Source organism: Anomaloglossus baeobatrachus, chromosome 7, assembly GCF_048569485.1.
Source record: "Anomaloglossus baeobatrachus isolate aAnoBae1 chromosome 7, aAnoBae1.hap1, whole genome shotgun sequence".
NCBI classification, from domain to species: Eukaryota; Metazoa; Chordata; class Amphibia; order Anura; family Aromobatidae; genus Anomaloglossus; species Anomaloglossus baeobatrachus.
Genome location: NC_134359.1, coordinates 260300041 through 260876756, shown reverse-complemented (window position 1 = coordinate 260876756; position 576716 = coordinate 260300041). Strand labels below are relative to the sequence as shown.

The following is a 576716-nucleotide window of genomic DNA, read 5'->3' as shown; positions in this document are numbered from 1 at the left end:
GATAAAAATTACAATATGTAATATCACACAATTAAACTTAAATCACCATAACCTAATTAAAACAAATCCAAGGACAGACTAAAGACAGAGAACAAAGACACAGGGGGGGGAGTGAAGGTGATAAAAGATATGGAGAAGTCAGCCATTATATTGAGCCCCAAAATAGTCCCATTTTGGATAGTCATCATGTACACCATTCTCAAATATTCTACTAAGTAATTCCTGATTAGAAGAAGGATTAATTTGCTTCCAATGGAGAGCAAAAAGACACCTGTCTGTCTTCCATCCCTGGTGAGTTGTGTCAGTGTAGTGGTGGGGCTAGTGTCCTTTGCCTGCCCACTCCCTAGCCAGGGACTATTGTAGGGTATTTTCAGGGCTTTAGGTTCCTGCTCGGCGACAGGTGAGGAACCTGTATAGGGACTAGCTAGGAGTGCAGGATACAGAGGCAGGTAAGTGGAGGAGCTGTCCATCTTCCCTCTCACTAGCGCTAAGGTCGACCGCTGTTAAAGTGTCCCCGGTGTACCCCTTGTTTGTCATGATGTGACCCCCCATTGGTGTATTTTGGCTCCTGCTGGACCGTCCCAAAACCTAGCCAGTCCAGGAAAGATCGAGAAGATATGAGTCCGCAAGCCCTAAGAGGATTCTCATCACCAACAAACATCTGGGAACTGGAGGTTAAGTTGACTGAGGCGATAATTCCTTCCCCAAAAAAGACCCCCACTTACCTTAATGAGTGCTTTGCTGGAGACTCCCCCATTGGCACATTTATCACCTTATACATACCGTATCTCAGGCTTCCACCAGGGGGCGCAGAATAGAAATAGAACTCCAAAGAGCAGGTAGACTAAAGCCCAAAAGGGAGCACACGCGCCAGTGAAAGGGTAGTCAGCAAGCCTAAGGCGGGCTTTGCACACTGCGACATCGCAGGTGCGATGTCGGTGGGGTCAAATTGAAAATGACGCACTTCCGGCATCGCATGCGACATCGCAGTGTGTAAAGCCTAGATGATACGATTAACGAGCGCAAAAGCGTCGTTATCGTATCATCGGTGCAGCGTCGGCGTAATCCATGATTACGCTGACGCGACGGTCCGATGTTGTTCCTCGCTCCTGCGGCAGCACACATCGCTGTGTGTGAAGCCGCAGGAGCGAGGAACATCTCCTACCGGCCTCACTGCGGCTTCCGTAGGATATGCGGAAGGAAAGAGATGGGCAGGATGTTTACATCCTGCTCATCTCCGCCCCTCCTCTCCGATTGGCCGCCTGCCGTGTGACGTCACAGTGACGCCGCACGACCCGCCCCCTTAACAAGGAGGCGGGCCGCCGGCCACAGGGACGTCGCACGGCAGGTGAGTGTGTGTGTGAAGCTGGCGTAGCGATAACTTTCGCTACGCCAGCTATCACCACATATCGCTGCTGCGACGGGGGCGGGCACTATCGCACTCGGCATCGCAGCATCGGGCTGCGATGTCGCAGTGTGCAAAGCCCGCCTAAGTCTTAACTAGAATGTCCCATCTGAATAAGGGAATGAGCAAGCCGTAAATAGGTGGAAGCATGAGTGTCAGGAGCCAAGAGGTCACGTAAGAAGCCAAAAAGGAGAAGCAGAGCTGTGGTCAGGAAACGTTACCGAGGACAGAAGCCGGAAGAGCAAGTAAGTAGAAAAGAGGGGATGGGGACCGAGAAAAAGAACAGGACTGGGGTCTGAGAGACAGAGCAGACAAACAGTACAAGGGAAACGGAGGTCAGGATGAGGTAAGCTGGGTAGTGGGACTGATGAGGGCTAACTCACAAGAACCAGTTGCGCACGCTACAGAGCAGGATCTATTAATGGCGGCGTTCCAGAGGTCTCCACACCATAATAAAGTGGTGTGAGTCCCGGAACGAGGCACAATAGAACAGACCCCTCCCACCTGACTTAACCCCATCAGAGTCAAGCTACAGTCATGACTCTGTATCAGAAATCAAACCTTTAGTAGATACACCTCTTCTACACAGCTTTTCAAACTCAGTTGGTTGAGAAACTCTCATGGAACCAAAAAGAGATAAAGCCAGAGATTTATTGTGTAAGAACTGGAAAAATTCACGACTAAATTATCCTTAATATAGTCAAATGTGTGAAATTCCCCCAAAAATTTCCATTAACCAAGTCGGCAAATCTAAACAGACCAGCATAAATCCATGGATGTGTGGCGCCTCTGAGGCTTCAGTCGCCACAGAGTATTGCATCTGTCTTAAGGTGTAATGCTTATCCCGGGTAAAAGGAGGTAACTACTGGTTTTCACTTACAAAACATTCACACAGTGATCTTACACAATACATTTACATAAGCACTTAGTGAGCTGGTGAGACAGGAGACATGGTAGCTGAGGTCAAGCTTAACCGTTCCCACAGTGCCAGCGCAGTCGAGGTGCAGAGCCCTCGGTTGGGGGAACCTTCATGGACTCTAGCAAATCTGCAGGGGATGGGGATTTCATGTCCCATCGTCCACCACCCACTTTCACGGAGCACAGTGACAAATAGGATCCAAGGTCAGGTTTAAAGCCCACCTGCACATTGGACGGGACTCTTAACACAGACAGCGGGGTCCCGAAGTTGCTTCAGGCCACGGGGATTCGCGAATCAGCGCAAGGAGAAAGGTCTTACCCATTTTCACAGACACCGGTGATTGCCTCTGATTCACCTGGGAGCAGCTGGAGTCCATCCATGGCGGCGGAAAGCGGCACCTCCGGAGAGCTTTCAGAACTGTGTGTAAAAGGAATTTGAACCACAGCCTCGGTGTCATCCTTGTCATTGCCGGCGCCCCCACCCCATACTTCAGTGCCATCAGCCATCCCCATTGCCCTTATCCTCCCTGGGGTTCGCTCCACCTGTTGTGACCTGGACTATTTGAGTTGCATTAACATCAGCCCCGCAGGAGAGCAACATCTCACAGCGGCAGCTAATCCGTGACCGCACGCCATTCCCGTCCAACACCGCTCCTAGAAGAGGAAAAGACGCAGGAAGGGTCTGCGACGGAGGGGGCCGAGACCCCAGTCACCGCTGCAACCGGTGACACGCTTCCCAGGGACCCTTCGCCCTCCTTCCATCTCCCTTTACACCTTACACCAGCTTGTTTGTCTTTTACATGTAGCCGACGGGGCCACGGAGCCGGGTCAGGCCAGTCACAGCAACCCCACGAAACCACTGGCCCGATGACAAGTAACCCCCGAGGCCCCGTGGGGCTCTACAGATGCACCATAGAAGTCTCTAGACTATTCGGAATTAATGATATTATTGGTGAATTTGGAGATGCTCTAGGTTTTTTAGGAACTTTTTGTTGTTTGTTCATAAAAATATAAAAAAATTATTGTATTTTAGTAAATTTAGTTTGATAAGTGATGCTAATTTCAGGCTTAGTACAACTTTGAAAAAGTTTGGAAACTTCTTTATCTAATAAGTGAATTGGTTAATTCATGACATTTCCCAAAATTTTACAAAACTATCTTCCTGGTCAGACAATAATTTTCCATTCTGCTACTTTTTTCCCCCGGTGCATTGATAACTTCTTTAGTGGCTTTTATTTTACTGTAGTATGGACTTTATATGTCAAATGTAATTTTTCTGAAAGTACCGGACGTTTCTATAATGCAGAAATCACTTGGAGCTTCCTCACACTGAAGATTTCGGAAGACAAGCAAAATCTACAGAATAAATTGAGAAAAAAAAAAAACCTGCTGAAAATAGAAAATTGAGTTACTGGGTAGATTTTAACAGACAGGAAATTGCAGTATTTAATTGCATTTCTTCTTAGGACAAAAAATATATTGAGGTTTTGTAGAAATGAAATTTTTTGTACAATGTCCATGTATGAGGTGTAATTTAAAATCTTATCCCTGCTGTACAGTCAGTTCCGATTGGAGAAGAGGTTGGGGGTCTCGAATTACTCCTTACATCAGTGTAAATTAAGTGTCTTTATCTAGAATCCAAATTGTTGTATTCAAGGGTATTTCCAACCCTATTTTCTACTGTGCACATTATCTAATTTTGCAATAAAATTAATAAATAGTATGGCAGGTATCCAATCCTTGCAACCACTTACTCAGTCACTGCCTTTAAAAAATGTAGGAGTAAAAAAAATCCCAAATTTATGTAATAATTGCTCCCCAATCCAAAGTGTGTTGCTCTTGTCAGTGGTTAGTAAGGGGTAATGATCTGTAAAATTTCTTCAGCCTTCGGACCACCCCTTTAAACTAAATCCCTATTCATTTATTGCCTTAATCCAAACTAATTTTTAACATGGTCGCATTAAAAATTCCTTACCCTTCACTGACTATATTATTTAACAACTATTGATTATAGGAGCTAGAAGAAAAGGAATTTACGGTAAGTAAACAAAATTCCCTTTTTTTTGTCCTAGTTTCTGTCTGATGACACTTTGTTTGAGAATCTCAGTGCATGCCGAGATACTCAAATGAAGCGTCATCAGAGGGCAGAGGCTCCAGTCACTGACACAGCCTCTGCCCCTTCCCTGAAATAAAGTGTCATCAGTGATGCATGTGTGACGACTCAGCATTTGGCCACTTATGTAGGGATGAACTGTTCTTAATTAGGCCAGACGTATGGGTCCTTTTGTTTGTTAAATCAAGAGAAGTTAACCATTGTCTTTTTCCAGACTCATTGGAGCCTTATTGTTTGTAAATTTGGATTCCCTCTGCCCCAATGACTCCATAGCTCAGAGAAAAATTATGAAGTCGGATTGAACTTGCAACCAATGAGATAGCAGCTATCTTCACCAATTCGTTTAGAGAACTGATTGGCATAAAAGGGCCTTGCTTCTGTCACCAGAGGAGACTCTACATGTCCTCAGCTGAGGAGCTTCAGTCGAAGCTGGGGGAATCACTGAACTGCCTTAATTAGAGAAGGATTCTTCATAATCTCAGCTGAGGAGCTTCGGTTCTGACTGAGGAACACAGAACACAGAACTGCTTCAGTTCGGATATTGTACAGGATTCCAGCATAGGATCCACGGTTTCAGCTGAAGGTTAACAGAACTACTTCCTAAGCTGGCCGCTATCTTTTCTCAGTGGGTTCCCGCCAAAAGCGGGGTGCTGCTTGAATGGGATATTTGGAAGCCCCGAGCTTACGAAGACTCTAATCTCTGGCGTGCCAGTGGAAAGGTGAGACGCTGTTGCTTGTACTATATTGGGTTCTTGCTGGGAATGTACTATATGTTTTTGCCTGTTAGTGAACCATTAAGCTATTACCAATGTGTGGTTCATGCAATCTGTGTTGTCTGAGTCGTGTTTTGCCCACAGGGAAGGAGTGCGGGTGCTCAGTGGGATGAGCCCTGGTCCATGCAGTCTTTATAAAGACAGCCAGGCCAGCGGATGAGAGCACTCACTGACCCTCGTGTTTCCACAGCTTATGTCAGAGGTTGGTATGGACCCTGCGCGCTGCCGTTGTCCAATTTCTACAGTGATAGTGTCAGTTTGGGAATTTTGGGGAAACCACAAATAGGGTCTCTCAGGGTCACAGAGGCGGATTTAAAATCGATCTGCGCAGATATAAATGAATCAGACAACAATGATCACGCCAAGACGTATTCTCTGTTTGAGCAAAAGCAAACTTCTGGCTCAGGTATTAAAAATCTTATGATTATACAGTCCAACATTTGACCTTGAAACGGGAACAAGAAGTAAAAGATAAAGCCCCAGTTTCACATCCCAGCTGGTGAGACCCAACATGTTATGAATACAATCAGTGTGTTATGAATACTTCTTTGTTCATTGTACATTTTGGCTTATTCATCTTGGTTAACACATTCCTGAGAGCACATCTTAAAATCATATTTTGGCGTTTATGTGATTGTTATACAGACATACAGATAATTATGCGACGACATTTATGCTTTAATTATATACACACAGATTATCTTATTACATCTGGACAAACGGCCTACAGCCCAGGCCTTACCCCCACATTAGCGCAGTCTGTGCTGTGGGCTCAGATCAGTAGAATTGGCAACAGAGCAGCAAACACTGTCAGTGCGCGGTGTCCGAGTGCCATAAATGACATAATCTAGGTTTTCCTGTTTGGAAAGAGAAGAAGCAATGGCCTCTTAACAATCTGTGCAAAAATTATCCATATTAATTTGGGATCATCAACAGGTTTGCTATTTGTAAAATGCAAAAAACTATGGCTTTTTACTTAGCTATCAAAATTATTTACTTTTTCTGGTTTGAAGTTTTGAAAGTGAAGAAACAAAACAAATTATTCCTTCTGTGGGTGCAATTACAGGTTGATTTACCCTGATCAGTAGGGTTACTAGCAGTTTTGTAGTAGCGCTATAAAACACAATGGACAAGCAAGAGATGCGTATGGTCGTCTATCAGCAGTGCACTGGCAGTGGATAGAACACTAAATGTTTGAAAATGAAGCAAAAATGGACTAACTTAATATGTATATATATTTTTTTAAGGATCTCTTATTAGAAATCCTTGAGACTAAGGCGGGCTTTGCACGCTGCGACATCGGTAACAATGTCTTACCGATGCTGCAGCGATAGTCCCGCCCCCGTCGCACGTGCAATATCTAGTGAAAGCTGCCGTAGCGATTATTATCACAGCGACGTCACACGGCAGGCGGCCAATTGAAGTGGAGGGGCGGAGATGAGCAGGATGTAAACATCCCGCCCACCTCCGTCCTTCTCATTGCAGCCGGGAGGCAGGTAAGCTGATGTTCCTCGCTCCTGCGGCTTTACACACAGCGATGTGTGCTGCCGCAGGAGCGAGGAACAACATCGCACCTGTCACTGCACCGGCATTATGGAAATGTCGGAGGCTGCAGCGATGATACGATAACGACGCTTTTGCGCTCGTTCATCGTATCAAAAAGGATTTACACGCTGCGATATCGACTGCGACGCCGGATGTGCGTCACTTTCGATTTGACCCCATCGACATCGCACGTGCAATGTCGCAACGTGCAAAGCCGCCCTTAGGGCCTAAAAGCTAAAATCTACATAGAACACACTTTTCCGGGTGTTACATGTGGCTCTAACCACACACTCGCCTTCTTCCTTCTCTGTGCTCCTTACATATCCTCTGGTCATGTCTGGTGGTGATAATACTGGTTAAAACAACGATGCAGTTCAGTTCAACATTTTAGATCTTGCAAAGCACAAGCATTGCAAAACCCCAAAATTTGTGGCAAATTACAAAGTCCACCCCCATCACATCTCCTATGCATGAAAAAGATTAAAGGGATTATCCCACCATAAAAAGTTGATTTTAATCAATAGATCTTGGAATAATAATAATTTCCACATTTGGATGTGATTAAAGAAAATGTTCCTGTGCTGAGATAATCTTATATATGTGTCCCTGCTGTGTACTGTGTAATGGCCGTGTCTGACCATACATGCTGTGAGTCATACAGGAACATGGTCTGATCATAGCACATGTCCTGGGCAGGGGAGGACACAAAAGAGTATAAAGACAAGACAGAACGGGATCACAAATAATTCTTTCTTTGAGGGAAAATATTTTTTAATGTTTTTCTTCACAAGAATCAGCTGTGATCCCACTCTGTCCTGTCTGTATACTCTTTTGCACCCACCCCTGTCCAGTAGCTGTGGTATGATCAGACCATGCCCCTGTACGGTCAGACACAGCAATTACACAGCACATAGCAGAAACACATATATAAGATTATCTCACACAGGGACATGTTTTTAAAATACATCCAATTGTGGAAATTATTATTATTCCAAGTTCTATTAATTAAAATTAACTTTAAAATTAAATTTGTTGGTGGGAAAACTTCTTTAAGGCTGGGACCACATGAGGGTTGATTCTCTTATGCAAAAGAATCAGATTGATTTTTGTAATGAAACATGGCTCAAACTCTGATGCGAGTGACATTCGAATTGTGAGTCCACGGAAATCGGGTGTCATCCGAGTGCAGTGCGATTATTTCCACACACCCATAGGCTTGAATGGGGGCGCCCCATCCAATTTGAATGGCAAATCGTATCATGCTGTGATTTTTTTTTTCTCATGCCGGTTGTCATGAGAAAAAAATTGATGATCTGCACATAGAATGACATTGGTCCGATAAAACATCAGAGAACACTTGTTCGAGTTATACACTGAAATTTCCATCTCCAAAATGCTTGCCGGCAGAGGGAAGCATGAAGTGGTCTATAATTTCCTGGTAGACGGCTGCGCTGACCTTGGTCTTGATAAAACACAGTGGAGCTACACCAGCAGATGACATGGCTCCCCAAACCATCACTGGTTGTGGAGACTTCACACTAGACCTCAGCAGCTTGGATTGTGGCCTCTCCACTCTTCCTCCAGACTCTGGGACCACGATTTCCAAATCAAATACTAAATTTACTTTCATCTGAAAACAACACCTTGGACCACTGAGCAACAGTCCAGTTCTTTTTCACCTTGGCCCAGGTAAGATGCTTCTGGCTTTCCTTAACAATCCTATCAAGGCTGCAGTTATCCCGGTTGCTTGTGCACCTTTTTCTACCACACTTTTTCCTTCCACTCAACTTTTCAATAATAAACTTGGATAAAGCACTCTGTGAACAGACAGCTTCTTTAGCAATGACCTTTTTGTGGCTTACCCTCCTTGTGGAGTGTGTCAATGACTGCCTTCTGGACATCTGTCAAGTCAGCAGTCTTCCCCATGATTTTGTAGCCTATTGTACCAGACTAAGTACCGTTTTAAATGCTTAGGAAGCCTTTGCAGGTGTTTTGTGGTAATTATTCTAATTTTCTGAGATAATGACTTTTGGGTTTTCATTGGCTGTAAGCCATAATCATCAACATTAAATAAACACTTGAACTAGATCACTCTGTGTGTAATGACTCTATATAATATATAGGAATAGATCCCTCTGTGTGTAATAACTCTATATAATATATAGGAATAGATCACTCCGTGCATAATGACTCTATATAATATATAGAAATAGATCCCTCTGTGTGTAATGACTTTATATAATATATAGAAATAGATCACTGTGTAATGACTCTGTATAATATATAGGAATAGATCCCTCGGTGTGTAATGACTCTATATAATATATAGAAATAGGTCACTCTGTGTGTAAGGACTCTATATAATATATAGGAATAGATCCCTCTGTGTGTAATGACTCTACATAATATATAGGAATAGATCCCTCTGTGTGTAATGACTTTATATAATATATAGAAATAGATCACTCTGTGTGTGATGACTCTATATAATATATAGGAATAGATCCCTCTGTGTGTAATGACTCAATATAATATATAGGAATAGATCCCTCGGTGTGTAATGACTCTATATAATACATAGGAATAGATCCCTCTGTGTGTTATGACTCTATATAATATATAGGAATAGATGCCTCTGTGTGTAATGACTCTATATAATATATAGGAATAGATCACTCTGTATGTAATGACTCTATATAATATATAGGAATAGATCACTCTGTATGTAATGACTCTATATAATATATAGGAATAGATCACTCTGTATGTAATGACTCTATATAATATATAGGAATAGATCCCTCTGTGTGTAATGACTCTATATAATATATAGGAATAGATCCCTCTTTGTGTAATGACGCTATATAATATATAGAAATAGATCCCTCTGTGTGTAATGACTCTATATAATATATAGGAATAGATCCATCTGTGTGTAATTACTAATGACTCTATATAATATATAGGAATAGATCCCTCTTTGTGTAATGACGCTATATAATATATAGGAATAGATCCCTCTGTGTGTAATGACTCTATATAATATATAAGAATAGAGCACTCTGTGTATAATGCCTCTATATATAGGAATAGATCCCTCTGTGTGTAATGACTATATAATATATAGGAATAGATCCCTCTGTGTGTAATGACTCTATATAATATATAGGAATAGATCACTCTGTGTGTAATGATTCTATATAACATATAGGAATAGATCCCTCTTTGTGTAATGACTCTATATAATATATAGGAATAGCTCCCTCTGTGTGTAATGACTATATAATATATAGGAATAGATCCCTCTGTGTGTAATGACTATATAATATATAGGAATAGATCCCTCTGTGTGTAATGACTCTATATAATATATAGGAATAGATCCCTCTGTGTGTAATGACTCTATATAATATATAGGAATAGATCCCTCTGTGTGTAATGACTCTATATAATATATGCGTTTCACTTTTTGTTTTGAATTACTGAAATAAATTAACTTTTTGAGGATATTCTAATTTATTGAGATGCAGTTGTATTTCCATCTGTTGTTTTCTATTCATGTACGGTAATTTATGTATATACGTCTCGCAGGTCTGTATTTAGATCAAGCTTCACCCCGACCCGATAATAGTTTAGAAACTTTTCAGATCATTTAAAACTAGAACTCTAATATTTATTCTGCTGATAATTATGGAATCCTTAATTCAGCGAGTGTGGGATTCAGAGCTGGCAGTTACCTTTTCTTCTCTGACTTCGCCTCCATGCACGTGGGAAAGGGTTTTCTCCAATGCTGGAATGAAGTGTAAAAAATATAAACAAGTTGAGTTGTTTTGCATTCATCATTTACGTAGGTATCTTGTCTCTTCTTATAATTCACGCACTTCAACTTCCCTGTATGTGTGACCATTCAGGGCAAATCATAGCAGATGCTGCAAACATTGTTTTTGCAGGTAAAAAAGAATAAAGGTCAACAATCCGTAAAAGAAAAAGAATCAATTACTATAGTTGGCCACCAAACAAACATTTATTTCATCGTTTTATTTTTTTGTAAATCTGTCATCAAAGGCTTTAGGTGTATAAAAGCTGGTAAAAAAATATTTAAAACAAAGCAATTAAAGTAGAAAAGTTATGTTATACTCTATTTAGGTATTCACTTTCTTTTTGCGTCCGCGGTAAAAATGGACCGTTTTTCATCATTAATCTGGATCTGATTTTCATCCATTCTCAGGGGTACTTTGCACGTTGCGACATCGCTACTGCGATATCGTCGGGGTCAAATCGAAAGCGACGCACATCCGGCGCCAGTAACGATGTTGCAACGTGTAAAGCCTAAATGCGCCGATTTACTATCGCAAAAGCTGTGTAGCGTCGGTCATTTCCATAATTTCGGAATGACCGATGTTACGATGTTGTTCCTCGTTCCTGCGGCAGCACACATCACTGTGTATGAAGCCGCAGGAGCGAGGAACATCTCCTACCTGCGTCCCGCTGGCTATGCGGAAGGAAGGAGGTGGGCGGCATGTTTACGTCCCGCTCATCTCCGTCCCTCCGCTTCTATTGGCCGCCTGCCGTGTGACGTCGCTATGACGCCGCACGACCCCCCCCTTAGGAAGGAGGCGGTTCACCGGCCAGAGCGACATCGCAGGGCAGGTGAGTGCATGTGAAGCTGCCGTAGCGATAATGTTCGCTACGGCAGCTATCACAAGATATCGCATGTGCGACGGGGGCGGGGACTATCGCGCTCGGCATCGCTATCATCGGCTAGCGATGTCACAGCGTGCAAAGTACCCCTCAGACATCGCCTCCATTTTTATCGTTAGTGTGGAAATTGTTTTTCTTGCATGCAATGAAAAAAACCCAAAAGCTTATTCTATCAGATTTGGTGCAGAAATATTCTGTAGGAAATCTTCACCTTGTGGCAGAAAAACAGACCAAAAAACGCATGCGTTTTGGTGCCATGCATTTTTTTCATTAAATCATTGGGAGGAATGACTAAAAATTACTAAAAAAACGCAGGAAAAAATGCACCAACAATTGACATGCTGCAGTTTATTTTCTGCACCAAAAAAAAAGTAAGCAACATGCGCACAACACTTCAGAATTCTCATTCGCTTTGCTGGCATAAAGAAAGACATGCAGATTTGGGCCACAAACTGCACCAAAACTGCAACAACAAACGTATCAAAAAATGCACTGTGCGCAAAAGGCCTAAAGCATTAAAAAATTAACAGCATTGAGATAACACCCGGATTCACATAAATGGCAAGTTTGATATGCATATTGCAGAGGTTTCCATTTTTGGGGGAGGCAAATGTTCTGCAAAAAAAATTGACAAGAAAAGACAGTTGCAATCTAAAATGCTAAGGCATGCAAACTATGAATGTAAGAATATAGATATGCATTACTGCTAAAGGAAATCTAAGAAAAAATTTAGATATTTAGCATACAAAAATGGCCATTTCTATCCTGCTCAGTAGCCATGTCAAGGCATTCCCATATTACTAGGAACCTACATTGAACTGAAGCCTTTCTCTGTGTTTAAAAACCTCCATGTGTATGGGCAAGACCCAGAAAGGATAGGCCATCAATATTAAAGTAGTGGCCAACCTCTTTAAGGGAACCTGTCACCAGGTTTTCCTCTTATGAGCTGTGGCCACCACCAGTAAGCCCTTATATACAGTATTCTAGAATACTGTATCTAAGAGGCCAGGCCAATCTGTAGAACATGAAAAACACCTTTATAATACTTATGTAGGGGGCAGTGCGGTCCCATGGGTGTCGCTGCTCTCGGTCCGGTGCCTCTTCCATCTTTTGTGATTGTTGTCCTCCTGCTCAGCCCCATGTGGATGACGTGTCCTACATCATCCACACAGAGAGAAACCAAGGAAAAAATTGTGAAAACATACCCTGCTGTAACTAAATAAAAGCATAGTGCACATAGGGTACTTAGTAAACACTGTTTTTGATCAAAAAAAGCATAAAGCTATCCCACCAAACGTCAAGGTGTACCCAGTTGGGATAGTACCTACACTCTCTAATATTAAAACCTTACCATGGGTCTAAGATAGGCCTCAATGTGGCTAAGGGCTGAGAGCGACCGGGTCCCAACAGAACACACACAGTCAGGGGGATTCACATAATGAAATGTCCAGCTCGCTGAGAAGGGGGCCACTCCCTGTTTGTACTGAATACAAAAAAACTACATAAAAACAAAAAAGTGAGCCGGAGTATGAGATGGTATACATGGAAAAGGTGAGACCATGTTCACACTGAGAGTGACCGGGTCCCAAATGCCCAGCTCACTCCACACAGAGGCGGCCATTGCACTCCTGCACATGCACACTTTGTTTTGCTCAGCTGAGGGCAAATCAGTGTATTGTAGTGCGCATGTGCGGGCGGTCTTTGACCTTTCCTCGCGCCTGAGCATTACAGTACTTTGCACTACCCTCAGCATGGCAGATCAAAGTGTGCTTGCATGTAGGAGTGCAATGGAGGACTCTGTGTGGATGACACGTGGCTGGGCAGGAGGACTGCACCAGGATATAGGCAGCGCCAGACCAAGAGCAGTGACACCCATCAAACCAGACCACCCCCTAGCTGAGTATTGCAAAGGTGTTTTTTTTACTTTCTACAGAGTAGCCTGGGCTCTTATATACAGTATTCTAGAATGCAGTATATAAGTGTTCACTGGTGGCCGCAGCTCCTATGGGAAAAACCTGGTGACAGGTTCCCTTTAAGTTTACAGCAGATGAAGTGTCTATCATCAAACAAATAGATTGCTGCTGATAGCAGAGATGAAGTGCCAAACTTGTTTATAGAGAAGAGAAGACACACTCTGATGCAAGAGCACGTGAACAGACAAAGGTTTCATTATCCAATCTGAGCCAGGAAGTAGATATGAGTTGTAGAAAGTACAGAAGTTTGCAGAGGTGATTGCAGCTGAGAGTGCTGGATGGTGGCAAACTCAAAAGCACACAGTAACTGAACAGAAAGCATACACACTACTCAAACACACATGGCTGTCTAAGGTGACTTTAAAAGGCCTTCGGTGATGATGTCACTGGAGTTTGCTGAGCAACTTGTAAAAACAGTGTCAATCATCAAACAAATGGATCGCTGCTGTAAGCAGAGATGAAGTGGCAAATTTGTTTATAGAGAAGAGAAGACACACTCTAATGAAAAAGCATGTGAACAGACAAAAATAAAAAAATAAAAAATCTTTATTTTTATATAGCGCTAACATATTCCGCAGCGCTTTACATACATCAGGAACACTGTCCCCATCAGGGCTCACAATCTAAATTCCCTATCTGTATGTCTTTGGAGTGTGGGAGGAAACCAGAGTACCCGGAGGAAACCCACGCAAACACGGGGAGAACATACAAACTCCTTGCAGATGGTGTCCTTGGTGGGATTCGAACCCAGGACCCCAGCGCTGCAAGACTGCAGTGCTAACCACTGAGCCACTGTGCCGCCCTCATTAGCAGGTCTGAGTCGGGAAGTAGATGTAAGTTGTAGAAAGTACAGAAGTTTGCAGAGGTGATTGCAGTTGAGAATTCTGGATGGTGGCAAACTCAAAAGCACAGAGTAACTGAACAAAAAGCATACACACTACTCAAACACACATGGCTATCTAAGCTGACCTTAAAAGGCCTTTGGTGATGATGTCATTGGAGTTTGCTGAGCGACTTGTAAAAACAGATGGAAACAGCCACAGTGTAAGTCATAAAACAAATGGATCGTTGCTGTAAGCAGAGATGAAGTGGCAAACTTGTTTACAGAGAAGAGAAGACACACTCTAATGAAATGGCATGTGAACAGACAAAGGTTTCATTAGCAGGTCTGAGCCAGGAAGTATATGTAAGTTGTAGAAAGTATAGAAGTTTGCAGAGGTGATTGCAGCTGAGAGTGCTGGACTGAACAGAAAGCATACACACTACTCAAACACACCTTAAAAGGCCTTGGGTGATGATGTCATTGGAGTTTTCTGAGCAACTTGTAAAACCAAATGTAAACACAGCAAACAGCCACAGGGAAAGGACAAAAGCCCAGCCCTGGAGTCGAGACAGGTGTGAAACACAAAGATCAGGAGTATATAGCTTTTATATGATTTTTTAGTGCCCCGTTTCACCTGCCCACACTTTTTACCTAAAAAGAATGAAAAAAATCATAAAAGACTATCTAGGGCCAAACTCAACTTCCCCCATCCCCGTCCGGATAGGAGTCCTGGAGGACACATTAAGTGCACTGTGTTCTTTGCTTTGCTGATATCATATACAGAACACATCCAATGTAATGATACCTATTGTCAGTCATTTTAAGTCCTAGGGAGGCGGAATATACGATTTGTACACTAGGTTCAGAGCTCCTTTAAAAGGTCTATCTGTTCCATTTAAAGGGCATACAAAAGAATTCTTACAAATTCCAGGTAATGTGGTTCCAGTTGTTCCTTTATCTATGAAATGTGATCTTCGGCGCAAAAACCATCTATACAAAATGTTCTTTCCATTCTTTCCTACTAGTACTACCATAAAGGGTCCTTCCCTGCGAGGAGTGGGTGTATTATCCCCGGGTGCTGCATTAAGTGATTGAAGGCATGACTTGTTTCATCATACTACATTTATATTGTAGATCGGCCGGAGATACACGTGTTGTGGTAATTTCTCAGCGCCATGGAAACAACAAGAAACGGAACAACGTAGAACAATATATATCCGCTCTGATTTCATTAGTTAGCAAGGTCACACGGAGAGATCTCTGACGGCGGCTATCACACATAGTCACAGATGCCAATAATGACGGCCTCGCCTGTTTGATCTCTCGTCTGGAAATCAATATACTTCATTACATAACGCCAAGGAGGGGCGGTAAACGCTATAAAACTGGACATAAATGGAGGAATATTGGATGTGGTGTAGATAATGGATACTGATAACATCTACCGATAATGATGACAATGTTTCCGGGGCTCGTCTGAACTAAAGATGAATGGAAAGTTTGTCTAAATCAGAAAAAAATCCCTTTATATCAATCCTTTTTGAACTTGGAAGACATGTAAGAGGAATTTTGGAATGAGAAGCTATTAGTTCTCTCAATGATAAATCACAAACAAAATGCCTCCTTATATACTTAAAAGATATTTCCCATTCCCCTATTTGAAAAAAATCTGTACACACAAGTCTATATACTGAGGGGACAGATTTTTGGAGTACACAAATGCTGCAGGCTTATGCTGTGGGCGGATTCTATCAAAGGGAACCTGTCATCAGTTTTGGGGCCTATAAGCTGCGGCCACCACCAGTGAGCTCTTATATACAGGACTCTAACATGCTGTATATAAGAACCCAGGCCGCTGTGTAGAAAATAAAAATGACTTTATAATACTCACCTAAATGGTCGGTTCGGCCCAAAGTGGTCACATGGGTGTCTCCGTTTTCTGAGTGCAGCGCCTCCTATTTCGGCCATCTTTGTCCTCTTTCTTGTGAAGCCTGGGTGCATAACGCGTCTTACATCACCCACACTAGCCGGCATTGAGGTCCTGCGCAGGCACACTACAATACTTTGATCTGCCCTGCGCAGGACCTCAATGCCGGCGCATGTGCATGACGTAGGACGCGTTATGCACCCAGGCTGCACAAGAAAGAGGACAAAGATGGCCGAAAAAGGAGGTACCGCACTCGGAGAATGGAGACACCCATCTGACCATTCTGCACCAAACTGACCATTTAGGTGAGTATTATAAAGTCATTTTTATGTTCTACACAGCGGCCTGGGCTCTTATACACAGCATGTTAGAATACTGTATATAAGAACGCACCGGTGGTGGCCGCAGCTTATAGTCACCAAATCTGGTGACAGGTTCCCTTTAAGCAGATAGCAGCTAGAGTGCTCTATTAACTGTTAAAAGCAATCTGTCTGCAGGTTTTTTCTAGGTAATCTGAGAGCAGCATGATTTACAGGCGGAGACCCTGATTCTAGTGATGTGCTACTGATTAGTGTCACAGGTGTCTTTGGTGAACGCAGGGAAGCCTATACTGGCCCTAAGGCTGGGGCTCTGCACTCACCCTAACACCCGGATGTACCCTTAATGGAAGGGAAGTCCGGGCCTCCAACCTAGATCCTATCTCCTGTCCTTGTCCCTGATGTTATATACCCCCTCCACAACCCACCACCTGGTGGGAATGGGCACGAACAGGAGACTACACCCCACCAACAAAAATAGACAAATTGGGGTAGCAACAATAATAACTCGTACACACGGAAACCACACACAAAAGGAGCCTCTACAAGTGCACGAGAGAAAACAACATAAAAGAGGATAATAAACAGTCTAAAGGTAAACTTCCAAACCTAAACAAACACACCTGAGAATGCTGCAGCAAAAAACAATGCTGTAGCCAAAAGCACAACTGAGAGAATCACAACAGCTCCTTCCAACTCCTGGCTCAGCTTCCAAATGATAGGTAATAACTAGCACCCTCTAGTGGAATTTGAGGGTATATATAGGACCTGGGCGTGGTCTGAACCGGAATCTTCTGACCAGGAGGCAAGAGCTGTTGGAAGAAAACCTGGCATTAACCCTCTCCTCCCCAAAGGAAAGGGAATCCATTTAATAAGCTGAGTCCCACAGAACAAAGTGAGACTCAGGTTCAGAATCTATCACCAAAACCTGCAACCGAGGAAACTTTGTGACAATTAGGCTGTGTTTTGCTGTTTCGATAAAATAAATGTTTTATCAGCAGAAGATTATCATCACTACAGGACTACGGTAGGTGTTTTAGCTGATTAGCAGCTTTCTGTCAATGCACCTTGTTCACAATTTGTGGTGTGGGCAGGATTATACATAGCTCAGCATTTATATCAGTGATTCTATCATGGCTGCAGCCAGTAATCTAAGTAATACATAGCTGGAATCAGGGTCTCTGTTCATATATTATGCTGCTTTCAGATTACATAGCAAAAACCTGGTGACAGATTCCCTTTAAAGTTTGCTAGTAATGCACTGTGAACTCTTTGATTTGCATGCAATGGGAAAAATGGTTGCTATATGTCCTGAGAAAACATTAAATTCTCCCACAAATTCTGAGAACTGATGAAACATGATATTTGCAAAACAGATAACATCTAATTTTATAGGGAACTTGTCAGATCCAATATGCACCCAGAGCCATGAGCAGTCCTAGGTGCATATTGCTAATCCCTGCCTAACCGTCCCTGTATCTAGTAGCATAGAAAAAGAGATCATTAGAAAAAGTATTTCTAAAGATCTTTTACCGTATGCTAATGAGCGCGGGGACTAGTCACAATGGTGTTGCTTTCCTTGATAGTTGGCCCCATTAATATGTTAGTATACCCCTGTGGGCGTGCTAACATGCTAATGAATGCACAGCGTCAGAGGATGATCTTACTCACTTCTCCGCTGCCATCGCGTCCCACGCTGGATATCGGCTCAGTGCGCATGATCCTGGAGTCCCGGTCATGCGCACTATGAAGCTGGGTATACACGTCCTGGCTTCAAACTGAAGTAGTGCGCATGACTAAACCTCTGGGATCATGCGCACTGAGCCGAAATCCAGCGTCGGAGTGTTGGAATGGCGGTGGAGAGGTGAGTGAGATCATCCTGTGTACATTCATTAGCATGTTAGCATGCCCACAAGGGCGTGCTTACATGCAAAGGGGGCCGACTAGCCAGGGGAACTAACACCCAGGGGACTAGTCCCTGCGCTTATTAGCATACCGTAAAAGATCTTTAGAAATACTTTTTCTAAAGATCTCTTTATCTATACTAGTGTATATGTGACGCCCTGGGCAAGCCAGGGGTCACAGGTCATGCACCACCACACCCTACACCCCAGTCAGGTACATCAAGGCTAAACTAAAATCCTTGTTGCCTTCCTCCAGGGGCTGATGTTCACACCAGGGGGTGGGCCAGGCGGTTGGCTCCGCCCACCGAGGAGGACACAGCTCTGGAGGCAGGAAGTACCAGGCAGTCTAGTTAGGGGAGTGAAGGTGGAAACAGCAGATTAGCCCAGGCAGGGCTCGAGTGAAGTTCAGTTAGGGGAGGAAGTGAAGTAGAAGTGGTAAAGGAGGAGTAGGAGAAGTTGAAGAAAGGTGAAAGGTGACAGAAAGAAAGCCTGAAGTAGTCCAGCTGTGTGCAGGACAGGGTCAGCAAGGTCAGCAACGGCGGTGACTGTCTGGAGGGGGACCGTCTGGAAGTTCCTGGAAGGACCGCGGACGGGTAGTGGCCCGGCGGTCTGGAGCAGTGCACCAAAGGACAGTCAGCACCAGGGCAGGGGCCTCTCGGACCCCGGCAAGGCTAGGAGTCACCATAATTTGCCAAATCCGTCAGTGAAGGGAACGTAGATCCCCCAACAACCAAGTCCCGATTGAAGGCAACAGCCCAACCATTGTAGCAGAAACACCGCCACCGCCAAGGCACCAGTTGCTCAGGGCCAGCGCCTGCGGGCAAAGAGTAGAGCTCCTCCGGTCCAGCTTGAAGCCGGGGAGCGGGTTACCGGTGGGGACCCATCGCTACCAACACAGAAACAAAGGTGCAAGGAAAAGGGACATCACCGTCACCTACTGGGAGAGCAAGTGCAGCCGTCCGTGGGAACCGTCTTTCCAGCCGTGTGGTTTACCGTAAAACTGTGTCAACGTCTCAGGCTGAGTGAGTACCACAGTGCCGCAAGGCACAGCGCTGCCCCCGCGTCCCTGCGCCCACCAGGCCCTGCATCTCCCATCTCATCACCGGGCCCCGGGATCACCAACCCCTACCCACGGAGGGGCAAACAACACCTGGCTGCTCCGCATCACCATCCCCGGGATCCCCATATTGAGCAGCGGTGGTGAAATCACCACAACCGTGGGTGGCGTCACGGACAATAAACAATCCCCACACCCAACAAACCCCTTTCACTCACGGGCGAGGAGTGCCGCTCGAGAACCCCCGGGATCCGGCCTACAGCTCGAGCCACCACTGAGCAGCGGCCGCCGGACCCGAGCAGAAGGGGGTGAGCGTAGTGTGCTGACACCCTCCTCCCCGCCCGCGACATATACAGGGACGGTTAGGCAGGGATTAGCAATATGCACCCAAAATTGCTCGTGGTTCTGGGTTCATATTGGACCTGACAGGTTCCCTTCAACAGACATCGATGGAGACACAGAAAGACAGTGCTGCTGCAGTCTCTAGTTTGTTTTCTATCTGACCCCAGTGCTGGATTGACAGTTACAGATTTACAAAGGGAGCAGATTCTCCTCTTCTCTCGACTTGCTAATTAAGCACAAAACGCAACCTGAGCTGTTCCCATTGTAGCAAAGCCAGGTAGAAATGGGTTGAGCCTAGCACTGCAGGTCTTGATTGCATGCACCAGGCTAGCTTTAACTAAGCACCAGGGCATGTGTTCACCTGGGTCTCTCAGTCTGCTGGGGAAGTTGAGCAGAGTAACATGTGGGAGCTTCTGGAGCTCTGGCTGAAGATTATATTGAGACTGGTGTGATCATATAGGTTCCTTATGTAAAGTTTGCTCCAGGAGAACAGAGTGTATATATCACCATACTGGATCTAGGAGGAAGAAAAGACCTCTGGTGTTGGCAGCCTCAGACAGAAGCTGAGAGGAAGAGAGCAATAATCTGTAAAAGGTGAGTCCGCACTGACATATAGGTGCCTGCTGAATTAACTGTTTATTTGCTGTTATACCTTTGCGCCCAGAAGAGGCTGCTTTGGGTTTGAGTCGCTGAGAGCTTAAACTGCACGTTTGGAGCAAACCGCATTGCCTGTGTGAACACTATCTAATGCCTACTTGATAGCAAGAATCCCTACACCATGTAGAGAATTATTTTGATGTATGGCAGAATTTTTCGGATAGTACAGTGATACACGTGGCAAAATTTGTGATCTTGGACCAATACTGATTTCCTGAATTAAAGGGATCTATAAAGTCAGATAATCTCCTTTACCACTGACAGATTTCTGTTACTGCAAATCTGTCAGAGCTTCTAATAGATATCTGTGGAGACATGGAGAGACGGTGCTGCTGCAGCTTCTAGTTTATTTTCTATCTGAACCCAGCACTGAATTCACAGTTACTGAGTTACAGCAGATTTACAGCTGCTGCTACAAAGACAGGAGAGCAGGATCTCCTCTTCTCTCTGTGTAGCATATAGAATACATCAGAAAAGCTATTTCTCCAACCACTAGCTCAGAGACAAGTGACATAATGGAACGTCTTACCGTGGCGTCAGATAAATTTATTGTTTTATAACTTTAGGCTGACAGGTAAACAATATATAAATATAGCAACAAAAAGAGGAATAAATATTCTCCAAAAATTAAGCATTATTTACAGCAAAGATGTGCAGTTTTACCATCCAGCAATCACTCCCTTCATTTCTTGGAAGTGTGTGTGATTTGCTCCTCCTGCACCTGTGATGCCTCCACTTAGTGGGGGCTTAGCTGCATCCGGCTAGAGTACTAGTTTTTGGCCTGGGCGATGTACACACTGCAGCCCATCTTTGCTTTAAGTAATGCTTAATTTTTGGAGGCTATTTATTCCTCCTTTTGTTGCTATTTTTATATTTAGTGTAGGGATCTACAAGCATGAGGTTCCCGTGACGAGGGTTGTAGGCTTCCGTATTCTGGCCATAATACCAACTAAAACCTCATACTTTTTGTACAGGATGCAGCCAGTCCCCTTTCTGTTAGGCCTTGCATATTAGAATTCCTGTCCCTGTATGGTGAACAGATGGAGTATGGCTTGGCAGCCCGCCTGATCTAATAGTATGGGTGTCACCTAATAGGCTGTGGGCTTGTGACTGTGCATCTGCAAGTGTGAACAGCGCTCTATACAAGTGTACCACCCCGCAGCCTCGGCTGCGACCGCCGAGCCGATCGGATCCGTGCTCGCGTTCTACGGGTGGTAGCTCGAGCCTCTCACGGACCTGGGGGAATGGTCTCCACTTCGTACAACCGCGCGACTGTAACCAGCTCCCCCACCTCGGCCGTCCGTCGGTCCATCAGGCGGCGCATTTCCGCTTGATTGCGGCGACATAGCAGCATCGTCTGGGCCTCCAGCCACGCCGGCGTCCGGGGCTTCAGGCTTGCCAGACGGGGCGGACATGTTTATTGCTCGGGATCCAGGAACCAGACGGGTGCAGAGTCCTAATGTCCTTGCTTCTTATCCCCGAGATCACATGAGGCCAGCTCCTCGCCCGCCCCCCCCCTTGGTTTTTCCTCAGGACTTCTCTATTTGGGGGCGGGGCTTCACTTTCGCGCCTCCACTGCTCGGGGACGATGACTCGAGCGGGAAACCTTCGCGCCCATGATGGCGGATCTTCGGATTTTTCAGCGGGACGCCGCTGACGGGAACCACAAAGCGCACTTCTACTGGTAAGTAGACTGGTTCTATCCTGTTCGTGACGCCAGAAGAGTCGATGTGTACAGCCCCGCGGCCTCAGCTGCGACCGCCGAGCCGCTCGGATCCGTGCTCGCGTTCTACGGGTGGTGGCTCAAGCCTCTCACGGACCCGGGGGTCACGTCGCTCTGCAAGGGGGTTGGCGTTACACACGGGGGATGCGGGTATTTGGTTTTTGGGATGATTGTTCGTGACGCCACCCACGGGTTGTGGTGATGGTGGACACCACCGCTGCGGTGAAGGTACGGGGACTCCCGGGAGTGGTGTAGTGGCGCAGCTAGGTGTTGACCCCTCCGAGGGTAGGGGATGTTGGTCCCGGTCGGGCTGTGGGCAGGGGTGCAGTGTTGCGGTGTAGCGCAGTGCTGTGCCTGATGGCACTGTTGTACTCACGAATAAACCACACAGAGTCACTGGTAAACCAAACGGAGGAATGAATGGGACCCGCAGCCGGCTGCAGCTTCCTAGTCGGGTTGGCAATGTCCGCCTTTCTCCTGCACCTGTGTTTGTAGTGTGACCACTGTGCCTGGGCACTGGTAGTCCGCTCCCCGGAGTGTATGTGTCGTAGGAGCCCCTGTTGCCCGCAGACGCTGGCCCTTGGATCTCTGGCCTCTGGCGGTGGCTACTATCCGGATGGGTTGGGCTGTTGCCTTCAATCGGGACTTTGGTGGGAATGAACCCCTCAGGTCCAGACCGCAATCAGTTAATCTGACTATGGTGGTGGCATATAGCCTAGTTGGGGTCTGAGTACCCTGCATGGTGCTCCGGTATCCGGTTAGCTCCCCGGTTTGGTTCCGGCGGGCCACTACCCTGTCCCGGTCCCTTACGGTTCTGCTGGTCGTATTCCCGGTCTCCTGCAGGCGGCCACTGCCGTCTGCCTGCCTGACTGTTGCACTCCACTCCTCTCCACTGTACTGCACTGACTGTCTGTACCGTCTGTTTACTGTCTTCCTGCCTCAGGGCAGCAGACTCCTCGGGGGCATGTCTTTCCACCTGACTCCGCCCACCTGGTGTGCCTGTCTAACACTGAGGGAGGCAATCAGGTCTTTGTGGTTGACTGATGGTACCTTTCTAGTGTGGGGGTGTATATGGTGAGTGTTGTGACCTGTGACTCCTGGGGTCCAGGGCGTCACACAAGCCATCAGTGTGTAGTTTTATCATCCAGCAATCCAGCAATCGCCCCCTCTATTTTTTGCAAGTGTGTGAGTGATTTGCTCCTCCTGCACCTGTGATGCCTCCCGGTTCCTAACCTCTGTTCATTGCCTCCGCTCAGAGCTGGTCGTGCCTATCTGCTGTTCCAGCCCTTTTTTGGGGTTCCTGTGTCCAACAGAGTCCACACCTGGTTGGCTTTGACTACCCTGTGTTACGTCACCACCGGAGTCCGCTCCAGCGACTTCTACTCCGATCGCCAGGCAGTGTCCCTGCCGTGGATGGTGCTGGTGATGGGAGAGGAGTTGATGCCAGCGGCGCCGGTGGGCGCAGGCTCCGCTCATCCACTGGGCTGGGTTTCCTTGGGATCTGCAGTACCACTGGCTGACTATAGGTGGTGTGTGTCTTCCAGCTGAAGTTACCATCATTCAGCTACAGCCAATGGGAAGACACCACACCCTTCTTAATTCCACTCCTGTCTGCTGACCACTGCCAGAGATAGTTCTGATATTCTGGCTCCTGTTCTGTTTTGTGATTCTGGTGTTCTGACTTCTGCTTGTTTCCTGACTATCTCTCCTGCCTGCTGTTTATGTATCTCACTGCCCAATTCAATTCGGATTTGACCTGTGCTACGTATTCTGATTACATCCTTGCCTACCGATTCTGTCCCTATTCTGCAATTCCTGGTTTGACCCTGCCTGACGACTACTCTCTTTGACTGCAGCCTTCCAGGTCCCTGTGTAATTTCAAATCCCTGTATAGGGGTTAAAGGGTTTCAGGGTTCTGGGGTCCTGCTTGGTGAAGTGGTTTCCCTCTAGCCTGTCCATTACAGCCCGTGTGAGTCTGTGGATCCAGTCAGGCGTTACACCCTGTTTCAGATTGTCGGACCAGTTCCAGCACTGCCTGTGGAGGTCCGTACCAAGTCTTCTGGCGTCTACGACTTTCATGCAACTGGACCAAGACATGGCCCGGTGATACCATCTACCTCCACTTTGGACCGGTCTCCGCTGATGCTCTGGTCGTACCAGCTGTGCATTTCTACTCAGCCATACCTACAGGTAACTGGACTTCTCTTGTGCTGGTCACATGTCTGCTCTGGACTCTATTCTACGATCCCTGTTATCTGTCGTTGGTCGCGGTCAGATTAATAAAGCTCTTCCCTTTCTTCAAGCTTTGTCTGAGTCCGTTCCTGGGGTCAGCTGCCACAGTCCTCTGTGGTCCAGTGGGTTCACTACAGTGCTCTTTTGCAGGGAGTGCAACAACGGGAAAAGCTCAGGTTACGTGAACAAAGAGATAGAGGAAGGAAAAGTACAAAAAAAGAAAGAAAAGAGGAAGGAGAAGAGGAAAGGTGAAAGTAAAAAAGACGCAGGATGGTCAAAACACTTTGAAAGGTGAATTACAAACTAGGTCACCCCTCTAGACCCCCAAGATGAGAAGGTCAGGAAAGACTTAAAGTGGTTGTCCACTACTTGGACAACCCCTTTTCATTCCCCTTGTTTGCCCCATAAAAATAAGTAAGCCTATACTCCCATTTGATGCGGATGTGTTTTCAGCGATGTCTGAAGTCACATTCCCGGTTCTCACGTGACATTGTTATGACAAGCGACCAACCAGTGCCCGGCGTCTGCCTCCCCACCTTCGGACATTTGAGCAGAATGTGAGTGCAGCGCTGACTTTCTGCTTCATTTAGCGCCTCGACTCTCAGAGGGAATTATGCTTGCGCCACCTTTTAATGAAGTTACAATAAAGATCTTTTTGATGTTTTAATCATATGGGGCTGGATCTGGCTTTTTCTAATAAAATATCACTGATTTGCTTGGAAGCCTGCAAGTGTGATCCGCTCACCGGAGCTGTGAATGCCTGCGGGCGGAGATTGTAACAGACGGTGAAGCACATTGAATTGGGGGGAGCTTCGTTACAAAAAATCTTTTTCTTTCTTTACTTTAACAAGTCATGTAATGACAATAAATACTGTTACTCCTCATGAGGAAGTGACCCGGATGCCACAAAACGCAACCTGAGCTGTTCCCATGTAGAGAATGTTTTTGAAAAGAATACAGTCGAAATTATTATCTGATACATTTGGCAAAATCCGTGACCCCCCTCGACTGATTATCTCCTGAATGAATGGGATCTATTAAGTCAGTTAATCACCTTTAGACTGCTCGGAGATTTCTGTAAGTGCAAAGCTGGCATAATTTTCTAAGCATTGGGCAATTCCTCAAAATGTCACTGAAGCTATGACACGTCTTACATCTTTTTTTTTTGGCATCTATAAGTATAAAGAGGAACTAACTGTTAAATCACGAGATGGGTGGCTGCCATAGAAGTACGTGTCATCTGCCTGTCTGTGCCATCTTTATGTGTCTGATCGGTACTGGTGGGAAATAGTCCTCTGCCTCCCGGGGGTCTACGGATGCTCTTACGTTAATGACATTGTGCCACCCTCTGACATAGTGCAGTTGATACTTTACGGGGAACCTGTTCATGCTGCCCAAACCACTGGCAGCATGAATCAGAGCTTAACTGCATGAGACTAGTCCGGCTCAGCTCTTGGCCGGCTCTTCCCAGTGCTGATGGAGACAATTGACAAATGTCTTTATATGTCCACGCAAGGGGGTGACTTGCAATTGCATTAGGAAGAGCCAAAACATTTCAGAAAAAAATATAGCTGCCAGGAAGTTATGCTGCATGCAGTGGCGTAACTAGAGTTTGATGGGTCCCGGTGCAAAATCTTGACCTGGGCCCCCCCCCCCCATCCCCGCATGTTAGTCAGATGCATGCATATGTACAGTCATATGAAAAAGTTTGGGCACCCCTATTATTAATGTTAACCTTTTTTCTTTATAACAATTTGGGTTTTTGCAACAGCTATTTCAGTTTCATATATCTAATAACTGATGGACTGAGTAATATTTCTGGATTGAAATGAGATTTATTGTACTAACAGAAAATGTGCAATCCGCATTTAAACAAAATTTGACCGGTGCAAAAGTATGGGCACCCTTATCAATTTCTTGATTTGAACACTCCTAACTACTTTTTACTGACTTACTAAAGCACTAAATTGGTTTTGTAACCTCATTGAGCTTTGAACTTCATAGGCAGGTGTATCCAATGATGAGAAAAGGTATTTAAGGTGGCCACTTGCAAGTTGTTCTCCTATTTGAATCTCCTATGAAGAGTGGCATCATGGGCTCCTCAAAACAACTCTCAAATGATCTGAAAACAAAGATTATTCAACATAGTTGTTCAGGGGAAGGATACAAAAAGTTGTCTCAGAGATTTAAACTGTCAGTTTCCACTGTGAGGAACATAGTAAGGAAATGGAAGAACACAGGTACAGTTCTTGTTAAGCCCAGAAGTGGCAGGCCAAGAAAATTATCAGAAAGGCAGAGAAGAAGAATGGTGAATGGTGAGAACAGTCAAGGACAATCCACAGACCACCTCCAAAGACCTGCAGCATCATCTTGCTGCAGATGGTGTCAATGTGCATCGGTCAACAATACAGCACACTTTGCACAAGGAGAAGCTGTATGGGAGAGTGATGCGAAAGAAGCTGTTTCTGCAAGCACGCCACAAACAGAGTCGCCTGAGGTATGCAAAAGCTCATTTGGACAAGCCAGTTACATTTTGGAAGAAGGTCCTGTGGACTGATGAAACAAAGATTGAGTTGTTTGGTCATACAAAAAGGCGTTATGCATGGAGGCAAAAAAACACGGCATTCCAAGAAAAGCACTTGCTACCCACAGTAAAATTTGGTGGAGGTTCCATCATGCTTTGGGGCTGTGTGGCCAATGCCGGCACCGGGAATCTTGTTAAAGTTGAGGGTCGCATGGATTCAACTCAGTACCAGCAGATTCTTGACAATAATGTGCAAGAATCAGTGACGAAGTTGAAGTTACGCAGGGGATGGATATTTCAGCAAGACAATGATCCAAAACACCGCTCCAAATCTACTCAGGCATTCATGCAGAGGAACAATTACAATGTTCTGGAATAGCCATCCCAGTCCCCAGACCTGAATATCATTGAACATCTGTGGGATGATTTGAAGCGGCTGTCCATGCTCGGCGACCATCAAACTTAACTGAACTGGAATTGTTTTGTAAACAGGAATGGTCAAATATACCTTCATCCAGGATCCAGGAACTCATTAAAAGCTACAGGAAGCGACTAGAGGCTGTGATTTTTACAAAAGGAGGATCTACAAAATATTAATGTCACCTTTATGTTGAGGTGCCCATACTTTTGCACCGGTCAAATTTTCTTTAAATGCGGATTGCACATTTTCTGTTAGTACAATAAAACTCATTTCAATCCAGAAATATTACTCAGTCCATCAGTTATTAGATATATGAAACTGAAATAGCTGCTGCAAAAACCCAAATTGTTATAAAGAAAAAAGGTTAACATTAATAGGGGTGCCCAAACATTTTCATGTGACTGTATGTATACATTTAGTGCTCTAAATCCTATAAAGACATACGAGTTGCCCTCCCCTCCATTATGTAGTAATGTCCCTCATCCTGTTCTAACTAACCCATCCTGGGCTCTTTCCTGGTAAATAAATTCCCCATCCTGGTATAAATGCCTCCCCATCCTGATATGTCCCCCATCCTAAAAGATATGTCCTCCATCCTGGTATATACTGTCCCCCATCCTGGTATATACTGTCCCCCTCCTGGTATTTATGTTTCTCTCCTGGGCCCCTCATTGTAGGTACTATCCCCCTCCTGGTATATACTGTACTCACCCTCCCTGGCCCCCACATTGCGTGGCGTCTTCCTCTATAGCTGGCCCGCAGTGGCCGGCAGTTTTCATCAGTGTTTGTGCTATGGCAACACATGACGTCATTGTCATGTGCTGCCTCAGTCACGGCGACGCCGATAAAAACTGCTAGTTTCTGTTTGGCAGGCAGCATGTATCGCAATGCAGGGACCCGACGGGTCTCTGCACCGCAATGCATTTCAACTGGATGTGCTGCTTCGGACGCACATCCAGCTGAAGCAGGAGCTGGGACTAGCAGGCCCCTTGCAACCCTGGGCCTGGTCGCGATCCCTGCGACCGTGATTGGTCCGACCCTGCTGCCATGGTGGCTTTTCATGCCACTCGCAGTTTGGGCAGGATGAATTGCCTGACAGATTTCCTTTAATGAGTAGCAATTTGGGGCAGTGAGGGGGTCTAATGTCATACTGCCTAGGCATTATCTAGAGGGGAGTTTCTCCTATACTGTATAAGTGGCGGAACCGCGCTATCAGCATTCAGGACGGGACACTTTACTGACACCGGGATCCCCAAGTGCTTCCCGCCATGGGAATCCGATACTTAGCGCATAAAAGGAGGAAGGGCCCATAGGCAGTTGTCGCGGGCGGAGGAGGGGACGCTGCGCTCTCCCACTGCTCGGGTCCGGCTGCCGCTGCTGCCGCGGCCTGCTGCTGCTCGGTGGCTCGAGCGATGGGCCGGATCCCGGGGACTCGAGCGGCGCTCCTCGCCCGTGAGTGAAAGGGGTTGGGTTGTTGGGATAGTTTATTGTCCGTGACGCCACCCACGGTTGTGGTGATTGTAGGAACACCACCGCTGCTCTGTATGGGAATCCCGGGAGCGGTGACAAGGAGCAGCAAAGTTGTTAGTTCTCCCCTCCGTGGGTAGGGGTTGGTTGTCCCGGGGCCCAGTGATGGGGTTGGGATGGTGGACAGGCGGGTTATGGGGCCTGTGGAGGTGCAGGGGCGCAGGGGCAGCGCTGTGCCGCACGGCATGATGCTTTTATGAGCGCAGCGATTTAGATCAAAATTTCAGCATGCAAATCACTACGTTCTAAAACGCAACGTGTGGATGGATTATGCACATAATCTTCATAGATTGTGCTTGCTGGGGACGCAGGACGCATGCGTTTACACTGCAATGCAATACGCAGCGTAAACGCATGAAATTACACAACGTACGCACATAGCCTAAAAACGACATTGCTGTGCATGTTAAGTCTTATGTAATTTCTTTTACCTATCAGGGTTCGGAAATGCTAAAGCGGTTCGAAGAAGTAACATGGTCATTCTTAAAGCAACTTCCGCTCAATAGTCATAGTTTAAATCACAGACAAAATACGCTATTGGCTGAGCCCCTACAAAAATGATGGGAAAACCACTGGGAAAGAAGAGGCTTCAGGAAAAGACAGCTGATATATTCCTGTAGGGTTTTTGCCTTTGAAGACTCTTAAGCAGGCTTTACACGCTACGATTTCGCTACAGCGATCTCGTTGGGGTCACGGATTTTGTGACGCATATCCGGCCGCTGTAGCGATGTCGTAACGTGTGACTTCTAGGAGCGATTTTGGATCGTTCCAAAAACGTCCAAAATCGCTCCTCGCTGACATGGGGGTCTGCTGCCAGTTATCGCTGCTGTCGCTGGGGTGAAGTTGATCCTCGTCCCTGCGGCAGCACGCATCGCTACGTGTGACGCCGCAGGAAGGAGGATCATCTCCTTACCTGCCTCCGGCCACAATGCGGAAGGAAGGAGGTGGGCGGGATGTTATGTCCCGCTCATCTCCGCCCCTCCGCTTTCATTGGGCGGCCGATTTGTGACGTCGCTGTGACGCCGAACGGACCGCCCCCTTAGAAAGGAGGCGGTTCGCCGGTCACAGCGATGTCAAAGGGCAGGTAAGTACGTGTGAAAGGGATGCGCGATTTTGTGCGCGATGGGCAGCGATATGCCCGTCGCGCACAAACGATGGGGGCGGGTCTCATGCTAGCGATATCGGGCCGGATATCGCAGCATGTAAAGCCACCCTTAGGGTATGACCGCACTTTGCTTTTCCACCTGCGTTTCAGGTGCTTTTTAGGTCCGTTTTGAGAATCACCTTTTTCATGCCAAAAGGCACTTTGCGTTTCTAAACGCTGCGTTTAATTTGCATATTTTATGGCAAAAACCATGCGTTCAAAGAAGCTACATGTCAGTTGTTTTTGCCATTTTGGGTGCGTTTTGCTAACATTGAAGTCAATGAGAAATGGCAAAAACCAAGATTTCTTCAAATTCCTGCGTACATGCTTTTTATGTGCAGAAAACATGCGTTTTGGACATTAAAATAATGATTTCATATGTCCCTTTACACACACACATAGTCCGACAATTAAATTTAAAAAAATATATAATTTATTGCTATTTTTGCAATAAATAGTATATTTCCGCTATAATTTTTTTCAATATTTCTAATTTCTATATTATTTCGAAAAATCTGTATGGTTTTTTTTTTTCTCTTTTTTCATTGTGTTTGACAGATTAAACTTTATTTAGCTGTGTGTTGATGTGTCGCGGGTGGAGGAGGGGACGCTGCGCTCTCCCACTGCTCGGGTCCGGCCGCTGCTGCTGCGGCTGCTGCTCGGTGGTGGCTCGAGCGGTGGGCCGGATCCCGGGGACTCGAGCGGCGCTCCTCGCCCGTGAGTGAAAAGGGTGGGGATTGATTGTGGGGATTGGATATTGTCCGTGACGCCACCCACGGTTGTGGTGAGATTGGTGACACCACCGCTGCTCTGGACGGGAGATCCCTGGAGCGATGTCATGGAGCAGCCTGGTTGTTAGTTCTCCCCTCCGTGGGTAGGGGGTTGGTTGTCCCGGGGCTCGGTGATGGGGTAGGGATGCATGGCAGGTGGGTTACGGGGCCTGGCGAGGTGCAGGGTCGCGGGGGCAGCGCTGTGCCGCACGGCACGGTGGTACTCACTCAGCCAATGATGAGGACACAGTTCTCGGTAAAACACACGGCTGTATGGATGGGTCCCACAGACGGCTGCGGTGTTGTTTCTCCTGGCAGATTGATAGTGACTGCCTTTCCCTGCACCTGTGTAGTGTAACAGTTCCAATGGGTTCCCACCGGTAACCCGCTCCCCCAGCTTGGATGGGTGCTGAAGGAGCCCCTTTTGCCCGCAGGCTCTGGCCCTGGGAACTTTAGCCTTGGCGGTGACTGTGTTTCCCTCTCTCAGTTGGACGGTTGCCTTCTGTCGGGACTTGGCTGCTGGGAAACCCAGGAGGTTCCCTTCGCTAACGGATTTGGCAAATTCACGGCGACTCCTAGCCTTGCCGGGGTCCGTAAGCCCCTGCCGGATGGTGCTGGCTTCTCTTTGCATGGTGGTGACCGTCTGCCAACCTTGCTGATCTGTCCGGGCCACACACCCGGACCAACTTCAGGCTTCTCTACTGCCACTTCACTCCTCTCACTTCCCTAACTCATCTCTCTCCACTCCTCAACTCATCTCTTCACTTTTCCCGCCTCCAGGACTGTGAACTCCTCGGTGGGCGGGGCCAACCGCCTGGCCCACCCCCTGGTGTGAGCATCAGCCCCTGGAGGAAGGCAACAAGGGTTTTTGTCTGACTTCGGTGTGCCTGACCGGGAGTGTGGGGTGTGTAGGTGTAGTTACCTGTGGCCCCTGGCTTGTCCAGGGCGCCACAGATGTTCAAAACGCATCTGTCAAAACGCAGGTGAAAAAGCATGTAAAATGCGCTGAAAACGAATCTAAAACGCGGTAAATACGCATGCGTTTTCAGCGCTAAAGTTCTGAAAAAGGCAACTTTGGTCAAATCAATTAAGCCCAAAACTTGCGTTTAGAACTGCAAGTAGGAGAACGCAAAGTGCGTTCTTACCCTTAAAGACCCTTGGTGCACAGGTCCCTAAAGAAGGTATTACAGCGAGATATCGGATAGTTATGGACACAGAACATCACCAACATCACTGTAACAAATTGAAAACTCAATTTATGTAAAGTGACATGAATGGAAAAAAAAAGTAGCAAAATAGCACATGTGAAAGCGTCTCTACCAGAAGGAAATAAGGCTAGCTTCACATCAGCGGTTTTTTGCTTTAAGGCAAAAAAACGCAAACTGCATGTCACTGGATCCTGTTTTTATGGATTACAACGCATGCCACCACTAGTGATCTGAACGGTTTTTTTACTGGATCCATTGAACGGATCCTACAAAAAAACGGACCGTTTACTTGCATTTCCATGCGTTTGGGTCCTGTTTTCCTGCTTATTTTTGACGAATCCGTTTGTTCTATGTCATCTGCCATTCAGCTCTGCTACATGGCCGCTGACAGCAGACACAGACAGAGCCATGTAGCAGAGCTGAATAGCCGCTGACAGCAGACACAGACAGAGCCGCATGATCAGAATGAAGTCGGATGAACGTCACCCGACTTCATTGTCATCCCGCGGCTCTGTCTGAGTGGCATGGCCTGATTTTCGGTCACCGGTGAAGGTCTCACGCGTGACCGCAAATCCCCTGAGTGACCGCAGTGAGCCGCGCTATCAGCGGTGCCGTCACTGAGGTTACCCGTGGCCACAGCTGAAGTTCTCCCGCTAAGATCTGTGGCCGCGGGTAACCTCAGTGACAGCTGCGCTGATAGCGCGACTCAGTTCAGTCGCTGCGGGGAGCTCACAGAGAGCGGTCGTGGTCTGTGACTGCTCTCTGTCAGCTTCCGATGTAGCAGAGCTGACAGCGTCGAGGGACCTCTGTGGATTACGTCAGACATGGAAGGGTTTTTGGGGACTTTAATAAAGTGGTGAAAGAGGTTGTTGTTTTTTGTCATTTATTTCAAATAAAGGAATTTTTGGATGTGTGTGTTTTTTATTTTCTTTAACAAACAGGTTAATCATGGAAGGTATCTCGGGGAGACATCTGCCATGATTAACCTAGGACTTAGTGGCAGCTATGGGCTGCTGCCATTAACTCCTTATTACCTCGATTGCCACCACACCAGGGCAATTCGGGATGAGCCGGGTACAGTCCCGGGACAGTCGCATCTCATGGATGCGGCTATTCTGGGCGGCTGCTGGCTGACATTTTTAGGGTGGGGGGGCTCCCCATAACATGGAGCTCCCCATCCTGAGAATACCAGCCTTCAGCCGTGTGGCTTTACCCTGGCTGGTATTAAAATTGGGGGGAACAACACGCTGTTTTTTTTTATTTATTTATTTTACTTCATGATATAGACCCGCCCACCGGCAGCTGTGATTGGTTGCAGTGAGACAGCTGTCAATCATCATGGGGGTGTGTCTGACTGCAACCAATCATAGGCACCGGTGGGCGGGGAAAGCAGGGAATACAAGATTGAATAATGAGCGGCCGGCATTTTCAAAAGTGAAGAAGCCGCCAGAGCAGTGTGAACGCCGTGCAGCGCCGCGCTGGTGATCGGGAATCAGTGAGTATGAGAGAGAGGGGAGACTGACCGACATGAACAGAGAGAGAGACTGAGATAGAGACACACCGACAGACCGACAAAGAGGTACCGACCGACCGACAGAGAGAGAATAGAGCCGTGTAATTTAAAAAAAAAAAAAGTTATAAATTGATTTATAGATTTATTGAAAGATAAAGCTAGATATAGGGATAGATAGATAGAGGGATAGATAGATGCATGGAAATATATATATATATATATATATATATATATATATATATATATATATATATATATATATATATATATATATATATATATATATATATATATATATATATATATATATATAGACATGGATAGGAAGTAAGCCACATTAAGGAACTAAATATAGATAGATAGATAGTTTAATTTTGAATATAAATTATACTCAAATTTATAAAAAAATACTGAGAGATTGCTATAGATAGATTTAAGTTAGATGAATATTGATAGATATAATGAAAAATAAACATATAATGTACATTAAAATTCCATTTTATTACTATATATATTTTAAAATAAAACTATATAAATGTTGTATGTAGATTTATAGGGCTAAATAAAGATTTTGAAGACTTTAAGGGTATGTGCGCACGTTGCTTTTTACCTGCTTTTTACCTGCTTTTTTGCTGCTTTTTCTTCTGCGCTGTTTAATGCCAAAATGGATGTGTTCCTCTATTCAAGCAAAGTCTATGGGAATTTGGGTTTCTTGTTCACACTATGTTGTTCAAAATGCTGCCTTTTTGAGGCAGAACTTTGGTCAAAAACTCAGCTTTTCAAAGAAGCAACATGTCAATTGTTTTTGCCATTTGGGTTTTGCACTGCAAAGCTGAGTTTTTGACCAAAGTTCTGCCACAAAAAGGCAGCATTTTGAACAACATAGTGTGAACAAGAAACCCAAATTCCCATAGACTTTGCTTGAATAGAAGAACACATCCATTTTGGCATTAAACAGCGCAGAAGAAAAAGCAGCAAAAAAGCAGGTAAAAAGCAACGTGCGCACATACCCTAAAACAAAACTATGTTCTTCTGATTTTGTTTGTCAAGGGAAAAAGGATCCTTTTTGCCGCATACAACTGATTTTGTGAAAACACAATCCGGCGCCCATTGAAATACATTGCAGCTACAGGATCCGGTGAGCTGCTGTTTTTGGTCTGAGACGAAAAACGCTGCATGTAGCGTTTTTGAAAGATGGTTAAAAACAGCAACTCACAGGATCCTGAATCTGCCACATGCAAACGGATGCAAACGCATGTTGCCGCGAGTCCATTGACAATGCATTGAGCAGACAACAGATCCGGCAACAGGCAGTTTGCGTCTTTCTGCCGACCGACAGAATACCGCTGATGTGAAGCTAGCCTAATCAGGAGAGATGGTCTATGTGAGGTCTCTCCCGAATGGAGTAATCCTTTATAAGATCAAGAGGTGTAAGGCCGGTTTGACACATCCGGCTTTTCGCCGGTTTGCCGGATCCGGCGCTCTCCCATACAGTGACTACAGTACAGTGACAGCGCAACTAGCGCCGGTCACGTGCTGTCATGTGACCGGCGCATGTGACCCGGAAGTTACAGCGCTGTCACTGTACTGTATTGTCTGTACGGGAGAGCGCCGGATCCGGCAAACCGGCGAAAAGCCGGATGTGTGAAACCGGCCTAAGCCTCAGATAAATCCCCCGTTATATCATCGACCTGCACAGATTGATTTCACCTGCTGCTTAATTCATCAAGGAAATATCTTCCAGTTGTCCTGCATGTTAGGGTCAAGTGGCTCAACAGCTTCAAGCCTCCTTGTCTGCAGGATCTGGCTGCTTTTATAGCCATGAGGCTTATTTTGGAGGATCAATATGAGAGTGAAAGGATGAGAATGAAGTTGTATTTTACAGGTAAGTTTAGTTCAAAGGTTTTACACTACTTTATATAAGGGTGGGGAATTTAGTAAGCCAGGAGGAGCCATGTCAGTGTGTCCATAGAGTATAGGCTTTTCTTTTTTTTATTTGTAACCATCCATCTTGGGGCCCATATACACAGAGAGCAAGTTATTATTGCATTTGTGTGGATTTTTGGTTTTTTTTTCCCCTGCAAATTTTCCATGAGTTTTTGATGCAGAATTGGTGCAATCTTTGTTCATAAGCTTCATGCAGTCCTTCCCCAGCTTTTTTTTTTTTTTTTTTCGCTGGAGAAAAAAATCCGCAGTGTGTGCACATAACCTTTTAAGTTGAGCATTCAGTGAGTTGGGTGTTTTTTTTTTTTTGTTTTTTTTTTAACTCCGTATTTGTAGCCAAAACCAGGAGTGGCACAATCTGAGGAAAAGTATAATAGAAACATGAGCACCACTTGTGTATTTATCACCTACTTTTGGTTTTGGCTACAAATACTGAGGTAAAAAACTCACCAAATACTCAACATGTGCATGGAGTCTTATAGTTGGCACTGCAGCCTTCCTCCCTTAGGCCTCTGCCACACTCACGTGAAAATCACGCACGTGCCGCGAGACACGTATTTCCCCTGCGTGTTGCATGCGTGTCTCTGGTATGTGCGGGCCACGTGTGTTCTAGGTGTGCTATCCGCGATAGCACACGTAGAACCGGTAATTTGCATACTCACGTGGTCCGCGCTGCTGTCCGTGGTGCTGATCTTCGGTCTCCAGCCCTCCCGTCTCCCCACTGCTGCTGCCAGGCAGTGAAGTGAATATTAAATGAGCATAATGAGCGGCGGTCGGCAGAAAGTGACCGCAGCGGCAGAGACAGGAGAGCTGGAGAGGGTTGTGTGTTGTGTGTGTGTGTGTTTGTTTGTTTTTTTTTTTTTTATATTTCTGACACTTGTGTTTTCTCCAGCGCTTGTCACACGGGACCGCATCCACACTACACCCGTGTGGTACGGGTGCGGGCCGTGTGACACCCGTGCTGCTGGAGAAAACACTGACATGTCAGCGTTTAGAAGAACGCACACACGTACAAGCGGACACACATTCCGTGTGGTTTTACGTGTGTGTGCGCGCGCCTGCTACAATAGGGTAGCATTGCCTAACGTGTCTCCGTGCCGTGCCGCGCGGTACGTGCAAAAAATGACAAACACATGCCGGCGGCACGGATGTGTGTCGCAGGCCTTAGGTTGAGTATTCAGTGTGTGTGTGTGTGTGTGTGTGTGTGTGTGGTGGTTTTTTTTTTTTTTTCCCTCAGTATTTGTAGCCAAAACCAGGAGTGGGTAAAAAAAAAAATAATACAGAAGTGTTACCGATGTTTCTACTATACTTTTCCTCTGCTTGTATGCCATAACCAGGAGGGGAACAAATACTGAGGTTAAAAACTCACCAAATACTCAACGTGTGCATGTGGCCTTGGAGGAAGGCTGCAGTACCAACTATAAGGCCACTTGCACACTTTCAGTATTTTGTGAGGGTTTTTTTTTTTACCTCAGTCTTTGTAGGCAAAACCAGGAGTGGGTGATAAATCCAGCAGTGGTGCCTGTGCTTATATTATACTTTTCCTGAGTGTTCCTCTTCTGGTTTTGGCTACAAATACTGAGGTAAAAAAAACCCTCACTGAATGTGTGCACGTGGCCTAAGGCTATGTGCGCACGTTGCGTCGGAGTACCTGCAGTTTATTCTGCACGTTTTCCTTCCCTTGGTTTTTGACCAAATGGCTTTTGACCATTTTTTAGCGCTAAAAACGCATGCGTTTTTACCACGTTTTTAGTGCGTTTTTAGCGCTTTTTACCTGCGTTTTCACCTGCGTTTATGCAGATGCGTTTTTTAGATCAAGACACTGAGAAATAAAGTTGAATTAGTCAAAAAGAATGAAAAAAGAGAAAAAAAGTATAAATTTAACTTTTAATAAAACTATATGGGAAATTATCAATTTTAAAGGAAAAATAGTGGTTATGCACATTTTATCAGAAAAATAGGTGAAGTTTCAAATTTTTTAACATTTAAATTTTCAGTTATTGTGTGTGTGTAAAGGAACATTAGAACCCATTAATTTTTGTCCAAAAAAGCATGCGTTTTTGGAGCCAAAAACGCAGTGGAAAAGCAGGTAAAAAGCATGAAAAACGCAGGAATTGTGATTTTGGTTGCGTTTTGCCATTTCTCATTGACTCCAATGTTAAGGAAACGCTGCAGAAATGGCAAAAACAACTGACATGCTGCTTCTTTTTCAGCATGGTTTTTGACCACAAATATGCAAATTAAACGCTGCAGACAAAAAAGCAAAGTGCAGACAGGATTTCTGCTTTTCCCATAGACTTTGCTGGCAATCAAAAACGCATGCGTTTTAGCGCAAAAACGCTGCTGCTAAAAACGCTGCAGAAACGCGGAAAAAAACGCAACGTGCGAACATAGCCTTAGGCAGGAAGGCTGCAGTGCCAACCATAAGGCCTCGTGCACATGTTGAGTATTTTGTGAGAGTGGGGGGTGTTTCCTCAGTATTTGTTCCACTGGTTTTGGCTACAATCAGAGGAAAAGTATAATAAAAACACGGGCATCATTTCTGCATTTTTTTTTTTTATTTTTTTTTTTCTGGTTTTGGCTACAAATTCTGAGGTAAAAAAAAGCCCACAAGAACACACCTTTCGCATCATGTTCACACTTTCAGTATTCACCAAATACTGAAAGTGTGAACATGATGCGAAAGGTGTTCTTGTGGGCTTTATTTTTTTTTTTTTTTTTTTGTTTGGGCAGAATTAATTGCAACTTTTTAAGAATGTAATGATATGTTTTGGTGCAAATTTTGCAGCATATTTGCAAACTGACAAGTTTTGCACCCAAAAAAACTAAATCGCAAAACAGGTTGAAGACAAAATGGTGGTTTTGATTTTGTGTGAGGTTCGTGAACCACATATGCCATTTTTATGAATTTTGCTAAAAAAAAAAAAAAAAAGTCAAAAAAAAGTTACATAAAGATCTAATTAAAGTGTATTTGATTTATTATAATCTAGGGGAACCGCTTTGACTTTGATGCACATCTGTCAAACTCTAACCCACAGGCTGAATTTTTTTTTTTTTTTTTTTTTTTTTTTTTTTTTTTCTTCCTGTGATGCCAAGCACCCATTATTCTGTATGGAGGGCTATGTCGAGTAATTTTCCTTTTATGGAGGGCCATGCGGGGGCCCGCTGTTTGGCGCAGAGGGCCATGCGGGGGCCCGCTGTTTGGCGCGGAGTTGGAGGGCCATAGGGGACTGTCAATACACTTCAACTGCTTCTTCCTCCTTCAATACTTTATCACTGTGGATGTTTGAAATGTTTTGCAGATACCATTATCACCTGGACCTGCACATAAGCAGCACATTTTCTTCTCAAAAGAATGAGGGACGAAATCGTATCATAAAATGTTATCGTTGGAAGGGACCTTCAGGGTCATCTTGTCCAACCCCATTTTCAATGCAGGATTCCATAAACCATCTCAGACAGAAGTCTGTCCAGCATATGTTTGAAGATATCCATTGAAGGCAAACTCTCCAGAAGTGGCAAGAAGCAGTTCATGTGCATTAAAAAGTCACAAAATTTAGCACACATGTACCCCAGGTAGTTTGGTGCAAATTTTGCACCATTTTACAAAACATCAACTCTTTGCGCTAAAGAGTTAAAAAACCGGTTCAAAACAAAAATAAAGGGGCAGGCCAGCTTAATGAAGTGCTCACTGGAATATAATGCACCAAATTCATTAGGAGGCACACCTTAGTTAATGAAATCAGCACATGTTCTCAGTGGTGTGTGTGGCGCCCTGGAGAAGCCAGGATGTCACAGGTACTGCAACAACACACCCCACACCCCGGTTAGGAACACCAAAGTTGAAGTTGAACACAAATCCTTGTTGCCTCCTTGCAGGGGCTGATGTCCACACCAGGTGGAGTTCACAGCCCTGGAGGCGGGAAAAGCAAGTTAGTTGAAGTTCCGTGAGGGAAAGTGAAGGGTGGAAGTAGTAGTTGAGGAGCTGGAGCAGACTGTCCGGGTACATGGCCCGGGCACCTGAGAGCAAGGTTGGCAGACGGTGGTGACCGTCTGCAGGAGAGGCCGATTGACGCACAACCGTAAGGACCGGGGACGGGCGGTGGCCCGCTGGTACCGGATCGGGGAGCGAAGAGAAGCCAGCACCATCCGGCAGGGCCTACGGACCCCGACCAGGCTTGGAGTCGCCGTTAAACCGGTCAAATCAGTCAGCGACCGGAACCTCCGGTTTCCCAGCAGTAAAGACCCAACTGAAGGCAACCGCTCAACCGTGAAGGGAAATACAGCTACCGCCACAGCTAGGGTTCCCAGGGCCAGCGCCTGCGGGCAAAAGAGGCTCCTCTGGCAAACACACCGCCGGGGAGCGGGCTACCGGTGGGAAGCAATTGGGGCCGAAAACACAACAAAGGTGCCGGGAGAGACAGTCACCGTCAACCTACCGGGAGTGATCACCGCAGCCTCCTGTGGTACCCGTCCATCCAGCTGTCTGTTTTACCAGAGACTCTGTGTACGTTACTGGCTGAGTGAGTACCACCGTGCCGTCTGGCACCGCGCTGCCCCCGCGACCCTGCACCTCGCCAAACCCCACCATCTACCTTCCAGTCAACATCACCGGGCCCCGGGATCACCAAAATTCCCCCTACCCACGGAGGGGAGAGAACCATCCCAGCTGCTCCCTGTCAACGCTCCCGGGATCCCCATACAGAGCAGCGGTGGTGTCCCAACCTCACCACATACCGTGGGTGGCGTCACAAACCGACATCCCAAACCCCACCAAACCATCCCTTTCACTCACAGGCGAGGAGCGCCGCTCGAGTCCCCGGATCCGGCCCACCGCTTGAGCCACCGAGCAGCAGCGCCGGACCCGAGCGTGGTGAGCGCAGCGTCCCCTCCCCGCCCACGACATGTGCACTTTGCCATAAAGGCTACTCCAGTCATAGACTGGAATGGCATTTCTGGAGCAAGAAATGTTGGCAATTCTGCTGAATTTGAAAGCTGTCATTGGAGGGGGTCAGTTCTGAGAATAAAACAGGTTATAGTTCTATATCCTCATTCAAGTGAGACTTGCTACAGTAACCTGTTTAGATGAATGCTCCATGCATCGCTATATTGAGAGAATTTGGAAATGGTGGCTGCTCTAAATTAGTGCAGAAACCCTTTAATACACTGGATCATGGTGGTCAGACTCCAACTGATTAGAAATAAACTTCTAAAAATCTTTCGATGTTGTAGTTTTTTTTTTTTTTTTTTTTTTTTTTTTTTTTAAGCATTATTGGGATCTGGGTCCTGAGACGTCTGCCGATCGTTCACATCACTTATCTGATGCACAATAGTGTCCAAGCTCAATAGAAAGTCCTTCCTTCCCTGAGGAAGCGTCTCTTTTGCAGCGAAACGTGTGGGTGACACCCCATCCCCACACCATTAGTGCCTCCTTGGAGCAATGGTTCTTGAAATATGCGTTTTTCATTGATTGCGTTATTGCATGTGATTTGGTTACTTTTATTTGCGCTTTTCGTGGTTGCATGCATATAAACTCACTAACTGATTTCTCTATTAGCACTTTCTGGTGCTCGCTATATATTCATATGCACATTCCTGATTACAGCTCTGGAAATTTGTTTCCATAAGGTTTGAGTGCTTATTACATATTTGACTTTATCTATTTCACTGTAAGAGGCACTAATGGCTTTATGGTCACACTGATTGTATAGATTTCAATCCAGAGGGGGTGTGTGTGTGTGTGTGTGTGTGTGTGTGTGTGTGTGTGTGTGTGTGTGTGTGTGTGTGTGTGTGTGTGTGTTTTATTTATTTTTTTTTTTTTGCATAGCAAGTGACAATGTATATTTGTGGGGTTATGTGTTTTTTAATCTTGAACCCTATTATCAAAATTTCTTTAAAAGGAAATCCGGCAGATTTTGGCTATGTAATCTGACAACAGCATGATGTGGGGACAGTGACTCCGATTCCAGCAATGTATCACAACTAGTGTTGAGCAAGTAGTTGACTATTTGTACTCGCTATGCTGTTAGCGAGTACTGTCCGCTACTCGCATATACATTTGCGTCCGCTACTCGTAATGAAAGTCAATGGGAAATACTTGTTACTTAGCGAGTATTTCTGATTGACTTACATTGCGCCCGCTACTTGTAACAAATATGCTAGTAGCGGACAGTACTCGCTAACTACTCACTCAACACTAATCACAACAGCTCTAGTGTCGCGCCCAGGAATATGGGGTACTGTCTCGGGCAGTGTATATCTGGGGAATGTCACTTTGATTGCCGTTGCCCGGTTCCGTGCCCTGGGCCCTTTTTGTAAAGGGGAATATTTACAGTGTATTAGAATGGTGTTCACACATGACGCCACTTGCGGAGTTGCGGCTATGTGGATGGAGCCGCCGCTGCACAATGTCCACTTCTGGGGCTGATGTTAATGGCAGCCTGGATGTTAGACCCCCCCCCCCCCCCCACAAGCAGGGCCGGGCCCCAGAGGCTAGGTGTAATGGCGGGTGTCTGAAGAAGAAAGTCCACACAAGAGGTTTAGTGCAACTGGTTCTTTACTCATTTTCTGGTGGTAACTGGTCACCCGAGGCAGGCTGGTTTCACCTTCAGGTCCCCTTTCTCCCAGTGCCAGTGTAGTAATCTGGTACCTTCTTCCGCTGCACCTGTCTCTGGTTGGTGGGTCATCGTGGTGTAGAGCAACTGGGGATCCCCATCCGGTGGTTTTGTGCCGCCCCAGCGCGGACCGGGGTGGTCATGGCTCGAGGGGTCAGGCTTGGCAACCACTCCGATCCTTGAAAGGGGATTATATACAGGGGAGAAGTTAGCGACTCCACCTGCGGGTTGCGGTAATGGGAGTACTGCTGCTAGCAGTACCGGGGAAGATGGTGTGGAGCAGCAAGGTGTCAGTCCCTCCGCAGGTAGAAAAGGCCCCGGCCTCTGGGGTTTTGGTGATTATTTGGGAGTGCAGGGTGCAGGGGACCAGGGGACTCACTGTGTGGTGGGTAGTCTTGGTGCTGTATGAGGATTATAAAGTATACACTCTCACTGAAGATAAACCAAAGTCTCTGTGCCTCACTGTCACTGCGGGGAGCCAGTCCAGGTATCTGCTCCCACCGGTGTCACTGGGTAATACGGAGCCCACCTCCGTGCACAATGTAGTTGTTTGTTGTGGCCCCTTGGCTTGAAGTTGTTAGGGCCTCGCTCACTATATTTAGTGTAGCTGTGCTCTTGATGGCTGGCACTTGGGATTTTAGTGGGCCGCTTTACTGGAAAGCCCTACCCCCCGTGGTGTGCTGTTGCCTTCAATCTCTGAGCTCTTAGGTAAGGGAAGTTCATAAAGACTCTCCCTCCCAAGTTAATTATCAGGACGTTGAATTGGTTCCTGACCTAGGGTCCTGTACCCTGTCGTGCTCAGTACCGGTCAGTTCTTTTGGCTTTCTGATGCCGACAGTCCTCCACCTAGACTATGTCCGTCACACACTTTTCCAATGTCGCTGCCACCGATCCCCCAACTCCTCTGGTCCCGGACCACCGTCTACGACCCAACCTCAGTCGTAGCTCCTGGGGAGCTATACTCCAGCTCCTCACTCCATGAGGGCTCTTACTACTCTGCTGCTTCCCCCCCCACCCCCTAGGTGGGTGGCTCTATTCCAGCTTAACCAACCCACTGGTGTGTCTGACAGGTCATGGTGTGATTGGGATTTGTGGTGCTGATGGTAGTGACACCGGTTTCTTAGGAATCTGAAACCATGTTGGGTAGGCCTTGCACCCTGGGTAAGGATTGCAGTACAGTGTGGCACCCTGATATACTCAGGGGTGCCACAGTTTTCCACTGCAGTCTGTATGACAGTAGTGTGAACCCTGTGGGGTTGGAGTCTCTGGTCCTGTCCCCGACTCAATCTTTGCTACGGAGTCTTGAATTTTTAGGGTCAGCGAGGTCATTGATGGTCCCCATAGCTGAAAGCGTTGTGGGACCTGTGATTGGTCGTGGGGCTGTGACTGGTTGCAGTCAGACATGCCTCCATGCTGAGTGACAGCTGTCTTACTGCAACTAATCATAGGCGCTAGTGGGCGGGAAAAGCAGTGAATACGAGATGGAATAATGAGCTGCCGGAATTTTCAAAAGGGGAAAAGCCGCCAGAGCAGTGTGACAGCAGTGCAGCGCCGCGCCCGTGATCGGTCAGTATGAGAGAGGGGGGGAGAGAGAGAGAGCGTCACATAGGGAGAGACCAGGAGTGATTTTAAATGATTTAGAACATTCTGCTGGACATGCTGAGCATGTTCAGTAGAACTTGACAGAATCCCGCACTGGAATCCGTCGCCAAATGCATGGCGACGGAATCCAGCACCATACATTCATTATGTCTCTTAACGGATCCCGACGGAATCTTCTTCTTCTTTTTCTTGTTTTTTTTTTTTTTTTTTAACAGCAACAAAAAAACGCTACATTCAGTGTTCTCTCCGCCTGACGGTCAGCGACAAAACAAATGATGCGGGGCGGATGCAACACAAGACCATCCGTTGCTATCCGTAGCTAATAGAAGTCTATGAGGAATAAAACTGTTTCCTGCAACGGTTACCGTAATTCCTCAAGGCGGCGGATAGCAACGGATGCTATTCAACACAAGTGTGAAGGCAGCCCAACACATCCATATAGCGCTATGGGATCTGTGTAATACATCATCTTTCCTGTAGAGAAACTGCTCCACCAGCTGGAGGCACTGATCCTCAGAGCATTAGAAATATGTTAACATTTCACAATATATATATTTTTTTTTTTTATTCTGATTTCTTTACTGCAGGTGATATAAAACATGTTTTTGGTGTATTACAGTAGCAATTGATGTAATTGCTCTCTGTATTTTTAGACTTACTCACCTGCGACACAATTTCCTCCATTCTTTGGATGACATCCAAAATAACAAGTTAACAAAACATCTGTGATTACTTTGTGCCTGACTGGCATTGACTCCTGATGGCTCCTATACGCTCACATCTTGTTTTCCACTAGGGTGAACATTGTGGGGTTTTTCTGTCCCCATTAATCTAGTAATAGTACAATGAATGAAAGAGAGCTGTTGAGTTAAAGGGGTTGTCCGACATAAACTCAAAAATGTTTAAGCTAATCTGTGCTGTATTGTCATATAAAACACCCCTACATTGTTATTTTTTTGTTTTCTAACTTTTGTTCCTCTTGAATTCACCTTTTATTCTCTGCAGCACTCTGTTTACATCCAGCTCCAGCAAACATGACCACTTCCTGTGCTGAACCTCAGTCAGAGGTGGCACCGCCCGACCTCAGTGTCCAGCCTCTCCCCCTGCACACACATTCCCTGTCAGTATTCTTCCCCAGCACCTGACCTGGTATCACTACAGCATTGCAAATAACAGCCCCACATCGGGCTCTGCACGGCACACGCGCGCGCACACATGGCTCTGCACGGCACACACGCGCGTGCACACATGGCTCTGCACGGCACACACGCGCGCGCACACATGGCTCTGCACGGCACACGCGCGCGCACACATGGCTCTGCACGGCACACATGGCTCTGCACGGCACACGCGTGCGCACACATGGCTCTGCACGGCACACGCGTGCGCACACATGGCTCTGCACGGCACACGCGTGCGCACACATGGCTCTGCACGGCACACGCGTGCGCACACATGGCTCTGCACGGCACACACACACACACACACATGTAAGGGCCAAGATGTTCCCTACTATCCACCCCCACACAGTATCCACAGCTGATGGACAGTCCACAGACACGGTCTTGGGGATAACAGTTGCTTTAATATAGCAGGAACAAAGCAAATCAATACGGAATATATGTTTCACAGTCTCTCGTGGGTAGGCCATGGCAAATACAGCTTGGAGTTGAATGCTGAAGTGCAATTAGGGTACTGGAGCTTTAAGTACACGATTTGTTTCAGAATTAATACTGGTATGCTTTAAGTTCAGAGTCTCTTGAGTTCAGAGGGTAGATATGATAAGATTGTACAGACCTGGAGTCCTGGGGTTAATTTCACTGCTAGTTCAGACACATGCAGTACTTGTAAGCAAATGAAGACAGTTGCCCAGCGTGCTACGGGGAGCGGACGGCTGGTGCGTGGACAATGGCATGAAAGCCACTAATATTGCAGTGGGGCGGGAGACCCTCAAACTTCCCCAATCTGCGTGCAGTAGGGTCTGGTATATAGTCAGTATGCCCTTCTGTCTGAAGAGATGCACAGTGTCAGGATAGGAAACCTTCAGCATATTGGCTGTAAAAATCAGGAAATGATGAAATTCTAGGCCTCGGGCCTAGGAGGAGTCTTGTGGTGAAGAGATTCTCCACATAAAGTCTTCCCTCAGGAGACTCAGCCAGAACCAGCTCATTCCAGTTCTTTCCAGACAGAGGCTGGAGAATAGCTCCACCTGTTGAGCCATGTGACCAAGAACTAGCCAATAGGATAACACCCAATGAACACTTCAGATTCTTACAGTTTTCTCCAGTAGATGGTGCTAGAACACAACAAATGAAAAATGCAGGGCATGTAAGTGCTCACTCTCTACTTACCTGCCCCAATGTAGCCCAATAGGGGAATAAAGAAAAAAAAAAAAGTCAAAAGAAGCCGGATAACCCCTTTAATTATTTGTTCTGGAATGACAGTGTAATCATTTACTGGGTGTGTGTGGGTTGTTTTTTTTTTTTTTTTTTTTTGTTTTCTTTCATTTCCCCATGTTTTCCCCAAGGTAAAATAATAAAGCCTATACTCCCTTCCGGCACCTATTGTGTGTCGGATGGCTGCTAACTTCCCCCTGTGGGTGCCCCACCTCCCGGGTCCCTGACAAGTGGGCATGAGTTCCCATACCTCGTGATGGCTACCACAGCTCCTAGCCTACCCAGTCCCAGTGACAGAACCCCCTTGTTATGTGTTGGTGAGTGTGGTTGTGGTTGTTACCAGCGACGGCCTCCTCCATATCCAGGATGAATACTGCACTGTAAGTGAGGCGCAGCACCCTGTGGCGCCAGAAGCCGCAGGGGCGCCATACAAACCTTTGCTCTTACCTGACTTCGGCTTTGCTTGCTCCTCTGTACAGATGTGACTTCCAGGCACTGACCTTAGGCTTACCTACCACGCTCGTGAATCCCTGCGTTGGTGCTAGTGACTTCTAGTGGGCTTTACCTATACTGCACTCAGTAGCACTCCATCCTCCCGGGAGTTCTTGCACTCCCTAGTGGTAACATCACACTTAAGGAGGCTTTACACGCAGCGATATCGCTAGCTAGTGAGCGTACCCGCCCCCGTCGTTTGTGCGTCACGGGCAAATCGCTGCCCGTGGTGCACAATATCGTTAGGAGCCGTCACATGGACTTACCTGCCTAGCAACGTTGCTGTGGCCGGCGAACCGCCTCCTTTCTAAGCGGGCGGTTCGTGCAGCGTCACTAAGCGGCCGCCCAACAGGGTGCAGAGATGAGCGGGACGTAACATCTCGTCCACCTCCTTCCTTCCTCATTGCCGGCGGCCACAGGTAAGCTGCAGTTCGTCGTTCCCGAGGTGTCACATGTAGCGATGTGTGCTGCCTCAGGAACAACCTGCGTCCTCAACAATCAACGATTGTGGGTGTTTTTTTTTTTTTTTTTTTTTTAAATGAACGACGTGTCAACGATGGACTATTTGGTGAGTATTTTCCATCGTTAATGGCCGCTCGTTAGTGTCACACGCAATGATGTCGCTAACTATGCTGGATGTGGGTCACGGAATCCGTGCCCCCGGCTTCTTTTTTTCTTTCTTTCTATCTATCATCTCTCGTTAGATACGTTGTTGTGTGTAATGGGTCCTTTAGTTTATACTGTCAATGTGGGCTAACAAGTCTGAATATTGGTGTTCATTCGTGGACATTTACTCCTAAAGTTTTTGTCCTGTGTTTAGAAATTGTAGCTTTTCTTTGTTTTGTGGCCAAATCCAAAACAGCAAATTTAGTCCCGGTTATGCTATAATTTGCATTAAAACCATTGGGGTAAAAAAAAAAAAAAAATATCCACTTGAGGTTTTTCTCAGCTCTGTCACTGGCATAATAGAACAATTATTACTGATGCAACTCATATGACTCTGATTATTTCAGGATTTTTTTTTTTTTTTTTTATAATTGTATCTTATTTCATCAGCTATTTAAAAATAAACCCAGACACAATAATTGAGACTTCTCTATCGGCATCACTGCATAAAAATAGGAAGCCATCTGTACGTTCAATATTCTGATTTTTATTTTTATCTAAGGCTAAGTTCACATTTCCGCTAAAATCTATCAGTCACAATCCGCTGCTCTTGTAAACAGCGGAATCCGTTTAGCGGATTCCGCTGCTCCCATAGACTTGTATGAGCAGCGGATTGTGACTGATGATGCTGCGTTGCACCCTCCGCCCGACTGATCAGTCGTGGAACGACTGACCGCCGGGCGGGAGGAACGCAGCATGTAACGTTTTTTGAGCAGCGAGATCCGTCGGATTTCGCTGCGCATGCTCTCTGGCTCCCTGCACACGTCACCAGCTTTGGTTGGTTACCCGATATTTACCCTGGTTACGGTGCAAGGAGCCAGCGCTAAGCGGTGTAGGCCCGTAACCAAGGTAAATATCGGGTAACCAAGGTAAACATCGGGTGCTTTGCTGTTACCCGATATTTAGGCTGGTTACGTGTGCAGGGAGGCTGACACTTCCCCGCTCGGCCCCGCCCCCTCCCGCACTCCGCACATGTATGTACACACACACACACACACACCTGTCCCCAGCCATGCAGACAAGCACTGACACCCTCGTCTGGCCCCGCCCCCTGCTCGGCTCCGCCCCCTCCCGCACTTTGCATGTGCACACACACATACATACATACATACATACATACATACATGCACATACACACACTCACTCACACATACACTCACCTGTCCCCAGCCATGCAGACCGCAGCACTTCTACTGACATCCTCAGCGCCTGGCCCCGCCCCCCGCTCGGCTCCGCCCCCTCCCGCACTTTGCATGTGCACATACATACATACATACATACATACATACACACACAGATACACTCACCTGTCCCCAGCCATGCAGACCGCAGCACTTCCACTGACATCCTCAGCGCCTGACTCCGCCCCCCCGCACACAACGGAATCCGACAAAGAATTCTGTTCTTTGTCATCCGTTGAACAGCGCATCAGTCACATGCGTCAAGCGACGCATGTGACTGATACAAATCAACGGAAATGTGAACTTAGCCTAAACCGGTTATTTTTCAATGTTTAATTTCCACGGGAGGCAAATCTGAAATAAAGGTCTACAGAGGAGCGTTCTTCTTCTTCTTTCACACATCCAGTCACAGGGAAAAGTGAATTTCTTAGATTTATGAGCTGCTAGAATTGCATTTGTTAGATTTCAAATGTCACAATTCTCCGGCTATAAGAAAACAATTAACATTTAGAACGACATAGAAAATTGTTTTTTGGACTACTGTAATTTGCTTTATCCCTATGGAGCCAGGATCTCAATAGGATGATTACCATTAAGATTGTCCTTTGCATCATCCAGACTCTCGATGAGCAATTTAGAAGAAAATAAAATATTTACTGGAAGGAAATGATGAATTTACCTGTTTTCTTCTTTGTTTATTCCATTTATAATATTTGTTTGTTTTACGGTTATTGATATTTACAGTTTATGGAGTTGGAAAAAGAAGATTAAATAAAATTGATACCCAATAGTACTCTACGTACAAAAGACATGTTCCCACAAGACACTGATTAAGACAATAAAGGGATTGTAAAACATCTCTCTTCTTCCAAGACATGAAGCTCAAGTAAGCTGTTGCCCTTCTAATGTCGAGTGGAGATTGTCTGTAACTTCGCCAAATGTCATGGTGGAATCAGGTCCTGTTCAGATTCTGATACTCCGCCTGATTCTTTGGTGTCTGGGAGCAACGCAGGTAGATGCGGGTGTCAACCTGCTGTGTGCTGATTCATAGGCAGGCTACCAAGAGTTAATCTCTGCATATTTGCTCTCTTTGATCACCTGTTAGCAAGCCAATCACATCTGATCTCTGCCTATATATTGTTACTCTCACCGAGGGGCAGCGAGCATCCGGAAGTGGACCCGCTGGACTGTGCATTGGACTCCCCTGAGGAAGCGACCAGCAGCGAACCCCCCCCCCCCTATACAGGGACTATGCGGTGCTTCCTGTTGCACCGCTTCTAGCTTCCCAGCTGCAGAAGAAAGTTCACAGAGCAGATTACATGGGATAACAAACTCTTTACTCCTGAGAGAACATGAGGTAAGAAGCACAGTCATACAGCATTGCATCAGGAAGAGAAAGCAAAAATAAAAAAAGAAAATAAGAGACTTTTTACAATACAGTGAGTAAGGAAACTTTACACAACATTGCCATCTACTGTTAGATCAGTATAAAGTCCTCCTTCACACAGTTAAAGTCCTCATCAGTTGCATATACCAACACTTCCAACAGAAGGCTTAAATGCACAGCAGCCAGGGAGCAGTCTCTTACAGATGGATACAGTCAATGTCCAATACAGGAGTCCGAGATATAGCAGCCACCAAGGTGGAGACTGAGATGAGACTGCTCCGAGGTGTTGGTCCAGACGAGATGGTATTGTGGTGAAGGCTCAGGTGCGGTGACAATCTGGTGGTAGCTCAGACGTGGCGGCACTCTAGTGATGGTTCAGATATGTCAGCACATGGATGGAGAGTTGACTCTAGGACGAGACAGAGGTAAGAACACGGACTGGCATTAGAACTAAACTAGGCACACAGCATACAGGGAACTGACAACTTTGCTCAGGTGTCGCCTGTTAGGGGAGGTGGACTTAAATACCTTTTTAAAGTAATAGGTGACCTCAGGAGCATCTTTGCATTGAACTTTTGGACCAATTGAAGGCAGCTCTGAAGGCCAAAAGGCGCGGGAAGCTGTCAAAGGAATCTTGTTCCTGCAAGACAATGCCTCCGCTCACACTGCACAAGCAACCTCCACAAAACTGGCAGAGCTGGGCTTCCAGCTGGTGACCACCCACCTAAGGCCCCTTTCACACGTCAGTGATTCTGGTACGTTTGTGTTTTTGTTTTTTTTTTTGTTTTTTTTTTTTACCGTACCAGAATCGCTGACATACGCAGACCCATTATAATGAATGGGTCTGCTCACACGTCAGTAATTTTTCACTGCACGTGTCTCCGTGCAGCGTACCCGCGTGTGCGTGATTGCTGCACGGAGACATGTCCATTTTTTTTCTGGCATCACTGATGTTCCACGGACCACGCAGTGGTGTGGTCCGTGAAACACGTGCCAGAAAAAAAACGTGCATTTAAAAAAAAAAGTGCGTTAAAAAACATTTTAACTCACCCGGCGTCCAGCGATGTCCTCTGCAGCCTGCTGCTTCTAAGCCGGCTGATTACTGTCGCGCATCTTAATGATGCACGACACAGCCGACCCGGAAGCAGCTGCTGCGGGGGTCAGCGCCGGCCGGATGCTGCACCGCGGGAGGATTCAGCACCACGGAGAGCGGGAGCGCGCACAGGTGAGTTGATTTCTAAGTGCAATAACGGGCCACGGAGAACGGAGCCCGGATTGCACTTAGACAACCCACGTGTGCCGTGATTCACGGCACACGCAGGGACATGTGCGTGTTTTACACGCCAGTGAAAAAGTCACTGTTTTTCACTGACCTGTGAAACGGGCCTTATTCACCAGATCTAGCGCCCTCCGACTATCATCTGTTACCAAACCTGAAGAAACTCCTCTAGAGTACCAAATTTTACACTATTTCTGATGCCATGGCTGCTACGGACGCCTGGTTTGAGCCACAATCGGATCCTTCTTTTTGGTAGGCTTACAGAACTTTCGTTTCTTTCTGGGTAAAGCCAAACACTTATCAGCAGCCCCTTGTACATCATACTCCTGGGAGGGGGAAATCAGACCAAGTCTGGTCAGAAGCAGGGCCATTAGGCGTATCTCTGAGATTAGGGATAGCATAGGGGCCCCTATGCCTCATTATCCAACAAGTTGCATCGTGACATCTGCTCCTTGGGAAGTTTCTATTTATCTATGGAATTTTATTATTCATTTTCTTTTAAATTAAACTTGTGGTAGCCAGACACAGCACAGCCGCGCACCTTTCTGTCTGCAGAACTAATGGTGAGCTTTCTCTCCACCTGTTATTTTGCTTTGGATTATATGGTGTTTTTTCTTTCTTTTTTTCTTTCTTAAAATGGACAACCACTTTGACTCCCTTCGCTACAATTTTTAAAAATGTAAAGTTGTAAAAAAAAAAAAAAAAAAGTTTGCTTTCGTAGTTTTTTTTTTTTTTTTTGTTTAAGCTTAAAGAAGTTGTCCAGTTACCAAAACTGATTTTTTTTTTCTGATAAATCTTGCTAATATGTGCCCCTCAACACATCTATTATGTTTTTTCAGCAAAATTAACTTTTATTGTGCTATAGCAGCACATCTTCATTGCTGGCTCCAGCTCTGATGGGGTTAATCTCTCCTCTGACTTCCTGGGTTTAGTTCCTACAAGTCCTAGAATTCTTTGTGGCTCTAGGGCGGTGTCTAGCTTATGTGTCGCCCTGGGCAAGCTAGGGGACACAGGTCACACACCACCACACCCTACATCCCAGTTAGGAACACCAAAGCTAACCAAAAATCCTTGTTGCCTTCCTCCAGAGGCTGATGATTCACACCAGGGAGTGGGCCAGGCGGTTGGCTCCGCCCACCGAGGAGTTCACAGCTCTGGAGGCGGGAGAAACCAGGCAGATTAGCCCAGGCAGGGCTAGAGTGAAGAACAGTTAGGGGAGTGAAGGAGTAAACAGCTAAGATGAGCTAAGGAAGTAAACAAGTAGAAGTGAAGGAAGTAAAGTGGTAAAGGAGGACAGCAAGAGTGGTGACAGGAAAGAAAGCGTGTGTAAAGCCTGAAGTAGTCCAGCTGTGTGCAGGACAGGTCAGAAAGGTCAGCAACGGCGGTGACTGTCTGGAGGGGGACCGTTTGGAAGTTCCTGGAAGGACCGCGGACGGGTAGTGGCCCGGCGGTCTGGAGCAGTGTTCCGAAGGACAGTCAGCATCAGGGCAGGGGCCTCTCGGACCCCGGCAAGGCTTGGAGTCGCCAGAATTTGCCAAATCCGTCAGTGAAGGGGACGTAGATTCCCCCCCCCCCCCCCCCCAACAACCAAGTCCCGATTGAAGGCAACAGCCCAACCAGTGTAAGAGAGACACCGCCACCGCCAGGGCACCAGTTTCTCAGGGCCAGCGCCTGCGGGCAAAGAGTAGAGCTCCTCTGGTCCAGCTTGAAGCCGGGGAGCGGGTTACCGGTGGGAACCCATCGCTACCAACATAGAACAAAGGTGCAAGGAAAAGGGACATCACCGTCACCTACTGGGAGAGCAAGTGCAGCCGTCCGTGGGAACCGTCTTTCCAGCCGTGTGGTTTACCGTAAAACTGTGTCAACGTCTCAGGCTGAGTGAGTACCACAGTGCCGCAAGGCACAGCGCTGTCCCTGCGCCCACCAGGCCCTGCACCTCCCAAACCATCACCGGGCCCCGGGATCACCAACCCCTACCCACGGAGGGGCAACGCAACACCTAGCTGCTCCGCATCACCATCCCCGGGATCCCCATATTGAGCAGCGGTGGTGAAATCACCACAACCGTGGGTGGCGTCACGGACAATAAACAATTCCCACACCCAACAAACCCCTTTCACTCACGGGCGAGGAGTGCCGCTCGAGAACCCCCGGGATCCGGCCTACAGCTCGAGCCACCACTGAGCAGCGGCCGCCGGACCCGAGCAGAAGGGGGTGAGCGTAGTGTGCTGACACCCTCCTCCCCGCCCGCGACACTTATCTAACACACCCACTGTGTGTAACACCCCCACTCTCCTCTCCACCCAAAGCCTCCTCCCTGCCTCTTCCCTGTGGATGCACTGAGAGAAATCACACAGACAGCAGCAGCTCTACACACAACCAGGGGAAGAAAGTGTGTGTGTGAGTGTGTGTACAGAAATTATGATTATTAGCCGGCGCAACATGTGAAAAAAATAATTGGGGAAAAAAAAGTGACGGGGTGATGAGATTGCTTTTTTTTCCCTCTTGCCTAGTCTGTGTGTCGTCCGTATCATCCGCAAACCGCATATGACCGGATCCTGTGGATTAAATGTGCAGCGCATGCAACCGTTATTTTACCGGATCCTTCTGCAGCGGGACACAGAATTTATCGGCCGGTCAGCTGACTCCTGATCTCACGGCCTGCACACGCTGCAATGGCTGCAGGTGGGCTCATTCACATGACCGTTCCGTTTGTCCTGGTCCGTTCCTGTTTTTTTTGCGGCCCCACAGACAGGACCATCTTTTCAATGTCTTTTGTGTAGGATCGGATGGCACACAGTAGCACTTCCATGTGCATCCGATCCTACAAAAAAATAAAACACATCGGATGCCGTATGTCCGCTCCGTTATTATGGAACATGTCCTATTCTGTTCCGTAATAACGAACCGTGACTCAATACAAGTCAATGGGTCCGCAAAATTCCCGGAAGCAACACGGAAGCACTTCCGTGTGACTTCCGTCGGGTGCCCGTGCAGTCAGTGTCACGCTCCAGCCCCAGCCCCGCGGCTGCCCGCTCAGCAGTGTCAGCAGCGGCCCGCACTGCAGTGTCAGCAGCCGCGGGGATGACAAACGCTACCGTCAGGAGGTTAGTAAGTTCATTACCTACGGTGATGAAGTCCTGCCCTCCTGACGTCAGCGGTCGTCACTGCCTTCTATGCCCGCCGCTTGTCACATCACCTCTCGCTGTCGACCCGAGACTGTGACTAGTGGTGACGTCACGGGCCGCTCGCGATACTTGGTTTGTGAAGGCGGCGGTCATTGAACTCGGTGACAGCGCTGCTGTCAGGAGTTGAGCGATCATCGCAGGTAATATACCTCGCTAACCTCCTGATAGCAGCACTCGTCATGCCCTGCAGTGACCTGGGCTGACCGATTGATGTTAGCTCAGGTCACTGCACGGCTCTCCCAGCAAATAGGGAACATTCTGTTCTTCATTGACTGGGACATTGACTATGGTATGGATCGTCGTGGGACCCCCTTGTATTACACCAGACCTGGATTTGTTTTTCTTTCTAATAAATTGGTGAAAGAGGGAATGTGTTGGGGAGTGTTTTTCCAAATAAAAATGAGTTTGTTGTCCCTTTTTTTTTTTTTTTTTTTTTTTTTTTTTTTTTACTGCCTGGGTTGGTGATGTCGGGTATCTGATACACGCCTGACATCACTAACCCCAGGGCTTGATGCCAGGTGACATTACACATCTGGTATTAACCCCATATATTACCCCGTTTGCCACCACACCAGGGCAACGGGATGAGCTGGGAAAAGCACCAGGACTGGCACATCTAATGGATGCGCTACTTCTGGGGCGGCTGCAGCCTGCTATTTTTAGGCTGGGGAGAGTCTAATAACAGTGAACCTCCCTAGTCTGAGAATACCAGACCACAGCTGTCCGCTTTACCTTGTCTGGTGATCCAATTTCGGGGGACCCCGTGTTTTTTGTTTTAAATTATTTATTTAAAATAACAGCATTTAGGATTACCTGTTTTGGATTACCAGCCAAGGTGAAGCTGCCAGCTGTGGTTTGCAGGCTGCAGCCGTTTGCTTTACCCTAGCTGGCTACAAAAGATAGGGGGACCGCATGTCTTTTTTTATTTATTTTTTGGCTAAATACAAGACTAAGCACCTTAGTGCCACATGAAAGTCACAAAAGGGTGCCAGCTTATAATATGCAGGGGGGTGGGACATTATATATGTATTTCTCATCTATCTATCCATCTCTCCATTCATTCATCCATCCCTCTATCTCTCTATCTATCTATCCATCTCCATATCTACTCATCTATTTATCTTTCTTGCTGCTTCCATTTTTTGCGGTCCGCAAAAAAACCGGAAGGCACGCAGCTGTCACACGGATGCCACACGGATGCATCCGTGAAAAAAAGGACCGTTTTTTTGCGGCCCGCAAAAACGGAACGGTCATGTGAATGTAGCCTTAACAGCAGTCACAGCCTGCTGCCGATCACATGTGACCGTGTACCGGCTGTGTGTGCGGGCTGAGTGTACAGGAGTTCAGCTGAGTTCAGATCAGCTGACTCAAGTGTCGGTCGATCAGGCTGGGGCCACACGGGGATTACTGCGATCCCCTCGCATTACACTCGGCTCACGCTCAGTACAGCAGAGCTGAGTGTCATGCGTGTGTCCCTGCGACTGAGGTTCGACTGTGCGAGCAGACCTCAGCTGTGAGGGGCGGTCCAGCACTGAGGGGTGGGAGGGATTTCTCTCCCTCTCTCCTCCGTAGTCCACCGATGTACCGCAAGTGCAGTGCGATTTTTCTCTCACCCCATACACATTGAATGGGTAAAAGAGAGTCTTGCATTACAGTCGCAGCATGCTGCGATTGTTTTCTCGGTCCAATTAGGGCTGAGAAAATAATTGCTTATGTGCTCTGACACACAGGCTAATATTGGCCCGAGTGGAATGCGATGTTTTATCACACTGCACTTGCACTGTTTTTCTCGGCGTGTGGCTTAGACCTTACTTGTTCTATGTCCCCCTGCATCCATCGCAGGGTGTGCAGGCTGGAGTTCAGCTGAGTTCAGATCAGCTGACTCCAGTGCTGGACTGAACTCAGGTGACCTCACAGCCTGTACACGCTGCGATGGATGCAGGGGGACACAGAACAAGTAATCGGCCGACACTGGAGTCATCTGATTACTTGGGATGAATGCGCAGTAAAATGCTCTGGTGCTCGATGGGCGAAGCCCATGTGGATTTTTTTTTTTTTTTTTTTTTAAAATTCATTAAAAATAAAAAAAAAAAATCACATTGTTTGTGGGCTCCCGCTGCATTTTCTATTGCTAAGGGTAACCCAAGCAGCTACTGGCTGCTAACCCACGCTGCTTGGTGTTACTTTCACTGGCAATAGAAATCCAGGGAAGCAATTTTTTTTTTTTTTATAAAGGTTTTTGCCTGAAAACTTTTTTAAAAAAATTACGTGGGCTTCGCCTAGCCAGGTACAGCTGCCCCCAACCCCCAGCTGCCTATTAGTACCCGGCTGGGAACTAAAAATATAGGGAAGCCCTTATTTTTTTTAAAAAAAAAAAAAAAAAAAAAAAAAAAAATAAGGGCTTCCCTATATTTTTAGTTCCCAGCCGGGTACTAATAGGCAGCTGGGGGTTGGGGGCAGCTGTACCTGGCTAGGCGAAGCCCACGTAATTTTTTTAAAAAAGTTTTCAGGCAAAAACCTTTATAAAAAAAAAAAAAAAAAAAAAATTGCTTCCCTGGATTTCTATTGCCAGTGAAAGTAACACCAAGCAGCGTGGGTTAGCAGCCAGTAGCTGCTTGGGTTACCCTTAGCAATAGAAAATGCAGCGGGAGCCCACAAACAATGTGATTTTTTTTTTTTTTTTATTTTTAATGAATTTTAAAAAAAAAAAAAAAAAAAAGACGTGGGCTTCGCCGAATTTGAGTCCAGCCAGGTACAACTAGGCAGCTGGGGATTGGAATCCGCAGTGCAGGGTGCCCAAACTTTTTTTTCTGGGACCCCCGCTGCGAATTGCAGTCCACAGCCGCCCCAGAAAATGGCGCTTTTATAGAAGCGCCATCTTCTGGCGCTGTATCCAACTCTTCCAGTGGCCCTGGTGGCAGGTGGCACGCTGGGTAATAAGGGGTTAATACCAGCTATGTTTTACCAGCTGGTATAAAGCCCGAGATTCTTAATGTCAGGCCAAGTTTGACCTGGCCATTAAGAATCTCTAATAAAGGGTTTAAATAAAAAAAAGACACCACACAGAGAAAAATACTTTATTAGAAATAAATACACAGACACAGTAGGGACTCCATGTTTATTACTTCCTCCACAATGGAGAGATTTCTGTACTGACCATGCCAGGAGAGAGCGAGGGGGGGAGGAAAAGAGAGCGAGGGGGGGGGGGGAGGAAAAGAGAGCGAGGGGGGGGTGGAGGAAAAGAGAGCGAGGGGGGGGGTGGAGGAAAAGAGAGCGAGGGGGTGGAGGAAAAGAGAGCGAGGTGGGGGCAGAAGAGTGGGGGGAGAGAAGAGTGGAGGGGCAGAGGTGCTCTGTCACCAACTGTCTCCACTCTGTGACTTGTGGTGCAGGTTACAGAGTGCAGACAGTTGGTCCCATGCAGCAGGACAGGTGGCAGAGCACAGCGGTGACATGCCTGTCAGTGTTTTGCTGCGTCCTGCAGTGTTGCTGGGAGGAGCAGATGATCACACTGCCCGACACCGGCCGCTCTCCTGACATCGCAGCAGAGCGGGCGGGTGGAGAGTGTGATCAGATACTTACGTGCAGGGGGGGATTTCAGCTGAAGAACCCCCCCCCCTGTACTGCACACTGGCGCCCCGTGCCTCACCATCTGCAGGACGCTTAGCCGGCTCCACACTGACGTCCTCCGGCTCCTCCCCTCGATGCTGGGCTGTGACGTGCGGTAGTCACCGCCCACAGCCCTGTCACTCAATCTGAGTGGCGCCAGCCTCCTCTGACGTACCAGTCTTGTTTGAGAGCCCGGAATTGCCGGGACGTCAGAGGATACTGGCGGCCACAGCTCCAGGGGGTCATGTGACAGGCACTGAGCGTGCAGGATAGCGCCGCTCAGTGCCAGAAATGGAAACAGAAGCCAATGGAGAAAATACCTAGAATGGTAAGTAGAACTCATACAGAAAATAAAAAAAAATGGGTGCACCACCCCTTTAAAGGGAACCTTTTCATATGAAATAAAAAAATGCTATTAACCTTCAGATATAGGGTTAATTTGCAGACTAATATGCTGAAGCCGTGCAGCTGCTACATGGAGAGTCCTGCTGCCAGGAGGAAATTAACGTTATTCCTCTCAGCAGCCTCAGACTTTCAGTTATATAGGCGCGGCTGGTGCAGTTAGTCACTGGTCAGTACATGGTGAGCAGATGATTTAACTGCATCCACGGCGCCGAGTGATAGCCAGCTAAGCAGTGCATCAGTACAGAGTTGGCTGTCAGTCAGTGTGGGGGGCATGATTACAGCCACAGCTCATTGTGCACTGAGCAGTGATTGAAATTGATCTGACTGTGTCCCTATGACTGAAAGCCGGAGGCTGCCGGGAGGAATAAATATAATTTCCTCCCAGCAGCGGAGCTCTGTGCGGTGGCCGTACGGGATCAGAACACCATTAACCTGCAGATTATAAACCTATATCTACAGGTTAATAGCATTGTTTTATATGACAGATTCCCTTTAATGGCATGCAAATTTTTTTTTTTTTCTCTGCAGGTTTTTCAAGCTCTATGGACAAGCCTACGGCAAAAATGCCAGAAGAAAAATACCATACCCACAGTATGCACAAACTTAAAAAATGTCACAAAAATCTTTTGTATGAAGACTTTTAAATTATTTGCAAGAAACTTTAACATATCCTTTTGACTGCAGCATTTTTTCACTAAAAAAGGTAAGCGTGTGTACCGCCCCGCACTCTGCTGCAGCTGAGCCGCTCGGATTCGGGCTTGTTGGTGGGTGGCTCAAGCGCCTCCGGACCCGGGGTCACTTCGCTCTGAAAGGCTGCTGGCGCTACATAGGGGGGTGGTAGGTAGGTGTACGGCCGGAGCCGTGTTTGAGTTTGTGACGCCACCCACGGGATGTGGTGAAGGTGTAGACACCACCGCTGCAGTTACGAGGCACCCGGGGGAGATGGTTATGCAGCAAGATGTTAACCCCTCCGTGGGCAGTGATGGTGGCCCCGGGACCCGTTGGGGAGAAGTAGCCGGGTGGTGCAGGGCGGCACACGGCCGGATGGCACTGTGGTACTTGCTGTTATTGACACACACAAGTCTCTGGTAAACCAAGTTGATGGTGATCGGTGCCCGCAGCCGGCTGCGTCTGGTCCTCCACCCGGTTCGGTGGTCTTTGCCTTTCTCCTGCACCGTGTAGTGCATGTGTAGACTGCCTGCGCTTCAGCCCGTTTGCCCGCAGACGCTGGCCCGTGGGATCTCTCTGCCTGTGCGGTGGCTTTCTATCCCCCTCGGTGGGCTGTTGTCCTCAGTCGGGACTTGGGTGAGAAAGGACCTATAGTCCAGACCTCAATCAGTGAATTAACTCAGTCCAGTGCCTTCTGGACCTTGTTTCAGGGTCTGAGTACCCCCCCCCCCCCCCCCCCCCCCGTGTGCTCCGATTTCCAGTCAGTTCCCTGGGTTGGTACCGGCGGGCCACTACCCTGTCCTGGTCCACCACGGTTCCACCTGGCCATCTTCCCAGCTCCTGCAGGCTAGGCCACCATCTGCCTCCTAGCCATGGTGTTCGGGCTACGACCCTCACACCTGTCAGTTGCAGACCTGTCACACAGGCCTGCTTCCACTCTCCTTCACTCCTCAACTGACTGAACTTGACTGACTTGCACTTCCTGCCTCAAGCCCTCTGAACTCATCGGTGGGCGTGGCCAACCGCCTGGCTCTGCCCCCCCTGGTGTGCCCATTAAGCAATGAGGGAGGTGACTAGGGTTTGTGTTTGGCTGATGTTACCTAGTGTGGGACTGGTGTTGTGCGGGGCCCTATCTGTACTACCTGGCTAGTCCAGGGCATCACACGTGCATTTGCGCTGCATGATGCTATTTGACAAGACTAACGTTTTCACAGGCCGATCCCGCTGATATGTACTGAATGATCAGTGTGTAACTGTATCCATCATTCTTGTACCATCCATCAAGCGGACCTGCTCCTGTAACATCTGCTTCTGTCTCCATTCTTTGGGCAGCACTGGTGATGGAGGCGATGTCGAGACCAGACGCTCTGGGTAGTGTTGGGAGTGTGCTGTCCACCAGAAGCTCTGGTTAGTATGGGTATGTGTGTGCTGTCCAGCAGGAGTAATCGGCTCACTGCTGTGGCCAATGGGACAGCACCTGTCGCAGGCGGAGGGGACGCGTTCACTACGCTCAGGTCCGGGGCTTCTGCTGCTGCTCGGTGGGCCGGACCCGGGGACTCGAGCAGCGCTCCTCGCCCACGAGTGAAAAGGGGTGGTTTGTTTGGGGAGATAGTTTGGGTCGTGGTGACAATGGGTACTACCGCTGCTGATGACTGGGATCCTGGGAGCGATGGCAGGGAGCAGCTAGGATGTTGTCCCCTCCGTGGGTAGGGGTTGGTGATCCCGGGGCACGGTGGCGATACGGGGAGGCAGGATAGCTGGGGTGCAGGGTTGCAGGGGCAGCGCGGCCCGGTGCCGGATGGTACTGGTGTACTCACTATTCAGATTAAAGTCACACAGAGTCACTGGTAAACTATAAACTGCCGGAGTCTGCAGCCTTCGGTACGGAGGGTGTTTAAGTCCCACACACGGTGCAGCAGACCCCTGTTCTTTCCCTGCAGTCAGGTGTCTTTCTCCACTCTTTCTCTTTCTTTCCTCCTCAGCCGGGAACGGGGAGTCCACTCCCCTGCAGTGATCCGGGATCTCTTTCAGTACGGGCGGGCCACTACCCTGCCCCGGTCACCTCAAGTCCCTTCCTCACTAACAGCCTGTCCCGGCCCTTTTGGAGCACGCATCTGTAGCAGCCCTGGAGCTACAACTCCGGGCTCCTCTCCTCTCCCTCTCCCCACACACTCTTCTCTCACCCCTCCCCTCCTGCTCTGTTTTGCTCCTACACTGGGGGGAAGGGGGGGGGCGGTCTGTCCTGCTGCACTGGTGTGGGATCCGGTTACCAAGGAGGAGAATGACCTGCACTTTGTTGGATTTCTGCAGGTCTGTGACACCCTGGTTTTGCCAGGGCGTCACACACCACACTCTACTTTAAACTCCCAGCATACTGCTGAGAATTGCAAGTTATAGTTTATACTTGCTCTGGTTCCCTCCCGGTAGACGGCTCTTGTTCAACATGTCTGATTCCCATTTCTGACCAAAGCCCTTGTTTAGACTATCCTGCTTAATAATTATGCTCCTGTCCCTGACCTCCTATTCCTATCCCATTTAATGTCTTAATGTCACTTTCTTACTATCCACTGCTAGGTAGTTCCAGTGGCTAACAGTCACTCTGTTGACCCAAACTAGGGAATCCTGGCCTTTACAGGGCAATCCTGGGATCTGGTAGATGGATTGTCTAGAGGTAAGCCTGTTGTAATGCTCACGGCGGGCGTAGTGGCAGTGAGCGGATTAGTGGACCCACTGGACCACAGGGGATCTGCACTTACCCTTTAGTGGGAGGGGCTTAACTAAACACCCACCGCAAGGCGGATGCTAGGTACCACTCCCACCCCCCCCACCCCCATTTGGACAGGTGACTGACTCGGGTATAGATGGGTACAGGCGGGATGACTGAGGCAGGATGGACAGGTGGCTATGGACAGAAAGGGTGGGTACGGCATGGATAGACCGGTATGGGAACGTTGACTCACGTGACTGACACAGGGATTACAGGAGCTCAGGACCTGACAATGTAGCGCCCCTGAAGCCATCAGGAGCTACAGGGAACTGCATCCTGTCAAAAATGCAGGGCCTACCCCAAGGGATGCAGAAAAACCAGTGCTGGTAACACCAAAACATTAATATAATCCCTGTTTTTCCCTTTCCCAAGGACTGGTGACAGGCTAGGGTTGGACCCAATGGATGGCTACCTAGGGGTGGAACCGATCCAGTCCACTAGACGACAATCAGGGGGGAGGGGTCAGACAGTCAGTAAGTGGAAGTGAAAGGAGACGGATGTAACCGTACTGATGGGAGAGTGTAACAGTGACCGGTCAGGCTCAGGCGTGTTGTTACCGAAGGAGTTCTATCGGAACCATAGCACCGACTGGGTGCAGAGCCCTAGGTCATGAAAACTCTCCAGGCATACCTGATAACATCTGCATGGTGAGGGGACCATCCAAGACCTCACCGACCTAAGGGTTTGGGGCACAGTAACGACGGGAGAACCTGGGAACGAGACAGAGATCTGGCCCAACAGGGTTCAAGTTACCTGCCATACGGACTAAGACTGAAAGACAACGAGGAGGGGACCCCCAAATGCTCCAATCCACGGGGAGGACCCACCAACCAGAGACGGGTGGAGGGGAAGAAAGCCACCAGGTCACCACACCGGCACTGGAACTAAGGGAACCAGTGATGAGGACCAGCCTTCATCGGGTTGCCAGCCAGAATGTTGTGAGTAAAGAAACCAGTTACGCTGCAATCCCTTGTATGGCCTATCTTTTTTTCCGCGCCCAACACAATCATCTGTCCCCTGGGGCCTGGCCCTACTTGCGGAGAGCCCAACATCCAGGCTGCCATTAACATCAGCCCCAGCAGCGAGAAACTGTGCAGCGGCGGCTCCATCTAAATAGTCGCAACCTGCAAGTGTTGTCACGCCAAAAACTTTATTATTATTCCCTTGTATATAACCCCCTTTTTAAGCGACGCCCCCCAGGGTCACGGAACTGGTCAACGGCCACCCAGTGAACTGTCCCAGTAGATAAATTGCCTGGGACAGAGTACCCCAAGTCCTTGGGGTGCGACAACTAGCTAAGTAGCAGACTGGAGAGTGACTGACTAACTAGAGGCATTGCACAGGCACCTCCCATAATGGGAGAGTGCCTTAAATACATAGTGCCTCAGGCATAGGCTGAGAGGCATTTCCTGGAAATAGCACGCCGGCTCTTTTAAGAGGAGGGCCGATGTGCGTACACATCTTTGGTGCACTCCTGGGAACTCTATGGGGCCTGTACAGGGACTGGGATGGCAAGGAGGCAGCAGCACACGTGGGGGAGGACACGACCCAGCCAGGGGTAGTAAGTCGGTGTCTCTGCAGAGACACTGACGCTACACCTGTCCATAGAAGTTAATTTAAAATTGCCAGGCCACCATGCCCTTTGCCTCAACAACAGTGTTTGTTAGCCTTTCCATGTTACAGACTAACCACATAACTACCCTAGACTCATGGGATATTAGTCCACCATAGAGATACTAGGTATTACTGCTAAGCCACTTTAGATCTTCCAAGATCAGAGGATGAAAGGAGGAGGGGATTTTTTTTCCATCTCCGTTCTCATGAGCAACCTAATTGGAAGCATTTTCCCAGTTCTGCCCACTAACCCAACATCCTATTATACCAGTTTGTAATTGTTAATTAGCCAATTACATCAAGTACCGTTCAGCGCAAAGTTAGGTCTAAGCCTCTGACACAGTCAATACAAGCTCAAGAGGCAAAAACAATATCAGTAGCCACAGGCTTAAAAGGGGAAAAATAAAACTTTTAGTGGATGAGAGATGACAAGCATCGTTATTCCTGGAAACACACAACAGATAAAGAACGTTGCTCTGTTTTTTCTTTGTGTCGATAAACTCAAATATTCCATCTTGTTCAGCACAAGGCTGGGGAATTTGCAAGAGATCGAGAAACTGGCAAGGCTTGAAAGTTTCCTATCTTATGAGGCAGCGCAGGCAGCTGCTAATCTCAAGATATTGTAAATTCTTAAACATTTTTGTAACGAAGCCACATAGTGAAGTGTTTGGTTTTTCTTCAATTAAAAGAACATTCCCCTCAATAATGCCTCTTTCTACAACTGTTTTTGTTTTTTTGTTTTTTTTTTGTTTTTTATCCATGAGTTTAACTATTTCTTCAAGCTTTTTTTGGCGAAGTTTCAAGTTCTGTAGCATGTAGCAGAGTCAAAATTTAAAAGGGCTAAAAAAAAAAATTTATAACCGGAGGATAAACAAATGCCACTGACCCAAAAACCATCTCAACATGATGCGTACCAAAATGTACTTCCAGACAAATAGCATACTATTACTCCATCTTTGATTCAGGCTCAGGAGCTGAGCCTGCATATTTCCTGTCAGATGCTGGCTGTGTAACACACTCAGCACCTGCTTCTAATTGTACCAAATGGAGCTGAGTTCTGGCCACTTTTGTTAACTCCTTAATCCCTTTACGGCATATGACATACACTTATTGTAGCGCCCCACGGGGCAGGTGTTTTGATCTACTCATAGCCAGGCCAGGGGTGCAGATCCTCTGCATCTACTGGGTGGCCTTGCCCGATTTCCGTTGCCCCGAGGCATACAGGAAGGAGGATTGGAGGGTGGCAGGAAGGATGGAGTTGGTAGTTGGAGGTTTAGGAAAATCTTTTAAGGTGATTGTGATGCCACCTGTGGTACGCGGCCAGGGATGTGCCGTCGCTGCAGGGTCTCTCGCCGGGTCAGATGTTGGGGTGCAGCCGAAATGGTGTCGCTCCCTGAAAGCGGAGCGGGATTACCCTGGGGGAGGAGGGCGGGGGTGGTGGTAGTCCCCGTTGGCACCTCAGCACTGGGTGTCGGTTAAAGCAGGGGCTGTGGTTCCAAGTCTTTTTACTCACTGGTAGTTCAGGCGCTGCCCCAGAGTACTGTCCTTTGCCACGATGGGCTCCAGCCGATCCTGGATCGGTCAGTGGTCACCGCTGGTGCCCGTGAAACACTGTTAGTGAAGTGTCCATCGGTTGCTATCCGGAACCGGGGCCGAGCCTCCTACTCCAAGCCACGGGCCCACAAAGAGAGAGGAACACTAACTCCAGTTGTCAGTGCTAGATGTTATCCCAAGCTGTTCCCAGGAAGGTTCTGTCTAAAGTGTGAGGGTTGCGCCTACTTCTACCGCATGTGGTGTCCGCCCCCCAGTGGTTGTCCTAGCAACTGGGGAAGTCCCATGCTTTGTGATGGCTGGCTCCCCTCTCTGCTCTAGTCCAATCCCCCTGTGACTAAGCACCGTACTGTTTTATGTGTGTTTTGTGAAGGCAGTGGCAGGCTACCCCCCCCCCCCCCCCCTCTTGACCCGGGACAGATATTACCACTGAAGAGTGGTGTATTACCCTGTGGCGCCTGAATGAAGCCCAGGGGTGCCACACTTATGTCATGTGCTGTGTCCCAGCCTTTGATGCAGGCTCATAGGCCGAGCCTGCATCTTTCCCGGCAGGTGATGGCTGAAGTATTCAGCCATCACCTGCCTCTAAGAGCAAAGGGAGGAGCATGGGTCTGCCCATGACTGTTAACAACATGTTAAGTGCTTCAATCAGCTTCACCAGCAGGGGGTGTGTGCCTATTTGTGCACTTATGATGACCGTGGGGCGCTGATGGGTTGCCATGACAGCCGATGGTCTTCTGAAGACCCCAGTGCCTGTTATTACGAATCTCCTGTGAGAGCCAGCCTGCAGCCGGCGTTCATAGATCACCATGATTTCCAGAAACTGGTAATGTCACGAAGGGTTAAATTTTGTGGTTTTACAATATATACTTTAAGCTAGTGGAACTAAGTCTACAAATATTTATAGATTTTGTTTTGTTTTTTTTTTTAAATAAAATAATCCCCCCCCCCCCATTTATCAGTTAAAAATAAAAAAAAAAATCAACATTTTGGTATCATCGCTGGTACTCGCACACACAAACTCCCATCGCCAGCCTGTGATGCAAATGCAGGGCACCATTGAGTTGCCATGGTGCTCCTGTGAGGCTCATAGGAGATCAGGATGTTCACTGTATACTGCAATAATGTAAGCAATCAAAGAATCACTGGTTAAAATCCCATATAGGAACTAAAAAATAAAATCAAAGTGAAAAAAAAAAAATAATGATGTGGGGGGAAAAAATCGAATCACTCTTTTTTTTTTTTTTTTTTTTTTTTTTTCCTCCAATTTTAAAAAAAAAAATAATTTAGTATTCTGTTCACAAATGTTCCATCATTAAAAATAAAAAAATCTAAAATTAATTGACTTATATGGTAAACGCTTATAAGTGGTAACCCCGAAGTTCAGTACAGAAGGTCTGCTATTAATCAACTTGCAAATTAATTATTTAGATGACAAGATTAGTAATGTTTAGGAATAAGCAAACTCGAATGGTAACATTCGGGGTTCACACTGGACTGGTGTCTGGGGCTCGAGTACTTTTTTTTTTTTTTTATTTTAAAAGTTTGGGTGCTGTTCATATGCTAATAAAGTTTGTTGAAAAGCTGCACTGCAGCCTTATCAACAAGCTTTTTGGCATGCAGAAGATGCCTGTAGGTTACTGTGAAACCTAAATAAAAAAAAAAATGACACGTAGGTCCCTCCTATTTTTGATAACCAGCCAAGGTAAAGCAGACAGCTGGGGGCTTAAATTATCATGCTGTGAAGGTTCATGGCCATTTGGCCCCTGCCAGCCTAAAAATTGCAGCCTGCAGCTGCCGCAGAAGTGACACATCTATTAGATGCGCCAATTCTGGTGCTTCGCCTGCTTCTTCCCGTTGCCCTGGTATGATGGCAATCTGGGTAATTCTTGTGGGGTCGATGTCAGCTGTGAAATGACACCTGGCAATAAACCCAGGAGTTAGTGATGGGGGTGTCTGATAGTAATGGAGAGGAGTCTAACTCTAAAGGCCGCTTTACATGCGCTACTGATCACACCCACCCCCGTCGTTTGTGCGTCATGGGCAAATCGCTGCCCATGGCGAACAATATCGCCGGTACGCGTCACACCAACTTACCTGCCTAACGACATCACTGTGGCCGGCGAACAACCTCTCCTTTTTTTTTAAGGGGGAGGTTCGTGCAGCGTCACAGCGACGTCACACAGCGGGCCACCAATAGAAGCAGAGGGGCGAAGTAGCCGCATGAACGTCACTCCCACCTCGTTGCCGGAGGACGCAGGTACGTTGTTGTTCGTCGTTCCCGGGGTGTCACATGTAGCGATGTGTGCTGCCTCAGGAACAAGTAACAACCTGCATACCAAACAAGCAACAATTTTTGGGAAACGACCGACGTGTCAACAACCAAAGGTTTTGGACACTTTCCGGATCATTAGCGGTCGTTCGTACGTTTCACACGCAACAACGTCGCTGATGAGGCCGTCACAAATTCCGTGACCCCAACGATCTCGTTAGCGATGTCGCTGCATGTAAAGCGGCCTTTAGTATATAGTTAAAAACATAGACAAAATTTTTTTATATATATATATATATATATATATATATATATATATATATATATATATATATATATATATATATATATATATATATATATATATATATATATATATAATGACTCATCCACATTTCCTCGTTTACCAATTTATTAATTTCAAAAAAATCCTCAAAGTTATGGTTTAGAAGAAAAAAAAATGTTTGAAAGTCTCTTCTTTTTGAACTGATATGTATTGATATGATTAAAAATGTAAACTTGTTTTTATATATAATATATATATATATTTTTTTTCTTTGACTCCTTTTTATAATAGACCTCTCAGTGTTTTACTAGATTCATAGACTGCTGCTTCTCGCCATAAAATGGCAGTAAATCAAAGCTCTTCGATCTCCAAGGAGTATCATAAGATTAACGCTGCGCAGGAATATGATCTGACAGGTAATGAATAGACGGTAGATATTTTTTTTTTTTTTCTCCTATTCAGAGCTTTTAATTTCGTTGATGTTCTAATATCAGCTGCATTTCTGAGCTACTCTCAAAGCACAAGACAATCAGGAAATCAATTCTGAAAACTGAAGGTTCTCGCCGGCTGAGAAGTCACCGATGTTGTAACAAACAGGAAATACTCGTATTGCCCAATTTAATTTTAAATATGTTACACCATGGCTTGCCCTGTGTGGTGTGCGTCTCTTATTTAACCAGTGCCATGCACCTACGCCCACACACAGCAATCCTCCGGAGCTACAATTGCACTTCTCGCTTTCTCTCGTCTTTACAGGAATAAGGACATTTACTTTGAGACGCAGCCTAGCTATAGCGCAGTCTGTTTTCCCCAAATCAGTGCACAGGTTCAAAGGCACTTTTGAAATTTGGGGATTTAATCTGCACTGTTTGCTTCACCCGCCGACATCTCTTTCTTCTAAAAACAAGATACCAAGCTCATGCTCATTACCGCCTGGTACCTAGCTGAAACATCTATACCTGATCCAGGGAACAAATTTCTAATTGCCTGAAATGTATTGCATATCTGAAAAAGAAAAATGAGTCGGCGTAAAGCAAATCTATACAACAATACAGTGGAACCTCGTATTAGAAGGCAAAAGACCACACAATATAAATAGGAGAGGGGCAGCATGATACACCTTCCTACATGGCACACTCTAGACCTATGAGAACAAGGAGAACAACAACGGAGTGTGTTGCAAAATTAAACAATTTATTAACAAGGACTGGCACAAGAAAGGATAAGCGGCGGCATCAAAGACATGTGTGTGACAAAGAATGTATGGGAGATGTTACAACATACAGAATAATTTCAATGGGCCACCTTAATTAGACATGAGTGACTGTTAAAATGGTAACAACAATTATATGTATGTGACAGGAACACATATGCAAGGACAAGCAGATGCAAAAAAACGGAGGAAAAAATTATCATAAGCACAGGTTATGTGCCCCCTATTAAATCATGCATCAGAATTGACCAAGGCCATAAGCATAATGCCCATAATATGTAGCATGTGTAAGAATGGAAACACATGTGCACATGGAAAATTCAAAAATAGGTGATGTAATAATACAATTAAGTATGAGTCAAACCAAAGTCATGGATTATAGATGCAGTGAAACAACACCGCGTCGGCATCACATATATGCATAGCACAAGCAAAATGCTGTATTAGGCATAGAAATTGCATATGCATAGTGAAAACAGGTGGCAATCACATTGAGCCTAAGTCAGGCATGTAATGAAAAAGCAATGGGCGCTGACCCAAATAGGAAGCATACCCATAAGGCACACACAGCCAGTGAGTGGCAGCAAAGAGGTCCCCCTGGAGACCCCGACGTATACGTTTCACGATCCTGTAAGTGTGATCATTTCATCCCCCTGATGAAATGATCACACTTACAGGATCGTGAAACGTATACGTCGGGGTCTCCAGGGGGACCTCTTTGCTGCCACTCACTGGCTGTGTGTGCCTTATGGGTATGCTTCCTATTTGGGTCAGCGCCCATTGCTTTTTCATTACATGCCTGACTTAGGCTCAATGTGATTGCCACCTGTTTTCACTATGCATATGCAATTTCTATGCCTAATACAGCATTTTGCTTGTGCTATGCATATATGTGATGCCGACGCTGTGTTGTTTCACTGCATCTATAATCCATGACTTTGGTTTGACTCATACTTAATTGTATTATTACATCACCTATTTTTGAATTTTCCATGTGCACATGTGTTTCCATTCTTACACATGCTACATATTATGGGCATTATGCTTATGGCCTTGGTCAATTCTGATGCATGATTTAATAGGGGGCACATAACCTGTGCTTATGATAATTTTTTCCTCCGTTTTTTTGCATCTGCTTGTCCTTGCATATGTGTTCCTGTCACATACATATAATTGTTGTTACCATTTTAACAGTTACTCATGTCTAATTAAGGTGGCCCATTGAAATTATTCTGTATGTTGTAACATCTCCCATACATTCTTTGTCACACACATGTCTTTGATGCCGCCGCTTATCCTTTCTTGTGCCAGTCCTTGTTAATAAATTGTTTAATTTTGCAACACACTCCGTTGTTGTTCTCCTTGTTCTCACAGTGGAACCTCGGTTTACGAGTAACTTGGTTTGCGAGTATTTTGCTGTACAAGCAAAGCTTACTGTAAATTTGTAACTCAGTTTACGAGCGTGCTTTGCTGTACGAACAAATACTCACCGCACACACTTCCGATTCAGTACTTTCACCGCGCACTGACCCACTCTTGCAGTACGTACACACATACACACATACACACATATATATACACACACACACACACATACACATACACATACACATACACATACACATACACATACACATACACATACACATACACATACACATACACATATATACACACACACATACATACTGTCGCGGGCGGAGGAGGGGACGCTACGCTCACCCACTGCTCGGGTCCGGCTGCTGCTCGGTGGTGGCTCGAGCGGTGGGCCGGATCCCGGGGACTCGAGCGGCGCTCCTCGCCCGTGAGTGAAAGGGGGGTGGTTTGGTTTAGGGATATTGTCCGTGACGCCACCGCTGCTCTTGACGGGGATCCCGGGAGTGATGACAGGGAGCAGCTTGGATGTTGGTTCTCCCCTCCGTGGGTAGGGGGTTGGTTGTCCCGGGGCCCGGTGAGGGGTAGGGATGAATGGCAGGCGGGTTACGGGGCCTGGTGAGGTGCAGGGTCGCGGGGGCAGCGCTGTGCCGCACGGCACGGTGGTACTCACTCAGCCAATGACGAATGCAAAGTCTCCGGTAAAACGGCTGGATGGATGGGTCCCACAGACTGCTGCGGTGTTTCTCCTCCCGGCAGGTTGATGGTGACTTCCTTTCCCTGCACCTGTGTTGTGTTACGGTTCCAATGGATTCCCACCGGTAACCCGCTCCCCAGCGTGGATGGATGCTGAGGGAGCCCCTTTTGCCCACAGGCTCTGGCCGTGGGAACTGTAGCCTTGGCGGTGACTGTGTTTCCCTTCACGGTTTGAGCGGTTGCCTTCAATCGGGACTTGATTGCTGGGAAACCCCGGAGGTTCCCTTCGCTAACGGATTTGACAAATTTAACGGCGACTCCTAGCCTTGTCGGGGTCCGTAAGCCCTGCCGGATGGTGCTGGCTTCTCTTCACTCTCCGATCCGGGCCACCGCCCGTCCACGGTTTGCTTCAATCGGCCTCTCCTGCAGACGGTCACCACCGTCTGCCAACCTTGCTGTACCGTTCGGGCCACACACCCAGACGCCGTCAGACTGCTCCTCTACCACTTTACTTCCTCTCTCCAACTCTCTCCAAACTATTCTCTCAACTGAACTGCTCTTCCTGCCTCCAGGACTGTGAACTCCTCGGTGGGCGGGACCAACCGCCTGGCCCACCCCCTGGTGTGGACATCAGCCCCTGGAAGGCAACAAGGATTTTGTGTTTGACTTCGGTGTGCCTAACCGGGGTGTGTTGGTGTAGTTCTGTGATGACCTGGCTTGTACAGGGCGAGATATTATATATATATATATATTTTATTTATTACAGTTAGGTCCAGAAATATTTGGACAGTGACACAATTTTCGCGAGTTGGGCTCTGCATGCCACCACATTGGATTTGAAATGAAACCTCTACAACAGAATTCAAGTGCAGATTGTAACGTTTAATTTGAAGGTTTGAACAAAAATATCTGATAGAAATTGTAGGAATTGTACACATTTCTTTACAAACACTCCACATTTTAGGAGGTCAAAAGTAAGTGGACAAATAAACCAAACCCAAACAAAATATTTTTATTTTCAATATTTTGTTGCGAATCCTTTGGAGGCAATCACTGCCTTAAGTCTGGAACCCATGGACATCACCAAATGCTGGGTTTCCTCCTTCTTAATGCTTTGCTAGGCCTTTACAGCCGCAGCCTTCAGGTCTTGCTTGTTTGTGGGTCTTTCCGTCTTAAGTCTGGATTTGAGCAAGTGAAATGCATGCTCAATTGGGTTAAGATCTGGTGATTGACTTGGCCATTGCAGAATGTTCCACTTTTTTGCACTCATGAACTCCTGGGTAGCTTTGGCTGTATGCTTGGGGTCATTGTCCATCTGTACTATGAAGCGCCGTCCGATCAACTTTGCGGCATTTGGCTGAATCTGGGCTGAAAGTATATCCCGGTACACTTCAGAATTCATCCGGCTACTCTTGTCTGCTGTTATGTCCTCAATAAACACAAGTGACCCAGTGCCATTGAAAGCCATGCACGCCCATGCCATCACGTTGCCTCCACCATGTTTTACAGAGGATGTGGTGTGCCTTGGATCATGTGCCGTTCCCTTTCTTCTCCAAACTTTTTTCTTCCCATCATTCTGGTACAGGTTGATCTTTGTCTCATCTGTCCATAGAATACTTTTCCAGAACTGAGCTGGCTTCATGAGGTGTTTTTCAGCAAATGTAACTCTGGCCTGTCTATTTTTGGAATTGCTACAGGATGTGTATCAGGTAACTATCGCGACCGATGCCAGAGCTTCCGCTGTCAGCCGCTACTCAAAGGCAGCACGCTGACCAATCAGAGGCAAGCGGCTCATGCCTTTTGACGTCAGTGTGCTGGTAGCGGAAAGTCTTCATTGGTCGCGATGGTTACCTGATACACATCCTGTACCGGCGAACTACAAGAATCGGGAGGCCAGCGATGGAATGGAAAGTAAGGGGAGTATAATTTGTGTTTGGGATGGGACATTGAACAAGTTGTTGTGGAATGAATTGTCTGCATTCCAATGATTTCTTATGGGAAATCTTGCTTTGTTAGACAAGTAACTTTGTTTACAAGCACACTCCCAGAACGGATTGTTCCACTGTACATTAATCTTTACATAATAAATCAAAGGGTAAGTAAATCTGTCTACAATGATAAAAGGAACCATGGCTACCTCACCGAACTTCCATCCTTCCAGTTGGATGCTACCCAGTCCCCATGACTGCAGTGACCGTTTGGCTGCAGCAGTCACACGACATCCCTGCATCAATCACTGGATGCAGTGGTAACATTTCATATTTATATTCGAAATGGAGAATGGCATGGTGACTTGGGCAGCATCAGGGATAATGTGGAATCAATGAAGTTCATATTGCTCTTTCTTAACCTATTCTGAGCATATTGTTAAAAAAAAAAAAAAAAAAAAGCTACTTGCCAATCTTTATTAACCTTGGCCTTAGTTTGGTGCTCATTACCGTGTTTCCCTGAAAGTAAGACAGTGTCTTACATTCTTTTTACTCCCAAAAGTCACACTATGTCTTACTTTCGGGGTATGTCTTATATTGGAAAAAATCCCACAGCAATCGCAGCAAGTCTCCATGCAATGTACCGTATGGGGACTTGCCGCGATTGCTGCACATGAGGGCACTGAGGCTGCGTGTTTTTGTATGTTGTCCGTGGTCCTGATGGACCACGGACAACATTACTGCAACATTTCTCGGTGGCCGAGCGTTCGGCTGAGCGCCCGACCGCCGGCATGTGACAGCTCTCAGCTGAGCGCTCGGCCGCCGGCATGTCAGGGCGCTCAGCTGGGCGTGTCAGGGTTCTCAGCTGGGCGCTCGGCCGGTACTGTAAAGAAGAACTGGGCGCTCGGCCGCCGGCATGTCAGGGTGCTTAGCTGGGCGCTTGGCCGGTACTGTGAAGAAGAACTGGGCGCTCGGCCGCCGGCATGTCAGGGCGCTCAGCTGGGCGCTCGGCCGCCGGCATGTCAGGGTGCTCGGCTGGGCGCTTGGCCGGTACTGTAAAGAAGAACTGGGCGCTCGGCAGCCGGCATGTCAGGGCGCTCAGCTGGGCGCTCGGCCACCGGCATGTTGGGGCGCTCAGCTGGGCGCTCAGCCGCCGGCATGTCAGGGCGCTCGGCTGGGCGCCCGACCGCCGGCATGTGACGGCTTTCAGCTGGGCGCTTGGCCGCCGGAGTGTCAGGGCGCTCAGCTGGGCGCTCGGCCGGTACTGTAAAGAAGAACTGGGCACTCGGCCGCCGGCATGTCAGGGCGCTCGGCCGCCGGCGTGTCAGGGCACTCAGCTGGGCGCTCGGCCAGTAACCGCTTTCCGTTTACTATGTCTTACTTTGGGGTACGTCTTGCATTAGCCGACACCCCCCCCCCCCCCCCCCCAAAAACCCCCACTACGTCTTACTATCAGGGGTGTCTTACTATTGGGGAAACACGGTAGAATGGTAACTGCCATCTGTTAGGTCAAGTCAATATGTTCTCCCCTTACTAAGAGTTAGTTACTACCTCTGCACATAGCTGAAAACAGTAGCCTAGAACAGTGGCGTAGTGTTTGGGAACAAAAGGGTCGGTTGTCCCAGGCACCAAATTCTATGTAGAGGGGATTAATTTTTTTCCCTTTTTTAGGCTTGGAGTTAAGGCTAGAGTAAAGGCTAGGATTCAAGTTCGGCTTAGGGTAAAAAAAAGGAAAAAAAAAAAGCCCCGGCTCACTTGAATACTGCTTTGGAACAAATGCCCATTTCTCAGTCCTTGATTCTTGATGTCCAATCTTTGATGCTTGACCACATAGATTGTTCTTTTTCTGGTGACAGTGTTCAATATTTGGTCTTTTGGGTTCTTCCGACAAAGTCGTCCGTTCGCTCTTTGGGTTACTTGGACAGTGGTATACAGGATTCAGATTCCTCTGGGCTCAATGCATTTCCAAATGATTCCCTTGCAGACAACACAGGCCTACTCTGCTGGGCTCACGTTTGTTCCCCTGATGACCTGGCACTAAATCTGGACTTAATTGAAGAACGTTGATGCACAATTATGGGTCACATGCTGTCTCACTGAAGACAGACAATGGAGGAGAACCTGTAGTGCATGTCTATTAGTAAGCAGCACCATAAAATCATGTTCTCAACACATTTTGTTAAAAGATAATAAAGTGTGCAATCCCTTTAATAAGGCTGCCCGCCATGAACCATCCCTTTTTGTATTGAGTCACAATGGCTAGTTGGAGATATCAATTACACAAATCTGCCTTCTCAATCCATAAAACATCAGCAAGAAGCAAAAACACAAACAACGGGTCAGGAAGACCCAGAGCACTTATTTTTCTGTTTTTGTTCAAGTTGTCTCTTTTATGTGGCATTTAATGGCTTATTAATATGGCATTGTGTTCTACTTTAGAACAGAATGAAAAATTGGAAAACAGCAGAAGTCCTATGCAGGATACAAACTTTTACACTTGAACACTAGAATACAAGGCTTCTAGGTCATTAATCTCTAAGAGCTGCTTAATAAAGAATGTCCTCATCTGCAAGGTTGCTCAAAGATCTTTTATTTTCAGATAATCTAACAATGCTGTAAAATGTGACGATTAAGTAGCTTATAAAGAAATGGTCCATATGTGTGACCAAGTCTTATTTTTACTGTGAATAAAATGAAAAGTTCTCATAATTTAAAACAATGTTCTGGCACCTAAAATGCCTAATTATTCAAGTGTAGTAAAGAACATCTGTCATTTGCCTCAATGTAAATGCCGCTGTTCTCCTGAATCCGGTGATGTTTTTCTTTTGTTCCTGCGCCTCTCCGTTCCTGAGATATGACCCTCTCTTCCCTGTATATAATTCTCTCTTTTTTTACAACTGGCAGTGGTCCCATGAAAACGCCCACAGAGAAGTGTTGAAGACCACGCCCACCTAAAGTAAATTTACATATAAAGAAGAAGGGGCCATATCTCAGGAACAAAACATAGCAGGAATAAAAGAAAACCAACACCGGATGCAGGAGAACAGTGACATTTAGAGCAGGTACAGAAAGGTACATATTTATGACAAGTGACATGTTCCCTTTAACCTATTTATAGGTGGGTGAGTTTCCATTATTATTATTATTTTTTTTTTTTTTTTTGCACCTTGTTTTTTTTTTTTCCTCCTCTTCTTCCAAGAATCTTAACTTTTTTTTCTTTTTTCATTGACCTACTGATGATGATAAATATTTATTTTATAGCACCAACATATTCCACAGCGATTTTACAAATGAGGAGCAACTTGTACAGACAAGATAAGGCTTTAAACAGTTCCACATTGTTCAACACATACCAAGAAGAATGGGGGCCCTGTTCTCAAACTTACACGTTTGAAACTGTAGATACTGGAAGTTAATTGGATTGTCTGGGGTAGCGCATTCCAGAAAATGGAGAAGCACGAGAGAAGGCCTAGAGATGGAACTGGGAAATTCTGATTATAGAGGAGTTTTGTCTAAGCTCATTAGTGGAATGGAGAGGACCTAGCTGTTTGAGGGCTTGTTTTTTGTGGGATGAATTGTAGTTTTGATTGGGACCAATTATTTTATCATATAATGTACTCCCGACTGCAGAGAAATTGCAAAAAAATTCTGCAATGTATTTTTGAGTTTTCTTTTAAAGGAATTCATTGTGCTATAAAAATGACCACACTTTGTTTTTTTCCGTTTTTTTTTTTGTTTTTTTTTAAATAGTGGAAAAAAATACCTGTAATATTTTAATTTTTATATTAATGGAGAAGTATGAGTGCTGCCATTTTTATTGATACCATTTTGGGTGTAATATATATATATATATATATATATATATATATATATATATATATATATATATATATATATATATATATAATATTATACCCAAAATGGTATCAATAAAAATGGCAGCACTCATACTTCTCCATTAATGCAGCTTGTATAACAGTGTAAATTTGGTGCCCTTTAAATATCAACACAGAGCCATTAATGTCTAAACCGCTGGCAACAACATTGAGTACACCCCTAAGTGAAAATGGCCAAATGTGCCCAATTAGCCAATTTCTCTCCCAATGTCATGTGACTCATTAGTGTTACAAGGTCTTAGGTGTGACTGGGGAGCAGATGTGTAACATTCGGTGTTATTGCCCACACACTCTCTCTCACTCTGGCAAATAATTCTCTGAAGATCTGAAAAAAAAAAATGTTGCTCTACATAAAGATGGCCGAGTCTATAAGAAGATTGCCAACACCCTGACACTGAGCTGAAGCACGGTGCCTAAGGCCATACAGCGGTTTAACAAGACAGGTTTTACTCACAGTAGGCCTCGTCATGGTCAACCAAAGTACTTGCACGTGCTCAGTGTTATATCCAGAGGTTGTCTTTTTAAAATGTATCAGTGCTACAAGTATTGCTGCAGAGGTTACAGGGGTGAGGGGTCCACCTGTCAGTGCTCAGACCATATACCACATACTGCATCACATTGGTCTGCATGGCTGTTGTCCCAGAAGGAAGCCTCTTCCAAAGCTGAACCACAAGAAAGTCAGCAAACTGTTTGTCGAAGAATAGCAGACTAAGGACATGGCTTACTGGAACCGTCCTGTGTGATCTCATGAGACCACAATAAATTTATTTGATGCAGATGGTGTCAAGCGTGTGTGGTGGGAACCAGGTGAAGAGGACAAAGACAAGTGTGTCCTGCCTACAGTCAGGCATGGTGGTGGGAGTGTCACAATTTGGGGCTGAATGAGTACTGATGGCTGTAGGGAGCTACAGTTCAATGAAGGAACCATGAATGCTAACATGTACTGTGACATACTGAAGCAGAGCATGACCCCTTTTCTCCATATGCCAACATAACAACAACAAACCCCTCCAAGACTACCACTGCCTTGATAAACAACAACTTAGGGTAAAGGTGATGTTGTCATGGAGTGTGGAAGAGGATCCAGCGGCTCTCATGAAGCTCTAGTGAACTCCATGCACAAGAGAGTTAAAGCAGTGCTTGAAAATAATGGTGGCCACACAGAATATTGACACTTTGGGCACAATTTGGCCATTTTCACTTAGGGGTGTTCTCACTTTTGTTGCCAGCGGTTTAGACCTAAATGGCTGTGTTGAGTTATTTAGAGGACATTAAATATACACTGTATTTGTGGGAGTATTTATACAGTGTGTCCACCCATATCCTGTCCACCGCCATTAACTTGAGAATGGCGGCAGCTATAGACATAGAAGTGGTGTCTAGGTATAGTAAAGTAGCCATGCGCTACACAATGAAACCACCTATAGCGCCACCTGGTGGTAAACAACGGAGTTAGCATTTTATCTCGAAAACGGAACGAGATAGAGAGAAAAAAAAGTGAATTACAAAGTTGTAGGGCATCATCAATTCAATACGAATCGACACCTTTCGATTCGATAACTATTGAATTGATTCCCTACAACTTTGTAATTTCCTTTTTTCTCTCTCGTTCCGTTTTTGAGGTAAAAATGCTAACTCCGTTACTTTACTATACCTAGACACCACTTCTATGCCTATAGCTGCCGCCGTTCTCAAGTTAATGGCGGTGGACAGGATATGGGTGGACACACTGTATACTTTGTAGCTATAATATGTTTTTGCAATTTCATTTTCAGTAGATTATATGATTGTGTGGCACCTTTTGGGTTTCAGGCGCCACAAGGTATTACACCACTTTTCAGGGGTAATATCTATAACGGGTAAGGAGGGGGTTAACATGCTGGTGCCTTCCCAAAATGCACACAAACAGCAGGTACTTACTCACAGGGGGTGGGACTAGGACAGATAGGGGAGCCAGCCATCACAAAGCATGGGACTTTCCCAGTCTCTAGGACAATCACTGGGGGCGTGCACCACATGGGGTAGAAGTGGGCGCAACCATCACACTTTAGACAGAACTTTCCTGGGCACAGCTTGGGATAACATCTAGCACTGATAACAGGAGTTAGTGTTCCTCTCCTCGTGGGCCCGTGGCTTGGAGCAGGAGGCTTGGCCTGGATTCCAGATAGCAACTGAGGGACACTTGACTAACAGACTTTCACGGCCACTGGCGGTGATCGCTGACTATTCAGCATTGGCTGGAGCCCATCGTGGCAGAGGACGGTACTCTGGGGCAGCGCTTGAACAACCTGTGAGTAAAAAGACTTGGAATCACAGCCCTTGCCTCTGTCTCTCCTTTAACCGGTGCCGAGGCTCAACGCTGAGGCGCCAACGGGGACTACCACTACCCCCGCCATCCTCCCAGGGTAATCCCGCTTCGCCTGTGGGGAGCGACACCATCCCGGCTGCATTTAACATCTTCCCCGGTAAGAGACCCTGCAGCGGCGGTCCCCATCCATGGCCGCAAACCACAGGTGGCGTCACGATCCTAATAGACCTCCAACTACTACCTCCAATCCTCCTTCCTGTACGCTTCGGGGTAACGGAACCGAGCCAGGCCACCTTGTGACGACGCAGAGGATCTGCACCCCCGGCCCGGCAACGAGTAGGTTAAAACACCTGCTACAATTCCATTGATTGGTGTCATTCAAAACATCTAATGTGACCTGCAAAATATCAATTTCTTATTTTACTCTATGAAAAATGATAATAAAAAAAAGTCTGTCCTTTGATCGCAAGAAGGAAAATACAGAAGATTCTAAAGTAAAAATGCCCAAGTCTCAAAGGGGGTTGAGATGTTGTTGTTTTTTTTTAGTATTTTCTTTCCCCTACAGTACACGTTTATAAAATTAGATCATGAAAATCAATAATTATAATGGCGCTATTCTAATGCACATGCTGTGTTTACTGAGCTGTTTCTTTACACTCGTGCAAATAAAATTTGCATGTATGAAATTGTGGAGTGGATTCAGAATCGAGGAGAACATGTTCACACTGCTGAAAATGCTGTGGGGCAATAAACACTACATTGGATGTACAGACCCACTTGCAGTTTTTCACCAAGTGGGGAGTACTTAGTTACCACTTGTGCCCTGTAAAATCCTACTGGGGGGTTATCAAATCACCTACCTATATTTATAAATGCAGATTTCTCCTCCTGATTTCTCTAATATCTTGCAAATATTTTTTTATTTCAATAATATGTACATAAAGGCTCATACATACATACATACATACATACATACATACATACATACATACATACATACATTTTGTTAGTATGTGGCCATAGAACATCGCGTACATAATATCTGTATGGAAATCAATATATGAGTTAATACTGTAGTAATACCGTTTGCCACTAATAATTGGAAAAAAATACAAAATAAAAAAAAATATATATATATAAAAAGCTGGTAGCAGGGAGTGAGTCAGTGTGTGGCTGAAGCCACATGGTCTATAGAGGTTCTCTTCTACACAAGGGAGAAAAAAGCTTTGCCAGAGACACAAGAACTTCCCAAAAGTGTCCTAACAAAGGGGGAAGCTTCAGAGGAGTCTGTAAAGAATGCTACAGTTCAAGGTTGACATGTCTTTGGTGCAACCTGGGCAGCCACATAGAGGTCCAAGAGGTAAGAGGGCCCATTTCTATCTCCAAAACAGCTGGATTTGTGCACTATTATGAGCTACTGGACTGAAAAGGCGACTGTCATGAGTGTGTCACGGCCTGATGTGATAGCGAGTGGATCTGGGATTAAAAGGTCACAGCGTTTAGTTGATTGCAGATTCTTTTTAGTGTCTGCTCATTGTTTTATCCTGAGTTGGAGTTCATTTAATTCCATGGGGGGCTGAAGGGGTTGAGGTTTCTTCCTATCCTGCAGTGATTTAGCAGGTAGCTGTATCCACTTCTTGCTGCTATAAATATCCACTCCTCACTATGCTGCCTATTGCTCATATCTATGCTGTCCTCTTTTAAGTAGCCAGTTTATGGAGAAGCTGAGGTGTTGATTCAGTTGCAGCTGAGAAGTTATTGCTGGAGAAGCTGTGGAGTGTTATTTGTTGTGTCTTTCCCCTCCTATTTCTCTTGCCTTCCTTGTGCTGTCCTATTGCAGTGGCAAGACTAACATCTCGCTGACCTTCACTAAGCAAAGGGAATTCAGTGCCAGTGAGGCACAACTTCGCATGTGGGGAAGGACCTGTCTAGGGAAATTAGGGAGTGCAGGGATTACACTCAGATGAGTGTTCGGCGGTGACCCTGCTCCCCTCTCCCAAAAACCAGGCCCTCTGTTGTAGTTCTTCCCTGGTTTTCCATTTTCCATTTGTGTTGTCACTCACCAGGAGTCCTCTCGCTCCCGGCGTGACCGGGACATATACTGTTCTGGCACAGAAATTGTCTGTTTCAGTTGTAACAGGGCAAGCCCCTTAAACACTGACAAGATGAGCAAGTGTGTCACTTCCCATACTGACACTGTTCCAGTGATATAGAAGAGGCCATTTTTGTATGCTAAACATTCAATTTTTCCTACATTTCCTTAATCAGTAATGCATATCTATTTTCTTGCATTCATTGTTTGCATGTTTTAGCATTTCAGAGTACAACTGTGTTTTTGTTTTTTTTAAATTCTATGTCCCGTTCAGTTTTGCACCTGTTCAGACTGCATTTTGGGAGTGCCATCAGTTTTTTTTTTTTTTTGTCTAGATTATAGAGTCATGCTCTCTGACTATGCATCTTTCCCCATTAGCCACAGGTGACTTTATTCTGTACTAGCAGGTTCCTACTGCCCATACACGTGGAGGTTTTTAACCCACAGAGGCTTCAGTTCAGTGAAGGTTCCCAATATACGAGATATGCCTTGATGTGGCTACTGGGCAGATATAGAAATGGCCATTTTTGTATGCTAAATATCTAAATTTTTCCTAGATTTTCTTACGCAGTAATGCATGTCTCTATTCTTAAATTCATGGTTTGCATGATTTAGCATTTGAGTGCAACTGTCTCTTTTTTGTTATTCTATGTCATGTTCAGTTTTGCACCTATTCAGACTGCATTTTGGGAGTGCCATCAGTTGTTTTGTCTAGATTACGGAGTCCTGCCCTCTGACCATGTACCCCTCCCCATTAGCTACAGGTGATTTTATTTTGTAGTAGTAGCAGGATCCTACTGCCCATACACGTGGAGATTTTTAACCCACAGAGGCTTCAGTTCAGTGAAGGTTCCCAATATACGAGATATGCCTTGACGTGGTTACTGGGCAGGTATAGAAATGGCCATTTTTGTATGCTAAAAATCTAAATTTTTTCCTAGATTTCCTTAAGCAGTAATACATATCTATACTCTTACATTCATTGTTAGCATTTCAGAGTGCAGCTGTCTTTTCTTATGTTTAGTTTTGCACCTGTTCAGACTGCATTTTGGGAGTGCCGTCAGTTTTGGTTTTTTTTTGTTTACTGTTCCAGTGATATTAGTTCCGTGTTTTCCAAGGCTCGCAGGACATTTCTATGCCAATTGAATACTGCAGACAATCGGCAGACACTGATGGGCGCAGTTCTCACTCTTCCTTCAGGCGTCCGAGATCCACCTGAAAGAAGATTTGAGGGAAAGCAGCACCTTGGTGGGCCGCTGATTGGACGCAGTGCCCACATGGCATAACAATGCCATGCAAGCCCTTGAAAATTTGGTGCCAACCTCAGTGCAGCTGTGGGAGGCGAGTGTTATTATTTTACTAAGGCTGCTTTCACACATACTGTTTTTGCCATCAGGCACGATCCAGCAAAAAAACTGATGCGACGGATCCGGTGAAAAAACGGATCCGTCGCATCAGGTTTTTTTTATTCGTTTCTTCCGTTTTTGGACGGATCCGTTATGTTACTGAGCATGCTCAGTTAAAAAATAAAAACGGATCCGTCGTTGGATTCCATCATATGCCGGATGACGACGGATCAGGCGCCCATAGGCTTCCATTATACAACATGCCGAATGGCACCGGATCCGGCACAATCCGGCGCTAATACAAGTCAATGGGGAATAAAACTGATCCGGCGCTGGATCCGTTTTATCTGCATTTCACCGGATTGTGCCTGACTGCAAGAACCGAATGTGTGAAAGCAGCCTTAGGGGGAAAATATGGTTTTTAAGAAGGGGTTGTCCCGAATAGTGGAGAACCCCTTTAATGTTAGCTATTAGATACATTACATTGTTAGTCTCAGGTACTAATTATCATCAGTATCGTGGGGGAGGGAAATGATTTGCAAAAGAAATAGAGAAAAGCATTGAGAATAATAGGGGATGAGACAATTAAAACTGTGAGGACAGGTTGAATGACAAAGTATCATACAAAATGCTGTACGGAATCCATTGTCATCCTGATAACTTATGACGTCTGAATTCAAACAAAAAGTCTTTCATCTGCTTCCGATGAAATGGAATATCGCTCCGACACAATGCATAGAGAGATAACATACAAAGTATAGTCCAAGCAAAAATAAGAGGTATTATATCTCAATTTATGAAATGTTTTTACTGACTTTTATTAGTTTTTCTTATATTTAACAATTTATCTCTGTCTTTTACACATTTAGATCAAATGATGATTAAAACATGAAGGAGCTGATTCATTAAGATGGGCATTGCACGCCAATCTTAAGAAGACTCCATGGAATATAATGCATCCAATGCATTAATATATTAGTTGGGGGCTGGATTAATGGAGTAAATTTCTGGGGCGAGTCACAAATGTGACACAACGTATCATGAAATGGACAGGTAGGCATCTGAGAATACAATATATTTTTCTATGTGCTTTTCTACTGTGAGACTACAATATATTTTTCTATATGCCTTTTCTATAACCAAGCTTTCTTTTCTATATAAGTAACAAGATACTGTAAGCATGTCTACACCAAGGTCAGTAGCTGATGTTGTGAGACAAGGGAACAAAATGAAGAACATTGACTAGTTATCTGTGCAAGTCTAAATTTATGACTGAGTTATGTGACAAAGACTTTGCAAGTTATGGAGTCGGAAAACAGGAGGGGCTATAGGGGTAAGTCCCAAAAAATGGATAAACGTCACAGGCTTTCTGCATATGCTTTTAAGATAGCCAATGGCATACTTAGGAATTTTGCTAAAAGATTAATCCATTACTGTTCTATAAAAAGGCTTATAAATATAAAGCACATCACTCGTGCACCTTCACTAAGAAGGAATTTATACCAGCTAAACTGTGTGATCTGAATTTCTCTGACGACTCTCAGTGAACTTCAATCAGAGATTACAGCAGACATTCACTGTTAAGATGTAGATTTCCCGAAAAATGTGGATTTCTCCTTAACAGGTATAGTCACGTCCCATGCCATGCCCATATTCATGTAGAATGGCATGTAAATCTCACATATCGTTGTCATGCAGCATTCAGCTTTGTGCTCCCTGGGGGTCATGGCGGCGTCGGACTCTATTCACAAATAAACTGCAGTCTTGGTTGCTTAGCCTGACTCGGGCATCGGCTGTTTTAGTTTCACTGCTCTCCAGTCCAGCAGGAGTTAATTCCTGCTGGCTTGTGAGCTACTGTTAGTAGCTCAGACTGTTATGACTTCTCGCAGCTGTCTTTACTTGTTGTAACGTTTCGGATCCAGTTGCTCCTCGCCGAATATAGCTCAGCGTTGCTCCTGCGATGCCGGTCCTTATTGTAGTGATCCAGAGCCTGGTGATCTGTCATGTGCTTTCCTGTGTGGTGTGAAAACATCCCTGTTGGTAGTTTTTCCTCCCTGTATTGTATTTCTTCCTGGGCATGTGTTGTCTCTCCCCTGTGTCTGATTGCACTGTGTATGTTTACAGTATTTGTGGGGTTTGCTTCTCCGTTCCCGGCCCCCTGGGGTGGAGGAGAGGGGATGTAAGATCAGGGTTCTGACAGGAGGTTGGGTCAGGGACAGGAGGTGACGGTCCAGACCTAGCTACCATCAAGCTTACCTCTGAGATAAGGAACAGGGCAGGGTCCCTAGTCTGAGGGCCAGGTTAGAGGTCCCTGCTCCAGTTACCCTGATACTCATGTGACAGTCGTAATATTTTTGCACAACTTCTGGTGTTTTACAATTTCTGGCTTAAAATACTTTAATCAATCGCCCTTGAAAACCTTATGATTATAATTGTTTCAACACTATGCCATGTGTCTTTTAATAAAGCACAAGAATAAAGCATAAGACAACATTCAGGGATAATGCATAAAGTGATGATAAAATACACGGATAATGGACATGGTAACATTACAGTACAAAGCTAATACATATAGTAAGGGATAACACACAGTGATGTCACAGTACAGAGATAATACACAGTGATGTCACAGTAAAGAGATAATACACACAGTGATGTCACAGTACAGGGATATTACACACTGTCATGTCACAGGACAGGGATAATACACACAGTGATGTCACAGTACAGGGATAATACACACAGTGATGTCACAGTACAAGGATAATACACACAGTGATGTCACAGTACAAGGATAATACACACAGTGATGTCCCAGTACAGGGATAATACACACAGTGATGTCCCAGTACAGGGGTAATACACACAGTGATGTCCCAGTACAGGGATAATACACACAGTGATGTCACAGTACAGGGATAATACACACAGTGATGTCACAGTACAGGGATAATACACACAGTGATGTCCCAGTACAGGGATAATACACACAGTGATGTCCCAGTACAAGGATAATACACACAGTGATGTCACAGTACAGGGATAATACACACAGTGATGTCACAGTACAGGGATAATACAAAGATGTCACAGTACAGGGATAATACACACAGTGATGTCACAGTACAGGGATAATACACACAGTGATGTCACAGTACAGGGATAATACAAAGATGTCACAGTACAGGGATAATACACACAGTGATGTCACAGTACAGGGATAATACACACAGTGATGTCACAGCACAGGGATAATACACACAGTGATGTCACAGTACAGGGGTATTACACACTGTGATGTCACAGGACAGGGATAATACACACAGTGATGTCACAGTACAAGGATAATACACACAGTGATGTCACAGTACAGGGATAATACAAAGATGTCACAGTACAGGGATAATACACACAGTGATGTCACAGTACAGGGATAATACACACAGTGATGTCACAGTACAGGGGTAATACACACAGTGATGTCACAGTACAGGGATAATACACACAGTGATGTCACAGTGCAGGGATAATACACACAGTGATGTCACAGCACAGGGATAATACACACAGTGATGTCACAGTCCAGGTAAAAGATGCACACAGCGATGTCACAGTATAAGAAAGTGCACACAGTGATGTCACAGTACAGGGATATTACACACTGTGATGTCACAGGACAGGGATAATACACACAGTGATGTCACAGTACAGGGATAATACACACAGTGATGTCCCAGTACAGGGATAATACACACAGTGATGTCCCAGTACTGGGATAATACACACAGTGATGTCCCAGTACAAGGATAATGCACACAGTGATGTCACAGTACAAGGATAATGCACACAGTGATGTCACAGTACAGGGATAATACACACAGTGATGTCACAGCACAGGGATAATACACACAGTGATGTCACAGTACAGGGGTATTACACACTGTGATGTCACAGGACAGGGATAATACACACAGTGATGTCACAGTACAAGGATAATACACACAGTGATGTCACAGTACAGGGATAATACAAAGATGTCACAGTACAGGGATAATACACACAGTGATGTCACAGTACAGGGATAATACACACAGTGATGTCACAGTACAGGGGTAATACACACAGTGATGTCACAGTACAGGGATAATACACACAGTGATGTCACAGTGCAGGGATAATACACACAGTGATGTCACAGTACAGGGATAATACACACAGTGATGTCACAGTCCAGGTAAAAGATGCACACAGCGATGTCACAGTATAAGAAAGTGCACACAGTGATGTCACAGTACAGGGATATTACACACTGTGATGTCACAGGACAGGGATAATACACACAGTGATGTCACAGGACAGGGATAATACACACAGTGATGTCCCAGTACAGGGATAATACACACAGTGATGTCCCAGTACTGGGATAATACACACAGTGATGTCCCAGTACAAGGATAATGCACACAGTGATGTCACAGTACAGGGATAATACACACAGTGATGTCACAGCACAGGGATAATACACACAGTGATGTCACAGTACAGGGGTATTACACACTGTGATGTCACAGGACAGGGATAATACACACAGTGATGTCACAGTACAAGGATAATACACACAGTGATGTCACAGTACAGGGATAATACAAAGATGTCACAGTACAGGGATAATACACACAGTGATGTCACAGTACAGGGATAATACACACAGTGATGTCACAGTACAGGGGTAATACACACAGTGATGTCACAGTACAGGGATAATACACACAGTGATGTCACAGTGCAGGGATAATACACACAGTGATGTCACAGTGCAGGGATAATACACACAGTGATGTCACAGTACAGGGATAATACACACAGTGATGTCACAGTCCAGGTAAAAGATGCACACAGCGATGTCACAGTATAAGAAAGTGCACACAGTGATGTCACAGTACAGGGATATTACACACTGTGATGTCACAGGACAGGGATAATACACACAGTGATGTCACAGTACAGGGATAATACACACAGTGATGTCCCAGTACAGGGATAATACACACAGTGATGTCCCAGTACTGGGATAATACACACAGTGATGTCCCAGTACAAGGATAATGCACACAGTGATGTCCCAGTACAAGGATAATGCACACAGTGATGTCACAGTACAAGGATAATGCACACAGTGATGTCACAGTACAGGGATAATACACACAGTGATGTCCCAGTACAGGGATAATACACACAGTGATGTCACAGTACAAGGATAATGCACACAGTGATGTCCCAGTACAGGGATAATACACACAGTGATGTCCCAGTACAGGGATAATACACACAGTGATGTCACAGTACAAGGATAATGCACACAGTGATGTCACAGTACAGGGATAATACACACAGTGATGTCACAGTACAGGGATAATACACACAGTGATGTTACAGTGCAGGGATAATACACACAGTGATGTCCCAGTACAGGGATAATACACACAGTGATGTCCCAGTACAGGGATAATGCACACAGTGATGTCACAGTACAAGGATAATTCACACAGTGATGTCCCAGTACAGGGATCATATACACAGTGATGTCACAGTACAAGGATAATGCACACAGTGATGTCACAGTACAAGGATAATACACACAGTGATGTCACAGTACAGGGATAATACAAAGATGTCACAGTACAGGGATAATACACACAGTGATGTCACAGTCCAGGTAAAAGATGCACACAGCGATGTCACAGTAACACACAATGATGTAATAAAACACAATGATGCAAAAATGCTGGGACAAGACTAAAGCCCACTTTACACGTTGCAATTAGTTGTACAATCGCATTTGCGATGTGACACGCCCAGGTTGCATACGGGATTTTATGAGATTGCACGTAGGTCGTTCATTTGCTGTCACACGAGCGTTAGTAGTCTATGTTAAATTGGTCAATTTTGTGTGCGATCCTTTAGATCATGTGTTCCGTGACGTATGCATTGGGCACCTTTTTTTTTTTTTTTTTTTTTTTTTTTTTTATTGACTTGCCAAGCGTGTGTAATGTGTAGGGATGCGTTTTTACTATGTCATCTGCCATTCAGCTCTGCTACATGGCCGCTAACAGCAGACACAGACAGCCATGTAGCAGAGCTGAATGGCAGATCACAGCAGACACAGACAGAGCCGCACGATCAGAATGAACTCGGGTGAACTTCACCCGACTTCATTGTCATGCTGCGGCTCTGTCTGTGTCGCGTCCTGATTAGCGGTCACCTGTGAAGGACTCACCGGTGACCGCTAATCTCCTAAGTTACTGAAGTTAGCAGCCCTCTCTCATACTCACCGATCCCCGATCCCCGGCGCTGCACGGCATTCACACTGCTCCGGCGGCTTTTACTGTTTTGAAAAAGCCGGCCGCCCATTAAACAATCTGGTATTCCCTGCTTTCCCCGCCCACCGGCGCCTATGATTGGTTACAGTGAGACACGCCCCCCACGCTGAGTGACAGGTGTCACACTGCACCCAATCACAGCAGCCGGTGGGCGTGTCTATACTGTGTATTGAAATAAATAATTAAATAATTAAAAAAAACGGCGTGCGGTTCCCCCCAATTTTAAAACCAGCCAGATAAAGCCATACGGCTGAAGGCTGGTATTCTCAGGATGGGGAGCTCCACGTTATGGGGAGCCCCCCAGCCTAACAATATCAGCCAACAGCCGCCCAGAATTGCCGCATACATTATATGCGACAGTTCTGGGACTGTACCCGGCTCTTCCCGATTTGCCCTGGTGCGTTGGCAAATCGGGGTAATAAGGAGTTATTGGCAGCCCATAGCTGCCAATAAGTCCTAGATTAATCATGTCAGGCGTCTATGAGACACCCTCCATGATTAATCTGTAAATTACAGTAAATAAACACACACACATGAAAAAATCCTTTATTAGAAATAAAAAACACAAACACATTCCCTCATTACCAATTTATTAACCCCCGACAAACCCTCCATGTCCGGCGTACTCCACAGTCCTCCAGCGTCGCGTCCAGCTCTGCTGCATGGAGGTGACAGGAGCAGCAGAAGACACCGCCGCTCCGGTCACCTCCACGCAGGTAATGAAGACAGCCGGCGATCAGCTGAGCTGTCACTTAGGTTACCCGCGGCCACCGCTGCATCCACCGCTGGATCCAGTGACAGCGGGTAACCTCAGTGACAGCTCAGCTGATCGCCGGCTGTCTTCATTACCTGCGTGGAGGTGACCGGAGCGGCGGTGTCTTCTGCTGCTCCTGTCACCTCCATGCAGCAGAGCTGGACGCGACGCTGGAGGACTGTGGAGTACGCCGGACATGGAGGGTTTGTCGGGGGTTAATAAATTGGTAATGAGGGAATGTGTTTGTGTTTTTTATTTCTAATAAAGGATTTTTTCATGTGTGTGTGTGTTTATTTACTGTAATTTACAGATTAATCATGGAGGGTGTCTCATAGACGCCTGACATGATTAATCTAGGACTTATTGGCAGCTATGGGCTGCCAATAACTCCTTATTACCCCGATTTGCCAACGCACCAGGGCAAATCGGGAAGAGCCGGGTACAGTCCCAGAACTGTCGCATATAATGTATGCGGCAATTCTGGGCGGCTGTTGGCTGATATTGTTAGGCTGGGGGGCTCCCCATAACGTGAAGCTCCCCATCCTGAGAATACCAGCCTGCAGCCGTATGGCTTTATCTGGCTGGTTTTAAAATTGGGGGGAACCGCACGCCGTTTTTTTTAATTATTTAATTATTTATTTCAATACACAGTATAGACACGCCCACCGGCTGCTGTGATTGGGTGCAGTGTGACACCTGTCACTCAGCGTGGGGGCGTGTCTCACTGTAACCAATCATAGGCGCCGGTGGGCGGGGAAAGCAGGGAATACGAAATTGTTTAATGGGCGGCCGGCTTTTTCAAAACAGTAAAAGCCGCCGGAGCAGTGTGAACGCCGTACAGCGCCAGGGATCGGGGATCGGTGAGTATATGAGAGAGGGGGATAGACTGACATGGACAGAGAGTGAGGGACAGAGATAGTGACCGACTGACAGAGATTAGTGAATGACAGACATTGTGAGGCGCTTCAGAATGCAGCTTTTCAGCTGCGCTCTGAAGCGGACCTTTTTTAAGCTGCGGTGCAGAGCGCACACCTGCGCACATAGCCTCAGACACCAAAATCGTATGAGGGATGTCACACGTTACAATTCACTAGGTTCGTGCAACAAAACGCTCAATTCTAGAGAATGATACGATGTGTTGGCGATCAACGGTTTTGCGTTCAATCCTGATCGCAAGTAGATGTCACACGCAGATACCTCACAAACGATGCCGGATGTGCGTCACTTACAACTTGACCCCAACGACGGATTGTGAGATATATTAAAGCGTGTGTAGCGGGCTTTAGTAATGTTACAGGACTGGAATGATGTGAATAGAGATGGTATAGACAGGGATAATGTACTGAATAAAATCTCAATTCAGGTATAATGCACAAATAAAGGTCATCAAAATTACTTCATAGCAAAATAAAAAAACCCAATTATATTACAGCATAAGAATAATGCAATAAAGTAACATTACAATAGTGATATGAGGCATACAACAGTGTCATAAAAAGTAACTGTGGGGTTATGAGCAAAATGTGGAGATAGATCCAATATTACTTTTTCACAAACCCCTTACATCATCCATGGTCATCATTGCAATTTTCCATTTACTTATTGAGCTGTCCTTGTGTGACGCCCTGGCAAAACCAGGTAGTCACAGTTAGGCCCCCGCATGACACCGTTCCCTCATTAGGAAACACACAGCCGACCAGAAAACCCTAGTCACCCCTCCTTAGGGACAGATAGACACACAAGTGGGCGTGACCAGGTGGTTGGAACACTCCCACCCAGGGGTCTAGGCAGCCCGGGGTGGGAAAATAGTTAGTTTAAGCTATAGTTCAGTTTGGAGAGGAGTGTGGTCTGGAGCTTAGTGTAGCTCCAGCAGTGAAGTTCAAGTTGAACGGTGCCAGGGTTGGAGCCCTGGTGCCACTGGCTAGGAGGCAGACGGTGGTCTCCATCAGCAAGAGATGGGAATACGGCTCGGCGGAACCAAGGTGGACCGGGACAGGGTTGTAGCCTGCTGGTACTGACACGGGGAACCGACCCGGAAACCGTAGCACAAAGGGGGGTACTCTGACCCTGAAGCCAGAAACCGGAACCAAGCGGACTAGTTAATTAACCGATTAAGGCCAGGACTAGAGGTCCTGTCTCACCCAAAGTCCCTCATAGAAGACAACAGCCCACCGATAGGGATAAGAGGTCACCGCCAGGGCCCATAGATCCCATGGGCCAGCGTCTGCGGGCACGGCTCCTTAGGCCACATCCAGCCGGGAGCGGACTCCCGAGTTTCACACTAGGAACGTCCACCTTACACAAAGCAGTGCAGGAAGAGGATAGAGACCACCAGCCAAGTGGGGGAACCCGAATGCAACCGGCCGTGGCATCCGCCTCCATCACCTTGGTTTACCAGAGACTTGTGTGGTTTATTAACAGTGAGTACACAAACACCCCTTGCGGTCGCTATCTCCTGCACCGAATCACCGGGTCCCAGGGCCACCATCCCTACCCACGGAAGGGTTAACAACTTGCTGCGCAACATCTCCCCCGGGTACCCCATAACTGCAGCGGTGGTGTCCCACTTCACCACACACCGTGGGTGGCGTCACAAACTTAATACGGCCTAGCCCGTACATCTACGCCCCCTTTTTATTCGGCGTGTCCGCGAGACCCCCAGGTCCAGGGACCCTCGAGCCACCACCCCAGAAGGCCTGGATCCGAGCAGCGCCGGCTGCTTGCACGGGGGCGGCACATTTGTAGTGGCACTGGTCTGTATCGATGGAACTGAGCAGATTGTAATTGCTCAGTGATTTTTAAGGACCCTACACGGCTTCTTCTGATGAGATATTATGAAGCCCTTTAAGCTAATAAAGAAAGTGGTACCACCATAACCATCCAACTCCACTTTGTATGGGTCAGCTATAGTACAATGCACCAGTATAAGCCACTGTTCTTGCCTAGACAATAAAATCAGGGAGGCAGATGAGACCCCATCCATCAAACATTTGCCATCTACCTTGAGAAAGCGTTGTTTTTGTCTTTTTCCATTAGTAGATTTAAGCAACTGTCCATAGAGGTGAAATTGCGCGGTACGTTCGTTGTGTCTGGAAACCCGACTTTTAACTTGATTTGTTTCCCCTGATCTATCCAAAGTTGCAATTTTCTCTTCCACCACTAAGAGGCGCTCTCTGCATATGAATTTCTTATACGTTTTTAAAGGGGTTGTCCACCCTTCAGTGAGCCCTACAGCATGCTAAAGCCTAACAGTGTGTAATGTACACACTGTTAGGATTGGGCTCCGCTTGCCAGTTTCAGTAGTCATCATGTGGCCGCAAGTATGCGATTTTAATAGTTGCGGTATGTTCCTACTAGAATGTCAGCTGCTTCTCTTAAGTTTTTGTAAAGTAGGGAATACACTAGGGACATATAGGGGGCATTACATTTTTGGGTCACTACTACATTGTAGGAGGAGAAATTATTATTCTGCATGCAAAATAGAAAAGGAGATTATTATTGTAAGGGTTATGGTAATATTATGTGAAGGCATAGATAGGCACTATTACTGTGGGGCATAAAGGAGGCATTATTTGGGGGTGGGGGGCACAATGGAAGAGTTAGTATTAGTGTCCCACATTGTGTCCCACAAAGGTTCTGAGAGGGTTATGGGAATAGGCAGCAAGATGGGGAGTTTGTCTGCAGAGACATGTCTTGGGTGGAAGACGTCATCATAGCGGTCAGGGCCGGATCGGGAAGAAAAGAGAAATTGAGAGGCTACAGTTAGACAAGACATCCTCTGTGACTCACTGGTATTATTTGGTGAGTGACTGATCTTCTTTATGTATGGTGGTATACCTGTAATTAGTGCAGACAGTGGTGTAACTTTGAAGATCATGTGCCCCAACGCAAAAGGTTCAATGGGGGCCCCAATTATTGCGTGTATTTTATAGCATTGGTCTTTTTTGGGCCCCATAAGCTACAGTGCCCGGGTGCGATCGCAACCCTCGCACCTAATGTAGTTACGCCCCCTTTTTTCTAAAAGGTATAGAATTGTTTTGGTTTTGGCAGGGGTGCAAGACATGTGCCTTGCAACTCATGCTAAAGATCATTTAAGACCCCACACCCCTGTAGTGTGGCATACAATCAAAATAGAAAAGTGGCTTTTTATTTTTTTTTATTTTTCAAAAAAAGCTGCTTGTAAATTAAGCCGTAGAGTTGCAAAAAACAAAACTTATGAACCAAGTCTTCGCAATAGACTCAATATACCTGTGGAATGACCCCGGCTTTCTTCCCAGTCAACTTAGTCTTGGCTGAATGAATATCATACATTTATATGGTGGAAGAGAAGCGACTATAAGGATCACTGGTTACGCTTCTTTTAAGAAAACGAAATACCTAAAACTTTAAAGTCTGTGTGATTCTTGGAGAGTTTAGGTTTTACCTACAAATATTATCTGCAGGTCCCATAAAAATGAACATATGCCGTAATGTTAAAGTAATACAAACATTTCCAGCTCTCGCAGCCCACATATCACTTTCAGCAATATCTTACTGCTTTCCATTCACCTGGACATGAATTATATATCATCATCATCACACATTCAACTTATATTTGCAATGCAAGGAGTTAGCCACACATGCAGTAATCATTAGGAGCCCTCACCTATGGAGATACAGGAGCCCCTGGCTAGCTGAAGTCCTTCTGTCGCGGGCGGGGAGGACGCCACTGCGCTGCGCTCGTTAACACTCGGGTCCGGCGCTGCTGCTGCTCGGTGGCTCGAGGGGTGGGCCGGATCCGAGGACTCGAGCGGCGCTCCTCACCCGTGAGTGAAAGGGGTGGTTGGTTTGGGGGATTTAGTCCGTGACGCCACCCACGGGTCGTGGTGAAGATGGGCACCACCGCTGCTGGTGACGGGGATCCCGGGAGCGATGGTAGGGAGCAGCTGGGATGTTGTTTTCCCCCTCCGTGGGTAGGGATTGGTGGTCCCGGGCCCCGATGATGTTGTGACGGGGAGGCAGGGTTGGTGAGGTGCAGGGTCGCAGGGACAGCGCAGCGCGGTGCCGGATGGCACGTGTGTACTCACTCAGCAAGAAAGGTACAAAGTCCTCGGTAAACCAAATGGCTGGATGGACGGGTCCCGCAGCCGGCTGCAGTCTCTCCCCGGACAGGTGATGGCGGCTGTCTTTCCTTGCACCTTGATGTTCTCTTTCTGACTACTATGGATTCCCAACGGTAGTCCGCTCCCCGGTGTATGGGTACCGGAGGAGCCCGTTTGCTCGCAGACGCTGGCCCTTGGGTCTCTAGCCTTAGGCGGTAGCTGTATACCCTCACGGTGTGGGCGGTTGCCTTCAATCGGGACTTTTGCTGTTGTGAAACCCCTGGGGTTCCAGTCACATTCGGATCTGACTGTTGTCGGCGGCTCCAAGCCTGGTCGGGGTCCGATGGCCCTGCCTGTGTGTGCTGGCTTCACTTCGCTCCCCAGTCGGTACCGGCGGGCCGTCGCCCGTCCCCGGTCCTACGGTTCCGCGTTGCTCCACCACTCCTGCAGACGGCCAACACCGTCTGCCAACCTTGCTGTTAGAAACTGGGGCACAAACCCAGACACCCAAGTGTTCACTCCTCTCACTTCAACCTCCTGAACTGAACTGTCACTTTTCCCGCCTCCAGGCCTGTAAACTCCTCGGTGGCTGGAGCCAATTGCTTGACTCCGCCCCACCTGGTGTGAACATCAGACACTGGAGTGAGGCAACAAGGGTTTTGTGTTTGGCTTGTGTCCCTGTCTGATGGGGGTGGGGTGTTTGTATGTTATCTGTGACGACCTGGCTAGGCCAGGGCGCCACACTTCCTATGTAGGTATAGGAGCCCCTGGCTAGCTGAAGCCCTTCCTGTGTAGGTATAGGAGCCCCTGGCTAGCTGAAGCCCTTCCTGTGTAGGTACAGGAGCCCTTGGCTAGCTGAAGCCCTTCCTGTGTAGGTATAGGAGCCCCTGGCTAGCTGAAGCCCTTCCTGTGTAGGTATAGGAGCCCCTGGCTAGCTGAAGCCCTTCCTGTGTAGGTATAGGAGCCTCTGGCTAGCTGAAGCCCTTCCTGTGTAGGTATAGGAGTCCCTGGCTAGCTGAAGCCCTTCCTATGCAGGTATAGGCGCCTCTGGCTAGCTAAAGCCCTTCCTGTGTAGGTATAGGAGCCTCTGGTTAGCTGAAGCCCTTCCTGTGTAGGTATAGGAGCCCCTGGCTAGCTGAAGCCCTTCCTGTGTAGGTATAGGAGCCCCTGGCTAGCTGAAGCCCTTCCTATGCAGGTATAGGCGCCTCTGGCTAGCTAAAGCCCTTCCTGTGTAGGTATAGGAGCCTCTGGTTAGCTGAAGCCCTTTCTGTGTAGGTATAGGAGCCCCTGGCTTGCTGAAGCCCTCCATGTGTAGGTATTAGAGCCCTTGGCTAGCTGAAGCCCTTCCTTTGTAGGTATAGAAGCCCCTGGCTAGCTGAAGCCCTTCCTTTGTAGGTATAGAAGCCCCTGGCTAGCTGAAGCCCTTCCTTTGTAGGTATAGAAGCCCCTGGCTAGCTGAAGCCCTTCCTGTGTAGGTATAGGCACCTCCGGCTAGCTGAAGCCCTTCCTGTGTAGGTATAGGAGCCCCTGGCTAGCTGAAGCCCTTCCTGTGTAGGTATAGGCACCTCTGGCTAGCTGAAGCCCTTCCTGTGTAGGTATAGGAGCCCCTGGCTTGCTGAATCCCTTCCTGTGTAGGTATAGGAGCCCCTGGCTAGCTGAAGCCCTTCCTGTGTAGGTATAGGAGCCCCTGGCTAGCTGAATCCCTTTCTGTGTAGGTATAGGAGCCCCTGGCTTGCTGAAGCCCTCCCTGTGTAGGTATTAGAGCCCCTGGCTAGCTGAAGCCCTTCCTGTGTAGGTATGGGAGCCCTGGCTAGCTGAAGCCCTTCCTGTGGAGGTATAGGAGCCCTTGGCTAGCTGAAGCCCTTCCTGTGTAGGTATAGGAGCCCCTGGCTAGCTGAAGCCCTTCCTGTGTAGGTAAAGGAGCCCCTGGCTAGCTGAAGCCCTTCCTGTGTAGGTATAGGAGCCCCTGGCTAGCTGAAGCCCTTCCTGTGTCGGTATAGGAGCCTCTGGCTACCTGAAGCCCTTCCTGTGTAGGTATAGGCACCTCTGGCTAGCTGAAGCCCTTCCTGTGTAGGTATAGGAGCCCCTGGCTAGCTGAAGCCCTTCCTGTGTAGGTATAGGAGCCCCTGGCTAGCTGAAGCCCTTCCTGTGTAGGTATAGGAGCCCCTGGCTAGCTGAATCCCTTTCTGTGTAGGTATAGGAGCCCCTGGCTTGCTGAAGCCCTCCCTGTGTAGGTATTAGAGCCCCTGGCTAGCTGAAGCCATTCCTATGTAGGGATAACCTGCCCTGGCTAGCTGAAGCCCTTTCTGTGTAGGTATAGGAGCCTCTGGCTAGCTGAAGCCCTTCCTGTGTAGGTACAAGAGCCCCTGGCTAGCTGAAGCCCTTCCTGTGTAGGTATAGGAGCCCTTGGCTAGCTGAAGCCCTTCCTGTGTAGGTATAGGAGCCCCTGGCTAGCTGAAGCCCTTCCTGTGTAGGTATAGGAGCCCCTGGCTAGCTGAAGCCCTTCCTGTGTAGGTATAGGAGCCCCTGGCTAGCTGAAGCCCTTCCTGTGTCGGTATAGGAGATCCTGGCTACCTGAAGCCCTTCCTGTGTAGGTATAGGAGCCTCTGGCTAGCTGAAGCCCTTCCTGTATAGGTATAGGAGCCCCTGGCTAGCTGAAGCCCTTCCTGTGTAGGTATAGGAGCCCCTGGCTAGCTGAAGCCCTTCCTGTGTAGGTATAGGAGCCTCTGGCTACCTGAAGCCCTTCCTGTGTAGGTATAGGAGCCCCTGGCTAGCTGAAGCCCTTCCTGTGTAGGTATAGGCACCTCCTGGCTACCTGAAGCCCTTCCTGTGTAGGTATAAGAGCCCCTGGCTAGCTGAAGCCCTTCCTGTGTAGGTATAGGAGCCCCTGGCTAGCTGAAGCCCTTCCTGTGTAGGTATAGGAGCCCCTGGCTTGCTGAAGCCCTTCCTGTGTAGGTATAGGAGCCTCTGGCTAGCTGAAGCCCTTCCTGTGTAGGTATAGGAGCCCCTGGCTAGCTGAAGCCCTTCCTGTGTAGGTATAGGAGCCCCTGGCTAGCTGAAGCCCTTCCTGTGTAGGTATAGGAGCCCCTGGCTAGCTGAAGCCCTTCCTGTGTAGGTATAGGAGCCCCTGGCTAGCTGAAGCCCTTCCTGTGTAGGTATAGGAGCCTCTGGCTACCTGAAGCCCTTCTTGTGTAGGTATAGGAGCCTCTGGCTACCTGAAGCCCTTCCTGTGTAGGTATAGGAGCCCCTGGCTAGCTGAAGCCCTTCCTGTGTAGGTATAGGAGCCCCTGGCTAGCTGAAGCCCTTCCTGTGTAGGTATAGGAGCCCCTGGCTAGCTGAAGCCCTTCCTGTGTAGGTATAGGAGCCCCTAGCTAGCTGAAGCCCTTCCTGTGTAGGTATAGGAGCCCCTGGCTAGCTGAAGCCCTTCCTGTGTAGGTATAGGAGCCTCTGGCTAGCTGAAGCCCTTCCTGTGTAGGTATAGGAGCCTCTGGCTAGCTGAAGCCCTTCCTGTGTAGGTATAGGAGCCCCTGGCTAGCTGAAGCCCTTCCTGTGTAGGTATAGGAGCCCCTGGCTAGCTGAAGCCCTTCCTGTGTAGGTACAAGAGCCCCTGGCTAGCTGAAGCCCTTCCTGTGTAGGTATGGGAGCCCTGGCTAGCTGAAGCCCTTCCTGTGGAGGTATAGGAGCCCTTGGCTAGCTGAAGCCCTTCCTGTGTAGGTATAGGAGCCCCTGGCTAGCTGAAGCCCTTCCTGTGTAGGTAAAGGAGCCCCTGGCTAGCTGAAGCCCTTCCTGTGTAGGTATAGGAGCCCCTGGCTAGCTGAAGCCCTTCCTGTGTCGGTATAGGAGCCTCTGGCTACCTGAAGCCCTTCCTGTGTAGGTATAGGCACCTCTGGCTAGCTGAAGCCCTTCCTGTGTAGGTATAGGAGCCCCTGGCTAGCTGAAGCCCTTCCTGTGTAGGTATAGGAGCCCCTGGCTAGCTGAAGCCCTTCCTGTGTAGGTATAGGAGCCCCTGGCTAGCTGAATCCCTTTCTGTGTAGGTATAGGAGCCCCTGGCTTGCTGAAGCCCTCCCTGTGTAGGTATTAGAGCCCCTGGCTAGCTGAAGCCATTCCTATGTAGGGATAACCTGCCCTGGCTAGCTGAAGCCCTTTCTGTGTAGGTATAGGAGCCTCTGGCTAGCTGAAGCCCTTCCTGTGTAGGTACAAGAGCCCCTGGCTAGCTGAAGCCCTTCCTGTGTAGGTATAGGAGCCCTTGGCTAGCTGAAGCCCTTCCTGTGTAGGTATAGGAGCCCCTGGCTAGCTGAAGCCCTTCCTGTGTAGGTATAGGAGCCCCTGGCTAGCTGAAGCCCTTCCTGTGTAGGTATAGGAGCCCCTGGCTAGCTGAAGCCCTCCCTGTGTAGGTATTGGAGCCCCTGGCTAGCTGAAGCCCTTCCTGTGTAGGTATAGGAGCCCCTGGCTAGCTGAAGCCCTTCCTGTGTAGGTATAGGAGCCTCTGGCTACCTGAAGCCCTTCCTGTGTAGGTATAGGAGACCCTGGCTACCTGAAGCCCTTCCTGTGTAGGTATAGGAGATCCTGGCTACCTGAAGCCCTTCCTGTGTAGGTATAGGAGCCTCTGGCTAGCTGAAGCCCTTCCTGTATAGGTATAGGAGCCCCTGGCTAGCTGAAGCCCTTCCTGTGTAGGTATAGGAGCCCCTGGCTAGCTGAAGCCCTTCCTGTGTAGGTATAGGAGCCTCTGGCTACCTGAAGCCCTTCCTGTGTAGGTATAGGAGCCCCTGGCTAGCTGAAGCCCTTCCTGTGTAGGTATAGGCACCTCCTGGCTACCTGAAGCCCTTCCTGTGTAGGTATAAGAGCCCCTGGCTAGCTGAAGCCCTTCCTGTGTAGGTATAGGAGCCCCTGGCTAGCTGAAGCCCTTCCTGTGTAGGTATAGGAGCCCCTGGCTAGCTGAAGCCCTTCCTGTGTAGGTATAGGAGCCTCTGGCTAGCTGAAGCCCTTCCTGTGTAGGTATAGGAGCCCCTGGCTAGCTGAAGCCCTTCCTGTGTAGGTATAGGAGCCCCTGGCTAGCTGAAGCCCTTCCTGTGTAGGTATAGGAGCCCCTGGCTAGCTGAAGCCCTTCCTGTGTAGGTATAGGAGCCCCTGGCTAGCTGAAGCCCTTCCTGTGTAGGTATAGGAGCCTCTGGCTACCTGAAGCCCTTCTTGTGTAGGTATAGGAGCCTCTGGCTACCTGAAGCCCTTCCTGTGTAGGTATAGGAGCCCCTGGCTAGCTGAAGCCCTTCCTGTGTAGGTATAGGAGCCCCTGGCTAGCTGAAGCCCTTCCTGTGTAGGTATAGGAGCCCCTGGCTAGCTGAAGCCCTTCCTGTGTAGGTATAGGAGCCCCTAGCTAGCTGAAGCCCTTCCTGTGTAGGTATAGGAGCCCCTGGCTAGCTGAAGCCCTTCCTGTGTAGGTATAGGAGCCTCTGGCTAGCTGAAGCCCTTCCTGTGTAAGTATAGGAGCCTCTGGCTAGCTGAAGCCCTTCCTGTGTAGGTATAGGAGCCTCTGGCTAGCTGAAGCCCTTCCTGTGTAGGTATAGGAGCCCCTGGCTAGCTGAAGCCCTTCCTGTGTAGGTATAGGAGCCCCTGGCTAGCTGAAGCCCTTCCTGTGTAGGTATAAGAGCCCCTGGCTAGCTGAAGCCCTTCCTGTGTAGGTATAGGAGCCTCTGGCTAGCTGAAGCCCTTCCTGTGTAGGTATAAGAGCCCCTGGCTAGCTGAAGCCCTTCCTGTGTAGGTATAGGAGCCCCTGGCTAGCTGAAGCCCTTCCTGTGTAGGTATAGGAGCCCCTGGCTAGCTGAAGCCCTTCCTGTGTAGGTATAGAAGCCTCTGGCTAGCTGAAGCCCTTCCTGTGTAGGTATAGGAGCCTCTGGCTACCTGAAGCCCTTCCTGTGTAGGTATAGGAGCCTCTGGCTACCTGAAGCCCTTCCTGTGTAGGTATAGGAGCCTCTGGCTAGCTGAAGCCCTTCCTGTGTAGGTATAGGAGCCTCTGGCTACCTGAAGCCCTTCCTGTGTAGGTATAGGAGCCTCTGGCTACCTGAAGCCCTTCCTGTGTAGGTATAGGAGCCCCTGGCTAGCTGAAGCCCTTCCTGTGTAGGTATAGGAGCCTCTGGCTAGCTGAAGCCCTTCCTGTGTAGGTATAGGAGCCTCTGGCTACCTGAAGCCCTTCCTGTGTAGGTATAGGAGCCTCTGGCTACCTGAAGCCCTTCCTGTGTAGGTATAGAAGCCTCTGGCTAGCTGAAGCCCTTTCTGTGTAGGTATAGGAGCCCCTGGCTAGCTGAAGCCCTCCCTGTGTAGGTATAGGAGCCCCTGGCTGGCTGAAGCCCTCCCTGTGTAGGTATAGGAGCCCCTGGCTAGCTGAAGCCCTTCCTGTGTAGGTATAGGAGCCTCTGGCTAGCTGAAGCCCTTCCTGTGTAGGTATAGGAGCCCCTGGTTAGCTGAAGCCCTTCCTGTGTAGGTATAGGAGCCCCTGGCTAGCTGAAGCCCTTCCTGTGTAGGTATAGGAGCCCCTGGCTAGCTGAAGCCCTTCCTGTGTAGGTATAGGAGCCTCTGGCTAGCTGAAGCCCTTCCTGTGTAGGTATAGGAGCCCCTGGCTAGCTGAAGCCCTTCCTGTGTAGGTATAGGAGCCTCTGGCTAGCTGAAGCCCTTCCTGTGTAGGTATAGGAGCCCCTGGCTAGCTGAAGCCCTTCCTGTGTAGGTATAGGAGCCTCTGGCTAGCTGAAGCCCTTCCTGTGTAGGTATAGGAGCCTCTGGCTAGCTGAAGCCCTTCCTGTGTAGGTATAGGAGCCCCTGGCTAGCTGAAGCCCTTCCTGTGTAGGTATAGGAGCCTCTGGCTAGCTGAAGCCCTTCCTGTGTAGGTATAGGAGCCCCTGGCTAGCTGAAGCCCTTCCTGTGTAGGTATAGGAGCCCCTGGCTAGCTGAAGCCCTTCCTGTGTAGGTATAGGAGCCCCTGGCTAGCTGAAGCCCTTCCTGTGTAGGTATAGGAGCCCCTGGCTAGCTGAAGCCCTTCCTGTGTAGGTATAGGAGCCTCTGGCTAGCTGAAGCCCTTCCTGTGTAGGTATAGGAGCCCCTGGCTAGCTGAAGCCCTTCCTGTGTAGGTATAGGAGCCTCTGGCTAGCTGAAGCCCTTCCTGTGTAGGTATAGGAGCCCCTGGCTAGCTGAAGCCCTTCCTGTGTAGGTATAGGAGCCTCTGGCTAGCTGAAGCCCTTCCTGTGTAGGTATAGGAGCCTCTGGCTAGCTGAAGCCCTTCCTGTGTAGGTATAGGAGCCCCTGGCTAGCTGAAGCCCTTCCTGTGTAGGTATAGGAGCCTCTGGCTAGCTGAAGCCCTTCCTGTGTAGGTATAGGAGCCCCTGGCTAGCTGAAGCCCTTCCTGTGTAGGTATAGGAGCCCCTGGCTAGCTGAAGCCCTTCCTGTGTAGGTATAGGAGCCCCTGGCTAGCTGAAGCCCTTCCTGTGTAGGTATAGGAGCCCCTGGCTAGCTGAAGCCCTTCCTATGCCCAAATATGGAGCAGAGAGAGGCTTGTATTGTGGAGGTAGAGGATGGGGCTGAGCTCAGATCTCCCTCATTGCAGCATCCATCCATCCAGCGCTCCACACTGCTCCTGCCTCCTCCAGCATCCAGCCTGCAACAGGTAACCAGCTCCCCTGCATGCCCAGCACCCCCAACCCAAGCCCCCTACTCCTGCTAGACCCTAAAAGCTGCTGATCTCTCCATAGACCCTTATTTATTATACACTGATTAACTTTCATCAACATTGATACTTCTTAATGCAACAATGTATCTCACGAGTCAACTACACCTTATAGCTCTGGATTTGCTGCCAACTTCCAGAACGATTTCCTAAAAGTTTACAGGTAATCACTATGCTGCAGCAAACAAGGAGTTAATATGAAGTTAGTGAATGAAACCTAATGCTTTTAACTGGTTTGCAAATAGGAGTCAATGGATCATGTGTTGTGAGCTGTCTGCCTGGTAGATATAAATTCTTAGAAAGTTGCAACAGATATAATAATAATAATAATATTTATTAATTTATATAGTGCTATTAATGCCATAGCGCTTTACATACATTGGCAACACTGTCCCCATCGGGGCTCACAATCTAGAGTCTCTATCTGTATGTCTTTGGAGTAAAGGGTTAAGTGCTGCTGATTTCTCCCTGATGTGGCTTTATTATGATGGAAATATTCCTGACAGCTGAGGTTTCTTTGGTATTTTTAGTGTCTGCTATGAAAGGGGGGTGGGGGTGTAGAGCTATATTGATCAATTAACCATTTCCTCCCTGCATATTAAATTGGGGTAATGCAAAAATGACGTCAAACAATATCAGCGCTGGTAAAATCTGTGTATTTCTTGCTATTCATTGGTGGCTAAAACAAACAGAATCTGTTCAATGGTCTGATACAATGTTTTGGCACGCAGGATAGAGGATTTTCATTGCCAATGGTTCTCAAATTTTTAATTGGGGAGAATTAATCACACTCTTTGGAGTGAAGTCGTCAATGCTCGGAATCCTAGTTGTGCATCCACTCCCCACATTGAGAGAAGCGTGAATGTCTCTGCCAAACTTTTCTGTTTATTGTGATTCATGCCTTTTCATTCTTTTTTTATATAGTTCTGATCAGATGTGGGTATGATTGATAATTTCCTTTCCGCGTATCTATGAATCAGGGATCAGAATGAGAATTGTAGTCTTGGTTTAGTTTGTTCTCAGTTTGTCATTAAGTCTTTGGATTATATTGCTTAGGTATTGTGTTGTTCCATATGACATATTCGGCTCTGCTGCATCTGTATCGTGTGACCCTGGCAGCTCCAGCTGAGAAGAATAGCTGTTATAGTCTTGGTTTAGTTTGTTCTGAGTTTGTCATCAAGTCTTTGGATTATATTGCTTAGCTATTGTGCTGTTCCATATGACATATTCGGCTCTTCTGCATCTGTATTGTGTTGTTCTATATGACTTATTCGGCTCTGCTGCATCTGTATCGTGTGACCCTGGCATCTCCAGCTGAGAAGAATAGCTGTCAGGTTGGCTATTATAAAGCTGGAGCATCTTCTGTAAAAAAAAAATGAATGTATTGAGCCTCAACTCCTATGTGAGAAAATAAACTATCTCCTGCAGACTCAAGATCAAGAGTGTTAAAGGGGATGTCTAGTGCCGACCACTTTCACGTCGGAGGGAAGTTACGGTCACCAGGTGTCCTGTTCATTAGATAAAGGGAGCAACATCTGATCTGACCATACACAGTCATATAATTTAATTATTTTACTCACTTTTATAGCGCCATCATATTTCGCAGAGCTTTACAGACCTCATCATCACTGTCCCCATTGAGGCTCACAATCTAAATTCCCTATCGTTATGTCTTTGGAGTGTGGGAGGAAACTGGAGAACTCAAAGGAAGCCCATGCAAACTCCTTGCAGATGTTGTCCTTAATGAAATTTGCACCCAGGACCACAGAGCTGCAAGGCTACAGTGCTAACCACTGAGCCATCGTGCTGTCCAACTGGATCCTCAAACTGGATCTTGTAACAAATTCAACCACTGAGCCACCATACTGCCCAGCTGGCTCCTCAAAGTGGATCTTGTCCAAATTCAAATTCAGTCACTGAACTACTGTGGTGCCCAACTTGATCGTCAAAGTAGATCTTGTACAAATTGAACCACTGAGCCATTCTGCTCCCCAATTGGATCCTCAAACTGGATCTTGTACACATTCAACCACTGAGCCACTGTGCTGCCCGACTGGATCCTGAAAAATTTAACCACTGAATTTGTACAAGATTCACTTTGACGATCAAATTGGTCAGCACGGTGGCTCAACCACTAAGCCATTGTGCTGCTCAATTGGATCATGTACAATTTCAACCACTGAGCCATTGTGCTGCTCTATTGGATCATGTACAATTTCAACCACTGAGCCATTGTGCTGCTCTATTGGATCTTGTACAAATTCAACCACTGAGCCATTGTGCTGCTCTATTGGATATTGTACAAATTCAACCACTGAGCCATTGTGCTGCTCTATTGGATATTGTAAAAATTCAACCACTGAGCCATCGTGCTCCACAACTGGATCCTCAAACTGGATCTTGTACAAAGCCAACCACTGAGCCACTGTGTTGCCCAACTGGATCTTGTACAAATTCAACCAGCGAGCTACCGTGCTGCCCAACAGGATCCCCAAACTGGATCTTGTACAAATTCAACCAGCGAGCTACCGTGCTGCCCAACAGGATCCTCAAACTGGATCTTGTACAATTTCAACCACTGAGCCACCGTGCTGCCCAACTGGATCTCGTACAAATTCTCAATTAATGGATTTAGCAAGGGCAAATCCGCAACAATATCTGCATGTGTTTCCATGTGGACTTTTAGGGGTGTTACACTAGGTATGGGGGAGTACCAAGCGACCGGTGAAAGGGAAGGGGGAGATGGTGACCCCATACCAAATGTAATGTTTGCCCATGGGGTCCCTCACCACCCTAGATAGGTTCCGCACCTATGCGCCGAGATGGATACCTGACCCTAGGTATCCCTAGTGCTGGGCCCTAAATAGTGAGCGGGTGGGATGAGCTCTTAGTCAACCCCACTAAACACTAATTAAGACACAAGGAGTACACACAGGGGGAACAGCATAAACTATTTATGTACAGATGACTCAGGCAGAAGTTCAGCAAAGTTTCAGTAACGATATCACAGAAGAGTACAAGCCACCTACTTGTAACCAGAGCTAGAATGAACTGATAATATCACCAGCACCAGTCCAGGGAAGATAGGAGTATTTAAGCACAAGGGGAATACTGATGATCAGCAGCTGGGTGGAAGGCGAGCTCCTGCTGGGTCCTAAAGGGGAAGAGATGAAGCTACTTATACCAATGAATACTGACAGCAGGAACAATGGAATGTCAGGGAGCATCCTGTGCAGCCAAACACTGTGACCTTCTATTGCCAGAAACTATATGACAAGGGGACCTTAGAGATTTGGTACTTCTGCGCTGTAGGAATATAATCCAACACCAGAGCAAAAATTACAAAAAAATGTCATATTCGCTAATTTAGTTCCTCTTGGTCGTCTACATTGGGGGGGGGGGGGGGGGATCTCTGGTTTTGTCTGAGATGGATTCAGCTATGTAGATCCTCACACTGACATAATAACCTGCAGTAAGAAGGATATTAATGGCTGATACTTGACAATGCGCGCATCTTACATTACAGACTCGACATTGTGAAAATGTCAAGCAAAAGCTGGTTATTTTTACAAAGAGATTTACACTTTATACAGTTCTCTTGCAGACTTGGTTTTTATTTCGGCATGGTAAGGGATGAATTGTGGAGAGAGAAAGTGGCTATATATGTACTGTGTGTGTGTATGTGTATGTGTAATATATATATATATATATATATATATATATATATATATGTACAGTGCCTTTGCGAAAGTATTCAGCCCCTTTCAACTTTTCAACCTTTTCCCACATTTCAGGCTTCAAACCTAAAGATAAAAAATTTTAATTTTATGGTGAAGAATCAACAAGTGGACACAATTGTGAAGTTGAACGATATTTATTGCTTATTTTAACCCCTTCAGCCCCCAGCCTGTTTTTCACCTTAAAGACCCGGCCATTTTTTGCAATTTTGACCAGTGTCACTTTGACAGGTTATAACTCTGGAACACTTCAACGGATCCTGGCGATTCTGAGATTGTTTTTTCGTGACATATTGTACTTCATGTCAGTGGTAAATTTAGGCAGATATGTTTTGCGTTTATTTGTGAAAATTTCGGAAATTTGGCGAAAATTTTGAAAATTTTGCAATTTTCAAAATTTGAAATTTTCTGCCCATAAATCTGAGAGATATGTCACACAAAAAAGTTACTAAATAACATTTCCCACATGTCTACTTTACACCAGCGCAATTTTTGAAAAAAAAAAAAAATTCCGTTAGGAAGTTAGAAGGGTTCAAAGTTCATCACCAATTTCTCATTTTTCCAACAAAATTTACAAAAAAAAATTTTTTAGGTACCACATCACATTTGGAGTGATTTGAGAAACCTAGGCGACAGAAAATACCCAAAAGTGACCCAATTCTAAAATCTGCACCCCTCACTCTGCTCAAAACCACATCCAAGAAGTTTATTAACCCTTTAGGAGCTTCACAGCAACCAAAGCAATGTAGACGAAAAAATGAAAATTTTACTTTTTTAACACAAAAATGTTACTTTAGCCATAAAAATTAGTATTTTCACAAGGGTATCAGGAAAAATGCATCATAAAATGTATCGTGCATTTTCTCCTGAGTACGCAGATACCCCATATGTGGTGGTAATCAAATGTTTGGGCACACAGCAGGACTCGGAAGGCAAGGAGCGCCATTTGAATTTTTGAGTGCAAAATTAGCTGCACTCATTAGCAGACGCCATGTCGGGTTTGAAGACTCCCCGAGGTGCCTAAACAATGGAGCTCCCCCATAAGTGACCCCATTTTGGAAACTAGAGCCCTCAAATATTTTTTCTAGATGTTTGATGTGCACTTTGAACCCCTGGTGGCTTCACAGAAATTTATAACGTTGAGCCGTGAAAAGAAAATTTTTTTTTTTTACCACAAAACTGTTGCTTCAACCAGGTAGCTTTTTTTATCACAAGGGTATCAGGAAAAAATGCACCATAAAATGTATTGTGCATTTTCTCCTGAGTACGCAGATACCCCATATGTGGTGGAAATCAAATGTTTGGGCACACAGCAGGACTCGGAAGGCAAGGAGCGCCATTTGAATTTTTGAGTGCAAAATTAGCTGCACTCATTAGCAGACGCCATGTCGGGTTTGAAGACTCCCCGAGGTGCCTAAACAATGGAGCTCCCCCATAAGTGACCCCATTTTGGAAACTAGAGCCCTCAAATATTTTTTCTAGATGTTTTATGTGCACTTTGAACCCCTGGGGGCTTCACAGAAGTTTATAACGTTGAGCCGTGAAAAGAAATTTTTTTTTTTTTACCACAAAACTGTTGCTTCAACCAGGTAGCTTTTTTTATCACAAGGCTATCAGGAAAAAATGCACCATAAAATGTATTCTGCATTTTCTCCTGAGTACGCAGATACCCCATATGTGGTGGAAATCAAATGTTTGGGCGCACGGCAGGACTCGGAAGGCAAGGAGCGCCATTTCACAGCAAAATTGGTTGGAATTATTAGCGGACGCTATGTTGCGTTTGGAGACCCCCTGAAGTGCCTAAACAATGGAGCTCCCCCACAATTGACCCCATTTTGGAAACTAGACCCCTCATGGAATTTATCTAGCTGTTTAGGGAGCACTTTGAACCCCTGGAGGCTTCACAAACGTTTGTAATGTTGAGCCGTGAAAATATTTTATTTTTTTTACCACAAAATTGTTTTTTCAAACAGGTAGCTTTTTTTCCACAAGGGTATCAGGAAAAAATGCACCATAAAATGTATTGTGCAATTTCTCCTGAGTACGCAGATACCTCATATGTGGTGGAAATCAATTGTTTGGGCGTACGGCGGGGCTCAGAAGAGAAGGAGCGCCATTTCACAGTAAAATTGATTGGAATTATTAGCAGACGCCATGTTTCATTTGGAGACCCCCTGAGGTGCCTAAACAATGGAGCTCCCCCACATGTGATCCCATTTTGGAAACTAGACCCCCCCCCCATACAAAAAAAATTAGTTTGGCGAAAAAAAAATACAGACATCAGTAGAAAAAAAAAAAAAAAAAAATGAGCGCCTGCCAAGACCAGTGCCAAACGTGAGAGCAATGCACGAGTCTCGCATCGCATCATCCACTGCAGTCTGGAAGCGAGCAACTGCGCTGGATAATGCGATGCGAGAGGGCGGGGCGGCAGATGAGAAAGGGCGCAGCGGATGGAAGATGGGAAAGGGCGCAGCGGATGGAGGAGCGGCAGAGGATGGGAAAGGGCGCAGCGGATGGAGGAGCGGCAGAGGATGGGAAAGGGCGCAGCGGATGGATGATGGGAAATGGCGCAGCGGATGGAGGAGCGGCAGAGGAATGGGGGGGGGGGGGGGTGAGATGGGGATACCTACCTTACAGGATGGATCTAGGCAGCAGGATCACAGCAGACAGAAGAGGCAGCAGATGAAGGAGGCAACAGATCGAGGAGGGTGAGAGGGGGCAGTAGATGGAAAATGGGAGAGAGCAGGCAGCAGATCGGGGAGGGGGGCAGAGTCTGATGGGAGAGAGAGATGGCACATGTAGGGGAAGGGAGGGGGGCTTGCAGCACATGTAGGGGGAGGGAGGGGGGCTTGCAGCACATGTAGGGGGAGGGAGGGAGGCTTGCAGCACATGTAGGGGGAGGGAGGCTTGCAGCACATGTAGGGGGGAGGGAGGGGGGCTTGCAGCACATGTAGAGGGAGGGAGGGGGGCTTGCAGCACATGTAGGGGGAGGGAGGGGGGCTTGCAGCACATGTAGGGGGAGGGAGGGGGGCTTGCAGCACATGTAGGGGGAGGGAGGGGGGCTTGCAGCACATGTAGGGGGAGGGAGGGGGGCTTGCAGCACATGTAGAGGGAGGGAGGGGGGCTTGCAGCACATGTAGGGGGAGGGTGGCTTGCAGCACATGTAGGGGGAGGGTGGCTTGCAGCACATGTGCTGCAAGCCAGCCACCCTCCCCCCACATGTGCTGCAAGCCAGCCACCCTCCCCCCACATGTGCTGCAAGCCAGCCACCCTCCCCCCACATGTGCTGCAAGCCAGCCACCCTCCCCCCACATGTGCTGCAAGCCAGCCACCCTCCCCCCACGTGGGGGGAGGGTGGCTTGCAGCACATGGAGGGATAGGTGGTGTAGCGATGGAGAAGGGGCAGCCGATGAAGGAGGCGGCGGCCGCCGCCGATCGGGGGCAGCAGCGGCTGAAAAAGGTGGGTGCGACGGCGGCGGGGACAGTGGCGAGCATGGCGGTGGGGACGGCGGTGGATCGGGAGCGGCGGCGGGGGACGGCGGTGGATCGGGAGCGGCGGCGGATCGGGAGCATGGCGGCGGGGACGGCGGTGGATCGGGAGCGGCGGCGGAGACAGCGGTGCAGCGGGAGCATGGCGGCGGGGACGGCGGTGGAGCGGGAGCATGGCGGCGGGGACGGCGGTGGATCGGGAGCGGCGGCGGAGACAGCGGTGCAGCGGGAGCATGGCGGCGGGGACGGCGGTGGAGCGGGAGCATGACGGCGGTGGATCGGGAGCGGCGGCGGAGACAGCGGTGCAGCGGGAGCATGGCGGCGGGGACGGCGGTGGATCGGGAGCGGCAGCGGAGACGGCGGTGCAGCGGGAGCATGGCGGCGGGGACGGCGGTGGATCGGGAGCGGCGGCGGAGACAGCGGTGCAGCGGGAGCATGGCGGCGGTGGAGCGAGAGCATGGCGGCGGGGACGGCGGTGGAGCGGGAGCATGGCGGCGGGGATGGCAGTGGATCGGGAGCGGCGGCGGAGACGGCGGTGGATCGGGAGCGGCGGCGGAGACAGCGGTGCAGCGGGAGCATGGCGGCGGGGACGGCGGTGGAGCGAGAGCATGGCGGCGGGGATGGCGGTGGATCGGGAGCGGCGGCGGAGACGGCGGTGCAGCGGGAGCATGGCGGCGGGGACGGCGGTGGATCGGGAGCGGCGGCGGAGACAGCGGTGCAGCGGGAGCATGGCGGCGGGGACGGCGGTGGAGCGGGAGCATGGCGGCGGGGATGGCGGTGGATCGGGAGCGGCGGCGGAGACAGCGGTGCAGCGGGAGCATGGCGGCGGGGACGGCGGTGAAGCGGGAGCATGGCGGCGGGGACGGCGGTGAAGCGGGAGCATGGCGGCGGGGACGGCGGTGAAGCGGGAGCAGCGGCGGGGCGATCGGAGACAGCGGCGGTGAAGCGGGAGCAGCGGCGGGGCGATCGGGGACAGGGGCGGGCGGCGGGGGCGATCGGGGACAGGGGCGGGCGGCGGGGCGATCGGGGACAGGGGCGGGCGGCGGGGGACAACAACTTACCGCTCTCCTCGGCTTCCAGGGACGGTCACAGGCCGCAGATCCACATTGATTGGAGAGAGCGGTCACAAGACCGGTCTCTCCAATCAGAGCTGGGGGCGGGTGAAGCATCGATCACCCAGCTCCAGCCAATGGCCAGTGCTACAGCAGCACTGATCAGGGCTGGATTTCAATGTTCCAGCCATTTTCAATGGCTGGAACATTACAGTGGCTGTAATTGGCTGAGCGGCGTTCGTCAGCCAATCACAGCCTCTGTAGGTTCGGGGAGGAGGCACCACCCCTCCTGACGTCAGGCAGAGGTCCCCTCCTTCCCGAATCCACCGTTTAAGTAAATAAATTTCACTCCCCGGGGCTCCGGGACCGCGATTTCGCCAGGACGTACTGAGTACGTCATGGGTCCTTTAGCACCATGTCACCATGACGTACTCAGTACGTCCAAGGTCGTTAAGGGGTTAAACTTTTATAAAAAATAAATAACTGAATAGTGGGGCATGTAATATTATTCGTCCCCTTTAAGTTAATACTTTGTAGCGCCCCCTTTTTGCTGCGATTTACAGCACAAGTCACTTGCGGTATGTGTCTATCAGTTTTGCACATGGAGAGACTGCAATTCTTGCCCATTCTTCCTTTGTAAACAGCTGGAGCTGAGTGAGGTTGGATGGAGGCGTTTGTGAACAGCAGTTTTCAGCTCTTTCCACAGATTCTCGATTGGGTTCAGATCTGGACTGTTATTTGGCCATTCTAACACCTGGATACGTTTATTTGTGAACCATTCCATTGTAGATTTTGCTTTATGTTTGGGATCATTGTCTTGTTGGAAGATAAATCTCCGTCCCAGTCTCAGGTCTTTTGCAGACTTTAACAGGTTTTCTTCAAGAATGGTCCTGTATTTGGCTCCATCCATCTTCCCATCAATTTTAACCATCCTCCCTGTCCCTGCTGAAGAAAAGCAGGCCCAAACCATGATGCTGCCACCACCATGTTTGACAGTGGGGATGGTGTGTTCGGGGTGATGAACTGTGTTGCTTTTATGCTAAACATATCGTTTGGCATTGTGCCCAAATAGTTTGATTTTGGGTTCATCTGACCAGAGCACCTTCTTCCACATGTTTGGTGTCTCCCAGGTGGCTTGTGGCAAACTTTAAATGAGACTTTTTATAGATATCTTTGAGAAATGTCTTCTTGCCACTCTTCCATAAAGGCCAGATTTGTGCAGTGTACGACTGATTGTTGTCCTATGGACAGACTCTCCCACCTCAGCTGTAGATCTCTGCAGTTCATCCAGAGTGATCATGGGCCTCTTGGCTGCATCTCTGCTCAGTCTTCTCCTTGTTTGAGATGAAAGCTTGGATGGACGGCCGGGTCTTGGTAGATTTGCAGAGGTATGATACTCCTCCATTTCAATATGATCGCTTGCACAGTGCTTCTTGGGATGTTTAAAGTTGTGGAAATCTTTTTGTAACCAAATCCGGCTTTAAATTTCTCCACAACAGTATCACGGACCTGCCTGTTGTGTTCCTTGGTCTTAATGATGGTCTCTGTGCTTTACACAGAACACTGAGACTATCACAGAGCAGGTGCATTTATACGGAGACTTGATTACACACACGGGGCTTATATTTATCATCATCATCAGTCATTTAGGACAACATTGGATCATTCAGAGATCCTCAATGAACTTCTGGAGTGAGTTTGCTGCACTGAAAGTAAAGGGGATGAATAATATTGCACGCCCCAATTTTCAGTTTATGATTTTTTACAAAAATTTAAAATAAGCAATAAATTTCGTTCCACTTCACAATTGTGTCCCACTTGTTGTTGATTCTTCACCATTACATTAAAATTGTTATCTTTATGTTTGAAGCCTGAAATGTGGGAAAAGGTTGAAACATTCAAGGGGGCCGAATACTTTCGCAAGGCACTGTGTGTGTATATGTGTGTGTGTGTGTGTGTGTGTGTATGTATGTGTATGTATATATGTGTGTGTATATATATATATATCATCAGAACCTTGGACAGTTGCCTTTCGTGACCTTACGCTACAAGCAAAAATAAAGAAATCTAGGATATTATTCTTGCCACTCGCACAGGTGGTTGCCGTCACATGGACCACGAAGGTAGAAAACATTTATACTAATGCATTTATTTAAGGCTCATTGTCTCGGGAAAGTGCAGACGTCTATTCAGGTGATTTATGCATCTGGATGTGCCTTGAGGAATGCGAGAGGATTCATTTATTACAATACTGGAGACAGTTGGCTGAAGGAATCTTCCTGAATAAGGAAAAATGATTTAAACAGGTAATAAGGAGAGCGAGGAGAAATGTGAGGGATATCGGCTATTGTATACATTAGAAAGGAATATTGTGGGGTGTGGAGTATGATGATATTTGGCCATATTATGGGGATAGCAGAAAGACCAAACCTGTTTAAAAGGTTTCATTCCAAAAAGGTTGCAGCTATTTTTTTTGTAGAGCGTAATTCGGCAAATTTTTGGAATTGACTCCATACAAAAAAACGGTATCCAGGTTTACGAAAAATGTTTAGTATGGTCACATATAGCCCATGGGTAGCTGGAGCCCTCTTTCAGGGGGTAACCAAAAAGCCCCAAAAGCATATTTGGGACATCCCATTTTAGTTTGGAGAGTGTTTGATTTAAAGGGATTGTCCACTACTTGGACAACCCCCCTACTTATTCTCCCATAAAAAAAAAATAAGCTTATACTCCCCTCTGGTGAGGTCGCGATTCCAGTGATACGGGGGCCCATGTGACATTGTTATGACACACGAGCCCTGCAACCAATCACTGACGGCTTCCTTCACTCTGCCCTTTGGGCATTTGAGCAGGAAGTGAGCGCTGCAGAGCTCGCGTGTCATAACAATTAGTGCCCGGCATCTGTCTCCCTACCTTCAGACATTTGAGTTGGATGTGAGTGCAGCGCTGACTTCCTGCTCAAATTTCCAAAGGCGGGGGTGAAAGAAGCCGGAACTGATTGGTTGCAGGGTTTGTGTGTCATAATGTCGTGTGGGCCCCAGCATCACTGGAACCGCGGCCGCACCGAAGATGAATATAGGCTTATTTATTTTTACGGGAGCGAACAAGGAGAATGAGGGGTTGGTCAAATAGTGGACTTCCCTTTTTAAGGCTGTGTAGCTCAAGCCTCAATCAGGATGAATTTAAATAATCATTGTACTTTGCGGTTGATCCGATTTGATTGTCTAGTTATCACATTTATCAGTCTGCAAGTCACTTTATATAAAACTAGCTGTAGCACCCGGCGTTGCCCGGGATAGTAACTCTCTCTCGGTCTCTCTCCCGGTCTGTCTGTCTCTGTGTGTCTGTCTGTGTCTATCTCTCTGACTGTCTCTGTATCAGTCTCTCTGTCTGTCTCTATCTCTGTGTCTCTCTTTCCCCGGTCTGTCTCTTTCCCCAGTCTGTCTCTTTCCACGTTAGTCTCTTTCCCTGGTCTGTCTCTTTCCCTGGTCTGTATTTGTCTGTCTCTTTCCTTGTCTGTCTCTTTTCCGGTCTGCCTCTCTCTCTCCCTCTCTTTTCCGGTCTGCCTCTTTTCCGGTCTGCCTCTCTCTGTCTCTTTTCCGGTCTGCCTCTCTCTGTCTCTTTTCCGGTCTGCCTCTCTCTGTCTCTTTTCCGGTCTGCCTCTCTCTGTCTCTTTTCCGGTCTGCCTCTCTCTGTGTCTTTTCCGGTCTGCCTCTCTCTGTGTCTTTTCCGGTCTGCCTCTCTCTGTGTCTTTTCCGGTCTGCCTCTCTCTGTGTCTTTTCCGGTCTGCCTCTCTCTGTCTCTTTTCCGGTCTGCCTCTCTCTGTCTCTTTTCCGGTCTGCCTCTCTCTGTCTCTTTTCCGGTCTGCCTCTCTCTGTCTCTTTTCCGGTCTGCCTCTCTCTGTCTCTTTTCCGGTCTGCCTCTCTCTGTGTCTTTTCCGGTCTGCCTCTCTCTGTCTCTTTTCCGGTCTGCCTTTCTCTGTTTCTTTCCCCGTGTGTCTGTCTGATTGTCTTTGTCTCTCTGTCTGTCTCTCTCTATCCGTCTCTCCACCGACATCATATTACCTCACACATAAGCTTCTTATACTATGACTGTCCTTTTGTTCCTATACCAACCAATCATAGCTCCTATTAATAACCTGCAGCTCGCAGCTCCATTGACTTTAATGGTTGGACAGTAACTGTAAAGCGTGGGGTTAAATTTTCTTGTCAAAACATAGTCTATGACGTTCCCTGAGTCACATGAGGCGTCTGTTCAAAATTTTGTGATTGTAAATACGACGGTGCGGATTCCTTTAGCGGACACACACATACACACATACACACATATGACCCGCCCCAGGGCCGTGGGGTACTTGGTTCCGGGTGTTGGTTAATGGGATTATGTCACGGGGGCCTGTGCCCGGTTCCGTGGCCCTGGTGGTCGCTGAAAGTCAATAAATAATAAAAATAAAAAAAAAAAAAAGAAAATAATAAAGAAAAATAAATAAATAAATAAATAAAAGTATTTCGTGACGCCACCTACGGTTCCAGTATGGTTACTGGGGCTGCAGGTCAGACCTCTGGGGTGATGGTTAGGCAGCCAGTTGTTTACGCTTCCCGTAGGTGAAGCGGGGTCCCCAGGGCAGTTTTAGTAGTACACAGATATGGCGGTTTTTCTTCACAGCCTTTTCAACTGTCACTTTAGTGCAGCAGCCTATAGCTCCTCAGATGAAGAAATAAAGTGCGTCACACCAATTCATTAACTCTGACCAGGTTTTACTTGCAGGTGTTAAAAAGGGGTTCAGTTTCTGATGTTACAGTTTTTGGGTGATCTGGGAACAGTTCAGGATCTCTGCACCAGGTCAGTTGTGTGGCCTCCCTGCTGCGCTGTGCTTCTCCTTGGTACTAGGCTGCCTGGAGCTATACCTTGTCCCTCTCACACTGTCTTCACCTGTATGGCAGGTGGCGGGAGCTTCTCTAAGGGGCACTGCTGTACTCACAGCGGTCCCTAAGCTCTGTGTAGCGGCTTTGCCTTCAGGTGCTGCTGCGGCCAGGAGATCTGCAGTCTCCCTGGCCCCCGGTCTTTATTGCTGGGCAGATTAGATCCCTCACAATCTCGGACGCTGGTGTCCGATAATCAGCGCTGTTCCTTGGGGATGAACCGGTCTGGCTCCACCTCCCCGGTCACTCCTTTTTTGCCTCACTATTGATCCCTCAGGCGGTCACACAGTTACTTGTGCGGGCTAAGCACTGCCCTCTCCATTTTGATGTCTCCCCTCACTCTCTGCTCGCACAGTCCCTTTTCTCCAACTGTCAACTGTCTCTCTGACTCCGCCTCCAAACCTGGGGTCGCACACGCAGACAGACAGACAGACAGACAGACAGACAGATATATATATATATATATATATTTTATATATACACACATACACTCAGCTTTGAGTTGGCCACCGGGTGCATCCCTTCTGTGTACCCACCTGCCGTCACATCCTGACATCCTGAGAGCTTTCTTAGGTAGCAGAAATGCAGAGAGATAGCTGTTGCTCTCCTGTTTCTTAATTTGCTCACAGGCAAACCAGATAAGAAGGCTTACAGTTCAAGGTGGCCAAGCCATTGTATAATAGCAAGAAGTGAGGAAATTGAAAATCCAGTACCTATAGTGCTGGCAGAATGCTGTTTTGTGAAATCAATTTTTCAGTATAATAGGAATGGATGGCAAGTTATAGGCAATGAAAATCGGGAAAGTTTATGGAATGCTAAACTGGTGTCACAGATGACTACAGTAAAGAGTACTTTACACACTGCGACATCGCTAGCGATCTCATTAGCGATGTGACACGCTAGATCGCATCTACGATCTAGCATCTCACATCGCTAATGAGATCGCTAGTGATGTCGCAGGGTGTAAAGCACCCTTAAGACCATGTTTTGTGTGAAAGAAAAGATGCATTTAAAGGGACTCTGTCAGCAGGTTTTTGGTAATGTAATCTAAAGACAGCATGCTGTAAGAGTTAAAAAAGAGAATTCAGCTCTGAGTCTCTTATCACAAAGTGTGTTTTTGTTTACCTGCAATGTTAGTTTTAAGCTGAATCCTAGCTTTATCATTAGTTGGACCCAGTAGAGTGTGAGCTCAAGTCTGACTCTGCCCTCTTCTGGGCTTAGCATGGGAGTGTATAATGAAAGCCTGGTGTGGGCGGGGGTCGATGTATGGGCTCTGCTACATGCAAAATCTAAAATATTTGGTTGTGCCAGAATGGCGTCAGCCAGTAATCTAAACGATACCTTGTTGGATTCAGTATCGTTTTACCTACATCATGCCGCTGTTACAAGAGGTAGCAAAAACCTGCTGACAGATTCCCTTTAAAGTAATTTAAAGATATAATGGAGGAGCCTTCAAGTTTGTCAACTAAAGGTGGCTATGAAGATAGCTGTTGACCGAAAAAGCAACTATTCCAACTCCAATTCCTCAAACCCCCCACCCCCCCCACGCCGGGCGTGCATGTGTTTTCTTTGGTTAAGGAGAACATATGATGTGTATAAAGATGTGTTATAGGTCAAAGCAAACATGGGCTGCATAGCGGCCCTAGAGGTTGGGGGGGGCTATTTCTATCTCCAAAGAAGGTGGAATTGTGTATTTTGAAGAACTATTGGACTTATACTGTTCTTGTACAGGCTTCCTCATCAGTGATCACGCATGTTAGTCTGCGACATGTGCAATCCTTTTCTTTCATGGGATGTAGGCTTCTATGTCAGGGGTGTTACGCTGGAGCTTGCCCCTCCTTCATTAGTAAACAGTCCACATGTCTGCTCAGCCGATCGTGCATGTACATGGGGGATCAGAAGGTGAATTGTTGACCTCCATAGAATCTCATCAGCACCAAGTGCCATCTCCTATCTCTGTAATGGGAAATTCTGTCTTCACTGAAGACAGATTTTACTAATTAATTGAGGCTGGAAGATCAGTCCAGTAGGAGAAAGAAGCAGATTTGTCTGAGATATTACAAAGTTCATATTTACTATTAATTTATAAAATAAAACAACGCTTTACTCTTTAAACCTCTGGTATTTTGAGGCATTCTTCCAGGGTACTTCACCCTTCACTTCTTTTTGGGGTGCAGGATTTTATAAAATCTATGGATGCCATAAAATACCATCATTAATCCATCATTTTGCAGACATTTCCCCAGTGTCCCCGGCCGGTGGAGAAATATTTCGATACTGTGCCATCCTCTCATAGCTTTTGTGCCGATAGCACAATTTCGTTGCTGATCGCAGGAGGACTTGTCCTTTTCGTAGTGAATGGTTATTAGAGTAAATTGAGAATGTTCAAATGTCATGGGAAAAGTCGCGCACACACCGGGATTAGGTGGCGTCTTCCGGGATTACCCTTCGTTGTTTGACGTATTCTTGCGCCGCAGTGAATATAACATTGACCATTTCAATCTCTAGAACAACCTTGGAAAAAGCTCTCTATAGTATGACCGATTTTTAGGGTACTCAGGTAGGTCACCAATCATTGTGTCACTGAAAAGGAAATGCTTCACCTTGGATCTCACTAACCAGAGCAGAAAACACATATGACATATAGGGCATCATCACATATTCAGCCCCTATATTGCCCCCTGTAGCATGGTAGTCACTGTCACACAGTCATGGTGGTGTCAGGTTCTGTTCACATTGCAGATTCTGACACTCCGCCCAATGGTTTCTCTGGTGTTTCTGATTTACTCGGGCATCGCCCAGCTGTGTGCTCACTCATAGACAGGCTAGCAAGAGTTAACCTCTGCTATTCTGCTTACTAGGTTTCTGGAACCCAATCCAATCTGCTCCTCTCATACTTAGGTTGGATGAAATCATTTACCCATGCTGACTATAGTTTCCTCTATGTTGGTCTGTGTGCTGTGGTGTCCCAGATTTGCTGGAGAAAGAGTAGCCTGTGCTTGGTGGTGTTGTGGAGTTTACCCATTATCTTGTTGTTTCCTCCCTGCTCTTGTTTTCCTCCTAATCTCTTATTGTCTTATACCTCTGTGAGTGCCTGCTGTGTGACAGAGTTTTGGTTTCCCCTATTTGTCTAGGGAGGGAGGAGGTATAAGATCAGTGCTGGTCAGGAGCAGGGCCAGGAAGGAGACTCGGACATCCCCACCTTCAAGAGTATCTCTGAAACAGAGGATAGTTAGGGCCACCCCAGTCTGAGATTCAGCTTAGGATCCCTGATTTCTTTCTATCCCCATAGTAGCCGTCACTTTCTGAAATTTCTTGTAACAGAAATAAAAAAAAATGAAGTAACAATGTAGCATTCACTACCTTTGAAGGAGTTATTTCTCCTGGCTTGGTTCATGTCTCCCAGGCTGGGGCACATCACTGCATCCGGCGCATGCGCAGTGCACAGATGGAGATGCCTCCAGTACACTGTGTTTCACTGCACATGCGCTGGATTCTGGAGTTGCTGCTTTCTAATGATACACCTTGTAGGAGGATATTGAACTACATGACTCCTTGGAAGTTTGAGACCGCCCACCTGACTCTTCACAGGTTGAGAGGACTAATACCTTTTACTTTTCCATTTATGCTTCAATGGACATACAACAGAGACAGCATCCTGTGTAATACTATAGCAGCAGTGTAGGAGAAGTATATGTAACCAATAGGTTCCCTTTACTGAAGCTGCAATACCAGATACATCCTGTAGACAAGAGTGGCGCTGTTTCTAGAAAAAGTCATATTTTTCTACTCTCAATCTTTTTGCATATGAAAAATAGACACAACTACAAATTAGGAAGATCTATCTCTTTTATTAAATTAGGAGGCGCCCCACAAGATCAATCTGGCCTTGAAGGACAGCCACGTATCTCTCTGAATTCTATGGGTCCAATTCTTCATTTGCTTTTTTTTTTTTTTTAAATACCTTTTCTTTTTTTATTCGTGGATTTTGCTGCCTTATTTTGCATGAAACTAATCAAAATGGTGCACATAATTGATGAATCTTGTGCAAAATCCAAAATCATGCTTTTTTTTTTCCCCCTGCTTTTATCCATTTTTTTTGTATCTTTTTGAGCAAAAGGGCGCACTTTTTGCAAAATATTTTTTTTTTAAATAAATTTGATTTATTACCTACTTATACTATAGTTATAGTTCTTAAAGGGAACCTGCCAACAGTTTTTTGTTTTTTTTTTCTTTTTTTTTTTTCCCCCTATAAGCTGCGGCCATCACCAGTGAGCCCTTATATACAACATTCCAGAATACTGTATATAAGAGCCCAGGCCACTGTGTATAACATAAACAGCTTTATAATACTCACCTAGGGGAGGTCTGGTCCGATCTGTGTCACTGCACTCAGCCCGGCACCTCCTCTTTTCAGGAGGTCCTCTTGAGGAGGGAAGGGGAGGACCCCCTCTGATGAAGCTGTAAAACCTCCTTGTGCGAAACGTACGTTAGGTCCTCTTCTCTCCTGATCTATTCCTGCCTTTAATACCACTGGTTGAAGTAAGTACTTTATATTGTGCTCTTATGCCATTTTCTGTCTGTCTCATTGCTGGTTCCCAATGCCTTTGTTGACAGTTATGATACTTATCTGCTATTTTTTCATTGTGCTCCAAAGCTTGAGTGGACAGGACTTCAGACTATTTTTCCTTTTTCCTGGTGGTTACTCAGTCAGTAATTTCTATGCTGGCAATTTTTGTACTCTCCTCCTACTTTTTGCTGGAAAAGTCTTTCCTTCTATTCCTGCCCCTTCCCCATATTTTTGGATCCTTATTCTATTTGTCAGTTTTTATCATAATTTTTATCATAAATAAATATCATAAAAATGTTATCATAAAAAGACTTGTAATTTTTCAATTAATTTCTAAGTTTTTATGTGCATTCGTACTCCTTTTCTTCAGTTTACATTGCCATTTTGGAGTTTTTTCTGCCCTCTCATGTCCCAATTTAATTTTTGCAATCGTATGGCTTAATTTGTTGGTAGCCATGCGTGTATGGAATTTTGTGTTATTAATATATGTTATTGTTTGTTTTTATTTTTTTGTACATTAGTGGAATAAATCACTTTCTTCCCTCCAGTGTCATAAGATTTGGTGACCGTTGAAGCCAATGTTGTGGGATTTTTTTGTTTTGTTTTTTGGGGGTTTTTTTTACAAGATGATTTTGATTTTAAAGGGCAGTTCCAACTGTTGTAACAGGAATTCTCAGATAAGTCGCGCAACCAGAAAAATCTGCGCAACTCGTCTGCATCTTACTGTTGTGCGAAATTTTTAGAACTGTAATTTTGCTATAAATAAAATGGGCAAATCGCAGAAAAGTCAGATGCAAGTCGCATTGCATTGAAGTCTAGAAGCAACAGAAAATCCAACATATTTTGAACTCACCAAATATATATACGGTATATCTAATACATATAGCTCAGTGTATGTATGTGTGCATGTCCGCTAAAGGAATCCGCACCGTCGCAGTTACAATCATGAAATTCTGCACAGACACTCCATATGACCCAGGGAACGTCATAGACTATGTTTTGACGGGAAAAATTAACCCCGCACATTACAGTTACTCTCAAAAATCCTGCCTCGATTAATCTGAATGGGACTGGGAGATACGGGCTATTAATAGCAACTGTCAGTGGTTGCTATAGTAACAAAATAAACTGTTAGTATAAGAAGCTTATGTGTGAGTGAGAGACAGAAAAAGACACAGACAGAGACAGCCCGGGAGCGAGACAGACAGACACAGACAGACACAGAGAAAGAGAGAGACAGACAGAGAGACTGATACAGAGACAGACAGACACACAGAGACTCGAAGAGAGATGGCTACTATCCTGGGCAACGCCCTGGTACTACAGCTAGTGTATGTATATGTACGTATGTATGTGTGATATATATATATATATATATATATATATATATATTATATTCTCACGTGTAGGAAGGTGTCCTGATTTTCCAATGATGGTGTCACAGATGACACAGACATGTGGTTTTTGGCCATAGAAGGTTAGAAGGTCCTAGCGTTTGGCTGCACAGAACGCTCCCTGACTTTCCATTGTTCCTGCTGTCAGTATGTAATGGGATCAACAATTCAGACTGCATCATTAATGTAGAAATGGATTTGAATACTGTTTCAGCAATTGCCCACAAGGGGGCAGTGTCAGACTGTGCAATCACAAACACAGAGCTGGGAAATCCCCTACTGCAGCTTGTGTGTGAAAACCAGGAAGAAAAAAAAAGTGCGGGAAGGTTGTTCAGCTCCAGAGCTCAGCCAGAGGAGAGCTGCGTGTGGTCTCCCTGAACAGAGGGCTCTTTTGCCACCGGAGTCTTGGAGAAATCACCCTGTGGAAGTGGTTTCTGCCATTCCCGGTCTGCAGGACTTTGTTTTCACCAAGGATCTAACCGGACTGCAGAGCATCGCAACCAGAGTGTAAGTGCAGGGGCTGTGACCTCCCTTCTTCTGCTCGGCGTGCCCCGGGACTAAAAGACTGATTAGAATCCGTTACCAGCGGGGGAAGATCAAAGGAAAAGACCGAGGAGCTGCATCCCTTCAGCGCTGCACCGGGACCCATCATCGTGAGACTCCAGGCCTGCGACGTGGGAGCGGCATCTTCTTCCGGGATAGACTGGTACGTGATTGTAGGGAAAGTTAGGGAAAGTTGCCGCCATTTCTTTGTTGTTGTTTTTCCTTTCTTCTTGCTGCGTACCCGGAAGGAGTGAAAATCCAGGGACTCCACTATACTCATGTGCGCAGATAGTTCGGTTGATTGTATTATAAATATGTTTCCTAGTAAAGAAATGTTACTACCGGTAAAATCTGAGTATGGGGATTTTGTTGGAATAGAGCATACACACACACCCGCGGCCCTACCACCGGTCGCTTCATGTGGTGTAGTCGGCAGGATGTGTGACCAACAAAATCATCCCCCGGTAGTAACTTATAACCGGACGGCTCCCCCGCCGTCTATTGTCAATCAGGTGAGAAAGTTTGACGGACGGAACTATCCTGTAACTGAATGGACTGAACAACTTAAGATAGTGGGGGAAATGTATAACACTGATCCTAAGACCTTAGCAGAGATGGCCATGCTAACATTAGAGGGGGAAGCGTGGACGACAGTCAGGCTGGAGACGGTTAGGGGCCAGCGTACGTTGGATGACTTGGTGCGGGTGCTGGAGAACACCTATGGGCCGACCACTTATGCGGGAACATTGCGCTATATGTTCTTCCGGCGTACTCAGCTCGAGTCGGAGGACATTCCTCAATATGCCAATGCCCTTCAAGTGCTACTAGAACAAGTCGGTAGAAAAGAAGAACAGATAGCTAGTACGGGTACCCGTGACCTGGTGTTGAGAGATCAGTTTGTGACTGGATTGAGAGACCCGTACCTTAACCGCTCATTGCAAGATCTACTCCGGATAAATCCGGCCTTTACGTTCGCTGAGGCCAAACAAGAAGCTATAGAACGTTCAAGGGGACCTGCCGTGGAGACACAGACATATACCGCGGCTTGCAGGTCCATATCTGGTATCGGGACTCCGAACAGCAACACAGAAGAACTGAAACAGATGGTGGCAGAGTTGCAGAAACAGGTGTTACAGCTCACCTTAGACCAACAGGCGGGCCGGCAAGCGAGACAACAACCCAGCCGGCCGATGGGAAGATGCTGGACATGCGGCGATCCCCGCCATAGACCCAACCGTTGCCCCCAGAACTTTCAAGCTCCTCCACAGTCCGATCTACCAGAACCAGCAAGTCATGTCCCACAACAGTGGCCGCCTTTAAACTAGACGCCCCTGCCAAAGAGGCTCACTCGGCAGGGGATGCCAAAGAGAGGGGTGTAGGAAAACAGAGCCAGCCACGGAACAAACTTGCATCAAATAGCCCCACCCTGGAAGTATTACTGGAAGGGATCGCCGTACAAGGGTTAATGGATACTGGGTCTCAGGTATCCACCATCTCCGAGCAGTTCTACGAAGAATGTCTAAAGCCGCGGGTTGCCTATGACCCTGATACCGCCATCAAGATCAAAGCAGCCAATAATCTACCCATTCCGGTGACGGGAGTTGCCTGGGTGAACACCGAAATCTGTGGCCAAGATCTCGGGAAGAGAGGGATAATCGTGGTCAGGGAAGGCTTTGGATCAGAAACGCCCATGATTATTGGGATGAACATCTTGAAAGACCTGAATCTGGTGTTGTTTACCAAGAAGGGGCCCAAGTACTGGCAAGAAGTGACCGCACATAGGGCCACCCGCCGTGCCTTCAGCAAGTGGTCCGGACCTGCAACCTCCAGCGAATGACAGAAGAACAACTGCCGCTGGCCACGGTCACCGTACCCCGCCATACTAGGATCACCTTACCAGCTGGGAAAGAGACAGTTATCTCACTACCCCTTAGCACCATGAGACAGCTTGAAGGCGTGGAGGTGCTGATTGAGCCGCGCTCCCCGAAGGAAGGGAAGCTGAATCCACTAGTCGCTCGAACTCTAGCAGTAGTGAGAAAGGGAAGAATTCCTGTCAGGCTGGGCAACACGGCTAACGTGAGCGTTGACCTAGAAGCCGGGACACAGCTCGCCCGAGTCTACGCTCTAACCGAAGAGGTGAACCCTATGAGCCCCCTCCAGTTTGTACCGTCCACAGAGGGAGATTGGACAGTGACGGTCTCTGCCATGGCCGCTGTCGCGGGTGACACCAACGCGGGGCGAGAACTACGAGAGAAGTGTCAGTTGGATGTATCCCAATACTCCAAACGGGAGGTGTCCCAGGTGGAAGAGCTACTTCAAGAGCATCAGGCGTCCTTTGCCCGGCATGACACCGACTTTGGGTGCACCACCAGTATCAAGCACGAAATCCCCACCGGTGACACTGCTCCTATCCGTGAAAGGTACCGCCAAATTCCTCCCCAGCAATACCAAGAAGTGAAAAATCTCCTGAATTCCATGTTACACGCGGGAGTGGTACGAGAAAGCCAGAGCCCCTGGGCGGCACCAGTAGTGTTAGTCAAGAAGAAGGACGGATCCCTGAGATTCTGTGTGGACTACCGCCGTTTGAATGCTTGCACCATCCGGGACTCGTACCCTTTGCCAAGGATCGAAGAATCCCTGACAGCCCTGAAGAAAGCCAAATACTTCTCTTCGTTGGATCTGGTCAGCGGATATTGGCAGGTACCTATGCATGAGAAAGATAGAGAGAAGACTGCTTTCATCTTACCCATGGGCGTGTATGAGTTCGACCGGATGCCCTTTGGTCTGAACAACGCGCCGGGGACTTTCCAGCGGCTGATGGAGCGCTGCTTGGGAGACTTCAACTTCGACTTCACCCTCATCTACCTGGACGACATTGTAGTCTATTCGGCCACATTTGAAGAACACCTGCAGCAGCTGGGCCGTGTGTTCAGTAGGTTGAGAGAACATGGCCTGAAGTTGAAACCCAGCAAGTGCCGTCTTCTGCAGCCCGAGATCAATTACCTGGGCCACCGGATCTCAGCCGAAGGTGTCCAGCCATCTTCAGAGAAGATAGCCGCCGTACGGGATTGGCCGCAGCCCACAAACGTCAAGGAGGTCAGGGCTTTCCTGGGGTTGGCCGGCTACTACCGCCGGTTCGTCAAAAACTTCGCCCGACTTGCTACACCCTTGCATGACCTGCTTCGAGGGACCACCAACAGCCCCAGAGGACGACCCATCAGCTGGGGACCCAGCCAGGAAGAGTCCTTCCAAGCCCTAAAGGGTGTCTTAACGTCACCCCCCATCCTGGCATATGCGGACTACAACCTGCCCTTTCAACTACACACCGATGCCAGTCTACAGGGTCTAGGGGCAGTACTCTCACAGGTACAAGAAGGCAAGGAACGGGTCATAGCCTATGCCAGTCGGTCCCTACATGAGGGCGAGAAGAACCCCACCAATTATAGCTCGTTCCGGCTGGAGCTGTTGGCCCTAACGTGGGCTATGGCGGAGAAATTTGCAGGGTACCTCACGGGGACCGAAGTACTAGTCCTGACCGATAACAACCCGTTGGCCCACTTAGAAAATGCGAAGCTCGGAGTCATGGAGCAGCGTTGGATGGCTCGGCTCTCCAAGTTCAATTACAAGATCAAATATAGGGCTGGAGCTGAGAATCAAAATGCGGACAGCCTGTCCAGAGTGTCATACCCCTTACTCAACCGAGACCGGGATGAAGAATTAGAAGGGGACGAGACGCCTGACTTTGCAAAGCTCGCCCAACAGATGGTGGATTACCGCCAGTTCGTTGTGGGCGAAGCTGGAACTCCAGTTGGAGTCGCCTTGCCACCCCAGGAGTGGTGCAGGATCCAGGACCAGAACCCTGAATGGGCTCTACTCAAACAATGGGTGAAGCGGCAGCAGAAGCCTCCCGCCGATATACGGGCACGACTGTCTACCGGGACCTTGACCCTGCTCAGTCAGTGGGACTGGCTGATTCTGAGAGAAGGAGTGCTATACCGGAAGGTTCTCTTGTCGCACATGCTGGAGGAATGCACACAAGTTGTGGTGCCTGATCAATTGGCCCGTGAGATGGTGGCCCAAGCCCACAAAAGGAATGGACACTTCGGAATAGACAAGACCTTTCGGTGGATTCAACAGTCCATCTATTGTCCGGGGCTCCGCAAGCTGGTTGAAGACGTCTGCCAGACCTGTCGCACCTGCGAACTACACAAGTCCCCTGAGCAGCGTGCACCTGTTCAAACAATTAAAACATCCAGGCCCCTTGAGCTGTTGATGGTGGACTATCTGCTGATTGGGACGGCGAGCAGTGGCTATCAGTACTGTCTAGTCATGGTGGATCACTTCACAAAATTCGCTGTCGCTGTCGCTACCAAAGACCAGACGGCTGAATCGGCTGCTCGGGCCATCTGTCGACAGTTCATCCACGTCTACGGGTGCCCGGAGAGGTTGCACTCCGACCAGGGGGCTTGTTTCGAAGGCCGAGTCATCGAAGAGCTGCATCGGATGTATGGGATCCAGAAGTCGAGGACCACTCCTTACCACCCACAAGGGAACGGTGCATGTGAACGCTTCAACCGGACCCTACTCCAGCTGATCCGCACCTTGGCCGATGATAAGAAAGACCAATGGCCCCAATTCCTTCCTGATCTAGTATGGGCCTACAACAACCAGGTCCACTCTGTGACTGGCTACACCCCACACACCCTTCTCTTTGGCCGCCCCGGAAAAGGGGTCCATGACCTGAACCTATTCCGCCCTGGAGATGATGTCTGCCATAACTACCCCTCCTGGCTAAATGCTCACCGACAGAAGATGGAGACTGTACACCGGCTGGTGAGCCAACAAATCCGGGGCCAGATACATGCTGACCCACTCCCCGTGCAAGAGCAGCCCTTGAAGTTGGGACAGCTAGTCCTGCTCCGTATCAAGAAGCCCCAAGGGAAACTTCGAGCCAAGTGGGAGACTGAGGTCTACCGGGTAATCGAACGCCCCTACCCCAACGGGCATGTATACCGAGTGCGGGGTGAAGACAGTCGCAGCATCCGCATTGTGCACCGAAATATGTTGCGTCCCTGCCGATCCCAGCCTGACTCCCCTACCACAGTACCCGGAGGGGGTGACGCTACCAACACGACTGACGTCACGGACGTTTCCCAGCATAGTGATCACATTGACTCTGAGATCGGTGACCCACCTACACAACCCAGTTCTTCCCCCGGAGTGCTGACTGAAGTGGGGCGTAAAGACAGTGACAGGGAGGGGAACAACCGACCCTTGAGACGCACTGACCGCACCACTGCTGGGATCCCGCCCGGGCGGTCTTACAGGGACCAGTATGTATGGCCCACTTCTCAACCAACCCCTGTGACATCTGCAGTCATCGCTGCCTGGGAACCGACGGTAGTTGACAGGGACTGCCAACCTTTAAGTGGGGGGGTATGTAATGGGATCAACAATTCAGACTGCATCATTAATGTAGAAATGGATTTGAATACTGTTTCAGCAATTGCCCACAAGGGGGCAGTGTCAGACTGTGCAATCACAAACACAGAGCTGGGAAATCCCCTACTGCAGCTTGTGTGTGAAAACCAGGAAGAAAAAAAAGTGCGGGAAGGTTGTTCAGCTCCAGAGCTCAGCCAGAGGAGAGCTGCGTGTGGTCTCCCTGAACAGAGGGCTCTTTTGCCACCAGAGTCTTGGAGAAATCACCCTGTGGAAGTGGTTTCTGCCATTCCCGGTCTGCAGGACTTTGTTTTCACCAAGGATCTAACCGGACTGCAGAGCATCGCAACCAGAGTGTAAGTGCAGGGGCTGTGACCTCCCTTCTTCTGCTCGGCGTGCCCCAGGACTAAAAGACTGATTAGAATCCGTTACCAGCGGGGGAAGATCAAAGGAAAAGACCGAGGAGCTGCATCCCTTCAGCGCTGCACCGGGACCCATCATCGTGAGACTCCAGGCCTGCGACGTGGGAGCGGCATCTTCTTCCGGGATAGACTGGTACGTGATTGTAGGGAAAGTTAGGGAAAGTTGCCGCCATTTCTTTGTTGTTGTTTTTCCTTTCTTCTTGCTGCGTACCCGGAAGGAGTGAAAATCCAGGGACTCCACTATACTCATGTGCGCAGATAGTTCGGTTGATTGTATTATAAATATGTTTCCTAGTAAAGAAATGTTACTACCGGTAAAATCTGAGTATGGGGATTTTGTTGGAATAGAGCATACACACACACACCCGCGGCCCTACCACCGGTTGCTTCAAGTATTCATTGGTATAGGTAGCTTTTCTACTGGATTCATCTCTCCCTTTTGGACCCAGCAGGAGCTCGCCTTCCACCCAGCTGCTGATCATCAGTATTATCTTGGTGCTTCTATAACCCTTCCTTCGTTGGACTGGTGCTGGTGATATTTTCAGTTCCTTCAAGCCGAGATTGCAAGCAGGTGGCTTGTACTCCTCTGTGATATTGTTGCTGAAAGCTCTGCTGAACTTCTATCTGAATCATCTGTGGATAAGTAGTTCATGCATTTTCCCCCTGTGTGTCCTCCTTGTGTCTTCTATAGTGTTTAGTGGGGTTGATGAAGAGCTCATCCGTTCCCTATTTAGGGTACAGCACTAGGGATACCTAGGGTCAGGTACCCTGCTCGACGCATAGGTGCAGAACCTATCTAGGGGTGGTGAGGGACCCCAGGGACCAGCAGTAGGTTTGGTCAGGGGTCACCATCTTCCCCTTCCCTAGACACAGGGTTTCCCTTCCCTTTCACCGTTTGCTTGGCGCTTCCCCATACCTAGCGTGACAGATGGTAGATATAGGGGACCAAAGAATCAGACCTATTCGATTTCAACATGTCCAATCCTTTATCATTATAAATAAATGCAATTTGTACTAATGTCTTCCTGTCTAAAACTGAACAACAGGGAATGATCAGTACGCTCAATCATTTCGAGATGGGCCGCAGTCTAAAACTACCACCTTGGACATGTTGCGTCTATCATCCTAATACTAAAATATGTACAAACTGTCTCATTTGTTTATATAAATATTGTCATATGAGATCATGTAACTTTTCTACAAGGGCTAATCATGGGTAAAATGTCATTATCCTTATATCCCCCCCCACCCCATTGTCCCAGCTGCTCACAGCTCAGGCTGCGGTCCACTTACGATATCTCCTATGATGGTACTTATTATCATCACCATTATGCTGCACAGATACCCGGTATGACAGGCCGCAGGTCAGATGAGGTTAGAAGCTGCGCAGAGAATCGTACAGGTGTATCAGCCTCAGATGACACCGAGCTTGTCCTGCATGTGTATGATAATGATAACAAGACTTAAAGGGAAAGTCCCTATTTAATAATTCTAAGAAGCTATTTCGCCTAACTCCTTCTTTCGCCCTCATATCATACTCTTACATTCTCAAATTTATTTAGCATTCTTGTGTTTTCACTTGGAAGAGAGGAGCAAGCGGCTCTCCTACATCTCTGGCAGCAGCTTATCTCCCGAGAACAAAAGGAAGGGGCATGTAAAATTCAACATACCTGATCAGTTGGTGAAAGCCTAAAGGACACATTAAAGGGAACCAATCACCAGGTTTTTCGCATATAACCTAAAGCCAGTGCTATACGGGCACTATCAGGCTGCCTATCTACATACCTGTAGTGGTCAGCTCGGATGTTTAGGCTTTCAAATACAAGGAAGTAAACTTTAAAAAATCTGCAGCTTCTTGATTGGCATTTGCAACTGAGCAGATAATATATGGGTGGGTATTCAGATGGATTCCCACCCCCCTGCCTGTTGTTCCTCTCTCTCTGTTCTCTATGGTATTATACAAACAAATCACTTTGTTGAAGGACCTGTGGTGAGGTCATACCCATGTGACCTGGTATCCAGCTTTGTTGGCTGAGGCCCCGCCCCTTCTGGTCACATGGGTATGACTTCATAACAGGTTTTTAAGCAAAGTGATTTGTTTGTATAATACAATAGTGAACAGATCAAAAGGGATTTTTATTCTACGCGTTTCGGAGCAGGAAAGTTCCTTCTTCAGGAATAACTCACAGATGTACCTTAGGTTGAACTTTGATGGCTTTCATTACTGCGACTGAGGATACCTAACATCACTATGATGACTTTGGCTCTAATAGGGATTGTCCAAGGAAAGGAGAATCAAGAATGACCTCTGCTGCAGAGGATAGGTTCATCAGACTTACCAGTCTCAGACCCCTACTGAGGACTGCAAACAACAAGATACTTGATCGGGCCAACCAACACGAGGGCTAAACATTAGATGAATGAAAAACTGTAGTGAGGGCTGAGTTAAGATTTAACTTGGTACTAACTGTCATGGCATTGTGAGATGTAGAAAAGGTGACTGGTTGGCTTCTACATATGTGGCACCCACCGTAAAGCCTGGAGGGGAAGGAGTGATGTGTGGTGATGCATTGCTGTTGATACTGTTCGCAATTCATTTTAATTTCATGACATTTACCCATCCTGCTTAACACCTTATTGTGCCACGGCATGCCATCCCATCTAGTTTGCACTAAATGGGACTTTTAATTGTGTTGCAACAAGACAGAGACTCAAAACACCTCCAGGCTATGTGACCAAGAAATAGTGGGATGGAGGCTGAATCAGATGACATGGCCTCCCTAATCACCCAATGTCAACCTAATTGAGATAGTTTAGGATGAGTTGGACTCAAGGCAGCTAAAAACTGCTCAGTGCCTCTGGGAAAGTCTTCAAGACTGTTGGAAGCAATTCCAGGTGATACTTCATTAAGCTACTTGAGAGAATGACAAGGCGATATAAAGCTGTCATCAGAGTAAAAAAGGGGGGTACTTTGAGGATTGTAAGGTCTAACACATCCTGGTTTATTTCACATTTGTTTCTATACAGATTATTATCATAAGTGCTCTGTGGTTTTGCTGCCTTCAATCTGAATTTACAATGTGCACATTCCAATAAAAACATTAAAACAGTCATGGTGGTCTCTCCATTTTTGTACACTAGTGACATTTTCAGGGTTTGAATCCCTCATTTCCATCTTGTACTCTATATTTCAATGTGGTTTCATTTCTCTTGGTTAATTTCAGTTTTGCTGCTAGCAGCTTCCCTTCTGGGATGTCAGCTGCAGCCGCTTTGTAGCCATGCCCTTTTGCGTTTCAAATAGAAGGGTTTCCCAGCAAACCTTGCTGATGATTCAAAACCATTTGTATTCTGGCTGCCTGGGTGGAAGGAGCTGCTGTGGATTCGTACTTATATCGTATTCTCTCCATTTTGATTGTTCTTTTTATTGTTTTTTTTATTATTGTTCCTTTTATTATTATTTATTATAGCGCCATTTATTCCATGGCGCTTTATATGTGAAAGAGGTATACATAATAGGGACAAGTACAATATTCATAAACAATACAAGGCACAAACTGGTTCAAGGAGGAGCGAGGTCCCTGCCCACAAGGGCTCAGTCTACAAGGGATGGGTGAGAATACAGTAGGTGAGGGTAGGGCTGGTCATGGGGCGCTGTTTCAGACAGAGGGTTACGGCAGGTTGTAGGCTTGTCGGAAGAGGTGGGTCTTCAGGTTCCTTTTGAAGCTTGTTAAGGTAGGCGAGAGTCTGATGTGTTGTGGCAGAGCATTCCAGAGTATGAGGGAGGCACGGGAGAAATCTTGGATGCGATGGTGGGAAGAGTCTTAAGGCCAATTTACACACAACTATATCGCTAATGAGATATCGTCGGGATCACGGAATTCGTGACACACATCTGGCGTCGTTAGCAACGTTGTTGCGTGTAACAGCTTTAAGCGAGTGTTAACGATCAAAAATACTCACCCAATCATTGATCGTTGACACGTCGTTTATTTTCAAAATCTCGTTGGTCATTGTGGACGTAGGTTGTTTGTCGTTCCTGAGGCAGCACACATCGCTACGTGTGACACCCTGGGAACGACGAACAACAGCTTACCTGTGTCCTCCGGCAACGAGGTGGGCGTGTCGTTAATGCGGCTAGTCTCCGCCCCTCCGCTTCAATTGGCGGGCTGCTGTGTGATGTCGCTGTGACGGTGCACGAACCTCCCCCTTAACAAAGAGGTTGTTCGTCTCCCACAGCGACGTCGCTAGGAAGGTAAGTATGTGTGACGGGTGTTAGCGATATTGTGCACCACGTGAAACGATTTGCCCGTGATGCACAAACGACGGGGGCGGGTACGCTCGCTAGTGATATCGCTAGTGATATCGTTGCGTGTAAAGCGGCCTTTGTTAGTGCAGCAGTGGGTCTAGTGAACCTCACCTGCCTCTCACTAGTCAGGACATCTATAGGGTCTCTCAGGGTCTCTGGTTCCTGCTCGGCGTCAGTTGCGGAGACTATGTAGGGACTGGCTACGAGAGTAGGCACAGCTACAGATGAGGATAGGAGGTGTCCAATCTACGCTCTCACTAGTGTGAGGGCTCACCATTGTAATTGTATTCCCGGTGTCCCCCTCCCTTGTTTGTGGTGTGTTTTTTGTTGTGCGTCAAACACCAATTGGTCTGAACGCACTCACCACGCTTTTGGCGTGACAGAAAGCCATTACATGAACAGTTGTGTCCAAACTTTTAAGTGGTACTATATGTATCAAAAAATATAGTGCCAAACACCGTACAAATACTTTAAGAAATAAATGCAGGAATTTGCAAGTATTCATATAGAAGAAATAAACAAATTAGTGTTCAAAGGAAGATGCTCAAAAGGTTTTAGGCCAATTAATTGCCAGAAACAGCACGACACTTGTGCTACAATGTTTTCCTCTTGATGTTGCCATTAATCTAGGTTCAATTGTTTCCTCCTAGCAACTAGAAATCTATGTGGCAAGTCCTCTGCTACCGAGATACGTAGAGCCTCTGCAAACCAGCGCCCATATGGCAGCTGAACTTTTGTCCTTTTTTTTTCTTTATTATTGCGCTGCCGAAGTGTTTACAGGTTGATAAAAATGTTTTCCCCGTGTTTGGCTCCAACCATTCAAGAGAAAAATCTAATCTGATTGCTAATCTGAAATTGTGCATTTTGGAAGGTAGAACTCCCTACGGCTGAGCGGAGACATTTGGATCACGAGGAATCCGGGGATTTGGGATTTGTTTGGTTTTATGCAGCGACATGAAATGTATCATTTTGCTTTTTGTGCGTCTGTAGTAAACAGCTGGCGGTCACCTGCTCGTAATGCATTTGGTTTCAGCATGAATGGACTGCAAACAAGCAAAGGTTGCGAGTGATTCTGTATCCTACTAGCCGGTTGCGAACCAAGACTAAGCCAACTGGATAGTCATAGGCTCGTCTCTTTATCTCAGTCCGTGTATCCTGTTTTGTTAATGGCTTCTAATCCTTTCGAGGGATTTCACAAGTGCTTTATTACAGCATCATACATGCCAGAAAAATGAATAATCTGGTGATTATGTTGTTTCGGGATATTACAAAGTAGGTCACTCCGAGAATTGTATAGAGTTCTTCAGACTTTAGAGTTTCTACTTTGAAGAAGATCACTCATAATTAAAGTTGAACTCCAGGGAAATAAATAATTGCCCACTGATATCAATGGAGCTACTTAGAGAAGACCAAACAGTTGTTGGTGCTCACCATGCTTCTATAGCTACATGAGGTGCCTAGTGTTATATGCTCAGCTACATGTGCCTAGTATTATATGCTCAGCTACATGATGTGCCTAGTATTATATGCTCAGCTACATGATGTGCCTAGTGTTACATGAGGTGCCTAGTGTTATATGCTCAGCTACATGATGTGCCTAGTGTTATAACACTAGGCACCTCATGTAGCTGATTGTATAACACTAGGCACCTCATGTAGCTGGGCATAAAACACTAAGCACCTCATGTAGCTGAGTATATATGCTCCGCTACATGATGTGCCTAGTGTTATATGCTCAGCTACATGAGGTGCCTAGTGTTATATGCTCAGCTACATGAGGTGCCTAGTGTTATATGCTCAGCTACATGAGGTGCCTAGTGTTATATGCTCAGCTACATGAGGTGCCTAGTGTTATATGCTCAGCTACATGAGGTGCCTAGTGTTATAGGCTCAGCTACATGAGGTGCCTAGTGTTATATGCTCAGCTACATGAGGTGCCTAGTGTTATATGCTCGGCTACATGAGGTGCCTAGTGTTATATGCTCGGCTACATGAGGTGTCTAGTGTTATATGCTCAGCTACATCAGGTACCTAGTGTTTTATGCTCAGCTACATGAGGTGCCTAGTGTTATATGCTCAGCTACATGAGGTGCCTAGTGTTATATGCTCAGCTACATGAGGTGCCTAGTGTTATATGCTCAGCTACATGAGGTACCTAGTGTTATATGCTCAGCTACGTGAGATTCCTAGTGTTATATGCTCAGCTACATGAGGTGCCTAGTGTTATATGCTCAGCTACATGAGGTGCCTAGTGTTATATGCTCAGCTACATGAGGTACCTAGTGTTATATGCTCAGCTACATGATGTACTTACTGTTATATGCTCACCTACATGAGGGGCCTAGTGTTATATGCTCAGCTACATAAGGTGCCTAGTGTTATATGCTCAGCTACATGAGGTGCCTAGTGTTATATGCTCAGCTACATGAGGTGCCTAGTGTGATATGCTCAGCTACATGAGGTGCCTAGTGTTATATGCTCAGCTACATGAGGTGCCTAGTGTTATATGCTCAGCTACATAAGGTGCCTAGTGTTATATGCTTAGCTATATGATGTGCCTACTGTTATATACTCAGCTACATGAGGTGCCTAGTGTTACATGCTCAGCTACATGAGGTGCCTAGTGTTATATGCTCAGCTACATGACGTGCCTACTGTTATATGCTCAGCTACATGAGGTGCCTAGTGTTAAATGCTGAGCTACATGAGGTGCCTAGTGTTATATGCTCAGCTACATGATGTGCCTAGTGTTATATGCTCAGCTACATGAGGTTCCTAGTGTTATATGCTCAGCTACATGATGTGCCTAATGTTATAACACTAGGAACTTCATATATGCTCAGCTACATGAGGTGCCTAGTGTTATATGCTCAGCTACATGAGGTGCCTAGTGTTATATGCTCAGCTACATGAGGTGCCTAGTGTTATATGCTCAGCTACATGAGGTGCCTAATGTTATAACACTAGGAACTTCATATATGCTCAGCTACATGAGGTGCCTAGTGTTATATGCTCAGCTACATGAGGTGCCTAGTGTTATATGCTCAGCTACATGAGGTGCCTAATGTTATATGCTCAGCTACATGAGGTGCCTAGTGTTATATGCTCAGCTACATGAGGTGCCTAGTGTTATATGCTCAGCTACATGAGGTGCCTAATGTTATATGCTCAGCTACATGAGGTGCCTAGTGTTATATGCTCAGCTACATGAGGTGCCTAGTGTTATATGCTCAGCTACATGATGTGCCTAATGTTATAACACTAGGAACTTCATATATGCTCAGCTACATGAGGTGCCTAGTGTTATATGCTCAGCTACATGAGGTGCCTAGTGTTATATGCTCAGCTACATGAGGTGCCTAGTGTTATATGCTCAGCTACATAAGGTGCCTAGTGTTATATGCTTAGCTATATGATGTGCCTACTGTTATATACTCAGCTACATGAGGTGCCTAGTGTTACATGCTCAGCTACATGAGGTGCCTAGTGTTATATGCTCAGCTACATGACGTGCCTACTGTTATATGCTCAGCTACATGAGGTGCCTAGTGTTAAATGCTGAGCTACATGAGGTGCCTAGTGTTATATGCTCAGCTACATGATGTGCCTAGTGTTATATGCTCAGCTACATGAGGTGCCTAGTGTTATATGCTCAGCTACATGATGTGCCTAATGTTATAACACTAGGAACTTCATGGTGCCTAGTGTTATATGCTCAGCTACATGAGGTGCCTAGTGTTATATGCTCAGCTACATGATGTGCCTAATGTTATAACACTAGGAACTTCATATATGCTCAGCTACATGAGGTGCCTAGTGTTATATGCTCAGCTACATGAGGTGCCTAGTGTTATATGCTCAGCTACATGAGGTGCCTAATGTTATAACACTAGGAACTTCATATATGCTCAGCTACATGAGGTGCCTAGTGTTATATGCTCAGCTACATGAGGTGCCTAGTGTTATATGCTCAGCTACATGAGGTGCCTAGTGTTATATGCTCAGCTACATGAGGTGCCTAGTGTTATATGCTCAGCTACATGAGGTGCCTAGTGTTATATGCTCAGCTACATGAGGTGCCTAGTGTTATATGCTCAGCTACATGAGGTGCCTAATGTTATATGCTCAGCTACATGAGGTGCCTAGTGTTATATGCTCAGCTACATGAGGTGCCTAGTGTTATATGCTCAGCTACATGAGGTGCCTAATGTTATATGCTCAGCTACATGAGGTGCCTAGTGTTATATGCTCAGCTACATGAGGTGCCTAGTGTTATATGCTCAGCTACATGATGTGCCTAATGTTATAACACTAGGAACTTCATATATGCTCAGCTACATGAGGTGCCTAATGTTATATGCTCAGCTACATGAGGTGCCTAGTGTTATATGCTCAGCTACATGAGGTGCCTAGTGTTATATGCTCAGCTACATGAGGTGCCTAGTGTTATATGCTCAGCTACATGAGGTGCCTAGTGTTATATGCTCAGCTACATGAGGTGCCTAGTGTTATATGCTCAGCTACATGAGGTGCCTAATGTTATAACACTAGGAACTTCATATATGCTCAGCTACATGAGGTGCCTAGTGTTATATGCTCAGCTACATGAGGTGCCTAGTGTTATATGCTCAGCTACATGAGGTGCCTAATGTTGTAACACTAGGAATTTCATATATGCTCAGCTACATGAGGTGCCTAGTGTTATATGCTCAGCTACATGAGGTGCCTAGTGTTATATGCTCAGCTACATGAGGTTCCTAGTATTAGAACATTAGGCACCTCATGTAGCTAAGCATATGAGGTGCCTAGTGTTATATGCTCAGCTACATCTACATAAGGTGCCTAGTATTATATGCTCAGCTACAGGAAGTACCTAGTATTATATGCTCGGCTACATGAAATGTCTAGTGTTATATGCTCAGCTGCAAGAGGTGCCTAGAGGTATATGTACAGTTACATGAGGTGCCTAGTGTTATATGCTCAGCTACATGAGGTGCCTAGTGTTATATGCTCAGCTACATATGGTGCCTAGTGTTATATGCTCAGCTACATATGGTGCCTAGTGATATATGCTCAGCTACATGAAGTTCCTAGTGATATTTGCTCAGCTACATGATGTGCCTGTTATGTGTTCATGGAAAAAATCTTTAGAAACATTTAATGGGTTAGCTGATTCACTATTATTATTTTTTTTCCCCACGAGAATATAGAAAATTAAATGGCTTTTTTTTTTTTTAGCCCTGGAAAGAATTTCCTTACAGAATAGAGGTGGACATTGGAAACGCACACTTTTCAATTGGGAAGCGTGTTTTATTCTCATGCTTGAGACCGTACCCAAAAGGGGTTAAATAACCGGACATATCTAATCCTACATTACTAACCGCAATGGTTATTCTTTTTTAGATTTGGGTTTAATGTGGTGTTATAAATGCACTTTGTAAAAATGTTTGGACATTCAGAGGTTAATGCTGATTTGATCATGTGATAGGGGTTGTTTCCCCTGCCCTAACTAATGCCGTTCTGAGAAGATATACTGTAATTTTATTACAGGCAATCTGTCACCAGGTTCTGACAGCAGCATAATGTAGGGGCAGAGATCCTGATTCCAGCAATGTGTGACTTACTGGGCTGCTTGCTGTAGTTTTGATAATATTCTGCTGAGAAAATAGTAATTTTATCACTAGAGGACTAGGAAACCTGCTGCCATGTAGTCCTCCTGCTCTCTGTAACGCTGCCTCCACCACTGATTAGCAGTGTATATAGAAAGCTACCAATCAGTGGTGTGGGCGGGGTTATACAGAGCTCAGCATTCAGAGGACTGGTAGATCTGTAGCAGATAAAATGATGATTTTATCAAAACTACAGCAAGTAGCCCAATAAGTGATACAGCACTGGAATCAGGAAAGCTGATAGATTCCCTTTAAAGTGAACCTGTCACCAGATTTTGGCCTTCTGAACTGAAACTAGCACCTTAAGCAGTGCTTGTGCTGCATTCTATAAAGGTGCACGTTACCCCCTGGCCGCTCTGTAGACCCCACAAATACCTTTTATAAAATCTCCCGCCCTGTATGTAAATTATCCGCTTCGGTTCAATGGGCGTCCTAAGTTGCAACTCCTGTCCCTCCTTTTGCCTCCTCCTGTGCTGATTGATGGGGATGACGCCTCGGACCCCATCCATGTAGGCAGGCAAAATTTTGCGCCTGCGCAGACATATTCCAAGGTTGCGCAGGCGCATTTCGCTCTCCCCTATACATAGGTGTGCGAACCGACAAGTTCTCTGCACAGGTGAAATATTTTGCTCAGCGATGTGGATGACGTTCACCTACATCACCGGGTAAAATCTTGCACCTGCGCAGAGAACTCGCCGGTTTGCGCAGGTGCACCTATGTTATCAGCTCTGCCCGCAACAGGGAATATGGAGATTTTGCGCACCTACTTGGATGGTGTCCGAGGCGTCATCCACGTCAATCAGCACAGGAGGAGGGAGAAAGGAGGGACAGGAGGCGCAGATTAGGACGCCCATCGTGCCAGACAATTTATATACAGGGCGGGAGATTTTATAAAGGTATTTTGGGGTCTACAGGGGTATCAGGGGGTAACATGCACCTTTTATAGAATGAAGCACAGGCGTGCCTTAAGGTGCTAGTTTTAGTTTAGAAGCCCAAAATCTGGTGACAGGTTCCCTTTAAAGTCTTTTGATGTTGGATTATGCAATCTACGGGTCACATCAGTGGCCAATTCTAGCCCTGTATTGGGTTGAAATGCATAACTGTACTAGTGCCTCAGAATCTCTCAATGATCAGCGGCTTTAACCCTATGGGGCCCTGGAAAACGTTCCAAATATATATTAAAAGCCATACAGTTTATAATGCAGCTTTCCGCACATAAGTGCTTTTGTTCCTTAGATCTCTGTTCTGGAAACCGTGTGTAACTGACCTTGAAACAATCGCTTCCCTGCGCTGCTGAGCGAGAGCCACTTGTACTCTGTCCTGAGTATGATTGATTGTATTTATTTCCGGCCCATTTACATTGGAGGAGGTTACCTGGCTCGCAACACGTGCCGAATCTGTGACTACAATGTGCACGAAGCAAATGATGTCTTCTACGACGACAAAACGAGGCTAGAGGAATCTGGAAACTTGTCTGCCACTTGTAGGGTATACTAGTATCTTATAGAATTGGTTGTACTTTATGGATCAGGGCACGATGGCCATGTACTGGAAACTTGGATCAGAATACTGGTGCCCATTCAGACTATTTAGGGTAATGTTTGGGAGTACAGTGTGGACTGTCAAGAATAGGACAAGGATGCATTCATTTGTCGGACAATTTGGACTACGAAACATTTCACCCTTGAGATCACTTGCTCAACCACATTTAGATGGTGCCGAGCGGTGATTGGGCAGTGTTGTAGTGGTGGAGGAGTAGAAACCCCCAGAGAAAACTTTTGTGAAACACCCTGCTGGACCACAAGGATACTTGGCATGTCTCCTCCGCAGTGGAATGACAAAATAACGGAAAATCGTGGCACGGGAGTAACAAACTGTCACTAGGTAAAATGCTGGAACAGGGGCTCCTAGGCTGACCCTAAGACTGGGACCCCTTTGCTTTCCCTTATCTCGAAGGTAGACTTGATGGTAGCCAGGAACAAGCCTCCAACATGGCCCTGTCTCCTAGCCAAGCTAATTGGATAGTAACAGGAACCAGGAAGCAAAAGCTATATCTGACACTCAGCCCCAGAATCCAGAACCTTATAAAGGCTGGAGATGGTGATCAACAGCCTGAGCTCCCAGCACCTGATCACAGGCCAGCAGAAATTAAATCCTGCTATACTGGAGAGCAGTGAAGCCATAACCAGACAACGCGTATGACAGGCTGTGCATCTAAAGAATGTCTGGCAGTTTGTTGAACACTGCAGTGTGAACAGAGTCCAACGCCGCCATGACACCAGCAAGTGCAATGCAGAATACCACATGACACAAACTCATTTTATTTTGGACACGTGACATGTCGTCTAGAAGTCCATCTATACATATTAGATAGCTGTTGACCAAATTTATTGTTCAGCTAACAGCTATCTCCCCCAATTCCTCCATATGCAAGAGTGCTCCTGTATTCTCTGTGATAGAGCTGTTGATAGACTTTTCTGAATCCTTCTCTCTCCTAAATCACCTGTCGGGGGACAGTTGTAAGGCCCCCATACACATTACACTTTCAGAAGATCCCTCCATTATCAGAAGGTTTGGTCAACTCTTGTCACATGGGTATATGGCCTCTTTAGGTTAGCCTCATCATTGCTATAGGGAGCATGAAGGAAGAGGGCCAAATCAGATAATACCATCCTTCTCCATTGGAAGAGTAAATTGCAAATGTCTCATCACAGGGAAATCCACCTTAGGGAAAAGAAGGGGCTATTAGTCAAAGGGCCACAAGTTGTGTTAATTGGCCTACATGAAGTACAGTGTTTAGCTCTAAACTCGTCAAGTATCATGGCACCATCAGATGCTGTTTAGACTACAGACTCTGACACTCCTCACTATGCCTTCACTACTACTTCTGAGTTGCACAGGCAGGCTCGGGCGTCAACCAGCTGTGTGCTCATTAGTGATCGGACTAGCAGGAGTTAATTTCTGCTAGCCTGCTGGTTACCTTTTGGATCGCATGTTGCAGGAGACCTATCACATTTACTCTCTGCCTTTTTAACATAGAGGAATTTGTCTTCCCATGCCGACTATAGCTTTTTACTAACCAGTCTGTGTGCTGTTGTGTTCCAGTAACTGGTAATTTACTGCATGTTGGTTGTTGTGCTGTGGAATTCGTCATGTTGTTTGGTTATTTTCTCCCTGCTCTCCTTATGATTTGTTGTCTCACTACTGTGTGAGCGTGCTGTGTGATAGTTTTGTTTCCCCTGTTTCTCTACCACTGTTTCACTCACTTCTGTCCTAGCCTCCTCCAACCCCGGGATAGGAATAGAGGAGATACTGTCAAGGTAGAGATTTTTGGTGAAGACTGCTAATGGAGTCTTCGTTTGGGATATCCAGAGACGGTGCCGTATTAGCTGTATATCAGTGCCAATATATCAATGTATATAAGACAATGAACACACAGACATGCTCTCTCTTTCAGCCAGCATCATCAACTGACTCGTGTATTCTGATAGATTCAATTATACAGTAAGCATGAATAACCTTGAAGCTAGACAGGGAGTACTTTTACTCCTTAATTTCTTACAGCACATTGCCTGTCTCCCTTACATTCCTTCTGTGTGAACATTACTGATAACACTTTTGCAGCTTCACATTCTGGCTTCATTATCTTTGGTTAACTCCTTCATGGCTTATACAGCTTAGAATTATATTATGGGTCTATGCGATGGCTACATAGACAGATACTTATGCAACTACATCTACATTTTGATTATATACAGATATTCTTATTACGTTTGAACAAACAAGCTATAGCTCAGGCGACCTCCACAGTACTAGATCTTGGCTAGTCAGGAGCAGGGTCAGGAAGGCAGCTCAGACATCCTCACCATCAGAGGTAACTCTGAGATAAGGGATAGCCAGAGCCCCCCAAGTCTGAAGGCCAGTCTAGGAGCCCCAGTCCTCGCTCTTCCCTTGGTCATCGTGACACCTCTAAGATAGGACCCTATTTTGCTGTTGCGAAGTTCATCCCTGGTAGTACCCATCAGTTATTTATGCCATGTCTATTGACAACTTTGTTATTCAATTAGTTCAATTAGGCAAATCCTAAAAGAATGGGCACATTTAGTGGACTATGAACATTTTAGTTATTTGAAGTATATTATTCAGCTCCGTTACACAGACCCTGTAAAATATATTAATTTTAAATATGCACTTCTCTGTCTTTGATGTGGTGTCCGTGCACAGGGAATCTTACCATTAATGAAATAGTCAAATATTAGCTAAAATCCCTAATAAACTGAACCATAAAAATAAAGGAAAATCTTTTTGTTATTTTTGGGGTGAAACATTGAGTACGGTGATTGGGCTGAAAAATAATTTACGTGTGCTTTCTGGTGTTGTCTTATAATATAAACCCTTCATTGAAATGTTCTAGCCATAATTTAACATGGTTTAAAGGGAACCTGTCAGGTCCAATATGCAGCTAGAACCACGAGCATTTCTGGGTGCATATTTCTAATCTCTGCCTAACAGTCCCTGTATCTAGTAGCATAGATAAAGGGATTTTTAGCAAAATAATCTAAAGATCCTTTATCATATGCTAATGAACGCGGGGACTAGTCCCAAGGTTGTTAGTTCCTGCGCTAATTCCACCCTTTTAGAGTGGCAGCATACCTACAGGGGTGTGCTAACATGCTATTCAATGCAGCATCACCAGTGGTGATGTACGTACCTGTGTTCACTGTCACCGAGAATCCGAAGTCCCCGGCACTTCCGGTCATGCGCCCTAGACCCCTCTGAAGAAAGGACGCATACACCCTACTTCATACTGCGCATTACCGGAAGTGCCAGGCATTCAGATCAGCGGTGACAGAGGACACAGGTACGCGCATCACCACTGGTGATACTGTATTGAATAGCATGTAAGCACACCCCTGTGGGTGTGCTGCCATGCTAAGAGGGAGGAATGAGCGCAGGAACTAACGCCCTTGGGACTAGTCCGTAGGCTCATTAGCATATCATAAAGGATCCTTAGAAATACTTTTTCTAAAGCTCTCTTTATCTATGCTACTAAATACAGGGACAGTTAGGCAGGGATTAGCAATATGCACCCAGAAAATTTTATATATATATATATATATTTATTTTTTTTTGCATTTTTATAGATTACCCCATCTATTAAAACACTGTCCGGTTTGCAAGATATGTCATTACTACACCTCTATCCCAATGGTTCATGCCGTTATGTGCCAGGGTGACTTATGGCATTGGAGCCTGGTTCTGATAGCTACTCCTCTGCTACCTCCGTCCATACATATGTTGGTCTAGCATAGACTGTATGCTAAGCTTTTATATGACCAATAACAGAAAACAGTAGAAGACGGGTTTTCAAAGCTGCGCTATTGACCAAATCGGACTGATGATAGAATTAATGTTTCTTTATTTCATGCACAGGTCAACGCGTTTCAGGAGTACTCAGCTCCCTTCATCAGGACAACAGGCAAAAAACATCAAATCTCCATTGATTTGATGGTTTTTGCCTGTTGTCCTGATGAAGGGAGCTGAGTACTCCTGAAACGCGATGACCTGTGCATGAAATAAAGAAACATTAATTCTATCACCGATTTGGTCAATAGCACGGCTATCTGCCATACCCGGGGCTGCAGCTTTTGACATGACTGTACATGCGTTTATAGGATTTGTGACTGGCACAACTTCTATAGGTGAATTTGATTTTATTTACAACTCTTTTCTTATTGGGGTAAGACCCTATTTGCGCTTTTGTCCAGGTTTTTCATATTGATAAGCTTTATATGACCAACAGACAAACAAATTAACGCGGTGCTCATGTGTATAATATTCTCTGATCTGACCAAATTGAGCTAATTTCTATAATGAAAAAATGCACTTACATCGCTGTTAGTGCTAATGAGGAAAACCTGTTTCTAGTGCGCTGTGCAGAGCTGTGACATGATAATTATTAATATGATTATTGATAATGAATTAGTATTAGAGATAATCAGGCATGTCCTGATTATAATAGGACCCCTCCTTCCCCCATTTATATAACTATTCTGTGGCATTCACGGCTCCAGAACATAAAACTCGTTCCCAATATTCCTATTTTTAAACTATGTTTCCATGAATGGTATGGAAAATGTATCCTACCCAAGAAATTAGCTTATTTCTCCATTTATGAGCCAATTCTCTTTCACCTCGCCTCCTCAACAGATCATACAGGTAAAGTCTGTCCTCTGCCAGACAGAAAGGTAGAGACAAACACAGAACAGTGCTGTTGCTTCCTAGTAAGTGTTTTATCCCCCCCCCCTTCCTCCCCCTGTGCTGGATTCACAACGAAACTGCTCAGTACTGTCTGTGTATAATGTCCTCCATGCTAATGCTGCTTCTGAACATGTGCTACATTGACACGAGAGAGCCACTTCTATTTCACCCCACCTCCTCTACTTATCATACAGCTACAGTCTGTCTTGTGCCAGACATAGAGGTATAGACAAACACAGAACAGTGCTGTTGCTTCCTAGTAAGTGTTTCATCTCTCCCACCCTCAGTGCTGGATTCGCACCTAAACTGCTCAGTACTGTGTATAATGTCATCCATGCTATTTCTGCTTCTGATCATGTGCTACATGGACGCGAGAGCAGAAATGCCCCATATCTGTATATAGCAGCAAGTCTCCACCCACTAGCTTAGAGACAACTGAAAATTGGAGAACAAACCAGGAAATGGGTAAACTGATGAAAATGCTGATTTCAAGTCATATACTTATTCCCGGCTTCATTTCTTCAAGACTGACTGATTATTTCTGGATCGTGCAAAAAAATGTTTCAGGCTAAAAAAAAAAAGGAAGGCCATTTATTTCCAGGGTCAAGGTTCCTTTTTAAAGGGTTTTTCCCAATTTTATGAATGGTTATTGTTGGATAGTGCTTGTAAATACAATCAATTTTGTCCTTTAATGGCTATCAAAATTTGCAGCCATTCTTGAGCTATTAACACTTTTTTTTATTTTGTTTACAACTCGTTGCCTTAGAGACCGACCATCACTGCTAAACTGAGCATGTTCAGTGTTTATGACTCGCCCACCCCAGGGCTATGGGACACCCGGTGCCGGGCCGGACTAGTCCGGGGGTCGTCAGTGGTGGCGGGCCCTGACTCCGTGACCCTGGTGGGTGTCAATTAAATATGGCTGGTGACTTGGGGGTGGATAGAGTTTATGGTTGTCGTGACGTCACCTGTGGTTTGCGGCTATTAAGCCGCCGCTGCTGTATGAGGCCTCCGGGGCTGGTGATATGGCAGCTTGGGTGGTCCTGCTCCCCACAGATGGAGCGGTGCCCTGGGGCAACAGTTGGTGCTCGTAAGAGTCTCTGGTGTGATGAAAGTCTCTGGTGATGTTGTGTGAATAATACGGTGCAGGGCCGACAGGCAGTGGAAGAAACAGGCACAAACTGTAGTCTCTTTACCTTCTCCTCTTTTACTTGGCAGCAGTTTAGTCCAGGGAGACCGTCACAGGTGGTAAAGATGATCCGGCCGGCCTGGAAGTGCCTGGGGGTGATCTCTTTGGCCAGTTGAGTGTGAGGCCTACTCCCTGCTCTTTCTTTTCTTCTACAGGACCCTGCACTCTGAATTTAGCAATGGCCCTCTTGCTGCTGGAACCGGTAGTTCGTCCCTTTTTCTGTATGGTAGGCTGCGCAGGCCCTCTCGGGTGCTTCTCTACTGGAGTCCACACCGGGCCCTTGGGATGCAGCTGTACCTTCAGATTGCTTCTGGGCCAGGGGGCTTGCAGCTCTCCTGCCCTCCGGATTCGGCCACCAGGGAAGGATTTTATACCCTGGTAACCACAGACTCCGATGTCCGAATCTCTTCTGTGCCTCTCTGCAAATCCTGCTTCACTGGGCCAAGCTATTCCAGCTCCAGGCCCCAGTCCACAGGACAGCACCACTCTGCGTCTGCACTCTCTGCTCTCTCTACCCAGACTGAACACTAACTCCTCCCTCAGGTCAGACTTGAGTAATGCTCCCTGGAACTCCAGGTTCAGAGCTCCCTCTGCTGGCCTGAGGGAGAAACTGCGTTGGATGTTGAACTTACTGGCCAATGATTCCCTCAATTACCTCCAGGCTCAGCATTAACCCTTTGGCGGGGCAATGCTGTTGTGGGGACCAGGTCCTGGGGCGCCACATTTATTGTAATGCTGTGTCCCTGCACTCCTTGCTCTCCTGCAGGGACGCGCTCTGACTCCCGCCGCGGCCGGATCCTTCCACACCGCACGGCGTCCCTGCCTCTCTTCTTTGTCCGCTTCTCCTCCTCCCAACTCCCGGAGTCTGTGCGCGCGTCACAGGACCTTCGGGAATGTTCCTAAGGAATACACACGCGCCGCTGCCCCTCTCTTAGACACCCAGTGCGCCACTCTTAGGCTGAGAGGCCCTTCCTATCGCTGAGAGGTACTGCATATTTAAGGCAAACTCCCACAAGAGGAGTTGCCTGATCAACGCCCTAGTTTAGCTAGTTAGTGTCTAGTGCTCTAGCTTGCTAATTATCAGGTCCCCTTGTCTGTTCCATCCGTTCAGTCCTGTTGTTTTTCTTACCTGTCGGTTCTGTCCTGTTGGTGCTAGTGTCCCTGCCTAGTGTCCCTGCCTATCTGTCTTGCCCATGCCTCCAGCCTCAGCTATCACGGTGGCCCTCGCCACACCAGAGACTGTGCCTGTCCGTCCCGGCAATGCCAATAACCTCAGCTATCCTGGTTGCCCTCGCCACACCAGAGATTGCGCTTTTCCAACCCAGCCATGCCTCCAACCTCAGCTTTACCGGTGGCCCGCACCACACCAGAAACTGTATCTGTCTGTCCCAGTCATGCCTCCAGCCTCAGCTACCTCGGTGGCCCTCGCCACACCAGAGACTGTGCCTGTCTGTCCCGCCCGTGCCTCCAGCCTCAGCTTTACTGGCGGTGGCTCATGCAATACCAAAGTCCAGTCCAGCTGTGCCTCCAGCCTACGTTACCCCGGTGGCCCTCACCGTACCAGAGACTCTGTCTGTCCACCTTGGTCATGCCATCTGCCTCTGCTACCCTAGTGGTCCCTATTTACTCTTGAAACTCGGCCCTGTCTGCTCCTGTGTTTTCACCTGCCCTGGGGGTCAGCTGGCACAGTCCTGGCCTTTACCCCACAAAAGGTTAGGTCTGTGGTCTCCCTGTGGCCCAGTGGGTCCACTTCTAGCTTGCCGAAGCACCATCCCCAGTAGCGAGCGTAACACTTGTAGGCTCTTTTGTATTGACCTTGTAAGGTCCGTTTTGAAGCTGACCAGGATCGCTGGAGCGTCCTGTTGCCTCCTAAGCTCAGCGAGCTTCAGCGCAGCGGTGGTCGATCTCCTAGGTAACGGAGTCGTAAGCAAAGAAAATTGTTGATATCTCAAGAACGGCTTCAAAATTTAATAAGCAGTAAATTGCAAAAATGATTGTTTTTCCAAGCACTATCCAACGATCCTCATGTATAGAAATAGTTGTAATAAAATTTAATATTCCATCTTGTCTAAAGGGAATATTAAATTAAGAAATAAAGAATTCTATTTAAATCCTATCCTAAGTAATACTGAATGATGCTGTTGTACGCACCCATGGCCCTATGTGCCCCAGTCTTCCCAGCCTGACTCCGTTCACCTTTGCTGGCGTCATGTTAATGCTCCTTATGTAACCTCTCGGGCAGGTTGTAAAGATGTCAATTTACACAATACCAGCAGGACTAATGAGAACAGCAATGTTGACACAAGCATTGCTATGGAGATGTTTGGTCGCAGAAGAGGGACACATAGATGGTAATTTTTCTGCCGGCTGCATTTTGATTAATTTTACTTGACCCTCAGAACATTCATTTCCTTTTCAAAGCTCCTGGTGAGGAGGGATCACGCAGTCCGTAAATTGAGATGACTATCAGATGCCATTTATTTTAGTGGATGATCAACATAATTTTAATTTTGTTATTTTGTAACAATTCTGCATTTAATACTTGCAAAATAAGATTAGAATGGGAAGCAAGTATCGTGTACCGCCTCCATAGCAGCAGCCGAGCCACGCGGATCCGGAGCCGCAGTGGTTCGAGGGGTCTCCGGACCCGGGGGGTGGTCCACGCGGACACTCGAATCAAAAATGAGTGGGGGAGTATATACACGGGATTAGGAAAGTTCGTGACGCCACCCACAGTGCGTCGTAGGTTAGGGTACCACCGCTGCTGTTGGGGATGCCCGGTGGTGATGGTATGCAAAACAAGACTGGAGACTGCCCTTCCCATGGTTGTTTCTTCCTGGTGAAAGACCTGGCTAGTTTCCTGCCAGCGTTGAGAAACATGTGATGGTGTCTCTGCAGCATTCTTGTTTTGCATATTTTCCTAGGGGGCCTTGTTCTAGTATCACTGCGTTGAGAAACACGTGATGGTGTCTCCGCGGTGTTGGATGTTGATCTCCCCGAGGTCAACCATCCTTACCTATGTAGTCTTCTACTAGGCATTGCTCCTACTAGCCAGTTTCCTACTCCACACTGATGAGGGGCAAATACCCCGAAACAGCTGTCTGTGGATGGATACCATGTTTTGGTGTAGGCAGTTTCCCTTCCCGTGGTTGTTCCTTCCCGGTGAAAGACCTGGCTAGTTTCCTGCCAGCGTTGAGAAACATGTGATGGTGTCTCCACGGCATTCTTGTTTTGCATATTTTCCTAGGGGTCTTGTTCTAGTGTCACTGCGTTGAGAAACACGTGATAGTGTCTCCGCGGTGTTGGATGATGATCTCCCCGAGGTCAACCATCCTTACATATACGGTGGTGATGGTATGGCAGCCAGGTGTTTTTAACCCCTCCGTGGGTAGGGGGTTTTTGCCCCGGGAGCCCGGTGATGGTGATGTAGGGGTGCCGTTGGGGTAGGAAAAAGGGTTTTTCAGGGTACTCACTCAGTCCAGAAATAATCACACCGACAGCTTGTAAACCAGAGTTCTGAGCACCACTGCAGCTGGGAGGGAGCTGGCTTGGGTCCGTGCCCTTGGTGTTGCGGTTAGTCTGTGACTATTTCCTTGGCACCTGTGTTCTTCTTTGGACCCTCAAGCCTGAAACTTTTTGGGTTCCGCTCATCCGTATGGCTAACGGAGTGAGCTTGCTCTCGGGGTTCACGCGTAGGATTTCTTTGGACTGTATTGGGAAAGTCCTATTCCATCGGTGCGCTAGTACCCCGATTTTGGAGCGAGTTGGGGATGACACTTGAAGTCTTCACCCCCGTCGGGTAAATTGCCAGGACGCATGAAGCTACTTCCTGGCCTAGGGTCCACGTACCCCGTCGTGCCCTGGCCCCTGCCCGGTGATGGCTCAAGGCCGCCGGCCGCCCTTCCCGGCAGTCCGTGCACCCTGACACTATCCCCTGCGACCAGGGTTCCAGCTCCTACCAGGCCCAGACCAACGTCTGCCACCTAGTACTAAGGAGCCCTGCTCTGTGACCTCTCCTCCCGAGAGTCACTTCACCTCCTTCCACCACCAGTTCACTTCTCTTCTCCTCACTTTCTCACTCTCCCCCACCAACCCCCCCATGTAGGCGGCCCTATTCCCTTCAGGCCCCCCCAATGGTGTGTCTGGTGCGTACAGTGCAAAGTGTTCCTAGGGTTTTGATTGGCTAAGCTGTTAGCAACACCAAAGGACCAGGACCTGTAACCAAGGAGAGTGGATACTGTGCTGAAGGGCAGATTGCACAATACCCTGTGACGACCTGATAGGCCAGGGCGTCACAATCGTATATAGTGGACCGGCCAAGAAATGGCATTATAGAATACAGTTTCCATGGGCATTAATATGGAGGTGGTCTCTTTGCAGCTTTACAAACCACCAAACAACTTTGAGGTGAAGCCACTTGATATGGATTTATTTACTCAATGGCGCTGTATAAATAAAAAAATCATAAATATTACATGGCCATCAGCCAAAAGAAGCATCGTCTGGCAGCCAGTATGGCCGTCTCTCCCATAGTTACCATCGCTTGTTCAACCAAGTGCACTTGTATTGTCTATGAGAAAGTGTCATCACTTACACTATCTGCCGGTGGCTTATCTCCTGGAGAACAATGTGATCGGCATTCCGAAGTCAGACATTCCCAATCAGTTAGCTAGCGCCTCCCATACTCGTTAATCTGTCGACTGAACCCATTGATATTGGCAATTGTAATCAAGGGTAGTCCAGTGTGTATGGGGGTTCAAACTTTGTCATGACTTTGCTCTACTTGCAGCATTTTAATTTGTAGGGCGGTGATGGAAGGGTTTTATGCCGCACTGCCATGAAGGAAAAGGCAATCCAAGGGTATCTCAGTGGTGGTTTTATTGAACAATGCGTTTCGTTCGGAGATTCCATCTCCTTCATCAGGTCAAAATCACATCATATTGTTTTGACCTGATGGAGATGGAATCTCCAATGGTGATTTATTGAACAACGTGTTTTGGTTATTCCATGTCCTTCATCAGGTCAAAATCACATCATATTGTTTTGACCTGATGGAGATGGAATCTCCAATGGTGATTTATTGAACAACGTGCTTTGGTTAGTCCATCTCCTTCATCAGGTCAAGATCCCATAATGCGGTTTTGAGCTGATGAAGGAGATGGAATCTCCAATGGTTATTGAACAACGCGTTTTGGTTATTCCATCTCCTTCATCAGGTCAAAATCACATCATATTGTTTTGACCTGATGGAGATGGAATCTCCAATGGTGATTTATTGAACAACGTGCTTTGGTTAGTCCATCTCCTTCATCAGGTCAAGATCCCATAATGCGGTTTTGAGCTGATGAAGGAGATGGAATCTCCAATGGTTATTGAACAACGCGTTTTGGTTATTCCATCTCCTTCATCAGGTCAAAATCACATCATATTGTTTTGACCTGATGGAGATGGAATCTCCAATGGTGATTTATTGAACAACGCGTTTTGATTATTCCATCTCCTTCATCAGGTCAAAATTACATCATGTGTCTCCTTCATCAGGTCTAAATTAGATTATGTGATTTTTTTGACCTGATGAAGATGGAATCTCCAATGGGGATTTTATTGAACAATGCGTTTTGGTTATTCCATCTTCTTCAGGTCCAAATGACATCATGTGATTTTGACCTGATGAAGGAGATGGAATCTCCAATGGTGATTTATTGAACAATGCATTTCGCTTATTGCATCCCCCTCATCAGGTCAAAATCCTATCATGTAGTTTTGACCTGATGAAGGAGATGGAATCTCCAGTGGTGATTTATTGAACAATGCGTTTCGGTTATTCCATCTCCTTCATCAGGTCAAAATCACATCGTGTAATGATTTTTGACCTGATGGAGATGACATCTCCGAAACGCGTTCAATAAAATCACCATTGAGGTATCCTTGGATTGTCTTTTTAACACCTTACATCACAGCCTTATTGTCTAGATCCACAAAGGGCTGCAGCAGCCGTGTCTTGTATACGCTTGCAAGTGGTTGTGACTCTGTGAGTGTTTTCAGTGTTTCACCCCTCGTTTCCCACCTGGATAAGACCCTATTTGCACTTTTGTCTTCCAGTTCTTTTCAGCCCGCAGCATTTTAAGATATAGTATTAAATTACAGCCTTTTGTATATGTCTCAAGGTAAGGCTTTACCTTAACCCTCCGGCCCCAAAGTTTGGCGTCCGTGCAGATATGTCAGCAGGCTCGTCTGGCACTTCTGCTCGTCAACAATCCCGATAGGCAGCAGTTGCCAGGGGAATAAATCCTGAGTTGGCAGGCCGTTTAATGTGTGAATTTATATTTTTTTTTATTTTTATCTTGACTGTGATCTTACCCATTCATGGAGGGGTGAAATTAAGCAAAGCGATATTTCATTTGCAGCGCATTGCAGAAATATAAAAGCTCTATTAAATAAGTCTCTTTCATTTCCAGGCACATCAATTATTATAAATGCAGCCGTGTTCAATATTGCTTCTGTGTTAGAGTAACGTGCAATTTCATGTGAATTATGTTAACCGAAACTTTACATTTGGATTTCAGGCAAGCGGTTTCTTTTTAGTATTTAACGATATTTGCAGTAAAAATATTTTAATATTTATATATGTAAATCGTTCCGTGCCATGATATTTCGATTTTTCAGGCACTCAGGCATAGAAAAATACAGTCCTGTAAGGCACATATTAGGCTGACTGACAATTCATAGGGATTTCATGCAACTTTCTTAAAACATTTAAGGAGTTGGCCACTAAAAAAAAATGTATTCTTTTTTTTTTTTTTTTTTATTTTTACCAATTTTTGGGAATAAATACAAGTGCATCTCAATAAATTAGAATATCATCAAAAAGTTAATTTATTTCAGTAATTCAGAGTTATCAGGCAGAGTGTCAGAATCTGTAGTCTGAACAGAACCCAATGCCGCCATGATAGTTGGCGAAGTTTGTGAAAATCTCTTTCACAGAGCCTCCACCATGCTTCACTGTTAATGTAGACCCTCATTATAAGGCTGGGGCCTCATGGGGGACTACTGCGATCCTCGCATGGCACTCGGCTCATGCTGGCAGCACAGCGGGAGCCGAGTGTCATGCATGTGTGCCGCCCCCGTGCCAGCAGCTGGGCTGCTCGGATCCGGATCCGCGGTGGCTTGAGGGGTGTCCGGACCCGGGGGTCATGCGGCCACGCAAATGAAGGGGGTATTTACAGGGGATTGTGTTTAGAGTTTGTGACGCTACCCGTGGTGTGTGGTAATGTGGAGAACCACCGCTGCAGTTGGGAGTACCCGGGGGCGATGGAGTGGGGCAGCCAGGTGTTAGAACCCTCAATGGGTAGGAGGGATGCCCCGGGACTCTGTGATGGTGTTTGGGGAGTGCCGTTGGGTGCGAAGGGGTCACTTTCGTACTCACTCAGTCCATTAAGCTAACACCGACAACTGGATAAACCAAAGTTCTGTATACCGCTGCCTCTGAGGGGAGCTAGTTCGGGTCCTGTCCTCAATGGTGCTGCCTGGTGATCCGTGACCTGCCTCCTGGCACTAAGTTTACTCCTCTGTTGGTTCCAGTAGTATGGAACTAGTTGGGTCCCGCTCCCCACTATGGCAAAGTGTGGGAGCTTGCTCTCAGGGTTCACGCTTGGGATTTTCTGGACCGTTTGAGTGAAAAGTCCTATCCCCCTAGTTGCGCTAGTACCCAGATTTTGGAGCGGGTGGAGAGCGGATCTTGAAGGCTCCGTTCTCGTCGGGTAAATTGTCAGGTTACCTGAAGCTACTCCCTGACCTAGGGTCCACGTACCCCGTTGTTCCCTGGTCCCAGGCCGGTGATGGTGCAAGGCCGCCGGCTGTCCTCCTCGACAGTTCCGCGCCCCTTGCCATGATCCCCTGCGACCGGGGGTCCAGCTCCTTCTAGGCCCAGACCACCGTCGCTACCTAGATGGATTCCTAGGAGCCCAGCTCCTGACCTCCTCTCTTTCACTTCCAAACTTCAACCATTCGACTCCCTCTCCTGACACTCCTGACCTCCCCTAACCAACCCCCCAAGTGGGCGACCCTATTCCACACAGGCCATCCACTGGTGTTTCTGGTGGGTGTGGTGCAGAGTATACCTAGGATTTTAATTAGCTGATGTAGGCAACACCATATAGTTGGGGACCCATAACCAATGAAAGATGTAGATATTGCATAGGAGGGCAGATTGTACAATACCCTGTGACGACCTGATAGTCCAGGGGCATCACACAAGTGTCACTACGACTGAGGTCCGATCATGCGATCGGACCACAGCTCCGGGGGGCGGGCCGGCGCTGAGGAGGGGCGGGTTGGCTCTGAGGAGGGGAGGGCAGGCGCTGAGGAGGGGCGGGAGGAATTATCTCCCTCTCTCCTCCGTTGCCGACTATTGCCATTCTCGCCCTGCATTCGCAGTACACCGGTGTAATGCGAGTGCAGTGCATTTTTTCTCTCGCCATATAGACGTGAATGGGTGCGACGGAAACAAGAATTGCATTGCACCCACAGCATGCTGCGACTGTTTTCTCGGTCCAATGAGGGCTGACAAAATAATCGCTCATGGGTGCTGGCACATAGATCAATATTGGTCCAAGTGGAATGCGATGTTTTATCTCATTGCACTTGCTCTGATTTTCATGCCGTGTGTCTTAGGACTTATATTGCTCCAGCCTCTTTGGCAATCAAACCGTCCTCTGTTACAGCCAAATATTTCCCATTTTTACCAAAGTGCCTACATCTGCATCCTAGTTTTTATGTTGTCATGCTTAGTTGGGTCACTTGGGCTTGTCTCCATGTCAAAGGTATAGCTTTGGACTGAAAATCTGACATGAGGACAATATTTGGCACAGTTTTTTTCTTTTTCACCTCAAATTGTACACGGGGACAGAACTTTTAAAAAATTGGAAAATCCCTTTAATGCCTATGGATTTAAGGCCGCTTTACACGCAGCGACATCGCTAACTCGATGTCGTTGGGGGTCACAGAATTCGTGACGCACATCCGGCCTCGTTAGCGATATCGTAGCGTGTGACACGTACGAGGGACCGCTAACTCACCTTATCGTTGCTCGTTGACACGCTGTCCAGTTCCCAAATTTCGTTGCTGTTGCAGGATGCAGGTTGTTCGTCTTTCCTGCGGCAGGACACATCTCTATGTGTGACACCGCAGGAACGAGGAACCTCACCGTACCTGCAGCCGCCCACAATGAGGAAGGAAGTAGGTGGGCGGGATGTTCGTCCCGCTCTTCTCCGCCCCCTCCGGTTCTATAGGGCGGCCGCTTAGTGACGACGCTGTGACGCCGAACGAACCGCCCCCTTAGAAAGGAGGCGGTTCGCCGGTCACAGTGACGTTGCTAGGCAGGTAAGTAGTGTGACAGGTCCAAGCGATGTTGTGTGCCACAGGCAGCGATTTGCCCGTGACGCACAACCAACGGGGGCGGAAATGCACGCTAACGATATCGCAGCGTGTAAAGCGTCCTTTAGACTCGGATGTCCTAAAAACTCCTGTAGGTGTAATGTGGAGGTGTCCCAATACTTTATCCATATCCTGCATCACTGATAAACTTTTTTCACAAATCACTGTATGCATCTGAAAGACAAGAAAAATCTATCATATTACCAGTAAATGAATCTGCTGGAGTGCTGCGTACATTGGATTTCCCACCTGAATTGTAGAACGTCGTGTGCCGACTCCGGTCCTGTTGCATAGCAACCTTCAATGGCTCCAACAAGAATAAAATGGTATATCTCACTATAATTGAATTTCTATTAAAAATAGTTATTTCACAGTGTATTTCATACTAATCCCAATTCTGAATTTATTATTATAGAGATTAGTGTAAAATATTCCGTGCTATCATACCTGTCCTCAAGATTAGCTCCTCTAATTAAATCCTTAAGGGTTTCTTTGACATATACTCTGTGCTGGTCCCTCACCTCTTATCTCAAGGACCACACTTTGGAGGAATTTCCTTACAGGGTCATTTAAATCGAATTCTTTTGGGGGAGCCGTCTCCAGAGAATGGCCCAGAGAATGGCCGGAAACCTATTACTATTATGGTCCAATATGGAAATGCAAATTAGTCTCGTAGAAGGGGCTGCAAGCATCGCCAGCCTTCGCTATATAACAATTTTTATTTATATAGCACCAACATATTCAATAGACATGTACAGACAATATGAGACATTACAGAGTATCACAATTCAACAGATACCAAAAGGAGTGAGGGCCCTGTTCACAAACTTACAATCTATGTTGGACCTGAGCATTTTTTTCTTAATCTTTTTGGCCTAAGGGTGGTTTTTCGAGCCATTTTTTTTCTACTATTTTGGGACATGTTTGTACAAGTTTTTTTTTTTTTTTTTAGTTTTTTTTAACTTCATTCAACAATGAAGAAGCTGTTGGCAATTTTTGAAGCAAAGACACAGACAAAATACTCAAAAAGACACCTGGGCGTTGTCCAAGAGTATTTCGATCCTTCTCTTTGACTGACTTCTGTTAAAAAATCTAGAGCATAAAATGTATAAAAATGGTCAGGTCACTTCTATTAAAGGGAACCGGTAAGCTGCGGCCACCACCAGTGGGTTCTTATATACAGTATTCTAACATGCTGTATATAAGAGCCCAGGCCGCTGTATAGAACGTAAAAATCACTTTATAATACCTAAAACGGTCGCTGCGGTGGAGTTGGGCCTTATAGCCATCTCTTTTCTTCGGGTCCGGCGCCTCCTCTTTCGGCCATCTTCATCGTCCTTCTGAAGCCTGCATGTATGACGTGTCCTACGTCATACACACTAATAATAATAATAATAATCTTTATTTCTATAGCGCCAACATATTCCGCAGCGCTTTACAATTCAGGAGGAACATATACATATACATATCATATACATAAACATATACAAACAAGTAACAATTATAGAGGATACAATATTTAAAAGGAAAAATGGCAACCCTGCTCGTGAGAGCTTACAATCTACAATGAGATGGGGGGGAGGGGCAAGGTACAAGTGTTTATTTACAATGACAATCCAGCCAGCTCATGGGGGATAGATGATGGCTTCCTGGACCAGTTGGCCAGAGCCTTGAGACGCATTTGGGTGCCATGGAGTTTGACGTGGGGTTATGTTCTGAGAAGTTGTAGAGGGATTAGGTGAAATTAGTTTGGCTAGGGAGTGTGATAGGCCACCCTAAAAAGATGCGTTTTTAGGGAGCGTCTGAAGCTGAGTAAGTTGTGATTTGTCCTAACTTCTTGGGGTAGAGCGTTCCAGAGGTTTGGTGCAGCTCGGAAGAAGTCTTGGATTCGGGAGTGGGAGGTTCGAATTAGTGTGGATGTTAGTCGAAAGTCATTTGCAGAGCATAGAGAACGGGTGGGATGATAGACAGAGAGGAGGGTGGAGATGTAGGAGGGTGCTGCACTGTGGAGAGCTTTGTGGGTGAGAACAAGCAGTTTGAATTGGATCCTGTGATATATGGGCAGCCAGTGCAATGACTGGCACAGAGCAGAGGCATCCGAGTAGCGGTTTGCCAGATAGGTGACCCTGGCTGCTGCATTAAGGATGGACTGTAGAGGGGAGAGTCTAGTTAGGGGGAGACCAATTAATAGAGAGTTACAGTAGTCAAGGCGAGAGTGGATCAGGGCCACGGTGAGGGTTTTTGTCGTTTCCATTGTGAGAAAGGGGCGGATTCTAGCGACGATGTTCTTGAGGTGCAAGCGGCAGGTGCGGGCAAGAGATTGTATGTGGGAGGTGAAGGAGAGATCAGTGTCAAGTATAACACCCAGACAGCGGGCTTGCGGCCTAGGACTTATCGTTGTGCCACACACAGAGAGGGAGATGTCAGGTTTAGGAAGGTTGGGAGATGGAGGGAAAAGCAGAAGTTCAGTTTTGGAAAGGTTAAGTTTCAGATAGAGAGCAGACATGATGTTGCAAACTGCAGTCAGGCAGTCACTTGTGTTCTGTAGTACAGCGGGGGGAGCTCAGGGGATGAGGTGTATAGCTGTGTGTCATCAGCATAAAGATGGTACTGAAAGCCAAATCTGCTGATGGTCTGTCCAATTGGGGCAGTGTAGAGGGAGAACAGAAGAGGGCCAAGGACTGAACCTTGAGGGACCCCAACAGTGAGAGGGAGAGGAGAAGATGTGGAGCCAGCAAATGATACACTGAACGAACGGCCAGAAAGATAGGAAGAGAACCAGGAAAGAACAGTGTCCTTTAGGCCAATAGAATGGAGCAAAGAGAGAAGGAGATGGTGGTCAACAGTGTCGAAGGCTGCAGAAAGGTCAAGAAGAATAAGCAGAGAGTGGTCACCGTTACGTTTTGCTGTCAATAGGTCATTGGTCACTTTGACAAGGGCAGTTTCTGTTGAGTGTAAAGGGCGGAAGCCAGATTGTAAAGGATCTAGAAGAGAGTGAGTGGACAGGTAGCGGGTGAGACGAGAGTAGACCAGGCGCTCCAAGAGTTTAGCCGGTACCGCGCAGGCGCACTACAGTACTTTGATTTGCCCTGCTCAGGGCAGATCAAAGTGTGCCTGCTCAGGATCTCAATGCCGACCAGTGTGGATGACGTAGGACTTCAGAAGAAGGACAATAAAAATGGCAGAAAGAGGAGGCGGAGGCACCGGAGAACGAAGACGCCCATCTGACCCAACTCCACCGCAGAGGCCGTTTAGGTGAGTATTATAAAGGGATTTTTACGTTCTACACAGCGGCTGGGCTCTTATACACAGCATTCTAACATGCAGTATATAAGAGCACACTGGTGGTGGCCGCAGCTTATAGGCCCCAAAACTGGTGACAGGCTCCCTTTTAAAGGGGTGGTTCACCCATATTCATTATTGGCCACAACGATATTATGTTGATAAACAAGGTTTCTCTCAAATACCTTGTGTTGCCAATAGTGCCTGTGAGTGGCGCTATTGCGGACTGCACTTCCCACATCGCCTGACCCCCAGTGCTCCGTGACCTTGGGGATCCGGTGATGTCATGTCAACTTCCTGTTCACCTGACATCACCGCAGCTGGCCCCAGTCTCCTTGACTCACTGGTCTGAGGGCGGCGTTTCCCATTTTTAAAGTGTGGGAGGGCTCCCTCGTTAACCAAATCCACATTCTGAGATGATGATTGTGTGGTCCTGATGGTTGTTAATCCTTAAAATTAAAAACAAAAGTTTGAAAAAAGTTTAAACCCCCCCCCCCTAAAAGTTTACATCACCCCCCATTCGCCAGCTTGAAAATTAAAGGGTTAAAAAAATATACACACATTTGGTATCGCCGCGTTCAGAAACGCCCGGATCTATCAAAATATAAAATCAATAATCAATTAGCCTGGTCCGTAAATGGCATAGCGGCAAAAAAAATCCAAATGCCAAAATTAAGTTTTTTAGTCGCCCCAAATTTTGCGCAAAATGTAATAACAGGAGATCAAAACGTAGCATCTGCACAAAAATGGTACTATTAGCTCAAGACACAAAAAACCAGCAGTCACCGAGATCATGAAAAATGAGAACGCTACGGTTTTTGGAACATGGCGCAAAAAGTGTGGCTTTTTTAGGACAAACTTCTGAATTTTTTTTAACCCTATAGATAAGTACACCTATACATGCTTAGTGTCTACGAACTCGTACGAACCTGATGCATCACATTGACACATCAGATTTACCATATAGTGAACACTGTGAATAAAATACTCCAAAAACGTGCAATCGCACTTTTTTTTGCAATTTTCTGCACTTGGAATTTTTTTGTTGTTTTCCAGTACACTATATGGTAAAACATATGGTTTCATTTAAAAGTGCAACTTATCCCGCAAAAAAATAAGCCTTTATATGGCAAGCTTGATGGAAAAATAAAAAAGTTACAGCTCTCGGAAGAAGGGGAGGAAAAAAAAAACCAAAAAACTGATAAATCGCCCAGTGTGAAGGGGTTAAACATAAGAAAATTTCGTGACGTGTTACAACAATTTTGACTTCAGATATGGAATATGCACACTCAATTTATTATAGGACAAAAGGTAGCAGACGAAAAGTTATTTTTTTTTGTCCAGTGTAATGGCTCGTTTTTGTTTTCCTCCATCATAAGAGCCTTGGGACTTAAGGGGGCTTTACACGCTGCGACATCGCTAACGATTTATCGTCTGGGTCACGGTGTTTGTGACGCACATCCGGCGCCGTTAGCGACATCACAGCGTGTGACACGTACGAGCGACCTTCAACGATCGCAAAAGTGGTAAATAGCGTTGGTTTTGGAGAGGTCGTCCAAACACCAAATATCGTTGTCTGGTCAGTAGCGATGTTGTTCGTCGTTCCTGCGGCACCACACATCGCTATGTGTGACACCGCAGGAGCGACGAACATCTCCTTACCTGCGTCCACCGGCAATGAGGAAGGAAGAAGGTGTGCGGCATGTTCCGGCCGCTCATCTACGCCCCTCCTCTGTTATTGGACGGCTGCCGTGTCACGTCGCTGTGACGCCGCACAAACCGCCCCCCCCCCTTAGAAAGGAGGCGGATCGCCGGCCAGAGCGACGTCGCAGGGAAGGTAAGTCCGTGTGACAGGTGTTAGCGATGTTGTGCGCCACGGGCAGCGATTTGCCCGTGACTCACAACCGATGGGGGCGGGTATGCTCACTAGCGATATCGGTACCGATATCGCAGCGTGTAAAGTACCCTTTACTTTCACTTTTAGACTCTCGTTATGTTCTCCTCCTAATTGTCTGTATAGATGTGAGTTCCTATGTAATTCAGGGTAGCTAACCTTCGGGGGGCTTTAGGCAACTCTTGCCCAGATCCTTGATTAAGTATTCTCATCTGATCTGTAACCACACCAAGTCTTTTCAGTGTATTCAACGACACATAATTGCCCACATCTTTATGTTTTCGCTGTATACTATTTGTCACTGGTTTTCTACGTAGACTATCTTGACAAGAGGAACGAGCTTCTTTTATATGCAAAATACCTCATAAAGCATAATTACCGTACAATATTGCGCTGTCTGTAGGGTTTAATTCCCGCTTTGTGATAACAAGAAGTGTTTTGTTCCCTTGTCTTGCGCTGAAGTTGTATTTCTTTTGTTTTTCCACAATGTTCTCTCCAGGGCTCCAGACAATTCCTAACATTATCTGTCAACTCCAACCAAGCCGCACGACTGATACTTTTATTCACTATGAATTATTTAACTTCTTTTACTAGGATGTTGTTGACTAGTCTAATATTTATGTTGGATTGTTTGCTTAGGGCAATCTTAAATTCGCCTGTGGTCATCTAATGGCAATTTGAATACTTTTGGGGAAAGTAAGGGATTGCAAAGCACTAAATTTTTATTTGCATAGTCTCCTTCTGGCAGACCACTGACACCTAAATGTGCCTTTTGACCTGGTGTCGTTCGGTGTTCAGTGTTGCACTCATTGGGTGTCATGGCAGCGTCGGACTCTGTTCACACTGCAGAGTCTGACAAACAGCCTGTGATCACTTAGTTGCACAGCTTGTATTAGGCATCGGCTGGTTCTGGTTTCACTGCTCTCCAGTACAGCAGGAGTTAATTCCTGCTGGCTTGTGATCATCTGATCACCACAAGCTGCCCTCAACCTTTATAAGCTTCTGGATTCTGAGGCTGAGTGCCGGATATAGCTTTTGCTTCCTCGGTTCCTGTGTTTATCCAGTTCTATGGTGATCTTCAAGTTGCAGTTCTGTGTGGTGTATGAGTCCTCCAGTTGTGTATTTATTTCCTACCCCTTTTGTGTTACTCCCCAGTTCACATACTGTCCCTCCTTTGTGCTTGAGTGCAGTGTGCACGAGTTTGTTTTCCTTTGTCTGTGATTATTTGTGGGGTTTTGGTTACGGAGTTTCCGGCCCGCTTCCTAGTGTGGTTAAGTAGTATCAAGGCTTGGATTGGAGACAGGGCCACGTTGGAGGCTCAAACCTGGCTACTATCAAGTCTACATTTTGAGATAAGGGACAGCACAGGGGCCCCAGTCTTAGGGTCAGCCTAAGAGCCCCTGTTGCATCCGTACATCCCTGTGACACCTGGGCTCAGCGTCACAGCTAAGAAAATGTTAGAGGAGCCCTGCATCTGACTAACTGAGCAAAGCATGTCACTGGTGGGGGCAGGGCTGCCTCTCTGTAAGTGACAGCAGTTTCGGCACACATGCCCAGATAACACTTCACTCTCATCTCAGCCCTCACCAGTGATGTGCCTTGTTCAGTTGATCCAATCCCAGAAGGTTCAAAGCTACAAACAGTAAAGGTATTTATGAGCCTCTTAGACAAAAGCTTACAGGAGCAGAGTATATAGCAGAAGCACATTAGGAAAGTGTTACTTCGGAAGAGTTAGGACAAAAGAAAGGGGATCACATTAGTAGTAGAAAACCTCTTTAAATCTAAGCCTAATATTAGAGAGAGACCAAAATATATAGTAGATAATACAAGGTCCATTAGTCACAATAAGTGATGGTTGTAGCTTACCTCCTCCCCTCCCTTCCTAATGACCTTTGTCCATATCGGAGCATGCCCAAAAGTTTCTCTGTAGATGTCAATGAGTCAGTATATTGCTGCCTATGTCTATGTGGTTGTCTGTACAGAAAAAGAAGGGTAATGCAGGTATTAGACTTACTGGTCAGTGGGAGATTGCAAGGTTTGGGGTTTGTTTGTTTTTCTTTTTAAATTATACATTAAAAAAAACAGCAACTTTAGACATAGAATAAGTTGTCAACCTCAGTCCAGGAGTCAGGGATATCAAGATGATACATTATTATACTTTTCTTTCTACAGCCTTCATTGATGTATCAACAAGATGAGCATTGGTTTCAGTGAATAATTTACCCGTCCTTGTCCTCGGTCAGGAATGCCTTGTACGCTTCCTGGTGTCTCGTCATCTCGTTTGCCTTCCCATGTGTTATTTGTCTTAAAGAAAAAAAAAGGCATAAAATCGAAACTTCTTTAAAAAGAAAAAGATTAAAAAAAAAACAAAAACATTTCTCGCTCCAGCTTCTTTCCAAAGAGAAATCCTGTGGCTAGAAGAGGAAATGAATCACCAACATAACTTGTGAATACTGGTGGGTGACTCCACAGGAGAAAAGACATCCAACGTGGTCACCCACTGACTGCAGCCCGAGCTGCTAATCAACAGCATATTTATGCACTTGAAAATTATTCATTAGCGGGTCTGAGGATAAAAAAAATGAACTTAAGATATGAAGCTAAACACATTTCTGCTGGAATTCAAAATTTGACAAAATTTTGTCTCAATATGTGTTGCTGAAATCTTAGGCTATGTGCGCACGTTACGTACTGGCCCTGCAGAAATTTCTGCAGCGATTTGAACAGCACACGTTTGCTTCAAATCGCTGCAGAAACAAAAGCCGATTTCATGCGCTCTGCATGTAGCCCCTCCCAGCCCCTCCCATAGACAGAGCGGGGACTGCATGCAGAGCGCACGGAAGAAGTGACATGTCACTTCTTAGAACGCGCGCTTCGGGCAGCAGCCGAAGCGCTGAGCTCTAATACGCCACGTGCGCACGTCTCCTGCATAATCTTCATAGATTATGCAGTGGACGCAGGACGCATGCAGTTACGCTGCGGTGCAGATCGCAGCGTAACTGCATGCAATTACGCAACGTGCGCACATAGCCTTAGGCAGATAAATCAATCAGTCAAGTTTGACTTGACTTTGAAATCTTTGTAATCAAATACAAAAACCAACATGTACAGCAATATAATAACAGCGTGTTATTGTCATTTTCATAAATGAGCATTTGTGACAAGGGCATGTCCTATGCAGACCCTAATGCTGGGGGCCCTGAGCTCACCCTCACACCCGGAGGTACCCTTGAAAGTAGGGAGGTCCGGGTCCCCAACATAGCCCTAACTTCTGTTCTGGCCCTGGTGACAAAGGCCCCATCACAGCCACCACCCAGGGGACTGACCAGGACAGAGATCCCAAAAAGCCCACCAACAAAGAATAACAGGGTTAAATTAAAATTCATGCACACCTAAAACCTACACCAGGGTACAACAGAAAGTGAACAAGTAAGGGTAACAAAGGAAAGGAGGTAGATGAATTGACAGCTATAACAAACCACAGCAGACAGCAATTGACAGCAGCATAAAACATGTCCTCTCTGCTCCCAGGCTAGCTCCTAACTGAATAGAATAACCAGCAACAAAACCAGGAAGCAGAGGGCTTTAATCCCGGCTGGAAGTTGATTAACTGCTGCCAGTTGAGCAAGTCTGCTGCTGCACTAGAGAAGGGATTAACCCTTTATGTGCCTAAAGGAAAAAAAATCTATGTTTAAAGTGCATGGATTCAGAGGGAAAGTTAAGAGCTAGCCCTGAACCTGTCCCTATACACATGACAGCATTCTGGGAAAGTCCTTGTAAAAACAAGCGCTTTTGCAATTTAATGCTTATTAAACTTCAGATAGTAAAACTTTGAGCCCAACCACCAATTTTAGACCGCAGAACATGTGCAGTGGTTACAAGCTATTTTCTGTAGAGCTTGTAAGTGCTGTTTTGAAGATGGCCAGGGTTGCTGGAGAGTGCAATTACCTCCTTCTCCCGACCAGCCTCAGCGCAAATCTGGGGTGACCTGTCTCTGGCAAGGGGAAAGGCATCATTACTGGGTTAGGGGCTCTATCCTAGACTTATACTGGCTACTGGAAACCCACACTATGCCTTTGTGCCCATGGCCATGAACATATAACATTGTCATTACAGTGTCCTAATATCACTGCCAAAAAGTTGCATAGGGAATGAAGTTTTGTCCTGTCTAGTGGGCTTTCTAAAGGTGATGGGGGTGAATGCTCCAGCAGGCCAGGCCTTCAGGGGTCCAGTGGAGCCCTATAAAGCAACCAATCACATTGCAGCTTTATTTAAGGAAAAGGCTCAGAATATATCCTGACAGCAGCTCGCACTAAAGTTACTGGATTATTGTGGCTTTTTATGTCAATGCTTTTTTTTTTATAGTCAAAAGAAATATTACTTTGCTTATTGTGTAATCCTCCCAATACCCATAGGGACATTAGAACATGGCAAAAATAGGTAATCCACTCGTGTGTTGTCTACCGCTTAATCCCGTTTCACCACCTGCTGTGCTTCCGTTGTACACTACGGTTGGATTAGAGGCAGACATCACTCCTGTTTTACTCACTTATGAAGATTGCCTGTTACTCATAGCACTGTGGTCTTTTCTCTGCGTGAATTTTGCCATTTAAGTCAGGAAATGCGAAAATACCAAAATGTATCTGCTCCTGGAGCCTAAGGCAAAACAGCATGGGCCAGGAGTGAAATGTGCATCACGTATTGCATGATGTGGTATTGGTAACAATTTGCAGCCCTAGTTCTGTATCTAAATGCTTTAGCCTGTGTAAAGTGGCTAATTTGTTTACTCACAGCATTAAAGGTAAGGTATCATCAGGAAACGACTAGTGATGGGCGAACCCAGACTGTAAAAGTTCAGATCTGCGCTGGTAACCTAGTATTCATGCACCGATCCCAGACCCGGAGTTCTCAGTGAACTCAGGATAACCATCTGGATCTGGCCACCCTGGTAAAGCCAGCACGTTATACTTACCAGTCTTCGCACAGCTGTAACGCTACTTCCTGTGCCGCTCATTAACCTTATGCATTTGCACTGCTTCCCCCACCCACCTCCAGTCCCGGCATCTGTCATTGGTTGCAGTCAGACTGCGCCCCCCACCCTGTAACAGCACATGCTGTCTGTGTATGTATAGTGGTGTAAAAATTTAAATTTCGCTCACGGGTCCCCCCATATTATGATACCCAGCACAGATGAAGCATACAGCTATAGGCTCCAGCCCCGGCCGTGTGCTTATCTTGACTGTGTATCAAAATAAGAGGGATCCCATGCGGCTTTTTTAATTTTTTTATTATTTAAATAAATAATTTAGAAAACAGTGTGTGGTCCCCCCCAATTTTGATGCCAAGCCATGATAAAGCAGACAGCTGGGGGCTGGTTTTCTAAGGCTGTGGAGGTCAATTGTTATTGAGCCCCCTGAGCGCAAAAATAGCAGATAAGATAAGAATAGCAGATAAGAATCGCAATATTATGGAACCATTGAGCGACTTGTGAAAAACATATTCAAAACTGCAAGAGAACGTCAGGCTCCAGCCTCAGATTTCTTACACAATCATGTAAATATGTGAGAGAAAATCATCCAGTACTTATGTATGTGGCATCTTTAAGTAGTTGCCTCAGATTGCCAATCATTACCTTAAAAATACATTATCTGAAATTGGAAAAATGGGGGTTTTCATGTGTCAGTCTTCAACAAAAGTCGGCTAAGGCGTTCGCCTCCTAACAAATTTGGCTGCCTCCGGGCTGTCTGGGTTTCACAAACTGAAATCTACTCCAGCTACATATTGAAATGAAATATGTAGGGTCAAGGATGACCATGAAATATGTAGGGTTAAAGATGACCATGAAATATGTAGGGTCAAGGATGACCATGAAATATGTAGGTTCAAGGTTGACCATGAAATATCTAGGGTCAAGGTTGACCATGAAATATCTAGGGTCAAGGTTGACCATGTCACTGTACCTAAGCCTCCAACCTTTAAAGGCAACCTGTCAGATGAGCCAACTGGAGTTCACACAGCCTCCACTAAACAGTGTATGGAGTTCCAGTACTCACGTTTCGTACACGGTTTACAGCCAGCTGATGCCGGAGCTGATAACAGCTGATCGTTTAGAGTGACGGGCTTCGTTCTCATGCCACTCTTATATTGATGACCAATTCTGAGATTAGGTCGTCAATATACCGATAGTAGACAAGCCATTTACGAAATATGGAGACTCAATAGATTTTAGCTTTTAGAATATAGTGTTAAGGCCGCTTTACATGCTGCGATCTTGCTAGCAAGATTGCTAGCGTGTGTACCCGCCCCCGTCGGTTGTGCGTCACGGGCAAATCGCTGCCTGTGGCGCAAAAAATCGCTCGGACTCGTCACACTTCTTACCTGCCTAGCGACGTCGCTGTGACCGGCGAACCGCCTCCTTTCTAATGGGGTGGTTCGTTCGGCATCACAGCAATGTCACTAAGCGGCCGCCCAATCGAAACGGAGGGACGGAGATGAGCGGGATGAACATCCCGCCCACCTCCTCCCTTCCTCATTGCAGGTGGCCGCAGGTAAGGTGAGGTTCCTCGTTCCTGCGGTGTCACACATAGCGATGTGTGCTGCCGCAGAAACGACGAACAACCTGCGTCCTGCAACAGCAACGATATTTGGAAATGGAGCACCTTGTCAACGAGTAACGGTAAGGTGAGTAATTTTGCTCGTTAGCGGTCGCTCGTACGTTTCACACGCAACGACGTCGCTAAAGAGGCCGAATGTGCGTCACGAATTCCATGACCCCAACGACATCGCTTTAGCTTCAGCGATGTCGCTGCGTGTAAAGCGGCCTTAAGGATTGATATTGGGATTACCATACCCTGACACCTCTCACCTTACATCCTCTTCTATTTGGACTGTGCTATTTCCTGGTCATCTGATATACCTCCAAAAATATGGCTAATATTGTGGAGGTTTGTGGTGAAGTTTAAAAGGATAGGTGTGGTTTTACTTAAAATCTTGATTTAAGATATCCAACTGTTATATGTGTAGCACTCATATACAGACATTTATGCTTCCATTGTTATGTACAGTGACGTAACTAGTGTCCGATAGGCCCCAATCCAAAATTTGGACCTGGGCCTCCAGCTGCATGTTTGTCAGATACATGAGCCCTAGTAGTGTTTCACGTTCCTATGAAGTATGAAGACATAGGAACGTGAAACACTTCTTGTTGGCTCCTCATGTAATAATGTAATCCATTCTGTAATAATGTCCCTGATCCTGGCTCTGTTCAGAAATAATGTCTTCCATCTTGGCCCCTTCCTGGTATAATGTCTCCTTTTGCTAGTGTAATGTCCTCCATCCTGGTATAATATCTATATTTCCTGGTATAATGCTCTCCTTTTTCCAGGGCTTGTTCCTGGTATAATGTCTCCCTCTCCTGGTATAATGTCCTCCATCCTGGCCCCTTCCTAATATAATGTCTAAATTTACTGGTATAATGTTCCCAATCCTGGCCCCTTCCTGGTATAATGTCCGCCAACCTGAAGCCATTCCAGTAATAATGTCTCTGTTCTATGGCTCTTCTCCACCAAATGTAAAAAAAAACAAAAACAAAACCCCACGATTCTCTCTCCCCTGTCCCCACTCCTACGATGTACAGCGTCCTCTTCTATAGCCATCACAAAAGCTGGCAAATTACTTCAGTGTGCTAGTGATGGGCAGCTTCACTGCCATGCGCCGCCGGTAACTAGCAGGCCATCATCAGCTGCCGGCCTCTGATTGGTGAGCTGCATGTATTGCAGTGCAGAGACACAGTGAGTCTCTGTGCACAATACATTTCAGGTTGAGTGTTTGTGCTTAGGTGCACATCCAGTCTAAATTGAAATAGCCACTGGTGTTTGCGGGCCCCACTCCACTATGGTCTGGTTGTTACACACCTGGTTATGGATTACAACAAACCCTGCTCCTGCAGTTCCACTCTCGTCCATCTGTCACCCTACTACTTAATAACAATCGTTCATTAAGTTAGCAAGACGTAGAAGACAAATGGAGGGAAATGTGACTTCAGGATCAGACTACACAGAGATTGTTTGTAGTCTGTTACCATGGAGACACATACATTTCCTAAGAAGTTGTGTCTACTTCAAACCTTAACCAAAAAACAGCTGATTATCTTAATCCTTTTAGCAATACGTTATCATATCTACAAATATGGTAATTTTTTTTCCTCCTAAAAGAGAATGCTGTCTGTGAAGCTAATATTAAATCCTGGGGAATTATTCTATATTTTTATATACATGGATGGTAATTTGGAAGCAATCTGTCATCTGTCAGGGATACATCTGCAATATGTTTTTTTCATACTGTGTTGCTGGATGTAAAACAAACAGTTTACTGTGGAATCTTTCGCATTATGTTGTTTATGTTCACAAAGAATTTTAAATCCCCGAACACAAAAATTAATTGCTGAGAATTAATATATTTGTACTTTTTGTTTGCAATTTTTTTTTGTATTTTCTAGCTGAGAAAATTGTATTATTTAACTAACAAGTTCCTCGAGGTCCATAACTGCTTTTTTTTTTTTTTTAATTATTACTTTAGATTGAGTTTGATGAAATTATGCAAAAAAACAAAAACACCTTTTTGGTTTCCATTCCACAATGTGGAAACTAATTAAATTAAGGGTTTAATTTTTTATTTTTTTTAACTTTCTTAAAAGGGTCAGCAGTGCTGACTGCTGATGTCACTATGGATGGTACATCACCATTGCTTCGCTTCACTAACGTGGTTCTATAATGTGACGCCCCTGGACTATCAGGTCGTCACAGGGTATTGCACAACCTATCCTCCCGTGCAGTATCCACCTCCCTCTTGGTTCTGGGTCCCTATCTGAATAGTGTTGCCTCCAACAGCAAATCAATTCCTAGATACACCCTGCACCACACCCACCAGGCACACCAGTGGACAGCTTGAGTGGAATAGAGTCACCCACCAGGGGGGTCAGGGAAGGGAGGTGAGGAGTGTAGTCAGTTAGTTAGTAGTGAGTGAGTAGTGAGCAGAGAGAGTGAGGAACCCCTCGAGCTGTGAGGAGCTGAGAGGAGGCTGGGAGTAGTGGCTCCCAAGAGAAGCTGTCTAGGTTGCAGACGGTGGTCTGGACCTAGAGGAGTCGGACCCCGGTCGCAGGGGATTGTGGCAAGGTGCCTGGACCTGTCGAGGAGGACGGCCAGCAGCCTAGTACTATCACCGGTCCGGGACCGAAGGCACGGCAGGGCACACGGACCCTAAGTCGGGGAGAAGCTTCAGGCAACCCGACAATTCACCTGAGGAGAACGGAGCCTTTATGATCTGTTCCCACCCTCTCCAGAATCGGGGCATTAGCGCAACGAGGGGGATAGGACTTTCCAACCCAAAACGGTCCAGAAAATCCCAAGCGTGAGCCCTGAGAGCAAGCTCCCACACTTAGACACAGTGGGGAGCGGGGCTCGGCAAGTTTCAGACTACTGGGCCACCACGTTGAAGTTAAACTTAGTGCCAGGAGGCAGGTCACGGATCACCAGGCAACAATATAGGGGACGGGACCCGGATGAGCTCCCCTCAGCAGCAGCGGTACCCAGAGAATTGGTATACCCGGTTGTCAGCGTCTGTTTATGGACTGAGTACAAGAGTGACCCCTGCATCCCACGGCATCCCACACCGAGTCCCGGGGTATCCCCCTACCCGTGTAGGGCTACGACACCTTGCTGCCCCACTTCATCATCCCGGGTACTTCCAATGGCAGCGGCGGTACTCTCAATTACCGTACACCACGGGTGGCATCACGAACTATATCTAAATTCCCCTGTACATACTCCCCTTTCATTTGAGTTGCCCCACGACCCCGGGTCCGGAGACCCTTGAGCCACAGCGAACCCGGATCCGAGCAGCTCGGCTGCTTCCCCTGTGGCGGCACACAGGACTAAAGAATATGGTTGCATTCATCTAGAGACAGCGCCACTCTTGTCCACAGGTTGTGCCTGGTATTGCAGCTCAACTTCTTTGTAGTGAATTCAACTGAGCTGGAATACCAAAAACAACCAAACAGGATTGGTATTTATTTTTTTTTCTTTAGGAACAAAGCAAAAATGTTTTCGACTCCTTGAAATCTATTTGAACTTCCTATTGAGATTGCTTTGTCACTTGCTTCAAAAATGGAGTTACATTTCTTGTAAGGTTGTGTGTGTGCAAACGTTTTTTGGTGCAGTTTTGTGACAAAAACGTATGTCTATATGCCAGTGTGACAGAATAGAATCCATTTTGTTCCTATAATGTCCATCTTGTCTTATAGCTAATGATATTATATGGTTCATCTAGCACTGATGGGTGGGGAAGTTTTACATTTAAGTTCACACGCCTGCGGCTCTTATTGAATCATAGGTCAGAGGGGACTTTTCCTTTTGCTTGTGACCCTATACAGTGTGTCCACCCATATCCTGTCCACCGCCAGTAACTTGGGAACGGCGGCAGCTATAGGAATAGAAGTGGTGTCTAGGTATAGTAAAGTAGCCATGCGCTAAGTAATGAAACCACCTATAGCGCCACCGGGTGGAAAACAACGGAGTTAGCATTTTTATCTCAAACGGAATGAGATAGAGAAAAAAAGTGAATTAAAAAATTGTAGGGCATCATCAATTCAATATGAATCGACACCTTGCATACAGAAATGCTATGAGATGAAACCCATCACCCCCCCCCCCCAAAAAACATTGAATGCTGGTCACGCATATGGCGCTCATTTAATATTGATGCTCAAAGTGGCCACCGTCAGCTGCAATGCACATCTGGGCTCTGGACAGCATACTGGTAGGTGACATGCTTGCACAAGCATCTGTGATACGTCGTCGTAGGTCCTGCAATGTTGGTGGAGGGGTCGCATACACCTGCTGTTTGATATAACCTCACAGTAAGAAGCCCAATGGGGTCAGGTCAGGTGAGCGTGGAGGCCACTCCACACAGCCACCTTACCCAATGACTTGTAGGAAGGTCTCCATGAGGTATCGCTTCACATCCGCAGCCTTGTGAGTATTACACGTTTTTATCATAGCATTTCTGTAGGCAAGGTGTCGATTCGTATTGAATTGATGATGCCCTACAATGCCGCCCACATGCAGCCAGCCATAAACTGTCATGGTGACTCCAGTCTCTGTTCACATTGCAGAGTCTGGCAGGCAACTTGATGCTTCTTAGTTGACCAGTCAGAGTCTGGCGTTGATTGTTTAGTGCTCTCTGGTCTTCGGTTTAGTAGGAGTTTATTCCTGCTGTCTGATGTATTGCTGCTGGGGTCACAGGTTCTGACGTCCTATCACAGCCGCCTCCGCCATATAAAAGATAGTGGCACCTAGCCTCAAATGCCGAAGATAGCTCTAGTTTTGCTCCATCGGTCTTTGTGCCTGGTGATCCAGTTGTTTGTGAACTGTTGTATGCTATTTGGTGTGCTGTGGAAATATCTTTGATGTTTATTTCCCCCCTATACTTCATATCTCCCTGAGCACGTATTGTCTTTTCCCTTGTGTGTGCTTGCAGTGAGTTTTAGCCTTGGTTTTTCCCCTGTTTGTCAGTGTTTGTGGGATTCATTACTCCAGTCCCAGCTCTCTCCGGGGATGGCAGAGAGGGAGTGTTAGACCAGGACTACTCAGAAGTTAGGGTTACGCTGGCAGTACAGACTTAGCTACCATCAAGTCTACCTCTGGAATAAGGGACAGTTTAAGGTCCCTAGTCTGTGGACCAGTCTAGGTGCCCCTACTCCTGGTTACCGTGTCATACCTATGACATAAACAGAATACTTCCGGGGGCAGGTGAGGTTTTTCCTTTTTTGGTGCACACTACATCCGATCATGCTGTTACCGCTAGCGCAAACCGTTAAAACACTGTAAGCGACTCACACTGGGCTGAGCTCCGAGTGTACCCGAGCCCAGCAATGCTCGTGTGAGTGCTTTGCATATGCAAAGCACCCAAACTCTGCTTATTTTTTATTGTAAGGTCTGTTTTCAGTACGAACATTGAACCTCGGATTCGCTCGTCTCTACTCAGAGCACAAGGAGAATAAGGAATATTCAATTCACATCCAATATCCTCAATGCAAATCAAATATCCTTGCCAAATTTGATTGTATTTGCCATATTTGTATCTCGGCAAATTTGGTCATTACTAATTCACGAGAAAGTCTTCTTGATATATTTGCATCCTAAAGGCCGCTTTGCACACTGTGATATCTGTACCGATATCGCCAGCGTGCGTACCCGCCCCATCGGTTGTGCGACACGGGCAAATCTCTGCCTGTATCGCACAACATCGCCCGGACCCGTCACACTACTTACCTTCCCTACGACGTCACTGTGACCGACGAACCGCCTCCTTTCTAAGGGGGCGATTCGTTCAGCGTCACAGCGACGTCACAGCAGCGTCACTGAACCGCCGCCCAATAGAAGCAGAGGGGCGGAGATGAGCAGGACGAACATCCCGCCCACCTCCTTCCTTCCGCATTGTGGCTGGGAGGCAGGTAAGGAGAGCTTCCTCGTTCCTGCGGTGTCACACGGAGCGATGTGTGCTGCCGCAGGAACGAGGAACAACTTCGTTACTGCTGCAGTAACGATATTTGAGAATGAACCCCCATGTCACCGATGAGCGATTTTGCACGTTTTTGCGACGATGCAAAATCGCTCATAGGTGTCACACGCAACGGGATCGCTACAGCGACCATATGTGCGTCACAAAATCCGTGACCCCAACGAGATCTCTGTAACGATCTCGTAGCGTGTAAAGCCCGCTTTAATCTCCATCTGTACATCAATATTAGGCTGGCATATAAAACCTAAAAATCCCAAATATTTTCCTATGTGAATCTGTCCAAACAATATTTTTTTCAATTGGAATTTCTTCTTTAAAGCCGCTCAAAAAATTGAAAATGAAATGGCAGCAAACAGCAGATATCTCCGCTTCACATCCAGTCTACTGATTACTAAGGAACCTGAAAGGTGAGAAATATTAGAGTTGGCCGTCAGGTCTCTATGATTTAAAATGCTGACATGATCCTGCTGAGCTTTTTGGCTGACAGCTCGGCCATGTGCAATACACCTGGGCACCATGTTGTCTTTTTCTCATTGTCTTCAAAGTATTTCTGGCAAAACGGCAGCCTCCTCCGAGACCGGTGATATTAACATGCCGAGAACAAAGATCAGGTTGCATTTATTTGGAGTAGAGTGGAAATTACCTGCATTGTATATGATCTGAAAGCCTCTGCTCCCATGTTCCATATTATAATATGAGCTTAGAGTCGGTGATTATCTGGGATGATGGCGGTGTGTGTGTGTCACCTTTAGAAAAGGTCAATCACCAGCTCATTTTAATAAGGATACCTGGAAGGAATAAGGGGATATTTATAACTAATTAGTAGACTTCTTGTCACTTTGTAATTTCCCTTTTGTCATTTTGAATAGTAATTGATTTGCCCCGGTTTGAGCATTGGAATCGGGGACTGGTATATAGAAATAATTGTCTGTCGGCTCAAACGCGGTAAAGCTCTTTGCCAGGATGGAAACTTCCAGGGATTTATCGTATCTTCGTAAATATCAAAAGTGGTTGCTGTAAAAGAAAAGGTGACGGGATCTCTTTGCATGTAATTGTCACTACCGTAACATATTATTTTATTTTTCGAGAAAAGCATCTAGGCCTCTCTTAAATTTCCTATCCCTAAGAGAATATTACTGGTTATGTGCACTAGATTCTGTGATGGGTGTTGATCCAGGGAACTAGTCTGATTGCCATATGTGAAGTCGGGAAGGAGTTTTTCCTCTTAGGCTGCTTTCACACTACGTTTTTTTAACATGCGTCATGAACGTTATTTTAACGCAAAAACGGATCCAATGCAAATGCGTTTTTATTTAAATGCATTTGCAATGGACTCGCGTCAACATGCGTTCACCTGCGTTTGCGTGTGTTATAGTGAGGATCCAGCGACTTGCAGTTTTTTAACTTTTTTCAAAAACGCTACTTGTGGCGTTTTTGACCTGCGTCCAAATACTGTTTTTCACTGGATCCTGACTATACTGCACGCAAACGCATGTGAACGCTGGCATGCTGATAGACAGGATCCTGCTTGCTCTACTGAACATGACCAGAAAACAGCCTGGCGTGATCAGTCTCTCCCCCTCCCTCTCTCCCCCTCCCTCCCTCTCTCCCCCTCCCTCTCTCTCCTCTCTCTCTCCCCCGTCTGAGAGTGGCAGACGCTCGTAACCAAGGTAAATATCGGGTAACCAAGCAAAGCGCTTTGCTTAGTTACCCGATGTTTACCTTGGTTACGTGTGCAGGGAGCAGGCAGCCCGGCTCCTAGCAGCTACGGATGCTCGTAACCAAGGTAAATATCGGGTATCCAAGCAAAGCACTTCACTTAGTTACCCAATATTTACCTTGGTTACAGCTTACCGCAGCTGTCAGATGCTGGCTCCCAGTCTCATGTTCAGTTCCCCTCACTCCCGATCACATGACTCCAATGCCCGCCCATAAACTTCAAGTGACAGGATCCTGCAAAATAACAAATGCGTTTGCATGCGTTTTTCTCTGCAAAAACAGGATCCGCTTTTGCAGCAAAAAAACGTTCATGACGCATGCTAAAAAAGTAGTGTGAAAGCAGCCTAATTTGGCGCTTACTGTCTGTCCCATGGGATTTTTTTCCTTCCTCTGGTTCAACATGTTAGGTTAGGTCACCGGTAGAACTCAATGGACTTAAGTCTACCTTCAACTTTAAACACTATGAAACTATAGGAGAAATCGGATGTTACGACTGTCACCATTTTAAACCCATGTTACTCCAGCACAGGCCACTCTGGTGATCATGGCTGGAAACAGATGAGTTGATGTTCTGTTCTTCACTGCTGAGGTCTATGATTGGCAGAGCAGTCAAACCTAGAACCGGGCATCATCAGATGCACAGCCCATTCCAGTCAGCCAGTCACTGGCTTCGGAGGGTAAGATGACCAAAAACTGGGACATCTTCACATCCAGTCTAAGTTATGAGTACTGGAGGAACCCACACTGCAGCCACAAAGGTTCAACTTGGGGAGTATAGCGTCATTTATTATTTTAAACCTTAAAGGGAACCTGTCAGGTGCACTATGCACCCAGAACAATGATCAGTTCTGGGTATATATTGCTAATCCCTGCCTAACTGTCCCTGTATCTAGCAGCATACATAAAGATCTTTAGAAAAAGTATTGCTAAAGATCCTTTATGATATGCTAATGAGCGCAGGGACTAGTCACAAGGGCCTTAGTTCCTGCGCTCAGTCTGCCCTCTTAGCATGTTAGCACACCCACAGGGGCGTGCTAATATGCTATTCAATGTAGCATCACTAGCGGTGACGCACGCACCTGTGTCCGGTGTCACCGCGATGTGAAGTCCCGGCACTTCCAGTCATGCGCAGTAGACCTCTCTGAAGCTGGGATGAATGCAATCGGCTTCATACTGCGCATGACTGGAAGTGCCCAGCATTCAGATCAGCGGTGACAGTGGACATAGGCTTGCACATCACCGCTGGTGATGCTACATTGAATAGCATGTTTGCACAGCCCTGTGGGTGTGCTAACCTGCTAAGAGGGCAGAATGAGCACAGGAACTAACGACCGTGTGACTAGTCCCTGCACTCATTAGCATATCAGAAAGGATCTTAATAAATACTTTTCCTAAAGATCTCTTTATCTATGCTAGTGTATACAGGGACCCTTAGGCAGGGATTAGCAATATGCACCCAGAACTGCTCGGCATTTATCGTAAGCATGTGTATGGAACAGACTCGGGAGCTGAGCCTGTCTCATTTCTGGCAGATGATGGTTTTACTATTCAGCCGTCATCTGCCTCTAAGGCTGTGTGTGCACAGTGCATTTTTTATGTGGTGTTTTTTTTATGCAGATTTTGACACAAAACTGCATGTCTGTCCTTATTCCAGTAAAGTCCATGATAACTCTCAAGTGCTGTGCTGTGCGCACGTTGCTTCTTTTTTTTCCTTACAGATTTGGTGCAGAAAATAATCTGCAGCATTTCCGTTGTTGGTGTGTTTTTTTTCCTGTTTTTTAGCCTTCCCACTCATTGACTTCAGTAAGAAAACACATGGCACAAAAATGCATGTTTTTATTTGGTGCTCTTTTCTGCCAGAAGGTGCAGTAAATTCGCACCAAGTCTGCAACGTGCGCACATAGCCTAAAGGGTGCTTTACACGCTGCGACATCGCTAGCGATCTAACATGCCAGATCGCACAACCGCGCTACAAAAAGTGACCTATGTGCGATCTCTGTGAATCTTATCTGCGATCTGGCGTGTCACATCACTAACGAGATCGCTAGCAATGTCGCAGCATGTAAAGCACCCTTAAAGGCCCTGTCACACACGGAGATAAATCTGCGGCAGATCTGTGGTTGCAGTGAAATTGTGGACAATCAGTGCCAGGTTTGTGGCTGTGTACAAATGGAACAATATGTCCATGATTTCACTGCAACCACAGATCTTCCAAAGATTTATCTCTGTGGGTGACGGGGCCTTAACAGTTGTGTGTTCAGCTGAGTTCTGCCCATCGCGGTTAACCTGTTTAATGCTACCATTAGTGGTTGCAAAAAATGCATGCCTCCTAAATGAATGAATGACAAAAAAAAAAAGTTACTCCAGTCATGGACAGGAGTACATTAGTGGTGCATTTTACACCACCAAAGTGGCGTATATTTTGGTCAAGATTCACTAATAGAGATGAGTGGACCTGTGGAAGTTTGGTTCGGCAGGTTCAGTTAGACTTTAGATTAAGTTCGGTTTGGGACCCGGACTTGACTTGAACCCCAATGGAAGTCACTGATTGGGCAGTTTGGGTCTCCGCCCACATGCAGCCAGCCATGAACAGATCACTTCCAGGGGCGGGTGGACGTGGTTTTTCCTTTTTTGTTTGGAGCACACTACATCTGATCACTCTGTTGTGAGAGCCAATCAAACACTGCAAGCGGCTCGCACTGGGTTGACTACCGAGCGTACCCAAGCACAGTGATGCTCGCTCAAGTGGTTTGCATCCGTAAAGCATCCGAACTCCAAACTCCGAAATCAGTTTTTTTTTGTTTGTTTTTTTTTGGTAAAGTCTGTGCTTGGTCCAAACACCGAACCTTGGGTTTGCTCATCTGTATTCGCTAAGCCTCATCCCACCCAAGCCCATCGGAGCCGATCTGGACAGGCGTGAAAATTACAAAAGTCACTACATCTTTGCACAACTTCAAATTATGCAATAATTTTGTGACATTTCTAGGTGTTTTATGCCAGAAAACCCTTTGATGAATCGGCCCATATTTTGTAAAATCTTAGTAGTGGAAATACAGTAAATGAGAAAATTATATTGTATTTTTTTCTTAGTCTCACAATTAACAGTGAGTAACATTTTGCCCTTTATAATTCTCTTCTAATGAAAACCCGATGAATTAAATTAGATCACAGTGATGGCTAATTACTGTTATACTGGAAATGTGAAGCCTTTTGACTAATGAGGTTATATACAGAGATCAGGTATTTTTATCATCCCAGAGAAAGCGCGTCTCATTGCTTATGCCTAGCAAATCTACATGAGGCTCGATGGAAACTCTCGGGTAACAAATACATCTTTGTGCTACTATTCAATTAATTAAATGATGGACAAAGGGATGGCCTATGACAGCTAATTGTTCTCCAATTAACCTATAGGGACGAGACGCCAATTATTACTTTACGCCCTTGTTTTAAGGGCCCGTTACACGCTATGATATATCTAACGATATGTCGTCGGCGTCACGTCTTTAGTGACGCACATTCGGCATCGTTAGTGATATCGTAGCGTGTGACAGCTACGAGCGACTGTGAACGAGCAAAAATACTCACCTTATCGTTGCTCGTTGACACGTCATTCATTTTCAAAAAATCGATAGTCCTTCTGCGCGCCGGTTGTTCATCGTTCCCGAGGCAGCACGCGTCTCTCCGTGTGACACCTTGGGAATGATGAACTGCAGCTTACCTGCGGCCGCCGGCAATGCGGAAGGAAGGAGGTGGGCGGGATGTTACGTCCCACTCATCTCCGCCCCTCTGCTTCGATTGGGCGGCCGCTGTGTGACGTCGCAGTGACACCGAACGTCCCTCCCCCTTCAGGAAGAGGATGTTCGCTGCCCACAGCAACGTCGTTCGGGAGGCAAGTACGTGTGACAGGGGGTTACTGACTTTGTGCGACACGGGCAACAAATTGCCCGTAACGAACAAACGATGGGGGCGGGTGCAATCGCACATGCGATCGCACGACATATCGGCGAGTGAAAAGCGGCCTTTAGTGTTATACTTCTGTTTTATGAATGTTCCAAGATATTTTATCACTGGTTTTAAAATGACAAGTTCTGCCTACTAACAGATTAGATATATTATCTATTAGATTACGGGCAATCTCATTTATAGCTCCATGTCTCTCCTATGGCTCACTGTTAAGCTGGGTTTACACACTGCAACATCTCAAACGACATCGCTGTAACGTCACCGGTTTTGTGACGCAATAGCGATGTTGTTTGCGATGTTGCAGTGTGTGAAACCTATCAGCGACCCGGCCCCTGCTGTGAAGTTGTAATCGTTACAAATCGTTCAGGACCATTCCTAGGTCCTTTGTTTCCCGCTGTGCAGCATGCATCGCTGGAAAGTTTCAGCGTGTGAAGACTTTGCAGCGACTTTGTTAGCAACTTCCCTTTCAAAAGGCTGCTTATCAACGTCCCCAACAACCAGCTAGGTCGCTCTGCAGGTCCGGATCGCTGTTGCGTTGTTGGCCAGGTTTGCCTGTTTGAACGCTCACCAGAGACTTAGCAGAGACTTAGGGAGGTCGCTATTGCGTCACCAAACCGGTGACGTTACAGCGATGTCCTTTGCGATGTTGCAGTGTGTAAACCCAGCTTTAGACTAGTCTAATGAAGAATACAAACAACACCACTGGTATCAAGACCTGCTATATTATATTTTATTTTATCTCATGATAGCCTCTCACCATTTTAATAAAATAAAAAAAATTATATATATATATATATATATATATATATATATATATATATATATATATATATATATATATATATATATATATATATATATATATATAATATAATATATATGTATGTATGTATGTATACATACAGGGTGGTCCTAAAGTAGGTGGACAGTATGTGTAATAGGATTATCAAACATGGCGTAAAGTGACACTGACTTGCCCTTAGCAACCAATCAGATTCCACCTTTCATTTTCCAAAGAGTCTGTGAAGACTGAAAAGCGGAATCTGATTGGTTGCTAAGGGCAGCTGAGTCAGTTTCACTTTACACCATGTTTGATAACCCTATTACACATACTGTCCACCTACTTTTGGACCACCCTGTATATACTGTATGTGTGTGTATATGTATGTGTATATATGTAATTTGTTTTTGTTTGGTTTTTCCACTTTCAATAATATTTTAATAAAATTTATTTAATATTCTCTTTTTTTTATATTATTTTAAAGTGCATGGATAATGAAATGTACTTCGCGACTACTTCCTCCACCCTTATTTTATTTTTTGGCCCCTATTTTTGAATTCTTCATGTATTTAACCACATTCCTGCTATCTGTCACTCTACATGTGGTTGTCCTGAGGAAGAAGTCTGTTTTGAGTCAGAAACACGTTGACAATAAACCACCATTCATCCATCACATTCTGGATTTGTTCTTCAATTCGGCAGCACAGATTTCATCCAATCTTATGGAAATACCTTGTATACTGTCACGGGGTATATGGAGATAGGACAGGGGCCCCTAGGCTGCACTCAGACTTGCGACCCTGCGCCGTCCCTAATCTCGGAGGTAGGTTTGATGGTAACCAGGTACGAGCTCCCAGCATAACCCTAGCTCCTGTCCAGGACCTGATCTTACTCACCCTGTCCCCCACCCTCAGGGTGGGCCAGAATACAAAGCCAAAACCCCACAAAACAACATGGACAAGGGAGAACGGAAACTCGTACATACAGCACTCAAAACATACAGAAGAGACAATGTGTACAAGAGAACAACGAAAAAGAGGGGGAAGTAACGCACAATTGGGAAATGTTCACAGCATTCAGAAGCGCAACACTGATCACCATGAACAGGAGAAACACCAAGACCGGGATTGATGAAGCTATCATCAGCACAAATAGGAAGGAAGCCATGCACTAAATAGGGAGGAGACACTCCCTATTTAGTGTACTTGGCAATGAGCAACCTGAGCACTTATATCTTGCTCACCACTCTGCAGGGATTAAAGCCTGCTTTACACGTTACGATTAAGCATACGATATCGTATGCGATCATAACCGCCCCCCATCATATGTGCGGCATGTTCAATTTGTTGAATGTGTTGCCCAAACGATTATTTGCTGTCACACGTACTTACCCTTCCTGACGACCTCGATGTGGGTGGTGAACGTCCACTTCCTGGAGTGGGAGGTACGTTCGGCGTCACATCGACGTCACGCGGTAGCCAGCCAATAGAAGCGGAGGGGCGGAGATGAGAGGGACGTAAACATCCCGCCCACCTTCTTCCTTCCGCATTGCCGGCGGGAGCCGCGGGATGCAGGTAAGATCTGTTCATCGTTCCCGGGGTGTCACACACTGCGATGTGTGCTACCTCGGGAACATTGAACAACCTCACGTTCAATTTTCAGCAATTGAACGACGTGTATGCGATGAACGTTTTAACGTTCAATCGCAATCGCACGTAGCTGTCACACGCTACAATATAACTTACGATGCCGGATGTGCGTCACTTACGACGTGACCCCGCCGACACATTGTAAGATATATTGTAGCATGTAAAGCCCGCTTTACTCCTGCAGAGCGGAAGACCTGTAAATCTGAACCAGCCGATGCCGGCTCTGGCTGAACAAAACAGAAGGTTGCTTGTCAGACTCTGTAGTGTGAACAAAGTCTTACAACATCGCGCCAGTAGATGTGTGCAGAGCTGAACACCGCAGGACTTAAGCGGGCTTTACACGCTATGATATCGTTAATGAATTATCGTCGTGGTCACGGTGTTTGTGACGCACATCCGGCGTCATTGACGATATCGCAGTGTGGGATACTTATGAGCGACCTTAAACGATCGCAAAAGCGGTCAAAATTGTTTGCAGCGGAGATGTCGTCCTGAAACAAAAAATCGTTTTCTGCTTATTAGTGATGTTGTTCGTCGTTCCTGCGGCACCACACATCGCTATATGTGACACCGCAGGAGCGACGAACATCTCCTTACCTGCATCCACCGGCAATTCGGAAGGAAGAAGGTGGGCGGGATGTTCTGGCCGCTCATCTCCACCCCTCCGCTTCTATTGGACGCCTGTCGTGTGACGTCGCTGTGACGCCGCACGAACCGCCCCCTTAGAAAGGAGGCGGTTTACTGGCCAGAGCGACGTCGCAGGGCAGGTAAGTACGTGTGACGGGGTTAAGCGAGGTTGTGTGTCACGGGCAGCGATTTGCCCGTGTCGCACAACCGACGGAGGCGGGTAAGATCGCTTGCGATCTTGCTAGCGACATCGCTGCGTGTAAAGCCCGCTTAACTTCCATCTATTGGAATTAGCAATCTTTAAAGTCAATATCAATCTTCTGATGATCAGCCTTGCCAAATGACTTAAGATAAAGCAAACCAGAATTTCTATTTGCATACATGTGTTTTGTGGTGTTACCCCTCCTCAGTGCAAAGCAAGATATGTGATTTGGCTGTTTTGAGAGGCCTATGACTGTGGTCTAAGGGGTAACAATGTTTAGTATTGCTAATTCCAATAGGTGGTGATAGAGTTCAAGTCCACCTTCTTTCTGAAGAGTAAATTTGCATATTTAATTTACCGGAGGGTCAATATATGGCCTATAATTCTCCTTACACAGGCATGTCACTCTGCACAAGGAAACTCCAGTCATATGCCTCTTATATAGCCAAATCATATATCTTTCTTTGTACTGAGGATGGGCAACAGCCCGAAACATGTGTATGCAAATAGAAATTTTGGTTTGACTTTTAAACTAAGTCATGTGGCAAGCCACGATAAATGGTTGATATTGACTTTTAGGGTTACTGTTTCCAATTAGTGGCATTACAGTTCAAGTCCTCGTCTTCATCTCTGAAGAGATAATTAGCATATTTAAATTTTGCGTAGGTATTATGGTTTCAGCACTTAAAGAGCAAACCAAAATGTTCTTGTAATATATCATGAATACATGTATTGTGGGGTTACATTGAGTTTTCAGGACTTTGATGTCAATGGCCGGTTAGTTAAGTTGGTGTGAATCAATTTGCACATCCATTCCATCGGCCATGACAATATCATGTGGCCAGTGCATGGGAGCGCCAAAATCGACTCTTTTCTGCCTATGTCCAAGGCTCCAAGGTATAACGTCATCGTTGTGGTATGACTTACTTAACTACCAGGGAAAATAACTCCGTCCTAAAGTTCGAACTCTATCGAGGGAGATGATGATGATAATGATTGATGATCAAAGAGGAGAACTTTCCGCTGATTGTGAATGCTCCAATAACAAGTGACTAATACTAGAAAGTTCCATATGCTAAAAATATTTCCTTTTAAGAAAATGCAGAGCACTCTAAACTGATTTTCTCTAAAGGTTTTTAAGTAAATGCTGATATCACTGTTAATTACATCACAGATCGTCTAATGATGATGGAGAAGAAAAAGTATAGCTGGCCGCTGATTGTGAATGGCACAGTAATGAGTAGAGATGAGCGAACCGGTCCCGGTTCGGCTCGAGGCGGTTCGCCGAACGGGGGGTCTGGCTCGAGTTCGGCTCGTCGAACGTTCGACGAACCGAACTCGAGCCCATAGGAAACAATGGCAGGCAATCACAAACACAGTAAAACACCTAGAAAACACCCTCAAAGGTGTCCAAAAGGTGACAAACAACTCACAACACAACACAAACACATGGGAAAGTGACAAGGACATGTACTCATGCGAAAACAAAACAGCTGGACAAGGAAAAAGAGGAGGACACACAGATATAGGCATGGCACGCCCTTCTAAAGTCATGTAAAACACCGCAAGGTGACTCCAAGCGGAGTCTCCCTTTTTTCCAAAAATTGGGCCCCACACACCCACCCCTTCAGTGGCAGCAGTTGTGCCCCAGTTGTACACTTCACAGCTAGATTTGCATCAAGCACATTCAAAAATACGCCATTCTTATCCGTCCCCAGGATGACACCGGGGTAGGTAGCAAAGTCTTTCCTGATCCCAGCTCTGTTCATCTTGGCTTCTTTTAAAAACACAGCAAGCAAGGGTTACTCCAAGCGGAGTCTCCCTTTTTTCCAAAAATTGGGCCCCACACACACCCACCCCTTCAGTGGCAGCAGTTGTGCCCCAGTTGTACACTTCACAGCTAGATTTGCATCAAGCACATTCAAAAATACGCTATTCTTAACCGTCCCCAGGATGACACCGGGGTAGGTAGCAAAGTCTTTCCTGATCCCAGCTCTGTTCATCTTGGCTTCTTTTAAAAACACAGCAAGCAAGGGTTACTCCAAGCGGAGTCTCCCTTTTTTCCAAAAATTGGGCCACACAGACACCCACCCCATCAGTGGCAGCACTTGGGCCCTAGTTGCAAACAGGATGTTTTGATTTGCATCAAGCACATTCAAAAATACGCTATTCTTAGCCGTCCACAGGATGACACCGGGGTAGGTAGCAAAGTCTTTCCTGATCCCAGCTCTGTTCATCTTGGCTTCTTTTAAAAACACAGCAAGCAAGGGTTACTCCAAGCGGAGTCTCCCTTTTTTCCAAAAATTGGGCCACACAGACACCCACCCCATCAGTGGCAGCACTTGGGCCCTAGTTGCAAACAGGATGTTTTGATTTGCATCAAGCACATTCAAAAATACGCTATTCTTAGCCGTCCCCAGGATGACACTGGGGTAGGTAGCAAAGTCTTTGCTGACCCATGACTTGTTCATCTTGGCTTCTTTTAAAAACAATGTAAGCAAGGGTTACTCCAAGCGGAGTCTCCCCTTTTTTCCAAAAATTGGGCCCCACACACACCCACCCATTCAGTGGCAGCAGTTGTGCCCCAGTTGTACACTTCACAGCTAGATTTGCATCAAGCACATTCAAAAATACGCCATTCTTATCCGTCCCCAGGATGACACCGGGGTAGGTAGCAAAGTCTTTCCTGATCCCAGCTCTGTTCATCTTGGCTTCTTTTAAAAACACAGCAAGCAAGGGTTACTCCAAGCGGAGTCTCCCTTTTTTCCAAAAATTGGGCCACACAGACACCCACCACATCAGTGGCAGCACTTGGGCCCTAGTTGCAAACAGGATGTTTTGATTTGCATCAAGCACATTCAAAAATACGCTATTCTTAGCCGTCCCCAGGATGACACCGGGGTAGGTAGCAAAGTCTTTGCTGACCCATGACTTGTTCATCTTGGCTTCTTTTAAAAACAATGTAAGCAAGGGTTACTCCAAGCGGAGTCTCCCTTTTTTCAAAAAATTGGGCCACACAGACACCCACCCCATCAGTGGCAGCACTTGGGCCCTAGTTGCAAACAGGATGTTTTGATTTGCATCAAGCACATTCAAAAATACGCTATTCTTAGCCGTCCCCAGGATGACACCGGGGTAGGTAGCAAAGTCTTTCCTGATCCCAGCTCTGTTCATCTTGGCTTCTTTTAAAAACACAGCAAGCAAGGGTTACTCCAAGCGGAGTCTCCCTTTTTTCCAAAAATTGGGCCACACAGACACCCACCCCATCAGTGGCAGCACTTGGGCCCTAGTTGCAAACAGGATGTTTTGATTTGCATCAAGCACATTCAAAAATACGCTATTCTTAGCCGTCCCCAGGATGACACCGGGGTAGGTAGCAAAGTCTTTCCTGATCCCAGCTCTGTTCATCTTGGCTTCTTTTAAAAACACAGCAAGCAAGGGTTACTCCAAGCGGAGTCTCCCTTTTTTCCAAAAATTGGGCCACACAGACACCCACCCCATCAGTGGCAGCACTTGGGCCCTAGTTGCAAACAGGATGTTTTGATTTGCATCAAGCACATTCAAAAATACGCTATTCTTAGCCGTCCCCAGGATGACACCGGGGTAGGTAGCAAAGTCTTTCCTGATCCCAGCTCTGTTCATCTTGGCTTCTTTTAAAAACACAGCAAGCAAGGGTTACTCCAAGCGGAGTCTCCCTTTTTTCCAAAAATTGGGCCACACAGACACCCACCCCATCAGTGGCAGCACTTGGGCCCTAGTTGCAAACAGGATGTTTTGATTTGCATCAAGCACATTCAAAAATACGCTATTCTTAGCCGTCCCCAGGATGACACCGGGGTAGGTAGCAAAGTCTTTCCTGATCCCAGCTCTGTTCATCTTGGCTTCTTTTAAAAACACAGCAAGCAAGGGTTACTCCAAGCGGAGTCTCCCTTTTTTCCAAAAATTGGGCCACACAGACACCCACCCCATCAGTGGCAGCACTTGGGCCCTAGTTGCAAACAGGATGTTTTGATTTGCATCAAGCACATTCAAAAATACGCTATTCTTAGCCGTCCCCAGGATGACACCGGGGTAGGTAGCAAAGTCTTTCCTGATCCCAGCTCTGTTCATCTTGGCTTCTTTTAAAAACACAGCAAGCAAGGGTTACTCCAAGAGGAGTCTCCCTTTTTTCCAAAAATTGGGCCACACAGACACCCACCCCATCAGTGGCAGCACTTGGGCCCTAGTTGCAAACAGGATGTTTTGATTTGCATCAAGCACATTCAAAAATACGCTATTCTTAGCCGTCCCCAGGATGACACCGGGGTAGGTAGCAAAGTCTTTCCTGATCCCAGCTCTGTTCATCTTGGCTTCTTTTAAAAACACAGCAAGCAAGGGTTACTCCAAGCGGAGTCTCCCTTTTTTCCAAAAATTGGGCCACACAGACACCCACCCCATCAGTGGCAGCACTTGGGCCCTAGTTGCAAACAGGATGTTTTGATTTGCATCAAGCACATTCAAAAATACGCTATTCTTAGCCGTCCCCAGGATGACACCGGGGTAGGTAGCAAAGTCTTTCCTGATCCCAGCTCTGTTCATCTTGGCTTCTTTTAAAAACACAGCAAGCAAGGGTTACTCCAAGCGGAGTCTCCCTTTTTTCCAAAAATTGGGCCACACAGACACCCACCCCATCAGTGGCAGCACTTGGGCCCTAGTTGCAAACAGGATGTTTTGATTTGCATCAAGCACATTCAAAAATACGCTATTCTTAGCCGTCCCCAGGATGACACTGGGGTAGGTAGCAAAGTCTTTGCTGACCCATGACTTGTTCATCTTGGCTTCTTTTAAAAACAATGTAAGCAAGGGTTACTCCAAGCGGAGTCTCCCCTTTTTTCCAAAAATTGGGCCCCACACACACCCACCCATTCAGTGGCAGCAGTTGTGCCCCAGTTGTACACTTCACAGCTAGATTTGCATCAAGCACATTCAAAAATACGCCATTCTTATCCGTCCCCAGGATGACACCGGGGTAGGTAGCAAAGTCTTTCCTGATCCCAGCTCTGTTCATCTTGGCTTCTTTTAAAAACACAGCAAGCAAGGGTTACTCCAAGCGGAGTCTCCCTTTTTTCCAAAAATTGGGCCACACAGACACCCACCACATCAGTGGCAGCACTTGGGCCCTAGTTGCAAACAGGATGTTTTGATTTGCATCAAGCACATTCAAAAATACGCTATTCTTAGCCGTCCCCAGGATGACACCGGGGTAGGTAGCAAAGTCTTTGCTGACCCATGACTTGTTCATCTTGGCTTCTTTTAAAAACAATGTAAGCAAGGGTTACTCCAAGCGGAGTCTCCCTTTTTTCCAAAAATTGGGCCACACAGACACCCACCCCATCAGTGGCAGCACTTGGGCCCTAGTTGCAAACAGGATGTTTTGATTTGCATCAAGCACATTCAAAAATACGCTATTCTTAGCCGTCCCCAGGATGACACCGGGGTAGGTAGCAAAGTCTTTCCTGATCCCAGCTCTGTTCATCTTGGCTTCTTTTAAAAACACAGCAAGCAAGGGTTACTCCAAGCGGAGTCTCCCTTTTTTCCAAAAATTGGGCCACACAGACACCCACCCCATCAGTGGCAGCACTTGGGCCCTAGTTGCAAACAGGATGTTTTGATTTGCATCAAGCACATTCAAAAATACGCTATTCTTAGCCGTCCCCAGGATGACACTGGGGTAGGTAGCAAAGTCTTTGCTGACCCATGACTTGTTCATCTTGGCTTTTTTTAAAAACAATGTAAGCAAGGGTTACTCCAAGCGGAGTCTCCCCTTTTTTCCAAAAATTGGGCCCCACACACACCCACCCATTCAGTGGCAGCAGTTGTGCCCCAGTTGTACACTTCACAGCTAGATTTGCATCAAGCACATTCAAAAATACGCCATTCTTATCCGTCCCCAGGATGACACCGGGGTAGGTAGCAAAGTCTTTCCTGATCCCAGCTCTGTTCATCTTGGCTTCTTTTAAAAACACAGCAAGCAAGGGTTACTCCAAGCGGAGTCTCCCTTTTTTCCAAAAATTGGGCCACACAGACACCCACCACATCAGTGGCAGCACTTGGGCCCTAGTTGCAAACAGGATGTTTTGATTTGCATCAAGCACATTCAAAAATACGCTATTCTTAGCCGTCCCCAGGATGACACCGGGGTAGGTAGCAAAGTCTTTGCTGACCCATGACTTGTTCATCTTGGCTTCTTTTAAAAACAATGTAAGCAAGGGTTACTCCAAGCGGAGTCTCCCTTTTTTCCAAAAATTGGGCCACACAGACACCCACCCCATCAGTGGCAGCACTTGGGCCCTAGTTGCAAACAGGATGTTTTGATTTGCATCAAGCACATTCAAAAATACGCTATTCTTAGCCGTCCCCAGGATGACACCGGGGTAGGTAGCAAAGTCTTTCCTGATCCCAGCTCTGTTCATCTTGGCTTCTTTTAAAAACACAGCAAGCAAGGGTTACTCCAAGCGGAGTCTCCCTTTTTTCCAAAAATTGGGCCACACAGACACCCACCCCATCAGTGGCAGCACTTGGGCCCTAGTTGCAAACAGGATGTTTTGATTTGCATCAAGCACATTCCAAATCCACAAGCATTTACTCTCCCCAGGATGACACAGGGGTAGTAAATTCCTTCTGGATCCATGACTTGTTCATTTTGATGAACGTCAGTCTGTCCACATTGTCACTGGACAGACGCGTGCGCTTATCTGTCAGCACACACCCAGCAGCACTGAATACACGTTCAGAGACAACGCTGGCAGCTGGACACGACAAAATCTCCAAGGCGTAAGTTGCGAGCTCTGGCCATTTTTGTAGGTTTGAAGCCCAAAAGGAGCAAGGCTCCAGTTGCACAGTCATGGCATCGATGTTCATTTGGAGATACTCCTGTATCATCCTCTCCAGCCGTTGACTATGTGTCAGACTTGTTGTCTCTGGTGGCCTTGCAAAAGAGGGTCTAAAAAAATTATGAAAAGATTCCATAAAATTGCTGTTACCGGCACCAGAAAAGGTCCTACTGGTACGGGTAGACTGTTGAAGATGACGAGACCGTCCCATGTTTGTCAAGTTACAACTGGGAGATTCACTCCCTGCACCTGCACGGTTGTTTGGTGGAAAAGCCGAGCTAAGATCTAGTAACAGCTTCTGCTGATACTCCTGCATACGTGCGTCCCTTTCTATGGCTGGAATTATGTCACAAAATTTGGACTTGTACCGGGGATCTAATAGTGTGGCAATCCAGTAGTCATCATCACTTCTAATTTTGACAATACGACTGTCATGTTGGAGGTAGTGCAACAAAAAGGCACTCATGTGTCTTGCGCAGCCATGCGGACCAAGTCCATGCTGTGTTTGTGGCATAGAGGTGCTACCCGTTCTTTCTTCCTCTGACATCTGACCCCAACCTCTTTCAACTGAAATTTGACCAAGGTCTCCCTCATCCGCTGAGTCTTCCATGTCCATGGACAGTTCGTCCTCCATTTCTTCATGTTCTCCTGCACCTTGCTCAACATTTCGCCTGCTACTATGCGCCCTTGTCGATCCCTGTCCCCCATGGTCCCATGCCTGCTGCGTTGGTGATGATGAACGTCTGGACCTTCGTGATGTTGTTGTCCCTTGCGCATATGAATCCTCCTGTAGTTCCTCCCCTTCATGTTGTCCCACCCCCTGACTCCGAATAGTGTTTAGCGTGTGCTCCAGCATGTAAATGACTGGAATCGTCATGCTGATAATGGCATTGTCAGAGCTAAACATATTCGTCGCCATGTCGAAACTGTGCAGAAGGGTGCATAGGTCCTTGATCTGAGACCACTCCATCAGGGTGATCTGCCCCACCTCTGCATCTCGTTGGCCCAGGCTATACGTCATGACGTATTGCACCAGGGCTCTGCGGTGCTGCCACAGTCGCTGTAACATGTGGAGAGTTGAATTCCAGCGTGTCGCCACATCGCATTTCAGGCGATGAACCGGCAGGCCGAAAGACTTCTGGAGCGATGCAAGTCGCTCTGCTGCGGCGCTTGAACGGCGGAAGTGAGCTGACAGTTTTCGTGCCCTGTTCAGAAGGCCATCTAGGCCGGGATAGTGTGTTAAAAATTGCTGCACGACAAGGTTCAACACGTGAGCCATACAAGGTACGTGTGTCACCTTGCCCAGGCGAAGTGCCGCACCCAGGTTTGCAGCATTGTCGCACACGGCCTTACCAGGCTGCAGTTTGAGTGGAGACAACCATTTATTAAACTCGGACCGCAAAGCTGACCACAACTCCTCAGCTGTGTGACTCTTATTACCAAGACATGTCAAGCTAAAGACCGCCTGATGCCGTTGCGCTCTGCTGCCAGCATAGTAATGAGGGGTGCGTGATTCCTTCTGCGCAGTGAGAACGCTGGTGGCCTGACCAGGCAGGCTTGGGGCGGAGGTGGAGGACCCAGATGAGGTGGAGGATGCAGAAGCAGTGGCGGAACTTGGACAGACAGAGGATTGACACACAAGTCGTGGGGACGGCAAGACTTGTGCAGCAGACCCTTCACCATCTATCACCATAGTTACCCAGTGCCCAGTCAGCGACATGTAACGTCCCTGTCCATGCTTACTGGTCCAAGTATCGGTGGTGAAATGCACCCGTTCACACACAGAGTTTCTCAAGGAAGCGGTGATGTTGTGTGCGACATGCTGGTGTAGCGCGGGCACACCTTTCTTAGAGAAGTAGTGGCGACTAGGCATCTGGTACTGGGGCACAGCGACAGACATAAGGTCTCTAAAATCCTGTGTGTCCACTAGGCGGAAAGGCAGCATTTCGGTAGCCAACAGCTTACAGAGGGATAGAGTCAACCTCTTAGCTTTGTCATGGGTCGGAGGAAGTGGCCTTTTATTTGACCACATCTGAGGGACAGAGATCTGGCTGCTGTGTGTAGACGGTGTTGAGTAGGGTGTCCCTGGAAAAATGCAGGTTTGTGAGGAAAGTGCAGGCGGAGACATGATGTTGCCTTCATCCAACGTTGGTGCTATCGATGTCTGAGAGAGCTGTACACACTCACTTGTTTCCCCTTCCAAACCAACTGACGACCTTACAAGCAAACTGCCTGTTGCGGTTACAGTGGTGGAAGTTTTGCGTGGAAAAACAGGTGTGGCAGCTGTCCCCACAGTCCTAGAAGATGAAGAGCGCGCGGATGCAGTGGAAGGGGCGGGCGGTGGATGGTTCGCTCCGCTAGGCCGCATTGCAGCACGGTGAGCTTCCCACCGGGACTTATGATATTTATTCATGTGACGATTCATGGAAGAAGTTGTCAAACTGCTGAGCTTTTGACCTCTACTAAGAGAATCATGACAAATGTTACATATCACATGAGTTGGGCGATCTTTTTCGATGTGAAAAAAGGACCAGGCTAGGCAAGGCTTAGAGGCCATGCGACCTGTTGATCCACCCCGAATAATGCTCATAGGCAGAGTGGTGGCTGAGGATGCAGTTGTAGACGTGCTACCAGTGCTCCGACTCTGTCCAGGAAGGCGCAAGGTAACTTCGTCGTCGGTTGCATCCTCCTCCACCGCCTCTGTTGACCTCCTCGAGTGCCTGACTGGGGGTTGACAGTAGGTGGGATCTAGAACGTCATCATCAATTGTTGTGTTTGCACTCCCCTCCCCCTCAGACCGAGCCTCTTCTTGCCCTGACGGAATATTTAAGTTGTCATCCCAATCGGGTATCTGCGTCTCATCTTCATCAGTATGTTCCTCATTGTCTATAACCACAGGTGTTACAGTTTGTGACAAAGGGTCAACATTATGCTCAGAAACTTGGTCCTCACGGCCTGAATCTGAGTCACAAAGGTTCTGGGCATCACTGCAGACCATTTCCTGTTCTGTACTCACTGTAGCTTGGGAGCAGACCTCTGATTCCCAGGCTATAGTGTGACTGAACAGCTCTGCAGACTCAGCCATCTCAGTTCCACCATACTGTGCAGGGCTGATGGAGACTTCAGAGCTGGGAGAAATCAAGTGTGATTGGGATGACAACTCAGAGGACTGGTGTTTTTTGGATGCGGTACTTGAAGTGGCTGAGAGGGCACTTGTTGGACCACTTGAGATCCATTCAAGCATTTTCCTTTTTTGCCCATCATCTACCTTTCTTCCTGTTGTTCGTGTCCGTAAAAAAGGGAGCACATCGGATTGTCCACGGTAAGTAGTAGACATCTTACTTTTGCTGGTAGATGGTCTATCTTCAGCAGATGATAATGGAGCTTTGCCACCTTCCCCACGGACAAAACCTTTTTTGCCTTTTCCACCACGCCTCTTCCCCTTTCCACCAGCATCTGTCATTTTGCCACTCATGTTGATTGCGACAAGATTGTGGACTGAAAATGTGGTAGTAAAAATTGAGAGGTGGTGAAGATTGCAGTGGTGGTCTAGCTTTATTAACAGCAGAATAATAAAGAATAAATATCCCTGACAATGCAACTTAGTTATAATTAGTTGGAGTGTGCAACGCAGGCAGACGTGCTGCAAATGTCTTTGCACTAGTGGGACTATAGCAAAGTCCAATAGCCACGTATAGGATGCCACTAGGTACACTGAGTGTTTGCTAGTATAATGGCTTGGTTAGAATGAGTTGTAGTGTGCAACGCAGGCAGACGCGCTCTGCAAATGTCTTTGCACTAGTGGGACTATAGCAAAGTCCAATAGCCACGTATAGGATGCCACTAGGTACACTGAGTGTTTGCTAGTATAATGGCTTGGTTTTAATGAGTTGTAGTGTGCAACGCAGGCAGACGCGCTCTGCAAATGTCTTTGCACTAGTGGGACTATAGCAAAGTCCAATAGCCACGTATAGGATGCCACTAGGTACACTGAGTGTTTGCTAGTATAATGGCTTGGTTAGAATGAGTTGTAGTGTGCAACGCAGGCAGACGCGCTCTGCAAATGTCTTTGCACTAGTGGGACTATAGCAAAGTCCAATAGCCACGTATAGGATGCCACTAGGTACACTGAGTGTTTGCTAGTATAATGGCTTGGTTAGAATGAGTTGTAGTGTGCAACGCAGGCAGACGCGCTCTGCAAATGTCTTTGCACTAGTGGGACTATAGCAAAGTCCAATAGCCACGTATAGGATGCCACTAGGTACACTGAGTGTTTGCTAGTATAATGGCTTGGTTAGAATGAGTTGTAGTGTGCAACGCAGGCAGACGCGCTCTGCAAATGTCTTTGCACTAGTGGGACTATAGCAAAGTCCAATAGCCACGTATAGGATGCCACTAGGTACACTGAGTGTTTGCTAGTATAATGGCTTGGTTAGAATGAGTTGTAGTGTGCAACGCAGGCAGACGCGCTCTGCAAATGTCTTTGCACTAGTGGGACTATAGCAAAGTCCAATAGCCACGTATAGGATGCCACTAGGTACACTGAGTGTTTGCTAGTATAATGGCTTGGTTAGAATGAGTTGTAGTGTGCAACGCAGGCAGACGCGCTCTGCAAATGTCTTTGCACTAGTGGGACTATAGCAAAGTCCAATAGCCACGTATAGGATGCCACTAGGTACACTGAGTGTTTGCTAGTATAATGGCTTGGTTAGAATGAGTTGTAGTGTGCAACGCAGGCAGACGCGCTCTGCAAATGTCTTTGCACTAGTGGGACTATAGCAAAGTCCAATAGCCACGTATAGGATGCCACTAGGTACACTGAGTGTTTGCTAGTATAATGGCTTGGTTAGAATGAGTTGTAGTGTGCAACGCAGGCAGACGCGCTCTGCAAATGTCTTTGCACTAGTGGGACTATAGCAAAGTCCAATAGCCACGTATAGGATGCCACTAGGTACACTGAGTGTTTGCTAGTATAATGGCTTGGTTAGAATGAGTTGTAGTGTGCAACGCAGGCAGACGCGCTCTGCAAATGTCTTTGCACTAGTGGGACTATAGCAAAGTCCAATAGCCACGTATAGGATGCCACTAGGTACACTGAGTGTTTGCTAGTATAATGGCTTGGTTAGAATGAGTTGTAGTGTGCAACGCAGGCAGACGCGCTCTGCAAATGTCTTTGCACTAGTGGGACTATAGCAAAGTCCAATAGCCACGTATAGGATGCCACTAGGTACACTGAGTGTTTGCTAGTATAATGGCTTGGTTAGAATGAGTTGTAGTGTGCAACGCAGGCAGACGCGCTCTGCAAATGTCTTTGCACTAGTGGGACTATAGCAAAGTCCAATAGCCACGTATAGGATGCCACTAGGTACACTGAGTGTTTGCTAGTATAATGGCTTGGTTAGAATGAGTTGTAGTGTGCAACGCAGGCAGACGCGCTCTGCAAATGTCTTTGCACTAGTGGGACTATAGCAAAGTCCAATAGCCACGTATAGGATGCCACTAGGTACACTGAGTGTTTGCTAGTATAATGGCTTGGTTAGAATGAGTTGTAGTGTGCAACGCAGGCAGACGCGCTCTGCAAATGTCTTTGCACTAGTGGGACTATAGCAAAGTCCAATAGCCACGTATAGGATGCCACTAGGTACACTGAGTGTTTGCTAGTATAATGGCTTGGTTAGAATGAGTTGTAGTGTGCAACGCAGGCAGACGCGCTCTGCAAATGTCTTTGCACTAGTGGGACTATAGCAAAATCCAATAGCCACGTATAGGATGCCACTAGGTACACTGAGTGTTTGCTAGTATAATGGCTTGGTTAGAATGAGTTGTAGTGTGCAACGCAGGCAGACGCGCTCTGCAAATGTCTTTGCACTAGTGGGACTATAGCAAAGTCCAATAGCCACGTATAGGATGCCACTAGGTACACTGAGTGTTTGCTAGTATAATGGCTTGGTTAGAATGAGTTGTAGTGTGCAACGCAGGCAGACGCGCTCTGCAAATGTCTTTGCACTAGTGGGACTATAGCAAAGTCCAATAGCCACGTATAGGATGCCACTAGGTACACTGAGTGTTTGCTAGTATAATGGCTTGGTTAGAATGAGTTGTAGTGTGCAACGCAGGCAGACGCGCTCTGCAAATGTCTTTGCACTAGTGGGACTATAGCAAAGTCCAATAGCCACGTATAGGATGCCACTAGGTACACTGAGTGTTTGCTAGTATAATGGCTTGGTTAGAATGAGTTGTAGTGTGCAACGCAGGCAGACGCGCTCTGCAAATGTCTTTGCACTAGTGGGACTATAGCAAAGTCCAATAGCCACGTATAGGATGCCACTAGGTACACTGAGTGTTTGCTAGTATAATGGCTTGGTTAGAATGAGTTGTAGTGTGCAACGCAGGCAGACGCGCTCTGCAAATGTCTTTGCACTAGTGGGACTATAGCAAAGTCCAATAGCCACGTATAGGATGCCACTAGGTACACTGAGTGTTTGCTAGTATAATGGCTTGGTTAGAATGAGTTGTAGTGTGCAACGCAGGCAGACGCGCTCTGCAAATGTCTTTGCACTAGTGGGACTATAGCAAAGTCCAATAGCCACGTATAGGATGCCACTAGGTACACTGAGTGTTTGCTAGTATAATGGCTTGGTTAGAATGAGTTGTAGTGTGCAACGCAGGCAGACGCGCTCTGCAAATGTCTTTGCACTAGTGGGACTATAGCAAAGTCCAATAGCCACGTATAGGATGCCACTAGGTACACTGAGTGTTTGCTAGTATAATGGCTTGGTTAGAATGAGTTGTAGTGTGCAACGCAGGCAGACGCGCTCTGCAAATGTCTTTGCACTAGTGGGACTATAGCAAAGTCCAATAGCCACGTATAGGATGCCACTAGGTACACTGAGTGTTTGCTAGTATAATGGCTTGGTTAGAATGAGTTGTAGTGTGCAACGCAGGCAGACGCGCTCTGCAAATGTCTTTGCACTAGTGGGACTATAGCAAAGTCCAATAGCCACTTATAGGATGCCACTAGGTACACTGAGTGTTTGCTAGTATAATGGCTTGGTTAGAATGAGTTGTAGTGTGCAACGCAGGCAGACGCGCTCTGCAAATGTCTTTGCACTAGTGGGACTATAGCAAAGTCCAATAGCCACGTATAGGATGCCACTAGGTACACTGAGTGTTTGCTAGTATAATGGCTTGGTTAGAATGAGTTGTAGTGTGCAACGCAGGCAGACGCGCTCTGCAAATGTCTTTGCACTAGTGGGACTATAGCAAAGTCCAATAGCCACGTATAGGATGCCACTAGGTACACTGAGTGTTTGCTAGTATAATGGCTTGGTTAGAATGAGTTGTAGTGTGCAACGCAGGCAGACGCGCTCTGCAAATGTCTTTGCACTAGTGGGACTATAGCAAAGTCCAATAGCCACGTATAGGATGCCACTAGGTACACTGAGTGTTTGCTAGTATAATGGCTTGGTTAGAATGAGTTGTAGTGTGCAACGCAGGCAGACGCGCTCTGCAAATGTCTTTGCACTAGTGGGACTATAGCAAAGTCCAATAGCCACGTATAGGATGCCACTAGGTACACTGAGTGTTTGCTAGTATAATGGCTTGGTTAGAATGAGTTGTAGTGTGCAATGCAGGCAGACGCGCTCTGCAAATGTCTTTGCACTAGTGGGACTATAGCAAAGTCCAATAGCCACGTATAGGATGCCACTAGGTACACTGAGTGTTTGCTAGTATAATGGCTTAGTTATCAGTTGGAGTGTGCAGAGGACAAGAGGGTACAGTGGCAGGATTGTGGTGCTCTGGGTAGAGGAATGGAAGACTGCCTTTCTATTCCCTCCTAATGGTGAAATGCAGGTAGGAAATCCCTGACCTGGGCTACACAGACGCTGTTGCTGTTTGCAGGACCTGTCACCTATGGCTCTCTGACCCTGCCGGTTGGAGCCCTTAAAAGGACTGCTATAAAGTGCTCTCCCTAAGCTGTCTAACGCTGTGTATGCAGCGCATACAGCTGTATCGGCTATAGGACTCAGGAAGACGGAGCTGCGACAGTGATGTCTGACACCAAAGACGCAGAAGGCAGATAATGGCGTCCGTGAAGAAAATGTCCGGTTTTATAATGCAGGGACATGTGACATGCAGATCCTATCACACATGCCGTTGCTTCTCTGGCTCAAAGTCCACTTAGCTGTGTGTGTGTCTGGGATTGGCTGACATGCTGGCCCGCCCCACAAGACGCGCGCACTTAGGGAAGGAAGACAAGAAAAAAAAAAAAAAAAAATGGCGATCGCCATTATAGAAACAGCAGTGATCTGAAGGCGCTGTTCACGCACACTATACACTGAAATGTGATAATAGTTTGATTCACAGAGTGACTTACACTATTACAGCAGAAACCAAGCTATGATTTAGCTGTTTTTTGGCTGCTAGAACCGTTCTCGAACGTTTCTAGAACTACCGAGCTTTTGCAAAAAGCTCGAGTTCTAGTTCGATCTAGAACATGCCCCAAAATCACTCGAGCCGCGAACTGGAGAACCACGAACCACGAACCGCGCTCAACTCTAGTAATGAGTGAATCAGACTAGAAAATTCGGTTTATTGAGAGTAATAAGATTTCTTTTTAAGAAAGTGCAGAACCTTGTAAACTGATTTTCTCTAAAGATATTTAAGTAAATGATGATATCACTGTTAATTTCATCAATATACAGAATAAGATCTGCGCTCGCATAGATTGCTTTCCTCTTCTTTAGGTTTTATTCGATAACCTCCTGCTCTGTGGTCTCTCTTCTAAAGCGGTCTTTACTTGCTGCGACATCGATAGCGATGTCGCAAGCAATGGCACCCGCCCTCATCGGTGGCGCGTCACGGGGTGATCGCTGCCGTAGCGAACAATATCACTATGGCAGCGTCACACGCTCTTACCTGTTCACCGACGATGCTGTGGCCGCCGAACAATCTCTCCTTTAAGAGGGAGGTTCGTTCGGCGTCACAGCGGCATCACTAAGCGGCCGCCCAATAGAAGCGGAGGGGCGGAGATGAGCGGCTGGAACATCCCGCCCACCTCCTTCCTTCCTCATTGCCGGCGGCTGCAGGTATGATGTTGTTCCTCGTTCCTGCAGTGTCACACATAGCGATGTGTGCTACCGCAGGAACGACGAACAACCTGCATTCAAAAGCAGCAATGATATTTGGGAAAGGAACGACGTGTCAACGATTAGGTGAGTATTTTGCATCGTTAGCGGTCAGTCGTATGTTTCACACGCCGCTAACGAGGCCGGATGTGCGTCACGAATTCCGTGACCCCAATGACATCCCATTAGCGATGTCATTACGTGTAAAGCGGCCTTTATACTCTTACACCCCTACAATCTATCCTAAACTTGGTCGCCTGATTAATCCACCTCTCCCCTCGCTATTCCCCGGCCTCTCCTCTTTGCCAGTCCCTTCACTGGCTTCCCATTGTCCAAAGACTCCAGTTCAAAACACTAACCATGACCTACAAAGCCATCCACAACCTGTCTCCTTCATACATCTGTGACCTCGTCTCCCGGTACTTACCTGCACGTAACCTCCGATCTTCACAAGATCATCTTCTCTACTCTTCTCTTATCTTATCTTCTCACAATCGCATACAAGATTTCTCCCATGGCTCCCTCATACTCTGGAACTCTCTGCAACAACATATCAAAATCTCACCTACCTTAGAAAGCTTCAAAAGGAAGATAAAGACCCACCTCTTCCGACAAGCCTACAACCTGCAGTAACCCACTTCCACTACACCACTGCATGACCAGCTCTGTCCTCAACTACTGTATCCCCACCCATCCCCTGTAGACTGTGAGCCCTCACGGGCAGGGTCCTCTCTCCTCCTGTACCAGTCTGTGCCTTGTATTGTTCATGACTCTTGCACTTTGTCTAAGGGAAAAACGTTTCTCCTCATAGAATCTGACAAACTAATATGGCTGCCAGTGATGAGGAGACTTATAGGCGATTGCTCCTCATTAGTGCAAAGTATGAGATCTGATCTGGCTGTATGAGAAGCTACAATGTGTTCTAAGGGGAAAACTTTTCTCTTTGCGGAGACTGACAAACCAATCTGGCTGCCAGTGAGGAGACTTATAGCTGCAATGCTCTTCTGGGAAATATGCAAATTGTGTCTTCAGGGAGGAAGGAGACGAACTCTAGTGACACCTATTGGAAGTAGCAATCCTAAGTCAAAAGTAACCCTTTAACAAACCTTGTCATATGACTTAGGATTTATGCCAGATCAGAACCTTAATTTGCTCACACGGTGTTTCGGGGTGATTGTCTCTTGTCAGTGCAAAGTAGCAGATCTGATCCTAGAGGAGCATTGCAGCTATAAGTCTCCTCACTGGCAGCTAGATTGGTTTGTAAGTCTCCGTGAGGAGAAATGTTTTCCCCTTAGACATGATTATAGCTTCTCATACAGCCAGATCTAGATCTCATACTTTGCACTGACGAGGAGCAATCACCCCGAAACACCATGTCTGCAAATTGAGGTTCTGATCTGGCATAAACCCTAAAGGCCGCTTTACACGCTGCGAGATCGTTACCGATATCGCTAGCGTGCGTACCTACCCCCATCGGTTGGGCAACATGGGCAAATCGCTGCCCGTGGCGCACAACATCGCTCAGACCCGTCACACTACTTACCTGCCTAGCGACGTCGCTGTGACCGGCGAACTGCCTCATTTCTAAGGGGGCGGTTCGTTCGGCGTCACAGAGACGTTACTAAGCGGGCACCCAATAGAAGCTGAGATGAGCGAGACGTAACATCCCGCCTACCTCCTTCCTTCTGCATTGCCGGTGGTTGCAGGTAAGGTGAGGTTCCTGCGACCTCCGTTCCGATGTGTGCTGCCGCAGGAACGACGAACTACATCGTACACACAGCAGCAACAATAATTGGGAATGGGGGCATGTCCCCGATTAGCGATTTTGAACGTTTTTGCGATGATTCAAGATCGCTACTAGGTGTCACATGTAACGACATCGCTAAAGCGGCCGGATGTGTGGCACAAATTCCGTGACCCCAACGAGATCGCTTGAGCGATGTCGTAGCGTGTAAAGCGGCCTTTAGTCATAAGACAAGGTTTGTTAAAGGGTCACTTTTAACTTTTAGGATTGCTACCTCCAATAGGAGGCACTAGAGTTCATCTCCTTCCTTTCTGAAGAGACAATTTGCATATTGTACCTTGTCTCAATTATGTAAACCCCTTGTCACGTGTAAAATGCCCTGGAATAAATGGCGCTATAATAATATATTTCCATAAATCACTGACACAAATTTGTCGCGTTTCGGGTCACATTCTCAAGCAAAGTGACAAGGTTGTATTCCATATTTCTATAAATGACACTTTGAGGATGCAACCCGAAACGCGTCACATTTGTGACTGTCATTTATGGAGCTATGCAATAAAACCTAAAGATGTAGAAACATATGTGAGTGCTGATCTTATTTTGATATTGTTATTTTGGGACGCCGCCCTATGATACGAGTACCACTAGCTAAGATTAATATTTTGTGTTAATTCCATCAGAAATTAAGTTTAATCATTAAATTTGTTAATTTGTTTCATCTACAGGGCAGCCAAGATGTCCACACTACTAGAGATAAAAAGCAGCGTCCTAAGACAAGTGCAAAATCGACAGTCTTTTCGCCGAAGAGCGGAGACGGAGTCCAGCGCGCCATCTCAGGAGACCGGCAAGGTGACAACGGCTGTCAGGTAAGAGCGTCGGAGGCTTAATATAAGCTGAATTTATGTGTGTGCACTTTATAAGGAAACTGTTACTGGGCTAAATAAGGCAAGCGCATGAGCCTTTCTTTACGAGGTCTGGAAGGAAAGCCACAGGTGATGTGCAGTCATAAAATATGCATGTCAACTCCGAGTGATCAAACTGTGGGTTTATGTCAGAGCGGCTCGTAGCTGTGATCCTCGGGGATGTGTCCAGTTCAGATGGTGGTAGCGAGAGTCTCTCAGATTTACATGCAGCTGGAAACTGCCAAGGAATTGTAGCTCAGAAGATATTAAGGAAGATCATGTCACATCTAAGACAAATACGACCTGAAGTTTATTGTTAGAGAATTGTAAAAGCAGAGAAGAAAGAATATACAGAATGGATGCTACAAAACAGTATAGCCCTTGATAAAGGGTAACTAAAATTGTAAATATTTTTTAAATGTCATAATGTCCGACTTTTGAAACCCCACCTTACCAATTGCTGTCAGCTTATGCTTAAAGGAACTCTGTCAGCAAGTGTCTGCTATGTAATCCGAAGGCAGCATGCTGTGAGAGTTAAAACAGAGAATTCAGCCCTGTGTCTCTTATCACAAAGTCTGTTTTTGTTTACCTGCAATGTTAGTTTAAGCCTCTTATCTTTATCATTAGTGGGTCTCAGCAGCACTTGAGCTGTAGTCCGACCCCCCCCCCCCACCTCCATGTGATTAGCAGCTACTGTCTATGGAAATGTACACTGAAAGCCTAGTGTAGGCAGCTGTATGGGCTCTGCTACAGGTTAAATCTCAAATCTTGGTTTGTTTCAGAATGGCTGCACCCAGTAATCTAAGTGACACATCGTTGGATTCAGAGCCTCATCATGCTGCTTTTAGATGAGGTAGCAAAAATCTGGGGACAGATTCCTTTTAAACTTGAGAATGTCAACAGAAACTCCATGATTTGTCCAAGTCCAATATTTGTACACCACTTTGCATATGCTTACAAAGAAGCCATCAGAAAATGACTTATTGTTTAAATGCGTTTTTTGTGCTTGATGTACAGTGGGGAAAAAAGTATTTAGTCAGCCACCAATTGTCCAAGTTCTCCCACTTAAAAAGATGAGATTATAATTGACATCATAGGTGACCACAACTGAGAGACAAAATGAGAAAACAAATCCAGAAAATCACCTCGTCTGATTTGGCAAGACTTTTTTTTTGAAAATTATGGTGGAAATTAAGTATTTCGTCAATAACAAAAGTTCATCTCAATATTTTGTTATATATCCTTTTTTGGCAATGACAGAGAACAAACGTTTTCTGTAAAGGCCCTATTACACGCAACAATGTATCTAACGATATATCGCCGGGGTCACGGATTCCATGACGCACATCCGGCATCGTTAGCAACGTCGTTGCGTGTGACACCAACGAGCGGCCGGTAACGATGGAAAACACCAAATCGTCCATCGTTGACACGTCGTTCATTTTCAAAAAATTGTTGATTGTTGAGGATGCAGGTTGTTCGTCGTTCCCGTGGCAGCACACATCGCTACGTGTGACACCTCGGGAACGACGAACTACAGCTTACCTGTGTCCGCCGGCAATGAGGAAAGAAGGAGGTGGAAGGGATGTTACGGCCGCTCATCTCCACCTCTCCGCTTCTATTGGGCGGCCGCTTAGTGACGCCGCTGTGACGCCGCACGAACCGCCCCCTTAGAAAGGAGGCGGTTCGCCGGCCACAGTGACGTCTCTAGGCAGGTAAGTCCGTGTCATGGCTCCTAACAATATTGTGCGCCACGGGCAGCGATTTTGCCCGTGACGAACAAGCGACGAGGGCGGGTACGCTCGCTAGCGATATCGCTGCGTGTAAAGCACCCTTAAGTCTTCACAATGTTGGCACACACTGTTGGTGGTATGTTGGCCCATTCCTCCATGCAGATCTCCTCTAGAGCAGTGATGTTTTGGGCCTGTCGCTGGGCAACATGGACTTTCAACTGCCTCCAAAGGTTTTCTATGGGGTTGAGATCTGGAGACTGGCTAGGCCACTCCAGGACCTTTTATATGCTTCTCACAAAGCCACTCCTTCATTGCCCTGACTGTATGCTTGGGATTGTTATCATGCTGAAAGACCCAGCCACGTTTAATCTTCAATGCCCTTACTCATGGAAGGACATTTGCACTCAAAATCTCACGATACATGGCCCCATTCATTTTTTCATGTACACGGATTAGTCGTCCTAATCCCTTTGCAGAGAAATGGCCCCAAAGCATGATGTTGCCACCCCCATGCTTCACAGTAGGTATGGTGTTCTGTGGATGCAACTCTGCATTCTGTCTCCTCCAAACATGACGAGTTGTGTTTCTACCAAATAGTGCTACTTTGGTTTCATCAGACCATATGACATTCTCCCAATATTCTTCTGGATAATCCAAATGCTCTCTAGCAAGCTTCAGACGGGCCTGGACGTGTACTCACTTAAGCAGGGCAACACGTCTGTGACTGCAGAATCTGAGTCCCTTTTGGCTTAGCGTGTTACTGATAGTAGCCTTTGTGACGGTGATCCCAGCTCTATGCAGGTCATTCACTAGGTCCTCCCATGTGGTTGTAGGGTTTATTCTCACCATTCTTGTGATCATTTGACCCCATGGGGTGAGATCTTTCGTAAATCCCCAGGTTGAGGGAGATTATCAGTGGTGTTGTATGTCTTCCATTTTCTTATTTTTGCTCCCACAGTTGATTTCATCACATCAAGCTGCTTGCCTATTTCAGATTTAGTCTTCCCAGCCTGGTGCAGGGCTACAATTTTTTTTCTGGTGTCCTTCAATAGCTCTTTGGTCTTCACCATAGTGGTGTTTGGAGTGTGACTGTTTGAAGTTGTGGTCAGGTGTCTTTTATACTGAGAAGTTCAAACAGGTGCCATTACTACAGGTAACGAGTGGAGGACAGAGGAGCCTCTTAAAGAAGAAGTTACAGGTCTGTAAGAGTCAGAAATCTTGCATATTTTTAGGTGACTAAATACTTATTTTCCACCATAAATTGCAACAAAAATCTTGCCAAATCAGACGCGGTGATTTTCTGGATTTGTTTTCTCATTTTGTCTCTCATAGTTGTGGTCACCTATGATGTCAATTACAGGCCTCTATCATCTTTTTAAGTGGGAGAGCTTCCACAATTGGTGGCCGACTAATACTTTTTTCCCCACTGTATGTTTAATTGTTGCCATTTTTTTTTTACATAAAGCCAATTGTTTTTTTTAATACCAATTGTTATATCTTTGATCCTGCCTGCAGAGGCCATGCAGTAGTGGAATATTTTTCTTGGAAACCTCTGGCTTTAGTTTGGAACATATTTTGACACATTGACCTCTACCTAGAGCATTGCCTGTATAATAAAGCCAAAAACAGGGGATCACCAGACAATAGGTAAATAAACCAGAGAAAGTTTTATTAATACAAGAGAAAAAAAACGGCCTAATTCTTATTATTGCTGTGTGAATTCTTTCCCCCTTGTCTCAGTGGTTGTTTTTGAATAGTTTTAACAGAATTTCGTAACTATGTGTGTTTTTTCTCTTCTATTAAGAAAACTTTCTTTGGTTTATTAACCTATTGTCTGGTGATCCCCTGTTTTTTGGCACTACTTTTCCTCTTTTGTCCGCTCATATTGCATTAGGTGCCAGGAGTGATCCTGGGAGAAACTCTCTGGTGCCCTCCATTGTTAAATTTCTATGTATAATAAAGCCAACACTCCTACATGATGACGCATTCAGCACCTGTGCCTGTTTCATCACTGTGCCATATACTTAGATCAGTATGCGAGAACTGCATAGTTTCCATTAAAGGGAACCTGTCACCAGATTTGTTGACTATAAGCTGCGGCCACCACCACTGGGCTCTTATGAACACTATTCAAGAATACTGTATATAAGAGCCCAGGCCTCTGTGTAGAACGTAAAAACTGTGTTATAATGGCCGATCTGGTCCGATAGGTGTCACTGCTGTCCGTTCCAGTGCCTCCTCCTACTGGTCCAGTGCCTTCTCTTCTTCAGAAGTCCATGTGCATGACATATCCTACGTCATGTACGCTACCAGGTTTTGAGGTCTTGCGTAGGCACACTTTGATCTGACCTGCTCAGGGCAAATCAAAGTATTGTAGTGCGCATGTGCAGACAGTCTTTAACTTTTCCTCGCGTCTGCGCATTACAGTTCTTTGATCTGCCCGCAGCAGGGCAGATCAGAGTGCGCCGACGCAAGACCGCAATGTCTTCCTGTGTGGATGACGTAGACTCGTCATCCACACTGGGCTGGGTAGAAGGAGGACTGAGATCACAGCAGAGAGGAGGCACCGGACAGTAGACCAGCAATGCCCATCGGACTGGACAGCCCCGCGGGTGAGTATAATAAAGGGTTTTTTATGTTATACAGCATGGCCTGGGTGCTTATATACAGCATTCCAGAATGCTGTACATAAGAGCTCAGTGGTGGTGGCCGCAGCTTATAGGGGCCAATTCTAGTGACATGTTCCCTTTAAGTAATCATGGTTAAGCAGTGCTTAACCACGCAAAATGCGCGTCGGGAGTCTTCATTTGGAAGCTCCAACTTGCACTGAGTCTACACTTAGCACTTTATCTGGGTATTATCTCTCTCCCTGTAACTAGTTATAACGATTATGTATGTCACCATTTATAGATATCAGTGAAATACAACTATTACATATGTATGTGCAGATTTGTGCTATTTCTACCATACCTTTTCAATAATCTGTGTTTTATTTGTACTTGTAAATATTCACTAAAATCCAATTCGCTCTTTGTACATGGTATCAATAAAGTTTGTAATATTTTTACTAACCAAAAGAAAAAGTGAGTTTTATATGATCAAGTCACAAGTGACAACGAAGCTGGAATTGAAGAAACTTTTTATTTTCACTTTTTCATAGTCCGTCAGATGTAGATTGCCTGTCTTATATTTTCGCCATGTATCTGTATACACTCATCCATATAATTATCATTTCTGACAGGTTCAGTTTCATTGATTATCTGAACACAATGGCATTTGCCAAGGAGCGGGATTAGTACATTAAGCTGCAAGTAATCTGTCAGTTCTTGTAATTGATGTGCTGCAAGCAGCAAAACTGGGAAGTAAATATTCACAATTGGACCATGAAGCAATTAATGAAGTTGGCCTGCTCTGATGATCATACTTTTCTTTTGCATCATTTGCGTGTATGTCGCCTACCTGGAAAAGAAATAGCCCTAAGATGCATTATGTGGAGAAGCCACCAGAGACCGTACAATGGTGAAATGTTCTTCTGAGAAACCTTCGTCCTGGCTTTTATTTGGAAGTTATTTTGACAATTACCACTAATGATGAACAAGAATCGAAATACTCGAGCTTGCGATACGCGCAACGAGTACTGTCTAATACTCGCGTATGCATTCTGAATAGCGTGGGGAAAACTCGCAAAGTAACGAGTAACCTGAATGCTGCGCTATTCGTGCAAGTAGCACATAGTGTGGAATTCGGGTTACTCATTACTTTGTGAGTTTTCCCAATTGACTTGCATTACACACACTATTCGGAATGCATACTCGCGTATTAGTCAGTACTCGTTGCGAGTATCACGAACCCGAGTATTTTGATACTCGCTCATTATTACTTGCCACCTACCTAAAGAGTCTACAGACCAGGTCCAACCCTTCATGGCAGTGGTAAACCCTTATGCTCCTGCCATTCTTCAAAAAATGTCCAGGAATAAAGGAATGTGAGAGATCCCACGGCTTCCAAATTCCATTGATCTAAATTCAATCAATCTTCTTTGGGATTTTTTGGAAAATCCATGGAATCTAATCCATGGAATCAGTTGGGTGACTACAAGCGTTGCAAGTGGTGATGAACAAGCGTGCTCGCCACAGCTCGTTACTCGATCGAGACGGAGTTTGAAAATGCTTGAGTTTATGAAGCTCGTCTCTAGGTGGCACTAGACACAACTTGCGTGAATGTGAAAGGAGAGGTAGTCAGACAAGGCGAGGTCTGAAGCCAAAAGATAGCAACAGGATACTGGGAGCAGACAGAGACGAGGTCAACATACAAGTCGAGGGTCAGGATTTCAGGAGAGTATGTACAGGATACAGGGAGCAGGAGGGAACCTGGTCAGGAGGAGGTCCAAGTCGAGAGCCAAGATCAGAACATTAAACGCTACGGGAGTCGAGAGCCCTACTGTAAAACAGGAAGAACAACTGGCGGTGTTCCGGGCAAGCGTGCTCCCTAATGAAGCAGGGCAATCACCCGGAACGAGCAGTATCACCTCACAGGACCAGCAAAAAACACAGGGCTGAGAGACAACCCTGCAAAAAGCTCTGCATGATGGAACGGCAAGTACAGGCTCCACAGGAGAGCATGGTAGAACATAACAATACAAGATGCTCCGCGTGTCAGAACTGTGACAAAGTTCCCCATTGACTTTCATTACACTCGGTACTTGAGTTGTGATGGAGCACCCTGATGCTCAATCATTTAACGAGTAGTGACAAGCACTCTTTCCCATCACTAGTCAGGAGACCCATAGAATATTTTTGAATACCTGCCCCCATGCCATCCTACAGTGCTGCCCTCTCTGACACCACTTTCCCTGCTCACCACCAGTGTGCATCTTGATGGCACAGCTGGAGGGACTTTTGGTCATGAGCAGAGGGGATGTTAGCGTGGGCACCAGTGTCGGAAGACCCGGTGGAGACATGTGAACGTTTTGTTCTTTTTGCAGGCCTGGCATCCCAGACTACCCTGCAAATGTGGGTCCGGTAGTTGTACCTACAGCTGCTATGGATATAGTTTTGCCCCTGTTTAAAGTCACACCTCATAACCTACTGGACTTATGGATTTGTATACTAATGTCCATGCCTTGATGATTTTAAAATATTTTTCAGCATCAGTAGGCCAATAAAATGTTAGGCAGGTGGCTATTATATTATGACTGATCAATGCCCTCCATTTATGGCCGGTGTCAGATGAGCAGGTGAAAAATTGGCCAATTTTTATCCATCCATATTATCACCCTTGTGACATTGATGTGTGCAGATTTTAAAAAGGCTCGTTAAAGGGCCACTTTTGACTTTTAGGATTGCTACTTCCAATAGGTGGCACTAGAGTTTGTCTCCTTCCTCCCTGAAGTGACAATTTGAATATTTCCCAGAGGAGCATTGCAGCTATAAGTCTCCTCAGTAGCAGCCAGATTGGTTTGTCAGTCTTCGCAAGGAGAAAAGTTTTCCTCTTCGACCCCACTATAGCTTCTCATACAGCCAGATCAAATCTCCTACTTTGCACTGACGAGGGGCAATCACCCCGAAACACCGTGTCTGCAAATTGAGGTTCTTATCTGGCATAAATCCTAAGTCATATGAAAAGGCTAATTAAAGGGACACTTTTGACTTTTAGGATTACTGCTTCCAATAGGTGGCAATAGAGTTTGTCTCCTTCCTCCTTGAAGAGACAATTCCAGATTTTAAACCAGTTTTTATACATTAACATTTTAAAATGCACTAATAATGGAAATTTATCCATAAAAGTTGGATGCTATTTGACTGATCCATTTGGGATCTGATATATTTAAATATTTTTTGTGCATCTATAGACTTAAATAGGCAAGTTTGATCCAAAATACAAAAGAGAATAGTGCATGCTGTTTTTTTTTTTTGTTTTTTTTTTTACAGCCTGATAGTTGATCCATGTGTCATTTGAACAGCCTTGTGGAATTATATTGGTTTAGTGTCATGTCTACCATTACTTGCACATCACACGTTCATATAAATGTCACGGCAGAGGAAAGCGGCTATACCACCCATATAGCACAACATAAAGGAAGGGGGAAGGAATGCCTTATAGCTAGGGAAAGGGGGGAAGAGATGACCCCTGACAACAACCTGCAGGTCACCCTCACTGTCCACACCGACTCTATACAGGTTCCACACCTGTCACCGAGCAGGATACCTGGGGCCCTGTCTTCCCCTGGCAAAAGGGCCATAAGTAAGGAGGGCGGGAATGAGTGCTAGTCAATACCACTAACACTAAAGGAAGACACAAATAAATAATTCAGAGGAAACATGAATGCTATCACCAGAGCCCAGGTGGATAGCAAAAGTGAAACACTTAGCTAAGGAGCAGCAACTAACGAAGTCTCTGGAGCAACAGGGGATGACCACTGCAGACCATAACAAGGAGCAAACTATAACCTGCACCCAAACCACCCCAGGGTGAGGTTATTAAAGGAAGTCAGAGGATGGCAACTAAAAGGAACGACTAACAGTTTCCCAGGGTTATAGAGTTTACAGGCTGCAGAAATGGGGAACTGTCAGATAACACGTGCCGTCAATCTCTGTGATCATCCAGCACTCTCTGCCACTGGATTGTCAGTCGGTCGTGATACCTCTGTGACAATAATACGCTCATCCAAACAAGCCCTAAAGGCTGTGTGCACACTTTGCGTTTTGGTAACGTTTTTTGCCACGTTTTTGCTTGCAGATTTTCACAAATATGCATGTCTATCCATGCTCAGGATTTTTTTCCTTGCAGAATCTGTAGCATGTCCACTATTTCTGTGTTTTTCACCATTGAAAGCAATGAAAAAAAAGCATAAAAAAGCTGCAAAAAAAAGCTGTAAAAACACGTTTCTACCATAACGTTTGTCATGCCAGAAGATTAAGATTTGTTGCAGAAATATCTGCAGCGTGTGCACCTAGCCAAACAGTGTAAAAACATTTAAAGGACATGCTCACTTTGGACTAATTTGACTTGGATGAAGGGTATTTTATTATTCTTAATCAAAGTCATTCCAAACAATATGAAATCGCATATTCAACTAATGGTTAACCACTTTATGTAATCACACAAACGCTTAAAGTAAAGATTTAAATCACATTTCTAAGTAAATGGTGACGGAGGTGCAGCTCTGAGCTCATTAACGTTCATCTCATTTTCACTGCTGGAACGTTGCAGATTGTGAGCATCGCGCACTGTGTGTTGTGCTGCTAATTGCTCGTAGTTCGAAGGTCACTCAGGATGTTCGCAGTCTCTTGCGTATAACGCTACAATTATAAAAACAGTCTTTTTCCTACAAGTAGATGGTAAGGCTAATGTAAATAGTGTGATTAACTTTACAGTGTGTTAATTAGGAAAGTGCAGCTTCTGTGACTGGCAAATTATAGTTGATGGCAGAGCAAACAATGGGGGGGGAGGGGGAAACTAAATAAATTAAAAATATTGTGGCCTGGAAGGGAGATTGGTGAGTAAAAAAAAAAAAGGAAAAAAAACATGGTTTTGGTAAATTTGCTCATTAATCAACAAAATAACTTGAAAATGTAAAAGAATAAAGTCATTTAAATATATAATTGTAAAACAAATCTTAATATAAAAAAATATATCCTATGGCACGATCATAGGCCAAATGAAAAATTTTAAAAATTACAAATGCCATATTTTTCATTTCATAAGACGCACTGGATTATAAGACGCACCCCAAATTTAGAGGAGGAAAATAGGAAAAAATAACATTTTAATGTTAAAATGGGGGTCAGTCTTCAAATCTTAGTGCGTCTTATAATGACTGACCAGACGGAGCGGCGTTAGTGGAATGGCTCAGGAGGGTCACAGGAGGCATGGTCGGCGATGATGCGGGCTCGAAGGAAGAGGTGTCGTGGCTCAGGAGCATCAGTGGACAGAGGGTCATCAATGCTGTGGGCTTGGAGGAGGGAGTGTTGCAGCTCAGGAAGGTCAGTGATACTGTGGGTGGGTGGCTTTGATCTGCCGGTGGTTGACGTGATGGATTTCGAGAAAATAGCCATGGAGGTGGCGTGTGCATAGACTGGCCTCTGTGGTCATTTTCTTGAAGTCCATTGCATCAACCACCGGCAGATCAATGGTGCCCGCCACCGCGATACCCCCAGGCCCACAGTTATCGCCGACCCTCTGTCCTGTGACCCTCCTGAGCTGTTCCACTGCAGTGACACTACCCCCTCCTCTTAGCCCTCAGTATCGCCGAACCTGCGCCAACACTGCCTTACCAGTAAGGCATATCCAGGTTATAAGACGCACCCCCATTTTCCCCCCAATTTTTTTGGGGGGGAAAAGTGTGTCTTCTAATCCGGAAAATACAGTATGTAGTAAAATTCAGTTCATCTTCAAATGTGGTAGTAGGTAATTTTAATTGATTTTGCAGTTTAAAATAAAAACAAACTATGATCATTTAAAATTAAAATAAATGAAAATAAAAAGAATATTTAAAGAAGATCGAAATTTGTATAGTCTTTAATACAGTGGAATCTTGGTTAACGAGAACAGTCCGTTCTGGGACTGTGCTTGTTAACCAAGTTACTCGTTCATCAAAGCAAGATTTCCCATAGGAAATCATTGCAATGCAGACAATTCCTTCCACAACTTGTTAAATGTCTCATCCTGGTCCCCTATTCTGTCATTCCACACACGTACAATCACACACAAACATGTACAAACACGTACAAACTCACACAAACACACAAGCACGCACGCACATATTATGCTCACCTTACCTTCCGCTCCATCGCCGGTCTCCTGGGACTTGTTCTCCAGTACGGGCTGTGTACAGTATCGGGTTACCATAACGACGAGGGAGGAACTTCCGCTGCCAGAGCGCTGACGTCAAAGGCAGAGCCGCTTGCCTCTGATTGGCCAGCGCGCTGCCTTTGAGTAGCGGTGACAGGAAGTTCCTGCTTCGTCGCTATGGTTGCTGATGCACAGCCTGGAGTGGAGCGGCGAACTACAGGACCCAGGAGACCAGCAATGAAATGGAAGGTACACATATTATATGCTCACCTTACCTTCCGTTTCACCGCCGGCTTAATGGTACTTGTAGTTCTCGGGTACATCGCAACGTCCTCACGGCGAACTACAAGACCCAGGAGACTGGCGATGGAACTGAAGGTACACATATTATGCTCACCTTACCTTCCGTTCCATCGCCGGCCTCCTGGGTCTTGTAGTTCGCCGCAAGAACGTTGCGATGTACCCGGGAACTACAAGAACCATGAGGCTGGCGGTGGAACTCAAGGTAAGGTGAGCATAATACTGTATGTGTATGTGTGTGCGTGCTTGTGTGTTTGTGTGTGTGTTTTGTGCGTGTTTGTGTGGACTGCAAGAGCGGGTCAGAGCGCGGTGGATGTACAGAACCGGAAGTGTGTGCGGTGAGGATTTTGCTCGTACAGCAAAGCTTTTTCGTAAATTGAGTCAAAAAAGTTTACAGAAAGCTTTGCTTGTTAAGTGAAAAACTCGTTAAGTGGGTTACTCATTAAGGGAGGTTCCACTGTATATTGCATTCATCATATTATAAAGCACTATTTGCTTACAGTTGCTCAGCTTGCCTTTCTACCCAGTTAATTCTACTCTTCTCCATTAGGTCTATTACATAACGTGATTAAGAACTTACAAGCTGACTCCTTCTAAGCTTTATGTAGAAGCAAAAAGTCTTTTTTGCCTGCACTAGTTATCACTGCAAAAGTCAATGGCAGGAGGAGATGGCTTCAAGAGGGGGGTGACTCATGCAGGGAAAAGTGACTTCCTGTTTCTACATAGAGTAGAGAAAAGAGAAGAATTAACTGTATAGAAAGGCAAAATGAACAATTTTAAGTACACAGTGCTATATAATATGATTTCCATATGTTAAGAGGATAAAAACTTTGATTGGATTGCTTCTTTAATTTTAAAGGGTTAGTTATCTGAATAACTCCTTAAAATAAACTACTTCATAGATCCATTGATTACCATAGGTTTGTCATTTCTATCTCCTGATCGGTCATCGTTGCCTGGAAAAGGTAGAATTACCCCACTGAATGACCACCAATCAGCCATTCTTCTCAGCAGGACAAGGCTTGTTTAAACAGGATGATGCGCTGACAAGAACAATTATCTTTTGGGCAAGCCAAAAATTCATTTCACTCGATGAATGAGCATTTGGCTAAGTCAAAGGACCTCTATGATGTCTTTATGCTCTTATGCTCTAACATAGGGTATGAAAAGGGACTGTGCAAATATAACAAAAGGCATGTTTAAGCGTATTTAAAGTTTGCTCAACAACATTTGGACAAGCCTGTGAAATATTAATAGAATATAATCTTTTCAATTAAGACCAAAACCAAACTGTTTGGAAGCCATAAAACACACATTGTTGAAGGTCAAAAGGCAACTCACCCTAAAAACACCAACAACAGTGAAGTGTGAAGGTGGTAATATCATGATATGGAGCTACTTTTAGGCATACTGCATTGTGAAACTTCATATGATTGAAGGAAGGATGAATGGAGAAATGTACTGAGACATTCTAGATAAAAATCTGCTGCCATCTACCAGGATGATGAAGATAAAACGAGGGGGGACATTTCATCAAGACAATGATCCCAAACACACAGCCAAGGAAACTCTCCATTGATTTCAGAGAAAGAAAGTAAATCTGATAGAATGACTGAGCAGATCACCGGATCTGAATCCAATAGAAAATGTATGAAAGGAATTAAAGCTCAGTGTTCATAGAAGGAGCCCACATGACCACCTGGATTTGAAGAGTGTTTGTGTGGAAGAATGGGCCAAAATCACACCTGAGCAATGCATGCGACTACCTTCTCCATACAGAAGGCATTTTGAAGCTTCATCACCAACAAAGGACTTTGTACAAAATATAAAATAAATTTCAGTAATGTGTTCAATACTTTTTCCCGGTGTTATTTCTTATTACACTTCACTAAATTCATAGCTATCTATGGTTTGATTTAATTGCCTGTGTGGATTGGATGGACTGTTATCTACATTTGGTCAGAAATTCATGTCAATAGCACCTTTAGAAATATATTTACTTAGAAAATTGGTGATGTGCTCGATACTTATTTAACTGGCTGTAGCACCACATTTTATTTTTTTTTTATTCTATCTTTAAAAAAAGACACCAAAACACCATTATACATACGAAGACTCACAATACGCTATACACTCTTGAAAGGAATGCCATAACAAGTGTTCATTTTCCCAGCAGTGCCTCCGCAGGCAAAATGAGGCATTACACAGTTCACATACAAAAAAGTAATTAGCCATTACATGGGCTGTTCAATTTGGTTAATTCCTGTTAGGTCAAAAGGGCCCCTTAGTGATCACAACCGGCTATAATCTGGGGGGGGATCTATTTCCTTACAGCACCTCCACAGGTGAAATGAGACATTGCATAGTTATTTTAGAAATCAGTGGGCTCTTTGTGTCTTTGCATGGGAATGCTGGGTCCTCCAAAGAGTTTTCAAAGCAGGAGAGGAGGAGGGGTCAACGCCGTGCATTCGCCAGAAAAGATGTAGAATTGTTGATTAAATAATAAATCTTTTATTCCATAGGTCTACGCGTTTCGAGGTATGAAACCTCTTCATCAGGACCAGAATATCAACAATACATACATTGATGTATTGTTGATATTCTGGTCCTGAGGAAGAGGTTTCAAAGCTTGAAACGCGTAGACCTATGGAATAAAAGATTTATTATTTAATCAACAATTCTACATCTTTTCTGGCGAATGCACGGCGTTAACCCCTTCTCTTCTGATTTGAAGACTCATCCATGTGGGGCAGCCGCAGCCGCCATTATCTCAAGCTATCTGTGGTGTTTGTGACTCTCAACCATATTAGATGAGTGTATACTGTTATACATTACTCCTTTGTTTATCTGGTAAGACCCTATCAGCGCTTCTGTTTTCTAGGGTCCTCCAAAGACACATTCTTTGTAGCCGCTCTCCATTGTGCCTAAACATGGGGGCTTTATTAATTTTTATTTAATAGGGTATTTAGAGTATTTTCTAAACCATGAAAACCCCTATAATATATACAGAGTATATGTCATTATAAATAAATAAATAATAATTGTGCTATTTATCATTGTATCCAATATTTCAGAACCTTCCATATTTCATTAAATGTAAATTGCAGGAAAGTTTTCACACTTTTCTCTGTCTACATCTTTCTGCGGAGGGAGATTTGGAGCTGTCATAACGAACAAAAGCTCCTTACCTCCTCTGTACTTTTAGCAGCGTGTAATTTAGCCTAGTGCGTAATTGCAGGATTCATTTCTAATAACAGGTTTTATGGCATAGAGGAGCTAAATAAATATGTTAAATAGGTTACCCATTTTCCCGACAGTATATTTCAGCTATTTCAAGCATGATCATGTTTGTGTATGAGAAAACGCATTGTTACAAAACTTTTGTGATGCTTATTAAGAAAACATTGTCACTTATACGTATGTGGATTCCAATAGTTCTATGAGTACATGACGGTTGCAATGTGGTAGTAGTGTAAAATTTTTTGCATTAATTCATAAGAAAGATTATTTTATAAAATTGTGGGAAATGTGGATACAAGGTGCAAAAGGAGCATGTGAGCGTTAAGGGTGCTTTACACGCTGCAACATCGCTACCTATATATCGTCGGGGTCACGTTGTTAGTGACGCACATCCGGCGCTGGTAGCGACATCGCAGCGTGTCACACCAAGAAGCGATGATCAACAATCGCAAAATCGTTCAAAAACGGTGATCGTTGACACAACGCTCCTTTCCTTAATATTGCTGCTGCCACCGGTACGATGTTGTTCGTCGTTCCTGCGGCATCACACATCGCTATATGTGATACCGCAGGAACGACGAACATCTCCTTACCTGCGTCCACCGGCAATGCGGAAGGAAGGAGGTGGGCGGGATAGTACGTCCCGCTCATGTCCGCTTCTATTGGCCGGCCGCTTAGTGACGCCGCAGTGACATCACTACGACGCCGAACGCACCTCCTCCTTGAGGGAGGGATTGTTCGGCGGTCACCGTGACGTCACTGACAAGGTAAGTGCATGTGACGCTGCCGTAGCGATAATGTTCGCTATGGCAGCAATCACCAAATGTCGCGCGAACGACGGGGGCGGGTGTTATCGCTCGCAATCGCTAGCGATGTCGCAGCGTGTAAAGCACCCTTTAGACTATATGAAGGGCTGGTGGAATGGGGGTTGCAAAATGTTGAGTTTTTCATGGATTGAGTAGGTTAATGAAGGCACAGACCAGCAATCTCATTAAAGGGAACCTGTCAGGTGGAATATTCACCCAGCACCACAAGCAGTTCTGGGTGCATATTGCTAATCCCTGCCTAACCATCCCTGTATATGTGACACCCCGAGGTCGAGGGGTTTTCACCCAACACGTCGCCAGGCCAGAGATGCAGATCCTCTGCGTCGTCACGGGCTGGCCTGACCTGATTTCGTGACCCCGAGACGTACAGGAGGGAAGGAAGACAGTGGACGGGAGGGAGGATGGGGGTGGTAGTGATGGTTAGGAAAGAATTTTTAGATCGTGACGCCACCTGTGGTACGTGGCCAGGGATGGGCTGCCACTGCGGGTGCTGCTCTTCGGGGCTGATGGTGAAGGTCGCAGCCGGGATGGTGTCACTCCCCACAGGCGGAGCGGGGTTACCCCGGGGAGGGTGACTGAGGACGAACGAGGGTGGTGGTAGTCCCCGTTGGCGCTGCAGTGCTGGGCGACAGCGCCGGTAAAGGAGAGTCATAGACAGGGGCTGTGGTTCCAGGTCTTTTACCCACAGGTGGTTCAGGCGCTGCCCCAGAGTATCGATCTCTGCCACAATGGGCTCCAGCCGATCCCAAATAGTCGGCGGTCACCGCCAGTGCCCGTGGAAGTCTTTCTAGTGAAGTGTACCTCAGTTGCTGTCCGTAACCCGGGCCAAGCCTCCAGCTCCAAGCCATGGGCCCCATGAAGAGAGAAAAACACTAACTCCAGTTGTCTGTGCGAGATGTTATCCCAAGCTGTGCCCAGGAAAGTCTGCTCTAGTGAGATGGTTGCGTCTACTTCTTACCCTAAGTGGTGCCCGCCCCCTGTGGTTGTCCTAGCGACTGGGGAAGTCCCATGCTTCGTGACGGCTAACCTCACTGTCTGCCCTAGTCCACCCCCCTGTGGGAAGCACCTTATTGTTTTGTGTGTGTGGTTTTGTGAAGGTACCGACAATTAACCCCCTCCTAACCCCTTAAAAGTGGTGTAATATGTCGCGGGCGGAGGAGGGGACGCTGCGCTCTCCCACTGCTCGGGTCCGGCTGCCGCGGCCGCTGCTGCTCGGTGGCTCGAGCGATGGGCCGGATCCTGGGGACTCGAGCGGCGCTCCTCGCCCGTGAGTGAAAAGGGGTGGTTTGGGTTTGGGGATATTGTCCGTGACGCCACCCACGGTTTGTGGTGATTTTTGGTGACACCACCGCTGCTCTGTACGGGGATCCCGGGAGCGGTGACAGGGAGCAGCAGAGTTGTTAGTTCTCCCCTCCGTGGGTAGGGGTTGGTTGTCCCGGGGCCCAGTGATGGGGTGGAGGATGAGTGCTGACAGGCCGGGTGCGGGGCCTGGTGAAGTGCAGGGTCGCGGGGGCAGCGCTGTGCCGCACGGCACGGTGGTACTCACTCAGCCTGAGACGATGACACAGTTCTCGGTCAAACACACGGCTGGAAAGACGGTTCCCACGGACGGCTGCGTTTGCTTTTCCCCGGTAGTTAACGGTGACTGTCTCTTTCCCTGCACCTAGTACTTCTGTTGGTTCTAATGGGTTCCCACCGGTAACCCGCTCCCCGACTTGGATGTAGGCCGGAGGAGCCCCTCTTTGCCCGCAGGCGCTGGCCCTGAGAAACTGGTGCCTTGGCGGTGGCGGTGTCTCTCTCATACGGTTGGACTGTTGCCTTCTATCGGGACTTAGTTGTTTGGAAACCCGGAGGTCCCCTTCACTGACGGATTTGGCAAATTCACGGCAACTCCTAGCCTTGCCGGGATCCGAAAGGCCCCTGCCAATGGTGCTGGCTTCTCCTTGTGTAACAGTCCGGTACCGCCGGGCCACCACCCGTCCGCGGTCCTCACGGCAACTCCGATAGGCCACTCCTGCCGACGGTCACCGCCGTCTGCTAACCTTGCTGTCTCTGTCCGGGGCACACACCCGGACGCTCTCAGTTAGTTACTCCACTACCACTTTCCTCCTCACACTCTCCCGTCCAACACTAAACTGGTCTCTTTTCCCGCCTCCAGGACTGTGATCTCCTCGGTGGGCGGGGCCAACCGCCTGGCCCACCCCCTGGTGTGCACATCAGCCCTCAGAGGAAGGCAACAAGGGTTTTTTGGGTCTAGCTTAGATGTGCCTAACCGGGGTGTAGGGTGTGGTGATGTCATTACCTGTGACCCCTGGCTTGTCCAGGGCGTCACATTATACCCTGTGGCGCCTGAAGTCTCAGGGGAGCCACATACAGTATACACTAGCATAGATAGTCGCAAGGGCGTTTCTTCCCCCGACTAGTCCGCCCCTCTTAGCATGGTAGCACGCCCACAGGAGCGTGCTAACATGCTATTCAATACAGCTGGCTAAACTAGGTGGTAGTAACCATAATAGCCAGTAGTGGCCAGCAGAACTTTTACACCAGCAACATGACACCGGACAAATTTGTGGTTACAGAGCCAGGGGTCAGAGTCAGTAAAGAAGAACCATATATTTCAGGTATGGCATCTTACGGGCTGGAGAGGAGAGTAGTCAGAAATAGGTAATGGTCAGGATCCAGATGTAGAACAAGTTAAAGCAGATAAATCTGAATGTGGGAAGAGTATAGGGATACCATAAGGCCACACAAAGGCAATAAATATATAAACATTCCTCCCAACGGTAAACTTTGGCCTAAAGGGAAACATGCTGCGAAATGCGAAGTGGCAATTTTTATTTTTTGCTGTCATTTTCCTCACCTTGTTCATAGTGAGGCCCATTCTTGTTTCCACACAGTACAATATCCCCTTCATGGTGCCCACGACAGAGTATGATGCCATCAGAGTGGTCATCCCTCAGTTTGATGCTTCATTGAGCCCACCACACAGACTATAATGCCCCGAGGGGACAATAACATAGTGTGATGTTCCCAAATTGCCCTCAAACACACAGTATAATGACACCAGTGCTTCCACACATAGTATGATGCCTCTTAGACATTATGATGCCACCACCATACCCTTCCTCAGGCTGTAGGATTCCCCCACAGTATGAATTTCCCATGGTGGCTTCCAAATAAATATCCCACTTGCCTGTCTTTACTTATCTGTCCTGGCTTTAGTGCCAGGCCTCTCTCCCTTCTACTGTGGCCCATCCTCTTGGAGTAGTCCACACCAGGTTTCTTAAGTAGCCAGACAACCTCCTCCAAACATCATCGCCTTAGGCCTTTTAAGGCCAGGTCAGCCAGGGGCCTGGTGCTTTGGTATTATTGCCATTGTTCAGTTGTCTTCATCAGGTGTTTGCCTCTAATTCATTTGGTTCCACTCCAGACAGATATTGAATTACCTAGCTCTGTTACACCTGAGGTCTATGCTGTAGCCAGCATTATGTTTAAGTACCGTCCAGCTTGTTGGTGTTGTCCACGTTTACCTCTTGACATGTAAGTTGTCAATTACTTACAACTGTTCTCGGTGCTGTTCACACATGGCATCTGCAATCTTGGTAATGTATCTCTTCAAGTCTGTTTGTCTGTACTCAGCTGCTTTCCTGAGGTTAACCATTTCCTCACTGCTAGTCCCAGTCTGCATACGTCGCTGCTATCAACCATTTCCCTTCTGAAAAACATCAGACTGCTTTTATTTCTCTGTCACACCTGTGTTTAATCATTGCTTTGCTGGAAGATACCAGACTGAATTCCTGTGATTAACTGCTTTGCTGCTCGAAATACCAGTTTCCTATAAAAAAAATTGTTTAAAAGAACTGAAGTCCTCAGTGGTTGATACAGTTTCCTATACAGTTACTGCTTCCTTGAGTACCTGATGGTCTGCTTCATCTTTGCTACATTTTCGGCTTGTTTGTGTGGCATACCATGCTGTTCTGGTCTATGCTGATCCACGTGTCATCTATCAACATCCACCATCACCACTGTCTGCTGCTCTCCCAAATATATGGTATAGAGAATCAACCTTACCAGGTGAACTGTAATACCTATATATCCTTTCACATCCCTGCTCCTCTGTGTTGAAGCTGCTCTCTGCTACTAGTGACATGACCAAAATGCCACATGACCTGAAGGTTCCTGAAGTCTATGCTCAGATTGTGCTGAACTCTATATGTGTCTTGAGGATGCAGGTACAGTTGAAGTTGGAAGGTACACCCCCTCCCCGTTCTCTCTGGATAGATCCCCAAATTCACGATTGTCCTCCTGGACTGGATCCAGGACGGTTAAGAGGTGTGATAGAATTATATTAGGCTAAAGGCAAAGACTCACCAAATTTGACACTCGGGCACCATTTGAGTAAAAATGCAGCCGATACAATGCCCATAGGGGATGTGACTCGCCCCAAGGCTATGGGGTACTCGGTCCCGGGCGGTGTACTACTGTGACATGACACTGGGTGGCCGTTGCCCGGTTCCGTGACCCTGGGGGTCGCTTTAAAGTAGGTTATGTATAAGGGATATTAAAGTTTTATGTGATGCCACTTGCGGGTTGCGATTATAGAGATAGAACTGCTGCTGCACAGTCTCTCCGCTGGGGCTGATGTTGACGGCAGCCTGGATATTGGGCCCTCCGCAAGTAGGGCGGGGGCCCCAGGGGGTAGGTGATGGAGTTAGGCGCGGAAAGAAGGTAGGCCATTACAAGGGGCTGCAGTGTAACTGGTTCTCTTTACTCACAGTGGTTGGTAACTGGTATCCGCTGGTGTTCACCTCTGGTTTCCTTAGTTCCAGTGCCGGTTGGAGACCTGGTGGCTTCTTTCTCCTGCACCTTTCTCAAGTTGGTGGATCCCCGTGGCTTGGAGCGTCTGGGGGTCCCCTCCTGCTAGTCTCTCAGTCTCTGGTCCGTACGGCGAGCAGTGTGAACCCTGTAGGGTGGGTGTTCCGTTCCGGTCCCTGGTTCTCCCGTTATTGCTGGTGCCCCCCTGGACTTCTAAGGTCAATGAGGTCCTGGATGATCCCCTCACTGTGCAGATTTTATCAAGTCTGCCTGGAGCATTTGCTTGACCTAGGGCTCTGTACCCCATCGGTGCTATGGTTCCAGGAGTACTCAGCCGTACTCCACTGGCAACCACACGCCTGGGCCCTCAGGTCACCGACACACTCCCGTGTCAGTGCAGTTACGTCCGTCTCCTCTCATTTCCACTTACTGTCTGTCTGTCCTCTCCCACCTGGTTGTAGTCTAGGGGACTGGATCGGCTCCACCCCTAGGTGACCATCCATTGGGTCCACTCTAGTCTGTCACCAGTCCTTGCGGATGGGGAAAACTGGGATTTTAATGTATTTTGCTGTTACCGGCACTGGTCTTCCAGGTTCCTGGGGGAAGGCCCTGCATCTTTGACAGGATGCAGTACCTGGTAGTGCTCTGATGGGTTCAGGGGCACTACAGATGCTTTCCAGCTTTCTATGGACATTGAGTGCTATATACTTTTGCAGTACGGTTTATAGCTACTTCTATCCCTCCACCTCCGTTGTCTATTTTTGTGCTGTCTGTGTAAATTATTTTCAGTATAAACTACTAATAAATTAGGCCAGAATGAGCACTGTTCTGGGTCTAGCCCACATAGTCCGGTTATAAAATATAATTTAGATGTGACAATAATCATTACGCAATGCTGCCTTCATACCAACAGTCTATGGAGCCTTTGAAGCGGTTGGACTATGAAGATCTCTTCTGATACTGATTTTTAATTCTCATTATGGGCAGTTTTTAAAAATGAAAAAAGGTAAGTGTCGATAACGTTTTGTGGTTTCAGCGATCATTAAACAGGCAATTATTTAAATGATTCAGAGACCAGGAGCCTCATTATAATACAGACAAAAATGTGGAGGAATTGTGCTTTTATCCTGTATAAAAACATCCATGAATACATACGAATGCCTTCAGGCACTTTACCTTTTGCCCTTGGCCATAATAGGATTTGACATAAGTCACCTCTGGGAATGGGACGGCATATTGGAAATACTGTAGTGATGATAACCTTCCTTGGAGAACAATAAAAAGGTATTTTGTTATAGCTTAGCTTGTTTTATATAATGTATCATTGTAATTATCAGTTAGCCGGCGGTATAAACCTCTTACTCTCTTTATCCTCCAAAGGTACAGTAGGCAAAAATGTGTCCAGTCCAGTAAAAGTAAATAGAGATCTTCAATTTTGAAATAAATTAATAAATAAATATAAATTGAAATACAAAGGGTAGAAAATTGTGTAACTTTTTATATACTATGTCCAACATGGTATAAGCATGAGCTAAATAGATTATCCAGGGGCCTTGGCGATAGGTGAATTGCAGGATGTGTCACTTCCCCCTCTCTCTGAGTCTGTTCCCTATGCTCCCTAATGTCCCTATATGTGTCCTTTCCCCCCATCACCATCACATGCCTAGGCCCTTGCTTGCCCTGGCTAGTGAGAAGACCAGCAAGAACACTAGTCTCACCACTTCAGTAATACAACACAAGTTAAAAGAGACAAACGGAGGGAAAATAGACCCAACAAGGAAAACACTCCAAGCTCTTCCAATGCAGCTAAACACCACAGCTGCAATAGTCATGCTCAGCTTCTTCCAGAGACAATCTCCTTCCAAAGGGATCAGCATAAAATGGGAATCTATAACCGGTGTCAGATGGTATGGGGCATTTTATAGTGAAGGGGAGTGGTCACAATAGAGCATCACCTGAAATTAAGGCTATAAAGGACTGCCAGACAGGAAAGAGTCCCCCCTTAACCATTATTTAGTAAAATAAAGTAGATTCACTGAAATACCAGTTGTAGACCTGAGAACAATAAGGTGCTGTGACCTTCTGGTCCCAAGATCACCAGAAGTCTCTCCAGAGCGGGACACACTCCTGACAGCCAATCCCCGTAATGCCCACCACCAGCACAGGCATGGGGAAGGGAGCTTACTGCTGTTGCAGAACAAAGTGGGAAGCAAAATTGCTAGGGCCTAATATGTATTTACCAGAATTGAGAGACTCATGTTAGGCGGGTTGCACTGTGGGACATGAGGAACCTTGGAGCTTCAAATAGGGTTTTTATTAGTATCACCACATTTTGTCTCCTTTCTCAAGGTCAAAAAACAAATAAATCATAATTTATTTATTTTTTACCTTGAGGAAGGTGCCGGTTCAGCGTCGAAACATGTTGGTACTAATAAAGCTCCAAGGCTCCTCATTTCCCACAGTGCAGCCCTTCTAACTTGATTCTCTTTATTCTCATATTGGAAAGATATATCAACCACAGAGCAGCAGCAGATATTCACGCTTAACACCTCAATAACATATGATGTGCTATGCACGTCATTTAACTCCCTGCCTTTGATGAGGGCTCGCACACTGACTGCTGAGCCCTCCTCATTCCCTGTAGATGAAGGCTCAAATATTCAGCCTTCGTCCATATCTAACAAACCGCAGATAGCATTGCTGTATATAGATCAGACCATTGCAGGTTCAAGTCCCTTAACGGGACTATTAAATACAGCAAAGAAGTAGAAAAAAAATGTTTAAAAAAAAAAATGATAAAAGTTTAAAATCAAAGTAATCTATACCTGGCTGCAATTGTGCACATGGTTTAGGTAACGTAATTTGAATGACAGGTTCCTTTTAAGCATATATATACACTTTGTAGTGATTGTTCTTTTTCCTTCCAAATGCAAAATTCTGGATCTTTATGCATTATCTTCATTAAAAATTTGTTACCATTTTGCTGTTGTAGAGTCTGTGAAACTCTTGTACATGATGTTTGTGCTGTTGCCTCTGATACATTTGATACTAGACTGCACTTGGCTGTGTCACTTCTTTGTTCTTCCCCCTCCCTTCTATTAGTGTTACAGATATCATCAAGTAAGGGAGGAGGTCTTATACACTGTGTGCAGAATTATTAGGCAAATGAGTATTTTGATCACATGATACTTTTATACATGTTGTCCTACTCCAAGCTGTATAGGCTGAGAGCCAACTACCAATTAAGTAAATCAGGTGATGTGCATCTCTGTAATGAGGAGGGGTGCGGTGTAATGATATCAACACCCTATATAAGGGGTGCTTAATTATTAGGCAACTTCCTTTCCTTTGGCAAAATGGGTCAGAAGAGAGATTTGACGGGCTCTGAAAAGTCCAAAATTCTGAGATGTCTTGCAGAGGGATGCAGCAGTCTTGAAATTGCCAAACTTTTGAAGCGTGATAACCGAACAATTAAGCGTTTCATGGCAAGAAGCGTGTTGGGCAAAAAAGGCGCAAAATAACTGCTCATGAATTGAGGAATATCAAGCGTGAAGCTGCCAAGATGCCATTTGCCACCAGTTTGGCCATATTTCAGAGCTGCAACGTTACTGGAGTATCAAAAAGCACAAGGTGTGCCATACTCGGGGACATGGCCAAGGTAAGGAAGGCTGAAAAACCACCACCTTTGAACAAGAAACATAAGATAAAACATCAAGACTGGGCCAAGAAATATCGTAAGACTGATTTTTCAAAGGTTTTATGGACTGATGAAATGAGAGTGACTCTTGATGGGCCAGATGGATGGGCCAGAGGCTGATGAGTACAGGGCAGAGAGCTCCACTCCGACTCAGACGCCAGCAAGGTGGAGGTGGGCACTGGTATGGGCTGGTATCATCAAAGATGAACTTGTGGGACCTTTTCAAGTTGAGGATGGAGTGAAGCTCAACTCCCAGACCTACTGCCAGTTTCTGGAAGACAACTTCTTCAAGCAGTGGTACAGGAAGAAGTCATTATCGTTCAAGAAAAACATGATTTTCATGCAGGACAATGCTTCATCACATGCATCCAACTACTCCACAGTGTGGCTGGCCAGTAAAGGTCTAAAAGATGAAAAAATAATGACATGGCCCCCTTGTTCACCTGATCTGAACCCCATAGAGAACTTGTGGTCCCTCATAAAATGTGAGATCTACATGGAGGAAAAACAGTCCACCTCTCGGAACAGTGTCTGGAGGCTGTGGTGGCTGCTGCACGCAATGCTGAGCGTAAACAGATCAAGCAACTGACAGAATCTATGGATGGTAGGCTGTTGAGTGTCATCATAAAGAAAGGTGGCTATATTGGTCACTAATTTTTTTGGGTTTTGTTTTTGCATGTCAGAAATGTTTCTTTCTAAATTTTGTGCCGTTATATTGGTTTACCTGGTGAAAATAAACAAGTGAGATGGGAATAGATTTATTTTTTATTACGTTGCCTAATAATTCTGCACAGTCATAGTTAACTGCACAAACAGATATCCTCCTAAGATAGCCAAATCTAAAAAAAAAAAAAAACACTCCAACTTCCAAAAATATTAAGCTTTGATATTTGAGTCTTTTGGGTTGATTGAGAACATAGTTGTTGATAAGTAAAAAAAAAATCCTCTAATACACAACCTGCCTAATAATTCTGCATACTTTGTATATAGCAGATTTGACTGAAGAGATGGGGGAACAAAGCCTAAAATGGGGAGATACTGTATATGCTTGCATACACAAAGGACTCTACTGAAGAAGTAATTTCTCAGGGGCTATAGAAGAAGAAATCACTTCAGTAACGAATCTGCGGTTGTGTATGAGAACTGATGTGTTGGTCCATGTAGGACAATGGTCTCCAACCTGTAGCTCTTCAGTTTACGCAAAACTATAACTCTCAGTGTAAGGCCTAAGCCACACGGCATGAAAATCAGAGCGAGTGCAATGTGATAAAACATTGCATTAAACTCAGACCAATATTAACCTATGAGCCCATGAGCGATTATCTTCTCAGCCCTACTCTGACCGAGAAAACAGTCGTAGCATGCTGAGGGTACAATGCGATCCTTGTTTCTCTCGCACCCATTCAAGTCTATGGGGCGAGATAAAAATCACACTGCACTCGCAGTACACTGGTTTGATAATCCTATCAAAGTTGTGGATATTCCCATTGCTGGTGTACATTTTTCTACCACACTTTTTCCTTCCACTCAACTTTCCATTAATATGCTTGGTACAGCACTCTGTGAACAGCTAGCTTCTTTAGCAATGACCTTTTGTAGCTTACCCTCCTTGGAGTGTGTCAATGACTGCCTTCTGGACATCTGTCAAGTCAGCAGTCTTCCCCATCATTGTGTAGCCTACTGAACCAGTAAAAGGAACCATTTTTAACGCTTAGGAAGCCTTGGCAGGTGTTTTGTGGTAATTATTCTAATTTTCTGAGATAATGACTTTTGAGTTTTCATTGGCTGTAAGCCATAATCATCAATATTAACAGAAATAAACACGTGAAATAGATCCATCTGTGTGTAATGACTCTATATAATATATAGGAATAGATCCCTCTGTGTGTAATGACTCTATATAATATACAGGAATAGATCCCTCTGTGTGTAATAACTCTATATAATATATAGAAATAGATCCCTCTGTGTGTAATGACTCTATATAATATACAGGAATAGATCCCTCTGTGTGTAATATCTCTATATAATATATAGAAATAGATCCCTCTGTGTGTAATGACTCTATATAATATATAGGAATAGATCCCTCTGTGTGTAATGACTCTATATAATATACAGGAATAGATCCCTCTGTGTGTAATAACTATATAATATATAGAAATAGATCCCTCTGTGTGTAATGACTCTATATAATATACAGGAATAGATCCCTCTGTGTGTAATATCTCTATATAATATATAGAAATAGATCCCTCTGTGTGTAATGACTCTATATAATATATAGGAATAGATCCCTCTGTGTGTAATGACTCTATATAATATACAGGAATAGATCCCTCTATGTGTAATAACTCTATATAATATATAGAAATAGATCCCTCTGTGTGTAATGACTATATATAATATATAGGAATAGATCACTCTGTGTAATGTCTTTATATAATATATAGGAATAGATCCTGCTGTGTGTAATGACTCTATATAATATATAGGAATAGATCCCTCTGTGTGTAATGACTCTATATAATATATAGAAATAGATCCCTCTGTGTGTAATGACTTTATATAATATATGATTTTCCATTTTTGTATTGAATTACTGAAATAAATTAACTTTTTGATGATATTCTAATTTTATGAGATACACTTGCATCCTCCGTATTTCCTTTTTTCACATCCGAATGGCATCTGTTTTTATAAATCAGCAGTAAATAAAATTTACACAACCAAATACAATTTCCTGTGTTTGATAATTGCAATATAAAGTTGGATTCAATACAGATGATCGATATTAGATAATATTTTATTTTATTTTTTTACGCTTCCTTAGGCTTGAATAGACTATTCTCACCTGAGAAGCTTTCTTCATGAAAAATAATGGCATTTGAATAACATTGGTCAAGAGTTATACATGTGATATCCAATTATAATACATACACACTCTTTGGAACAAGCTCTAAAAGATGTTCTTTCAATTCTTGTATGTGAAAAAAACTTGCTGATTTTTCAATGTGCCGGATCTGGTTTTCATCAGTGTTAAATTTAATTGTTTATACAATTAGTGATATTCTTGTATGCTCCCCAAACTATTAAAAATTGCAAAGCTTATCCTACCCAATAGCCTAAGTTCACACTAGCATATGAAAAGTTGGCCGTTTTTCGTGCAAAAAAAAAGCAATTTTTTTTTTATTTTTCCTTATCAGTATTGCCATCTGTATGCTCTCCGTGTCCGTTTTGGACATTCGTATGACATCTGTTTTTATAAATCAATAATATTGATTCCTTTGGAATAGTGAAAATGTGATGCTTTATGAATGATTGGTATTGCACCAGATATAGTTGAGGTTATTTTTTTTGCTCACCCATAGATATACACTGAATAAAATATAAACACAACACTTTTTTGTTTTTATTCCATTTTTCATGAGCTGAATTCACTGATCTAAGATTTTTTTTATGTGCACAAAAGGCTTTTTTCTCTAATATTGTTCACAAATTTGTTTAAAATTGTGTTAGTGAGCACTTCTCCTTTGCCGAGATAATCCATCCACATCACAGGTGTGACATATAAAGGTACTGATTAGGCAGCATGATTATTGCACAGGTGCGCCTTAAGGCCCGTCACACACAGAGATAAATCTTTGGCAGATCTGTGGTTGCAGTGAAATCATGGACATATTGTTCCATTTGTACACAGCCACAAACCTGGCACTGATTGTCCACAATTTCACTGCAACCACAGATCTGCCGCAGATTTATCTCTGTGTGTGACAGTGCCTTTAGGCTGGCCACAAAGGTTGTGAGTGAAATTCACTCAGTCTATGCCATTGGAACTTCAAATTAATAAGATTTGTTTTACAAGCGCTTAGAGAAATCAATACAGCACAGCCAAGTATGGTGTACTGAGAGTTTCTGCTTTATTACATCATGCGACCAGCTTATATAGTACCCCAAACAAAGAAATTACCATGCACCAATAAGAGCCGCAGGAGTGTGTGTGGAAATGTGAAACTTCACCGCCCATCAGTATAAGCTGAACCCTATGACATCATTCAGTTATATGACAAGATCAAAATGGCCAGTAGTCTCTCACAAAGTACACTTTAAATTGTGCAGTCTTACAGATTTTGAGGGATTTCATGGGGTTGGGGGTCATAAAACCAGTCAATATCTGATGTGACCACCATTTGCCTCATGCAGTGCAACACCTGTTCGCATAGAGTTGATCACGTTGGTTATTGTGGCCTGTGGATTGTTGGTCCACTCCTCTTCAATGGCTGCAAAGCTGCTGGATGTTGACAGGAACTTGAATACACTGCCATATACATCGATCCGGAGCCTCCGAAACATGGTCAATGGGTGACATGTCCGGTGAGTATGCTGCCTTGCAAGAACTGGGATGTTTTCGGCGTTTGGGAATTGTGTGCCGATCCTTGCACCTGGGGCCACATATTATCATGCAAAGGAGAATAACACAGATTTAGCCAAATTTATGAAAAATTTTAGAGCAAAAAGGCCTTTTGTGTACATAGAAAGTTTTAGATTTTTGAGTTCAGCTCATGAAAATTAGGAAAAACAAAAGTGTTGCATTTATAATTTGTCCAGTGTACATTGGTAGGCTTCATAAAACTTGAGAATATTGCGACTTTTTTCTTAGCACAGTTAATCTGTGTATAAAATCATTCATGGGAGTATACCCATTCCCTAACCTTGGTCTGTTTGCACGAAGACCATTTTCTACACAATGATTAATTGGTCATCCAGTAGTGGACAATCCCTTTAAGCCTAGTAATGTTAGTATCTACTATATTTAAAACAGACTTGAAGAATGGATGCTTTTTATAAACTCTTAAAAGTGGTACCGCTGCATAATGGTAACTATAGTCTAGCTGTTCCTCTTGCTTATTCAGCAAGTCTGAAAGAAATATGAAAATATGTGCCCTTGCTGTCAAAAATCCATTACGAAAACTACAAGTGGAATATTTGTGGTGATCTGAAGGTAATAGCCTTGGTTCTTGGGTTGCAGCTCGTCTATACAACGTTTTGTTGTTTTCTCTGCAAATTGGACAGCAGAGACAGCAAAAATTTTTTTTATAAAAAGTAGCTTTCAAGAAATAGTTTGACTCATGAAAGAATGTCCTGTATCAGCCTCTGGTAGCTCCGGAAAAAGTTTTCCTTCCACCACTGCAGATAAAACTTGGACTGATGTCAAGAAGATGGCTCGTGATGGCAAGGGTTTCGCTTACCTCAGAAACAAATTTCCAGAAATCAGCGGTGCCATGATCAAGGAAGGAATCTTTCATAAAAAATAGGGAAAATTATGAAAGACACTGATATTTGACGCAAAATAAATGAGGTTGAGGCAGCGGCGTGGAAGTTGTTCAAAAGTATAGAAGTGAACTTCCTTGGCCACCATAAAGCACCAAACAAGCTGTGCCTTCAGATGTAGCAGGGCTGGGATCGTTGTGGGACCTCGTGTGGATTACGTCAGATTTGGGTGCTTTTGGGGTTAATAAATTGGGAAAAGAGGGTATTTTTTTTTTCCAAATAAAGGAATTTTTGGGTGTTTGTGTTTTTTTTGTTTTTTTCACTTACAGATTAGTAATGGGGGGTGGGGAGTCTCACAGACACCTCCCATTACTAATCTAGGGCTTAGTGGCAGCTGTGGGCTGTTATTAACCCCTTATTAACCCAATTGCCAACGCACCAGAGCAATCAGGATGAGCCGTGTAAAGTGCCGGGATTGTCACATCTAAAGGATGTGACAATCCTGGAACAATCCCCAGCCTGAAAATACCAGCCTTCAGTTGTTGGGCTTTATCATGGCTGGGTATCAAAATAGAGGGGATGGCCAGTTTTTAAAAATTATTAATTTAAATAATTTTAAAAAAGCTGCATGCGGTTCCTCTTATGTTGATACACAGCCAAGATAAGCGAACGACTGGGGGCAGTAGCCTGTAGCCGTATGCTTTATCTATGGTGAATATCAAAATACAGGGGGACGCTACACGGATTTATTTACTTTTACACCACGATATAGAGCCACAGACAGGGTCTGTGATCGCAAGCAGTCAGACATCACACAGGCTGGGAGCGGATCTGACTGCAGCCAATCACAGATGCCAGGACTGCCAGTGGGCAGGGAAGCAGTGAATATGCATGGAGGTAAATGAGCGGCTCCCAAAAGAAGAATGAGTAGCCCGAAAGCAGTTACAGCCTTGCCGGAGATTCTGTAAGTAGAGCACACTTGCTCTAATCCTCCTATCCCTTTTACCACCATTTTTTAAAGGCTGGATTCTGGTCCCCATAGACATATATTGGGAGCAGCGTTTGTCCAGATATCTTGGATCAATTTCAGGCCGGAACAGTTTGGGTTTTTTTTAAGTTTGATTAGTCCCGCATATCCCAGATATCTGTAGCTTTGTAATTAGTTATGGATGAACTTGCAAAGAATTGGGATGCAAAATGTCTCCCAAGATACATTTCCTGGACTCCCATTTTGATTTTTTTCCCCCCAACAACCTTTGACGAGCACGGGGAGCGATTTCAGGACATTAAGATGCTTCAAGTCCGTTAAAAATGGGGCCCAAAAATGCTCACAGACTACTGTTGGGGACTAAAAAAATATTCAAGAAAATTGAACAATTTAAAAAAAAAAAAAAAAATTAAAAAAAAACCTATTGTATTAAATTCTGTTTAAAAATAAAAAATGTCAACATTTTAATTGTGTGTTTCTTAAAATCCTGGCCTGATAGAAAAAGTCTGGAAGCAGATTTGGAATCGGGACAAATTACCATATAAAACAGCCTATTTCATTCATTTAACACACAAAAAAAGTAAAATTTTGTAGGCCGGTGATCTATACCTAACAATATTCCCTTTATTTTCTAGAATACTATATGTTGTACATAAGTAAAGCGTTTGTTTTTTTTCTCTTAGAAATATAGCTTGCACAGCTCCCTTGATGTTCATTTTACACGGCATAAAGTATTCATGTGGTTAAAATGAAAACAAATGGAGACATCGTGTGCGCTGTAAATTGGTGTTAATGAAATGCCTGCTTTGCCTGCATACATTAATATTACCCTTCAGATAAAGGCCAGACAATTTAGATGTAAGGATTCACCGAGGACAGTTTCCATGGAGACCGAATGGCATCATACAGCGAGGCTAGGATTTCCCGTGGCCCGCTGTGCCTCTGAAAACCACAATAAGGCTTATACTTTCCACACAAGTGCCATAAGCAGTTATGTTTACTGTAAACCGTATGTTATCGTGGGCCATAAACATTGTATGAACACTAATATCAGACATAACATTAACCCCTTCCCACATTAGGCCGTAAATTAACATCCTGGGAAGGCGTCCACATGTGTGGAGTGGGCTCTGGAGCTGTTCCCGCTCCACACAGGGCCAATGCCGGCTATATTTCATAGCCGGCATCTACCTCTTAACAGCTATGGCCGTGATTGTGTGTCAGCCATCCCTCTGCCACACAATCCCAGAGAGCCAATGAATCATTATGGCAGCTGGGCCTGCACAGTTATGGCCGTGGTTAACCATTGAGATGCCACTTTCAGTCGTGTCGGCCATCCCTCTGCCACACAATCCCGGAGAGCCAATGAATCATTATGGCAGCTGGGCCTGCACAGCTATGGCCATGGTTAACCATTGAGATGCCACTTTCAATCGTGTCGGCCATCCCTCTGCCACACAATCTCGGAGAGCCAATGAATCATTATGGCAGCTGGGCCTGCACAGCTATGGCCATGGTTAACCATTTAGATGCCACTTTCAATCTGTGTCAGCCATCCCTCTGCCACACAATCCCAGAGAGCCAATGAATCATTATGGCAGCTGGGCCTGCACAGCTATGGCCATGGTTAACCATTGAGATGCCACTTTCAATCGTGTCGGCCATCCCTCTGCCACACAATCTCGGAGAGCCAATGAATCAATATGGCAGCTGGGCCTGCACAGCTATGGCCATGGTTATTAACCATTAAGATTCCACTTTCAGTCTGTATCGGCCATCCCTCTGCCACACTATCTCAGAGAACTAATGAGTCAATATGGCAACTGGGCCTGCTAAAGGTCCCCATCACTGCCATCTTGGTACTCAGGCTGAGCTTCATAGGACACCATGATTTTTGCTTTATACTGCAATACCTTGGTATATAGTTTAAATGATCAAACCATCACTACAGAGACTAAAACAAAATCATAAATAGTTATTAAAAAAAAATTGAAAAAATATATATAAAAATTCAAACCACTCACATTAAAACTTTAAGAGAAGAAAAAAAAAAAACATTTGTTATTTCCGTATCTGTGAAAGGCCAATTTATCAAAATATAGGTTTACTTGACACTATGGTAAACACAGGGAAAAAAATCAAAACCCGAAAATTGCATTTTTTTGGGGGGGAGGGGGGAGTTCACCTCACTTTAAAAAAAAAAAAAAATATAAAACACGTATGTACCCAAAATTGGTATGAATAAAAATTCAGTTCACCTTGCAAAACATAAGCCTAGACATGGCTCCATCATCAGAAATATAGAAATTTTACATGTAAAAATATATATATAAAAAATAAATAAGTTAAAAATATAAAACTTCAAACTACTTCCGTTAACATTTTAAGGGGGAAAAAAACATTGGTTATCGTTGTAGCTGTAAAAGGATGATTTATTAAAATCTAGAATTAATTACCCTGTATAGTAAAAACCACAAAGAAATATCATAAAAATAAAAACAAAATGCAATTCTGTGGTTTTGGTCAACTTTCTTTAAAAAAAAAAAAAAGTAATAAAAAAACTTTTACGAACCCCGAATTGGTTTAAATAAAAAGCCAGCTAACCACGCAAAACATGCCTTCACACAGTTACGAGTCGGGTCTCAGAAAATGGCGACACAAAGAAGATTTATTTATTTATTTATTTTTACAATGTTCTCAATTCTTTTCCATCTTTTTAGTAATAAAAATTTTTTTGGGCACACTGGGTATTGTTATAATCACGCTGACCTGGACAATGATATTACCAAGTTATTTTTACTTCACAATGAAGGCATAAAAACAAGAACCCCCCCCAAAAATATTGAAATTTTTCTTTCTTTTTTACCAATTCATCCATCTTGGTAATTTTTTCTCCATTCCAAAATAATTATATGGCAAAACTACAACTTGTCCTGAAAAAAAATAGCCCTCATGTGTCTATTTAAATGCGAAAATAGAAAGTTCTGGCTCCTGGGTGTAGGTAAGTAAAAAATGTACGGTAAGTGCCAAAATGAAAATGTCCCTGGTCTTTAAAGGGCTGAAACCATCTGTCCTAAAATCGCTACTCCTTGTGCCAATTTTTGTTTTTGCATCCCTTTCTTCCAAGGGCCATAACTTTTTTTTTTTTTTCTCCCAGTATAGACAACAAAAAAGTATGCAAAAAATACATAAAAATTATACCCTACATAACCCTTAAAGAGTCAATTATTGGAATAATCAGAGGAGAAAAATTGAAAAGGTCTTAAAATCATATGTATGTTAAAGCCGGAGTCACACTTGCGAGTGAATCGCATCACACTGTCCGGGCACGAGCGTCTCCGATACATAGAAATACATGCAGCTGACCCACTCCAGTCAGAGTGTCTGGCCGTGTCGGGTGATGCGATGTGAGACTCGCGCAAGTCACTCGCAAGTGTGACTCCGGCCTAAGAATTAAAAAAAAAAAAAAGTGTCTGGTCAGGAACAGAGGAAAAATAGGATGTGGAAGAATTCCGTATAAGATTATGCAAATTAAATAAGGGTCAAAAAAGTACTAGATAATTACGAGTGTGGTGGTGTTCTTCCAGCGACAAGAGGGCACTAGTTTAGTTAATTGTTATAGGACCCCATCACGTTTGCCACCATGAGATGCCAAGTGGGGGTTAGGCTCTTTTTTTTTTTTTTTTTTTTTTTTAGAGTCATCAGCTCGGTCTTGAGCCATGGCGACTTGATGGATGAACGCTCTGTAGGAAGATCGATCTTGTGCAGCCTAGATGGTTCCATCAGGGTCTTCTCCACTGTTATCTTGATAGGATCAAGCCGTCGGGTTGTTGGTCTTCCTCTTCGCCAAGTTCCTTGTATTTTTCCTACCATGATGTCCTTCTGCAGTGATTGCTCTCTTCTTCTGATGTGTCCAAAGTAGGCAAGTCGTAGCTTGGTGAGTCTTGATTTCAGTGACATGTCTGGTTTGATCCATGGTATTGATAACTAGAGATGAGCGCACCTGAGGTTTGGTGTTCATACCGAATACAGACTTTACAAAAAACAGAGTTCTGGTACGAAGTAGAAGCTTTACGTATGAAAACCACTTTTGCGAGCATCGCTGTGCTCTGGTACGCTTGGTGCTCAGCCCAGTGTGAGCCGCTGGCAGTGTTTGAATGGCTTGCACTGGGGGTAACAGCGTCATCGGATGTCGTGTGCACAAAAAAAAATGGAAAAACCCTGCCCAACCTCCCCCGGATGTGATTTGTTTATGGCTGGCTACATGGGCAGAGACCTGAACTGCCCAATTAGTGACTTCCATTGGGGTTCAAGTCCCAAACCGAAGTTTATTTAAAGTCCAGCTGAACCCGCCGAACCAAACTCCACGGGTCCACTAATCTCTATTGACAACATCCTTCTCCAGCACCACATTGGGGTTAGGTTAGGGGGATCCAATTAGTGCGTGTTTGAAAAAGATGGTTAGGTTATTGGGGCACCGGACGGTGGCAGCCAAGGTCGTGCACTTGGTGCTCCATTATCCTTTCCGCAGTATAATGCCCTGAATTATGCTGGGTTTTTTTATCAGAGAAATAAAGAATTTTCGGCATAGACCCTTCTCAAGATGTGACACGTAATAGATGCTTTAGTGTGCAGTTTATCTTCTTAACACAATCGTCAGCTCTTTCTGTGTGTCCATCAATTTGGTACATACCGCGGCTCCCTGACAATCTAACCCGGTGGGGCGTCGTAGATAAAGACTACCCTGAGGATCTCAATCACAAATTATCATTTACAAATGGCAAAGAAGAAAGAAAAAACGAGGAGAAATGGCTTGTCAGAAATGGCAGTTTACATCCCTAAAATAAGCAGAACTGATTACATAATAGACGACTAAGAGCTCACGGGGAATATATACAAGGTGAAGTGCGGCTTAGAATATTTTGTACAGGAAATGTCACACACTGGCAGGATTAAGTGGAGCGTTCACTTATGGAACAGAATGGATGGACAAATAGGCACTTTAGAAGCTATATCTGATCAAATGTAGCAACAAAAAACGTCGGAATATCCCATTTTACTCAGTGAGAGGGGAGTGGGGTCACTTCCTAACACTCACCTGAGGCTAATCCTTGCATTCCCCAACATCTCTAGATGGGTCCTTTGACCTTTGATCTTTTCTAACGCCAGCGCATTACAGTACTTTGCTCTGCCCTCAGCCGGGCACATCATAGTGCGCATGCGCAGAAGCGCATTGGAGACCTTTGTGTGAATGACGCATGCCACTGTTGTTAAGACAAGTGTTGATATGACAAGGTTGACACTGTTGAGGAGAGCCATATGATGAAATACTTAATTAACCTCTGGACATAGAGCACTGTGAGAAGTGTGTTCAATGAAATCAATTCTCTATACATAAGCCAGTCAGTCTTCAGAGGAACCCAAGATGGCCAACAATGACATCATAGACCCGCCCATCAGAGGATCACCAAGATGGCCCCAGATGACATAGACCCGCCTACGATGACGCCCACCAATCAGTTCATGGACGGACACATCGTTCAACCCACTGACCAATGAACACATCCAGACATGCCCCTTTCCAAGGTTATATCAAGGCTTGCTTCAGTTGAAATAAAGCAGAGTCTGGGCTGACTTTGGTCGAGGAAAGCTGTATATCCGACTGTGTGTCTGATCTCATTTTTCAAGCATGCACTCGATCCTCACCAATTAGAATCAGGCAGTAGGCAACTTGTGAAACTTTGTAAGAGTTCACCTTAACACCACATCATGCTCAAGGGGCTGGGCAGGAGGATGGCGATCCCACAAGATGGAGGAGGCACTGGACCGAGTGTAGCGACACCCATCGAACTGGACCGCTCCCCTAGGTGAGTATAATAAAGGTGTTTCTTATGTTCTACAGAGTGGCCTGGGCTCTTATATACAGTATTCTAGAATGCTGTATATAAGAGCTCACTGGTGACTCCCTGCAACTCATAAGGGAAAAACCTGGTGACAGGTTCCCTTTAATTTTGAACCAAGAGACTATACAATGAAAAGATGTGATGTTGTATCCTTGATGGAATGGCACGAACAGTTTTTTGTGTAGGAATCAGACTTGGTAGTTAAAAACTTTTATGCACCAGAATAGCAGAACAGTTGGCGGAAAAACTATAGTATCTTATGAAATCTTGTGGTCACCTTGTACTCAAGTTATTTGATGGCTCTTGCACAAACCTTTTGGCTACTAACTACCACAGTGTATACACTGATTGATTGTATGTTGTAGCAACAGTTTTTATAACGGTGCCTAAGGGATTTCTTTGACTACTAACTCCCTACTTCTATTGCATCCTATGAACAAGTGCATAGTACGGAGTGCAGTCCTTGTTTTAGGGAATGAAATTCAAGTCCAACCTGGGATACTGCTTTTTTTTTTTTTTAATACCTCTTAATGTCTAATAACATTGCAATGTTAAACTTTACAGTAACTACACTATTTGCTCCTCTCTCTGTATCTTGGGTCTACTTGTACTGTTTCCTACTCCCAGGAAGAGAATAACTACAAAATAAAGGAGTTGGGAAATTCAAATTGTTTCGCACCATTACACCAGCTATGATAGTAAGCTGTGGTTGATGGGCAGAGGAGGGAGTACCACCCCTTACCTGCCAGTGTTCATGACTCTTCTTTTGCTTAGCCAACTTGGCACAACATTGTTGTGGCATGACACAGATGTGTCACGAGGTGAATGGAGACATGACAGGAGTCCCTAGGCTGGCCCTAAGACTGTGGCCCTGCGCTGTCCGTTATCTCGAATGTAGATTTAATGGTAACCAGGTTCGAGCCTCCAACAAGACCCTAACTCCTGTACGGATCCTGATCTTACTCCCCCACTCCCACACCCCCGGGGTGGGCCAGAAAACACAAAGAAAAAACGACACAGACAAGGGAGAACTGAACCTCATACACACAACACTCAAAAGACACCGAAGAGAGAATATGTCTACTGGGGGGGGAACGAAAAAGGGGAGGAAGTAACGCACAACAGGGGAATGCTCACACCACTCAGAAGCGCAACACGGATCATCATATACAGGGAGATCACCAAGACCGGGATAGCTGGAGTAAAACTGAAGCTATCATCAGCATCTCCTGGAGGGAAGTGACAGCTGCACTTGTCAATCAGCAACCTGAGCACTTAGGTCCTACTCAGCAGTCTGCAGGAATTAACTCCTGCATAGCATAAAACCAGTGAACCTGAATCAGCCGACGCCCGACTCTGGCTGAACAATCCAGAAGCCTCAGGTTGCTTGCCAGACTCTGCAGTGTGAACAGAGTTTGACGCCACAGTGCCAGCAGGTGTGTTTAGAGCTGAACATGGCATGACAATATGACATCAAGCCAGGCCAGCTAATCAATAAAGCCTTGGACGTCTCCAGGTAGGAGTCAGTACTCGCTCCCTTGTCCAGCGGGCATACACCTGTTTCAAGGCCAATGGCACGGGATGTGTGAATAGATTCTCACCAACTATCAGTAATATCACATCAGTAAATCCCTGGTAAGTTAACCGATAAACCATCCGTCTTCCTCAAAGCACATCCCACACATGACTAGGGTATTGAAAAGTGACTACGGCATTAACACATAACATTGAGTGATATGGAAATATATGGCAACCGCAGCCTTTAGTGATTACAACATATATCAAACCAATCATAATATACTTTCTTCTCTGAGGAGATTCTGGATGGCCTAAGAAAACTGAGCAGCGCTAGAATAAATACTCCCCAGTTGCGCCGCTCCATCTCGGGGTTGATTAATCTCACAGTGCTGTCCCCTCATCATTTCTTACTTCCAAACCTCTGTCCGGGCCTACACACCAGGTTTGCGTGTTGTGGCCCCATCTTTCTCAGTTTACTGAAGACTGTGGGGCAATCAGACTCAAATGATTGCCAACTTATTGGGTACAACATATAGCCCTGGTCTTCCCCTCTTCAGCCTTTGTGGACTTTTTTCTCTTCGTCTCCCTTTTGTCACATAATGGTCTCTCTGCATTTTACCACACCTAATCATGCTCTTCGTCTTCCTATTAGATCTACTTTTCCCTCATGATTAATGCTTGCCCACTAACAAAAAAACCTCAGTTAAATAGCTGTCCCCTCAAATTTCACCTACAGCGCAATGTTTTTACCATCTCCGTCGAGACAAGGGTTTGTCAACATGGTTCAGAAAATAGTGTCACACACGGAGTGACACGCGTTCAGACCGACTGGCGCCTGATCCACTCCAAAAACTCAACAAACAAGGGGGACACTGGGGACATAATAACAGCAGGGAGCCCTGGAAATAGTGAGAGGGGTAGGTGGGGGGACACTCCTAGCCTCACCTGCAGCTGTCCCTACTCTCCTAGCCAGTCCCGATACCATCTCCGCAACGGTCGCCAAGCAGGAACCTGGGACGCTGAGAAGACCCTATAGATGCCCTGGCTACTGAATGACAGGTAAGGTTCCCTAGACGCCACCGCTGCACTAACAAGGTAAGGTAAGACAGACAGAGGTGGATAATCAGAAGCATACAAACACCAAACTTCCCAGAGGCAAACAGACACCAAGGTAGCAGATGAATGGGCACAGGAAATTTCCCTAGAAGCTCCTTCCACCAGGATGGCCAGAGTAGAATGAATTCTAAAAACAGCAAGGACTGCTGGGAAAACTCCTCTATTTAAACCTAAATGGGCGTGGGCTCAAAGAAACTACAGCTAACCTGCGCTGATATAAGTTGCTGGCAACAAAAAACGATATTAATTCATGAGACAGCAAAGGAAAGGAAACTTCATGTAAATGAGCAGTCTACATGGAGATGGGAGGCTCCAACTCCTAAGGCTCTCAGTAGTCTCAAAACAGGAGGGAGATGACCGTGACAGTTGAAATTGTGTCTTTTGATCAGGCCAGGGGCACAACTTTGACAAAAAGCCCCATCGCAAGGATAAAAATAAATTGCTAATATGGTACTACTATAGATATGCTTGTTAGGAACAGAATAGCCTTTTTTGCCTCCCTCCTCCACATGTGCCAAATCCCTATCCCTATATTTGGCAACAATGCAGATCATCTTGCAGAAGATCTCACCATTATTGATGCTCAAACCAACTATGGTTGCCATATTGTAGGGTGTAAACCAACTATGGTTGCCATATTGTAGGGTGTAAACAAACTAGGGCTGCCATATTGTAGGGTGTAAACCAACTAGGGTTGCCATATTGTATTGTGTAAACCAACTAGGGCAGCCATATTGTAGGGTGTAAGCCAACTAGGGCAGCCATATTGTAGGGTGTAAACCAACTAGGACAGCCATATTGTAGGGTGTAAACCAACTAGGGCTGCCCTATTGTAGGGTGTAAACCAACTAGGGCAGCCGTATTGTAGGGTGTGAACCAACCAGGGCTGCCATATTGTAGGGTGTAAACCAACTAGGGTTGCCATATTCTAAGGTGTAAACCAACTAGGGCTGCCATATTGTAGGGTGTAAACCAACCAGGGCTGCCATAGTGTAGGGTGTAAAACAACTAGGGCTGCCATATTGTAGGGTGTAAACCAACTAGGGCAGCCATATTGTAGGGTGTAAACCAACTAGAGCTGCCATAGTGTAGGATGTAAACCAACTAGGGCTGCCACATTGTAGGGTGGTCATGATAATAAATTATGATCCGCTCACATCAGTCCCATAGAATCTGAAGGTTTGGAAAAATCAACCAAGTAGCGGGGGTGAGCAATGACTTCTAAGTGAACGGCAGGGTCGTAAGCCAGGATGAAAGTGGATAAAATAATACCGGAGTCCGCTTTACTTGTCAGTCCTATGTTTCTATCTAACGTAGGTGTATTAGTTAAGTATTAGGATCAGATAAAGGACACGGGAGCTGGATAAGGTTAGCAAAAGTGAAGCTCTTTATTTTAACTGGTCCACAAGGTATGATTAAAAACCTTCCCGGAGTGAAAATGTCAATGTGCTAAGCTTCTCCGGCATTCAGCAAAGTGCAGCACTGTCAGATAAGCTCAGCTCATATTATTGAGAAGTGACAAGCCTGATGACAGGAGACTGTGTTCTTGCCGGGACCTCTGGAACCCAGCCATGCTTTTCACATTTCAGCCACAATTGAAGAGTCAATAAAGAGGAGTCACTTAGTACAGACTCTTAGGAATTTTTTAGGGGGGAAGAATTTTATTGTCAAAAACTTTTTTCTTTTGTATTCATCCGAAGAACAATTTGTTATATTTATAGCTCAATTGCCTTCATGACCGCCAAGCTAGAATGAAATCCACCCACCATTCTTCTGGCAGAAGCATCCACATTGTTCTTTTTTGCTAAAAAAAAATAAATAAACCCCGTAATTCAATATAGGCATATTTTTATTATGGCCAATAAAGGTCAAACTAAATGATTGTAATGATGGTATCATAGCAACTAAGCAGCCAAATATGAAAGAAATTAAGGAAACGGAAGAGGGGGATAACCTTTTCTGCACTTTGACGGAATATTTACGAGGTTTTATGAACTGTGCCCAAATATAATTTCCTGTTTTGCAGAGGTAAATGCTGGAAACGAATAATGTTGCAGATTTACTAACAACAAGGGTATGTTCCCACGATGAGCGTTACTTGCATTTTTGACGCTGCATGTTTACATGTCTTTGGTACAGTCTATGCCTGGGGTGTTGTGGCGCCCTGGGCCCTGAGGCTTCAGTCGCCACAGGGTACTGCACGTCACTTAAGCTGCAGTATTCATCTCGGGTAAGGAAGGGGTTAATCACCGGTGTTTCCACATTCCACCTTAAATACAGCTTAGATGCCTTCTCACTAGGGACTGGACTAGGGTAGACAGGGGGTGGCCATCACGAAGCATGGGACTTTCCCGGTCACTAGGACAACCACCGGGGGGGGGGCATCACTTGGGGTAGAAGTAGGAGCAACTCTTACACAACTTCAGTCAAGTCGGGACTACAGTTCTGGCAACACGACACCACCATCTTCCTTCTTTCTTCTTCATGGGGCCTGTGGTTTGAAGCGAGGAGCTCGGCCCGGGTTCCTGACTTCAACAGGGGAAACCCTTAGGAAAGGACATTTCCAAATACCGGTGGCTATCTCCAACTTATTCGGGATTGGCTGGGGCCCATCATGGTGATGACCGGTATTTTCCAGGCAAACCAGGACTGAGTAAAGAAACTTTCAACCTGCAGAGACTGTGTCAACCTTTCCTTGCCGGTGCCGACGCCCTGCACTTCGGCGCCCACCCTCACTACAACCCTCATCATCCTCCTCGGGGCCCGCTCCACCAGTGGGGAGCAGAAACATCTTAGCTGCTATAACTATCCGCTATGGAGGACAGCGACAGCAGCGGCCGCTATTCCCTGGCCGCATACCGCAGGTGGTTTCACAGAACAAATCCTCCACCATCATCACCCTTCCCTCCCTTCTTTATTGTACTCGGGGCGAAGAAACCGGGCGAGGGCCACTCATGACATCCCCAGATCTGACAGCACCGAGCCTGGCGACGAGTAAAGTTAACCCCTTGCCACGTGGGTGCTACAGTGTCACCCCCTATAAATATATATACATTTATACCCATTTAGACCCAAAACCTCCCATAATCGCCCGTAGAAGTTACTCCCAGCTGTAAACGCCAACTCGGGACCACCAATATAAAAGGCGGGAGGGAAAGGAAGGGTATAATCAACAAACAAACAACGGGACTCGACATTCCATTGCCGGTGGTCCCCCAAATCACCAGACCACAACCCTACCAACTAATTAAGGAATCCATATTTCCATGAATCCCCAATACAATTTAACCAACTTTGAGGACCTACTGCCATAAGCCGCCATGACCCTGCTCCAACCACTAGGCAGGGCATGCGGGACTCTCCTGACAAGCTAGGTCCGAAAAGGGGGCCCCACTTCCTGATTGTCCTATATAAACCCCCCACGTCCTAAAACCCTCCCTCCTAACCCAAATCATGCCAGCCTCGACTCACAACCAGGGTGGAGGTTCTGGCCTGTTACTGTACAAGCAAAGTGGATAGGATTAATAGCGATCTCCTGCCCATCGGGCATCTTTTTTTATGCTGCGTAAACTGACCTGCAGTGTGTTTACCAAGCCCACAGCATGTCAGTTTTTCTTTCGGGTATGCTGAGTTTTCCATACAAAATTTCCCAATAGACTTGCATTAGATGCAGAAAATCTGCAGGTAAAAATTCGCCCATGCGTTTTTCGTGGGTTTACGCACTGTAAACACACAGACGCATCTAAACAAACATACCTGATATCCATAAAGTGGCTGAAACACAGGCAGCAGAACAAACAATAAGTTGCCCAAAGCAAAGAGTTCAACATCCAAATACACACAAACACACATCTACAGACACACAAAAAATCTAAAGATATAACTAAATAAATAATAGAAATATATTAGATAGAATAAATAGGGAGATAGATGTCCTGCAGATATCTAGTTTCCTAACCCCCCCTACATATTATACATTTGTATCATTTAGTGCCTTTCCTGTGGCACTAAAAGGTGTTTAGCCTTGCTTCACCTAATAAAAAATAATAATAAAAAAATGGCGTGGGCTCCCCCTATTTTTGATAACCAGCAAAGATAAAGTAGACAGCTGGGGTCTGGTATTATCAGTCTGGGAAGGTCCATGGTTATCAAGCTCTTCCCAGTCTAAAAATATCAGGCCACAACCGCCCCAGAAGTGGCGCAACAATTAGATCCCCTAATTCTGGCTCTTCACCTCAGCAGTTCCCGATTGCCCTGGTGCAGTGGCAATCAGAGTAATTGTAGTTGAGGTTGATGTCAGCTATCATCAAGCCCAGGAATTAGTAATGGAGAGGTGTCTAACAGACACCCCCATTACTAACCCAAAATGTATAAAGAAAGAAACACCCACACACAAATTAGTTTTATTTGAAAAAAACAAACCAAAATACTCCCCAACTCTTTCCCTAGCCCACCAACTTATTTAACACTAGAGGTCCCAGAGAGGGGTCATTTAATATTTCTACCATTGGAACCCTATGGAGATCGAAATTTCTGAGACTTCTAGTGTTAAAGGCATGTAGTCCGACGTAGTCCAGGGATTCCGACATAGTCTACGGATTCCGAAGTATTCCACAAATGGAAACCTAGTAAAACTAAGAGAAAGAGAGCGCAAAATAGTGTCTTACCAGATATTAAAATAAAAGTATGTTACTGTACACTCACCTAGTGTGGTTGTGAAAGTCACAACCAACACAGAAAGCACACAGATAATAGGCGGATGCCGCAGCCCCACGTGTGGATGTCTTCAATGCTGGAGAGTAGAAGGGGTTAAAGGATGAAAAAAAATAAAAAATTTGTTGACTTAATGATAGATTTTATTCCATAGTTCTACGCGTTTCAAGGTGAGGACCTCTTCTTCAGGACCACAAAAATCAGAAAAATCAACAATACATCAATATACAACATACATATTGTTGATTTTTCTGGTTTTTTTTGTGGTCCTGAAGAGGAGGTCCTCACCTCGAAACGCGTAGACCTATAGAATAAAATAATCTTTCATTAAATCAACAAAATATTTTTTTTTTCATCCTTTGGCGACAGCGCGGCTTTAACCCCTTCTACTCTTCAGCATTGAAGATACAAATGGAAACCTGAAAGACATAAAAAGAGAGCTTGTCCCTCATTCACAAATTTTTCTAGACTGTATGGGCTGCATTTCTAACGCACCCCCATCACGTGACAGAAATGACTCGTACCTAGAAGGAGCCCATACAGTCTAGCATCTACCAAGGCCAGGGAGGGAATAGATGGCAAACTCCCAGCCACATATTAGCTATTCAGCAGCTGCTGGCAATCAAAAAGCTGTACATTTCTGTAAATAAACTTGCCTGTATTTCAGAATATATACATCCTAGCTGAAAACTAAAGGTATGTATAGAATCAGCATGATAGCGCCAGTATAGCACTGGCTTTAGTTTATATAGGAAAATCCTGGTGGCTGGTTCTCTTTAAGCTGATGTCCTAGCACTGTAACAGGTTTTTTTCTAATATGGTAAGGGGTATCGGCCAAGCCGGAGACCTATTGGACCCCACTTATCAACTTTTCTAAGTACATGTGTGACGCCCTGGACTAGCCAGGTAGTCACAGACATAACAAGACACACACCCCTTCCCCTGAATAGTTCACACTAGTCAGACAAAAACCCTTGTTGCCTCCCTCCAGGGTCTGATGTCCACACCAGGTGGGGCGGAGCCAGGCGGTTGGCCCCACCCACCGAGGAGTTCACAGGCCTGGAGGCGGGAAAAGAGACAGATTAAGTTTGGAGGTGAAAGTGAGAGGTCAGAAACTGTTGGTGTCTGGGTTAGGGGCCCAGACACAAACAGCAAGGTTGGCAGACGGTGGTGGCCGTCTGTAGGGGTTAGTGGATCTCTGCGGAACCGTAGGACCGGGGTCGGGCAGTGGCCCGCCGGTACCGAACCGGGGAGCAGAGTGAAGCTAAGCACAAAGGCAGGGCCATCGGACCCCGACTAGGCTTGGAGCCGCCGACAACGGTCAAATCCGAAAGTGTCCGGAGCCCCAGGGGTTTCCTAACAACCAAGACCCCACAGAAGGCAACAGTCTACACCATATGGATATACAGCCACCGCCACCGGCTAGAGATCCAAGGGCCAGCGCCTGCGGGCAAAACGGGCTCCTCCGGTACCTATACGCCGGGGAGCGGACTACCGGTGGGCAACCACAGGAGTCAGAACATTCTAACAAGGTGCAGGGAAAGACAGCTACCATCACCCTGTCCGGAGAGAGCACAAACACTGCAGCCGGCTGCGGGACCCGTCCATCCAGCCGTTTGGTTTACCAGAGACTCTGTGCATCTGTGTCTGAGTGAGTACCACAGTGCCATCCGGCACCGCGCCGCGCTGCCCCTGCAACCCTGCACCCCAGCCATCCAGCCTCCCCGTCACACCACCGGGCCCCGGGATCACCAACCCCTACCCACGGAGAGGACAACATCCTAGCTGCTCCCTACCATCACTCCCGGGATCCCCGTCACCAGCAGCGGTGGTGCCCATCATCACCACGACCCGTGGGTGGCGTCACAAACTATCTCCCAAAACAAACCACCTCCTTTTCACTCGTGGGCGAGGAGCGCTGCTCGAGTCCCCGGATACGGCCCACCGCTCGAGCCACCAAGCAGCAGCAGACCCGAGCGTAGCGAGCGCGGACCCTCCGCCCGCGACACATGCATGCACACAGCAATTTATCATCTGTGACCAGTTAAAGGGTTTGTCCAGGGTGAAATATCTGTTTTTCCACTATTGGCCATGTTAATGCAAAGAAATTACCTTTCTAATACTTTGTCAGTAAGACGTCTTGGCATTTGTGCTTAGTTTTTGTGAAAGAAATCTACTTGATGTCACAATTGTTTTCATGCACACAGTACAATAACCTGGTGCGATGCACAGGTGGCACGCTGGTGTGTTCGCCCTGTGTCGGGCATTTCCTGCCAATGTACTGTGATAATATTCTCCATGACATACAGCAATGTGACAGGACTCCATGCTGCCGAGTCCTGAGCCCAATGATCAAATATGCTAATATCTTTTACAGCAGATGTGTAGGATATGGCTTCCAGCAGAAAACGTCTTTGAAACATTTTGACACATGTCACATGGCTTCATGCTCAATTTCTGACAAAAACATGACAGCAAGAGTAAACACAATAATGTTACGAAAGTGGAAATTGCCCGTGTACAGCGTTACAGGAATCACTGTTATGTCTTGGCGCAATAAAAGTGATAAAGTAGCAAAAATTTTTTTATTTCTCTAAATCCTCTGGGGATACCAAATGTCATGAGTGTGTCACGGCCTGACGTGATCTCGGGGGGATCTGGGAATAGAAGGTCACAGCGTATTGTTGATCGCAGATCCGCTTTAGTGCTCGCTCATTGTTTACCCTGAGTTTAAGCTTATTTAATTCCATCCTGTAATGAAGGGGTTAAGGTTCATTTCTATCCTGCAGTGATCTAACAGGTAGTTGTAACCTTAGCTGCAACCACTCCCTTCTGCTATAAATATCCACTCCTCACTCCTCCCTATGCTGGCTATAGCTTATACCTATCCTGTCCACTTTGAAGGAGCTGGAAAAAGCTGAGGTGTTGCTTCTGTTACAGCTGAGAAGTTCCTGCTGGAGTTATATTTGTTGTGTCTTCCCCTCCTGTTTGTCTTACCTAACTTGTGTTGCCTTATTTCAGTAGTGAGACTAGCGTCTCGCTGGCCTTCACCAGTTGGGGTAAGTTTAGGGCCAGCAATGGCCTAGGCACGTGACGGCACACGAGGAGAAGGACCTATCTAGGAATGTTAGGGCATGCAGGGATCAGACTAGGTCAGTGTTAGGAGGTGAGTCCGCTCCCCACTTCCTGCTCCCTAGGGCCAGGGCCTTCTGTTGTATTGCTCCCCTGGTGTTTCCTCTGTGTTGTACCACTCGCCAGAAGTCCCCTAATACCTGGCATGACAACTGCAGTTACAGCGTGACATGGCACTTTTAGAGTTTGTTGCATTTATTAAAAAAGTGCCATGACCAAAAAAAGTAAAATTATTTTTTCTTTATGGCTTTCACCTTATGGTTTAAATAATTGTATGTTTTTGATAACGTACACTTTTTATGGATTTCTGTATAATGTATAGCACTTTTATATGTTGTTGCCAAACTCTAGGACAAGAATTAGTTAAGTGTTCGGACAGGCCCACAATGGGAGTGGTTAGTTCCTAGGGAAAGAGATGGGTCCTTCTAGAACAGTGTTTCTCAACTCCAGTCCTCAAGACTAGAGATGAGCGAACCGGTCGAGGTTCGGCTCGAGTTCGGTTCGTCGAACGGAGGTACTGTTCGAGTTCGGTTCGACGAACCGAACTCGAACCGCATAGGAAACAATGGCAGGCATTCACAAACACATAAAAACACCTAGAAAACACCCTCAAAGGTGTCCAAAAGGTGACAAACAACTCACAACACAACACAAGCACATGGGAAAGTGACAAGGACATATACTCATGCGAAAACAAAAGAGCTGGACAAGGAAAAAGAGGAGGAGACACAGATATAGGCATGGCACGCCCTTCTAAAATCATGTAAAACACCGAAAGGTGACTCCAAGCGGAGTCTCCCTTTTTTCCAAAAATTGGGCCCCACACACACCCACCCCTTCAGTGGCAGCAGTTGTGCCCCAGTTGTACACTTCACAGCTAGATTTGCATCAAGCACATTCAAAAATACGCCATACTTAACCGTCCCCAGGAGGACACCGGGGTAGGTAGCTAAGTCTTTCCTGATCCCAGCTCTGTTCATCTTGGCTCCTTTTAAAAAACACAGCAAGCAAGGGTTACTCCAAGCGGAGTCTCCCTTTTTTTAAAAAATTGGGCCACACAGACACCCCATCAGTGGCAGCACTTGTGCCCTAGTTGCAAACAGGATGTTTTGATTTGCATCAAGCACATTCCAAATCCACAAGCCTTTACTCTCCCCAGGATGACACAGGGGTAGTAAATTCCTTGTGGATCCATGACTTGTTCATTTTGATGAACGTTAGTCTGTTCACATTGTCACTGGACAGACACGTGCGCTTATCTGTCAGCACACACCCAGCAGCACTGAAGACACGTTCAGAGACAACGCTGGCAGCTGGACACGACAAAATTTCCAAGGCGTAACTGGAGAGCTCTGGCCATTTTTCAAGATTTGAAGCCCAAAATGAGCAAGGCTCCATTTGCAAAGTCATGGCATCAATCTTCATTTGGAGATACTCCTGTATCATCCTCTCCAGACGTTGACTATGTGTCAGACTTGTTGTCTCTGGTGGCCTTGCAAAGGACGGTCTAAAAAAATTATGAAAAGATTCCATAAAATTGCTGTTACCAGCACCAGATACGGTGCTACTGGTACGGGTAGACTGTTGAAGATGACGAGACCGTCCCATGTTTGTCAAGTTACAACTGGGAGATTCACTTCCTGCACCTGCACGGTTGTTTGGTGGAAAAGCCGAGCTAAGATCGAGTAACAGCTTCTGCTGATACTCCTGCATACGTGCGTCCCTTTCTATGGCTGGAATTATGTCACAAAATTTGGACTTGTACCGGGGATCTAATAGTGTGGCAAGCCAGTAGTCATCATCACTTCTAATTTTGACAATACGAGGGTCATGTTGGAGGTAGTGCAGCAAGAAGGCGCTCATGTGTCTTGCGCAGCCATGCGGACCAAGTCCACGCTGTGTTTGTGGCATAGAGCTGCTAACCGTTCTTTCTTCCTCTGACATCTCCCCCCAACCTCTTTCAACTGAAATTTGACCAAGGTCTCCTTCATCCGCTGAGTCTTCCATGTCCATGGACAGTTCGTCCTCCATTTCTTCATGTTCTCCTGCACCTTCCTCAACATTTCGCCTGCTACCATGCGCCCTTGTTGATCCCTGTCCCCCATGGTCACATGCCTGCCGCGTTGGTGATGATGAACGTCTGGACCTTGGTGATGTTGTTGTGTCTTGCGCATATGAATCCTCCTGTAGTTCCTCCCCTTCCTGTTGTCCCACCCCCTGACTCCGAATAGTGTTTAGCGTGTGCTCCAGCATGTAAATGACTGGAATTGTCATGCTGATAATGGCATTGTCAGCGTTAAACATATTCGTCGCCATGTCGAAACTGTGCAGAAGGGTGCATAGGTCCTTGATCTGAGACCACTCCATCAGGGTGATCTGCCCCACCTCTGCTTCTCGTTGGCCCAGGCTATACGTCATGACGTATTGCACCAGGGCTCGGCGGTGCTGCCACAGTCGCTGTAAGATGTGGAGAGTCGAATTCCAGCGTGTCGGCACATCGCATTTCAGGCGATGAACCGGCAGGCCGAAAGACTTCTGGAGCGATGCAAGTCGCTCAGCTGCGGCGGTTGAATGGCGGAAGTGAGCAGACAGTTTTCGTGCCCTGGTCAGAAGGCCATCTAGGCCGGGATAGTGTGATAAAAATTGCTGGACAACAAGGTTCAACACGTGAGCCATACAAGGCACGTGTGTCACCTTGCCCAGGCGAAGGGCCGCACCCAGGTTTGCAGCATTGTCGCACACGGCCTTTCCAGGCTGCAGGTTAAGTGGAGACAACCATTTACCAAACTCAGTCTCCAGAGCTGCCCACAACTCAGCCGCTGTGTGACTCTTATTCCCAAGACATGTCAAGCTAAAGACCGCCTGATGCCGTTGCGCTCTGCTGCCAGCATAGTAATGAGGGGTGCGTGATTCCTTCTGCGCAGTGAGAACGCTGGTGGCCTGACCAGGCAGGCTTGGGGCGGAGGTGAAGGACCCAGATGAGGTGGAGGAGGCAGAAGCAGTGGCGGAACTTGGACAGACAGAGGATTGACACACAAGTCATGGGGACGGCAAGACTTGTGCAGCAGACCCTTCATCATCTATCACCATAGTTACCCAGTGCCTAGTCAGCGACATGTAACGTCCCTGTCCATGCTTACTGGTCCAAGTATCGGTGGTGAAATGCACCCGTTGACACACAGAGTTTCTCAAGGAAGCGGTGATGTTGTGTGCGACATGCTGGTGTAGCGCGGGCACACCTTTCTTAGAGAAGTAGTGGCGACTGGGCATCTGGTACTGGGGCACAGCGACAGACATAAGGTCTCTAAAATCCTGTGTGTCCACCAGGCGAAAAGGCAGCATTTCGGTAGCCAAGAGCTTACAGAGGAATAAAGTCAACCTCTTAGCTTTGTCATGGGTCGCAGGAAATGGCCTTTTATTTGTCCACATCTGAGGGACAGAGATCTGGCTGCTGTGTGTAGACGGTGTTGAGTAGGGTGTCCCTGGAAAAATGCAGCTTTGTGAGGAAAGTGCAGGCGTAGACATGATGTTGCCTTCATCCAACGTTGGTGCTATCGATGTCTGAGAGAGCTGTACACACGCACTTGTTTCCCCTTCCAAACCAACTGACGACCTACCAAGCAAACTGCCTGTTGCGGTTAAAGTGGTGGAAGTTGTGCGTGGAAAACCAGGTGTGACAGCTGTCCCCACAGTCCTAGAAGATGAAGAGCGCGCGGATGCACTGGAAGGGGCAGGCCGTGGATGGTTCGCTCCGCTAGGCCGCATTGCAGCACGGTGAGCTTCCCACCGGGACATATGATATTTATTCATGTGACGATTCATGGAAGAAGTTGTCAAACTGCTGAGGTTTTGAGCTCTACTAACAGAATCATGACAAATTTTACAGATCACATAATTTGGGCGATCTTTTGCTATGTCAAAAAAGGACCAGGCTAGGCAAGGCTTAGAGGGCATGCGACCTGTTGATCCACCCCGACTAGTGCTCAGAGGCAGAGTGGTGGCTGAGGATGCAGTTGTAGACGTGCTACCAGTACTCCGACTCTGTCCAGGAAGGCGAAAGGTAACTTCGTCATCAGTTGCATCCTCCTCCACCACCTCTGTTGACCTCCTCGAGTGCCTGACTGTGGGTTGACAGTAGGTGGGATCTAGAACTTCCTCATCAATTGTTGTGTTTGCACTCCCCTCACCCTCAGACCGAGCCTCTTCTTGCCCTGACCGAATATTTAAGTTGTCATCCCAATCTGGTATCTGCGTCTCATCGTCATCAGTATGTTCTTCATTGTCTATAACAACAGGTGTTACAGTTGGTGAAAAAGGGTCAACATTATGCTCAGAAACTTGGTCCTCACGGACTGAATCAGAGTCACAAAGGTTCTGGGCATCACTGCAGACCATTTCCTGGTCTGTACTCACTGTAGCTTGGGAGCAGACCTCTGATTCCCAGGCTATAGTGTGACTGAACAGCTCTGCAGACTCAGCCATCTCAGTTCCACCATACTGTGCAGGGCGGATGGAGACTTCAGAGCTGGGAGAAAGCAAGTTTGATTGTGATGGCAACTCAGAGGACTGGTGTTTTTTTTATGCGGTAGTTGAGGTGGCGGAGAGGGCACTTGTTGGACCACTTGAGATCCATTCAAGCATTTTCCTTTTTTGGCCATCATCTACCTTTGTTCCAGTTGTCCGTGTCCGTAAAAAAGGGAGCACATCGGATTGTCCACGGTAAGTAGTAGACATCTTACTTTTGCTGGAAGATGGTCTATCTTCAGCAGATGTTAATGGAGCTTTGCCACCTTCCCCACGGACAAACCCTTTTTTTCCTTTTCCAACACGCCTCTTACCCTTTCCACCAGCATCTGTCATTTTGCCACTCATTTTGATTGCGACAAGATTGTGCACTTAAAATGTGGTAGTAAAAATTGAGAGGTGGTGTAGATTGCAGCGGTGGTCTAGCTTTATTAACAGCAGAAGAAACAACAATAATTATCACTGACAATGCAACTACGGCCCTTAAACTGGCAGCAGTGTTTGCTAGTATAATGGCTTAGTAACAATGAGTTTGAGTGTGCAATGCAGGCAGAGGTGCTGCAAATATCTTTGCACTTGTGGGACGATACAGAAGTCCAACAGCCACTTTTATGATGCCACTAAGTTCACTCAGTGTTTGCTAGTATAATGGCTTAGTAACAATGAGTTGGAGTGTGCAATGCAGGCAGAGGTGCTGCAAATATCTTTGCACTTGTGGGACGATACAGAAGTCCAACAGCCACCTTTAGGATGCCACTAAGTTCACTCAGTGTTTGCTAGTATAATGGCTTAGTAACAATGAGTTTGAGTGTGCAAAGGGCAGGAGGGTACAGTGGCAGGGTTGTGGGTCTCTGGGTAGAGGAAAGGAAGCCTGCCTTTCTATCCCTCCTAATGGGGAAATGCAGCGAGGAAATCCCTGACCTTAGCTACACAGACGCTGTCACTTGTGTAGCTGTTAAACTCTGTTTCCACGGACCTGTCACCTATGGAGCGTACACAGCAGTATCGGCGATAGGAGCTGCGCCAGTGATGACTGACACCAAGGACGCAGAAGGCAGATAATGGCGTGCTGGAGGAAAATATCCGGTTTTATAATGCAGGGACATGTGACATGGACATCCTATCACACATGCCGTTGCTTCTCTGGCTTCTCTGGCTAAAAGTCCACTTAGCTGTGTGTGTGCCTGGGATTGGCTGACATGCTGGCCTGCCCCACTACACGCGCGCGCTTAGGGAAGGAAGACAAGTGTATAGTGTGCGGGAACAGCGCATTCCGATCACTGCTGCTGATCGCCATTATCCCAGCAGCAGTGATCGGAATGCGCTGTTCCCGCACACTATACACTGAAATTTCATAATGGTGTGAGTCACAGAGTGACTTACACTATTACAGCGGAAAGCCAGCTAGTAATTAGCTGGTCTTTTTGCTGCTAGAACCGTTCTCGAACGTATCTAGAACTATCGAGCTTTAGCAAAAAGCTCGAGTTCTAGTTCTATATAGAACAGCCCCCAAAATCACTCAAGCCGCGAACTGGAGAACCTCGAACCGCGAACCGCGCTCAACTCTACTCAAGACCCACCAACAGATCATGTTTTCAGATTTTCCTTAATCAGATTTTCAAGCTTTCATTAATGTTGCACAGGTGATGGAATTATTCCTTGTCTAATATTGAGGAAAACCTGAAAACATGATCTGTTGATAGGTCTTGAGGACTGGAGTTGAGAAACACTGTTCTAGAAAGTTTGTGATGGGCCCAGTGTGTGACAGATATGGATGGATAGTCTGTAGGTCATCAAGGTTGCATGCAGTTGGTGATCTGTGGCAGTAAAAGAAGAAATGAGAGCAGATTGGAAGAAGCGAGATCTTGAAGTGCTAACCAAGAACAGAATGCAAGACAATACAATACTGAGAAAAGAGACAGACCTTCTCATGAAGTGACCCCAGGGAGAAGGTTCTGTAGGATCGGACTTTAGCAGTAAGGCCCCATGTCTAAAAGGTTTTGGGTTAGGACAGACTGATACATAAATGAAGTTGGCTTTGCTGGGCGAGTCTTCTCAAACGTCCTAAAGCGCAAGGCTCGTCTCTAGCTCTACTGGTAAACCCTGACCAGCTCCTCCGATGAGAAGATACATGGATATGGAAGCGCCTGGGAGCGCAATAATCTATTATGCCCAAAGTGGCAAAACCCATGACCCCTCCTCTACAAGGAGATTGGACGTTTTGCCGCAGAAAGGGAAAATGATTGACACGAATTGGATTGTAGCGTTAGGCTGGGATGTGGTGGAACTGCAAATGTGTCTGCATATGCTTTGAAAAACTGAAATGTGTTAGAAGATGTGAGCCCGCTATCTCGTGTATAACGTTGATGAGGAACGGGTGTTAAGTGCGGTTGATTGAATTGAACTGATGGTCTCCTTGAGAAAGCGAGTCGTCATTTGGTCCTGGCCAGCCGATGCCTACGGCAACATGCAGCCTACATGAGTGTACAAGCCCACACGACACAAGTCCCACACACCCATCCAGGACCATGGAATATGAAACTAATTTCTAATACTTCTAAAAAAAAAACCTGAAACACTCCAACCTTTTATAAAGTCACCACATCACATCACCTTAGACACCAGATACACTAATATATATAATGTCACGGGGTCCGTCTCCCATATCACACAATCAACAAAGCGAGAGATGAGTGAACAATCCAAAGAATATTCCATGCAATCCAGAATGTCCAAAAAATAATCCACCAACCAGTGGGTAAAGTAGTCCAGTAATGGAATAAATGTCCCGGCGATCAGTCAAAATCCTCCAGCAGTCTTTTTCCAAAGAAATCAGGGTTTCCAATGGCTCTCTGGGGTGGCAGCTTCTTCCTCAAAGGATCAATCTTCCTCCTTCTCTCTTGTCTTTCTCAGCCAGAATGAATAATGTAAGAGGTAAACAAAGTTTGAGTGGATTACAGGCACCCTCCCCCTGACCTGGGGGCAGAAGCACTGCAGGGGGTCATAACCCTGCAGACAGGACAAATAATGCATAGCATGGACAGAGCACCACACCTAAAATACGAACCTACACAAAATGATACACAGCCCACCATATTCCACCATCACAATATATATATATTAGTGTGACTCCCTGGGCGTTATGCGTTATAGTGTGCTATGGCAGTAACACAGGGCCCCAACAGTTCATATAGAGGGAACATAAGGCTTTTATTTCTACCCTGCTGGATTCTACAGATAACATCATATGGCAGATATATTACATCATGTGACCTAATAAAGGCTGGGCGCTAACTAATACAACATTACTTTGTCTGACACTACTAGTGGTGTATATGGGTCTGACTCTCCGGTCACAGGCCCCCAGCTGCACCACATTGCACACCCATGCACTGACTTCAGTCAGTGCACACACACAGCCCCCTGCAGTGGCTGTCTCCCCCTGAGACTGTCTCTCTCTCTGTCATGCCATGTGCTCAAACACTCACATTATATGCTATGAGCCCTACCCACAAGTGCTCAGTTCCCCCGCAGCACCTCCACAGGACAAATAAAGCATTACACATTGCCCACTGGAAACAAATTACTGTTTCTGCACAGTCATGCTGAGTACTAGTGTGTTTTGCTCTTTTTAGCTTCTAAACAATGGCCATGACACCATTGTGCCAATATTTAACATTCAATCTACTTTCTTTCATAGTATTCCCTTTTTTTTGTAATGTTTTCATTCATCTGCACCATTTTTTAGCTATTCAGGTGAGCCCTAATTAGTAGACGCTGGGCATATTACGTAATTTATTTTAATGATTATGTTTGATCTATTAAGTGAACCTCTGCTTTCATCCAGCACTTGTTAAAAAGGGGGAAAAATGATCTCTACGTAGAGCGCACGCTCTGCCGTGGTACATGTCGGCTGAGATCATACACAGGCAGCAGCAAGAAGAGAAAAGACAACTTTGATGTCTTTTGCAAACCATCTTAGCTTAGGGGTCTGTAATGATCCTTCATTATTTCCCAGTGACTATAAATTGCTAAGTTAATATATCTATATGGCATGTAGCTAGAACGGTTTGGTTTTGGGAGCCACACGTTGGTGTAATGCTGGCCAACCATAAAAGATGGCCAATTTTTTAAGCCAACATTTCCGCTGGCTCCACTGTAACTATGCACGCTGCCTGGGCTGTTCCATCTCAAAATCCGTAGACGAGGCACAGAGTGATTAAGGGTAAACCTGAATTATTATTTTTTTTTCTCCAGACGAAATAACCCAAGTTTATCAAATCCTTTGTACTCCAATACACAGTTAAGGCCCATATAGCTAGGCCAATGAACGGGGAGGGAGCATTCTTAGAAATGCTCATTTCGGCTCTACTAGACTTTCCTAAAAACGCCCGACGAACAAGTAAAGGGCAAATTCGATGAGTGAACCAAAACTCAAACTCACAGCGATAACACACAAAGGTATAGACAATACGAGATCAGGAAGAAACTAAATGAAGGCAGGAATTAATCGTACAACACACCAAACAGCACACAAAAGCTCACCAATAACTAGATAACCAAGAACAAGGACCAGGATCACATAAAGCTATCATTGGAATGGGAGAACAGGCTCCACCATCTTAAAAAGGTCAGAGACAACTGTGATAGGCTTCCTGCAACATGTGACTCAAGCAGTAATCCACAGGCTAGCAGAAATTAACTCCTGCAAGCCCGATTACTAACAAGAGCACAGCTGGTCCACGCCCGAGCCTGTCTGTGCAGCTCAAAGCAGCATCATGTAAGTGTCCTACTCTTCTGTGTGAACAGCGTCAGATGTAGCCCTGACACTAGGCAAGTTTTGAGCCAGACCGCATGTGACAGCTATATGTAATTTGGTTTAAACCTCATTACTATGAATCTTATGGCTTGAAAACCTTTTCTAAATGTTCATTTGACCAAAGCACGGCCAGAAAAGTATATTTGCTGAAGGCAAAGGGATCTATCAATGAAATTGCTAATATGTATCCATAGACCCTGCAGAGAGGTACATAATACAAGGATTCACAAGACACCAAATTGGGAATCATAGGGTCATGCACTGTTCCCCAGGCCCTGCATTCGGCATAACACAAAGGGACACAAATATTTAAACTGAAATAACAAGTTAAGCCCCATGCACATTAGACAAATACCAGCAGATATACCAATATGGACCGGCTTAAGCGGGCTTTACACGCTACGACATCGCTCAAGTGATCTCGTTGGGGTCACGGAATTTGTGACGCACATCCGGTCGCTTTAGCGATGCCGTTGCGTGTGACATCTATGAGCGATTTTGCATCGTCGCAAAAACGCTCATCAGTGACATGGGGGTCCATTCTCAAATATCATTACTGCAGCAGTAACGAAGTTGTTCCTTGTTCCTGCGGCAGCACACATCGCTCCGTGTGACACCGCAGGAACAAGGAAGCTCTTCTTACCTGCCTCCCGGCCACAATGCGGAAGGAAGGAGGTGGGCGGGATGTTTGACCCGCTCCTCTCCGCCCCTCCATTTCTATTGGGCGGTGGTTCAGTGACGCAGCTGTGACGTCGCTGTGACGCTGAATGAACCGCCCCCTTTGAAAGGAGGCGGTTCGCCGGTCACAGCGACGTCGCAGGGGAGGTAAGTCGGTGTGATGGGTCCGGGCGATGTTGTGCGACATGGGCAGAGATTTGCCCGTGTCGCACAACCGATGGGGGCGGGTACCCACGCTGGCGATATCGGTACCGAGATCGCAGTGTGTAAAGCGGCCTTTAGTCGACAGTCTTAGGCCCCCTTCACATGTCCGTGAAAAATGTTTGTGTTTTGCACAGCTGTGTTGAGGGTGCGTATGGGCCATCTGTGTGCTGTGATTTTGGCACACTATTGTTCACCCTGTGCTATCCATGATAGCACACGGAGAGCAGGAACTTTTTACTCACCTGTCCCTGTTGCTGATGTCTCCGGTGCTGCTGTCCATGGCGCTGATGTCTAGACGCTGATGTTTTGGCGCTGTGGTCACACTTGCTTCCGGGTCCATGGTGCAGTAAATATTCATGAGTATGAACGGGCCTGGAAACAAGTGACAGCAGCGCCGAAGACAGCATCGCTGGAGACCGGAGAGTATAGAAAATCATTTTATTTCAAAGATGCGTATTTTCTCCGGTACGTGTCACACGGATCACATCAGTGTTTGGTTCGTGCCATGTCAGTGCTAACAGAAAAAAGCAGACTTGTCTCTGTGCGGAATGCATGGACACACGTGCTCCATATGGACACACGGTCCTTGTGTAAACGCTGATGTGTGTGCAGACCCATTGATTTAATGGGTCTGCGTATGTCCGTGTCTCCAGTACGTATGAAAACGGACATCATACGTACCGGAATCACTGACGTGTGAAGAGGGCCTTAACGTGTATTGGTGGCCACAAGATCTTCACCGATAGAAGATATCGGGGGATATAACAAAACCAGCATGCCCAGTTTTGGACTGCCAATCCTTTCAAGCATGCTGCCAGAAGAGTTTGACGGCCACAGACAGTAAAGGGCTTTTATTCAAGAACAATATATGGGCCCATTGCAGCCCAAGAGCTCATAAAAATGCAAAATTGCACCTGCTTTGGATTTGGAAATTGGCCCCCAACCTCTTGGGCTCTTCTGCGGCTGCACAGGTTGCACCAATGAGCTCCATCACAGAGGACGCAGGACACTCGTGTGTATGGGAAAGTCAGTCCATGTGGCTGCTAACAGAGCGACATCTATCTAAAGTGTATAGGGGGGCCTTCAGAGTTTTCCTTTTAGACAGGTTTAATAAATCTGATTGTGTGTTCGTTTTACGTGGACTATTCCTTTAAGACCTGATTTCTTACCTCCATGTAGAATAATAATAAAAGTAAGCTCTCTATGTATTTTCTTTTATTTCCCACCATCAGTTGTGTTAAATTCTTCTCTTTTGACACCTTTAAATGATCAATAAGAATAATGTTGAAGAGCAAATTAACAGCGTGAATATTAAGTGCCCCCCACTCGCCCGTCGCCGCGCAGTTCTCGTTGATCTCCTGTAGAAAACGATATTGATTATTATGCATCTAAAGTGTTTTCCGTGCAGCTTTATAATTATGCGCAGGCAATTGTTGATCGAAACAGCTATTGAGAGACCCGACGCCTGCTGAGACAATAGAAAAATCAACTCTGTATTAAGTGAAGGAGAGAAATTACCTATTTTAATGGATAACATTAGAAACATTAACCATATGTACTTAATTATATCACGTATTTGAAGGGTTTAAGAGGTTGCATCTCACTTTTTTTATGCAAGTGTCGCGGGCGGGGAGGGGGCTGCTGCTGCTGCTTCGCTCGCTGCTCGGTGGCTCGAGCGGTGGGCCGGATCCCGGGGCCTCGAGTGGCGCTCCTCACCCGTGAGTGAAAGGGGGGTGGTTTGGTTTAGGGATATTGTCCGTGACGCCACCCACGGTTGTGGTGAGGTTGTGACACCACCGCTGCTCTGGACGGGGATCCCGGGAGCGATGACAGGGAGCAGCTTGGATGTTGTTCTTCTCTCCATGGGTAGGGGGGTTGGTTGTCCCGGGGCCCGGTGAGGGAGGGATGGCAGGCGGTTTCCGGGGCCTGGTGAGGTGCAGGGTCGCGGGGGCAGCGCGGTGCCGCACGGCATGGTGGTACTCACTCAGCCAATGACAAAGGCAAAGTCTCCGGTAAAACAAACGGCTGGATGGACGGATCCCACAGACGGCTGCGGTTGTTCTTCTCCCGGTAGGTTGGTGGTGACTGCCTTTCCCTGCACGTGTTATGTTCTCGGTTTCGGTGGCTTCCCACCAGTAACCCGCTCCCCAGCTTGGATGGATGCTGAGGGAGACCCTTTTGCCTGCAGGCTCTGGCCCTGGGAACTGTAGCCTTGGTGGTGACTGTATTTCCCTTCACGGTTTGAGCTGTTGTCTTCAATTGGGTCTTGACTGCTGGGAAACCCCGGAGGTTCCCTTTGCTAACGGATTTGACCGGTTTTACGGCGACTCCTAGCCTGGTCGGGGTCCGTAAGCCCTGCCGAATGGTGCTGGCTTCTCTTCGTTCCCCGATCCGGTACCGGCGGGCCACCGCCCGTCCCCGGTCCTTACGGTTCACGTCAATCAGCCTCTCCTGCAGACGGTCACCATTGTCTGCCAACCTTGCTGTATGTGCCCGGGCCACGCACCCGGACACCGTCAGTCTCCTCTACTACCATTTCACTTCTCCTCTCCTTCACTCCTCAACTGATCTCACTTCCTTTTCCCGCCTCCAGGACTGTGAACTCCTCGGTGGGTGGGGCCAACCGCCTGGCTCCACCCCCTGGTGTGGACATCAGCCCCTGGAGGGAGGCAACAAGGATTTTTGTTTGACCTCGATGTGCCTAGCCGTGGTGTGGGGTGTGTTGTTGTACCTGTGACGTCCTGGCTTGTCCAGGGCGCCACACAAGAGCTCACAGCTCCTCCTGTTTGATGACCTCCAGCTTAAAGGGGGAACGGTAAGATTGACAGTTGTTACATGTCACGAGTGACAGTCATGTGGTTTCTGGCCATAGAAGGTCACAGCATTTGGCTGCGCACAATGCTCCATGACTTTCCATTGTTCTTGCGGTCAGTATTCATTGGTATAGGTAGCTTTCCTGCTGGATTTATCTCTCCCCCTTTTGGTTCCAGCAGGAGCACGGTTTCCACCCAGCTGCTGAACATCAGCCGCATTTTCTTGGTGCTTATGTGACGCCCTGGACCCCAGGTGTCACAGGTAACAACACCCACCACATTACACACACACCCGCACCCCTTGTGAGGACACACTCGTCACCCGAAAGGGAGACCTGATGCCTCCCTCAGGGCCGGTAGGGCACACCAGGTGGGCGGAGTCAGGCGGAAAGACACGCCCACTGAGGAGACTACTGTCCTGAGGCAGGAAATACAAGAACAGTGTAGAGTATGACAGTGACAGGAGGTGTAAAGGAGAGAAACTGTCAGGGACCCAGGTTGGAGCCTGGGACCCTTGAACCGTCAGGCAGGCAGACGGTGGTGGCGCCTGCAGGAGTACCAGTACAGCAACCGGCGGAACCGTAGGGACCGGGCCTAGGTTGGAGCCCGCCGGCCCTGAACCGGGGAGTCAATCGTGTACCGGAGCACCAGAAAGCAGGTACTCAGACCCCGTCCTAGCTTAGAAGCCACTGAGTTTAGGCAAATTAACTGATTGCAGTCTGGACCTCACGGGTTCATCCTCACCCAAAGTCCCGAAAGAAGGCAACAGCCCACCGATACCGGGTGAGAGCCACCGCCAAGGGCCAAACATCCGACGGACCAGCGCCTGCGGGCAACCGAGGGTTCCTCCGGCAGCTCATCGCCGGGGAGCGGGCTACCACTGTCCAGGCAGGGGAGCCAAAAACCACAACAAGAGGTGCAAGGGAAAGGGGCCACCATCAACCTCACAGGGGGACACAAGCAGCCGGCTGCGGGACCTGACCATTCCCGAACTTTGGTTTACCAGTGACTCTGAGTGTGAATTAATCGTGCGTACACCAGTGCCATCCGGGCACGACACTGCACCGCAGCACAGCACCCCGCACCCTGACAACAACACCGTCGCCAGTCCCCCACCGGGCCCCGGGACACATCGCCCCTACCCACGGAGGGGCTGACATCTAGGCTGCGGCCGCAACACCGATCCCGAACGAGCCCCCTTCACTCCAGCCGCAGCGGTGGTGCATCCCGTCACCACGAACCGTGGGTGGCGTCACGAGCCGTTAGACGACAACGCGCCCCCCCCGGCTGCGCGCCTCGTCCCACACCACCACCACCCCACTGCCTCCCCTTAACAGAGCGACGTGGCCCCCGGTCCGGAGGCGCTCGTGCCACCGACAACCCGAGCCCGGACCTCGAGCGGCTCGGCCCGAGCAGCGGAGAGCGGCCGAGCTCCTCCCAGGGCAGTACACTTAAATAACCCTTCCTTCCTTGCACTGGTGCTGGTGATGTTTTCAGTTCATTCAAGCCTTGGATGCAAGCAGGTGGCTTTTACTCCTCTGTGGTATCTTTGCTGAAAACTTTGCTGAAGTTCTACCTGCATCATCTGTAGATAAAAGTAGTTCATGCATGTTCACCCCTGTGTGTCCTCCCTTTGTCGTCTATAGTGTTTAGTGATCTTGATGAAGAGTTCATCCCATCCGTTCTCTATTTAAGGGCCAGCACTAGGGATACCTAGGGTCAGGTATCCGGCTCGGCGCATAGGTGCGGAACCTATCTAGGGTGATGAGGGACCCCAGGAACCAGCAGTTGGTTTGGTCAGGGGTCATCATCTTCCTTTCCTTTTAAACAAAGGGTTTCACTTCCTTTTCGGCGTCACTTGGTACTCCCCCGTACCTAGCATGACACCGCGTGGAAGAAAGGAAGGGGCATTAAAGTGTAAAGGAAAAATTCCATAGTTTCAGAAATCACCTTCTTAACAATGAATGTCTGCTGAAATCTCAAATCAAGAGTTACTGAATGCTATCCAGGAAGAAATTAGACCAAACAAAATAAAGTTGGTATAAGCTCCCCGTTCAGTAGTAATGGATACCATGTTTGGCATAGGTGGTCTCCTTGACTGGAGACTGCCCTTCCCGTGGTTGTTCCTTCCCAGTGAAAGACCTGGCTAGTTTCCTGCCATTTATTTTTATTTATATTATTTATTTATTTTTTTTCAAGCCTTTTATAGAGAACAGGAATAGGTTAATCTTTTAGTAAAATTCCTATGTATGCCACTGGCTGTGTTAAAAAAATATGCAAAAAGTCAGTGACGTATATCTATTTTGGAAATTCCTCTCAGCACCTCCTATTCTCCGACTCCATCTCTGGCAATGTCATCTGGCACGTAATGTCTCCGCCTTGAATTTGGACTTGCGCAGTTGGCCAGTCTTTCTTATCACATCTGCATTCCATTGCTTTGTATCAGTCTGCAGTTGGTGACCTTGGGTACGTATACTTTTCCTGATATGTAGAAGTAATCAGAAGACAGACTGAAACATATATCTGACATCAGCTGCAGGCTTTTAAAACTCCATCTTGCTCCTAATATACAAAAGAAAACATGGTTATAGAAAGGTATAAATATATACCTAATAAATAAATAAATAAATAAATAAAAATATATAAATATTGTACTCTTACAGTAGAGAAACATATAGAAAATTATTTTGTATTTTTACAAAAGCATAGAGCATGCAAGTGCGCACTCCTTCCCTAGGAGACTTCTGGGGAAGCTGCTAACTTATGTCTCAAGCACTAGAAAATAGAATTTTAGAAATTCCTCATTCCTTGAGAACAAAGAAGGGAGAACTTTTCAATTTTACCCATTTTGTAACTTTTGTGAATGTTGAACATGTTGCTCAACATCTTGCTGAAGAATCCTCTGAAGATTACACATTTTTAAGTGCCTTCAGTCGTGGGCCAGCTTGCCTGTGGGCACCAGTAGCTATTAGGTTTATTATGACTGATGATTTCAGTTGTGTACGATATATGTTTGATTTTCTGATATCATGTAGACTTCTCAAACCGATTTCTTCTTAACAGCAAAACTAAGACCTTGCATTGCCAACCTTAGCAGCTTTCTTAAGTTTGCCTTGCCTTCATAACAGTGCCAGACTGCAGCCATAGCACCCTAAAGCCTGCTTTACACGGTACGACCGATTGTGCGATTTCACAATCGATCGTACCCGCCCCCGTCCTTTTTGCGTCACGGGCAAATCGCTGCCCGTGTCGCACAAAGTTACTAAACCCCGTCACACATACTTACCTCTCGTGCGACCTCGCTGTGGGCGGCGAACGTCCACTTCCTGGAGTGGGAGGGACGTTCGGCGTCACAGTGACGTCACACGGCCGCCGGCCAATCAGAGCGGAGGGGCGGAGATGAGCAGGATGTAAACATCCCGCCCACCTCCTTCCTTCCACATAGAGCCGGCGGCGGCCGCGGGAGGCAGGTGAGCTGCTCATCGTTCCCGTGGTGTCACACGGAGCGACGTGTGCTACCACGGAAACGATGGGCGACTAAAGTAACCGATATTATGGAACCTAACGAGCAGTACCCGACTCACGATTTGTGAGCGATACTGCGTCGCTAGGAGGTGTCACACAGGCCGGCATCGCCAGCGATGCCGGATGTGCGTCACAAAAACCGTGACCCCGACGATCTATCGCCCGATAGATTGCCTGGTGTAAAGCAGGCTTTAGACAGCACAACACTCACATGTTCTGCCATTACAACTCATGTACAATTGCATCTCATGTACAATTGCATCTTCAGATCTGCACAGGAAAATGTGAAGTTACAGTTTGTAAAAGATGTTTTTAGATTGTCACACTGAATGTCACAATATGACTGTAGGATAGCGAGGGACAAGGGGCCTCTATGCGGTCTCTCACGCTAGGGGACCCTAGGTTGTCTCTCACCTCTGGATTACCCCTGATGGTGGAGATGCCAGAGTCCCATGCCTTGCTGTTCTCCTGAGTAAAGCTAATCTATTCCCTGAACTCCCCCCAGGGAAGCAAGGGACAAGAGTATGATGGAAACACAGATGTGACAGACAGGGATAACAGAAATTCAGTTACACAGCACACTCTCAGGAATAAACAGTAAGGAAACTAAAGGAAAAAAAACAAGAGAAGTAAGGCAGCAACAAAAGGACAACAAGAATTAACACCACATCCACACACAACAATAATTTCACAACCACCAGTATGTTTGGATAAATCCACCTCTCCAGGCCAGGTATAGACAAGCTATAGCTGGCACCATAAGAACAGTGCAGCTAACATATATAGGAGGAGAGCGAACGTGACTGGCTTCCCCACAACATGTGACGAAGGAGACTAACAAGAAGTCTAAGAGAGATTAACTCTTGCTAATGTGACGCCCTGGGCAAGCCAGGGGTCACAGGTCATAACACCACCACACCCTACACCCCAGCTAGGAACACCAAGGCTAACCAAAATTCCTTGTTGCCTTCCTCCAGGGGCTGATGTCTACACCAGGGGGTGGGCCAGGCGGTTGGCTCCGCCCACAGAGGAGTTCACAGCCCTGGAGGCGGGGAAACCAGGCAGTCAAGCTAAGGAGGAGGAAGTAGAAGGAAGTGGTAGAGGAGCTTGAGAGAGGAGTTAAAGTGGAAGACTAAGTGAGAGTAGTGACAGAAAAAGGAACAGTTAAGCAAGCCTGAAGTAGGTCCGGGTGTGTGCCCCGGACTGAGACAGCAAGGTCAGCAGACGGCGGTGACTGTCTGCAGGGGAGACTGCTTGGAGGTTGCTGGAAGGACCGAGGACGGGTGGTGGCCCGGCGGTACCGGAGCGGTATACGAAGAGCAGTCAGCACCATTGGCAGGGGCCTTTCGGATCCCGGCAAGGCTAGGAGTCGCCGTGAATTTGCCAAATCCGTTAGTGAAGGGGACCTCTGGGTCTCCCAACAACCAAGTCCCGATTTGAAGGCAACAGTCCAACCGTTGGAGAGAGACACCGCCACCGCCAGGGCACCAGTTTCTCAGGGCCAGCGCCTGCGGGCAAAGTAGAGCTCCTCCGGCCCATATCCAAGCCGGGGAGCGGGTTACCGGTGGGAACCCATCGCAACCATCATCATCTTAGGTGCAGGAAAAGGGACCGTCAACTACTGGGGAAAGCAAGTGCAGCCGTCCGTAGGAACCGTCTTTCCAGCCGTGTGTTTTACCGAGAACTGTGTCATCGTCTCAGGCTGAGTGAGTACCACAGTGCCGCAAGGCACAGCGCTGCCCCGCGTCCCTGCACCCCACCAAGCCCTGCATCACGCACCTCATCACTGGGCCCCGGGACAACAACCCCCTACCCACGGATCCCCATACAGAGCAGCGGTGGTGTCAACAAATCACCACAACCGTGGGTGGCGTCACGGACAATAAACTATCCCAAATCCCAATCCCCTTTCACTCACGGGCGAGGAGCGCCGCTCGAGTCCCCGGGATCCGGCCCATCGCTCGAGCCACCGAGCAGCAGCAGCAGACCGCAGCAGCAGCCGGACCCGAGCAGTGGGAGAGTGCGGCGTCCCCTCCTCCGCCCGCGACAACTTGGCGTCACGAACAGGATCTTACCGCTCTGCCGTTGAGTAGAGGTGCGCCTTGTGACCGCCGTAGGTGTCCGGCCAGAAAATTTCAGACGTCGCCATCTTTGGCACGAAAAGTTCCCGCTCGAGCGTCTTCTCGAGTAGTGGAGGCGCGAAGGCCAAGACCCCGCCCCGATAGAGGAGGGGCCGGAAAGAGGCTGAGGGAGACGGAATGGCGGCTAGCTGCATGTGAGCGCGGCTATAAAAGCAGGGACGCCAGGACTCTGCAGCAATACTGGGTTCCTGGAAGGCACGATTGCCAAGATGTACAACCCAACTCCTAACGAGGAAGCCCCCGCGCCCGGCACGGCGACGTGGTTGAGGGACCGGACCATCCCGCTGAGTAACAGTTTGCAGGCCCACATGCAACTCCTCCTGGAGGAGTGGGAGACCGACATGGCAGACGTGGTGGCTGCTATGCGGAGACGCGAGGTGGAAGAGGATTTGGAGGAGCGGGTAAGAGACCCACGCCCCTGTATTCCCGAGGGATCGGCCATTGAAGCTGAGGGGCCCGGCCTGCCTCCGCTCACCCTGCCTCTCGCCCCGCTACCCGCGTTAGCTGCTGCCGCCCCACCACTAGGCCCGCTACCTGTCCAACCGGTAGCGATACCCTGCCAATCCGCCCCGGTGGACCAACCGGCTGCAGACACTCAGGACGTCCCCGAATAGTTCCCAGGGGAACCGCTAGGACCGCGGTTCCTTAATGAAAATGTGCCAGAAGCCCCGGCAGTGATTGTGCCAGACTCCGAGCCCGGGACCGTGGCATGGATGAAAGCCCGGGTGATTCAATTCCACCAACGTCAGCAGGATCAGATCTTCAGAATGATGGAGCAGTGGACCAACGAGGTGGAGATGCTGATTGCAACTGCCCCGATGTACGGGAGGGGAACAGATGTAACAGAACCGACTGGTGACCCACGTCCCTATGTCCTACCAGGACCGGCCGCTACGGCTGAGGGGCCCGGCCTAGTCTCGACCTATGCATCACCCTTGCCGTTACTTATGGGGCGCCTCAGTGTAAACTCGCCTGACCTGCTGCCCCGTGCTACTGCACAAGAATCTGATGTGTTGGATGCTGGAGGCCAGGAAGCTGCGGCAGCTGGTGGCAACCCGCCTGACGCAGGAGCAAGAGGTGATGGCCCTGGCCCCAGCCCCGGGTCCGCTGCTGAGTTTGAGGAGGCAAGTGAGCGTTCCCGCTATGTAGGAGACCCAGTGGTTTTCCATACCCCGCGTACCGGTGGAAATGGGTACCGGGTACCCCTGTCACAGCAGGCATGTCAGTGCATGTTTGAGATGCTGGTGGAGGGGGATGGATCCGCCTTCGCTGAGGACTCTGAGTAGGGCAGCGGAGCACCTTTGCACCGTCCCCGTTGGGACCACCAGTCAGTATGTTTACAAGTTTTAAAAAGTTTTGCAAAAATGAGAAAATGATTAGCGAACAGTAACCTGATTGGGAACCGGCCGTTGCCGGCACCGTTGTCCCCGTGGGGGACCCTTCAAAAAGTTGTTTTGCATAGAAATTTCTATGGACAAGCCCGTGAACTTGCAGGGCAACCACAAACGTTAAGTGGGTTGTAAAAAAAAATCTGTTGTTGCAGCTAACCGTTACCGCCTCCGGAGAGGCAGGTTGGAGGGAGGGCCCGCAGTGGAGCAGGCTGAGGCCCAGCCACCACAGGAACCGGTGGCTACCCTCTGGAGGGGAAGGACAGATCCCGCTCGGGTAACTGGTTCAGGACTGGGGTCAAGGGGTGTTGCCTGGGTTTTAGGGGCAGCATCAGGGCCAGGTTACTTGGGTGGGAGAGAGCGGCAGCCGCAACCGTTTAAAATGTTTGCAACGTTTAAGTACCGAACCTCCCGATGTGGGATGATGTCATAAATTGTATTGTGTTTACCTTTTATATCTTTCCAGAAAATAAAACGGGTGTTGGACGGGCAGCCCGCGGACGGTCTGCATTTTGCTAAGGGGGAATGTGACGCCCTGGGCAAGCCAGGGGTCACAGGTCATAACACCACCACACCCTACACCCCAGCTAGGAACACCAAGGCTAACCAAAAATCCTTGTTGCCTTCCTCCAGGGGCTGATGTCCACACCAGGGGGTGGGCCAGGCGGTTGGCTCCGCCCACCGAGGAGTTCACAGCCCTGGAGGCGGGGAAACCAGGCAGTCAAGCTAAGGAGGAGGAAGTAGAAGGAAGTGGTAGAGGAGCTTGAGAGAGGAGTTAAAGTGGAAGACTAAGTGAGAGTAGTGACAGAAAAAGGAACAGTTAAGGAAGCCTGAAGTTGGTCCGGGTGTGTGCCCCGGACTGAGACAGCAAGGTCAGCAGACGGCGGTGACTGTCTGCAGGGGAGACTGCTTGGAGGTTGCTGGAAGGACCGAGGACGGGTGGTGGCCCGGCGGTACCGGAGCGGTATACGAAGAGCAGTCAGCACCATTGGCAGGGGCCTTTCGGATCCCGGCAAGGCTAGGAGTCGCCGTGAATTTGCCAAATCCGTTAGTGAAGGGGACCTCTGGGTCTCCCAACAACCAAGTCCCGATTGAAGGCAACAGTCCAACCGTTGGAGAGAGACACCGCCACTGCCAGGGCACCAGTTTCTCAGGGCCAGCGCCTGCGGGCAAAGTAGAGCTCCTCCGGCCCATATCCAAGCCGGGGAGCGGGTTACCGGTGGGAACCCATCGCAACCATCATCATCTTAGGTGCAGGAAAAGGGACCGTCACCGTCAACTACTGGGGAAAAGCAAGTGCAGCCGTCCGTGGGAACAGTCTTTCCAGCCGTGTGTTTTACCGAGAACTGTGTCATCGTCTCAGGCTGAGTGAGTACCACAGTGCCGCAAGGCACAGCGCTGCCCCCGCGTCCCTGCACCCCACCAAGCCCTGCATCACGCACCTCATCACTGGGCCCTGGGACAACAACCCCCTACCCACGGAGGGGAGAACCAACAACTTTGCTGCTCCCTGTCATCAGTCCCCGGGATCCCCATACAGAGCAGCGGTGGTGTCAACAAATCACCACAACCGTGGGTGGCGTCACGGACAATAAACTATCCCAAATCCCAATCCCCTTTCACTCACGGGCGAGGAGCGCCGCTCGAGTCCCCGGGATCCGGCCCATCGCTTGAGCGACCGAGCAGCAGCAGCAGGCCGCAGCAGCCGCAGCCGCAGCCGGACCCGAGCAGTGGGAGAGCGCGGCGTCCCCTCCTCCGCCCGCGACACTAGCCTGCCCGTGAACCACAGATCTGTGTGTCGACACCTGAGTCTCCCTGCATCAGGGAAGTTAGTAGGCAGACCACAGGAATCTGTAGTCTCCTCAGATCCTGATGCCGCCATGACAGTCGACGATGCCTGCAAAAACCTCCTTAAGGCTGCTTTCACACATCCGGTTTCTGCAATGCGGCACACTCCGGCACTTTGCAGGAAAATCGCAACCGTTTTTTTTTGCTGCCGGTTGCGTTTTTTCTGCATAGACTTTAATTAGTGCCGCATTGTGCCGCAAAGCCTTGCGTTCCATCCGGTTTTTGCCGCATGTGGCAGATTTAGCCGATGCGGTGGCCTGATGGAATGTTGCCTGGCACGTTTTTTATGCGGCAAAAGAAAACGCATCGCGCCGCATTCGGCCGATGCGCCGCATTTTTCAATGCATGCCTATGGCGGCCGGATGCGGCGCGATGCGGCAAAAACCGCATCCGGCCGCCACATGCGGTTTTTGCCACTGCGCATGCTCAGTAGCGTGCCGCAAGCGGCAAAAACCGGACGGGCCGCATGGGAAAAACTTATGCAAAGGATGCGGTGTTTTCACCGCATCCGTTGCATAGCTTGCACAGCCGGATTGAGCCGCAGAGCTCAAGCCGGATGTGTGAAAGTAGCCTAAGACATTAACCCTTGGGAAACGCATCCACAATTAAGGGGCCTCTTAAAAATTAGGCCACCCCACAGCTGAGGAACACTGGTTCAGTTACCTAAAACTGTTCTCTGTCTTACAACTTTGCATTTCTCTGCGCTCTTCCATCATTATTTACTCTTACCTCCCTTATTAAAACGCTATATGGTTGCCAAAGTATTTGCTGCAGTTTGTGCCCAGTTTGGAAAACCTGCTTGTTGTGAAAATAACTACCCTTAAGGAGAATCTGCCGCTAGGTTTGGGGCCATTAAACCACCATCATGTGCTTCCAAACATGTCCTTATCAAAATCAGCCATCCTGGCAATAGAGGGTAAAGCAATTTATACCTTTCCAAGAAAAGTGCAGAAGAAGATCCCAGCAGCTGAAGGTGCATGCGCATTGTGCAGGTGAAGGCCAGGACAGTACACCTCATGTTACTGTGCATGCTCAGCAAAGTGAGGTGTACTGTCCTTGGCTTTATTTGCACAATGCGCATACTACGGCTACTGATGGACTGATGGATCATATAGTGTTTGTCTCGCACGGACATTTTCATAAACTTCTCCGTGGTGGCGAGTTCTGTTCAGACTACAGATTCTGACACTCTGCCTGATAGCCTGCATTGATGACAGACCTCAGAGAAGTTGACTCGGGCATTGACCAACCGATAGGTATTTTATAGGCACGCTAGTGTAGCGCCCAGGGAAGGGGGTGCTCTGTCCCGGACGGTAACAAATGGGAATGTCACTCTGTTGGCCGTTGCCCGGTCCCGTGCTCTAGGCCCCTTTTGTTAATGGGGGGTATTTAGAGGGGAGATAAGAGTTTTCATCATGTGACGCCACCTGCGGGTTGCATGAGATGGGGAACCGCCGCTGCTGTATGTGAGTACTCCCAGAGCTGATGGTGGATGCAGCACTGATGTTGGGCCCTCCACAGGTAGGGCTGTGTCTGAGAGTTGTAGAGTGTGTAATGATGGAGACAACACCAGGTTGACTTTAACAGTCTCTACTCACATGGACCCTCGGCCTGCTGGTCTCGGTTCCAGGAGTATCAGTGCCAATGTAGTGACCCAGGTTGCTCTATCCCCGGCACTTTCTGTAGATTGAGTCCACGTAGCTTGAAGCGTTTGGGGGTCCTGACTGTCCCTTTTGGGGTACAGTCTCCTTCTCCGGACGGCGGGCAGTGCGGACCCTGCGGGGGGTAAGTGTCCGAACCCCGATCCTAGTTTACTGCTGATTCCCCCGGATTATTTGGTTCGGTGAAGTCCGTGAAGGTGTCCTCACCGGGCAGGTATTTATTAAACCGTTTTAAACTTGACATTTGACCTAGGGCCCTGTGCCCCCGCTCGTGCTCCGGTCCCAGCGGTATCTCCGGTACCTGTCCTGGCGACCTCACTCCCGTGCCCCCGGGGTCATCGTTGCACAGACCCAGCTCAGGCACGTCCGCACACCTCTCCGTGCGTTCTCAGGCTCTAGACTCTCTGACTGACTGCAGACCCCTGACACTCCTCCCCCCCCAGGCTGGCTAAACCCTTCTATTAACCCTTCTATGCCCGGTGTGGAGGGTTCACTAGGATTTAATTGTGTTTTGCTGGTCAATGGCACTGTTACTCTAGGTCCCAGGGGATAGGTCCTGCATCCCCGAGAGGATGCAGTTCCTTGTAGTGCCCTGAGGTGCTCAGGGGCGCTACACTAGCAAGAGTTAATAGTTGATGGTCAGCTTGTGAGTAATCTTTGACCACACGGTGTGCCAACTATAGTTTATCTTAGTTGGTCTTTATTTTCACTTGTTTTCTGACATTGTGGGACTCTATGAGGACCACAGTCCCGTTCAGGTTATCAGTATCCATTAAAATAAAGACAAGACCTCCCTGAAATAGCCCCTTTCTCAGGGACCCCTCTCTTGTGAAGAGATCTCCTTTTTTGTTGGGACAACAAATCATTGGAAGAGATTGGAGTACATAAAGGAAATTACCTTAGTAGATCACTATTTCAATGTAACTAATCTAATTTTGTACCCCCCCCCCCATTTTTCCCCATGAAGTTTAGATTGAGTCCCTCATAAGGAGAGGAAATGCACAGGTTCCTTCCTCCCCCTATGATAAGGAATGATGCCATCCTGAGCTCTGTTTACGACCCCATAGAGAGTACTGCATATATAAAGGAGATGGACTTCATCATTTATGATTTGAACTAATTATCCTATATTCAATTTGTGTTTGCTTTTTTGTGGGAAAAAGAAAATTTTAAAGGGAATCTGTTACCTTGTTTTAGCTTTGTAAGAATTATATGGTGTAAGGTCAGATACCCGTTTTTAGCAACGTTTCACTGCTTGCTGCAGTTTTGATAAAATCACTGTTTTATCTGCTGCAGATCTACCAGTTCCCTGACTGCTGCGTCCTGTATAGCCCCTCCCACAACAATGATTGGCCATTTTTTGTGTAAACTGTCAGAAAGCTACCAATCAGTGGTAGGGGCGGAGTTACACAGCAGAAGGACTGCATGGCGAGAGACAACTAGTTCTCTAGTGATAATCTCTTGCTGAAAAAACATTGATTATATTGAAACTACAGCTGGAATCGGGGTTTACTCTCAGATTACATGCAAAAACCCACTGACAGATCCTCTATAATCGAAAAATAAGCTATGCTTTCTAAACAATGTCAAATTAAGGAAATCCCATTGTAATTATGGGCTATTTATGGTGAAAGAATAACAAACATTGCAGATTTAGCTAATGGGTTTGTTCCTCTCCTCAATGTAACCTTGAATCCTATATCTCTTACCTTCGCAGTGAGGAGACGGGTGATTTTTTCGATAGAATGAAAAGTGTGCTTCAGAAACAAGAGAGCATGCAGCGGTATTGGAGGACGGAGGTACAGTATGTTCAGATGTGTGCGCCGTTATTATTGCTCGACTCTTAAAATAGCCGCAGCATAGCTGTGATGGAGATGGGAAGAGCTAGTGTAGGAGGCGCACACAGGTGCTCTCAATCCACAGCGATGGAAGACACAATAGGAATACATACAGTGCCAATCAATGTATTATGACAAGAGAATGGCATTCTCTATGGAGGCACCCAACACCCCATATAGCAGCATTTCCAAGAATGTAATTACGCCTGCTGTGAATTGTAGACCTGCTTATTAAGCAAGCGTGCACTAGTATATAGAGCAAAATAGCAAGCCAAGTCTCTGTTTATAATCAAATTGTAAAATCAATGTGTCATCCCGCTATCCTAGTCAACATTGTGATAGATAGGTAGCATAGAATACAAACAAATAGCGCAAAGTGCTTAAAGGGGTTGTCCACTACTTTTACATTGATGGCCTAGCCTTAAGGGGGCTTTACACACAGCGAAACGGTGAAAGCCCCCGTTGGTTGTGTGTCACGGGCAAATCGCTGTCCGTGGTGCACAACATCGTTAGAACCCGTCACATGCACTTACCTGCCTAGCGACGTCGCCGTGGCCGGCGAACCGCCTCCTTTCTAAGTGGGTGGTTCGTGAGGCGTCACAGCGACATCACACGGCAGCCGTCCAATAGAACCGGAGGGGCGGAGAGTAGCTGAAAGAAAGTGACGCCCACCTCGTTGCCGGAGGACGCAGGTAAGGTGTTGTTCGTCGTACCTGGGGTGTCACACGTAGCGAAGTGTGCTGCCTCAGGAACGACGAACAACCTGCGTCCATTACCATCAACGATATTTGGGATTAGAACGACGTGTCAACGATCAACGATAAGGTGAGTATTTTTGATCATTAGCAGTCGTTTGTACGTTTCACACGCAATGACGTTGCTAACGAGGATGGATGTGCGTCACGAATTCCGTGACCCCAACGACATCTCGTTAGCGATGTCGTTGCGTGTAAAGCAGCCTTTAGGATAGGTCATCAATGTCTGATCGGCTGGGGTCCGACACCCGGCACCCCTGCCGATTAGTTGTTCTCGGTCTTGGCAAAGGTTGCCAGAAATGCTTAGTACCAGAGCCACCCTGTCTTCTGATACGAACCTTGGCTGCGTACTGCACATCCGCCTCCAGGAGACAGATGCTCAGTACCCGGCCACAGCCGCTATCGAAGACCGAGCGGCTCCAAAACTGAGCATTTCTTGCTCCCACTGCCGACACCGGTCAACAGCTGATTGTCTGGGGTCCGATTCCCGGCACCCCCGTCAATCAGACATTGATGACCTATCCTAAGGAGAGGCCATCAAGGTAAAAGTAGTGGCCAACCACTTTAAGTCTTTGCAGAGAAGCTATACAAAAATTCTATTGACCTTACAAGTCCCCCAAATGACCGTGTCCTAAATATGACAAACATCTGCATTAGGGCACCGGATCGCATTGGATGCCATACACTAATGTGACCCCGGCCTTAGCCAGAACTTGCTTGCCAGAAGGCCACATGCTCCTCATTAGCTATAATTGGCAGAGGTCCAGTATAGCGGTTTTAATTTATCAAAAGTTCACATGCAAATAAACTTTTTGTAATACAGTATATCTTAGAAAAATTTCTCCTCTTGGAATCTTTCATTCTCAAAATTCTCAATTCACGGTTAAAATCTGTCTTCAGTGAATACAGACTTTTCTATCACAGGCTTACGGACATCCAAAATGTGTGCGATCCCTCGATAAGAATGTAAAAAAAAACCCAAACTAATTCTCACCTCAACACTGACCTATGTGGCCAATAGAGGGTCCCCCTCGTTCCAGCATCTCACACAGCATCTCCGGCCTCTTCACTATAAGCCAGGACTTCCGGCTGCATTGTCTTCACAACCTTGTGACACGCAGTAAGCGCTGACATGGATGCGGCCAGACGTCCTGGCTTATAGTGAAGAGGATAGAGTTGCTGTGCGTGACTGCGAAATAGGACCGGAAGACAAGTAGCGGGACAGCTAAAGAGGTGAATATTGAGGAAAAAGGTTGACCACTACTTTAACATTGATAGCCTATCCTTAGGATAAAGCGGGCTTTACACGCTACGCGATCACTACAGCGATCTTGTTGGGGGTCACGGATTTTGTAACGCACATCCGGCCACTGTAGCAATGCCGTTGCGTGTGACACCTATGAGCGATTTTGCATCGTCGCAAAAATGTGCAAAATCGCTCATCGGTGACATGGGGGTCCATTCTCAAATATCGTTACTGCAGCAGTAACGAAGTTGTTCCTCGTTCCTGCGGCAGTACACATCGCTCCGTGTGACACCGCAGGAATGAGGAACCTCACCTTACCTGCGTCCCGGCCACAATGCGGAAGGAAGGAGGTGGGCGGTATGTTATGTCCCGCTCATCTCCGCCCCTCCGCTTCTATTGGGCGGCGGTTCAGTGACGCTGCTATGACGTCGCTGTGACGCTGAACGAACCGCCCCCTTAGAAAGGAGGCGGTTCGCCGGTCACAGCGACGTCGCAGGGAAGATAGGTAGCATGACGGGTCCGCGCGATGTTGTGCGTCACGGGCAGAGATTTGCCTGTGTCGCACAACTGATGGGGGCGGGTACGCACACTGGCGATATCTGTACCGATATCGCAGTGTGTAAAGCGGCCTTAAGTCATCAATGTCTGATCCGCTGGTGTTCAACACCCCGCACACCCGTTGATCAGCTGTTCATGGTCACCGCGACTGTAACAGGCAGCCGGAAATACCTGCTCCTGTGATCGGGTGCTGCACATCAGGCTCCCATTCAGATCAATTTAACACTTTCATAAGGGAAAGACATTACTTATTCTGAACAATCTCATTTGTAGCCTCAGGATTTAGCATGTCCCTCATTGCTGGATCCATCCTGTCTTGGATGCTAAGAATGATCTCTCAACACCCTGTCAAATAGCTTGTCCACTTTTGAAAAACATTTTCAGAAAATGATAGATGTCATTAAAATATGTGTCCAATTTACCTTCATTATAAAATGTGACCGCTGTCCAGCCTTCTTCATTGTGTGCCAAAAAGTCTCTAGTCCTTTGCTGCATGGGATCCCTCTCCTGTGTCGATCCCTCTCCCGTGTCGATCCCTCTTCTGTGTCGATCCCTCTTCTGTGTCGATCCCTCTTCTGTGTCGATCCCTCTTCTGTGTCGATCCCTCTTCTGTGTCGATCCCTCTTCTGTGTCGATCCCTCATCTGTGTCGATCCCTCATCTGTGTCGATCCCTCTCCCGTGTCGATCCCTCTCCCGTGTCGATCCCTCTCCCGTGTCGATCCCTCTCCCGTGTCGATCCCTCTCCCGTGTCGATCCCTCTCCCGTGTCGATCCCTCTCCCGTGACTATCCCTCTCCCGTGTCGATCCCTCTTCTGTGTCGATCCCTCTTCTGTGTCGATCCCTCTCCCGTGTCGATCCCTCTCCCGTGTCGATCCCTATCCCGTGTCGATCCCTCTTCTGTGTCGATCCCTCTCCCGTGTCGATCCCTCTCCCGTGTCGATCCCTCTCCCGTGTCGATCCCTCTCCCGTGTCGATCCCTCTCCCGTGTCGAACCCTCTCCCGTGTCGATCCCTCTCCCGTGTCGATCCCTCTCCCGTGTCGATCCCTCTTCTTTGTCGATCCCTCTTCTGTGTTGATCCCGCTCTTGTGTCACAAGATCAGGAAACCAAAGTAGTTATCACGTGATAGCAGTTCCCCCGACTTCTGTCCAAACTCCTTTGGTCTCTTAATAAGATGACATCTCAAAACAAAAGGGATGGAGAACAGTTTCCTTGAGACGAAGGACTTTAGAACGAGCCAGAAAATAGAACTGAAAGTGATGGAACATTTCTAGTGAAGGACATTGGAGAAATGCATATTTTAAAGCAAGCTGTCAATTTTTTTTTTAAGTTAGGCATCCTCTTTAATAACAATTGAGCATTGGATGCCATGTCCTACTTGTGTAGTGTTATGACTCTATGCATCTCTTTATGGCCTTCGTCTTCCAGAAGGATATCACAACATATCACAAAGCAATGTCTTACGTGGGAACTCAATGTACTCCAATGGCTGCAGAATCATCTGAGCACATTTAGGACATGGGGCACCAAGAGATTAAACATTGCAATGGCTCCATAGACCCAAATCCTGGTCTCCAACCTGTGGCCTCCTACTTCTTTAAAAACTACAACTCCCAGCATAGCATGACAACCAAACGTTGGAGACTAGAACATCTTTCTATACCTATCCAGACTAGATAGCTAGAATATAATGGATACTGACTGAATTTTGATTATTCCACTTTAAGAATATTTTTTTTAATCAAACCCTCCTAAATATCACAGCCTGTAATGCCTGATGACCAATCTTTAGTATTTTTATGCATACACACTATAAACATATGCAAGACTCTGAGTAATAGGTGTTATTTTACACGAACAGATGGTCACAGTCATAAAATAAGTTCTTTCAAGTTTATCGTAGATGATCTTGTGATTTTTCTTTCCAGGGTGTTTTAAATAACAGCATCCCACCTCCTCACGAGAACACTGGCGAGCACCGAGCCACCGACAAGCTGAGACCGTCCAAAAGAGAGGTAAATTCTAGCTATGGAAATCGAAAACTTACTGGCATGAAGATTTAAAGAGGACCTGTCACCATAAATATGTCCTTTTTATTTTACCTGGTGTAAATGCCGCTGTTTTCCTGAATCCGGTGTTGTTTTTCTTCTGTTTTTGCCCATCTCCATTCCAGAGATATGGCGCACTATTCCCTGTCCAATCTTCTTAGCCAACAGGGTGTGGCCTTTTCTATAGAAGAGTTGAGAGCCACACCCCCAAGATTTATATATAAGGGGCCATATCTCAAGAACGGAGAGATGCAGAAACAAAAAAAAAAACATCTTTGAGTTGAGAAAAAAAATGGCATTTAGGCCAAATAAATCACTCTCATATAAATGGCAAATAGCAGGTCGTGTTTCATTTAGTAAAATATGAGTGTGTGTATATACAGTACAGACCAAAAGTTTGGATACACCTTCCCATCTCTAGAACAACTGCTAAGAGGAGACTTTGTGCATCAGGCCTTCATGGAAAAATAGCTGCTAGGAAACCCCTGCTAAGGACAGGCATCAAGCAGAAGAGACTTGTTTGGGCTAAAGAACACAAGGAATGGACATTAGACCAGTGGAAATCTGTGCTTTGGTCTGATGAGTCCAAATTTGAGGTCTTTGGATCCAACCACCGTGTCTTTGTAGAAAAGGTGAACGGATGGACTCTACATGGCTGGTTCCCACCGTGAAGCATGGAGGAGGAGGTGTGATGGTGTGGGGGTGCTTTGCTGGTGACACTGTTGGGGATTTATTCAAAATTGAAGGCATACAGAACCAGCATGGCTACCACAGCATCTTGCAGCGGCGTGCTATTCCATCCGGTTTGTGTTTAGTTGGACCATCATTTATTTTTCAACAGGACAATAACCCCAAACACACCTCCAGGCTGTGTAAGGGCTATTTGACCAAGAAGGAGAGTGATAGGGTGCTACGCCAGATGACCTGGCCTCCACAGTCACCAGACCTGAACCCAATCGAGATGGTTTGGGGTGAGCTGGACCGCAGAGTGAAGGCAAAAGGGCCAACAAGTGCTAAGCATCTCTGTGAATTCCTTCAAGACTGTTGGAAAACCATTTCCGGTGACTACCTCTTGAAGCTCATCAAGAGAATGCCAAGAGTGTGCAAAGCAGTAATCAAAGCAAAAGGAGGCTACTTTGAAGAACCTAGAATATAAGACATATTTTCAGTTGTTTCACACTTTTTTGTTAAGTATTTCATTCCACATGTTTTAATTCATAGTCTTGATGCCTTCAATGTGAATCTACAATTTTCAGAGTCCTGAAAATAAAGAAAACCCTTTGAATGAGAAGGTGTGTCCAACCGTTTGGTATATATATATATACATATATATATATATATATATATATATATATATATATATATATATATATATATATATATATATAATATTTGAGCTTCTACTTAATGAGACACAATTAATTACCTACCTACTGGATTGACAATAAATGTCTGAATTTTTTGGCCCCCTACCAATCTCTGTAGTAGAGGATCTGATGAAATGGTTGGAGACTGAATGAAGCAGGGTTGTGCCAGCGCTCTGGTGCGCCATTCAATATCTATGGACTTCAGCCTTGCTATTCAAGCTACAGCATCTGTGAGGAGAAAGGGGGCTACCATTCTAGATCTCTGTGGTGGTCCAAGAGGTGGGGGGGGGGCAACTGATCAGACATGTATCACCTTTTCTGTGGCTATATAAGCTGAGATGTGTTATCAGGGGAGATAATCCAATGACCGAAGTGGTTAGAAGCTACTTACTCTGTTCTCTACATAGCGCATCATACCTGTGTTCTCTAAGTTAAATGTGCATGTGTTTGGTTGGTATAGAAGAAATCAGCTGAATGCCACTTTCTAAAGTATATAGTCAACCTTAAAGGTAACCTGTCAGGTCTCCTATGGGTTATGACTAAATCCCAGTGGTTAAAAGGACATGGGCATGGCCGGCTTGGATAGTGGGCGTGACCGGCTTCATTGGGGGCGTGCATTTGCCCATCTGGGGGTCTAACCCCCAGATCCCCACTTCTATTATAATCAACTCTATGCTCACGTGGACTTAGAAAAATAATGTAGCTTCCTGGTATCAGCTATGTTGGTGGAGGCCCCTCCCCTTCTGGTCACATGGGCATGACGTCATCAGATGTCTCTCTGTCCACCGGGATTTAGACGTTACTTTTTCCTATGCCCTCCAACCCAGCAGTATGCCCAAATTCCCTCCCTAACCAGCCCTGTATAACGCTATTCACTAATATGAATGTTTCGCAAAACTACTTATCAACCTTGCTGTCCTTATGCTAATTAGGGCCTTGACTAGTCACAGGGGCGTTAGTTCCCCTGGCTAGTCTCAAAATATATATTATAAACCCCAAATTTTAAAAAATATTCCTTTATTATATCAAAAAGCTAAACAGACTCATAGACATAAAAACATACAGTGTCTCAGCTGGATTCAACCAATAAGGGGGTAGATGCATAGCAATACATAAATCATCCTTCTTTCACAAATCGATACATATTTTTCCTCAGAGGGAAAAATTGCAATTTTTCAAAGGTTTATATATACTTCATACCATTATTCACATTATATATTATATGAAACCTATTAAACTCACCGTCACACAGTGGTTTTAGGAGCTTTATACAGAGACAAAAAAGATATTTCGTCTCTATATCTAGTTCCAACCCCTATCCAGTTTTTAGAGACCATACAACCACACTAATGCAAAAATTATCCCTGGTCACTCTTTTTGATATTTTTATGACCACTACTCGACATCCAAATCACATCCTCAACTGGTCAATTTAACAGAGGAAAAACAGGGATAACTTTAAAAATAAGCACATCCTGGAATACCCATAGGTTATTCCTAACAGAACCAACACCCAATATGTAGTGTACACTCATCGACCGAACTGTTATTTTAGATACCATGCACCCTATAGAATGCCAAAAGGTCATTCTCTACAGAACAGAGACCTAATATCGGCCCAAGGCCATCATCTGAACTGTTAGAAAAAAGATTTTTTCAGCAAAGCAACAAACACATATATGCCAAGGATAATACAGAATGAAAAAGTCCAGTAACCATAATTTGTTCCTTAATAGGATTCTTGATAGATGAAATATTTATCACATATCCACTAGAGATCATATAAAATAATATCCTTCTTCATAGAGGTAGTTGATTTCAGACATGTGACATGTCACAGGTTCCTTTTGGTAATGGTTTAGACACTCTGTGCTCGATAGCTTCACAATCTTGGGATACAATTTACACCTTACACCTCGACGCGTTTCCCCCCTTGTATGATTACTTTATCTGAGGTGATTTTGGGGTAAGTGACATTGGCTATATCTATTGTAATTTTAAAATCAGCTGACTGATTTGGTCTATATGATTGTTCCAGGGGTTGCTGATTTATATATATGTATACATATTGGTGCTCTCCTTTCTATTTGTAAGGAGTAGACCTGTTTTGATGTAGGTAATATGTATACGGAATGGGGCAATTGGTATCTAATGAGATTATTTATAGTCTCATTTTAAGTAAGATCTTGATGGTGTAGTCTTCTTATGTATATGTTGGGAAGTGTTTTTTATCTATACTGAGAGATTGTATATATTTCTCTCTTCCTCTTTTAGATCCATATTGAATATTGATATTAAACTCATGGATCAATAAAACCTCCTGATGAACCCTTTGGCTCTATCATACAAGGGGGGAAACGCGTCGAGGTGTAAGGTGTAAATTGTATCCCAAGATTGTGAAGCTATCGAGCACAGAGTGTCTAAACCATTACCAAAAGGAACCTGTGACATGTCACATGTCTGAAATCAACTACCTCTATGAAGAAGGATATTATTTTATATGATCTCTAGTGGATATGTGATAAATATTTCATCTATCAAGAATCCTATTAAGGAACAAATTATGGTTACTGGACTTTTTCATTCTGTATTATCCTTGGCATATATGTGTTTGTTGCTTTGCTGAAAAAATCTTTTTTCTAACAGTTCAGATGATGGCCTTGGGCCGATATTAGGTCTCTGTTCTGTAGAGAATGACCTTTTGGCATTCTATAGGGTGCATGGCATCTAAAATAACAGTTCGGTCGATGAGTGTACACTACATATTGGGTGTTGGTTCTGTTAGGAATAACCTATGGGTATTCCAGGATGTGCTTATTTTTAAAGTTATCCCTGTTTTTCCTCTGTTAAATTGACCAGTTGAGGATGTGATTTGGATGTCGAGTAGTGGTCATAAAAATATCAAAAAGAGTGACCAGGGATAATTTTTGCATTAGTGTGGTTGTATGGTCTCTAAAAACTGGATAGGGGTTAGAACTAGATATAGAGACGAAATATCTTTTTTGTCTCTGTATAAAGCTCCTAAAACCACTGTGTGACGGTGACTTTAATAGGTTTCATATAATGTGAATAATGGTATGAAGTATATATAAACCTTTGAAAAATTGCAATTTTTCCCTCTGAGGAATTTTTTGATGAGGAGAAATATGTATCGATTTGTGAAAGAAGGATGATTTATGTATTGCTATGCATCTACCCCCTTATTGGTTGAATCCAGCTGAGACACTGTATGTTTTTATGTCTATGAGTCTGTTTAGCTTTTTGATATAATAAAGGAATATTTTTTAAAATTTGGGGTTTATAATATATATTTTGAGATAAAATTGACCCCTGGAATATATCAAATTGAGTTTGAAAAGTTCCCCTGGCTAGTCGGCCATTTTTCCATGTTATCACGTTACTGCCAGCTCCTGGAAATCTCACACATGCGCGAGCTTCATATCGGCAGCATTAGTGCACCTCAGAAGCATGGTGGACACTTCCCAACTTCATTAGGCGCACTCCACAGGACCAAAGGTTAAGAAAATGGCTGACAGACATATTTTCTGACCTTCCAGGCATGTGCAATGTGCCTAATGAAGTCGGGAATGCCATCCAGCGTCAAAGAAAGACTGATGCGGCCGAAATAGACCGCGCGCATGCACAAGATTGCCAGGAACTTGTGGAAATCATGTTATCACACCACAGGGGCATGATTACATGGAAAAAAAAGGTTGACTAGTCCACACAACTAGTCACAGGCCTACTTAGTATAGGGACAGCGAGGTTTATTCATTTTTTGAAACATAAATATTGGTCAATAGCTGGTTAGGGAGGGAATTTGAATGCTGCTAGGTTGGAGGGTATAGGGGACTGGACAGGTTCCCTTTTTAAGCTGTTTTTATATAGAGTTTCGCCTCCATGCTTATGACCGTATCAGGGTTTCCATTAATATTTCTGAAAAACAGGAGGCAGACCAAATATCCCACAAAGTCATTGGGCACACTGCGCTCTTTTGTTTGGCTAGAAAGAAGGACATTGCCAAAAAAGAAGGCCAAAGTTTCAGACTTTAGGCTCTGATTTGTGTCGTACTCAATGTGCAGCACGGTGGCTCAGTAGTTAACACTGTGGCTTTGCAGCGTTGAGGTCCTGGGTCAAATCCCACCAAGGACAAGGAGTTTATCCCAACCAGGACAGTTATAATAATTGTTCTAAAGACAGTGCTGCAGAATATGATGGTGCTACATAGGTAAGCTCAATAAGTAATGGCTTTTTCAGGGGTTCTTTTTCAGATGACTCATGTAGGCGAAACACAATGTGAAAATAGTCTTAGGGAACCGTATCTTACAGAGATAACTGTGTACATTGCTCAAGTATTGCCTGTAGACATTAAATGAAAATGCCTCTCCATTCAAACAGAAGATGCAAGACCCTCATTTTTATGATCCATTGGAGTCTCCTTTATGACTAATTGTAGGATAGACTTTTTGAGAAATCCTAATATCTGGGCTGAATATGATTATAAATTTGATAATAATCACTAATAAAATATTTAAAGTTTTAAAACCTAATAAATGTCTTGTATATATTTTGTTTTAAAGCTGGAAATGCTGTATGAGGAAATTATCTATACATTAGTTTATATGGCCGGAGTTGTATCCTCTGAACACGTCGCCAGTGAAGAAGAACTTTTTTACTACCTTCAAAGGGTATGTGACCTCTGCTTTATTATAGACATATTACTATCATCAGGAGCGTAATGACCACGGTCACAGAGATCGCAACTCGACCGGACCCGGCAGGGTTAGGGGCCCGGTGCCCGCCCTGCAGAGAAGCAGCCAGCTCCTCTCAGTGAGAAAGGAGCTGTGTTGTTTAGGGGCAGACCAAATGGCTGCTATGGGGCCCGTGAGTCAGGGGGGCTCTGATATCATGGGGAAGGTGGGTGCTGAGGACAAGATGGATATCAGAGCATAGGAAAGCTGGGTGCCGATAGAGGGATTTCAGATCATGGGAAACCTGGGTGTTGAGGGAAAGAGCCAAGTGTCAGCGTCACGATCCCGAACTCCGAGTGTCAGCGGCGTTATCCCATACCCTGATGTCAGTGTACGGTTGGGGGGGGACAGGTCCAAACTTTGCACCAGGACCCATCAAACTCTAGTTAAGCCACTGACTGTCATTCCTATAAATGTGTCTACTGACCTGTCTCTTACAAATGCATTCATTGCTAATTAACCTGTGTTTTACATCAATGCTATTAACATCAGCACCACAGACAGCGCACTCCGTATTACCATGAGGGCAGATGATGTCAGCCACTCCAAAAATTACATTTATAGTATAAATTGTCTACATTAAAGGAAATCTCTCACCAGATACTAGGCTGTTATTCAACCTGCACACTGACACTGTCAGTGTTGTCCCATAGAAAAATATAATAAAGCATTTACAAAAATGTGAGGGGTGTACTCACTTTTGTGATACACTGTAGATATTGTAATTAAGGTGTAATCCATAAATCACTGCTCAGCCCTTATACTGTATAACTAGAACATGACCATTTTGCAGAAGCAAATACTTTTCCATGGGTAAGCATCTGCAGAAATGGATATTTTAGTTGCTGGACTTTGATGGAGGGTATAATATCAACCAATAAATCTATCCCTGGAAATAAAAGTGCATTAATGCCATTAACAGTGACAACTCGCTGCATGAGATGCCGAGGAAATTGATGGTAATTTAATATTGTCATGCATCGTACATAAAGTTGCTGTAAATTCACAACAGTTGGTTAATAAATATGGTAATATATAATAGGATTACAGTGATTGAACAGCTTGTTCACCTTTTTCTTTTGGGGGGGGGGGGGAAATCTCACCTAAATACACTCTGTAATGCTCACAGTGGATGTAGGGGCAGCGAGCGGGATTAGTGGACTCACTGGACCACAGGGGGATCTGGACTTACCCTTTAACTACGCACCCATCACGAGGCGGATGCCAGGTACCACTCTCAGAGCACTGACCGGGACTGTGACAGCTGACCCCAAGGACAAGGGATGGATTCAGGTATAGACACAGCTGCAGGCAGGATGGCTGGGGCAGACAGGCAGGTATGGACAAATATAGTGGGCACAGCAGGGACACACAGGTATGGGAAGGCAGGTAAAGGATAATGGACACAGGGATAACGGGACCTGACAGCTAGCTAGATAGACAGGACACTGACTAACATAAGGTTCTGCGCAGGCAGCTCCCCTAATGGGAGGGTGCCTTAAATACACAGTGCCATAGGCTGAGAGGCATTACCGGGAACTAGCACGCGGGAAATAGTGTGTGCTCGTCTTAGGTGTACTCTTGGGAACCCATTGCGGCATATAGAGGGCCCGGAAAGGGAAGGAGTCAGTAGCATACGTGGATGGCCGGGAAAGTACGGGGGAGGGCATGACCCAACCGGGGCAGTGACAAAGGTCTGGCACAGACAACGAGTAATATGGAGCGAGTGGAATGCGATTTAAAAAATCGCATTCCACTCGGACCAATATTAATCTATGGGGTAGCTCCCATGAGCAATTATTTTCTCAGCCCTAGTTGGACCGAGAAAACAGTCGCAGCATGCTGCGGGTGAAATGCGATCCTGTTTCACTCACACCCATTCAAGTCTATGGGGTGAGAGAAACATCGCATTGCTCTCGCGTTACACCGGTGTAACGCGAGAGCAGTGTGATTCTCACATCAGCCGGCAACGGAGGAGATAGGGAGATTAAATCCTCCCTCCTCTCAGCAGCGCCGGCCCTCCCCTCCGCAGCTGTGGTCTAATTGCACGATCGGACCACAGTTGCATAACACTCGCATGACACTCTGCTCCCGCTGTGCTGCAAGCATGAGCCGAGTGTCATGCGAGCACTCGCAGTAATCCCTGTGTGGCCTCAGCCAAAGCCGGTGTCTCTGCAGAGACGCAGGCGCTACACACACTTTCAATAAACTCACCCTGACTAGTGAGAAGGCCAGCAAGAGCACTAGTCTCCCCACTACAATAATACAACACAGGTTAAGGGAGACAAAGGGAAAAAGACAAAAGGAAAATACTCCCAAATCTCTTCAAAGCAGCAAAACACCAGCGCAGTTATAGTCATGACACCTCAGCTTCTTCCAAAGACTGGCTCCTTCCAAAGTGGTCAGCACAAGAATGAGATTCTATAACTGGCATCAGATGGTAACACACGTGACTTTTCATAGTAACAGGGAGTGATCACAAAAGAGCTGCACCTGAGATTAAGGCTACAAAGAACAGCAAGATAGAAAAGGGTCCTTAACCCCTGCTGCACTAAAAGGAAGTAGATTCATTCAAATACCAGTTTAGACCTACGAAAAATAAGGCGTTTTGGCCTCCTGGTCCCAGATTTGCCAGAGGTCTCCCTAGAACGGGACACATTCATGGCACCGTAATATAAACACTCCTATTCTGCATGCCTAATCCAGTTGCCTCGTAGTTCCTAGACCCTATATATTAGATATAAGATTACATTCTGCCTGTAGACACTGCAGCATCAACCAAATACAAAGGTTTTCATCTGACATTTATTTTAAGCATCCATCCCTTTAAGCGGAAGCCTGCGGACAGACATTGCACAAACTCTGTGTCATGATACAACAGAGACGAGAGACAAAGGCAATTGGCTTTGGAAATGTCATTCCGCATTTGCTGAGCTGCTGCCTTCACAGCGCTTGCCAACTTGCAGGAAACACATGGCAGGTTGCACTCGGCTTCAGCGGATAATTAGACACCAAACATATATCCCCCGGCTTTGTGCTCCTACCCTAATAATGCCTTGTTATTTTTCTCTTCCTCAGTATATAAAAAAAATATATATTTTTTTTACAGGTTTTTGGAATAAGCGAGAGTGACCACGAGTCTATTCTGATGCGTGTCAAAGAGTCAAAGGTAAAGTAATAAAATGTGCCGCCATATTATGTACTGGGTTTGAAAGGAGTAGTATTATTTTAACGGGATGGTTCTTTAAATTAGGGGGTATTACTGATAATACCAGGGGTGTGATTCAAATTTTTAACAGGCTCTCTGTAAAACCCCGCCCATTTGAAAACCATGCCCCATTCTGTAACCACACCCATTTTGTTAGCCACACCCATTTTTGCGCACTTTCCTCAACCACAAAATACAAGTAATTAATAATAAAAACTTTCCACTTCTTACTCTTCCTATACCTTCACTTTCCTATCAAGTACCAGTTGTTTCAGTCACTGTCAGTCACTTATTTACTTGGCATATTGAATGAATGTTTTTCTACAATGTTTGAAAATTATTACTAAAGGAACCCTGCTCAAATTGGAATGGACCTTTCCCATACAGATCCCATCCCACGCAGATCCCATCCCACGCAGATCCCATCCCACGCAGATCCCATTCCACGCAGATCCCATGTGGCCTCCACTTTCATGTGGCCTCTTGTCCCATGCAGATGCATGTGGCCTCCTCTCCCCTGCAGAGTGGCATCTTTGGCTCACAGCGCTTACCTGCTCCAAATGCCGGCAGCCTCTTCTCCATCCTCCTCCGTGGCACTCTGCACACTGACAAGCAGCAGCATGGTGAGGTCATCTCACCACGCTGCCGTGACATCTGCAGCGTCATCACGCCGCGGGACGCTGAGTCAGAGAGTCAGATCAATATCCGAGGGTCAGGAATCCAGGAGAGCACGTAATAGGTTCAGGGAGAAAACAGAGATGTGGTCAAGTAACCGTCCGAGGTCAAAAGGCAGGAGGTCATGACAGGAACAGGGGACAGGGAGCAAGTCAAATTATAATCCGGGGTCAGAACACTAGCAGAGGCAACAGCAGAAACAGAAAATACAACAGGCAAAGTTCTGGATGATCATGCTCAATGAGACGTCTGAGCAATTACCAGTAAGGAGGAACACCTGAGTAATCAGCACCAACATGGAATGGAGGAACACCTGAGTAATCAGCACCAACATGGAACCCTGTGCTGTCAAAGAAGCTGCTAGCTCAGGAACTAAGGAAGGTGCAGCAGAGCATCTCCAAAGGCAAGATGCTCTGCACAGAGGAATCATGTAACTGTCAGGAATGTAATTCAGGAAAAAGCAGCAGAGCATCTTCTAGTCTGCAAGATGCTCTGCACCAGGATATTTGGATATAATATGAACGGTCATAGCAATCCAAATTGGCCATTTCGTCTGACTTTTATTTTGTGTATCGGCCGCTCAACCATCGTTCTTTGCGATTTTGTGTCTTCTTAAAGAGGTTTTCCTGCTTTTTGTAGAGAATAGTACAAGTCAATCAAGTGATATGTGGATGTTGCGCATCTGTACAATGGGCTGTGTGCTATCCTACCATATGGAGCATTGATATAATGATGACCTCAAGTACAGAGGAGCACGATGTTCAGCTTCTGAGGCCTCCAAAGCAAAGTACATGGAGCAATTAAGCCATTTCAGTGGGCGATGAGTGTTTTTAGTGCATATAAATACGTCCTTTTGGAAATGGCAAATCTACAAAAAGGCGGTAAACAAACTGTGGATTGTGAACACTTGTGCAGGTCGAGTGGTTCATGGTAAATATATACCTGCGGTATATAGAAGAGCGTTCTGACTTGCACAGTAATGACATCAAGGCACAGTGATTACAGCTCTTCATATCTAGTCATATTAGCCTTCCTTGTGGGGAGAATATAGATTATTTTCTTATACTTGTACATCCCTTAAAGCAGTGTTTCTCAACTCCAGTCTTCAAGACCCACCAACATCAGGTTTTCAGAATTTCCTTAATGTTGCACAGATGATGTCAAATTTTGAGGAAAACCTGAAAACTTGATCTGTTGGTGGGTCTTGAGGGCTTGAGTTGAGAAACATTATGATTGAGGGCAAACTTTTTTGTATCTACCTTTCCACCCACCCCTGTAAGCGTAACTATAATAAGTCCATGAGTTACATTCATACCCTCACCCTTGAGACTTGGGGTGCCAAACAATCCTTTTAGCCCATATGAGAAGAGCAACACGCTGGTTATATGTATGGATCTTTGTGGAGATTCTGCATTGGGACCCACAAGCTTCAAGTTCTATCACTTTTTATTCCCTGTTCTATTCAAGTCCTCTTTCGCGCATCTGTTTTGTCTTTTAAAGCCGTCTTTGGTTCTGAAAACCCATTTTTTTACAATTTAGGAGTGTTTGGTTTAACATAGGCGAGTCTCGAATCAGGAACCTTACTCATAAGATAGAATGAAGGTTTACAAAGAGCGATTTTCACTCTGGAGGACCCAGCCCTTCTGTGCATTATGTACATCTGATTAAAGAGAACCAACCAGCAGGATGTTCATATATAAAGTAAAGCCAGTGCTATACTGGGGCTAGGATGCTGAATGTAAGCTTAGCTTTTGTTCAGAGATTGGAAGTTTTATTTCAGAAATATGTGCAAGTAAAGTTCCAGCAATGCACTGCTATTTGATTGACAGGTGCAACAGGAAGGGAATATGTAGGTCGAGTCTTGCTATCTATTCCCCCTGTCTGCCTGCCTGACCTTCCTCCCCCTGTCGCCATCATAGATATTAATTCCGGCACAGGCAGGCAGACTGGGTGGGAATAGATACCAAATCCAGCCCACGTATTCCCATCCTGTTGCACCTGTCAATCAAATAGCAGTGCATTGCTGGAACTTTACTTGCACATATCTCTGAAATAAAACATCCAATCTCTGAACAAAAGGTATACTTACTTTCAGAATCCTAGTACCACTATAGCACTGGCTTTACTTTATACATGAAAATCCTGGTGGTTGGTAAACTTTAACCCTAACGAAATTAAACTAAGTAAACTTTTTTTTCCTAAATGTTAAGCTCTATCTGTGGCCTTTAGCTCAAAAAGGCTTCCTCAAACAGACTTGGCGCAAGCCACTCCATTCTAAATGTCCCAAGGGAACCCTGACCTTCACTACTACACCCCTGTACAGAGATAGGTACTTACCACAGGCTCAGGATTGCATCTACACAGTAGATGCTGACCAGTGTAGCCAGCATGAGGATAGAAGCCATTAGCTCAAAAAGGCTTCCTCGAACAGACTTGACACAAGCCACTCCATTCTGCATGTCCCAAGGGAACCCTGGCTTTCACCTCTACACCCCTGTTCAGAGATACTTACCACAGGCTCTGGGTTGTATCTACTGAGTAGCTGCTGGCCAGTGGAGCAAGTTTGAGGCTAGAGGCCATCAGCTCAAAAAGGCTTCCTCGAACAGACTTGACACAAGCCACTCCATTCTGCATGTCCCAAGGGAACCCTGGCTTTCACCTCTACACCCCTGTTCAGAGATACTTACCACAGGCTCTGGGTTGTATCTACTGAGTAGCTGCTGGCCAGTGGAGCAAGTTTGAGGCTAGAGGCCATCAGCTCAAAAAGGCTTCCTCGAACAGACTTGACACAAGCCACTCCATTCTGCATGTCCCAAGGGAACCCTGGCCTTCACCTCTGAACCCCTGTACAAGGATAATGGCTTACCACAGGCCCATGGTTGCATCTACAGAGTAGCTGCTGGCCGGAGAAGCAAGCTTGAGGCTAGAGTGGTTGATTCAACCCTATCTAACTAAAGCATTCTTTCTTAACTATTAGGATCTGTCTAAGGCCATCATCTCAAAAAGGCTTCTTTAGACAGAATTGGCGCAATAGGAATGGTGTAATGCTCTAATTCTCCTGCCGGGGTGTTGTAGGATAATTATACACTTGATCTTGAGTTCCTTCTTAAAGGCGCTTTACACGCTACAATATATCTTACGATGTGTCGGCGGGGTCACGTCGTAAGTGACGCACATCCGGCATCGTAAGGTACATTGTAGCATGTAACAGCTACGTGCGATTGCGATTGAACGGTAAAACGTTCATCGCATGCACGTCGTTCAATTCCTAAAAATTGAACGTCAGGTTGTTCATCGTACCCGGGGTAGCACACATCGCAGTGTGTGACACTCCGGGAACGATGAACGGCAGCTTACCTGCGTCCCGCAGCTCCCGCCGGCTATGCGGAAGGAAGAAGGTGGGCAGGATGTTTACGTTCCGCTCATCTCCGCCCCTCCGCTTCTATTGGCCGTCTGCCGCGTGACGTCGATGTGACGCCGAACGTCCCTCCCACTCCAGGGAGTGAATGTTCGCCGCCCACATTGAGGTCGTATGGACGGGTAAGTACGTGTGACGGGGGGTTACTCGTTTGTGTGACACGTTCAACAAATTGAACGTGCCGCACATACGATGGGGTCGGGTACGATCGCATACGATATCATATGCTGGATCGTATGGTGTAAAGCAGGCTTTAGGCAATCACTGTGATCACCTAAAAAAAGCAGTTCTACTAAATAAGCATTGTCCAAAACCGGGGTGGACATATCACTGGTGCAACCACATCGGTCCAGGAGTGTTACGTCACTGCCGGAGTCTGCTCCAGCGACTTCTGCTCCGATCGGCAGGCGACGCCGTGTTCCTGCCGTGGATGGTGCTGGTGATGGGAGAGAAGTCGATGCCAGCGGCACCAGTGGGCGCAGGCTCCGATCATCCACTGGGCTGGGTTAGCTTGGGATCTGCTGTACCGCTGGCTGACTGTGGGTGGCATGTGTCTTCCAGCTGAAGTTGCCGGCGTTCAGCTACAGCCAATGGGAAGACACCACACCCTTCTTATTTCCCCTCCTGTCACATGATTACTGCCAGATATAGTTCGGATTTTCCTGGCTCCTGTTACATCCTATTCTGTTTGGTGATTCCTGTGTGTTGACTTCTGCGTGTTTTGACTACCCTTCTGCCTACTGTTTTTGTACCTTGCTGCCCGACCCGGATCTGACCTCTGCTACGTTTACTGACTACGTCACTGCCTGCCGATTCTTTCCCTGTTCCGCAATTCCTGGTTTGACCCTGCCTGACTACTACTCTCATCGGACTGCAGCCTTCCATGGGTAGTGATCTCCAGTTCCCGGTGTAATTCCAAATCCCTGTATAGGGGTTAAAGGGTTTCAGGGTTCTGGGGGTCCTACTTGGTGAGTAGCTTCCCTCTAGCCTCCCCTTTACAGCCCATCTGAGTCTGTGGATCCAGGCAGGCGTTACAAGGAGGTTGGAGGCCCATTACAACCTTCAAAGCAGGTGGAATTGTGCATTTTGGTGAGTTTTGGACTAAAAAGGGCCCATATACTAATTTTGCACTGTGTCCGCCTGTGGTCCAAAACCCCTTAAAAGTTGAATACTCCTCACTTTTGTTTTCCTCACATGAGACGACGCAACTACTCACTTTAGGAAAAACCCTTTGCTCCTCACCTGGAGTGTTGAGGCTAGGTTACCACGTCCTTATTTTAAATCCATATCCAAAGTAAATTGTATGTTTTAAAGAAAAATTTCTAATAGACCGCCGACAGACTTGGCAAACGCAGGCATATGATGTACATTTCATTCATCTTCAAAGGGTGATCTTCCCTTTATATTTCTTCATTTGATGTTCCTTTCTTTCAGGCACCCATCTACGCTTTGAAAGTCACAGTGGTTCAGGCCAGAAATCTTCTCGCAAAAGATGCCAATGGTAAGAATCCTCATCATTTTAAATGAGGAAAAGTCTAAATCTCTCTTTTTTTAGAATTATATTTTTCTATTTCATCCCAACATCAACTTTACTTATTTACCTCTGATCAAGCTGAAGAATATCATTCGAGGCTGCGAATTTCCATTCTATTGCTCTTCTGTCCTTTCTCTGGATCTCCAGATGTTGACGTACAAAGGAGGTAACTTCTGTTGCTTTCCAGCTGTTGTTGAACTAGGCTTTCTGGAATATATAGTTCAACAACAGCTGGAGAGCCACAGGTTGCCTAAGCCTGGTCTACAGCTGCCACCATCCCAAAGATGGTCAACATACCCCGACATGATGGCTTTCTATTTATTTTACGTGACTCTGGTCTAACCTTTTCTTCTTGGTCAACAGCTGCCGTCATCCCAAAGGTGTGGTCAGTTTGGGTCAACATTGACCAACATGGATTTTTTTAATCTTGTTCGTATTGATCCTTAGGTTACTTCTTCTTAATTTATTGGTTTTCCATGATTTTAGGATAGCCCATCAACATCAACCCCACAGATCAGCTGAATAATAGGGTTGCCCCAATCATAAGTGCTCAACAATTAGTACTTTGCTCCAAGCTTCTAAGGATGCGCCATCAAAGTCTTGGTACCCAGATAACAGTCAATACGTCATTGCATTGTGTTCATTGACCGAAAAGCTGAGACGCTGGAATCCATTAATTGCCAATTGTAGCTGTGAATCTTGTCAATGTGTTCCAAATATTCTCCTGTATATCTAGCTATACTTGCTGCTATGTTTGTACAAGCTCTATGTATATTGACCTATACATTGGAAGCATTGAGGCAAAAAGCTGAGAAACCAAACCTATGCCTAGTCAACATTATTAACTTGGGTCAACATTGACCTTTATTGCTTCATTTTCCTGACAGCTGAGTATGGCCAATATTTCATGTGAGGTTACCTACTTTTCTTTAATAATAACTATGTTTGACATTGGATATCTATAAAACATTAGTTTGCATCCATTGACTATTAGGAAAAGACAGAATCTCAAGACATTAAATTACCTACGGTAGATTTTAGATGCCATAATCTTAGGAAAATAGTCAACAGGGGCAGCAGATTCCTACAAGGGTTTTGTTTTCTTGTAATTCCGAACTCTGGTCTCAACACTTAATGTCTATGTATATCTGGGGTCTAAGGGGAAATCTTTTCTCCTTGTGGAGACCTGACAAACCAATTCTGGCTGCCAGTGAGGAGACTTATAGCTGCAATGCTCCTCTGGGAAATATTCAAATTGTCTCTTCAGTGAGGAAGGAGACAAACTCTAGCGCAGCGCTACCTATTGGAAGTAGCGATCCTAAAAGTCAAACGTGGCCCTTTAACGAGCATTTTCATATGACTTAGGATTTATGCCAGATCAGAACCTCAATTTGCCGACACTGTGTTTCAGGATGGTTGTCCCTCGTCAGTGCAAAGTATGAGGTCTGATCTGGCTGTATGAGAAGCTATATGGGGTCTATGGGGAAATCTATTCTCCTTGCGGAGACCTGACGAACCAATTCTGGCTGCCAGTGAGGTGGAAATAGAGTTAGTCTCCTTCTTCCCTGAAGAGACAATTTGAATATTTCCCACAGGAGCATTGCAGCTATAAAACTCCTCACTGGCAGCCAGAATTGGTTTGTCAGGTCTCCGCAAGGAGAAAAGATTTCCACTTAGACCCCACTATAGCTTCTCATACAGCCAGATCAGACCTCATACTTTGCACTGACGAGGGACAACCATCCCGAAACATTGTCTGCAAATTGAGGTTCTGATCTGGCATAAATCCTAAGTCATATGAAAAGGCTTGTTAAAGGACCACTTTTGACATTTAGGATGCTACATTCAATAGGTGTCACTAGAGTTCGTCTCCTTCCTCCTTGAAGATACAATTTGACTATGTATATCTGAAAAGTTTATCACGTTGACCCAAAAAACAACAAAGTCTGGTCAACATGGACATCATCCCAATGTCGTTGGTTGTTTGGGTCAATGTTGACCAGCATGACTTCTTTCTTTGGACACCTGACTATAGTTTGCATATCACCTTACTTTATCTCCTTTTCTCTGTTAATTATAGTTCATTAGAGATAATTAAAAAGATATGCAATACCCCGTTCCCGCTACCATGTCGGTAGTTCATGGCCGCCAGACCAGGGCTGTAGAAACCACCTTCTACCTGTTGGGATTTCTGGCATCTCCCCTGATTCATAAGCTTGATGTGACCTCAATCTTGCAGCGCAAAGCACTCTTGGCATCGCGCTGGGCATCTACAAATCCAGAAGAGGTGCCAGGCATTACAGCAGTTAGAAACTGAATCGCAGGGCTCAGGTCCTGGTGCCAGGTCAGGCAGCTGGGCACCCCAATTCAAGAAAGACTTCGATATATTGGCACAACCAAGATGGTAGAAGGTCTGCAGACCAGGTCATATGAAGACTGGTTTAAAGAACTAGGAATGTTTAGTTTGGAAAAGAGAAGGCTGAGCGGAGACTTAATAGTGGTCTACGAAAGGTAGTCACAGTGCAGCGGGAACTACCCTATTCTAATTAGCAGAAGGAAGTACAAGAAGCCATGGGATGAAATTAAAAGAAAGGAGATTCAGATTAGACATTAGGAAAAACTTTCTGACAGTGAGGGCAGTCAGAGAGAGGAACGGGCTAGCACGGGAGGTAGAGAGGGCAGTCAGAGAGTGGAACGGGCTACCACGGGAGGTAGTGAGGGCAGTCAGGGAGTGGAACAGGCTACCACGGGAGGTAGTGAGGGCAGTCAGAGAGTGGAACAGGCTACCACGGGAGGTAGTGAGGGCAGTCAGGGAGTGGAGCAGGCTACCACGAGAGGTAGTGAGGGCAGTCAGGGAGGGGAACAGGCTACCACGGGAGGTAGTGAGCTTTCCATCAATGGAAATCTTCAAGCGAAACTGGATAAACATATAGCTGGGATGATTTAGGAAAACTGACACTTGCAGGGGGTTGGACCCGATGGCCCTTGATGTCTCTTTCAACTCTACCATTCTATGATATTATGAATACCATCATGCCATTGAATCAGCAATCAAGATCTAGTGAATCTTTTTGATCATCTCTACAATTTATACATAGGATATTTACAAAGCAATGACCAGCAAAGAACTGTAAAACTAAAGACCATTAATTGCCTAAACATGGCCAATAGTTGCTGTGGATGTTGTCAATGTGGTCAACAGATTTGTTCACGGTTCTTCTTACTTTACATACCTGGCTCAGATCAAAATAATCTCATCTGTGTTTGTCTACCCTCTACTCTTAAATATATAGTGTATTTAAGATGTCTGTCACAAGGTGGCGCTAGACACACTTGTATACAGTAAATGGAGAGGTAGTCAGACAGGCTGAGATCATAAACCAGGAGGGCACGAGAGTACATGGGGCAGACAGAGACGAGGTCAAGATACAAGCTGAAGGTCAGGGTTCCAGGAGAGCAGGCGGGGACGTGGTCAGGAGGAAGTCCGAGGTCAAAAGGTGGGAAGTTACAACAGAAACAGGGAAGGACAGGTAGAGATGGGTAAACAACAGTCCGGAGTCAAGAGACCAAGATGAGAACACTGAGCACCACGGGAGCCAACAGAACAACTGTAACCAGGAAGTATGACTGGCGGTGTCCTGAGCTAACACGCTCCCTAATAAAGCAGAGCAATCACCGGGAACGAGAAGCATCTACGATAGCACCTCCCAAGACCAGTGTGAAACCCAGTGCTGTGAAACAACCAGCAGACCATTCATCCTGCAAAACGCTCTGCACCATAAGCAACATATACCGGCTCCGCAGGAGAGCATGGCAGAACAATACAGAATGCTCTGCACATAGGAATAATGACAGTATGTATATTGACTCACACATTCAAAAGTTAAAGAGCTGAGAAACTAAAGGCTGCTTTACACGGTACGACCGATTGTGCAATTTCACAATCGATCGTACCCACCCCCGTCCTTTTTGCGTCACGGGCAAATCGCTGCCCGTGTCGCACAAAGTCGGTAACCCCCGTCACACGTACTTACCTCTCGTGCGACCATGCTGTGGGCGGCGAACGTCCACTTCCTGGAGTGGGAGGGGCGTTCGGCGTCACAGCGACGTCACACGGCCGCCGGCCAATGGAAGCGGAGGGGCGGAGATGAGCGGAACATCCCGCCCACCTCCTTCCTTCACATAGCCGGCGGCGGCCGCGTGACGCAGGTGAGCTGCTGTTCATCGTTCCCGGGGTGTCACACGGAGCGGCGTGTGCTACCACGGAAACGATGAACAACTAAATTAAACGATATTATGGAACCTAGCGACCAGTACATGACTCACGATTTGTGAGTGATACTGCGTCGCTAGGAGGTGTCACACAGGCCGGCATCGCCAGCGATGCCGAATGTGCTACACAAAAACCGTGACCCCGACGATCTATCACACGATAGATTGTCTGGTGTAAAGCAGCCTTAAGCCTAAGCCTGGTCAACAATTGCCATCATCCCAATGGCTTTATGAGCAGTTAGACAGGGTAACAGGTGGATATTCAATATAATATAAAAGGCCACTCAATAAGACAATGAAAAAATGATGAAGGAGACTGAGTTTCATATGGCCAAACATAATATTGAAAAGATGGCTAGTACACCCAAAATTATAAATAAATATTTATTATAACAATGTCACATACAGATGGGGGTACTGGTATAGAAAGTAGATTATAAAAATATAACAGTGAAAGGTTCCAGAACTAACAGAGATCTCCCTTCCAGGGACCTCAGCAGCACATATATCAACAGTGTGTATAGGCAAAGATTATGCACAGTCTATAAGGTAAAGTATCATAGTAGAGCCCACCATATATATCCTAGAAAAACCCATAGGCTGTGCATAGATTAAAGCGAGTGCTTACCCATAATAGATGCCTGTATAATTGCCGTGTCAGAGGTCCGGTGAAGAAGAGGGGGAAGCCCTGACGCGTTTCGCTTGTAGTGCTTCCTCGGGGATGCAAAAAAACCAGCCTCTAGTCGCTTTCTGTAGCTTTTAATGAGTTCCTGGATCCTGGATGAAGGTATATTTGACCATTCCTGTTTACAAAACAATTCCAGTTCAGTTAAGTTTGATGGTCGCCGAGCATGGACAGCCGCTTCAAATCATTCCACAGATGTTCAATGATATTCAGGTCTGGGGACTGGGATGGCCATTCCAGAACATTGTAATTGTTCCTCTGCATGAATGCCTGAGTAGATTTGGAGCAGTGTTTAGGATCATTGTCTTGCTGAAATATCCATCCCCTGCGTAACTTCAACTTCGTCATTGATTCTTGCACATTATTGTCAAGAATCTGCTGATACTGAGTTGAATCCATGCGACCCTCAACTTTAACAAGATTCCCGGTGCCGGCATTGGCCACACAGCCCCAAAGCATGATGGAACCTCCACCAAATTTTACTGTGGGTAGCAAGTGCTTTTCTTGGAATGCCGTGTTTTTTTGCCTCCATGCATAACGCCTTTTTGTATGACAAAACAACTCAATCTTTGTTTCATCAGTTCACAGGACCTTCGTCCAAAATGTAACTGGCTTGTCCAAATGTGCTTTTGCATACCTCAGGTGACTCTGTTTGTGGTGTGCTTGCAGAAATGGCTTCTTTCGCATCACTCTCCCATACAGCTTCTCCTTGTGCAAAATGCCCTGTATTGTTGACCGATGCACAGTGACACCATCTGCAGCAAGATGAGGCTGCAAGTCTTTGGAGGTGGTCTGTGGATTGTCCTTGACTGTTCTCACCATTCTTCTTCTCTGCCTTTCTGATATTTTTCTTGGCCTGCCACTTCTGGGCTTAACAAGAACTGTACCTGTGTTCTTCCATTTCCTTACTATGTTCCTCACAGTGGAAACTGACAGTTTAAATCTCTGAGACAACTTTTTGTATCCTTCCCCTGAACAACTATGTTGAATAATCTTTGTTTTCAGATCATTTGAGAGTTGTTTTGAGGAGCCCATGATGCCACTCTTCATAGGAGATTCAAATAGGAGAACAACTTGCAAGTGGCCACCTTAAATACCTTTTCTCATGATTGGCTACACCTGCCTATGAAGTTCAAAGCTCAATGAGGTTACAAAACCAATTTAGTGCTTCAGTAAGTCAGTAAAAAGTAGTTAGGAGTGTTCAAAACAAGAAATTGATAAGGGTGCCCATACTTATGCACCTGTCAAATTTAGTTTAAATGCGGATTGCACATTTTCTGTTAGTACAATAAACCTCATTTCAATCCAGAAATATTACTCAGTCCATCAGTTATTAGATATATGAAACTGAAATAGCTGCTGCAAAAACCCAAATTGTTCTAAAGAAAAAAGGTTAACATTAATAGGGGTGCCCAAACTTTTTCATATGACTGTATATACAATGCTCTTCACTTGTGTTCTATGTAGCATTTTATCTAAACCAGTGTTCGCAAGTATGGGATCTTTACCAATGTCATAAATGATCATGCAACTGAAAGTTACTAGAAGGTTCACAGGAGGATGTGATCTCCTACTTTAATGCAAGCTGTGCACACCATGTAGCAAAAAATAATGTTTCCTCGATTTGTCACTTTTGATTTTTCTATCATTATTTTTGCTTATGCATGTAGACCACAGCAGGGAATGTAACAGAAAATATTGGCTTCTTCTAAATCACAGGAGGATAATGGATCTTTCCAAAAAATCCTGACACATAGCACATTGTGTGCGAGAACCTGTGCACAATATGTGTTGCCATAATTGGGTGAGAACACAATCGGCGCGCTGTGTATCCATGTTGTGTTTTATTTGTAAACATTTCCAAGTGCGCCCGAGTTCATTGTACGGTAATTAAATTCTGCGAAACATTTATTTTGTTGTCATGGTTTCCAATAGAATGTTGCTTTACCATGCTGATTCCGATGAGGATAATAATGCTTTGAGCCATGGTGGCACTATCCATCAAATGGGGTGGGCAACTGGGTGGCACATTTATGACTGCGGGAGGGCAGTATTATTGGCAATATACTGTACTTCCTTGCCCAAAGCTACCCTTACAAAACCAATTAGTAACACAGCTCCGCTGATATCCGACGAGACTGGCGGCGAAATTACAGTAAACGGCTGCTAACAGGTTGTTCTCATGCAACCCCATGGCTGTTGGAAGTAAAGGAAGAATTTTGCTTAGGAACCAAGAGCAGGAAAGTGTGATGTGTTTTACTATAAATCTGCACTGATGGCACGAATTCTAAAACTATAAGAATATTTACAACACATTATGGGGAATATTGGGAGCAGGCTAGAACTGGCCCACCTGGAAAGCCAAGGTATTCCCTGGTGGGCCTTGGCTAGTAGGTACCAATGATCCAACACAAGACAATCCCAGTTGGAGGTGACAATGGAACCAATTACTTTTTTCCTATGTGTTGTCTCATCTGTTTCTGCACTAAAAGTATGATCTATGTGGGTCTCACCAAAAGGGGCCCACATATATCTCAAGAATGCTCCTGTCATGGGATATGATGGGATTATTTGGAACAGGGGAGGCTAAACTGGCCCTCAGGCTAGGGGAACCCTAACTGACTCTGATCCCAAAGATACTTTTGAAGGTGACCATGTTTGGGCCGCCTTCCTTGCCCTAACTCCTGAAAGACTCTGGTTTAGTGGCCTCCTTCCCTCCACCCAGGAGAGGGGCCAGTACAAGAGTTGTTAATCCCACACAAATAAACAGATGGGTGAAAAACCAAAACTCAAACTCACAGCAATCACTCACAGAGGTATAGACAATACATGGTCTGGAGGAAACTAAGGGAAGGGAGGAAATAATCAGACAGCAAGAGTATTTCCATAACACACAAAGCAGCACACAGAAGTGCACCAGCACCTGGATATGAAAGCACAAAGACTGGGATCGCATAAAGCTATAATCGGCATGGGAGACCAATCTCCACCATCTTAAAAGGGCAGAGGCGACTGTGATAAGTTGCCTGCAACATGTGCCTCCATCAGTAATCCACAGGCTAGCAGGAATTAACTCCTGCAAGCCCGATCACCAACATGAGCACAGCTGGTCCATGCCCAAGCCTGTCTGTGCAACTCATAAACAGCATTGTGTGAAGTGTCTGACTTGGCTGTGTGAACACTGTCCAAAGTAGTTCTGACAGTCTGCAAGTTTTGAGCCAGACACCATGTGATGGTCCCTGTTATGTGGCCCTGTTCTTGGAGAGGTGGCTGGGCTTCCTATGAATGGAATGAATAGAGCCACTTATGTGTGGCCACCGCTCCACTGATCACAGCGCATGACTTAGCCCTGTTCTTTAAATAGATGCTGGTCCCATTTGTGTGACCCACATCTACTATACATTTATGGACTATAGGATGATTGACACATGGCCTTCACAGTGGCCCACCTCCTCACTTTCAATAACGACTGAGCAAGGAAAAAGGCTAAGCTCAGAATGAAGGAAACAGTCAGCATGCAGTTTTATGTTTGTATTGCTAGTATAACCTATGACATTCTTTATATACACTCTGCAACATTGAAATTACAACACCAAGAAGGAATACAGCAATACAGGAAAAATGAAGAAACCTCCAGCGAGGAAGGCATGGATGTGGATAAATAATACATAAAAACTTTGCACTGTTAAGCCACCAGACCTGGTCTAGCCGAGGTCTGGTGCCTTACCTGTGCAAAATTTTTATGTATTTTTCAATTAACTCTTTTTTTTCATTTATCCACATCCTTGCCTGAGGTTTCTTCGTTTCTCCAGTAATAATCTCATTGATAGCAGTCAAGACTGTAAATGCAGAGATTGCTTCATGTGGCACTGTCACGAACGGAGTAGAATATGTCCATATATAACGCGTGACACATGCGATCAGACCACCGGGGTCCCAATACAATGGAGGTCCCTACCACTAGGGAGAGGGGTGAGGGGGCACCTCCTGCACTCACCTCAAGCTGACTCCTGAGCTCCCTAGCATCCCTATACACACAGGGGTCTCAAACACGCGGCCCGCATGCGGCCCCTCAGGGTAGTTCGTGCGGCCCCCAGGCCCGTGCCCCTGGTCACTATCGCGGCAGGTGCAGGGGCCGCAGCCACTGTCTGCACTTTATGTCAGATGAATGTGTTGTTGGTGCTGCGCTCTCGCGCCGGCAATACAATCATCTCACATAAATCACTGACAGTGACACTGCACCTGCCGCGATAGTGACCAGGGGCACGGGCCTGGGGGCCGCACGAAGCAGAGATGAGGCAGCGGAGGGGGCGCGGGACAGGTGAGAAGAATGGTGTGTGTGTGTGTGTGTGTGTGTGTTGGACGTTAACCCCTTAGCGACCTATGACGTACTGGGTACGTTATGGCTCCCTGGTACTTAAGGACCCATGACGTACCCCGTACGTCATGGCGAAATCGCGGCCCCGGTGGCTGCGATGGCTGCAAATATCTTAGATTCGGGGAGGAGGGGACCTCAGGAGGAGTGGTGTCTCCTCCCTGGACCTACGGAGGCTGTGATTGGCTGAGCGGCGTTCGTCAGCCAATCACAGCAACTAATGTTTCAGCCATTGAAAATCGCTGAAACATTGAAATCCAGCCAAGATCAGGGCAGCTGTGTGAAGATGTAATTTACCCTCTCACTGTATATGCTGTACAGATTCCTATTTCAAGCTGGGTTCATTGTCTTATTTGAACTACTTCTGTGTACATTTCTATTGTTGTAGGTAATCACCCCCTAAAATGCAAGGTTATATCCTCTTGAGGCACTTCCATCCCTGGGAGTAGGGGGAGGTGGGCCTAGAGTCCAACTAGTGTAAACTCTGCTTACCTGGGAGATTCAGGCAGAGTGAGCTGAAACTTGAAGGGAGCAGGAGCTCCAGCCTGTGTGGCTGTGGACACGGACGGAGCTAGGCCTGTGTGGCGGCCCGTGGGATTGTGTGGAACTCTTTGGACTACTGTAAGGACGATTGCTTTGTAATCCGGTCCGAGGATTGTCGGGAAGGGCCCCCGAATCTGTTTTACGTGGACTTATCGTGTGCTGTTCCAGTGTTCTTGTGAATAAACCTGTTGGATCGTTCCTCGGCCTGTTGTCTCTCCTTGCTCTGCTGTACACCCCGTCACAAACTGGTGGCAGCGGCGGGATCAGAGCAGAAGGAATGGAGGACAATGGCTCAACATCAGGAACCAGCACTGCAGAGTACAAGACCTGGACTTTGGGGAGCCTGCAATCAAAGGCCCGTGAAGTAGGAGTTCGTTTCAAAGGACTCTCCAAGGAGCAGCTGATTGAGGCGCTAGAAGGAGTCTGCTCGCAAAATGACGTGGAGGAAGGATCCTCACAGCAAAGGGAGGAAAGACTGGAGCTGGAGGTGAATACCCAAAAAAGTCAATGGGTTGTGTGGTACAAGGAAAAGATGGCACTGCTTGGAGATGAGGCCACCATAGAAGATAAGAGGGAGGCCATGCGTGGAGCTGAAGAGAAGGAGCGCAGGATGGAGGAGATGGCATTGCTGGATAAGCAGCTCGCTGTAGAAGCCGCGAGAGGTTCCAGACAGACTGTAACCCCAGCACCCATCATGAGGGAACTTCCCAGGGTGTCCCGCAAAGACTTTAAGCCGTTTAATGAGGCTGCAGGCGACATTGAGGGCTTCTTCCAGGACTTTGAGCATCAGTGTCGATTAATGGAAGTCCCGGACAGGGAGCGTGTCCGGCATCTGGTTGGGCTCCTAGAGGGGGGAGCTGCTGAAGCCTATAGAGCTATGGACCCTCGGTGGAACTGTGAGTATGCGGATATTAAACAGACTATTCTAGAACATTATGCTGTGACCCCAGACACTTACAGGACTCAGTTCCGTGCTTTAGCCTGTGATGGGGAAGTGTCTTTTAAGATATATGCTCATAGACTCAAACAAATATGTAATCGCTGGCTGGAGGCAGAGGAGGCCTTATCTTGGGAGACCTTCCTGCAGGTCATCCTAAAAGAACAATTCTTTGCCCAGTGCCCCGCTGAGATCCGGGAATGGGTGCGTGAGAGAAAACCAGCGACAGTGGAGGAAGCTGCTGCTCTCGCTGATGAGGCTCTCACCATCAAGCCTCAGTGGAGGGTTCTGTTGGAGGATGGAGAGACGCCTAACAGCTCCACAACACCGGATGCCCCCAGTTATTCTGTCCCCATTGTTCCCCGTTCCTCTAAGCCACCACATGTTGATACCCGTGTTAATGTGCCTCCAGTTGCTTCTACTGCACTTTCTGGAATACGCCGGGGAGAGGAAGTAACAGAGCGCAGGTGTTATGTTTGTAGGCATCCCGGGCATTTGCAGGCCTCATGCCCAGCCAGGCCATGGAGGAATCATCCTCAAACCCCTACAGCACCTTCAGGTGGGAGCCGGCCTCCAAGTTCCCCTACCCCTTACCCAAGAGGACGCCTTGGATGGAGGGAGACCCAGCTCAGATGCTATCAATGTGGACAGCCAGGGCATCGGCAAGTCTCCTGCCCAGCTGTTCAAATGTGGACTGATCCTGCGCCCAATCGGATTGTTAATTATTTACAGCCCAGCGCCATGGAGGAAGATGTGGCACCGCTATGTGAGGACTGGCCTAGTGACTCAGCCCCCCATGTTGCACCACCAGGAGTTTACGGGGTGCGACCTGCAGTTATGACGACTTCTGCTCATCGAGGTAAGCACTTGCAGGAGGTTGTGCTGGATGGACAGAGACTTGTTGGATTTTGTGACTCGGGTGCTTTCCTCACACTGGCTGATCCCCGAGTGGTTCGGCCTGAGGCAATCCATAGAGGACCTGGGATTGTCATTGAACTGGCTGGTGGACAATGGAGGACTATTCCCACAGCCACTGTGGATCTGAGCTTTGGTTTTGGGGTCAGGCGATGTGTGGTTGGGGTGATGGGTGGTCTGCCTGCAGCTGTTCTCCTGGGCAATGATGTGGGAGAGCTACGATGCCAATTCGTGGCTGCATGAAGCCACATGTAAGTAACGCTCTGCCTGTGTGTACTTAACCAGTGACCTGTAGAGGTCCCTAGTACGTACACAAGTTGGGAGGGGGAGGGATTGTGAAGATGTAATTTACCCTCTCACTGTATATGCTGTACAGATTCCTATTTCAAGCTGGGTTCATTGTCTTATTTGAACTACTTCTGTGTACATTTCTATTGTTGTAGGTAATCACCCCCTAAAATGCAAGGTTATATCCTCTTGAGGCACTTCCATCCCTGGGAGTAGGGGGAGGTGGGCCTAGAGTCCAACTAGTGTAAACTCTGCTTACCTGGGAGATTCAGGCAGAGTGAGCTGAAACTTGAAGGGAGCAGGAGCTCCAGCCTGTGTGGCTGTGGACACGGACGGAGCTAGGCCTGTGTGGCGGCCCGTGGGATTGTGTGGAACTCTTTGGACTACTGTAAGGACGATTGCTTTGTAATCCGGTCCGAGGATTGTCGGGAAGGGCCCCCGAATCTGTTTTACGTGGACTTATCGTGTGCTGTTCCAGTGTTCTTGTGAATAAACCTGTTGGATCGTTCCTCGGCCTGTTGTCTCTCCTTGCTCTGCTGTACACCCCGTCACAAGCTGTAACCCTGATCATTGGCTGGAGCTGGGTGACGTGTTTCACCCGCCCCCAGCTCTGATTGGAGAGACCGGCCTTGTGACCGATCTCTCCAATCACTGTGGATATGGGGCCGGAGACCGCCCCTCAGCTTCACTCCGGCGTCTGTGGAAGGTGAGCGGAGCTGCTGACCCATTACTACAGGATGGGGACAAAGTGCGCACATTACTATGAGATGGGGATAAGGCTGGGGACATTACTATAGGATTGGGACATTACAAGGATGGGCACAATACTATTGGATGGGGACATTATTACTATAGTATGGGGACATTAGGATAGGGACTAGGATGGGCACATTACTATAGGATAGGGACTAGCATGGGCACATTGCTAAAGGATAGGGACTAGGATGGGCACAGGACTATAGGATGGGGACAAGGCTGGGGACATTACTATAGGATGGGGAAAAGGTGGGCACAGTACTATAGGATGGGGACTAGGATGGGCACAGTACTATAGGATGGGGACATTACTACAGGATGGGGACAAGGTGGGCACATTACTATAGGATAGGGACATTACTACAAGGGGACAAGGATGGGAAACATTACTATAGAATAGGGATAATGCTGGGGACATTACTATAGGGTGGGGACAAGGTTGGCACATTACTAAAGGATGGGCACATTACTATACAATGGGGACAGTACTATAGGATGGGGACATTGCTACAAGGGGACAATGATGGGGAACATTACTATAAGATGGGGGGCATTACTATAGGATGGGGACAAGGATGAACACATTACTATAGGATGGGGACAAGGATGAACACATTACTATAACATGGGGACAAGGAGGAACACATTACTATAACATGGGGACAAGGAGGAACACATTACTATAACATGGGGACAAGGAGGAACACATTACTGCAAAATGGGGACAAGGATGGGGAACATTACTTTAGGATGGGGACAAGGATGAGCACATTACTGTGGGATGGGGACTAGGATGGGGTACAATACTACAAGGTGACAAGAATGGGCACATTACTGTGGGATGGGGCACAATACTACAAGGGGACAAGGATGGGCACGTTACAACAATATGGGGAACATTATTAAAAGATGTTGGTCAAAATTTCTATATAAAGCTAATTGTAAGACTATTAGTTACAAAAAAGGGATAAAATGAAAAAAAAAAAAAAAAAAGGTTTATATTTAAACAAAGAATGTGCACGTTTTCTATAATGAACAAGTGAAAATGTTGAAAATCAGTGATCCCAAGGTGTGTAAAACAAAAAAATAAAATATATATATTATATATGGTACCAATAAAAATGTCACTTTGTCCTGCAAAGAATGCGGCCCCCCAAATTATTTTTTTTCCTCTGTGCGGCCCATACACCCAGCCGAGTTTGAGACCCCTGCTATACAGGTTCTTTCAACTTGTCGGCAAGCAGGAGACCTGGGTCCCTCAGCTGGCCCTAAACTCACCCTGTCTAGTGAGTAGGCTGACAAGTACACTAGACTCGCCACTAAACTAATAAACGCAGAGGGAAATGAAAGACAGACGGGAGGAATAAGCAGGATACAAAACACCAAACTTCACCGTAGCAGACAGACTCTATAGTAGCAGGTGGATGAGCACAGAAGAAAACCTCAGCAGTTCCTTCCACCAGGGTGGCCAAAGTAGAAATGAATTCTAACAGAACCAGGGTCTGCTGGGAAAGCTCAAGTATTTGACCTAAATGGGAGTGGGCTCAATGCAGCTCAGAGCTGCTGGCAACAGAAACAGAAATTAACTCATGAGATGCCAAAGGCAAGGAAACCTTGTTTAAATGAGGAGCCTAGATGGAGATAGGAGGCTCCAGTCCTAAGGCTGTCACTAGTCTCAAAACAGCAGGGAGATGACCGTGACAGATGCTCATACTTGATACTGAATAAATGAAGATGTTTTGAATATTTTATTTCCATTTCTTCATCAATTACATATCCTTAAGATATGTCTATCCTATGATTTCCATATGACGTCACGACTTTTTTTCTTTTTGGTGTTGCAATATCAATGTTGAGTGTATATAAAGTATGAAATAAGCTACACTGTTGTGTTTATATTATAATATAATTATATATTAATAATTTTTAATATTTTATTTTATATATTATTTTTTTTTAATTATATATTAATAATTTTTGACCCATTTCAAGATATATCAAATTTGGAAATAATTCTTGCACTTCACAGGCACTTTATAGCAATAAGTCATTTTTACTATACCTTCCTCTTCCAGTATTACATATAACTACATATAAAATAGCTCTTTGCACTTTATTATTTACCGTATATGTGATATATAACCAACGGATATTTATATATTAGTGGTCATTGCACTAGGCATTTGTATTACCTGTTATACCGCTGATAAATTATATTGGGTTTTTTGATCCTGTCCTACATTGTTTTTGAATATGTATTCCGGTATATGCCAATTTAATAATTTAAATAAAATCAATATTTTATTATAAAATAGACACCAATTCCTTTATTTTGAACCGTTTTTGGTTCTTATTTTAAAGCTTTTTTGATAACTATGTATATTAAAAATTGTTACAATTTTTATTCTTTTTTCCTAGCCCTTTTTAGCTATTTGCGCATTTTTTATTATGTTTTTCAGTTACTTTGTATTGGCACAAGCACTATTTTCAGATTAGCAACGCTGGAAGTCATTTTTTTTTTTTCATTATTCTTAGTTCTATTCTGGGTAGCAGAAATCGACCCCTAAGACTGAGCCTCTTTTGTACAGCAGATGTGCATCTTTCTGGTTCTTTGAATGAAAAAGCAATGGGATGGCCTTCTGCTAGCATTCAGGATAGCAGCTGCAGGCACATGTCAGGATCCATTCATCTATATATAAGGAAGTGTCACTCTAGACTACAGGTCAAGAATAACAGTTGAAAGCAATCAGGCTGGTGGTGCTCGGCTGCAGTGATCCAGATATGTGGATCATTGGTCATTTGCTGCACATGTGCTCCATCGTAACAAGCGAATATATGGAGAAGAAAGCTAAAAATCAGAGCAAGTCCTCGGGGTCTCTTTATCAAGACATCCCAGTTTCAGAACGAACGTGGCAGTGAATGAAAAAAGAAACTGGTGCAGATCCAACGTCTTTATGTTTTTTTTCCTTGCTTAATTATAAATCTGCTTCCCCGTCCAGCGCTACAAGCAGCTGACACATTTTGATAACTTTGCCCCTAGGAGATGCCAAGACACATCTAATCCTTGGGAGATAGAAGCCGGCGTCTTAAAGCGTTTCATGTTTGTGACTTTTGTGATGTTGGGAACGCGTCTTTACTGTGTTCTTCAAAAGAGTAGAATTGCAAGAAGGTCAATGGCAAATAGACGGAGATGAATGGAATCGGCAGAGGCCGGAGGGTTTCCGGTTCTATGTAATCAGTAGAAGGCTGGATTTACAGCTGCATTTTGACCATAAATGTTGTACATCCTCCATTCTACTGGACTGAACGTTTGTAGTGATCATAGTTTGTTTCATTCCAATCTGTAATCCGAGCGTCAAAGATGGCAGTTTTACAGATTCATGAAACCAGCTTAAAGGGGGTCTCCTGCTACAGGTCTGCAATCACTGTGACTGCAGACTTGTGAATTCTCACGTCACGCACACTGCAGGCAGTAAGGATTCTCCGGTGTCTGCACTGTGGGGATTTGCTCATAGTATTTGAACGCAAGAAACACTGTCTTTCCAACAATTCCAGCAGTTTAAAACACTTGCTATAAACTGCTCTGAAACATGAACAAGCCACTCCGCCACATACCGTGGGCTACCAGTCCATTAAAAGTCCATCGTGGAGGAATGGCCACCTCCACACACTGGCTCCTGTTAGTGTATTCTCTTCCAGCAGAGGTTTGTCCCTTCAGCCACAGCACACTCCAGCCGGGCTGCAGTTTCTTCTCAGTCCTCACCCGGACTGACTTCCAAAGGTCTCTCCCCAGTCTTCACCCAGACTGAGACCTCCAGCACACTATCGTCATGTGCAGCACATTCTCTGACCATCTGTAAAACCAGCAGACTCCATTATACCTGCCATGTGACGTGTCAGCCACATATCAAACGCACCCATGGGCAGGGGTACGTAGGTGGCCAGACCCAGCCATCTCTCCAGCCACCCTTGTGAACACTTGTGAGCCACAAAACTGTGGCACTACATGTGCCAGCATTCCCAAGGTTCACACCACTTGTGTGGTACATACCTGCCATTAATGGCATAACCAATCGCCTTCTCACAGCGCCAAGAGTGGATGGTCATGTGACCACCAGTATGTGATATGCATACTTCGGGCCACATACCAACTAGACTGTATCCAGCACTTGCATTGAGCAAGGCTGAACACAGTCTAGTTGGCATGTGATTTCATGTATGCAAATTACATACATGCGGTCACATGCCCGCTGTTTGCACATTGCGAGGATGCACAAGTTTACAGTCACATAGTGACTGCAGACTTGTAGCTTAAGACCAAACAACCCCTTTAACTGTATTATTTTCTACTTTACTACCTCTTTAAGGGGATCCATAAAGGGATTTTAGCATAATTGCAAAGTATGTTGAATGGGGGATAATTTGCTGATTTCTGGGACCCCCAGTCATGAAAACAAAGGTCTTGAGTCCCCCAGTTGAATTGAGTGCTAGTCACGCTTGGCCATGTCTGCACTATTCAAAGTCTGTGGGTCTGCTAAATCTAGGTATAGTGCTCAGCTAGCGATATTCATTCCATTGACTTTATATGCAGCGGCAGTACAAATGTTCGACCATCTCTCATTTCAAAGGCGGGACTCGGGACCCCTATCCTTGCGATCCATATTGGTACTACCCCTATAAGTACTAGGTATGATGCAGGCTAAATTGAAGAGAGATGTACAAGGTATTTCTCTCTATAATACTGGCTGAGTTCACAAGTCCTGTAATCATCCATTAGAATGAATCCTGCAGAGATCTATTGGCAAAATTATGTCTGGTGTCCCCGGTTTTTTAACCTGCGGGTCTATGGAGAACAAATGCATTAACAGATTGCTATTTATCTTCCATTTGAAACGGATCCGGTAAGAAAAAAGCGGATCCGTTACAAATACAAGAATAATGGATGACTAAATAACAATCCGTTAACGGATTCTTTCTCCATAGACTCCGATGTTAAAAAAAAACAAAACAAAAACGGATCCAGTAGAAAACAGTTATTTAACAATGGACAAAAAATCCATTCTAACGGATGATCACAGGACGTGTGAACACACTGCCATATATCAGATCCATCTTCTACAGATTCGTACAGATTTTTTTTGCCTAGAACTATTCCTTCTAGACACCATAGGACAGTATTTTGAGTCCTAAAGAAAAGACTATGGGAAAAACACCTAAATTTTTTTAAAAAAAACAACTTTCATGCAATCTTCTCTTGGAATCTGCTCGGAACTTGATACTGTCAAGTCAAAAAACCTTGTAGGGTGGGGAGCATAAATAAAACCTTGTAGAAAAAAAAAATCTCTTTATAAAAACAGCTTCAGATTTTAAAATCTCATCAAAATCCACATGGATACCTGGATTTATTAGATTATAGCAGTTCTATTCTATTTATGGACTTTTTCTTCAATTATGGCTTCTTTTTCCTATCCATACGACAGCAAGTGGTTTCAGTCTCATTATTTATCGTATATCCTTGTGGCTCTTCTGTATATTACTTGCTGAAATAAGAAATGGATCTCAGCAGAAGTAAGAAGTAAAGTGTTCCCAAGGGAAACATAGAGGAAAATACGTTCCGTCACGATTGTTTCTTTATCGTTGAGGCCGAGGGGAACCATATTGGAGAACTGATGTGATTGGTGCCCATTTGTCATCAGTTTTTTCAATTTGTTTATATCATTTTCAAAGCATGAAAGAGCCCGACAGAAGTGTAAAAGATGCCTTAGGCCTAATGTGATCATCATCTTTCCTAAATACCGCATCAATTTAGGTTTAACGTCTGTCGTCCAGGAGAAGGAGGGAGGCTGGTCAGAGAGTTGGAGTGACAGATGGAGGTTAAGGGACTGGTCTTGCTCCATCCAGTGTCGGTTGCAGAAAGTATGTGTAGTGACTTAGCGACAACTTTGGTACAAAGTAGTGACTAGCAAACAAGTAGTGGAAACTGTGTCTGAAGGTATGATTCCACTTGCGTATGACTCGGCGAGTCTCGCATCGGTATCACCCAGCACGGCGCACAATCTCTTGACAGGAGCGGGTCGGTTGCATGTATTTCCATGCAGCTGAGGCGCTCCTGTCAGGAGAGTGTGCGCCGTGCCGGGGGGACACCAATGAGAGAGACTCTCTGAGTAATACACAGGTGGAATTGTGACGCCCTGGGCAAGCCAGGGGTCACAGGTCATCACACCCTACACCCCAGTTAGGAACACCAAGGCTACTAAAATCCTTGTTGCCTTCCTCCAGGGGCTGATGTTCACACCAGGGGGTGGGCCAGGCGGTTGGCTCCGCCCACCGAGGAGTACACAGCCCTGGAGGCGGGAGGAACCAGGCAGATAGGGTTTGGACAAGAAGGAGTAAACAGTGAAGTGAGCAGTGAAGTGAGGAGTGAAGTGAGGAGTGAAGTTTAGCTCAGGGAGAGCTTGAGTGAAGAGTGAAGAAAAGAGTAAAAGTGAGAGTAGTAAAGCCTGAAGTTGGTCCGGCTGTGTGCAGGACAGTGTCAGCAAGGTCAGCAACGGCGGTGACGGTCTGGAGGGGGACTGCTCGGAGGTTGCTGGAAGGACTGCGGACGGGTAGTGGCCCGGCGGTCTGGAGCAGTATACAAAGAACAGTCAGCACCAGGGCAGGGGCCTCTCGGACCCCGGCAAGGCTTGGAGTCGCCGTAAATTTGCCAAATCCGTCAGTGAAGGGGACGTCTGTCTCCAAACAACCAAGTCCCGATTGAAGGCAACAGTCCGACCGTTACAGAGAGACACCGCCACCGCCAGGGCACCAGTTTCTCAGGGCCAGCGCCTGCGGGCAAAGTAGGGCTCCTCCGGCCCATATCCAAGTCGGGGAGCGGGTTACCGGTGGGAACCCATCGCTACCAACACAGAAACATTAGGTGCAGGACAAAGGGACATCACAGTCACCTACTGGGAGAGCAAGTGCAGCCGTCCGTGGGAACCGTCTTTCCAGCCGTGTGTTTTACCGAGAACTGTGTCACCGTCTCAGGCTGAGTGAGTACCACAGTGCCGCAAGGCACAGCGCTGCCCCCGCGTCCCTGCGCCCACCAAGCCCTGCACCTCCCACCTCATCACTGGGCCCCGGGATCACCAGCCCCTACCCACGGAGGGGCAACACAACAACTGGCTGCTCCATACCATCCGTCCCGGGATCCCCATACAGAGCAGTGGTGGTGCCAACAAATCACCACAACCATGGGTGGCGTCATGGACAATAAACAATTCCCACACCCAAACAACCCCTTTCACTCACGGGCGAGGAGCGCCGCTCGAGTCCCCGGGATCCGGCCCATCGCTCGAGCCACCGAGCAGCGGCAGCAGCAGGCCGCAGTGCCAGCCGGACCCGAGCAGCAGTGGGAGAACGCGGCGTCCCCTCCTCCGCCCGTGACAGAATCATACCCTTACACCAAGTTACAGAGGAGCAAGTGCCTCTGTGATTGTCCAAGGCGAATGGGACCAGTTGCCCATAAAGGAGGAGGAGACTACGCCAATAGGGAGTATTCCCTTTAGAAGAGACAGTAGCTGGAGAAGCAGGAAAAAAGCATATTGCCTAAAGTAGCCTCTAACCGCCAAAGTCCAGATGAGCAAAGCTGAGAAAGCTTGAAGTCCTGTGCTACCTGACATATCTACCATAGCCAAAGCCAGGTGAGGGCAGATACTAAGCATCAGAGAAACAGCTAGCCACACCTGAAGTAGCCACTGGGCTAAAGAAAGATGAAAGAGCCTAGTGATCTAGGAAGATACCATCCAATTGAGCACATAGTGTTGTGAGGAGGGGCTGGAGTGCACATTCAGGGGGGAACAAGGGAGTGAGCACAAGGACCTAGAGTGTTGAGAGCAACTGTTGAGAAGACCAGTCTCAAATACCAGTGTGAGAATGACCCTCACAGGAAGAACTGAGAACATGGGTAGAAAATATAGATGAGTGGACCCATGGAAGTTTAGAGAGCTTAGATAAAGTTCTGTTCTGGACCCAGACTTGACCAGAATCCCAATGGAAGTCACTGATTGGCAGTTTGGGTTTCCGCCAACATATAGCTAGCCATAAACAGATCACTTTCGGGGGAGGATGGGTGGGCTTTTTCCATTTTCTTTGTTCATGTCATTTGGTTACTTGCCGAGAGCCAGTGTATTTTCCTACACACCATAGAGGACACAGTGTGGTTGAGTATGGTTTTACAGCTTTGTCAAACAATGGGTTGCAAGCAACCAGTGTCAAGTCAAAGACTAAACTAGCCCTGTCCCGAGGGCAAAGAAGGAGGTTGAAAGCACTTAAAGGGGACTTTTAGAATTTATGGCCTATCCCAGAAATCTGGGGTGGACATAACAATGGTGCAACCTGGGCAGTCTAAGGGGGACCACTTCTACCTCAGAAGTAGGTGGAATTATGTATTATGATAGACTGCAAGGGCCCATATGTTCTTCTTGCCAAGGGGTTCTCTTCTTTCTGTGCCCACCATTATTAGATCAGTGGGGTCTGACTCTCAGCTGTTGGACGCTTCTACGAAAGCAGCAGCCATTGTTTAGAATGACTTGCAGGCTGTTTAGGATTTGCTTTTTTTGTTCTTCTAATTGCAGCGAAGCACGGCAGTGAATGGGACAATGCTTGAGTACCCTAGTGTCACGCACGTGACTAGCAGGGTTTAACTTGTACCTGGTAAACCCCCAGAATATGTTAGAACACACAGGGAACACGGGGTCACGATACAAATGAGGTCCCTGCCGCTAGGGTGAGGGGTGAGGGGGCCTCTCCTGAACTCACCTCAAGCTGACGTCTGAGCTCCCTAGTGTCTCTATGTAGGTTCTTGCAACCTGTCGCCGAGCTGGATACCTTAGGTCCTCAGCTAGCCCTGCACTCGCCCTGGCTACTGTGTAGGACGACAAGGTCACTAGACTCGCCACTACAATACAGAAACACAAGGGAAGGAATACAACCAGGGAAAATAGACATGCAAGGAAAAACACTCCAGACACCTTCAGTGCAGCAAACACCACTGCTGCACACAACACGACAAACTTCTTCCAGAGCAGGCTCCTTCCAAAGTAGACCACATAGAAATGAGGATTCAGGTTCTATCACAGGCATCATATGAACATATCACATGACTTAAATAGTGAAGGGGAGTGATCCCAAAGAGCCACACGTGAGATTGGAAGCTACAGCCAGCAGCTAGGCAGGAAAGGGTGTTTAACCATTACAGCACCACAAGGAAGGAGATGTTAATAAATATCAGCAGTGGACCTGCCATTATTGAGGCGCTGTGACCTTCTGACACCAGAATCACCTAGGGTATCTCTCGAGTGAGATACACTCATGACACTTAGTAAAAACAAATATGGCGTAGGCAGGTACAAACCTACCTGCAAGTCAATGCAAACTTTGAGTGGGCTACAACACTCATATGAGCCCCACTACAAAGAGCCGATTGACCCCCAACAACCTAATATTGATGTCTTTATCAATTTGATAGATTTATCTATTTTCTTATAATAACAACGTATGGCTATAGTATATTGGTGAGGGATGGGTTAATAGAAAAATAAAATATGCAAGGACTGTTGAGTATAATATAACTGTAAATCATATGTAAACCTTCGGTATAGCAGGGGAAATATAGGCCTGGCCATGAATGTGGCTAATGGAAGCTATTAAGCAGTATTTACTCATACGAGCCACTTTAAAAGCCCATTTGCGGGCGATGTGATGAATGCCTGGTATGTTTCACATATGGCATTAGAAAACATACATTTTTAGAGGTCAACAATTCTGTGAAATTATTATTCTCATTAGATGCAAAATCAGTCATGTTCCCGGCTCGGTTACATGCCTCTTTATAATTGGAATAGGTTTCAGCGACCCATATTGCATGCTGGGAATTATGATTGTGCAAAGCTCAAAAGAGACCGAAGAAAAGAAAGAGCGAAAATTTAGCTTCCGAAAGAAGAAAGACAAAATGGAGAAACGCTCAAGTATAAGGGAAGTGCTGCCTGCCAAGTATATCCAGGTCACCGAGGTGAAGAGCAATACCTTAAATCCAATTTGGAACGAAAACTTCCTTTTGTAAGTGGCACGACACAGAGCGCCTAAAATATCCGCAGTGCGCAGATGAGGGGCTTACCCTTACACCATGTTCTTTTATGGGGACATATGTCAAAAAGATTTATAAATCTATGGGGCACAGCTTAAAAAAAGACACATAAAGTGAAAATAGATAGGGTATATCACAAAAGTAAGTACACCCCTCACATTGTTTTGTAAATATTTTATTATAGATTTTCCTGGGACAGCACTGAAGATAGTGTACTTTTACATTGTATTAAAGTATCATGTTTCCCTGAAAAATAAGACCTACCCCCAAAATAAGCCCTAGTAGGATTTTTGGAGCTTTTTTTTAATATGGTTAAAATATAAGCCCTACTCAAAAAATAAGCACTAGTTGTGGATCCATAAGGAAGTGTCTAAGGAACTAAAAACAGTTAAAGAATACTGCAGGACTCCATTTAAGAAAGGAGACACCCCCAAAAGAAAGGAGACACCCCCAAATGAAGGCAGACACCCCCAAAAGAAAGCAAACCTCCCCAAAAGAAAGCGGACACCCTCAAAAGAAAGCAGACACCCTCAAAAGAAGGCAGACACCCTCAAAAGAAAGCGGACACCCCCAAATAAAGGAAGGCACCCCCAAATGAAAGCAGACACCCCTAAAAGAAAGCAAACCAACCCAAAAGAAAGCAGACACCCTCAAAAGAAGGCAGACATCCCCAAAGGAAAGCGGACATCCCCAAAGGAAAGCAGCCCTCCTCAAAAGAAAGGAGACATCCCCAAAAGAAATGAGACACGCCCAAATGAAAGCAGACCTCCCAAAAAGAAAGCAGACATCCCCAAAAGAAGGCAGACACTCCCAAAAGAAAGTAGACATCCACAAAAGAAGCTGACATCCCCAAAAGAAAGCACACCCCCAAAAGAAGGAAGACATCCTCAAAAGAAAGCAGACCTCCCCAAAAGAAGGCAGACCTCTCCAAAAGGAGGCAGACCTCCCCAAAAGAAGGCAGACTTCCCCAAAAGAAGGCAGACCTCCCCAAAAAAAAATGACATCCCCAAAAGAAAGCAGACCTCCCCAAAAGAAAGCACACCTCCCCAAAGGAAATAAGACCTCCCAAAAGAAAGCAGACACCCTCAAATGAAAGCAGACACCCTCAAATGAAAGCAGACACCCCTAAAAGAAAGCAGACACCCTCAAAAGAAAGCAGACCTCCCCAAAAGAAGGCAGACATCCCCAAAAGAAGGCAGACATCCCCAAAAGAAGGCAGACATCCCCAAAAGAAGGCAGACATCCCCAAAAGAAATCAGACCTCCCCAAAAGAAATCAGACCTCCCCAAAAGAAATAAGACCTCCCCAAAAGAAAGCAGACCTCCCCAAAAGAAATAAGACCTCCCCAAAAGAAAGCAGACCTCCCCAAAAGAAAGCAGACCTCCCCAAAAGAAGGCAGACCTCCCCAAAAGAAGGCAGACTTCCCCAAAAGAAGGCAGACCTCCCCAAAAAAAAATGACATCCCCAAAAGAAAGCAGACCTCCCCAAAAGAAAGCACACCTCCCCAAAGGAAATAAGACCTCCCAAACGAAAGCAGACACCCTCAAATGAAAGCAGACACCCCTAAAAGAAAGCAGACACCCCTAAAAGAAAGCAGACACCCTCAAAAGAAAGCAGACCTCCCCAAAAGAAGGCAGACATCCCCAAAAGAAGGCAGACATCCCCAAAAGAAGGCAGACCTCCCCAAAAGAAAGCAGACCTCCCCAAAAGAAAGCAGACCTCCCCAAAAGAAAGCAGACCTCCCCAAAAGAAAGCAGACCTCCCCAAAAGAAGGCAGACCTCCCCAAAAGAAGGCAGACTTCCCCAAAAGAAGGCAGACCTCCCCCAAAAGAAAGTAGACACCGCCAAAAGAAAGTAGACACCCTCAAATGAAAGCAGACCTTCCCAAAATAAAGCAGACCTTCCCAAAAGAAAGCAGACACCCCCAAAAGAAAGTAGACCTCACCCCCAAGATAAACAACAACAAACGCACTCACCAGGCCCCAAACAATTACAGTTGGCAAATGCTGATGGTGAATTGGCTCTCACATATATCTGTGTCGCTTTCTGGTCCCTCACCATTCCAGCTGTATTGCACTGCAGCTCTCACAAACAGATTGATTACCAATATCACTCTGTGCAAGTGATACTGCTTCCAGTCACCAGGGGGAGCCGACCACTGTAGAATGCAGGGAGACCTGACAGCAACGCAGATCTGTATGTGAGAGCCCATTCACTTGCCAACTCTAATTGTTTGGAGTCTGTTAAGTGTGATTCTTTTAGGGGGTGTCTGCTTTCCTTTGAGGGTAAAATTTGCAGTACATAGAGAATAATAAATTTAAGCAGGTAATTTATACCTTTGTAAATATGGTCTGTAACCACCACTATAGCTCTGGTCCTGTACCATGAGAATAGCAGATCAGATAAGAAAACGTGCATCTGAACCAATAATAAGATTAACCCAAAATGTTTATGTTCCAGAATGTGAGGACATAATTATATTTCAATAAATAAATGTAGATTGTTGTTGTTCATGGAAAAATATAAGACATCCTCTCAAAATAACCCCTAGCTCATCTTTTGGAGCAAAAAATAAAATAAGACCCTGTCTTATTTTTGAGGAAACACAGTAATCAGTGTGCAGCTTGTATAACAGTGTAAATTTGGTGCCCTCTAAATAGCTTAACACACAGCCATTAATATATAAGCAAGCAGCCCAGTAAGTGACACATTGCTGGAACCAGGGTCTCTGCCCATGCATCATTCTTCTCTTAGATGGGGTAACAAAAACCTAGCGACAGATTCCCTTTTAAGAAACTGAAATACAGTCATGGACGAAAGTGTTCCAGAAATTGTTCCAGAAAATGAAGTATTTCGCTTAGAAAACTATTAAAATTATATGTCGTCTTATACACATTTATTTCTTTGTGTGTATTGAAACAACACAAAAAAAAATAAAAAGGCAAATTGGACATAATTCCACGCAAAACCCCAATAATAGGTTGGACAAAATAATTGGCACCTTTCCAAAATTGCTGGTAAAAGACTTTGTTTCAAGTATATGATGTTCGTTCAGTCACCTATTACAAGTAAAAGGTATGGGCAATATGAAAATCACACCTGAAACCAGATAAAAAGGGGAGAAGTTGCCTCAATCTTTGTATTGTGTGTCTATGTGTGCCACATTAAGCATAGAGAACAGAAAGAGGAGAAGAAATGTTTGAGGACTTGAGAACCAAAATTGTTGAAAAATATCAACAGTCTCAAAATTACAGGTCCAGCTCCAGAGAATTTGAGGTTTGTTTGACCACGATGTGCAACATAATCAAGAAGGTTACAACCCATGGCACTGTAGCTAATCTCCCTGGATGTGGACGGCAGAGCAAAATTGATGAAATGTTGCAACGCAGGATAGTCTGGATGGTGGATAAGCTGCCCCAATCAAGTTCCAAAGAAATTCAAGCTGTCCTGCAGGCTCAGGGGCATCAGTGTCAGTGCAAACTATCCGTCCACATCTGAATGAAATTAATCACTATGGAGGAGACCCAGGAGGACCCCACTGCTGACACAGAGACAAACTAGACTGCAGTTTGCCAAAATGTGCGTAATTAACCAAAATCCTTTTGGGAAAGTGTCTCGTTGGCACATGAGACCAAAATAGAGGTTTTTTTTGTAAAACACATCATTCTACTGTTTACTGAAAAAGGAATATGGCCTACAAAGAAAAGAACACAGGAGCTACAGTCAGATATGGTGGAGGCTCAAAGATTGTTTTTGGGTTGTTTTGCTGCCTCTGGCACTGGTTACCATAACTCTGTGGAATGCTTAATGAAAAATCAAGATTATCACAGGGTTTTGTAGTGCCCAGCGTCAGAAAGCTGGGTTTGTGTCCTAGGCCATGGGTCTTCCAGTAGGACAATTACCCCAAACATACTTCAAGAAGCCCCAAGAAATGGATGGAAACAAAGTCCTGGAGAGTTCTGAAGTGGCAGCAATGAGTCCGGAACTAAATCCCATTGACACCTGTGGAGAGATCTTAAAATTGGGAGAAGACGCCTTCAAATATGAGAGACCTGGAGCAGTTTATAAGGAAGAGTCCAAAATTCCAGGTGAGAGGAGGAAGAATCTTGTAGACGGTTATAGCAAGCAATTGATTGCAGGTATTTATTTCAAAGGGTGTGCAACCAAATATTTAAGTTGAGGGGGACAACAATTTTGTGTAGCCCATTTTTGGAGTATTGTGTGAAATTATGTCCAATTGGTTTGGGTTTTTTTTCTCTTTTTTTTTTTGTGTTCCAATTTCTGGAACAATTTGATGGGTGCCAATACTTTTCGGCTGTATATGAGCGAATGGAAAAGTAATTGGATAGATATTTGCATATATTTAAGAAAAGTTGTTGCTGTAAACTCCACATCATTATGACTTTTTGCTGTTTTTTTCCGTCTCTTCACTTTTTCTACAGTGAAATTGATGATATATTCAGTGATCTGCTACATCTGGATATTTGGTATGTATAGACAGAGTATAAGGTGACATGTATTTATTACCGCCAAATATCTATTGAACTCCGCTCTAAATGGCGTGTATCATCTCAAATACACAATTTAATCTAAGAGCATAGTCATATAGGGGTCTCGGACCCTATAAAAGTCATATACCTCTAGTGTTGGTTTCTTTGTCTTTATCGTCCAGGAATGTTTTAATTCTATATGCAAACTATGGTGCTTGGTGAACCCTTGGCGCCATGAAGTGCTCCGTGCACCATTCCACCTCTGTGAGAGAATACAAGCCATTTTGTTCTTATAGAAACCATCTTGTCTTATAACTGATTGATGTCATAGGGCTCAGCTAACACTGATGGGTGGGAAAATTCACATTTCTACACACACTCCTATGGCTCTTCTTGGTGCATGGTTATTTCTTTGTTTGGGATACTATATAAACTGGTCACATGATGTAATAAAGCAGAAACTGTTAGGCTCGTCGGGTGAGCAGGGATTTTAGTGGACCCACTGGGCTGCAACACACAGAAAACCCAGAGGGGCTTGACTACGGACCCGAACCTGGAGGTGTTACGCTGTAGGTAGAATCCGGGTGCCACTCGGGAAGACTGGTGTTGTGTTGGCTGGCTCCAGGGGTATAGGAGCGACAGTCTCTGGTATAGAGTTGCGGCAGCAGCTGGTGTAGAGGTTCTGTCCGAGATGGATGGATGGATGACAGCAGCTGGAGTAGAGGATCTGTCCAGGATGAATCGGTGGATGGATGGCAGTAGGTGGTGACGATACTTTGTGGCAAGGGGTATCGTGGTAGGCAGCCGATGTGGAGGCTCGCAACAAGTAGTGGAAGTGGCACTCTAGAATACAGACAAGTATAAGCAATATGTCTAGCACAGCGGAACAGCAGCGCAGGGCTAGGTGACCTGACAGCTAGCAATGACTAAACTCATTGCCCAGGCACCTAGCATAGTGCTAGGGTGCTTTAAATACCTACAGTTTTCCAGCTGACCTGGGAAGCACTTCCGTGTATAAGGGTGCTGTCCCTTTAAGAAAAGGGGAATGATTGCGGGCGCACCCAATGGGCAGAGACTGGAGCTCTACATGGTGCACAGACTCTCCGGGAGGCCGCAGCATGAGACAGATGGGACGCCCAGACAAGTGAGAATGCCGGTGTCCTTGCCGGGGGAGGAAAGCAGGAGCATGCGAGGATACTGGCCTGGGCATTACAGAAATATTCGGTACACCACAAAGCGTGTGTACTGCATTGATTTCCCAAGCGCTTGTAAAACAAATCTTATTAATTTGGAGTTCCAATGGCATGGAAGGAGTGTATTTCGCTCACAACTCCCTTAATTATCATTCCTTGCCGTGACCTTGTATGTTGATTAACAGCACTTGCTTGGCTAGAGTGAGCTCTGTTTGAACAGAAACCTTTGGTGTGCATACACGGTATGACTCCAGGAGTGCGCACGCACCCACAGTGCCCTCTCATCTCTCTGCTGCGGCTGTCCGGTATGCAGATAAACTCATAAGGGTAGCAGGAGAGAAGAGAGGAGTGTGCGCATGCGCTCGCTCCTGCAGTCACACTATGCGCGCACGCCAAAGATTTCTGTTCAAGCAGAGCTCGTACTTCCTAAGAAATTGTAAAGGAGTGCAAGATGAAGATCTGCTGTCCACTTCGCTGATCACTTCGGGGAACAGGTACAACTGCAGATGTGGGCTATAGACAGGCAGAACGAAGATAATGTGGAGGTGATGGACAGTGCAATTTGTATGTTCTGTGTTTATGAATCCTGTTTCACATGTTCTGTGCCACTATTTGTAACTGACATGCTCACGCCTCTGTATGCCGAAGATGTGCCTAATGTACTGAATACCTCCTACCTCTCGTATGTAGTTCCCAACCAGTTTATCAGTAAAGAAAATATTACTTTTATAATGTGGTTTGAGATCTCCCTTGTGTACTGTATAAATCTAGGGTTCCTGTACCATCTGGGGAACCTGTACGATCTGGGATCCTGTACCATTTGAGGTTCCCGTATCATCTGTGGTTCCCGTTCCATCTGGGGTTCCTGTGCCACCTGTGGTTCCTGTACCATCTAGGGTTCCTGTACCATCTGGGGACCCTGTACCAACTGGGGACCCTGTACCATCTGGGGACTCTGTACCACCCGGGGTTCCTGTACAATCCAGGGTTTCTGTACAATCCGGGGTTCCTGTACCATCTGGGGTTCCTGTACCATCTGGGGTTCCTGTACCAGCTGGGGTTCCTGTACCACCTGAGGTTCCTGTGCCAACTAAGGTTCCTGTGCCATATGGGATTCCTGTACCATCTGAGGTTCCAGTACCATCTGGGGTTCCTGTATCATATGGGATTGGATTTTCCTGAACCACCTGAGGTTCCTGTACCATCCGGGGTTCCTATACCACCTGGGGTTCCTGTACAATCCTGGGTTCCTATACCTTCTTGGGTCCCTGTACCACCTGGGGTTCCTGTACCATCTGGGGTTCCTATACCAGCCGAGGTTCCTGTACCAGCCGAGGTTCCAGTACGATCTGGGGTTCCTGTATCATTTGGGGTTCCTGTGCCATGTGGGATTTCTGTACCATCCGAGGTTCCAGTAACATCTGGGGTTCCTGTATCATATGGGATTGGATTTTCCTGAACTACCTCGGGTTCCTGTACCATCCGGGGTTCCTATACCAGTTGGGATTCCTGTACCATGTGACTTGAGTGGGAAACATCGGTAGGGAATAAATTCTCCCACACTCCGAGGAACTCATTCCAGTAGTGTTTGAGTTTGGGATCGAATACCTAGGCCCATGCGACCCTTATACCAGCACTGTCCATCAAAATATTGATTGATGTGGTAAAGCATGCTAATATAAGGGGTGGAGTGGTACACTGAGCACTTGACCATGCCACGAATTCACCAAGCTCCATATTTTGCATATAAATTGATTTTGGACTGCAAAGACCTGGACAAACAACACCACAGGTATGATTTTTATAGGGGCTGGGATGACTATATGACTATTATCTTAGGTTAAATTGTGTTTTTAGGATGAGACTCACTGTAAATGGTATTAAGATTTTTAATCTACATTAAATGTGTGAGAATGTATTGTCACTCCAGGGACCACGATGATGATGTGTCGGTAGCAGAGGCTTGCAAGAAGCTGAATGAAGTCAGTGGATTTAAAGGGATGGGCAGGTGAGTGACTAACGTAATCACTGTGTCCTCTACTGTTCTCAAATAAATGGTGTCTTTCAAAACTGGGGATGGAGATATTCTTTTGACTTCAGACCCTCTTTGGCTCGCTACATGGGTGTGATTAGCTCCTGTAAGGCAGTGTCTCCCAAAGTCCAGTCCTCATGGCCCCCAACAGATCATGTTTTCACAATTTCCTTAGTATTTCACAGGGGAGAGAACCTGCAGCAACTTCTGATGTCTTGATAATAATTCACAAGACAAAAAAGACTGACTGCACTGCCAAAATTGCAATGTGAACAGGTGCATAACTGAAAATGACACAAAATGACAGATATAGACAGTTACACTCTGAAATGCTAAAGTATGAAAACCATGAATGAAAGCATATAGACCTGCATTACTGCTAAAGGAAATCTAGGAAAAATGTGAGATATTTAGCATACAAAAATGGCGATTTTCATATCTACCCAGTGGCCACTTCAAGGCATATCTTGTATACTGGAAACATACTCTAAACTGAAGCCTCTCTGGGTTTAAAAAAAATATTATAGAAGCCATCTTGTCATATAACTGATGTCATAGGGCTCAGTTAACACTGATGGGCGGGGAAGTTTCACATTTCTACACAATCCCCTGCTGCTCTTATTGGTGCATGGTTATTTCTTTGTTTGGGATACTATATAAACTGGTCCCATGATGTAATAAAGCAGAAACATTTAGCACACCACAAAGCGTGTGTGCTGCATTGATTTTCCTAGTGCTTGTAAAACAAATCTTAATTTAGAGTTCCAATGGCATAGAAGGAGTGTATTTTGCTCACAACCCCCTTAATTATCATCCCTTATCGTCTCCCTGTATGTTGATTAACATCACTTGCTAAATTGATATATTTAACATACAAAAATGGCCATTTTCATATCTGCCCAGTAGCCACGCCAAGGCATATCTTCTATAATGGGTACCTACTCTGAACTGAAGCCTCTCTGTGATTATAAATAAACCAAACCTGTGTATGGGCAAGTAGGAACCTGCTATAGAGAATAAAATCACCTGTACCTAGTTGGGGAGGGGTGCACAGTCATAAGGCATGACCCCCATTGATCTAGACAAAAAAGACTGACGTCACTTCCAAAATTTCAATGTGAACAGGTGCATAACTGAGCATGACACAAAATGTTGAGTTCTGCACCTGTTCACATTGCCATTTTGTGAATGCTGTCAATCTTTTTTTGTCTAGATTAATGGGGGTCATGCCTTCTGACTGTGCACCCCTCCCCCACTAGCCACAGGTGATTTTATTCTGTACAGCGGGTTCCTAGTTGACCATATACAGGAGGTTTTCTGTCAACACAGAAAGAGCATTCAGTTCAGTGTAGGTTCCCAGGATACGAGATATGCCTTAACGTGGCTACTGGGCTGGTATAGAAATGGCCATTTTTGTATGCTTTTTCCTAGATTTTTTTTAGCAGTAATGTATATCTATACGCTTTCATTCATGGTTTTTCTACTTTAGCATTTCAGAGTGCACCTGTTTTTTTTTTTTATAATAATTCACGTCATCTACAATACTAAGGAAATCATGAAAACCTGATCTGTTGGGAGCCGTGAGGACTTGAGTCTGCCAAACAGTGCTGTAGAGCATGACTATTCCTTTAAGTGGCCCCGCCCATATGACTACTCATTAAAGATTAAAGAACATCAATTTTTAAAGATTGCATGTACTTTTGCATTTGTAATATATCATGTCACCGATTATTCATAGTCACTTATTACCTGTGTGTACAGAGACGACTTTGATGCCCATAAACCAAGTCCACGTTCCAATTAATAGACACTAAAAATCATTTCCTTTTTAATAAATGTTCCCACAGTCTCTTTATGCTGGAGATTTACAGAGCATGTCAGCAGGATGTTCAGCGGAGCAACAGCAATTAGTGGGAAAAAGCAATTAAAGAAAATATTACAGTCTAGTCGCAACCTCGCCAGTTTTCAATGTTAGACCCGCGTGTGACTTGCCATTTTACATTTTCTTCAGGTCAAGACTAGAGGAAAATATTTTTGCTTAAAAACAGAATTAATCATGGAGAAGAAAATGGTTTCTTCTCGTTTTGTGTAAACGACTACGAAACCCAAATTTACATCAGTTTGTGGCTGCGCTGCAGTACGATACTGTGATGGATCATGGGCAAACTTACATATATTCTAATCTCTAGATCAATTAGTAAAAAAAAAACCAATTGGTTACACAAAAAAATCTGTAAGGCATAATGAGGGGGATCTTACTGCAAACTACATCGTGTGCAGAATTATTAGGCAAATGAGTATTTTGATCACATGATACTTTTTATACATGTTGTCCTACTCCACGCTGTATAGGCTGAGAGGCAACTGCCAATTAAGTAAATCAGGTGATGTGCCTCTCTGTAATGAGTATCGGTGCGGTGTATTGATATCAACACCCTATATAAGGTGTGCTTAATTATTAGGCATAAATGCAAAAAGAGGAAAGGATCCGGCACAAACTCCTCTGGATAAAATGTCAAAGCTTTATTAGCAAATATTAAAAAGGTTCCATCCGTGTAAACAAAAGGAGGGAGTTATCCCATGGAAACTTTACGCGTTTCGGACTTCCATATTAAAAGCAAAGAGTCCTTAATCATAAGACTTATGATTAAGGACTCTTTGCTTTTAATATGGAAGTCCGAAACGCGTAAAGTTTCCATGGGATAACTCCCTCCTTTTGTTTACACGGATGGAACCTTTTTAATATTTGCTAATAAAGCTTTGACATTTTATCCAGAGTAGTTTGTGCCGGATCCTTTCCTCTTTTTGCATTTATTCCTAGACCGGCTGGGACTTGCCGGTGGATCCCTGGCACCCGCAAGGACTGGCAGCCCGAGGACCAGGTGAGCTGAGGATACCCTATCTCTTTAATTATTAGGCAACCTCCTTTCCTTTGGCAAAATGGGTCAGAAGAGAGATTTGATGGGCTCTGAAAAGTCCAAAATTGTGAGATGTCTTGCAGAGGGATGCAGCAGTCTTGAAATTGCCAAACTTTTGAAGCGTGATCACCGAACAATCAGCGTTTCATGGCAAATAGCCAACAGGGTCGCAAGAAGCATGTTGGGCAAAAAAGGCGCAAAATAACTGCCCATGAATTGAGGAAAATCAAGCGTGAAGCTGCCAAGATGCCATTTGCCACCAGTTTGGCCATATTTCAGAGCTGCAACGTTACTAGAGTATCAAAACGCACAAGGTGTGCCATACTCAGGGACATGGCCAAGGTAAGGAAGGCTGAAAAACCACCACCTCTGAACAAGAAAGATAAGATAAAACGCCAAGACTGGGCCAAGAAATATCTTAAGACTGATTTTTCAAAGGTTTTATGGACTGATGAAATGAGAGTGACTCTTGATGGGCCAGATGGATGGGCCAGAGGCTGGATCAGTAAAGGGCAGAGAGCTCCACTCCGACTCAGACGCCAGCAAGGTGGAGGTGGGGTACTGGTATGGGCTGGGATCATCAAAGATGAATTAGTGGCACCTTTTCGGGTTGAGGATGGAGTGAAGCTCAACTCCCAGACCTACTGCCAGTTTCTGGAAGACAACTTCTTCAAGCAGTGGTAGAGGAAGAAGTCGGTATCGTTCAAGAAAAACATGATTTTCATGCAGGACAATGCTCCATCATATGCATCCAACTACTCCACAGCGTGGCTGCCCAGTAAAGGTCTAAAAGGTGATAAAATAATGACATGGCCCCCTTGTTCACCTGATCTGAACCCCATAGAGAACCTGGCCCCCCCCCATAAAATGTGAGATCTACAGGGAGGGAAAACAGTACACCTCTCGGAACAGTGTCTGGAGGCTGTGGTGGCTGCTGCATGCAATGTTGATCGTAAATAGTTCAAGCAACTGAAAGAATCTATGGATGGTCGGCTGTTGAGTGTCATCATAAAGAAAGGTGGCTATATTGGTCACTAATTTTGGGAGGGTTTGTTTTTGCATGTCAGAAATGTTTATTTCTAAATTTTGTGCAGTTATATTGGTTTACCTGGTGAAAATAAACAAGTGAGATGGGAATATATTTGTTTTTTATTAAGTTGCCTAATAATTCTGCACAGTAATAGTTACCTGCATGAACAGATATTCTCCTAAGATAGCCAAATCTAAAAAAAAAACACTCCAACTTCCAAAAATATTAAGCTTTGATATTTATGAGTCTTTTGGGTTGATAGTTGTTGATCAATAATAAAAAAATAATAAAAATAATAATAAAATAAATCAATAATAAAATAATAAAAAAATCCTCTAAAATACAACTTGCCTAATAATTCTGCACACTGTGTAGTTTCAAGGAAGCTATATAAACCCAGATACGATGTGCACACCACTGATTGGCACCTTTCTGTGTACACTGTATATAAACAGAAAGCTGCTAATCAGTGGTGGGGGCGGGGTTAGAGCAGTTGACTAACCATCACGAGACACCTAGTCCTTTAGTGATAATCTCCTGATGATAAAACCCTGATTTATATTTTGAAACACACAATCTACCAAGTGACATATCAATGGAAGCAGAGTCTCAGCAACTACATCATGCTGCTCTCAAAGTACATAGCATAAACCTGCAGACAAATTTCCTTAAATAGGGTATTCTCATACTGGACATTTATTGCATCTCTATAGGAGAGGTCGCAAATGTCCTATCTCTCAGGTACAGTGGCATAGCAGGGGGGCAAAAATGGGGGTACTGTTGCGCCGATGTACCTGAAGGGATGTCGGCTTACTCACCACCCCAGTTTGGTTGTGTCGTGCCCCGCACTCACCCGGTTGTCCACATATGCTGCTGCCTCCTTCCCCTTCCGGGGCCTGTGCACGCAGCCTAGGTCTCCCGGGAGTGTGTTTAGGGCATGCATGCACACATCGGCTCTCCTCTTAAAGGGCCAGCACGCCAATTCCAGGAAATGCCTCACAACCTATGCCTGAGAGGCACTATGTATTTAAGACACCCTCCCATTAGGGGAAGTGCTTGCGCAACAACCTTAGTTAGCTAGTATACCAGTCTGCTGCTAGCTAGTTGTCAGATTCCTCTGCTCTTGTTCCGTTTTTCCCTGTGTCCGTCATCCTGTACCTGCCTTTCTATACCTATCTGTCCCTGTCTGCCTCAGCCATCCTGCCTGTACCTGCCTTCCCATACCTATCTGTCCCTGTCTGCCTTAGCCATCCTGCCTGTACCTGCCTGCACCTGTGCCTATACCAGGGTCTGTTTTCTGTCCTGGGGGTCAGCCGCCACAGTCTCGCTCACTGCCCTGGTAGTGGTACCTGTCGTCCGCCTCGTTTTAGGTAGTTAGTTAAGCCCCCAACTAAAGGGTAGGCCCAAGTCCCCCCTGTAGCCCATTAACTCCACTCACTGCCCCTACACCAGCTGTGAGCGTCGCAATGGGTTGCCAGTGCCTTGGACAAGGGAAAGATTTTGCGTCACCTAAGCCCTTGAATCATAAGGACTCCCTGAGGGCCTGCCACCAGTCCAGTATTGAACTGCCTTCCCCCTTCTAGTATATCCCTTGTATTTTAAAGAAAACACTGATATAATTGTAGATCACCGCTTGACCCTCTTTTTTTCAGTGTGTTTTTCTGTTTTATTTGTTGCCTTTTTTTGCTTGAAACAGACATAAAATTATAAAAATAAAAAGGTATACATTGATTTTTTTTTTATATATATATATATATATATATATATATATATATATAATATATATACATTTTTATTACATGTTCTATATCCCTAATCCTATCCATAATCCCAACCCTAGCCCTAACCCAAGCCCAAACTCTTGTTTAGGTTAAAAAAAAGTGTCAAGTCATCAAAGATCCAGTGAGAATGAGGGGATTTAAGCACACAAAAGGAATTACTAATGACTAACAGCTAAAAGGGGAAGAACTCTGCAGAGTCCTAAAGGGAAAGGGATTAACTCCAAGCAGAGAATGTCAGGGAGTAGTTTGTGCAGCCAAACACTGCGACCTTCTACAGCCGGACACCACAGGACTGTCTGTCACCCGTGACACACCCGTAACACTAATTTGGACTGCTGCGCTCTGCATAGGCATCTAAGCTAGTCTCTATATTGTATTTTCCAACACTCTAAGTTTTAATTCTAGGCAAATTTTAATAAAATGTTTCAGAACTTAGGTTGCATCCGACCAAATACCAACCAAATACATATTCCGCACAGATAACTTTTTCTCTGTAGCAATATAACATTTAATTACATGGGAAACTCTTAGTGTGCGGGCGGTGGGGAGCAGAGTGTCTCTGGGAACGAGGGACAAGCAGAACCCTAATCACCCTGCAAATAGTCTGCACAGTGCCAAAGACTAGGCTCTTGTCACCCGTGAAAAGTATCTTCTATTCTAGTATTTTGTCAGATCATCTCAACATTTTGTTAATGCATCGCTCATATTCAGTCCATAAGGAATTCTTCCATATCCCAAGTAGTCTGATATTTTTCATTAACGAGTCATCCAGGAGATGGAAAAATTAAAATGAGATTCGCTCTGGAAAACTCATCCAGTTATATTGCACATAATTGAGATTTGCAATAACAACTTAAAAGGGCTGTCTGGTATTATTCTTGTTTTTGTCCAGAAATTGTACTAATCTAGTCCATGGTCCGTGTTTTGTTATTGCAGTTCAGCCCCTTTTTGAATAGTATAGTTAATTGAAGAGATGAGACTGCACTCTCTGGAGTATGTAAAAAAATCTTCTTTATTAAGTTACCAGTGCAAGGCAAAAAGCAGGAGAGGAGCTAGGTGCAGGGCCCCTCACAGACGACGGCCGTTTCGCGTCTAATCACGCTTCGACAGGTCCACCTAGACACCTAGTGTCCATGCACAGACCCCAAACAGAGAAGTCCTTGTTATTGTTTAGGTTCAACCACCTGGATAAAAAAAGGAAGCAAAACTCGGATTAAAGCAGGACAGTTATACTTACTGAGTCTCCCCGCCGTTGTCACGCTGCTTCCCAGCCCACTCATTAAGCCTTATGAATATGCACTGCTTCCCCCGCCCACCCTCTCTGACTGTGTCTATAATTGGCTGCAGTCAGACTGACGGCGTGCTGGTGTCTGTAATTGGTCAAAATAAATAAATAATTGGGAAAAAATGGGATAGGGTCCTCCATATTTTGATATCCATCCAAGATAAAGCAGACAGCTGGGGGGTGTTATTCTCAAGCTGGGAAAGCACATGCTATGAAAATTGTGGAAGACTCCACGCCGGTTTTTAAAATGATTGATTTACTTTTACACTCCACTCCAGGACCCAGACAGTTAGTGTGAGGGCAACCAATCACAGCTGCCGGAAGTCTGACTGCACCCAATCACAGATGATGTCAGAGAGGGTGGGAGAGGGAAGCAGTGCATAGTCATAAGGTTTAATGAGCAGACCCGGAAGTAGTGTGATAGCCGTGCGCAGACTCAGTAAGTATAATTATTCGTCTTTAATCCCCATTTTGATTCCTTTTGAAGCCCCCTAGCCCTTATTACCACCATTTTAAAGCACACAAGTTCGGGTTTCCATTGACTTATATGGGATTCGGGGTTTGGGTTCAAGTCTGGTCCCAAACCAGATGTTTTTAGGGGTTTTTGTTTTTTTAAAGAGGACCAACCACCAGTAAATTCAAATATAAACTAAAGCCGGTGCTATACTGGCGCTATCATGCTGATTCTATACATACCTTTAGTTGTGAGATCGGATGTATAGTTTCTGGTTATTTGATAAGTGCAATGGAATATCTAATAGGTGGGTCGGTTTTGCTAGTTATTCCCACCCCTGTCTGCCTGCCCTTACTCCCTCTGTCTCTGTTGTTACAGGGGGAGGAAGGAGAAGGGGGGAGGAAGGACAGGGGGCAGGAAGGACAGGGGGGCAGGAAGGACAGGGGTGGAGGAAGGACAGGGGTGGAGGAAGGACAGGGGTGGAGGAAGGACAGGGGGAGAGGAAGGACAGGGGGAGAGGAAGGGCAGGGAGAGGAAGAGCAGGGAGAGGAAGGACAGGGAGAGGAAGGACAGGCAGACAGGGGTGGGAATAACTAGCAAAACCCAACCCACCTATTAGATATTCCATTGCACCTCTCATCAAATAACAGTGCATTTCACAAACTTTATTTGCCTGTATTTCAGAAAGTATACATCCGATCTCACAACTAAAGGTATGTATAGAATCAGCATGATAGCGCCAGTATAGCACTGGCTTTAGTTTATATATGAAAATCCTAGTGGTTGGTCCTCTTTAGGTCCAGTCAGACCTGGTGAACACGAATATCTGTGGGTTTGCCCATCTTTTCTCACTATGAGTACATACGCTCGGTCCAACTAACAGCTGCTTCTAGTGGTTTCCCTTGGAAGCAAAGGATTGGGCATGTTGAAATACAACATGTCCAATCCCTCTTTTATGCAACATCTGCTGACTGGGGGCTTATCAAGAAAAAGCCACATAACATTATTGCCAGATAGCCATGAAATTAGCAGCTTTGTGTTTCTATAATGTATGGCCAGCTCTAGCGAGGATTTATCTACTGTAATAATGACTCCTATACACAAGAATATGGATCTGGAGCAATGAAAAAAAAAAATTATTTGATATCTTCCGCTATGAATATGTAAAGTGGAGTAACTGAATCCACAAATCATCGCAATCCATTATTGTTCTGTGATTAGTACATCGGAAATGGAGCGCTTCCAGTGTTCAGCAGTAAAGGAGAAAACAGAGCCGCGTATTATCTTCTATGAGCCGTAATAAAGTGATTAGCGCATTAGCTCATCCTGTTGAGATCTCTACACAGGTACTTCAAGCAGATAGTGAAATCGGCAAGAGCGAATGGAACAACCGGCTCTGCGGAGGACAATGCGGATGACTTCTTGGGATGCCTTAACATCTCCATTAATGTAAGTAAACAGGAAAGAATTAATTACCGCTGCTGGAGCCGGAGCTGTTTGTGCGAGAAGTGGCCGTGACTCATCTTGGCATATCACAAACGGAGATGAATATTCAGAGGGTTGAGATTTTGTTTTTAGCATTTTCGAAAAGTGTATAGAAAAAAAATTGGAGGAGTTTCTATGACCCATAAAGGCCCTATATATAATTGTAGGGCTATCCTCCCCCCAATTCGTAAGTGATCTGTTGTTTATTAAAAGTGTGCTTCTGTCTTTTACAGTGATCACACATAGCCAAGATATTCAATCACTTTATGATCTATGGGGTCTGGTTAACGGGACCCCCACCAACGCTGAGATGAGGGGCACATACTGCAGATGTCGCTATATTTGTTTTATTCCTTTTGGCTAATCCCTGGAACTATAAGCCCAATGGGTTTGAGTGGGCGCCCCTCTGTATTTTACATCCACAGACAGGTGGTCTTGGAAGTGTTCTGAAGGGGAATAACAAACAAGGGGATGCAGCGCTACTCAAGTACTGTTTGCCCTTCATTTTCAGGATTTGTAGGGGTCCTAAAAAGGCCGACAATTCGTAAACTAATGGCATCATCATTATATACCATCACTTTACATTGGGAAGACCCATCAACACTACAACTACTGAGGTAGTCATTTTGACTACTTTGCACTATGTATTTCTATATAGGTGTTACGAGTCCAGTAGTTCTAGTGTTAAACTATAAGTCAAAATCCTTTAAAAGGAGCCTATCAGGTCCCCTATGCCCTCCAACCCAGCAGCATTCTTCCCTGTATGCCCAAATTCCCTCCCTAACCAGCCCTGTATAACGCTATTCACTAATATGAATGCTTAAAAAAATGACTTATGAACCTCGCTTGTCCTATTACAATTAGGGCCCTGACTAGTCGCAGGAGCATTATTTCCCCAGACTAGTTGGCCCTCTTTCCGTGTTATCACACCCCTATGGGCATCATAACATGATTTCCTCGAGTTGACGTCACCGCCAGCTAATGGAAATCTCGCGCGAGCACTCGGCTCATTTTATGGACGATTCCTGGCTTCATTAGGCGCTGTACGCATGACCGGAAGTTCAGAAGACAGCTCACGTACATGATTTCCACGAGCTAGCGTTACCACCACCTAATGGAAATCTTGCACATGCGCACGGCTCATTTTGTGGACTCTTCCTAGCTTCATTAGACGAGCTGCGCATGACCCGAAGTTCAGAAGACAGCTCATGTACATGATTTCCACGAGCCATCATCACTGCCAGCTAGTGGACATTTCGCGCATGCGCACAGTTAATTTGGTGGAAGCTTCTCGGGCTTCGTAAGTTACACTGCCCATGACCGGAAGTTCAGAAGACAGCTCACATACATGATTTCCACAAGCCGGTATCACCGCAGCTAATGGAAATCTCATGCATGTGCAAGGTTCATTTCGTGGACGCTTCCCTGCTTCATTAGGCGCGCTGATCATGACCGGAAGTTCAGAAGATGGCTCACGTATATGATTTCCACAAGCCCGCCTCACTGCCAGCTAATGGAAATCTCGCACATGCGCACGGCTCATTTTGTGGACACTTCCCTGCTTCATTAGGCGCGCTGCTCATGACCGGAAGTTCAGAAGATTGCTCACATACATGTCTTCTGAACTTCCGGTCATGCGCAGTGTTCCTAATGAAGCCAGAAAGTGTACACCCAGCTGCAAAGGAGTACTGACGAGGCCAAAATAAGTGGTGTGCATGCGCGAGATTTTCAGGGCCTGCCGATTTCCCAGACTAGTCAGCCCTCTTTCCGTATTATCAAACCCTGACTAGTCTGGGGAGCTAATCCCCCTTCGACTAGTCAAGATCCTAATTAGCATAGGCAAAGCGAGATAAGTTTTTTTTTTAAACATTCATAGCGTTATACAGGGCTGGTTAGGCATACAGGTATTAATGCTGTTGGGTTGGAGGAGATAGAGGACCTGACAAGTTTTCTTTTAATCCAGTATACAAAAAATCAAAATGATGCAGGGAGAACACGGACGTCCCCTCTAACCTGAGAGATCATTGAAGGTGATGAATATTCTCCCATCATCGGCACCTACTAACAATATTATGCAATGGCTGCCATATAATTCATATGCGGTTTTTAGTGGCATGTTTGATATTTAAATCCACAATTTTGAAACATTTTAATCTGCACTTTAATTTGCCCATGAAAACCCTCAAAATCCCAAAGTGACACTCTTATTTTGATAAGTTGCGTGTCCTCATTCCCTGCTTAAAATCCATGATGATTATATACTGGATATATTTTTCAAGAACAGCCCATTTGATTTTGGGTCCAGATATCGTCCTACAAATTAATGATTTTGTCCCATGATCCTTTCTCTTAATTAACACAACATTAATTGCTTAATTGCTTATAGAGGACTATTATATGATATTATATAACCTTTAATTTTATCTAGTTTTGTCCTTTGGTTTTCTATACATTTGGGGAGAAAGGCCATTTGATGTCCTAGCAAAAAAACTGAATATTGTTCTTCGGCTGCTTAAATTTTTTTGTTGTTGTTTATTCTTTTTTTTACTTAAAGGAAATCCCTGTAGGAGGAATAGATAAATGGTTTAAGTTGGAACCAAGAACAAGTTCTTCAAAGGTTCAAGGAGACTGTCACCTCATAATAAAACTGATTACAAACCAGGTAAGAATGCCGGCAAATGGGGAAGGTTCTCGTGTAGACAACTAAGAGGATTAATATGTGTAATGTTATTACAATGTCTGGTAAATGCTAAATAGCAATTCTTCACATTTGACCGATTTGAAAAATTTTGATTGCTAAAGGTATAAAGGAATGGGTTTCTTGCCTCTCTTCTCACGTTTCAATTTTTTTTTGTACTTTCTTCTTTAATCCCATTAATTTTCACAGGAAAGGTCCTTGTATATATGACCCTCATCCTGGTATATATGTTCCCTATCCTGATATAAATGATTTTCATCCTGGTATATAGTATGTCCCCCATTCTGGGCTCATCTTGATATATATGTTCCTCCTCTTGGTGTATATGTCCCCCATCCTGGGCCCATCCTGGTATATATGCCTCCCATCATGGGCCCATCCTGGTATATATGTCCCCCATCATGGGGCCATCCTGGTATATATGTCCACCATCCTGGTGTATATGCCTCCTATCATGGGCCCATCCTGATTTATATGCCTTCCATCAAGGGCCCATCCTCGTATATATGCCTCCCATCATGGGCCCATCCTGGTATATATGTCCCCCATCCTAGTATATGTGCCTCCCATCATGGGCCTATCCTGGTATATATGCCTCCCATCATGGGCCCATCCTGGTATATATGCCTTCCATCAAGGGCCCATCCTGGTATATATGCCTCCCATCATGGGCCCATCCTGGTATATATGCCTTCCATCAAGGGCCCATCCTGGTATATATGCCTCCCTTCATGGGCTCATCCTGGTATATATGCCTCCCATCATAGGCCTATCCTGGTATATATGCCTCCCATCAAGGGCCCATCCTGTTATATATGCCTCCCATCATGGGCCCATCCTGGTGTATATGCCTTCCATCAAGGGCCCATCCTGGTATATATGCCTGCCATCATGGGCCCATCCTGGTATATATGCCCCCACTTTTGACGCTTTTTTTACACAGATGAAAAAAATAAATTATTCTACTCACCTTCCCTACACTTCCTTGGTGCATGGACTCCTCTTCTGATGCTGGCAACTGACTTTGGCGTGTAAGCAACTGGCAGCACATGATATTACAGTCATGTGCTCCAGTCACACTCCAACTTCAGCTGCCGGCTAAACCAAAATGAATATTCACTGCTCTCCATGCCCATAATCCCATTCACCTCCTAGCTCTGGTGTCAGTAATGGTAAATGAGTGTGAAGATTTTTGCTATCACTGACGTCTGTGCCGAGAGGTGGCCAGGATTATGGGCCTGGGGAGCAGTGAATATTCATTTTTTTTTAAATGGCAGACACACGTGATCTCCCCACTCCTGCCGCCATCGACTCCCTGCAGCAGCGACCCTGCTCCTGCCTCCTGTGACCCTGAACAACCACCACCATAGCCCGCCCCACACAGCGAGCCAGGTATGCTTTGCACTATAAGAGGAGCCCCCACTTTCCTCCCAAATTTTTAGGGGGAAAACTGCATCTTATAGTCCAAAAAAAATCCAATAACTTTTTATTAATTTATTTTTTTAATTTGACAAATTGTTCCAGAGGTATGAGTCTTTTTAATTAGCGCTAATTTTCAAGGAGGCGTGTCTCACAGGCAGGCTATTAATGCAGAAAAGCCTAAAGACACTCCCCAGAAAATGCCGTGAGAAACATCTCACAGACAAAAACCTAAAAATTCCTACAAATGTAAAGGTCCATATCTCTGAAACTGGCTGATGTAACAAACAAAAAAAACAGAATACACAGGGGAACTGTAGAAAGAAAATACCAGCAAAACTGTTCTCTTTTGACCTGGTGCCACGTCCTCATTATAGATGACCATAAGGCAAAGGACCATTTTGATATTTCTACCATCATTTGGGGGCCACACAAAATTATCATCTTGAAAATTACACTGCTCTGATATATTTGGTCAAACAATTTATTAACTCACCCATACTGCAGAGAATGAAGCTGCTGCTCTTTGGTGCAGCTGTGATGTTAGGGGATATTGATCATGTCGCTTCTCACAACTGCTTTTCCAGGCTTGCGTTAGTCTGGAGCGCAGTCAACTCTTTGTGATAATAAGCTTTGTAAAGAATATATACATCACATAGGAGACTCTGGGACTGCTGTATATACATCACATAAGAAACGCTAGGACTGCTGTACAAACATCACATAGGAGACACTGAGACTGCTGTATATACATCACATAGGAGACGCTGGGACTGCTGTATATACATCACAGGAGAAGCTGGGATTGCTGTATGTAAATCACATAGGACGCCCTGAGACTCCTGTGTATACATATCATATATTACACTGGGACTGTACTGTATATATGTATCACATAGGAGACGCTGAGACTGCTGTATTGTGTGACGCCCTGGACTAGCCAGGTAGTCACGGATAGACCCCCACACTACACCTGTCCCCCAAAAAGGTGTCATCAGCCAACCATTAAAACCTAGTCACCTCTCTCAGTGCTTGATGAACACACCAGGGGGGTGGAGCCAGGCAGTTGTCCACGCCCACCGAGGAGTTCAGAGGGCCTGAGGCAGGAAACACAGTGCAGTTTAGTCAGATCAGTTTTGAGAGTGCAGTAGAAGAGGTCAGGCCTGTAGGACAGGCCTTTGACAGGTGCCAGGGTCGGAGCCCTGGTACCTTGGCTAGGAGGCATACGGTGGCCTTAGCCTGCAGGAGCCGGGAAGACAGCTCAGTGGAACCGTGGTGGACCGGGACAGGGTAGTGGCCCACCGGTACCGACCCAGGGAACCGACTCGGAAACCGGAGCACACAGGGGGGTATTCAGACCCTGAAACGAGGTCCAGAATCCACTGGACTGAATTAATTAACTGATTGCGGTCTGGACTATAGGACCTTTCCCACCCAAGTCCCGACTGAAGACAACAGCCCACCGAGGGGGATAGAAAGCCACCGCGCAGGCAGAGAGATCCCATGGGCCAGCGTCTGCGGGCAAAAGAGCTCTCCCGACATCCACAAAGCCGGAGAGTGCACTCCCGTTGCTGACGCGCAGTCAGCCCAAATACACAACACGGTGCAGGAGAAAGGCCAAGACCACCGAACCGGGTGGGGGACCAGACGGAGCCGGCTGCGGGCACTGACCACCATCAACTTTGTTTACCAGAGACTTGTGTGTGTGTCAATAACAGTGAGTACAACAGTGCCACCCGGCCCTGCACCGCCCAGCTACTCCCAACGGGTCCCGGGGCCACCATCCATGCTCACGGGTGGGTTAACATCTTGCTGCACTACCATCTCCCCCGGGTGCCCCGTAACCGCAGCGGTGGTGTCTACCTTCACCACATCCCGTGGGTGGCGTCACGAACTCAAGCGCGGCTCCGGCCGTGCACCTACCTAACCCCCCACCAAAAGCGCCAGCATCCCCTTTCAGAGCGAAGTGACCCCAGGTCCGGAGGCGCTCGAGCCACCCACCAACGAGCCCAGATCCGAGCGGTTCGGCTGCAGCCGAGCGCGGGGCGGTACAATGGCATCACATAGAAGATGCTAGTTTTGCTGTATATACATCACATAGGAGACACTGAGATTGCTGTACATACATCACATAGGAGACTCTGGAAATGCTGTATATACATAACATAGGATACACTGGGACTCTGCTGTATATACATTACATAGGAGATGCTGGGAATGTATGCTAGAACTGCTGTATATACATCACATGAGACACTGCGGCTGGAACATATATATCACAGGAAAAATGGTGGCTATTTGTATATATGTCATATAAGGCATGAGAGCTGCTGTATGTAGGTGATAGGAGATGCTGTTGCTGGAGTATATACATCACAGGAGATGCTGGTGCTGCAGTATATACATTATAGGAGATGCGTGGAGTATATACATCAAAGGAGATGCTGGGGGGAATGTACATCACAGGAGATATGGCTGGGGACATATACATCACAGGGGAGGGATTGGGATTTATACATGAATGGGGAGGGATGATGGCATATACATCACTAGGGTGGGTTGGGGGCATATACATCACTGACAAGGCTGGGGTCATTATATATCACTGGGGAGGCTGGGACTACCACACCTCCCTTCATCTCTGAGATGGGAGTGCATTGTGCATTAACTCCGCCAACAAAGTACCTCCTCAGGCTGGCACTGGCCAGCTTGAGGACGTAATCCTTCAATGCATGTACACTCAGCTTTTAGTAGTGAACACTACATGCGCATGCTCACAGTGTAAGTGGAGATTTAAAGGGCCGGCAGCCAGCAAATTGCAGCTACTGGCCTGAGCACCTTGGTTCCAGGGGACCCAGAAAAGATCATTTCCATAGATTAAGATTTGAATCTTGGTCATTTTAGTGTTTTTCATTATCAGATGTATACTGTGATATCTTCATATCAGTAGTCGCATCAGATTTAACGGGAAGTATAGCGCTGCATGAGGCAGAAACTGATAGATTCCATTGTATGTGATTGTAGTCTCACTGGCAATGGTTTCCAGCGGGTAATGGATCCAGGTATGTGTCATGAGCTTGGTAATAAACAGCCGCCTAACAATGACCTTACGTGGTTTATCTGACCACCAGATCGTTACCTGTTACCTATTCCGTAATTAAATGCGTTGATGGAACAGAGAACCGTCTCACATTCTGTGTTTGCATGAAAGGCTTACAAGAAACGCGAATAACAAACGTTAATCATCAGGGCCGCTAAACAGTTTTATCACGGAAAAATCTGTTTTTTCTTGTGTAGCTATTTCCAGAAAGATTGACAAGAAAATGGGTTTATTGTAAACATCGGATCTTTGTGTTAGTCTCCGGGGATTACATGACTTTTTAATTTGATCTCCCAAGCTTGTAAAATAGAGACGTTGACGATAGGCAGCCAAGTTTGAAAAACGCTTTAATAAAAGAACTGGTCTCGTTTTCAGTAGGAAAGTGTCACAACATTGACGCGATAACATACAGAGCGTCCACAAGGCATAAAGGAGGCCATGTATGGGCCATGGTGGTGTTTAGACTCCTTCAAACAGGTTTAATCCAATATTTCGTCTACAAGGATGCAATAAAAACATACTTTATATACCACTATTTTGTATCATTATAACATCTTCATCGTTTGCATTAAAAGTCATTTTCGGCACTGACCCTAACAGGAAAAGTGCCAGTATTTCTAAAAGGACTAAGTCCCAAATAAAGACAGACTCTCTTTAAATCTGTCACCAGTTTTTTGCTACCTCATCTAACAGCAGCATATTGTAGAGGCAGAGACTCCGATTCCAATAATGTATCACTTAGATTATTGGGTGCAGCGTTTCTTATACAATCAAAGTTATTAGATGTAGCTCAGAAAGCTAACTCCACCCACACCAGGCTCTGTATGTACAATGTCTATTGAGAGTGAGCTGCTGTCACGGATGTGTCACGGAGGTATAACACCCAGCTGACAATCCAGTGGCAGCGAATGCTAGAAGATTAGAGAGATTGGTGGCACGTGTTATTATCTGACAGTTCTTTGTTCAAGAAGCCAGTGGACTCTAGGACCCAGAGAAACTGTCAGTTCTTCATAGCAGTTTGTATCCCCTGACTTCCTTTATTAACCTCACCCTGGGGTGGTTTGGGTGCCGGTCATAGTTTGTTGCTTACTGAGCCCTGGAGAGGTCGTCTTCTGGTGCTTCTGAGACTTCTGTGGTTGCTGCTGCTCAGATAAGTGTTTGTCTTTTCCTGTTTACCAGGGTTCTGGAGATTGTAATCATGTTTCCCATCTATTGTTCCCTTGTGTCTTCCTTTAGCGTTTAGTTAGGTTGACAGAGTTCATCCCATCCATTCTCTATTTAGGGCCCAGCACTAGGGATACTTAGGGTCAGGAATCCAGCTGAACACATAGGTGCAGAATCTATCTAAGGTGGTGAAGGCCCCCAGGAACCAGCAGTAGGTTGTTGTCAGGGATCACAATCTCCCCTTTTCCCTAGATATAGGGCATGTCTTCCCGTTCCTGTGTTGTCCTATACGTGTGGTATTGCCTCTCTCCCCTGCTGTAACAGCTGCATAGAGGAGGAAGGGGCATGGTTGGACAACTGCTCACGAGCCCTGTAGTCTTATTAGTAATAATCACCTGATGATAAACCTTTTATTGTAAGTAAACAATAGCATACAGCCTGATAAGTGACACATTGTTGAAATCTGTGTTTTTGTGCTTATCTCCTACTGTCTTCAGATACATAGCAAAAGCCTGCTGACACATCCCCTTTAAAGAGGACCTGTCACATGTTAAAAAAAATGAGTTTTGTGATCTTGCCAAAATTCAAGGGTTCCCCTGTATCTTCCTCTATTTTCCATTTTTGCATTTTTCAATTTGTTCCTTCATTGCAGAGATATGCATTTTTTTTCTTCGTTGGCGCCAAGTATGCCTGTCGTCCAAGAGGTCATTTCACAAAAGTTGTCTGTCAGAGCGTGTAGTCCTCCCCCTTTACGACGATGCCCAATCACTGTGTGGTTGAGCAGTGTGATCTCACTCATTTATACTGTTCGTCCATGTTCAGAAACTGTTGGGTAGTGATTGGACAGCGTCACACAAGGGATGTACTACACAATATCACGCCCTGCAAGAAAACCTTTGTAAAACACATACTTGGTGATCCTCCCCCCCAAAAAAAAGGGGCATATGTAGCAAGTTATCATCCCAACTAGTTTATTTTAGCCCACTGTGTGTGCTACGTATAGTTCCTTCAGCTCCGGCACCGTCTATACTGCAAGTTAAGGATGTCCCTCAGACTCCCGTCATAGATCCTTTTTGGATTAGCAGTGTTATGCCCCAGAAACCAGGCCGTTTTCATCCCTTGCACTAGAATGGGTCATATTATTGTGTCTTATTGCCTTATCCTTCCCCCACAAATATATCACGTGTGGTGGAGCACTATGGATAAAGTATCTCTCTTCTCCTCAAGTACCACTACATAAGATAGTATCCCAAAGTAGTAGAACAAAAGCATTAAAGGGAATGCGCAAGTAGGATCAACCCTCTTGAGCCGTCTATATGGGCCTGTTAGTATAGAAAGTTGAATAAAATGATATCTTGATATCTGCGATCTGACTTTTTATTCCAGAGAAATGTGTTTTTTTAATATGTAAATGAGCTGTTGAGATCTATGGGCCGGACATAGATCTCCCTGAAAATCTACCTCCAGAATTTAGATTAAAGAAAGGAGGTGTTACCAGTGTGAGACATGTAATTGAGGAGAGCAGACTGTCAGTCAGTACATGTCTCACACTGGTAATGCCTCCTTATTTACAATACAGTCTAGAGAAATGACCAAAAGTGGCAATACAAAAGAGTTAAATAAACAATATGAATCAAAAATTAGTAAAACCAGGCATGTTAGTCAAACCAGCATAAAATAAATCCACCCAGGCTATATGCAGTACAATCAATTGAAACCTCAAAATAGATCAAAGCAAATAGCCAGTATAAAAGGTAATTTTTATTTAAGCAAATTAAAAACAAGGTGCAAAAATAGTGATTGTAAAGGCAACACAACACAGCAGGGGGAAAAATAGCGAATGCAACCATACAGGAGCTATAGCTAGCACAACTCATATGGCACCAGGGGGTAAACAGGACCACTCACATGTGTGAGCCATACTTTGTACTTAGAAATGCAAAAGTACAAAGAAAAATATCAGTAAACAGAGGGTTAAATAAACGCATACAGTACCTAGTGGAATCTCCTCCTGCTGGTGTTTGCGCCAATACCCTATGCGTGTTTCGGCTATAGGGACGCCCCTGATGAAGGCCCTAAAGCCGAAACGCGCGTTGCATTTCTAAGTAACTACACATTATACTTACTTGGCATCTCTGTATCACTGGATTCATATGACTTACACATGTGATTGATCCTGTTTACCCCCTGGTGCCATATGAGTGGTACTAGCTATAGCTCCTGTATGGTTGCATTCATTATTTTTCTCCCTGCTGTGTTGTGTTGCCTTTTCAATCACTTTTTTTGCACCTTGTTTTTAATTTGCTTAAATAAAAATTACCTTTTATTCTGGCTATTTGCTTTGGTCTTTTTTGAGGTTTCAATATGCTCTAGAGCAGAGGTTCCCAACTCCAGTCCTCAAGGCACACCAACAGTGCATGTTTTCAGGATTTCCTTAGTATTGCACAGGTGATAATTTAATCACCTGCAAAGGTGCTGAATCCAACACCCATGCAATGCTAAAGAAATCCTGAAAACATGCACTGTTGGTGTGCCTTGGGGACTGGAGTTGGGAACCTCTGCTCTAGAGGCAGATGCTCAGGGAGATCTATGTCCGGCCCACAGATATTAACAAATCATTTACATATTAAGAAAAAAAGAAAAATGTGAATTAACATATATCAGATCACACATATTAAAGGGGTTGTCCACTACTAGGGCAACCCCTTCTGATTCCACATGTTTCCCCCAGGTAAAACAATAAAGCCTATACTCACCTCAAGTACCGGTGCTGTTCCAGCGGTGCATCGGTTCATGTTCCTGGGGCTCACGTGACGATTCAATGCCGCACAAGCCCCACGTTCAATCAGTGACTGTTTCTGTTTCACCGCAGCGCTCACTTCCTGTTGATTAGCTTGTTTGGTTCGAAGGCTGGGAGACAGAAGCGAGCGCTAATTGGAAGTGGGGCTCGCATGACGTCACACCGCCACATGAGCCACGGGAACGCAAATCGCTGCATCGCTGGAACAGCACTGGTACAGGAGGGGAGTATAGGCTATATTATTTAACCTGGGGGAAACGTGGAATCAGAAGGGGTTGTCCTGGTAGTGGAACATCTCTTTAAAGGGAACCTGTCATCAGAAATTTTGCTTTAAACCTAAATGTTTCCCCCTCTGCAGCTCCTGGGCTGCATTCTAGCAAGGTTCCTGTTGGTTTTTTGCTCCCTTTTAGACCAAATATAATACTTTATAAAGGTGTACCTTTTGGGATGCTAATTTTCTAAATCGTCCATGGGGGCGGGCTCTCTGGTGTCCGTTATGTCCATCCTGCCGATTTACGCCGTCCACCAACGCAGCATTTCATACTTCCAGGATGCCGCCCAGTGAGCCCGTAGTCCGGCGCATGCGCAGTGCCACTGTAGCGGGACTGTGCACTGCGTGCACAGTGTGACCGCTGGTGACGTTTGCGCAGGCACGAGAATGGGCGGCGCTGTGTTGTCATCGCAAGTGCCCACGCTTTCCCCTCTGCCTCCAGCATTCTGCGCAAGCGCTGGCCAGATGACCGCACGTCCCCTCTTTCCCATCTTTCCCTGTAGCCGGAAATACATGGGAGAATCGGAGCAGGACACCACCGGTTACGGCCAGCGCTTGCGCAGAACGCTGGAGGCAGAGAGGAAAGCGCGTGCACTAGATTATGGGTGGGCACTTGCAATGATAATCACAGCGCCGCCCATAATCTCGTTGGGGGACGTCGTAAATCGGCAGGATGGACATAACGGACACCAGAGAGCCCGCCCCCATGGACGATTTAGAAAATTTGCATCCCAAAAGGTACACCTTTATAAAGTATTATATTTGATCTAAAAGGGAACAAAAAACCAACAGGAACCTTGCTAGAATGCAGCCCAGGAGCAGCAGAGGGGGAAACATTTAGGTTTAAAGCAAAATTTCTGATGACAGGTTCACTTTAAGGTATCAGTTTATTCAACTTCCGATGACCTGCATGCCCATATAGACAGCTTTGGAAATTCACCTTACTGACAGATATCTTTTAAAAAATAGTAGTAGTAAGGACATTACCTTATGGTAATAGGATTGACAACAGTGGAAATTGGACCCTATTTTCATTAATTTTGTATATTTCCACTTCCTTGATGTGTGAATGTATAGCTTCATCCCTATAACTTTCTATGTATAAATGATGTTTGTGAAATATTATTCCAATTTTCACGTTAATTATCGTTAATTATTTTACTTATAGACATTACCACTACCATGACTGTAAGGTGTTTATAGTATTGGGATGGGGTCAGGGCCGTATTTACCATTAGGCACCCGTGGTCCGGTGCCTAGGGCGGCAGATTGTGAGGGGCGGCACCTTCTGGCAGCAAAAAAAAAAAAAAAAAAAAAAAAAATTTTTTTTTTTTTTTTTTTTTTTTACATTTTTTTTTTTTGTGGCCGCCGAGCACAGGGAGCTGATTGACCCCGGAACTGCCGGCGCCTGCACTTCCGGGGTCACATGCGCACGCCAATCAGCTCCTTCCTCTGTGCTGCGTCCACTGCTGTGTGGACGTCACATGCAGAGCTCACGGCAGGACGCCGCGGAGGACGCCGTGATGGAAGCCGGTGTCAGAAGAGGATACTCACGTGAGCCAGGAAGATGGCGGCGGGCACTGGAGCAGGTAAGTGGATTCATAAGGAGCGTGGGAGTGTAGTGTCTCTAATGCAGACCGGAGATCTGCGCATGCGGGGGGGGGGGGGAGGCGGCAAAGGCAGATACTGGAGGGAGGCAGAGGCTGAGACTGGGGGGAGGCTGGAGGGAGGCAGAGGCTGAGACTGGGGGGAGGCTGGAGGGAGGCAGAGGCTGAGACTGGGGGGAGGCTGGAGGGAGGCAGAGGCTGAGACTGGAAGGAGGCAGTGACTGAGACTGGGGGGAGGCTGGAGGGAGGCAGAGGCTGAGACTGGAGAGAGGCAGAGGCTGAGACTGGGGGGAGGCTGGAGGAAGGCAGAGGCTGAGACTGGAGGGAGGCAGAGGCTGAGACTGTGGGGAGGCTGGAGGGAGGCAGAGGCTGAGACTGGGGGAGGCTGGAGGGAGGCAGAGGCAGAGACTGGGGGGAGGCTGGAGGGAGGCAGAGGCAGAGACTGGGGGGAGGCTGGAGGTAGGCAGAGGCTGAGACTGGGGGAGGCTGGAGAGAGGCAGAGGCTGAGACTGGGGGGAGGCTGGAGGGAGGCAGAGGCAGAGACTGGGGGGAGGCTGGAGGGAGGCAGAGGCAGAGACTGGGGGAGGCTGGAGGGAGGCAGAGACTGGGGGGAGGCTGGAGGGAGGCAGAGGCAGAGACTGTGGGGAGGCTGGAGGGAGGCAGAGGCAGAGACTGGGGGGAGGCTGGAGGGAGGCAGAGGCAGAGACTGGGGGGAGGCTGGAGGGAGGCAGAGGCTGAGACTGGAGGGAGGCTGGAGGGAGGCAGAGGCAGAGACTGGGGGGAGGCTGGAGGGAGGCAGAGGCAGAGACTGGAGGGAGGCAGAGGCTGAGACTGGAGGGAGGCAGAGGCTGAGACTGGGGGGAGGCTGGAGGGAGGCAGAGGCTGAGACTGGAGAGAGGCAGAGGCTGAGACTGGGGGGAAGTTGGAGGGAGGCAGAGGCTGAGACTGGAGGGAGGCCGAGGCTGAGACTGTGGGGAGGCTGGAGGGAGGCAGAGGCTGAGACTGGGGGAGGCTGGAGGGAGGCAGAGGCAGAGACTGGGGGGAGGCTGGAGGGAGGCAGAGGCAGAGACTGGGAAGAGGCTGGAGGGAGGCAGAGGCTGAGACTGGGGGGAGGCTGGAGAGAGGCAGAGGCTGAGACTGGGGGGAGGCTGGAGGGAGGCAGAGGCAGAGACTGGGGGGAGGCTGGAGGGAGGCAGAGGCAGAGACTGGGGGGAGGCTGGAGGGAGGCAGAGGCAGAGACTGGGGGGAGGCTGGAGGGAGGCAGAGACTGGGGGGAGGCTGGAGGGAGGCAGAGGCAGAGACTGGGGGGAGGCTGGAGGGAGGCAGAGGCTGAGACTGGAGGGAGGCTGAGACTGGGGGGAGGCTGGAGGGAGACTGAGGCTGAGACTGGGGGGAGGCTGAGGCTGAGACTGGGGGGAGGCTGCAGGGAGGCAGAGGCAGAGACTGGGGGGAGGCTGGAGGGAGGCAGAGGCAGAGACTGGGGGGAGGCTGGAGGGAGGCTGAGGCTGAGACTGGAGGGAGGCTGAGGCTGAGACTTGAGGGAGGCTGAGGCTGAGACTGGAGGGAGGCTGAGGCGGAGACTGGGGCAGGCTGAGGCTGGGGGGAGGCAAAGGCTGAGACTGGGGAAGAGAGGCTGATGCTGAGGGAAGATAGAGGCTGATGCTGGGGGAGAGAGGCTGATGCTGGGGGAGTGGGAGAGAGGGGCTAATGCTAGAGACAGAGGACAAGGGATGAGGGATAGTGCAATGACAAAATCGATTGGGTGGGGGGAGTGTAAAGACTCAGAATAAGAGGGGGCAGCATTGGGAGCTCATTGTGAAGAAGGGGCAGCATGTGTGGGATCAGTATGGAGTGGAGCAATGTAGGGGAGTCAATATCAAGAGTGGGGTAGTGTGTGTGTGGGGGGGGGTCTCAGCATAAGCGTTAGTGTGGTGGTCTTAGCATCAGTGGGGCAACATGAAGGTCTCATTATGGAAAAGAGGAAGGCAGCATTAGGAGCTCATGGAGAGGGACAGCATGCATGGGACATTGTGAGAAGGGGGCAGCATGCATGGGACACTGAGGAGGGGGCAGCATGCATGAGACATTGTGAGAAGGGGGCAGCATGCATGGGACATTGTGAGAAGGGGGCAGCATGCATGGGACACTGAGTAGGGTGCAGCATGCATGAGACATTGTGAGGAGGGAGCAGCATGCATGGGACATTGTGAGGAAGGAGCAGCATGCATGGGACATTGTGAGGAGGGAGCATCAAGCATGAGACATTGTGCGGAGGGAGCAGCATGCATGGGACATTGTGAGGAGGGAGCAGCATGCATGGGACATTGTGAGGCGGGAGCAGCATACATGAGACATTGTGAGGAGGGGGCAGCATGCATGAGACATTGTGAGGAGGGAGCAGCATTCATGGGACATTGTGAGGAGGGAGCAGCATGCATGGGACATTGTGAGAAGGGGGCAGCATGCACGGGACACTGAGTAGGGTGCAGCATGCATGAGACATTGTGAGGAGGGAGCAGCATGCATGGGACATTGTGAGGAAGGAGCAGCATGCATGGGACATTGTGAGGAGGGAGCATCAAGCATGAGACATTGTGCGGAGGGAGCAGCATGCATGGGACATTGTGAGGAGGGAGCAGCATGCATGGGACATTGTGAGGCGGGAGCAGCATACATGAGACATTGTGAGGAGGGGGCAGCATGCATGAGACATTGTGAGGAGGGAGCAGCATTCATGGGACATTGTGAGGAGGGAGCAGCATGCATGGGACATTGTGAGGAGGGGCAGCATGCATGGGACATTGTGAGGAGGGAGCAGCATACATGGGACATTGTGAGGAGGGAGCAGCATGCATGGGACATTGTGAGGAGGGAGCATCAAGCATGAGACATTGTGCGGAGGGGCCAGCATGCAAGGGACATTGTGAGGAGGGGGCAGCATACAAGGGACATTGTGAGGAGGGAGCAGCATGCATGGGACATTGTGAGGAGGGGGCAGCATGCATGGGACATTGTGAGGAGGGGGCAGCATGCAAGGGACATTGTGAGGAGGGGGCAGCATTCATGGGACATTGTGAGGAGGGGGCAGCATGCATGGGACATTGTGAGGAGGGGGCAGCAAGCATGGGACATTGTGAGGAGGGAGCAGCATGCATGGGACATTGTGAGGAGGGGGCAGCATGCATGGGACATTGTGAGGAGGGGGCAGCATGCAAGGGACATTGTGAGGAGGGAGCAGCATGCATGGGACATTGTGAGGAGGGGGCAGCATGCATGGGACATTGTGAGGAGGGGGCAGCATGCAAGGGACATTGTGAGGAGGGGGCAGCATTCATGGGACATTGTGAGGAGGGGGCAGCATGCATGGGACATTGTGAGGAGGGGGCAGCATGCAAGGGACATTGTGAGGAGGGAGCAGCATGCATGGGACATTGTGAGGAGGGGGCAGCATGCATGGGACATTGTGAGGAGGGGGCAGCATGCATGGGACATTGTGAGGAGGGGGCAGCATGCAAGGGACATTGTGAGGAGGGGGCAGCATTCATGGGACATTGTGAGGAGGGGGCAGCATGCATGGGACATTGTGAGGAGGGGGCAGCAAGCATGGGACATTGTGAGGAGGGAGCAGCATGCATGGGACATTGTGAGGAGGGGGCAGCATGCATGGGACATTGTGAGAAGGGGGCAGCATGCACGGGACACTGAGTAGGGTGCAGCATGCATGAGACATTGTGAGGAGGGAGCAGCATGCATGGGACATTGTGAGGAAGGAGCAGCATGCATGGGACATTGTGAGGAGGGAGCATCAAGCATGAGACATTGTGCGGAGGGAGCAGCATGCATGGGACATTGTGAGGAGGGAGCAGCATGCATGGGACATTGTGAGGCGGGAGCAGCATACATGAGACATTGTGAGGAGGGGGCAGCATGCATGAGACATTGTGAGGAGGGAGCAGCATTCATGGGACATTGTGAGGAGGGAGCAGCATGCATGGGACATTGTGAGGAGGGGGCAGCATGCATGGGACATTGTGAGGAGGGGGCAGCATGCAAGGGACATTGTGAGGAGGGGGCAGCATTCATGGGACATTGTGAGGAGGGGGCAGCATGCATGGGACATTGTGAGGAGGGGGCAGCAAGCATGGGACATTGTGAGGAGGGAGCAGCATGCATGGGACATTGTGAGGAGGGGGCAGCATGCATGGGACATTGTGAGGAGGGGGCAGCAAGCATGGGACATTGTGAGGAGGGAGCAGCATGCATGGGACATTGTGAGGAGGGGGCAGCATGCATGGGACATTGTGAGGTGGGGGCAGCATGCATGGGACACTGTGAGGAGGGGGAAGCATGCATGGGACATTGTGAGGAGGGGGCAGCATGCATGGGACACTGTGAGGAGGGGGCAGCATGATGTGAGGACAGTACAGATCATATTTCATAATTGAGGAAGGTGTGGTGGGTATAATTTATAAGGGAGGGCAGTGTGGTCTTTATTAGGGGCAGTGTCACAGTCACAGTATATAAGTGGGGACGGTGTGGTGGGAATATTTTATACTCATGCTATGTTTTGATGTGCCTGTGGTGATCCCCATTGGGGGGGGGGTTCGTTTCTTATTGATACTTTTTAAAGTGTGCTACAGAGTAGATCTGCCTTAAACAGATGTCGTGTGCGAAAACTCAGTTTTACGTTGTCACTAAGGGGCGCGACCACTTAAAGTGCCTAGGGCAGCATGAAGGCAAAATACAGCCCTGGATGGGGTGCACAAAGGTGTCATGTTCTATGGGGGCACAAAGCAAGAGCAGCTTTTTCGATTTTACACACGTTTTCAAGCTCTGACTAAAGGCCCAGTCACACTAAACAACATCGCTAGCAACATCGCTGCTAACGAACAACTTTCGTGACGTAACAGCGATGTTGTTAGTGACGTTGCTGTGTGTGACATCCAGCAACAACCCGGCCCCTGCTGTGAGGTCGTTGGTTGTTGCTGAATGTCCTGGGCCATTTTTTAGTTGTTGCTGTCCCGCTGTGAAGCGCAGATCGCTGTGTGTGACAGCGAGACAGCAACAACTAAATGTGCAGGCAGCAGGAGCCGGCTTCTGCGGAGGCTGGTAACCACAGTAAACATCGGGTAACCAAGAAGCCCTTACCTTGGTTACCCGATATTTACCTTCATTACCAGCGTCCGCAGCTCTCACGCTGTCAGTGCCGGCTCCTGCTCTGTGCACATGTAGCTGCAGTACACATCGGGTAATTAACCCCATGTGTACTGTAGCTAGGAGAGCAGGGAGCCAGCGCTAAGCGGTGTGCGCTGGTAACCAAGGTAAATATCGGGTTGGTTACCCGATATTTACCTTAGTTACCAAGCGCAGCATCGCTTCCACGCGGCGCTACTGGCTGGGGGCTGGTCACTGGTTGCTGGTGAGCTCACCAGCAACTCGTGTAGCCACGCTCCAGCGATCCCTGCCAGGTCAGGTTGCTGGTGGGATCACTGGAGCGTCGCAGTGTGACATCTCACCAGCAACCTCCTAGCAACTTACCAGCGATCCCTATCAGGTTGGATCGTTGTTGGGATCGCTGGTAAGTTGTTTAGTGTGACTGGGCCTTAAGGCTAGTGCTAGAGTTAGAGGTAGGGTTAGGGGTAATTTAGGTCTATGGGTAACGTAACAAGCTCTGATAAGGGCTAGAGTTTGAGCTAAAGGTAGGGTTAGGGGTAGTATAGGTCTATGGGTAAGGTAAAAATCTCTGACAAGGACTAGAGTTAGAGCTAAGGGTAGGGTAAGGGGTAGTATAGGTCTATGGGTAAAGTAATGTGCTCTGTCTATGGCTAGAGTAAAGGGGGCTTTACACGCTACGATATCGTTAATGTTTTATCATCGGGGTCACGTTGTTAGTGACGCACATCTGGCGTCATTAACAATATCGCAGCGTGTGATACTTACCAGCGACCTTAAGTGACCTCACAAATGGTGAAAATCGTTCCCCTTGGAGAGGTCGTCCCAAATCCAAAAATCGGTAATGGTTGATTATCGATGTGGTTCGTCGCTCCTGCGGCATCACACATCGCTGTGTGTGACACCGCAGGAGCGAGGAACATCTCCTTACCTGCCGCCAGCCGCAATGCGGAAGGAGGTGGGCGGGATGTTACGTCCCGCTCATCTCCGCCTCTCCGCTTTGATTGGTCGGCCGCTTAGTGACGTCGCGGTGACGTTGCTATGATGCCGAACGTCCCTCCCCCTTGAAGGAGGGATTGTTCGGCAGTCACAGCGACGACGACGACTAGGTAAGTACGTGTGACGCTGCCGTAGCGATAATGTTCGCTACGGCAGCGATCACACAAAATCGCATACACGACGGGGGCGGGTGCTTTTGCGTACGATATCGCTAGCAATTGCTAGTGATATCGTAGCGTGTAAAGCCCGCTTTAGAGCTAAGGGTAAGGCTAGCGATAGTATAGGTGTATGGGTAAAGTAATGAGCTAGGGCTAGAGTTAGAGCTAAGGTTAAGGTTAGAGATTGTATAGGTCTATGGGTAAGGTAACAAGCTCTAACTAGGGTTACAGCTAGAGTTAGAGCTAAGGGTAGGATTAGGGGTAGTATAGGTCTATGGGTAAGGTAATGAGCTCTGACTAGGGCTAGTGCTAGAGTTAGAGCTAAGGTTAGGGTTAGTATAGGTCTATGGGCAAGGTAACAAGCTCTGACTAAAGCTAGAGTTGGAGCTAAAGGTAGGGTTAGGGGTAGTATAGGTCTATGGGTATGGTAACGAGTACTGACAAGGACTAGAGCTAGAGTTAGAGCTAAGGATATGGTTAGGGGCAGTATAGGTCTATGGGTAAGGTAACAAGGTCTGACTAGGTCTAGAGCTAGAATTAGAGCTAATAGTAGTGTTAGGAGTAGTATAGGTCTATGGGTAAGGTAACAAGGTCTGACTAGGGATAGAGTTAAGCGGGCTTTACACGTTGCAATATCGCTAGCGAGATCGCAAGCGATAGTACCCGCCCCCGTCGGTTGTGCGACATGGGCAAATTGCTGCCCGTGGTGCACAACCTCGCTTACCCCCGTCACACGCACTTACCTGCCCTGCGACGTCGCTCTGGACGGTGATCTGCCTACTTTCTAAGGGGGTGGTTCGTGCGGCGTCATAGCGACATCACACGGCAGGCGTCCAATAGAAGCGGAGGTGTGGAGATGAGCGGCTGTAACATCCCGCCCACCTCCTTCCTTCCGCATTGCCGGTGGAGGCAGGTAAGGAGATGTTCGTCGCTCCTGCGGTGTCACATATAGCGATGTGTGGTGCCGCAGGAACGAGGAACAACATCGCTAATAAGCAGAGAACGATTTTTAGTTTCAGGACGACCTCTCCGCGGCAAACGATTTTGACCACTTTTGCGATCGTTTAAGGTCGCTCGTACTTGTCACACACTGCGATATCGTTAATGACGCCGGATGTGCGCCACAAACACAGTGAACCCGACGATAATTCACTAACGATATCGCAGCGTGTAAAGACCCCTTTAGAGCTAAGGGTAGGGTTAGGGGGTAGTATAGGGCTATGGGTAAGGTAACGAGCTCTGATGAGGGCTAGGGCTAGAGTTAGAGCTAAGGGTAGGGTTAGGGGTAGTATAGGGCTATGGGTAAGGTAACGAGCTCTGATGAGGGCTAGGGCTAGAGTTAGAGCTAAGGGTAGGGTTAGCGGTAGTATAGGGCTATGGGTAAGGTAACGAGCTCTGATGAGGGCTAGGGCTAGAGTTAGAGCTAAGGGTAGGGTTAGCGGTAGTATAGGGCTATGGGTAAGGTAACGAGCTCTGATGAGGGCTAAGGCTAGAGTTAGAGCTAAGGGTAGGGTTAGGGGTAGTATACAGTAGGTCTATGGGTAAGGCAATAAAATAGTTTACTTTAAAAACAGTAAAAAAAGCAAGAAAAAGATATTGTAACAATTTAAACCTTATTATTTTTACCGTATATTAGTTTTCAGTAAAAAGCAGAACAATCTAGAGGGTCAAAGGACAAATTTTAATTACATCAGTATTTTCTTTAAATATAATACATGTGATTAAGGGATAAGGGGCTCAGTACTGGACAGCCTCAGGTTAGGCGGAGCAAAATACTTATCTTGCATCGGGTGCTGGACGCCACTTCTCGGTTTCTCAGTTTTCACAGTTCTACCATCCTCCACTATCACAACCTGTGACACTTTATTAAAGATCTGGTTATTTATCACCTTTTATATAACATATGTTCCATGTCATGCATTTTAGTGCTTTGCCATTTTATGGGTTATTGCACTGTACATATACCTTTTTATAGGACTAATAAAAAAACAATTTGTCCTTCATATGTATCCAAGGCATGGCTCTCCCGCTGTCACCACATGATGGATTTCGGCTTCGTGCCATAGTCCCATCTCATAAAGTAGTTTCTGATGGTTCAATTTATATCTGAGTACAGGAAACATAACTGCAGTCTATATGCAGGGTTCATTCTGTTATTTTACAATCTGAGTATAAAGTATGTTGTATTCATTTTTAGATTTTCAGTTAGGTGAAGTCATTAAGTCTTAGAGATTAGATCATGTTACAATTCTATTATAAAAAATACAACTATCCAAATTTTTTGCCGGTTATGCCATAATTTAATAGGCACGGTGTCTCTTTGACAGTTTCTCCTCTGCACAGTGGTGTTCCTAAATTACCAGATTTTCCATGGTCCACTATGGTGAAGACACCAATATTTTTACTGCTTTTTTTTCCTTTTTTAAACTTTGGCTTCAATTTATCAAAGCCAATACTTTATTATAGCTTCAAGCTTTTCTTTGGCTGTACATTTCATTGGTACCATTTTGGTAGTTCATGTGACTTTCTGATCTCTATATATTCCATTTTGGGCCAGAAGAGGACGTGACCCAAAAGAGAACATCTATATGTTATAAGTTCAGACAATTCCATACGTTGCGATATCAAATATGTTTAATTCTTTTACATTTTGCTATTTGCATAATAGGAGAAGCTGAATGTAAAAGAGACAATACGCAATAGGGCTGTTAATGATCTGAGTGACAATGAGGGAATTTGCTCCCCTGGAAGGGTTATGTGAGACACTTGAAGACATAAACGGCTGCTGCAGATAGCTGACGGTGGATGATAGGGGTTAAAATCCACGGTGCCATAGAATGAACAATGGAAGGCAAATCCTAAATAGTGATTGTCTTTAACGCATTTAATAGTGGAAACTCTATCAGGATAATCACGGTAGAATGAACAATGGAAGGCAAGTCCTAAAAAGTGATTTTATGCAACGCGTTTCGGAGTGGAAACTCCTTCATCAGGATATTCACCATTGAATGGTGATTATCTTGATGGAGTTTCCACTCCAAAACGTGTTGAATTAAATAACCAGGACCTGCCTTCCATTTTTCATTCTACAGCACCACAGATTTTAACCTCTATTATCCACCGTCAAACATAATAGGAAAATGGGAGTGATTTAAACTTTTTTTTATATTTTTTTTTTTGAGGGGGGGTGTATATTTTTTTCATTTTTTAAATTTTTTAATTTTAGTCCTTTTAGGCAAGTAGGACTTGAAATCACTTAATCTCTTATGCAGTCTGCTATACTGTCTCCGATAAAACCCAGACATAAATCGGACCTCATAGGATTACTAAGATAGCAGACAATGGTGGCCTTTAGTAGGTCTTTATCTATCATTCCAACCCCCACCCTACCATGAGAAGCCCCCCCCCCGTAGCCTTAACCTCCTCCATTCCTAACCTAAATACTACAGTTACTATTGAAACAGCATCTAAGATGTTAAACTGCTCTTAGCTGCTAATCCTGAGACTCCTCCTTATAGTAAGGCCGGCGTCACACGGTACGATATATTGGCGATATGTCGTCGGGGTCACATCGTTAGTGACGCACATCCGGCATCGTTCGAGATATCGTAACGTGTGACACCTCCGAACGACTGTGAACGAGCAAAAATATTACCTTATTGTTGCTCGTTGACACGTCGTTCATTTTCATAAAGTCGGTCCTCCTTCTGTGCTCCGGTTGTTCATCATTCCCGAGGCAGCACACATCGCTCCTTGTGACACCTCGGGAATGATGAACACAGCTTACCTGCGTCCCGCCGGCAATGCGGAAGGAAGGAGGTGGGCGGGATGTTCCCATCCCGCTCATCTCCACCCCTCCGCTTCTATTGGCCTGCTGCCGTGTGACGCTGAACGTCCCTCCCCCTTCAGGAAGAGGATGTTCGCTGCCCACAGCGACGTCGCCCGGGAGGTAAGTGCATGTGACGGGGGGTTAACGACTTTGTGCGCCACGGGCAACTAATTGCCCGTGACGCACAAACAACGGGGGTGGGTACGATCGCTCGTGCGATCGCACGATAAATCGTCCCGTGTGACGCCGGCCTAAGTGCACACATCCTCCATAAATGCATGACAGGCAAACATCCTTGCTAAGGACGTACGAATCAAGCCACTTACAATGTTATCCTGGAAAAACAGTTGCTTCCTTCTGCTCAGGCAATGTTTCCCAACTCTGAGGACTGCGCCATGCCACACAACTAGGTCAGACAATGTGTGGATGAAGGACCACCACATCAAAACCCTGTCATGGCCAGCCCAATCTCCAGACCTAAACCCTTTGAAAACCCCTGGATTGTAATCAAGAGGAAGATGGATAGTCATAAGCCATCAAACAAAGAACTGCTTAGATTTTTGCACCAGGCGTGGCATAAGGTCACCCAAAAGCAGTGTGAAAGACTGGTGGAAAGCAGCCAAGATGCATGAAAGCTGTGATTAAAAATCAGTTATTCCACAAAATATTGATTTCTGAACTCTTCCTGAGGTAAAACATTATTATTATTGTTGTTTCTAAATGATTATGACCTTGTTTTCTTTGCATTATTTGAGGTGTGAAAGCACTGTGCATTGTTTTGTTATTTTGACCATTTCTCATTTCAGGAAATAAATACAAAATTTATTGTTTGGAAATTCGGAGACGTTGTCAGTAGTTTATAGAATAAAAGAACATTTTACTCAAAAATATACATATACAGAGAAAAAAAAAACCCCTGAAAATTTGGAAGTGGTCTCTTAATTTTTGCCAGAGCTGTATATAATGTATGTATATATGTATGCAGCTTTATTGCCATAGAAGAGGAGGGGGGCCCAGGCACAATTTCTTGCACAGGGGTCCCAAGCTGTTAGTGTCCGTCCCTGCTCCAAATGTATACAAGCCGACTACTTGCACTGAAGACTTGTTAAGGGTATATGAGCTATCACCAGCAACGAGTAATAGGAGGTGAAGGTATATAAAGATATTAAGGGAAGTGCTGATGAAAAGAAGCTGAGAGGTTGAGGAACTTCGCCGGGTCCTAAAGGGAAAGGGAAGAAAACCAAACAAATAATAGAAGGCCAGGGAGCAGCTTGCGCAGCCAAACGCTGTGACCTACTATAGCTGGACACCACAGGACTGTCTGTAACCCGTGACAGCTTATGAGTCTGCTGCACAAAGTTTCCACATTGAACTCAATAATAAAACATTATGCAATCAGCTCTTAAGCTCCCCCTACTGGTGGCTTCAAGCTGTCAAAACTTTACAATTTTAACTCAATTTCTCTGTGAAGGGAGGCTATGTATAAACATTTCTTTGCATTAATTAATATAAATGTTGAAACTTAAAATTGTATTAAATGATGCTAAAAAGTGAATATATTTTCATATCCTAATAGATTCCAAGTCAGTGGTAAAAGTGCTGTATTGTGCCTAGGGGTCTGATGGACACCCCCAATTATTTTCTCCTAGTGGGAGGAAAAATGATATTATGCATGACTACTATTCATGACGGATCATGCGGTTTCCAATCGGGGATAAGTGGCAGCTGCACACCCCCATCCTCCATAGGAATTTATTATGCATGCTCGGCCAAGTGTATGGGGGGGTCGAGTATGGTAAATACAGAATTGCAATTACCCTTTTGTGTTTTTCTTGTTTATACCAATGTTATTACTGTATATAAATCACCTATTAGTCTTACCCTATATTAGTACAACGTGTTATTTTACAGAAAGGTCTTGACAGGATATGGCGGATACGCGCAGCGGGTCTGACGCTATAATTTAGGCATCCCTGTTGGGTTCTTTTTCTATAGAATAACCATTAATTGGAAATAATTTGTCTTTATCTGTGTCAGAATAGAAAAATGGTGCGAGTAACACACAGCTCCTTGTCATCGTAGAGCGAGGGAACGATGATTGATGCCATTCTACGGGCGGGTGTGCGCTCCTTCCATTTGCGCCACCTTAATCCGAGCTTGACTTAATGCATCCGCGGTTTGAATAATGCCCTTAATGATTTGATATGGGAGCTAAACATCTGATCTGCTCGTGTTTTTCCTAGGAAGCAGGTCCCAGCTGTAACCCAATTCTGCAAATATTAAAACAAATAGCTCGGTATGAATATCTGAATTTACAAATGTGTTGCAGAGAGACACGGTGCTGAGCAAGAAGGCATCTGGAGCAGTGATTCACGAAATGCTACTCACCCAGCTGCTACAGTACGAGCACAAGCAGACAAAGGTGAGCGGTCGTCAGCCTCATCAACACCATCTTTCCGAAGCTCTGATGGAGCAATGTGACAGACACCAAGTCTTATGATTAACTGTCTCGGCTTGGAACATGTCATCCTGGCAGAAGTGGTTGTCAAGGTCCGGATCCACACGTCATTCCTACTTTCTCTTATTACTCCACATTGTGCGTCAAAGGTTTAACATAAAAAATCACATGAAAAAAAACAAACTTTATAAAGTATCTTATTAGAGAAGTCTCCTCCTCGCTTCTTTCTCCTCCTGGACTGAACTTTCAGGTTCAAAATTCTCAATTCAAGAGTCCTTGCGGAGACTTAAGGAGGCGTTACACGCTACGATTTATCTGATGATATGTCGTCGGGGTCACGGTTTCCGTGACGCACATCCGGCATTGTTAGCGACATCGTTGCGTGTGACACGTACGTTCGACTCTGAACGATCGCAAATAGGTTGAAAATCATTGATCATTGACACGTCGTTCAGTTTCAAAATATTGTTTGTCGTTTGGAACGCAGCAGACATATTGCTACGTTTGACACCCTGCCAACGACGAACAACATTCACACGACCGCCTTGGTCAAACAATATATCGCTGATCACTGTTGTGAGATCGTTACCTGTGACCACAAATAAACGACCTATGAGTGATCTTGGCAAATTGTAACAACGATCTGGGCGTGTCACATCGCTAACGAGATCGTCAGTTAAATCGTAGTGTGTAAAGCGGCCTTTGCACACCATTCCAGCATGCCAGTGGTGAGGAGACTTTAAGCCGCAATGCTCCTCTGAGAAATATGCAAATAGCCTCTGCAGTGAGGAAGTAGACGAACTCTAGTGCCACCTATCGGAGGTAGCAATCCTAAAAGTCCCCCCTCGCTATTCACCGACCTCTCCACTCTGGTAAATGGGAAACCAGTGAAGGGATTGGCAAAGACTCCAGTTCAAATCCCTAACCATAACATACAAAGCCATCCATAACCTGTCTCCTCCATACACCTGGGACCTAGTCTCCTGATACTTACCTGCAAGCAACCTCCAATCCTCACAAGATCTCCTTCTCTGCTCCCCTCTTATCTCCTCTTCCCACAATCACATACAAGATTTCTTCCACACCTCCCCCATACTCTGAAATTCTCTACCCCAGCATATCAGACTCTCACCTACTTTGGAAACCTTCAAAAGGAACCTGAAGACCCACCTCTTTCGACAAGCCTACAACCTGTAGTAACCCTCCACTCACTCTACCGCTGCATGACCGCCTCTACCCTCACCTCCTGTACCCTCACACATCCCCTATAGACTGTGAGCCTTCGTGGGCAGGGTCCTCTCTCCTCCTGTACCAGTCTGTGCCTTGTATTGTTCATGACTATTGTACTCTGTCTAAGGGGAAAACTTTTCTCTTTGCGGAGACTGACAAACCAATCTGGCTGCCAGTGAGGAGACTTATAGCTGCAATGCTCCTCTGAGAAATATTCAAATTGTCTCTTCAGGGAGGAAGTAGACGAACTCTAGTGCCACCTATTGGAGGTAGCAATCCTAAAAGTCAAAAGTGACCCTTTAACGAGCCTTATAGATTTCCCAGAGGAGCATTGCAGCTTAAAGTCTCCGCACTACTGGAATGGTGGGTCAGTCTCCACAAGGAGAATAGCTTCCCCTTTACACCCCATCTTAAGGGTGCTTTACACACTGCGACATCGCTAGCGATGTCGCGAGCGATAGCACCCACCCCCGTCGTTCCTGCGATATGTAGTGATAGCTGCCGTAGCGAACATTATCGCCACGGCAGCGTCACACGGACATACCTGTTCTGCGATGTCGCTGTGGATGCCGAACAATCCCTCCTTCAAGGGGGAGGTTCGTTCGGCGTCACAGCGACGTTTCAAAACAGCCGTCCAATAGCAGAGGAGGGGCGGAGCTGAGCGGTCGGAACATGCCGCCCACCTCCTTCCTTCCTCATTGATGGTGGACGCAGGTAGGGAGATGTTCGTCGTTCCTGCAGTGTCACACATAGCAATGTGTGATGCAGCAGGAACGACGAACAACCAGCGGCATGCACAATCACCGATATTTCGTAAAGGAGCAACGTGTCAACGATCAACTATTTTTGACGTTTTTGTGATCGTTGATCGTCGCTGCTAGGTGTCACATGCTGTGATGTCACTAACGACGCCGGATGTGCGTCACTAACACCGTGACCCCGACGATATATCGTTAGCGATGTTGCAGCATGTAAAGCACCCTTTAGCCTCTCATATAGCCAGATCAGATCTCATACTTTGCACTGACGAGGGACAACCATCCCGAAAAACCATGTCTGCAAATTGAGGTTCTGGTCTGGCATAAATCCCAAGTCATATGACAAGGCTCGTTAAAGGGTCACTTTTGACTTTTATGATTGCTACTTCCAATAGGTGGCACTAGAGTTCATCGAATTGATTACTGAAGAGACAATTTGTATATTTCCCAGAGGAGCATTACGGCTTTAAATCTCCTCACGACTGGCATGCTTGAATGGTGTGTCAGTCTCCGCAAGAAAAATAGCTTCCCCTTTAGACCCTGTCTTAGCCTCTCATACAGCCAGATCAGATCTCATACTTTGCACTGACGAGGGGCAATCACCCCGAAACATTGTGTCTGCAAATTGAGGTTCTGATCTGGCATAAATCCTAAGTCATATGACAAGGGTCGATAAAGGGTCACTTATGACTTCTAGGACTGTTGGTGCCAATAGTTGGCGCTAGAGTTTGTCTACTGCCTCCCTTAAGCATCAATTCAAGAGTAAAATCTGTCTTTGGTGACTACATATTTTCCCATTACAGAGATAGGAGATGGCAGTTGGTACTCATTAGTGTCTATGGAGAACTGCATCTGTCATTTCAAGAGTTACTTGCAGTGTCTGCCTTTCGTTCCTTCCCTCTCCATAGAATTTTAAAAACACTAAGGCCACATTTGGTGCGAAAATGTTCTGCATGAAAGCTGCACCTTCTGGCAGAAAAACGCTCCAAAAACACGTGCGCTTTTTATGCATTTTTCTAGTGAAGTCAATGGTTGGAAGAGCTTAAAAATGCCCCAACTATTGACAAACTGATTTTTTTTCTGCACCAAAATCTGCAAGGAAAACAAAAAAGCAGCGTGTGCACAGTGCTTCAGAAATCTCATAGACTTTGCTGACTGCAGGATAAACATGCAGATTTTGGTGCAGATTTCTTAAACACCGCATCAAAAAAGCACCGTGTGCACAGGGCCTTACCCTCCTCTCTGTTCTCGGTAATGAAAAAGTCTGTCTTTGCTGAAAAAAAGATTTTACCCATGAATTGAGTGTAAAAGATCAGTTCAGGAAGAGAAAAAAGCTGATTTTTCTGGTAAGATATATTACAAAGATTCTTATTTTCATTTGTACCATTGATTTATGTAACAATGGCTACTCTTTAAGGCCCAATAAGTGATAAATTGCGAATTCCTGATCATCCAACCAATCCTGACCAAGATCAAGGCTCATGTATGCCTCCTCTCAATTCATTGTCTATGGGACTGTTCAAATAGCACTGTGTGACACACCTATAGACAATGAATGGGGCCTTGGTGCACAAGCAGGGCTGTTACTGTGTTCAAATGGGGCACTTTAGAGCTTTGTTCTTAGGATCTTATCGGGGCGAACATATAATTGTTCCAACCTGTGCAGCCGCATATGGGCCCAAGAGGTAAGGGGGCCATTTGCACCTCCAAAGCAGGTGGAATTTTGCATTTTTAGGAGCTCTAAGGCTGCAAAGGGCCCATATATTCTTCTTGCACAGGGGCCCTCTTTTGTCTGTGTTCACCGGTGGATCCTATGGATAGGTGATGACTTGCAAACATGGGAATACCTCTTTTATTATCAAGAAATGGCTTATTCTGACAACCAGAGCAGTAAAGTTACTATCTGTTCCCATGACCATTAAGGAAGATACAATTAAAAGGGTTGGACACCCCCTTTCGTAAATGACAAAGTTCCCTGAATGAAATAAGAAAAGCTTATACTCGCCTCCCGTACTAGCCATGTTCCAGCAGCCGGCACCAGGTCTTCCGGCGATCACTTGATATTATTCCACGTGAGCGCTGCAGCCACTCATTGACCATGACAATTAGTTGGCTGCAGCACTCTCACGACATGACAATATCACAAGAGTGCCGCATGACCTAGTGCCCACCGTCATCACTGTGGCGGGAGATGAGCGTAAGATTTTCTTATTTTACTCGAAGAATTGGCGTTTAAGAATGGGTTGTCCAAGTAGTGGACAACCCCTTTAATAAACCATATCATTAACATTCATATAAATGTAAGCATTTTTCATTAATGCATTGTCTATTTTTGTACCAAGTTCAGGAACTAGTAGGATTGTATTTGCCAAATAAAGTAAAACATAGAACGTGACCCATAGTTTTCTGATAGAGTAAGAGAATCCGACAAATAAGAATTAAAGGGGTTTCCGACAAACAAAGTAAATTTTAAGGTTGATTTTAATCAATAGATCTTGGAATAATAATAATTTCCACAATTGGATGTGTTAAAAAAAAATGTTCCTATGCTGATATAATGTTATACATGTGCCCCTGCTGTGTACTGTGTAATGCCTGTGTCTGACTGTACAGGAACATGGTCTGATCCTACCACATCTCCTGGGCCGGGGAGGACGCAAAAAAGTATAAAGACATTTCAGCACGGGATGGCAAATAACTCTTTCTTAAAGGGAAATCATTTCTTAAAAACAGGCAGGAAAATGTTTTACCTCACAGAAAGAATCAGCTGTGCTCCCTCTCTTTTGTGTCCTCCCCTGCCCAGGAGATGTGGTATGAACAGACCATCTAGATTAGAAGAAGACCAGCATCCTCAGTATATTAAAACCTTTGCTTTATTCTTCCAAAAGTTAAAACATAGACCATGTCCCTGTTCGGTTAGACACAGCCATTACACAGTACACAACCAGGGACACATATATAAGATTATCTCAGCACAGGAACATTTTTTTTTAAACAAATCCAATTGTGGAAATTATTATTATTATTATTATTAATTAATTTTTTATTATTATTATTATTATTATTATTATTATTATTAATGATAATAATAGTAATTATTATTATTATTATCATTATTAAATCTATTTATTAAAATCAACTTTAAAATGAACTTGCTTTGTGGGGAAACCCCTTTAAGTAGCGGTAAACCTTAAAGATGCCATAACAAAGCCCAGAGAGAATATCCGTATATTCCACCTCTTCTTGCTATCCGCATACATAGGATTACCTTGTGATGGTATTTTCTGTGTTCGCTCCTGAAGGCCATATCATTCTGAGTCATTTATTGTCGCTGTGATGTTTTAGGTGGAATTTTGGAACTGGAAGGGGGAAGTGAGCAAACATGCGTACACAATAATGTCACACCACAGTATGCAGACTGACATCTCCTTCCTACAACAAGCCGTCATGTAAGTATCTAATGTGATGATGTAATATAATGCATATATAAGCCCATTGTGGCGCCATCCTCTGAATGGTTGGCACTTAGCGCACTTACTTAAATTTGTATTTTACATATAATAATTCAATAAATGCAATCGGTTGCAAAAGCTAAAACACACATTAGGGTTTGCTACTTTTATACAACCTCTGGGACTTTTCCTATTGCTATATTTTAAAGGGAATCTTTCACCAGGTTTTTGCTCCCCCATCTGAGAGCAGCATAATGTAGGAGTAGAGACCCTGATTCCAGCAATGTGTCACTTACTGAGCTGCTTGCTGTATTTTTGGTAAAATTACTATTTTATCTACTGCGGAACTACCAGTCCTCTGAATGCTGAGCTCTGTGTAACCCCACTCACATCACTGATTAGAAGCTTTCTGTGTACACTGTGCATAGGCAGAAAGTGATAAGGGCAGGATTATACACCAGTCCTCTGAATGCTGAGCTCAGTATAACCCTGCCTACCCCACTGATTGGCAACTTTCTGTGTACACTGGCATAGGCAGAAAGTGAAGAAAATGGGGTTATAAACCAGTCCTCTGAATGCTGAGCTGTATATAACCCTGCCCACCTCATTGATTGTCAGCGTTCTGTGCATAGGCAGAAAGTGAAGAAAGTGGGGTTATACACCAGTCCTCTGAATGCTGAGCTCTGTATAACCCCAGCCACATGACTGATTGGAGGTTTTCTGGGTATACTGTGCATAGGCAGAAAGTGATGAGGGCGGGATTATACACCAGTCCTCTGAACGCTGCGCTTTGTATGACTCCACCCACATCACTGATTGAAAGCTTTCGGTGTACACTGTGCATAGGCAGAAAGTGATGAGTGGGGTTATACATCAGTCCTCTGAATACAGAGCTCTGTATAACCCCGCCCATGCCACTGATTGGCAACTTTGTGTGTACCCTGTGCATAGTCAGAAACTGATGAGGGTGAGGTTATACACCAGTTCTCTGAATGCTGAGCTCTGTATAACCCATCCCACATCACTGATTGAAAGCTTTCTGTGTACACAGGACATAGGCAGAAAGTGATGAGGGCAGGGATATACAGAGGTTTACTAGTCCTCTAATGATAATCTGCTGCTGATTAAAACAGTGATATTATCAAAGCTACAACAAGCAGCCCAGTAAGTGACACATCGCTGGAATCAGGATCTCTGTCTCTACATTATGCTGCCCTCAGATTAGGTGGCAAAACCGTAGTGGTAGATTTCCTTTAAAATAGAATGTGTGTATGTATATATGTATATGTACAGTTAGGTCCAGAAATATTTGGACAGTGACACAAGTTTTGTTATTTTAGCTGTTTACAAAAACATGTTCAGAAATACAATTATATATATAATATGGGCTGAAAGTGCACACTCCCAGCTGCAATATGAGAGTTTTCACATCCAAATCGGAGAAAGGGTTTAGGAATCATAGCTCTGTAATGCATAGCCTCCTCTTTTTCAAGGGACCAAAAGTAATTGGATAAGGGACTCTAAGGGCTGCAATTAAGTCTGAAGGCGTCTCCCTCGTTAACCTGTAATCAATGAAGTAGTTAAAAGGTCTGGGGTTGATTACAGGTGTGTGGTTTTGCATTTGGAAGCTGTTGCTGTGACCAGACAGCATGCGGTCTAAGGAACTCTCAATTGAGGTGAAGCAGAACATCCTGAGGCTGAAAAAAAAGAAAAAATCCATCAGAGAGATAGCAGACATGCTTGGAGTAGCAAAATCAACAGTCGGGTACATTCTGAGAAAAAAGGAATTGACTGGTGAGCTTGGGAACTCAAAAAGGCCTGGGCGTCCACGGTGACAACAGTGGTGGATGATCGCCGCATACTTTCTTTGGTGAAGAAGAACCCGTTCACAACATCAACTGAAGTCCAGAACACTTTCAGTGAAGTAGGTGTATCTGTCTCTAAGTCAACAGTAAAGAGAAGACTCCATGAAAGTAAATACAAAGGGTTCACATCTAGATGCAAACCATTCATCAATTCCAAAAATAGACAGGCCAGAGTTAAATTTGCTGAAAAACACCTCATGAAGCCAGCTCAGTTCTGGAAAAGTATTCTATGGACAGATGAGACCAAGATCAACCTGTACCAGAATGATGGGAAGAAAAAAGTTTGGAGAAGAAAGGGAACGGCACATGATCCAAGGCACACCACATCCTCTGTAAAACATGGTGGAGGCAACGTGATGGCATGGGCATGCATGGCTTTCAATGGCACTGGGTCACTTGTGTTTATTGATGACATAACAGCAGACAAGAGTAGCCGGATGAATTCTGAAGTGTACCGGGATATACTTTCAGCCCAGATTCAGCCAAATGCCGCAAAGTTGATCGGACGGCGCTTCATAGTACAGATGGACAATGACCCCAAGCATACAGCCAAAGCTACCCAGGAGTTCATGAGTGCAAAAAAGTGGAACATTCTGCAATGGCCAAGTCAATCACCAGATCTTAACCCAATTGAGCATGCATTTCACTTGCTCAAATCCAGACTTAAGACGGAAAGACCCACAAACAAGCAAGACCTGAAGGCTGCGGCTGTAAAGGCCTGGCAAAGCATTAAGAAGGAGGAAACCCAGCGTTTGGTGATGTCCATGGGTTCCAGACTTAAGGCAGTGATTGCCTCCAAAGGATTCGCAACAAAATATTGAAAATAAAAATATTTTGTTTGGGTTTGGTTTATTTGTCCAATTACTTTTGACCTCCTAAAATGTGGAGTGTTTGTAAAGAAATGTGTACAATTCCTACAATTTCTATCAGATATTTTTGTTCAAACCTTCAAATTAAACGTTACAATCTGCACTTGAATTCTGTTGTAGAGGTTTCATTTCAAATCCAATGTGGTGGCATGCAGAGCCCAACTCGCGAAAATTGTGTCACTGTCCAAATATTTCTGGACCTAAAGGCCACTTTACACACAGAGATAAATCTGTGGCAGATCTGTGGTTGCAGTGAAATTGTGGACAATCAGTGCCAGGTTTGTGGCTGTGTACAAATGGAACAATATGTCCATGATTTCACTGCAACCACAGATCTGCCAAAGATTTATCTCTGTGTGTAAAGTGGCCTTAACTGTATGTGTGTGGTGTGTGTGTATGTATGTATATGTATGTATATGTGTGTGTGTGTGCGTGTATGTATATGTATGTATGTATGTATATGTGCGTGTGTGTGTGTGTGAGTGTGTATGTATGTATATGTATAAGTATGTATGTATATGTGTGTGTGTGTGTGTGTGTGTGTGTATGTGTATGTGTGTATATATATATATGTGTGTGTGTGTGTGTGTGTGTGTGTGTGTGTGTGTGTGTGTGTGTATGTATGTATATATATATATATATATATATATATATATATATATATATATATAATATGAAAGGGTGGTGCAGATGGGTGGAAGTAAATTACAGGCAGGTTGTATTGATGGATACATTAGGGGGGGATATGACTTTACGAAGCTGAAGCTCAGGCTGAGAAGTAGTCCCTTTCTAGGTGACACATTGGCTTGAGGCACACAGTAATTTCGGGAGAGCCGCTGATCACACAGGTACTTGACTGACTCTTGCTTTGAACCTTTATATTGTTGGAGAGTATATCTTGTCTCCGCTCCACAGATCTTGTGCGGAGCTTTTATTAAAGTCATTGAATGGCATCTAAAGCTGGTGAAAGGAAATGTCAGAGGCCATTGATTCACATGGTGCGGGATAACGGGCAGAGCGCTGGCACACTCATCTAATCCTCTTTAAGAGCAAGCTTGATACTTATTGATCTGTGAACCTGAAGGGCTCTCACCATCTCCCACTAAAGACTGGAGTTTTATTATTAGACCTCAAGATACTTTGTCTCTAGAATCTGAAATTACTATGATTAAAGAATAATCTAATGGGAAGAATCACTGGGAATGAGATGGTGCGTGGATGTATTTTATAATTATGAGCTGAAATGGATTTCTCACTTATGGGATTTTCTATAAAAAGGCCATTTTGGTCATTCTGTTAACCCCTTCTCGACCTATGACGTATATTTACGTTATAGGACATCTCCTTTGCTTTGATGCGGACTCACATGCTGATCAGATCAGCCAACATATGCCTCTAACAGGCACGGGTGGATCAGAGATCCGCCCGCGGCTATTCACCAGTTAAATCCCGCTGCCAATCTCTGACACTGGGACTTAACTCGTGCCAGCAGGGAGTGCGTCATTCCCTGCTCTCATCGGAGGCCGTGTAATGTGACCGTGGGGAGCCAATGGGTTGTCATGAAAGCCAGGGGTCAACTGATGTAGTCTGTGTCTGCCATTACGAACTTCCTGTGAACGCCGCCTTCGAGTGACATTCATAGGAGATTGTGATTTCTTATGTACAGAGCGGTGCTGATGCTGACTCACTCTGGTGCTGACTCACTCTGGTGCTGACTCACTTTGGTGCTGACTCACTTTGGTGCTGACTCTGATGCTGACTCACTCTGGTGCTGACTATGGTGCTGACTATGGTGCTAACTCACTTTGGTGCTGACTCTGATGCTGACTCACTCTGGTGCTGACTCACTCTGGTGCTGACTCACTCTGGTGCTGACTCACTTTGGTGCTGACTCACTTTGGTGCTGACTCTGATGCTGACTCACTCTGGTGCTGACTATGGTGCTGACTATGGTGCTAACTCACTTTGGTGCTGACTCTGATGCTGACTCACTCTGGTGCTGACTATGGTGCTGACTCTGGTGCTAACTCACTTTGCTGCTGACTCTGATGCTTACTCACTTTGCTGCTGACTCTGATGCTGACTCGCTTTGGTGCCGGCTCACTCTGGTGCTGACTCTGATTCTGATGCTGGTACTAGTGCTGACGTTGTCACTGGTGCTGATGATGCTGCTGATGCTGCTGCTGACACTAAGACCTCAGTTCCACTTACGTTCATTTTTCCATATGTTTTATTGGATTGCACTCGTCCGTACGAGTGCAATCCAATAAAACATATGGAAAAATGAATGGTATGATTTGAAACGAAATAAAAGACAAATGCTTCTAGAGCTATTTCAATGGAATAATAGGAAAGTTATGGCATTTGTAGGGGGAGGGAAGAAAAATAAAAAAAAACTGTCTGCGGCAGAAAGGGGTTCAAGAGAAATAAAGACTTTCAATTAATAAGGGAATTTCCATCACATGGTTTTAAGACGTGGAGAAATTCGTCAAAGGGAACGTCTCATCAGAAAATAGCCTATTGTTTACTTAAAGATATGTTTAAAATTATTTTTTATATTTTAAAGTTTTTATTGAAATGTTTGCTACTTTTATAATTCAAGTGTGGGGGAGATCACACATTGTGTAAAGAAAAAAAAAACATTAAAATTATGTGTAATAAGGACACAATTAAGAGTCCAGGAAAAATAGCGCTGAATGGGAGAAGTATAAGAACATTTATAGATTCTTGCATTGTAGATTGCAGAACTGTTTTGTCACTAGAAAAACATCTATAACAAAAAATAGTAAAGTGTTGCAATTTCAGAGTGATCGATGAGTCTTACAAAGTGTATACTAATGGTAAACTGCACTGACTTTATTTTCTCTCAAAAAGAAAATGGCAAGCGTTCAGCAAACACCACCAAGTGCAACCCCTGGACTACAGTTATCTGCTTGGACTTCTTAAGAACATTGAAGAGCAATGGGAACCAACCCTGTGTACAAGAGAACTGGTATCCTCTATAGATAAGCTGTGATCTGTCTATCCATCTATGTAGACCTATCCATCTGTGTCCATCTATGTCTGTCCATCTATGTAGATCTATCTATTTATCTATCTATGTAGACCTATCCATCTGTGTCCATCTATGTCTGTCTATCTATCTATCTATCTATCTATCTATCTATCTATGTATCTATCTATTTATCTATCTACGTAGATCTATCTATCCATCTGTCTCCATCTATGTCTGTCTATCTATCCCTCTATCTATGTAGATCTATCTATCTATCCATCTATGTAGATCTATCTATCTATCCATCCATCTATCCATCTATCTATCTATCCATCTATGTAGATCTATCTATCTATCCATCCATCTATCCATCTATCTATCTATCCATCTATCTATCCATCTATGTAGATCTATCCCTCTATCCATCTATGTAGATCTATCCCTCTATCTATCTATGTAGATCTATCTATCCATCTATGTAGATCTATCTATCTATCTATCTATCCCTCTATCTATCTATCTATGTAGATCTATCTATCCCTCTATCTATCTATCCCTCTATCTATCTATCTATGTAGATCTATCTATCCCTCTATCTATCGATCTACCTATAGATCCATCTATCCATCTATGCAGATCTATCTATTATCTATCAATGTAGATCTATCTGTCCATCCATCTATCAATCTATGTCTATCTTATCTATATCCATCTATCAATCTATGTCTATCTTATCTATATCCATCTATGTAGATCTATCTATTATCTATCACTATAGATAGATAACTAACAGATAGATATATCTATGCATCTATCCATCTATGTAGATCTATCTATTGTATAATAAAAATAAATCCTGTCCGCATGGTTTATTGTATATGGGTATCACAGAGGGGGTCTCTCTCAGGAACCCGCTTAGGCTGCTTTCACACATCAGTTTTTTGCCATCAGGCACAATCCGGCAAAAACATGAAAAAACGGATCCAGCATCTGTTGCCACTGGATCCGTTTTTTCCCCCATAGACTTTCATTAGCGCCGGATTGTGCCGGATGGCCTTGGGTTTCATCCGGTTTTTGCCGGATCTGGCAAAATTTACTTGTCCGGCGGCCGGATGAAACGTTGAAGTGAATGTTTTTGTGTCCGGCAAAAAAACGGATTGCGCCGGATCCAGATCCATACGGCGTGTTTATAAGGGAAGCCTATGAACGCAGGATCCGGTGTAATGCGGCAAAAAAACGGATACGGTTGCCGGATACGTTTTTTTGAACTGAGCATGCTCAGTATCACAACGGATCCACAACTGAAGGAGCTGATGGAAAAAACTCATGCAACTGATCCGTTTTTTCGCTGAATCGTGCCTGATGACAAAAAAATGGTGTGTGAAAGCAGCCTTAATAAGCCACAGCAGATCATTCTGAGCAGCTATCGTTCTGGTGGTCTCACATGCTTCTTTTATGATGTAATACCTTTTTTCTTCTTTCTTTGGTGTAAATGGTCTCTTCCAAACAGATTGTACGACATTCTCAGTAATAGAAATCTCTGGGTAGTGTCAAAAGGTTGTAAAAACTCTATATAATCTAGCTTTCCTTCACCTCGGACTAAAGTTAAAGGGGCTGTCTATTTTTGGGGACTTTTTTTGTTACCTGCATGCATGTACGTATTTCAAGCTAAAAATGATTTTTACAGTATGGTTTCATAAAAAAAAATTGCACTGTTTGCCTTCTATAGGTTTATGTTACACTGACTATTGCTGACTGCTTAATGAGTTAAAAGGGTTTACCCATGATCAAAGTTAATTTTAAAGTTGATTTTAATCAATAGATCTTGGAATAATAATAATTTCCCCAATTGGATGTGATTAAAAAAAATGTTCCTGTGCTGAGATAATCTTATATATGTGTCCCTGCTGTGTACTGTGTAATGGCCGTGTCTGACCGTACAGGGACATGGTCTGATCATACCACATCTCCTGGGCAGGGGAGGACGCAAGAGAGCACGGGATTGCAACTGAGTCTTTCTGAGTTTAAACATTTCCCTGGTTTGTTTGTTTTTTAAATATCTTACCCATAGAAGATATCTTTATTACTTCCTCCCCTGCCCAGGAGCTGTGGTATGATCAGACCATGTCCCTGTACAGTCAGACACGGCCATTACACAGTACACAGCAGGGACACTTATATAAGATTATCTCAGCACAGGGACAATTTTTTAAAACACGTCCAATGGTGGAAACTATTATTATTCCAAGATCTATTGTTAAAATTAACTTTTTCCATTTGTGGGAAAACCCCTTTAACTGACAATCCATCAATCAGTTTGCAATGCAGTCTGAGAGTGATTTTGCATCTCTTTTCTTATTTAGCTCATCTCAGTTAACTTATGAGTACATACAGGGAACCAAAGAGCCTGTATAAGCTAAACTGTGCAAAATTTGTAATGAATCACAATCGCAAAACTCATTTTTAGCCCAAAATACATGCACTTAAGTAAAAAATAAAACAATGTTGACAACGGTGGCCACTAGTGATACTCTTAACTAGTGATGAGCGCGCACTACCATGCTCAGGTACTCGTAACTAGTGATGAGCGGGCACTACCATGCTCGGGTACTCGGTACTCGTAACTAGTGATGAGCGGGCACTACCATGCTCGGGTGCTCAGTACTCGTAACTAGTGATGACTGAGCACTACCATGCTTGGGTGCTCAGTACTCGTAACTAGTGATGAGCGGGCACTACCATGCTCAGGTGCTCGGTACTCGTAACTAGTGATGAGCGGGCACTACAATGCTCGGGTGCTCCGTACTCGTAACTAGTGATGAGTGGGCACTACCATGCTCTGGTGCTCAGTATTCGTAACTAGTGATGAGCGGGCACTACCATGCTCTGGTGCTCCGTATTCGTAACTAGTGATTAGTGGGCACTACCATGCTCAGGTACTCGGTACTCGTAACTAGTGATGAGCGAGCACTACCATGCTCAGGTGCTCTGTACTCGTATCTAGTGATGAGCGAGCACTACCATGCTCGGGTGCTTGGTACTCGTGACTAGTGATGAGCGGGCACTACCATGCTCGGGTGCTCAGTACTCGTAACTAGTGATGAGCGGGCACTACCATGCTCAGGTGCTCGGTACTCGTAACTAGTGATGAGCGGGCACTACAATGCTCGGGTGCTCCGTACTCGTAACTAGTGATGAGCGGACACTACCATGCTCTGGTGCTCAGTATTCGTAACTAGTGATTAGTGGGCACTACCATGCTCAGGTGCTCTGTATTCGTAACTAGTGATTAGTGGGCACTACCATGCTCAGGTACTCGGTACTCGTAACTAGTGATGAGCGGACACTACAATGCTCGGGTGCTCCGTACTCGTAACTAGTGATGAGCGAACACTACAATGCTTGGGTGCTCGGTACTCATATCTAGTGATGAGCGAGCACTACCATGCTCAGGTGCTCAGTACTCGTATCTAGTGATGAGCGGACACTACCATGCTCTGGTGCTCAGTACTCGTATCTAGTGATGAGCGAGCACTACCATGCTCGGGTGCTTGGTACTCGTGACTAGTGATGAGCGGGCACTACCATGCTCGGGTGCTCGGTACTCGTAACAAACAGTTGGATGCTCGGATAGGCTTAACTTGAGTACCCGTGTATAATGAAACTCAATGGAGAACTTGAGCATTTTTTCAGGAAATATCCTGGAAAAATGCTCAAGTTCTCCATTGACTACCATTATACTCAGGTAGTCAAGTTAAGCCCATCTGAGAATCCAACTGTTCGTTATGAGTACCAAGCTCCCGAGCATGGTAGTGCCCGCTCATCACTAGTTACAAGTACCGAGCACCTGAGCATGGTAGTGCCCGCTCATCACTAGTTACGAGTACCGAGCACCTGAGCATGGTAGTGCCCGCTCATCACTAGTTACGAGTACCGAGCACCCGAGCATGGTAGTGCCCACTCATCACTAGTTACGAGTACTGAGCACTCGAGCATGGTAGTGCCCGCTCATCACTAGTTACGAGTACTGAGCACTCGAGCATGGTAGTGCCCGCTCATCACTAGTTACGAGTACCGAGCACTCGAGCATGGTAGTGCCCGCTCATCACTAGTTACGAGTACTGAGCACTCGAGCATAGTAGTGCCCGCTCATCACTAGTTACGAGTACTGAGCACCCGAGCATGGTAGTGCCCGCTCATCACTAGTTACGAGTACTGAGCACTCGAGCATGGTAGTGCCCGCTCATCACTAGTTACGAGTACTGAGCACCTGAGCATGGTAGTGCCCGCTCATTATTCTTCTTATTATTATTATTTATAGCGCCATTTATTCCATGGCGCTTTACAGTGAAAGGGGGTATACATGCAACAATCATCACTAGTTACGAGTACCGAGCACCCAAGCATGGTAGTGCTCACTCATCACTAGTTACGGGTACTGAGCACCCAAGCATGGTAGTGCTCATTCATCACTAGTTATGAGTACTGAGCACCCGAGCATGGTAGTGCCCGCTCATCACTAGTTACGAGTACTGAGCACCCGAGCATGGTAGTGCCCGCTCATCACTAGTTACAAGTACTGAGCACCTGAGCATGGTAGTGCCCGCTCATCACTAGTTACGAGTACCGAGCACCCGAGCATGGTAGTGCCCACTCATCACTAGTTACGAGTAGTGAGCACTCGAGCATGGTAGTGCCCGCTCATCACTAGTTACGAGTACTGAGCACTCGAGCATGGTAGTGCCCGCTCATCACTAGTTACGAGTACCGAGCACTCGAGCATGGTAGTGCCCGCTCATCACTAGTTACGAGTACTGAGCACTCGAGCATAGTAGTGCCCGCTCATCACTAGTTACGAGTACTGAGCACCCGAGCATGGTAGTGCCCGCTCATCACTAGTTACGAGTACTGAGCACTCGAGCATGGTAGTGCCCGCTCATCACTAGTTACGAGTACTGAGCACCTGAGCATGGTAGTGCCCGCTCATTATTCTTCTTATTATTATTATTTATAGCGCCATTTATTCCATGGCGCTTTACAGTGAAAGGGGGTATACATGCAACAATCATCACTAGTTACGAGTACCGAGCACCCAAGCATGGTAGTGCTCACTCATCACTAGTTACGGGTACTGAGCACCCAAGCACGGTAGTGCCCGCTCATCACTAGTTACGAGTACCGAGCACCCAAGCATGGTAGTGCTCATTCATCACTAGTTATGAGTACTGAGCACCCGAGCATGGTAGTGCCCGCTCATCACTAGTTACGAGTACTGAGCACCCGAGCATGGTAGTGCCCGCTCATCACTAGTTACAAGTACTGAGCACCTGAGCATGGTAGTGCCCGCTCATCACTAGTTACGAGTACTGAGCATTTGGGCATTGTAGTGCTCGTTCATTACTAGTGGCCACCCCTGTTGCAGTGTATATTATATCTTACAAAGTCAAAGTGGCTTGTTGGTGCCATCCCTTGCAGCCAGCACTTTCTTCAGACGTCTACCCCCACCCCCTATACATGCATTATCACATGGAGGGTTACAGTGGTCAAATGGCCTTGAAACTCCTATAAAGGACCTTGAAAACCATCCTTACCCATTTTGGCTATGATATCATATCTATATAGGGCACATCAGCAGTATTGGCTAGAGACAACACCAGAGAGTTCTGCATCCAAGATCGGCCCAGAAGCACAAATTTGATTTGTGACTCGTTTGGAAGTTCACAGCCAAATCACACATGATTCAGAAGCATCACGTATTTGGTACACAGTCATATGGAGCATGACTGGAATCTTTATGTATCGATTTATTCCCTGCTGGGTCTACATTTTTTACTATTAGTTTGTTTTTCCTGCTTCTCGCAACTATTTGGCCAGAAAAAGAACAATTGGATCTGGATGGGAAAAACAGCAGAATGGATTTTACTTTATTATATATCATTTTTAGACTTTTCTCCGTTTTAATAAATACGACTTATCGAAGGCAGAAATAGAAAAGCAGAACAGAAAAGACAGACATAATTAGAGAATTGGAAGACGGAACAGTCAGCATTATAAATCAGTTATACCTTATTCACCAATTGTGATTCTTCACTCAATCTTCAAGTTTTTGGTTTAATTCTTCGTTCAGAATTCTGGCTTTTTTGTCCGTGTTTCATCAGTGTTTTTTTATGGAGAGAACATATACCCATTGTAGCCTATGGAGCTTTTCACTTGTCCATGCTTGCTCATCATGGGTCCGTAGAACAAAAAATCAGAATCATGTCCATTTTTCACCGATAAAATTCACCATAAAAGTTTATGGATCTGTGAAAAATAACATTTTTGCATGTACATGCTAAAAACGGACTTCATAATAAGGCCTAAAGGCGATGAAAAGAGGAAATAGGAACAGAATTAGACCTGTACCTGATGGAATATGTGTGGCCAATATTAACCTGATTAATTACCAAAGGCATCAGAAAAAAGGAAAGGGAAAAGGGGAAGATATCAGCTCATCAGTCCATAATCATATAACTAGATTCATGATATGATTCACGGAAGCAGAAAAAGGGGAAGAATCAATCCAGCATCGAACATCTAAAAAAAATTTTTGGGAAAAAACCTAAAAATACAAAAGGGAAATATATATATTATTATATATATTTATATTTTTTTATATATATATTTATAATTATATACATATATAAATTGAAATTTGAAATAAGTGTAATATTTATAATATATATAAATATAAATTAAATATATATGCATTGTATATATACACTATACAGCGCATATACTGTGTGTGTGTGTGTGTGTGTATATATATATATATATATATATATATATATATATATATATATATATATATATATATATACTGTATATACACTGAAAACCTTGCACATTTTAGATGGCCATGTCCTTAGTCATAGATGACATGGCTGTCTACGATGCATAAGGTTTTCATTAAATTGTTTTTTTATTTTTATGGTTTTTCAATTAACTTATATATATATAGTTTTGGGGGTTTTTTTGGTGAGTGCCGGATTACTCCCTTTTTTTTTCTCTGATTATTGATTATTTACCAGTATGTATGTAGTTAGCTGGATATGACATAGAATACATCCCAACTTTTCAGAGCTGTTAGCAGGCTTTAAACGACCGCCAGAAAGAAAACACTGTGTATTGTACAGTGGAAATGTTTCCGTAGTGTTCTCACATGGTATGATACCCATTTTTTTAGCACCCATACACTATGATGCCTCCAAATATGCACCCCTACATAGAATGAAGTCCCTACAGCACCTTCACCCCACATATGATACACCGAATGCCTTCAATATGATACCCCACAGTAACCCACCATGATGTTGTGCCTCATAGTGCCCCCACACATTATTATGCATTCCCCCACGTAGAATGATGCCCTTTACACTGATCCATGCGGCAACACCATGGTGCACCCACTCTCCACTCAGAACAGTGCGTTCTTTGATCGATAGATAGATTAGATAGGAGAGAGAAGCTGTATTTGGACAGTTAACACAGGCCAGCTGATGCCAGGTATTTATTTTTTATATAGGAAAGAGATAACCTTTATACACCCTCATCTATTATTTTGCCTTGTTAACAATGTATATACAGTATTCTACCAGTTTTTATTCATTGTTCTGTGTGTGTCCATTTACTGAAGGAGGCGAATTTAGCAGAAAGCTTCACCCTTTTCACCGAATATTGTCTCTTACTGCTGAAGAAACTAAGAGACAACTTCCCCGTGCTGAACACAACCGTTATCGGCCGCCTAGAATTCATGTTAAGGTAATGGACTCCTATATGAGTCACATCGCTGGCCCGATCTTCTATTTATCCTTACTAACTATTTAGGGGGTGGTCATGTGTTTGACACAGGTGCCTCAACCAGATCCAGAACATGCAAGCCTTCAAGACGGTGTGCCCTTTTCACAATGAACTGCATCTGGAGATTGCCACAGTGTTAAAGGTATATTTTATCTCAACACGAAGGCTATAAAATGCCCAAGCAGCCATGTTTAGTGAGCAAATATTTTTATTTCATGGCGGAACAAGTGGTAATGGAGGCCTCTTAGGCCACTACCAATTCTTCCCTCAGGAAAGGGATAAAACCCTACACGGTTCCTCGTTCTTTCCATGCCTTGAGACGTGGAAAAGTTCCTAGTTGTATTCGGTCCTCGAATAGCTGGCTGACCACTAACGTGGCAGCCATTGAAAGAGTTGCCTCAGAATTACGTGCTGTTGAGTATTTCTTAAGACATGGGGGAGAACAACCGATCCCTGGGATCTTTGACAAGAGAGCTAAAGAGGGATCAAGTGATCCCAGGATTAAGTCCCCTATGTGGATCACTATGCAAAATACATGTCCTCACATAGGCCCATAAACTGAAAAATATAAAAGTTTTGGGTCTCGGAAAAACTTTTTTTTTTTTTTCTTCAAAGTTTTGCATTTTTTGAACTACCAGAAAATTAAACCAAACCTTCTAAGTAATAAGTTTGGTATCCTCATAATCGTACAGATTAGCAATGATATTATCTCGTTTTTACCATACAGTGAACGCCGTAAAAACTAAACTCCAAAAACAACGGCTCAATTATGATTTTTTTTGCAGTATTTTACCCTACTTGTAGTTTTTTCTCCCCACTTTTCATTACATTATGTGGTAACATGAATGGTGTCATTCATAACCAGTCCCAGAAAAAAAACAAGCTCTTACGTGCCTATGTCGATGAAAAAAAAACAAAACAAAAACCTATGGCTACTGTAAGGCCGCTTTCAAACTGCGTTCTGCCCCACGTTGACTGGTCCCGTCGGGGCTTCCATCCGAACCCCCCGCAAAACGGGTTTCAGATGCATGCGCTGATAGGGCAGGGGTCTGTTGTGCACCATTTTCGGCGGTATACGCTTTCTGGAGGCGGACACCCAGACACAGTCTACTATGTGTGGGTGTCCGCATGCAAAAAGCGTATACACCCGCAAATGGTCCACGATAAAGCACACGGTGATTCAGTCTGCACTATTCTAGTCAAAGGCCCCATCGTAAACCCATTTTACAGGGAGTTCGGATGGAAGCCCCGATGGGACCAGTGAACGTAGGTCATAACACAGTGTAAAAGTGGCCTAAGGGGTGAAAGAAGCAAAAGTGCCAAAAATGTAACTCAGCCGGTCGTGAAGTGGTTAAAAAGATTGCCCAATATGTCTCTTTCCCCTCCCCTAACCCCCATCTAATATCATAAACAAAGCCATGATGGTGCATGTGGGTGGAAGTTGCTGAGACAACTGTCCGATCTTGTCTTCATAGGACTTCTTTTTAATTAGACAAGACCAGCTGGGCATCAAATGGTTGCCATGGCAACTGTTCTTCCCGGGGCACCGCAGGATCTCTCCACAACCTCTTTAAGTCCCAGCAAACCCCTTTAAAATTGTGCGTTAGTTGTCATTTAGATTTTCTATTGTCCTAGACGCTTGTATAGTAGGACTCTAGGTTCCGAGACCCAAAGAGGCAGCCATATTGGATTTCGCACACACTTAATTAGAAAAACTATAAATGAGTTTTTAACAACTTATTGAAAGAAAAGAATATGTGTAGGTGATGTCTTTTTATTATATAATGTAATAGGGGAAGATTTATCCAGAGTAAATAAAGTTTCCCTAAGCAACCAATCAGATGGCTTCTTTCATTCTCTAAAAGGTCTCTAAACAATGAAAGCTGGGCTCTGATTGGTTGCCATGGGCACCTGCTCTGCTTTTCCTTAGCACCGGTTTTGATAAATGTCCCCCATTGCACATTTATATATACATGCTCAATTCACGGCTAGGCACAGTGACATTTCGAGGTGCTCCTCCTAAGTGATTCGATATAAACCATAAACAAGAGGAGATGATTTTAGTTTCAGTGGCAGAGATGCTAAAATCTTACGCAGCCGAGTGCTCGGAGGTCCCGGCTTTTATCAAATAACACTTTATTGAAATTCCGCTTCGCGATGTGAAGATTAAGGTTGAGAGGAATCGTTTTACTCAGTCATTTACTTCAATTTCTATCTTTCAGAAAGGAACATTGGAGTGGTACGAAAAGACATATACGTCTTATAAACCCGAAGAAAAGGTGCGATACTCCATCTTCAGGGACAGGCCTTGCATATTCATTTAGCACGGCCATATTTTAATGCATAAGTTATTACTGGCTGTAGAGAGATCATTTTTTCTGTACAGGAAGAAAAATCTAGGAAAAATGTATCCTATAAACAACATGGGGGGGGCGTTGCAGTAGTGGGTGCTGAAGAAGGGGGCCCAAGGCCTGCTACTTAAAAATGCACTAATATACATGTGTATATACAGAATTATGCGCATATGTTTATATGTGTGTATATATATCGTATATATATATATAAATATCCATATACATCCATATGCAGAACTTTAATCCAAATTCATATCAGAGGGTACAAGTGGTGGGGGGAGGGGGGGGGCGAGGACTAAACAGCCGGACGATGGCGAGCCATTTCGCACCTTTGTGCTTCCATGGGTCTATATATATATATATATATGTATGTATATACATATATGTGTGTATATATATATATATATATATATATATATTGTGAGATAGTGGAGCCATTCATATGTGACGGACGGTATGTATCTCCCAGAATGCGTACAGAAACATATTCGAGCCCTACATAGTGGTCAGTCCGCTATCTCCAGTCCGGGTTGTGCAGGTGGCTCATGGCCACAACTCTCATTTAAAAGGTCTCTGTAAAGGCCTGGGTGGGGCAGAGTCTGCTTTGTAAGCTGCAGAGCAGGAAGCTGAGGAGATTTCAGGCCTGTGTGGAGCGATAACACAGGTCTGTGGGCCCACCTTGAATAGCACGGCGAGGTATAGTAAGACCGTCTTCTACGGCAACCGGTACCTGTGTGACAGGGTATCATATGGACTGTGTATAGCCTGGCTGTGTCCCGGAGGACTTTTACCTGTGCAGCGACGGCAATAAAGCTGTTTTGATCGGACTTTTTGGGTCACTGCCTCTTTGTCGCCCTGGGGGACCCCCACCCCGCTACAATATATATATATATATATATATGTATGCATATATATATATATATGTGTACATATATATATATATATATATATATATATATACATGTGTGTGTATACAGTTAGGTCCAGAAATATTTGGACAGTGACACAATGTTCGCGAGTTAGACTCTGCATGCCACCACATTGGATTTGAAATGAAACCTCTACAACAGAATTCAAGTGCAGATTGTAACGTTTAATTTGAAGGTTTGAACAAAAATATCTGATAGAAATTGTAGGAATTGTACACATTTCTTTACAAACACTCCACATTTTAGGAGGTCAAAAGTAATTGGACAAATAAACCAAACCCAAACAAAATATTTTTATTTTCAATATTTTGTTGCGAATCCTTTGGAGGCAATCACTGCCTTAAGTCTGGAACCCATGGACATCACCAAACGCTGGGTTTCCTCCTTCTAAATGCTTTGCCAGGCCTTGACGCATCTATAAGGGATAAGCAGGTTATCCTGTAAAACACACCCCCCGTACCATATCTACCTAAATGAAGACGAGAACCACGACTTTATTGCAGGAATGGCCACAGTTTTATTTTACCGTATATATGTATACCAAACTTGTGGCCCAACATGCCACTCAATTGTTAAACTTAACCTTATACATATATACCCGTATAACCAGAAACACCGATAGATCCGTCCGAGAGGCAAACCATCATTCCTAACCCCCCGGCCGTAACCTCCAAACCGGCCCAGAGGACCACCTCGGCCGTGACCACCCGGCCCGAGGTGAGGGGTAACAACGTTCCATCGTTAATTACCCCTACCCAGAACCTGCGGGACCTCCGCCCACAAGTTCCCATCCACTCCGAAGCCACTCCCCTTGAGCGACTTCGTACCAACAAGCCGACTGTCGGTACTCCCAACCTCTCAGACGGACCTATCACCCCGCTGTGACAACAATAAATTAGCAACTCAACCTTGTATTCTCCTTTATTCCTCTTTTTTTTTTTTTTTTTTAAAGTTCTTTTTTTTTTTTTTTTTTTTTTTTTGAAAAACCATCACCTTTTCACCTTTTTATTTTTTTTTTTTTTTTTTTGAACATATACATATAATTATATATCAGGGCGGGCGGGTGGGACACAAAGATCAATCGACGAAAGGGGAGGTAAACAGCACACCCCCCTCTCTTATACCTCTCCCAACACCCCACCCCTTCCTTGCTCCCCCCCAATCCCCTTACAGCTCCCTACTACCAATCCTGTACTCACACACATCCCCCATCCCATGCAAACCTATTAACCCTTTCCTAACCTTGCACCCTCCCGATCGTCATGGGGTCCATTCACCCCTATGGGGCTCACTGCCCTTCTTGACGCATCTATAAGGGATAAGCAGGTTATCCTGTAAAACACACCCCCCGTACCATATCTACCTAAATGAAGACGAGAACCACGACTTTATTGCAGGAATGGCCACAGTTTTATTTTACCGTATATATGTATACCAAACTTGTGGCCCAACATGCCACTCAATTGTTAAACTTAACCTTATACATATATACCCGTATAACCAGAAACACCGATAGATCCGTCCGAGAGGCAAACCATCATTCCTAACCCCCCGGCCGTAACCTCCAAACCGGCCCAGAGGACCACCTCGGCCGTGACCACCCGGCCCGAGGTGAGGGGTAACAACGTTCCATCGTTAATTACCCCTACCCAGAACCTGCGGGACCTCCGCCCACAAGTTCCCATCCACTCCGAAGCCACTCCCCTTGAGCGACTTCGTACCAACAAGCCGACTGTCGGTACTCCCAACCTCTCAGACGGATCTATCACCCCGCCACAGGCCGGCCAAGTGACACCCTTACTTGGCCCGGGCCCCCCACACCCCCAGTGCTTGCTCTAGGCCATCCCTCAAACCCAACATCCATAAATCCAGACCCACATCAGTCAGGTGAACCCCATCTCTCCTTAGATACTGCTCCGTGGACTCCTCCAATTCTCTATGCCGCACCACCAACCCACCATTTCTCGCCACAAACCTGCCAATAGCCCGGTTCAGCTTGCTCCGAGCCCTATTAATACGGTCCACCGACCTCCCAAAACGCCACTGCGTCCGAGCTATAATGTCCGACCAAACGATAACTATGCCCGGGAAAGCCCTCCACAAATGTAACAGGTCCAGCTTTATATCCCTTTTCAATTCCCTCGCCGACCTTACTCCCAAATCGTTCCCTCCCACATGCAAAATTAACACATCAGGGACACGATCCATACGGCTATAATAAGCCACCTCAGGGCGCACCCTACCCCAGGTCATGCCCCGAATTCCGAGCCACTTTACTCGAGCTTCCGACACCGACACTCCGAGCTGCCGACCGTCACGCCGCACATCCGCCCGCAACGCTCCCCAATACACATAGGAGTGCCCGAGGATCCACACAAGGCATGGACCTATAAAATACAAAGACCACGAATAAAAACAGCAACAGCACAAGAAATTGCCCACAAACCGGCATCTAACACCAACCTTGAATCCCCCACCCCTGACCATCACCTGACCAAGTGAGGCCTAATGTACAAACGGAACCTGGAAGACTCCCACCTCCCAATCCGCCGGATACAATCCTCACTCAAGCCCCACCTGGCGGCCTCCGTTGCCGCCCCAATCCGGAAGGAGTGAGACCCGTACTCACGTGGCTCCTCCCCCACCCTTGCTAGAGCCATCTTCAGCACCGCATTGAATTGATACCGCGACAAAGCCAATCCGTCCGTATGTCTAAGAAAAACACCAGGGTAACCGCCGCGCACCTTTAAAAACTCTGACACATGTAACACTGGGCACAACTGGTGCCCCGGTAAAGCGTACAACACTACTAAGCGCCCCCGGCCCCTCTGATCCGTCTTAGAAAAACGAAGCCGACATTCCACTCTATCCTCCCCCAGCATCACATCACCCAACAGCAAACCACCCATCGCTTGCTTAGTCGGGCTGACCAATTCGCCAATACGAAAGGCCCCAAAAAACGCCAGTACAAAAGCTACCGAGAACAACACCCGCTCATAAGGAGACGAACACAACTCCCCTAAACACCCCACCAAACGCACCAACAATGGCAATGACACCGGCCGCCTACAGTCACGCGACTGAGCCCCTTTTCGAAAACCCTTCATCGCCTGTCGCACCAGAAAATCCTTAGTCGCGTCCCGAACCCCTTGCATCTGGAACAAAAAGGCCAACGCCGCCAACTTGCAACCAATCACCGAAACAGACCTGCCTTCCGAAAAATCCCCACTTATTAACATCAGTACCCCCAACACTCGACCCTGGTAACCCGACTCCATGAACTCCCTACTTTCCAACTTTGCCCATTCCTGCCACACCGCCTGATATCGGCACCAAGTAGCCTCAGACACCGATCTCCGAATTCCCTCAAAAGCTACACCGATGCCAGGTCCCACAGCCAGTTCGGGCAAGGTTCCCCCTCCGCGTCCGCTTCCGGCACCAGCTTCCTGAACCTGCAAAACTGAAACCGTGATAGCGCATCAGCCACCTCGTTGCGAATCCCAGGCACATGCCGAGCCACCACGCAAATGTTTAACTCCAAACAACGCAACACTAGATGCCTTAAATACCCCACAACCGGCGGGGATTTTGCCGACAGTGCCTTGATGGAATGCACCACCGCCATGTTGTCACAATGCATGCAAACCCTTCTTCCAGCAAAAACAGGGCCCCACAACTCCACCGCCACAATAATGGGAAACAATTCCAACAGCGCCAAATTCCTCACCAAACCTGCTTCCACCCACCGCCGCGGCCACTTTCCCACGCACCAGCGCGTTTGAAAAATTGCTCCAAAACCTGTCGCCCCAGCCGCATCCGTGTACAATTCCAGCTGGCTATTGGACACCGCCTCGCTCATCCAAAGGGTCCGACCGTTGTACCGGTCCAAGAACTCCTCCCACACCAACAAATCCCCTTTCATCATTTTTGTCACTCTGACAAAGTGATTTGGAGCTTTTACCCCTGCGGTTGCGCTCGCCAGTCTCCTATTAAATATCCGCCCCATCGGCATAATGCGACAAGCGAAATTCAATTTTCCGAGCACTGACTGCAACTCGCGCAACCGCACCTTCTTGGCCTGAGACAAAAACCGCACCGACGCCTTCAAATCCAACAGCTTTCCCTCCGGCAACCGGCATTCCATTGCCAGTGTATCAATTTCGATACCTAAGAAACATAATACCGTCACCGGCCCTTCTGTTTTGTCTTTTGCCAACGGAATACCCAGGCTCCGCGCGATCCGCTCTAACGTAAACAACAACAAGGAGCAAACCGAAGAGCCCGCCGGACCCACGCAAAAGAAGTCATCCAAATAGTGAATCACTGAATGGACTCCTGCCACCTCCTTGACTACCCATTCCACAAACGTACTGAATGCCTCAAAATAAGCACACGAAATGGAACAGCCAATCGGAAGGCAACGATCCACATAGTATTCACCATCCCACATACACCCTAAGAGATGAAAGCTCTCTGGATGCACCGGGAGTAAACAAAAAGCTGCTTCCACATCCGCCTTTGCCATCAGGGCCCCCCGCCCCGCTACCCTTACCAGCTCCAAGGCCCTATCGAACGATACATAACATACCGCCGACAATTCCGGTGATATCCCATCATTCACCGACAATCCCGCCGGATAAGATAAATGATGAATGAGCCGAAATTTGTTCGGCTCCTTCTTAGGTACCACCCCAAGGGGGGAAATCTGTAAATTAGAGAATGGCGGGTCCTGGAATGGGCCCGCCATCCTCCCCAACTCCACCTCCTTCTGCAGCTTTTCCTTCACCACCGCCGGATGTTCTTTTGCGGACCGCAAGTTTCCCGGGCGAAACACCGGCGCCTCAGATTCAAACGGAATCCGAAAGCCCTCTGTAAAACCACGTTCCAACAACTCCGCCGCCCGCACATCCGGGTATCTACTTAAATAGGGAAGCATCGCCTCTACCCTCATTGGCGTCCTCCCTTTTTCCAGACCCCTCCCCCGCCTTTCCTTTGCCTTTCTTGAAGCACCTGGCCAGAGGGTGGGACCCTCCACATCCGGAACACTCGTGTCTGAACCGACAAGAGGCCCCGAACTTACACTGTCCCTCGTTATACTGCCAACAAGCTCCCTTTTTCTGTCCAGCCGAGGACCCGCCACTCGCACCCGGGCTCCCGGCACCCCCTCGAAAGGGCTGAGCCGGCGCCGTCATTAACCGCATCCACAAAGAAATATCCTTGTGGCCCCACTGGACTCCCGGCCGCAGAGCCTTCCGCTGCCGGAACTGCTCATCATATCTCAACCACCCCAAACCGCCGTATACTCTATACGCTTCCCCTATCGCGTCCATATATCCAAATAGGGCGGAACAATGCTCCGGCTCCTTTTCCCCGATCACACTGGCTAAGATAGCAAAGGCCTGCAACCAATTGGTAAACGTCCTCGGGATCAACCTATACCGCCGTTTTTCCTCATCCTCCTTCTCCTTTTTTGTATCACTAGGTTTCACCTTATCCAAATTAAACTTTTCCAAGGGAAGCAGGGAAAAAATTTCCACATACTCCCCCTTCCAAATCTTTTCCCTCACCTCCTTTTTCAAATGAACCCCTAACTGCCCTTCAAAGCACACATAAATTTCACTCCGTGCCCTATCATCCAAACGCACTACCTCATCCTCCTTTTCTTTTTCCTTTTCCGCCTCCTTACTCGCACCCACGGAAGCCGCCCCACCAGCCTCCTGTCCCGTACCTGCCGCCGAGGTCGTGTCCCCCGCAGCAACATCGCGCACCGGCGCTTCTGTCCGCACCACCTCCGTGGGGCCCACCCACGCCCCCACCGGAGCCCCAGGCCCAGTCCGACTACCCCGTTCCGCAGACAACCCCTGCAACACCCCCAAAAGCTGCCCCCAAAACTCTGGACCCGGTAAACCAGACTGCCCGACCGCACTCGCCCCCAGCGCAACGCGTCCCGCGACGGAACCCCCGCCCTCGCCCGCGCTACCCACAGCATGTAACATTTCTGTTGTCTGCTCACCAGGCTGCCGTTGAGCCGACGCCGGAACAGCCGTGCCACGATCTTCCAGCTGCCGCTCCGTCCGACCTGCCGCTGCTCCTTCTTCCTCGCTGGAGTCTGATGCGCTGCCGAAATCCTCAGGGGGGACCAGCGAGGGGACAGCCCGCACCTGGCGGCCGTCGACCCCCACGGTCACCGCACCCCGCTCGTCCGGGCGACTCCTGCTTGACCTCTTCCTTTTCTCCCGCCGTGGCGCCCTGCCGCCGTCTCTTCCCGCTGTAATCGTGATATCCTGCTGCACCGCCCCTTCTCCTGTCGTCCTCAGTGGGCTCCCTCCCGACTGCCGGAAGGCCGTGCCGAGCTTGCTCCTCGCCGGGACCCACCCCCAGCACGCTCCTCGCCGGGGGGGACCGTGACTACCGATCTCCTCTGTGCCTGCGGGCCACCGTACCCCTCCTCCGATCTCCTGACCTCGCCGCTCACATCCGCTCCCGTCCCCCGTCCTGTTGCTCTCCCCTGCGGCCTGCAGGGAGTCTCCTCCGGCAATCCGGCACGCCGAGCGCCACCCCCAGCCGGCACATCACTGGGGGCTGCCGTCATCCATGCTCCGGTCTGGTGCTGCGCAGGCCGCGGACCGGAAGTGGGCCTCGCAGATGCTCCGCCCACCCCCGACCCCACGGGATCTCCGTCGCGGATTCCTCCCGGTGGCCGGCTGCTCCCCTAGGTTAGTTGGAGGGCTCCGCCGCTGCTCCGGAGGGTCCCCGCAGGGGCTCCTTGATCTGATTCTCCCCCTCCAGCTGGGGGAGTAGCGCTCCGGCGGTCGCGCCCGCCGAGCACGTAGCCACGGCCCGGGCGCTGGAACAGCAGGCGGCGCCGCTCCAGCCCCACAGACCGCTGCCAGCTGCTGCCTCAGGGCATCCACTCCCATGACCTCGGATGCCCCCCGCACCATCTCCAGGAGTTCAGCAAGGGCAGCCATGGCAGGAAGCAGCAGCAGCACTACGTCCTGGGACACAAAGATCAATCGACGAAAGGGGAGGTAAACAGCACACCCCCCTCTCTTATACCTCTCCCAACACCCCACCCCTTCCTTGCTCCCCCCCAATCCCCTTACAGCTCCCTACTACCAATCCTGTACTCACACACATCCCCCATCCCATGCAAACCTATTAACCCTTTCCTAACCTTGCACCCTCCCGATCGTCATGGGGTCCATTCACCCCTATGGGGCTCACTGCCCTTCTTTACAGCCGCAGCCTTCAGGTCTTGCTTGTTTGTGGGTCTTTCCGTCTTAAGTCTGGATTTGAGCAAGTGAAATGCATACTCAATTGGGTTAAGATCTGGTGATTGACTTGGCCATTGCAGAATGTTCCACTTTTTTGCACTCATGAACTCCTGGATAGCTTTGGCTGTATGCTTGGGGTCATTGTCCATCTGTACTATGTAGCGCCGTCCGATCAACTTTGCGGCATTTGGCTGAATCTGGGCTGAAAGTATATCCCGGTACACTTCAGAATTCATCCGGCTACTCTTGTCTGCTGTTATGTCATCAATAAACACAAGTGACCCAGTGCCATTGAAAGCCATGCATGCCCATGCCATCACGTTGCCTCCACCATGTTTTACAGAGGATGTGGTGTGCCTTGGATCATGTGCCGTTCCCTTTCTTCTCCAAACTTTTTTCTTCCCATCATTCTGGTACAGGTTGATCTTTGTCTCATCTGTCCATAGAATACTTTTCCAGAACTGAGCTGGCTTCATGAGGTGTTTTTCAGCAAATTTAACTCTGGCCTGTCTATTTTTGGAATTGATGAATGGTTTGCATCTAGATGTGAACCCTTTGTATTTACTTTCATGGAGTCTTCTCTTTACTGTTGACTTAGAGACAGATACACCTACTTCACTGAGAGTGTTCTGGACTTCAGTTGATGTTGTGAACGGGTTCTTCTTCACCAAAGAAAGTATGCGGCGATCATCCACCACTGTTGTCATCCGTGGACGCCCAGGCCTTTTTGAGTTCCCAAGCTCACCAGTCAATTCCTTTTTTCACAGAATGTACCCGACTGTTGATTTTGCTACTCCAAGCATGTCTGCTATCTCTCTGATGGATTTTTTCTTTTTTTTCAGCCTCAGGATGTTCTGCTTCACCTCAATTGAGAGTTCCTTAGACCGCATGTTGTCTGGTCACAGCAACAGCTTCCAAATGCAAAACCACACACCTGTAATCAACCCCAGACCTTTTAACTACTTCATTGATTACAGGTTAACGAGGGAGACGCCTTCAGAGTTAATTGCAGCCCTTAGAGTCCCTTGTCCAATTACTTTTGGTCCCGTGAAAAAGAGGAGGCTATGCATTACAGAGCTATGATTCCTAAACCCTTTCTCCGATTTGGATGTGAAAACTCTCATATTGCAGCTGGGAGTGTGCACTTTCAGCCCATATTATATATAGAATTGTATTTCTGAACATGTTTTTGTAAACAGCTAAACTAACAAAACTTGTGTCACTGTCCAAATATTTCTGGACCTAACTGTATATATACATATGTATATATGTGTATATGTATATGTGTGCACATATATATATATATATATATATATATATATATATATATTATATACAGTACAGACCAAAAGTTTGGACACACCTCAAACCTCAATCAAAGAGTTTTCTTTATTTTCATGACTCTGAAAATTGTAGATTCACATTGAAGGCATCAAATTGAATTAACACATGTGGAATGAAATACTTAACAAAAGAGTGTGAGACAATTGAAAATATGTCTTATATTCTAGATTCTTCAAAGTAGCCACCTTTTGCTTTGATTACTGCTTTGCACACTCTTGGCATTCTCTTGATGAGCTTCAAGAGGTAGTCACCGGGAATGGTCTTCACTTCAGAAGTGTGCCCTGTCAGGTTTAATAAGTGGGATTTCTTGCCTTATAAATGGGGTTGGGACCATCAGTTGTGTTGTGCAGAAGTCTGGTGGATACACAGCTGATAGTCCTACTGAATAGACTGTTAGAATTTGTATTATGGCAAGAAAAAAGCAGCTAAGTAAAGAAAAACGAGTGGCCATCATTACTTTAAGAAATGAAGGTCAGTCAGTCTGAAAAATTTGGAAAACTTTGAAAGTGTCCACAAATGCAGTGGCAAAAACCATCAAACGCTACAAAGAGACTGGCTCACATGAGGACCGCCCCAGGAAAGGAAGACCAAGAGTCACCTCTGCTGCGGAGGATAAGTTTATCTGAGTCACCAGCCTCAGAAATCACAAGTTAATAGCAGCTCAGATTAGAGACCAGGTCAATGCCACACAGAGTTCTAGCAGCAGACACATCTCTAGAACAACTGTTAAGAGGAGATTTTGTGCAGCAGCCTTCATGGTAAAATAGCTGCTAAGGAAAACACTGCTAAAGACAGGCAACAAGCAGAAGAGACTTGTTTGGGCTAAAGAACACAAGGAATGGACATTAGACCAGTGGAAATCTGTGCTTTGGTCTGATGAGTCCAAATTTGAGATCTTTGGATTCAACCACCGTGTGTTTGTGCGATGCAGAAAAGGTGAACGGATGGACTCTACATGGCTGGTTCCAACCGTGAAGCATGGAGGAGGAGGTGTGATGGTGTGGGGGTGCTTTGCTGGTGACACTGTTGGGGATTTATTCAAAATTGAAGGCATACTGAACCAACATGGCTACCACAGCATCTTGCAGCGGCATGCTATTCCATCCGGTTTACGTTTAGTTGGACCATCATTCATTTTTCAACAGGACAATGACCCCAAACACTCCTCCAGGCTGTGTAAGGGCTATTTGACTAAGAAGGAGAGTGATGGGGTGCTACGCCAGATGACCTGGCCTCCACAGTCACCAGACCTGAATCCAATCGAGATGGTTTGGGGAGAGCTGGACCGCAGAGTGAAGGCAAAAGGGCCAACAAGTGCTAAGCATCTCTGGGAACTCCTTCAAGACTGTTGGAAGACCATTTCTGGTGACTCCCTCTTGAATCTCATCAAGAGAATGCCAAGAGTGTGCAAAGTAGTAATCAAAGCAAAAGGTGGCTACTTTGAAGAACCTAGAATATACTTTTTTGTTAGGTATTTCATTCCATATGTGTTAATTGATAGTTTTGATGCCTTGAAGGTGTGTCCAAACTTTTGGTCTGTACTGTGTGTGTGTGTGTGTGTGTGTGTGCATGTGTATATATATATATATATATATATATATATATGGTAACAATGGAATGGATCCAGCAAGAAATTCAGAAATCCAGGTGGCAGTAAAACAAATTATTTCTCTGTATTGAGCACAATTAAAATAATGCAGAGCTCATGGCGTATGGTGGATGAAAGACACACACAAAAACGGACTACGCATTTTGGCGGTACTTGCCGCCTTCCTAATGGTCCAAGCCAAAATTGACTGAAATCAAACCATAGAAAATTGGTGACGCGTTCAATAATTATTGCAGCCTCTGTATAATAAAAAAAATATATAATACACGTTTCGACATTTCAATTGTGAAACAAAGATGGAAAAGTTTCTGAATTATGGAAATTACAGAATGGATGGACATGTTAACAATACGTAGATGACGTAAAAAAAAAATTGCAACAACATTTTCAAAACCCTTGATTGATTCAGTATGGAGTATGAGTGCCGTGTGCAGTAATCCCCCATTTACAGTCCTAGCTTCAGTGAGGTTATCAATGGTTGTCTGAGGAAGGATTTGGCATTCTGAATGCACTTGGGCAAATCATCAAGATCTGCTGCTGGCGGCTCCCATTGCTACTACTGGCCAATGACGCACCAATTTCTCAATGGGAGGACAAGTTATTGATGGGAACCAAAATGTGTATGTTCGTGTATTTTTGCACATAGCGATGCTGAATAAAATGTGGTGTTATGAAAATGTTGTTTCCAGTTTTTCATCATTTGCCTATATATCTATAATATACATGTGTGAATGTTCTAGAATGATGTAGAACAGCTGCGGTGTTTGGTGAAATTGTCAGATTCTGTCCATGATGACATCGAGAAGAGTCAGAATGTCTACAACAAGCTCTTTGTCAGGTGAGTTCTGTAAAACGACATGAGAAGCCGACCCATATGATTCACACATTAATCTTAACCAAATATATAGGCCCACATTTATCAAAAATGGTGTAATTTGCACCAAATCATCAAATCCGAAAGTGCATATTTATCCAGTATCGCACTGTAATAATACATTTGGTGCAAAAACTAGGCGTAGAGTCCCAATCCGTTCTAACACATAAATTACACACCTGATAACCTTCTTGTACAGGTTGATCTTTTCTTTTGCCTTTTGAGCCCAACTATTGATCACATTGGGTAGCGATGGACTGGGCGGCTGTAGCTTCAGCATTAAAAAATTAACACACATTCCCTAGTATATTAGATATCTTTATATATTCCATTTTGTAGCGGTGCTCCTGTTTACAGCATCATTCTTCTGTCCTTAGTATTGTAAAGGTGGATTTCTTCAGTATCACCTACCGGCAGCTAGAGAAACTGGTAAGATGTGATATATTCTGATGCCATGAAAATGAACCTGATGTACTGTATATTTCAAGAAAATAGAGAACATTCATTATTTTTTTAACACATTTTGATGTTTTGAGATGGCCACACCTATAGAGATCTATACCAAACCAAACACAGTGCTATTACCTTCATTGTTGGAGATGGAGTTGCTGTCTAAAACTAGAGATGAGGGAACCCATGGAAGTTTGGTTCGGTGGGTGCAGCTGAACCAAACCCAAGACTAGAGATGAGCGAACCTGTGGAAGTTCGGTTTTATGGCTGCAGCTGACCAAACCTCCACGGGTTCGGACTTGACCCGAACTAAAATGGAAGTCACTGATTAGCAGTTCAGGTCTCCGCTCACATACAGCCCGCCATAAGGGGGCGTGTGGATGGGGTTTTTCCATATTTTTTGGGGTGTTGCACGCTGCATTCGATCACACAGTTGGTAACATCAATGCAAGCTGTTAACACACTTCCAGTGGGTCACACTGGGCTGAGCAGTGAGCGTACCCAAGCACCGCGATGAATGAGTGGTCAACATATGTAACACACCCATATTCTGTCTTCTGGAGGAAAGTCGGTGCTTGGCCCGAACACCAAACATCGGGTTCACTCATCTCTAAGACTCATTCACATGTCTGTGACTAGAGAACATGCTCGAGCTGCAAAGCTTGGTCTGACCGCCAGGTATCTTAACTCTAGGTATTGTGATCCAAGCAGTATTGGTGCTTCATGGACATCTGTAAAGAGGCCTAAAAATATATTCAGGACTACATATGGCACTGATTTAAATAATAACCAATATTTTACAAATAGTGATGAATTTTTGTCTCCTGGTCCTTTAGGTGGCTGATGAAATGAGCATTACAATGGAGAACCTAAAGGGATTGGAGGTTGAAGAGCCCCATATTACTCATGCTATTGGGGAGACGTTATTTGAGCTCTACATCACCCTCAATGAACTGAGGCGCTTCAGGGATTACTTGCCGTTAAAGTAAGAGAACCTCAGATTCGCATTCGCACCAGCAGGTCATACAGCTGTCAAATGATGGGATCAGTGTGATTCATAGATACAGTTTGCTCTGTGATGTGTTCATTTATGGGGAGTGTATTAACAGGTACCGACCGATGACATATTAAAATCAGTTCAATATCATTAAAGGGAACCTGTCACCAGTTTTTCGGCCTATAAGCTGCGGCCACCACCACTGGGCTCTTATATACACAATTCTAACATGCTGTATATAAGAGCCCAGGATGCTGTGTAGAACATAAAAAACACTTTATAATACTCACTTAACAGTCGCGCTACGGTGGAGTTGGGACATAGGAGTATCACCGTTGTCCGGTGCCGTGCCTCCTCTTTCGGACATCTTTGTCCTTTTTCTGAAGCTTGTGTGCATGACTCATCCTACGTCATACACACTCGCCGGTCCCGCGCAGGCGCACTACAATACTTTGATCTGCCCTGCTCAGGGCAGATCAAAGTGCAATTGCGCAGGACCTCAATACCGGCCTGTGTGTATGACGTAGGATGCATCATGCACACAAGCTTCAGAAGGAGGACGAAGATGGCCGAAAGAGGAGGCGCCGGCACCGGACAACAGAGACACCCATATGGCCCAACTCCACCGTAGCACGACCATTAGGTGAGTATTATAAAGTGTTTATGTTCTACACAGCAGCCTGGGCTCTTATATACAGTATGCTAGAATGCTGTATATAAGAGCCCGGTGGTGGTGGTCGCAGCTTATAGGCCGAAACACTGGTGACCGGTTCCCTTTAACATATTTATTATGTGTCTGTCAGTATAGAGAGCTGAAAATGTGCAATGGGTCCTAACTGGGTATGTAGCTGAACGTACTGTCCTATGTGCTCACCTTGAGGGTGAACCATTGGGCATGTAAAAGATGGCTGCTGCAGTTTCATGGGCTCCTTGAGCCAAGAGATCTATCCGAAAGGGAAAATGAGTGTATTGACCTGCTCTGCCTTCAAAAGGATGGAACGATGTGGTTTACAAATGGCTGAGTCAACGCGTTTCGAATTCTCCGACTTCTTCATCATGACTTCGCACCCTTCCAAGGCAATCAGGACTGGAGCAGCAGAGCTCCATTCATGGCTTTCCAGAACCTCAGTCTGTGGGTCCCAGCGATAAGCAATTTTGCATTTATCCTGCCATAAGTTTCCACAACTAGAACACTTTCTACTTGGTAAATATTAGTTTACGTCATAGTATTCAGCAATAATGTCCTTTGTTTCCACAGAGACAATAAATCACTGGCCTTGACAGGTTTTCACGAGCTGTTTAAAGTGTCCATTCACACATGGCTGCAAACCGTGCACGAAAAGACCTGTGAGAGGATACAGCGAGCTGTAGAAGTAGATAAGGTAATCTGTTGTCTAGAAATATCAATGATAACCCTTCAGTTGCACCCAGGTACTATGGTACTTTTGTACAGTCATGGCCAAAATCTTTGAGACTGATACGAATATCGTTTTTCACAACAAAGTTATAGTGGCAATTTGCATTCGCTCCTGATTGTCATGAAGAGTGATCAGAAGAAAGTCATTCCCAGCCGGGAAAATGAACTTAATCATAGCAAAAAAATAATAAATTCACTAAATTTCAGCCCTCCAACAAATTCACCTGCTTATATAATTTCAGAAAGTGTTAACGAGGACAAGACGTTCTATATCTCTGTATCATGCTGAGTAAATTATAAGAGCAGACATATTGCTCTGAGGATACCTATGTAAATAGGTGAGTAATCAGTCAATATTAGAAAAAAAAATTATATCTTTATTCAAAATCCAATAAAAACAGAATAAAATAAGAAGATAGTCATTAAGAAAAACACCAAGAATGGGAGTATCATCCCATCATAAGATATTAGTGATATATAGACGACATTAATTCAATTCCGGTCCACAAGGTGGTCTCGAAGGACCATAGAAACAAACTGCAGAATATAAATAATAGAATAAATAGATATCACAGTTACTGTATCAAATAATGTCTGCAAAATGCAAAAGATAAAAAGTGTATGGGTGAGTGCAAAACATCGGACTGCACTCTGATGTCATCTGAGTGCAGTTCGATACTCACTGACACTGATAATGGAGAAGATAGAGAATTTGAGTTCTCCATCTACTCAACACCTGTTATACAATTCTTGTATGCATAAGAATAGGATCACAGTAAATTACATTGGGCTCAAACTCTGATCAGCCTTTGAGCCTAATGTCATTAGCATAATTGGACCAATTATCTCACATGAGAGAATATACGCCCATGTGAGCAAGCACTAAAAGGTAGCTGGTGTTTGAAATCATTGTCATGTTTTGTTAACCATGGTTATCTCCAAAGAAACATGCAGCCTTCATTACTTTGCATCAGATGGGCTTTACAGGCAAGGGCTTTGCTGCTTGAGGGGATTGCCCCTAAATCAAATATTTAGTAGATCATCAAAAACATCAAAGAGAGAGGTTTAGTTGTTGTGAAGAAGGCTTCAGGTGCCCAAAAAAGTCAAGTAAGTGGCAGGACTGTCTTCCAAAGTGGATTCAGCTACAGGTTAAATTCAACGCCACTGCAGAGCTTGCTCAAGAATGGCGTCAGGCGTTAGTACATCTGCACACATACTAAGGTGAAGACTTTTGGAAGTTGGCTTGGTATCAAGAAGGGCAGAAAAGAAGCCACTTCAGTAAACAAAAACTATGAAGGACAGAAAGGCATTGGACAACAGAGGATTTATTTTCCTTGATGAAGCCCCCTTCAGGCTGTTTAGGACCTCTGAAAGAATGATTGTCCAGAGAAGAAAAAGTAAGCGCTACCATGAGTCCAGTGTCTACCAACAGTAAAGCATCCAGACACCATTCAAGTATGGGGTCAATTTACATCCAAGTGAGGGGCTCACTCACAATACACTGCCGGAATAAAGAATGGGATCTACACATCCTCCAAGACCAACTTCTCCCAACGATCCAGGAGACTTTTGATGAAGAACAATGCTTATTTCAGCATGATGACCATGTAACAAGGTAAAGGTGATAACTAAGTAGCTCAGTGACCAAAACATTGATATTTTGAGTCCATGGACAGGAACCCTCCAAGATTTCAGTACCATTGAGAACCTATGGTCAATTCTCCAAAATTGCATGGACAAACAAAAAATTCAGGAATTTTGATAAACTACAAGCACTGATGAGTCAAGAATGGGTCATCAGTCAGAATTTGGCCCATTTGCTGTCCAAGGCGAAGGGCAGAAATCTTGAAAAATAAGGGTCATTGCTGTAAATATTGAGTCTTTGCAAAAACTTGATGTATTTTATTATTGTACTTCAATAACCATAGAAACATCCAACGAAAAGATCTAATACCACCAAAGTAGCAAACTGTGCAAAAGCCAAAATTTGTGTCAGTCTTAGGCTATGTTCGCACGTTGCGTTTTTTTTCCGCGTTTCTGCAGCGTTTTTGCGCAAAAACGCATGCGTTTTTGATTTCCAGCAAAGTCTATGGGAAAAGCAGAAATCCTGTCTGCACTTTGCTTTTTGTTCAGCAGCGTTTAATTTGCATATTTGTGGTCAAAAACCATGCTGAAAAAGAAGCAGCATGTCAGTTGTTTTTGCCATTTCTGCAGCGTTTCCTTAACATTGGAGTCAATGAGAAATGGCAAAAAGCAACCAAAATCACAATTCCTGCGTTTTTCATGCTTTTTACCTGCTTTTTCACTGCGTTTTTGGCTCCAAAAACGCATGCTTTTCTGGGGAAAAATTAATGGGTTCTAATGTTCCTTTACACACACACAATAACCGAAAATTTAAATGTAAAAAAATAATAAACTTTAGCTATTTTTCTGTAAAAATGTGCATAACCACTATTATTACATTTAAATTTGATAATTTCCCATTTAATTTTATTAAAAGTTAATTTTATAATTTTTTTCTCTTTTTTTTCAATCTTTTTGACTATTTCAACTTTATTTCTCAGTGTCTTGATCTCAAAAACGCATCTGCAGAAACGCATGTGAAAACGCAGGTAAAAAGCGCTAAAAACGCACTAAAAACGCGGTAAAAACGCATGCGTTTTTAGCGCTAAAAAATGGTCAAAAGCCATTTGGTCAAAAACCAAGGGAAGGAAAACGTGCAGAATAAACTGCAGGTACTCCGACGCAACGTGCGCACATAGCCTTAAACCCTTTGGCCATGACTTTGTTTTTTTCCATATATGCTATATCTTGCTATATCTTGCTTTTAGCTGCGTAAATATTTTTAATAGACCGTCACTAATTTGGTTCAGAAAATATACATGAAAGTCTATGGGATTATACATTTTAGAATCTGCACATTCCCTATCTCAGTACTCCCTGGGATGAGGCACAAAAAAAATGAAGCTAAAAATAAGCCTAAAGGGAAAGTGAGAAAATGAAGACCCAGCAGAAACCCAGCGGAAAATCATTTGATGACATAACTCTAGGCTTTGAAACTCGAAATCTAAAAGCGGTGCACCTATCTAGATCAGTGGTCATTAAATGTGCTGGAAGTCCTGGGTGACTCAGTGGTTAGCGCTGTAATCTTGCAGCGTTTAGGTCCCACTTTTGTATGGAACCCGGCGTATTTGCCGTTTCATATTGTTCCACCAGCTTTCTCCTACTGTCCTGAAATATACTGATAGGTTAATTGGCTCCCTTTGATATATGTCTCCCTTGTGTGTCTATAATGGGGAATTCAGAATACGAGCAACAGTGGAGATTGAGATTGACAAAAGATGACATTATCTGTATAATACTATGGAATATGCTATTTAAGTAACACAAAAATCTCTGTATTTTGGGAAATTTATTAGTTTAAGTTTAAAAATAAATATAAATATATATATATATATATATATATATATATATATATATATATACTAAACAAATGATTTTGTCATTCAAAATTAGTCATTACTAACACCAGCACCCTCCAATGGTATGGTCCAAGGCATTTTCCAGCCCTTTCTATATAGGCATGTGATCTCAAAGGGTGTTCATTGGATAGGACCATTTTATGTTAGGTGGGGCTGGTCGACAGTCTTTTGCGCAATCACACAGAACTGACCCATGATTTGTGGGCAGACAGTAAAAGCAACAGAGGTAACAAAACCTTAAAAAAAAATTAGCTGGTGTTTTCATTTTGGGATTCCTGATTCCTGTGCCATCTTAGATGCATTATTGTTCTGTTAGTAACAGGACCAAGCTTACCACATTGATACTGTAACAGAACCAAGTTTAATACACCGATACGTAACAGACCCAAGCTTACTACATAGATACACAACAAAACCAAGCTTACTATATACTGTAGATATGCAACAAAACCAAGCTTACTACATAGATACACAACAAAATCAAGCTTACTACATAGCTATGCAACAGAACCAAACATATTACATAGATACATAACAGAACCAAGCTAACTACATATTTACACAACAGAACCAAGCCTACTACTTAGATACCATAAGAGAACCAAGCTAACTACATAGATACCGCACAAAACCAAGCTTACTACATAGATACACAATGGAACCAAGCTTACTACATAGATACAGCACAAAACCAAGCTTACTACATAGATACAGTAACAGAACTGAGGTAAATTCTTGATACAACAACAGAAACAAGTGTACCGCATATACTACCAAAACAGCATTACTACAAAAGATACAGAACAAAACTTATTACATAGATACAGTAACAAGAAAAAGCTTAGTACATAAATACTATAACAAAACCAAGCTTACTACATGGACATGGTAAAAGAACCAAGCTTACTACATAGATACAGGAAGAGTTGAAAGCCTACTACATAGAGACAGGAACAGAACTAAACTTGCTACATAGATACATAACCAGCCCAAGCTTACAACATTGATACTCTAAAAGAACCAAGCTTATTACATAAATACCATAACAAAACCAAGCTTACTACATACATATGGTAAGAGAATCAAGCTTATTACCTAGATACAGGAAGAGTAGAAAGCTACATAGATACAGGAACAGAACTAATCTTCCTACATAGATACATAACCAGCCCAAGCTTACTACATAGATATATGAACAGAACTAAGCTTACTATATTGATACCATAACAGAACAAAGCTTTCTAAACAGAAACACAACAAAACTAAGCTTACAGCATTGATAATGTAACAAAACTGAGGTAACTTCATAGATACAGTAAAAGAAACAAGTGTAGCACATAGGTTAACAAAACAACACTTATTACAAAAGATATAGTAACAGAACAAAGCCTATTACATAAATGTAGTAACAGAAAAGAAGGGAATTTTGTTTACTTACCGTAAATTCCTTTTCTTCTAGCTCCTATTGGGAGACCCAGACAATTGGGGTGTATAGCTTCTGCCTCCGGAGGCCACACAAAGTATTACACTCAAAAGTGTAACCCCTCCCCTCTGCCTATACACCCTCCCGTGCCTCACGGGCTCCTCAGTTTTGGTGCAAAAGCAGGAAGGAGGAAACTTATAATTGGTTTAAGGTAAATTCAATCCGAAGGATGTTCGGAGAACTGAAAACCATGAAACAATTGAACATGAACAACATGTGTACACAAAAGAACAACCAGCCCGAAGGGAACAGGGGCGGGTGCTGGGTCTCCCAATAGGAGCTAGAAGAAAAGGAATTTACGGTAAGTAAACAAAATTCCCTTCTTCTTTGTCGCTCCATTGGGAGACCCAGACAATTGGGACGTCCAAAAGCAGTCCCTGGGTGGGTAAAAGAATACCTCGATAACAAGAGCCGACACGACTCCCTCTTACAGGTGGGCAACCGCCGCCTGAAGGACTCGCCTACCTAGACTGGCGTCTGCCGAAGCATAGGCATGCACTTGATAGTGCTTTGTGAAAGTGTGCAGACTAGACCAGGTAGCCGCCTGACACACCTGCTGCGCCGTCGCCCGGTGCCGCAATGCCCAGGACGCCCCTACGGCTCTGGTAGAATGGGCTTTCAGCCCCGAAGGAATCGGAAGCCCCGAAGAATGGTAAGCTTCAAGAATCGGTTCCTTGATCCACCGAGCCAAGGTTGACCTGGAAGCTTGCGAACCCTTACGCTGACCAGCCACAAGGACAAAAAACGCATCTGAACGACGCAGGGGCGCTGTGCGAGACACGTAGAAACGGAGTGCTCTCACTAAATCTAATGAGTGCAAATCCTTTTCAAAGCGGTGAATTGGATTAGGGCAAAATGACGGTAAGGTGATATCCTGATTGAGATGAAAAGGCGATACCACCTTAGGGAGAAATTCCGGAACAGGACGGAGAACCATGCATGACAGCGCTGCCAGCTCCGACACTCTACGGAGAGAAGTAACTGCTACTAGAAATGCCACTTTCTGCGAAAGACGTGATAAGGAGACATCACGCAGCGGCTCAAAAGGCGGTTTCTGAAGAGCCGTCAGCACCCTGTTAAGGTCCCAGGGTTCAAGCGGACGCTTGTAAGGTGGGACTATGTGGCAAACTCCCTGCAGGAACGTGCGGACCTGCGGAAGCTTGGCCAGGCGCTTTTGAAAGAATATTGAGAGTGCCGATACTTGCCCTTTGAGAGAACTAAGTGACAACCCCTTATCCATTCCGGATTGAAGGAAGGAAAGAAAAGTGGGTAAGGCAAAAGGCCAGGGAGAGAGACCTTTATCAGAACACCAGGACAAGAAAATCCGCCAAGTCCTGTGATAGATCTTGGCGGACGTCGGTTTCCTGGCCTGTCTCATAGTGGCAATGACATCCTGAGACAGCCCTGAAGCCGCTAGGAGCCAGGACTCAATGGCCACACAGTCAGGTTGAGGGCCGCAGAATTCAGATGGAAAAACGGCCCTTGCGACAGCAAGTCTGGGTGGTCTGGCAGCGCCCACGGCTGACCCACCGTGAGATGCCACAGATCCGGGTACCATGACCGCCTCGGCCAGTCTGGAGCGACGAGAATGGCGCGACGGCAGTCGGACCTGATCTTGCGTAGTACTCTGGGCAGTATTGCCAGAGGAGGAAATACATAAGGTAGTCGAAACTGCGACCAATCCTGAACTAGTGCGTCCACCGCCAGAGCTCTGTGATCTTGAGATTGTGCCATGAAGGCCGGGACCTTGTTGTTGTGCCGTGACGCCATGAGATCATCGTCCGGCGTTCCCCAGCGGCGACAGATCTCTCGAAACACCTCTGGGTGCAGGGACCATTCCCCCGCATCCATGCCCTGACGACTGAGAAAATCTGCTTCCCAGTTTTCTACGCCCGGTATGTGAACTGCTGAGATGGTGGATGCTGTGGCTTCCACCCACTGCAGAATTCGCCGGACTTCTTGGAAGGCTTGACGACTGCGAGTGCCGCCTTGGTGGTTGATGTATGCGACGGCAGTGGCGTTGTCCGACTGGATACGGATCTGCCTGCCCTCCAGCCAACGATGGAAAGCCAATAGGGCCAGATACACTGCCCTTATCTCCAGGACATTGATCTGAAGGGAAGACTCTATCGGAGTCCAGGTTCCCTGAGCCCTGTGATGGAGGAACACCGCTCCCCACCCTGACAGGCTCGCGTCCGTGGTGACCACAGCCCAGGTTGGGGGCAGGAAGGATTTTCCCTGTGAAAGAGAAGTGGGAAGAAGCCACCACTGAAGGGATGTCTTTGTTGCAAGGGAAAGAGAGACGTTCCTGTCGAGAGAGTTCGACCTCCTGTCCCATTTGCGGAGAATGTCCCACTGGAGCGGGCGCAGATGGAATTGCGCGAAGGGCACTGCCTCCATCGCTGCTACCATCTTCCCCAGGAAGTGCATGAGACGTCTCAAGGGGTGAGACTGAGTCTGAATCAGAGATTGCACCCCTGCCTGCAGTGACAGCCGTTTGTCTAGTGGTAGCTTGACTACCGCTGACTGTGTATGAAACTCCATCCCTAGATAGGTCAGAGATTGGGTCAGTGTCAACTTGGATTTTGGGGTTTGTTGAGCAATTTGAGGTCCAGAACGGGACGGAATGATCCGTCCTTCTTTGGTACCACGAATAAGTTGGAGTAAAAACCGCGACCCTGTTCCTGAGTGGGAACGGGGGTCACGACGCCTTCTTTTTTCAGAGCGTCCACTGCTTGAAAAAGTGCGTCTGCTCGCGCGGGGGGCGGGGAGGTTCTGAAGAAACGAGTCGGAGGACGAGAGCTGAACTCTATCCTGTAACCGTGAGACAGGATGTCTCTCACCCATCGGTCTTGAACATGTGGCCACCAGGCGTCGCGAAAGCGGGAGAGCCTGCCACCGACCGAGGATGCAGTTCGGGGATGCCGTGAGTCATGAGGAGGCCGCCTTGGAAGCAGTGCCTCCGGCGGTCTTTTGGGGGCGTGACTTAGACCGCCACGCATAGGAGTTCCTCTGGCCTTTGTCCTGTCTATTGGACGAAGAGGACTGTGGCTTGGCGGAGGGACGAAAGGACCGAAACCTCAATTGTATTTTCCGCTGCTGAGGTCTCTTAGGTTTGGACTGGGGTAAGGAGGAGTCCTTTCCCTTGGATTCCTTAATAATCTCATCCAATCGTTCGCCAAACAATCTCTCGCCAGAAAACGGCAAACCGGTTAAGAACCTCTTGGAAGCAGAGTCTGCCTTCCATTCGCGCAGCCACATGGCCCTGCGGACTGCAACAGAATTAGCGGATGCCACCGCTGTACGGCTAGCAGAGTCTAGGACTGCGTTCATGGCGTAGGAAGAAAACGCCGACGCCTGAGAGGTTAAAGATGCAACCTGCGGGGCAGACGTACGTGTGACCGCATTAATCTCAGCCAGACAAGCTGAGATAGCTTGGAGTGCCCACACGGCTGCAAAAGCCGGGGCAAAAGACGCTCCCGTGGCCTCATAGATGGATTTCACCAGGAGTTCTATCTGCCCGTCAGTGGCATCTTTTAGTGATGAGCCATCTGCAACCGAAACCACGGATCTAGCCGCCAATCTGGAGACTGGGGGATCTACCTTAGGACATTGAGCCCAACCCTTAACTACGTCAGCGGGGAAGGGGTAACGTGTGTCAGTAAGGCGCTTAGTAAAGCGCTTGTCCGGAACCGCTCTGGGCTTCTGGACAGCATCTCTGAAGTTAGAGTGATCAAAAAATGCACTCCGTGTACGTTTGGGAAAACGAAACTGGTGTTTCTCCTGCTGAGAGGCCGACTCCTCTATAGGTGGAGGCGGCGGAGATAGATCCAACACCTGATTGATGGACGAGATAAGATCATTTACTAAGGCGTCCCCTTCAGGTGTATCAAGATTGAGAGCAACATCAGGGTCCGAGCCCTGCGCTGCGACCTCCGCCTCGTCCTCTAGAGAGTCCTCAAGCTGGGAACCCGAGCAGCGTGAGGAAGACGGGGATGATTCCAAGCGAGCCCGCTTAGCTGGTCTGGGACTGTGGTCCGTGGAGGAGTCCTCCACGTGAGACCTGGGGCCCACCCCGGCCGGGGTGTACCCAGAGGGACCTGGAGGTGCCGATCTAACCGGGTCCGGGGCCTGTCTAAGGACCGGTCTGGACTGCAGGGCTTCCAGCAACTTGGCAGACCATTTGTCCATAGACTGAGCCATGGATTGTGAGAGTGACTCTGAGAGCTTGTCAGCAAAAACTGCAAACTCAGTCGCTGCCACCTGGACAGTAGAAACAGGGGGGTCTGCCTGAGCCGAGGGGCCCACTAGTGACCGAGGCTCCGGCTGAGCAAGCGTAACAGGGGTCGAGCATTGCTCACAGTGAGGGTAGGTGGAACCCGCAGGTAACATGGCCCTACAAGAGGTACATGTCGCAAAAAAATCCTGTGCTTTAGTGCCCTTGCTCCTTGTGACCGACACGCTGTTGTGTCCTAGGAGCGTGATCACTGAGGGTATACAGAAAAAAGGGTATACAGCCCGGCCGAACAGAATAAGTATATATATATACATATCTATACCGGCACCCAAGGGGACCAACACCGAGTGACCGTGCAGGCTTACCGACCGCTACAAGCGGGGTGTGTGCGCTCCAGATTCCCTGCCTGGTCTCCCAGAGCTGCAGAGCTGTTCTGTGTGATTCTCCACCGGCAGAAAGTCCTAAAGATGGCTGCCGGAGCTCTCAGGGGAGGAGTGAAGCCATGGGCGGCGTTATGAAAAGTGCGGGAATCTGGGGTCCCCACAGTGATCAGTGAGGGGGGAGGGAGCATACAGGATGCCCCGGCCCTCACATCCGACGTCAGGTCGGCTATCCCGCCCCTATCTCTGATAGACAGGCCTGGGGGCGGGAGTTTTTCCACTAGGCCGCGATGAAGCCGGGGACTAAATTTAATACCGCGGCCGACAAGCAGGCGCGGTCGGCGCGGTAGTCCCCGGTCTTCACTATTCAGCAGTCAGATGCGGCGTCTGGAAACCAGGCGCTCCATACACCGTCCCCATAGGGATACAGAGTACCTCGTGGATGCAGGGCCCTGTCCCTGAAGATAGATAAGCTCCTGTCCAGCAGATTCCCTCAGGGGCTGCGGAGGGAGCACGGTCCCAGAACCTGGATGACCGCTTCGGATCCCACTTCTACCAGAGCCCTCAGGGATGGAGAAGGAAACACGGCATGAGGCTCCGGCCGTCGTACCCGCAATGGGTACCTCAACCTTAACAGCACCGCCGACTTAGTGGGGTGAGAAGGGAGCATGCCGGGGGCCCCGTGGGGGCCCTCTTTTCTTACAACCGATACAATCAGCAGCTGCTGCTGACTAAAATGGAGATGTGTGAGTGGATGTGTGCCTCCTTCCACACAAAGCATAAAACTGAGGAGCCCGTGAGGCACGGGAGGGTGTATAGGCAGAGGGGAGGGGTTACACTTTTGAGTGTAATACTTTGTGTGGCCTCCGGAGGCAGAAGCTATACACCCCAATTGTCTGGGTCTCCCAATGGAGCGACAAAGAAAAGCTGACTACATAAATACAGTAACAAAACCAAGCTTATACTTGCATATGGTAATAGAACTGACCATACTACATACATACAAGAAGAGTAGAAAGCTAACTACATAGACACAAGAACAGAACTGAGCTCACTAATTAAGGATGGGAACAGAACTGGATTTTGGTAAAAATAATGTGATGTAGGAATTACATATTTTCCTCATAGTTTTGCCCCAGTCATCAAACAGCATGTTGTGTTGGCAAAAATAGCGAATGCTATACAAAAGTTACATGGTAAGGGCCTTCTGCACACCATCTTTTATAACAACTTTTGGGAATGTTATTTAAACCCTCAAAAAATAAAATTATAGGTACTATATAAATAAGGTATTCATGGAGTTGAATGGTGAAGATATCCAAAAAAGCAGTTATTTATAGGATATGTCACTGATTCTACCATGTGAAATTCCAACAGTGTGTAATATACTATTAGGGTTTTGTTGTTTTCACACTCCCTGTGCTCATCATTTGAACACTCATTCACATTGTGCGTACTTATGTATCAACTTCTTTTGAAAACCTTGAAAGATGCAGAAGAGGAAACAGTCAGGACGTGATTGCCTGTATGCAAACTGTATTTGAAGCCTTCATGTGAAGAGCCCGGGGAGTGTGAAAACAGCGAATCCTACCAGTGGTATGTTAGGCAGGGACATTCGTCATTGGACCCAACCAACTCAGTGGCTGGACGTTACTACTAATACAAATGGAAGCAGAGGGGTCCCAATGAATATTATGAGGTCCATCTTCATTCTGTTATGCATCAGTTTATAGAATGCAGAAAAACAGTCTTAAATATCTCTTCTCCATCTTATTCGCTAATGCACATAATGTATTTGTTGTATTTTACTTGTTGTTTGTCAGTATTTCTGTATATTCTCGTTTGCACAGCTTGAGTATGTGGACTCTCTTTCTAAGCACAGCAGCTCAGCGGTGGACATGACTATATGCTTCTCACAAATCCGAGAGTTCTGGGCACAGCTCGCCTGGCCGGACTCCGCCGAGGCCTTTGTCTTTTTGACTCAGCTTTCTGATGTAAGTTGGGGAACCGATGTACACGGGCTCCGAGGGCATCATTTAATTATTGTGTTTCCTTGAAGGAATACTATCCTGAAAATTAGGAACTAAAAGTAATAAAAACAATGTAATTTTAATAAACCTAAAATACAAAGAAAACGTTGATATTCCTAAAAAAATATGTATATATTCAAAATAGAGTTATCCTCAGTATGTCAATTTAAAGGGAACCTGTCACCTATAAAAACAGGCTGTCAATCAAAGTGTCGGGAAGTGGTTATAGCCACCCTCACCGTGTAGTTTCAGTGACTGTAACCCTTGCCTGCACCACCCCTACGACTAAAGGCTACTTTACATGCTGCGACATCGCTAGCGATCTCATTAGCGATGTGCGCATGTGCAATCTCGAAAGATCGCACTTGCGATCTAGAATTTCACATCGCTAATGAGATCGCTAGCGATGTCGTAGCATATAAAGTACCCTTAAGGCCACCTTCACATGTGGTGTAGGTACGTATGTCCGTGTGTGTGTGTTCCGTGTGCTGTTCGTCTGACATCCGGATAGCACTTGGACAGCATGAATTTCTATACTTACCTGTCTCCGGCGCTGCTGTCTCACTTCCTTCCGGGTCTGGAGCCAGTGCAGTGAATATTCATGAGCATAATGAGCGGGCCCGGAAGCAAGTGAGACAGATAAGTATAAAAATACATTTATTTCTCAGTGACATGCGTTTCCTCCAGGACGTGTCACATGGATCACATCAGTATGCGGTCCGTGTGACATCCGTACTGCCGGCAGAAAACAGACATGTCGCCGTGTGGAGCACAGACACCCGTATGCTCCACATGCACACATGGTCTGTGTCAAAACGCAGATATATTCGCAAGACCTTTGATTTTAATGGGTCTACGTGTGTGTGTCTCCGATACATGTGAAAACAGACATCACATGTACCGGAGACACAGATGTGTTAACGAGGCCTAACATCAAGCGGCTGTGTGGAGAATAAAACTTAATTTTCTCCCTGTACCATAAAGCCAGACATGATTGAATTATTTACCTGCAGCTTACCACTACATCTCCAGGTAAACAATGTTTTTAGAGGTGACCAGTTTCCTATAAGTTGCTAATTAGCTCTGCATTTCTTGCAAATATTGCCATTGAGTGCATTTGGGTTCCCCTTTTTTATTGCAAATTTTGCATCAAATTTTAACTGAAATTTTTCGGATGTCCTTGTGGTTTCTGGCTGATTTTCTAGGGAAATTTTCTACAGTAAATTTATTCCCTACAAACCCTAAAATTAAGAAACACTAACAAAATATCGCTCTGAAATTAAATGTAACCTCCGATAGTTTATAGCTGGTAATTCCTCATGGAGATCTGTTTACCATACATATTTTTTGTTAGTTTATTATTAGATTTATGATTAACTGATATGTAATTGTGCGTTTTTCACGTTTTAGGATATGTGCAAAGCCGCGATATATTATTCAGAAGCAATTAAACGTAAAGTTGATAAAAGTCACCAGTCAACAACACAGACTATTGTTACAGAGCAGGTAAGTGAATGGTCAAGTAAGGCCCCTTTCACACATCAGTTTTTTTGCCATCAGTCACAATCCGTTTTCTCGACGGATCGATGGATTCGTTGCAGATTGTGGCAAAACTGATGCGACGGATCCGACTAGCTGGGGCTAAATAATACTTGGAGCATGCTCAGTTAAAAAAAACGGAATCCGTCACCGGATTCCGTCATTTGAGAGATGACGATGGATCCTGCGCCCATAGGCTTCCATTCTACCAAATGACGGACGGCGACGGATCCGTCACTTTTTTCGACGTACACAAAAAAACGTTACTGTGGACGTTGTCTCCGTCCGACGGAGAAACATTTTTCGACGGATCCGTCGAATGAAGGATGAAACGTGAGGCAATCCGTTGCTTATACAAGTCAATGAGAAAAAAACGGATCCAGCGGCATCAGTCGTTTTTTATTAAAATTCAACGGATTGTGACAGATGGCAAAAAACTGATGTGTGAAAGGGGCCTTAGGCCATGTGCCCACAGGAGATCGTACCTGCGGACTTTTCTGCAGGTATTTATGCAGGTTCACGCAGCAACTCCCCGGAGTCCGCAGCTATCCATTGCTGCGGTATTTCTGCGGAGATGTTGCAGTAAACCTGCGGAAACAGTGCGGATTTCGTGCAGAATTCCTGTGGAATTCCCGGCCTGTATCTCCATAGTACAAAAGCAGGAATTCCGCAGATAATTCCGTATGAATAATTGACACGCAGTTACATGCGGCTGCGGGAAATACGCAGCATTTTCCGCAGCCGCAAATACCGCAGCATTGATACAGCACACCCCAAATCCCATAGGCTAACATGGGAAGTGTCTGTACTTGCGTAAACCCGCGGCTTTATCTGGAAAATCTAGAAACTCCGCAGGTTTTCCGCAGCAAAATCCGCAGTCACTTTCTCCCATGGGCACATGGCCTTAAAGGGAAACTGTCACCTAATCTGAGAACAGCATGATGTAGACAGAGAGCCTGATTCCAGAGATGTGTCATTTACTGGGCTGCTTGTTGCAGTTTTGATAATCTCCTGCTGATAAAACAGTGATTTTATCACTAGAGGACTAGTAAATCTGCTGCCATGTAGTCCTCCATATTCATGAGCTGTTCATAACCGCATAACATAGATGGCTTGCATTTGTTGGTCCTTTTTATTCACTGACCCATTGACATGAAGGGGTAATTTTGATTTCCAAGGATGAAAACCCAACATGTCTCTGTTTTTATTTGCAAAAAATGGACATTTGACCTTGCCCATATATTAATGGGTATGGGTTCAATTTGTTCTATCCATTAAAAATAAATATAACAAGTACAAGAATGTCAGAAGGGTCAAAGGGGCCTTACTTGGATCCCAAATATGGCACCTATGGAGTCGTACTTTAGTCTTGCTCCAGAATATACTACATCAAGGAGGCACCATATGATGGCACACCGTGCTCAACGGTCCATGTACTTTATTAGCTAATGGGGGGATATTCTGAGCAGGGAACCCCGTCTTTTACCTTTTTAAATGGTTCAATAGTTAGTAGGAACTTTATCCAGAGCCTGATTAGTGATTTTCTTCTCCAGCTTTGCATCATCCTGAATAACATTGAGCATGTGCGTAAGTTTATGGGCAACGTTCTGAAGGATCTAGACTGGAAGTCTGTGGAGACCGCAGTGGAGCAAACAAGTGGAAGCGATGGGAAGCAGCAAGTGCAGAAAACCCTGAGCACCCAGCTTCAGAATATCGATATAGACATGCAGAGAGAGGCCAAGAACATGATCTCCCATCTAACAGAAAAGGTAACGCCATTACGTCATAGAAATCGTGTCATCTGGTGCGATCCAATCCAGATCCAGAGGAGGCCTCCCTAGGTCCTGGGTTACCTAGACTTATCAGGCTCTAAACTGACTGATCGTCTATTGACGTACCACTGCAGCCAATCCCGGACACCAGTAGCAGTGTCAGAGACTTAAAAAAACATGGTTTGCAGTCGGGGATGAATATTTTCTGGAAGTGGACAACACCTGTAAGAAAAATCTGTCCCTAGCTTTGGGCTTCTAAATAACCAGTACACAAATAGCGTTAGAAACCAGCCACTTTGGCAGAAGGTATGAAAATAAACAAATACAGTACCAAGATCAGTGCAGCACATGCAGCATTTATGGAGATAAACATCAGCCAATCCCTCAAACTGCAGCATAATTGGCCCATTTGGGGGATTCCCAGTAGTTTTTCCATAGCAAATAATGGAGTAAAATTGATTTGACATGCTTGATTTCAATATGCCCCATCTCCTATAGGAGATAAGCAGCTGCCAGAGATGCTAAATAGCTACAGTAAATCAAGTGTATGGCTGGTTTAAGTCTCAAGACACCCATACATGTTAGGTAAAGTTGTCAGAAGTTGCTACTATGGGTAGACAGCCTAACGTGTATGGGGGCCTCTCGATTCTGCCCCAATCAATGATGTTGGGGCGAGAAGGAGGCAGCCTGTTGGATTGTATAGACTGATCTTGGTAGGTAAGCCTCTGCAGAGGAGTCTACCAGCAGCTCTTTCTTCGAGAGTTCCTGTGTACGGAGGAACCAGGAGAGTTAGCTGCCCACTGATTAGGACGGCAGCTATCTAGTGTGTATGGGGCCCTTTAAATTATGGGGCTACACCCAAAATTAAAGGGATATTTTTTTAAAACAAAACCTCTTACATACCAGATTTAGTTATCAGTTTGTCCCCCCAGCGCTTGAGTACTTATTAGTGGGACATATTGCCCCTGATCTGCTTGGGAATGGGAATTATGGGGTCATTTGCATAAGCACCAGCGCTCTATGGGATTGCCATCCCTTATCTGCAAAATGTGCTCTTTGTGCTGTTTACTGTATATACAATATGTAAAATAACATTTCTGCTGTGTCTGCAGATGATTGGAGATATAAAGAAATACATACAACACATAAGTTTGTCACCGGACTCCATCCAGAATGATGAGGTGAGGTACAGTGATGAGGCGCAGAGGTAAAGATGTCTGACAACTGCATAGGATGAAATCAAGATACATGTTTGATAAAAAAAAAATTGGTTTTGTCCATAATGATACATTGTTAACAATCTTCAGTTATAGGTGACTAGCCGTATACACCTCAAGGATGTATATTTTACCGATGCTTTAAAGAGGACTTGTCTCCAGGTCAAAAGTGGCCAATTTTCGCTCCTATTTTTATTCCCGCTGCTCGCTGATTATTCTCCTCAGTGTCCCAGCTCAGGGCCCCACCTCTTGTGTCGCAACTCAGGGCCCCACCTCTTGTGTGTCACGGCTCAGGGCCCCGCCTCCTGTGTGTCACGGCTCAGGGCCCCGCCTCCTGTGTGGTGCAGCTCAGGGCCCCTCCTCCTCCTCCTGTGTGTCACAGCTCAGGGCCCCTCCTCCTGTGTGTCACAGCTCAGGGCCCCTCCTCCTCTGTGTCACAGCTCAGGGCCCCTCCTCCTCCTCTGTGTCACAGCTCAGGGCCCCTCCTCCTCCTCTATGTCACAGCTCAGGGCCCCTCCTCCTCCTCCTCCTCCTCTATGTCAAGCTCAGGGCCCCTCCTCCTCCTCTATGTCACAGCTCAGGGCCCCTCCTCCTCATCTGTCACAGCTCAGGGCCCCTCCTCCTCTGTCACAGCTCAGGGCCCCTCCTCCTCCTCCTCTGTGTCACAGCTCAGGGCCCCTCCTCCTTAACTCCATAAAATATTTGACCCTTTTTTAAAATAAAGAATTAGTGGACAACACAACTTTCTACCATCAGAGCAAAGATCTCAAAATGAGCATGATACAACATAAAAATCCCTTAAAATAATACTTTGGAAGATATATTATTAAAAACTACACAAAAATACAGTGAGAAAAATTAAATTGTATACAAAAATTGTTATTGATAATAAAGACCAACAAAAATGTATATTAGGACACATAAGATACACGCAACACGCAACACACCACCGATCCTGTGAGTCCCTAAAATTATAGCCTGAATCTGGTACTGCCTAGCTGCGGAGGTTGGCACCCTAAAAAAATACAAGATGTGGCGCCCCCGCTCAGACAGTGGCTCTTCTTGTCTATCTCTAGGAAAGGGAATCCGTCAGCAGGTTTTTACTACCTTATCTGAGAGCAGCATGATGAGGGCAAAGAGATCCTGAATACAGTGATGTATCACTTAGATTGCTGGCTGCATTCATGAGTCATGTAGCAAAGCCTAGTGAGCTGTCCCTGCCCACACCAGGCTCTCAATAGAGATTGTACATACAGTGAGGTGTCAATCACAGCAAGGGGCATGTCGGACTGCCATGCACGTGACTTTGTAGCCCGAGCAATGGTCCTGCTGCTTAAACAAACAGCAAATAAACAACAGATTGGATCTTGACAAGGGAGGTATCCCTGAATTCTATGTGTTAACCCTTGCAGCATGCAGTCTTCAGCTTACATAGCAAAAACCTGCTGACCGATTCCCTTTAAATTCTAATACACTAGATATATCAAGTATTTTTTCAACTTATGGAACTATATGCTAATTGCCACCATTACTTTTCTGTATGTTCACGATGATATAACATGAACGGGGCTGCGTTTCGGTCCAAGTGATGCATTCGCCTTGCGATGTGTAAGAATTGGGAGCATTGTGCTGTATTTTTAGCACCTGTCAGCGCAATCACAATCATGTTTATGGAAATCTCCACAAATATGGGAATAATTACCGCAATCATCAGAATTAATTTGGATTTTACGGCTCATCCATTGGAACATTGGTAATTTATCTGTCATTTTAATCACTGACATATGGCGGTTAATCTCTTTCCAGGCTGTGTCTCCCCTAATGAAATATCTCGATGACAAATTAATTATACTAAGTGAAACCTTGGTGAAGGAAAACTTGTACAGGTAAGAGCCGAGCGTCTCGTGTGTCACGGTAATGAGTCAAAGAGGTAAATTTGGGGGATGTGTTACCCGAAGACTCTCCCTATGCCGTCATGTTCATCAGATATTCAGCGATTAGTGTCATATAATGATGGATGATGGCAAAAGGATGGTCTCATGTGTTCATCCCTATAAATGTGCCTTTAATACGGTAACAGCACATCAATTTAAAGAGAACCTGTCACTAAATAAGTATGTGATTGCTGATGTTCTCCTGAATCCGGCGTTGTTTTTCTTTTGTTCCTAGTCCTCTCCATCCCTGAGAAATGGACCCCTTTTCCCTGGGTATAAATCTAGTCTTCTTAGTCAACTGGGTGTGATCCTCAATAAAACTACTATGGATAAGAGTGGAGAACCACACCCCCTTGGCTAAAAAAAAAAACAAACAAAAAAAAAAAAAACCGAGGACAGGAGAAGTTTGGAATCCAGCACCGACAAAAAAAAAATACATTGAAGTAAAATGGAATATTGCCAGTTAAAAATGGATACATATGAACCTTACGCGTTTCGGACTAGTACTTGTCCTTATTCATAGGTAATACATAAGTTACAACACTTGTGAATAAACAGGAGCCCCAATTCGCGGAAATAAAAATGATGGATACATATGACCTTACGCATTTCGGACCAGCATTAGTCCTTATTCATAGGTAAAACATAAGTTACAGCACTGGCGAATAAATAGGAGCCTAAGTTCTCGGAAATAAAAGTCATGGATACATATGATCCTTGCGCATTTCAGACCAGGACTCCTGATTCACAGGTAATATATAAGTTACAACACTGGCGAATAAACAGGAGCCCCAGTTCTAGGAAATAAAAATGATGGATACATACGAACTTACGCGTTTCGGACCAGCCTAGTTCTTATTCATAGGTAATACATAAGTTACAACACTGGTGAATAATTAGGAGCCCCAGTGCACAGAAATAAAAAATTATAGATACATATGAAGCTTATGCGTTTCGGACCAGCAGTAGTCCTTTTTCATAGGCAAAACATACATGTGGTGCACCCTATATAGTATTTATTGTAAGATCTGCGAATCGCTTGGTATACAATGTGTGCGGTGCAACAAGTGATGAAAGAGTTATTGTTTTATAAGCTCTCCCCATTTTGTTATTGAAAGCTTTAACTTTAAGCATATACTTTCATAAATCTCATTTGGTCCCCCCAAGGCCAGCTCCAGGTTTTGTGGGCCCTGGGTGAAAAGAGTCCCATTGGGCCCCTTTAACACATACCACAATTCATAATGATAATATAGAGGTTGCGGGCTGTGTATATATGTGTGCGTATATAAACAGTAAAAAGAAAAAAGTTTTGGTACCGTGTTAGCCAGTGGAAAATTGATTGATTGCTCTCAGTGAGAAAAACAAAATTATAGTTTTGTAGTTGTGTACCTTTTAATGCCTAACTAAAATAAAATTAAAATCGGATGCTATAAAGCAAGCTTTCGAGACATCTCAGGTCTCTTCATCAGGCATGGTATGAGAAAATATCTGAAGAAACACAAATATATAGACACAAACAGAGCAGAGGGAAGGTATAATAAAAGGACATTTAAATAGACAAAGCCTAAGCTTAGAGAGAAAAAAAAGATACAGTACAAAAATATATTTTACCTGTAAGCTTAGAGAGGGAATCCTTAATTAGCTTTGATTAGTGGTATGAAAGTTTTATTGTCCCAATATCCATGTAGGATCAGAGGTCTGTTGCCCTCACAGTCTCTGAGCAGACTCCTCAGATTTGGTAGTGAGTCATAAATCCTCCTGACAGGTTGAGTCCTGTGTTTACAGTCAAACATTGTAATGAATTTGTATTCCCAGACCCTGCGATGGCTCTGTGATTTGAAGTTGCCTTTTAAAATGACAACTTTCATATGGTTTATGTTGTGTCCTGGAGGACAGAAATGTTTGGCCACAGGTAATTGTTGTTTTTTTTGTCTGTAATTGTGTGGCGGGGAGATCTCATTCTTGCTCTCAGTGTCTGTCCTGTTTCTCCAACATAGAGACCCCCATTTTTTTTTTTAAACTCAATGGTTTGTTCTTTATTTAACCTTAAGTGTGAATAACCTCGTTTAACCATGTTTTTTAATATATAGAGACTCCTGAAGAAAACTTTCATCAGTGGAGCAGAGATATCGAGCCCTAATAAATTCCCCCAGTTTTAGATTGCATATAGTGTAGGGGATATGGTGGCTCTCGGCATGTAACATAAAGCTAACACTAATGGGCTTTGTATTAAAAAAAGGGTGCAGTAATACATATCCATTTTGAACTGAAAATTGAGTTGGTTGTTATTCATACAATCATTAAATGACAAAGTAAATCTGAAGGCAGATATTGGCGTCCATGCGCCAAATCATAATGTGAAGTCATCTATATACCTACCGTACCATTTTATAGATGACAAAAAGGGTTTGTCCAAGGTATAAGGTATGTATAAAGGTTTCTTCCCACCACAATATATACTGTATATAGGTTGGCAAGAGAGGGTGAGATGCTGGCATCCATAGGACAACCATGTTTGCAAAAAGACTAGATTTACTTAAAGTGAAGAGGGGGCCATATCTCAGAAATGCTGAGGCACAGGAACAAAAGAAAAACAACGCCGGATTCAGGAGAACAGCGAAATTTACACCAGGTAAAAAAATATATTTATTTATCTATCGGGATATTACATTTTAGGGTCAATATAGACTTATAAAGTTCGTTTGAGAACAAGTATTTTTGTGAACTGCATGAAATTAAATTAAAAAAATGTTAAAGAAAAGATAGGTGATTAGTGTGTGCGAGCTGGGACCCCAATGATCACAAAAACTCGGGTCCCGTATTCCCAGTTTAAATGAAGCAGTGATAGAGCCCCAGTATAAAGGACTGACAGCCAAATATAAAGTTTTGCCATCTACGTCAGTCCCATAAGCAGCCTGGTGGTGGTTTTACTTAGGGTTAGGAGGGGACTAGTGGTGAGTTAGGACATGGGCCTCATAGTATGGTCTTTCAAAATTGAAGAGGTAACTGTGGTTTCGGATGTCAATCCATAAGAGGTTGTAGTCTAATATTACTGTGGGGACTGCAGGGAGGCACAGACAATGCAGTGTGGTGTTCCAGTAGGCACGGAAATCAGACATAGTCTAGTGTACGAAAAAAGGTAATGAGACTTCAGCTTACCATAGGCAACCGCGCTCCAGGACTTGCAGGTGCACGTGGTCCTCCAGGCCAACCAGGCTGGTACATAGCTGAGAAGAAGTGAAGAGTGGACCTAGCACCACAATCCAGTATATTAAAATATCAAAAATGTATTAGATATTAAAAAATCCAACGGATCCAAAACTTGAGAGAACATGCATAAGGGCACCTTACGCGTTTCGGACAACAAGTAAAAAGAGGTCCTTAATCATATGATTATGATTAAGGACCTGTTTTTACTTGTTGTTCGAAACGCGTAAGGTGCCCTTATGCATGTTCTCTCACGTTTTGGATCCGTTGGATTTTTTAATATCTAATAAATTTTTGGTAGTCTATTGTATACCTGTGTTCTGACCATAATCTAGATTGTGGTCTGGTTCCTACTGTGTGACAAAGAAGGAAACCACACTAAAGCAGGAAAGTGTGTTGAGGCTGGAGAGACAAGAGCATTGGGCTGGGAGGAGAGCAGAAAGGTAAACCTGCACGTCAGCTGCTTGAGAAGACAGCTCTGGAACCAATGTGGGTGATTGAGGAAACTTACTTTCTAAACAGAGATCTCTGACCTGAAGAAAAGCCACCACTGACTGTGCCAGCCATGTCTGACCGATACATCATCTCTCTATTGTGCTTAGATACAATGGAACAATAGCCACGAGTGTTCATACCCTTTAAGTTTACATACATTTGCCGTTGCAATCTATAACATTCACTCTTTGTTGGATAGAGTGTTTGATTGAGCCACAGGTCACCAGAGCTTGGGCCTATAGATTTTATGTATGATGTATCGTTGGAGTTTGGTTTTTATCTCTAGTGATGAGCGGACAACTACCATGCTCCAGTGCTCAGTACTCGTAACTAGTGATGAGCGGGCACTACCATGCTCCAGTGCTCAGTACTCGTAACTAGTGATGAGCGGGCACTACCATGCTCCAGTGCTCAGTACTGGTAACTAGTGATGAGCGGGCACTACCATGCTCCAGTGCTCAGTACTCGTAACTAGTGATGAGCGGGCACTACCATGCTCAAGTGCTCAGTACTCGTAACTAGTGATGAGCGGGCACTACCATGCTCGGGTGCTCAGTACTCGTAACTAGTGATGAGCGGGCACTACCATGCTCCAGTGCTCAGTACTCGTAACTAGTGATGAGCGGGCACTACCATGCTCAAGTGCTCAGTACTCGTAACTAGTGATGAGCGGGCACTACCATGCTCAGGTGTTCTGTACTCGTAACTAGTGATGAGTGGGCACTACCATGCTCAGGTGCTCAGTACTCGTAACTAGTGATGAGCGGGCACTACCATGCTCAGGTGTTCTGTACTCGTAACTAGTGATGAGCGGGCACTACCATGCTCGGGTGCTCTGTACTCGTAACTAGTGATGAGCGGGCACTACCATGCTCAGGTGCTCAGTACTCGTAACTAGTGATGAGCGGGCACTACCATGCTCAGGTGTTCTGTACTCGTAACTAGTGATGAGTGAGTACTACCATGCTCGGGAGCTCAGTACTCGTAACTAGTGATGAGCGAGCACTACCATGCTCAGGTGCCCAGTACTCATAACTAGTGATGAGCGGGCACTACCATGCTCCAGTGCTCAGTACTCGTAACTAGTGATGAGCGGGCACTACCATGCTCAAGTGCTCAGTACTCGTAACTAGTGATGAGCGGGCACTACCATGCTCAGGTGTTCTGTACTCGTAACTAGTGATGAGCGGGCACTACCATGCTCAGGTGTTCTGTACTCGTAACTAGTGATGAGCGGGCACTACCATGCTCGGGAGCTCAGTACTCGTAACTAGTGATGAGCGAGCACTACCATGCTCAGGTGCCCAGTACTCATAACTAGTGATGAGCGGGCACTACCATGCTCCAGTGCTCAGTACTCGTAACTAGTGATGAGCGGGCACTACCATGCTCAAGTGCTCAGTACTCGTAACTAGTGATGAGCGGGCACTACCATGCTCAGGTGTTCTGTACTCGTAACTAGTGATGAGCGGGCACTACCATGCTCAGGTGTTCTGTACTCGTAACTAGTGATGAGCGGGCACTACCATGCTCGGGTGCTCTATACTCGTAACTAGTGATGAGCGGGCACTACCATGCTCAGGTGCTCAGTACTCGTAACTAGTGATGAGCGGGCACTACCATGCTCGGGTGCTCAGTACTCGTAACTAGTGATGAGCGGGCACTACCATGCTCGGGTGCTCTGTACTCGTAACTAGTGATGAGCGGATACCATGCTCGTTTGCTCGTTACTTGGGCACAACTTGAGTATAATGGAATTTAATGGGAAACTCAAGTATTTTTCTGGGAAATCTTAGGGTACTTGAGTAATTGGGTACTGGAGTCGTGCCCATCCAGTCCACCCACCATCTGTTCGTTATGAGTACTGAGCACCTGAGCATGGTAGTGCTCACTCATCACTAGTGAATATGTATTGATTGTTTTAGTAATGTCAGCAGGTAGAACGCTAGACCCCAGAACACTGTACATGTCACCATTTCTTCATTATACCCTTCCATTATCATCCTTTTTTACAATAGGGTCCTTGAAGCGCTTTGGTGGCTCCTCCTGAAATTCATTATTGATGCCGTGGACTCCAATAGGGGAGTGTCTGTCGAGTTCTATGGACGATTTTATTATACACTGGAGGTAAGTAACTCCCTATTGCCATAACTCATCAGGCCAGGTTCAGTCCGAGGCTATATACGGACCATAATGCCCAAACTGACCCGTGGGTCTCCTGACCCAAACTTACCAAGTCATATATGCCTATTTCAGGACCAGAGACCCGCAATACAGGAATAATATACACGGTGATGTCACAGTATAGGGTTTATAAACACGCTGATATCAGAGTACAGTGATTAGACACCTAGATATGTTACAGTACATGGATAATACAGTAAAAGTGCAAAAAGTAATGTTACAGAGGCAGAATAATGCATATAACAGGGATTCCAATGTGGCTTTATAGTAGATGGTAGAATAGGGCTGTATTACAGCGTCACACACCATACCGAAAGGCTATAGCCAATTAACAGCCACCGATTGGCTGCAGGGTGACACGACTGCTGGAGGACACAGCACCGACAACGCAGTCTGGGATAAAAATGTGTTGTTTTTTTCTTTTTTCCATAGTTAAGATGAGGTTTTCCGGTAGTTGACAATCCCATTTAAATTTTCCATTGTCCATAGTCATCACTGGGCCTCACGGTGACTGCCATGTCTGCTGAGTACAATCTAATCGCTGGAACGTGTTGTGCATAAAGTAGAGGTTTATTGGGAAAATCACATCTCTTAAAGGGAATCTGTCACCAGGTTTTTGCTCTCCCATCTGAGATCAGCATAATGTAGGGATAGAGACCCTGATTCCAGCGATGTGTCACTTACTGGGCTGCTTAGTGTAGTTTTGATAAAATCACAGTTTAATCAGCAGGAGATTATCATTACAGGACTACTTGGCGTGCTGTATAAGGCCGGTTTCACACTTGCGTTGTTTTGACGGGAACGGCTTCCGTCACAAATGCAGTACAGTTCATTTATTTACAGTGGAAGCGCGGCACTATGCTATTGTGTGCTTCATACAGTACCCGTATTTGTCCACATGGTGTCGCGCTTCCACTGTAAATAAATGAACTGTACTACATTTGTGACGGAACCTGTTCCCGTCAAAACAACGCAACCGGCCTCACTGCTACATCTGCAGCAGAGAAAACATGAATTTTATCAAAATGACAGCATTTCTCTGCTGCAAATATAACAGTTATACAGCACGCCAAGTAGTCATGTAATGATAATCTCCTGCTGATTAAACTGTGGTTTTATCAAAACTACACTAAGCAGCCCAGTAAGTGACACATCACTGAAATCAAGGTCTCTGCCCCTATGTTATGCTGCTAAACCAAGCGATAGATCTTTAAAAACGAGACACAGACATCCCATAGGTTCCCTGTGGTTCTTTTGATGAGGCGGCAGACACTGTAATGACCAGTTCGGCAGGCAGCGAGTTAAGGCACCTGTCTGGAGAGACGCCGGGGAAGATGCCCGTGCTGCACAGTCCGTCTTACTAATGAGTACTCTCTTTCTGACAGGCTCTCGTAGACTTTTTCCACGCAGAAGGACAGGGGTTACCAGTGGACACCTTGCGGAACGGAGATTACAGGGTGATTGACTTTAATTACCATCTTTGTAATTCGGCAGTTCGCGCTCCGCAGCCGCACACACGGTTTGTCAAAGATCAACGTCACATTCTCTGCTCGCGGAGAAGAACCATAATTATGAAATAATTGCTCAGACTCAGGGCTCGGCGTACGTACATTGTACAAGAATATTTCAAAGTCTAAATATAAAGCTGAGTAACTTTATAACCATTTTTTTTATACCTTGCACTGACTTGAACCCCTTGGGCTTATTTTGAGCTTTCAGGGCCCAGCAGTTTTTCTTCATTTTTGTCACTGACTCAACCCAAAACTCCTAACTTTGGTTTTCCCTTTTTTTGTTGTTGCTGAAGCTGAATGAGAGGTACTTTTATTTGCAGGATGATTTTGATTTTGTTACCCTCGTTTGTTTCTTTGTTGTTGTTTTTTTATATTATATATATATATATAACTAGTATACAGTGTGTCCACCCATATCCTGTCCACCGCCATTAACTTAAGAACGGCGGCAGCTATAGGCATAGAAGTGGTGTCTAGGTAAAGTAGCCATGCACTACGCAATGAAACCACCTATAGCGCCACCTGGTGGAAAACAACGGAGTTAGCATTTTTATCTCGAAAACGGAACGAGATAGAGAAAAAAAAGTGAATTACAAAGTTGTAGGGTAACATCAATTCAATACGAATCGACACCTTGCATACAGAAATGCTATGATTAGAACGTGTAAATCTCACAAGGCTGCGGACGTGAAGCGATACCTCATGGAGACCTTCCTACAAGTCATTGGGTATGGTGGCTGTGTGGAGTGGCCTCCACGCTCACCTGACCTGACCCCATTGGACTTCTTTCTGTGAGGTCACATCAAACAGCAGGTGTATGCGACCCCTCCACCAACATTGCAGGACCTACGAGGACTTATCACAGATGCTTGTGCAAACATGTCACCTACCATATTGCACAACGTGCAGCAAGATACAGTATGCTGTGCAGAGTGCAGATGTGCATTGCAGCTGACGGGGGCCACTTTGAGCATCAAAGTTAAATGAGCGCCATATGCGTCACCAGCATTCAATGTGTTGGGGGGGGTCATGGGTTTCATATCATAGCATTTATGTATGCAAGGTGTCGATTCATATTGAATTGATGATGCCCTACAACTTTGTAATTCACTTTCTTCTCTCTCGTTCCACTTTCGAGATAAAAATGCTAACTCCGTTGTTTTCCACCAGGTGGCACTATAGGTGGTTTCATTGCATAGTGCATGGCTACTTTACTATACCTAGACACCACTTCTATGCCTATAGCTGCCGCCGTTCTCAAGTTAATGGCGGTGGACAGGATATGGGTGGACACACTGTACAAAACTTTTGCTACTTTTTTGGCATAGATATAATGCATAAAAGCTAAATTTTATTAAGGGTTGGTCTGAATATGGCGATACCAAAAAGGTATTGTTTTCTCTATACTTTAGTACTACAGAGTCACTTTTGGTGTTGCAGCATTTTTCTTTTTTACGTTTGGTTTCTGCAGGACGGGTTGTAGTTTTACCATTTTGTATATGTCCAAATTCATTTTCAGTCCTTGTGAGCAATTAACTGTAACACAGACGGACCCATTGTCACCTGCTTGTTAGTACATATGCAAAATTTAGGTCTGTGCGGGGAAAACCAATCACAGTCTTCACATTTACAGTTAGGTCCAGAAGTATTTGGACAGTGACACAGGTTTTGTTATTTTCGCTGTTTACAAAAACATGTTCAGAAATACAATTATATATATAATATGGGCTGAAAGTGCACACTCCCAGCTGCAATATGAGAGTTTTCACATCCAAATCGGAGAAAGGGTTTAGGAATCATAGCTCTGTAATGCATAGCCTCCTCTTTTTCAAGGGACCAAAAGTAATTGGACAAGGGACTCTAAGGGCTGCAATTAACTCTGAAGGCGTCTCCCTCGTTAACCTGTAATTAATGAAGTAGTTAAAAGGTCTGGGGTTGATTACAGGTGTGTGGTTTTGCATTTGGAAGCTGTTGCTGTGACCAGACAACATGCGGTCTAAGGAACTCTCAATTGAGGTGAAGCAGAACATCCAGAGGCTGAAAAAAAAGAAAAAATCCATCAGAGAGATAGCAGACATGCTTGGAGTAGCAAAATCAACAGTTGGGTACATTCTGAGAAAAAAGGAATTGACTGGTGAGCTTGGGAACTCAAAAAGGCCTGGGCGTCCACGGATGACAACAGTGGTGGATGATCGCCGCATACTTTCTTTGGTGAAGAAGAACCCGTTCACAACATCAACTGAAGTCCAGAACACTCTCAGTGAAGTAGGTGTATCTGTCTCTAAGTCAACAGTAAAGAGAAGACTCCATGAAAGTAAATACAAAGGGTTCACATCTAGATGCAAACCATTCATCAATTCCAAAAATAGACAGGCCAGAGTTAAATTTGCTGAAAAACACCTCATGAAGCCAGCTCAGTTCTGGAAAAGTATTCTATGGACAGATGAGACCAAGATCAACCTGTACCAGAATGATGGGAAGAAAAAAGTTTGGAGAAGAAAGGGAACGGCACATGATCCAAGGCACACCACATCCTCTGTAAAACATGGTGGAGGCAACGTGATGGCATGGGCATGCATGGCTTTCAATGGCACTGGGTCACTTGTGTTTATTGATGACATAACAGCAGACAAGAGTAGCCGGATGAATTCTGAAGTGTACCGGGATATACTTTCAGCCCAGATTCAGCCAAATGCCGCAAAGTTGATCGGACGGCGCTTCATAGTACAGATGGACAATGACCCCAAGCATACAGCCAAAGCTACCCAGGAGTTCATGAGTGCAAAAAAGTGGAACATTCTGCAATGGCCAAGTCAATCACCAGATCTTAACCCAATTGAGCATGCATTTCACTTGCTCAAATCCAGACTTAAGACGGAAAGACCCACAAACAAGCAAGACCTGAAGGCTGCGTCTGTAAAGGCCTGGCAAAGCATTAAGAAGGAGGAAACCCAGCGTTTGGTGATGTCCATGGGTTCCAGACTTAAGGCAGTGATTGCCTCCAAAGGATTCGCAACAAAATATTGAAAATAAAAATATTTTGTTTGGGTTTGGTTTATTTGTCCAATTACTTTTGACCTCCTAAAATGTGGAGTGTTTGTAAAGAAATGTGACAATTCCTACAATTTCTATCAGATATTTTTGGTCAAACCTTCAAATTAAACGTTACAATCTGCACTTGAATTCTGTTGTAGAGATTTCATTTCAAATCCAATGTGGTGGCATGCAGAGCCCAACTCGCCAAAATTGTGTCACTGTCCAAATATTTCTGGACCTAACTGTATCTTTATTTTTTAACTTCCTTTTCCAACTGCAGAAATATCCAACTTTTGTTTTCATGTTTATCTACTTTTACATTTTATTTTAATGGGAATTTTTCTTTATTTTTGTTAAACTTGATTTCACTTTTTTGACGTCTGATTTTTATGTTCTTAAAGAAATCCTCTAGCTAAAACTGGACTATAATTTGCAAAGTGATCATGACTGGTTCAGACTTCTTTTTGCACTGCCCCAGAGGTCCTTTTTTTTTTATTTTTTTATTCCATGTTTTTTTTAGATAAAATTTTTAAAAATTGGTATATTTAGCAGTTTTGATAGCCAAGGATCAACGTCAAACACAAATTTCATTCTAAAATATAATATTATAGACCACAATTATAATAGGGAAATGTTAATAACCGATCTGATTTTCTCCCATCTTTCAGTTTTTGGAAGAAGAGCTGCGTCTGAATAAATGTTCTACAAGTGAACTTATCGAAAAGTACTATCTGGATAACATTAAGGAGCAGGTAATAATGCTAGGCACAAGATACTAACATTCGTATTAGTGGGCATGCTGGGAGTTGTAGTGTCACCCTCTTTTGACTCGCTGAAAATTAAACTGATAGAATTGGCATAAATATAATTACAATTTGGGCACAACTTTTATGAATGTGTCTAAGACGTAAGTGTAGAGACACTTGGGTGCTCTCGTCCACTGGGCCGGCCGCCTTTAGAAAGACCGCATGGACCAGGGCTCATCCCAACTGAACGCCCGACCTCTTTACCGGTAAGCAGAACACTACTCAGAGAACACAGGGTACGGGAACCACAATAATTAGACTTTATTGGATCCCCAACAGTCAAAGGCCTATAATATAAAACCATGCAAATCACACGATGTAACATGCAACAGAGTCTCACCCTTCCACTGGCTCACCAGGGAGTAGACCAATCATGCCTTCGGAGCTTCCAGGGCCACATACCCCAAACCAGCAGCACCTTGCTTTTAGCAGGCCTCCACCGAAAACAGGATAGTGACAAGTGTAGGAAGCTTCATGAGCATAGCAAAGTCAGTAGCCAGGTAACCAAATCATCTCTAACCTGGGCTTCTTCTAGCCAAAACCTAGAATCCTCGGCTGTACTCTTGCACGATATTATCCAGTTTCTGGTCCCCTCTCCGGCGTCGAAGTGCCTAGGCTGGGTAATGGATTTCCAATTGGGACCGAAACCCCTAGGTTGAAGCCAAGTAGCAAAAGAACCCTCTGGTGACCCAATCAGTCCCAATTTAATATCTCCCGAGCACTCATCCCATGGTATGGTGGTCTTACAGGATTGGTGGAATAAAGCTGTGCTCTTATTGGGTGGCAATTCAATACGGAAAGTTAATTCTCTTGTATAATTCTCCTCTGAGTGAGGTAGACAGAGAGGATTTACATTAACTTAGCAATACACAACCTCAGACAATGGACGTCTCCCATGAGTCTGGCAGAAAACAATGAATTAACAAACACGAGTTAACACACTAAAAGGGAGCCATGTCTGGCCAAATTAAGAACATTAACTCCTGAAAGACATTGAACAGGGCTGTGTCGACACAGTAAGAATAACACAAAAAACACCAATAAAACATAGACTTAATCAAGCATGTTACTGCATAGTGGGAAGGATCGGAGGTTTTCCGATCTTGATTGACTACCAGGGACAGTTTATACAAAGGAGGGGAAGGTCTTTCTTTATGACCAGTTGGTGGAGATATGTGAATGATTGCCAGGGAGACCTTACAAAGGGACAAGCAGATGCAGAGTGTTGTAGGCAAGTCTATTAGTCCCATGAAATCTAAAAAAATAAATAAACTGATTTAAGAAATACTGTATAATTACAACATTAAAGGGGTATTCCTGTAATAAGAAGATAGTTGTTAAGTTCTAGATCTGCATGAGTTTGACCGTTGAGACCCCCAACTGGATAAAGCAGAGTATAATGCTCAGCTACATCAAATAGTCCTTAAAGAATGAATGGAGCAGCGGTTAAGGGGTTTATCCAGGACTATTTATTGTATTAACTATGTTCCTAGAAACTGTCAGGCAGGTAGTTGCTAATTACCTGCCTCTTCTGACTGGCGCAGATCCCAGTGGCTTCCGTTAATGGCAGATATATAGAGAAGTGGCTTGTCTTGTGCTCCACTCTTTTGATGGGGTGTGACTACCGACATGATGCTGATTGACAGCCAACTCCCCGTTGCCTAAAGGGTGCTTTACACACTGCGACATCGCTAGCGATGTCGCGAGCGATAGAACCCACCCCCGTCGTTGGTGCGATATGTGGTGATCGCTGCCGTAGCGAACATTATCGCTACGGCAGTGTCAAACACACATACCTGTTCTGGAACGTCGCTGTTGCTGCCGAACAATCCCTCCTTCAAGGGGGAGGTGCATTCGACGTCACTAAGCGGCCGCCCAATAGCAAAGGAGGGGCAGAGATGAGCGGACGAAACATGCAGCCCACCTCCTTCCTTCCTCATTGCCGGTGGAGGCAGGTAAGGAGATGTTCGTCGTTTCTGAGGTGTCACACATAGCGATGTGTGATGCCGCAGGAACGACGAACAACCAGGGGCATGCACCACCAACGATATTATGAAAAGGAGCGACGTGTCAACGATTGTTGACGTTTTTGCGATCGTTGATCGTCGCTCATTGGTGTCACACGCTGCGATGTCGCTAACGGCGCCGGATGTGCGTCACTAACGACGTGACCCCGAAGATATATCGCTAGCGATGTCGCAGCGTGTAAAGCACCCTTAAGTCCTGGGTAACTACTTTAAATACTGACTAAACCTTCATAATGTTTTTAATATTTCATTGGCCTTATAATAAATAGATTGCAGAGGGGCCTGGGTGCTTAGATCCAGGTGTGACGCTCAGGAGACAGGAGTGAAAACACATTGGGGTACACATTCAATACAAAGCACATGCTTTGTTGCCTATACTTTTTATTGAATATGTACTCCGGGCTGTGAATGTGCTCCTATCTCCTGAGCACCTCCTAAGATGGGTTTTGAGAAATCAGTGGAGGTCTCAAGACCTGATCTGCCTGTAATGAAAAAGGCAATGAAATATGAAGAAAAGAACACATCAAAAGGGTTTAGTTACTCATTATGCAAGAATATATATAAATCAGCAAGGTCTTAAATCACATAAATCTCCTAGGAGACACTAGTATAAAACTTAACATTTAATACATGTTGCGCGGCACATTTTCTGAACGGAATAGAGGTGGAGGACGTGCTTTGTGTGCGTTCATAGATGGGCGGTTTGATGTGGCCTAGCACCAGGACTTGTAGAACTTGACTTTTGGTCCAGCACTGAGGTTCCACCGGGGATGCCTGCCTTTGTGATGGTGGTATTACCCTATAATTTGGATTAATAACTTCCCTGAGGAATATAAATGAAACGCGTCGGAAGTTATGTGTTATTTTGATGGAAGTTTACCCAATAATGCACTAACAAATCAAGGATACAAGTCTACTCGATTTATGACAGTCGAGTTCCAGGTTTGCTGCATTAATATAGCCCGCTACTTTGAGTGAGATTTGTCCCCCTTCTATCTCTGGGTACCCCTATATTAGGTGGTTAGTTCCTAGAATAGTTCAACAGGGGGTTACCTCTCATATAGACATATGAATGTGTCATTGATGTGTGGTGTTGATTCTTGAATAGCCTGACAGTGGTATTGAGTAAGATGGTGTGCTCGCGCACCTGTGTGCTTAATACGTGTGGGGCTGTGATCTAACACCACTTATCTTTTTGTGTTTGAGTATGTCACGTTGTTCAGTGACCCTGTTCACTTTTTAAATTATGTATTAAATGTTAAGTTTTATACTAGTGTCTCCTAGGAGATTTATGTGATTTAAGACCTTGCTGATTTATATATATACTTTGGAAAATTAAGGTTGAAATTGACTACGTTTCTGCTATTATAAAAATATCATTATGCAAGAACACTGCCCCCCTATTAAAATAGTGAACGAAAGTGCCCCATTCTGGTGATCGGTGGGGGTCTCTGTAGTTGGACCTCCATTGATCTAAAGGCCCCGTCACACGCTACGATATATCTAACGATATATCGTCAGGGTCACGGAATTTGTGACGCACATCCGGCGCCGTTAGAGATATCGTAGCGTGTGACACCTCCGAACAACTGTGAATGAGCAAAAATACTCACCTTATCGTTGCTCGTTGACACGTCGTTCATTTTCATAATGTTGTTCCTCCTTCTGCGCGCTGGTTGTTCGTCGTTCCTGAGGCATTACACATCACTACGTGTGACACCCTGGAACGACGAAACAACACCGTACCTGCGTCCCGTCGGCAATGCAGAAGGAAGGAGGTGGGCGGGATGTTACGTCCCGCTCATCTCCGCCACTCCGCTTCTATAGGGTGGCCGCTGTGTGACGTCGCTGTGACGCTGAACGTCCAACCCTTTCAGGAAGAGGATGTTCACCGCCCACAGCGACGTCGTTAGGGAGGTAAGTACATGTGACGGGGGTTAACGACATTGTGCGCCACGGGCAACAAATTGCCCGTGACGCACAAACGACGGGGGCGGGTGCGATCGCACGATATATCGTTGCATGTAACGGGGCCTTAAGTTATTAATCACCTATTCTGTGAGTCGGTGATAGCTTTTTGTTACCAGAATACAGGAGCACAATCATTGTTTTAGATTGAAGGGAGCTTTAGTGGGACGAACACTATCAATGTGAACAGCGTTCTGTAATTACGTGACAATGTTTTTCAGAGATCAGCCGAGCATAGTAAATACGGAAGGATTAGTGTCAAGTGCTATTACGAGACCTCGGAGCAGAAGCTGTATGTGGAGGTGCTGCACGCCGCCGATCTCATCGCTCTCGATGCAAATGGTGAGGAATATCAACATGTGGAGTGATTACTCGAGTGTTTCCGGTGGACTCCTATTTGTGTTATCTATTCATTATGAGAGATGGAAATCAGTCAAGCTCCGACCTCCATCTGTACATAGACCTGTAGGGGAGTGGGGATTGTAAGGACGGGATATAAATGTAGCTTTCTGCTTCTACAGGTCTTAGTGATCCCTTCGTCATCATTGAGCTCTGTCCTCATCATGTTTTCCCGATGGTAAAAGGACAACGGACACAAGTTAAAGCCAAAACTTTACACCCGGTGTACGATGAGCTCTTTTACTTGTGAGTATATAAGGGTTTTTTAATTTTATTTTTTTATAAGGATCCAGGTCTGGAACACTGACAGTGAAGTACCCACGTGCAGGACGTGTTTAGGACCCTCCGTCATGCCTCACCCCTGAGTATACAAACACATTTACATGCATTTTCACATTAGGCACACATGCATATACAGTGTGTCCACCCATACCCTGTCCACCGCCATTAACTTGAGAACGGCGGCAGCTATAGGCATAGAAGTGGTGTCTAGGTATAGTAAAGTAGCCATGCACTACGCAATGAAACCACCTATAGCGCCACCTGGTGGAAAACAACTGAGTTAGCATTTTTATCTCAAAGACGAAACGCGATAGAGAAAATAAGTGAATTAAAAAAATTGTAGGGCATCATCAATTCAATACGAATAGACACCTTGCATACAGAAATGCTACGATATGAAACCCATGACACCCCCCCCCCCCCCCCAAAACATTGAATGCTGGTCACGCATATGGCGCTCATTTAACTTTGATGCTCAGAGTGGCCCCCAGCAGCTGCAATGCACATCTGGACTCTGGACCGCATACTGTATCTTGCTGCACGTTGTGCAATATGGTAGGTGACACGTTTGCACAAGCATCTGTGATACGTCGTCGTAGGTCCTGCAATGTTGGTGGAGGGGTCGCATACACCTGCTGTTTGATGTGACCTCACAGAAAGAAGTCCAATGGGGTCAGGTCAGGTGAGCGTGGAGGCCACTCCACACAGCCACCAACCCAATGACTTGTAGGAAGGTCTCCATGAGGTTTCGCTTCACGTCCGCAGCCTTGTGAATTTTACACGTTCTAATCATAGCATTTCTGTATGCAAGGTGTCGATTCGTATTGAATTGGATGATGCCCTACAACTTTAATTCACTTTTTTCTCTATCTCGTTCCGTTTTCGAAATAAAAATGCTAACTCCGTTGTTTTCCACCAGGTGGCGCTATAGGTGGTTTCATTGCATAGCGCATGGCTACTTTACTATACCTAGACACCACTTCTATGCCTATAGCTGCCGCCGTTCTCAAGTTAATGGCGGTGGACAGGACAAGGGTGGACACACTGTATAAAACATACAGTTAGGTCCAGAAATATTTGGACAGTGACCGAATCCTCTTGATTTGGCCTCTGCATGCCACTATTTTTATTTAAAATGAAACAACTGAGATGCAATTGAAGTGCAGATTTTCAGGTTTAATTAAAGAGGTTAAAAAAAAATATCCTATGAAACATTTAGGAATTGGAACCATTTTCCTACCAAGCCTCGTCATTTCAAGGATTCAAAAGCAATAGGTTAAATTTACTTTACCATAAATAAAAAGTTAATCTTAAATATTTTATAGAGGATCGTTTGCAGGCAATATCTGCCTTAAGTCTGGAAGCCATGGACCTCACCAAATGCTGGGTTTCCACCATCGCAATGCTTTGCCAGGCCTTTACTGCCGCTGACTCCAGTTGTTGCTTGTTTGTGGGTCTCTTGTTTTAAGTATATGTGAAATACATGCTCAATGGGGTTGAGATCTGGTGATTGACTTGGCCACTGCAGAATATTCCACTTAATTGCCTTAATAAACTCCTGGGTTGCTTTCGCAGTATATTTTGGGTCATCATCCATCTGTACTGTGAAGCACCGTCCAATTAACCTTTCTCCATTTGTTGGAATTTGAGCAGAACGTATCACCCTGTGCACTTGAGAATTCATCCACCTGCTTCTGTCTTCAGTCACATCATCAATAAACGCTAGTGACCCAGGGCCATTGGAAGCCCTCCATGTCTGGCCATCACGCCGCCTCCGCCATGTGTTACAGAGGATGTGCTGGGCTTTGGATCATGAGTCGTTCCAAGCCTTCTCCATACTTTCTTCTTCCCATCATTCTCGTACAGGTTGATCTTGGTCTCATCTATCCATACAATGCTTTTCCAGAACAGGGCGGCTTCTTTAGATGCTTTTTTGTTAAAGTCTAATCTGGCCTTTCTATTTTTAAGGCTGATTAATCGTTTTCACCTTGTGGTGACCCCTCTGTATTTGCTCTCATGAAGACTTCTTTTTATGGTGGATTTAGATAGTGAAACACCTACTACCTGGAGAGTTTTCTTCAGTTGACTAGATGTTGTAAATGGGTTTTCCTTCACTAAGGAAAGTATTCTGTGATCATCCATCATTACTATCTTCCTTGGACATCCAGGCCTCTTTGAATTCCCATGCTCTCCAGTGTGCTCTTTTTTTTTTTTCTCCAGAATATACTAAAAACTCTTGATTTGGCCACCCCTAACATTATTGCTCACTCACTGATGGATTTTTTTTTCAGCCCAGTAATGTTCTGTTTTTCCTCCATTGAGAGCTCCTTTGACCGCATGTTGTGGAACCACAACAACAGTTTCTAAATGCAAATGTCACACCTAGAATCAGCTCCAGACCTTTTAACTGCTTAATTGATGATGGATTAATGAGGGAATAGCTCACGCAGGCCATTAAAGAGCTTCTGAGATATTTGTACAATTACTTTTGGTCTCTTGACATGTTAAACAGCTGTAATTCTTTAACACTTGCCCCCAGTACGATGTGAATACCCTCAAATTAAAAGCAGAGAATATGCACTTAATGCATATCGATTACATAATTGTATATTGAATATGTTTTGGTACACAGGTAAAATGACAAAATGTGTGTCCAAATATTTCTGGACCTAACTGTATAAGACACACATGTATATAAAACAAGCACACACGCATATAAAATACACACATGCATATATAAACATACCGTATATAGACAGCCAGAATAGGAGGCTGTCTACACCTCCAATATATACTGCAAAAAAATGTTTCGTGTAGTTACAGCAGATGGCATTTATTCACACTTGCCATGTTATATTTGGAGATGCATTTTTTTTTTACCTATATGCTAGGGTGATCACCATAATCAGGGATCCTCTAGGGACCACTCTTTTTTAGCTCATCATGACCCTTTGGGGGGTAATAATCTAACACTGTGTCACACACTATCTAGTACTAACTTACTAGTAATGGCTGCTTTACATGCTGCGACATCGCTAGCGATCGCACCCGGGCACCCGTCCCCGTCGTTTGTGCGTCCCGGGCAAATCGCTGCCCGTGGCGAACAGTATCGGTAGTGCGCGTCACGCGAACTTACCCTCCTAACGACGTCGCTGTGGCCGGCGAACAATGTCTTTTCTAAGGGGGCGGTTCGTGCGGCGTTACAGCGACGTCACACGGCAGGCGTCCAATAGAAGCGGAGGGGTGGAGAGCAGCCGCATGAAGGTCACTCCCACCTTGTTGCTGGAGGACGCAGGTACGGTGTTGTTCGTCGTTCCTGGGGTGTCACACGTAGCAATGTGTGGTGTCTCAGGAACGACGAACAACCTACGTCCAGAAGGAGCAACGATTTTTTGAAACTGAACGACGTATCAACAATCAACGATTTGGTTAGTATTTGGGATTATGTGTCACTCGCAACGACGTCGCTAACGAGGCCGGATGTGCGTCACGAATTCCGTGACCCTAGCGACATCTCGTTAGCGATGTCGTTGCGTGTAGCGGGGCCTTAAGAGTGTTAGATTGGTCATGTAGTTTAAAAATCCAATTTCACAAATATTGTATAAGGCTGGAGTCAGACTCCACTGTAAAAACCGAGCCAGTCACCTGCGCAAATAGCGGATATGACTGGTTCCTTGTGCACCTCCGTGTATTCTAATCCATAAAATGGGCCACAATATTACATGCTAATTTTTTTTTTTTTCCACTTGGATTATGAGTTTGCATGGCAATTTGCTCATTTGCACTGACACATAAGCTAATTCTGGGTTTTGTTGTGCCATGAGCACACTAACCAAAAATATGGCTATTGGTGTTTGGAAGGAAACCGGATGGTAAACGTGTGCAAGCAAATGGGGAGCAGGCACACGCCACAGATATTGCTGTTTTATATATATTTTGGGAAGGTCCCACTCTAACATAAGTTGTGCGCCCATAACACACTAATGTCTCCACAGCTCGGTGTCGTCGGAGCAGTGTCGGAGGAAGGCTGCCTGCATTGTCTTTACAGTCATGGACCACGACTGGCTCTCCACCAATGACTTTGCCGGCGAGGCTGTCCTGCCCATGAACGTCATCTATGGATTAAACAGGCCTCATATTACGGGTGGTGTGAAAAATGTCCAGCCCACCGTCCTGAAGCTGACAAGACCTATGGCCAATGGTAATGTGATACAGAAGTGAGAATCGTAACTAAAGGGGGCTTCCCAAAACTGCAGGGAAGGGTTACAGTGTGTTACCAGTAGGTCACAAATTTAGGTACTGATTCTGATTCGATGGATTGGGAACTCGCTACAATATCCAGCATAGCCACACAAAAAAAAATAGTGAGTGTCACAGAATAAGGAGCGCCACAGCCCAAACAAATAGCTGATTCTGAGAGTCCGGCCCTCACTGATCTATTACTAATGGCCTAACTAAAAGACCAAATGAGTATAAGCCCATTAGGCCCCGATCAATCAAAATCACAAGGAATGCTTCTAGAGAACCAAGGCCTATTTATGGTTGGAGGCAATGTGCTTGGTGGTTTCAGTCATTTCCAGAGGTGAAGGATTTCATCAGTCAGATATGTATTACCTATCCCATGAACAGGTGATAATTTGCTTATCCAACATAGACTCTCTTTAGGCTATGTGCACACGTTGCAGATATCATCCAGTGTTCAGGTCCACACTCACGGGGTGCCGCAGCGGCGTCTGTTCACGTTGTAGAGCCCGGCAGGCAACCAGAGGTCCCCTCGTTGCTCAGCCTCAGCCGGGCATCGGCTGAGTCTTTCCCACTGATTTCCAGTCCTGCAGGGGTTAATTCCGGTTATTGGAGACTCATGTTGTTAATTCCTATTCAGCAGTCTCCTCCCTATCTAACGCTGGAGAGTCTGTTTGTTTGCTGCTGATTATATCTTATGCTCCTGCGATTCCGGTCTTAGTGGCGAACATATTTGTGGTGACTTGTAGTTTGCTGTTTGAGTGGTGTGGAAGTTTTCCTGTTGTGCATTTACTTTGTTCCTTCCTTATACTTTATTCCCTACCAAACACGTATTGTCACTTCTTTTGTGTTTGTATGAGTTTTGGGTTTTTTTCTGTCCATGTTGTTTATGGGGCTTGTTAAGGTGTGTCCAGGGAAAGGGAGAGTAAGAACAGGGCTCGGAAAGGAGTCAGGGTCCCGCTGGCGACTCAGACCTGGCCACCATCAAGCCTACCTCTAAGATAAACATCAGAAAAGAGCAAAGTCCTGCACTACACATGCACTCATACCGCACCATAGGCTCATTCCTCACTGGGACAACACGATCCAGCTGTCAGGTCAGGAAACCGGTTCAGTGTGCAGGTCGGCACAGGAACAGTCAGTCCCGATAATACCAAAGAAGAAGAATACGACCGCACCAACTGTGATTTTTCATCCGGTAAATCTTTATTCCATTAAAACGGTGTGCGATGCAGGCGGGTGGAGGAGACCTGGATGCAGCCCCTCGTTGCGGACGACGGCCGTTTCGCCTCTGAATGGGCTTCTACGGGTCCACTGTGGACCCGTAGAAGCCCATTCAGAGGCGAAACGGCCGTCGTCCGCAGCGAGGGGCTGCATCCAGGTCTCCTCCACCCGCCTGCATCGCACACCGTTTTAATGGAATAAAGATTTACCGGATGAAAAATCACAGTTGGTGCGGTCGTATTCTTCTTCTTTGGTACTACCTCTGAGATAAGAGACAGCCAGGGACTCCAGTCTGAGGGCCAGTATAGGTGTCATTATTTAGTCATTTTATACCCCACGATGAGTGATCTCCGGTTGGTTGGGCAGTTTTATTTCACTTTTGTTAAATCTTCCCCAAATTTTACATTTTCCAATTGTTTCCTCTATGTAGTGAAATCAATACTGAAAATGCTGGATGGCAGAATGGACAAAGAAGCACAAGATTTTGTGAAGAAACTTCGGGAACTGGAGAAGTTTATGGAAGACGACTGAAAATATTAATTTATACTGTAAAAAAAAATATAAAAAATGTAAACATTTTAACCCCTTGGCTGCCAGGGGGAGACAACACAGTTGTGCTGTATTGTGTCAAATGTCCCTTTGGAAGGGAAGAGATGAAACTTATCTATAGTTTCTGACTTTTTCTTTGTTCTCTCTATTGTTTGTAAGTTTTTGATCTGTTTTTGAGAACTGAAGTTTTGAATATTAGGTGTTAATTGAATATTGTAATAACCGGTGTATCATGGAATTTATTTCTGTCTCACCGACCAGGTAAAGATCTTTTGTCTTGCATCTATACAGAGGAAATTCTGGCATCCATCACTATCTAGTACTAAGGATAAAGTATTGAAAGGGCTTGGCGCCACCTGCTGGATTGTAAAATCCATAGCAAATAATTTCAGCACAAACATATACAGAAAACTGACAACAATCCCCAGAGTTACTTTACACCAGAGGTGTCAAACTCAAAAATACAGAGTGCGAAAGTTAAAAATTTGGACAAAGACGTGGACCAACCTAGTTGCGCTGCCCCTTATAGTCCTTCATACAGAATAATGGGCAGAACATACAGAATAATAGGCCTCAGATATATAGTCCTCCATACAGAATAATGGGCCCCACAAAGTCCTCCATACAGAATAATGGGCCCCACATAGCCCTCCATACAGAATAATGGGCCCATATAACCCTTGATACAGAATAATGGGCCCCACCATACAGAATAATAGGCCTCAGATATATAGTCCTCCATACAGAATAATGGGCCCCACATAGCCCTCCATACAGAATAATGTGCACCACATAGCCCTCCATACAGAATAATGGGCCCCACATAGCCCTCCATACAGAATAATGGGCCCCACATAGCCCTCCATACAGAATAATGGGCCCCACATAGCCCTCCATACAGAATAATGGGCCCCACATAGCCCTCCATACAGAATAATGGGCCCATATAACCCTTGATACAGAATAATGGGCCCCACCATACAGAATAATAGGCCTCAGATATATAGTCCTCCATACAGAATAATGGGCCCCACATAGCCCTCCATACAGAATAATGTGCACCACATAGTCCTCTATACAGAATAATGGGCCCCCCCATACAGAATAATGGGCCCCACAAAGTCCTCTATACAGAATAATGGGCCCCCCCATATAGAATAATGGGCCCCACATAGAACTCCATAAAGAATAATGGACCCCACATACAGAATAATAGGCCTCAGATATATAGTCCTCCATACAGAATAATGGGCCCACATAGCCCTGGATACAGAATAATGGGCCCCACATAGCCCTCCATACAGAATAATGGGCCCACATAGCCCTGGATACAGAATAATGGGCCCCACATAATCCTCCATACAGAATGGGCCACACATAGCCCTCCATACAGAATAATGGGCCCCACATAGCCCTCCATACAGAATAATGGGCACCACATAGCCCTCCATACAGAATGGGCCACACATAGCCCTCCATACAGAATAATGGGCCCCACATACAGAATAATGGGCCCCACATAGTCCTCCATACAGAATAATGAGCCCCATATAGTCCTCTATACAGAATAATGGCCCCACATAGTCCTCCATACAGAATAATGGGCCCCACAAAGTCCTCTATACAGAATAATGGGCCCCCCCATACAGAATAATGGGCCCCACATAGAACTCCATAAAGAATAATGGACCCCACATACAGAATAATAGGCCTCAGATATATAGTCCTCCTTACAGAATAATGGACCCTACATACAGAATAATGGGCCTCAGATATATAGTCCTCCATACAGAATAATGTGCACCACATAGCCCTCCATACAGAATAATGGGCCCCACATAGCCCTCCATACAGAATAATGGGCCCCACATAGCCCTCCATACAGAATAATGGGCCCCACATAGCCCTCCATACAGAATAATGGGCCCCACATAGCCCTCCATACAGAATAATGGGCCCATATAACCCTTGATACAGAATAATGGGCCCCACCATACAGAATAATAGGCCTCAGATATATAGTCCTCCATACAGAATAATGGGCCCCACATAGCCCTCCATACAGAATAATGTGCACCACATAGTCCTCTATACAGAATAATGGGCCCCCCCATACAGAATAATGGGCCCCACAAAGTCCTCTATACAGAATAATGGGCCCCCCCATATAGAATAATGGGCCCCACATAGAACTCCATAAAGAATAATGGACCCCACATACAGAATAATAGGCCTCAGATATATAGTCCTCCATACAGAATAATGGGCCCACATAGCCCTGGATACAGAATAATGGGCCCCACATAGCCCTCCATACAGAATAATGGGCCCACATAGCCCTGGATACAGAATAATGGGCCCCACATAATCCTCCATACAGAATGGGCCACACATAGCCCTCCATACAGAATAATGGGCCCCACATAGCCCTCCATACAGAATAATGGGCACCACATAGCCCTCCATACAGAATGGGCCACACATAGCCCTCCATACAGAATAATGGGCCCCACATACAGAATAATGGGCCCCACATAGTCCTCCATACAGAATAATGAGCCCCATATAGTCCTCTATACAGAATAATGGCCCCACATAGTCCTCCATACAGAATAATGGGCCCCACAAAGTCCTCTATACAGAATAATGGGCCCCCCCATACAGAATAATGGGCCCCACATAGAACTCCATAAAGAATAATGGACCCCACATACAGAATAATAGGCCTCAGATATATAGTCCTCCTTACAGAATAATGGACCCTACATACAGAATAATGGGCCTCAGATATATAGTCCTCCATACAGAATAATGGGCCCCATATAGTCCTCCATACAGAATAATGGGCCCCATATAGTCCTCCATACAGAATAATGGGCCCCACATAGTCCTCCATACAGAATAATAGGCCCCACATAGCCCTCCATACAGAATAATGGCCCCACATAACCTTCCATACAGAATAATGGTCCCACATAGCCCTCCATACAGAATAATAGGCCCCACATAGCCCTCCATACAGAATAATGGCCCCACATAACCTTCCATACAGAATAATGGGCCCCACATAACCCTCCATACAGAATAATGGGCCCCACATAGTCCTCCATACAAAATAATGGCCCCACAAAGTCCTCCATACAGAATAATGGGCACCACATAGCCCTCCATACAGAATAATGGCCCCACATAACCTTCCATACAGAATAATGGCCCCACATAGCCCTCCATACAGAATAATGGGTCCCACATAACCTTCCATACAGAATAATGGGCCCCACATAGCCCTCCATACAGAATAATAGGCCCCACATAACCCTCCATACAGAATAATGGGCCCCACATAGCCCTCCATACAGAATAATAGGCCCCACATAACCCTCCATACAGAATAATGGACCCCACATAGCCCTCCATACAGAATAATAGGCCCCACATAACCCTCCATACAGAATAATGGGCCCCACATAGTCCTCCATACAAAATAATGGCCCCACAAAGTCCTCCATACAGAATAATGGGCTCCACATAGTCCTCCATACAGAATAATGGGCCCCACATAGCCCTCCATACACAATAATGGCCCCACATAGCCCTCCATACAGAATAATGGGTGCAAACATCCCCAGGCCTAGACTGAGACACTTTATATCACCGACGCTGTGATACAATTACACGATAACAGAGTTAAATTTAGTCCTCGAGCTTCAACACGAAAATCTATTATTATCAACGGTGCAAAATCCCTGCAGGAAACTGTATTCACGGGAAATGTAGCAAAATGTTCTATCTGCAAAAGAGGAAAGTGACCCAATTTATAGGGAATGTCCCCATCAACATCACCTCGCTTTAGGTCCGGCACCCTTTTAGGACACAGCAGTTATTTTCTATCAGTCTTTTATGTTGGGCATAATTCATTATTTTTTTCCATCCACCTACACCTTATACCACTGGTTCTACAGAAAACAAGTAGGTGCAAGGAGTTTTTTGGTTAGTTTTTTTTGTGTTTGTTTTTTTTTGGGGGGGGGGCAATTTTCATTATGGTTTTACAATGTTCATTGTGCAATATTAAATATTAACCTAATATGATATAGATTTTATTTGTAATAGTTTACTACTGTAGCACAATAAAAATGTTTTCTAAGAGGAGAACAAAAAATTGTGGCCATATTGTAAAAACCTTTTTTTTTCTCTTCTACCTAACAAGGCCTTTTATTGGCAGGGGCAGCTGTAGTTTTCAATGGTACCATTTTGGGCTGTATACAACTTTTCCATAGCAAAAACCTGCTGACATTCCCTTTTAAATGGTTCTTAGACCGGTTGAGGCTGGTGTACTTACTCTGGAAAAGCCATGTCTGCATAATCCCAGCGTTTCAGTGAGCATTTTAGGAGTGCAGTCACCGTGTGTATTACTATTGGTCAGGAAACCTTTCACAAAACCATCATATAGCCATTATACAGAGTTTCTAAGTAAGTACACTAGCATCACCGGGTCTAAGGCATCTATTTAATGATCTATACAGTTCACATTGTGAAATAAGGCAACAGATCTGCTTTAATCCTTGTCTGGTACCATGAAAGAAAATCTGTATAATGGCTGCAGATTGTGATTTGATTTTTTTTTCATGGTACCAGACAATACCGGACAAGGATTAAAGCAGATCTGTTGCCTTATTTCACAATGTGAACTGTATATATCATTAAATAGATACCTTAGACCCGGTGTGGCTAGTGTACTTAGAAAATCTGTATACTGGCTGCAGATTGTTGTGATTTTTTTTTTTTAAGTAAGTATACCAGCCTTATTGGGTCTAAGGTATCAATTTAATAATATATACCGTTTGTATTGTGAAATAAGACAACAGATCTACTTTAACCCTTGTCTGGTACCATGGGGAAAAAAAAAAAAAAAAATCACAATCTGCAGCCATTTATAGATTTTCTAAGTAAGTATACCAGCCTCATTGGGCCTAAGGTATCAATTTAATAATATATACCGTTTGTATTGTGAAATAAGACAACAGATCTACTTTAACCCTTGTCTGGTACCATGAAAAAACCCCCCACAATCTGCAGCCATTTATAGATTTTCTAAGTAAGTACACTAGCCTCATCAAGTCTAAGGTATCCATTTAATAATAATAATAATAATAATAATAATAATAATATAGTATAGAGTTTATATTGTGAAATAAGGCAACAGATCTGCTTTAACCCTTGTCTGGTACCATAAAAAAAAAAAAAAAAAAAATCACAATCTGCAGCCATTTATAGATTTTCTAAGTACGTACACTAGCCTCATCAGGTCTAAGGTATCCATATAATAATATTATTATTATTATAGAGTTTATATTGTGAAATAAGGCAACAGATCTGCTTTAACCCTTGTCTGGTACCATGAAAAAAGAAAAAAATCACAATCTGCAGCCATTTATAGATTTTCTAAGTAAGTACACTAGCCTCATCAGGTCTAAGGTATCCATATAATAATATTATTATTATTATAGAGTTTATATTGTGAAATAAGGCAACAGATCTGCTTTAACCCTTGTCTGGTACCATGAAAAAAGAAAAAAAAAAAAATCACAATCTGCAGCCATTTTACAGATTTTCTAAGTACACCAGCCTCATCAAGTCTAAGGTATCCATTTAATAAATAATAATAATAATAATAATAATAATAATAATAATAATAATAATAATATAGAGTTTATATTGTGAAATAAGACTACAGATCTGCTTTATCCCTTGTCTGGTACCATGAAAAAAAAAAAAAAAAAAACACAATCTGCAGCCATCATACAGATTTTTTAAGTAAGTATACCAGCCTCATTGGGCCTAAGGTATCAATTTAATAATATATACCATTCATATTGTGAAATACGACAACAGATCTGCTTTATCCCTTGTCTAGTACCATGAAAAAAAAAATAAATAAATAAATAAATCACAATTTGCAGCCATATTCAGATTTTCTAAGTAAGTACACTAGCCTCATCAGGTCTAAGGTATCCATTTAACAATAATATAGAGTTTATATTGTGAAATAAGACAACAGATCAGCTTTAACCCTTCTCTGGTACCATGAAAAAAAAAAAAAGAAATTTAAAAAAATCACTGGTTGTACCAGTCTGCACAGGGGTCACACCGACAACGTCCATAAACCGGCACCAGAATTTCCCTGCAGTAGACGCCATGTTTGTATTTCGTTTTGCTAGCTGCTAAAATTTAAAGAAAAAAAAAAATCTACACGTAAGTGGCTTGTACAGTTTCCTTAGTGTTTTTATTGGAGATGTAAGGTCCTGTTCACACAGATGAGCTTTTCTGAATCCTGAGCCTTCACTGTCGTTGTCCTCTTCAGCTACGTGGCAGGAAACAATCCCCTTGTGCCGTAACGGTGACGCGCTGGCCATTTATACATCACGGGCCGTGGCCCTGGTAACGTGGCACATTCCGCTGTTTCCTCACCACTTCTAGGGGTCTTGCTGTAAGTTGAATGTAGAATATGTCTAAACACTAATGTCTCCAGAGATCGGTATGACGACGTACATTTTACATGTTGGATTCAAATGTTTTATATTTGTATTTTACATTGAATTAATAAAATGTGAAATAACGGAAGTCTCCGTCTCCAAGTGTCGATTATACGATTCCTATACTAATGTACTTAAAATATACTGTATAAACTTTTTTTTTTTATCCTTTCTGTGTCCAGAATTCAATCCGGATCAGTCTCCTTCCCCCTCTGGCAGCCGGCATTATAGTCCTATATTAGTTTCCCTGCTCCTTCTCTAGCAAGCCCATTCTTTTAGCTGCTCAGTAGTGAATAAGAGATGACAATGCAGGAATTTGGCTGTCAGAGTGACTGACCATGTGCGTCCACCAGCACTCAGCTTAGGAGGTGGACGATCACTTTGTTCTACACTTTGAACACCAGGTGGCACCATTTTAAGTGTAGAACAAAGTGGCCGTCCACCTCCTAAGCTGTTCACTTCTGAGTTGTTAATGTAAATGGCTTGTTAGGCAAGAGGCAGGGAAATTAATAAACTATAATGCTGGCTGACAGAGGGGGAAGGAGATTGATCCTGTTTGAAGTCTGCCCCTAGAAGCACCAAGTGGGACACAGAAAAGCAGTTGCTGACACAGAATAGTGCCACCAGGTGTTCAGTGTCAGCAACTGCTTTTCTGTGTCCCACTTGGTGCTTCTAGGGGCAGACTTCAAACAGGATCAGTCTCCTCCCCCCTCTGGCAGCCAGCATTCTAGTTCTTCATTAATTTCCCTGCCCCTTCCCTAACAAACCATTTCCATTACCTACTCAGCAGTGAACAGCTTAGGAGGTGGACGGTCACTCTGTTCTACACTTTGGACACCAGGTGGCACCATTCTCTGTCAGAACAGTTTTGTGGCTTATTTTTTTACTTTTTCAACTGAGAAAAGTGGTGGGATTCAAATGTATTTATTTTTTTCAACAATTTTTCCTTTATTTTTTTTTTCCTACCCTTAGAAAACTGGAACCTGCGATCATATGTATGCTGCCATACTAAAATATTGAAGTGTATAGAAGAAATGTCAATCTCCTGGGAAACCCTATGAGCTTCATTGTTGTACAAAAATGGCGGTGACCCATAACAACCCACATTTGCAATACAGAAGGGGTCGATGGTTACCGGACTGGTCATACGCAGCGATCGCCACGGTAAAGCTATCATAGCGGCATTTAAAGGGAATCTGTCAGCAGGTTTTTATTCCCCCATCTGAGAGCAGCATAATGTAGAGACAGAGACCCTGATTCCAGTGATGTGTCACTTACTGAGCTGTTTGCTGTCATTTCGATAAAATCAATATTTTTTCTGCTGCAGATCTAGCAGATATACGGAATTCATGAATATGCTGGACTACCTGCAGCACGCCAAGTAGTCCTGTAATGATAATCTCCTGCTGATCAAACAGTGATTGTATCAAAACTACAAGAAGCAGCCCAGTAAGTAACACATTACTGGATTCAGGGTCTCTGCGCCTACATTATGCTGCTCTCAGATTAAGACGCAAAATCCTGGTGACAGATTGCCTTTAAGTGATTGAACAGCTGCAAGTGCTGGATGCAAATGTCATGTATGGAGCGGGCTCAGCTCCTGAACCTGCACCTTACAAAGGATGAGGGAGTACATTGTATGTTTGAAAAAGGTCAACAGCGTGCCAATGCTATGTAATAGATAATCCCTTTAAGTCTTCAAAAACAATAAATATATTTAATAATTAAAATCCTATACGTCCGCACACAGAATTTAGCTGATCGCCATCTGAAACAGTCTTTCAATAATCCCCAGAGGTGACTACTTCTTCCATTTGTTTGTATTTGATCTCCTAAGGCTTAAAGGGAATCTGTCACTAGATTTTTGCCACCTAATCTGAGAGCAGCATAACGTAGAGGCAGAGATCCTGATTCCAGTGATGTGTCACTTACTGAGCTGCTTAGTGTAGCTTTGATAAAAATCCCTGTTTAATCAGCTGTAAATCATTAGAGGACTACTTGGCGTGCTGCAGGTAGTCCAGCATCTTCATGAGCAAAATCTGCAGCAGAGAAAACATTGATTTTATCAGAGTGACAGCAAACAGCTCAGTAAGTGACACATCGCTGGAATCAGGGTCTCTGTCTCTACATTATGCTGCTATCTAATAGGGTAGAAAAAAACTGCTTAAAGTCCCTTTAAGATCTCTGCTTACTGTCAGTGAATGGAAGCAATCCTCTGCAGTTGTACGTTTTTACCACTGCAGATATTGTTGCATATTTCACCCTCGCATTTTTGCATTACTCCGATCCATAAAACTATAAATTAATTTTAATTTTCAGACATTTTCTGTACAAAATATTCTACGTACATGATCACACACAGTCCTCACAGTGATGAGTCTGGAGGTCACAGCTCAGTCTCTGAGTCTCTTTTTGACGCCTTTCCAAATAACAGGTTTACTAGAGGCTGCCGCGCCATCATCATCATCATCATCCTTCTCACTTTCCTCTCCAGATCCTTCTTCACTCCCTTTTGCACCATCACCACTATCCTCTTCATCATCATCTTCATCAGACTCTTCCTCCTCCTCGTCATCATCATTGGTGAATCTGATTTCAAGATATAATGCGGTCATCAACTGAAAATTGAAGCCATTTCCACCTTCTCATAGATAAAATAAAAAATGCAGAAACCTTCGAGATCGGTTTAAAGAGAATCTGTCAGGTGATTTTCTAGTACAATACTAATGTTATCTATATATAGGGGTTAAGCTGAGTTCACACATAGCGACAACGACGTCGCTGTTACATCACCATTTTCTGTGACGTAACAGCGACCTTGTAATTCGCTGTTATGATCGCTGCTTAGCTGTCAAACACAGCGACGCAGCAGCGATCATAACGACACACGTCGCTGTGCAACATGTGCAGAGAGCAGGGAGCCGCGCACACTGCTTAGCGCTGGCTCCCTGCTCTCCTAGCTACAGTACACATCGGGTTAATTACACGATGTGTACTGCAGCTACATGTGCACAGAGCAGGAGCCGGCACTGACAGCGTGAGAGCGGCGGATGCTGGTAACGAAGATAAATATCGGGTAACCAGAGAAAGGTCTTCCCTTGGTTACCCGATGTTTACCTTGGTTACAGCTTACCGCAGCTGCCAGACTGCGGCTCCTGCTCCCTGCTCGCTTCATTTCGTCGCTCTCTCGCTGTCATACACAGCGATGTGTGCGTCACAGTGGGAGAGCGACGACCAAAAAATGAAGCTGGACATTCAGCAACGAGCGGCGACCTCACAGCAGGGGCCAGGTCATTGCTGGATGTCACACACAGCGACAGCAACGGGACATCGCTGCAACGTCACAGAAAATGGTGACGTAGCAGCGTCGTCGTTGTCGTCGTCGCTGTGTGTGACACCACCTTTCAGGAGATCTTTCAGGATCAGTAAGGGGTGCTTCACACACAGAGAGATCGCTGCTGAGATCGCTGCTGAGTCACGGTTTTTGTGACGCAGCAGTGACCTCATTAGCGATCTCGCTGTGTGTGACACTGAGCAGCGATCTGGCCCCTGCTGTGAAATCGCTGCTCGTTACACACAGCCCTGGTTAGTTTTTTTTTATTGTTACTCTCCCGCTGTGACGCACAGATCGCTGTTTGTGACAGCGAGAGAGCGACGAAATGCAGGGAGCAGGAGCAGGCATCTGGCAGCTGCGGTAAGCTGTAACCAGGGTAAACATCGGGTAACCAAGGTGGTTACCCGATATTTACCTTCGTTACCAGCCTCCGCCGCTCTCGCTGCCAGTGCCGGCTCCCTGCTCTCTGCACATGTGGCTGCAGTACACATCGGGTTAATTAACCCACTATGTACTGTAGCTAGGAGAGCAGGGAGCCAGCGCTAAGCAGTGTGCGCGGCTCCCTGCTCTCTGCACATGTAGCGACGTTATGATCGCTGCTGCGTCAATGTGTTTGACAGCTAAGCAGCGATCATAACAGCGACTTACTAGGTCGCTGTTACGTCACAGAAAATGGTGACGTAACAGCGACGTCGTTGTCGCTGTCGCTATGTGTGAACCCAGCCTAAGTTTTATTGCTCTACGTTATCCTGTTATCTTGTTGTAAGATTCCTATTCTTCAATGTGATGTAATAACAAGTCAAGCATATGTAAATAGAAACTGCATATTCCCTGCCCCTCATCCCACCTCTCAGTGCTGGCATCAGTGATAGTAAATGTGAACTGAATGTGCACTGCTGCCCCCACCCACACTCCCCCCCCTATTCTCAGCAGTGATAGTGAATGTACTGGGAGGTGTTTGGGGGGAGCAGTGAATATGCAGCTTGTATTTTCATACACTTGACTAGTGTGCAGGAAACACTGAATTCTACAAAAATTACAGCAAGATAACAGGACAAGGTAGAACAATAAAACTTACTGATCCTGAAAGGTCTCCTATATAACAGAATAAGGTAGAACAATAAAATTTACTGATCCTAAAAGGTCTTTTATATAACAGGATAAGATAAAACAAAATTTACTGATCCTGAAAGGTCTCCTATATAATAGAATAAGGTAGAACAATAAAACTTACTGATCCTAAAAGGTCTCCTTAAGCCCTATTAAAGATAACATTAGTATTGTACTACAAAATCATCTGACAGATTCCCTTTAATTACATAACTGCCGCTTTGTGTTCACAGCTCCTCTGCAGACCCATGTGTCTCTGCACAGTAACAGGCTATAAACAATCCACGTGCTTTCATTTTACAAAAGGTCTCTGAAAACTCTAAACTGGAATCTGATTTGTTACAGATGATAAATTCTCAGTTTTGTTGTTTTGGTTTTTTTTTCATAAATATACCCAAAAAATGAAAACTAAAATTACCTTTTAGAACAGATGACTCTATTGGGATTTGAGAATTCTCTGCCAGATTCAACATCAAAAGGATCTGAAAAAATAAAAAATGATTAAAGTTATATTTTCCAAAATATGTCCCCTTTATTTCATTTTATATTATGTTATACACAGGATAGGAGTATGTAGCGGGCTCAGGAGCTGAGCCCACATGGTTCAGTGCAGGTGTCGGCTGTGTTATGCAGCCGGTATCTGCCTCTATTAGTCATTGATGGTGGCATTTAAATGGTTTCTCACTGCCCGAGAACCATCATCCCAATGTGATTACAGGTGCTGATATATTACCATGGCAGGGGAGGGTCTTGTGAATGCCCCCATTGACATTCTTGTTAAACAATTGCTGGGCCTCAAAAGGAGAATGTTATGTTAACTTTATGCTATTGCACCTGTTGAGAATAACAACTTAGCACACCCCAGATGCAGAGCCACGCACCTATTTCTTCAGCATCCTTCTCGTGGTCTTTGGCCAGGAATTCGGCTTCCACCTTGGTCACCTCCTCCACGTCTCGGCACTTGCTGTAAAGATCCAGCAGTTCTCGGTTCAGTTCCAGAAACACTTTCCCCCATTTAAATTTCCTCAGTAAAATTGTGGCCAAATCTGGAAATCCTAAAAATAAAAGGGAAAGTCTGATCAAAGAGAAAGGGACGGACAAACTGATACGAGATAGATCATCGTAACCTGCAGTATATAGAGATATATTATACACAATGATATATTTTATATATATATATATATATATATATATATATATATATATATATATATATATATATATATATATATATATATATATATATATATATATATATATATATATATATATTATACACACACACACACAAAGATACACATATATATGCTAGCTGTAGTACCCGGGCGTTGTCCGGGATAGTATCTGTCTCTCTCCCAGTCGCTGTCTGTCTCTTTCCTTGTCTGTCTGTTTCTATCTCTCTGTATTTGCATCAGTCTATCTGTCTCAATCTCTGTATCGGTCTCCTCTCTTTCCAGGGCTGTCTCTTTCCAGGGCTGTCTCTCTATGTCTGTCTGTCTTTTTCTGTCTCTCTCTATCCAATCTTATACTAACAGTTTATTTTGTTCCTATAGCAACCACTGACAGTTGCTATCTATATACACACACACACGGTATATAATAGTACATATTCACACACACTAATATAATATACATACAGTGTGTGTGTATGTGACTATGTAATATATATTATATATATGTACATATACACACACACACCTTTTTTTTTGTGTGTTTTTTTTTGTATTTTTATTTATTTATTTGGCAGTGTCTTTACTAACCCACAATACAAAAAGTTGCAGCAAAAGCTTCCACACATGACAGTTTGCAGGGTCGGCCGTAATTGACAGGGTTGGCAGCCACCAGGTACGGCAAGAGTCGAGGATGGCTCCCTTTCATTTTTGTAAACGGCGTTTCGTCCAGCTTCGCCCATGAACAATCGATAACTGCGACTCCGCTGTCCGCAACAATCTGCCTGATGGTCATATGAAGAAATAAATATGCACATTAGAACTGAGAGGACTTGACATTTCACTGCTCATTATATGTATCACCGGGGGTCATAAATTACATAAAAAGGGAACGAATCCAGATGAATTTACCACTATAATTAGTAGTACAGCACTATCTGGGCTAGAACAGCGAGAAAAAAAGAGAATTTTGTTACTTACCGTAAATTCTTTTTCTTATAGTTCCGTATTGGGAGACCCAGACCTTGGGTGTTTAGCTTCTGCCTCCGGAGGACACACAAAGTACTACACCTAAAAGGTGTAGCTCCTCCCTCTGAGCTTATACACCCCCTGGTGAACCAGTCACAACCAGTTTAGTGCAAAAGCTGAAGGAGAATAGCCACCCACAAGTAGAACAGAGCAAGAGCCGGAACAACCGGAGGACTCTGTTCACGACAACAGCCGGTGATAACACGCAGAACAAGGAAATTGCCAACAGGCAACAGGGAGGGTGCTGGGTCTCCCAAGACAGAACTATAAGAAAAAGAATTTACGGTAAGTAAACAAAATTCTCTTTTTCTTTATCGTTCCTTTGGGAGACCCAGACCTTGGGACGTTCCAAAGCAGTCCCTGGGTGGGAAATAAACAGAAAAAACTAAGAAGTAGGCAGAGCCTAACTTCACAAATGGGCGACCGCCGCCTGAAGGATGCGTCTGCCCAAGCTCGCATCTGCCGAAGCATGAGCATGCACTTGGTAGTGCTTCGAAAAGGTATGCAGGCTAGTCCAAGTGGCAGCCTGACAGACTTGTTGAACCGTAGCCTGGTGCCTAAAAGCCCAAGAGGCACCGACAGCTCTGGTCAAGTGTGCTTTGATCCCCGGCGGGGGAGGCGCCTGCGTACTCTGATAGGCGTCCGAAATGGTCGACCTAATCCAACGGGCTAAGGTCGGCTTAGAAGCTGGGAGGCCCTTGCGCCGACCTGTGGTTACCACAAGAAGAGAGGTGCACCGCCTGAGCGCAGCGGGGCGAGACACATAGATCCGGAGAGCACGCACCAGATCTAGAGTATGCAGAGCTTTTTCAAAGCGATGAACAGGGGCCGGACAGAAGGAAGGTAAGGTAATGTCCTGGTTAAGGTGGAAGGGAGAGAACACCTTAGGAAGAAAGTCCGGAGTCGGACGGAGAACCACCTTGTCTTGATGAAAGACTAAAAAAGGTGACTCCGAGGAGAGCGCAGCCAAATCAGAGACTCTCCTGAGAGAAGTTATGGCAACCAGAAAGGCCACTTTCTGTGAAAGACGATACAAAGAAACCTCCCTAAGAGGCTCAAAGGGGGGTTTCTGCAAGACCGTGAGAACCAAGTTAAGGTCCCAGGGGTCCAAGGGTCGCTGGTAAGGCGGAATGATGTGAGACACGCCCTGCATGAAGGTGCGGACCTGAGCCAGCCGAGCGAGACGCAGAGTTGAGGGACAGTCCTAGCTGCAGACCGGACTGTAGAAAAGACAGAAGAGTCGGCAAGGAGAATGGCCAAGGAGGATGGCCGGTAGAGCGACACCAGGACAGGAAAATTTTCCAAGTCCTGTGATAGATCTTAGCGGAGGAAGACTTACGGGCCCGAGTCATACTGGAGATGACTTCAGGGGGAATACCAGAAGCCGTCAAAATCCAGGACTCAAGAGCCACGCCGTCAATTTGAGGGCCGCAGAATTCGGGCGGAAAAACGGACCTTGCGAGAGTAGGTCTGGACGGTCCGGGAGATGCCACGGCATCTCTACGGACAGTTGGAGCAGGTCCGGATACCAAGCTCGCCTGGGCCAGTCCGGTGCAATGAGGATGACTCGACGACCCTCCATTCTGATCTTGCGCAGGACTCTGGGCAAGAGAGCTAGAGGGGGAAACACGTAGGACAGACGAAACTGGGACCAGTCCTGAACCAGAGCGTCCGCGGCGAAGGCCTGAGGATCGTGGGAGCGAGCCACGTAAACAGGAACCTTGTTGTTGTGACGGAATGCCATTAGGTCCGGAGTGCCCCATTTGCGGCAGATCGACTGAAACACTGTCGGGTGCAGGGACCACTCGCCACCGTCCACGCTTTGACGGCTGAGATAATCTGTCTCCCAGTTTTCCACGCCTGGGATGTGGACTGCGGATATGGTGGACCTGGAGTCCTCCGCCCATATGAAGAATGCGTTGTACCTCCATCATTGCCAGGCGGCTGCGTGTCCCGCCTTGCTGGTTGATGTAGGCAACCGCTGTCGCGTTGTGTGACTGGACTCGAATGTGCCTGCCCGCCAGCAGATGGCGAAATGCTAGGAGAGCTAGAAGTACGGCTCTGATTTCCAGCACATTGATTGAAAGGGCTGACTCGGACGGAGTCCAAGTGCCCTGTGCTCTGTGGTGGAGACATACCGCTCCCCAGCCGGATAGACTGGCATCCGTGGTGAGAATCACCCAGGACGGGGCCAGGAAGGACCGCCCTTGGGACAGGGAGAGGGGCCGAAGCCACCACTGAAGAGAGCTCTTGGTCCGTGGCGACAGAGCCACTGACTTGTGTAAGGAGGAAGGCCGCTTGTCCCAACAGCGGAGAATGTCCAGCTGCAGGGGGCGCAGATGGAACTGGGCAAAGGGAACAGCCTCCATGGACGCCACCATTTGACCCAGCACCTGCATCAGACGCCTGAGGGTATAACGGCGGGGCCTCAGCAGAGAGCGCACCGCCAGTTGGAGGGACTGCTGTTTGACTAATGGCAACTTCACAAGTGCCGGCAGAGTCTCGAACTGCATCCCTAGGTACGTGAGACTCTGGGTCGGAGTCAGAGTGGATTTGGGAAGTTTGACAAGCCACCCGAATTGGGCTAGAGTGGCGAGAGTGAGCGAGACACTCCGCTGACAGTCTGCGCTGGATGGCGCTTTGACTAGAAGGTCGTCCAGGTAGGGGAGCACTGCCAACCCCTGAAGGTGCAGAACCGCAATCACGGCTGCCATGACCTTGGTGAAAACCCGAGGGGCCGTGGCTAACCTGAAGGGGAGAGCCACGAATTGGAAATGATCGTCTCCTATTGCAAAGCGTAGCCAACGCTGGTGTGAAACCGCAATGGGCACATGCAGATAGGCATCTCTGATGTCGATGGACGCCAGGAAATCCCCTTGGGTCATTGAGGCAATGACTGATCGCAGGGACTCCATGCGAAAGTGCCGCACCCGAACATGCTTGTTGAGAAGCTTGAGATCCAGGATGGGCCTGAAGGTACCGTTCTTTTTGGGAACTAGGAAGAGGTTTGAGTAGAAACCTCTGAATCGTTCCCGGGCGGGAACTGGTACAATTACTCCGTTGGCCTGCAAGGCTGTTACGGCCTGTGAAAAGGCGGCGGCCCTGGAGCAGGGGGGAGTTGAGAGAAAAAAATCTGTTTGGCGGGCTGGAAGAAAATTCTATCCTGTAGCCGTGAGAGATATCTCTCACCCACTGATCGGAGACTTGTTGAAACCAAGCGTCGCCAAAGTGGGAGAGCCTGCCACTGACTAAGGACGTGGCTGGATCGGACAGAGAGTCACGAGGAGGCTGCCTTAGTGGCAGGACCTCCTGCGGTCTTCTGCGGACGCGCTCTGGAGCGCCAGTTGGATTTCTGGTCCTTGGCTGAGTTAGCGGACGAGGCGGAGGGCTTAGAGGACGACCAGTTGGAGGAACGAAAGGAGCGAAACCTCGACTGAATCCTACCCTGGGCAGGTTTCCTGGTCTTGGTTTGTGGCATGGAAGTACTCTTCCCGCCAGTAGCCTCTTTAATAATTTCATCCAGCTGTTCACCGAACAGCCGGGAACCAACAAAAGGGAGCCCAGCAAGGTACTTCTTTGAAGAAGCATCTGCCTTCCACTCTCGAAGCCACAAGATCCTGCGGATAACGAGGGAATTAGCCGAAGCCACCGCAGTGCGGTGAGAAACCTCCAGCATGGCAGACATGGCAGAGGATGAAAAAGCTGAAGCCTGAGAAGTTAAGGCAACCATCTCGGGCATAGATTCCCTGGTGAGGGAATGCATCTCCTCCAGACTATGAGATGGCTTTGAGGGCCCACACTGCTGCAAAAGTCGGGGAAAACGAGGCCCCCGCCGCTTCATATACGGATTTGGCCAGAAGGTCAATGTGACGGTCAGTGGCATCCTTAAGGGAAGTGCCATCAGCCACCGACACAACGGTCCGGGCTGAGAGCCTAGACACTGGAGGGTCTACCTTTGGGGAGTGAGCCCACTCCTTGACCACCTCAGGTGGAAAGGGAAAACGGTCATCAGAACCACGCTTTGGGAAGCGTTTGTCAGGGCAGGCCCTGGGCTTGGTTACAGCGGCCTGAAAACTGGAGTGGTTAAAAAACACACTCTTTACTCTCTTAGGCGAGGTAAACTGGTGCTTTTCTGCCAGAGAGGGTTGTTCCTCTGATACTGGCGGATTGAGATCCAGTACAGAATTAATGGAAGCAATCAAGTCACTAAATTCTGAGTCACCCTCGGAAGGAGCAATGGGGCACATGGAGTTAGCCTCCGAGCCCCCTGTAAAGGCATCCTCCTCATCCTGCGAGTCCTCAGCCCTTGAATCAGAGCCACGGGATGAGGAGGGAGAGGAAACCCTGCGGAGCCTCTTAGACGGACGGGGTCCGTGCCCTGATGATGAATCCTCTGTGAGCTCCAGACCTAAAGGCCCCTTAGCAAGAGTATTAGAGGCACCCTGTGAAGGGGGCTGATGCATATTCATCAAAGTCCTGGACAGAAGTCCCATGGACTCAGCAAATGACTGGGAGATAGACCTAGAAAAGGACTCTACCCAGGCCGGGGGTTCAGTCAAAGGTGCAGGAGCAGCCTGAGAGACCACTGGGGCCGAGACCCCAGGCCGTGGCACCTCCAAGTTAGAGCAGACCTCACAATGTGGATAGGTGCTCTGTTCAGGCAGCGGAAGCTTACATGCAGCACATACAGCATAAAGCTTTGGAGCCTTGCTCCTCGTGTGTGACATGCTGCCTGAGTGGGGGGAAACAGCTTCTATAAAGGGAATGAATCCCAGGGAGAATATAGCAGAGGTCCACAACCGGAGACCGGCTGTGGCTTACCAGACCGCTGGAAGCGGTGTTGTGTGCCCTCCAGATCCCGAAGCCCGGACCCCCAATGCACAGCACCTCAGCAGGGATGCAGAGTGCAGGACGGGCCAGAACAGAGTGAAACCTGCCCAAGAAAATGGCCGCCGGAGCAAAGAGAGGGGGCGGAACCTTGGGCGTCCCTGTAGGAAGGGCGGGATCTGGAGGGCCATAGAGGCCTGCAGGGGGGGGGGGTGTAGTCGCACACAAGCAGTGAGGAGGGTCCCTCCCCTGTGCAGGACGGCCACCGGGAGGGGCCATGCCTGTCCCTCAGCATGAGTGACATGCGAGGGCAGGTAACAGAATCTAGGCCTCCGGCGAAGCCGGGGCCTAAATTTAAGCAGCGAGGCCGACGCGCAGGCACCATCGGCGCGGTCTCGAGCGAAAAGCCAGAGAACCGGCCGGAAATGCTAAAAAACACAGTAAACACACTCTCCCCCCACAATAAATGACAGGGACCCCCAACATATGGACGTCTCAAGGTACTTAGCTGCTGAGACGCAGGGCCAGGTCCCTGGGGGTGAGTGCTCCAGTCCAGCAGGGTCCTCAAGGGGCTGTGGCCGGAGACCGGTCTCCTGCCAGGCATGGAGACCGTGCTGGCTCCCACTTCAAGCCAGAGCCCAGGAGGGATGGTGAAGGAGCACGGCATGTAAGGCTCCAGCCTTGGAAATCAACCTTACAACACCACCGACACAGTGGGGTGAGAAGGGACATGCCGGGAGTCCAGACGTGGACCCGCATTTCTTCAATCTTCTTCCAAAAAAAGAAAAAAAGGAAAAAATCATATGAGAACGCATGTGTGGATGTATGCCTCCTGAACACAAAGCGAAAAAACTGGCTGTGACTGGTTCACCAGGGGGTGTATAGGCTCAGAGGGAGGAGCTACACCTTTTAGGTGTAGTACTTTGTGTGTCCTCCGGAGGCAGAAGCTAAACACCCAAGGTCTGGGTCTCCCAAAGGAACGATAAAGAAATGATACCTGTCTTGTAGTGATCCGATGTCCAAAGGCTGAGAAATCAAGCTTGGAAGCTATATGCAAATTATCCTGCAAGTGCACTGGGGGCGTGTCAGACTCCAAGTGCATGGACACGCCCTAATGCACTTCCAGGATAATTTTTATGTGACTTCAAAACATCGATTTCTCAGCACTGGAACATCGGATCACTACAAGACAGGTATCATTTTTTATGTTATTCTACGACCTATACCGCCATAATGCTAGTTTTAGTAGTAACCTTGCCCTGAAAGTTTCCATTCAAAGAAGCAGTGCAGTGTTTTACATGTTGGGACCACAAGAATTTCTATAGAATTCGCTGCCTGCCCCTAAAAAGGCACACCTAGCCCAAGGTTGCTTACTTTAGCAATGAAACCCCCACCACATACTTTAAATTAATGCTAAATATTATATACCTCGGGGCCTGTCTGCATCTTATACTGGTAATTTACCATGTATTGGTAAGGACCGTTTTTTTCTAGTTATGTGTCATACCAAATATTAAGCTCTTTCCTGCTATTTGTGGTGATGACCATTTTGTGTTTAACCCCTGCTTCCCAGGCGCCATAACTTTTTTAAATTCTTCTGATGAAATGATGATATAAAGGTCCTTTTTTCTTATAGGGATTTGTTGTATTTTTAATGGAGTTAAACAGACAGGATAGGAGTTATCTCCATTACAGGAGATAGTCTACTGTAACACATCTCTGATATCTGCTGCACACAGAGTGGTCTCAGCTCCGGAGCCCACTCCAGACACTCAATGTGCCACCCACCATAAATAGAGGGCAAATGTAGGGAAGGGGGAGGGGGGGGTCACACTATTGGACCCAATTTCCATACTCAAAAGTTCCATGAACACATCTCTATCCTACAGTCCCTGACAGAAGTTCTGTCGCTTATCTATGTTATGGAAATAAAAGCTTATAACCTGACTTTAAATTCATCCATTGGTTTTATAAATTACTCTTTTGAAAGCTGAAACCCTCCCAAATTTGGTTTCGGTTATTAAAATAAAGTTGCTGCAAAGCTGAAATATTGATCATTTAATGAACACCGAAAGGTCAGATTTTGGCAAGACAAAAGTTTTGTTGCCCACAGAAAGTAATGTGAAATTCAAATAAGTAATTAACTTCTAGTACAAAGATATGTTGCATAACATTAGTGAATAAAATTGTGGTTCTATTAGAGCCATATTTAATATTTTGGGTGACTTTCATGGGTTTGAAGCACTGTAACCATGCGGTTCAACAATGATTCATACAATTTAGTGAAGTCATCAGGGATAGCAGAGAATGCATCTTACATGAATCCCAGAGTTCATCTAGATTCTTTGGTTTTGTCTTCCAAGCTTCCTCTTTCATCCTACCCCAAACATGCTCAATGATGTTCATGTCTGGTGACTGGGCTGGCCAGTCCTTGAGCACCTTGATCTTCTTTGCCAGGAGGAACTTTGTTGTAGAGATGGATGTATGAGATGGCGCACCATCCTGCTGCAGAATGTGACCCCTTTTATGATTGGGAATGTAAGAGGTAGCTAATATTTCTTGATATTTTAGGCTATTGATATTGCCTTCCATCTTGCAAATGTTTCGCACACCCCCATACTGAATGTAACCCAAGACCATGATCTTTCCACCACCAAACTTAACTGTTTTCTGGATCCATACAGGCTCCAGTAGGTCTCCTGCAGTATTTGCAGCGGCTGTGGTGTAATTCAACTGAACATTCATCAGAGAAATCCACCTTCTGCCACTTTTCGAGCGTCCATCTGTTTAGCAGGCTGTGGGACTTCGCAAATGCCACATGGTTGTTTAATTGCCTTTTGCTTAGTGCTGGCTTCTGGGCACTGATTCAACCATGGACGCATTTCGAGACAAAATCCTACAAACTGTTCTACTTGACACAGGGACTTGAGGTGACCAGGCCTTTTGGAGCTCTGCTGCAGTGGAAGAGAGGCTGGCTTTGGATTTTCTAACCAACAAACGTTGCTCCTGAGCAGTTATCTTGCGGGGTCTGCCGGACCTGGGCTTATCAAAAACATCTCCAGTCTCTTCAAATCTTTTTTTTAATTCTTTGTACTTGACGCTAAGACACATTAAAGGTGCCAGTCACCTCTGCAGTGGATCTGTTCTTCAGCCTCTTGATAATCAAGGCTTTGGTCGCAGGGTGGATTTTTGGCATGTTGTCAGAGGTCAAGTTGCAGTTCAGTTGAAGGTCTGGGGTGCTGGGTTTCTTTTTATACACACCCACTAATTAACCGATCATTTAGTGAGCACAGGTGAGGATGTAAACTAGGATTGGGTGCATTATATGACAAAGCGACAAAACTTTTGTCTTGCCAAAATCTGACTTTTCTGAGTTCATTAAATGATCAATATTTCAGCTTTGCAGCAACATTTTTTTTCAAAACCTAAACCAAATTTGGGAGGGTTTCAGCTGTCAAAAGAGTAATTTATAAAACCAACGGATGAATTTAAAGTCCGATTATAAGCTTTTATTTACATAACATGGATAAGCGACAGAACTTCTGTCAGGGACTGTATTTTGACAATGGACGACCATTCTGGTGGACACAGCCTGTTCACCTTTTGATGAACCTGTTGGAAACTCCCTCTCTCGAACCATTACTGTAAGTGTTTTCCCCTTTAAGAGATAAGCAAATCAACCCTGTTATGACCCAAAATTGCTGATCCAGCAGCGAGAAACTGTGTATGAAAGTTCTGTATATTCGTATCTTGGGGCATGACGATGCACTTACAGCTTCTCAGTCTCAGATTGTATTCCCCAACTAGCAGCGCCCTCCCTTGGCCAAATGTGATGTAGTTTGCTCTGGTCCACGGAAACTGACCTGTCAATCAATCAGAGGAGGATAGTGCTAGGCAAGGAATACAACACGAGGCTGAGGAGCTGTAAGTGCATCGCATGCAGAACTTCTAAACACTATTTCTCTCTGCTGGAGCAGCACTTTGGGGTCATAATGGGGTGGACTGGGTTATCTTTTAAAGGGCTACAAAGTCATATGAATGGTTGGGGGATTAATGTTCCTGACAGGTTCCCTAATAAATACTATACATTTATGGTCGGGCACAGCGGTCCCTGCAATCAGCTCACCAAGCAATCTCCAATCTAAAAAAAAATTGCATGTCCTGATTGGTTAGTCCAATCAGATTCCAAGCTGAGGAATATATTAACTATGGGAACGCTTCAGGCAGATGAGTGCTGCCCCCTAGTGGTCTTATGATGTTTGAGTACCATATTTTTCGCTTTATAAAACGCACCACAAAGACATAAAAAAAAGGTAAAAAAAATATAAATAAAAATGGGGTCAGTCTTATATTCAGGTGTTGTCTTACCTGAGGGGGGCAGCGGGGGTCACGGGAGGCAGAGGTTGTGCTGGCAGGTGCGGCGGCGTCCGTGGTGGCAGGTGCGGCAGGGTCCGTGGTAGCGGCAGCAGTGGCGGGTGAGTGGTGCAGCAGGCCAGTGCGGTGAGAGTCCCAGTATCCGCGGTCCCGGTTCAAATGATGACACCTGGAGCAGCGCATGCGCAGATGGAGTGCTCATCTAAGAGCTCCATCTGCGCACGTGCCCGCTCCCGGCGCCATCATTTGAAACTGGGACCGCGGACACACTGTAACACAGGGTAACCTGCTGCACAGCCGCCCGCACAGAGTAGCAGCCAGGAGGCTGCCCGCCCAACCGCACAGAGAGGCAGCCGGCACGGACAGGCACCCGGCTGCCGCCCGCACACAGGCAAGGGCACCGGACTAACGCCCGCACCGGCACCGACTGCCGCCCGCACGCAGCCACAGGCACCCGGCCGCCTGATCGCCGCACAGACAGGACACCCAGGTACCGCTATATTCGGATTTTAGGACGCACCCCTCATTTTCCTCCCAAATTTTTGGGAGGAAAAGTGCGTCTTATAATCCGAAAAATACGGTACTTCTCGAATCGCTCTGCTTGCTGACAGTCTCCTTATCAGAGACAACTTACATTAACTATCGGAACATTATTTCAAAGTCAGTCAAAAATCAATTTGCACTATTAGGTCGTGCGCAGAACTTACTTGTCGGCGGGGGATACATACAGCGTCCCCATGGGACTGAGGATCACACCATTGAACCTTTGGTTAAGGCGAAGGGTTCGGACCAGACCTTTCCGGGCGAGCTTTCGGCCTGTGCACCTCTTGGGGTCACAGTGGCCCAGCTCCCACATTGCCAGAGCACACGGGAACTTCACCTTTGTCTCTTCATCATCTGCAGCTGCATCCCCCCGAATACTGGCTTCAGTGGGCAAATAAGATGAGAAGACATCACAACATGTATAAGAAGCATAAGGATTAGGGCACTACTCAGCCCACACTGGTACATGTTCACTGTATGGTACTATGTGGCGGTATTATGCGGACATGTGATTGTTTGGCTTGGATAGGCGGTATAATTATGTGATACGGTATAAGAAAAACATTGTGCCAGGCCCCTGAATAAGCACTTAAAAGGGAGTTCTAGTGAGATCCCCCTCTATGCCATACACATGCCCTACAGGGGTCCCCAACCTATTGAGCAGAGACCCTTTTTTTGCGGATTGTGGTTTGTCTGCCCACTCGAGCACCACACACAATTGGATTGATGAACACAGGCCAGAGGCACCTGGAGCATCGGCACTCGGGGGGTATCATTGTTTGGAGGATGGGGGGGCAATTGAGAATTATTAATAGGGTATTATTACTTGATAAGGGGAACTCAGAAAAAATTGTTTCTTTATAAGGGGACACACGTGCCATTAGTTCCTTCAATGGGCGCATTTGGCAAAGGCTTAGTTTTTAAGAGGGCACAGGGGGCATTATCACTAGATAAGGGGACATTACCACTACGTAAGGGGGCAGGCACTCTGGGCCATTATTACTATATAAGGGGGCACTCGGGGCCATTATCACTATATAAGGGGGCACTCGGGGCCATTATCACTATACAAGGGGGCACTCGGGGCCATTATCACTTTACAAGGGGGCACTCGGGGCCATTATCACTTTACAAGGGGGCACTCGGGGCCATTATCACTTTACAAGGGGGCACTCGGGGCCATTATCACTTTACAAGGGGGCACTCGGGGCCATTATCACTTTACAAGGGGGCACTCGGGGCCATTATCACTTTACAAGGGGGCACTCGGGGCCATTATCACTTTACAAGGGGGCACTCGGGGCCATTATCACTTTACAAGGGGGCACTCGGGGCCATTATCACTTTACAAGGGGGCACTCGGGGCCATTATCACTTTACAAGGGGGCACTCGGGGCCATTATCACTTTACAAGGGGGCACTCGGGGCCATTATCACTTTACAAGGGGGCACTCGGGGCCATTATCACTTTACAAGGGGGCACTCGGGGCCATTATCACTTTACAAGGGGGCACTCGGGGCCATTATCACTTTACAAGGGGGCACTCGGGGCCATTATCACTTTACAAGGGGGCACTCGGGGCCATTATCACTTTACAAGGGGGCACTCGGGGCCATTATCACTTTACAAGGGGGCACTCGGGGCCATTATCACTTTACAAGGGGGCACTCGGGGCCATTATCACTTTACAAGGGGGCACTCGGGGCCATTATCACTTTACAAGGGGGCACTCGGGGCCATTATCACTTTACAAGGGGGCACTCGGGGCCATTATCACTTTACAAGGGGGCACTCGGGGCCATTATCACTTTACAAGGGGGCACTCGGGGCCATTATCACTTTACAAGGGGGCACTCGGGGCCATTATCACTTTACAAGGGGGCACTCGGGGCCATTATCACTTTACAAGGGGGCACTCGGGGCCATTATCACTTTACAAGGGGGCACTCGGGGCCATTATCACTTTACAAGGGGGCACTCGGGGCCATTATCACTTTACAAGGGGGCACTCGGGGCCATTATCACTTTACAAGGGGGCACTCGGGGCCATTATCACTTTACAAGGGGGCACTCGGGGCCATTATCACTTTACAAGGGGGCACTCGGGGCCATTATCACTTTACAAGGGGGCACTCGGGGCCATTATCACTTTACAAGGGGGCACTCGGGGCCATTATCACTTTACAAGGGGGCACTCGGGGCCATTATCACTTTACAAGGGGGCACTCGGGGCCATTATCACTTTACAAGGGGGCACTCGGGGCCATTATCACTTTACAAGGGGGCACTCGGGGCCATTATCACTTTACAAGGGGGCACTCGGGGCCATTATCACTTTACAAGGGGGCACTCGGGGCCATTATCACTTTACAAGGGGGCACTCGGGGCCATTATCACTTTACAAGGGGGCACTCGGGGCCATTATCACTTTACAAGGGGGCACTCGGGGCCATTATCACTTTACAAGGGGGCACTCGGGGCCATTATCACTTTACAAGGGGGCACTCGGGGCCATTATCACTTTACAAGGGGGCACTCGGGGCCATTATCACTTTACAAGGGGGCACTCGGGGCCATTATCACTTTACAAGGGGGCACTCGGGGCCATTATCACTTTACAAGGGGGCACTCGGGGCCATTATCACTTTACAAGGGGGCACTCGGGGCCATTATCACTTTACAAGGGGGCACTCGGGGCCATTATCACTTTACAAGGGGGCACTCGGGGCCATTATCACTTTACAAGGGGGCACTCGGGGCCATTATCACTTTACAAGGGGGCACTCGGGGCCATTATCACTTTACAAGGGGGCACTCGGGGCCATTATCACTTTACAAGGGGGCACTCGGGGCCATTATCACTTTACAAGGGGGCACTCGGGGCCATTATCACTTTACAAGGGGGCACTCGGGGCCATTATCACTTTACAAGGGGGCACTCGGGGCCATTATCACTTTACAAGGGGGCACTCGGGGCCATTATCACTTTACAAGGGGGCACTCGGGGCCATTATCACTTTACAAGGGGGCACTCGGGGCCATTATCACTTTACAAGGGGGCACTCGGGGCCATTATCACTTTACAAGGGGGCACTCGGGGCCATTATCACTTTACAAGGGGGCACTCGGGGCCATTATCACTTTACAAGGGGGCACTCGGGGCCATTATCACTTTACAAGGGGGCACTCGGGGCCATTATCACTTTACAAGGGGGCACTCGGGGCCATTATCACTTTACAAGGGGGCACTCGGGGCCATTATCACTTTACAAGGGGGCACTCGGGGCCATTATCACTTTACAAGGGGGCACTCGGGGCCATTATCACTTTACAAGGGGGCACTCGGGGCCATTATCACTTTACAAGGGGGCACTCGGGGCCATTATCACTTTACAAGGGGGCACTCGGGGCCATTATCACTTTACAAGGGGGCACTCGGGGCCATTATCACTTTACAAGGGGGCACTCGGGGCCATTATCACTTTACAAGGGGGCACTCGGGGCCATTATCACTTTACAAGGGGGCACTCGGGGCCATTATCACTTTACAAGGGGGCACTCGGGGCCATTATCACTTTACAAGGGGGCACTCGGGGCCATTATCACTTTACAAGGGGGCACTCGGGGCCATTATCACTTTACAAGGGGGCACTCGGGGCCATTATCACTTTACAAGGGGGCACTCGGGGCCATTATCACTTTACAAGGGGGCACTCGGGGCCATTATCACTTTACAAGGGGGCACTCGGGGCCATTATCACTTTACAAGGGGGCACTCGGGGCCATTATCACTTTACAAGGGGGCACTCGGGGCCATTATCACTTTACAAGGGGGCACTCGGGGCCATTATCACTTTACAAGGGGGCACTCGGGGCCATTATCACTTTACAAGGGGGCACTCGGGGCCATTATCACTTTACAAGGGGGCACTCGGGGCCATTATCACTTTACAAGGGGGCACTCGGGGCCATTATCACTTTACAAGGGGGCACTCGGGGCCATTATCACTTTACAAGGGGGCACTCGGGGCCATTATCACTTTACAAGGGGGCACTCGGGGCCATTATCACTTTACAAGGGGGCACTCGGGGCCATTATCACTTTACAAGGGGGCACTCGGGGCCATTATCACTTTACAAGGGGGCACTCGGGGCCATTATCACTTTACAAGGGGGCACTCGGGGCCATTATCACTTTACAAGGGGGCACTCGGGGCCATTATCACTTTACAAGGGGGCACTCGGGGCCATTATCACTTTACAAGGGGGCACTCGGGGCCATTATCACTTTACAAGGGGGCACTCGGGGCCATTATCACTTTACAAGGGGGCACTCGGGGCCATTATCACTTTACAAGGGGGCACTCGGGGCCATTATCACTTTACAAGGGGGCACTCGGGGCCATTATCACTTTACAAGGGGGCACTCGGGGCCATTATCACTTTACAAGGGGGCACTCGGGGCCATTATCACTTTACAAGGGGGCACTCGGGGCCATTATCACTTTACAAGGGGGCACTCGGGGCCATTATCACTTTACAAGGGGGCACTCGGGGCCATTATCACTTTACAAGGGGGCACTCGGGGCCATTATCACTTTACAAGGGGGCACTCGGGGCCATTATCACTTTACAAGGGGGCACTCGGGGCCATTATCACTTTACAAGGGGGCACTCGGGGCCATTATCACTTTACAAGGGGGCACTCGGGGCCATTATCACTTTACAAGGGGGCACTCGGGGCCATTATCACTTTACAAGGGGGCACTCGGGGCCATTATCACTTTACAAGGGGGCACTCGGGGCCATTATCACTTTACAAGGGGGCACTCGGGGCCATTATCACTTTACAAGGGGGCACTCGGGGCCATTATCACTTTACAAGGGGGCACTCGGGGCCATTATCACTTTACAAGGGGGCACTCGGGGCCATTATCACTTTACAAGGGGGCACTCGGGGCCATTATCACTTTACAAGGGGGCACTCGGGGCCATTATCACTTTACAAGGGGGCACTCGGGGCCATTATCACTTTACAAGGGGGCACTCGGGGCCATTATCACTTTACAAGGGGGCACTCGGGGCCATTATCACTTTACAAGGGGGCACTCGGGGCCAGGGCTGTGGAGTCGGTAAGCCAAACCTTCGACTCCGACTCCGACTCCTCAAATTCTCTTGCACCGACTCCGACTCCGGCTCCGACTCCGGCTCCGACTCCGGCTCCTACATATATTGCTTATAGTTAGGTGAAAAATTTATTGTAGTACATGAATATGTGTATGTGAACATCAGACATTTAATAATTTTTATGATACAATAATCAAGATATTTGGATAGAACATAAAATATATTTATTGGATACAACTTTAGAACACAAAAAACTGTAATAAATTGTAAATATGTAATACACTATGTAATATACAGTAGATTACATATATATCTTGTGTGTGTGTATATACACTGTATATATATATATATTATATATATTACATATTTACAATTTATTAGTTTTTTTGTGTTCTAAAGTTGTATTCCAATAAATATTTTATGTTCTATCCAAATATCTTGATTATTGTATCATAAAAACAATTAAATGTCTGATGTTCACATTGTACTACAATAAATTTTTCACTTAAATATAAGCATTATACTAAATGTTGTTATTTAGTAAAATATTCAGCACATTCTGCATTGCACTCCTGTCCCCAATTTATTATATATTTTAGGAGTCGGAGTCGGTGCATTTTATACCGACTCCGACTCCGACTCCACCAAAATGAGCTCCGACTCCGACTCCACGACTCCGACTCCGACTCCACAGCCCTGCTCGGGGCCATTATCACTTTACAAGGGGGCACTCGGGGCCATTATCACTTTACAAGGGGGCACTCGGGGCCATTATCACTTTACAAGGGGGCACTCGGGGCCATTATCACTTTACAAGGGGGCACTCGGGGCCATTATCACTTTACAAGGGGGCACTCGGGGCCATTATCACTTTACAAGGGGGCACTCGGGGCCATTATCACTTTACAAGGGGGCACTCGGGGCCATTATCACTTTACAAGGGGGCACTCGGGGCCATTATCACTTTACAAGGGGGCACTCGGGGCCATTATCACTTTACAAGGGGGCACTCGGGGCCATTATCACTTTACAAGGGGGCACTCGGGGCCATTATTACTATATAAGGGGGCACTCGGGCCATTATCACTTTACAAGGGGGCACTCGGGGCCATTATCACTTTACAAGGGGGCACTCGGGGCCATTATCACTTTACAAGGGGGCACTCGGGGCCATTATTACTATATGTGGGGGGCACTCGGGGCCATTATCACTTTACAAGGGGGCACTCGGGGCCATTATTACTATATAAGGGGGCACTCGGGCCATTATCACTTTATAAGGGGGCACTCGGGGCCATTATCACTTTACAAGGGGGCACTCGGGGCCATTATCACTTTACAAGGGGGCACTCGGGGCCATTATTACTATATGTGGGGGGCACTCGGGCCATTATCACTTTATAAGGGGGCACTCGGGGCCATTATCACTTTACAAGGGGGCACTCGGGGCCATTATCACTTTACAAGGGGGCACTCGGGGCCATTATTACTATATGTGGGGGGCACTCGGGGCCATTATCACTTTACAAGGGGGCACTCGGGGCCATTATTACTATATAAGGGGGCACTCGGGCCATTATTACTTTATAAGGGGGCACTCGGGGCCATTATCACTTTACAAGGGGGCACTCGGGGCCATTATCACTTTACAAGGGGGCACTCGGGGCCATTATTACTATATGTGGGGGGCACTCGGGGCCATTATCACTTTACAAGGGGGCACTCGGGGCCATTATTACTATATAAGGGGGCACTCGGGCCATTATTACTTTATAAGGGGGCACTCGGGGCCATTATCACTTTACAAGGGGGCACTCGGGGCCATTATCACTTTACAAGGGGGCACTCGGGGCCATTATCACTTTACAAGGGGGCACTCGGGGCCATTATCACTTTACAAGGGGGCACTCGGGGCCATTATCACTTTACAAGGGGGCACTCAGGGCCATTATCACTTTACAAGGGGGCACTCGGGGCCATTATCACTTTACAAGGGGGCACTCGGGGCCATTATCACTTTACAAGGGGGCACTCGGGGCCATTATTACTATATGTGGGGGGCACTCGGGGCCATTATTACTATATGTGGGGGGCACTCGGGGCCATTATTACTTTATAAGGGGGGCACTCGGGGCCATTACTACTTTATAAGGGGGGCACTCGGGGCCATTATCGCTTTACAAGGGGCCACTCGGGGCCATTATTGCTTTACAAGGGGGCACTCGGGGCCATTATTACTTTACAAGGGGGCACTCGGGGCCATTATTACTTTACAAGGGGGCACTCGGGGCCATTATTACTATATGTGGGGGGCACTCGGGGCCATTATTACTATATGTGGGGGGCACTCGGGGCCATTATTACTTTATAAGGGGGGCACTCGGGGCCATTACTACTTTATAAGGGGGGCACTCGGGGCCATTATCGCTTTACAAGGGGCCACTCGGGGCCATTATTGCTTTACAAGGGGGCACTCGGGGCCATTATTGCTTTACAAGGGGGCACTCGGGGCCATTATTACTTTACAAGGGGGCACTCGGGGCCATTATTACTTTACAAGGGGGCACTCGGGGCCATTATTACTTTACAAGGGGGCACTCGGGGCCATTATCACTTTACAAGGGGGCACTCGGGGCCATTATCACTTTACAAGGGGGCACTCGGGGCCATTATCACTTTACAAGGGGGCACTCGGGGCCATTATCACTTTACAAGGGGGCACTCGGGGCCATTATCACTTTACAAGGGGGCACTCGGGGCCATTATCACTTTACAAGGGGGCACTCGGGGCCATTATCACTTTACAAGGGGGCACTCGGGGCCATTATCACTTTACAAGGGGGCACTCGGGGCCATTATCACTTTACAAGGGGGCACTCGGGGCCATTATCACTTTACAAGGGGGCACTCGGGGCCATTATCACTTTACAAGGGGGCACTCGGGGCCATTATCCCTTTACAAGGGGGCACTCGGGGCCATTATCCCTTTACAAGGGGGCACTCGGGGCCATTATCCCTTTACAAGGGGGCACTCGGGGCCATTATCCCTTTACAAGGGGGCACTCGGGGCCATTATCCCTTTACAAGGGGGCACTCGGGGCCATTATCCCTTTACAAGGGGGCACTCGGGGCCATTATCCCTTTACAAGGGGGCACTCGGGGCCATTATCCCTTTACAAGGGGGCACTCGGGGCCATTATCCCTTTACAAGGGGGCACTCGGGGCCATTATCCCTTTACAAGGGGGCACTCGGGGCCATTATCACTTTACAAGGGGGCACTCGGGGCCATTATCACTTTACAAGGGGGCACTCGGGGCCATTATCACTTTACAAGGGGGCACTCGGGGCCATTATCACTTTACAAGGGGGCACTCGGGGCCATTATCACTTTACAAGGGGGCACTCGGGGCCATTATCACTTTACAAGGGGGCACTCGGGGCCATTATCACTTTACAAGGGGGCACTCGGGGCCATTATCACTTTACAAGGGGGCACTCGGGGCCATTATCACTTTACAAGGGGGCACTCGGGGCCATTATCACTTTACAAGGGGGCACTCGGGGCCATTATCACTTTACAAGGGGGCACTCGGGGCCATTATCACTTTACAAGGGGGCACTCGGGGCCATTATCACTTTACAAGGGGGCACTCGGGGCCATTATCACTTTACAAGGGGGCACTCGGGGCCATTATCACTTTACAAGGGGGCACTCGGGGCCATTATCACTTTACAAGGGGGCACTCGGGGCCATTATCACTTTACAAGGGGGCACTCGGGGCCATTATCACTTTACAAGGGGGCACTCGGGGCCATTATCACTTTACAAGGGGGCACTCGGGGCCATTATCACTTTACAAGGGGGCACTCGGGGCCATTATCACTTTACAAGGGGGCACTCGGGGCCATTATCACTTTACAAGGGGGCACTCGGGGCCATTATCACTTTACAAGGGGGCACTCGGGGCCATTATCACTTTACAAGGGGGCACTCGGGGCCATTATCACTTTACAAGGGGGCACTCGGGGCCATTATCACTTTACAAGGGGGCACTCGGGGCCATTATCACTTTACAAGGGGGCACTCGGGGCCATTATCACTTTACAAGGGGGCACTCGGGGCCATTATCACTTTACAAGGGGGCACTCGGGGCCATTATCACTTTACAAGGGGGCACTCGGGGCCATTATCACTTTACAAGGGGGCACTCGGGGCCATTATCACTTTACAAGGGGGCACTCGGGGCCATTATCACTTTACAAGGGGGCACTCGGGGCCATTATCACTTTACAAGGGGGCACTCGGGGCCATTATCACTTTACAAGGGGGCACTCGGGGCCATTATCACTTTACAAGGGGGCACTCGGGGCCATTATCACTTTACAAGGGGGCACTCGGGGCCATTATCACTTTACAAGGGGGCACTCGGGGCCATTATCACTTTACAAGGGGGCACTCGGGGCCATTATCACTTTACAAGGGGGCACTCGGGGCCATTATCACTTTACAAGGGGGCACTCGGGGCCATTATCACTTTACAAGGGGGCACTCGGGGCCATTATCACTTTACAAGGGGGCACTCGGGGCCATTATCACTTTACAAGGGGGCACTCGGGGCCATTATCACTTTACAAGGGGGCACTCGGGGCCATTATCACTTTACAAGGGGGCACTCGGGGCCATTATCACTTTACAAGGGGGCACTCGGGGCCATTATCACTTTACAAGGGGGCACTCGGGGCCATTATCACTTTACAAGGGGGCACTCGGGGCCATTATCACTTTACAAGGGGGCACTCGGGGCCATTATCACTTTACAAGGGGGCACTCGGGGCCATTATCACTTTACAAGGGGGCACTCGGGGCCATTATCACTTTACAAGGGGGCACTCGGGGCCATTATCACTTTACAAGGGGGCACTCGGGGCCATTATCACTTTACAAGGGGGCACTCGGGGCCATTATCACTTTACAAGGGGGCACTCGGGGCCATTATCACTTTACAAGGGGGCACTCGGGGCCATTATCACTTTACAAGGGGGCACTCGGGGCCATTATCACTTTACAAGGGGGCACTCGGGGCCATTATCACTTTACAAGGGGGCACTCGGGGCCATTATCACTTTACAAGGGGGCACTCGGGGCCATTATCACTTTACAAGGGGGCACTCGGGGCCATTATCACTTTACAAGGGGGTACTCGGGGCCATTATCACTTTACAAGGGGGCACTCGGGGCCATTATCACTTTACAAGGGGGCACTCGGGGCCATTATTACTATATAAGGGGGCACTCGGGCCATTATTACTTTACAAGGGGGCACTCGGGGCCATTATCACTTTACAAGGGGGCACTCGGGGCCATTATCACTTTACAAGGGGGCACTCGGGGCCATTATTACTATATGTGGGGGGCACTCGGGGCCATTATCACTTTACAAGGGGGCACTCGGGCCATTATTACTTTATAAGGGGGCACTCGGGGCCATTATCACTTTACAAGGGGGCACTCGGGGCCATTATCACTTTACAAGGGGGCACTCGGGGCCATTATCACTTTACAAGGGGGCACTCGGGGCCATTATCACTTTACAAGGGGGCACTCGGGGCCATTATCACTTTACAAGGGGGCACTCGGGGCCATTATCACTTTACAAGGGGGCACTCGGGGCCATTATCACTTTACAAGGGGGCACTCGGGGCCATTATCACTTTACAAGGGGGCACTCGGGGCCATTATCACTTTACAAGGGGGCACTCGGGGCCATTATCACTTTACAAGGGGGCACTCGGGGCCATTATCACTTTACAAGGGGGCACTCGGGGCCATTATCACTTTACAAGGGGGCACTCAGGGCCATTATCACTTTACAAGGGGGCACTCGGGGCCATTATCACTTTACAAGGGGGCACTCGGGGCCATTATCACTTTACAAGGGGGCACTCGGGGCCATTATCACTTTACAAGGGGGCACTCGGGGCCATTATCACTTTACAAGGGGGCACTCGGGGCCATTATCACTTTACAAGGGGGCACTCGGGGCCATTATCACTTTACAAGGGGGCACTCGGGGCCATTATCACTTTACAAGGGGGCACTCGGGGCCATTATCACTTTACAAGGGGGCACTCGGGGCCATTATCACTTTACAAGGGGGCACTCGGGGCCATTATCACTTTACAAGGGGGCACTCGGGGCCATTATCACTTTACAAGGGGGCACTCGGGGCCATTATCACTTTACAAGGGGGCACTGGGGGCCATTATCACTTTACAAGGGGGCACTCGGGGCCATTATCACTTTACAAGGGGGCACTCGGGGCCATTATCACTTTACAAGGGGGCACTCGGGGCCATTATCACTTTACAAGGGGGCACTCGGGGCCATTATCACTTTACAAGGGGGCACTCGGGGCCATTATCACTTTACAAGGGGGTACTCGGGGCCATTATCACTTTACAAGGGGGCACTCGGGGCCATTATCACTTTACAAGGGGGCACTCGGGGCCATTATTACTATATAAGGGGGCACTCGGGCCATTATTACTTTATAAGGGGGCACTCGGGGCCATTATCACTTTACAAGGGGGCACTCGGGGCCATTATCACTTTACAAGGGGGCACTCGGGGCCATTATTACTATATGTGGGGGGCACTCGGGGCCATTATCACTTTACAAGGGGGCACTCGGGCCATTATTACTTTATAAGGGGGCACTCGGGGCCATTATCACTTTACAAGGGGGCACTCGGGGCCATTATCACTTTACAAGGGGGCACTCGGGGCCATTATCACTTTACAAGGGGGCACTCGGGGCCATTATCACTTTACAAGGGGGCACTCGGGGCCATTATTACTATATGTGGGGGGCACTCGGGGCCATTATTACTATATGTGGGGGGCACTCGGGGCCATTATTACTTTATAAGGGGGGCACTCGGGGCCATTACTACTTTATAAGGGGGGCACTCGGGGCCATTACTACTTTACAAGGGGGCACTCGGGGCCATTATTGCTTTACAAGGGGGCACTCGGGGCCATTATTGCTTTACAAGGGGGCACTCGGGGCCATTATTGCTTTACAAGGGGGCACTCGGGGCCATTATTGCTTTACAAGGGGGCACTCGGGGCCATTATTGCTTTACAAGGGGGCACTCGGGGCCATTATTGCTTTACAAGGGGGCACTCGGGGCCATTATTGCTTTACAAGGGGGCACTCGGGGCCATTATTGCTTTACAAGGGGGCACTCGGGGCCATTATTACTTTACAAGGGGGCACTCGGGGCCATTATTACTTTACAAGGGGGCACTCGGGGCCATTATTACTTTACAAGGGGGCACTCGGGGCCATTATTATTTTACAAGGGGACACTCGGGGCCAATATTACTTTACAAGGGGGCACTCGGGGCCAATATTACTCTATAGGTTCCCAGTTGCCACCTTACAGAGCGGCACACAAGGGAGACAGAGGGCATTATAGGAATTCTCCATTACCATCCAGCGCCTCGTGCACCTCGCAGGTGAAGCTCTCGAGACTTTTGGAGGTTTTCTTGAACCTGGATTCTTTGTGCCGGGGTCGTCCGTCCTTCTGCGGCTTCTTTCGCCCCATGGCCGCTCACAGTCGGGATCTGTAAAGCTGAATACACACACTTTCCTATATTCTTCTTGTATTGATGCAGTGGCACTACAACTCTCAGCATGCCCAATACCCACAATCCGTCGCGATGTGACGGGAAATCAACCCGCGGAGCCGATACCCCCCAAAAGTTTGTATTTTACGACAACCCCTTTAAAAGCGCACATGAAATATAAGACATCCCCTTTAATGACGGAGAGGAGCCACTTATAGGAACCCGTCCGCGCTTGTTCACACGTAGCTATAGCTCTATGGCGATATCGGGGCGGTGTGTGATTTTTGGGGGGGGTTTTGCACTGTATCTAGTCCGGACCATCCTGTGTGACCCATCAGTCCCCCATTATCTGCACTGACACACTGAAGCAAACCTCCAGCACAGGAGACACGTGGAGCCTCTGGTATATGGTCACAATGAAGCAAATGCAGGAACGTTTCGATTCACTGACAGCAAGCAGAAAGCTGGCACATTGTAACGAAATTGACCACTAAGTAAATTGGAAGGTTGCCCTGAGACACTGGTGACGTCATTCTCGTCCCCCCATGTAATATCACGACCCCCATGCGCAGGCGCCGCTCTCTGGCAGGAGGGTACCCCCAGTGTCCCCCATTACTCCCCAGCTCACCTCTCCGTGCTCTGCTCACGTGTTCCCTACAACAACTATTAGTTTCACGTCTCCGCCTCGCCTTAATTTTTACACAAATTTGTTATTATTAAACCAACCATAGCAGACACACTCACATCGGATCACGTGTGTAAATCTATTATATTGTATATCTATCCTCTATACAGCTTCATGGGGTCATGCAGAGATCTGTGCATGGAGAGCACAGCCGGGATCCAGACTCGCCCTCCCGCCTCACAATACCTTGAACGTCAACCACAATATCTCTCTGCTCCACTACCGAGTGGTGAAAGTCATGTGACTGCGCATCATGGCGGCCTGGATGTGGCTTCTCCTGTGTTTAGGTGAGCAGATGGGTGACCAGTGTATATAATAATATGACGTGTCATCGGCGTCTGGCACCACAAGGCCCAGCCACAAAGACGGTGTTATGCTGCTAGGGCATTCTGGGACTTGTAGTTCTAGCACTGATCTCAGGGCATTCTGGGACTTGTAGTTCTAGCGGTGATCTCAGGGCATTTTGGGACTTGTAGTTCTAGCACTGATCTCAGGGCATTCTGGGACTTTTAGTTCTAGCAGTGATCTCAGGGCATTTTGGGACTTGTAGTTCTAGCAGTGATCTCAGGGCATTCTGGGACTTGTAGTTCTAGCACTGATCTCAGGGCATTCTGGGACTTGTAGTTCTAGCACTGATCTCAGGGCATTCTGGGACTTGTAGTTCTAGCAGTGATCTCAGGGCATTCTGGGACTTTTAGTTCTAGCAGTGATCTCAGGGCATTCTGGGTCTTGTAGTTTTAGCAGTGATCTCAGGGCATTCTGGGACTTGTAGTTCTAGCAGTGATCTCAGGGCGTTCTGGGACTTGTAGTTCTAGCGGTGATCTCAGGGCATTTTGGGACTTGTAGTTCTAGCACTGATCTCAGGGCATTCTGGGACTTGTAGTTCTAGCACTGATCTCAGGGCATTCTGGGACTTGTAGTTCTAGCAGTGATCTCAGGGCATTCTGGGACTTGTAGTTCTAGCACTGATCTCAGGGCATTCTGGGACTTGTAGTTCTAGCACTGATCTCAGGGCATTCTGGGACTTGTAGTTCTAGCACTGATCTCAGGGCATTTTGGGACTTGTAGTTCTAGCACTGATCTCAGGGCATTCTGGGACTTGTAGTTCTAGCAGTGATCTCAGGGCATTCTGGGACTTGTAGTTCTAGCAGTGATCTCAGGGCATTTTGGGACTTGTAGTTCTAGCACTGATCTCAGGGCATTCTGGGACTTGTAGTTCTAGCGGTGATCTCAGTGCATTCTGGGACTTGTAGTTCTAGCAGTGATCTCAGGGCATTTTGGGACTTATAGTTCTAGCAGTGATCTCAGGGCATTCTGGGACTTGTAGTTCTAGCACTGATCTCAGGGCATTCTGGGACTTGTAGTTCTAGCGGTGATCTCAGGGCATTTTGGGACTTGTAGTTCTAGCACTGATCTCAGGGCATTCTGGGACTTGTAGTTCTAGCACTGATCTCAGGGCATTCTGGGACTTGTAGTTCTAGCACTGATCTCAGGGCATTCTGGGACTTGTAGTTCTAGCACTGATCTCAGGGCATTCTGGGACTTGTAGTTCTAGCACTGATCTCAGGGCATTCTGGGACTTGTAGTTCTAGCAGTGATCTCAGGGCATTTTGGGACTTGTAGTTCTAGCACTGATCTCAGGGCATTCTGGGACTTGTAGTTCTAGCACTGATTTCAGAGCATTCTGGGACTTGTAGTTCTAGCAGTGATCTCAGGGCATTTTGGGACTTGTAGTTCTAGCAGTGATCTCAGTGCATTCTGGGACTTGTAGTTCTAGCACTGATATCAGGGCATTCTGGGACTTGTAGTTCTAGCAGTGATCTCAGGGCATTTTGGGACTTGTAGTTCTAGCAGTGATCTCAGGGCATTCTGGGACTTGTAGTTCTAGCACTGATCTCAGGGCATTCTGGGACTTGTAGTTCTAGCACTGATCTCAGGGCATTCTGGGACTTGTAGTTCTAGCAGTGATCTCAGGGCATTCTGGAACTTGTAGTTCTAGCAGTGATCTCAGGGCATTCTGGGACTTGTAGTTCTAGCACTGATCTCAGGGCATTCTGGGACTTGTAGTTCTAGCGGTGATCTCAGGGCATTCTGGGACTTGTAGTTCTAGCACTGATCTCAGGGCATTCTGGGACTTGTAGTTCTAGCACTGATCTCAGGGCATTTTGGGACTTGTAGTTCTAGCACTGATCTCAGGGCATTCTGGGACTTGTAGTTCTAGCAGTGATCTCAGGGCATTTTGGGACTTGTAGTTCTAGCGGTGATCTCAGGGCATTTTGGGACTTGTAGTTCTAGCACTGATCTCAGGGCATTCTGGGACTTGTAGTTCTAGCGGTGATCTCAGGGCATTCTGGAACTTGTAGTTCTAGCAGTGATCTCAGGGCATTTTGGGACTTGTAGTTCTAGCAGTGATCTCAGGGCATTCTGGGACTTGTAGTTCTAGCACTGATCTCAGGGCATTCTGGGACTTCTGGTTCCTTTAATGCTGCAGTCTGCTGTATAGTGAGACCTGTACTAATCGCCGTGCGCCCCTTTATAACAGAGACCGTACTCAGAGCCCCCCATATCTTAGCGTTTTTTCTCCCCGACATAAAGTTGCAATCCGATTGGTTGCTCAGCGTCAGTCGCTACTGATTATTTCACTTCCGGCTATAATATACCGGTTTGTCTTTCAGGCTATGATGCGGCTGCCACAAAGATGAAGATTGTGGAGGAGCCGAATACGTTCGGGTAGGTGAAGATATTCCTGTTATTTTACAGCCTCCTATTAATAGTGTTCAACTCCAGGAAACTGAAGAATTATCCACAGGAAAAAGTCAGTATCAGATGTCTGCGGACCCAAAAATATACAAGGGAGCACCACAGCTCCGCCCGCCATGTAGTGGCTGTTCTCAGGTATTGCAGGTCAGATCTCTGACAAAAGGCGCTGAGCTGCAGTACCAAGAATGGCCAATGTATGGAGCTGAGCTGCAGTACCAAAAACGGCCACTGTATGGCGCTGAGCTACAGTACCTGAGAATGGTCACTGCTTGCTGTGATTTCAATACAATCAGTATTTTATCAGTAGTATATTATCACTGCTGGACTAGGTGTCAGATGCAGGCCAGTCCACCTAATGTGTAACTGCGCCTCCACCACTTACAGTGTACACAAGAAGCTGCCAATCAGGGCAGTGGCGGGATTATACAAAGCTCAGCATTCTGAACTCTGCTAGATCAATATCAGGAAAAAACAGGGATTTTATCCAAACTGCACCAGCGAATCCAGAACGTGACAAAGCACATAACCAGCAGAAATTCAGGTTCACTCCTTGTATTTGGTTTCTGTGAACAGTTTTACTATTTCTTTGCTGCCTGTGAAGGAGAATGTGGTGATGACGGCCATGTTCATTTTCTCGAAGGTTGAACAATCCGTTCTTATCGCAGACAAACAAGCTGCAGCCAAGGACAGAGCCCTCTCCGGTCTCAGGTAACATTTTACCAATGCTCCGGGGGATGGGGAATAATAATGGGCAGGGCTGTAAATTGTTTGCAAAAACTTATCTTCCTTCCTAAATACACAGCGCCACTTCTGTCCACAGGTTGTTTGTGGTATTGCAGCCCCTATTAAATGTAATGTTTTAGAGTGCTGCAGAATGTTGGAGTTATATAAAATTATTATTATTAATCATAACCTGTTGGGGGTCCTGGGGGGCTAGGGTTGAGAAATTTTACGTTATAGGTAGTTTTCTTTTTCCTGTTCTTCCACTAGATTCATCGCCCCTTGCCTTGTATTACAGGACCACCGCATCTTTTCAGGTTGGCTGGAAAGTGTTTCAGTTTTGTGGAATCCACGTAAGTAATGGGGTATATATGGGGCGCTGGCTGATCGGACCTCACCCAGATTGGGACACCCGGCCTAATGGAAAGGGGTTTATTCAGTAATGGGATGACTATGGTTTACAGGGGTACTCCGTCCCCCCCCCCCCCCCATGCGTCCACATCAGAAGGTGACGATAGCTCGTGTACACACATTTGCCGGCCACGTGCACAATCACCAGGTATCATGGCACATTAGCTCAGTACCTGCCGATTATGCACATGTCACAGCAGGTGTGTGGAGCATGAGACCCCTTTAACTCAGCAATTGGAGGCCCATCCCTGTCAGTCAGAGTCTGTGATGTTAAAGGCAAAATTTGGATTTTCTGTGGATAATTCTGCAGCAAATCCAATCCCGAATCTGCTTGAAAAACATGATCTGGAAGGGCTACGAAACAGAGAGCGGGCTAGGAAACGTGAGCGCGACCAGAGGGCCGGGGAACCTGAGATCAGCCGAAGGGCCAGGGGCGCCCGAGTGTGGCCGGAGGGCCAGGGGAGCCCGAGAGTGGCCGGAGGGCCAGGGGAGCCCGAGAGTGGCCGGAGGGCCAGGGGAGCCCGAGAGTGGCCGGAGGGCCAGGGGAGCCCGAGAGTGGCCGGAGGGCCAGGGGAGCCCGAGAGTGGCCGGAGGGCCAGGGGAGCCCGAGAGTGGCCGGAGGGCCAGGGGAGCCCGAGAGTGGCCGGAGGGCCAGGGGAGCCCGAGAGTGGCCAGGGGAGCCCGAGAGTGGCCAGGGGAGCCCGAGAGTGGCCAGGGGAGCCCGAGAGTGGCCAGGGGAGCCCGAGAGTGGCCAGGGGAGCCTGAGAGTGGCCAGGGGAGCCTGAGAGTGGCCAGGGGAGCCTGAGAGTGGCCAGGGGAGCCTGAGAGTGGCCAGAGGGCCAGGGGAGCCTGAGAGTGGCCAGAGGGCCAGGGGAGCCTGAGAGTGGCCAGAGGGCCAGGGGAGCCTGAGAGTGGCCAGAGGGCCAGGGAAGCAGAAATCAGCCAGAGAATCCTAGAGGGGCCAGGAAATCCGAGAGCGACCGGAGCACCAGGGGAATTGCTTCACAAGATGTCTCCTACTTACTGAGGTGACAAAATTGCCTGTATATTGCAAACACGTATTTGTTCTGACAGTACAGGAGTGAGTGACAGGGTGTGGAGTATCCGCAGGGCAGTATTGGGGTGCGTGTCCCCTCGTGAAGTAACCTTCTCCTTCTCATCTTCACCATCATAGATACAAATACGAGTTCTGCCCCTTTCACAACGTCACGCAGCACGAGCAGACCTTCCGCTGGAACGCCTACAGCGGGATATTAGGGTAAGAAATAATTCTGGCCGAGGATTTCACCTCTGTGATTCCTCCTTTTCTGTCTGATCAGAAACTGATCTGATCTTGCTGGATGAAGGCGAGAAACAGCCGCTCCTTGTGGATCAGTGTCTCGCTGTCCTCTAGTGGCCGGATTGGTGCACTTCATCCAGAATTAATGGAAACTGAGGCTTCTTCTCTTGTGTTTTAGGATTTGGCAAGAATGGGAAATAGAGAACAACACGTTCTCAGGCATGTGGATGAGATCGGGAGATTCGTGCGGAAACATGAACCGACAAACTAAGGTTTACCGGAGCCTGTGCTGCTTCACCCCAATATATCACATCATATATACACGTGTCACACATCAGACATGAAACCCCGGGGTATGGAATCCCAGCAGACGGGATACTAGAAAGATGGACACATTATTCCAGCATCCATCGTGCTCTAGGGTAGTGAGGGTATGACTGCCAGCATCCCTGGTGGTCTAGGGTTGTGAATGTATGCCAGCAGCCCTGGCCATCTAGTTTGGGGGGGATGAATATCGGCTTATGTGATGGTTTAGGGTAGTGGCAGGGGGAATGTCCTTGGTGGACTAGGCTAGTGGAGGGGCAAATGCCACCTTCCCTGGTGGTATAGTGTAGACGAGAGATTAATACTAACTTTGTTGATGGTCTAGGTTAGTGGCAGGGTGAATGTCTTTGGTGGTCTATGGTAGTGGAGGGGTAAATGCCACTTCCCTGGTAGTGTAGTGTAGATGAGAGATTAATACTTCATTGATGTAGGTTAGTGGAAACAATGATTGACAGATTCCCCTGGTGACCAGGGTAGTGAAGAGGTAAATTTAAGCTTCCCTGATGGACTTTGGTAATATCAAGGTGAACCTAAAGTTCTATGGTGGTCTAGGGTAGTGGAAGGGATGAATCCCAGTATCCCTGGTGGTCTAGGGTAGTGAAAGGAGTGAATCCCAGCCTCCCTGGTGATCTAGGGTAGTGGAAGGGTTGAATCCCAGCCTCTCTGGTGGTCTAGGGTAGTGAAAGGAGTGAATCCCAGCATCCCTGGTGGTCTAGGGTAGTGGAAGGGATGAATCCCAATATCCCTGGTGGTCTAAGGTAGTGGAAGGGATGAATCCCAGTATCCCTGGTGGTCTAGGGTAGTGAAAGGAGTGAATCCCAGCCTCCCTGGTGATCTAGGGTAGTGGAAGGGTTGAATCCCAGCCTCTCTGGTGGTCTAGGGTAGTGAAAGGAGTGAATCCCAGCATCCCTGGTGGTCTAGGGTAGTGGAAGGGATGAATCCCAATATCCCTGGTGGTCTAGGGTAGTGGAAGGGATGAATCCCAGTATCCCTGGTGGTCTAGGGTAGTGAAAGGGATGAATCTCAGCCTCCCTGGTGGTCTAGGGTAGTGGAAGGGATGAATCCCAGTATCCCTGGTGGTCTAGGGTAGTGGAAGGGATGAATCCCAGTATCCCTGGTGGTCTAGGGTAATGGAAGGGGTGAATCCCAGCCTCCCTGGTGGTCTAGGGTAGTGGAAGGGGTGAATCCCAGCCTCCCTGGTGGTCTAGGGTAGTGGAAGGGGTGAATGCTAACGTCCCTGGTGGTAAGGTGGAAAGATTCTTGCCAACTTTTCTATTATTCTAGTGTAGTGGAGAGATTAATGTCCATATTCCTGGTGGTCTAGGGTAATGGACAGCTTTTTTAATTTGTGCCCAGTTTGACCTTTTAATAACAGACCAAGTACAATAACCCCTGCCCTCCTTAGCTTGAGCTTGTGAGTGGGGTAATCGGGTCTCCATGTTCTGTATGTAGTCACCTAATGCTGAGACCTTGTGGTTACAGGTTCACTTGGTCTGTGGAAGGAGCAACAAGTTGGCCACGGTCTCGGAGCCCAGCACGTGCGTCTATTCCATGGCGTTTGAAACCCCCTTGGTGTGCCACCCGCACTCACTGCTAGGTATGATGCCCCCCAGGAGAGGAGATGCCAGCGCCCCTCGTTTTCCACCATTCATTCTTGCTCTTGTGGTTGCAGTGTACCCGACCCTCAGAGAAGAGATGAGAAGACAGTGGGACGAAGCCGAACAGTCCCTGTATGATGAGCTTATTACTGAGCAGGTACAAGGCGTCCATCGGCCATTATGTATAGTGTGGCGGCATTATTCATCCCTAGGAACATGACGCGACGCTGATCGTTCTGCTGTTTTACAGGGATACAAGAAACGACTTCAAGAAATATTTCGAGAAGCCGGATACTTAAAAAAGGCCGTAGAGAACAAAAGTGATGTAAATCCAAACCAGACTCGATCGCAGAGCTTTGACTCACTGGAGCAGTGCAGTCAGGTATGTACAGAGGTGGTCATACAGTAGGGCGGCACGGTGGCTCAGTGGTTAGCACTGCAGTCTTGCAGCGCTGGGGTCCTGGGTTCAAATCCCACCAAGGACAACATCTGCATGGAGTTTGTATGTTCTCCCCGTGTTTGTGTGGGTTTCCTCTCACACTCCAAAGACATCCTGATAGATTGTGAGCCCCAATGGGGACAGGGTTGCGTATGTATGTAAAGCGCTGCGGAATTAATAGCGCTATAAAAATGAATAAATATTATTATACAGTATCCTATAGGGGACGACACTGCGAACGTTGTCTAAAGGTAGACTGTGCAAAATCACCATCAAAGCAGCCATCGGTCTACTCCATGTTGAGGGTTTCTGACGTGGGACCTAAAGGGATGTATTGTCCGGTTTCTTATCAGGATCATGCTGAATTGTCCGAGGAAATAAAGAGACTACAAGGCATTTTGGAGAGACACGGGATTTCTTATCTCAAGAACGGTAAGAAAGCCTTTAATGAAAGAAGGTGGTGATAATGCCGCATTCACACGGCCGTGTTGTCAGCCTACGTTCTATTCATACATAACCGTGTAACGGCATTATGTGTGATCACTAGGGATGATCGAATACCTCAAATATTCGGCTTCACGAGTATTTGCCGAATACCTTGCTGCTATTCGAATATTCGATGCACAATGTAAGTCTAAGGGAAACCCAAATAACTATTCGGGCTCCCCATAGACTTACATTTCGCATCGAATATTCACATAGCGACGAGGTATTTGTCGGATATTTGCAAAGCCGAATATTTGAGGTATTCAATCATCCCTAATGATCTCCATGCATGGATCTCTAGTGCTCGTTTTTGTTATACACATTTATTTCCTTTGTGTGTAGTGGGACAGGCTAAAAAAAAGAAAAATTGGACATAATTTCACACATCTCCAGATTGGGCCAGACAAAATTATTGGCACCCTCAAATTAATCATTTGCTTACACATCCTTTGGAATAAATATCTGTAATCATTCTCTGCCTATAACCGTCCACAAGCTTCTTCCTCCTCTCACCTGGAATCTCACTCTTCTTTATAATCTGCTCCCGGTCTCTCATACGTGAAGGCATCTTCTCTTCTCCCATCAGCAATTTTCAGATCTCTCCACAGGTATCAATGAGATTTAGATCCGGACTCATTGCTGCCACTTCAGAACTCTCCAGCGCTTTGTTTCCATACATTTCTTGGGGCTTCAAGTGTTTGGGGTCATTGTCCTGCTAATCTAATGCCATGATCTAAGATGCAAACCCAGCTTTCTGACATTGCCACCTAAAATCCTTTGGTAATCTTCAGATTTTATGATGTTTTGCACACAGTCAAGACACACAGTGCCAGAAGCAGCAAAACAACCGCAAAACATCTTTGAGCCTCCACCATATATGACTGTAGGTACGGTGTTCTTTTCATTGTAGGCCTCATTCTGGTTTTGGTAAACAGTAGAATGATCTGCTTTACCAAAAAGCTCTCTCTTGGTCTCATCTGTCCACAAGACGCTTTTCCAGGATTTTGGCTCACTTTCATACATTTCAGCAAACTGCCGTATAGCTTTTCATGTCTCTGTGTCAGCAGTGGGATCCTCCTGGGTCTCCTCTATAACATTTCATTCCATTTAAATGTGGACGGATAGTTTGCACTCACACTTAGCCTGCAGGACACCTTGAATTACTTTTGAACTTGATTAGGGCGGCTTATCCGCCATCCAGACTATCCTGCTTTACAACCTTTCATCAATTTTTCTCTGTCGTCCACATCCAGGGAGATTAGCTACAGTGCCATGGGTTGTAAACATTTTGATTGTTGTGCACTATGGACAAAGGAACATCAAAATCTCTGAAGCTTGACTTGTAACCTTGAGATCGTTGATATTTTTCAACAATTTGGAGTCTCAAGTCCTCAGACAGTTCTCTCCTCCTCTTTCCGTTCTCTATGCTTAGTGTAGCACACACAGACACACAATGCAAAGACTGAGTCAACTTCTCCCCTTTTTATCTGGTTTCAGGTGTGATTTCCATATTGCCCTCATCTGTTACTAGCCACATGTAAGTTTGAATGAGCATCACATGCTTGAAACAAAGTTGTTTGCCTACAATTTTGTCCAACCCATTTTTTAGGCTTTTGTGTGAAATTATGTCCAATTAGAATTTTCCTCTGCTTTTTTTGTGTTAAGTAGTGTTGTATTTTCTTTTTTTGCAAAATTGTTCAGCACTGTCATTCATATATAAACTCACTGTAGGTATATCTTGAGGGGAATTAAGGACATTTCTGGACAGTCAGAGAGCCTAAAAATAAGAAAAAGGGGTTTAAACAAAGTGCCAGGCAGTATATTTGGCTGAAATCTCTTATCTGTTTTTTTATCCAGGATCGTCTAATACAGAATTGCAGGGAGTGAGTTCAGTCACATCTACTCCAAAGAATGAGGAAAAATATCATCTACGTGGAGATACAGGAGATCGAGATGAACATTAGCTGCAGATATCATCAGTCCTGCGGTGGTGCCGCTGCATAACAGAGGACGTTTTGACAATTGTCCATTTCTTGATATGAGCCAAAAAAACCCCAAAAACATAATATTCTTATGTGACTTCTCGCCTTGTAATTTAGATCTGGAATGAGGAAAAACAAGTCACTTTGTCATATAGTCCTTATTATGTTGCACCAGTTTGCGAACAAGGTATTTGTGGTGTGAGCAAAATACACTCCTATGCCTTTTGAACTCCAAATTAATAAGATTTGTTTTCTGAACACTTGGGAAATCAATACAGCACACACTTAGTATAGTGTACTCAAAATTCTCCTTTATTAGTACATGTGACCAGTTTCTATAGGGTCACAGCTACCTCACCACTTCTGTATTGATTAGTAAAGAATAACATCAGCTGCAATGAGGATGATGATGATTATCTGAATGATCATTCAAGCCGGAACGCCTGCCCTTCAGGAACTAGAAAATCGATTTGGCTGAAAAGGTGTGTTCGGGCTCTTTCAGACGTCCATGATCATCATTGAAAAGAGAAAACAGTGATATATCATACATTTTCACAAATTGCTATATAGTATACATCATAAAATCCATTGTGAAATAGGACTATATTATATATGGGCATAAATCGTGTAATATATTTAGAGACAAGGAGAAGAGAAAAAGACGATCAAAAGCCCAATAAAAAAGAGAGAATCAAGATTTTTCAAAAACCAAACAGTCTTTATTTTTTTTATATTTTTCAAAATATTAACACAAGTGAATATGTGGACACAACATATGCATCATATTATAGATAGCGGACCCTGCACGTTGCCAATTATCATATGGCCAATACTTCAAAAGAGACCATATACATGTGTATATATATATATATATATATATATACATACCTACCAATAGCCATTAAAAATTAGACATAGTAATGGTTGATATTGTCATAACCAACAAGCGTCACTATATATCAAGGTATATTATCATAATACTATATCTATACATACATCCACATAGTCTCAAAAGAGATGGTGTATATATATATATGTATGTATGTATATATATATATATATATATATATATATATATATATATATATATATATATATATATATATATATATATATATATATATATATATATATATACCAAGTGATATGCACTGTTAACTGCTATATATCCTATAAATCGAAAGGCACTAATATACAGGTACCAAATTCAGTTCTAGATCAGTCCTAGCACAAATTGTATTTTATTGCAGGCAGTCAGCAATTATCACTACATTATACATATTAACTGAGATGATGTATTCACCAATATGCCCTGCTGCAATCAACAGGACATTAAGAATGGCAGAAAAAAAATAAATAAATCGCTGAGTGGTATAATATACCTTAAACAAAAAACCCCAGTAACAATGTATAAGGTAAATGTATAAGATAGTATGCATATACCAGATTCAACTTATAAGTCAGTCCTGGTGCAAGATGCAATTCTTACAAACCACCAGCAGATGTCACTACATAATGCATGTTCACTGCAACTGACATATCCTGCTAAGTAATGACAATTTACCTTATACATTGTTACTGGGGTTTTTTGTTTAAGGTATATTATACCGCTCAGCGATTTATTTATTTATTTTCTTCATCGTTCCTTATGGGAGACCCAGACCATGGGTGTATAGCTTCTGCCTCCGGAGGACACACAAAGTACTACACTAAAAAGTGTAGCTCCTCCCTCCGAGCATATACACCCCCTGGATAACCAAATCTAGCCAGTTCAATGCTTTGTGTTCAGGAGGCACACATCCACACATGCATTCTCATCTGATTTTTGATTTTAAAGAGTTGGAAGAAAAGCGGATCCAAGCTGGACTCCCGGCATGTCCCTTCTCACCCCACTGTGTCGGCGGTGCTGTTAAGGTTGATTTTACAAGGCTGGAGCCTTACATGCCGCGCTCCTTCACCATCCCTCGGGCTCTGGCTTGAAGTGGGAGCCATCACGGTTCTCACTGCTTTGCAGGAGACCGGTCTCCATCCGCAGCCCTTGCAGGACCCTGCCGGACGGAGCACTCATCCCTCAGGGACTTGGCCCTGCGTCTCACAAGCTAAGTATTTGAGACGTTATTGCAGGGGGTCCTTTGCATCTTTATTTTTGGGGAGAGTGTGTCAGGTTACTTTGGTGACTTTTCCGGCCGGTTCTCCGGTTTTCACCGGAGAACCGCGCCGAGGGTGCCTGCTCGCCAGCCGCATTGAAAAATTTAGGCCCCGGCTTCGGCTGCGGCCTACTTTCGGTTTCACTGCCACTGCATGTCAGTCATGCAGGGAGACAGTGCGGCGCCGCCCACCGGCCGTTCAGCACAGGGGAGGACACTCCTCTCTGAGGAGATGTTTCCCTCCCCTATATATCTCCTTGGCCCTCCGGTTCCCGCTCTTGGACTAAGCCCCGCCCCCATCCTCACTCCGGCGCCATTTTATCAGCGTTCACACACTGATCGGCGCTGGCTGCTGCATCTCTGCAACCTGTCTGGGGGTCCGAGCTGTGGGATCCGGAGGGCACACAAAACGGTCTGGTAAGCCACAACCTCTGGTTGTGGACTTTCTTATACACTCTCTGGGGGTCATTCTGAAGGAGTGTGTTCTTTACTGCAGAACCTCCACCTCAGCAGCATGTCTCTCACTAGGAGCAAGGCTGCAAGGCTGTACTCAATATGCACTGTATGTAAGCTCATACTGCCTGAACCGAGCACATATCCACATTGTGATGCCTGCTCTAACATGGTGGTGCCTCAGCCTGGAGTCTCCCCAGTGGTCCCTCCGGCTGCTCCGGCCCCGGTGGCTGAACCCCCGGCTTGGGTAGCATCGTTTTCTAATGCTATCTCCCAGTCCTTTGCCGACTCCATGGGACAGCTGTCCCGGACTCTGCTGACCATGCATCAGCCCCCTTCTCAGGGCGCCTCTGCTGCTCCGGCTCGCTCTGCAGAGCTCACAGAGGATTTTTTATCTGTTCCCAGACCCCGTCCTCCTAAAAGGAGACGCAGGGACCCCTCTCCTTCCTCGTCCCGCGGCTCCGATTCACGAGCCGACTCACAGGATGAGGAGGATGTCTTTACTGGGGGCTCGGACGCTACCTCCATGTGCCCCATTGATCCGTCCGAGGGTGATGCGGATGTTAGTGATTTGATTGCGTCCATTAATTCTGTACTGGACCTCAATCCGCCAGTATCAGAGGAGCAACCCTCTCTGGCAGAAAAGCACCAGTTTACCTTGCCTAAGAAAACAAGGAGTATGTTCTTTAACCACTCCAGTTTTCAAGCCACTGTGTCCAAGCCCAGAGCCTGTCCTGACAAACGCTTCCCAAAGCGTGGTTCTGATGACCGTTTTCCTTTTCCACCAGAGGTGGTCAAGGAGTGGGCTCACTCACCAAAGGTAGACCCTCCAGTGTCTAGACTCTCAGCCCGGACAGTCGTATCTGTGGCTGATGGCACCTCACTTAAGGATCCCACTGACCGCCAGGTTGACCTCCTGGTCAAGTCTGTCTATGAGGCGGCAGGGGCCTCGTTCTCCCCATCCTTTGCAGCAGTGTGGGCTCTCAAAGCCATCTCTGCTTCCCTAGAGGAGATGCATTCCCTCACTAGGGACTCTATGCCTGAATTGGTTTCCTTAACTTCCCAGGCTTCAGCCTTTTCAGCCTACGCCATGTCTGCCATGCTGGAGGCTTCTCACCGCACGGCGGTGGCCTCCGCTAATTCCCTTGCTATCCGCAGGATCTTGTGGCTTCGAGAGTGGAAGGCAGATGCTTCTTCAAAGAAGTACCTTGCTGGACTCCCATTTGCTGGGTCCAGGCTGTTCGGTGAACAACTGGATGAAATTATTAAGGAGGCTACAGGCGGGAAGAGTACTTCCTTGCCACAGATTAAACCCAGGAAACCTGTCCAGGGCAGCAACCAATCGAGGTTTCGTTCCTTTCGTTCCTCTAACTGGGCGGCCTCTAAGCCCTCGGCCTCGTCCACTAACTCAGCCAAGGGCCAGAAGCCCACCTGGCGCAAGAAGCCGCGTCCACAAGGGTCCGCAGGAGCTGCTGCCACCAAGGCAGCCTCCTCTTGACTATCTGTCCGCGCCAGCAACGTCCTTAGTCGGTGGCAGGCTCTCCCACTTTGGCGACGTGTGGTTTCAACACGTCTCCGATCAGTGGGTGCGGGATATCATCTCCCACGGCTACAGGATAGGATTCTCTTCCAGCCCGCCAAACAGATTTTTTCTGTCCACTCCCCCCTGCTCCAAGGCCGCCGCCTTCTCTCAGGCCGTGGCATCCTTACAGGCCAACGGAGTAATTGTACCGGTTCCCGCCAGGGAACGGTTCAGAGGTTTTTACTCAAATCTCTTCCTAGTCCCCAAGAAGGACGGTTCCTTCCGGCCCATCCTGGATCTCAAGCTTCTCAACAAGCATGTTCAGGTGCGGCATTTTCGCATGGAGTCTCTGCGGTCAGTCATTGCCTCAATGACCCAAGGAGATTTCCTGGCATCCATCGACATCAGAGATGCCTATCTGCATGTGCCAATTGCAGTTTCACACCAGCGTTGGCTACGTTTTGCAATCGGAGAGGAACATTTCCAATTCGTGGCTCTCCCCTTCGGGTTAGCCACGGCCCCTCGAGTATTTACCAAGGTCATGGCAGCAGTGGTTGCGGTTCTGCACCTCCAGGGGTTGGCAGTGATTCCTTACCTGGACGACCTTCTTGTCAAGGCTTCATCCAGTGCAGACTGTCAGCGGAGTGTCTCGCTCACTCTCGCCATGCTTGTTCAATTCGGGTGGCTTGTCAATCTGCCCAAGTCCACTCTGACCCCGACCCAGAAACTTACGTACCTAGGGATGCAATTCGAGACTCTGCCGGCACTTGTGAAGCTGCCCTTAGTCAAACAGCAGTCCCTTCATCTGGCGGTGCGCTCTCTGTTGAGGCCCCGCCGTCATTCCATCAGGCACCTCATGCAGGTGCTGGGTCAGATGGTGGCGTCAATGGAAGCGGTTCCCTTTGCCCAGTTCCATCTGCGTCCTCTGCAGCTGGACATTCTCCGCTGTTGGGACAAGCGGACTTCTTCCTTGCACAGGCTAGTGGCTCTGTCGCCACAGACCAGGAGCTCTCTTCAGTGGTGGCTTCGGCCCCTCTCTCTGTCCCAGGGACGCTCCTTTCTGATCCCGTCCTGGGTGATTCTCACCACGGATGCCAGTCTTTCCGGCTGGGGAGCAGTATTTCTCCACCACCGAGCACAGGGCACTTGGACTCCGTCCGAATCAGCCCTCTCGATCAATGTGCTGGAAATCAGAGCTGTGCTCCTAGCTCTCGTAGCCTTTCACCACCTGTTGGCGGGCAAGCACATTCGAGTCCAGTCAGACAACGCGACAGCAGTTGCCTACATCAATCACCAGGGCGGGACTCGAAGCCGCCTGGCAATGTTGGAGGTTCAACGTATCCTTCAGTGGACGGAGGACTCCCAAGTCCACCATATCCGCAGTCCACATCCCAGGCGTAGAAAACTGGGAGGCAGATTATCTCAGCCGTCAAACCGTGGACAGCGGCGAGTGGGCTCTGCATCCGGCAGTGTTCCGGTCGATCTGCCGCAAGTGGATCTAATGGCATCCCGGCACAACAACAAGGTCCCGGTTTACGTGGCTCGCTCCCACGATCCTCAGGCCTTGGCAGCGGACGCGCTGGTTCAGGATTGGTCCCAGTTCCGTCTGTCTTACGTGTTTCCCCCTCTAGCTCTCTTGCCCAGAGTCCTGCGCAAGATCAGAATGGAGGGCCGTCGGGTCATACTCATTGCTCCAGACGAGCTTGGTACCCAGACCTGCTCCGTCTGTCCGTAGAGGTGCCGTGGCATCTCCCGGACCGCCCAGACCTTCTCTCACAAGGTCCGTTTTTCCGCCAGAATTCTGCGGCTCTCAGATTGACGGCGTGGCTCTTGAGTCCTGGATCCTGACGGCTTCCGGCATTCCTTCCGAAGTCATCTCCACTATGACTCAGGCTCGGAAGTCTTCCTCGGCCAGGATTTACCACAGGACTTGGAGAATTTTCCTGTCCTGGTGTCGTTCTTCCGGGCATGTCCCTTGGCCTTTTTCCTTGCCGACCATCCTGTCCTTTCTACAGTCCGGTCTGCAGCTAGGACTATCCCTCAATTCCCTCAAGGGACAGGTCTCGGCTCTGTCAGTGTTGTTCCAGGGGCGTATCGCCCGACTGGCCCAGGTGCGCACCTTCATGCAGGGCGCATCTCACATCATTCCACCTTACCGGCAGCCTTTGGAGCCCTGGGACCTTAATCTGGTCCTCACGGCCTTACAGAAACCCCCCTTTGAGCCTCTTAGGGAGGTTTCTTTGTTTCGACTTTCACAGAAAGTCGTCTTTCTGGTGGCCATAACTTCTCTCAGGAGAGTCTCTGATTTGGCTGCGCTCTCTTCGGAGTCACCTTTTTGGTTTTTCACCAAGACAAGGTGGTTCTCCGTCCGACTCCGGACTTTCTCCCTAAGGTGGTGTCTCCTTTCCACCTTAACCAGGACATTTCATTGCCTTCCGTTTGTCCGGCCCCTGTGCATCGCTTTGAGAAAGCGTTGCATACTTTAGATCTGGTGCGGGCGCTCCGGATCTATGTGTCACGCACCGCTGTTCTTAGGCGGTGCACCTCTCTTTTTGTGCTGACCACAGGTCAGCGCAAGGGTCTCTCGGCTTCTAAACCGACCCTAGCTCGTTGGATTAGGTCGGCCATATCCGATGCCTACCAGTGTACTCAGGTGCCTCCCCCGCCGGGGATCAAGGCGCACTCGACCAGAGCTGTCGGTGCCTCTTGGGCTTTCAGGCACCAGGCTACGGCTCAGCAGGTCTGTCAGGCTGCCACTTGGTCTACTCTGCACACCTTTTCGAAGCACTACCAAGTGCATGCACATGCTTCGGCAGATGCGAGCTTGGGCAGATGCATCCTTCAGGCGGCTGTCGCCCATTTGTGAAGTTAGGTTTTGCCTACTTCACAGTTTCTGTTTATTTCCCACCCATGGACTGCTTTGAGACGTCCCATGGTCTTGGTCTCCCATAAGGAACGATGAAGAAAAAGAGAATTTTGTTTACTTACCGTAAATTCTTTTTCTTATAGTTCCGACATGGGAGACCCAGCACCCTCCCTGTTGCCTGTTGGCAGTTCTTGTTCCGTGTGTTTTCACCGGCTGTTGTTGTAGACAGAGGTTCCGGTTGTTCCGGGTTTTGCTCTATCTTTACTTGTGGGTGGATGTCCTCCTTCAGCTTTTGCACTAAACTGGCTAGATTTGGTTATCCAGGGGGTGTATATGCTCGGAGGGAGGAGCTACACTTTTTAGTGTAGTACTTTGTGTGTCCTCCGGAGGCAGAAGCTATACACCCATGGTCTGGGTCTCCCATGTCGGAACTATAAGAAAAAGAATTTACGGTAAGTAAACAAAATTCTCTTTTTTTTTCTGCCATTCTTAATATCCTGTTGATTGCAGCAGGGCATATTGGTGGACATATTGAGTATCCCCCATACTCTGGAACGCTCTACCTCAGCATATCAGACTCTCCACTACCATGGGAAGCTTCAAGAGGAACCTCAAGACCCACCTCTTCCAACAAGCCTACAACCTACAATAACCCTCAGTCCAGTAGACCACTGCGCAACCAGCTCTGTCCTCACCTATTGTACCATCACCCCTTCCCTGTAGACTGTCAGCCCTTGCGGGCAGGGTCCTCTCTCCTCCTATACCAGTCTGTCTTGTACTGTTAATGAATGTTGTACGTATACCCTCTCTCACTTGTAAAGCGCCATGGAATAAATGGCGCTATAATAATAATAAATAATAATAATAATAATAATAATAATTGGTGAATACATCATCTCAGTTAAAATGTATAATGTAGTGATAATTGCTGACTGCCTGCAATAAAATACAATTTGTGCTAGGACTGATCTAGAACTGAATTTGGTACCTGTATATTAGTGCCTTTCGATTTATAGGATATATAGCAGTTAACAGTGCATATCAATTGGTATATATATATATATATATATATATATATATATATATATATATATATATATCTTTTGAGACTATGTGGATGTATGTATAGATATAGTATTATGATAATATACCTTGATATATAGTGACGCTTGTTGGTTATTACAATATCAACCATTACCATGTCTAATTTTTAATGGATATTGGTATATATATACACACATGTATATGGTCTCTTTTGAAGTATTGGCCATATGATAATTGGCAACGTTCAGGGTCCGCTATCTATAATATGATGCATATGTTGTGTCCACATATTCACTTGTGTTAATATTTTGAAAAATATAAAAAAATAAAGACTGTTTGGTTTTTGAAAAATCTTGATTCTCTCTTTTTTATTGGGCTTTTGATCGTCTTTTTCTCTCTGTCCATGATTATCAGTCTGATGTCGGATCAGTGTATAGACTGGCCACGCATCTCCCGACCCCAGCAGGACACTTTCATAAATTTCTAAGAAGCCGCCACACTCGGGTTAGTTTGTACGTTGCGATCCAACATCAGAGCAATGATCACCGAAGTCTGAAAGAGCACTGAGGCCTATACGACTGGACAAGGCCATCACTATGAGCATTAAACAAGATTTAATTTTGTGAGATTAATTTTGAGTTTAGTGAGAAATAGTTCAAAGACTGGGGTAAATTCTTGAATTTAGTTTTGGACCTATTTATAACATTGCGACTTGCTGGACACAGGGATCGGGCTTCAGGTGCCCAAGCTTTAGTACAAAAGCAAAAAAAAAAAAAAAAATTAGTCTAAAAGTAATAAAAGTAAGCCAAGAGTTGAAAAACTATTTATCTTTCATGAGCCAAAACCCATAGGATTAGTAAATCTGCCCTCTCATTAATATGAACCTGTTCAAATCAGGTTAGCCCCTTTAAGAGGACCACCCACCAGGATTTTCCTATATAAACTAAAGCCAGTGCTATACTGGCACTATCATGCTGATTCTATACATACCTGTAGTTGTGAGATCGGATGTACAGTTTCTGAAATATAGGAAAGTAAAGTTTGTGAAATGCACTGTTATTTGATTGACAGGTGCTGCAAAATATCTAATAGGTGGGTTGGCTTTTGCTAGTTATTACCGCCCCTGTCTGCCTGTCATTCCTCCCCCTGTAATAACAGAGACAGAGGGAGGAAGGACATGCAGCACACAAGGGCGGAAATAACTAGCAAAACCCGACCCACCTATTAGATATTCTGTTGCACCCGTCAATCAAATAACAGTGAATTCACAAACGTCACTTGCCTGTATTTCAGAAAGTATCCATCTGATCTCACAACTAAAGGTATGTATAGAATCAGCATGATAGCACCAGTATAGCACTGGATTTAGTTTATATAGGAAAATCCTGGTGGTTGGTCCTCTTAAAGGACCTGTGACATATTTTCATCATAGATCGTTGTGTGGGATGTATGCCAGCTAAGTTACACAGCCAGCATCCGCTTGTACATGATGTTGTCAAACATGGACAAGCCTTCACCCAGCTCCATTACTGTAAAAATAAAATAATAAAAAGTTACAGGCCTCAGAAAATGGCGACAAACTGAATGTTTGGGGTTTTTGTTTTAAAGAGTGATTCATTTTTTATTTTTTTGTAACTACTAAAAAAAAATCTCTAAATTTGGTATCACCATGATGATACTGATCTGAAGAATCCTATTGCCAGGTCAGTTTGACAACACAATGAACACCATTAAAAAAAACAAAAAACAAAAACAACAAAAAATGTTGTACTCACCATCCCCAGGTCCACTTGTAGGTCTTAGTCACTGTTCCCTGTGTCTGGCAGCGGATCGGTGAGCTCCTCGGCAGACTGTGGAATGCCCTACCACAAGAGGTAGTAATGGCAGACACTATAATAGCTTTTATATCAGGGCTGGATCATTTCCTCAGTATACACAACTTTGTTGGTTCTAAATGATTTAGAGGCAAAATGTAAAATTGGTGGAGAAAGGGTGAACTAGATGGACCGAGGGCTTTTATTCAACCTATGTAAGTGTTGAGGGATCACACCTGTCAGCTTACACATTGGCTGCTGCTCTGTTGACATGATACACACCATTAGCCATGGTGGAGACTCATTGCAGGACCTGGAGACTATGACTATAGCGTGGTTTGTTTTTTTTATCATAAAGATTTCCAGAAAGGGGAAAACCTTTTTAAGTGATTCCTCCTAACACCAGCTTTACCCCTTCTGCAGGCATTGAGCTGAATCAATTAGTAGAAAGCAGTAGAAGTAGAGAAACACCTAGATAGTCAGTAAAAATAAGATTCACAGAACATCCAATAACAATGGATAAAAATATTTCTCATCTGAAGACTGGACATTGTAGATCCCAAATAAGAAAATTGGGCGAGTGCTGTGTCCTTCACTGAAAGTGATGAGAAAAGAATTTGACATTTTTGTTACTTATCAGTGATTTTGTCCTGATGAAGGCGAGAGTTCTCACTGAAATGCAGACTAATATAATCACTTGGATTCCATCATTGTTGGTCAATACACGGCAGCGCGGCGTAGTCCCCATTCTTCTTCTACTTCGTGATCTGTTCATTGACGCAAGACCACTTTTTTCTTTTCTATATTATTTTTTGTTGATCAAAGGAATTTAATGCGGAGGGTAGTGAGGTAAGAGTTAAAGAGCTCCCATTGCAAACTATACTCCTCTGTTCAGAAAGCATGAGCACACAGAGGGAAACAACTCACATTGGCAGAGCCTGCAAGGTCTGAAAATTAAGTCGGTCACTTCTAATAGTCTCGCACCCCTCCAATCCATTCTACACTATGCTGCCCGACTAATCCACCTGTCCCCCCGCTACTCCCCGACCTCTCCTCTCTGCCAATCCCTTCACTGGCTTCCCATTGCCCAACGACTGCAGTTCAAAACCCTAACCATGACCTAACAAAGCCATCCACAACCCGTCTCCTCCCTACATCTGTGACCTAGTCTCCCCTTACTTAGCTCTGCATGTAACCTTCGATCCTCACAAGATCTCCTCTCATCTACTCTTCCCACCATCGCATCCAAAATTTCTCCCGTGCCTCCCCTATACTCTGGAATGCTCTACCACAAAACATCAGACTCTCGCCTACCTTGACAAGCTTCAAAAGGAACCTGAAGACTCACCTCTTCCGACAAGCCTACAACCTGCCGTAACCCTCAGTCTGATACAGCGCCGCACGACCATTTCCACCCTCATCTACTGTATCCTCACCCAAACCTTGTAGACTGTGGGCCCTCGTGGGCAGGGACCTCTCTCCTCCTGTACCTGTCTGTGTCTTGCTTTGATAATGATTATTGTACTTGTCCATACTATGTATACCTCTTTTCACATGTATAGATAATGGCATAAACATCTGCATATCGTAGAAATTATACAGTTAGGTCCAGAAATATTTGGACAGTGACACAATTTTCGCGAGTTGGGCTCTGCATGCCACCACATTGGATTTGAAATGAAATCTCTACAACAGAATTCAAGTGCAGATTGTAACGTTTAATTTGAAGGTTTGAACAAAAATATCTGATAGAAATTGTAGGAATTGTACACATTTCTTTACAAACACTCCACATTTTAGGAGGTCAAAAGTAATTGGACAAATAAACCAAACCCAAACAAAATTTTTATTTTCAATATTTTGTTGCGAATCCTTTGGAGGCAATCACTGCCTTAAGTCTGGAACCCATGGACATCACCAAACGCTGGGTTTCCTCCTTCTTAATGCTTTGCCAGGCCTTTACAGCCGCAGCCTTCAGGTCTTGCTTGTTTGTGGGTCTTTCCGTCTTAAGTCTGGATTTGAGCAAGTGAAATGCATGCTCAATTGGGTTAAGATCTGGTGATTGACTTGGCCATTGCAGAATGTTCCACTTTTTTGCACTCATGAACTCCTGGGTAGCTTTGGCTGTATGCTTGGGGTCATTGTCCATCTGTACTATGAAGCGCCGTCCGATCAACTTTGCGGCATTTGGCTGAATCTGGGCTGAAAGTATATCCCGGTACACTTCAGAATTCATCCAGCTACTCTTGTCTGCTGTTATGTCATCAATAAACACAAGTGACCCAGTGCCATTGAAAGCCATGCATGCCCATGCCATCACGTTGCCTCCACCATGTTTTACAGAGGATGTGGTGTGCCTTGGATCATGTGCCGTTCCCTTTCTTCTCCAAACTTTTTTCTTCCCATCATTCTGGTACAGGTTGATCTTGGGCTCATCTGTCCATAGAATACTTTTCCAGAACTGAGCTGGCTTCATGAGGTGTTTTTCAGCAAATTTAACTCTGGCCTGTCTATTTTTGGAATTGATGAATGGTTTGCATCTAGATGTGAACCCTTTGTATTTACTTTCATGGAGTCTTCTCTTTACTGTTGACTTAGAGACAGATACACCTACTTCACTGAGAGTGTTCTGGACTTCAGTTGATGTTGTGAACGGGTTCTTCTTCACCAAAGAAAGTATGCGGCGATCATCCACCACTGTTGTCATCCGTGGACGCCCAGGCCTTTTTGAGTTCCCAAGCTCACCAGTCAATTCCTTTTTTCTCAGAATGTACCCGACTGTTGATTTTGCTACTCCAAGCATGTCTGCTATCTCTCTGATGGATTTTTTCTTTTTTTTCAGCCTAAGGATGTTCTGCTTCACCTCAATTGAGAGTTCCTTAGACCGCATGTTGTCTGGTCACAGCAACAGCTTCCAAATGCAAAACCACACACCTGTAATCAACCCCAGACCTTTTAACTACTTCATTGATTACAGGTTAACGAGGGAGACGCCTTCAGAGTTAATTGCAGACCTTAGACTCCCTTGTCCAATTACTTTTGGTCCCTTGAAAAAGAGGAGGCTATGCATTACAGAGCTATGATTCCTAAACCCTTTCTCCGATTTGGATGTGAAAACTCTCATATTGCAGCTGGGAGTGTGCACTTTCAGCCCATATTATATATATAATTGTATTTCTGAACATGTTTTTGTAAACAGCTAAAATAACAAAACTTGTGTCACTGTCCAAATATTTCTGGACCTAACTGTATATAGCAATACACATGTACATACATATACATCATATATAGCGCAGAAAGAACTATAATGTGTGAACCAAATCGCTGAGAGGGAACGGACCAAAAAACGAGAGAGGTGATCATCGGTTCAACTTTTTTTTATTAATATTCATATTATAATTTTAGAACATGCGGAAAGGTGATGGGAAGGGGAGAACGGTATACATCACCGCAAACAGTGCAAAAATTGGTCGCAATGTACCAGTTATATACAAAAATAATATAAGGTCGCATCCAGATAGGGCAATAGTGACCCACAACTATAGAGAAGATAAACATAGAAGGATAGTATATCAGGGCAATTCTTGGTATAAAGTATAATATACAGAGGAAGAGAAGACCTAGTATATGTAAGAGAAGGCCAAAAGTAGTAGTATCTAACTTCTCAGTGTGGGAAAAATTCTTTTGTCATTTTATAATTTATATCATATAGAGTGCACCATATTGGTATATATCTCTGTGTTTGAGATGGAAATCAACTCTACAGCGAAAAGATACAGAGACCACACCATTCAATTATAGTGAGAGTAAAAGAATTGTTAAGCAATTGTGTATACACATATTGGAAAAAACACATAAATATATGTATATATCCGTGCTGATAGTGAAAGTCAGTACCGCAGCAAAAAGACACAAAGGCCGCAATATACAATATAGTGAGAGCAATAGATCCAATGTATATCTGTATATGTATATGTATATATATATATATATATATATATATATATACTCTCTCACACTGCGGCTAATGTGTGTTTCACGCGGCAGCAGTGAAAAACACCACAAACACCATATGCACAGGTGTCAGTGCCACCGCAAAGACTACAGCACATAGATCACAGCATACAATTAGAACGAGAGTGGATGAAATAATTCCATACACATAAAAATACTCTCAACACTGGGGTCAATGTGTATAATAATGACAGCGGTGAGAGCAGCAGCACAGACACACCACACAAACTGGATGTATATATGTGTATACACATATATATATATATATATATATATATATATATATATATATATATATATATATATATATATATACTCTCACATTGAGATCAATGTGTATTTCACGTAGCAGTGATAAAAGAAAAAACACATAAATATATGTATATATCCGTGTTGATAGAGGAAGTCAGTACCGCAGCAAAAAGACACAAAGGCCGCAATATACAATAAAGTGAGAGCAATAGATCCAAATGTATATATATATTCACACACTGCGGCCAATGTGTGTTTCACGCAGCAGCAGTAAAAACCACCAAAACCACCATATATACAGGTGTCAGTGCCAAGGATGGAAATACCACAAAATTACAGCACACAGACCACAGCAAACAAATAGAACGAGAGTAAATGAAGTAGTTCCATACACATAGAAATACTCTCACACTGGGGTCAATGTGTATTATTATAGCAGCGGTACGAGCGGCAGCACTGACACACCACACATACTACTGGTTGGCGACTACCACCATATCCACACAGTATGATAAAAGCATACGGTGAAAAAGGCATATAACCACAGTGTGGGGCACTAAGCACTAATAGGACCAACCATTATACAAATATAACATTACCTAAGATATACAGGTTGCGGAGGGAATGCGCCCGATGCGCATTTCGGAGTGTACCTTCATCAGGGGGCGTGACCGGAAACAACGGGGGTGCCATTAAAATAGGCCTTCATCCCCCAGCTGATTGGGCAGACAACCGGACGCATCCGCCGCCGGCCAACCGGAAGTCCCGCCTCACAGACACGTCATGGCCACACAGAACGCCGGGTAATTAAACCTGGCGTCCCCGTCACCATAGAGACGCGTCTGCGAGAACAAGGAAATCCAGGCAAGCAGTGCATGCGTCAACCACCCAGCCAGGAGGGGGATGAAAATTAGAAAAAAGGAATTGTCAGAATGGTTGCAAATTCATTCATAGAGTTAGTTATAAGGGTTTCCGTGAGGTATTAACCCCTTCACCCCCGGCCACTAAAACACCCTAATGACCGGGCCATTTTTTGCAATTCTGACCAGTGTCACTTTGACAGGTTATAACTCTGGAACGCTTCAACGGATCCTGGCGATTCTGAGATTGTTTTTTCGTGACATATTGTACTTCATGTCAGTTGTAAATTTAGGCCGATATTTTTTGCGTTTATTTGTGAAAATTTAGGAAATTTGGCGAAAATTTTGAAAATTTCGCAATTTTCAAACTTTGAAAATTTATGCCCATAAATCTGAGAGATATGTCACACAAAATAGTTACTAAATAACATTTCCCACTTGTGTACTTTACATCAGCGCAATTTTCGAAACAAATTTTTTTTCCGTTAGGAAGTTAGAAGGGGTCAAAGGTCATCAGCAAATTCTCATTTTTCCAACAAAATTTACAAAATAATTTTTTTTAGGGACCACATTACATTTGAGGTGACTTTGAGAGACCTAGGTGACAGAAAATACCCAAAAGTGACCCCATTCTAAAAACTACACCCCTCACACTGCTCAAAACCACATCCAATAAGTTTATTAACCCTTTAGGTGCTTCACAGGAACCAAAGCAATGTGGAAGGAAAAAATGAAAATTTTACTTTTTAACACAAAAATGTTACTTTAGCCATAAAATTTTCATTTTTACAAGGGAGAAAAGAGAAAGTACACAATACAATTTATTGTGCATGTTCTTTTGAGTACGCTGATAGCCCATATGTGGTAAAAATCAATTGTTTGGGCGCACGGCAGAGCTCGGAAGGGAAAAAGCGCCATTTGAATTTTTGAACGCAAAATTAGCTGCACTCATTAGCGGACGCCATGTCGGGTTTGAAGACCCCCTGAGGTGCCTAACCAATGGAGCTCCCCCACAAGTGACCCCATTTTGGAAACTAGAGCCCTCAAATAATTTTTCTAGATGTTTGGTGAGCACTTTGAACCCCTGGGGGCTTCACAGAGGTTTATAGCGTTGAGCCGTGAAAAGAAAAAAAAAATTTTTTTTACCACAAAACGGTTGCTTCAACTAGGTAGCTTTTTTTTTCACAAGGGTAACAGGAAAAAATGCACCATAAAATGTATTGTGCATTTTCTCCTGAGTACGCAGATACCTCATATGTGGTGGAAAGTAATTGTTTGGGCGCATGGCGGGGTTCAGAAGAGAAGGAGCGCCATTTGACAGCAAAATTGGTTGGAATCATTAGCGGACGCCATGTCACGTTTGGAGACCCCCTATGGTGCCTAAACAGTGGAGCTCCCCCACAAGTGACACCATTTTGGAAACTAGAGCCCTCAAATAATTTTTCTAGATGTTTGGTGAGCACTTTGAACACCTGGGGGCTTCACAGAAGTTTATAGCGTTGAGCCGTGAAAAGAAATTTTTTTTTTTTTTTACCACAAAACGGTTGCTTCAACTAGGTAGCTTTTTTTTCACAAGGCTATCAGGAAAAAATGCACCATAAAACGTACTGTGCAATTTCTCCTGAGTACGCAGATACCTCATATGTGGTGGAAAGTAATTGTTTGAGCGCATGGCGGGGCTCAGAAGAGAAGGAGCGCCATTTGACTTTTCAAACGCACAGACGCAGTGCACTGATCGGCCGCTGCAGGACGCATGGTCGGATGCGATTAAAAAAAGCGTCGGGGATACGTAAAAAAAAAAAGTCACGCCAAAAATTGACCATGGATGCCGATCCGTTATGTGCATCCCTGATCAGCGCTTGGCGGGACGCACGGACGGATGCAATACAAAAAGCGTCGGGAATATGGAAAAAAGTCACGCCAAAAATTGACCATGGATACCGATCCGTTATGTGCATCCCTGATCAGCGCTTGGCGGGACGCACGGACGGATGCAATACAAACAGCGTCGGGGATACGGAAAAAAGTCACGCCAAAAATTGACCATGGATGCCGATCCGTTATCTGCATCCCTGATCAGCGCTTGGCGGGACGCACGGACGGATGCGATACAAAAAGCGTCGGGGATACGGAAAAAAAAGTCACGCCAAAAATTGAGCAGGGATGCCGATCCGTTATCTGCATCCCTGATCAGCGCTTGGCGGGACGCACGGATGGATGCGATACAAAAAGCGTCGGGGATATGGAAAAAAAAGTCACGCCAAAAATTGAGCAGGGATGCCGATCCGTTATCTGCATCCCTGATCAGCGCTTGGCGGGACGCACGGACGGATGAGGTGTAAAAATGGACAGGGGATACGGAAAAAAAAAAAAAAGTTATACTCACAGTACCCAGAGGACTAGCAGGAGGATCACTGACCAGAAGAGCTGCAGAGGAACAGATGGCAGAGAGATGGACAGCTTTACAGGAGCAGCAGGCAGATCAGCAGAATGCCCAGGAAGGACCCAGCGATGGACGCAGATGTGATCAGGCCGGTGAAGACAGGTAAGAGGACGTCGGGGGAGAGCAGAGGGGGAGAGGGGGGGTTGAGAGCAGAGGGAGGGTTGAGAGCAGAGGGGGGGGAGCAGAGGGGGAGGGGGTAGAGCAGAGGGGGAGACCGGAGAGGGAGCTGCAGAAGCAGAACAGAGATAATGGGGGAGGCAGTCAGATCGCGGGGGGAGCAGATCGGGATGTCGGGGGGGGGGGGGGGGTTGGGGGGAGCAGATCGCGGGGGGGGCATGGCAGGGGCTAACACGGCAGCGCGCAGGAGCACCACGGGAGCGCGCACGGGCTGCAAAGTGAGCACAGCACTCACGTGCAGCAGCAGCAGCGGTGACCTCAGCGACGGCGGCGGCAGCAGCAGCGGTGGCGTGGTACCACAAGTACCAGCCACTGCACGCTGCAGCCATGTTGGGGGAGGGCTCGCAGGCCAGCACAGGCCTGGGGAGGGCGGCCACCGGCAGATCAGACCGCCCCACTGCACACTGATTGGAGCGATTGCGCGTCATAGCACGATCGCTCCAATCAGTGCTGCAGGGGCTGGGGGCGGCATGTTTGAGGTCCACCTATGATATGCTGCAGCAGCTGCGGCATCTCATAGCTGGATCTCACAGGATCGCACTAATTCGGGCATTATTTTTGCCGAAATTAGTGCGATCGATGTGGTTGGCGGTTCAGATTTGAACAGCCAATCACATCGATCGTCGATAGGGGGTGGCGATGCCGCCCCCCCCTGGGGTCAAGCAAAGGTCCCCTGCTGTAAGAAACAGCAGGGGACATCATTTGAAAGCCGTTGCTATGGCCACGGCAATCAAATGAAGTTTAGGCCGTAAAATTACGTCCCTGGTCGTTAAGTCACGTTAAAATAGGACGTAATTTTACGGCCCGCGGTCGTGAAGGGGTTAAAGATTCTGAGTCTTACTGTGAACATTGATTAGATATTGTACTGAATTGTAAATGTAAATGGAGCGATATACAATTTTCTTGTCATTTTGCTGATAATTTTGTTGATATTATTAATATTATTTGTTCTATGTAATGACTTGTTTGCTTTTGAAAATAAATAAAAATTATAATTTAAAAAAAAAGAGGAAATGCTATGCAAGCAAATAGACATGGAGGGATCCCTGCATGATAGCCACAGCATAATATGGACATATACAATAATCTCATAAAGATGGGAATATAATGAACAATAAAGGAGGGAAATAATTGATGTAAGTAATGGGACATACATATCAAGACCACAGCTTAAATTATATAATACTCATAAAACAGCAATTGCACAGATTACATATATGCACGTATTATATAAATTTATACAGATATGTATGTACCATAATTGAAAAGCAAGAATTGATACTGTAAATAATAAAGGAAAATTACACAGATTAAGAAATATAATAAAAAAAATAAATATAAAAAATGGAAAAGTAAATAGAAAAAACATAAAAAGACAAAATAAAAGGAAACACACATTAGCCGCAGTGTGAGAGAGTATATATATATATATATATATATATATATATATACATACACATACATTGGATCTATTGCTCTCACTATATTGTATATTGCGGCCTTTGTGTCTTTTTGCTGCGGTACTGACTTTCACTATCAGCACGGATATATACATATATTTATGTGTTTTTTCCAATATGTGTATACACAATTGCTTAACAATTCTTTTACTCTCACTATAATTGAATGGTGTGGTCTCTGTATCTTTTCGCTGTAGAGTTGGTTTCCATCTCAAACACAGAGATATATACCAATATGGTGCACTCTATATGATATAAATTATAAAATGACAAAAGAATTTTTCCCACACTGAGAAAAGAGAATTTTGTTTACTTACCGTAAATTCTTTTTCTTATAGTTCCGACATGGGAGACCCAGACCATGGGTGTATAGCTTCTGCCTCCGGAGGACACACAAAGTACTACACTAAAAAGTGTAGCTCCTCCCTCCTAGCATATACACCCCCTGGATCACCAAATACAGCCAGTTTAGTGCAAAAGCTGAAGGAGGACATCCACCCACAAGTAAAAACAGAGCAAAACCCGGAACAACCGGAGCCTCTGTCTACAACAACAGCCGGTGATAACACACGGAATAAGAAAACTGCCAACAGGCAACAGGGAGGGTGCTGGGTCTCCCATGTCGGAACTATAAGAAAAAGAATTTACGATAAGTAAACAAAATTCTCTTTTTCTTCATCGTTCCTTATGGGAGACCCAGACCATGGGACGTCTCAAAGCAGTCCATGGGTGGGAATAAACAGAAACCTGAGAAGTAGGCAAAACCTAACTTCACAAATGGGCGACAGCAGCCTGAAGGATGCGTCTGCCCAAGCTCGCATCTGCCGAAGCATGAGCATGCACTTGGTAGTGCTTCGAAAAAGTATGCAGACTGGACCAAGTGGCAGCCTGACAGACCTGCTGAGCCGTAGCCTGGTGCCTGAAAGCCCAAGAGGCACCGACAGCTCTGGTCGAGTGTGCCTTGATCCCCGGCGGGGGAGGCACTTGAGTACACTGGTAGGCATCGGAAAAGGCCGACCCAATCCAACGAGGTAGGGTCGGTTTGGAAGCCGAGAGGCCCTTACGCCGACCAGTGGTCAGCACAGAAAGAGAGGTGCACCGCCTAAGAGCAGCGGTGCGAAACACATAGATCCGGAGCGCCCGCACCAGATCCAGAGAATGCAACGCCTTTTCAAAGCGATGAACAGGAGCCGGCCAAAAGGAAGGCAGGGAAATGTCCCGGTTAAGGTGGAAGGAGAAACCACCTTAGGGAGAAAGTCCGGAGTCGGACGGAGAACCACCTTGTCTTGATAAAAAAACAAAAGAAAAAGGCGACTCCGAAGAGAGTGCAGCCAAATCAGAGACTCTCCCGAGAGAAGTTATGGCCACTAGAAAAACCACTTTCTGTGAAAGACCAGACAAAGAAACCGCCCTAAGAGGCTCAATGGGGGGTTTCTAGAAGCCGTGAGGACCGGATTAAGGTCCCAGGGCTCCAAAGGCCGCCAGTAAGGCGGAAGATGTGAGATGCGCCCTGCATGAAAGAGCACACCTGAGCCAGCCGGGCGATACGCCACTGGAACAACACTGACAGAGCCGAGACCTGTCCCTTGAGGGAATTGAGGGATAGTCCTAGCTGCAGACCGGCCTGTAGAAGGGACAGGAGGGTCGGCAAGGAAAAAAGGCCAAGAAGCATGGCCGGAAGAGCGACACCAGGACAGGAAAATTTTCCAGGTCCTGTGAAAGATTTTGGCCAAGGAATACTTCCGAGCCCGAGTCATAGTGGAGATGACTTCAGGAGGAATACCAGAAGTCGTCAAGATCCAGGACTCAAAAGCCACGCCGTCAATCTGAGACCGCAGAATTCTGGCGGAAAGACGGACCTTGAGAGAGAAGGTCTGGACGGTCCGGGAGATGCCACGGCACCTCTACGGACAGACGGAGCAGGCCAGGGTACCAAGCTCGCCTGGGCCAGTCTGGAGCAATGAGAATGACCCGACGGCCCTCCATTCTGATCTTGCGCAGGACTCTGGGCAAGAGCTAGAGGGGGAAACACGTAAGACAGACGAAACTGGGACCAATCTTGAACCAGCGCGTCTGCTGCAAAAGCCTGAGGATCGTGGGAGCGAAGATCCACGTCCGGAGAGCCCCACTTGCGGCAGATTGACCGAAACACTGCCGGATGCAGAGCCCACTCGCCTCTGTCCACGGTTTGACGGCTGAGATAATCTGTCTCCCAGTTTTCTACGTCTGGGATGTGGACTGCGGATATGGAGGACTTGGAGTCCTCCGTCCACGGAAGGATTCGTTGAACCTCCAACCTTGCCAGGCGGCTGAGTGTCCCGCCCTGGTGGTTGATGTAGGCAACCGCTGTCGCGTTAACTGGACTCGAATGTGCTTGGCCGCCAACAGGAGGTGAAAGGCTAAGAGAGCTAGAAGCACAGCTCTGATTTCCAGCACATTGATCGAGAGGGCTGATTCGGCCGAAGTCCAAGAGCCCTGCGCTCCGTGGTGGAGATATCCTGCTCCCCAGCCGGATAGACTGGCATCCGTGGTGAGGATCACCCAGGACGGGGCCAGGAAGGAGCGTCCCTGAAGAGAGAGGGGCCGAAGCCACCACAGAAAGGAGCCCCTGGTCTGTGGCGACAGAGCCACCAACCCGTGGAAGGAGGAAGTCCGCTTGTTCCAACAGCGGAAAATGTCCAGCTGCAGAGGACGCAGATGGAACTGGGCAAGGGAACCGCTTCCATTGACGCCACCATCTTACCCAACACCTGCATTAGGTGCCTGATGGAACGACGGCGGGGCCTCAGCAAAGAGCGCACCGCCAGTGGAGGGACTGCTGCTTGACTAAGGGCAGGTTCACCAGTGCCGGCAGAGTCTCGAATTGCATCCCTGGGTACGTGAGCGGAGTCAGAGTGGACTTGGACAGCAAGACAAGCCACCCGAATTGGCTAGAGTGGAGAGAGTGAGCGAGGTACTCCGCAGACAGTCTGCACTGGATGAAGCCTTGACTAGAAGGCCGTCCAGGAAAAAAGGATCACTGCCAACCCCTGGAGGTGCAGAACCGCAACCACTGCTGCCATGGCCTTGAGAATACTCGAGGGGTCGTGGCTAACCCCAAGGGAAGAGCCACGATTGGAAATGTTCCTCCCCGCTTGCAAAACGTAGCCAACGCAGGTGTGAAACTGCAATTGGCATATGCAGATAGGCATCTCTGATGTCGATGGATGCTAGGAAATCTCCTTGGGTCATTGAGGTAATGACTGATCGCAGAGACTCCATGCGAAATGCCGCACCTGAACTGCTGGTTGAGAAGCTTGAGATCCAGGTCGGAAGGCACAGTCCTTTTCGGGGACTAGGAAGAGATTTGAGTAGAAATCTCAGAACCGTTCCCAGTCGGGAACCGGTACAATTACTCCGTTGGCCTGCAAGGATGCCACGGCCTGTGAGAAGGCTGCGGCCTTGGAGCAGGGGGGAGTTGACAGAAAAAATCTGTTTGGCGGGCTGGATAGAATTCTATCCTGTAGCCGTGGAGATGGTATCCCGCACCCACTGATTGGAGACGTGTTGAACCCACACGTCACCAAAGTGGGAGAGCCTGCCACCGACCAAGGACGTTGCTGGCGCGGCCAGATAGTCAAGAGGAGGCTGAATTAGTGGCAGCAGCTCCTGCGGTCTTCCGAGGACGCGGCTTCGTGCGCCAGTTGGTCCACGGTCCTTGGCTGAGTTAGTGGACGAGGCCGAGGGCTTAGAGGACGACCAGTTGGAGGAACAAAAGGAACGAAACCTCGACTGGTTCCTGCCCTGGACAGGTTTCCTGGTTTGTGGCATGGAAGAACTCTTACTGCCAGACGCTTTCTTAATAATTTCATCCAGTTATTCACCGAATAGTCTGGTCCCAGCAAAAGGGAGCCCAGAAAGGAACTTCTTTGAAGAAGCATCTGCCTCACTCTCAAAGCCACAGGAGCCTGCGGATAGCGAGGGAATTAGCCGAAGCCACCGCAGTGCGGTGAGAGCTCCAGTATGGCAGACATGGCATAGGATGAAAAGGCTGAAGCCTGAAGGTTAAGGCAACCATTTCGGGCATAGAGTCCCTGGTGAGGGAATGCATCTCCTCTAGAGAAGCAGAGATGGCTTTGAGAGCCCACACTGCTGCAAAAGATGGGGAGAACGAGGCCCCTGCCGCCTCATATACAGATTTGACCAGAAGGTCAACCTGGCGGACAGTGGAATCCTTAGAGAGGTGCCATCAGCCACTGATACAACTGTCCGGGCTGAAAGTCTAGACACCGGAGGGTCCACCTATGGTGATTGAGCCCACTCCTTGACCACCTCTGGTGGAAGGGGAACAGTCATCAGGACCACGCTTTGGGAAGCGTCTGTCAGGACAGGCTTTGGTCACAGTGGCCTGAAAAACTGGAGTGGTTAAAGAACACACTCCCCGTTCTCTTAGGCAAGGTATACTGATGCTTTTCTGCCAGAGGGGGTTGCTCCCCTGATACAGGCGGATTGAGGTCCAGTACAAATATAATGGACGCAATCAAATGATTAGCATCTGCGTCACCTTCGGACAAAATGGTACATGGAGTAGCGTCCGAGCCCCTAGTAAAGGCATCCTCCTCGTCCTGCGAGTCAGCTCGTGAATCAGAGCCGCGGGACGAGGAAGGAAAGGGGACCCTGCGTCTCCATTTTAGGAGGACGGGGTCTGAGACCAGATGAAGAATCCTCTGTGAGCTTTGCTGAGCGAGCCGTGGCAGCAGAAGCGCCCTGAGAAGGGGGCTGATGCATGCTCAGCAGTGTCCGGGACAGCTGTCCCCTGGAGAGAGGGATTCAACCCAAGCCGGGGGTTCAGCCACCGGAGCCGGAGCAGCCGGAGGGATGAGCTTCCAGGCTGAGGCACCACTATGTTAGAGCAGGCATCACAATGTGGTTATGTGCTCGGTACAGGCAGTACGAGCCTACATGCAGTGCATATTAAGAACAGCCTTGCAGCCTTGCTCTGATGTGAGACATGCTGCAGAAGTGGGGGCTCTGGCCAGAATGACCCCCAGCAGAGTATATAAACAGAGTATATAAGCAGCTCCACAACCGGAGGTTGTGGATTGCCAGACCGTTTACATAGAGACATCTCTGTGCCCTCCAGATCCCCCAGCCCAGGCCCACAGTGTCACAATGTGGTTATGCAGACATGCATGAGAACGCTGATAAAATGGCGCCGGAGCGAGGAGAGGGGGCGGGGCCTACTCTGAGAGCGGGATCCGGAGGGCAAATGAGGTATACAGGGGAGGGAATCTTTCCTCAGTGAGGAGTGTCCCTTCCCTGTGCTGAACAGCCGCTGGGCGGAGCCGCACTGTCCCTCTGCATGACTGACATGCAGGGGCAGTGAAATCGAAACTAGGCCTCAGGCGAAGCCGGGGCCTAGATTTAAACATGCGGCCAGCGCGCAGGCACCATCGGCGCAGTTCTCCAGTGAAAACTGGAGAACCGGCTGGAAATGTTAACACAGTCACATAACACACTCTCCCCAACATATAAAGTACAAGGGACCCCTGGAAAGACCACTTTCTGTGGTAATAACGTCTCAGTACTTAGCTTGTGAGACGCAGGGCCATGTCCCTGAGGGATGAGTACTCCGTCCGGCAGGATCCATACGGGCTGTGGATGGAGACCGGTCTCCTGCGAGGCAGGGAGAACCGTGTTGGCTCCCACTTCAAGCCAGAGCCCGAGGGGATGGTGAAGGAGCGTGACATGAAAGGGCTCCAGCCCTGAAATCAACCTTAACAACACCGCCGACACAGTGGGGTGAGAAGGGACATGCCGGGAGTCCAGGCTTGGACCCGCTTTTCTTCAAACGCTTCCAAAAATGAAAATCAGATGAGAATGCATGTGTGGATGTGTGACCTCCTGAACACAAAGCATTGAACTGGCTGTATTTGGTGATCCAGGGGGTGTATATGCTAGGAGGGAGGAGCTACACTTTTTAGTGTAGTACTTTGTGTGTCCTCCGGAGGCAGAAGCTATACACCCCATGGTCTGGGTCTCCCATAAGGAACGATGAAGAAAGTTAGATACTACTACTTTTGGCCTTTTCTTACATATACTAGGTCTTCTCTTCCTCTGTATATTATACTTTATACCGAGAATTGCCCTGATATACTATCCTTCTATGTTTATCTTCTCTATAGTTGTGGGTCACTATTGCCCTATCTGGATGCGACCTCATATTTTTGTATATAACTGGTACATTGCGACCAATTTTTGCACTGTTTGCGGTGATGTATACCGTTCTCCCCTTCCCATCACCTTTCGCATGTTCTAAAATTACAATATAAATATTAATAAAAAAAGTTGAACCGATGATCACCTCTCTCGTTTTTTGGTCTGTTCTCTTTTCACATGTAAAGCGCCATAGAATAAATTGCGCTATAATTATAAATTTATACTGACTGCCCAGTGGGGGTAATGGTGGCTAGGACGTCTTGTTGACCACTTGTAGAAGTGGTGAATAACAATTTGCTGTGCCCGCATTCCCCAGCTGTTGCGTCTTATACTGCAGTGAAGCTGAGGAAAAGATTTTAGAAGTGGCCAGTCAGGATTGCCCCAAACAGTTGAGCCCTTGATTCCCTTCATCAAACTTGGAGGTACAAGAATACTGAGGAGGACAAGTCCTATGCCCAACAACATGCAGGAGATCTGCCCATGGACATTGCAACCCAGACCCCAATGAAGCCAGATACTAAATTTTGACTGATCGCGAGGGCACCCAATGCAAACTCCAGAAAGCAGGTTAATCAGCCCCGTCACCATTCATAGGGTGATCAGAAAAGATGATAAAATCAGAGATTGGGCACCAGTCTTCTTGGTCAGAAACCTCATCAGGGAACAGTGGCCACCACAACTTTAGATGGTAAGGGGTACATGGGAGTGATTAAAAACATTGCAGGGGGGCTGTGGGACCCACAAGAAAACCAGTGGCTTTTAAGAATAGGGTCAAAGTGACTGGTTTGTGCAGGGGAAGTGGAGGAGACTGGTGATTTCACAGGCTCCATACTCACCTAATCCTGCTTATTCACCCCTTCTTCATTCTCGTCTCTTCAGCTCCACCAGCGAAGTCATCCAATTCCACTACTTTCCCTTGGTTGACGATAGTAAGTAGGAATGGTAGGTGAAGCATCTTGTGGCTGGTAGGAAGCAATGGAGATATGCCTGCCCTGTTCTACTTCGAATTCTTAGAGGACGGAGGAACAGTTATTATTGAACACAGTATCATCTCCTCATATAAAAGGGATAAAGAGGGAGGTTGAATCCTCAATGTTTCCCAGCTAGAGCGGAAGAAAACAAAAAAACTGACCAGCACCTTCAAACAGAATAAAGCAAGTGTGAACAGGTGCAAGCTGTTATGACTGCACAATTGACAAAAGAGTACAGCAGCACTCCATAAGCGCCAAGATATATGTGAACATTGAACATATGAAATTTGAATTGCTATATGGAATATACTTTAAAAAAATGAAGGTACTTAGCGCATACATTTCCAATTCATGAGAGCCCATCTACCTGCCCATAAATTTGTAGGCTTTGACCTCAGGAGACGCATGAAATTAGGTTAGGGGCCAGTCAAAGAAGGACGCCTTGCCGTGGCTGATGGGCTCATGAATTACCCAGTTTGTGCGATAAGGACCGTCATTTTAAAAGTATATTCCATATAGTAGTAATGCAGTTCAAATTTCATATTCATATGTACTATAGAGGGGAAGAAAGAATAAACCTAAAAAATTAAAAAAAAAAATGGCAGATATATCCATTCCTGTAGACTGAGCCCTCGCGGGCAGGGTCCTCTCTCCTCCTGTAGACTGAGCCCTCGTGGGCAGGGTCCTCTCTCCTCCTGTAGACTGAGCCCTCCCGGGCAGAGTCCTCTCTCCTCCTGTAGACTGAGCCCTCGCGGGCAGAGTCCTCTCTCCTCCTGTAGACTGAGCCCTCGCGGGCAGGGTCCTCTCTCCTCCTGTAGACTGTGAGCCCTCGCGGGCAGGGTCCTCTCTCCTCCTGTAAACTGTGAGCCCTCGCAGGCAGAGTACTCTCTCCTGTAGACTGAGCCCTCGCGGGCAGGGTCCTCTCTCCTCCTGTAGACTGTGAGCCCTCGCGGGCAGGGTCCTCTCTCCTCCTGTAGACTGTGAGCCCTCGCGGGCAGGGTCCTCTCTCCTCCTGTAGACTGTGAGCCCTCGCAGGCAGAGTCCTCTCTCCTGTAGACTGAGCCCTCGCGGGCAGGGTCCTCTCTCCTCCTGTAGACTGTGAGCCCTCGCGGGCAGGGTCCTCTCTCCTCCTGTAGACTGAGCCCTCGCGGGCAGAGTCCTCTCTCCTCCTGTACCAGTCTGTGCCTTGAAATGTTCACAATTATTGTACTTGTCTATTTATGCCCCTTTTTGCATGTAATGCGTCATGGAATAAATGGCGCTATAATAATAAAATGTCTTCTTCCTTCAGGACAGCAAACCAAAACTGCTTCAGCTCAGTGGCTGTTGGAGGGTTAAACCTGGTAGAAGGAGCACCTCCTTGTGGTATCAGCTATAGCCCATGGTCTGTGTCCCCCCCACACTTCCCCAATGACCCCGATGAGAAAAGTAATTAAGACTAAGCGCTCTAGAGAACCATACAGTGTAATAAGGCAGACTTTACACTCTACCTGTCCTCTTTCCATGTAGTGTCCCACCTTTTTAGGCATGCACAAAAGTACAAATCAACAACGTTTTCAAGCACCTCTAAAAAGACTGGTACAGGTGGAAAAGAGAACTCATTAAAGCGAATGGTTCAATCCTGCGTTCTGTTTGAATCACGCTTTTAAGGGGGGTTATCTGGTATTATTATGAATTTATTTATTTTACTATGGGCCTAAGAACTAACAATCAGGTAGTAGCCAACCACCTGTCTGTTCTACCCGGTGCTGGCCCAGAACAATAAAGGACCGATCGTGGCGGCGATTCTGCTGCTTCACATCAAAAGATGACTCTTCCTATTCAGACCGGCTTCGTCAACGATGGCGCCATGCTGATTGACAGCCGGCTTCTCACTATTAGGCCAGTCACACTTGCGTATGACTTGGCGAGCCTCGCATCGGGATCACCCGGGGCGGCCGCACACTCTATGGACAGGAGCTTCTCAGCTGCATGTATTTCTATGAAGCTGACCCGCTCCTGTTCGAGACTGTGCGGCCGCCGATGCAAGATTCCAATGTGAGACTCGCCGAGTCATACGCAAGTGTGACTCTGCTAACCTGCATTCTCTGCTAACTCTGCATTCTCTGCTAACCTACCAGTTAGTTCTTAGGCCCAAAGTAAAAAATGATAAAATAATCCCAAAAAAAAAACCCCTTTCAGAGATTTAGACACAAGCTCCAATGTAAGTGCTCAGTGTAGAGCACAGGATAAATGTGAGCCAAGCCTCAATAGTGACCCAAAATGTTATGTACCCCAAAATAGCACCAATAAAAACACTAGCTCAACTCAGTCAACGGAAATTTAGAGGCTTTTCATGATACCGTTAACACAAAAGGGGTTAAAAGAAAACAAACACAACCATTAAAGATTGAAAATTATTATTTTAATTCCCATATTGATAATAAAAATAATTCCATGAATTTTGTAAACCATTGCATAAATGCTATAGTGTAAAAGTTTTTTTTTTCTTTTTTTTTCTCAAAAACAAGTGTTAACAATTTATAACGATTCACTAGAAGTAAAATGATTATGCAATTATAAATAATACCTTCTTTATCATCAGAAAAAAAAGACAATCCCATTCACAAGACCAGTTTGTTTTGTTTGATACAAGCAATTCGGATTAGCTTCCATAAATTAATACATGTAAAATCTAGAATAATAATATTTAAGGTCTTATACTGACCACAGTTACACAAATATACTGTAACAATATTACTAATATATAAACACTAGTTTAGATAAAGAGAATAACCCAAAACGATATGTTCTGAAATAAAAAATAAAACTACAATATGCAGCTTAATTCCATTGTAAACCCCTCCGAAGTCTGTAAAACCCTGAGAAACCAAAACTATCTGCTCGTCCCGAATCACCGCTGTAAATGGCAAAAGCTGTAGAAATCTGCACAAACTGCAAGTATAGAGCATCCGTCACATATTCAGCAATACAGGATCACAATGTTGCACTATGGGATCATACAACCATACAGCCAGTCTAGGTCTCATATGGGCCCATACAACCATACAGCAAGTCTAGGTCTCATATGGGCCCATACAACCATACAGCAAGTCTAGGTCTCATCAGATTGGTGGGTTCTGGCACTTTTCACCGAGTGTATATAGGGGCCTTATGGACTGGTATTTCAGCTCATCAGCATTTAAGTAAATGGGGTGTAGCTGCAATACCAGTCACTGGCCATGGACTAGAGGGGGCGCTGTTACCGGATTTAAAATCAATTCTTTTTCAACTCCTTTACAGAAACGAGATAGAACTATAAAATAAATCTGCCCTACGGGATACAATTGTGCTATTTAATGCAGCAATGTGATGTCGTATTGCGACATGTGATCTGTCCTCTTGCATTATTTATTAGAGTCTTACCATTGCAGATTGTAAATATTGTAAGAATTTGATACATGTCTTATTGTGCACTTATTCATTAATTGCATACACCATGTGAAATACCTATGGCCAGAATTCTACGATCCACATTGCATCAACGCATTTGAATTTTAGGATCAAACTCGTCATATTAAAGGGTTAACTTCCAGAACAAGGAAAGGTTTTCCAAACTAGTGGAAGAAACTGCATACACTGAGCCCACCATAGGAAACTGGCCAGGAGCGCTCAGATAATGATGGAAGGGCTCAGAGCTTCAACTACAAGATAAAAATACGAAAAACCTCACAAGCTGCTCATTCAGACTGATTCACATTTTGGTACATTTCTTTGGTCTGCTACTTTTTCTTTAGAAATGGATAATGCTAAATATGGAAAGAAAAAAAACAAACAAATTATACAAATCCAAAAAACCCACTATTGCATGTTGATTAATAGCACCTGGGGCGGCCACGGACCCATAGCGGTACCTTTTATTATACTACTTTAAACCGTCCTCTCACCCTAAGCAATTCAGACCATGGGGACAAAGCATGTATTAATAAGGTTTACCGTTCATTATATTATTTATAGCTGATGTAAAGATCTGCTCCGGGGCTACATACTTTTGTTTCTAAAAATCAAAATCTGATGGCAAATTACAGATGTTGGAGCTTCATTTTTCAGATACAAAGCTTTGAATCCACAGCATAGATTGATAGCTGATTAAAATTAGGTCTTTCTTCAGCCACCACTAGGGGGAGCTCACTGCATACTGATGGACTATACACTGAACAAACAAAACAGTATACAGTGAGCTCCCCCTAGTGGTGACTGCAGTTAGACAAACTACTTAAAAGGTTTTTCACTCACCAAACAATTTATAGGTGCATGTAGCTCTTTCAAGTCCAGCGATACCTTTACATGGCCAGTCTGTTCCTCTGTTACTGAGAAATCAGCGTTTTGGTTGAAATGCAAATAAGGGTGTAGATCTGAAGCCTCTGTCACTCCAGCTCTATTACCAAGCGCTGCCCTTCTCCTGCTTAACTGACGGCTCCTTTGCTGGAAGTCACACAACATAAAGGCTGTCAGTCAAGCAGGAGAAGGGCGGCTCTTGGTAGGGAATAGAGCTGGAGTGACGGAGTTTTGAGATCTACATCCTCATTTGCATTTCTCCGCTTCTTCCTGCATGACTGATGGCTCCTTTGCTTGAAGTCACACAGCATAGAGGCAGTCAGTCAAGCAGGAGAAAGATGGTGCTTGGTAGGGAATAGAGCTGGAGTGACGGAGGCTTCAGATCTACATCTTCATTTGCATTTCTCTGCTTCCACCTGCTTGACTGACAGCTCCTATGCTTGAAGTCACACAACATAAAGGCTGTCAGTCAAGCAGGAGGAAGCGAAGAAATGCAAATGAAGATGTAGATCTGAAGCCTCCGTCACTACAGCTCTATTCTCTACCAAGTAACGTCTTTCTCCTCCTTTACTGACAGCCTCTACACTGTGTGACTTCAGGCAAAGGAGCCATCAGTCAAGCAGGAAGAAGCAGAGAAATGCAAATGACAATGTAGGTCTCAAGACTCAGTCACTCCAGCTCTATTCCCTACCAAGCACCATCCTTCTCCTGCTTGACCGACAGACTCTATGCTGTGTGACGTCAGGCAAGCAGGAGGAAGCGTCGCTAGGCAGGGAAAAGAGCTGGAGTGACGGAGGCTTTAGATCTACCATAGTCTTTTGGATATCAATTCAATAATTGGCCTAATCTTTGAAAGAGCTACATGTGGATGTAAATAGTTTGGGGTGTGAAAACCTCCTGACAGAGAAAAGGATTTTTCTAAAATTAGATTTTAAGGGGCACGCCGCTCTTCCGCGTAATGGCTTCCGGTGAAATGTGGTGTTGAATGGGGTGCGGGGGAAATTAACTTCGAGCCCTAAATACTAAAATTGAAAATCCCTCCATTGATGACAACGGAGAGGACTGTTAATCTCTTTGATATTGAGACAACCCCTTTAAACTCTAGGACTATGCTGGGGATACGGAGCTGTGCGCCACAAAAATAGTGCAATGAACTTTATAATGTTATCTTATCTTTTCATTTACTTTTATTTTTTATTATTTTATTTTCATTTTTAATTTCATAAAATGAGAATCCTGACTGTAAACAGACCACTACGGTATGCAAATCTATAAGTGCTATGCCCATACAGTAATGCCACCTACCCATGTAAATAGGGCTCTGTGATACTTCTAGACTGTACTAGGTAAAGAGGCATCCGCCAACAGAAATACAAAAGATCACACACAAGAAGCCAAAAAAGTCTTAGGAACATAATATCCACTTCAATCAACACAATCCAAAGGGAACGGATGCACAAGACAACAAACCGGTAGATACAACTTCACTACGTGTCCTACACAGCCTGGCCTCAGCTATTCTCACAATCCTACGTGTCAACATTTACCGTAAGAGCATAAAATATTAAAAAAAAACGGCAACTATATTAAAGTTGATTATGAACCACAGACGGAAAAGCATCTAAAAAATGAAACAAGGTTGGAGGGTTTTCCAGAAATGGATTTCAGGTTACGATATAAGTGCCTTAAGGTCTAGAACGTTTGGTGAGAACGTTGCGCTCCCGGGAACGGGTGCCGGTCAAATTATACATAGATTATTCAATGTCACTTTACAAGGCTGACAAAAATGGTAATAGGCAAGAAGGATCAGCAAGGCATTTGCTCCATCGTATTGTTGGCAGTACGTGTCCTGGTTACGCTAGCCGATGTGCTGCCGAAAACTAGGACTTAATGACGGTATAAACGTTGCCATCACTTGACGAACAATAGTATTGCTGGTTCCTCAGCAGTATAACATGGGCTGAAAATCATGGACGAGTGTTCTTATCAATGATCATTGAACAATATCTAAATGGTACTTTGGGTAGATTTCAAGAGGCTACCGTGCACTAGTCAAATTACTTGTGCAACATTTAAGATGCCCAAACACAGCCAAGCCCACCGATAAACAGATAGCCGAATATATATGGGAGGCTTCTAGAAGGATACTTCCATAGGCAGTTCCACTTCTTCAGGAGATGATCCCTTGCCGGGGAAGTCTAGCAGCTTCTCAGAGAACCAAGGAGCACTCGGCGCTATATGGGGGAGTCAGGAGAAATAGTCATCTAATGGTTATGGGGGCCTTTAGTTTCTTGAAGATCTACTAAACCAGTGTTTCCCAACTTCAGTCCTCAAGGCCCTCCAACAGGGTATGACTTCAGGGTTTCCTTAGCACTGCACAAGTGTTGGAATCATCAGTTGTGCAGGTGTTAACATGTGCAGTGCTAAGGAAACCCTGAAAACATGCCCTGTTGGTGGGTCTTGAGGACTGGAGTTGGGGAACACTGGTTTAGTAGATCTTCAGGAAACTAAAGGCCCCCATAACCATTAGATTACTATTTCTCCTCCCTCCCCTCATATAGCGCCGAGTGCTCCTTGGTAACCCTGTACTAAACGAATCAATCTTAAAGCCCCCATACACAGACTAATCTCAGTTGGTCCCAACTTAATGTGTATGGGATACTCCGAACAAAAAAATCATTGGGGAAGATGTCAATTGACCTTGTCTGATTTTGGACTGACAATCCTTGTTCTCCCGAAGATAACCCATCGATAGATATGTCCAGCAATGGCTTTTCATAGAGAACACAGGGGTGTTGGCAGAAGTATCATTCGGCCGAAAGTCATCTAATGCGTAAGGCCGGCTTTAGTTGCCAAAGAGTCCGCTAAGCTTGACCAGCAGAACCAAACCGTATGGCTGTAAGCTACATTACCAAAAGTAGTAAGAACGTACCACATGTGATGAAGCCAAAAAGTAGAGGGGGAGGCCGTCTCATTTCACTTAGTCTAAGGTTGTGTTACACCATATCATGCGGGATAAAAGGCTGGTGTGTATCGGTACAATATAAACCGGTAGTATATGTCTTCTACAGTATTCATGAAGAGATATTCCTTCTAATAACATTTCATGCAATAATGCGGCTCACGCACAATCTAATCAGATTAGTGGTAGTATATAGTAGAGAGATGGTAGAAATGGATAGGAAAAGGTCGCCAGAAGAATGGGTTATACTTATGATATTCTAGAAAGGAAAAAATAATTCCATTCATGACTTTGCAGAAAACCAAACAAACCACTTCTGATTTTTGTTTTCCCCTACGCAGTCCCTAATCAGATAAGAGGGTGTCCCTCTATTATCTGTTGATCTTACGATCTTAAAACCCATCCTGCCAATCCTACAGAATTGATGTCCCGCTAAGTCTTCATGTGAATGCGGCAGCCAATCTCAGGCCTCATGCAATCATCATGTGATTGATGGGCGGGACATCCTCTTTATTGTATGACTGGCGGGAGATTCCAGCAGTCAGTAATGGGTATTTCTGAATTTTATTTACCTTAAAAGAAATTTAAAAAAAATATCAAAACTAAGTCTCAGAAATCCCATTAATTAATGCCAATCAATCAAAATAAATGGAATAAAATTGCAAAGTATTTGTAAAAATGCAAATTTGCAATTTCTCTCAACTAAAAAGTTAAGACCAAAGAAAAGCACCATAATTCTCGTTCGTGTTCTACAAATGCATAATAATCATAAAAACCTAAATATAAAAAATAAAGCCTAAATATATTGACTAAACCACAAAATTAATACTTCTAAAACGTTACAATGAAAAAATGAAATTAATGCATATGGCCACTTTTTTTGTCTAAATAATTGTCTCATTTCATTACATAATAAATGGTAAAAAAAAATAAAATTAAAGAAAAAAAAAAAAAAGCAAAATGATTAAGTTAAAACAATTGCTACATAATATCTGATACACCTTAAACTATACAGCTAGAGAATGTCATTCCACATGTCCAATAATTAGCGACTACGCTCTAAAAGTAGAAGTATCAAGAATTGTAAAAAAAAAAAATAAAAAAAATAATAATAATATAAAAAAAAATAAAAAAAAAATTCATAGATCAACAATTCTAATTTGGTCACGGTTATATAAAAAAGGAACAAAGTAACTTTGCACAATTTGTTCTGCCTATCAAAATGCTAATCATCAAATGTCTTTGGCAAAAGACTACACAAAACATGAGGGGAAACGAGAGAGAAAAAAAAACAAAAAAAGTTCTCTCCACAAAAACAATATTGATACAAAAAGAAGCCCACTCATAACACGCAGCAAACTGTGGCATGTATAGCGCTACCCCAAATCTGAAATCAGGAAAACCGCATTATGTTCGGGTTCAAATGCATAGTTTATTAATATTTTATTATTAGTTGTGCATTTTTATTTGCTTTTTTTTTCTTTTTTTTTTATTCCCCAAAAGGTTTTAGACAATTGTATAGAAAGGTCATCATCACGTGAAAATTAAAAGTTTATTTTTGCCACGTATTTGCTGGCATTATCAATGAATTTCTCAGAAATGTGATAGCGGAAACACACACATAATGCAACACAGTAGTTGGTCATTTACAATTTGGGATTTGTGTCACTTTTTTTTTCCCCAATTTTTTTAATAGTAGAAAAAAGAAAAAAAAAAAAAAGCACAGCTTGTTTTACATACAAGACAGCTCATTCGATAAATCAAAACGAGATACAGTGTTATAATACAGTATTTTATATAGTCCTGAAGTGCATTTTCCAAACCATCAATCCAAAGTTTAAAAAAACCCAAAACAAACAATAAAAACCCGAAAATAATAATTTGAATGAAATTACAAATTTGAATTTCACTTGACTTTTAACAGCCACCAGGAACCTTTAACTGATGAGGTTAATTATAAAAAGGATCAAAAAGTGATCAAAAAAAAAACAACAAAAAACAACACCCACCAACACCACTAGCTTATCTTGCACTTAATAGATCACAGTCACTCAAGTTAAAAAAAAAAAAAAAAAAAGGAAAAAAATCTCCCAGGGATCTTGGATTAAGCTAATATAAAACAATACCGAAACAGTTAAAGCCAACATGAGCTATGGAGGTGGGTGTGCTGTTAATTGCCAGAATATGAAAATGTATATATGTAGGTATATACCATAATATACATATATTTATATTACACATATATTGATATACACACATTCTATATATTCACATGTACAGACACCTATATATAAGTGTGTGTATATCAATGTGTCTATATGTGCATAGCGATGCATGTATGTTGCATAGCGATGCATGTATGTATGTGTACATAAATGTATGTACGTATCAATGTATGAAGATAGATATATCTATGTTTCAATGTATGTATGTATGTATATCAGTGTGGGGGTGTGTGTGTGTGTGTGTGTATGTATGTGTACATCAATGTACGAATACACTGTATACTTGTATGTGTATATCACTGCAGTTATGTACTTCTATATGAATATATATATATATATATATATATATATATATATATATATATATATATATATATATATATATTATATTATATTATATTATATACACACACACACACACTCCATGGACTAGATATGACTGGACCTGTAGAAGTTTAGTTCGGTGGGTTCATGCAGACTTTAGATGATATTCTGTTCTGGACTTGACCTGAACCCCAATGGAAGTCACTAATTGGGCAGTTCGGGTCTCTACCCATATGCGGCCAGCCATAAACAGATCACTTCCAGGCGCAGGTGGGCATGGTTTTTCCATTTTTGGGGGGGTTCTCACTACAGCCGATCACGCTCATGTTACTCCCAGTATGACCCGATCAAACACGGAGTGCTTCGCTCTGGGCTGAGCACAGAGTGTACCCGAGCACAGCGATGCTCATGCAAGTGGTTGCTTATGTAACGCACCCAATCTCCTCACCCCAACAGTTGTTTGTTTTTCTTGGGGGGGGGGGGGGGCAGGCGGGGGGCGGGGGTTGTAAAGTCTAGGTTTGGTATGAGCACCGAACCTTGGATTCACTCATCTCTAGCATGGACCAGTAAAGTCACGGATGTTTGTCAAACCTACAGGCTCAAATCTTATTTAAATATATACCTATGTATTTTAGGTTAAAAAAAAAAAATCAGTTAAAGTTTCATGAAAAATTTTAATGAAAAGTTTCCCTTTTATTCTAAATTACGGTACCAAGTCATTTTTTGTTTCTTTACAGCAGAAACAGGAAAATGGTTAAACAAAATAAAAAAAACAAGAAAATAAAAAAAGGGCTTCCGATATCAAAGGAATTCAGAAGAGCACCGATGCAGAGTTGTATGTATGTGTGTATGTATATATATATATATATATATATATATATATATATATATATGAGTTGTGTGTGTGTATGTGTATATAATATATATATATATATATATATATATATATATATTTATTACACATATACATACACTTACATATATGCACATATATTTTACTTTTAAATCCCAATTAATCAAGCATGCCCAGAAAAAAATAAAATAAAAAAGTAAAAATAAGTTGCTAAACAAATGAACAAAGAATTTCATTTTTTTTTTCTTAGCTCCTGTAAGGTATAGGCACTTGATAGAAGTGGCTGTGACCTCATTTCACATCTCAAAAAGCTTATAAATGAATATCACAAGGTTAAAAGATTGATATACACACTTATGAAAAAAAAAAAAAAAAAAGATATTAAAAAAAAAGTACAGAAAAAAATCCCATAAATCTTAAAAAAAAAAGCAAAATAACAAAAAATGGTTCCTTCAATACAATGATTTTGTACATGCTTATGACTACTGTAAATATATGTGCCTTCGTCTGGTCCATCCATTTGCTGGTTATAATTATAAATACTATTAGTTTGCACTTACCTGAAAAACTGTAAAAATTCCTAAATCTAGACTGTTCACTACTCAGAATTGTTCATTTCATAAAAGTACTAAATTCAGCATAATAAAAACAATAAAGTAACCACACTAAATTTGCTTTAAACAGTAAGAAACTGACGTGAAATATTTCCTTTCACAGTACACACAAGAATAATAATAATAAAAAGAAAAGCTCAATATTATCGCATATTAATATATATAAAAAAAAAAATCTACAAAGCAGCTTAAAGCAATTTATAATAACCTCTAAACATAATCCCTGGTTAACAAAGTGCTTTTTTTTTTTTTAACAAGAATTAAACTTCTTCAAAATAACCTAGTAAAAATAGTGCTAGACTGATTCCAAGCTCACAAGTTGTATGTTCAACAATGCTGTCACATGAAGCACCAATATATATATATTTATATAAATATACACAATTTCTTTTCTTTTTTTTTTTTTTTCATTTTAGAACCGCAAGGGTTCACAATTCGTTAAACCCTATGTCTCGTTAAAATATTGTCACAGAATTTATTATTTCAATAAACTGGATTATTGTTAATTTTTTTTATATAACTAAAATTGCATTTTTTATTATTATTTTTTTATCTATATATAAAAGGCAAGCAATCCAGAACAGACCGAGTGTAAAGAGAACGCCCGCTTTCATCCATATTGACTTTTTACCGCATTCATACTAAAAAGGGAAGTAAAATTCTGGAGGAAGGGTAACATTTCACATCTTGGTAAATCTGACGGGGGATCCCACACCTTTTCAGGAAAATGGCGTGGGATCACCCCTCCGAGCTAGCTTTAACTGATATGTCTGGTCAGCTGCCTGTGAAGATTCGTCTTTGATAAAACGGTATATATCAGCATTGTGTTTGCCATCGGCTAGAACCCTGAAAATCAGAATTCAATAAGAAGCAACGGGATACCACATTGATTGATTTCATCAAGCCCTACGATTTAGCAATTCTTCCAATCATCCTTGGTGCCCTTTGTGGGTAGAGATCAGTCTATTACTGGTAGAAGATACATTTTGAATACATTTTTATATAACTTTTTGAGTTATTTCTAACTGATATACCAAATGCTAAAACACATAAAACGCATTATTTAGGTTGATTACATGTTACAGATGGATTTCCCAGTGGATAGGTCATCAAACCGCTGATTTGGAAGGCTCATCACCACTTCATTCTTTTGGTCTTACAGTAAGGACATTCCGGTTTGCTAGATGCGCATTGTTCACATAATACATAATGCTGGCACGGCTGCAGGACTATACTTCTGTCATTTTCACGACATACAACACACTTCTGAGAGTGGAGCTGGAATATCAACTGGAAGAAAAAAATAGGAATTACTTTTGCAGAAGAAGAAAAAAAAAAAAAAATTAGCTTCACATGACTTTTTACTGTCCGTACAGTATTCAACTGAAAAGGACATATGGGAAGAGAACCGTGTCAGTCAGTGCTGCTCTCAGCCAATCAGAAAATCTGGGCGTGTCCTTAATTTTGCTAACTAGCTGACTTACAATGTCCTTTTCAGCTGGATACAGGCTTAGTACCTCATGAAAGCGGTAGTATAAAAGTCACGCAACTTTATATTGTGATTTACCATTTAAAACCCCCAATTCTTCCCAACATGTATTATGTTAGGGACTCATTCACATCAAAATATGAAAATCATGAGGGGGGGGGCACGACCAGAACGCTTCTCAAGATCGAAAAAGTTCGAAGTGTGCTAAAGGAAATTTATGATTGCAGAATAGCCTATTGTATAAATCAGGTTTTCATGGCAAATATCTTTTTAATGTATTTATGGATTTAAAAAAAAAAAAAATGTCATACACACACACACACACACTATCTATCATATATATATATATATATATATATATATATATATATATATATATATATATATATATACATATATACACACACACACACACACACACACACACACACACACATCATATATATACACATATATATATATATATATATATATATATATATATATATGTATGCATTTATGTATGTATGTATGTAAGTATGTATGTATGTATATATCTCTCATTATATATACACACATATATACACACACACACACACACACACACACACACACGTACGTATATACATACACACCCACCCACATACACACCCACCCACCCCCACACACACACACACACACACACACACACGGTGGTCCAAAGGTAGGTGGACAGTATGTGTATTAGGCTTATCAAACTTGGTGTAAAGTGAAACTGACTCAGTTGCGCTTAGCAACCAATCAGATTCCACCTTTCATTTTCCAAAAGAGTCTGAAGAATGAAACGTGGAATCTGATTGGTTGCTAAGGGCAACTGAGTCAGTTTCACTTTACACCATGTTTGATAACACTATTACACATACTGTCCACCTACTTTTGGACCACCCTGTATGAAAGAAAACACTTCTGTTAGCCGCTTTTACACTACATTCCTATATAGTTATGGCCCTGTTGTTGCATACGTATGAATCCAGTCTTGTGGGGGGTTCGGACAGAAACCCTGATGGGACCACTTAACAGGGAGAGGAATGTAGTGTCTAAGCAGCCTAACAGAAGTGTTTTCTTTCATACAGGGTGGTCCAAAAGTAGGTGGACAGTATGTGTAATAGGGTTATCAAACATGGTGTAAAGTGAAACTGACTCAGTTGCCCTTAGCAACCAATCAGATTCCACCTTTCATTCGTCACAGACTCTTTGGAAAATGAAAGGTGGAATCTGATTGGTTGCTAAGGGCAACTGAGTCAGTTTCACTTTACACCATGTTTGATAACCCTATTACACATACTGTCCACCTACTTTTGGACCACCCTGTCTATACTTTTCAGCAATTTCAATAGTAATAATTAATTGCAAATAATAATAATATTATATTTATTCTTTTTTTTAAATTTGTATTTTTAAAACAAAGATTGTGAAGTAGAAAAATAAAACAACAATATTTTAAAAATAAATAAATTTAACATGAAAATTGATTTAAGACATTAAATCATTTTCTCACGCTTTCCCTTTAATCATCTCACAAAAAAAATAAATAAAAAAAACTGAACTTACTACCCCTCTGGAGATGGGATACCCTTAGTCGCAAGTGTTTCATCAGCTTGTTATGACGCTTACATACTCACCCCATCGATTGTTTCCAAGTCAGAACAAAGCTGACTTTTCAGAGAATGTAGCTTTGGTAAAGGAAGCTTCTCGACATCGCCATATTTTCTCGATGTGGAAAACTGTGGAGATACGCATAAGACGTCAAACTCTTCTTGAAGTTTTTTCATTTTGCCCTCCACCTCTTCCTTCTGTAAAAGTGCTACTTGTCGGTCTGCATCTGCTGCCTTGGCACGCTCTTTTGCTTCTTGGGCTTCTTTTTGCCATGCGTCACAAGCCTGGAGTATAAGCAGCAAATTTTTAATCAGCATTCCACATTCACGCAAAACTTACTTAAAAATGAATGCATGGAGATTGTCAAAATCAATCCATATTAAAAAAGGGGTTGTCTGATCATTTTAATAGCCAAGCCAGGCCCCCTTTTCAGTCACAGAAAAGGCATAGACATAGAAGGGGGCTGGCTTAGAGATTAAAGTACAGTCAGTTAACCTCATCAAAGACAGCCTGAGCGGATACGAGAATTATTATTTTCTTCTTTTTTTTATTTTTTCAAATTAACTTATGTAAAATGGAATATCATCAGAATATTATAATGTATACATTTTTAGCATTTTTTTCCCCTATTTCACAATATTAAAAATAAAAATTAGTTATCTTTAAATTTTCACACTCCGTCGTTATCAGCCGTGTATGGAGTTGTTACCTGTCATTGTTATACTGTCATGGATGATACTGAAGCTGCTGAAAACTGTTCCTGAAAGCCTTAGTGGTTAGTGAGAAAATTGCAAGATTACAATTTTTTTTTTGTTTAACATTGGCCATGTAATGAGGAAAAAAAAATAAAAAAAAAATATTTTTTTCTCATTGCATGGCCATTGTTTAAAAATATGCATAATGTATATATATATATATATATATATATATATATATATTTTTTTAACATTGGCCATGCAAAAAAAAAAAAAAAGAGTTATTCTTCATTATAAATATTTCTTTTTTCTCACTGTACAGCCACTGTTCTAAAAAAGTTAATATAAAAATATATTTACTTTTTTATAACAATAGCTGTACAGTGAGAAAAAAAATATTCATAAATGAAAAATAAATCTTTTTTCTCTTTGCATGGCCCGATTCTACGCATCGGGTATTCTAGAATTTACGTATTGTGTAGTTCATGTATGATTTTTGTTATACATATATATACACATTATATATATATATATATATATATATATATATATATATATATATAGATGTTGTTGTTTGTAGTTACCAAGTGTTTGTGTAGGCCGCTGTACATGTTCTGGGTGTTGTCTGGGTGTGACGGGGGGTGAGAGCGGTGTTGTATGTGTGTTGCGTTGTTTGTGGAGCGCTGTGTGTCTGTAGCGTTGTGTGTGTGTGTGTGTTGCGCGGTTTGTGTGTGTGTGGTGTGTTTTGGGGGGGAGGTATGTTTTGTGCAATGTGTGTGTTGTGCGGTATGTGCGTATATTTGTGTGTGCAGCGTTGTCTGTGTGTGGGTGTCTGTGTAGGGCAGTTGTTTGTGGTTCCCAGTGTGTGTGTGTGGTGTGTTGTGCAGTGCGCGCGCGTATGTGTGTGTGTGTGTGTGTTGGGGGGAGGTGTGCACTTCCCATCGTGCTCCATCCCCCATACAGCGCACTCCCCATCGTGCTCCATCCCCCATGCAGCGCACCCCCCATCGTGCTCCATCCCCTATGCTGCGCACCCCCCATCATGCTCCATCTCCCATGCTGCGCACTCCCAAACGTGCTCCATCCGCCATGCTGCGCACTCCCAAACGTGCTCCATCCGCCATGCTGCGCACTCCCAAACGTGGTCCATCCGCCATGCTGCGCACTCCCAAACGTGCTCCATCCGCCATGCTGCGCACTCCCAAACGTGCTCCATCCGCCATGCTGCGCACTCCCAAACGTGCTCCATCCGCCATGCTGCGCACTCCCAAACGTGCTCCATCCGCCATGCTACGCACTCCCAAACGTGCTCCATCCGCCATGCTGCGCACGCCCAAACGTGCTCCATCCGCCATGCTGCGCACGCCCAAACGTGCTCCATCCGCCATGCTGCGCACTCCCAAACGTGGTCCATCCGCCATGCTGCGCACTCCCAAACGTGGTCCATCCGCCATGCTGCGCAATCCCAAACGTGGTCCATCCGCCATGCTGCGCACTCCCAAACGTGCTCCATCCGCCATGCTGCGCACTCCCAAACGTGCTCCATCCGCCATGCTGCGCACTCCCAAACGTGCTCCATCCGCCATGCTGCGCACTCCCAAACGTGCTCCATCCGCCATGCTGCGCACCCCCCATCGTGCTCCATCCCCCATGCTGCACCAGCATCAGCCTCTCTACCCGCAGCATCAGCCTCTCTGCCCGCAGCATCAGCCTCTCTCCTCCCAGCATCAGCCTCTCTACCCGCAGCATCAGCCTCTCTCCTCCCAGCATCAGCCTCTCTGTCCCCAGCATCAGCCTCTGTCCCCAGCATCAGCCTCTCTCCTCCCAGCATCAGCCTCTCTCCTCCCAGCATCAGCCTCTCTCCTCCCAGCATCAGCCTCTCTCCTCCCAGCATCAGCCTCTCTCCTCCCAGCATCAGCCTCTCTCCTCCCAGCATCAGCATTTTCTGTCCCTAGCATCAGCCTCTCTCCTCCCAGCCTCCCCCAGCCTCAGCCTCTCTCCTCCCAGCCTCCCCCAGCCTCAGCCTCTCTCCTCCTCCCAGCATCAGCCTTTTCTGTCCCTAGCATCAGCCTCTCTCCTCCCAGCCTACCCCAGCCTCAGCCTCCCCCAGCATCAGCCTCTCTCCTCCCAGCATCAGCCTCTCTCCTCCTAGCATCAGCCTCTCTCCTCCCAGCATCAGCCTTTTCTGTCCCCAGCATCAGCCTCTCTCCTCCCAGCCTACCCCAGCCTCAGCCTCCCCCAGCATCAGCCTCTCTCCTCCCAGCAGCAGCCTCTCTCTTCCCAGCATCAGCCTCTCTCCTCCCAGCATCAGCCTTTTCTGTCCCCAGCATCAGCCTCTCTTCTCCTCCCAGCCTACCCCAGCCTCAGCCTCCCCCAGCATCAGCCTCTCTCCTCCCAGCAGCAGCCTCTCTCTTCCCAGCATCAGCCTCTCTTCCCAGCATCAGCCTCTCTCCTCCCAGCCTACCCCAGCCTCAGCCTCCCCCAGCATCAGCCTCTCTCCTCCCAGCATCAGCCTCTCTCCTCCCAGCATCAGCCTCTCTCCTCCCAGCCTACCCCAGCCTCAGCCTCCCCCAGCATCAGCCTCTCTCCTCCCAGCATCAGCCTTTTCGGTCCCCAGCATCAGCCTCTCTCCTCCCAGCCTACCCCAGCCTCAGCCTCCACCAGCATCAGCCTCTCTTCTCTCAGCCTCCCCCTCCCAGCCTTCCCCAGGATCAGCCTCTCTCCTCCCAGCCTTCTCCAGCATGCCATGCTCCTCTGCCGACACTCACAGATCCGATCGCATACACTCACACACACACACACACACACACGATCGCATACACTCACACACACACATTGACGATATTGCACATACGCGCTCACAACATCCGGAGATACCACATGCTTCTGGCCATGTGATCCTCCGGCAGGTCCTGGAAGCTCACAGCACAGTATCGCTGCCGAGAAGCAAGCGATATCCCAGGAGGTTGTGAGTGTGTGGATGCGATGTGATGTGTGTGTGAGGTGCGTGTGAGAGTGAGTGTGATCTGATGTGTGTGTGTGTATGTGTGTGTGTGTGTGCTGTTATGTGTGTGCGTGTGTGTATGTTCCGCCGCTGCAGGACCTTGATGCGCTGGTAACTATGCTACCATGGTTACCAGCGTATCTCGTCCCCCGCTCGCACAGGAGCCCACACCAGCATATGCCGGCCAGCCCCAGCAATGCGAGGGTATGTGTCGGCTGGGTTGGCGGCGTATGCTGATGTGGGCTCCCAGGGGTACAGTACTCACCTGGGAGTCGTGGCTCCGTGACGGTCGGTTCGGGGAATGCGTGGGAGGGGCGGGGCCAGAGCTAGCGTGCACTGCGTGAGGGGGGCGGGGCGTGGCCGAGTTGCCAATGCCTGCAGGGTGCCGGGGCGAAAGGCCAATCTGTGGGGGGGTGGAGCCTGGGCGAGCGGCCGGCCAATCCGTGTGGGGGCGCAGCCTGGTCGAGCGGCCAATCCGTGCGGGGGGCGGGGCCATGGCGAGCCCAGCGGCCAATCAGCTTTGTGTCACCGTAAGGACACAATTTTGGAGCAAGACAGACAGACAGACAGAGGCAATTATATATATATAGATATTACACACACACACACATATATAATATATACATACATACATATATATCTCTCATCTAGTACTTCCAATATACTGTAATATACTCCCCACTGGCAGCCCTATAACTGTTCTCTAAAATGCCACAACTTACTATTCTCACCTGCTTCACCTGTTGCCAGGAGTCTTCCCATCTTTTTATTTTTCGCTTGGCATCGTCGAGTTCCCTCCTAACACGGGACAGCTCACTACCATTTGAATTGGTACTGGTGGAACTGGTAGTACCACTACTAAATACTGGGGAGGGACTGGGTGAGAAACTCCCACTAACAAAGTCCCAAATACTTCCCGTCACCCCATTTAAACCTATGAAGAAAAAGAAACATAAAATATTAAGCCAAACATTTAACCAAAAGACAGCCTGCAATTTGTCATTTCATCTTTTAGCAAGGCTGACTCAGTCACATAACTGGAATATAAAATATATCAGATCTGGATGTGATTGGAGCAGATTAGTTACTAAAGATTCCCCCATCCTTTACAGTGCAGTTGCCATTTTTTTGTTATACAGCCTCCACCTGCCTCTAACAGCAGCTAAAGGAGCCAGCCCTGATCGCTGCTGTTTAATAATTAAGAGGTCACGGTCAATCTTTGGTAGTGGCATCTAAATGGCTGTGATCAGTGTGGCGATTGGTACCAATGGGCAACACACCAAAACCCGCACAATCAACAGGCAACCCTGGCACACGAGGCAGACTAAAGAACTAAGACGGGCTTCCAGAATTGCTGAGCGCAGATGGAAGAGGTCTCATTCCACTGAGCACTTCATTGCATATAAAGAGTCCCTTACCACTTTCAAGTCCACACTCACTGCTGCAAAACAAACTTACTTCTCATCCCTCATATCCTCTCTCTCTCACAACCCTAAACAGCTATTCAACACTTTTAATTCTCTCCTCCGTCCTCCAGCACCACCTCCCTCTCCTCTCCTCTCAGCTGAAGACTTTGCCTCTTTCTTCAAGCAGAAGATTGACAACATCAGAGCAAGCTTTGGCCCACAATTACCACAGCCCCTCATCATAGCTACTCAGCCTTCTTCCTCCAAATCCAGCTTCTCCACCATGACAGAAAACAATCTTTCCACTCTACTCTCAAGATCACATCTAACCACCTGTGCACTGGACCCGCTCCCATCGCACCTCATCCCCAACATCACCGCAGTCCTCATCCCAGCCCTAACCCATATCTTCAACCTATCACTAACAACTGGTGTTTTCCCTTCATGCTTTAAACATGCCTCTATTACACCCATCCTCAAAAGCCCTCCCTTGACCCATCCTCTGTGTCAAACTATCGCCCCATATCCCTTCTCCGCTATGCCTCAAAACTCCTGGAACAGCATGTCCATCTTGAACTGTCCTCATACCTCTCCTCCTGCTCTCTCTTTGACCAGCTACAATCTGGCTTCCGACCGCATCATTCCACTGAAACTGCCCTAACTAAAGTCACTAATGACCTACTAACCGCCAAAACCAAGCGACACTACTCTATCCTCCTCCTCCTGAACCTGTCCTCTGCCTTCGACACAGTAGACCATTCCCTCCTACTACAGATTCTCTCATCTCTGGGCATCACAGACTTGGCCCTATCTTGGATCTCCTCATACCTAACTGACCGAACTTTCAGCGTCTCCCTCTCTCACACCACTTCCTCATCTCACCCCCTATCTGTCGGTGTCCCCCAAGGCTCAATTCTTGGACCCCTGCTGTTCTCCATCTACACCTTCGGCCAGGGTCAGCTCATAGAGTCCCACGGCTTCCAGTATCATCTCTATGCCGACGACACACAGATCTAACTCTCTGGACCTGACATTACCTTTCTACTAACCAATATTCCACAATGTCTGTCTGCTATTTCATCCTTCTTCTCTGCGCGATTCCTAAAACTTAACATGGACAAAACAGAGTTCATTGTCTTTCCTCCTCCTCACTCATCTCCTCCAACAAGCCTTTCCATCAAACTTGATGGTTGCTCACTCTCCCCAGTCTCACAAGCTCGTTGCCTTGGAGTAACCCTCGACTCTGCTCTATCCTTCAAGCCACACATCCAAGCCCTCCAACTCATTACAACTCAAAAACATCTCCCGGATCCGTGCTTTCCTTAATCAAGAATCAGCAAAAACATTAGTGCATGCCCTCATCATCTCCCGCCTCGACTACTGCAACCTCCTGCTCTCTGGCCTCCCTTCCAACACTCTTGCACCCCTCCAATCTATCCTAAACTCTGCGGCCCGCTTAATCCACCTCTCCCCTCTGCCAATCCCTTCACTGGCTTCCCATCACCCAACGACTCCAGTTCAAAACACTAACCATGACTTACAAAGCCATCCACAACCTGTCTCCTCCCTACATCTGTGACCTAGTCTCCCAGTACCTACCTGCACGCAACCTCAGATCCTCACAAGATCTCCTCTTCTGCTCCTCTCTTATCTCCTCTTCCCACAATCGCGTACAAGATTTCTCCCGTGCATCCCCCATACTCTGGAACGCTCTACCTCAGCACATCAGACTCTCCCCTACCGTGGAAAGCTTCAAGAGGAACCTCAAGACCCACCTCTTCCAACAAACCTACAACCTACAATAGCCCTCAGTCCAGTAGACCACTGCGCAACCAGCTCTGTCCTCACCTATTGTACCATCACCCATTCCCTGTAGACTGTGAGCCCTCGCGGGCAGGGTCCTCTCTCTGTCCTGTATGCTGGCTATCACTCTCCGCTTTTGCTCTTATTCTGTATACATGGACACTGTACAGCACCACTTCTGTCCTGTATGATGGCTGTTATTCTCCGCTTCTGCTCTTATTCTGTATATATGGACACTGTACTGAGCCACTTCTGTCCTATATGCTGGGTATGCTATAGACATTGCATAGGTCCGCTTAGACGGTCTGATTTCAGCCCGTTAAATGAGCACTGATTGGCGCCTGTTTACTTAGGCTAACGAAAAATTTTCTTATTCTATAGGATTTTTTTTTTCTGAAAGGAAGGGGTCCTGCTTTCATCCTCTTCTTGATAAAAAAACATTTATTGACAAAATCTTAAAATTGTTGCAACCCATTGTGAAATTTCCTAAAGTATAAAATCAATACATATGTAGATAAGTTGCCGACAGACGACGTGACGGAACGTTTTCTTAAATGGGACAACCTATCTGCCACTCAGACATTACCTTTTAGTAATAAGCAATAGGTAGACATTTTTTTTTTTTTTTACAATTGTACCTAAAGAGTTGTGTGAAGAGATTGAAGTGCCTAAGGCGTTGTGCTCAGACTTGAGTGTTGGCGTCTGCTGCTGACGGGGAGCCATACTGGAGGCGAGATAGGACTGTGAAAGCGACTGCGAGAGGGAACTCAGAGGAGAGGTGGAAAGAGAAGACGAAGAGTGAAGAGAAGATGATCGAGCGAGAGATCCCGGGATATTCACTGGTGCCGAACTTCCCAATAACCTTTGACCTAAACATAAAAAAACAAAAGTCAGTTTGTAATACATTTCTTGAAATGGTTGAACAGGTTTACAAAAGCAAAGCAACTTTCTTACTTTATTATGCCTAAAGGGATATTTCTATCTCCAAGATCCTATCCCAATATGTAGTGGGTGTACTACTAATATTATTATTATTAATTATTATTATTAGTAATAAAAAAATAATAATATCAAATATCTTCAATTAGAAATGTAGTGTAGTTCTCCTGATATAGCCATGTCTTACCTCATGTGCAGAGTATTGCAGCTCAGGTATCCATGGTTACATCTACTCTGTGTCCCGCTACAGGAGGTGGGGAGGCAGGTCTCTGTCCCGCTACAGGAGGTGGGGAGGCAGGTCTCTGTCCCGCTACAGGAGGTGGGGAGGCAGGTCTCTGTCCCGCTACAGGAGGTGGGGAGGCAGGTCTCTGTCCCGCTACAGGAGGTGAGGAGGCAGGTCTCTGTCCCGCTACAGGAGGTGGGGAGGAGGCAGGTCAGTGTCCCGCTACAGGAGGTGGGGAGGAGGCAGATCTGTGTCCCGCTACAGGAGGTGGCGAGGAGGCAGATCTGTGTCCCGCTACAGGAGGTGGCGAGGAGGCAGATCTGTGTTCCGCTACAGGAGGTGGGGGGAAGGAAGATCTGTGTCCCACTACAGAAGGTGGGGAGGAGGCAGATCTGTGTCCCGCTACAGGAGGTGGGGAGGAGGCAGATCTGTGTCCCGCTACCGGAGGTGGCAGATCAGTGTCCCGCTACAGGAGGTGGCGAGGAGGCAGATCAGTGTCCCGCTACAGGAGGTGGAGAGGCAGGTCTCTGTCCCGCTACAGGAGGTGGGGAGGCAGATCAGTGTCCCGCTACAGGAGGTGGCGAGGAGGCAGATCAGTGTCCCGCTACAGGAGGTGGCGAGGAGGCAGATCAGTGTCCCGCTACAGGAGGTGGCGAGGAGCAGATCTGTGTCCCGCTACAGGAGGTGGCGAGGAGGCAGATCTGTGTCCCGCTACAGGAGGTGGGGAGGAGGCAGATCTGTGTCCCGCTACAGGAGGTGGCGAGGAGGCAGATCAGTGTCCCGCTACAGGAGGTGGGGAGGAGGCAGATCAGTGTCCCGCTACAGGAGGTGGGGAGGAGGCAGATCTGTGTCCCGCTACAGAAGGTGGCAAGGAGGCAGATCAGTGTCCCACTACAGGAGGTGGCAAGGAGACAAATCTGTGTCCCGCTACAGGAGGTGGGGAAGAGGCAGATCTGTGTCCCGCTACAGGAGGTGGGGAGGAGGCAAATCTGTGTCCCGCTACAGGAGGTGGGGAGGAGGCAAATCTGTGTCCCGCTACAGGAGGTGGGGAAGAGGCAGATCTGTGTCCCGCTACAGGAGGTGGGGAGGAGGCAAATCTGTGTCCCGCTACAGGAGGTGGGGAGGAGGCAAATCTGTGTCCCGCTACAGGAGGTGGGGAGGCAAATCTTTGTCCTGCTACAGGAGGTGGGGAGGAGGCAAATCTGTGTCCCGCTACAGGAGGTGAGGAGAGGGTGGGTCTGTGTCTCTGCTCCTGCTCTCAGGCCTGTCACACTGTTTCAGTTCAGTTAGACAAGGTATTGTACAATATCAGGTGCAATACATGTAGGAGGTAAAGAAAAGGAAGCTTCTGTGTCTAATATGCTGACAAAATGATAATGAAAAGGAACACAAAGAACAGATCGATTCTGATTAGCCGGGCTGGCATGGTATCATTTGTCCATGATGCCGTAATGATGACATCACTACCACCCGGCTAATCAAAAGGTTCAAGAGCCTCCCTTCCAGTAGCCAGAGATTACCAACCTAACTGATGGACTGGAGTCCTCCAAATTCATTCCCACCATCTCGAAGGCCAAAATATAGAGTATAAGAGTTTGGACAGTTGCTAGATATATTGGGCTGACACGTGCACCAAAAGCAATTTTGACTTCTTGTGGTAGATGAGGGCTGCAGGACCGGCCAGGCTACTATATGTTTTTGTGCAAAATGACAGCCATGTCAATAGTAGCGGTCACACTCCCAATAGTGTGCTTCAAGCAAAACTGGATTTCAAAACTATGGCACCAATGCCAACACATCATCCTTCAAAGCCCCGCTCCAGCGTTGTTGTTTTTTTTTCAGCTCTGCAGTGGTGCTTTAAATCTAAGCCCCACGTCTCTTGTCTTATTCTGTCCCCCCAGCATTTTCATCATTTTTCAGCGTTGCGCTGGTCCCGCAGCGCCATCTTGTGGCTGTAACTTCTCACCGGCCAGAAGTAAGAAGATATGTCACAATCGCTAAATGCAAATCTATGGGAGCCAGAACGAGGCCCTCATAGACTTGTCCTGAGTTGCGATCTCTGGCACTCCATGAAATACTGGCGCTGCCGGCAGGTCACAAATCACCAAGACCAAATCAGTGGCATTCCTTCATATTTGTTTAAATGGGGAATTAAAATGGGGAAGGGGGCGAAATGTTTTGTCTGTTGCCTCACTGTCCGCTTGGCTATGCATCACATTTATTCTTAAAGGCTTTGCTCTCACATGGACCCAAATAGATGAAAATGAAGATCCATGGACCAGACTGTTCATAGTTTGCCATCTATTCACGCTGGGTTTACACTTATTATATTAGTGCATTGGGAAATAACAGATCGGTACCACTGATGATATAATATACATAATTATATGATAATACTAACAACCATGTACACACTAGCTACAGTGTTTTGCACTCAGCGAGGAGTTCCCCATTAATCATGGAAACAATGTGTTCGATTCTTACTTGATAAGCCCAGGTCGCTGTTCTCGGAGTCTTCTAATTCTTTGTCAAAGGATGCAACATTTATATTGCTAAAATGAAGATCTAGAGCAGAACCTGAAAATAAAGTTGCAAGTTACCAGTCACTTCACATTCACCAAAAATAAAAAAAAATAAAAAAAAAATAAAAAAAGGAGGAAGAAGATTTCGAGCACATAAGAAAACAACGATACATAACGACAAGAGAAAATGTGTCTGTTTATAAATGGAAACATGGATATGGTACCGTAATTTGAAAAACCTAAAAATATTCTTAATAAGATCATGACTATAATAAGATTTCATGACGCACCCCTGGAAAAAACTACGCTCCCGTGTTGCAGATTTGTTTGCAGTTTTTCTGCACTAAAACTGCATCTCTTGGCAGGAAAAATGCTTGTTTTTTGCATTATTTGATGTGGGGGTTTTTTTATGCATTGTGATTGGAAAAACACTGGGGAAAAAAAAAAAACGCAGAAACAATTGACATGTAAGGCTAGGTTCACATTTCCGTTAAATTGTATCAGTCATAATCCGCTGCACTGGTAAACAACGGAATCCGTTTGGTGGATTCCGTTGTTCCCATAGACTTGTATGAGCGGCGGATTGTGACTGATAATGCTACGTTGCACCCTCCCCCAACTGATCAGTCGTGGAACGACTGACCGCCGGGCGGAAGGAACGCAGCCTGTAACGTTTTTTTTGAGCAGCACAATCCGTAGGATTTTGCTGCGCATGCTCTCTGGCTCCCTGCACACGTAACCAGGATACACATCGGGTTACTAAGCAATACGCTTTGGTTAGTTACCCGATATTTACACTGGTTACGAGTGCAGGGAGCCAGCGCTAAGCGGTGTACGCTGGTAACCAACATAAATATCAGGTAACCAAGCAAAAAGTGCTTTGATTTTAGTTACCCGATATTTACCCTGGCTGTGCAAGGAGCCCGACACTTCCCCGCTCGGCTGCGCCCCCTCCCGCACTCAGCATTTACACACACACACACACACACACTCACTTGTCCCCAGCCCTGCAGTCCCCGCGGCACTGACGTCCTCAGAGCCACGGCCCCGCTCGGCTCCGCCCACCCCATTCAACGGAGTCCGACAATGCAATTCTGTTCTTTGTCATCCGTTGTACAACGCATCAGTCACATGCGTCAAGCGATGCATGTGACTGATGAAAAACAATGGAAATGTGAACTTAGCCTTAATTGTTTGGTGCAGTTTCTTTTCTGCACTGACATCTGCACTTCAGGATTCTCATCGACTTTGCTTGGATGCATTTTCTCTTGCAGATTTTAACCAATCTACAAGAAAAAAACATGAAAAAAAAACCCGCATAAACAAAAAAATACGCAATGTGTGCACACAGCCTTACACTGTGATCACATTCTCTGCTGCCTTAAAAGGTATAGTCACTGTACCCTGCAGAGACGTAGCTGTGAATTTAGGACACACGGACACCTACACCATTTGCATGGCTAGACTGCTTTAATTTACACCTCCTCCAATTGGGGCGGCTCCACCGATTCTGGAACAGTTTTTTTCCTTTTTCTGCTATGCCCCTCTGTTACCAAGTCAAGCATCATTTAATAAAGAGAGCCCAAGATGCAAGTGTTCTTCTACCAACCGGGTGTATACCATTATACTTTTCTGAGGACATTTACTTTTTCTCCTCTATGATCCTTGCAAATCAAAACACGGACTCATCATAGAGGGGAAAAAGCAAACGCCCATAGAGAAGGTCACAGCTACATCCTGACTATGTGACTCCACCGTCTACGCATTACTTCCAGATATAGAAGCGTCAATACACAGGGGGCCGGAGTGCCAGACCCACCTAAGTTTAGAGACTCTTCTGTGCTTCGGTGTTCCAAAAGTAGGAGGGAATTTGGTAACTGAAAGGTTTCACAAAAACACACTGAGCCAGACTACAGCTGTGACATTCTCTGTGGGCATTTGCCTTTTCATGCCGCTATGACACAGCCGTGTTTTGACTTGCCAGCGTCAAAAAAGAAAAAGCGATTTATTAACCCATAGAAGGAAAAGAAAACCTGTCCAGAATCTGTGGAGTACAGGCAATTGGAGGAAATAAATTAAAGAAATCCAGTGACAAATCCTCAAACGGGATGGACAAACACAGCCTGCCCATTCATATACCTCTCATTTAGAGCCACTTTTGGCTATTTTAGACTGTTTAAAGGGGACCTTTTGCATGTTTAAGCATGTTAACCTGGCCACATCATGGAATAATGACTGCAAAGCTGTGTAACGCATAACTTTTTTTTTTACTCTGTTGAACAGATATTAGCTTGTAAAAGTTCATGTTTATTTGGGCATTACCAGAGATTTGTCTCTGGGGGAGTGTACTTTTCCCCCTGTAGGAGGTTGACCAATCATAAGCAGGCAGCGTCATACAGGGGAGATTAGAACACGCCCCCTCTCCTCACTGATCTCTGTGTAGAGAGACAGCAGAGCAACAATCTCCAAATATCCTCTCACAACAGTGTGGAAGGAGTGTCAGACTTAGCACTGAAAGAGGAGATCTGTAAGGTTTCATAATAATACATGCCGTAACTCTACTCTGCTGTATTTGTCAATAGTGAGAAGAGGAGGGAGGGCCATTTTGTCCCATGTCCTATCATTGGTGAATCGCATACAGAGGAAGAACTACAAATCACAGGTAACTCCCAGATGAACGTAAAGAGAATGTGTCATCAGGTTTTTGCCTTCTGATGCGAGAACAGCATGATGTAAGGGCCAAGACCCGGATTCTAGCAATGTGTCACTTTCTGTACTGCTTGTAGTTTTAATAAAATCATAGTTTTAATCAGCAGGAGATGATCACTGGTAAACCTGCTGCCATGTTGTCCATCATATTCAACAGCTCAGTATAACCCTACTCCCAAAATGGATTTGAAGCTTTCTGCTGCGTGCGTGCGTGTGGGTATGGGTGGGGAGATAATACAGAACTCATCAGGGGTTTTATCAAAAATATAACAAATTGACAATAAATGACACTGGAATCAGAGTCTCTCCCTAGATTACACAGAAAGCAGTGGGTGGGATTAATTATATAAAGCTCAGCATTCAGAGAACTGCTAGATCTTTGGCAGGTAAAAGTTATTTTATTAAAACTGCAGCAAGCAGCTCAGTAAGTGACATATCGCTGCAATCAGGGTCTCTATCCTCACATCAAGCTGCTCTCAGATGGGGGAGCAAAAACCTGGTGACAGATTCCCTTTAAAGTAGCATTTCCATTAAAATGTTTATGGGCTATATCTACTGTATGTGAATGTATACGTAGTGTAGTATAGGTGTATTAATATACTCAACGATCACCACTCTGTTTCAGTCACCTCTTTGGTCTTTTTCTGGGTCATGTGACTACTATTACAACTTACCGGCTCACATTGGGTCGTGTGTGTGTGTGTGAGACGACAGTCGCTATTATAATGAAAGTCTATGGAACCTCGTTCTGAAGTTGCATAGACTTACACTGTAAAAATGACTTCTAGGTCACATATGAACTTCAGCCATGAAAATCAGAATAGGAGCGAAACTGCGTTGCAAACCGAGGAAGATAGTGATCGGTGAGTATATTAATACACCTACACTACACATAAAATTCACATAGGATGAACCCATAAAAATTTGAATGGAGGCACTTAACCGAAATTACCGTATTTTTCGGACTATAAGACGCACCGGACTATAAGACACACCCTGGTTTTATAGGAGGAAAATAGGAAAATAAAACTTTAAAAAAATGTGGTCATGACACACTGTTATGGGGCGAGGATCTGCTGCTGACACTGTTATGGGGGTAATGTCCCCAAATTGTCTACTAAGGTACTCCATCCTGGTAATGATCCTCCTGCCTTGTATATGATCCTGCTATAAACCCCCATCCTGCTCATATACCAGCATCCTGCTCATATTCCCTCATCCTGTTCATATACCCCCATCCATCCTGCTCATATACCCCCATCCTGCTCATATACCCCCATCCTGCTCATATACCCCCATACTGCTCATATACCCCCATCCTGCTCATATACCCCCATCCTGCTCATATACCCCCATCCTGCTCATATTCCCCCATCCTGCTCATATTCCCCCCATCCATCCTGCTCATATACTCCCATCCTGCTATATGCCCCCATCGTGTTCATATACCATCCTGGTATATGGCCTGTATCCTATAGCACAGAGAAAAAAAAAATAACCTTTATACTCACCTGTTCCTCACTCCCTGCAGCACCGATCATCTTCCTCTCAGCGGCAATGACCTGAGTGTGTGGAGCCGTTCCCCTGCAGCACGCGATGTCTTCCTGTCTGTGCCGATTAGCTGATCAGCACAGATCAGCTGACCGGCACAGACAGGAAGACATCGCGTGCTGCAGGGGGACGGCTCCACACACGGGGACGGGCGAGTACACTGATTCACTGCACCCCGCGCTGATGATGACGCGCGGGGGGCAGTGAATACAGCCGCACATGATCACTCCAGGCTGTAATTGCCAGGGGTGATCATGCGGACCGGCTCTTTACTATGCGCGCGTCCCCGCTCGTCCTCCCGCCCACCTGTCAGCGCCGGCTTCTGTGCTGAGAAATGGGCGGGAGGATGGGTGTGCATATGTAATGAGCGGGCCCACGTGCTACAGCCTGCTCGTGCCCCCGATGACCCGCTCCACCGCAGCACCCTCATTCCCGGCCGCAGCCCTATAGTCAGACCATAAGACGCACCCTCAACTTTCCCCCAACATTTGGGGGAAAAAAAGTGCGTCTTATGGTCCGAAAAATACGGTATAACATATAAATAAAGGCACAAATAGATAGAGGTAGAGATAGAGATATATATATATATATATCTCTCTCTCTATCATATATCTATCTCTATCTCTATATATATGCAAAAAGATATGATGGCATCATACATATATATTATATATATATATATCATACATATATATTATAATATATTTTATCTTTTTAATTTTTTATATATTTTTATACGCACATATAATTTTTTTGTATTTATTCCCATTATGTCCCATTTATTCTCTGCCAACAACTATGTAAATGATGGTAATCATATAAATATATATTATACATATATAATACCATCATTATATAATTATAATGATGGTATTATATAAAATGATGGTGCATATATATATATATATATATATATATATATATAATGTCATCATATCTTTTTTATAATATATATATATATATATATATATATATATATATATATATATATATATATATATATATATATATATATATATATATAAAACAAATGATGGCATTATATATATATATATATATATATATATAAAACAAATGATGGCATTGTATATATATATATATATATACACACACATATATATATATATATATATACATATACATATATATATATATATATATATATAAAATGCCATTATTTGTTATATATGTATATATATATATAAAATACCATCAGATATTAACATCATTTACATAGTTGTTGGAGAGAGAGAATAAATGGGACATAATGGGAAAAAATACAAAAAAATTATATGTACATATAAAAATGTACAAAAAAAATAGATTATATATACATACACATAATAAATACATATATATATTTATAAACCATGATTTGCACATTTGTTGTTGGCATTCAGAAAGCGAGAATGGGACATAATGGGGGGAGAAAAAAAAAATTATATAATATATTTAATTTTTTTACTTTTTTTCATCTTATTTTATTTTTATTTTTTTATTAAGTCCCATTCTCGCTCTCTGAATGCCAACAACAATGCAAATGCTGGTTTATCCTACTTCTCCTGCATATACAGTTATTGCGATTCCAATGAAAAAAACTGATCGTCATTCTTTAGATGCAGCAGAGCCGAATTTGCCATTTTGCACAACTCGCCACTCATGCAAATATGTGATTTTACATAGGACTGCAGGTAATCCTGCCGAGTCACCTTGCTTACAGAGTTATGGTGCCTAACGCAGCACTAGGTGACAGGCAGGAGCTCTGCTGCACCAGTATATAAATATGCTGGTCACACTAATAAGCCCTGGACACAATTTATGAATGAGATGGGACGATATCTCATGTCCTTGAAAAGCGCGATCTGCATTTATATATATTTGTCCGCTTCCATTATCAGGATTGGTGCGAGTTGCTGAACTCTCTGCAGCGATTTTGTAAGTTTGATGCATTGCTGAGCAGCGTTTGTGACGTCACATAACACTATATATGAAGTCATTAGAGGATAATCGTGGCATCGTGCAAGTGAAGGGCGTCAGGAAGAGTCAGCATGCACAGGGTGGTGTAGTGGGAAGTAAAGAGCAATGCAGAGCTGGTTGTGCTTACCAGTGGTGAAGTGCTGACTCACTGCCTGCAGTCCCCGGCTCTGCTCCACATACACTGTACCATGGCAGCTGATGTCGGCAGCTCCCTGCCCATGTGACCGCAGCCTCATCATACGCTGCCAGGAATAGAGGAGGACTCAGGAGCAGCGTGCCCACCGTCCTGCTTCACAAGCCACAGCACCCCCTCCCCTTTCTATTCTGCAAGTCGAAAGCAAGAACTGTTTACACCCTAAATATAGAGTGCGGAGCCCCCCGGGGGAAAGCCAGAGCTGATGTAATCGAGTAATGTCAGTACGACACCTGCACCAAGGGAGGCCAGCGAGCCCTACAGATGGCAAGTAGCCCTTGGGCTGCTTTCATTTTGTTCCCCTCCACCATATAGGAAAGCATCATATGTGGCTTAATAATGTGCAGCGGCATATGTGACAACACCTATACCTGCACAGAAAATGAAAATGTGGTGTGAACAGCGCCTAAAGCAGTTTATACTCGTGTATAAGCCGACTTTTTCAGCACATTTTTTTTCTGCTGAAAAAGCCCTCCTCTGCTTATACTCGAGTGAGGGTCCCACTTCCAGATTAGAAGATGCCTTTTTTTGTCCCAAAAAAAAACAAAAACTGGGGGGAAACGGGGGTACCTCTTATAATCTGGATAAAGTTTGCCGGGTCAGGGTAATAGGATGAGGGTCGACGATACTGTGGCTCGGGGGTGTTGTGGCAGTATCGTGGCTCAGGAGGGTCAGCAATATTGGGAGCTCAGGGGTGTCAAGGCGGGCCCCTCTGAGCCTGCCGGCGGGCCCCTCTGAGCCTGCCGGCGGGCCCCTCTGAGCCTGCCGGCGGGCCCCTCTGAGCCTGCCGGCGGGCCCCTCTGAGCCTGCCGGCGGGCCCCTCTGAGCCTGCCGGCGGGCCCCTCTGAGCCTGCCGGCGGGCCCCTCTGAGCCTGCCGGCGGGCCCCTCTGAGCCTGCCGGCGGGCCCCTCTGAGCCTGCCGGCGGCCACCTCTGAGCCTGCCGGCGGCCACCTCTGAGCCTGCCGGCGGCCACCTCTGAGCCTGCCGCCGGGCCCCTCTGAGCCTGCCGCCGGGCCCCTCTGAGCCTGCCGCCGGGCCCCAAGCTCCGTTGAAACAATCTACGGTTGACGCAATAGACTTTAAGAAAATGGCTGCGGAAGCGGCGCGTGCGCAGATTGAGATCTTGTCTCTCAGAGATCTCAATCTGCGCACGCGCCTCTTCTGCGGCCATTGTCTTTAAGTCTATCACGTCAACAGTCGGCGGATTCAATTGAGCTCTCAGCCCACTAGCAGGCTCAATGGCAACCACCATGATACCCCGAAGCCCACAGTATCGCCGACCCTCCTGAGCCGTGACACTCCCGAGCCCAAAGTATTGCCGACCTTCCGTCCTGTGATCGTCTTAAGTCACGGACACCCCCGTCCTCCAAGCCAGAAGCATCGCCGACCCAGCCTCCTGAGCCCCTCTACCGCCATCGCCGCCCTGGTGAGCTAATATAAGACACACTAGAATTATAAGACAGACCCCAATTTTAACATTAAAAATTATTTTTTCCAATTCTCCTTCTCTAAAATTTTGAGTGCATCTTATAATCCTAGACTTATACTCGAGTCAATAAGTTTTCCCAGTTTTTTGTGGTAAAATTAGGTGCCTCGGCTTATACTCGAGTATATACGGTAGGTGTATTTAACATATATGGTATTGAAGGACAAAGATCGGGAATGCCAGACTCTTTCAATACTACAAACGCTAAGGGTTAACATTAAGGCTTTTTTTATGTTTATTTTTTCATGCATCCGTGTCAAAATTCCACTTAAAAAACAAATTTGCAAAACTCTTCCCATTCATTTCTATGACAAATCTAGTTTATTTTTCATACAATAGTCACAAAAAGTTGGGTATATTTCGTTTTCGGGTGAAATTTATGGAAAACATAAAAGGTTCAGTGATATTTTATTGTGAAATTAGGGCATTTAAAGGGAATCTCTCACCAGGTTTTTGCTCCCCCATCTGAGAGCAGCATAATGTAGAGACAGAGACCCTGATTCCAGTGATGTGTCACTTACTGGGCCGTTTGCTGTTATTTTGATAAAATCAATGTTTTCTCTGCTGCAGATCTAGCAGTTATACAGAGCTCATGATTATGCTGGACTACCTGCAGCACAGCAAATAGTCCTGTGATGATAATCTCCTACTGATTAATCAGTGATCTTATCAAAACTACACTAAGCAGCCCAGTAAGTGACATCACTGGAATCAGGATTTTATGCCCCTACGTTATCCTGCTCTCAGATTAGGTAGCAAAAACCTAGTGACAGATTACCTTTAAATAGCATTGACTGACCTCTAGCACGTGAAACGTGAATCAAACACAAAAAGATTACATTTTACTATATTATACAAATATAAAAAATGGGGACACACTATAAAACAACAATAGTGATATTAGGCAAGATTGCAGAGCTCAAGTCAGACTCGGAGTTCCAACATATAGTAGAAAAAAAATAAAGAATTAATGATATAAATGAGACTGCCATATGAAAATCCGATTATATATACAGTTCTGGCAAAAATTAAGACACCACTGCAAAATTGTCCGTTTTTCTGATTTTTCTCTTTATATTTTTGAGTAAAATGTAAATTGTTCTTTTATTCTATAAGCTACTGACGTTGTCTCCAAATTTCCAAGCAATACATTTTGTATTTATTTTCTGAAAATGAGAAATTGTCAAAATAACAAAACAATGCACAGTGCTTTCACACCTCAAATAATGCAAAGAAAACAAGTTCATAATCATTTAGAAACAACAATACTAATAATGTTTTACCTCAGGAAAAGTTCAGAAATCAATATTTTGTGGAATAACCATGATTTTTAATCACAGCTTTCATGAGTCTTGGCTGCTTTCCACCAGTCTTTCACACTGCTTTTGGGTGACCTTATGCCACGCCTGGTGCAAAAATGCAAGCAGTTCTTTGTTTGATGGCTTGTGACTATCCATCTTCCTCTTGATTACATTCCAGAGGTTTTCAATGGGGTTCAGGTCTGGAGACTGGGATGGCCATGACAGGGTTTTGATGTGGTGGTCCTTCATCCACACATTGATTCACCTAGCTGGGAGTATTTTATTTTGTCTTAATCTCTTGCATTCTATATTTCACTAGTATGGATTATTTTATTACAACATAAAATTGTTTTTTTAAACCCACGCAAACCAAGTGGTATTATTGATATTGTATTATCTCATTTTATTTTATGTGTTTATGTGTCAGCTTTATAGGTAGATTTTCATGTACCAGTCTCATTTATATAACAAACATATATAATAAACATACATACACACACACACACACACACACACATTAGACCAGTGGAAATCTGTGCTTTGTTCTGATGAGTCCAAATTTGAGATCTTTGGATCCAACCACTGTGTCTTTGTAGAAAAGGTGAACGGATGGACTCTACTTGGCTGGTTCCCACCTTGAAGCATGGAGGTGGAGGTTTGATGGTGTGGGGGTGCTTTGCTGGTGACACTGTTGGGGATTTATTCAAAATTGAAGGCATACAGAACCAGTATGGCTGCCACAGCATCTTGCAGCGGCGTGCTATTCCATCCGGTTTGCGTTTAGTTGGACTATCATTTATTTTTCAACATGACAATGACCACAAACACACCTCCAGGCTGTGTAAGGGCTATTTGACTAAGAAGGAGAGTGATGGGGTGCTACGCCAGATGACCTGGCCTCCACAGTCACCAGACCTGAACCCAATCGAGATGTTTTGGGGTGAGCTGGACCGCAGAGTGAAGGCAAAAGGGCCAACAAGTGCTAAGCATCTCTGGGAACTCCTTCAAGACTGTTGGAAAACCATTTCCGGTGACTACCTCTTGAAGCTCATCAAGAGAATGCCAAGAGTGTGCAAAGCAGTAATCAAAGCAAAAGGTGGCTACTTTGAAGAGCCTAGAATATATATATATATTTTAATGGGGTGACTATTTTCCCATGCGATTCCTGACGTGTTATAGTAATAAATCAAAAACTCTTAATAAAACAAAAAAAAATTAAAAAAAAATATATATTTATATTATAATATAATATGAATACATATATATATATATATATATATAATATTTATATATATATATATATATATATATATATATATATATATATATATATAAAATTTATTTCCCATGTGACAAATGGGCAAATGTCTATAAAAAAAAATAAATGAATGAATGAATGAATGAATGATAAGAAAACCGTTTTATATACCAAAGGTCATATTGAAAAGTAAAAGATGAAAGACGTAGGCTTACCTATGACTGATTCCACAGTATTAGCAGGGTAGAATGGGAGTGCTTTGGCATTAACACTTGATAGCGCGGTAGGGGATGAACTATCTGAGCCAATACTGGACGCCAGACTAGAAGTTATACTGGATGTTATACTGGAAGCCAGTGGGTTTACCACTGAAAAAACACTGAGATGGCTCTGTTTAAAGAATATATACATTAAATAAGCAAACATGCAGTTTTGGGTTTTTTGCATACAAGTAAAATAGATAAAATAGATAAATATTGCGTGGATCAAGCACAGGTCAAACCAACAAGGTCTACTTCAAACAATCCAAAAAACATGTCACACAAAGTCGACTCCCAAAGGCTGCAATGAATTCCAAATATTCCCATGAAGGTGGGAGGGGGGTGGGTTGTGTAAATGCAGCTGCATGGGTCTCCTTTGTATCATATGCTTGTGTATAAAAGGTAAATCACAAACTGAATAATTCATAGATTAGAAAGTGATCGCAAAAGATAAAATCAGTGAGTGGATAGATAGAACTGGGGAGTTGGAAGTTCACAATAATAAAATAATTAAATAGGCAGATCACAAAGATACAGAACATGTCAATCTACAGTACCTGCAGCACTTCTGCAGAATATTACGAGACAACATAAGTAAACATAAAGAGACCCATTTCATGCAGAAAGAAGAATGAACAAACATTTAATTTGCATGTCAGCACAAAATGACTGTTCAAACCAAGAACACGTGCTCGGTGCACCCTTGCCGTGGCCGTAAAGTCCAGATCCCCTTCCCACTTACTTATTTTCTATCTCTACCCAACTTCTTTGATTGACAGCTCTGATATTAGAGCAAAGGAGGGTGGAGATAGATGGAAAACAAATCAATGAGAAGATGCTCTGAATTGCTGGGCCATGTCAATGAGGCTCCGAGCACTCAGGCTTGGTTTGAACAGTCATTTTGTGCTGGACGACTCCTTTTAAGTCAGTCTAAGTTTTCAGGAGAATTGAAAAAGCACACGTCTTGCAGCAGCTGTAATATGGACCCTAAAAGGCAACAGGATAAAGGCTGCTTGAATATCATTGTTCATTAGACGTTCCAACTCGACAAGACATGTAAAAGCAATGGACACCTCTGACAAGAAACTTTTTATAAAAATTGGTGCAATTCAGTCATTCATTTTTGGACCCCCATGATAAACAGTTTGTGACTTGTTCTTAGTGTCAGATATTGCTCATGTGGGCGAGTCCCTCCCAGTAATACATGCTGGTCTGTGTGTTCAGGATTCTGCAGTCTTCACTAGCTCTTATGTATGGGCACAGCTTTATTCCTGTACTTCTGCAGTCTTCACTAGCTCTTATGTATGTGCACAGCTTTATTCCTGTACTTCTGCAGTCTTCACTAGCTCTTATGTATGGGCACAGCTTTATTCCTGTACTTCTGCAGTCTTCACTAGCTCTTATGTATGGGCACAGCTTTATTCCTGTACTTCTGCAGTCTTCACTAGCTCTTATGTATGGGCACAGCTTTATTCCTGTACTGCAGTCTTCACTAGCTCTTATGTATGGGCACAGCTTTTTTCCTGTACTGCAGTCTTCACTAGCTCTTATGTATGAGCACAGCTTTATTCCTGTACTTCTGCAGTCTTCACTAGCTCTTATGTATGGGCACAGCTTTATTCCTGTATGTCTTCACTAGCTCTTATGTATGGGCACAGCTTTATTCCTGTACTTCTGCAGTCTTCACTAGCTCTTATGTATGTGCACAGCTTTATTCCTGTATGTCTTCACTAGCTCTTATGTATGGGCACAGCTTTATTCCTGTACTTCTGCAGTCTTCACTAGCTCTTATGTATGTGCACAGCTTTATTCCTGTACTTCTGCAGTCTTCACTAGCTCTTATGTATGTGCACAGCTTTATTCCTGTACTTCTGCAGTCTTCACTAGCTCTTATGTATGGGCACAGCTTTATTCCTGTACTGCAGTCTTCACTAGCTCTTATGTATGGGCACAGCTTTATTCCTGTACTGCAGTCTTCACTAGCTCTTATGTATGAGCACAGCTTTATTCCTGTACTTCTGCAGTCTTCACTAGCTCTTATGTATGTGCACAGCTTTATTCCTGTATGTCTTCACTAGCTCTTATGTATGGGCACAGCTTTATTCCTGTACTTCTGCAGTCTTCACTAGCTCTTATGTATGGGCACAGCTTTATTCCTGTACTTCTGCAGTCTTCACTAGCTCTTATGTATGTGCACAGCTTTATTCCTGTACTTCTGCAGTCTTCACTAGCTCTTATGTATGGGCACAGCTTTATTCCTGTACTTCTGCAGTCTTCACTAGCTCTTATGTATGGGCACAGCTTTATTCCTGTACTTCTGCAGTCTTCACTAGCTCTTATGTATGGGCACAGCTTTATTCCTGTACTGCAGTCTTCACTAGCTCTTATGTATGGGCACAGCTTTTTTCCTGTACTGCAGTCTTCACTAGCTCTTATGTATGAGCACAGCTTTATTCCTGTACTTCTGCAGTCTTCACTAGCTCTTATGTATGGGCACAGCTTTATTCCTGTATGTCTTCACTAGCTCTTATGTATGGGCACAGCTTTATTCCTGTACTTCTGCAGTCTTCACTAGCTCTTATGTATGTGCACAGCTTTATTCCTGTATGTCTTCACTAGCTCTTATGTATGGGCACAGCTTTATTCCTGTACTTCTGCAGTCTTCACTAGCTCTTATGTATGTGCACAGCTTTATTCCTGTACTTCTGCAGTCTTCACTAGCTCTTATGTATGTGCACAGCTTTATTCCTGTACTTCTGCAGTCTTCACTAGCTCTTATGTATGGGCACAGCTTTATTCCTGTACTGCAGTCTTCACTAGCTCTTATGTATGGGCACAGCTTTATTCCTGTACTGCAGTCTTCACTAGCTCTTATGTATGAGCACAGCTTTATTCCTGTACTTCTGCAGTCTTCACTAGCTCTTATGTATGTGCACAGCTTTATTCCTGTATGTCTTCACTAGCTCTTATGTATGGGCACAGCTTTATTCCTGTACTTCTGCAGTCTTCACTAGCTCTTATGTATGGGCACAGCTTTATTCCTGTACTTCTGCAGTCTTCACTAGCTCTTATGTATGGGCACAGCTTTATTCCTGTACTTCTGCAGTCTTCACTAGCTCTTATGTATGGGCACAGCTTTATTCCTGTACTTCTGCAGTCTTCACTAGCTCTTATGTATGGGCACAGCTTTATTCCTGTACTGCAGTCTTCACTAGCTCTTATGTATGGGCACAGCTTTTTTCCTGTACTGCAGTCTTCACTAGCTCTTATGTATGAGCACAGCTTTATTCCTGTACTTCTGCAGTCTTCACTAGCTCTTATGTATGGGCACAGCTTTATTCCTGTATGTCTTCACTAGCTCTTATGTATGGGCACAGCTTTATTCCTGTACTTCTGCAGTCTTCACTAGCTCTTATGTATGTGCACAGCTTTATTCCTGTATGTCTTCACTAGCTCTTATGTATGGGCACAGCTTTATTCCTGTACTTCTGCAGTCTTCACTAGCTCTTATGTATGTGCACAGCTTTATTCCTGTACTTCTGCAGTCTTCACTAGCTCTTATCTATGGGCACAGCTTTATTCCTGTACTGCAGTCTTCACTAGCTCTTATGTATGGGCACAGCTTTATTCCTGTACTGCAGTCTTCACTAGCTCTTATGTATGAGCACAGCTTTATTCCTGTACTTCTGCAGTCTTCACTAGCTCTTATGTATGTGCACAGCTTTATTCCTGTATGTCTTCACTAGCTCTTATGTATGGGCACAGCTTTATTCCTGTACTTCTGCAGTCTTCACTAGCTCTTATGTATGGGCACAGCTTTATTCCTGTACTTCTGCAGTCTTCACTAGCTCTTATGTATGGACACAGCTTTATTCCTGTACTTCTGCAGTCTTCACTAGCTCTTATGTATGGGCACAGCTTTATTCCTGTACTTCTGCAGTCTTCACTAGCTCTTATGTATGGACACAGCTTTATTCCTGTACTTCTGCAGTCTTCACTAGCTCTTATGTATGGGCACAGCTTTACTCCTGTACTTCTGCAGTCTTCACTAGCTCTTATGTATGGGCACAGCTTTATTCCTGTACTTCTGCAGTCTTCACTAGCTCTTATGTATGAGCACAGCTTTATTCCTGTACGTCTGTAGTCTCCACTAGCTCTTATGTTTGGGCACAGCTTTATTCCTGTACTTCTGCAGTCTTCACTAGCTCTTATGTAGGGCACAGCTTTATTCCTGTACTTCTGCAGTCTTCATTAGCTCTTATGTATGGGCACAGCTTTATTCCTGTACTGCAGTCTTCACTAGCTCTTATGTATGGGCATAGCTGTATTCCTGTATGTCTTCACTAGCTCTTATGTATGAGCACAGCTTTATTCCTGTATGTCTTCACTAGCTCTTATGTATGAGCACAGCTTTATTCCTGTACGTCTGTAGTCTTCACTAGCTCTTATGTATGTGCACAGCTTTATTCCTGTATGTCTTCACTAGCTCTTATGTATGAGCACAGCTTTATTCCTGTACTGCAGTCTTCACTAGCTCTTATGTATGAGCACAGCTTTATTCCTGTACTTCTGCAGTCTTCACTAGCTCTTATGTATGAGCACAGCTTTATTCCTGTACTTCTGCAGTCTTCACTAGCTCTTATGTATGAGCACAGCTTTATTCCTGTACTTCTGCAGTCTTCACTAGCTCTTATGTATGGGCACAGCTGTATTCCTGTACTTCTGCAGTCTTCACTAGCTGTTATGTATGTGCACAGCTTTATTCCTGTATGTCTGCAGTCTTCACTAGCTCTTATGTAGGGCACAGCTTTATTCCTGTACTTCTGCAGTCTTCATTAGCTCTTATGTATGGGCACAGCTTTATTCCTGTACTGCAGTCTTCACTAGCTCTTATGTATGGGCACAGCTGTATTCCTGTATGTCTTCACTAGCTCTTATGTATGAGCACAGCTTTATTCCTGTATGTCTTCACTAGCTCTTATGTATGAGCACAGCTTTATTCCTGTACGTCTGTAGTCTTCACTAGCTCTTATGTATGTGCACAGCTTTATTCCTGTATGTCTTCACTAGCTCTTATGTATGAGCACAGCTTTATTCCTGTACTGCAGTCTTCACTAGCTCTTATGTATGAGCACAGCTTTATTCCTGTACTTCTGCAGTCTTCACTAGCTCTTATGTATGAGCACAGCTTTATTCCTGTACTTCTGCAGTCTTCACTAGCTCTTATGTATGAGCACAGCTTTATTCCTGTACTTCTGCAGTCTTCACTAGCTCTTATGTATGAGCACAGCTTTATTCCTGTACTTCTGCAGTCTTCACTAGCTCTTATGTATGGGCACAGCTGTATTCCTGTACTTCTGCAGTCTTCACTAGCTGTTATGTATGTGCACAGCTTTATTCCTGTATGTCTGCAGTCTTCACTAGCTCTTATGTATGGGCACAGCTTTATTCCTGTACTGACTTTTTTCCTTCTCCCTGCAGTGGATGCCATGGACTCTATACACCGATACCCAGCTTCTGAGATTTACCCCTCTATATAGGGGTTTGTACCTTTGCCCCCCCGTTACACTCTGACCAGCCAATCATCTCCCCCGTCCCTGATGCCACGTATAAAGCTGGTCCATATATATCAGCCAAATGTACGCTCGGTTCGTCAGAACATAAACGTCCTTTTAAAAGGAGACCAGAGTAACGCACTTCTGTCAGTGGCTTATACCCCTGTGAAGAAAACCATAATACTATGAAATTTAACATGCCGGAATCTTGTTACACTGATTTCATTAATCAAGGTGCAGTAGAGAAGCCCCATATACATTTGATTGTGAGTCAGGTCCTGCCAAAATTTAGTAGCCATTTATCTGGCCTAAAACTGAGGACAGAGAAAGCATAGTGAACCTACAGAGTCAGCAGCAGTGTGGGACCTATGTTGGAAGCAACAGGACAGCCAGCTATGTCAAGGAGTTACTGACTCTACAACAATAAAGTTTAATGAAGACTATTAAAAGGGAATCGGTCAACAGATTTTTGCTCCCTCATCTGAGAGCAGCATAATGTAGAGACAGACCCTGATGGCAGAGATGTGTCACTTACTAAGCTGTTTGCGATCATTTTGATAAAAGCAATGCTCTCTCTGCTGCAGATCTACAGAGCTCATGAATGTGCTGGACTACCTGCAGCATGCAAAGTAGTCCTGTAATGATAATCTACTGCTGATTAAACAGTGATTTTAACAAAACTACACTAAGCAGCCCAGTAAGTGACACATCGCTGGAATCAGGATCTGTGCCCCTACATTATGCTGCTCTCAGATTAGGTGGAAAAACCTGGTGACAGATTCCCTTTAAGTAATGATGAGCGAGCGCTACCAGCAGTCGGATGCGCAGATAGGCTAGACTACAGTACCAAGTATAATGGAAGTCAATGGGGAACTCAAGCATTTTTCAGGAAAATCTTCTGGAAAAATGCTCAAGTTCCCCATTGATTTCCATTATACTTGGTACTCGAGTCAAGCCAGGCTAAGTGTCCGACTGCTTGTTACGAATACAGAGTATTGGCCATGGTAGTGCGCGCTCATCAATACATTTAAGAAAGCTGCTTAAAGGGAACCGGTCACCAGATTTGGTGACTATAAGCTGCGGCCACTACCAGTGTGCTCTTATATACAGCATTCTAACATGCTGTGTATAAGAGCCCAGACCATTTAGGTTGAGTATTATAAAGTGATTTTTATGTTGTACACAGCGGCCTGGGCTCTTATATACAGCATGTTAGAATACTGTATATAAGGGCCCAGTGGTGGTGGCCGCAGCTTATAGGTGCCAAATCTGGTGACAGGTTCCCTTTAATATTACTTTTAGGAATAAAACAAAAAGAAAAGAAAAAAAAAAAGTCAATGCAAAAGGTATCCACATCCTTTAACAGGTCTGTTCTCCAGTAAGAAACATAAGAGAAGTGATAACTCTAGATGACATTTAGTAACATTCGAATGTTTAAATACACAAAACAGATAGGAAAAATTATTTGTACACATCAACATGGTCCATAGTAAAAAAGGCAAAAAGATGCCATAACAAAAATACCAGATTTTAAAGTAAAATTTGACCAAATGTTTTTAAAAAAAAACCTGCGGGAAGAATGAAGCACTACATGCCAGTCATTTGGATATGCATCAGTAAAGAGGTGAGTCTTCCTACTGGCGCTTTGTTCTGGCTTTCGGGGGTGAAAGGGGGGGTAGATTTTGTCTTGTGGGAAGGGGGGGGGGCCTCACTTTGTGAAAGCTTCCCCATATTTTCAATTTACAGGTAAGGCTGCTTTCACACTGTTTTTTTAACATGCGTCATGAACGTTTTTTTGCTGTAAAAGCGGATCCTGCTTTTACAGCAAAAAAACGCATGTGTTATTTTGCAGGATCCTGTCACTGGATGTTTATGGGCGGGCATTGGAGTCATGTGATCAGGAGTCACTGGAACTGAACGTGACAGACTGGGAGCCGGCATCTGACAGCTGCGGAGGCTCGTAACCAAGGTAAACATCGGGTAACTAAGGGAAGCGCTTTGCTTGGTTACCCGATATTTACGTTGGTTAGAGTGTCCGCAGCTCTGAGGCGGGGGAGAGAGAGAGACAGAGAGGGAGGGGGAGAGAGACAGAGAGGGAGGGGGAGAGAGACAGAGAGGGAGGGGGAGAGAGACAGAGAGGGAGGGGGAGAGAGACAGAGGGAGGGGGAGAGAGACAGAGAGGGAGGGGGAGAGAGACAGAGAGGGAGGGGGAGAGAGACAGAGAGGGAGGGGGAGAGAGACAGAGAGGGAGGGGGAGAGAGACAGAGAGGGAGGGGGAGAGAGACAGAGAGGGAGGGGGAGAGAGACAGAGAGGGAGGGGGAGAGAGGGAGAGAGGGAGGGGGAGAGAGGGAGAGAGGGAGGGGGAGAGAGACAGAGGGAGGGGGAGAGAGACAGAGAGGGAGGGGGAGAGAGACAGAGAGGGAGGGGGAGAGAGACAGAGAGGGAGGGGGAGAGAGACAGAGAGGGAGGGGGAGAGAGACAGAGAGGGAGGGGGAGAGAGACAGAGAGGGAGGGGGAGAGAGACAGAGAGGGAGGGGGAGAGAGACAGAGAGGGAGGGGGAGAGAGACAGAGAGGGAGGGGGAGAGAGGGAGAGAGAGACAGAGAGGGAGGGGGAGAGAGAGACAGAGGGAGGGGGAGAGAGAGACAGAGAGAGGGGGAGAGAGAGACAGAGAGAGGGGGAGAGAGAGACAGAGAGAGGGGGAGAGAGAGACAGAGAGAGGGGGAGAGAGAGACAGAGAGAGGGGGAGAGAGAGACAGAGAGAGGGGGAGAGAGAGACAGAGAGAGGGGGAGAGAGAGACAGAGAGAGGGGGAGAGAGAGACAGAGAGAGGGGGAGAGAGAGACAGAGAGAGGGGGAGAGAGAGACAGAGAGGGAGGGGGAGAGAGACAGAGAGGGAGGGGGAGAGAGACAGAGAGGGAGGGGGAGAGAGACAGAGAGGGAGGGGGAGAGAGACAGAGAGGGAGGGGGAGAGAGACAGAGAGGGAGGGGGAGAGAGACAGAGAGGGAGGGGGAGAGAGGGAGAGAGGGAGGGGGAGAGAGGGAGAGAGAGACAGAGAGGGAGGGGGAGAGAGAGACAGAGAGAGGGGGAGAGAGAGACAGAGAGAGGGGGAGAGAGAGACAGAGAGAGGGGGAGAGAGAGACAGAGAGAGGGGGAGAGAGAGACAGAGAGAGGGGGAGAGAGAGACAGAGAGGGAGGGGGAGAGAGAGACAGAGAGGGAGGGGGAGAGAGAGACAGAGAGAGGGGGAGAGAGAGACAGAGAGAGGGGGAGAGAGAGACAGAGAGGGAGGGGGAGAGAGAGACAGAGAGAGGGGGAGAGAGAGACAGAGAGAGGGGGAGAGAGAGACAGAGAGAGGGGGAGAGAGAGACAGAGAGAGGGGGAGAGAGAGACAGAGAGAGGGGGAGAGAGAGACAGAGAGAGGGGGAGAGAGAGACAGAGAGAGGGGGAGAGACAGAGAGAGGGGGAGAGAGAGACAGAGGGGGAGAGAGAGACAGAGGGGGAGAGAGAGACAGAGAGAGGGGGAGAGAGAGACAGAGAGAGGGGGAGAGAGAGACAGAGAGAGGGGGAGAGAGAGACAGAGAGAGGGGGAGAGAGAGACAGAGAGAGGGGGAGAGAGAGACAGAGAGAGGGGGAGAGGGAGACAGAGAGGGGGAGAGAGACAGAGAGAGGGGGAGAGAGACAGAGAGGGAGGGGGAGAGACAGAGAGGGAGGGGGAGAGAGACAGAGGGAGGGGGAGAGGGGGAGAGACAGAGAGAGAGAGGGGGAGAGACAGAGAGAGGGGGAGAGAGAGACAGAGAGAGGGGGAGAGAGAGACAGAGAGAGGGGGAGAGAGAGACAGAGAGAGAGGGAGAGAGAGACAGAGAGAGAGAGAGAGAGACAGAGAGAGGGGGAGAGAGACAGAGAGGGAGGGGGAGAGACAGAGAGGGAGGGGGGGAGACAGAGAGGGAGGGGGGGAGAGACAGAGAGAGAGAGGGGGAGAGAGAGACAGAGAGAGGGGGAGAGAGAGACAGAGACAGAGAGGGGGAGAGAGAGACAGAGAGGGGGAGAGAGAGACAGAGAGAGGGGGAGAGGGAGACAGAGAGAGAGGGGAGAGAGGGGGAGAGAGAGACAGAGAGAGAGGGGGAGAGAGAGACAGAGAGAGACAGAGACAGAGAGGGGGAGAGAGAGACAGAGAGGGGGAGAGAGAGACAGAGAGAGAGGGGGAGAGAGAGACAGAGAGAGAGAGACAGAGACAGAGAGGGGGAGAGAGAGACAGAGAGAGGGGGAGAGGGAGACAGAGAGAGAGGGGAGAGAGGGGGAGAGAGAGACAGAGAGAGGGGGAGAGAGAGACAGAGAGAGAGGGGGAGAGAGAGAGACTGATCACGCGAGGCTGGTTTCTGGGCATGCTCAGTAGAGCAAGCAGGATCCTGTCTATCAGCATGCCAGCGATCACATGCAGTATAGTCAGGATCCAGCAATTTGCAGTATTTGGACGCAGCTCAAAAACGCTACAAGTAGCATTTTTGAAAAATGTTAAAAAAACTGCAAGTCGCTGGATCCTGACTATAACGAACGCAAACGCAGGTGAACGCATGTTGGCGTGAGTCCATTGCAAATGCATTGAAATGAAATAACGCATTTGCACTGGATCCGTTTTTGCGTTAAAAAAAACGTTCATGACGCATGTTAAAAAAACGTAGTGTGAAAGCAGCCTAAGTGGGTCAATCCTATGACCTGTAATACAGTCCTGTTCAGCAGTTCTCAGACGATTACACTGTTTCTGATCGATAAAAAGCTTGTAGATGTAAGAAATTTTGCAATTTGCTGTTTATTAAAATTTTTCAGCCATTCTTGAGATATTCACACTTATTTACAGCTTGTTGTCTTGGAAACAGACCACTGCTGCTAGACAACAGAAAACGTGCAGTGCTTACAAGCTCCTAATCGCAGCTAGCTTCACTGCAGCAATGGACGGTCTCCAAGGCAACAAGTTGTAAACAAAATAAAAAGCAAAAACAGAGAGCGATTCCGCACTATGGTCCAGTGTTTTCATTGCCGCAATCATGCGGATCGGCTTCGGTGATGATCCCTAGTGGTAGAAAGGTGGTCACTAACAAACAGTAAACAAAATAAAATTGTTAAAGAGGTTGTCAAGTCTTCTGATAAGAGCCTGCGGTCGCTAGATTCAGACTTCTGAATCCTCACAGCACGTACTTTGCACACTGTCAAGATATTCCCATATTGCTGACAAAAGCAGGCAGTTACATGACCCAAAGATTGTGATTTACACACTTTCAGCTACAGTCTGACTAGACATACTCTGCTTTACTTATTTAATGAATCATATTTGCAGTCACGTGACCACCTACTTTTTCCAGCAATAACAGAGAATAGTGACAGTGTGTGGTGCGCACACTCTAAGGATTCAGAAAAGTCTGCACTTTGTGACTGAAGACTTATCAGAAAACTGGACAACCCCATTAATATCTCATGAATAGCAGAAAGTGTTAAGTAATAAATTGCAAATGTGCTTGTTTTAATTGCACTATCAAACAATATTCATCTAGGAAGATGGGAATAAACCTTTTAAGAGGACAAACCACCAGGATTTTCCTATATAAACTAAAGCCAGTGCTATACTGGCGCTATCATGCTGATTCTATACATACGTTTAGTTGTGAAATCGGATGTATAGTTTCTGAAATACAGGCAAGTAAAGTTTGTGAAATGCACGGTTATTTGATTGATAGCAGCTACAGAATATCTAATAGGTGGGTCGGGTTTTGCTAGTTATTCCTGCTCCTGTCTGCCCGTCCATCCTTCCTCCACAGTCTGTTATTACAGGGGAGGAAGGAGAGAGGAATGACAGGGGGGAAAATGGACAGGCAGGCAAGCAGGGGCGGGAATAACTAACAAAACCCGCCACACGTATTAGATATTCTACAGCACCTATCAATCAAATAACAGTGCATTTCACAAACTTTACTTGCCTGTATTTCAGAAACTATACATCTGATCTCACAACTAAAGGTATGTATAGAATCAGCATGATAGTGCCAGTATAGCACTGGCTTTAGTTCATATAGGAAAATCCTGGTGGTTTGTCCTCTTTAAAAGGTGGCAGCTTCATAAAGTGTATTTTGCAGAAAACCACTGTATGGTCCAGCTACAGCTATTTTATTTTTTTTTTAATGCAGGTTTAATACAGGTTTTCACAAAAGCTTCTGTTAAAACAAAAAAAAAAACAAAAAAACCAAAAACAAACAAAATGTACATTAAGGGTCAATTAAAATTCTGCTTGTCTAGATCCCTGTTATTACTAGACAGTGATTTCAATGCTAAGGTGAGAAGTAAAGCAACAGTATAAATGATAAATCTGCTCATTTTGCTTAATACGTTTAATATAATTTGCTAAAAGGGGTTGACAGATTTAGAAGGGGGGGGAAGGATTTTCAAATACCCTTTAATGAATTCTCTGTTAACGGAGAAGGGATCCTCAACTAAGAAACCCCCAACTTTTAGCCCAGAAGACCCAGACACACCCATGCATCATAGAAAGAGCCCATTGCTTTCACTAGGACTGTTGTAATTCTTCATATTCCCCTGTGGTTGTGCTGCAGGGAAATAGAACAGCTGATCTTTGAGTATTTTGATAAAGGGAATCTGTCAGCAGGTTTATGCTATGTAATCAGACAGTATAATGATATAAGGGCTGAGAGCCTGATTCCAGCGATGTATCACATAGTTTTCTGGGTGCTGCCCTTGTGATACAATCTGTTTCCTCTGCAGCAGATCCAGCAGAGCTCTGAATGCCGAGCTGTACATAATCCTGCGCACACCACTGATTGGCTGCTTTCTGTGTACACTGTATGTTGACAGAAATCTGTTAAAGGGAACCAACCAGCAGAATTTTGCTATATGACGTAAAGCCAGTGCCACACTGGTGCTAGGAAGCTGAATGCAATGATACCTTTAGTTGAGAGATTGCATGCTTGATTGCTGAAAAATCTTTAATCCAAGTTCCACAAACGCATTGCTCATTTGATTGGCATATGCATCAAGGCAGGACTATGTGGGTCAGGTCCTTCTTTGATATTCCGTCCTGTTGATTGCCTGGCCTTTATCTCCCCATCGCTGCTTTTTCCTTTATGTCCGATGAGCGCTAGCGCAGCAACATTGGGAAATATTTCATCAACTCTTCACTAAGATGGCGACGTAGTCTGCGCATGCGCATAGCACCATCTCCGGCGCCATCTTATTGAGGACACGTTCCTCCTGTTTCCTATGCTGTTGCCAAGGGTGGCGCATGCGCCCTTGCATTTTTTTTTCCTCTACAAGACCCCGGGAGTGCGCATGGTCAAAATAGAAGAGGAGCCCACCCATATCAGCAGAAGCTCATGATGGAACACTTGGAATGAAGCCGACCTCGGGAACAACATCGAACATGTAGGAAGCAGGAGAATGTCTGCAATAAGATGGCGCCATGCGCAGACGCTGATGCGATCTTAGTGAAGAGTTGATTTAATCCTTCCCAACGCTACAGCGCATGCGGGACATTAAGGAAAAGGCGTCAACGGGGGGAAAAAGACCAGGCAATCATAAAGAAGTGAAATAAAAAACGCAAGACCTGACGCGATGCACACGCCGCTCAAACAAGCAGTGCATCCAATCCGTCAACAAAAGTTATTGCATTCAGCATCCTAGCGCCAGCATAGCGCTGGCTTTATGTTCTATAACAAAATTCTGCTTGTTGGTTCCCTTTTATAAGGGTGGGGGCGTGGCTGGACTACGATGCACGAGACACCTAGTCCGGTAACTATAATCTGCTGCTGGATTTTATTGAAACAGCAAATCACAGCCTAGTAAGTGGCACAATGCTGGAATCAGGGTCTCTGCCCCTACATCATGCTCTTACATTACAGATTCCCATTAAGCAGCCTCTTCAACACAGGACCAGGTGATAAAATGGAATATATATTTTACTGTTGATTTGTTTTATATCCACACTTCTAATGCAAGGAGATTATACTGCACTGCATGCAAACATTACACATATCAAGCATTTTCTTTTTTTTTTTCCTCCCATAATCAACGTTCTATCCGTACTTTAGTGAATCAGTATTAATTTACAGCGATGGGGCAGATCTATAGCTGGATCTGGCACTGTTAGCATAAGAGGATACTCTAGCATTATTACAGACATGTCCGCACACCACGTGCAGTTCTTACCTGTTTGTTTTCTTGGTCATTCAGTTTATGATTATTATCCAAAGACAGGCACTTGTGTTTTGCCTAGAAAGCAAAGGAAACACTTGTAACTAGAGAATAATGTTCACGTCAGCAAATAAATGGACACGTCAGTAAAGATCAGCTCCTTCTGCTACATGAATATCTATATGTAACAATCAGAGCAAAGCTACAATGCACCACTGCCGGCCTCTGCCAAAAAATGATCCTAAAAAGCACAGCACTGTATAGGTCTGAATTATAAGACCGTGCCTAAGCAATAACAGCACCTTAAAACTTATTATAGTTCTAGTAGGACAACTCCTGGGGCCAATTACCCTGTATGGAGGGCTACAGGGGGCCCATTATCCAGTATGGAGGGCTACAGGGGGCCCATTAACCTGTATGGAGAGCTACAGGGGACCCATTATCCAGTATGGAGGGCTAGGGGGGCCCATTATCCAGTATGGAGGGCTATGGGGGGCCCATTATCCAGCATGGAGGGCTATGGGGGCCCATTGTTCAGTATGGAGGGCTATGGGGGCCCATTGTTCAGTATGGAGGGCTATGGGGGCCCATTGTTCAGTATGGAGGGCTATGGGGGCCCATTGTTCAGTATGGAGGGCTATGGGGGGGGCATTATCCAGTATGGAGGGCTATGGGGGGCCCCATTATCCAGTATGGAGGGCTATGGGGGCCCCATTATCCAGTATGGAGGGCTATGGGGGCCCCATTATCCAGTATGGAGGGCTAGGAGGGGGGCCATTATTCTGTATGGAGGGCTATGGGGGGGGCCCATTATCCAGTATGGAGGGCCCCATTATCCAGTTTGGAGGACTACAGGGGGCCCCATTATCCAGTATGGAGGGCTACAGCAGGCCCATTATCCAGTACGGAGGGCTATAGGGGGCTCATTTTTCTCTATGGAGGGCTACGTGGGGCACATTATTCTGTATGGAGGGCTATGTGGGAACTATTATTCTGTATGGAGGACTATAGGGGGGCCCATTTTTCTCTATGGAGGACCACGTGGGGTCTATTATTCTGTATAGAGGACTATGTGGGGCCTGAGACTAGGTTGGTCCACGCCTTTGTCCAAATTTATGACTTTGGCCCTCTATGTATTTCAGTTAGATATCCTTGATCTAGACATAGAGGAAGCCACCACCTTGCTATAGTCACATAACTGAGTATAAACACATTATTATAAAAATCTCACCACGGACAATCCATATGTCTACACAATGTACAGTCATATGAAAACGTTTGGGCACCCCTATTAATGTTAACCTTTTTTCTTTATAACAATTTGGGTTTTTGCAGCAGCTATTACAGTTTCATATATCTAATAACTGATGGACTGCGTAATATTTCTGGATTGAAATGAGGTTTATTGTACTAACAGAAAATGTGCAATCCGCATTTAAACTAAATTTGACCGGTGCAAAAGTATGGGCACCTCAACATAAAAGTGACATTAATATTTTGTAGATCCTCCTTTTGCAAAAATCACAGCCTCTAGTCGCTTCCTGTAGCTTTTAATGAGCTCCTGGATCCTGGATGAAGGTATATTTGACCATTCCTGTTTACAAAACAATTCCAGTTTAGTTAAGTTTGATGGTCGCCGAGCATGGACAGCCGCTTCAAATCATCCCACAGATGTTCAATGATATTCAGGTCTGGGGACTGGGATGGCCATTCCAGAACATTGTAATTGTTCCTCTGCATGAATGCCTGAGTAGATTTGGAGCGGTGTTTTGGATCATTGTCTTGCTGAAATATCCATCCCCTGCGTAACTTCAACTTCGTCACTGATTCTTGCACATTATTGTCAAGTACTGAGTTGAATCTACTGTACTGAGTTGAATCCATGCGACCCTCAACTTTAACAAGATTCCTGCCGGTGCCGGCATTGGCCACACAGCCCCAAAGCATGATGGAACCTCCACCAAATTTTACTGTGGTAGCAAGTGCTTTTCTTGGAATGCCGTGTTTTTTTGCCTCCATGCATAACGCCTTTTTGTATGACCAAACAACTCAATCTTTGTTTCATCAGTCCACAGGACCTTCTTCCAAAATGTAACTGGCTTGTCCAAATGTGCTTTTGCATACCTCAGGCGACTCTGTTTGTGGCGTGCTTGCAGAAACGGCTTCTTTCGCATCACTCTCCCATACAGCTTCTCCTTGTGCAACGTGCACTGTATTGTTGACTGATGCACATTGACACCATCTGCAGCAAGATGAAGCTGCAGGTCTTTGGAGGTGGTCTGTGGATTGTCCTTGACTGTTCTCACCATTCTTCTTCTCTGCCTTGCTGATATTTTTCTTGGCCTGCCACTTCTGGGCTTAACAAGAACTGTACCTGTGTTCTTCCATTTCCTTACTATGTTCCTCACAGTGGAAACTGACAGTTTAAATCTCCGAGACAACGTTTTGTATCCTTCCCCTGAACAACTATGTTGAATAATCTTTGTTTTCAGATCATTTGAGAGTTGTTTTGAGGCGCCCATGATGCCACTCTTCATAGGAGATTCAAATAGGAGAACAACTTGCAAGTGGCCACCTTAAATACCTTTTCTCATGATTGGATACACCTGCCTATAAAGTGCAAAGCTCAATGAGGTTACAAAACCAATTTAGTGCTTTCGTAAGTCAGTAAAAAGTAGTTAGGAGGGTTCAAATCAAGAAATTGATAAGGGTGCCCATACTTTTGCACCAGTCAAATTTTGTTTAAATGCAGATTGCACATTTTCTGTTAGTACAATAAACCTCATTTCAATTCAGAAATATTCCTCAGTCCATCAGTTATTAGATATATGAAACTGAAATAGCTGCTGCAAAAACCCAAATTGTTATAAAGAAAAAAGGTTAATATTAATAGGGGTGCCCAAACTTTTTCATATGACTGTAATTGGATCGACCCTTAGCCGCCCTATAGTTGATAACGTCAGTCGCCCTCCTCTCCCCCTGCTCTAATTGAAGTGGTCAAAATGATACAGAATATTCGAAGTGTACACAGACCGGAGCAAAAACCTGCAGACAGATTCCCTTGGAATCATAATTTGACATTAAAACACAACTTTCCCCCCACTCCCTACATTCTCATTTCATGTACAAACATATTGAATGGTACGAGCTGCAGGCACAAGGGTGAACCAATGTATCTGTGTAAGTAATCAATATGGAGCTTCATTATACCAATGGGGTCCAGTTGTTCACATTCTATTTATTAATTAGGAGGAGACCCGGAGACCAATATTTACTATTCGATTAGGTCGCTGAAATTGGTGTTCTGCAGAGACCGGCTATGATAGACAGAACCAAATGAGTCACATATGTAGCTGTGCGACTGGAAGCCATTGCAGATATAAAGCTCATTACAGCCGAGAGCCCATAAATAGAGGATACGTAACACAAAACAAGGCTTTTTTTTCATATCCGCGTTATTGCTTTTGCTACTGAAGGGGTCTTCCCAAAATTAAAAATGATCTATCCAGTGATTGCACTACTGGTGATTCCAAAAATGGATATCCGCAGGATCCCATCTGTATAAAGAGTTAAATGCTGCTGACATCTTCTAAGTACAGATGGCCATATTAGCGCTGTCATACTTGTTATAAATGATACTGGAGGTGAAGGATCCTCTTTTGTGTATTTTCTTACACCTGTGTTTGAAAATTTATTGTTTTCCGGCCTCTTCGCTGCCTTTGGGTGTCTTTTCTTTATTCTTATTTGCGGTGCTTGCTCAGATTGATCTCATGGCGGACTTCAGGAAAATGGCGTCGGTGGCACTGAGCAATATGCGCATGCGCAGCAAAAGGTGCCATTCTCCTGAAAACTGCTAAAGAAGGGAATTTTGTTTACTTACCGTAAATTCCTTTTCTTCTAGCTCCAATTGGGAGACCCAGACAGTGGGTGTATAGCTACTGCCTCTGGAGGCCGCACAAAGAACTACACTTAAAAGTGTAAGGCCCCTCCCCTTCTGGCTATACACCCTCCCGTAGGAGTACGGATTCCTCAGTTTTAGTACCAAAGCAAGAAGGAGGAAAGCCAATAACAGTTTCAAAAACAAATTCAAGCCGATAATTAGATCGGAGAACTTAAGAAACAACGTGAACAACATGTGCACCCGAAAAAACGAAACCCTAAGAACAGATAGGGCGGGTGCTGGGTCTCCCAATTGGAGCTAGAAGAAAAGGAATTTACGGTAAGTAAACAAAATTCCCTTCTTCTTTTTCGCTCCTAATTGGGAGACCCAGACAGTGGGACGTCCAAAAGCAGTCCCTGGGTGGGTAAAAAGATACCACATGAACGGGCTGTGATACAGCCTCTTCCTACAGGTGGGCCACCGCCGCCTGAAGGACCTGTCTACCTAGGCTGGCGTCTGCCGCAGCGTAGGTATGCACTTGATAGTGTTTGGTAAACGTGTGCAGACTCGACCAGGTAGCCGCCTGGCACACTTGCTGAGCCGTAGCCTGATGCCGCAACGCCCAGGACGCACCAACGGCTCTGGTAGAATGGGCCTTCAGTCCAGATGGAATCTGAAGCCCAGCAGAACGGTATGTGTGAAGAATTGGTTCCTTGATCCACCGCGCCAGGGTGGATTTGGAAGCTTGCGATCCCTTATGCTGACCAGCGACTAGGACAAAGAGCGCATCCGAACGGCGTAGAGGCGCCGTGCGAGAAATGTAAATCCTGAGTGCTCTCACCAGGTCCAACAGATGTAAACCCTTTTCAAATTGGTGAACTGGATGCGGACACAAAGATGGCAAAGTGATATCCTGATTGAGATGAAAGGAAGAAACCACCTTGGGAGAAAACTCTGGAATTGGACGCAGTACTACCTTGTCTTGGTGAAACACCAGGAAGGGAGATTTGCAAGATAACGCCGCCAGCTCGGACACTCTTCGAAGAGACGTGACCGCTACAAGAAAAACTACCTTTTGTGAAAGCCGAGAAAGGGGAACCTCTTTCAAAGGCTCGAAAGGCGGCTTTTGAAGAGCAAGGAGAACCTTGTTCAGATCCCAGGGTTCCAATGGCCGTTTGTAAGGAGGAACGATATGACAAACTCCTTGGAGAAACGTGCGTACTTTAGAAAGCCGTGCCAAGCGCTTCTGAAAGAATACGGATAGCGCGGAGACTTGACCCTTAAGCGAGCTAAGGGACAAACCTTTTTCCAACCCAGACTGCAGGAAGGAAAGAAAAATTGGCAATGCAAATGGCCAGGGAGAAAACCCTTGAGCCAAGCACCACGCTAAGAATATCTTCCACGTCCTGTGATAGATCTTAGCTGAGGATGGTTTTCTAGCCTGTCTCATTGTGGCAACAACTCCCTGAGATAAACCTGAGGCCGCTAGGATCCAGGACTCAATGGCCACACAGTCAGGTTCAGGGCCGCAGAATTCAGATGGAAAAACGGCCCTTGAGACAGCAAATCTGGACGGTCTGGTAGTGCCCACGGTTGGCCTACTGTGAGATGCCACAGATCCGGGTACCACGACCTTCTTGGCCAATTTGGAGCGACGAGTATGGCTCGCTGGCAGTCGGACTTGATTTTCCGGAGAACTCTGGGTAACAATGCTAGAGGTGGGAACACATAGGGGAGTCGGAATTGCGACCAATCCTGAACCAAGGCGTCTGCCGCCAGCGCTCGGTGATCGTGAGACCGTGCCATGAAAACTGGGACCTTGTTGTTGTGCCGTGACGCCATCAGATCGACGTCCGGCGTCCCCCAGCGGCAACAGATCTGTTGAAACACGTCCGGGTGAAGGGACCATTCTCCTGCGTCCATGCCCTGGCGACTGAGAAAGTCTGCTTCCCAGTTTTCCACGCCTGGGATGTGAACTGCAGATATGGTGGACGCTCTGCTTTCCACCCACGTCAAAATTCGCTGGACTTCTTGAAAAGCTTGGCGACTGCGTGTTCCCCCTTGGTGGTTGATGTACGCCACCGCCGTGGAATTGTCCGACTGAATCCGAATCTGCTTGCCTGCCAGCCATTGTTGGAAGGCTCGCAGGGCAAGATAGATTGCTCTGATTTCCAGAACATTGATCTGCAGGGTGGACTCTTCCTGAGTCCACGTCCCCTGAGCTCTGTGGTGGAGAAACACCGCTCCCCACCCTGATAGGCTCGCATCTGTCGTGACCACTGCCCAGGACGGGGGAAGGAACAACTTTCCCTGTGACAATGAGTTGGGGAGAAGCCACCAACGTAGAGAGTCCTTGGCAGTCTGAGAGAGGGAGACAGTCCTGTCGAGGGACGTCGATTTCCCATTCCATTGGCGCAGAATGTCCCATTGGAGAGGGCGCAGATGAAACTGCGCGAACGGGACTGCGTCCATTGCTGCTACCATCTTTCCTAGGAAATGCATGAGGCGCCTCAGTGAGTGCGACTGGCTCTGAAGGAGAGATTGCACTCCAGTCCGTAGCGAGCACTGCTTGTCCAGTGGAAGCCTCACTATCGCTGATAGAGTATGAAACTCCATGCCAAGATAAGTCAGAGATTGGGTCGGGGTTAGATGAGACTTTGGAAAGTTGATAATCCACCCGAAAGTCTGGAGAGTGTCTAGCGCCACCTTCAGACTGTGTTGGCATGCTTCTTGAGAGGATGCCTTTATAAGCAGGTCGTCTAGATACGGGATGACCGAGTGACCCTGCGAGTGCAGAACAGCTACTACTGCTGCCATGACTTTGGTGAAGACCCGGGGGGCTGTTGCCAGACCGAAGGGTAACGCTACGAACTGTAGGTGCTCGTCGTGTATGACGAAACGTAGGAAACGCTGATGCTCTGGTGCAATCGGCACGTGGAGATACGCATCTTTGATGTCTATTGATGCTAGAAAATCTCCCTGAGACATTGAGGCTATGACGGAGCGTAGGGATTCCATCCGGAACCTCCTGACTTTTACGTGTCTGTTGAGCAACTTCAGATCCAGGACGGGACGATACGATCCGTCCTTTTTTGGGACCACAAACAGATTGGAGTAAAAACCGTGACCTTGTTCCTGAAGAGGGACGGAGGTCACCACTCCTTCCGCCTTTAGAGCGGCCACCGCCTGCAACAGAGCATCGGCTCGGTCTGGTGGTGGAGAAGTTCGGAAGAAACGAGTTGGCGGACGAGAACTGAACTCTATCCTGTACCCGTGAGACAGAATATCTCTCACCCAACGGTCTTTGACGCTTGCTAGCCAAATGTCGCCAAAGTGGGACAGCCTCCCACCGACCGCGGGTGTGGGAATCGGAGACCGCAAGTCAGGAGGACGTCGTTTTGGCAACGGTTCCTCCGGCTGGTCTTTTTGGGCGTGACTGAGACCTCCAAGAATTTGAACGTCTCTGGTCCTTTTGAGTCCTTTTTGACGGGGCGAATTGGGACCTGCCCTGTCCACGAAAGGACCGATAAGCAGACTGACCCCTCCTCTGTTGGGGCTTGTTTTGTCTGTGTTGCGGTAAGGAAGAGTCCTTACCCTTGGAGTGTTTGATGATCTCATCCAAACGCTCTCCAAACAATCGGTCACGAGAAAAAGGCAAATTGGTTAAGCACTTCTTGGAATGAGAATCTGCTTTCCAATGTTTCAACCACAGAGCCCTACGCAAAACAACTGAGTTGGCTGACGCCACTGCCGTGCGGCTTGTAGCGTCAAGAACAGCATTAATCGCGTACGACGCGAATGCTGCCATTTGCGAGGTCAATGGTGCTACCTGCGGGGCAAATGCATGTGTGACTGAGTCGACTCGCGCAAGCCCGGCCGTGATAGCTTGGAGTGCCCATACGGCCGCAAAAGAAGGCGCTAATGACGCTCCAATCGCTTCATAGATGGATTTCAGCCAGAGCTCCATCTGCCTGTCAGTGGCATCTTTAAGTGCCGCTCCATCTTCAACAGCAACCAAGGATCTAGCTGCAAGCCTTGAAATTGGAGGATCCACTTTTGGACACTGGGTCCAACCCTTGACCACTTCAGTGGGAAAAGGGTAGCGTGTATCTTTAAGTCGTTTAGGAAAACGCCTTTCAGGATAAGCGTGGGGTTTCTGGATTGCGTCTCTGAAGTCAGCGTGGTCCAGAAAAGTGCTTAATGTACGCTTAGGGTATCTGAAATGGATTCTCTCGTGCTGCGAAGCTGACTCCTCTACAGGAGGAGCTGGTGGGGAAATATTCAACATCTTATTGATGTTAAATATAAGATCATTAACTATGGCGTCACCATCTGGTGTATCTAGATTGAGAGCGGTCCCAGGATCAGAATCCTGATCAGTTACGTCCGCCTCATCACCCATAGATTCATCCCGCTGGGATCCAGACCATTGAGATGAATGGGAAGGCCCGTCATAACGAGCCCGCTTAGGCTGCCCGGGGCCATCGTCCGAGTCAGAGTCTTCACCCTGAGGTGTAGATGCCCGTCCCGGAGCTAGGAGCTGAGGGGGACCAGGGGGCAAGACATGCACAGTGTCCGTGGTCTGAAGTACAGGCCTAGCTCGCAATGTGTCAAGAATTTGTGACATAGTGAGAGACATTCTGTCAGCAAAAGCTGCAAACTCAGTTCCTGTCACCTGGACAGCATTCACAGGTGGTACACCCTGGGACACGTCCAGCAGAGGTCCCGACTGTGCAAGCGCCGCAGGGGCCGAGCACTGCACACAATGGGGGTCCGTGGAGACTGCCGGTATCAACAAGAATGGCTGCCGGCTTCTGTGGAGAGGGGCGGTCCGTGGGAGTTCCCAAACAAAAGTGCGGGAACAGTGTCCCCTCTGTGCTGACTGTGAGGGCTGGAGTATGTAAAAACGACTCCAGCCCTCAGCGCTGATGCACTGGCCAGCGTCCCGCCCCTCTCCTGACTGGCAGGTCTGGGGGCGGGAACGAACGAAAGCAGGCCGCAAAAGCCGGGGACTCGAGTTATCAGCGCGGCCGCCGTAAAAGCGCGGGCCGCGCTGAAGTCCCCGGCGCACCACAAGTGCCAGCCGCGCCGCTGTTCCAGCGGCCGGCGCGACCGAGTCCTAGACGTGGGCAGCGTCCCGCCCCTCTCCTGACTGGCAGGTCTGGGGGCGGGAACGAACGGAAGCAGGCCGCAAAAAGCCGGGGACTGTAGTTATCAGCGCGGCCGCCGTAAAAGCGCAGGCCGCGCTGAAGTCCCCGGCGCACTACAAGTGCTAGCCGCGCCGCAGCCCCAGCGGCCGGCGCGACCGATTCCCAGAAGTGTGCCTGCTTCAGCTAAGCTGAATGAGGCCATGGCACAGGCGCCGCAGCGCTGATGTCCCCCGGCGCACTACAACACCCAGCATGCTGCGGTGTGAGCGCCAGATACACGGGGACACAGAGTACCTTGAGGATGCAGGGCCATGTCCCTGATGTACTCCGCTCCATCCAGCATCTTCTCCAGGGGCTGTAGATGGAGCACGGTCTCAGTGCCTGGAGACCGGTAAATCCCACTTCACCCAGAGCCCTGTAAAAAGGGATGGGGAAGGAATCAGCATGTGGGCTCCTGCCGCCGTACCCGCAATGGGTACCTCAACCTTACAAACACCTCCGACATAAGTGGGGTGAGAAGGGAGCATACTGGGAGTCTGTATAGACCCTCTTTTCTTCCATCCGACATAGTCAGCAGCTGCTGCTGACTAAAAACAATGGAGCTATGCGTGCGTGTCTGACCTCCTTGCGCACAAAGCTAAAACTGAGGAATCCGTACTCCTACGGGAGGGTGTATAGCCAGAAGGGGAGGGGCCTTACACTTTTAAGTGTAGTTCTTTGTGCGGCCTCCAGAGGCAGTAGCTATACACCCACTGTCTGGGTCTCCCAATTAGGAGCGAAAAAGAAAGATCAATCTGCAGAAGTGGCAGCCGTTGCTAAAATGGCGCCAGCACGAAATTTAAATAAAAGGATGAAGAAAAGACACCCAGAGGTAGCAGAGGGGCCGGAAAAGAGCAGAAGACCCTTCCACGAGTCCCACCCCAAAGGCCCGCTCCTATGCGCAAAGTTATAAATAAAAGAAGGCTTCAAGCATAGATTAAAGAATATATACAAAATGGATATGTGGTGGTCTCTACTTTGTAAAATGCTGCTGAGAGGGTCTCTAAGTGAGGGTGTGCATGTGAACATCTGCCCTAGTCATTTTCTATGGAAAAAGCAGTGCTGTACTCTGCTACTGACCTGTGCTCCATACAGTGAGGAGTTTGCAGATCCTCAATCATGAGATCCCCGGAGGACCCAGTGATTACCAATTAATTCCTTCCCTTATGGATAGGGAGTGACCCTGCCGTCGGGCACCTGATTGTCTAACTAGTCCAAAGCGTGGCTTAGTTTCAAATGTATACCATATGTTAGTATCAAACAGCCGGCGGCTCTCCTGACCTGAGCGTATCAGCATGTATTTCCACGTTCACTGCTCGGCGGCTCTCCTGACCTGAGCGTATCAGCATGTATTTCCACGCTCACTGCTCGGCGGCTCTCCTGACCTGAGCGTATCAGCATGTATTTCCACGCTCACTGCTCGGCGGCTCTCCTGACCTGAGCGTATCAGCATGTATTTCCATGCTCACTGGTCGGCGGCTCTCCTGACCTGAGCGTATCAGCATGTATTTCCATGCTCACTGGTCGGCGGCTCTCCTGACCTGAGCGTATCAGCATGTATTTCCATGCTCACTGGTCGGCGGCTCTCCTGACCTGAGCGTATCAGCATGTATTTCCATGCTCACTGGTCGGCGGCTCTCCTGACCTGAGCGTATCAGCATGTATTTCCATGCTCACTGCTCGGCGGCTCTCCTGACCTGAGCGTATCAGCATGTATTTCCATGCTCACTGGTCGGTGGCTCTCCTGACCTGAGCGTATCAGCATGTATTTCCATGCTCACTGGTCAGCGGCTCTCCTGACCTGAGCGTATCAGCATGTATTTCCATGCTCACTGGTCGGCGGCTCTCCTGACCTGAGCGTATCAGCATGTATTTCCATGCTCGGGTCAGGAGAGCCGCCGACCAGTGTGAGCATGATGATGAGATTCCCGGATGAGTTATACGGCTGTGTGACTGCGCCCTTAGACTACGGTGATAAAACCTTTTGCATTGTACAGAGGAATACGTTACATTTCTGGATACCTGCAGCTGGCAGATGAGCACGATGTTAGGCTGCTTTCATATTTGCGTTCTTTCCCTTCAGTCACAATCCGCCGCTTTGGAAAACAGTGCAATACGTGGTATTGACGATTAATTGCGACTGATGGCCTCGCGTTGCATCCGCCGGCCGACGCTTCAGTTGTGGAATGACTGACCGTCGGCGGGAAAGAACGCAGAATGCAACTTTTTTGGATCGACGGATCTGCTTTTAGCAACAGAGCATGCTCAGAAGTGTGCCTGTGTGTGTGCGGTGATGATGGGGCGGTAGTGCCGGTGTGTGTGCGGTGATGATGGGGTGGTAGTGCCAGTGTGTGTGCGGTGCTGATGGGGCGGTAGCGCCGGTGTGTGTGCGGTGATGATGGGGCGGTAGTGCCTGTGTGTGTGCGGTGATGATGGGGCGGTAGTGCGGTGTGTGTGCGGTGATGGGGTTTTGAGTCATGCACCATGTTCACACCATTGGTGTTCCAGACATACATTCTTTAGTTAGTATGCACTTTTTGTCTGAGAACCCTGCCCCACCCATAGCCATTTGTTTCACTTCACATATATAGCTTGGTCCTTTGCCTCCAATACAGAGCAAGTTTTTTAACTGCAGGTGAGGTTACATATAGGCTAGGGACCCCAAGAACAGAGATTACCTTGGCGTTGGTTTTGGGGCTCTTTTGCATTGATCAATACAATGGCTAAACATATCTTATATTCCTATTATTCATAGCAGTTATGCATATTTCATTTTTCATGTTTTTTCACTTTTTCAGATAGTTCATTGTATTTTTCAGTCTAGTATTCCCATAGCAGTTTTGCTTTTCATCATTCCCATATACATTGTGACTTGTGTGCAACTCTTTATCCTATTGTACAAAACTGATTGAGACTGATGGAAAACAACGCAAATCCGAAAACAGCATTACATAGCACTATACAATGAATACAACATGCAAGATCTCTTTAGCTCCCTCTAGTGGCGACTGCAGGCTGCCAGAATGTTTCAATGTGTAACCATATCTATTCGGGGGATTCTTATGAATCCGCACTGCAAAAGCGGAGCTCAGATAATACTGAAATATATTTTTACTATAAGCAATCACAGAATGTAGCACCTAAAAGTATAAAAAGACATAAGAAAAACAAATAATGTGTGTTATCTTGGCATAAAACACAGTGTAGAAAATCTGAAGACCAAAAAAACATCCACACAATGCAGATATCCAGAGCAAAAATGATCCAGCCATGAGCTGCTCTCAAATAAATGAGCCAGACACGGTAAGAGGAGTCCATTGGGTGGGTCTCTGTGGCTTCTCCCCGCCCAGATCAGCTTGATTGACAGGTCACTACCAGTTTGCTTATAAGAAACCGAGCACTCAGCCCTTTAACCTGTGTCCATCCTCCTTTATAGCTGGATCCTTTCTGCCCAGACATGTTGGTTTTTAACCCAGATAGAGACATTTAAGTTAGGGTCCCGGTATATAGAGATCACCTTGTCATGGTTACCGGGCTCAAATGCATTGGCCAATACATAAGCTAAGTATCTCGTTTTTCATATATTCCTATAGTAGTAATGCAATGCCAGAGTTCCCTTATTCATTTTTAGCATTCTAGAGTGCAGCTGTATGTGTTTTGTGCTTATAGAGATCAGTCAGTCAAGCTAGTCTGAAGGAAACCACCCAGCGGACCCATCTCCCCGTTATCCCTGAAAGACGCAGGCATATTTATGAAGCCGTATATCCCAGAATTCAAGCATATACAGCTTCCAGATACGACTTGCACCATGTTTATTTTGACTTTTAGAGGCATGTTGACGAAAAATGGGTGGCTGTAGTGAAAGGGCGTGCGGTTTATCAATATGACCTAATGTGTGGGAAAATTGTGGTGCAAGTTTATGCTACAAAGTAAGCCAACTAATAGGTGGTGTAAACTTAGTCATAAAATGCACCAAATTTATGAAAGTAGTTCAAACTTGTTGATAAAGCCAAGTTTGCACAAAGAAATAGAAAATATTGCTTAACAATCTCCATTGTGGTGCTGCACGGTGGCTCAGTGGTTAGCACTGCAGTCTTGCAGCGCTGGGGTCCTGGGTTATAATCCCATTAAGGACAACATCTGCAAGGAGTTTGTATGTTCTCCCTGTGTTTGTGTACATTTCCTCCAGGTTCTCCGGTTTCCTCCCACACTGCAAAGACATCCTGATCGGGAATAAAGATTGTGAGCCCCAATGGGGACAGTGTTGTCAATGTTTGCAAAGCGCCGTGGAATTAATGGTGTTATATTAGCGAATATTATATTTTAGACAAGCAGTTTTTCTGAAATGGAGACTTTCATTCTGTAAAGGCAGCAAGAAAACAGCTGACAGGTTTAATGTAGCGTTCAACCACTAGAGGGGGCTGCTGTCAGGCTTTGTTCAGTTCAATACATTCAGAATTTTTCAGCAATTTTTCTGCCCCCTCTTCAGGTTTAGAAAAATGTCTGAAATAAAAAATAAAAGTATCCCCTATTGGAACTCTCTCTAAATTTGAAAGGAGGAGGAATAATAAATATAATAATAATAAATATAATAATAATAATAATAATAATAATAAAAAAACGTTAAAAAATAATAAATCTTTATTTTTATATTGCGCTAACATATTCCACAGCGCTTTACATACATCAGGAACACTGTCCCCATTGGGGCTCACAATCTAAAGTCCCTATCTGTATGTCTTTGGACTGTGGGAGGAAACCCACGCAAACACGGGGAGAACATACAAACTCCTTGCAGATAGTGTCCTTGGTGGTATTCGAACCCAGGACCCCAGCGCTGCAAGACTGCAGTGCTAACCACTGAGCCACCACAAGACTGCAGTTGTAACCACTGAGCCACCGTGCCGTGACGTTAGTTGTAGAGCCACCGTTAAAACGACCGCAAAGCCAAGGAGTAAAATTTGGCGGGTGAGCAGGTGTCTTAAAGAAGTAGTGTGTACTTACCCAAAAGCGGTTTTAAAAACTGAATGGCAACAGCAGACTTTAATGTAAAGCAATTGGTGGCGCTTTTTCTTGTACTGTTCGTATACAGACCCCCATAGAGACATGTTCACATTGTCTTTTTCTCCCCATGCAGAATTTAACATGCAAGATCTGTGTGAAAAGCTCAAATAAACTACCCATATTTAACCGTATTTTTCAGATTATCAGACACAGTTTTCCTCCCAAAAATTTGGGAGAAAAATGAGGGGTGCATCTTATGATCCAAATGCACCTTACCAGGAGGTGGTGGAGAGGGGTTGCAGGAGGCAGGGGCAATGCTGGGGCCTACGGGGCACTGTGCTGCAGTCCTGCGAGTGGAGAGGCAGGGGCATCCTGAAAATGTCAGCAGTGCGGGCTTCAAATAATGGCGCCTGGAGGCGGTGCGTGTGCAGATGGAGCTCTCGGCTCAAGATCTCACCTACGCATGTTCCGCCTCCGGCCCACTGTTCTCCCAGCAGCGGACGTGAGGAAAATGGCGCATGCGCAGACAAGATCTTGGCTTGTCATTGAGCTGAGAGCTCAATCTGCGCATGCGCCAACTCCGGGGGCCATTTTTTTTGAAGCCCGCACGGCCACTGCATCTGGGACACCTGCTACCTGCACCCCCCTGCTACTGCAGGTGACCCCACTCCACCACCGCTGACTCTTCCCCCCCCCCCCCCCCCGGTAAGACACCACTGCCACTGGATTCTAAATTTGGGATGCATCTTGTGAATCAAAAACTACGGTACTTCTTTAGGATTTTTCCACCAGAGATCTGAAAATGGCTTTTTAAAGTGATGCGTCACCTTTTGTGAAGGATTTTAAAGCGGAAACCACAGAAAGACGGCCACAATTTACCGAAGATTTCCAACACAAATACTCTTGGGTTTAAACACTGAATTTTCAATGTCTATGAGAGTCAATATTATAAATATGCAACCCTTTTACATTGTATTATCAATGTATTAGAGCTCTCCATAGGTATCCGACAGCTGTCGGGCAGACATGCCGGATCAATACTATCCCTTGCAATAGGTTGGGATGTGTACGGGGCTTGGCTTAAAATGGGTTGCATTAGGGTTATAAGTTGTTATACAATAGTTGAAAACTTTGTGACTGCAAAGATCATACTGCTAGGACTTGTACTGATCTCACCAACAGGGCTGTGGAGAGCAGAATGGAGCATCCGCACCCACATTCCATCCATGGTCTATGGGACAGTCAAAGATTGGCAATCACCGGCTTCAGAGGTGGAAATAGCAGGGTCAGCTCAGCAGAGGCCACATCTACACTAGCAGGTACAATTAGCCTCTGCTGGAGTGGTCACATTTACACTAGCAGGTACATGTGGCCTCTGCTGAAGAAGTCACATGTCCACTAGCAGGTACATGTGGCCTCTGCTGATGTGGTCACATCTACACTAGCAGGTACATGTGGCCTCTGCTGAAGAAGTCACATGTCCACTAGCAGGTACATGTGGCCTCTGCTGAAGAAGTCACATGTCCACTAGCAGGTACATGTGGCCTCTGCTGAAGAAGTCACATGTCCACTAGCAGGTACATGTGGCCTCTGCTGAAGAAGTCACATCTACACTAGCAGGTACATGTGGCCTCTGCTGAAGAAGTCACATGTCCACTAGCAGATACAATTAGCCTCTGCTGAAGTGATCCATCTACACTAGCAGGTACATATGAGAAAAACGCTCCGCAACACCGTGTACAGAATAACGTGGGTCTTGATTCTACCGAATCCCCACATAAGGCACAAACTCAAAATCATGTTATGAGAAAAGAGGAACAAGAGTTTTTAAAGTGCAAATGAGTCCAAAAAAGTGTATTCATGACACAAAATGGACATCCGTAATTCATAAAAACATGTTAAAATACCAAGGACAGGCCACCCATAAAGTTAATAATACTCCATAATGTGACATATTGGATCAGATATTTAGCACAAAGTTTGGAGTCCCAAAACATGTAGCGACCCTTACTGGGGTATATAAAACAACCATAACAATCCAAAATCCCATTAGCAAAACGTCAGATTATAAATGCAGCAGTTATGCAAATTATCTACCATGCGTATTGGTAAGTTGAATTGGGAGGCCAAATCATTAAAAAGACCATAGGAAAGAACACCCAGTACACAATATAATGATTGGAGTCTCAATAGATACAAGTACACCTATTCGGATATATACATGTTAATTGGGACATACCTAGATCCCATTGTATAACATTACAGGCAGATAAAGTATTATTACAAAGTGTCCACCAACATTGGTGGGTTGGATAGGGAGGCCAGGTCGCTGTAAAGACCTCAACCAAGTCGCCCAACGTACGTTTCAATTTTCTTTCAGCACAAAACTGCATCAGGAGAGAGGCATCTTGCAGCTGTCTCCCTTGGCGCCGGGTTTAAATAGTAGATAGTGAAGACTAACCCGGAAGTAGGTACATGTAGCCTCTGCTGAAGCGGTCACATGTCCACTAGCAGGTACATGTGGCCTCTGCTGAAGCGGTCACATGTCCACTAGCAGGTAAACAAGAGATCGATACTCTTATTTCTGCATGTCCTCTGTCTTTATATGCCCATTTTTATATCCCAGAAAACGAGGCTGCCAAAACCCAAATACTCATACTCAGATGACATGCCCTCCTTAACACTAGAAGTCCCAGAGAGGGGTCATTTGACATTTCTACCATTGGAACCCTATGGAGCTCGAAATTCCTGGGACTTCTAGTGTTAACAAGCAATTCATTATTAGAAATATCAATTATAGCAGCAGGGTTTTGCCCTTGGCACATTCCCTTAGTGACGGGGGCTACTTGGTTTTTCCTGCCAATAGCATATCCTTGTCTCAAAGCCTAAAGGCCCTGTCACACACAGAGATAAATCTGCGGCAGATCTGTGGTTGCAGTGTAATTGTGGACAATCAGTGCCAGGTTTGTGGCTGTGTACAAATGGAACAATATGTCCATGATTTCACTGCAACCACAGATCTGCCAAAGATTTATCTCTGTGTGTAAAGTGGCCTTTAGTCATGCACGTCTAAGTACGCAAGGACGGTTGCGAGACAGCCTGAAGATATATCCACCAATATGTCACGAACAGAACTCTGTTGACCTCATGAGTCCGGGGATGCGGTTTATAGAGCATAAGGAACAAAGCTATTAAGTTTTATAATTAAATAGGCAGTGGAACAGAACAATACAGTTTATACAATTACATAAAATAAAAGGATAAAGAAAAGAAAAATGACTAAACCTCACTGAAATGGCTTCAAAGCTTAGACGAGGCAGGTACTCCTTCGGAAAGATGGACAGGTCCCCCAGCAAGCTTTACCTTCCAAGGACCAAACCCAATTTCTGCATTTTATTAAATCAAAGTTACACCCACATATCTCCCCTTCAATGAGCTCATATGGCAGCTGTTTGTGGGATGTGCTTCACCCTTCAAAATTTTAAGAGCTCTCCAACTTTTAGGATATCTTCACCCATGGAGGGCTCAGTCAGAATATATTGTGGTCATGTCTCCTATCACAATTTTACCTTTCTATAGATAGGAAATATGACAAGTGTATGGGCAGCACGGTAGAGCTCAGTGAACTCTCCCAGTGTTTACATAGGTTTTCGACGGGTTCTTCAATTTCCTCCCACACTCCAAAGACAGACATGCTGATAGGGAATTTAGACTGTCAACACCAATGGGGACAATGTTGATCATGTCTGTAAAGCACTGTTGAATTATTAGCACTATATAAGTGAGTGCAATAAATAAAAAACCTATATTGGTCATCTATCTGCCTGATATTAATTTGAAACTGACGTTCAGGGGGTCACAGTTATGTAAAAATGTGTGCTACTTTCGCTATTAAGTAACATTGAAAAATATAATTCCCACACCTGTAGGATCAATGCAAACCCCAATATTCATAATTTTGTTATGGCTCCGAAAATCCTGGTTGCAGTCTTTTGAAGTTCAGCCGAGTTCACTGGAGAAGTGCAGCTTTTCCAAGCCAGGCTTCTCATCTGCACCAGTTTGAAAGAGAACCAAGCATCAGGATTTTCCTATATAAAGTAATACCAGGGCTATACTGGCGCTATGATGCTGAATGTAAGCATAGCGTCTGTTCAGAGATTGGATGTTTTATCTCAGAAATATGTGCGAGTAAAGATCCAGCAATGCACCCAACTAGCAATCCTGATGGTTGGGTCTTTGTTTACCTGTCCACACCAGGAGGTCCGGCTTCCATGAAGATAGAAGTGTCATCCCTCTTTACCTCCCCTGATTTAATTAATCCCATATGTTCAGTATGGGGTGAATGGATATGTCCCCTTTACAGTAATCAAAGAGATGCCTTATGGATTTTAATTTCTCTCTATGACACCAACGGCAAAGTGAAACTGAAAATGGCTCATCAAATCAGTTTGGTAGCCTTTGCCTTGAATCAATATGGTGGATGGGGACTTTCCAAAAATATAAAGCCAGTGGATAAAATCAGTATTAATGCTGGCTAAGAATAAGACAGAGTTGTTCTGCAACAAGGTGCCCTGTACAAAAGGCTACCAAGAAATAAAAAAAAAAAAAAATAATTGAACAGAAGCGGTCACAGTCGTCTCTCTACTATGAGAGTTTAGTGATAGGTTCTGGTTCTGAGTCTCACTTTACCTTGCTATTTAAATAGATTCCCTTTCCTTTGGGGTGGAGAGTGTTAATGTCAGTATTCATTGCCAGAAAGGAGTCTCACTACCATCCCAGGGGGTTTCCGGTTTGGGACCGCTCCCAGTCCCTTTATATACACTCTGCTACCAGCAGAGGGTGCCGGTTATTCTCTGATCGGATTAATTTCATTTGGATGCTTGGCCTGAAGGTGCCCTCTCTTTAATTTGTTTTGGTGGCTGCAGTCTTGGTGCTGACTGAGGCAAACATTTGTTGCTTTCCCCTCCAGTCTTCCTTCCCTATTGTGTTGTTTCAGTGCAGTGGTAGGACTAGTGATCCTTACCTACCCATACCCTAGCCAGGGACTATTGCAGGGACTTTATTGCAGGCTTTTACCAGCTCAGGCGTTTTCAGTTTGTGACTGCTCCCAGTCCCTTTACATGACCTCTGCTACCAGCAGAGGGTGCCGATTATTCTCCTTGCCATTTTGGATGCTGGTCTTGGAGGTGGAAGGAGCTGCTGAAACCCCCTGCTGAAGTTGCTGGTGTGGCTGCAGTCTTGGTGCTGACTGCAGCAGTCTGTTATTGTGTTCCCCCCCCCCCGTCGGTCTTCCATGCCTAGTGTGTTGTTTCAGTGCAGCAGTGAGACTAGTGATCCTTACCTAGCCACTCCCTAGCCAGGGACTATTGTAAGGACATTTCATGACTTCAGGTTCCTGCTCGACGACAGGTGAGGAACCTGTATAGGGAATGGCTAGGAGTGCAGGGTACAACGGTAGGTAAAAGTAGGAGGTGTCCATCTTCCCACTAAGGCTATGTGTCCACGCTGCGTCGAGCTAGGTGCAGTTCTAAAACGCACCCTCTGGCAGTAACTGATTTTGCCAAAGTTACTTTTTACCCTAAAATAGCGCTAAAAACGCATGCGTATTTACCGCGTTTTAGGTGCGTTTTTAGCGCTTTTTACATGTTTCCAATAGCGCTTTGACAGATGCGTTTTGAACATAAAGACACTGCTAAATAAAGATTAAACAGTCAAACATAATGAAAAAAAGAAAAAAAAAGGACAACATATATAATTTATTAAAAAAAAAAAAAAAATAGTTATATATTTCATATAATTCTAGCGGTTATATGCTATTTAGCGGTAAAATAGCAATAAATTGATATTTTTCATTAAGTAATTGTCGGACTCTGTGTGTGTGTGTAAAGGGACATATCAAATCTTTATTTTGATGTCCAAAAAGCATGATTTCTGCACTGAAAAAGCAGGTAAAAAGAAGAATTTTGATGTTGGTTGCTTTTTGCAACTTCTCATTGACTTCAATGTTATCAAAACGCAGCCCAAATGGCAAAAACAATTACATGCTGCTTCTTTAAAAGCTGAGATTTTGCCCAAAATTATGCAAATTAAACGCAGCGTTTTGAACAGCATGGTGGGCACAAGAAATCCCTATTTCTCATAGACTTTGCTGGGAAATCACAACGCATGCATTTTGGCATTAAAAAGGTGCAGTTGAAAAAGCTGAAGAAGCATGTAAAAGCGCATTGTGGACACATAGCCTAACAACGGTAGGCCCTAGCGTTCTTAAAAGTGTCCCTGGTGTAGCCCTTGTTTGTCCTGGTTGTACCCCTGTTTAGTCGTATGTTTGATCTCACATCAGACTGTCCTAAGGGGTACTTTGCACGCTGCGACATCGCAAGCCGATGGTAGCGATGCCGAGCGCGATAGTCCCCGCCCCCGTCGCACATGCGATAAATTGTGATAACTGCCGTAGCGAAAATTATCGCTACGGCAGCTTCACACGCATTCACCTGCCCTGCGACGTCGCTCTGGCCAACGACCCGCCTCCTTCCTAAGGGGGCGGGTCGTGCTACGTCACAGCGACGTCACACAGCAGGCGGCCAATTGGAGCGGTGGGGCGGAGATGAGCGGGATGTAAACATCCCGCCCACCTTCTCCCTTCTGCATATTCTACGGGAGCCACGGTGACGCCGGTAGGAGATGTTCCTCGCTCCTGCGACTTCACACACAGCGATGCGTGCTGCCGCAGGAGCGAGGAACAACATCGGACCATCGCGTCAGCGTAATTATGGATTACGCCAATGCTACACCGATGATACGATTACGACGCTTTTGCGCTCGTTAATCGTATCATCGAGCCTTTACACACTACGATGACGAGAGCGACGCCAGATGTGCGTCACTTTCAATTTGACCCCACCGACATCGCACCTGCGATGTCGTAGTGTGCAAAGTACCCCTAAGTCTGTGCCGTGACAGAAACACTGCCGCAAGAGAGATATTTAAGAAAGTGGGAAAAAAAGGGTATTTTTTAAAAAAAAAGAAAAAAAAAAAAAAAAAAAAAAAAAGAACAAAAAGGAAAACAAGGGGGGAGAAAAAAGGTAATAAGACGAATGTCTGAATGCCTAATAGCTCCAATATTTATAATGGATTAAAAATTCTACTAAGTCTGTTTTTAATCATCAAAAGCAAGACGTTTAGGTACGTCAAAAAAGTAAAAAAAAACACAACAAAAACATTTAAAAAAGGAAGATGTTACAAACATGTATTTTTCCAAGCTGTGAAAAAGAACAAAAATCAAAGAAATCCCTTTTTTTTTTTTTTTACCCACATACCTGGTCTTCTCTGTCATACCCTGGTGCTCTTGGATAGGTAGAGCCCGGTGAAGAGACCCCTGGAGTGGTAGATTCACAACACAAACCATTTGCTAATGTTTTTGGCCTGCCTATGGATCCAACAGGCGAGAAGGAGCTACTGCTCCCTGAGCTGGAGGCAAGTGTTGGACTACTACAGCATGAAATCTGTAGAGGAAGAATACGGACACAGAAAACAAATAATGGATGTGCCCGATGGTTTCGTCTCACCAGACATCAAGTTAAAAAAATGCTAGTAAGGTGTCCCGGCCCCATCGTATCAGATACATTTTATCCTTTAGTCATATTATATCAGGTGCATAGTACGATACATTTATTGATCTACACATACATCGGAGATGAAAAAGCCAGGACGGTTTCTTGCAGACTTCAATGTGTCGAAAAATGGAGCTTTTCCTTTTTGCAACCAAAAATTGTTATACCATAATAAGTGTGTAATAATTTGCAGTCGCAAAATAAAACAAAAAACATAAAAGTCAGAACAAGGTTCTCTCTATTTCGTACAATTTGAAATGCGTCATAAAATGTCAATCAGATGAGGACCCCGGCGTTGGATCTGCATCAGTCACACTATTCCCAGAATCACTGGGAAGAAATATCCGAAAACGGAGTCTCAGGCTGTGTGCCCACGGGGACAGTGTCCTGCGGTTATATCCGCAGGACATTCCGCAGGTGCTCCCAGAAATCCGCA

At 46.0% G+C, this 576716-nt stretch overlaps 4 protein-coding genes across 8 annotated transcripts in view; 2 read left to right on the top strand and 2 right to left on the bottom strand.

Annotated features, from left to right (window-relative positions):
* The first annotated feature begins 102096 nt into the window (after positions 1–102096).
* Positions 102097–437224, top strand: BAIAP3 (BAI1 associated protein 3). The gene is made up of 34 exons (XM_075318086.1): positions 102097–102152; positions 199812–199952; positions 271353–271434; positions 275961–276047; positions 282028–282135; positions 285308–285367; positions 290934–291000; positions 313689–313902; positions 318373–318417; positions 321544–321621; positions 330460–330562; positions 333153–333260; positions 356145–356237; positions 361607–361710; positions 367322–367439; positions 375118–375242; positions 375333–375423; positions 377504–377560; positions 389535–389632; positions 390046–390097; positions 390955–391103; positions 392374–392497; positions 403965–404108; positions 405555–405650; positions 407237–407452; positions 408568–408636; positions 410479–410558; positions 416327–416435; positions 417878–417949; positions 421708–421791; positions 426062–426182; positions 426362–426485; positions 430517–430722; positions 432418–437224. The coding sequence occupies exons 2-34, from the start codon at positions 199822–199824 to the stop codon at positions 432516–432518; spliced, it is 3516 nt and encodes a 1171-aa protein (XP_075174201.1). The 5' UTR covers positions 102097–102152; positions 199812–199821; the 3' UTR covers positions 432519–437224.
* Positions 437225–438673: 1449 nt separating this feature from the next.
* On the bottom strand, positions 438674–469183 carry TSR3 (TSR3 ribosome maturation factor). 4 transcript variants are annotated; one of them, XM_075318088.1, is made up of 8 exons: positions 468846–468875; positions 468081–468222; positions 455620–455836; positions 445274–445467; positions 444395–444568; positions 443932–443995; positions 441418–441658; positions 438674–439021 (listed from the first exon to the last, which is right to left on the bottom strand). In XM_075318088.1, the coding sequence occupies exons 2-7, from the start codon at positions 468193–468195 to the stop codon at positions 441463–441465; spliced, it is 960 nt and encodes a 319-aa protein (XP_075174203.1). In that variant the 5' UTR covers positions 468196–468222; positions 468846–468875; the 3' UTR covers positions 438674–439021; positions 441418–441462. The 4 variants fall into 4 exon arrangements, with proteins under 4 accessions (XP_075174203.1, XP_075174205.1, XP_075174202.1 ...); XM_075318090.1 differs by lacking the exons at positions 438674–439021; positions 468846–468875 and adding an exon at positions 469089–469183 and having other exon boundaries at positions 441358–441658; XM_075318087.1 differs by lacking the exon at positions 438674–439021 and having other exon boundaries at positions 441358–441658.
* Positions 469100–479614, top strand: GNPTG (N-acetylglucosamine-1-phosphate transferase subunit gamma). 2 transcript variants are annotated; one of them, XM_075318091.1, is made up of 11 exons: positions 469102–469189; positions 471578–471632; positions 472303–472370; positions 472681–472735; positions 473968–474051; positions 474251–474344; positions 475879–475993; positions 476069–476151; positions 476245–476376; positions 476787–476865; positions 478777–479614. In XM_075318091.1, exons 1-11 carry the CDS (start codon positions 469156–469158, stop codon positions 478881–478883), a joined length of 906 nt encoding a protein of 301 aa, XP_075174206.1. In that variant the 5' UTR covers positions 469102–469155; the 3' UTR covers positions 478884–479614. The 2 variants fall into 2 exon arrangements, with proteins under 2 accessions (XP_075174207.1, XP_075174206.1); XM_075318092.1 differs by lacking the exons at positions 473968–474051; positions 474251–474344 and having other exon boundaries at positions 469100–469189; positions 472653–472735.
* Positions 479615–516825: 37211 nt separating this feature from the next.
* The window catches only part of UNKL (unk like zinc finger), a 113071-nt gene continuing 53180 nt past the window's right edge, over positions 516826–576716 (bottom strand). The window contains exons 9-15 of the mRNA XM_075318084.1: positions 554613–554675; positions 540804–540978; positions 530075–530167; positions 527067–527297; positions 523951–524153; positions 519547–519804; positions 516826–517707 (exon numbers count right to left, since the gene is read on the bottom strand). Of these exons, the coding sequence (XP_075174199.1) occupies positions 517552–517707; positions 519547–519804; positions 523951–524153; positions 527067–527297; positions 530075–530167; positions 540804–540978; positions 554613–554675 (1179 nt within the window). The 3' untranslated portion in view covers positions 516826–517551. The remainder of the gene's footprint in view (positions 517708–519546; positions 519805–523950; positions 524154–527066; positions 527298–530074; positions 530168–540803; positions 540979–554612; positions 554676–576716) is intronic.

Bases quoted from the DNA above. Each gene is read 5' to 3' on its own strand.
- TSR3 (XM_075318090.1), bottom strand. From the start codon at position 468,195: ATGGGGCGAAAGAAGCCGCAGAAGGACGGACGACCCCGGCACAAAGAA. The intron at 445,468-455,619 runs GTAAGTTCTGCG...TATGACCATCAG, and splicing joins TATGTATCCCCCGCCGACAA to GCAGATTGTTGCGGACAGCG. The intron at 443,996-444,394 runs GTGCGTGGCTCT...TTATTTTTTCAG, and splicing joins GAAGGATGCTGAAGAAATAG to ATCCTTTTGATGTTGAATCT.
- BAIAP3 (XM_075318086.1), top strand. From the start codon at position 199,822: ATGTCCACACTACTAGAGATAAAAAGCAGCGTCCTAAGACAAGTGCAA. The intron at 318,418-321,543 runs GTATGTATAGAC...TTGTCACTCCAG, and splicing joins CTGCTACATCTGGATATTTG to GGACCACGATGATGATGTGT. The intron at 356,238-361,606 runs GTGAGCGGTCGT...GTGATGTTTTAG, and splicing joins ACGAGCACAAGCAGACAAAG to GTGGAATTTTGGAACTGGAA.
- GNPTG (XM_075318091.1), top strand. From the start codon at position 469,156: ATGGCGGCCTGGATGTGGCTTCTCCTGTGTTTAG. The intron at 472,371-472,680 runs GTAACATTTTAC...CTTGTATTACAG, and splicing joins AGAGCCCTCTCCGGTCTCAG to GACCACCGCATCTTTTCAGG. The intron at 474,345-475,878 runs GTTTACCGGAGC...TTGTGGTTACAG, and splicing joins ACATGAACCGACAAACTAAG to GTTCACTTGGTCTGTGGAAG.